General features: G+C 39.3%; 4 protein-coding genes and 1 long non-coding RNA gene across 8 annotated transcripts; 2 read left to right on the top strand and 3 right to left on the bottom strand.

Moving 5' to 3' along the window:
* Positions 1 to 67339: 67339 nt before the first annotated feature.
* On the bottom strand, positions 67340 to 382246 carry THSD7A (thrombospondin type 1 domain containing 7A). Its single transcript, XM_075419258.1, has 30 exons — positions 382172 to 382246; positions 333671 to 333796; positions 287133 to 287650; positions 205559 to 206390; positions 186238 to 186486; positions 184534 to 184715; positions 178248 to 178403; positions 175560 to 175763; positions 149661 to 149852; positions 139438 to 139672; positions 136275 to 136390; positions 133577 to 133709; positions 129661 to 129764; positions 119576 to 119770; positions 115899 to 116162; positions 103577 to 103755; positions 99969 to 99974; positions 99130 to 99263; positions 98680 to 98833; positions 97680 to 97821; positions 97063 to 97178; positions 90926 to 91043; positions 88230 to 88375; positions 87621 to 87795; positions 85324 to 85497; positions 84200 to 84295; positions 80108 to 80190; positions 79563 to 79773; positions 76176 to 76263; positions 67340 to 74619 (listed from the first exon to the last, which is right to left on the bottom strand). Exons 3-30 carry the CDS (start codon positions 287290 to 287292, stop codon positions 74535 to 74537), a joined length of 4929 nt encoding a protein of 1642 aa, XP_075275373.1. The 5' UTR covers positions 287293 to 287650; positions 333671 to 333796; positions 382172 to 382246; the 3' UTR covers positions 67340 to 74534.
* Positions 382247 to 415357: 33111 nt separating this feature from the next.
* On the bottom strand, positions 415358 to 426779 carry LOC142361180 (uncharacterized). The gene is made up of 4 exons (XR_012763770.1): positions 426640 to 426779; positions 422202 to 422282; positions 421484 to 421644; positions 415358 to 416056 (listed from the first exon to the last, which is right to left on the bottom strand). It is a non-coding gene; the product is annotated as an uncharacterized LOC142361180 (long non-coding RNA).
* TMEM106B (transmembrane protein 106B) lies at positions 426685 to 445950 on the top strand. 2 transcript variants are annotated; one of them, XM_075419256.1, is made up of 8 exons: positions 426685 to 426722; positions 430261 to 430482; positions 433202 to 433265; positions 434568 to 434727; positions 435549 to 435689; positions 435789 to 435838; positions 439313 to 439366; positions 440111 to 445950. In XM_075419256.1, exons 2-8 carry the CDS (start codon positions 430263 to 430265, stop codon positions 440247 to 440249), a joined length of 828 nt encoding a protein of 275 aa, XP_075275371.1. In that variant the 5' UTR covers positions 426685 to 426722; positions 430261 to 430262; the 3' UTR covers positions 440250 to 445950. The 2 variants fall into 2 exon arrangements, with proteins under 2 accessions (XP_075275371.1, XP_075275370.1); XM_075419255.1 differs by lacking the exon at positions 426685 to 426722 and adding an exon at positions 426889 to 427028.
* Positions 445951 to 480841: 34891 nt separating this feature from the next.
* Positions 480842 to 490576, top strand: LOC104326573 (uncharacterized). Its single transcript, XM_075419254.1, has 5 exons — positions 480842 to 481088; positions 484626 to 484721; positions 487910 to 488014; positions 488426 to 488521; positions 490137 to 490576. The coding sequence occupies exons 1-5, from the start codon at positions 480857 to 480859 to the stop codon at positions 490244 to 490246; spliced, it is 639 nt and encodes a 212-aa protein (XP_075275369.1). The 5' UTR covers positions 480842 to 480856; the 3' UTR covers positions 490247 to 490576.
* Positions 490577 to 494207: 3631 nt separating this feature from the next.
* Positions 494208 to 534008, bottom strand: VWDE (von Willebrand factor D and EGF domains). Of its 3 annotated transcripts, XM_075419252.1 has the most exons (30): positions 533911 to 534008; positions 529103 to 529287; positions 526980 to 527211; positions 523864 to 524120; positions 522231 to 522320; positions 520730 to 520874; positions 519834 to 520048; positions 519405 to 519478; positions 517307 to 517580; positions 515695 to 515903; positions 514261 to 515246; positions 512109 to 512245; positions 509078 to 509233; positions 508333 to 508437; positions 507860 to 507974; positions 505763 to 506013; positions 505431 to 505650; positions 504733 to 504870; positions 504077 to 504139; positions 501855 to 502538; positions 501427 to 501522; positions 501247 to 501342; positions 500633 to 500728; positions 499203 to 499298; positions 498778 to 498873; positions 498182 to 498277; positions 497987 to 498082; positions 496635 to 496730; positions 495994 to 496097; positions 494208 to 494466 (listed from the first exon to the last, which is right to left on the bottom strand). In XM_075419252.1, exons 1-30 carry the CDS (start codon positions 533996 to 533998, stop codon positions 494446 to 494448), a joined length of 5517 nt encoding a protein of 1838 aa, XP_075275367.1. In that variant the 5' UTR covers positions 533999 to 534008; the 3' UTR covers positions 494208 to 494445. The 3 variants fall into 3 exon arrangements, 2 of the variants coding, with proteins under 2 accessions (XP_075275367.1, XP_075275368.1); XM_075419253.1 differs by lacking the exon at positions 501855 to 502538; XR_012763769.1 differs by lacking the exons at positions 494208 to 494466; positions 495994 to 496097; positions 496635 to 496730 and having other exon boundaries at positions 498000 to 498082; positions 502063 to 502538.
* Positions 534009 to 553404: the final 19396 nt, after the last annotated feature.

The following is a 553404-nucleotide window of genomic DNA, read 5'->3' as shown; positions in this document are numbered from 1 at the left end:
GGACAGAGTTGCCATTGGAAAGGGCTGTAACAAGTAACAAGAACAAGTAACTTACAAGAAAAGGTGAGAGAATGAGGTTTCACACAGGGCTTACACAAAGGTAGGATAATGACACGGAGACCTGCTGGCTGGGATTGATGACGCCCATGTCCTGGCCTCTCTGCCCGTCCCTGTCCCCCGTGCACGTGGTGTTCAGGTTTATCTGCCCAAATTATTCTATCCTCAGTTAGCACATAGGATTTGTGCAAAATAATCTATTTCTGTTCCGTCCGTGGCAGCAGGTTTGTCCTTTTGCGGTGAGTCTAAGCTCTGACAGCCTGGGACTGTACGGGTGCATAAGATGAGAAGGGTGCTTTCTCGGTGTTCAGGTTTTGTATGAAAATATATTACTTGGCTCTCAAACTCTTGAGTGAGAAAAATGGTACAGACATTGAAAGATACAGAAGCTTCCATTTGATGCATAATGCTGATGAGCTTAACAGGAGTATTTCTGTATCTTTCCTAAATTCTTAGAAATTGAATATGAAAGTATAATTACATAAATCATGCTTTTAGTTAACTCCTTTTTCAGAAATCCAACATATGCCATCGGAAGTCTGCAGTCAGAGTTGATAAACAGAAACCAGTCCTTTGGTTGTTTAATTCAAAATTCAAACACCGGAATTTAGAGATTTTCACTGCAAAATAATAATAATCAGCACTGTATCATAATCAGCTCAGTTTGAGTTGAAGTGACATAAATGTGACTACATCAAAATGCAGTCCTAACTTTGTCCCTTCCAGAAAAATGGAGGAGACCTATTTTATGACTTGTATGTAGACATTTTTAGTAAACAGAGGGGGTTTTAAATGATAAAGATAAAATAAAGACTATACAAAATAAGTGACTTTTTTTTTCCTTTATCTTGATTCTGATCTAGTTAAAATTTGCAGCTGAATTGAGTTTTTTATATATTCTTGACTTTTCAGACTACCGGTATGGATTTAATTTTTGTCATATATTTTTTTCTCAGTGGATGCAGGTTTTTTAGCTGCAACGCACTGGGAAAAGTAGATGGCTGCAACAGTCCTACATGACTATGACATGATGTTTCTGAGTGTTACTCTTCACCAGAACTAAGTTTAAAACCTGGTGCACAATATTCTGGCTTTTATTAAAGGTATCCACACTGCAGTCAAACACAAGCCAGCTTGGATAGCAGCCAGCTTGAAAGCAGCCTAGCTCCTGAAGGGTGAAGCTCAAATGATATCTGAAGATGCTCAAAGGTTAACTGAGAGATGGGGCGAGCAAAAGTTTAGACAGCTTTAATTCAGCTGGTTACAGCCATATTTATGGAGCAGTATATTTGTTGTATGTGAATATACACATGTATGTACATGTGCCTGAGCAGGCAGTTATAATGCCCTTTTTGTTTTATTCTCTCTCCCGCTATGCAGTTATTTAATAGCAAGAGTCACATGCTCCTCTGAAAGTCTAGATGGAGGACTATTTGCTTCCCTTTCAATCCCTCTCATGCATGGCAGTGGTGGTGCGCCCCAGCTGGGAATTGCAGTCTTCTTGTTTGCACCAGTGACAGCTATTTTAGGATGGCTTAGCGGATAATTATGATTTCCATGCTTGAGGAGAAACTGTCATTTTCTTCATATTAAAGCAAATATTGTGCTTTTTGTACAGTTTATGATGGAATACTGTTGTTTTTTTGTTCAGTCCTCCATGTTTGCTCTTTCCCTCCAGTGGAACAGTGGGCTATCAAGGATTTTGTGGACTCCAGTGCTGTGTCTTAGAATCACAGAATCATTGAAGTTGGAAAAGACCTCTAATATCATGAAGTCCAACTGTCAAGCCATCCCCACCGTGGCTACTAAATCACGTCCTGAAGTGCCATATCTACGTTTTTTTAACATCTCCAGGGATGGCGACTCCACCACTTCCTGGGCAGCCTGTTCCAATGCTTCACAACTCTTTCAGTAAAGAAATTTTTCCCAGTATCCAATCTAAACCTCCCCTAATGCAACTTAAAGCTATTTCCTCTTGTCCTATCACTAGTTACTTGGGAGAAGAGACCGACACCCACTTCACTACAATCTCATTTCAGGTAGTTGTAAACAGCGATAAGGTCTCCCCTCAGCCTCCTCTTCTCCAGTCTAAACAGTCCCAGTTCCCTCAGCTGCTCCTCATAAGACTTGTCTTCTAGACCGTTCACCAGCTTCGTTGCCCTTCTGTGGACGTGCTCCAGCAACTCAATGTCCTTCTTGTAGTGAGTGTGTCTTCTATTACAGACAATCACGTCACCCTCAGATAAAAGCAAATTTGTCTATTACTATAATTTTTGTTCTTAGAAAATAATTTCTGACCTTTCCACTCCCCATTAGGTACCTGCACTGTTCCCTCGTGTCGGGGTCAGCAACTTGAGGTTCAGGAGTTCTTGTCAATCACTCACAGAGTAACGTTTCTGATTTATGATAGTATGGTTTATGTTGTAGTATAGATAGATGTGGAATAGCCTGCTCTTAGTTAGAATGACTTCCCTTAGTATATTATCTGATTGTTGTTGTCACGCAAGGATTATTATTCTGAATGCTACATGCTTACATTAAAGATAGGACTCCAAATGGTTGGCATGAACCAAAAAAGCAAAGCTACTTTTGATGCAGATGCTGTTAATCTCCTGTTTGTAGCTCTACAAGCATTGAAATAGTTGGATGTAAACTGTTGTGCGATGAGAGGTATTCTACACACACCAGATATATCTTGGTATTTTAATCACAATGTATGTGTAACTTCTTACTGGTTAAAATGAGAGTTCACAGTATTTTGTTATTGATACATTCAAATGTATTGCTACGCTAGAGATTCGGTGCTCATTTATGTTCTTTCTCCTGAACAGCACTAGTCATAGCGCATTAGGTGCATGAACTGTGACACACAACAGCTAATCCTAACACAATATTCATTTTCTGCTCATTAGAAAGCGTTTTTATACCTTTAAATTAAGAAAATTATTTAAACATGGTTATTCCTCTCAGAAGCTTCAATATTCACACAGTCAGAATTTTACAGAAATATCCAGAGAAGTATATCACTTCAGTGCTTCATTGTTATTGCAGTCCCATAAGCCATCTACCTCTTGGTTGGTTGCTCTGCATCACGCTACAGAAACTAACTCTCCCTGACATTAGGCTGGATAGGTTTACCCTGTGAAAAGTGAAGGTTGATTAGAAACTGACTCTATTTCACATGACCTAAAGAAAACAATTTTTACATAGCAATGAGTAAACGGCTTCTATCACCTATCTAACGCTATAGTGTGAAATCATAGCAGGTAATAAATGTTTCCCCACGGTGAATTCAATGTGGATTCTGCAGCGATGTTATCTGGAGAAGGAAGGAAAATGCTGAAGGCAACAGCATGAAAATGCATGCAGCTATGGCATAATTCTGATTTGTTTTGGAAGAACTATTAATTTCCTTGTTACAAAGCCAAGTAAGAGCAACCCTTTAAAACTGTTGAACCATGAAAACCATTTCCTTAAGGGTTTTAAATTTGGGAACAGACTCATGAAATTTATAGCTTTGATGAGATATTCTTTGCCTGCAGTCAGAATGAGAGCCAGATCATTGGTTTCCCAGCATGACACCTATGTATTCTTGTGTGCACTAGATATCATTAGGCTCATAATAACACAGCTATCATCACATTAATGTCTGAAAGGTTCAGTTTTGATGCTTGGTTTAAGTCTCGTGTTTATACCGACAGCATACTAAACAGCTGAATAAAAACAAAAGCTATACCATACCTATATAGCGCTACTGTTCTGCACTTGAACAAAAAAATACAGTCATTTTATGCCTGATCAAATTTTTATTAATTTTCTTTCTTGCGAAGTCATGTTGTTTTGAAAGAGCTGCAGTGATGACCTAATAGCATACCATGAATGCAGGAGCAGCGAGACCATTTTTTTCCTGGTTCATGCAGTAAAGGCAGTAATGAACATCGTATACGTAGAGATCTAATAATTGTAATTTTTAGTGTAATATTGAAAGTCTGTGTACTATGTCTGCCATCTTATGGTAGAAGAGTGGTGTGTCAGAACAAGCCAATAGCACCTCATTGCCTATGTTCTTCCAGGTAAAGCCGGGCAGCCTGTAGCGTTCTCGCAAGGCACCAGCAATTAGAAGTCACAAAAAGAAGGAGTTACAGCTGAAAGGAGTTAATGACACCACCCTGCTACACACTTCTGCTAGTTTCTATTGGAAAATTAAAGCATATGCTTTTACAGCATGAAGTCGCCACCAGGTTTTACAGTTGACATCTTACCATTTTTACCAAATTAAATTTGCAGAGAGAGGTACAAAGAGAAATCACTTTTTATACTGCCATGTGACTGAACAGGTGGATAGAGTTTAGGAGAAACACTCTCGTTCTCATAATGGACAGAAAAAGTTTGGAAAATCACCAGTATAGGAAGTCCAATAACTCGTGGCTTATAGGCAAATTACTGATTACTGTGATCTGAGAAGTTTTTCCCAGGTAAGTGTCAGAGCTTTAATTTCCATAGATGGGAGATGATACCTGTAGGAGTTCTGGCTAGAGATAACTTGCAAGTTGGAGCTATGGCATAAATTGAGTCAAAATCAGCCAAATCCATTGATCTGGGAAAAAAAAAATACGCAACTTCCATATTTAATCATCAGTAAGTTGTGAAGGATTTAAAGGCTACGTGAGACAATGTTCAGCAAGCACTTAAAACTTTTGTGGAACAAGAAATACTAATTAGCTGCTGAGGAGGTGGGATTTATAAAAGCTAGAACATAACAGCAGTGTTACCCACAGGAAAGACTTTGGGATGTTTTTGTTTTAATTGTTGAAATACAATTGCTTAGTATTTATTTTAAGGATCGTTTTTTCAATCACCAATATCAAATTTTTTGTGTCTCAACACTGGACATTTTGTTTTTAACATCTTGCTATGAAAGATGTGTTATGAAATAATGTATTTGTACTTTCAGACATCAACCTCTCTTTCAAATATTGAATCAGCTGCAGTACTATGAGATGTTTTGTCCCTGAAAAGAAATGCAACGTTCATTCTTAATTACAAATGTCAAGCTAAGCACTTAGATGGAAAATGCCGCTTGTGGCCCTCATTTGTTCCCTAAAAGTTTCCTGCCCCATTTCGAATCCAAGCATAGTGCAGATAGTACATGATACTGTTAAACCCACCCTTTAACCTGCATTGTTCATGTTATGGAATTGTCTCTAATTGCCAACCAGCTTGCTTCTTTAAATCTTGGTGTGTATGTTAAGAATTTTCTTCTGCTGTGAAGCCACTTTGTTGATTTGCATTTTTAGGATTTGGAGTTGAAACAAAACCAAGACTTACCCTTTCTTCTTGTGGATAAAACCTTTTTAGATCAGCCAGGAGAACTCTCACCTTTCAGAAATGTCAGCGCGATGGGACCCAGAAGGGCGAGGCTGCTGGCAGCAGTGGGACAGGAGGACAGACTCCCATTGCCCAGGGCTTTGTTTCCATTACAGATGCCAACAGCCTGGAAACCCAGAGTGAGGGAGCGGTATAGCTTGGATCATGTTTTTTACCACATCCCTACATAGTCTTCTGTATTTTGGGGGCCTGCGTTAAGAGAGAAAGGAGTAGATGACTGCAGTGCTGAATGCTTAAGATATGTGGTAGGCCATGCAGGAGCAAAAATGGCAGGCGTAGTCTCAGTGAAGATGATACTTGGGTCCAAGCAGTTACATAATTTCTTTTTACCAGCTCCTCTCCCAGGAGAAAGCTTGCAGACATTGCTCTGCTCATCATTACACACAGTAATTGATACATACCTTTACTGCCTTTTGAAAAGCCATGCAGATGTGAAGAAAGGATTATTAGAATTATGTTTTATTTCTTCATAGATTATCCCTACCCACTTAATCCTAATGAGAGAGACTTTCAGAGACAGACCCGACCTGTTAAGTAACTCCAGCACCGCTTGTCTGCAGGCACTGTTGTCTTGCAAGTAGTATCTGAGCCGTGGATGAGGCTGGTCTTCAGTCAGTTTGCTGCTCGCAGCCTCAGGAGCATCTCACTGGGTGCTTGTGGGCAGTAACTCCTCTTCCTAAGGATCTTCAGAGAGCAGCGTGCCACTATGTGACTATCTGTCGTGTCTGCAACTTTCTTCTCCCAAAACAGTGAGTATATGGGGGCCAGAACAGTTGGTATGGAGCAGCTGTAATGCAGCCTGCTGATCACAGAATCACAGAATCATAGAACGTTAAGGGTTGGAAGGGACCTTAAAGATCATCTAGTTTCAACCCCCCTGCCATGAGCAGGGACATCTTCCACTAGACCAGGTTTCTCAGAGCTCCATCCAACCTGGCCTTGAACACTTCCAGGGAGGGGGCATACACAGCTTCTCTGGGAAACCTGTTCCAGTGTTTCACCACCCTCATGGTGAAGAATTTCTTCCTAATACCTAATCTAAATCTGCCCTCTTTTAGTTTAGAGCCGTTCCCCCTTGTCCTATCACTACACATCCTTGTGAAAAGTCCCTCTCAGTGTATTAGCTCAGTCCTTCAGCCGGAGTTTGACCAAGGTCAGAGCATGAACAGGAGTGAATTAGCTATACCAAGACAAGACTAAGATGATGGTGAAAGTTTGGGGTCATCAGCTGAGAAGTTGGCAGAAGTAACAGTACTCCTTTAGACTGAACAAATAACTTTCCATTAGTAACTATAACCAACAACTAAGTCTTTAGACCCACATTTTCTGGTCATCTGATCAATCCATTCTCAATCTGGTCAGATTTTGCCATCCACACCTGGTTAGGAAATTATAGCTTGTTTAACGTCGACATTGGGCCTGTTAGCTTTTCGCTTTTCCTCAAGGCTGGAATTCTGTGTAATGTTAGTGCCCAAAAATTGATTGGAGTCTCAAGCAAAGGTAGTGTCTTACTACAGAAGGAAAAATACACAAAGCTGTCATTTTTGGCCTATGTGTTTGTCTCTGGTACCAATTTAAATACAAATTTATGACCAGCCACCCTGCTTCTGCCCTGTAGCCTGGGAGTGTCCTTTTTTCAAAGATTTCCTTTTGCCTAGGCATGCTGTCACCACTGAAGTTATGCAGGCTCACTTGATTTAGGTTCTTTACCAGAAAAGAAGGCAGTTCCAAGTGTTTTCTGAGAGGTCACCAAGGCTGAATTAATTTCCCACCTTCTTACAGTCCAGTGCTTGTTCACCTTCAGAGAGCAGCAGAGTTCTGCAGTAGAGCAAAACCCATCTTTGTTAGGGCTTGAGAGCAGGCTGAAGACGTAACCCTTACAAAAATGAAAATAACTGATTTGTGGGAATGATTATTTACTAAGTAATTTTTCCAGTGTAATCAATCACCTTATATTCTTGTTTGAGCATTTAGTCTTGGGTAGAAGTTTTTAAATTATTTTAAAACTGAGTATTTATTACACACAAATAAAGTGCCTAGTTGCTGACTGGCATGCAAGTCCATGGCCTATTCCCTTTAGTGCTTCATTCATGATGATAAGACCTTTTTATAACCATTTGCCATTATTGTGGGGATTTTTTATTAGTTGTAGTAGTACGTCATCATCTACCTGGAGACCAAATTTTTAGGAACAGTAAAAATGAATGAGAATAGGTCATCACCATTCTATTTTGAGATAAAACTTAAATGCACCTAGCCTATGGGGTTTGTTCTGGCGGTGTGGTTAGATTTCTTTGTTTGGTGGAAGTACCTTCCTTTTACCAAAGGAAATTACAAAAACCCTGAAAGATTTTAAGAAAACAATGACACCAGTGACCATTTACCTTAGAAAAATGATCAAGCTATGTAATTTTTAATTTTAGTTTTTTATTTTTAGTATTTTAACTGTTAGCACAAGATCAAGTGACATATCAAATTCTAACACCAAGGCTCACCATTAACCGTATAAATGTTTGACACGTTATTTAAAATTTTGATGTCTAAGAATCTTAAAACATAGCTAAAATATGAAAGGAAAAAATAAGATACAACTGCTACCTCCCCATCATTTATTCTATGTTAAACAGATCTGTGGAGTGTGAATGGTTTACCTTTGGAGTCATCTGGGACAGTGAAGGAAAACAAATGAAAGTATTTCAGACAAAATGTTTTAGAAGTGGAAAAATGCACCAATTTTCAAACCTATAGTTAATTTAGAAAAAGTAGACTCCTGTTTCTACCACAGATGGTGAAAATAGAATTATGGGTGACATGCATTAAGGTTCTGCCTGTAACATTAATAGGAAAATGAGATACACCATTAATATGTTGCACCCACGTGTATTTCAATATATCTGTTACAGTCTTGACAATCAGTTCAGTGGACAGAAGAATGGTGTTTTACAAATATTAAAGTACATATCATTCATAAAGTACGTGCAATGAGATAAGTATGGATCTCTGACATCACTGAAGCTTTGTCATTTTTGAAATCTCCCAGGAACAAATCAGAAAGACTGAATACTTAAGCATACCAGGAGAAATACCATTGCATCTCATGATCACGGCCCCTAAATATGGAATAGTCAGTTTGCCACGTTTGCCCAAATTGGCAGCAAAGAGTTAGAGAAAAACAGAAATTAAGCAGCAGGTCTGGTATCAGTGCCTTTGAGCTTGTAACATTACATTTCCGAGACCTTGATTTTTAAGTAAAGTTAATTTCTCATTAGGAGCACAGTGCTATCAGAAGTCAAATTAATATAACATTTGTGAATTGTATTTCACTTACGAATTGTATTTCATTTGCTTTTAAGAGCACTGTTTTATCTATGGCATGAGAAAACAAACCTAACCTTTGCCTCTTTTACAATGAATTCTCATTTTAGATCTCAGCCCTGTCTAATGTATATCCCCTAATACCTGATTTCCAAACCTTTTTGAACATGATCAGCTACTTTTCTAACATTAGATATCAAGTAAAGATAGTATTATATGTATGTACACATATGTAAAAATCTGTATTATATTTATTTTAGTTATATAGATATATAGGTTGTGTAGTCTTCATCTTTAGAAGATAAAGCCCTGAGCAACCTTCTCTGAGCTCAAGCTGGCCCTTCTTTGAGCAGGAGGCTCGACTGAGACCTCCTAAGCTGCCTTCCCACCTGAATTTTGTGATAATTATTTCACGTTTATATACTTAGCAGCTTGTATGTGCAAATAGAAAGGGTAGTAAAACACTTTGCTTATAAACTCCAGCTGTTTCTGTTTTCCCTCTGGGAATGTGAGGGAAATGTCACTTCCCAGTGCATGATCCTGATCTTCACGCTGCTTCCAGTTTCCCACCTTTGAGCAGAAGCTGAGCATTGCCCTGGGCTCTGGGGGTCCGGGTGAGTTTCTGGGGCTCAGACCAACACTGCCTTCTAAAATAAGATTTATAGTGCAACTGTTCAGCCTCTAAAAATGAATAGCAGACTTTAGAGCTCCCTTTCAGAGTGTGTCAGCAATTTGGGCGTACTAAATTATTGTGTATCCCTTCAGAAATATGCGGTAATGGAAACAGAACTGAGGTGTTGGTTTGGGAGGGTTTTTTAATTGTTTTCTTTTTTCCTCTGCTTAAATTTTGAAAAACTCAAACATATACAGACTTAGGTGATGCTTGTGGAGCACAAGCTGACACAATTAAATGTCACTAAGCTCTGGCAGTGACAAGGAGCTTCTGGAACTTTTCCCCATTCCTTTGTGCACAAGTCCTGCTCTACTGACCACCAATTCTTTATCTTTGGAGAGTGACTGACCTCTGGACTCTATCACAAACCGCACAAACTGAAACTTGCAAGATGATACATATGTGGTATTTCTAAAAAGTAGCGGCGGTCTGGCAGTCTCCTAGATGTACCTTGGAAGGGGTTAATATTTTTGAGTTTATGACAGTTTACAAGAGAACCCTGATAAAGGTATATTTTTCTTGTTTCCTTCTTTTATTGTTTAACTTCTATCAGGATAATTATTTTTGCATCTTTTTATGTCTCACCATGGATGAAACATCTCATAAATACCAAGAAAAAAAAAAGGTTTATAGGTAGAAAATAATGTTTTAAATCGGTGTCCTTGCCTACTCTTTCTTCAAAAGTGTAGATGTAAGCTTTTGCTCTGTAAGCATCTGCCTGTCTCACGCTGCTGACAGAAATGCTGTGCATATGTCCCATAGAAACTGCTGGCTACAGAGCTGGTTTAGTAGCTGTCACTGGTCTGTCATATTGTAGAAGTTCCTGGTCAGTGTTTCATTACATCTGTGTTAGCCAAATGCTCGGTTAGAAATACAGTCGTCCCAAAGTATAATCCAGTGTTCCTGCTTTCGGGTACCTCCTTCATAGTCTTCTTTTAAACAAATATCTGTTCATCTTCTAATGATCATTCACTAGAGATTTCATCCATGACATATATGAATTCTTAATAAAGCCTAAGCATTTAGTATTTGTGAAAGAAAAGCAGTGTGCCATAAGATGGTGATTCTCCAGTGAAGCAGGAACCGCAGGAGATTCTAATCAGCAGAGGCTTCTTGACATCTTTCCCTTGGGTCAGGTCAATTGAGACTAAAAGCATTGCAAATGCCACATATGGAGAGCTGTTGAAGACAGAAGTGACACTTCTTTATAGGCCTTTGCTGGTTGGCTTGTCTCTGAAGCACTATTGATTACCTCATGAGAAGGAGGCTGTATATTCTCTCCCTTCTGCCAAAGCAAGGTAAGTTATGTGGGCACAGGTAATGGAAGCAGTGAATTGGGGGGAAAAGAGATCTATGGGTGAAGTAAACTACAACAGACACTCTGATGTCAAGAAAGGTGCTGTGATAAAAAAGAGGGGAACAATCAAAGCCGCCAAGAACTCGTTGGAGTTACCCTATGCTAGTATGGCGAGCAGCAGAGCCATTCATATGACAAATTATTATACAACCTGTCTTGTTTTGCCTTACTAAGTTATTCTGTACCGGAGTCTTGTGAAAAAAGCCAGTTTGCTCTGATGTTGTAAGTACATCACTATGGCAGAAGGGCTCTAAGGAACTGTGAGTCGTGTGTCTTCTTGTGGACTTCACCTAGCAAACCACTGCTTCATCACAACATGCAGGGCAACAACATCGTTAGGAAACCCAGGCATCCAGCCTGCACCCCCCTCTCCCATTCACCTCTTTTAGTACGTAAAGGTCACGTTCATGGGTAACTTTCCCTACCCTACCATGCGAACCACCCCTGGTGCATTAACCATGACTGAGACCATATGCAGGCTCCTGCTACGCTGTCAGCAGCATAATGTTTGTGCTATACAGTCGCATGAAGCATGCTAACAGGGGTGGAGCCGGGGCAGGGCATCACCAGAGTCCCCTCAGCCCTCTCTGCCTCCTTTCCCCACTCCAGGTGGATCTGTTCCTGTCGGAGTGCCCTAGTTCCTCTGAATTCAAATATTGGTTCCATCAGCACTTGGAATAGCACCAAGCTGACACTTGTGGGCAACACTTTTCAGCTCCAGTTAACTGAGTATTTTTAAGTAGCATTGTATAGATGAAGCATATTGACTCTGATTCTGCAGAGGCTGCATTCTTTCCCCAAATACTTTGCATATTCGAGGAAATCAATTATATCTATAGATCTACTAAAAATGCCATGCATAGTCATAAATTCTTTATTCGACGACAACCTTTTCCTTGGGTCAGTACAGTGTTAGCGACCCTGTTCTACTCGTGCTTCTGAACCCAAATCTTGCAAAGCCTTTTCAGAGTTGGACTCCTCTGAAGCAGAGACAAACCTTGCTTTTATTTCCACTAAGTCGGCAGTGGTTTGCAATGCTGAAAAGTGTCTACACAGAATTAAGATGGAATAATGAATCATTTCCTCTGATCCACAAGAACGTGTGTGCGCATGGGTCTGCACACATAGAAAGATACACAAATACATGTGTATGTGACCATTTTCTTGATTATTACTTGACTGTATGCCACAAGAAGTACTGTTTTGTGTTAAACTATTACAGAGTGATTTCATTTATAGTAGGAGCTGCAATTTTAATTTCCACTTGCAAAAATTTCTTAGTTTATTAATGCAGTTGTCATGGGGGAATAGGGGCTTGAGGAAAGGTCTCATTGTTCTGCTTTTGTAGTCTTCTAATAGTGATAAAAACTAGCATAGCTCATGACATCCTATCCAATGAGTATTCTTATTAAAAATATTATAGAACGTGGTCAAATTACATTTATGTCATAAAATGAAGTTGTTCTATGATAGAACTCTAATCAAATTGCAATTATTTCCATTTGGCATTAAAAGAAATTTCAAACTCTTGCTATTTATCAACTTAACTTTGCTAATTGAAGGAAATGGTTTGTATGCCCTTTATAGGCTATGCAAAGCACATTTGTATTGTCAAATCAACTTTTTCAAGATTCTTGCAAGGCGGAGTGCAATGGCTGTGGAATGGCTGCAGAATGATCCTTCTGCATTTAATAAATAATGCTTTTATTTCTGTTCTTGTGTAAAATCTGATTCAACCTGTTGATTCAACTTCTATTTATAGCAAAGCAAAAGAATAAGAAACCTGGCAGCAATTTATATTTGTATGCTAATTATACACAGTAAGCAAAGACATACATATGACTATGGGCAGAATGTACTGGCTTTCTGGCAAATTTACATATATTTATTACCCCTGTCCATAGGCACTCTATGGAATAATAAGACCACTGTAATGAGGAATGACATCAAGTTGTTTGTCGCATATTACAAATGTCCGGTTTATTTAAAAGATTAATTCACTATGCGAGAGACAAAAATATGAGAACTTCACTTGCTTAGGATGTTGGGGAAACAGTGTGTGTTTCTTAATACAATTCTAATATTTTTTCAAAGTTCTCATCTAAAAAATTGCTTGAAGCTTCTATTTTGAAATTTGACATTTCTTTATTGTGCCACTCACTGCACAAAAGAATTTTCATTCCCATGCGAGAGAATTCATCAGAGGCTGATTTTAACAGTATCCAGTGTTATAACAAAACATTTTGACTTCCATACTGCCACCATTTATCCCAGCAGGAAAGCTCTTATATCTGAATTCCCCATGGAACCAGCTCTTGTACTTGCTAATTACTGTACCACTTCCCTGAAGCTTATCTTCACTAAGGTTTAAGTTTCTGGTAAAGAGCTTGACAATAAAAGAAAGCTCAAATAAAGGAATTTTTCCACTAAAACTGGTAAATTATAGAGCACATTCTCAATGCCTGTTATCCTGTAAATATTTACACATGTACACAGATTGTAATTGCACCTGAAATCGCAATAGAAATGACACATTCTAGTGATGCCTTCTTGCTTACTTGGATGTTTGTTTAATGGTGCAGCATGAAGAACCACATTAGTGGCATATACAAAGTATGTAGCCAGGTCTTGAATATTAGATGATGGAAAATGTATGCTTATATTTCAATGCATGCCAGGGAAATCTATTTTTATATCAATAACATACAAGAAATCCAAACAAGTTTTCCATATGCATAAAGTTAAGCTGTGAAGATGATTAATGATAAATTTCTCAAGGTTTTAACATCAGATCATGTGTTTAATACATAATATTAAGTTATATACTAATGGGGATATTATATTAAATTACACCATATATGGACTGTGATTGTGCCTTACAGCCCAAGGTCTTTTATACCGGATACTATAAAAATCACAGAATGCTTTATTTTTTTATTTATCTGCTAAGTATATCAGGAGATTATGAAAGACAAGAGGAGACCAGACATGTTACAAAAATACTGTATATGCAGATGAAGGATAGCAGCATGTCCTGGTTTCAGACTGGAGGCACTATTTAAGTCACAGAATCACAGAATGGTAGGGGTGGAAAGGAACCTCTGTGGGTCATCTAGTCCAACCCTCCTGCCGAAGCAGGGTCACCTACAGCAGGCTGCACAGGACCTTGTCCAGGCGGGTCTTGAATATCTCCAGAGAAGGAGACTCCACAACCTCCCTGGGCAGCCTGTTCCAGTGCTCCGTCACCCTCAGAGGGAAGAAGTTCTTCCTCATGTTCAGACGGAACTTCCTGTGCCTCAGTTTGTGCCCATTGCCCCTTGTCCTGTCACTGGGCACCACTGAAAAGAGCTTGGCCCCATCCTCCTGACACCCACCCTTCAGATATTTGTAAGTATAAATTAGGTCCCCTCGCAGCCTTCTCTTCTTCAGGCTGAACAAACCCATCTCCCTCAGCCTCTCCTCGTAGGAGAGATGTTCCAGTCCCCTCATCATCCTTGTAGAACCTCCGCTGGACTCTCTCCAGTAGCTCTTCATCTTTCTTGAACTGGGGAGCCAAGAACTGGACAGAGTACTCCAGACGAGGCCTCACTAGGGCATTGTAGAGGGGAAGGAGAACCTCCCTCGTCCTGCTGGCCACACTCTTCCTAATGCACCCCAGGATTCCATTGGCTTTCTTGGCAGCCAGGACACACTGCTGGCTCATGGTTAACCTGTCGTCCACCAGGACGCCCAGGTCCCTCTCCGCAGAGCTGAGGTCCCAGGTCGCCCAGGTCCCTCTCCAGCAGGTCCATCCCAAGGCTGTACTGGTGCATGGGGTTGTTCCTCCCCAGGTGCAGGACCCTGCGTTTGCCTTTGTTGAACCTCATCAGGTTCCTCTCTGCCCAGCTTTCCAGCCTATCCAGGTCACGCTGAATGGCAGCACAGCCTTCCTGTGTGTTTACCACACCTCCCAGTTTGGTGTCATCAGCAAACTTGCTGAGGGTACATTCTAACTCTTCATCCAGGTCGTTGATGAAGAAGTTAAACAAGACTTGGCCCAGTACTGACCCCTGGGGGACACCACTTGTTACCAGCCTCCAACTAGACTCAGCGCCGCTGATGACAACCCTCTGAGTTCTGCCATTCAGCCAGTTCTCTATCCACTTCACCGACCACTCATCCCAGCCCACACTTCCCCAGCTTCACTAGGAGGATATCATGGGAGACTGTGTCGAAAGCCTTGCTGAAGTGAAGGTAGACAACATCCACTGTTCTCCCTTCGTCTACCCAGCTAGTCATGTCATCGTAGAAAGGTATTAGATTGGTCGGGCATGATTTCCCCTTGGTGAATCCATGCTGACTACTCGTGATAACCTTCTTTTCTTCCACTTGCTTGATGATGGCCTCCAGGATAAGCTGCTTCATCACCTTTCCCGGGATGGAGGTGAGGCTGACCGGCCTGTAGTTCCCTGGGTCCTCCTTCTTGCCCTTTTTGAAGATTGGAGTGACATTGGCCTTTCTCCAGTCCTCAGGCACCTCAACTGTCCTCCAGGACCTCTCAAAGATGATGGAGAGTGGCTCAGCAATGACATTCGCCAGCTCTCTCAGCACTCGTGGGTGCATTCCATCGGGGCCCATGGATTTGTGGACGTCCGGATCGCTTAAGCGATCCCTCACACAGTCCTCCTCGACCAAGGGAAAGTCAACATATCTAGACTCAAGACAAGACATGACTGGTCTGCTTAATAGTTTAAATGACTACTATGGTAAGTAAAAGACTCCTTTGATTAAAAATGTTATTTTTTACCAAGAAGAAAATAGACTACAAGTTGCTATTACACCAGAAAGAAGAAATATTTTATTCCATTCTGAAGGGACTGGTAAGTCAGTATATAAAATGAAAGGATTTAGTAAACTCACTTTCATAATCTGTCCATCATCTAAGGACTCTCCTTCAATACAGAAATACTACATGCAAGTGGTGTGCAGTTGTATGCAAGTGGTGTGCTGAACAATGCTATCAACATTGCAAGGAACTACACTATGCAGTGACATCAGCTATTCACCTTTATTTGTAACATGTAACCTTTAGGTATTCATTTTGTCCAAAGTGTTACAGCACCAGATCTCAGATATATCCCCAAAATGTTGTCTACATTATCATGTGTATTTCACACATAAAGATAAATGTTTGAGGTTTTTTTCCTAAGATTTTTTAAAGTATTTAAACATAATCTGTTCAGGCTTGTAATTTAAATGCAAAAGACAATGTGCAAAGCACCTTCCCAGGAACAGTCTTGATACATCTTAATACAGCTTAATACAGCTCATTCAGCAAATTTGTCCCTATTTAATCACTAGAAGAAAAATCTCCAAATTCTGAAAGTTGCTGAGTGTGACAAAGTCCAGTGAGTCCAGAAATACTATGTTGTAGCCAGGCAAATCATTGCTGAGAATCAGCTGTCAGCTTTATTTAACTGATGTGAAAGAGCTCCATGACTAATGGTCCTCAATTTCTAATTGCTGGCAGGAACAGAGAGGAATAGGTTTTACGGTATATTCACAATCAATGTTGGATAATAGCTGCTCCTACATTCAGGTTGGTTAGGATAGTTCTGCTAGAAATTTGGGAATTAGAAACTACTGCTGGGCTACCTACTAGGATATGCTCCTGGGCATACTTGATATTTCTCACAGTAACTTCATTTAGCCTAACAGGCTTTGCTGATGACTTGGGGCCATAGGCAGCACCCCTTTTGCTCTGCTGCCTGTGCAACTCAGGCCCTGCAAGGAGCACAGCTCTGGCCCAGGGTATTTCTGAAGCATTCACTGGTTCAGTTGCCTCCTGTCACGTTCCTGTCACGTTCCTGTATACAGCATACAACCCCATACAAGGGTTTGACAAGGAGGTTGTGTCTCCTAGCACCATTAGTTCAAGGAATTCTCAAGAATTTTTTCTTGCACTCATCAGGATGTTCTTTTGTGTTTTCCAGATTACTTGGGGGTGGTCAGCTGCAACCTCTCTACCATTTTGTTTTGGTCATTAAGATGCTTTCCTCCCAGAAGGTAAAATTATGTGTTCCCTGTAATTTGACAGGGTCTCAGCATTTAAGTTTTCCTGATGTGTTGTTTGCCTTATAATATGAGATTTTCTCTTTTTTTTTTTTTTTTATTTTCTGAGAATTTCTGCTACATTGTAAATGCAAATTACGAGTAGGAAATTAGGGAATTTCTGTGGCAGGTTAGAGTGCTAGCTGATACCAGCTTTTGGGATGTGACACCTAGGCTCTGAAAATGATACGATGAAACACGCCAGTCCTGTACCTTGGAGAAAGGTGCTTTTGATGGAGAATTTTATTCAGCTGTTCTAGCATCAGAGCTCTAACTGTGTTTTCTCAAGTTTGGAAAGACCAGTTGATCTGCCCTTAATGATTGATAATAGGAGAAATCTGATGAGCTTTGTATCTAGAGTACTACCCCATTAAATAACAGTATATCGTGTTCAAATGATTATGAGAATTGTCGTGGTAGGTGTTATTTCCTGTCCATTGTTTAATCTTGGTAATAAATTATTCCTTATTGAAAAATAAATAGAATTTTACTGCTTAATTCCTCCTATCACTAGAACACTGCCATCACCTTTTTGCATGTTTCACTGATCTTTAAATGACACACAACATTAATGAGTTTAAGGGTTATTTTCAAGGAGAGTTTTTGTGCATACTGCCCAGCTTTTGTTTAACAAGTAAGCATTTTCTGCTTTGAAGGCTGGACTTGCTGTAACTTTTTTCTCTCAACTCTTTCACTACTAATGTGATCAAAAAGATGGTTAATGTGCAATTTCAGGAACAGCTATAGAAATCTTTTTTGAGTAAGTTTCATTCTTGGGCTCTGGTCATCTTATATACAAACTGCTGAGTTCTGAAGTTGTTTTTTGACATCTGTTCAGCACAAGTGTCTTTCAGTGTAGTCATATCAAATCTTTCCTCCACTTCTGACATTGCACTGACCCATGGCGGGTTTTTTTCATCCAGCCTTTGTAATTTTGAACGGGTTTGCTGAGTTCTGTTTAAACTGGCTTGTATCTTGGTTGTTGCAGCGCTTCAGACTTGCTTTGGAGAACTGATGCTTATGTGTCAAATAGATAAATGCGTTAGTGAATGCCTGGAATAGGCTGTGCTTTCATTCTCAGTTATTTCTAGGACTCTCAGAGTTCCTGATTTTGATCTTAATTTGCTTTATTCTTAGGAGCCTTCATTGAATAACATCTAATTCGCAGTACAAAACACTGTACCCTGTGATGATAGTTATATATAGGTATGGATTGGTTCCTTTTCTTGCCTCAGGGAATAAGTTGTAAGACATTCAGTCATATATATTTTGAGGCACACTGTTAACACAATTTGTTTCACTTGGCATCTTTTTTTCATCCAGCTCCTGGGTCTGATTGTAGGTACAGATAAATTAAATTCCTCCCCTCATGTATACAACAAATTGTTCTATTATTCCACAGACTGTCACCCCAGACACTATGGGTGTTTAAGCATGCGGCTCATCTTACACGGATTTAACATAGTGGGTTTCGTTTGCTAATTGAACCCCCAAAGTGGCTCCTGGTGCCTGAGGACATGACTAAGACCCAGAGGAAATGTATTTAGGTGATGTTTGGAGTGCTTTACCATTTGCAAGCTCCAAGCCCTTGGGGGATTTAAATGCTAAGGTTAAACAGGCAGCTTGTTAAATTAATTGCATTTTAAAAAATTATATTAGTTTTTACAGGGCATTGATTTTGCACATCATCTGAATTGTCTGAGGAGTCCAATTTAACTGATCATTTGCACAGTCTTCCTAGGCTGAAGTCTTTTGAGATAACATACCTAGAAATAAGGAGAGCTATGTTTCCAAACAGCAGTGACACAAAGGGGTGAGGGATTACCGTGAGCAGCCCTGCCAAGATCATTTCAACAGCATGAAAACCGCTGATAAATACTGTGGAAAAAACCTGAAGTCCCCAGTTCACGGAGGCCTGCTCATCCAGATAGGCTTGAATGGCTGCCAGTGGCTGAATCAGATGTCACTGGGGTTTGCACTAGAGAAGACAATCTGTTCCAGCAGTGCCCGAGCCTGAAAAGAGGGAATGAATCAATGGGAAGAGACTCCATACACAATGTCCTTTTCATGTTACCAGGAAAACCAGTTTTGTGCCAAATTACTCTGGGATCAGGTTTATGCCATTTACGTTATTGGAAAGCAATAGCTTCCTTTTATCAGTCAGTACAGTACTCATTTTCATTCCCATCTTTGCATTAAAGAAAGGGTTAGGGTTTCTTTGAAAATAGCATTGAATTGGGTTTCATTCTGTGAGGCTGTGCAACTCTTGATAAATAATTCTATTTGCCAGCATTTAAATCACTGTTGTTTGTGTGATGAGGAGAATTTAGATTTTCATTTGAATTAGCTGAAATTTTATGGGTTGCAGTTTCTCTTCTACTCCTGGGGCACTGTCTGCCCCACTTAGAAAAATGCCAAATTAAATGAGAGCAAAATAAATTAATCTAAGTTTTGTGATGTCAAGCTTTATTCCTCCCCCAGAAAAGTAGAAATGCGTGTGCACACACACACACACACACACGCACAAGCACTGTCACTCTGAATGGTGGTTTTGGTCATTTGAAGGGCTGCAAATGGCTTGAATTATTTAAAGTAGCCACTGAGGGACCCAGTTAGTTTTTACAATCTGCAGTGGATCTTAACTGTGTTCTCGCCTTGGCTCTAACAGTCCATCTTTTCTGTTCAGGTTTCTTTTAGATGGTTTTCAGGACTCTTGACTATATTTATTAATTTTGTGCAAAACTGACCTTTAAATAATGACCTCTTTCTCACAAGCTTTATGAAAAAAATTTTATGTTGGATGCAGACAGTAAAGAAGGACTTTGAATAATCTATCCTGCCAGTCAGTGAAAAGCCATTCCCACATTTAGGTTTCTGAGTGGATAGATTATTGCTGAGTGATAAATTTCTACTTGATATTAACCAAGCAGTGCTTGTACACAAGCAGCCAGGATGGCAGCTAGTGGTTCCTGAATAAGGAGACAAGACAGAGCTAGAATTTATTGGCTCATTGCAGTGCTCTCTTGTCCATTCTCGTTGCCTATCTTTCCAAAATAAATTTCTTGCTTCGGGTAGCCTATTTACTAATCAGGAAAATTGCTATCAGGGCAGAAATGAATGATACGTAGAAGAAAGGAAAGCTTAATTTAGATTTAGAATTAATCCTTCTTCTAGATCTTTTGCAAAACCAAAACTTTTTTTTCTCTTACAGTCTGATCACTTTTGGGGTATCTTTATGTCTTGCAACTCTTTTAGTAATTGTACCTCTTTCCATGCAGCACTTCTCAAAGGTGTCACAAGTGTCCCCTGTGCTATCTTTTCCATGCATATTTTGTGTCTGTTGCTGATTTAAGCCACAAATCATTCAAAAGCTGTAAGTTAAAAAAATCAATGGTAACATATATGCAGTGTTCATAATATATAAAGACAGTGGTCTGAAATGGCCTTTTGAAAGTTCTGGAAAATTAATCACCATAATATTTATTACAAAACTGTCTCCTTTATCAACATAATTATTATTGTTATTGATATTACTGTAGGCATCCTATTATTGTAGCCTTGTGCTTACTAGACAGAAACCTGTCTTTCATATGTGAAGGCAGTGTGAGGGCAAAGCTTCTACTTTTTTTTTTTATCAAGTGAGTGAAATACCGAGATGTATTCAGACTTAGCTGCACAGAGATGTTCCTGTGTCCTCCTAATCATTTTTTTATCCACCAACAGTGCTTTCTCCTTTGGACAGGGGCAGAAGAGCCCTTCTGCGGCATTGAACTGTGGTTACTGCCTGCTGCCCTGGACATGAAGGGTAGGACTTGAGCACCAGACAGCTGAGCACAGCGACTACACTGCTCTCTAACCTGTAGGCACAAGTGCGTAAAGCAATAGAAAACATATGCTCCTTATGGTCTCCAGCCCCAAAGTGTCTTAAAACACATGGGTGACGTACAAGAAATGGTGTCAAAACAGAGCCAGAACAGTAATTGCACACTGTTTCTGGTTGCAGGCCTGTGGTGTCCAAATGAATAATTGAGTCTCACTTAGAGTTGCATCTTCCCTCTGTCATCCTGTGTCAGGCGACTATGAGTTTGGAACCTCTGAGTAAAGCAATATTGTGAGCATGTTAAAAATGCATATTCCTTTAGTCCCTCAGCTTTTTGTTTGTTTGTTTTTGTTTTGTTTCATTTTGTTTTCAATTTTGTTGTAAGTAAGCTGCCAGGGACTATACCGGAGTTCAGAATTGAATAGCCATTAATTTTGTGCCTCCAAATAGGCTTTGTATGTGTGAGGGGATTTCATGGTGTAGGTACTGAGAGATGCCTGTTGTCCAGGCCTAAAGGGCGATTCTGCCACAACCGTCTCAGTGGGTTCTATGTGCTCTGTCTTTCACCACCTCAGTGCCTAATGCACTTAGCTATGCAGGGCTTTACTGGCTATAGCTCTACTTAGCTGGATAACTGTAGTAATTACGATAACAGCAGTAATGTGGATTCTGTTGTTCTATTGGGGGAAAACCAGCCTGATTGCCAGTCCTACAAGTTTCATCTGGATTTCCTCCACCACACTCTTCTTTGCCAGTGGTGAAGACTATGCAGCTCCAGTTATGCCCTGTCCTGTTGCCTGCAGGTTGTATCTGAGAGACTTTCATGTAAAGCTAACGGGGCTGTCCCCAGAACTGAGATCCTGAAAGTCAGGGGCAGTTTAAGTCTCAGGAGTACCAGGAAAGTTTCCGAGTTTGACACTTACAGAAAATTTATTATTAACAATCTATTTAGAGTTGGTAACTAGAAATATTTATGATTGTAATCAAAGAATTACTGTGGATGTAAAGCCTAACAATTTTTTTAGGTCAATTTTGGAAATTTACATACGAAGAAGTACCCAGAAAGGGAATTTTGGCCCACAGAAAGGTAAGTGTTGCCATTTTTGTGACTTTTCGTGCATGTCAATGCATTCAACTGTTAGCAGAGCTGACCAAACATGATTTTCTTTTCATAAAATGGTGAGATTGAGTGATCTGTTGTACTTTCTCAATTAGTTGTAATGAGAGACATTTGATTACATTATTGGAAAACTAATACAATTATTGGATTGCAAAATTCATAATGATTTGAAGCTGCTGGTAACATTTAATGAGATTTCCTGTTTTGGTTGCATTTATTCAAATATGTCCTTTAGCAGTCAGATCGGTAAAGGTTGAGATATTTTAGCATGAAAGAGTTTCTTAAATGCAAAATTCTTATATAGGGGAACAGTTCATATCCCAAACCTTATGTGAACTTGATTATCATGGACAACATTTATCAACTTCTTTTTTTGTCTGGTTTTTTCATGATGAAGTTTCTGTCATAAATGATGAGAAAAATAGATTTTTTCTGAAATCAGATTGTTACATAATCTGTAAATGCATCATAAAAGAATAAAATTAAGGCTCTATTGGAGGATTAAATACTCAGAATGTTTTTCTTGAGTAGAGAAAAGGACAAATTTAAACAAAACAAAATCCAGCAATACTTGTAGTATGGATTTTTATTTGTAGATTCTGAATACAGCTTATGACTATACAATGCTATAAGACAGACCTCAAGACTGCATTTAAATTTAATGGTAACCCAACAAAAATATATTTATCCTGCTCTATTAGAAAAATGACTTGTGAAGAATAAAAGTTCTCTGTAGTTTTTAGTAAGCTGTATCTTTTAGTGTAACTTTGAAGTAATTATTTTTATGTTGTATAATATGACCCAAATATTGTATTTTTGTCAGCATGTCTAATGGGTTGCTCAATACCCTTGCTCTGTACAGGTCATTGAGCCCATTCATGTTCAATGATATACAGTATGAATGTTCATGGGTAGTTTGATACATCTTTAATAGAAGGTGAAGAAAATGGCACAAGTTTATTTTTTGACCTTCTAGAAGTGTGTTTCCAGCCAAAGTGAATTGCACTTCTAGCCTCATCAATGCAAAGAGACATTCTGAAGTAGAAAATGCTTAATTACTGCAGAAAAACCTCTGAGAGCTGGCCAGTCTTTTCCTGTGATTACCATTATAAAGAAAAGTAAAGGAACATTTGTTTTAGATAAATTATTGTACAAAGTGAAAGGTCATCACAAGCATTTTCCTCTAACTTCTGAGTTCTTGGATTAGTTTATGCTGCTTTGATGACCTCGTCTCTGCCCTCAGTTCAAAATGCTGAGAATAAGTAGTTCTGCTCAGGGCCCTTAACTTGACACTGCATGAAAGAACTCGAAATACTTGATCATAAGTAATATATACTAAAAATTGATGCCAGTGGACATTAAAAAAATTAAAAGTGGACAATTTTCTTCTTAGAAAATAATATTTTAATACGTGAAATCACGATGAGAATTAATATGAAGAGGAAAAGTCTGTCCAGTCAATGAAATGCGTATTATATCAAACAGACAAATATGATAAGAACACTGAAAGCCTAGTCCAAGATGACCATTAACTTTATTAATGCTGAATGAAAATGATTTGTGGTCATTCTGGCCCATTTTATGATACCAAGTTGCACAAAACCAAATCCATGAGACCCAGGACAGGCAGTCCAGGCACGATCCCAGATAAATTTGGTGGAGTCCCAGCACAGAACTGGTAGAAGCTAGTGGAGGATGGAGGTACTTGTACTCTTTGACTTGTCACTGAACTGATGAGTGAAAGAATTAATCAGAGCATCTTTGTGGAGTGTGACTCTGAATTGAACAAACTGGAATAACTTCCCACCTCTGGATGGCAGTGCACAGAGATAAGCCTGACCTTGTGCAATGAAAGCAAGGAGGGGTAGGTGCTCCTTCAGTGTGCCTCTTTGGCAGATCACAGGGCTATGTCTTGCTCTGAATGTTAGTGGAGGAGGCATGTGGCAAATGTTCAATCACTTATTAATAAGACACATGTAGTGTTTTTTATCAGTGTGTAGACAGCATAAAGGAGTTTTAAAGCTTGGTAGAGGTACGTCACATATGTATTATGAGAAAGAGAACCTGAGAAGCTGTACTAAAATTGTAAACACCACTTAAGAGGCAGAATGAAAACATTTAGAACAGGGTTTGTCTAATTAAAATTTCACTGAGATTTAGAGATCAAATACAGTGAGAAGTTTGTTCTCACCTTACCTTTGTCATATTTGTGTTGGGACATGTGCTCTGCAGTTCCCAGTGTGTCTATTTCCAACCTAATTGCAAGGGAGTGGCTCTTCTTTAACTAGTTCTTTTGATTTTTACCCCAGGCATACTTTATTAATTATGCCACAGTACATTGCAGGCATTATAAATCGTACTGTGCACATCCCAGCGTCCTCTAAATTGATCTTATGGGCATTTATGTTGGACTTTTGCCAGCTCATTCATTCCATTTCAATCTCCAGGGTGTTTTTAAATCTAGTCTCAGTTTCACCCCTGAATTTATTGTTAATTGTATAAAATTGATTTAAATGTCTACTTACCATTGTGCTGTTGTGTTTGACAGAGATATTTAACTGTTGAGGGTAAAGAGATGATAAATTAATAATACTCCAACAGCAGGTAACACTTTGAAAACTTTCAGAACAGATAGTGAAGTATTCTTTATGGTCACGTAAGTAAGACCAGGGTTTTGCCTGAGATGAGATGATGCAGTAATGCCAACGCCTTTACTGTAAGAATCACAGAATCACAGAATGTTCGGGGTTGGAAGGGACCTCTGTGTGTCATCTAGTCCAACCTTCCCACCGCAGCAGGGTCACCTACAGCAGGCTGCACAGGACCTTGTCCAGGTGGGTCTTTGAATATCTCCAGAGAAGGAGACTCCACAACCTCCCTGGGCAGCCTGTTCCAGTGCTCCGTCACCCTCAGAGGGAAGAAGTTCTTCCTCATGTTCAGACGGAACTTCCTGTGCTTCAGTTTGTGCCCATTGCCCCTTGTCCTGTCGCTGGGCACTACTGAAAAGAGCTTGGCCCCATCCTCCTGACACCCACTCTTCAGATATTTGTAAGCATTTATAAGGTCCCCTCGCAGCCTTCTCTTCTTCAGGCTGAACAAGCCCAGCTCCCTCAGCCTCTCCTCGTAGGAGAGATGTTCCAGTCCCCTCACCATCCTCGTAGCCCTCCTCTGGACTCTCTCCAGTAGCTCCTCATCTTTCTTGAACTGGGGAGCCCAGAACTGGACACAGTACTCCAGACGAGGCCTCACTAGGGCAGAGTAGAGGGGAAGGAGAACCTCCCTCGACCTAGTGGCCACACTCTTCCTAATGCACCCCAGGATTCCATTGGCTTTCTTGGCAGCCAGGGCACACTGCTGGCTTATGGTTAACCTGTCGTCCACCAGCACACCCAGGTCCTTCTCCGCAGAGCTGCTCTCCAGCATGTCCGCCCCAAGCCTGTACTGGTGCATGGGGTTGATCCTCCCCAGGTGCAGGACCCTGCATTTGCCTTTGTTGAACCTCATCAGGTTCCTCTCTGCCCAGCTTTCCAGCCTGTCCAGGTCACGCTGAATGGCAGCACAGCCTTCTGGTGTATCTACCACACCTCCCAGTTTGGTGTCATCAGCAGACTTGCTGAGGGTACATTCTAACTCTTCATCCAGGTCGTTGATGAAGAAGTTAAACAAGACTTGGCCCAGTACTGACCCCTGGGGGACACCACTTGTTACCAGCCTCCAACTAGACTCAGCGCCGCTGATGACAACCCTCTGAGTTCTGCCATTCAGCCAGTTCTCAATCCACCTCACCGACCACTCATCCAGCCCACACTTCCTGAGCTGTAAGAAGAAGAAGAAGGTGTAAGAGAAGTGACTAATTGCTTTGATACACAGTTTCAGAGAGGGAACAGATTACCGACAGGTGCTAGAAGTACCAAAACTGCAGTGAGAGATGGAGAGCTGTTCATGATGCTCTGCCACCAGACACCCAGCAGCTTGAGCAGGAGAGGAGAATTCAGAGGGGAGACTCGACAGACCCGCCAGAAGGAATACAAAAGAAACATAAAAAGTGTGCAGATTCATTTTAGGAGAGAATGCTTTCTGGATCTGTTTTTACAGTTGGTGTAAGGTCATCTGGATCCTTGCTGACACTGTGAGCACAGCGGTGGCTGTATCCTACCTTTCCTACCTGTGCACTGGCTTCAGCAGTCACGGATCCTGGCTGTGAGCACACCAAATAAACAACTTTCTGGGCTCCATGGTTCACAGGCCCACTCTCATCTGATGTGTGTTGTGGGGGAACCCTGGGACTGATGTTAATTCTTTTGTCTTGTCTTTACCAGACTGGATTCTAATTTAAATCAAGAGATCTTTTCTTGGCCCTGGGGTTTTTATGTGTATGTAACTGCATGATCATTAAATAGATGTCAGAAATGTTTTCTGCCCCTCATTTCCTTGCTTTTTTCCTTATTTTCTTTCACGAAGCAGTTTTGGTTGGCCACATGCTGAGTCTCTCACTCATAGCAGCATTTAGCAAGAACACTCTGGCAGACAGACTTGGCTTATGAATTCATTTTCATAATGTTCCAACATCCACATCATGGCTTTTTGCCTGACAAGTGGGAGATTTAAAAAATAATAATAAAAACTAAGCACATTATAACCCAGCAGGAATGATTTCTGCAAAGTTACATCAATGCAAGAACTACATAGTAGGAGACTTTTTAGGTCAGTGTAATTGAGCTTTAGAGTTCGTTTGGTTTTTGTTTTGCTTCATGTTTGTTTTTTTAACGCCTGCTATGGTTTGATGAACTATGCCATTTGTGCTGTTTCAGAGACATCACAAAGATTGAGCAGATGCAGAAGGGTCACAACGGTGTCAAACCGAAGCAACAGGAATTTGTGTTTGTGTGTTTTGTTTGAGTGCAATGACACTCCAGGAAGAGTCAGATATTCAAAGAACTCACTGTGTAAGACCAGTTTTGTGTATACATTTTAAAATAGTTTACTGCTGCTATGTGGGAGAGATAAGAGCAATCATATTAAAAGGACTTGAAGTAGTCAGGCTGAAGAGATGTTGCAAGTTTACATGATGCCCAGGAGAAAAAGAAGCCATTATCACCACAGACAGTCTCCTAACATATGTGGCCCTCATTTTTCTGTTAGGGAATGAAGCCATATAGAATGGGACTAATTAAAGTTTTTCAGTGTTTAAGGAGATTTGCTAAGTATTTTACTGATTTATAGGCTTTTTCACTTACTCAGCAAGTCATCAGAGACTTCCCCTCAACCCTGCAAAACATGGGAACCTACCAGCGAAAGCTGTGCCACCGGCTATTCCTGCCACAGCCTGAGCATCACCGAGTGGCATGTTTCTACAAATCAGTGGACAAATTTCCCAGTTTTCAACAACAGAACTGGAAGCTGATAGGAGCAACAGAAAACCTGTCTCACCTTCAGTGCCGCTGGCAGGATAAACAGCCCAGGAACGTGTCTGCCACGGAGATCATCATGCTGTCAGAAGGCATTAGAAGAGTTTAGGCAACATCAGAGCCCACTATGCAGCACAGCATGTGCACACAAAGTCATTGGTTGTGTCTTGATGTGCTCACATTTTAAAAGGCACAGTTTAGATGGAGTTGCTTGCAGCGTATCTTCTTGTTTAGTTAGCATCTCTTCCTCTTGAACTTGGGAAATGCAAAACATGCACTGTGGAGTTTGCATATGTAGGTTTAAATTATTCATTGTGTTATTCAGACCAAACAATGTAGTGTGGCACGTAACATCAGAGTGTGTCAAATTTTTTTTGAAAGTTCTTTTTTCTGTGTTTATAGAACGCCTCACACAAGTGGCCATAAATAATGAGTTATCACCTCTACTTTAACAGCCTCTACAGGGGCTACTTTGATGAAAATAGTAAATAATACATTTCAAGAGACAGATGGTTTTGTATTTTTGCTGAAATAAGTATGTTCAAATTTGTTTTAATTGTGATTGAGAGTGTTTTAGATACAAGACAGTGTTAAAAGTTCACTTCGTTGAATGGATGTTTCTCTAGCTTCTTATCAGGAAAAATCCTACTCTTCAGAGTATAGGTAAAGTATGAAAAAATTCACAGAAATGTTAACAGAATAAAAATATGGTGTATTTATGAAAAATATTGAGAGATATAAGGGCCTGTAGATTGTGTTTTTTATAGATCCTGTAATTTTTACTTACGTCTTGTTAAATCAATAACATAAAATATTTAGAAGTATTTTCATTTCCTCATTACTCATTCTCTATAATACCTGAAACAAAATAAAAAGCAGTCAAGACAGTTTTCTCTTAACTGGTTCCAACAAATAAGCCTGTTCAGTCTGAGATTTGAAAGGCTTTCCACCCATCTGTTTTCTTTTTTGGTCTTTGGCATTTTACCCACTGAGATTAAGTGATCGAAGAGGTAACATCTGTACTCTTTCCAAACCTGGATTACACTCTATGGGAGAAAAACATAGGAAATTCGGTGGAATTAAACTTTTATAAAAGGTAACAGAGGAATCTCTTTAAGTGTGTGTGTGCTATAAATACAGGGAAATCATTGCTTGTCCTCTGGGTTTCACACTGGCATACAGTGAAAGGCTCAACAGAAAAAAGAGAGAGGATGTTCTTGTTTATTCAAGATTATGCATTTTTCTAACAAAGAGCTGTTTCAGCTAACCTATAATACTGGTTTTCTGCTTTGTGGACTAAAAACAAAAAAGAAAATTATAGACAGTAACGGGAAATTCTAATTTATAAAGTAATAACTGGAAGGAGTGCCACTGCTTTTCCTTTTGTAGAAACAAAGATGGCACTCTTAAATGGCATACTCTTAAAGCAGAGCTTTTATGCACACAGGGCTTCATTTATAGCACTTCAGCTCCTACTAAAATTAGTGACTCAGAAATAAGGCATGTAGTCTTCCTTTGAAACAAACTCCTATTGCATGAATATTTCATGAAGCTTTCTAGACAGATGGAAGTAGAAAACAAAAGCTTGCCTTGGCTACACAAAATGTACCTCAGAATGAGAGTCACTGGGCTATTTTCTAGAAATCTGACAAAGAAGGTCCTGTCCATGTTTTTGGAAAAGAAAGACAAAATGTCGAGCATACTCATCCGGTGACCAAAAGGAAATTACTAATACTTTAAAATTACGAGTTATTGCTAGAAACAACTTGAAAATAGGCTTTTCTGATTTGGTTCCACAATAGAGTGAAACTTTCCTTATCTTTTCAGCACTGGAACAGGCTGCCCAGGGAGGTTGTGGAGTCTCCTTCTATGGAGATATTCAAGACCCGCCTGGACAAGGACCTCTACAGCCTACTGTAGGTGACCCTGCTTCGGCAGGAGGGTTGGACTAGATGACCCACAGAGGTCCCTTCCAAACCCTACCATTCTGTGATTCTGTGATTCTGTGGTTCTGTGATTCTGTTGGTAGGTTCAGGAAAGTTAATGGCAGAATAATCTGAATAACCACGAAAACTGTGAAATATTTAAATCCCTTCTATACTAATTCAGAGAAAAAGTATGAAATTTGTGAATAGCCCAAACCTGCTTAGCCATTTTTTTGTCACTGTACATTCTTTGCTCACTCTGAGAGTATCCCCTACACAGTCTTGGGTAAAACCAGCGTATTTCTTTTGAAACTTTTGTCTAGGTGATTTGACCATTTCCTACCAGATCAAGAAATTCTGAATCAAAAATTTCCCAGGCAACACCTGTGTTCGGCTCCAGGAACTATCTCTAGTCCAACATAGGGGAAAAAAAACCACATGGTGGCACAAAACATACCTAAGTAACTCGTGCTGCTTTGATGAGTTATGCATTTTGTCCTGTAGTAGGGTGCTAATGAAAGCAAAGGAATAGTTGTATAAAAATAGTAAAATATTATAGAGGAAGCAGATACAAAAGGGATGTTGTTTAATAGATGAAATAGTTAAAATAATTTAAATGTTGAAATAATTCTCACAGCATCTTGGAAGATCTAGATATTTTCTATTTAAGATTAATTAAGCACACAAAACTACGCTTTGTGCCCACCCCCATCCAACTGGGAAACATCTGGCTTTGAGCTATCAGAGATCATAACTGTGCTAATAGAGAGAAGATTCTGAGAGCGGTGAGAATTATTTAACATTTGTCTTTATGAAGGATGTAAATTGTCTATTCTTAATGATGTTTCAGCTTCAAAAATTTGCAAAAAAAGAAAGTTCGAATAGATAAGAGGCAAGAAAGTTCAGCACACACACAGAGAAGGATATTCTTTGAAGTTCTTCAGCTACCAAGGACAAATTTTACCATTAAACCACGAGTAAAAATCCCTTTTACAACTAAAGACTCGAAAGCGTATAAATGTTGCAAACTGCTGAGGCCATGTCAGAGCAATAACAAAGATTTTGCATCATACAAGTCCAAACTAGGGCATAGCGGAATTGATCTCAGGAAGTCCGCAGACTCTTGAAGGTTTCAAAAATCATTTTCTACTAGCACTTCACCTGCAGTCTTTATGGACATTTTTTATCCATGCTTCAGCACAGTTGCTCTATTATGATCTGTCTTAGGACTAATATGAACTTATCTTTTGGTGCAAATGTTCTTTATGTAAATTATAGAATGGAGAACAAAGAAGTTTTATATCCTTTTATTGCTTAATGCTTCATAATATGGAACAAAGATTTTATATTATGTTTTGGAGTTACTGATATAAGGAAAAGGATAAGAAGGCAAATAAATACATCTTTAACACTATGATAATTTAGAAAAGGACAAAGGATATCAATGTTTGTTTCACTGACTTTTGCTAACTAACAAGTTTTTGTGAAATTATTTAAAGTTTCCTGTCAGGCATACTCTCATCCTCTTTTCTCCTATGTTGATACTGCATATTCTGTGCAAGCAAAATGTCGTTTTTCTTCCATACCTTCTTTAGTGTTTAGAGATTAAATAATTCTTTAGAAAAAAAAATCATTAATTTATCATAATTTCAAAATATTATGTAATCTACCATAATTCCAAATCCTTCTGCAGACATTTTCTGAACTTTAATCTTTGTTACAGAATAAGATATAGGACATTTGTAGATTAACATGGCATATATTTTCACATGCTCCCACTACTTATTGCAACAGTTGTACCAAAATGAAATGATCAATATATATCTTTGTAACTTTTTGAAAATGAGTATCTGGATGAAGAGAGGTTACATATGCAAACCTGTCTGAATTTTTTTCTGTTTCAATGGTAAAAGATAATGATAATTGTCCAGTATGATTAAAATATGATGTACTTACAGGTTGGTAAATCCACTCCTACAACACTATATAAGTTATTAGGCACAGTTAACTAGTCATTCAATGGTGTACATGATTTAAATACAAGGTATTTGTGGCTGATTTTGCATGTTTGCTGCTAAGACTGAGAGGAGGTTCCAGACAGAAATTTTCCCACTTTATTGTATGGAAATGATTCACTGGTACACCCAATGTTGGAACTATACCTCAAGTCATTACATCTAGCCATGAGATATAGAAAACAGGTATAATTTTTCAGCAAAAATTCTAATGTTTCAATGTAGACACCCAGAACCTGCTTGCATATTAGAATGTGGAAATCTGGGTAATGCGGTGAGAAACATCCTCTTGGAAAGGGCAATTAATGGTCACAATATGGTCAGAACTTGAAAAGTTAGAATCTAAAATTTAGAGTAAAATTTGAATCTGTTTATTAACACCACCCCTCCCAAATAATAAAAAGCTCTTTATGTTACGATCTCCAATTTTGAAGCAGGAGAGGTGATCTGAAGTGGAGGACAACCAGGGACTGGAAAAGGGTGTGGGAAGCCAGACAGGAATGCTGAAAATAAAAGAAATGTTACAAGGGAAAAAAAGGTTTCCTTCCTCTACTTGTTTCTATTGTTGAATGCATTGATTCTTGGGTTCAACTTCCTCAACAATGTTCAAACTGATGATTATGTTTGCAATTTTTTTTTTTTTCTGCTTCATCTTTTCCTGTTTCCAAAATAGCTGGTGCTTTGGAGTCCGTAGCTGACAGGATTTAGCTGCGTGCCAGGCTGAATGTTGCACTGTGTTGAAACCATTTGTTTGCTTCTTGTGACATGTAGTCTGGTACTAATGGGCATGTATTTCAAAATGGAGGGCCTTCACTAAATGGATGGAACTGGCATTCAGTCAGTTCCAGAGATTTTGCTACCTAATCCTGACTCGATGGTGTCTTCTCAGGGTCAACAGTGGGATCGAGAGTGGAACTGAGGAAAGGACTCAGTGATGTCATTTAAGACAAAAGGGTGACTGAAAGTGGTATCAGGTGGAACTGCTATTTTAACAGAAAAGTGGTTTTGGAAGCTACTGTCTATTGTGTTGCCACTTAGTAGGCTGAGAAAAAATAAGCTTGATGTAGGCCAGTGTTTGTGTGCCTTTGGAAAGTCTTCAGAAAGTAACTGAAGAAAATATGTAGCACACTGTGAGTGTTCAAGTGCAGCATAGAAGATGCATAGGCACGCATCTAAGAAGGACATTAAAGGATGATGGTATGGTGTGCTTTGTTTTTTATATTTCTGACCACATGTGTATCACTACTGAATTAACGCTTTTAGACTGACTTTTTTTATTATTCCTCCTCAACAGCCAGTTACAATATCTCTGTTTGTTGTTCATATTCTGTTGTAGAGGTATTGTTTGCAAGATGGTTGCTTAGACCCCTCACCCTTCTTCTCTTGAAGTATAAGGCACCAAAAAAACTTTAAAAATCAAGATTTATTGCAGCAATTTGAAGCTTCCACCCAGGGGAATTTTCTATCAGATATCTCAAAGAAGTTCTATTTGTTCTACCTGGCTTAGCCTTTTTTCTACTTTGTGGATAAAACAAAAGACATTTCTTTTAAAAGCAATTTTCTCAAATCCTCTACAAAAGTAAAAATCAGTGAGTTTAATGATTCCCTTGGCAACTGGTTCCTTAGGCAACTATGCAGTAATTATAAATAATACCAGTATGTTCATCTGATGGCTTCTGATAATGAGTCAACAGAATTCCTCATTTATTTTTATGATGTGGGACACTGGTTGTTGAGAAAAAGGCAGAAATATTTGTATGAGTATGTGTGAGAGAGAAAGAAGTAGAATTTATTTGCATACTGAGCTACAATAACTAAGTGGAAAAAGAGGATCAGGAATTCATTTTAAGGTGTTTTCTTATAGGGATGTTATGACCATCCTCTCCAAAATAGAATAAAACAAGGACCTAAACCTAATTAAAATTATTAGGTGTACAGTAAACAAGTCAGTTGAAAAAAATAATTAATTTACCATAATATTAAACGGAAGAGTGTCATAAATGAGGTTTTTAAGAAGCAACTTGGATACTTCCATTTCTGTGGCAGCAATATTTTAAAAGGCCTTGATGATTCATTAAGGAGCTAGTCAGAGGTTCCTGGCTGCCTTCCCCCAAAATCTGTCAGACACATGATTACCTACTACTACTTTAAAAATAAAAAAGAACTAAAATGGGGGAGGAGGGGAGAAGGGAGAAGAAGAAGGACCCAGAGGAAGAAACACTGACATTGATATTCTTGAACCTGCAGTTGTATCATGTTTTCTGTCGATGAAAGAAGAGGTGTAGATGTGCATAACAGAACTTGTACAGAATATTGCACAGAAGGGCTGGTACTATGTAACACCTGTGCATTCAGAGCTATTATCTGAAGTAGAACTAAACTGCTTTCATTCTTGCAATATAGTTCAGTGTTTTTTCCCCAAATAACAGAAGTTAAAGTACATAGATATCTCATTCGAAATAATGTTTCAGTAATTACGGCTCTTAGAATAAATATATTTCTGTAGAACAAATATATTTTGTACTTCACACGCAGTGCCTCCATTATTAGAAATGGACGTACATTTCATAAAAATATGCTAATAATGAAATGTTTGCCTACATATCTTCTTAAAGCTGTGTATACACAATCATTTCTGTATAGAAATATTGCAGTGTAGATTGGTAGGGACAATTCTTCATAAAAAGAAATGTGATTTTACTGGATGCAAAGGTCATATGAAGAGGTTTCATCTTTCCTAGAATTCTCATGGACTCAAACAGAAGCTGATTGACTGAATCTGATATAGCAGTAATGGCTGTTCGTCTAAATGACCTTCACTGTTATTTTCCAGCCCAATATTTTTTCTCATCTTTAACCTCAATAAGCAATGATTTTGTATGTCTTCTAGTTAATTGCCTGAAGTTATTTAGTACTTCTAGCCAAGAATTTAGCTCTCTGGGATGCAACTAGATAATTATTTCCAATTAACAGTTAGTTTATTATTGCAGTACAAGTTAGGTGTGTTATTCACTTTGTTTTTTAAAGTGCTTATTTTGTAATTTGCAATACCATGAAGTACCAAATCAGGTACCTGATAGAAGACAAAGAAAACTTAAAACAGTATAAGTTAATTTTCATAAAGTACTATTGAATAACACCCACAAAGTATATAGAATTCTGTTGTCTTGTGCAGGTGTTTTAAACTGTAAACATTTCTTTAAAACCTGCCTCATGGCCTACATTTATTTCTGTTAACTTAAAACACAGGTGATGTTTTGTAAAGTCTTAAACATTCCATACCTCTCTTGAGCAGATATTAACTAAAAAAAAACCCAAAAATCTTGTACTATAATTTGCAGGCATTACAGTGTTAATCAGATGTTGGAACATAAGCATAGAACTTTCATGACGATAGGAGTACCAGACCTCTGTGAAGGCGGTATTTTCAGTGCATGGCACATACATGAACAAGAAGCAGTCAGGGTCTGCTAGGTTAAAGGAGCAACATTCCACAGCTTGTAGTTTCTGCTACGCAGTAGTGCTTCTAATGCTCCACAGCCACTGGAGATGTAGAAGTTCACAGAGTAATATCTCTATACATCAGTCCACTGTCTCAAACATGAATCACGCTGATGATTGCCTTCCTCTTGAGCACAGATGCAGATGGATAGGTTTAATGTAATTTGCCAAAAATGGCTTAAGTGGGATTATCCATAATGGTTAAGGAGTGTTAGAAATATAAAACCTACGTTTCTTTCTGTTAAAGAACAAAACAACACAGATAAATGATCCTTCAGGCTGAAATGGTACAGGAAATTTCAGATTTGAAAGTCCGTGGTATAATGAGAGCTGTTTTACCAATGAATTTTATAGCATCTTTTTTGAAAAAGCAAAGGATTTAAAGACCAAAAATGTTTATTCATCCCTGTTGCTGAATTCTCCTTTCTGTTGCTGTTGTACATGGTGAAAATCAGTGATACTGGCACTTATTTCCACATTCGTATTTCAAGTACTGGCTGGGAATATTGAGTAATTTAGAACCCATTGTCATCTTTTCATTGTTGAAGCTGGTGGGGAGAGAAGTAATTTTGTTGGTCTTGGTGTCAGTGATAGGCACTGCAGTTTCCCTGGGGAAATGAATAACTAGGTTCTGTGAAAGTTTTAATGGTTCTCTTAGTGCCAGGCAAAGGAAGATTTGAGACTTTCAAAAGTGCATGAGATCAGAAAGTGAGAAGTGATGTGTTTAGACCTTTATTTTATTAAAAAAAATGATTTATTTTTATGTATTTTTGCAAGTCATTGCTCTCGGGAAATCATCTTCAACCTCTTCATCTCCTCTGTCTCCATAGCCAAATACTAGTTATGTGTTCTAAGCAACAGTACTCACAGGTAGGTCTGCAGAGGCTTTTGCTGTAGTGTGCAGCTGCGATACGAAGGGCAGGTTTCAGGAAGAATGCCTAAGCCACGAGGAATAAGAGAAGAGATCTAATCCCCAGTTAAAGAAGGAAAAAAGGATATGTACAAAAGTTCGAGGGCTTATGAGCTATAAGTTAGGGAAAATGGGTCCATCAAACTTAGAAAAGTAAACCGTAGTGTGGAAAATACAGAGCTTCAGGGGCAAATATGCTTTTGTTAATTATTTGGGGAAGCAACATCTGTGTCAAGGCTCATTCCTACATGCCCATGACATCTTAGGGTTATGTGTGTGTGGGAAAGAGACAAAGGAAATCACTGAAGAAGCAGAGGGAGGCAGAGGCTTCAGATGGAGGCTGTGGTCTGGTAGGATTTTGATGCTGAGACAAGAAAAACAGAACTTGGTAGTTAGTGTCTGTGCAAAGAATGAAAGTACTTGTGCTTTCATATAAATAAATGGAATTACAGAGGAGATAACTGGCTTACCAATTTCTCTTTCAAGATAAAATCATTCCCAGAGTGATTACATCTAACTAGGTTTAAAAAAAATGTTTTTTTCCATGCAAAATTAATTTAAGTCTAATTTAAGGGGACAGACACCAATGTGGAATATCTGTAACCTGGCAAGCCCATCATCTACATGAGAAGGCAAATACGTATTCCACCTATAGCTAGTGGCAGTAGTTATCTGCTGGGCACAGGCTGCTGTTTGAGTCCAAATTTAAAAAGTAAAGAAAATGTAATTGGTAACTATTGTTCTGCCACTATTAGTTCATAGTACTACTGCAGCTAGACAAGCTAATATGGGCAGAACTAAATTTCTCATGAATATATTGTGTCTGAACAGTGTGTGAAAAATCCCTTAAGAGCGTTACTAACATACTTTTAGTTAGGGTTGCTTTATTCAAAGGGATTCATCTGCTTGTGGTACAGATTGCAATCTCCTCAAAACATGAAGAAAACCTGCTGAACATTCCCAGATACGCACTGTGTTTTGTCTTGTAACACACATGGTTATAAACTAGTTATAAAGCCTTATTTGTACTTAATAGCCCACATATAAAGGCTACTAACAAGAGCTGTGGTGTGTCAGTAAACAACTGGATTAAATTTGACCACTTCAGTGGTGCTAAGCCTGTAACAGTGCTCTCTACAGTAGTAGATGCTGAGCACACTGGAGCACCTGAACAAATTGCATCATGCTGTTGGCCCCAGAAGGTATGTCCTTAAAATTTCTGTAGAAAAAGTGTTTTTCAGTTTGATAATCTAAAGGCTTTGTGTTGGTTTTGTTTTTATTTTTAAAAGCATTTCACCGTGATTAGTACATTTGAACGCCACTGTTTTCCAGACGACTCCTTGATTTGACTGGGGACCATGTTAGTTCTCCCCATGACCCGTCAGAGATAAAGAATTTGTTTACTGTAAATTGCTCACCACTCACTCCTATGCACCATCTGCCACACTTACCCACAAAGAGATGCATTTCTATTAATAGGTCTTTTAAAAAAAATAATGCAAGATATTTCATGGACATGTATGAAATGCAACTGCAATTTTAATCTTCCTGGTTACTTTACCCTTACATATTAAGCTTTCCTGTCCATAAATCAATTTTTATTTTAGATTTTGAACTTTTTGTGTTGCAGTCAAAGTTTTGCTTCATCAAGGAAAGTAATGAGGAGGGTACTAATTTGCCCATAAATTTGCCTCAGCTGAACCTATCTGTATGTTTAGACTTCATTAGCAAATTAATTCCTTTTAACCAGTAACAGCCTTTTCTCATTCCATATCTGTGAGGTCCTGTTTTAGGAACAGGGAAAGAAGATACAGAGAGGCAAGCACTAGATATAGTAGAGTGAATAAATGCCTGCAACTTAGGTGCGTAATGAGTGGGTACCTGGCTCTGGAGCAGAATCCAGACTGACTTGGATGCCTGAGATGGGTTGGGAATGGCAGCTGAAATGGGAACTGCCATCCTATAATTAACAAGCAAGAGATATTTCAAGGAGAGTAAGTATCTGAATTCCTGCTCATCTCTATGAAACCTAGACTTGGAAATGCCTGGGGGGGTGCTTCTGTCCACTTAGGATCCTCAGCCCATAATTGTTTTATACGGTAGGCTCCTCCTCATGTTCTCTAAAAAAACACCCAGAGTACTCCCCCCTAACTACCACCTCCCATCAACTGATTAAGCTTGCCTTTTTATTTAAAATCTGTCTGAAAGAGGAATTGCTGCTTTCAGCTTCTTATAGTCAAATTCAGGTGGCTTTTCTTTGCCTGACACCACGATCACTACTGACAGTGAAAACCAGAAATAACATTCTGTCTCTGGACACTTTCCACTCCTTTTGAACTTGGGGCACTGCAGCAAATTATGCAAGGCAAGAATGGCCAGTGAAAAGCAGCATGAGAAGACAACTGATGTTACACCAAGTGTTTAAGATACTGCCCCAAATAAATGGGGTCACTGTCACCAGAGACAGTTTTTTGTGTTTCACAATGTATAACCTGTCTTTAATAAAAGGACTCATTCCTCTCAGATAAGTATAATCTCCAAAATAGCAAAAATGAAGTGGGCTTGGTGGGTTTGTGACTGCAAGGGTTTTTTGATGCTTGGCTAGTTGTACATGTCTGTCTGTATTGGCTGTTCATCTCGCTCTGTGCATTAGACTCATGTAATCACAACTTTTAGTAGCTTTCATGGGTGTCTAGTGGGTACCAGCTTTTAAAGGCTCACTAATGAATAGATGTATTAGACTTGCCACCCTCAAATCAGTTCCTGGTTTGAAGCTCCTCTCACCATTCTAGCTCTACTGAATGTTTAAATAGTAGAAAACCGTATATGTTGATTTAATGCGATTCTTAGAGTTAGTAGGTGTTACCTGAGGCAGCTGAAGAGCCTTGAATTTATTGTGATTCAGATAAAGGAGAAATAATGATACACATTTATTCACGTAATTTTTTTTCTTAATATTTACTGCAGTTTAGTTGAGGACTGACATAAGTAGAGAACTGTACAAAAGTAGCTGAGCATTTCTGCTGCAAATTAAACTCTTGTTTCTTAATGTTTTTAAACTTGAGACGGCTTCTGACTTCCTTTGAACTATACATCTTTTTTGCCAGGAAGTTCTACAGGTTCAAAAATATCCGAGAAATACATAATTTTTGTGAACATTTTCCAGTCTTCTCTGGAATTTTGTTCCAGATTTAATTATAAAATTGGTTTTTCAAAATCTCAGAGAACTAAGATATTTTCATGTGATTTTATTTGCATTCCATACTTCTATCATCTTTGCTAACACTCTTCTAGAAGTGTCTGGCTAGAAGTGTCTTTTTGTCTTTTAATATTTAGAATGCTCTAGTTCACCAGTTACCTTGTCTTCATAGGTTCCATGAGTCTCTTTGTTCCACATTGTCCAAGACTGTATATTGTTAAAGTGTACTACTCCGTTACTGGAATTAATTTAATTCACTGGGTATATGTCATGAAGGAAATTATTTTTCTTGTGTATATATCTTTTGTTTTTTTTCCTGTGTAATAGAAGCATTATTCAGTAAAACTTTCTGTATTTTGGTATTTTCATAGATGTACTGCTTTCATCCTTTCTTACATATTTTGTCTCTGAAGAACCATAAATACACATACTCACACAGATTATTTTAATACTTTCTTGTTTGCAGAATTCTGTTTTCTTATTTCAAGTAATCAGTATGAGTTAAGAAAAATACTATTATTAATAGAAGTTCTGATTCTATGTACATGGTGTTTAATTATTTTCTTTCCTTTCAGAACAACTTGTCACAACAGGTGTAAAGACCCAAATATTCGTCAGCTTTCACATAAGCAGTGACTCAATGGCTATTACACTGCCTGTTTTCAAGACCCTACGAGCTATAAATGGAGGTAAATAAAATATGCTTCCCAGTTTCATTGTTATCTCGTAAGGTTTTTGCTATATATTTTTCAAAGCACCTGTGGCAATGCTCTCTGGGCTCATTACACACTTGGGGCTTCCATGTTCCTGTTTTCGTCTCATGATGATTGAGGGCTGGTTAGGGTCCCTGACTGAGAAATCTATTTCTGTATCTTCAACATCTTGTTTATAAAATATCTACTATATTCTGCTTTTAGAAAATGATTGTATTGTTTATAAGAGTCCTTCAGAAGTTGTCAGACACGTCCGAACAGGCAATTTTATCTTCCCAGACTTTCCAAGACTAGAAAGGTATACTCTTCAATAGTGTTGTTCCTGTAAATACAAGCAATATTGGGAACACTGATGAAAATTGAGGCAGAGTTCTTTCTTTCCCTTTTCACTTCAGTCTCTCATACCTGAGTTATGATAGATCTTCATTACTTTAATCTATTTCTATTTTTAACAAAAAATAGCAATAATATCAAATTCCCAGATTATTTACATAACCAAAAGTTACTTTGGTCAAGATAGTAGTGTAGCAGTAGTCACATTTAAATAAAATCAAATTATTTCTTAACAGGAATTTAAATACAGATTAAGAAGTCTGACAGTTTTGGCTTAGTATTTACTTTTATACTGCATTATTAAGAAACCCATCTTCCATATCAGAATTCTCACCTTTTTAAGATAATACTATTAAAAATTAAAATATAGTTTTATTTCATTTTTTAATGCTGTGATTGTTAATCTATGTTATTTCCTGATTCTGTTGCTAGGTTTATTATTTGTAGATAGTATGCAAAGGCTTCTGCTTTTATTTTATGTGTTAGTAGGGTAGATCTATTGATGAGTGAAAAACTATAGGACGTATTTTTAAGGCATTTGTCTTTTCAGAACTGTGGTCTCTAGTTTGAATACACATGGAAGACAAAAACAAACTATATACTATTGGTCAGCAAAGATTTACATGAAACTACATGCTCGTGTATGTTGAACAGTATATTCCAATAGCAAAAAAATCAAACAAAGCAATTCAATAACAGAAGGATTCACTTACACAAAATGCTAATTATTTTTGTATTTCTTATATTGCATCCCTGTGACAATTCTCGAGGGAACAAATCCTGGGGTGTGTTCCTTCAGAGGACTGACAGTACATCTTTTCTGTAAATGACAGAAAGTTCTGAAATACCAGATTTATGCTGTAATCTGACATTAGTGGAAATTGCAGGGAACTTGGTAAGTAATTGACAAATCAATTGGTACACAATCTTCAGAGGAAAGACAAAGAGGATAACCTGTCTTCCCTAAACATGTCATTGTGATTCGTACCAGAAAAAAATAGTTGAAGCCATGAAGCAGGACATGGTATAAATTTTCCAATTTTTTTTTCCTACCAGTAACTTATTGTTATGGCTATGATGGGATCGACCATGGTTATTCTGTATCAATCCTTTCCACCTTTAGTGCTAAAAATCAGTGATACGGGTTTGCTACAACTGCAGGTCTGCCTAACAATGTTGTGTGGGGGAACAAAAAAAATAATCTTTTTCAGATTTGGATTTTGTCATGCTTTTCTTTTGTTGACTATCCCCCTGCTCTTCTGTTAATGAGGAACTGCCATCCTCCCTTCTCTACACCACTCATTATCGTCTTGGCTGCCCCTGCTGCTGTGATGGCTCAGGGTTTCCTGGGAGTGGTGGGATTTGTTTCAGCTCTGTGATCATGGCAGGGGGAGGGGCTGGTTTGTGCTTGCTGGAGTGCACTTGATCCTAATCATCATGCCAGGTCCCTAAGCTATTCCTTTGCAACTGGGAAAGAAACAGTCTGCAGAGTCCAAATTCCTTCCCCGGTGGCTTCAAACACCCATCTGTACAAAACACTACAAGTTTGCAGTTCCAGACTTATCCTTGCTGCTTCCAACACCAGGCAGACTTAATTGTCAAGCAAAAATTAGTTTTGTAGGTCCACAGGTCTAATTACAAGTTTGGAAATTATAAGTTTGGAAAGAGAAGGTCACAAAGAGGCAAACAGAAAAGACAATTCCAGCTGTCTAGTTGCTTAACTTCTCATGAAAGTCCCTATGTCTTGTCCCCTCGTCCACTCTCCCCACCTCCTACCAGCCTGGATTCCTGTTTCTTGTCCAAAGAAACAGGCAACATTGACGAATTACATTTCATATCTACACTGTCTTTTCAAGACGTGAATGTACTTGGTGGCTCAATATTGGAGCCAGATCAACTGGGTGTTTATAGGTGACTTCCCAGATCTGTCACACAACTAATCGGACAGGCAGCCAGCTGTTTCTTCCACGATTCAGATTTTCACCCTTTTTGTAGGGCTGCTTGTACTCTCATTTTAAATATGGTATAGAACATCAGTTATAAATAAGTTTTCTGATCATTTTGATTTCTTATTTTGACTAGCTTCCTACAGAAATCGCACATGATGCTTCACTAATACAGATGGCAACTTTAGCAACAAACTGTTCTTCCATGGCGACAGAACACAAGCTTATGCCCTCGGTGTTCCTGGAGTCCAGTGGGATAGTACCCCTTATTTTCATTTTCTGTTATAAGCAATCAAGGTTTTCAGTTGCATTTAGGTGAACTTTTCTGTGTGTCTAGTTCTTCTGGCTTATTCCGTAGTACAACACTGTGCACATCCTGCTATGCAGTGCTCTAGAACTGGGCTTCGTCTGTATTTAGACAAATAAACACCACGTAGCTCTTCAGCATGCTCTGAATGTTACAAATGCTGGATGAATAGTAATTCTTTTTTTTTTATACAGCCCTCTCATCAGGTACCTGGCTATGGATTTGAGTCTAATTCAAGTAATAGTTTTTTCTGGATGTTGAACAAGGCTTACACTTTTATTTTTAGTATTTAAATGTTTCAAGTCTTACTTCAAAATTTTCAACTCAAAAGAAATATTTACTTTATTCATCAAATTAAATTGTTTATAATGTTTTGTTATATAAAATACTGATATAAAATTTTATGTATTCAAAAGAGCAATATATTACAATATAAACATGAATTATATATCTACATTGGGTAGATATATACTCTGTTGACAATATACAGTGGTGTTTTCTCAGATGATGTCTGGGAGATCACTGCTATTCCTTTAATTCCACTTTAACAACAATTTTAAAACCAGTTGTATGTAGTCATTGCCATTGAGATTACAGCAGAATGTTCCGATATGTTTATCTTCAAAATGATTCTTGTAAAATAAATTATTTGCAGTGATCAAATACGAAAATCAAAACAAATAGCCTTAAAATACGTGGAGACAGGGAGAAATGTTCACTATTTTTTATTTGTTTTATCAGGTTCAAAAAGGGAAAACTGATTTTTCTCTAAAAGAAATTATAGTATACAAATTCTTCCAAAGGAATTCTGATTTTTATTATGCTATTCACTTGATTTATTATTCACAAAGAACTTTTGAATAGAAACTAGCCAATATGTAAGCCAAAATGCTGACTTTAAAGAGCTCCTTTGGCTGTAATTCTTACTGGCCTCTGAAAATCAGCAGGGAATATTACAACCATGTTAAACTGAGTGTTTGAAAGTTAAATCTGATAAAAGTAGACTTGGAAAAATGTATTCTGTAAGATAATATGAAGCATTTCATTGATATTTTATGTTCTTTCTCTTCTGAGGTATAAAGAAATGCATGCTACTCCTTCTGTCCTATATTTTCAGGTTTTATATCTTACTAATTTAATTTTTAGCTTGGGAAAAAAGGTAAGAAAAATATTATGACCCATCTAATTTCATTTTAATTTCGCTCAGTATAGTGATTGCCAAAGGATGGTAATTAGACTTGCTAAAAAAGATGTAGCATGAAGAAGGGAAAATGTTCTTATAAAAAAATTTTCTGAGACAGTAGGAAAGCTGTAGTCTTTTCTTAGACCTCATGGACAATCTTCTGTTTCCCAAGGCAAGACATTTACTTTTTATTACCTCAGTCTTCCAACCCTTAAGTAGGTATCATATGCTACTGTATTTGGGGGATAGTGAAATAAGTGCCTACAAACTTTTGGAGGCCTTTGATTGGAGCGTGTTGTAATTGAACAATATTCTCTTTTGATTGATGATAATTATATCATCTGAGAGAGACTGATGGCCTAGATATTAACTTTTCAATTGTATTATTTAAAGAATTTGTTTTTGTGATATGTTTATAAAAAAGATAGTTCCGATATCCAGCTGTTTTTTTCCAAGATTACAGAAACCATGCTTAACCTAGCTACAAGCCTTTTTTCTTTTATACCCCCTGGAAGCTCTCACTAAGCAACTAGTGAAGAGGAGGCAAAGAGTTTTTCTTCTTCTGAGCCTATGTGCTGTTCCTCTCAAGAACTCAGTTCCTCACCACTGGAACCTCTGGAGGATGCAAGCTGTACCAGTGGTAGCCAGATCAGCATCAGAGAGGTGCAGCCTCACAGCTAACTGATGCGAGGCTCAGCCAGGAATGCAGGCTTCTGTAGTCAATCTTTGCTTCAAGTCAGTCCTTACAGGTATTAAGAGAGTTGTCTTCCTCATTCTGTTTTTTTTATACCTGCTTTTCACAGCAAGAGGTTTTAAATTGCCAGAGTTAGCAGTTTAATAATCACTTTTGGAAAGTGAAAGTGCACATGGTTAAGCAATTTCATTTTCATTTTGAAAATATGTTTTTCCTCTTGCATCTGAAAAAGGAGGTGGAAATTATGCTTGCTTATTACTGAAATTAGTTTGTGTAACTGGTTAGGTACTTGATTATTTGAGCATCTGTCTTTAACAGCTGAGATAGCTCTGTTGCCTTAAGCAGTAATCAGTGAGGTGAAAGCTGATAGTGGGAAAGAGATAGAAATTGCTCTGAGGCTACTTGTCACGCTAACAAGAACTCTAGTTGGAGAGGACTGGAGTTGTCGGACTCATATGGTGGAGGTAATGGGAAAATAAGAGACCCACTTTAAAAACATACATTTTTGCAAGTAGAAATAATTCCAGCTGCAAGTAATTTGGTGTGAATTTTCTTTTCCCCTTCCTGACATATAACATCATGATGATAAAGAAAATTCCTGATATAGGAAACAGCATGGACTAGTTAGAACTTCAATGAGAGTCCTGTGTTTCCCAGCAGTCCTCTGCCCCCAGGATCCTAACAGACATGTAATTTGAATGAAAGTTATCAAAATTTGACTGGCAGAGGAAAAAAGTAATTTCCTGCTATTTTAAAATATTTAAAAATTAGTCTCTTAATATCATTTTTCTTTTTAGGGAACACCATGATTTTTGTGTTATATCTTCCCTTACAATTCTTCCAGTGAAGATCACAGATCTTTTCTTGTTCTCATGTCCCACATCTGAAAAACTAAATAGGACAGGGAAACTGAGAAGAGCCGTTAGGCAGCCTCCCCTCATAAACTAAGCTCAGAGCTCTGTTGCTAATCCAGTCTCTGACAGAGTTACCCTTGTTTGCCCTTGGCTAGGATTAGAGGTTATATATATGGATCAGGAATGTGACATGGGAGGTACAGAAACGCATAAACTAGTAGTGTATTAGATCAAATGGAAGAATACTTTGCTTTGTCAAAGGAATGAAGTAAGAACCTAACACATTGCTGTTGCTATTCCTCATAAGAAAGAAAAATGAAAATTAAAGTAGAAGATGGCCATAAGATCATGAACATCCTTGGGGGAGGGAGGTGGGGAACGGATCCCAGAGGAACCATTGGCCTCTTACAGGACTTACTATGTTGTTCTGTAGTAAAAAGGCAAGTTAAGAGTTTGTATGGCTAGTAAAAAGATTTTTCTTTCAGAAGTAGTGAAGGACAACACCCCCATGACTGAAACGATAAGCTGTTTGCCAGCCCAGCATCTGCCTTCTGGCAGAATCCCCAGGACCTTAACCTTCAGAAGCCAAAATATCTGACAGAGAGATAACTTTCCCCAATTATTCAAATACGCTTGCTGTCTTACTGATAACTAAAGTTTCCTTTCACAGTTCATATACCACAGCTATGCTGTACCAAGGAAAAGGACAAAGTTTCTCAAAATAAAGCCAATGATGCATGAACAGAAAGTAAAATATGCCATGTCATTTCTGTCCAGACCTGGGAATGTACCATGCTTTGTTACGTAGCGTGGCACATTTCTTTTGTCTCCTCTGGAAGAATGGCAAGAATGTGTAAAATATAGAAGCAAAATTAGTGTCCTCAAATCCTTGTCTTTCAGAAGTGCCCCCATAATAAATGACTCGGCTGAGACTCACTTGGAAAAAGTTAGATGCAGTATCTCTGTGTTATACAAAATAGTGATATTTTTATTATTTGAGAAGCTAGTATTTGAATCTCATGGTAAGTTGAAACTAATGAAACGTAATATGCAGCCATGAAAGCTTTCTGTTTGTGAGTATATGGCCCTACACGCGTATGGTGGTCCAGAGGATAATTAATTCTGGTGCTTTCTTTCCCCTACATATAGTATCATAATAATATTTTTTTCATACAGTATGATAATAATCTGTGAGTAGTGGGCAATTTTTTTGAGGAAAAATAAACTTGATCACAGTTATGGTTAAATTATGGCTACTAATATGTATTCAGCCTGTTATGTACAAGAAAGGAAGGAAGAAGTCATTAACTAGAAATGTATGTGTTAAACAGAAACAAACCACTCTACTATCCTGTGAAGCAGATTGGAATTGATTGGAAAATAGATAGTAGGCATATGGGAAGTGTATCATTACCTAAAACGCAATTTTGTAAGTGTCAAACACACACAACTATCCTACAGTACTCTGGCTAGTTCATAGATTGTCCTGAAATGAGTGTCCACCTACCAGCCTAATACATCTCCCAAGTATCAAAGTTCTCTTGCACTCATGTTTCTTTGCAAATGCTTGCAGGCTGTAACAAATAAGAGTGTAGTGATATAAACTACTAATGACTGCAAAACCATGATAACCCATAATATAATGTTCCTTAGAATTTGTAATGGAGCTCTTTATTTTCAGTAAAAAAGTATTACGAAGGGCAGGGACCCTTGCCAACCATAAAATCTCTAACAGCAGTAGATCACATTTGCAGACAAATCATTCTAGCACAAAGGGACATCCAAATGATGCAGATAAAACACAGAAGTTCTTTATCAGATATTTAGGAAACTACATTTACAAAGAGTAATTAAAGAGGAAAAAAAATATCCCTGGGACCCTACAGTTTTGCACATGAAAAACACCTGAGTTTTGCATCTTTAAATTGATTTAAGGAATGGGGAGAGGGATTACATAAAACATTGCTATATCCTTATCATTGTTGTTTTAAGTATCTTGCAATTATAAGTAAAAATATAATCTCAATTTCTGACTGAATTATGTCCAAAGGCTCCATTGGTAAATGTTTTTTTTCCTTCTGCTTGCCTTTGGTAGACTCGTGTGGCCTAATCGCCTACAGAGCTGAGGACTAACATGAATTGTAGGGGAGTCTCGAGTCCAAAATGTTTAGTGTATAGCAAGAAAACAATACCATACATAATGCTATTTATCTGTCCATTTATAAGGCTGCTCTGGCACAGTTAAATGCCATCTTTAGACTGGGAGATGCAAATTGCAAGTGTTTGTATCATTGGTTTCTTTAAAGAGATTGTATGTGACAGACTTTCTGCTGGAGTATCAATCTTGCCCCAAATTTCTTTGATGGGGTTGTCTCTGAGGCTCTGAGACTTAGCCTCAGAAAGACAAAAAGCTAGTCAAACAGCTAGAGCTGTCCAGATGGCTGCTTCTTTATTGATGACCCACCTCTTGTCACACAATTCCTCTGCTGCTTTTGGAAAAAACAAAATCAGAAATCCCTGTTTTGTTTCCTATATGATTCTCCCTTAATAGTTCTTTTCATTATTCTGGAAATTAATATCAAAGAGAGAATCTGAAAGACACACACGACAGAAGGTTTGTCCCCACAGATGCAGGGGCAAGAGGGAGGGGAATACAAGCATCATGCCCAAATAATGATAAATACTGTGATTTCCAAATGCACTGAAGTGAAGGAAGAGGCCGTGTGTCATCTGCAGATGTTTTACAACTGACTTGATGTTAATTGACATCCATGATAGCTCTTTTCTAAATCACTTTCAAAATGAAACAAATCTCCTTGTTCACCAGGCACTGCTAGTATCTAAATATTTGCCTGATGTTGTTTTCTGCTCTTTCAGCCTCCCAGCATCTTTCTAAATCTCTGTTGAACGGGGCCTGTCTTCCACGCGACATGATAGTGGTGAAAACCAGTGTTCAGCACAGCAGTTCATTAGCAGAAAATGCTAATGGGAGCAGTCAGACATTTTGGCTGCTTCAGTAGAAATCGAAAGAATTTCAGGCTAATGCTCACCGTTGCCTCTTCAACAGGATCAGCCAAACTAAAGTGTCTGTGTTAGACACAAACTTCCCTGCTCGGTGAGGGGGATTAATTTGACTTTTTACCTAGAGAAAGAGAGATGTCCTCCAAAACATGGTTTTTTTTCTCAGTGTTATTGCAGGTATTAGGATGTGGATATTTTTTTCTGCATTAACACGGACAATTTTGTTCTCCCTTTCTCCAGAGCGACTCAGCTGAACTTCTGCAGTTCTGCAGGGCATTGGAAATGTTATGATTGTTTCTGTATGGAGCAGTAAAGTTCTCAGATGAATTACAGGATTTATGGAAGTGTGGAGGGCATATGGCTAAGACTATGAAACTGTTTGGGGTTTTTTTTTCTGGAATTTTCAGGAAAAAAACTCTGATGTCCATGAGATTTAAAATCCTTTTCCTTTAGGAATACCGGCCTATAGAAATACGCATTTCTTTTTTGTGTGGTACTAGTATAAAACTTGCAGCATAGTAAAATGGCAAAACCATCATTCTGTATGAACTGAAGATAAAAAAGAAATCTTTTTCCTATTCATGCTTAGTTTTTCCAGTGCTCTTGAAATAATTAGAATTATTCCACCTAAAAATATTTTCACATATTCATATGCCTAAACATGGTTTTAAGTGTTCCATAATGCATCCGTGATACATTAATAAAAATACATGAATATGTCCTTAAGTAGCTACATGGTGAAACATATTTCATAATTTTTAATATAGCCTGTCTTAGTAGTTATCATGTGTTTCATGTGACCACCTTCTACTTTGTCAGCTTGGAGCAACATAGCAATCCTCCCGACATTCAGAAACTGTGGTTTTACCAACCGCCTGGGCGCGTTTGCATTCATTACCTTTTCATAGTGGAATAATCATAACGCAAGAGGGAAAATGATGGGAAAAGAGCAGATCCATGTCATTTCTTTCTCAAAGTCAAGTATATGCTGCTCTCTTGTGGAGCTTGGGAGGCAGTTACCAGCACTGGATAAAGGTGTCACTGACTTTCTGACTGGTTTATTTTGTTCCATTGAATATCACTAAGGGAGATATAGTGCATATGATGTAGCAGTTTTTTCAAACTCTGCAATATAAATGCCAATCTTTCCTGTTAATGTGCTTTATTGTATTTTTTCTTTGACGATCAGCATTCATTGTTGACATAGCTGTGTGTGCTGCTTTTGGAATTAGATTCATGCTCTTTTGCAAAAAAATATACATTTAGTAGTGCTGGAAAATTGCCTTTTCTTCTTTTTAGGTGACACCAAAATGCATCTGTAGTTTGCTCTGGTTCACTCTTCTAATTAGCCTCAATCAGAATGTAAGTGGTTTAAAAAAAGGAAGGAAAACCTGGGTATTTATCTGAATGATGTTTGTGTATAGGGGTTGTGTTGTCCAAATGATGGACTCTAAAATCTTTTCTCATGTATTATGAAACTGAGTGCCCAGTGAAATTTTTAGAATAACCTTGCAAAATATATCACTGTCCAGTCAAAGAACAGAAGTGGTCCACTCACAGAGCCATCCTCAATGAGCCCCTGGGAAGCAAAGAGCTCCAGAAGCAGGAGAACTTTTAACGTGTGGTTTCCTGAGGACATCTTCTGGGTGAGGTTCTCTGCTTTTGTAACAATATGTGTGTTTAAGTGTATGTGGCAGTTGGTCTGTCATTAGGAGCAGCTCTCTACCTTGCCATCTATTTTCATTACAAGATAGAAGTATTTGAGGCTGTGGTCCTTCTGCCAGATGTGATCAAAAATGTTATTTGTGATTGAGGGATAGAGAGGCATAAGATCACAGAATCATTAAGGTTGCAAAAGACCTCTAAAGTCATCAAGCCAAACCGCCACCCCAACACCACCATGCCTACTAAACCATCGTTTTTTTAAACGCCTCCCGGGATGGTGACTCAGCTGCTTCCCTGGGCAGCCTATTCTAATGCCTGACCACTCTTTCAGTAAAGAAATTTTTCCTAATACCTAATCTAAACCTCCCCTGATGCAACTTGAGGCCATTTCCTCTCGTCTTATTGCTAGTTTCTTGGGAGAAGAGACCAACACCTTCCTCACTACAACCTCCTTTCAGGTAGTTGTAGAGAGCAATAAGGTCCCCCCTTCAGCCTCCTCTTCTCCAGACTAAACAGTCCCAGTTCCTTCAGCCACTCCTTGTAAGACTTGTTCTCTAGATCCCTCACCAGCCTCACTGCCCTTCTCTGAACATGCTCCAGCAACTTAATGTCCTTCTTGTACTGAAGGGCCCAAAACTGAACACAGTACTCGAGGTGCGGCCTCACCAGTGCACAATCACCTCCCTACTCCTGCTGGCCACAATGTTGTTGATACAAGCCAGGATGCCATTGGCCTTCTTGGCCACCTGGGCACACTGCTAGCTCATGTTCAGCCACCTGTCAACCAACACCCCAAGATCCTTTTCAGCCAGGCATCTTTCTAGCCAGTCTTCCCAAGCCTGTAGTGTTGCATGGGGTTGTTGCGACCCAAGTGCAGAACCCAGCACTTGGGCTTGTTGAAACTACTTCAGTTGTCCTCGGCCCATCGATCCAGCCTGTCCAGATCCCTCTGCAGAGCCTTCCTACCCTCAAGCAGATTGACACTCCCAACCAACTTGGTGTCCTCCACAAACTTACTAAGGGAGCACTCAATCCCCTCATCCAGATCATTGATAAAGATGTTAAATAAGACCGGACCCAAAACTGAGCCCTGAGGAATACCACTCGTGACTGGCCACCAGTTGGATTTAACTCCATTTACCACCACTCTCTGCGCTCGGTCATTCAGCCAGTTCTTTACCCAGAAATGAGTACACCCATCCAAACCACAGGCAGCTACTTTCTCCAGGAGGACAATGTGGGGAATAGTGTCAAAGGGCTTACTGAAGTCCAGGTAGATGACATCCGCAGCCTTTCCCTCATCCACTAGGCAAGTCACCGGGTCATAGAAGGAGATCAAGTTGGTCAAGCAGGACCTGCCTTTCATGAACCCATGCTGGCTGGGCCTGATCCCCTGGTTGTCCTTCACATGCCCGGTGAGCACACTCAGGATGAATCACTCCATAGTCTTCCCCGGCACTGAGGTCAGGCTGACAGGCTTGTAGTTCCCAGGATCCTCATTCTGGCCCTTCTTGTAGATGGATGTTACACTGGCAATCCTCCAGTCATCTGGGTCCTCCCCTGTTAGCCAGGACTGCTGACAGATGATGGAGAGTGGCTTGTCCAGGTCCTCCGCCAGTTCCCTCAGCACTCTTGGGTGAATCCCATCTGACCCCATAGACTTGTAAGTGTCTAGGTGGCATAGCAGGTCGTTAACGGCTTCCTACTGTATTATGGGAGGTTTACTCTCCTTTCCTTCCCTATCATCCAGCACTGGGGGCTGATTACCCTGGGAATAACCAGTCTGACTATTAAAGCCTGAGGCAAAGAAAGCATTAAGTACCTCAGCCTTTTCCTTATCCTTGTTGGCAGTATTCCTCCCCCCCCCCCCCCTCCAATAAGGGATGGAGATTCTCCTTGGCCCTCTTTTTGTTGTTGATGTGTTTGTAAAAACATTTTTTGTTGTCCCTTACAACAGTGGCCAGCCTGAGTTCTAGCTGGGCTTTTGCCTTTCTAAGTTCCTCTCTGCATGACCTAACGAGACCCCTGTACTCCTCTTGAGTTGCCTGCCCTTTCCTCCATAGGTGGTAGACCCTCCTTTTTTTCCTGAGTCCCAGCAAGATCTCCCTGTTCAGCCAGGTCGGTTGTCTTCCCCTCTGGTTTGACATGCAGCACATGGGGACAGCCTGCTCCTGTGCCTTTAAGACTTCATCCTTGAAGAATGTCCAGCCTTCCTGGACCCCTTTGCCCTTCAGCACTCTCTCCCAGGGGACTCTCAACCAGTATCCTGAACAGGCCAAAGTCTGCTCTCCGAAAGTCCATGGTGGTGGTTTTGCTGGCCCCCCTCTTTGTTTCACCACGAACTGAGAACTCTAGCATTTCATGGTCGCCAAGACCAAGATGGCCTCTGACCACCACATCTCCCACCAGTCCTTCCCTGTTAGTAAACAGCAGGTCTAGCAAGGCACCTCCCCTGGTAGGCTCACTTACCAGCTGCATCAGGAAATTATCTTCCACACACTCCAGGAACCTCCTAGACTGTTTTCTCTCTGCTGTGTTGTATTTCCAGCAGATATCCAGTAAGCTAAAGTCCCCCACAAAAACAAGGGCTAGTGATTGTAAGACTTCTGCCAGCATCTTGTAGGAAACTTCATCTACCTCTTCATCCTGGTTGGGTGGTCTACAACAGACCTCCAGCAGGGTATCTGCCTTGTTGGCTTTCCCCCTCATCTTTACCCATAAGCATTTGACCTTGTCATCACAATCTTTGAGCTCTATACAATAAAAGCAGTCCCTAATGCACAGAGTCACTGCACCACCTCTCTTTCCTTGCCTATCCCTTCTGAAGAGCTTATAGCCTTCCTTTGCAGAACTCCAGTCATAAGAGTCATCTCACCATAGCTCTATTTGCTCCTGAACATGCCCTACATCTTACATAATTTACAGCATATTTTATCCAGCAGAATCCTAAAGGAATTTACAGGCTACAAACTAAAATTCCCCCTTATGGCTCATCCTGAGAATTTCTACTGCAAACTTTATACTCAGTCTGTTTCTGGAAAGGCTACTTGAGTTCATTGATATAACACATACACAGCAAAATGCTCGGCTGGAGAGGAACAATTCATTTCCCTGATATAAATTCTTGCTGCCACCTCTGCTGAGGAAACAATTCTCCTTAATGCTAGCACTTATCCCTGGGAGCACCAACGATTTTGAGGTTGACTTATGTAAGAGTATCACCATCATTAAAACCACACAGGCAGTTTTAAGGAGGCCGAATTTACTCTCGCCAGGTAAGCCATGTTCAGTAAGTTGGGGTAAGAATTCTACATTTGCTCACTCTAACCTGTGGAGGAATACAGCCCATTTTCAAAGGGGAGTAAGTAAGGTCCTAGAGGTATCTTTAGTGCAAACTATGCTTCCAAGAGGAATTACTGCAATGGTTAACATGCTATAAATGTAGCTTTTAACTCCCTGCATACCAGCTTCTCTGTGTAGCCAAGCCTTGTATTCTCTTGCTTGTAGACAGGATGTTCTCCAGTGAAAAGAGGGAGTCGAAAGAATCAAGTCATAATCAGCGTGCTTTTGTGAGTCCTGTGAAATAGAGCAAGAGTTACAAAGGAAAAGCGAGTAGATTCTGAGTGTACAATATTTCAAGAGAGATTGGGAGAGGGCGTTTTTACGATATTCTATTATGTCTCCTCTTTAGAGTGAGGCTAAGCCAGTGCCAAAGGAATAGTTCCTCAAAGTGCTATTTGTTCACAGGATGGATAGGAGCTGACAAGCTGACCATCAGAACGGCTTCTTTGTCCTTGGAGCTCCAGGTGGTTTAACAGTCTAAAGAAGTTATGTGTTTTTACCAAAATGACTGTTCATTCCTTTTCAGATGGCTTTTCAGCCCTTTCCAGCACATTTTCAAGGGCTTTTAAATGAAAAAAACCTGAAGCAGTGTGTAGGGGGAGGGGGTGGTGGGGAGGCGAGGGCAAGGTTAGACTGAGTGTATGTGTGATGTGGAGAGGGTGTCTCTTGCCTTGTCTAGAAAGACATTCATCCAGAGAAGGCTCGGGGTAGAAGTAGTATCAGTATTTATGCTACATAAATCAGAATCATGGCTATAATCAGCTTTTCTAGCAGCAGGATTAACATGGCTGTATTGCATACCGTGCATTTTTAAGGATGTATATGTCAGGATGTAAACAGTGTTATTAAAATTACCCTCGAGAGCTTTACAATAGTTTTTTAAAATGTAGTATTTTATTGTTTATTGAACTTAATAAGACATTTGAAAGCTCAGCCCTTCATGACAGGTAAAGATAATATATAATTATGCAAATAGCATTGTTGGCATTCATGATTGTTGTCTGGTTTAGTCCATACAGAATAGACTGATGTCTTACTGTTCAAGAAAGAGAAGGTGTTCCTATTTACTACTTTTGGTTCTGATTCTGACCATTTTGTAGAGATACGAATTGAGGGCTGAGCAGAGGGGACTAAAGACCTCCTTCAAGCTGTTCTAGTGCAGCTCCGTGTGCCGTTGCCTGCCTCGTTGCCAGGGTCTATAGCTGAGTCATGGTCAGCGTGTTGTCCACCAGGACCCATCTCCAAGCCTGCCAGCTATCTCAGCACCTCTGTAATCTCTCTGCAATGCTTGTAGGGATATATTTATTTTTGTTATGTATCTTTTCATAATTATCATTAAATTCTTTACTCCTTTTGAAATAATCAAGCAAAGCATATCATTAGTTTAGCAAGTGATGACACTTCATTTTCCCCAGAAAGGAATAGGAATAGGGAAAAGCAACTGCATACTTTCGCTGTTCCCTTGTTGGGGATGGAAAAAATACTGACACTTTTTGCAGTGGTTACACTGTTAACTTTTCAGACGAGAAACAGGGAAGAGAATTGGATCATGTTGCACAAATTGGGCTAGAGATCTCTAATCTATTAACTCTCAGAACTATGTTGATTTGACTGAGGTCTGGGGACTGTTGGGATAAACTGAAAAATGGCACTGGCCACCCTGAATTTCAGGTAAACTACACTGGCAATTTATCCAAAGAGGGAAAATTATCCCCATGCAGGGCATAAGGGAGTGATTACATTTTATTTGTATCATTCCTAGGAGCCAAAAGATGGCTGTGAAATTTGATGGAAACTAAGTCCCTCATTTTGAAAGGTGTCACCGTTGTGTGTGTAGCACATGGTTGTGTCCGAGCTGCTTTCCTGCACAGCTTGTCGTCTTTGCTGAGCTTCTGCAGGGAATAAGGGAGGCAAAACCTCCCCGCAGATTTTAGTTTCTGCAAGAATGCTGCTCCCTTTATAAGACTGATCTTTTTAACCAGGATTCTGTTTTGCCTGTGCAAGTCAGTTTTCCCAAAATAGCTAATAAGCTTATTAAACTTCTGGTCCTTTTTCCTTTCTTCCATTTATTTACAGTAACTGCTCATTAGTGCATGTGATACTGTACCTGCTCTTCATCAGTAGCATGAACTGTGCTGTTCTTTGTATCATTTATTCAGAAAATTGCATTGTATTGTTTGCTTCGATCTTATGACTTAACTTCCATCTTCTTTTTAAAGCGTATTCATAGTGCTGGTCTTTCCTTGAAGTTGTGTGTTCACTAGGTTTTTACTACGTGTTCTTCACCCTACAGAAGGGAGATTTATATACTCCTGATTTACATGATGTTTGTAGGGGTGCTGAATCAGTAAAAAAGAGCAGAAAGGGCTGGAGCAGTGACAATGGGGACAGCTAAAGCCAGAGAAAACACTGGCAGAGCAGGGATTTGCCAGATGTACTGTAGTGGATAGTGCAAAGACATGTAAATAAGAGCAGGAATAGAAAAAAGGGAATTTTGGTCTCCGATGGGACCTTCCCAGTGCAGTAATCTGTGTCTCTAAACCTCCACATCGCCTTGGTTTTATTTCCGCACCTGCTACACAGACAACAGCCTGGGGGAGCTGACATGACGCGTATCTCCCAAATCGAACTGCGTGCTTATTTTTGGTGAAAACGTTGATTTGCCGTGTTCGGGTTTGCGCGGTGGAATCGAACGGGCAGAAAACGTAGTTTTTAGCTTCTGCTGGTCGGGAACGGCTTGAGACACTGGGCAGGAGTGCCACCGTGTGGAAGCCGAGCCGCCGGACCCCCGGGCAGCCCCCCTCCGCCCCGGGCGGCCGGAACGGGGCTGCCCCCGCGCTGCCCCCCGCTCCTCTGGGGGCAGTGGCTGCTGGCAGCGCGGGTGGTTTGCCGCGAGGTACGGATGCGCTGGGCAAAAACCTGACCACACTTTAAAATTGACAAGATTTGCTGGATGTCAGATTCTGGCTGATTGTGCAAAGGGTAGCGTGCTCACTGTGAAGCTGCTGGCTGACGCCTCGTTACGTTTCTCCTCTCTCTTTGCCTCCCCGATGACTTTTATTCTTTCCCCTCCCTGCATCTTGCCTTCCGTAGTTAACGCTGTAGGATTGTCACCTTACCATAGCAGAGAGTAGTCCTGTGTCAGTAAGGGGATAGTTCCCTGAAGAGCCAGGCAACGGCAGTGCCCTGCTCCTGCCAGACCTCCAGCTTGCCATCTACGCCAAAACTCAGGGCTGTAAAAACTCAGGTATTGTGGTTCGGTGGGGAGGACAGGTAGGAATGGAGTGGTCGCTTGCCAGGAAAACAATTAAGATATCATTTTTTTCTATCCAAAATATTCATCATCCAGACTTCGCGATGGATGCAGCAACAGGATTTTTTCAGATGCAGCCAAGGAGTTTTCATAACAGAAGTCTCGATGTTTTTCAGGTAATGAGGCCCTCCCATAACCAAATGTGAAACATTTGCATTACCCTTGTGTTTATTTTCATTCTCATTTTCCATTTTTTCCCTTCTCAAAACACATAAGCTCACACTGGCTGGAGTCTTCTGAGCTTTGTCTCCATTTTATTACTTACTGCCAAATACTCTTCTCTCCTTTTATTTAAGTCCAGCGCATATTTCGGCATCAGCACTGCTAAGCATAACCGGGTTGGCAAAGTTTCTCTTAGCAGCTATTTACCATAATAAGTGAGGGAGACTGGAGACACTTTGGCTGTTTGACAGGTGCTTTGCAGTCAATCAAAAGTAGAGATGTAATTTAATTCCAGTGTCCTCTCCAGAGAAATCCTTTGAAAGCACTCCCATAAAGTGGGAATAGCATGGACAACAGAAAGAAGCAGACAGGTCACAACACTCAGTTGTGTAGCTTCTGTCCAAACGTGTGCTTTGCTCAGTATGCATGTACTCAGTACAGGACCTCTCATACCCACCTGTTACTGAGGAAGGAATTGGAAACAGCTGTCATGTTGTTGCAGGAACACTGGCATGAAGAAGGAGTAACAAAAACTTTGGATATAGTGCTAATAATTGTAGATTCCATATGTAAAAATAGGGCAAGATTTGGTTTTCTAAACAAGGTATCAAAGTTATTGTCCTGTATGTGTTTCTCTGTTGCAAGCCCACCATTAACTCTCATAGGTCTAAACTTTGGTAAAAGGCAGGTTTAATCTGCCCAGTCCTGTTAGAAAATTCTTCCTCCCAGGATAGTACAGTGACCACCTCGCATCTCACCGCTTGTTCCAAGGGAGGTCACTCCTTGTTCTTCACTTTAACTTTGTACACATGAGGCTTTTGCATGCATCCAGATTCATTGTCATGGGTTTTCACTCTGAGCTGTACCGTGCTTAACACTGATAGCAAGAAGAGATGTTTCTTGGTCATGATTGCATTTTCATTTCTAAGGGAGCTACTATTTGATTTGTAAGATAAGAGAAAGCTGACTATAAAGACAGGCAGAGCTCTTCACTGATAATGTCAAGTTTAAAAATAAATAGTGATTTTTCTGTCACTTCAACAAATGACTAGCTGCTTGTCCAGAGGGTGTAGCGACTTTTGCAGGCCCCCCAGAAATGCATGGCAGAGTGTTGGACATCTGGCTACCTCCCAGGGACTCCTGGGTATTCTAAGCTTTCTGTTATTCTGCAAGAATGAAAATGTGGCTGTGACAGTTAGGTCTTCAAAGGGGAAGAAAATGACTTTGAAAATATATTGTTATCCAAATATCCAAGTTCAGGCCTTACATACTCAAAAACTGTCTAATATCTTGGGCTGAGGAGTGTATCCTGGCTCACTGGTACCATGCTCAGATAGCTGGTACCCTGTTTGCAATTGCTTGTATACCCTTTTATCATTTCTTGATGGTATTACTAATATAGTTTCCAGATCTAGTCCCATAGTAATGGATGCTGGACATACACAGACCAAAAGCAGCCTATATATGCGGAAATATTTCTAATAAAACACTTTGTTCTTCCTCCATGATCTTGTTCCAAGACATTATAACACACTACAAGTTCTAGTGTCTTAAGACACATTTATACATACAAGTGAATCAGTTTTAAACTATAAGTAAATTTTTCAGGAATCCAAAGTTTGTAATAATTAGCACTTGTAAAATTCTGTAAAGTTTTTCACCATTTGTACCTTAATGTGCAAAGACTAATGTTTATACTAAAAGCTCTGCTAGAGCTGCATTGCTTTCATTTGCGCCTCCATTTGATTAATCATTTTTCTTGGACCATCAGTTTTTTTTCAGCAGGTATGGTTCTTTGGTCTTAATCTAACGTCTTTGATGTCCCACTTTGATTCAAAGAAATGAAAGTTGGATAGTTATGTTTGAAAAGGTGCTATTCCTGTTAAATGATGAAGTCATTCTGGTTCTGTTTGTTCACTGATAGGTCTCCTTTTGGCTAATTGTTCTTATGACACGTAAAAGTGTCTAGAGGACATCACAAAAGTGACAGAAAAAACATGTCCCTAATTTGGCTTAGTGTTCTGGTAAACTTTTCTGAAGTTTTTGCTTTCTTCTTTTTAGAGCTGTAAACATCAGAAGGAGGCTCTATTAAATTGCTTTTACCTCAGACTACAGGGAGCTTTAATGGAAAAGGGAGAAATGTTTGAAACTGTTCTGTCTTTGTTCTTTTTCTAAGGTAAGAACACTGAGAGTCCACAAAATGGGATTTTAATAACTGGGCTTATTACCTTCACAGCAGTAAAATAGACTGAGGTACCAGGGTTTACTGAACTGGTTAAAAGGATACTAAGTAATACCATACATTACGTACTTGAAAAAGTACATAGAAGTATAAATATGTTATTGTCAAAATGTTAATCAGTCCCACAGAACATATCTATGAAGTCTAAGAAGATATTCACAGACTCTCTATTTTGCAGACTTCAAGTACCCCAGCGACACATGGAAGCATAGCTGCATTTCTCTGAGTACCCGAGTCAATAACAGCATCCTCTGGTGCCCTGATGGATTGATCCATCTGTGCTAATGACGGACCATGATTAGGGCATCTTCAGGACTGAGAACAAGCGGTATGGCACATCTTGCATTAATAGAGCAGCATTTCTCCATTGTCTCTCCTTTAGCCACCACCAGAAAACCCCTCAGTGCCCAGACAGGCTTTGTGCATACTGCCCTGTAACGGCTGGGCTGTGCCTCCATGCACGCATTGCCTGGGAAAGTTCTGCCTGCCACAGGGTGAGCCGTCCTTGACATTCAGCGCATGGCCACTTCACTTACGAAATGATGTCTGAATGGTAATTTGGTTGTAGGGTAAGTTTTCTGTAAGAGTGAGCAGGACAACAAGGATATTCACAGTATATGTTACCACATGTATATGTCTAGGAGGGTATCTTCCATATTTTTTTTTTTTAAATCTTTCAAGAATTGCAACTAATGGTGTTATGAAATCAGAAGTAGCAGATACTTTATGACCTTGATTTTTCTATCCATTTCTCCCCTTGTAAAAGAAAGAAATGCTTAATTTATTGCCTTCTAAATTAAACAGTTGTCAAGATACCATGGTATGCTCTGTGGACTCTGTTGTAACCACAACTGATGAGTCTAAAATACTTTGGTATTGCTTCTGGGAGGAGATGGTTGTGTTTTTTTGCAGCAATGTGTCCATATTCTGCGAGTACTCTCACTTCTTTCTGCTTTTTATTGTTTCTTCTTGAACAATCATTAGTGTTGGACAAGAAAAACACGCAGTCTTGAGAGTTCCCTGTGTCAGGCTTTCTGCCTGGCTGTCTTTCCTTGCTGTTGCTGCAGGATCTCATAATGCTGTTGCAGCTCTCTGCTCTTCATAGTACAGTATTCACCGGAACTGCAGTTTCTAGTGCAAGCTGTAAGATCAAAGCAGCTATTGTGAACAAGCCAATTTTCTGTTGCTTCATTTCTCATATCGTCTATGAACTGGTCTCCTGAAATATTTAAGGTCTTCCCAATCTGGTATTGCTTTGGTAATTTCTGTTGTTTTGTCATGTAACCAGGTATTAACAATTTTTAAAAATTTAGTTAAGAAACAGAAGAAATCTGCAGTAATTAGTGAATTTAGTGCTAGAAGGTTTTGTAAAGTTTCTATGGTTACCTAAGTGCATTGTCTGCTGGTTTAGTAGGAGTCAGGCTGAACACTGAGTTCTTCTCATCCTTAATTCAGTGAAGTTGGCAGCTTTTTCATCCTTTTTGTCATTAGCTATTACATGCTTCCAGCATATACAAATTGCTGCTCTGGCCCTCTGCTGTGCAAATACACAAATTGGTTTTCCCCTGATTTTTTACGCTTTTCCTACCTGTATGATAGCTTATAAATTGTTCCAGTGTTGCGGCTGTAGTTATTTTCCATAGGCTCACGGAGTTATACTCCATACCACTGTACACTTGGACAGATCTTGGTGCCCAGCTGTTGTGTCTTTGCCCTGTGCTCACCAGACTGTCGGGAAATTGTTCTGAGAATCAAAATTGAGTGGACCTATTCTATAGCTTCAGACTTTATTTTACCTCAAGGTACTGTTTACTTTGCCTGGGAGTCCATTGCATTAGAATCCTGAATATTAAAAAGGGTTTTGGGAAGCCACACAGCCCATTGTCAGAGGTGGTACATGGGTGAAACCAAACCTGGTAATTTAATTCTTCTTGCAGCGCTCTAGTGCTTTCCTGTGGAGAAAAGAAGAAACAGAAACATGCCTCTGAGCATGCCATTGAAAGATCATGAAATAAATATTTGTTTTGCCAGACAAGCCATTCAGGTGTAGCTACATACTCCTCCACTGAAGCCTACAGAAAATTTACATCACTGTGTTAGATGATGAAGATAAGGGCCTGCAACTGGAAAATTAATAACATGTTGGCTGAATTTGTTAGCATACTTATTAGCGCATCAGCTTCCCCATCCCAGAAGTCTCACATATGTTTGTTATAAACCCAGTGTACAGTGTGTGAAACAGCCTGCTCTAATTATATTCTAGACAATGCCAGGAAAGTGAAGCTAATTCAAATAAGCTGTATTAAGTCATCTAACATGGCAATATATGCCATGAGGTAAAATTGCTTGGATGTAGAGTGGCAACAAGGGAAATATTATGTGGCGAGGCGATGCCATTTTTTTTTCTTATTTCAGCCAACAAATTAGAAGCTCATTTGAAGAGTCAGCGTAATTTGATATACTGATGTGGTGATGCCAACTTGGACAGCATTTAACTCTCAGAAAGCAGATCTTGTAAAAGCGAAGTCCAAAATCTTCAGTGGTGGAATGCAGTCATTTTGTAATCTTCCTTAATTTTGGTACCTAAAAATCTGAAGGTGATCAGCCAATATCTCTGGGCTGCACATTCACTATATTTTGGGTCCGTTTTACAAGCAGTGAATAAATATGCTTCTAACAGCCAAATAGCGTACCGAGGAAGTTGGCCTCTTTGGTCAATTGAGAACCTGGCAATTGGTTATATGCATGATACACCGAATGCAGATACGCTGAAAGAGAGAAAGCCTTTACTGAGACACTTGCTGACTTAAAATATGGAAAAGCCAGTGACAAATATATTTTATTTTTCCCTTTTTACTTTAATATTTTTCCCCACAGTGATTACTAGCTGTAGTAAGGGGGGCTTTCTTCACTTGTTTGTGATTAACTACTTTTATATCACCATTTTTAATATTTTCCTGTCCCCAGGAGCCCAGTCTGGCCTATTTGTGGGTGTGAGAAATAATGATATTGTCCATGTTTGTGCCTGCAAGTATTAGAACCTATAAAACTCCCCACTTTCCTGTTATTTGTTAATGTCAACAAATCTTGTATGCATCCTAAATCATTATCTGTCTCAGTGTCCAAACATAACACAGTCACATATGGAAGTAAAAATCTATATGCTTTATAATACAATCAGTTATATAATCATGTGGTATATTTCCTCACAGGGTCCACTCTTCATTCACTTCAGATACTCAGCTGTTACAATTCACTTCTCTGCGTCTGCTTCTCAATTTTCATCCCCATCCTCCTCCCAAATTCATCTTTCCTCTTGTCCATAAGTCCCTTAATCTTCTGCTGACTCCTTAGTGTACCGTGCCAAAGAAATCTTGGAGAAGTTCAGCTTCTAATTTTCTCAGAAGTTTCTATGGGACAAGGGGGAAATTAAGAACTTCAAGATATTTGTAATTTTTCCTGATTTGAAAGATAGTAGAAAGGCTGGTTTTGATTTTACAGTTAATTCCTCCTCACAGTTTCCCTGTTTTGGTTTCTCCTCCAAAGAGAAGAAAAAGCAAAGTTTCTAACCAAAGGATTGTCAGATTTTTTGAAATTAAAAACTCAACATATGGTACCCAATTTTAGCTGAAGCTTTAAAATAATATTAAATTGCATAAAGATTAATGAAGGTAAAAGCAATTGTAACAAGTTGTTATAATGGCAAATATTGCAGAAGAGTCACTGTAGGCTACCTGGCCTATCAGCAGTGTAACACTCCCTTACGATGGGGACCTGGGTGCTTTCCCCTGGCTAGGAGAATTGTTTGGCCCAGCAAATGTTCCACTGCTGTAGGCAGTTTATTTTGCAACATTCACCAGCTGGGACTTCTACTGCTTTCCTGGGGAGAATATGCTTTAGTCTTAGAAAGCATGAATATTCAAGCTGAAATTTGCCTGGATACTTTTTCAAGGCCATATATCAAAGTCTTTTTTTGTCTACATGCACTTCAGTTACATGTTTTTCCTTGCCTTATTCTCAAGGTACACTGAATATCTGAATGTGCTGGAATTTAATTCTGTTCTTATTTCACCTCATTATGACATTCACATTCCTTCAAAGAATTTTGTTCAGCTGTCCTCAGCTCAAGACTCTTTCAACCATGCTGTTGGTGGGCAGGCACATTTCAGGCACTTACCTGTGCACTCAGCTACACTTGCTGCCAGAGGAAGAATCATCCTCTGAGGAAAGCAAAGATGGCCAGGCACTCCTTCTTGCCTTTCATGAACTTACAGCAGTGGTACCTGCTGTAGACCATACCTCAGATCTGCTTCTTGCCTGAGCACCCCAGAACCATTAGCAGAGCAATGGATGCTAAGAGATGGTACAGGTTCAAAAACAAATTGGTTCCCATCATAGAAGAAAAAGTCACCTAAGTCTGCTAGATGTAGAGGCTGGTGGACAACTGCTGGCCTAGGGAGTCCTGAGACAAAGGATACTTGGCTTGATAGTGTAAACACACAAAAAAGCCCTCTGGGGTGTTATGAAAAGTTTGCATTTTTTGTTGTTCTTCAAACATTAATTTTAAATTTTCCACTCACTAATATCTTTTGCTAATAAGTTGTTTTGCAAGAAGAGATGCTGTACTACTACTAAGTAATTCCTTACTTATGCTGTCCCTGTCTTTACCAGTTCTTTGGTGGGCTATAGTTAAAGGCACTATTTGGCTATTTACTAACACAAATGTAACCTATTTTGAAATAATTCTACTCTGCTCTTGAGGGAGAGAAGCCTCACAGCACATGCTTTGTTATGTCTTTGATCATATCAGATTTTGCTGTGGCTCACTGCTTTATGACATATTTTCCCGTGCTCTGCTGTGTCCCCCACTGCTATCTTGCAGTGTTTTAGTTAATCCTAGCTACTCTTTAGTTCACTCCAGGCACTTTTTTATTCCAGCTGCTAATAATTTTACTACTCTCAGTAACTAGCCCATAGGCTCCTTTATCATGTCTGCTCAGTCAGTACTTTTTTTTTTTTTAGCATTAGCAAGTTCTGTGTCCTTATTGAACAGTTTTCTAGGTCATCAGTGTATTAGGCAGAAAAAATTAGTTGAACTGGTTACCCTTCTGATACATCATCTGCCACCACAATCCAGATAAAAGCCTTGCTTATGGTAACAAACACTTTAAATATTTCCTATATAAAATTTAATTGTTGATTTTTTTTCCTGTCATCACATTGTTTTGCACTTAGTGCAGATTTGGTAAATACAGGATTTTTGGTTCAGTTCTGAATGAAAAGATCCTCCTATAGTAGCTTGAATTTCTCCATTAAAAATAGCAAGATGTGCCTTTAAGGCAATAACAACCTTTGCTTTTACTTCTACACATTTCTTTAATGATTTGAAGCCAGAATGCATGCAGCTTTCAAGTTTTTTCTTTTTCTTTTTCAAATTTGGTGTAGCAAGAGAGGATTACTGTATCTATATTCATATGACTCAAAAATTCATCTATCCTTTTCTTCTCATCCATCTGCCCCAGAATGCTCTCCTCTGCTGAAGAGCTATTGCACTCAATATCTTTCCCATGGGCACAGAGGAAGAACACCTTTTATACAAGCTAAAAATTTGTTGTTAGTATAGCTGAAAGCGAAGCAGTCTAACCATTGTTAGTCCACATCTAATTGTTTAAAAAATAATGATAATCCAGTTAAAATGGTTATACACACAGCTCCTAGTGCCCCCCTCTTCCGCAGTGTTAGGCCCATGTCTCCACTGCTCCTCTTGGTGCTGAGCTTGCTGGTTTCATGCTGGTGGCAGTGGTAGGGTGCTGTGGTGAATTGTCATCATCTGGAGTCCTTTACTGTGTGGAATATGACGTTTGTGTTAATGATTTCTTCTTCCTCACTCTAGGATCAACTTGGGTTCATTTTCATATGTTCGCCATATATATGTGCTGTATCAAACGAAGCGTGGCCAGCACGTCAAGGGAGGTGATTTTGCCCCTCTGCTCTGCTCTGGTGAGACCGCACCTGGAGTACTGCGATCAGCTCTGGAGCCCTCAGCACATGAAAGACATGGACATGTTGGAGTGGGTCCACAGCAGGGTCACAGAAACAATTCGAGGGCTGTTACACCTCTCCTATGAGGAAAGGCTGAAAGAGTTGGGACTGTGCAGCCTGGAGAATAGCATAGGGAGACTATATAGCAGCCTTCCAGTACCTGAAGGGGGCCTATGAGAAAGCTGGAGAGGGACTTTGTACAAGGGCATGTAGTGATAAGACAAAGTGTAATGGCTTTAAACTGAAAAAAGGTACATTAGATAAAAGAAAGAAATTCTTTGCCATGAGGGTTGTGAAGCACTGGAACAGGTTGTCCAGAGAAGTTGTGGATGCCCCCTCCCTGGAAGTGTTCAAGGTCTGGTTGAGTGGGGCTTTAGACAATCTGGTCTAGTGGATGGTGCCGTTACCCATGGCGGGCGGGTTGGAAATTGATTTATAAGGTTCATTAACTTAACTGTATGCACCTGATACCCTTCCTGCTATTCCAAGTAGTTCTCCTCCGTTGACACTCTTCTTAGCAGCTGGTTCAGCTGGGTCAAAAGACTTCCAGGACATGAGAGAATGAAATATGGACATAGATATATGTGGCTGACAGTCAAATATGTACAATGTTGACAAGAAGACAAAATAGGAAATATTCTTTTTTTCTCCCAGAAAGGCTATGGAAATATGAAAAAATGCACAGACAATGGACTGTGCAAACCTTCCACTGAGAAACTGAGAGCACAATGAGCAAATTCCTTGCCTTGTCTTTAGGGATTGTATGGTGAATAAAAGATCTGGGGTTTTTCTGAAAAGCAATAAGAATGAAAAGCTGGAAATTTGCATGCAGTGATCTGGAGAAATCTTTAAAATAACATTTTTCCCCTCTTTGAAAGCAATTTAATGTTATTTACTTTTATTTAATTGTCCTGTCACTCTGCTAAGAAAAACAAACAAACAAACAAACCCCTCCCAATCCTGTTGCATATGTGTTTTCTTCTTTATATGTAGAGTTCAATACAGTTTATGTGGGGAATGCCCAGGATGTTTTGTACGGTAATTGACAACTACTGAAGTAGGACTTAAAAGATTTAAACAATATAAATCACATAAGAATAAATTTTATTATCATTTATGTTCTTTTTTTTATAATCTCTATAGTGTTATTATAGGTATATAAAGCCTTAAATAATAGCAGATAGCTTTATAGCTTATAAGAACTTGTTAAAGACAATTTTTGATATGTGGTGTTAAGGGCTTTTGATGAGACCCGTGAAATATTCCGGTGAAACACATTGTACTGCCATTTCATTGATCTAAGGTGGCAGATGGAAGTCTTCTCATCTGCAGTACATCTCATTTCGAAGAGAATGCATTAACAGAGATGGAGTATAGCAATTTTTCATGTAAATAATGTTTTGCCTTTCCAAAAGGGCCCATTTACAATTTTGAGGCCATTAGACTTCTGCCCTGGCTTCTTTAGCACTATAATTCTGCAACAGGATTGGAGAGCCAGTCTGAGATTGCCAATTAATTTCTTGCTTGTGCTGCAAAGCTTCCCTCTATGTTTCTGTAAAACTGAACAAACGACTGCTACTAATGTTTTGCTCATCAAATAGTAAGTGGAGGCCATTTAAGGCAGAAATGTAGGGTTTAGCTCCAGCTGCTGTTCTAATGTTGCAGAAAGCTTTTGCTGCACTTCATTAAATTCAACTTCAGGCAGTCAAAAAAATGCCAGCTAATTATTTTTTTCTTTCTTTGGCTGAGCGAAACCTTGTATCACCAATTTCCACTCATAAAACGGAGCTACAGAATTCTACATTGCTGGAGACTGAAGAAACAGAGCGGTGAGGAAGGTATCAAAATAATCCTTAAAATAACAGGTAACTGAGCCAGTGAAACCTTATTTCCTACCAGTTTGTCAGACTACCTTGGGAGTCAAGCTTTGTATGGGGCATTGGTTCTTTGCTAGTAGGTCACAGGGCTAGTATTAATAACTGGTAGTTTATGTTCTGGGGACTAGTAATCAGATGAGTGCCTAAGAGAACCTGTTTGAAGAGGGTGATTTTAGTGCTGGTCCTTGCAGAAGAAGCCTGTGAGGGAGAGAAGCGAAGGCCTGCATGGCCTGCTCGGGCCCTGGAGACGGGGGTTACGTGGGTTCAGCCCTCTGGTTGAAAACGAGCAGACCTACGGCTAAGAAGTATTATTCCTCAGTACTGAGTATGTGGGGTGTTTTAGTCTCTGTGATGTTGGTTCAAATCAAATTGATGCAAATTTCCTTCATTTTGTGGAATATCAAAACTAAAAATGAGATCCAAAGCTGGAATACGCATGTATGGAGATTCCTGTTATGACCTGAAGCACTGAACATCAACCTGAACTCAGGACTGTGTTATCATGTGTATGATGATACACATCTCTGATAAATTGTTTTAGATATACCTTGAGATCAACTGTATTACCCATGATCTGAAGTTGGTGCAGCTTATAAAGAAAGTAACTAAAACCAGAATGTCCATGTGTGTTTAGGGTAACACTCAGAAACAGGAAATGTGAACATATAACTTTCTGCCATGGAGCTGCTCACAGCAATAGGGATTTTGGTTGACTTCTGTGATGATTTACTCTTCAGAGAGTTCACAAACAGAGAACATTTCCAAGCTAGTCCACCAAACTTTCATCCCAGAATTCTTGAAAAAATAATGGATACTAAGGATTTGAGCTTCTGCTAATCATTGTTTATTGTCATATCACAGTCAGCTTTCCAAAGAGGGAGTTCTCCGCTCTGCTGTAATTGTACACACAGAAGAGACAGCCCTTACTAAGAATTTACAATGAAAATTAACACAAAATGCATATAACAAGGGAACAGTAGAGAAAACTGTAAAGTAACAGCAATAGAATGGTGTGATTGAATGTGAAATATGTAGAATTAAGTATCTTCAAGGTTTCCAAATACACAGCTGCAGCTTTGGTTGCATGAAGAGAGGAAACAAATTACTTCAGCCTCAAAATTCACATTTTAAGCAGGCATATATTTGCTTTTGACAGCATGCCTTCAAATACCTGTAACTTGTCAGCTGGTAACTATTGTTGTCTAACCATGGTCTTAGGAGTGAGAAGACGCATCAGAAGAGAATTAAGGCTATGACAGCAACCAGTGCAAATCAGAAAAGTTCCAGGTAAAGATGACATCTGGCATTTGACACAGTGGGGGCATAGAAGGAAAGTTGTTAAGGTTTAGAGTATGAAAGCAAGACAAAATATCTCACACTTTCTATGTTCTTCTGTGATAGTTTTCATATTTTTCTGTGATACAAGTTGCGTAAATAAGTTTGGGTTCAGTTTGGGAGAGGTATTTGTAGTAGTTCATTAGGCAGTCAGCGCATTAAAAATAATTTATTAATACTGGACAGCCAACAAAATGTGAAAGTGCATACACAGACCTGTTAACTAAATTCTGATCATGGGTTCAAATTACATTGCTATTTCCATATATCTCAATAAGCAGCACTGGGAAGAATTAAAAAGCTGCAATTTAAGACACAGTTTGACATGTATAGGTAAGAAAGGGGTTTTGGTTTTATAATTGTTAAGGAAAAAATTAGGCTTGCTTTCAAACCCAACGCTGAACTTGAGATGAAACATTTTTTTATTTGTAAGATAAGGAAAATGGAACTGATATTTACTGAGAAACAAACACAAAATATTCTGCCAATTTAAAGAAATACAGTGACACTGAAGCAAATTTTTGAAAATAAAAACTCCTTCATTTTATAATTTCAATTTCAGGATATAATCCTTATAAACTTCAGGACTAGGCTCCGAATACAACCCACAAAATATTAAAACAGATGTGGGAGCCACCAACCCCTCATCTATAAACAGGCAAGTACCAAATCTTGTTTTCTCTAAAAAGACAAAGGATTGACAAATACATAAATGCATAGTAATAATTAAATAGGTTCAACCTTGATCCTGTGGCTAAGTTTTAGCTTCACCACAGTGACAAATTCAAGGCCTTTTTGCCTTCCCAAAATGGGGCCCCAAATCAGACATGTCGCTCCCAACAGAGCTTTATGAAGGCTGGGGGCACTAACCACCTCCTTCAAGCTGTGTGTGTGGTTGCCTCCCTAACCACCAGGGTCTGCAGCTGAGTCACGATTAGCACGTTGTCCACCAGGACCACCACCCCCTACATCCTTTTCAGCAGAGCTGTTACCTAACCAGAGCAGGACAGACAGGATCAAGTAGCATCCAACAGTATCAGCTTGTCAAGGCAGCTCAGAATATTAATACCAGAAATGACTTATACATGAGACTGGAAGGTTTGTCTTAAAGCACTGCCATATGCAAGTACCAGCAGATTGGTGTTAACATCTGCCACTCTGAGACTACTGAGGTCTCACGGTGCAAAGTTGCCTGAGGGCAAACAGAAAGAGCAGCAGCATCTGCCTAACGTTGCTGAAGGTGTGCCTCACAGTAAGCCTCGCAACCTTTCAGATCAAGCAGAACTTAGCAAAGGTGCCCCATTTTCAGAAGGAGGTAGGAGCTACTTCACCAGCATGTCACCACAGGACAACCCCCTCCACGGCCAGGGGCACTGCCCAAATGACAGCAAACTAAATGAGTCGCCTGCTCCCTGTGCTGCTGGAAAAGAAATGAACAAGGAAGCAGCTACTAAGACACTCCCCCCACACAAATCCCCATCCGCCTGAAATAGTGCAAATTGTTTGTTCATCTGCTTGGTCGCCAGCTGCTTTTAGATAGTCATTAAGCTTTCCTGTGTCAGAAGAACCGGAAGAGTCAAAAATAAGCTTTTCTATAGCCAAATTGTGCATAGTGATGCCAAGCAGATCCTGAACGGCTGCTTAAGCTCATTACTGTTTCAGTAGGATAAGTTGTCTAGACTTAATATTGTAGATCTTCAGATTACTAGAAGGCAAAAATATTTACAATGCTTACCTAAGCCTTTTGATTTACCTCGCTGTTTATCTTCTTTCATTATACTTGTACTGGAAATATGTGTTCTCCTTTTTTTTTTTTTTTTTTTAATAAAGAATACACTTACCAATCTGTAAGCTATTACTCTAGAAGTCACACAGCTAATTGCCAAAGTCCAACCATAAGTTTTCTCTACTGAATGTGAAGACCTTATGATCTTCATTAGCATACCATAGGTAATCCTCTTCTGCAGAGTTTACATAAGAATTTTCATTTTCTTCTCTCAAGCATATTTTTTAACTGTTTGTAGAATTCTGCCTGTAGCTAATTAACCAACTTCAAATGATCTAAACAATTTCTCTATTAAATTGCAGGTGAGAAGACAAGTCCAATGCTTATGTTATTTTTCTGTGGATTTCAGCAGGAGAAAATGTAGGTAGGAAGTACCTTTGAAAATTCTGAAATGCCTCTAAAATCAGAGTTGTGTGCCCTCAAAATTGGGTTTAAACCTTTTAAGGGTTAGCCTGGATGGGTTACTGGGGAGGTAATAGCTACTGAAATTGAACACAACCCCATGAACTGATGTGTAAATATATGCCGCAGAAGAGGACATAAAAAATTTGAGTTTTGGGGAAGACAGAGACAGAATATAAGCAATTATGCAAAGAAAAGCTGAGTCACTTTTTTCACTAGGTAATCAACAACAAATCCTTGATTCTAGAAAAAAATAGAGCAAATTTGGTTATGGTTATTTGACAACTGGGATCTAAATGTCAGTTTTATTGATTGCATTGGGTATATTTTTTTTTATTTGGAGGAGGAGGATTTTGCTCCCTGTTCCTTTTCATTTAGGGACAGGGACAGCTTCAGCTTCACTGAATTGAATAAATGTCTTTTAGCGAGACCTTGATCTAGCCCTTATTCTCCACAAATGGGTTGTTTTTGCTAACCTAAAAATGGCAATTAAGGAAAAAAAAAATTAAAATGCAATTAATTTATTGGATTTCTTGCATATTTATCAATGAAGTAAATATGCATTGTAAACTTCTACGTCAACAAGGACTGTATCAGTGGGCTTTGATAGTTACATTAACCTTAGAAAGCATTTTTCTCTTTCTGAAGAGAAATACTAATTTTAATAAGGGTATGTTAGCTTATTTCCTTCAAAGACACTATTTAAAAGGTGGTCATATTTTAAGGATCTGGCTTTTATTATCACTCTATCCCAGGCTAGTATACTACATAGGTTAAAAAAACACATGAAATGATTTTGTGTTTATATTTATTGTCAGCAATACATCAGTTATGTAAAAATAACCCAGATGAAAATGTAAGACTTGTTACATTTTCATATATCTGTATTAACTGAATAAAGCTTAGTGACAATATTCACAAATTTGAAGTAGTTGTACGTAAACATTTTGTGCATTAAAAAAGAAATATACATAATTTAAAAATAAAAATGCATTACACAATTTACAAATTAACATTAACCAAAAAAAAAAGGTAAACATTCCTCAGACAGCTGCCTCCTTGTTCTACAAAATAAATATTCAAGTAAATTAAGTTAGGCAAAATAAACTCTTAACTTTGGGTAAGCACAATTTACATAAGGTAAAAGGACAGATTTCCATATCATTCAAGGTATATTTTACAGTGATTTATACACAGAGGTTTTAAATTTGTCTCTTCAGATTGTAATATTGGAAAACAAACATTATTACATTTTGGCAGGAGAAGGGAGTTTCAAAATTGATGTTTTATACCAAATATAAACAAGCTAGAGCAGTTGCACCAAAGTATCAAAAAGGAACTGCTCCAGGACTCAAAGCAGACACAGCAAGCTAGAAACTACAGATTTAAAAAGGAAAATACAAACCACCACATCAACAGGAAAATGTCTACTTTGCTATTTTCTGAAGGGTTTTTTTGATCACTGGAAACGTTACTTTCACAAACTAACAATCTACGGTAGTGGCTGCTTTAGGCACTGGATTTGTAGAAGCACTCTGATTTTTAAAGCAAATTGCTTCTCATTTGAAACTGAAAATTCATCTATTATTTGTTTCTGTTTCAATGCTAATGGGCTGAATTACCTGTGCAACTTTTAGCTTTACATACAATTTCAGCCCTCCTTATAGCCTAATATTTTGTTCTTGACAAGGGAAGTCATCCTGGCTTGAAATGTCCATGCACTCTGTTCATTAAATAAAAACAATAAAAATGCACTCTAGATTTTAAATGCAGCACTAGTGTGATGCAGATGTGCACCAGCAAAATTCACTGACTGGATAGAAAATGTAGCACGTACCACAACACTTGCACGGATTTCAAAGGCCAAACATCAGTAAAAGAACCTCCTATCTCTTTTTTTAATTTGTCCAGTTTATATAGTGAGAAAAAGGAGATGGCATACCTTTAACTTCAAGTTATTAAATTCTTAGGTTCAGGACATAAAAATCTTCAAGGCAAGAACTAGGTAACAGCTCCTGCTAAGACCAGCCAGCATAATAACGATGACGCATTGCCAATGAAAGAAACCCTGTTCCGTCAATTCCCTATTGGTCCAATACTATTTGACAGCACAGAATAAGACTTTTAAAAATACAGAAATCATAATTAAGCTTTGTGTCTTCACATGATAGTTACCGTTCTTTAAAATTTTATACCTTTGCCACATTATATTTTGTATGTCTGACAAAATAGGAATCAACTAGGTTTTTCTTATTTTCTACTCAAGAATGCTGAAGTAATTAAATTAATCAAAATTTGTTTTTTTTTCCTATGGATCTTTACAAAGCAGCATAAGACTGAAGCCCCCAATCCTGCAACACGTATACAAATGAACAACCGCTGTGGCAGGGGACCGTGGCACGTCACCAGCTGCAGCCGGATAAAGGTATAAAATGAGAAATTAAACCTGTACAAAAGATTGTTACTATTGTTCCTCTCTGCTCATCGTTCCCATTTGGGGAATACTTCTGCAGTGGGAGGAAGATTATTTTCTCGGTGCAGTAACACCACGCTGGTAATGTAAGTTAGCTAAGTTAAAGTAGGACCATGATCTCTCTTGAACATTGTACACAATGCACATTGGTTCCAAGAATTATTCTACATGGAACAAAAGTAGGTATTTTTAAGGGCTCATGTTACCCACTGATGTCCACGAGAGCCTTGTCATCAGTTTCAGTGGATCTGGGCCAAAGCTGCAAAGCTACGGTTTTATTCAGTGTGCAAAAACTGGTGCTTCTTGAGTAAATAGCATGATGAGTAGGCAGAAACGGTTTAGGTTATAAAAAAGACCTGAGAACCTAATACTGAATTTTATATAACAATTATTTTTGAGAGGTTGCCTGATAAAGTTTTGTATTGCTTAGTAGTGGCACAATCACTTATATGTTCAGGTGACACATAGAAGCCATTTGATGAGAATAACCCTTCTCAGGTCATGAATCACATCTGTAACAGGAATGTAGATACAGTGGCAAGTCAATGAGCTTCATGTTGGAAGTGTAACACTGAAAAGCCATAAGCATGGAAGAGGTTAACAGTGAGTTTATGTACTGCCAGACTTTTTAAAAAAGTCACAAGTATTCAAATGGCAGAACTATTGATCTTATTGTTTACTTGCCAGTACACTCAAGAGTTTAACTGAATAATTAAAGAGTCTGTCCAATTATCCTAATTAGAAAAGATGGAAGGGCAGAGTATTGCACTGTCAGCAACAGTGAAAATGCTCTCACTAGCAGAAGGAAAAAAAAGCAAAACCATTTTATTGTAGTTGAACAAACAATCAGAATACCTTTTTAGACATGTATGTCACTTGACTACAGGGCAACCACTTTTCTTTTTCTTTTCTTTTTTTTCTAACAAAGTTAACAAATATAAAAAATCTAGTCATAAACAGCCTTCAAAGTACAATTAGAAACCAGCAGGACAATCTACACCAGTATAGGTAGACAGGGCAAGAAACTAGACACTTGTATTACTGCCATGATATAGACTACAAATGGCCGCTGTGACGAGGAACGGTGTGTACAGTATGCGTCGTCAGCTGATTCCATCCAGTCGCAGTCCAGACCGAATGCTACTCTCTTCAGGATTCAACACCTGTCTACTCGACACTCCGTGCACAAGATACATCATCATTCTTTCTGAAAAGAGGCAGTTTCTATGGCAATACTAGTTAAGTGCATACCATGCTGCACTAATATAGTGCAAAAATTTGCCTTACTTGTAGCAAAAAAGATGCAGGCAACAGTTTGAGTTAGAGGAAGTAGAAACATATTGTAACATTTTCAATGGGTATCCTTTTCCAGATAGCAACTGCTAGAAAACACTGAATCCGAGAATACCTCCTTTCTGGATGTACACGAGGCCTTTATACTTCGGAGTGATAACAGGACAGAACTTTGCAAGTGAGTCATTGCCCTCTGAAATGCAGGTTAACACAAGTTATCATCAACTGGCAAACTGTGGAACTTGCTGAATGGGTTAAACACAGTTAAAAGTTAATATTGTACTAAGCACTTAAAATGCTCTTTAACAAGTATATAATCTGATAGAGTAATACATATGGTTCAACTGAGTATATATGTTATGCCTGAATGTAAAGAGTCATAGCTTGGTACAAACTCTTCATGCATACTGATTATACTTGGTTAATGTTGCAGGGGCTTCCAACTGTTAATACTATGTCAGCCACAGTATTCTGGAGACACAAGTGGTACTTATCATTTGTAAGACTGAGGAAAGACCACAAATCTCCAACCGCAGTGTCTATTAATGTGATTCTGCCAGATTTCTCAGTGCTGATGGTCTAAAGTAAAGCGGTAACACCTTGAATATCCGTAGGCGTTACGAAATCCATCCTTCTTTATCTATGGTGCAATTACAAAAAAAGAAAGAGTCAAAGCGCTTAATCCACTCCATAGAAAATCCCTGTGGCTTTGGATACCTTCTGATTTTACTCCATTAATTTAGACTCCATTTGTCACCATGGGAAATTATATTTTACATATCTGCATCTCCATCATAAGCCAAGGTTAAAGGTTTCAGTCGGTTGTTCTGCCTTCTCTGGGGCTTCTTTGGCTTTTTGCTGAAACAATAAGATAATTTGTAAATAGAACAAGAAACTAATAACATAGCAAAGATGGACTTCAGTCTTAAATGAAAGATGAGTGTGTTGTTTTAAGATAATGCATTTGGTTGTTCATTTGTAAAAGCTATATTGGATCAGTAATTATCTCTTTATCAACCCAAAGCAACATCTAACTCAAAGTTCAGTTCTTCAGAAACAGGCTGTTATGGCGCTGATGTGACTTGATGAAATCCTTGGCAGGTAATCCTGCAAGATCAGTCAGTATTCAGAAGAACCTAGAGCCCGCAGTGCAATATTTGGCCATGTATCAAAGCTCCAGTCAGGCTCTTTTAAATTATAAGACTCAAATCTTAACCTCTCTTGACTCATCAAGGGTTTCCACAGGAAAGTTCCATCTTTTGATTAGTTTAATCTCATTATACTTGCTGGAATGACTACAGTTAATTCTAGATGTTATAATTAAACGAGTCATAAATAGCAGGGATATAGCTGTTAGCCATAGCCATTCCCTGTCTAGCCTTGAATTAGATTTTAATCCAGCAGTATTTCCAATCCATTTGATATAGTTTTAAAAAATCACCAAGCCAAAGGAAAATGCGTGTTTATGCATGTTTTAGTACTTGTCTTCTTTTAGACTGTAACACATGTATTTCTTTAAACCAGGCCTCTGCATCCTCAGTCTCGTCCAAAATCTTATCTCAGCTATGTCACTTAGGCTGCTCAAATCTAAATCTTTGTTACCAAACCAGTTGTTACAGTGGCTTGCAGTGGCCACAGATTCCAGTGCGAAGAATTTGCAGGGGAGTTGTATGATAATGGATTTTCTTTTACTCAAAAAATAAAAGATTTTTTCCTTACTTAGGCAGAAGTGAGATCTGGGGGGAAGTTTACTAAAACCCAAACAAATCTAGAAGCCCCCGAAATGCCTACTAACACAGTACAGCCAAGAGCGTGATGTGTATGACCACACCTCCCTCACCTTCCACCTTCACAGTCATTTGGATCAGAAATTCCAAACAGGGCCTAAAAAATGTTGGGGAGAGCATTCTCAAAGATGTCTTATTCTTGCAACAAATCTTTGCTTTCACATGCACTAAGATTTTTCAACAAAATATTGTTTCATGTATGAAAAACACACGAGAAAGTTTTCAGACGTTTTTTGGTTGTGTATCTCTATATCCTGACAAATATAAAATCTGACTTGCCTGATTATTAAATTTCCTTATTGTTCTTTCTCTCTGCATTTTGTGATACAGATGCAATGAAATTATCATGGACACAGCACATTCTTAACAGAGATAAACTGAATAAAACAAAACTATACACTAATCTACCCCATATTTGTAAGAAGTTGTTCTAACCTCAGGAGAGCATGTGTTTATCCTTTATCTAGACTACAACCAGAGTCCACTAACCTGAGCTTGGACAAAAGGACATGGAAAATTAAACACTGTAGTTCACAGAAGTGTCTGCAGTATCTACAGCGGCAAATGTAAATGCTTGCATTACAGTCTGTGTGGGACTGCTTGTTTGTAAATAATTAAAGAACTCACCAGGCTAGATAGATCATAGAAACAATAAAGATGAGTAAAACAAATGCACCAGCAGCTACACCATAAACCCAGGTCTTCAGCCTCCCATCTAAAAGGAACGAATGTTAGTCAGTAGTGTTTGAGTTAGTCTTGTTCAATGATTAGTTCCAATGTAGTATAGAAATACTTTTATAATCCAAAATAAATGTCTCCACTAGCAATTATAGCTTAATAAGAGTAAATATTATTAAACAACTGAGCAGTAACTTCTCTGTGCACTTGAGTTCTGCTTTTCAGCTGAAGTCTGGATAATTCAAACGGAGCCAAGATGTGGGGCAGAGGTAGCGAGACCCCCTCAGAAACCTAGCCCCTGCGCCTGCTGGTAGCAGGCAATCCTTCAGCATGATCGCAGGGCACTTTATCAGCCTAGAACTCATTTATGCTATTAGCACCACTTTCCATACTACCTCCACTAAATCAACCTGCCTGTTATGTTCATTCTTGTTGCTATGAAATATCTTTAGCATGTTTTACCTCATCCACACATTAACTGCATATACACAACTTTTACTAGTGCATAAAGTAGTAATTTTCCAATTTCTTCCCCTATAAATGCAAGTTTTGTTGTTATAAGCCAACTTCCCTTCATGGAACACACCAAAAAAGACAACCCTTGTTCATAAATAGAACAACTGTCTGTTAAGAAGGACAGTATTTACGTGCAGCCTGTGCAGTCTGTATTTTGGACATGATGTCCCTGCAGGCTGAGGTATACATCCCACTCTCCTGTTGCTTTCATCCTAGATGTACCCACTTCTCCTACGAAAACGGTGTGACTTGCTCTTTCTGTGGGGTTTTGCTCTGAACCCCAAACCAGCATGTCACAACCCAAGGTCAGTTCATGCTCTTTGACCCACTACTTTTATCTGACTCTTTTTGCAAATTGGCTTCCTGAAAGCATTCTTTTACAGGAGGTTAGCTAGCCTTGTTGCACCTCCTTGACAATGAAAATTCCATAAAAAGGCCGAATTATTTCATTTACAAGGGGGAAAATTTTTATTCCATGAAGTCATGTATTTTCAATGTAAGCAAACACAGCTAAAATTTTTCTGACCAAATACTTACTGCTTCCTGATACCTCTGTAGGAAAAAAAGGCATTATCAATGCAGTTGATGTTTTTACAACAACATAATAACAAAAATTAGTTAGATTAACTTTCCTCAGATTCACAGTAGCCCTCTCAGTTGCTGTGTAGATAAGTTCAGGCTTTCTGTTCTCTAGCAGTGTAAAGTCTTGCAGTCATGCGGACAACTTGTTCAAGACTAATTAATGTAAAAATATTTTAGCTTCATTAATCAACCTAATGAAAATTATAACTTATAATAACTGATCCATTAAAGATGGATTGAACAGTATATTTGACCTGATGTAACCAATGATATGATAATACGAATGAGAGGAATTCAGACCAGTACTGTTAAATGGGTCAGTTTCTTCTCTCCTTGGCTAATTTCCATTAGTAAATGTAAGGGGTTTCGGGTTGTTTTGGGTTTGCTTGTTTTAAAATAGTATTATCACCTTGAAAAAAAAGACTGGCATTACCTTGTGTATGGATTTATTTATTTTTGTCAAAGCAGGGAACTCTGTTAATGAGGTCATTAATATTATGCAACTTTCTGAATTCCCCTGGGCAGATTATTCCTACATATGCAAGAGAATTGGCACCTCAAACTCATCTGTTTTGGGTAATACATCAGTACAGGCACCTGAAGGCGATAGTTTAAATACCTTCCTTTCTGAAACTGCAATAGAATTTGTTGAAGACAGTGAAACAACTATTAAATCTAGACTCAGAAACTGTGAGGAAAGGAATAATTATGCTAGAGTAAATCAAAACCTTTCCAGTAGTTAACCAATCTTAGAATTAAAACAATTATCAGTCTTATCTGAAGTGCAAAATATTCACTTTCTTCCACATTTGCTCATACCTTCACCAAATAAAGTATTAGTTCTTTTGAACACCATTGCTTTTCTCTGAGCTGAGCTGTTTCCTTTCTAACTTGAACTGCTGGAAAATTTGTGAGTTTTCATGAAATCTCTCAACTGTTGCTTGCTCTAAAAACCATATCTGAGCTCACATGAGCACTCAGGATCCTAAATAGTTGAAGGCAACTGTCCGACATTTGCTTATTGTCGGCACTCTGGCTGCTACAACTCACCCTCTGGCATTTTCAGGTGGAGTTAACCAGAATGAGTAAAAGATAATATACTCAGTAAGATGCTAAAGGAGGACCAGAAAAGCTTAATTTTCGTTTTTTATTGTGGATTAAAGTATTAACTAACTAGACCAAAGACCATTTCGTTGCAGGTATCAAATATAGTATCACAGTACAAATCACAGTAAATACTAGTAGGACTAAAGGGATCTAACATAAGTATTTCTAACCCAAACCTGATTTAATCTGCTTATTAAAAGTATCGCTGTAGTTCTCAATTTGCAACATTTTATGGATTATGCATATAAAGATACTGTTTTCAATTTTCAGATTAAAAACATTCATAGAAGATTCAGAAAGAAATGAACAATTTAAGACACAAGTGTGTTAGAATATTTAGCTCTATGTAATTTAAAAGACACTTAAGAAGATAACCAATTGCTCTCTTAATATAATTAACATTTTGGATGAGCATGAAAGTAATTTGTCACTTATAATTTTATTTATCTCAATGCTTAATAGTACCAGGAAATATTTACTGAAACCAATTACATGATGGATTTTATATAAAGAAATTCTGATGGGATAACTCTTGCACGTAAGTCCATGCTCAGCTCTAAAGAACATGGTCCATCATAAAAGCAAACATTGCTATAGAGATTTAGAGCATGTCTATGCTAAACGTAAATAATATGGTTAGGTCTTGTCTAATATGAATTAGTTTAAATATGGATATGGAAGCAAAGCATTAGCATATTTATACCAATGTTTTCCTACAATTTATGTTATGGGTGCAAATTTTAAGCAGCCCTTACCCTCCGCAGTATTCAGTGCTACCTTTTCATTCCTCTGTCAGCAGCATTATTGGTTGAGACAGCATAATGTAATATCCTGGCTTGCAATTTTGCAGCCATCTCCCTTCTAAACTCACATTTCAAATAGCTTCTGTGAATTTTAACAAGTAGAAGGGATTAAAAGGAAATCTTCTGCAACTCAAGATTAAATATATTGATGGAGTAGCTGAGAAAGCCAGGGGTTTGCTTATGTCTCTTCCTTTATTTTCAGTCAGAGCAGATGCCTGTCTTCTTAAATGAACACTTAAGGGTTTTTCTTCCTTGGCATCACAAAAACATAAATGCCAGACCCTGCAGCAGTACTTGTCATTAAGGACTGCTCATTGCATGACTTCACCTGGCCCAAAAGGCTGTAGAAACCAGGTCCTTCCTCGTCCTGACTGGTTACTGGAGGGCTGGGTAGGGTTCACAGCTCGACTGGTTTTCACATCTCCCTTTTTGTCCGCCATGGTGGGGATCACCACCACTGGGATGAGAGTGCACTGTTCGAGTGTGCCATCGGAGGACATAACTTCAGTGTATCCGTCTTCACAACTGCATGTTCTAGTCTGTAGGGAACAAGTGTTTTACACTGTGTAGCAGAAAAACACAGTTTTCTGTAAGCCATAAAGCATAACAACATGGATGATTGGAAGAGAAGACTGTTTTGATGAGTGCTAGCCCAGAAAGTACCTCTTCATATATTTTTATGCAGGTTTGTACCAAATCGAGATTATTCAACATTTAATTGAAAGGTAGACAATGGTCTGAAGTTGATTTTAACAAATTTACAATTAGCAAAATCTCTGAAAATACTTTTTGTTGGCATAATCTTTCTAATGCAGAGAGATGTGTGGGAAGCCCTCACGGGGGTGCTTTATGCTCCAATGCAGTAGCACATACCTCACTGCAGTAAGCGTGGGGTTGACTGCACGGTGGGTTACATGACCTGTCAGCATCTGGTTGGCGCATCACTAAACAGCCCCCTGTAGGACAGAAAATCATATTTTGACAAGGTAATACCTCACCACTCATGAAATTATTGATGTCATTACTTGCTACAGTATGTCATGGATTACAATTTTATTGCTAATTTGAATTTAAGAGTCCTTCCCTTATTCATAGGTCAAAGATAGTTGGTATTAACTATTTTCTTATAGGTAGAGTAAGGAAACAGCACATGTATTTGCATTCATATGCATTTTAGAGAACAAATATTTGGCAAGTGAAACTTTTGTTTTTCCCTTTGTTCCTTTGGTGGATTGCTCAAAAATGAGTTCAAATGTTTTGTTATGCTTTAGGGAAAAGATTTAAAAGTCCTCTAGGGCCCTCCTTATGACTTACATATTAAAACTGTGGCCACAAAGAAAATAAAAGTGTATTTTTTGTTTATATCTTTGCCTGTTACTCTGAAAACAAACTATTCATCCAGTTTATGAATGGATACCTGTTTTCTGCTGCTCCTCAGTGGTCATTTTTACACATGCTATAGCTTTGCCTCTTACGAAGCCACACTTCATCCTAGTCTAAGACAGATTGTTCGGAAGGAAAGAAGTATTATAAGAAAAGCATGTACAGAATGCTATGATATTGATGAAATAGTGGGCTTCATTCTTTTTCCTTTTTTACAGAGTCCTTGTTCTCATTTCTACTGCTTTATGTACAGTGCAGTTATTGTTATGGACCAATACACACAATCAGGCTTTCATTATCATTTCAGCCAGAATGCCTTCAAAATACGTTTAGAACCAGTTTGAATTTACCTGGGTTTCCTTCTAACTTATAGAAGAGGTACATGCTTCATATAGTTTAAAATTTACACTGCTACAGGATGACTTATCTTGCACCTCCCAAATTAATAACATTTTCATACTGGTGTGATATGATGATGAAATCCTGATAGCTGAGGTTGGTCACAACCATAGCATATGCAGTTAGATGTGGTTACGCAGATCCAAGTGTTAATGGGATGGCCAATGAAGAACAAAGAAAACCCTGCTGGTTGCCATAAGTTTTCCCCACCCCCAGAAAGAAAAATTGTACATCCTAGCATACAAATCACATGCCTGTGGGAATCTATGTAATAAAATATGAGTCATCCAAGGAAGCTGCAGAAGGAAAGAGTTGCCTCATCGCCCACGGGAAACAACACCTTCAAGTAAAAAAGAACTATTCAGCATAATAATATTATGCAAGTAAGTAAATAAATAAAGGCTGTAAAATACCAACAGGAGTCATAATAAAAATTTGATAATGTCAATTAAAACACATTATGTTAGAGCCAAATGTGCCACAATAAGGCAGCAAAGAAACACAGTAATCAGAGATATGGGTTGATTCTAGATCAAAATAGGTAATCTCCATATACATCAATCATGTATGTGCATCTATCAGTTTGAGCTCTTAAATACTGTGGTTTATACAAACGACTTTACAAAAAACATTCAAATGTAAATTACAGTCTGGTTCATGACTGCATACTTCACGTAGAGAAGTTCTAGCAGAACACTAAAACACTTTGAAAACTATCAGAGGCATATAAAAAAAATACAGTTATGCATTGCATGCAAACTGATGATTATATTTTCTGGAATTTTCCACCAGTCTTCATTTCAAACTAGAAAGTTATGACAGCTTTAAAACCACGTACAAACAAACTCTGAAAAAAGAAACACACTTTAGGTCTGAGGTTAGTCTGCCTAGAAGGTCCGTCATGAAAAATCTGCCAACACGTATTCATACACTCGTCTTTCCTGGAATTTATCACATAGCTGTATCCAGTCACATCAGAATAAACTACTATTTTAATATGACTGACTGTCATACATACTCTGATTTTAACATCTCAGAGCCATAATCACCAAGATCCTATTTATTTTTAAATCCTGTAGGACCTTTAATTGATAATATCATCTATTGTCCTCAATAAGAATTCTTACTTAGAGTTTTACTTACCATGCAACCATCTTCTCTAGGCAGGAAGCAATCAAGACACATAAATAATGCCCTATTGCACTCGTGGAGATGATGCATTTTAATATTCTTACAGCACAAGGTGGCACTTGCAAAAGAGACTTTGGGCTATTAAGTATTATTTCAAAACCTTGTAAAAGTAATACAGATATTTTATTTCTACTGTTACAACAGCCAGTAGCGGTGGATTCCATCACCAAGAAGTATTGTATTGGTAGCCCATAAATTAGAGCTCCCTTCCTGTGACTGACTTGACAGTGGCTGGCATTGAGGATGTGCTTACAATCTCTGGGATTCTTTTACTGTCACATGGGCTGATATAAAAATTATTTACACAAAAAGTACATAACTCTTAGCTTAAATGAATCCTAATTTTGATAAATAAATGCACATAAATACATAGACATGAAGATTTTCTTGAATTCCAAGACCTCAGTCGTTCTTAATTCATGGTGTTTTGTGGTTTGGTTTGCACAACAAGTAACTAAATCCCACAGCTGTCCACTGAAATATCCTGCTATAGATCTATGCCATTGCAGGGAAGAAATAAACTTGTATTAGCACATTTATTAAATTTGAAATTTTATAATTTTAAGGACATATATGATATATGCATGATCTTATCAAGCTTTGCATCTCTCTCTGTCTCTGTATAGGCACTGAAATGAACTTCAGTACACAGAAATTCTATTAGTTGTAGGGCTTGAAATCTGAAGCCCTAAATTTAGAAGTGTAAAGCCGTCTATGGTAAAAAAAATATAAAATGTAAAACATTCCAGGTCCAGTACAGAAGATAATATTTATATTTACTTTCAGCATTATGTTACGGGTTTGCACAGCAAGGTTTTGGTAGCAGGGGGGCTGTAGGGGTAGATTCTGTGAGAAGCTGTGAGAAGCTTCCCCCATGTCTGATGAAGCCAGTGCCAGCCGGCTCTAAGACAGACCTGCCGCTGCCCAAGGCCCAGCGAATCAGTGACAGTGGTAGCTGCGGTGAGACGGCAGTGAAGAGAGAGGAAGTGAGACGATGTGAAAGAAACAACTCTTCAGACACCAAGGTCAGTGAAGAAGGAGGGGGAAGGAGGTGCTTGAGGTGCTGGAGCAAAGAGTCTTCCCTTGCAGCTCGTGATGAAGACCATGGTGAGGCAGATTGTCCCCCTGCAGTCCATGGAGGTCCACAGTGGAGCAGATCTCCACCTGCAGCCCATGGAAGGGACCCCACGCCAGAGCAGGTGGATGTCTGAAGGAAGCTGTGACCCTGTGGGGAGCCCCGCGCTGGAGCAGCCTGTTCCGTGGAAGGCATCCACACTGGGGTGGAAGAGCTGCAGCCCGTGGGAAAAACTCACATTGGAGAAGTTTGTGGAGAACTGTCTCCTGTGAGAAGGACCTCACGCTGGAGCAGGGGCAGAGTGTGAGGAGTCCTTCTCCTGAGGAGGAAGGAGCAGCAGAGACAATGTGTGATGAACTGACCACAACCTCCATTCCCCATCCCTCTGCGCTGCTCGGGGGGGGGAGGAGGGAAAGAAATGAGATTGACGCGGAGCCCAGGAAGAAGGGAGGTGCGGGGGGAAGGTGTTTTAAGGTCTGGTTTTATTTCTCACTATCCTACTCTGATTTGATTGGTGATAAATTAAACTTTCCTTTTCTCCCCAAGTTCAATCTGTTTTGTCCGTGACAGTAAATGGCGAGTGATCTCTCCCTGTGCTTATCGTGACCCTCAAGCCCTGCATCATATTTCCTCTCCCCTGTCCTGCTGAGAAGGCGGAAATGATAGAGCAGTTTTAGTGGGCACCTGACATTTATCCAGGCCAAACCAAAACACATTACTTGCTGCATAATTCTGGAAAAGAAATTGCATCTCTAATACGCAAAAACATGATGATCAAGACAAGAGCATGTTGACTCATACATCAGGAACATGTGGTTTTAGCAGATTCTTTTTTAAAAAGGTATTTCCATTTGTCGGGAAAAGACATTATCCACCTGTTTGCTACACTTTTGTGTGTATACAAAAAGAGTAGTTACCTGTGACGTTTAAACCATCTGACCTTTGGCACCACACAGTTCGAGAAGATCCCTTCCATGGGCTAGCCATCCACTTGTATTCATAGCACTGGCCATCTACACAGAGAACATTGACTTTTCAAGAAATGTGATGACATGATTTTAGGCTACCACTGACAGCAGCCACACTCATCAGTGGACCATACTCATTATGTTTAACTGCTTTTATGGCTAAATAGGCCACTTCCTCCTTCATCCAGTAACTTAGAAGGGTGCACTGCACACATGCAGACCCCAAGGTCTCCTGCACTCACAGGATACATACAGAATAGATGAGATGTGTCCTAGACATTAACTATAAGTACACACTGCTTATGGAGTAAGCCTAATGTAATGGGTAAAACAGATGTTTCCAATAACCTCATAATGGTTGTGGCCCATCTATTGCGCAAAACTCATTTAGGAGTCAGGTTTCTTTCCTGGTAACATTGAGCTTCAGTCAATGCTCCAGTGAGCATTGACTGCATGTGGCTTCATGCCCCAGCTCTGCTGTACACCTCTCACATGGGTTGAACGTCCATGAAGTCCTTCTGCACCTTATCTCCCTTATAAATATAAAATTCCTTTTTGCCTGATCTGTCTGGCCTCCGAATGGAAAAGAAATGTCTGTACAGGAAATTACTGTAAATTAGAAACTAATTAGAAATTAGATACTTTGTCCAGTACCAGCAGTAAGCATGACTGAGACTTTTTAATGTCATTGTCATGTGATTAACAGCAATTTAAAGGGTAGAAACAAATCTAAATTTGGTTATGTATCAAAACTTAAAGATTTCTTTTTATGAATGTCATCAAGCAGATAAGGCAAATATTTTTTCCTGTATCATAAAATGAAATTTCATTATTAAAAAAGGATCATCAATTTTTCAAAGCTTGTGTTTAAAGTGGTAACGTATGATAGCTAGCATTTGAAAGTTTTTCTGTGTACAGTTGATCTCTAGAAATCAAAAATTTAAGTGCATTTCTACACCTATCAAATCTTTATTTGCATAAATTTGATAACACGAACAGAAAGAAAACAAAACTATTGTTATTCTATATCTTTTTATTACAGGAACTAGCCTTATGTGTATTTTGGTGCTTACCATTGCATGGTCTTGTTTCCAAAGCCTGTTCTGGACAGAGATGTTGATTCTCTAATTCCTGAATGATCACTGCCCGAGATCGGACTTGAATTCCTCCGAAGCCGAGATCCTCACCATTAACACAGGTTAGCTGACAAAGGCTCCATTCTGACCACTCTCTCAGGTAACAGTCCCCTGTCAAATAGCAATTTCATAAGATGAATGATCATGATATGTGAAGTGGTTTTTGCACTGAATATGTCTTAGAAAAAAATGTCCAAATCCAATTTCGTAATTTTCCCTCTTTATAGTTTCTTTCCTTCCTCTTTTTAAATGTGACTCATATTTAAGAGAAGATAATGTTTTGACACTCTCTGAATATCTGTGCAGCAGAAAATCGTGATAAAAAGATTATACAAAAGCTTATTTATCCTAAAACAGGGTAGTTTCCTGTAGTAGTCCCATAATATCACTCTTCTTTCGAATTTCTGAGCAGCATTACACCTAGTGTCTAGATTTTTGTAAATTTTAGGGTATTGTGCACTGTATGCCTTATGACAAATTTATATATCTTGTTCACAATTCTTCTTTCATCTTAGAAAGAGAAAACATTGTCTAATTATAAAAAGATTAATTGTTGCTTCTCCTCATGCAGAATTTCTCTAAACAGAGAGTAGAAGCAACTGCTGGAACATTCTTTGCAAGAAAGGGAAATGAGAAGGTGATTAAAAAAGTCTGCTCTGGCTATTTCACGTTAGGATAATAGAGATTTGTAGAATATTATCTTATAGTGAAAAACTGAAAAATAAAATTATACTAACGACACTTATTAGCATGATTGGCTAAAGAACATTTAAGGAAGATCTGAAGCCCAACACAAAAAGACCATTTTGTTAAAACCGCAGTAGAAAATGGGACTAGACTGTGCACTGACTCATAAATAAAGCTCTTAGTTCTCATTATTTCAGTGAAAGAGCTATTAAAAATTCATGCTACCTTGCATTATACTGATGACAGATATAATCAGTACTGTGTTGACCAGATGCCTGATTAATGAAGGAATTTTATTTGCCAACGTTAGGAAAGCATGCAAAGAAATGAATAATTGAAGAACTGATGTATACGTAATAGGAAAACAAGTAGTGATTTTTGGAAACATTAGTTGGAGCGTATCATTAGCACATCCCCACAGGGCAGTTATTCTTGCTGGCTAAACATGAGATTGTTGAAGCACAGGTTCCTGCTCAGCAAAATTTTAAAAGCGAGCAGTAAACAGATATATTTTTTTGTTATAAATTCGACTAACAAGAAAACATAACTACGAGCTTTTTATTCTTCCAGTTTGCATTTAATAAGTAAAAATATGTGAAAATCATGCCATTGGAATGCTGTGCACAAAGCAGTGATGGAAGTCTCTCTGTTTATGACTATTTTCCATCTATTGAGGTAACATTACCTTCAGTCTGATCTGAAATGAACTGGAAAAAAATTCTGAGAAAGAGAAGAGTTGCAAGACAACAAAAAGAGTACTGGTATGAAATGATAGCTACATTAGAAAGGAAGGACCTAATCACTACTTGTGAAGACACATCACTAATGACTCTACTAAACAACAGCAATACACTTCAAATTCTACAAAGAAGTGTTTGAAATGAACTGGAGGGGTTTTACTGGAAATTAAACAGCTGTTACAGGCTCTTAATCCTTCTCAGTATGAGGGTCATGGACCTGATCATTTACAAGAGCTCCTTTGAAATCAGTCTACAAGGGCAATGATAGTGCATGTCACATCCAGTGAGTTAAACAGCTAGAAACACTCACATTTTCTCAGAGATCAACATATTAGTTTCATTTGGAATAGCCCCTTTAAACAAAAAAAAAAAGAATCCCTCGCTTTGCTTCCTTTGACACCCATAAAAGGCATCAAGTTCTTAGCCACTGTTAAAAGTATTAATAAAGCTGTTAGGTGATCTAAGCACTTAAAGCAAATATTTAGCTGTACACCAACACTCTTTCTTATAAAGTTAAACAGAGGTTTTATTTCAAAAGATTTTGTGAAAAAATATATTCTTATTAGGTACAATCTGTGACTGAGACATGTCTTTTATAAAATTTAAAACATGGTATTTTTCCTAATTGATTCATTGACATGAAGCCACTACTGGAAAGTAACACTGTTAGGTCATTTGATGGATGAATCCAATCAGTAGAGCATGTGAAAAAGAGTTAATTACCTGTGGCTAATGCTAGGCACTGATAACTGTAATGATAGCCAACCAGTCTTGAAATGCAAACATTTATTTGAATAGCTTTGTTACCTGGACAAGGGACAGTGCAGGTTTCCTCAAGTATCATCTTCTTATTACCGTCTATAATAGGTTCTATTTCTCCACAGAATTCCTCATCTACTACTTTGCCAACATCTTCAGCGGAGCCATCAAAAACCACACAGGAAATGTTCCTCACTCGTGTTCCCTCCCCACATTGAGCATCCTGGGGAAGGAGGACATACATGGATGCTGGACAGAGGAAAGTGTCAAAAGACTAGATCTGAACTGTATGTCACTTTGTCTCCTACTATTTTTTGCTTAACTACTTATCCATTCCAGTAGGGGAAGAAAAAAAAAAGACACTGTCCTTTACTTCTGAAACCAACCAATCAACCGACCAAAAATTCTTCTAGCTGCTACCACTGTTTCTTAAAGTATGGAGCTAATTATGCCTTTGAATTGAAACCAAAGTAGTACCTCAAGTGGAGACCTCTTCTAGGATTCCAATCTATTTCTACAGATTTTCTTTTACAATGCAGGGATTTCAATTAACAGGAAAGATGCTGTTTACAGTGTTACAAAGCAGGCATCTGAGCATATCACAAATAAGCTTAGATATACAAGCTCTGTAACTTCAAAGTCCCATACAGCTTTTACCTCTACTTTGCACGCAGACCATTGACCGTATTTCCATCGATAACAAGGTTTTACTGGACAGGGTTTGAACTGCTCCATCTGAGAAGGACAAGGCCTCCCATCACCCTGAAATGGCTGGTTTATGGTCCTTCTTCTGATCATTTTTCCTGTAAATAAGAAACAGTGATATAACTAACAACAAAGTGGTTAGACTGATTTACTCCTCAGGACAGTTCTATTTTGGTGAAAAGTGGTGTGTTTGAATAAAGTAATGTTTTTCACATTTCACAAAGTGGATTGTAAAGCAGATCTGTTGGCTCTTGTCTGTTATACGGATATTTTCCGAGTCAGACACTTTGTTTTCTATCATTTTTTTGTCCTGCAAGAAGTGCAGAAGGATGTCTGATGAGGATTTCAGATTGTTTCTGTAACAGCAAAAATAAAGTAGTAATTTCCTAGTTCAGAAGCCTGGGGAAAAATACTCTTTCTGATCGTGACAATATGTTCATGGCACTTCAGTGGAGATTTCAGTTCCTCATCTGGAGTTTGCTGCTAGAAGAGATCAACATGTTGTATTCTTCCCTGAGTTAATACAGAAACACATCTCCCATGATTGTCTGATTCCAGCAACCAGGAACTGCTTGCAGCTTGCCCTCACTGTCTGTCTGGATAATGTGACATGCAGATTTTGCAGAATATGAAGGATTCTTCACTCAGGCCCAAAGAAAATTAAAATAAAATAGGCTTATACAAAATAAAACTTCTCTTCAACCATGAGTAACACGCTACCTGGCATCTCTGAGATACAGATTATATTTCAAATACTTATATAAACAGAAAACGGAAGACATTCTTACCCTTTTGACAACTCTTGCTTTTTTCCTCTTGCAGTGGACATTAGACCATTATGCTTCATTACAGAGGGGTCATGTGATGTAACCAAAAAACTTATTATGTGCCAGAAGCAGTTGTAAAGTGGCTGCTAGAGTTGGCACCTCACAAAAGTTTCCACAAAACCAACACAGCTGTTATATTTTAATCTATATACAGATAAATATATGAAAGAAGTCTGAAATAAGATGTATATAAATTTGTATACTGAGGCTTATAATAAACTAAGGCATTACATAGATTTACCTACACCCCGTGTTAGCTGGCCAAAACAATTCACCTTAAATTCCATATTTCAATCTGATGCATTTGGAATTGAACACCCTAATGATCATGACATGAATCTTTTGCTGAGAGCAAGCTACACAAGCCATGATGCAGCAGCAGAACTGTATCAGTCTCCCAGACAGCTGTGTTCACTGCAGCTAGCTAGAAAGATGTTTGCCAAGTGGAGCCTCACCATTCTTAGATTCACAGCTGCTCCAACTGAGATGTCACAGGAGAAAAAAGATTTTCTTGAAAAGTACTGGAGATAAAGCCCCAAAGAACAGCAACAAGCAGAATTCTTACATAAATAATTCTTCCACTTATAGTTCTTCCTCAACTGTATGAGTATTTGCATGGATGTACAAGAGTGACCCCCAGCTTTGTGGTCGCTGGGTTTAATAGATGGTTATCATCATTGAAAGACAGCAGTTACTTCCAACTTTCTGCCTTACAAAAAAATTACAGCTTCAAGACTTACCTGTGAGGTTGCCATCATCTGTTAAAAACACTGAAAATTTAAAAACTGTTTTACGTTACTATTTAAAATAAATTTTGTCACTTCTACAAATAAATTCTACACTTGGAAAGCACAGGGATTTCGGATAGTGATGCACCTTCACGTTTTGAAAAAGCATAGAAACCATATTCTCATTCAGAAAAATATCAGGTCAACTGTTCAGGTCTTGTATAAAAACAGAAGCTTGTAAAAGAAAATCTGGCAACATTTTTAAGCCTTCAATAGAGTTGTTTGTTCAATTCTCACTCTATAAGGATTATTTTGAATATAAAGTGTAGATTATTTGAATGTAGAAGTCATGCTTTGAGGCGTAATGTCAAGAACTGAAACATTATTACATTATTAGGTACTGCAGTATGAAATTATTAAATGTTATCATTAAAAAATCCATAGGTCTTTCTGTTAGGATCCTGAGGTGGCCAGAGCTTTCAGATGTTTATGCCTAGACCTTTTCCCCCATGGTGCACTCTCCAAGGAACACAAAACTATGGTGGCTAGCAACATTTTGGAAAAAAAAAAATAATGTGTTCACAGTGAAAGTAGCTTGTCCCCCCCGCCCGTGTTCTGTGTTTAAAAATATGGAATTCTGTGGTGAGTAAATTTGTTGGTTTCAGTCACTGTGCTCTTAACAAGTTTAGTTATTCTAAACTCGCCACTCATGAAACTTCAGACGAAATCCCTCCCTCCTCTTCCTCCCCCCACCAGCTGAAAAATATTCACATCAGTGTTTATTTTTGTCTCCATGTATCATTCATCGTATCTCACTTAGTTCCTGTAGTTGAAAACTATTCTGGGCCAAATTCTCATGATCTTAAGTGAGTATAGTCTCGGACAAGCATATTATTCCCATGAATAAGGCTGATTTAGATGCCAGTCACTCTCCCTAGCTAGCTACATTGTCTACTTCTGTGAAGAGATATTATTGTTTTTATTAAAGAAAAAAAATAAATAAAAAAAAAGGAAAAAAAGAAAAAAAAAAAACAGGGAAAAAAAAGGCAAAAAGAGAAAGCTCAGTATTTAAAATATAAAGGTACATACTGACCTGTAAGGCCACATGTTTGAGAGCACTCAGACCAAGGGGACCAGTCAGACAGCTGACAGTTCACAGGACATTCCACTACACAGGACATATTCATTTGCCATGTCTTCTCCAAACCAAGCTAAAAGAAAATATTTAACAGTCAGCACGTAACACCCAGTCTGTGTCACTGGTGGAGGGTATGCATTTGGACACGGTGAATCTGAGACAACTAAAGTTTTAAGCAAGCATGAAGTCATTACTAAATAAAAAGTAAAGCAGTTCGGATGAGTAAAAACCTCCCATCAAGACTGTCCTAATGCTGATTTTTAAATACATACTTAAATGCTATTTTTGTCAATTATTTTCTAAATTAGAGCCTATAAATGGAGGGCTTCAGCTCTACAGTATTACTTTACACAACAGGTAAAGGATGAAGTAATTTGTGAAGTATCAGTATTTTGAAATAGGAATATAAAAATACTGAACTATGAACAGCTATTAACAGCTGAATTCAAGTGATGCTAGGAGCCAGCTTCAAAACTAACAAAAGGAGGAGGATGAACATGCATTGGATAGTAAGTTTAGAGCTGAAGAGAGACTGAACAAGTTAATGGAAGAGAAACCTGAAGGTTTAAACACACAGGAACCACAGGGGGCAAATGCAGTCCAAGAGCTGAAAACAGGTAGAGGCTACGAGAGCAGTAGATGGAAACTCGTGTATGTCTGTCCTCCTTACTCTTCCTTAGGCATCTGCTTACGCCTCTCTCATTTTTTTTCCTAATGTGGTGTGTAAGTTTATTGTATATATTATGCCATCCATACTATTGTATGGAAAAATATTGACCTGATAATGATTTGTTCTAAATAAAATATAGCTTTGCATGTTTGTCTGAAAAGCTTTGCAAAAAGTAGAATCCTCCAACACTCCTAAAGTAAAAGCTGCCAATGCTGGAGGAGTATGAGAGAAGGGGACACAGAAAATACATCCTGTACTGAGCTTTTTCGTGGGCAGGAGTCAGCCTAACCCTAACAAATGTTGGAACCTCCACAGGGAAGGCAGAGTATTATGGCCATGCTTGCAGACAGCACAGTGGCTATGTGGTACTTTGGTCTGATCCTGTAAAGCCCATTCTATTCTTATAAACTCCCATGCTCCAGATATTCCTCATCCAAGAAAGAAAAGAAATATTCTCACTAACCGACATGAGAATATATGATGCAAGATGGAATACAATTGATGGCAAAAATATTAGCAAGACAATAATAATCCCTGCACCCTTACAGCTTCAGAATGAGTTAAAAGGATAGGTCAATGATAAGTGTGTATGATATGAAACGTGCAAGAAAATTATTCCTGTCAATATCAACACATCTGTAGCTTCCCAGCATAAAGGACTGTCCTCTTCATTGGCCCTCACCAGTGGACCTTAGTCATCATTGAGGCCTTTCAGAATCCCAGGAGGCTGTGGATATCTTTAAGTAGATAAAAACCCCACATAGTTTAAAAAAAACAAAGCAAACTAGACAATTCAAAACCTATTAATTTTAACAATTGGAAAGGTTAATGACATAAACCCAGCAGTTAAAGACTTTAAAAAGGAAATAAAAACACTATTTCCTATTAAATGCAAGCATAGAGCAATAATCAGGCAGAACATTAACACGTCCTCCATAAATAAACTACCACAAGTACTGGAAATGTCTAACCCTGACAGACTCACCAAGTCTTAAATTTGCATTTGCAGTACCATTTATTGAGACAAATGAGGTTTTAGACCTCTGTTTCGCAGATCAAAGAATGAGCTCTTGGCTTTTCTCTGTGGTACAGCGTAACCCTGATTGTCCATCTATCACACACAGACAACACCTGAAACCTTTGGATAATCTGGAATTTGGATAATTAGGAAACTTGAGAACCGTCTTTGAAGTCTATATTTGGGTCATATCTTCTGAGCAAAGGCTTTAAAGCCTGCTGAATTGATTCCTGCCAATTATAGAAACACAACTGCTCTCTTTCAAGACTGGCCATTCTCAGCTGGACTTTGGCAGCTAGAGAAGGAAAAGCCTAAGAGAGTTATTAAAGGCGAAGAGGAGAAAGCTGAAGGCCAGATTACCCACAGCAATCTGCCGTTTGCATGTCTTAGATACTGAGGTGCTGCTGAAATAGATTTGAGGAACAACTGGTCGGCTGCAATTTGATATTGACCACGTATTTTTTTCTCTTCCCTCACCTTCCTTCAAATGACGAGCTGGAATTCACCTTGCAGAGCTGAGAAAACATTTGGAAAAGTGTTCAGTAGCTCCCTCACCCAAAAGAATCTCTGTTCTGGATGAGTTGTGGTTTCTGATTTGAGAATAGCAGGTACTGGAAGAGTTACACTGAAAGCTACCGCTGAGCGCCCTGTACAGTAGGCTGCCAGACCAGCATGCTCTATAAACCCCGTGATCCACAAAAAGTATCTGTATTTGTTTATAGGAATGTTTGGCACTGCAGATTAACCTCTGCTGGAGGTTAATCACATAATCTGACAAGCAGACTATTTGCCAATAAAACAGAAAAGTTTGCTTTCTAATGCAGACAAAATTGCTGGTTTCTAGGCTTTTCTGATCTTTAATTGAAGGTAAATGAATAAGAATAAGCCCATAAACATGAATATGACCAGGACCAGCTTGCTCTAGGTGATTTTGTTTTCAAATACTCAGGGAAGCGACAAGCCAAATTCTTGTGATGTGCTAATTTTGTAGAGTTAGAGATCAAGTAATCCAGTATTACTGTGCCTTGAGAGTTTGAAGGGAACCATGTTAACATAACTAGGACTTGGAAATAAGCTCTAGAAATTAATTTATCCTGGCAGTAATCAGGATGACTGGGTTGCTTCTTTAGCTGATTGACTGAAACAAACACAAGATCATATGGACATATTAGGGAACCAGAATACAGGCGCTCAGAAGAAATGTTAGTATTTGACTACGCTGATGCTCATACCTGGAGATGGGGATAGTCAGAAGACAGTATGTATGGGATGTTTTATATATGGCTTTTATTAGTTTCTTGAGCCACACATTATATAGGAACTCAGACATTGCAATCAGGAGTGTTCATTTCTTAGGGATTAGGATAGATTTAGCTATTCTGATCTCTCTTCTTTGCATATAATAATAAGAATCATAATTCTGTTAATGTATCTACACATAAATTTAACAAAACTTTTGTTTTATCACATATCTAGTATAAGATTTTATGATAGCCCAGGGGAAATTCCATTAGCTAAGTCATTACAAAATTATTTCATCTTTCTCTTATCATCAATTTTCTAACCATATGCACCTTATTATGAAGTTCACTTAATATTTCTCCACTGCCCTTATAATACAAAAACACAGCAAAAAAACCCACCCTGAAGGATCATCTGTGATTAGATTGGTAAGAAGTGCATAGTATGTATTCACATTTTGATAATTTCTTGAATACTCTCATGACCCGGAAGGTCACAGAGTTGGCTTTTACGTCTTTAGAGTGAGGTGTCTAGTAAGATCTGAACAGCTTGGCTTTCTTCTTAATCAGGTTAACAGGTTTTACTCCTCACAGTTATTGGATCTGCTTTTGACCTTGTTGTACCACTGCTTACACATTCATAATTCAACAAATAGTCTTAACAGTATGAGTGGGGAGTGGAACAGAGCTTTCTACAGGAAGATGTATCTCTATCTGGTCTAGCAAATCAAAAGGGCAAATAAGACTGTATCACACTGGTTGCTGATAAAGCCAAGACCCCACTGCAATGATGTCTATTGGCCAGTCACTGACAGCAAGTAGCTTTTGAGATATTATCCTGCCCTAATTATCTCTCTCAGTAATAAGCTTTCATTTTTTAAAAGCAGGAAAACTCCAGAGGTTTTCTCCAATGAGATTTCAGTGTAAAATGTAATCATTTGTTCTAAATGTTGATTGAAATCTTTGGTTAACAACAGGAATAATTTCTTGGCTTTATGGTAAAAGAAATATACTTCCCCTTAAAATCTAGTAAAGCATATTTTTTTCTATTGAAATATTCATGTGGATGGATATTTTATATCATGTCTTGGTATGAATTAATCAATATTGTAGTCTCTTACAAATAACCCAAGAGCCATTTTTTTTTTTTTTCTTTTAACGCATTAAAACATTAACAGAATGCATTAATGCATTCCTGTATTAACTTCACAGAAACTTGTTGGTAGGTAGCCAGATCCTGTGTTTTTCCCTGAGACATAAATGATCAAATTATTAGATTTGCTTATAAACCCAAGGGCTACATGTAAAGGAGGAACTTGGGACAAAAGTAGGGTGCCAGCCTCAGCTGAAACCTCCTGCCTTTTGATAGAAGGGATAATAAGAAACGTGAAACTTTAACAAAGTAGCTTTAATTATATTTTCTAGTTGTTAGTAGCTTTTATTATTCCATTTTGTATTCTTGCATGCGTAATAATCCAGTGCTGTGACTGCTGAGAACTGCGGCGTGTAAGCTACAAGCCCTCAAAAGAAAAGTAGGGATTGATTCCTGGGAATGTAGTGAATGTAAAAGAAGTAGTGGATATAGATAGAAGTTATAACTTTAGGTCATCAGAATCATTGCACACAGATTAATTAAAACCAAAGTAAGTTTTGGTTCTTTGTTAATAATCGGGAAGCTTGTAAGATAAGAGGCTCCTGAATAAACCCACTTAGACAGCTTGGCCTTGGGAGAGCAAATGCGCAGAACCATGAAGATAAGGAGGCACCAAGATGACCAGAAGACTGGAACAAAACAATCTTGAAGGACACAGTATACGTGATCTCAGAACTGAGTTTGGGCAGAAAGAAAGGTCAGCCAGCAGACACCGTGAAGAACCCTGACGACCAGCTGGAGGTGCGAACAGACAAGCATGAAAGACATTAACATATGCTAAATAGTTCTCGGAAAAGCCATGAATATGTTAAGCATTTCTCAGAAATATAATGAATATGCATATCGTGATTGTATTTAACCTGAAATGAAAGGGTGTTTGGCGAACATGTTTGGAGGAGAGATCCCCGTGTGCCCGGTGCCGTAATAAAGGATACCTGCTTAACAGTATACATTGTACTGTTAGGTTATTACTGGATCTTCAAATCAATTTGCTAAGAACTTTTGGGTTCAGAAATGTCAGAGGGGGTTGGAGAAGCCCAAGAAGGTCAGAGATACCATTGCAAAACTATAGATCAAGGTACATGCTGGTTTCCTGACTCCCTCCACTCCTGAAGAGACTCTTCTCAATGGGCACATCCTGAAGAGCAGCTGTTAGCCAGGAAGGTCCAACAGAAAAGCTGTTGGTATCAAAGCTGCTGTGGAGCCCACTCCACCTTAGCCCCCCATTGCACGTGGTTTTGTTTCTGATGTTAAGGTGGTGGGGGAACAGCAGCTGAAACAAGTTCAGATAATTTCCCTCAGAAATGCATGTAGGATTGCCCTTAATGCAACACTTGTGTTGTCTTCCCATTTTCCTTCCCATTACTATCTCCATGCAATTGAAAACATTAAGGCCAGCACAAAAAATACTAGGAAACCAGTACTGTCAAATTTGAAGTTAGTTTGAACATTTAAAAAGTGGCTCCTTCAGAATTTAAGGGCTTGTGTTTGCTGGTTAGTTTTCCATATATGTTTCTATTAATATTTCACTTATTCTGCACATTTTTTCACACTGGCTTGGGTATCTTTTGCATTGCACAGCTGGATACAAGAAGTTAGTATTCAGCCCAGCTGCAGAATGGCACGTGAGAAATATTTTCCAACACATTGAGTAAATGATTGATACTGGCAGCTGTCCAAGGCTCTATGCAGGAATTGTATCAAATTAGAATGATGATTAGTGTTCTGATTAAGATTTATTACCTTTATTCTACTTTATTAATTTTTTTTTCTAAGTCATTTCCTTCAGGACATAATAATTAGCATACATTCACAGAGGCACTTAAAAGTAACCGAAGGAAATAGTATAAAAATCACTGTTGATGGCACAGTTCATTTCAGAGGTACTTAAAAATCCATGAATAGTGTTGCAAAACATCTGGTGAGGATGGGTTACACACCATATTGCTCAGTTGGCTCAGCATTAATTAGCACCTTTAGAAGGGAGCTTACTCACAGGTACCCACTCACCTCTTCACAGTACTTCAGGTCAACCGATTTGCCATCACTGCGCACACAATCGAGCATCCGTGTTTTGATACCGTTACCACAGACAGCCTTCTCGCTGAGCTGACACGTGCTCCAGTCTGGAAACAAGGAATTCATTAGTGTAGCAGACATTTTAGACAAAACCCATAATGATCCAGTCTCTCTTCTAATTCTGATGGCCTAAAATAATCTTCACAAGCAACTTGTACACATGTAAAGGCTCATGAAGCCCAGCTGCTACACATTTATGGAAACAGTCACTGTTACTGCAAATAGTCAGTGCCATGATGCCTTCCTGAAAAGTTCATATTCGGTTTCACCTGCTTGAATTTTGAACAAATTACAAATGATCATAGAAATAAACTTCCTGGAGCTATTAACATGCACGCTACACCCAAGTTGCAATGTCTTCAGTAATATTTTATCTGGATTAAACAGCCTGAATCAGTTTTCAGTACAAGCTCCACAGCTTAAGAACAGATATCCACAGATCTCTTCTCTCCACAGACAAGAACACAAAGCTGAAAAATCTGCCCTGTAAGGCGAATGGAACTAAGCCATAGTCCCAAGCTGTCACTGGATCATAGTACCACAAATACCTGTCACATTGTAGTCATAGTGGTAGCAGTTCTTGTTCAAAGTGCAGACTTCTGTCTCGGTGGCAGCAGGACAAGACTTTCCATCATCTGGTTGTCTCAGGGATTCAGCTGACCTTTCACGGACACTACTTCCATTGCATGGCTTGAAAGGGAGATTGGAAACAGCTTTGATATTTCAGCATCCTGACGTCTTTTCATGCAATATTATAACAACCTTTCAAGCAACCTCTTCACAGAATGCAAATGTAAAATAACAGGCTCACGCTGTTGCCTAAGAGAAACCATCTCCTTGTTATTTCAGAGAGAATCTAGTCTGCTGTTTCACTTTGTTAGTGTCCAAGATGAAATATCTTCTAACTTGCTAAAACCCTGATACTTTCCTAACTAGTTAACATTTCAGTACTAGGACTTTGAAACCATTTCCTTCATAAACTGGATATTCAGATGCTCACTTTCCAAACACCATACTATAGTGCACCAGAGACCAAATACTCAGAGGTCCTGAAATATTTTTTTATCTTTGGGTTTTTTTTGACATTTGGTTTGGGTTTTTTTGACATTTCTTTTTGTGATTGGTGGCAGGAAGGGGAGAAGAGACCCAAAATTATCTTTCCATGCTCAGCCTTGATCTACAGACTTTTCACAAGATACTGACATTTTTAGTGCAGCGACTGCACTGCTATGGAAAAGCTCACAGCTAGGCTCAAAGATGGGCTCGCAAGCCACTGCCAAAGCTATGCCACCACACAGGACCCACCCCACACTGAAGAATGACCACCAAAGACATTATATTTTGTGTTTTGGAACAATTTCACATAATAGAAAATAGTAGCACACTTTATTTGCACCCAACTATCAATGACCCTAAAAATGACAGTAAATATAGATACTTACATATGTAATCACTACTCAATCCAGTATCTTTGCACAATACATCATATACACAATTTTAAAGTATCCTTCTAAAATGAGAAACATTACAGTTTGGTACACTTCTTACCAAAGAACATCGAGACCATGATCCCCATTCTGACACAACACAGTCTTCAGGACATGGTAATGTGCATTTTCTAGCACCAAGTGGCATCTCTTCAGGATCACACAGATAATCCTCTACTGTGTCAGAAGGACCATCCACAGTGTTCAGCATGCACCTGGAAAAAAGAACTGCACATAAACTGCATTTGCCGTGGATTTTGGACAGTAACTATGTTCCACAGTATTCTGAAGCATGTTAACATTTTCTCAGCACATAAAAATCATGAAGTAACAGAAGTAACAGAACTAAGTATTGATCTATGAATAACCAAGAAATGCTGAAGAGCCAAAAATAATCATGACATAATCATGATTATGACACCATACATTACTGAGAATAACATCAAATTAAATACAGCCATGACTGAAAGTGAGGGTTCTTTAAAGTGAAGGAGGAGCAATACTGTTTTACCTGACTTTCCTTGTTTGAACACCTTCTCCACAGTTCTCTTTTAAGTCCACATTGGTCACCTTGCAGACGCTCCAGGGCTCGGTAACCCATACATACTGGCTGCAATTACTGTGGCAGGGGACCACTTCATATACCTGGAATCCACATCAAGCATCAGTTTTGTTGTGCATAAGTAAGATAAACATGCAACAGCGATCATACAAAAAAAAAAGGTTTATGCTCTTTTTGGTAAGAATTACAAATATAAACTTGCTGGTTTAGAGGCTGCAGCAGTAACACAGATAAAATACTTGATAGAAAGCTACAGAAATTGCAAAAAGTCAGAAACTATGACATCTAATGACAGATTTCCCGGTTTTCTCTGCCACTAAGACCATGCTATGCCATTTCCACCAATAACATCAACACAACTAACATAAAATCTGTCACTAGGGTAGCTCACAAGTATGCCTTTCAGAAAAATACTGCTAAAACTCTGCTAAAAATTTAATTCTATCCTTCACGTCTTTCCTTCATTATTCCATCCCACTGTTATGAGTTGTGGGGTTTCTGTACTTCTAAACAGAGGTGAGCTCAAGGTAAATGATATCGATATATACCGGATTACTTTATTTTTCACTGTGGATACTTAAAATCAATCTAATATATTCATGCACCAGCATTGGTATTATGTTTAGATTTGAATACAGATTTTAAATGGTATCTCATAAGGTAATTTATACAGTGATCCATGTATTTTCTCAAACATACACTACAAAAAAAAGGACAGAAAATGTAAACATTGGAGCACAATCAGGAAGCACATGTTAAGGTTATCTCTCTATTTTAGAAACTCTTACCTGAGCCTGTAGAAAGTATTTTCACGAACCCAAAAGAAAAACCAAAGATAAAAAGAAAGAATGATTAGAGTGAAGCATAGGTATTTAAAATAGCATTCATTTAGCTTTTATTACAAACATATTCTATGACTTCTGCCAAGCAAAAGGCATCCAATTTTTTCTCTTGCATCTCCTTTGCTGTTATGAGGCATTTTTGCAAGAAGCTTGCTCTTGGAGGAAAATAAAAGTTTATAAATCACAACTAGTAGGAACAGACTGTAAATTAGCTAGTCTCTTTCTCAGTCCCTAACACACTATAAAACTGTTTTCCTTTTTTGCCTGTAATGAGCATCAACTCTTCACACAGTAGGGAATCCAGTTTCCCTAAGACAAGAGGAATTCCTCAATGGTTTTGGAGTGGGTACTGGACTTCTCTATTAATTGAAATTGTTCTGACAGCTTTAAGTGCAATAGATACAGGGGAATAAAAGGAACTGGCAGTCGTCACCCTTCCAAAGTTCCTAAGTCCTTCACTGAGTATCTTAATTATGCATAAATTACTTAAAGCCCATTGCCTCAAAATTATCTTATACAAGCTAACTTCACATATCATTCTGGGTATCAAGTCAGCACAACTAATTTTTCTAGAAAATACAAGGCATTGTCTTAAACAAGCTGTTAATTTCTTTTCAGCAACACTGACTGGGTAGAAAAAGAGGGCTGGTGGCTTAATAATATATCAGTTAATCTGCAACAAACTACCACTAGTCACAAAAAAAAAATGACTTGAACAATGAATGCATAGAGACCCTGATACATCAACGTGCAGCTGATGAGCCCACACACAAGAAGACCAGCATAGTCAGCATATTTGGGCCTTCTTTGAACTAGATAAGCATTAACTCAGGTGTAAAGATGCGTGGTGTAAATGCATGTTAAGGAAGGTACTGTACTCAGTGCACTACTTGTAGTCACATGGGAAGTGACACTTTATTTATTCTTGTCCAGGATTTCATAAATGAGAATAGGGAAGGCTTAATTTAGGGAAACGTCTTTGGATGTCTCATCCTGGTTGTCATAAGAAGAAATACATAAACCCGACATATTCAACAGCCTTTCCAGTAACATAAAAATTGGATATCTTGCCAGAAAGCCAAAGGAGAACTCTATTTGCATGTGTTTAGTGGTGCTCTGCTGACCCTACTGGCATTTTTGTAACTATGACTGCAGGCCATGGCAGCTGGGTGGTGTAATGGTTGCATACCCACCTCCTGGGTAAAGGGGCAATAGTGCCTGGAGCCAATGACGAGAGGGATGTCCTTATTTTGTCTAACAGTCTCAGATTAGCCTCTTCATCTGAAATCCTCTGAAGGCCATTGACACAATTTTGTAATAAACCTGACTCTATTATTATTGTAATCATGAAGAATTTTAGCCTAGTGAAGCGAGTACTGAACATGCTTCATTCAGTTGGAGTGTGGTTTTTGAGTCACCCTGGCATGCATGGCCCAGAAGCAAAGAAGCTCAATGAGGCATCTAACACTCACTGTGTTCAGTCCCCCTCCAAAATACAGTCATACATGTCAGCCCTAAGAGATGTTGAGCAACTTGCTCTTAAAACTTGACAGATGTCTTAAGCAGTTTATTTCAGTGTTTCACTAGCCTTACCGTTAGAAAGTTTTCCCAAGGCTTAACCCAAATCTGCGTGCAGCAGTCTAAGCCTACTGCTTTTTATCCTATCCACGATGGCCATGGAAAATGGATTATTTTCTCCTTCTTTGCAGCAGTCTTTTACGTATGTGCTAGCAGGCTGCCAGCATGCTCCCTCCATCTTCTCTTCCATAGGCTAGACAGCGCATTGTAGTCTTTCCTCAGAGTTCATTATTCCTAGATCTCAATGTACAGCATAGCTCCTCTGTACATCATCTTCCACACACTTGTGGGCACCAAAGATCCAGTCTAACCTTTACGCTTTGTATGTGTGCAAACAAGCATGTTACATATATAGGTAACAAATAGATAAATAAAGCAAAACACATTTAATAACTGAAATAAATATTCCGAAGAGTCAGTAGTCTTCCATCTGAATGAATGGTAGATCACATTTAGATTAAATAATTAACTCAAAAGTAGAATGCAGGTGTATTCCCTGCACGTTTCTGAATTGACAGTGAACGTATTTAAAATTGAAAGATACAGCCTCTATATTCTTCAACATTTCTATGTTATACATAGAGCTCCCTTCTCATGAAAGTACTATATTTCAATTATATTTTTACAATAATCACAGTTTGAATCATCTATTATTATTTGGCAAGCACCATGTAACATTGCAACAAATCAAATCTGAGTCAAAGTACCGGTAGAGGGCAATAGTGTTGCATACAAGTGGCTAACAGACCTCTAGCAAAATCACCTTTGATGCAGAAAAATACGAGCCCATTATGTACTACATGAATATTAAAGCAGGAAAAAGACTTCTGTATAGACTATAATTTGCTCCTATTGAAACACATTCCTCCTAATTTAAAACATATTTACATGCTGACCCAAACCTGGCAACCCTCATTCTAGTTTGTATTTTGTTGAAGTAGATCACAAACTTAGTTTATTAGCTGCAGTTTAACACTTATTATTTTCTAAATTAGAACTAATTGCATTCCCTAAAGTAGAAAATTAGATCAACAAGCCATTTCACTCTGTGCTAGCAAAATGTCAATAGGATAATATTAAGTACATGCACTTTTATTCAAATGTAAATAGCACTTTTTTTTTTTCAATCTTTGAATATTTACAGAGAAGACTGTGTGGCTGTTTAACATGCCTCCGCAGACTAAATTAAATTCAGCACTAATACGAATATAAATCAACACTGAAGAGCGGAAGTTAATTGACAAGGAAGGTTTTTCTTTCTAAAAGTCTCCAAGCAAATAGAAGCAAACAAGGGGTTTGACTTGGAGCAGTGCTAAACTTGGTCCCAAAGACTAAATGCTCACTAGTGGTCAAAGCACTCCCAGTGCGCTCTTGGATCACATCTTCTGGCTTAGTTTCACTTGAAGAGGATCCAGACTGTGCAGCCATACTGCTCCATACTGGAAAATCAACAGCAGTTAGTGGGATAATCAGCAGATTGATTTCAGAAGTGAATACCTGACTGGAACTGCAGTGTCAGGGCAAGTGTACCCAGAAGGTCAAAATCATGACAAAACCACACTAAGGGACACTGGGATGATACTGTGTGAGTGTTTGAGAAGTTTTAATTTACCTTCTGATCTAAGATGGTCAGGGAACGACACTAAGAATCTGACCAGCTTGAGCATCCGTAATGAGACATTTTAGTCATTGTAAGAGAACTTTAGAAATGTGGTCTTCACTATTTGCATCTAAGAACGTTTTATTGTCTCCAGTCTGCAGTTCAGATAATTTGCTAAGTTCTTGCAGATGAGGAAGTAATGAAGGCAGAGCCTACGCTGACTGAGGAAATCTAAGCCAACACATTCTCCTCCTTCTACCTGCATCTGCCCCTTATGTTGTACAGTTTTTCTACACCAAAAAAAAAAACCAGCTAAAAGGGTTATTGGAGGTATGGAAAAAAGCAATATCAATAATGTAAATATAAGTCAAATTACCTGATTGACATGATCTAGCTTTGGACAAGGTCTTCCACCATTGTAGGGTTTTTCACGGAGCCATTTAGACCGAACCTTTACCCCACTCCCACAGGATTTACTACAGCGAGACCAGTTGGACCACTCGCTGAGCTTGCAGTCTGAGGGACATGGAATAATACAGGCTTCCTCAATATAACCTGTGTGAATGGAAAAGAAAGTGAAATCTCTTCAGCATGTCACTCTGCCACTTCTCCCTGAAGCCCTCGTCTACTTCATTTAGGTTGTCCAAAGTTTGACTTGACAGGACTGTGTGAATAGAGAGATTTCTTCATCATTAGAGCTAAATTAAATTCTGCAGAAAATTGACACATATAGCTGGAGACTGTGTTAGAGTAGCAGCTGAGCATCCTCACTGCTATCTGATTAGAATTCACACTTGCCAGATTTCAGCATTCAAACTTTCTGACAGCTACAGTGTAATTGACACTAACCATCTATTGGTTGCATCATTCTTACACTGGAAAAACAATATTTATTTTTTAAGGAAAAAACGTTTAATTAAAAGCTCCTCCATGACTGCATCAAGTAATTCAATTTCAGTTATACATCAAAAATCCAACCAAATCAAAAGATATGCATCTTACCAGCCTGGAGCGAGGGAACTTAACACCTTGTAACCTTTCTAAGACTAGAAAGAGAGAGCGGCCTGCCACATTAATGATCTGCCGATTAACAACCATCTGCCCCCAGTAGCACACTGAATAAATGCATTGAATGGAAAAGCAGATGTTTGGTTTGGATAAGTCATCAGTCCTGAGAGGCTGGAAAGGGGTATGACATGGTCTGCAGGGAGTAACTTGAGGCCTCAATTCACTGAATAAGAGAAAACATCTTTCTTCCAAAAGCAACATATGCCACAGCTCTACAATATGTGTCATTTATGCCAATATTTACAGCAGCAGCTATAAAACCATAAATAAAAAGCTGGCCTTTAATGCATTTTTACTACAACTATACCCTAAACATATATGAACTCTACTCTCCTGTTTCCTGTGTCAGATCTGCAATATAGTTACTGTTGGCAAATGTTCCCTTTAAAGACTGAAAAAACTTCAATGTATTTAAAAGTGATTTAAAGTATTTGATGAACACAGTTACAGAATGAACACATAGTTGGGTAAGATCCTTCTCAAATGATTGGCACAGTTTGCTAGGCATGGTTTCAAATGTTTCTCAAGCATTTTGAATTTTTTTCAGTTTGAAAGCAATCATTGTCATTTTCATCAGAGCTGATGTTAGCAGCTTTATGTTTATATTTTTTATACCTATACTTCTAAGTAAAGATATTCTGTCTCCTCTAGAAAGCAACCAATACCAAATAATCACAAGTTGTGTAAAGAATCAAAACATTTTAAATATTTCTATTCTATATGCCTATTTCTACTTGCTTCCATTAATTTGTTTTTGTCATAAAGAACAAAGAGTGGATTTTTTAATATACAGCAACGTTCAGAATATTTTATGGTCAAATCAGGTGATGATTTTATGCTGAATAGCTTTCCTCTGTTTGGAAGCATTAAATAGTAACTAAATATACAGAGCATATCCTGAATTTCAGCACTGCAGAACTACTGTTCACCAAATATATCTCCCTTAAAATGGCTAGAATGTTATTAGCTTGAATTACAAGCATGTTAAATCTTTCTTGCCATTTGATTGATCAGCTCAGTGATATTGTATGAAAAGGACACTGTGTTAGACAAAATATATTTTTGAAGATCATATCACCGCATATCAGAAGTGGTGACATAGATTGCTCTGGAGTAGTAAATGCAAAATTGATTACATTTCACCTTACCTGAAATCTCTGAGTGAGTCTTAGAAATCAGATGCACTCTATCTCAGAGCCCCATCCTACACTGAAGTTTGATTGCATAAATATGAAATTCTGCATCTTCACCAGAAATGAGCTTTTAACAAGCCCTCTTAGGTGCTATACAAAACCATATAATTATACAAACAAGAAACAACTGAATGAAAATGGACAATAACAAAAAGTTGAAAGAAACAATTTCCTGCAAGCAGTCAAATAAGTGTTTAATGATATTTATTATCTGACAGAATTAAGTGAATATTTTACTGCTCTTTATGAATTTTATTGAGATTCTGAAATGCTGCCTTTACTTTCAATATAACGTCTAAGTAATTGTTTTCTGAAGAAACCTTTTTACTATAACATAATTTTGCCACTTAGCATTTGTTAAATTTCTGCCTCTGTAATTAATGTCTGGAAGAAACAAACTCAGGTTGCCTTAAATATATCGTATATCCTTAAATAGGTAACTTTAACCAGTACAGGCTGTCTCAGGAAGACTTTATTTTAAGGACTTCCATAAACCTCTGAGCTATTTTAAATTGTCTTAATCTGAAAGGGATCTTCCCAATCTACCCCAGTCATAGAAAAGGACTTCTCCAGGTATCATGACATTTTGGGACTTTGAAAACTATAGCATGGAAATACTTCATAGCCTACCAAAGGAGTAGAACATACTAGACTAAAATGATTGACAAATTAGAAACTATTTTGCTTTTATTTGCCTTCAGTTCATCCAAACAAGGACAATAAAGATTTTTTTTGAGGTAATGAGAATATTAGCCAAAAAGTTTAACAAGATTTTTAGAATCTTGCAGACAGACACGATATCAAATACACTATATCATACTGCTGTGGTGTTGCCTCAATTTGCCACAACCAACCACGCAGTTACTCTTTCACTCCTTCCCCCTCCCCGGTGGGATGGGGAGGAGAATCAGAAAGAAAAAGGCAACACTCTTGGGTTGGGATGAGAACAGTTTAACAGAGTGGCAAAAGGGAGAAAAAAACAGCAATCATTAATACTGATAAAAAGCATATACAACATGTAGTGTTCTCACCACCCGATCCTTAGCTTGCTCCTGAGTAGCAAAAGCCCCTCCTTCAGCCAGATCTCCACTTAAATAACATTCACATGGTATAGAATATCCCATTTGATTGGCTGTTTGAGTCAGCCCAACCAGATTTTTGTAAAAGTTAACTCTATCCCAGCTGAACCCAGGACATATACGTAAGTGCCAGGTAACATTTTAATTATACTGGGCTGTAGTTCTAATGATTCCATAAAATATCAGATGAAACCATACCACTACAGCAACCTTTTTTTACACTATCTATGAAATAACTATATTGAAGTCAGCCATTAAAATTGCTTTAGCATAGAATGTAATAAAGCCAGAACAGCATCGTATTACAGGTATAGTGTCTTAGTAAGAGTCACAACACAGAAAACAATGAGCTTGCTTATATGTTAGCGCATTTCAGAGAGGATGCAGTGGGTCAGCTGACATTTCCCACCCACTTTATAATGAAAAAATACTGAACTGAAATTTTATACTGGGTCCTTACTCCTATAAGCTTCATGGAATGGCTTCTGCTCACCATACAGCTCTTTCCTATGCCATCTCTAGGATATCTTGCCTATGATGCTCTCCTCTCCCTCCTTCCTATTTCCTCGGAAAAGCTGGCATCAAGACCTGAACTCCACATATGAGAATTAACCAGCTGAACAAGAAGAATAGAAAAGACACATGAAGAAGAGAACAAGAATGGAGTCAATCACTGAAGGCATAAAAAGAAGCTCTACAAGATAGGAAGGCTTGGAGCTACTGGAACTGCGGGAACATATTTCGAGAGCAGAGAGAAAAACACTTATTATTATGCAAGACAAGCATAAAAAACTCCCAACCACTGGTACACTAAGCATACTGGATAAAAAATAGGTCAAAGACATGAAGAGAATAAAGGGATCCACAAAGGAGTATCATAGCTTCCAAGCCTTCTCCAAAGAGAAGGAAAAGAAAATTAATGAGTGAAGTTACGTTTCATGGCAAAGAGTCAGAAGTCAAAACAACGGAGGAGACACAAGAAAAAAGAGAGACTGAGGGGGAATAGAAGAAAGGGTAAGAAATGACAGGGAGAGGGAAGATGAAAATAAAAGGCTCAACATAGAGTCAAGACAATTGTAAAGACCTACTGCACAGGGATAGAAAACCAAGAAAGAGGAGGAAAGAAATAAACATCCTGCCAAAAGTAATATCTTGGTGAAGCACAAACAGCATGCCATGCCCTCAAGAGCCTAGTCTGCTATCCCCTGACCAGACAGCGAAATGTAATGAAGAATGTTCCCACAGATAAAAATAGAGAAAAAGGGAAGAAATGAAAAAACTGTGGCCTCTGATTTGCATTCTATAGGAATTAGTGTGTAGAATGAAAATGACCCCGTTATATCTGTTATTAAAAAGTTTTTGGCGTATTCATCCCTCGGCATCTTCTTTTCCTCTCGGGCACCTCAATATTCACCCTACAGACTATTTAGTGTGTAGCTGCGCCACTAGACTCCCTTAGAACCCAGGCAGAAGCAGATTTCAAATTGCTTGCAGATACTTCTCTAGCCAAGAAAGAAGACTGAATTAAAATTAAAAATTACTTCTTGCAGAGGACTTTTTCAACTTCATTTACTACCCATATAATGGTACTTTTCAGAAAAAGCTTCTCTGAAGCATGTCATCACCTCAGATCCCTTTCTGTGTGTATGATGTCAACATATCTTTTAGGGTGACTAAGGATGATAATCTCCAGAAGTTCATAGCAACCACCCCTGAAATCCAAGAAAGCAGATGTTCAGAGTTTATACTCTTTCTTTTGGCTGTTTCTGTTAAATTTCAGGTGCTTGTATGGGTAGACTTAGTCCACACCATAAAAATTTTAGCAAGTGAGAAGAAAGCACATTATGATACAGAAAAAAAATACATAGAAAACAGCAACACAGAAACCAGAAATATTAAATGCAAATGGGACTGGTGATGCAGGTATATCGTTTCTGACATGAAACAGACACGAATGAGCCATTTTTCAATTTTCAGTCTTGTTTCCACTCTGTTCTAATTGTCCTTGAAAGGGTGTCCCTTGTGATAGCCAGTGTAAAATCTTATTAAAAAACAGTCCTCTAATGTGTATGTGTGTGTGTCTGTATAGTGGAATATCACATAATTATATCATATAGACAGGTTGTATTATATAATTGCATCAAATGGTATGCTAGAGCCTTGAGGTTTAAAGAACAAACAAGAAATCACCAAGGTAGAAATACAATACATGGAGAGAGAAGGAGAGAATGAGAGCAGTGAAGCGGCTATGAAGAAGAGCTGAGGAAAAAAGTGTGAAGGTGAGGGATGGACAGTGAAATAGAAGACCAACACTGTAAAGGTTGAAAATATGTTCTCTGGACATCAGCAGTTCATGTTTTGCCTGCTTCTTCTCTTCTGGACTAAAATCTTTCACTGCATGCTTCCTGCAGCTCTTCTTTCTCCCCACAACATCTGATGGATGTTGGAGAGATGAGATGTTGGGATGCTGTGGTACAGAGCATTGCCCCTGCATGGTCTGGAAGGGTATTGGAAAGAAACACCCATCTCTTAAGGCCCATTCCTTTACCCAGTGCAGTAATTTCTCAATTATTGCAACTCCTATCAGCTGAACTTCACAAGGCTGTGAAATGGGGAGTTGGCTACTATGACCGAGAGCATGGCTATTCTATCATTAAAGATTTATTACTGAACCACAACTTAACAAATGGCTTTGAACCACTAGGACTGTGAACTGAACTCACTATTAAACAGAAAAGGTTTATTGTCCCATTGCTAACTGGCTATAAAATCTGGACTCCTAGAACAAAGTCATTAATAGATGTGATGGATAATTTGTAATGGAGGACTTTAATGGACTTCGCTCTTTGTCTAATGACAAAGCAGTAGAAGTAGGTGGATATAAGATTTTTCCCTACAAACTACATCTGCACTGTGTAAGAACAGACCGACAAATTCAAGTGTGCAGACAAAAAGAACATCTTAGAAAGTGTTTACATGAACTCTTATGTCCTTAGGACTGACAGAGTTATGCTTCTGCTTTCATGACTAAAATGTCATGCTATGTTTCGAAGAAAAAAACTGCAATGCCAGAATGGTTTATGTTCTTTAATAAATATTTTTTTTTCAAGGAAATATGAAGTTCTTGGATGTCATCTTCGTGGACAAAGAAAAATACAATTATTTACATTTCACCTGTAACAGTATATATATATATTTCTTAAAACTATTCATATTTCTGCCTACCCCTTAGAAAGATAGATTGAACTCCATGAGGCTTTTTTCTTTCTTTTCAGTATTATCCCTCAAAGCCTTAAAACCTGGGAGCAATTGTTAATGCTTAACTATCTTCTGCCTCTGCAGTTCTGTCTCTGGCGAACTAACTACAGGTCTTTGGGTTGATGGATGACTGTTTCATGACTGATGGCCTGTTGACAGAGCAGATATGGTGGCACCATAATGCAGAGGCCTAAGCTAGTATTTCTGGTGCAGGGCAATAGGTAGCACGTTCCTAGAGAACATACAACAGGACAAATATGGCATCTTGTATATATATATATAAACAAAAAATCTTGGAAAAGATACAAGCTATAAAACAGCAAACTATCCTAATAACAATTTGAGAACCTAAGCCTACTGCCATACTAGATTAGAATCTTCTATGGGAAATATATTTATTTTAGAATAAACTTTTGACAGAAAGTCTCAATTGAATTTTAAAACCCTGCTATTTTTTATTGGTAAATTTGTATTGCTTCAGGTTAGAATATGGAAAGTGAAAAAAAAGACTTAAAAAAATCCTAGCACAAGTGGATACAGCAACTTCTAACTGGCATCTTGGACCCTGTAGGATCTGTTATAACATATAAGATCTTACTATTTCACACATAGGCAATTAAATACAAAATTCCTCAATTCATGTTGCTACTCCTAGCAGCTGTTGTAGAAGTATTCACTGGTACGCAGATATTCCTCTCTAATCCCCTGCATAAGCCTTGTAGCCATGGAGGGCTTTGTAAAATCAGCACAAATCAATGCATCTCACTTAATTAATGCTAAAGGGGGAAATAATCTCACACTAATAAGGCAGCAGAGAAACTATCCTGGACTGGTTCACTGTGCCTAAGGTCTTAACAGTAAACTGACATGAATTAAGAAGGGTAAAACGACCTATATAAAAATGCTGCATCTGTCTGCCACGCCACTATGTTTGCCTTCACTATGCGCACACAACCACAACCACCACTTAGCTTATGTGGGTCATGATTCATAATTGATATATAATGGAGGAAAACTAAATATTGAAGAGTAAATAGCGTAGTGCATAAGCATGACAGTGGCCTGCTTCTGATTTTTTGTGACAAAAAATCCAAGGTACAGTTTGAAAGGATCATGAAGAGACTCTCTTTCAATTTTTTTCAGAAACACACCAAAACAGATTGGTGGCAGACACATGTTGTTATCCACACAGCTCTAGTATACTAATGATGACAGGGATAAAGCTATGAAAAACAACTGCTGCTTTTCTAAAGGGAAAAAAAAAACCTCTCATGCTTGACTATCAAGCAAATTACACATTTTTGTATTTCTCCAGCAAAATTACCTATGTAGTACTGAAACAAAGCAGAAACCATAAAAATGACAATTTATGTGTCTTCCATCAAAGAAAACAGGTAAACAACAGCTCAGTTACAACTTCTAGCTGACATTACCGCATCTGTTGAAAACTGTCAGCTGTTTGCTCCTGCCCACACTCCACAGAACTGGTATGGCTGAAAAATACCAGTGGCAGAATATTTCAAACGGCTGCTGAATCATGCCAACTCTTTCATCAACAAATTTAGCTCAAATTTGAAACAAAATATTTTGAAAAGAAAAATCAAAATATTAGGCATATATAAAACCGAAAAAAATGAAGACAAAAAAAAAAAGTAAAAATATCCACCTTGCCCCTCTGCAGATGAAACTTGGGTCTATTTTCAGCTGTTAGTATGAGTTTTCTTCTGAAGTACCTGTTAAGCTACAGAAAGCTCAGGACCCTCTCAAAAGGACTCTGCCCTCTGCTTCTCCAGTGTTCTCACCTAGCAGTAACAACGGATTTATTTAAACTTATTTTGCCTTTCCTTTTTTTCAGAGTTATGCTCACTCCTGTCTTTTTGAGAAACTTGTTCATACTGGGGACTTCATAGCTGCACCCAAAATTTCAAAGACTATTGAAAGAATCTTCTTATGGGTCTATTAATTTAGAGGCCTTTTTAGAGGCTTTCTTTGTGTTGCCCCATTCCTTTAGCTCCTTGGTGTCTGTAAAACTGTTAGTTAACTATTCTCAAATATTTTGAAAATGAGATTTGTCAAGCAGCAAAAAGAGGTCTGAAACATTTATTCTTCTGCTCCTGTTTACCTTTTCTTTCCTCAGTCAGGTGAGCTCTGATTATAAACCCAACATTTCATGAAACAAACAGCTTCTGAATTTTTTGGCACTGCAGAGCTGTTCTGTCTTCTGACTCCTCTCCCTCAAAACAGTGTGACTTGCAACACTGACCTGTTCATAGCCTCATAAATTTACGTGGCAGTGTTTACATAAAACTTTTGACAGTCTTGCAATTTGAATTTCTTGTGGCATTTTAGTATATGACACAACGTATCCCATGATATATTAATAACGTCAGTGTGGGTGTAGTTTGTCCCGCTTGTCAGATTTAGATGATGTTGTCACAGGTGAAGAAGTACAATTATCCCCATCTCCCACCTCATGATTTCATAGTGTCAGGAGATAACAAAAGTCCAGGTAAAAGTTGGACACAACATAGGAAACATCTTCCCTTAAATAATGGTCTTGACTTCTCTCCTAGTCCAAGCTAATTCACCAAATCATATCCACAAAAACTGCAATTACATACTGTACTACTTGGAAAAGAAACAACAGACTCACAGGAACTAACAGTAAAACAAATTTCTGAATAAACAAGATAACATAGCTGAAAAATGTGACTACTCTTCTTTGGATCAGTTACAAAATTAGTGAAAAATTCAGTTCTATCTTTTCCATAGGGAAATAAGGAACTCTGTTAGAATTTACAAAAATAACCCAAGCAGACTTGAATTATGAGTCCCCTGTCAAGTTTAGCTTGAAAAACTAAAAGCAGATTAATGGGAAGCTACAAGGCACTTTTATTTGTTAGCAGGTGGGGTAACTATTGTGATACCACAGAAGTCCCTTGTTGATTTGGCGTAATATAGCTTTTATGTTTGTTCTGAAAGAATAAAATAGACAGGACACTGAGATCTAGAGATGATGCCAAACTGAAGAACTGTCATAGACCAAGGGCATGAAAATAACACGGAAAACATCATAAATACTACCAAGATACAAAATCAGTTTAACTGGCAAAACAGCAGTTTACACATGTTGAGAAAAATAAATCATCAGAATGCAATCCATGAATACAAAGGAGTTATCCAGAAAAGGCAGCAAACATACTGAAATTAGACTGAAACCTCTATATCATATATTCTAGCCCCATTGTATATGCACAAGTATGCTAAACCTGGAAAAAAGCTGAAGGCCGACAATAAATTAGGTGAGCCTTAGAAATAATCTGCACTATGTGTTTGTACAACACCCATCAATAACAGATTTTTGTTCTAGAAGAGTTACTGGAAAGAAAACCGTGATTTTAGCAACGTGTTCCCTAGCATCAGTTTAATTCATTACCATCAATATCAGGTTAGATACCTCATTCCCTGTACAACTGAAATTCCTTTTTAGGAATTTTATGAAGTGCAAGGAATGCAGGACTAGTTCAACAGCACAGCAATTCCAAGCTTCGTCTGCCCATGAACTACACCATGGACCAAGAAAAAGGTATTCTCTCCCTCAGTTGAAACTGATGAGAACACACACACAGATGCCGCATGCTTCACTATCAAAAGCAGGTAAAGAAATGGGGGGAGGAATAAAAGAATCAGACACCTTAATAAACTGATCTAGAGAGAAAGAATTTGAAACAAAAAAACCCAAAACAACCCCAAAAACAAAGGGTTCAGGCCTCCCAACCTCCAATAAATATAGTAATGACTTACAAAGATTTCCAGTTTACAAAGAGAGCTAAAAGAGACTTCAGATATCCCATGAGAAAAAAGGGATGGAACTGTAGAAAGAAAACCCAAACAGAAGCAATGCTATATTCTGTTTTGGGAAGGTTGTTTCTGGAGCCTGCTAGTGCTAATAGCATGTAAATGACAGCCCAGGGTACAGTAGGTATAATAACAATATATTGTTAGTAGTTTTTCTGCTGGATTATTATTCATTGTGGTCACTGTGAGTGTAGGCGACATTCACTGATAAAATTCATTAGATTAGAAATTGCTATCATGAAGAGTTATAACAGGGTAAACAAAGATGGTTGAGCATATCTTTTTTTCCCATTTTTTTATCCTTTTTTATATCTTTCTGATTCCTGAAATGGAATTGCACCTCAACCTGCATTGCCATGGCTTGAAAGCAGCTACATCCATGCTCATTCTACACAAAGAAAGGGTTCCCACTGCTTTTTGCAAGCTACTTCAAGCAGCACGTTACCTACCACATACAACACTTACAATTTTCTCTTGGACAGACAGCTCCACCCCTCATGTGTCTCCCCTTGGCTGTTGACACAAAACCTGATTGTCCCCATTCTCCAAGTCAATGAAAACTGACCTGCAGTAGTCCATCAGTCCCTCTAGTTTCCCAAGGGCTTAAGATCTTTCATAATTTTCCACTTTTCAACAGTCACTCTGGACTTCATGCTGAAAGAATACTGATTTCTGACATAGCGTCACATACACTTACAGTTTAAAAAAAAAAAACAACAAAGAAATAGGAAAAAGTTTCAGTTGTGTATTTTATAACGGTATCTTCTGAACACTTCAGATTGTTCCACAACTCTTTTTCCAGTGTTCCCTACCAGCTTTCTGAGAAGCTTTCTAATTCCCTCAGGACAGCCACCCAGCCAGGCAGATCTGTGCTCACACAACTGCTGGTCATTAGAGGTAGCTGCATCTTTTGGTACTACAAAGACGGCAAATGGTCCTGGTCAGTCTAAGCAAGTGCAGCATGTCCCTTTCAGACTACACAAAAGAAAAAAACTAGATCTTTGCAGGACCCCAAACCAGAACAAACAGATGAGAACAGAACTGAAGAACATTCTCAGCGTAGAGAGATTTCCTGTCCAATGCGAGTTTAGAATTTAGACTTTGCCATTCAGATGTATTTATGCAAACTTACCTTTCAGTATGAGTTAACTACAGCAAAAAATGATTTTGAATAAAAATAAACATGGGAGAAAATTATTCACAAATCATCTTCCAGCTTTGCTTTGAGTTATTAAGCTTAATGCTCACTTTTTCCATTGAATCAAAAAAGGTAAGCTACAGCTTGGCTTGATACATTTGGTTTCCAATTTATCATAGCTCTAATCAGGAATTAATAGTGCTAATTAACATCCCCTTAAGTAATTCAATTTCTTTGATTAGCTATTTTAACTTTATCCAGCTAAATAAATGAAATTTCTGCCATCTTAATTTAACACTTTAAAGTAGAATACATATACAAATCAAATTTACATTGACCTTTTAATGGCACGGAGTCTAACATCCAGCTTTTCATACCAATAGCTCAGATACAATTTTAGACTGCAGGCAGGAAAACAAATGAACACAAAAACTCCAGTGATGTAAACGAGCACATTTCTGGCTCACTGAAAATCAGAAAGTGCCAGTTTTGATCCTAACACTACAGATGCATCCACTTTCGGAAGGATCACTGTTCCCTCCAGGAGTAATGTGAATACAAAGAATATAAAGACTTTAAATATCCTAGTTTTATTCATGACAGAATTACACAGAGAAAGTGTTGCGTGCTGTTGAACTCGTGTCAATACAGGCCTGTTAAAGTGCTGAAGAGCAAATGGTAGAGATAAGGCTATTTAAGGAGATTAAAGCTATCTAAAGAATCTGTGGAAATAATTTCAGCCTTTGCACAATAGTCCTATACTGTTCCTGTTTTCTTTTTGAGGATCTGAACTTCTAAATGGCTACATTCTCAAATGTCCAGGTACAGTTATCAGAAAAAACAGTAATATTTTACTTTTATCTATTAAAATGCCTAATTTTATTTTATGAATTTATTTTAAAATGTTGCACTGTAGTTATCAGTAAAAATTAAGTTTACTATTTTGTGAGTCAGCAAAAATGTGTGCTGGGTTTGAATGTGCTTTGGGATAAAATGCAGCCTAAGCAATAAATAATAATCTGCTAATTCTACCTGTACACATATTACATTAAACGAAATGAAGCACATAAGAAAGCAGATGAAAGAAAAGAGGTTTATAAATACCATGACTGTTGCATCGTGATGTTTCCACAAGTCGATTGTTTTGGTCGTAGCATGCCATGGCCTGGTAACGATAGCCTTGTCCACATTCCTTGATGTCTCCTTGTACCTTCATTCCCAGCAATACTTCCAGCTTGCCCTCTGGTAAAATACAGTCTGACCAGTTTCCCACAGGCTGAGCACTGTACTTGTCACATGGACAAAACTGATTCTCAATCAGAGGATACAACTGAGAATTTTTGCATTTATCTCTTTTCTTACTTTTTCCTACAAAGAAGAAATAATTATTTTAGAAAGTTTGTAACAGTTTACACCTCCAAAAAAATTTAGACATCTATAACAAGTGCTTGCAATCAAACACATATGCATAAACCTAGTTACATTAATCTTTATTCATTTAGGTTAATTACTTGAATTTCTAAAGTAATGAATGGCTACAGTCTGCACCAAGGCAACATATTTTGAAATAAAGCCATGTATTTATATTTACCTTGGATAAAAGTGCTTGGGGGGTACAGTTTGAAAAAGGTAGCAATTACACAAATCTACTTTTTTTTTTCCCTATTTTATCAGCAGTAAGCAGTCCAATAAAAAAAAAATTCTCTCTGGTTAAAACTGTCTAAAGTTGAAGGAAATTGCAGAAGTAACATGCACCTTTGCTATAGCAGTACCTCCTTTCAAAATGTCAAAATCCTTTCATTTCATCACCTGTTATCGTACATCTGTTGAGAATTACCATTCTTCCCCTCTAATGGAATAAGCACCTTTTATGATTCTGTGTTTCTTCTCAAATCTTTTCTAGTTCGTTTTCCTTCCCCAACTGGAGTGAAGCCATTCACTCACCTTCCACTTCCCATTAAATCTATTTTTAATCTTCTCTTTGGTAAAGTTTGCTCGGTGTTTCTTTCCATATTAGATGGCTCATACATATTAATGTAGAAGTCTTTGCAAAAATAGTTTTAAAAATTCTTTTTACTTAGATACTACTGTAAATTAATATTCTGTTGTATTTTACTTGCTATTCAAAACAAAGCAATGAACATAACTTTGCAGCACCCTTGGTGCTTATATTTACTACTGCCTTCATTTAGAATAGAAAGAAGGTACCGAAAGAAAAGTTAACCTTTCTTTTGAAAACACAATTTCATACTAAAAATGCACTTCTCCTCCTCATTTTCACCATAAATAATTATAAATTCATTCCAAGTCAGCTTTACGTGTCAGCCTGGGTAGCACATTGCCGCAGAGAATACACTACAGCATACATGATAGCCTCAGCAAGTTTGAAGGGGTAACTTCACTCAGGACAGGAAAGCATCTCAAAGTGTTAACAGTGTGGTAAAAGAATCTGTTCTTTGTTGCTTTGTTTTTAAAACAAAAAAGATTGTTAGTCAGGGTTTTTTTCCCTTGGGGAAGCAACCCTGGCATAAAGTTCACTGAAGTTATGAGACAGTCACAGTGAGCCTTCTTGAAGATCATGAATTATTCACTGCCACAGGTTTTCTGATTTACAGGGGGATGGAGCAGAGGATAGGGTTTGGATCCTATCACATTCTTTGTGAGGCTGCTAATGGGCACCCCTCTTAGCTAGCCTTCCTCCACCACAGACAATACAGACTAATTGGCAAACAGTGCTGTGACAGAGGCCAAGTCTCACTCTCGAGGTTTCAGTTATAATTTAGAAGCAGACCATGTTTTTTTTCTATTCATTTCATGCAGAAGAAATAAAACAGATTAAAAAGAAGTTGAAGAAAAAATGTTTCAAAGTGAAAGGTTGTCCATTATGTGGACCAAGGAAAAGTTTGCAGCAAAGGGTTGGGTATCACTGGAAAAACTTTTTATTCTGTTAACAAAAACCTCAAGAGTTTTCAAGGGACACAAAGTAACAGAGCATCACAAGACTGAGAAAGGCTCTACCTAATGAAGAGGAAAATCACCCACAAAAGATAATTCTTAGTTGTGTCCGGAAATATGGCAGAAAATTAAGCAACATATTGTCTCATGCAGTGATCTGAGCTGCTGGGTGAAGGCAATGGAAGAATGGACAACAGAAAGAAGTTGGAGAGCATATATTCAGCTGGAGAAAGGACTGGCTTAATCATAAATATGACATTCCAGACTGCAGCTGAGAAGTTCAAAAAAGGTAAACCAAAGCTTAAGGCTGAAAAGCACTCAGCTGCTGTAGTATTTCTAATGCATGAAAACACCATCCGAGAGGGAAGTCCTGGTGTAGCCAAGAGCAGAAGTAGGAAAAGGAATGTGAGTGGGTTAACACCTGAACCTGTTAAGGGGAGATGATTGTTGATTTGTCTGCCACCAATTTAAAAAAAATAAAAATAAAATCCACTTTCACCTGATTTTCTATTAAAAGGTTTTCTATTGGAAGCTCCAGGGGAATTTCAGCAAGACTTTTTTTTTCCTAATTACAGTTCAGTGTAATAAAAACAAAACCAAACCAATTGAATCTGATGAGAATTCAGTCTGGTTAGGCAATACTGGCGAGATACAGCTTGTGCATGGAATCATGGTTGCCGAGGAATCAAAAAAAAAATTGTGGACCGCTCTCTAAACTGAGAAACTGCACATAAACCAAGAAAATGCAAATTATTAATCAGGTCTGTGGCCACTCTCATTTTCATTATCAGTTTTCCAAATCTAGTTTCTTATCTTAATAAAATTAAACTTTCTTAACCTTGTTTGGGACTAAAAGTGATTTGAGTGATGTGAAGAGTTTTCCTTCTGCAGAACAAAGCAAAGTTCTTCTGGACTTCCCTGAGTGCCTCACACTACCCACACCATGCTGAAGAGCTGAAGGTCTGTGGTTTTTCACACCATTGAGCCAATCAGTGAGAGTTTGTGAGTTATATCCTTTTTAAAATTGACTAAATTTTCCAACATCTGCCTGAAAACCATCAGTCAAATAAAGTTTTAGCAAAGACAAACCAAAAAGAACCTCTTGAAAAAATATTTTCATATTTTAAGCTGTAACTCAGATAAACTTCTTCAGAGAGTGTCACCACAAAGGTCTGTTTCTTCTGTTTGTTGAATGCTTAGCACAAACAGACGATCTCAAGGCCATAATTCTGTACAAGTGACAAACCATAAAGCAGCAACCTTCCTGACCTCTGTGCACAGAAACAGGCTGCAGAATCAGGATTTGGAATAAACATAGTATGAAAACCTTTTAAATAGCAAACTTTTGTGCACCTTTTGGTGAAAGATAACACAGGGTTCAACAAAACTGCAGGTAAAGTCTTTTTGTTTTATTTTCTCAGACTGGATCAGACTGTTAGTTAATTATGCCGCTTTATATTTTTCACCTCCCTGGAACTACAGCCAATGCTGACTTGCCTGTCATAAAAAAAAATGTTCTGCTTTGCTGTTTACTATGTGCGCTCCATTTAGAAGAAACCTTGGCCTCCTCTGTTCTCCCATCTTCTCTTTAGCCACTTCCCCACGATCAAGAGTCTGACACATATGGCAGGAGTTTGCTCTCCTGAGGGGTTCTTTTTTTGTTCCACCAACAGTATCTAGAGCATGACAGTGACATTGGGTCTGCTTTCTGCCACAATGACAAACATCACTTGCTTGTTGCAGGGGAACCTCAGAACAACACAGGTTTTAGTCAAAACAGTAGCAATAATTAATAAAAGATGTATTATTTTCCTTGTTACTCTTACCGACAAGAGTGCGTTTTCTCGTCCTGACTCCTCCACATTCCCCATTACAGGAAGAAAACTTTGACCAGTTTGTAAACTGACAGTCATCTTGGCAGGGAATCTGGCACGTCTGTGTTAAGGATGGTAATGGGCCAGAGTATTTAAGGCACTCACTGATGTCAGCCTGCCCTCCGTCTTGTCTGCGACAAGTAATTGCTGGAAGCAAAAAGGGATGGAGTTTAACTGAGCAGTTTTTTCATGAGTGTCTCCATTCAATTTAGTAAGTCTGCAATATTCTACTGCAAAATCACACTGAAAGCCCAGAATAGCTATACAACAACCTAATATTTGCAATCATTTATATCTTGAATGAATATATTTAACATTTCTGACTTTTTTTGAGATTCTGTTTAAATTTCTATTCACCAGGACATACCAGGTAAAAAAAACAAAATCTTACAGACAACCGTAAATATTATAAAGGTTGCACCATATTATTCACACCTATTATACCATTTTCACATTATAATTTTTCCTACAGATACAGCCTATAAGTCAGACATTAAAAAACTTGCAATGAATGCCATTTTAAGTAGCTGAATACTGTATAACGTTGTATCAACAGCATATATTTCAGAAAAAGGGACAGATAAAATTTAGAAACGTATTTGAGTTCCATATACCACTTAACCACCCACAACAGTATTGCTGCCTGATGTTCTTCAGCAATTTTTAGTCTTCTAAAAGGTTGAGGAACAAACCATGTTTGCTAGGGATGGATTATCAGCCGATAGGTGTACAACATTCTATAACAGGATAGCCATATGCTAAATAAAAACTTCTTACTTATAAGAAAGAAAATAGTTTCTTAAGAAAACTTCAGGTGGCATAAAAGGAAGAATTCGGAGCACAACAACAGGGCCGTTTCATTAATATAGTCCTTAACAATGCTCTATTATTGTTCCACATGGATATTTGTTTTTTAACATGGTTGCTTATCTCTTATTCTAACCTAAGCCTCGGTAAATCTCATTTTATTTCCTTGTCCAAAACAACATAAAACTTATTACACAGTAACAAGGTCGGAAACTTCTAGTTGTTTGTTTACACAATAGAATCATATTTATGCTTCATGGCACCTGACAGCACATAGTACATGCAGTATCACATAATGACTGTGAAAGTAATTTGTGTCACCAATTGTTGCAGTACCATTGCATCCAAACACAATATAACATTCTGTATACATATGAAGGAATATCATGTTTTATATTACACTTACTCCATAATTTAAGCACTTCAATTGTACTGACAATAACTATTTTAGTGGTATGTGAATAGAAAAAAAATGTAAATTTTACTATCCAAACTATTATGCCATAATCAAGTTCAACTGTTGGAGAAAAATGGTGTTTGAATGCAAAGTTTCAAAATAAAACATAAAACTGCCTATGAGGGAATACGTCATCCTGGAGGAAGAAAGAAGAATACTTGAGGAAACGTTTTTTTTCTTAGAATATTGTAAAGTAATTGTCAGGGTTTAGTGACCTATGACTTCTGAAAAAAACTTTTTTGTCTGACGGTTCTAAACTAAATTTCTACCTCATGATGACTGTAGGAAGCTGAACCCAATGACCCACATGGTCCACTTCAAGCCTGTGTGCCTACTAAAACATAACCAGAGATCCCAAGTGAATTGTTTTTGCCATACATCTGTAGTAAAACACTGTGAAAGGGAGGAGGGTTTGTTTTTCCAGAGATGCTAAGCAAATTACTTCCTTGATCCTTGACCGACCTTGGAGCAGGGCTGCCATCACTGTTTGTAATAGGCTCACTACTGCATGAAGTTGTGCTTATTCTGGGACTCACTAGCTGCAAATTGTCTAATACAATTCTTCTGTCAAATCCTATTATTGGTGTAGCTTACATGATTAAACCCTTTTGTCTTCAGATATAATTATAGCAATTCAACAAGCAAAATCAAATGTCTAAAAATTGAAAATCCATACAGCCACTTTAAGCATGTGTTAACTGTGCCTACTATAGGATTTCTAAAATCACACAAGTATTTTGGAAAAACACAAGTCATAAAAGTATCTTCCAATACAAGCCTAGGCTATGTTTTTGGATTCTTGTAAGACACTCTGCTAATAAAAGACATCAGTTTCCCCGAGGTACAAAATACAGTTGAGACTAGTTCTAGCATGTGGAAATTCACAGAGGTCAAACCTAAATCCTCTGTCTTGAGTTTGACCTTGGCATGTGAATGCATCAGCAAAACTAATTGCATTTCTTCACTGTGTTCTCAGAGAGATACAGGCGATGTTTTTTAGCACTGAAAACTATACCTAGCCAAGGGCTAAAAGACTGTCCACTGATTAACTCAATAACTTTTAATAGCCTTCTTCAAAAGTTTAATATCCATTTTAGATACTGCCTCTCCCATCTAGTCCTTTGTCAGGCCATAAACACTGTCCATTGAAGCACATTTTTTTCTTTCTAGCTAAATTGAGTTTTTCTAAAGCCAATATCCAATCCCTCATCTTTCTCGGTTATTAAACATTACTCCATGGGCTGATATCAACGCTGGCATAAATTTTTTCAGACTCATATTAGTGCATCTAATTTACATCAAGCAGACCCAGGTGAGAAGCTCCCCTGAGGATTAACACTTTGGTATTTTTCAAGATTAATTGTCAGTTGTACTGTAGGAATCAAAGCAGGAAAATTTCATTCCTGAGACCTAAATATTTCACCTTAATAACCACACAAATTAGAGGACAGCTTGGCATACTAAATCAATTCCTGAATCTTAATTATCATAGTGCCTGTCCATAACTATTCATGTTGCTTCTAGTTGACAAGACCTGGATGATTCACTCTATATTCCATTTTCCTATTGTTATTCTACAGATTCAAGTATCAATTTGAAAGGTTTATACTCCTTGTGACTGTTGAAGAGTGGGTATTTTTCCATTACACAAAGCAGGGATTTTGATGACTGTATACATTCCGTTAATACATTATTGTGGCCATTTGACATCTGAAATGCTCTTACTGTTAGTGGAGTTACTTTTTCTACTCACAACCTAACTTGGGCAAACACGTCCCCTACTTCTCTGATCAAAGCCATGGTTCTTTAATTCTATTCTGTAAAAGACATTGGGATTGATGATTAACTCACTATACAGAGAAGTGTCTTCAACTACTATAAAGTCATGCAGTGCCAGACTAATTATTTTACCTATACAGTCACGTTATATTTATTACAGACTTTAGCAGTAAGCGGAAAAAGCACGGTTCTTCTATTACTGAATTAAGCCCAAGTAATTGTAAGTGAAAACATAAAACAGGAGTACGGCTAACAGAAAAATCAAATTTAACATGGAAACCATTAATTTACAAAATTGTTCTGGTATTTAACAATTATTATCTCCCAGAAGAAAGGTGTGAAATAAATGATAGTCTAAATTTTCTAGACAATGGACTTCGATGTAATTAACACTTTATCTGATAGCATTGTTTCCACCAAGCGACAGGGGACCTCAGGCAAATATATTTATTGCTGGTGTAGCAAAACACTAAGACTGTACTTTAACAAGTCTTGCTGTGTGTAGGTCTATACAAAAACCTTGCCAGTGTTACCATCATTAGTATACTTCACTGTGATTTCACTGTGAGATTCAGTGACCTCTACAATCAAAAATTAAAGTATTTTATAAATGAAGGTGTTCGATGTACTTTGTTTTACAACACACTTGTGATAATATTTTTTAAACTGTTCAGTATTTTTAACTACAAAAAATTCTGTTTCTTTTCTAGAAAGGCAAGAACTATTTCAGCACACTAACTCTTCTTACTCTTCCTGTCAATGCTGTCTCTTTTTCTGTGAGTCACAGCAGACTAGACACTGCATGACGAAATGTTCCTATCATGTAGTATCCTAAGCAGGAGCATGTGTGAATAATACTGGGAAAATATAAGCCTGAGCATTCTTTACATGCCAAAGAGAAAAACAATGTGTTTCTGCTGAATAAAGTTGTCTGAGGATTTTAGCTCCTGTTTTGTCAATTAAAACTTACTTTGTCACATAAATACTGCTCTTGAGCACTGTTGTCCAAATTCTTACTTCAGTACAAAACCTGAAGTTGTCCTTTGCCATGACTATAATAAGAACCAGGCAATAGGGCACTCTCATCTGTTAAGTCTCGATGATGCTAAAATATTAGTTCATAGCTCCATGAAGGAGCAGCTCTGCTTCATGATTTTGTCTCATTTCTTGTGCTTTCAACGAGGGCATGGAACCCCCACAAGAACAAATCCCGCACCCCCATAAGTGATGCCCAGACAGGGAGGCTGCTGTCCCTGCTTAGCCACAGAGAAAGGAAAGGGCTTTTGACCACTGGTTCTGCCCCCGAGCCTCCCCGCGGCTCACACCAGCCTGCAAGGCCTCCTCGTGTGCTCACAGCCATCCTGGGAAGCTTCCTCCGACTCCCCTGCCCTGCTGCCTTTCAAATAACTCTATATACACCCTGCGAATGAAGAAAAGCAAGAGCTGGGGATCAGCTCTTTAATAATGGCCAGTTCCCAGCGACAACAAATACAGCTATTCAGATATTTTCTCTGACAGCCAGGTTACTTCATCTTCTGTTTAAATTTTACAAATAACCTTCCTCTTGCTATTAAAGAATATGTTGACAGATTTCACAGTTTCCATCCCATTCCTCCTACAAAACTCTGAGGAAGATTTATGGTGGGAAGGACTGCAGGCTGTGCATCTTTTTGCAAATCTCTTTTCGGTCACTGGGATAGCCCTTATCATGTGCATCCATCCATATACATCATGATGTGATTAGGCTATTGGGCACTCGAGCTTCTCATCTGCTACATGTCCTCTTCACTAGCGTTGGGGTGCTGTCCAACAAGCCCTACTTAAATCTGCAGAAGCTACTGGCAAAACAAGCCTTTTTAGTAAGTTTGCTAGGCTTTCCAACACAGTTCAAAAGGGATTTGAACTCTCTAAGTTCCTTCGGAATTCACTAGATCTGAGGTTTACTGACACAGACTTTTTTAAGGCATGATCATAGCATAACACAAACTGTTGTTCACAGTTTCAAACTTCATGTGTTAATCTATCTCACTGAGCAGACCGCTACTTTGAAGTTATCTATGTGCTAATAAATGTCAGCATTGAGAATACAAAGTAGTATCTCTTGGCACACCCTAGCCAAAGCACCTTCCTCTTACAGTGAGTTTTATAGCCCACATCCCCATCAAACATGAGTAGCTTGCCATTATCAAGCATTTACTCTCTTGTTCCAGTTTTTGGGGTTCGTTTTGCATTTCATATTTGCCAACACTCTGTGCCTCTCCCTCCTGGGTTTCAGGTGACTTGTCAAGACAGCATGTAAGTTTACTATTGTGAACTGAGAAACAGCTTATGAAAATAATCACATCATAACTGCTGTTACAGTAAAATATGGCTTTCCTCTACATTTCCTGTTCTGTCAGATAGAGTCAAAAGGAATTTTCAAACTCCCTGTTGATGCACCCATATTATCACCTCTCGAGGGTTTTGAACAAGAGACACATAGAAGCCTTAAGTTACTGCAATTCTATAATACATTCTATAATACAATTTGCAGCTCAGGTACTAAATGCTACATTAATATTCTTAGATTTAGGTATAAACACCTGTCCATCATTTGCAAGAATAATTAACAAACTTTTTCTTTTAAAAATTCTGGAAAAATACCCTGTTCTTCAAACAAAACAAAAAGACAACCAAATCCTTTTATTCTTTTTCCTCTGCATTGACCCAAGTTCTAATTTTGTGACATGTTCATTTAAACTGACATGATTTGCAACAAAACCTTCATTATACAAGACAGCCAGAAACAGAGCTGTCTTTAACAATGAATCACAATTGTAAACCTTATGATTCACCCAAGTATCTCTTCTGCCAAGGAAGACCAATGTGATAAAAAAGCTAAAGAACAGAAATGTAAATAGTAAAGCTGTGATATAAAGCAAGGCATGCATATGCTCTAGTTACTCACAGAATCTTAAGATCAGACACCTAACCAGTCATTTTTAATGATTTCTAACTTCTAGATTTCTCCTTCAGATTTCATTATCTAAGTAAAATACGAACAGTGCAGACTATGTTGTTCAAAATAAACCACTAACGAATGCATAGTCAGATATGCTTTTTCCCTGGTGTACATTCCTTCTCTTTCTTATTTAACACACTTGCTGATATGTTACATGTTACAGTGTGCGTAGGCAGTTAGATCAGAAATAGGACAAACTAATAGCAATGGCAACATCCCCTTACACTGAAAAAGAGGAACTGAGAACTGTTCTCACATACAAGAATGCAATTACTTGCTTTACTAAGTATTGACACAAAATGAAAGGATCATCCACAGGAAACCAAAGGGCTGAAATTACTTCTATAAGATTATAGTTTCACTTTGACATCAAAAATAAATTACTACGAACAGATGAATGAATGTGTGATTTCTGGATTCATGAGGATCAGAAATTTGAGAGATAACTCTTTTTCAATTGAAAAAGAAATGCCGCTATGTCTACTTTTTCACAGTATGGTAAACATTTGTACAGAAATCACCAAAACCCAGTTAAATTATCCGTTCAAAATATCTTTGTTCCAGTATCACATTATAAATGCAGTATCAGAATTTGTACCAAGTGGATTTCATACTTCACTGTTTAGCATTTCCTGATTTTGGAGTGGTTAAAAGGACTTGCGCAGTAGTAGTTCAGTCTTTTCTGTATCTGCATCACAAAATTATCTTTAAATAAATAATTTTTAATACAGTACTTTTAATAACATATTTTCATGCAAAGTTTTCCGTAGCCCGTAGAAACTTAATTTATGACAAGCCAAGTATGCAAGAGGAAGCCAAGAATTAGCCGGGAGAGGGGACAAACCCTCTTCCATAGTCTTCCTTCAGAAACTGGTGAAATCTTTCTAATACTGTCCAGGGCAGAGCTCAGTCAGCCAGATGCTTCCTTTCAGGTCAGCCAATCTTCAGTGAGCACCTTGCACAAAATCAGCTCTCATGCAGGGGACCAAACAAAATCACGTGCACCATTGAAAATTCACACACAGCTATTTTCATGGCAGAATTTGAAATGTAAGAGGGGAAAAGGAACATGTTAATGCGCTGTGTGGGACATAACCTATCTAAAACAAATAAAACACACCATCCCTGTTCACAATGTAATTTTCTGAGGTGTGAAGTAAATAAAACCTCAACCAATAATCTCTAGAATTGCAGAAGTTTGTTTTCCAAAGTGAAAGTTACTTCTGTGCAAAAAAATCAGCTATTACTTCCAAGTCATATTCATTGTAAAGGTGTTCAAGAAAACAGAAAATATTTTACTTTTCTCAATCTAAAAAAAAAGCTGTACTAGTTTATTTAGCTCCTACAGAATATCAGTTTACATTGCTGAACACAATTGTAGAAGATATATTCAACACATTGTCAAGTATTAAAATACTGAGACATGATACATAACATACCTGTGTTCAAAACTTACACTTTATGTTAATTTACATAATTTACATTGTTAGGATAAATGTTGGGCCAAAAGAGGCTCTGTCTTTAATATCTCTGTAACTTTCACCACTGCAACAGGCTAGACAATATTTAGATTTGTGTTTAGATACTTGTACTGAGGCACTAATAATATTTGGTTATCCAACTTCACTAACTTTCTCTGTGAGTTCTACATTTATACATTGGACAGACTTCATAAAAAGCAAGGGCAAACAAAATCTCCCCTTTCTAACAGTCGATCTGAGAAACATTTACAGAACTGTACAAAAACCACCCACTTTCTTTAGGCTTCGCTGCTCCCAGGGTTCTTAATTAATGATTGCTCATCCTACCACTTGACCACATTACACTAGAGAGCTACTTCCACTATATCCGCTTGTAGGAACAAGACTACTGCTTGAATAAATCATCCTTTGCAAGATCAAACTCTGTCTAGTACCAAAGGGAAATTCTGACAATCAACTTTAACAGATTTGAAAACTGTATGGCCAGTAATTCCAAAATAATGTATTATTCTGCATGTGTGTGTACTGCACATGACTGAAATCGCAGTTTAAAAAAAGGACACACAAGAATAATAAAAAACAATTTACATGCAGTACAGTTAGCCATCTTTCTTTGTTAAATGACTTTGAGGCAAAGTCAAGAGATTTAGGTACTACCATGCAAGCACAGAAGACAATATTTTGTATTATCTGAACTCCCACCATCAAAGACAGAAATCTTATTTTCTCAGTATGTAAACTGAATGTATCCTCCAGAGCTGCTGGAAATAGACTGCATTACTAATAGACCTTCGAAAGAATTACCACAGCCAGAAGTCTTTTGTATTAGCAGGCAACACCTTCAGGTTTCATTTTGTGGTAAGCCCTAAACTGACCTGTAACACTTTCTGAGTAAGTGGTAGGAGTTACTAGCTTAAGATTTATTCTGTGACTTTCTGAAGTATACCATAACCTGCTCTAATATGACCAGAACATTTCACCTCTCCAGTTAGCAGTGTCCTTGCTCAGGAATTCCACAATCTGCTGAGCCAATATTGTTTTAATGGATAAGAGTTTGCACTCAGAAAAGGCAAAAGAAAAAAACCTTTCTGGAATTCAGAGTTGACTAGTAGTTCCAAGTAATTCAACTACAGTAAATAGGAATTGCAATTATTTTGATACCGAATTTATTTCAGGCATCTAAAAAACCATCTCCTGACTACACTTACCAGAGTCACACATACACAATTTTGTTACATCCACAAAACTCTCTGTGAAGACATGTGACAGTAAAGCCGGATAGGGATGCTAAAATTATTTGTTATCAAATGGAAATGGTGGAAAAATGTTTGAATCACAGGGTTTGAAGTGTCAGTCATTTTGATATCCAGCCAGAAGCTGGTTAAGACCACTGCATCTCAGTGGTTTATTCCAGGGCCAATTCTGTTTATCATCTTTAACAACGTGTACAGAAAGTATCCTCCGCCAATTTGGAGACAACACCACTCTGAGAGGAGAAGTCAGTACCTACCTGGAGGGTAAGGCTGTCATTCAGGGAACCTTGACAGCCTGGTGAAATGAGCTGGCATTGAATTTTGGCAGTGTAAATGCAAAGTCCTGCACCTCTCATGCTCCCATTGCTCTCTACAACTACCTAGTTCGAGGGTATAGAGAAGAGAGAGCCAGCCTGTTTTCAGATATTTATAGTGAAAGGATAAGGGGGCACAGAAACAAACTGCAGCAAGGGAAATTTCAGCTTAGATACTAGGGAAAAAAAAAAGTGCAGTGTTAGACTGAACAAGCACCAGAGCAAATGCCTAGAGAGGCTTCATATCTCCATCCTGGGAGATACTCCAAACATGCTGAGACATGGCCCTGAGCAATCTGCTGTAGTCTGGGTGGGATCCAACTTTGAAACTGGCCTTGCTCTGGGTGGAAGGTTGGACCAAGGGACCTCCAGACCAACTGAAAATTATTGTAGGGTTCTCTGATCCTAAATTTTCAAACAAACACATAAAAAAAGTCTTCTATTTGGTCTAATGTATATAGCCATGAACATGTCTTTACATCCTCACCACATAAAAAATGTCATATTTTCACAGGTGAATTTACACAATCTTTTTCACAACAAGAAGCATGTAAAGTCATCCACTGCTTTCTTTTTTCTTTTTCAAAACATACTTTCCACAAACACCTCTGCAAACTTGCTTCAGGTAAGGATGGTGAAATAAACTGAACAAACAATACCAAAAATTAGTCACTAACGTGGTATCTATACTTAAAAATATAAAAATATAGTGTGGTAAATGGGATAAAATGGTAACTATACTTAAAAATATATTATGAATAAATATTTGCTAACTACCAGTTAGGATGCACCCTACCATACTAGCATTCAGTATTTTCCTTTGCTGATGCACATAAAGATAGATAAAATTAATATTAGGTTACAATGACTAAAATTTTAGGCATTTCCCACACCAGTGCAGCCATAGATTTCTGAGGAATAAATGACAGAAACACAGGGTCTAACCTCTTGCTTGTAACCCAGGTCCACAAGTCTCATGTGCTCCTGGACTGTCTTGGCGCACATACCATGGTACTAGCTGGCACCTGCGCCACTTGTGGGTCTTCCACCTGAAATGAGCGGGGAAGCAATCAACTTCAAACAATCCATCTACACTTGTAGCAATCAAAAGTGAGGCAGCACAAGAGCTAGATGGTATTAGAAATCACCATAAGCTATTGCATATTATTATTAACTGGTCACAGCCAATTAATAACAAACAGTAACAATACCGTAAACTTTTCCTTCTTTCCTGTTAACTGTTTTTTTCCTTTTTGGATTAGACCATCAAGAACACAGGAAAGGAAGGACGAGGTGGAGGAGGGAAAAGAAATCACACCATATATATTTTCAAAGATTTCAAAGTACAAAGGTACATAACGCTACCTAACAAATACAAGGTGAATACAAACCACAATATGAGGATTATACATCAATACAAAACATTAATAAACTTATACAAGATGTGAGAAAGAAATTTCAGAAAACAATACTATACAAAATAAGAACATGATGTGACTTGAATACCCCTTTACCAGAAGAACTCCTTTGCTATGTATTTACATCTGAGTGTTCTCGAAGTATTTTACCAGTCAACAAAATGACATGATAAAAATTGAAAAGTGGATTTAGCCAAGTGACACTAACATCTCATAATAACAACGTGGACCCATTAAATAAGGAATGGTTTTAAATACTAGTACGCCCATATAAACCTCCTTGCTTTCTCACTTTCCCTTCCTTCTTTTCTTTTTTCCACCTCAGTGAAGCAAAGATATGTTGAAGTTTCCCAAATACCCTCCAGAGATAAGACTCCAGGGTTGATTTCTGGTTCACGCAGTACTGGGAGTGTCTTTTGGCAGTAAATACTGTAACATATAAATGTTAGTGCATTTCTTTCTCTTTTCCTTCTTTCCTCTTCCCCAGGTCTTTTCTTCCACTCCCTTAGGCATGCCTTGCAACAAAACAACAACAAATGGAACAATTCTGCCTTGCTTGAAGCACAGACAAGCCTTGGAGTTACAAAGATGAGGACAGATGAGAAAAGTCTCAAGATTTTTTTTTCTCAAATTTCAAATGATGTGATTACAAGAGCAAAGTTTTCACAACAAATTCCTTTGCTAAGCTTTGTCTTCCAAACACGATCCCCAAATGGGAAACTGGACCCCAGGTCCAGCAAAGCATTGGGACAGTGGGTTTAAATGACTGTGAGGGTGCCTCAGGCAATCCCAGAGCACCTGGGGTCTTGGGTACCTGAATGGCAGCACCTTGCACAAGTGGAGCCAACCAAGAGATCCAATGCAATGTGAATATGAGCTCAGACAATATGAAAATAAATCACAGACAAAAAAACTTGCAAAAAACCTTGATAAGAAATGCAATATTGTGCTGCTTAAATTATTCTATCACAAATATAAACTGCTACGAAATTTTTACACAGTTCCCTTCTAGTGCTGCAGAATACCCTAGGACTTAAATATAACAAATCAAGGCAAGTCTGGTTATTGTTACATCACTGACATAATCCACAGTTGTCTGAATTACTCAGAGTGGGGGGAAACAAATGCTATGTCTACAGCTCAAATCATCAGCTGCTCTCATGTTTAAAATTATCTCAATGTTTTTGCACCTCCAGTTTCATTGTAACTGCCTCTGCAGGCCAGTATTTAAACTACGGCACAGGCCAAGCTGAGCGTGTGAGCCCACCTGTCACAGCACATGTATAGATCAGAAAGACGCTAAAGGAAATATACAAAAAAAGTTTTTAGAATTAGTTTGCATCAAAAACTTTAAATCACCTCGTCTACCACTCCCTAGCAACTCTGCTTCTGCTCAGCACATCCTCATGTACTAGCTCAGGTAACATTTGATACTGATGATACTAAAGAGATGAGGACCAGCCTTCTAAAAGATAAAACTCTGATTCTGGTATTGATTAGAAAAAGTTCTGAAGCTGTATTTCTCTCATGTGAAGAGTACTCATTTTGGTAGCTTCCCAACGCTGTTTCACATCCTTTCATATCTTTCACTTATATAGTGTGATCTCCTAATGAATTTACAAAGATAATTCTTACCACATGATAAAAGCAACACAATTCTTTAATCTCAATTTGTTTTGGCTAAAATAAGCTTAAAATCTATTTGCACCACTGCAAAAAGTTTAATGGGAACTAGCAGGTGTTCCTCTCTAACCACTGGAGCAACAGAACACTGGTTTCCAATGCTCACATATTTATTACTCATTAAGAAAATCTTTTTTTTTTTTTATTTGTGTCACGTAAATCCAATGAACTGCATCAGAATTTTCCGAACTTCTCCTGTATCAACAGCTGGATCTTGACATTTATCTAGACTTTCCCATGCCACTCAGACAGATACCACAAAACTGCCCAAAAATTTTCTTAAGCAGTTATAGAACCATAGGATGCTTTGGGTTGGAAGGGACATCTAGAGGTCATCTAGTCCAACCCCCCCGCAGTGACCAGGGACGTCTTCAACTAGACCAGGTTGCTCAGAGCCCCATCCAACCTGGCCTTGAATGCTTCCAGGAATGGGGCCTCCACTGCCTCTCTGGGCAATCTGTTCCAGTGTTTTACCACCCTTATTGCAAAAAATTTCTTCCTTATATCTAGTCTAAATCTCCCCTCCCTTCGTTTAAAGCCATTACTCCTTGTCCTATCGCTACAAGCCCTACTGAAAATATTTTCCCCATCTTCCCTATAGGCCCCCTTCAGGTACTGAAAGGCTGGTCTAAGTTCTCCCCACAGCCTTCTCTTCTCCAGGCTGAACAGCCCCAACTCCCTCAGCCTTTCCTCACAGGAGAGGTCTTCCAGTCCTCAGATCATCTTTGTGGATCTCCTCTGGACCCGCTCCAACAGTTCCATGTCCTTCTTGTGCTGAGGGCTCCAGAGCCGGATGCAGGACTCCAGATGGAGTCTCACCAGAGCAGAGCAGAGGGGCAGAATCCCCTCCCTCAACCTGCTGGCCCCGCTTCTTTTGGTGCAGCCCAGGATACAGCTGGCCTTCTGGGCTGCGAGTGCACGTTGTCGGGTCATGTCCAGCTTTTCATCCCCCAGTCCTCCCAAATCCTTCTCAGCAGGGCTGCTCTCAAGTCCTTCATCCCCCAGCCTCTACTGATACTGGGGGTTGCCCCAACCCATGTGCAGGACCTTGCACTTGACCTTGTTGAACCTCATGAGGTTCACACGGGCCCATTTCTGAAGTTTGTCCAGGTCCCTCTGGATGGCATCCCGTCCTTCTGGTGTGTCAACTACATCACTCAGCTTGGTGTCATCTGCAAAGTTGCTAAGGGTGCACTCGATCTCGCTAAGTCATTGATGAAAATATTAAACAGCACTGGTCCCAGTACGGACCCCTGAGGGACAACACCACATGGTGGAGATCCCCACCTGTTGGAACAGTCCTCAGCGTTCTCTGGTGAAGATTAGGTCAACACAGAGAATTTTGTACTTCAGGCCATATACTAATTGTGGACTGTCTCAGGACTGATGGGGATGGAAAGATGGAGGATACAGTGCCTGGCACAGTGTGGCAGCAGAACACAGCTCTCCTAAACAGACAAGGCTGCATTTCAGTGCTTTGGGTAATTCAGAAAGAAATATTTTTTTAATTGTATAGAATTTCAAAATGGTTGCTAAGAAAGATGGAAAGTAATTCTTAAGTAGTTGCAAAGTTCCTGCAAAGGAACTGGAACAAAATGAACTAGTGATTCACCACAGGCCCAGCTGAGTCTACCTATCTGTTTTGAAACCTTGATTTAGGTATGTATCCTATTTTTCTTAAGAAGTGGAGTTCAACAAGCTTTTGAGGCAGTACAAGTTGAAAAATCGTGTCTGAGATGTCTCTGGTTGATTTAGACTACCTGTAGCTATAGCAGACGGGAGAAGCTTCACATTCCTTTTCCTCAAACAAGGATTCCGGGCACTCATGACCACCATTGGCGGGGAGCTGGATGATGACTCGGTGACGGGACTGTTTCTTTACTGTGACACCTTCTGCAAAGAGTAGAAAAGCTTGTTTCTCCTGCTACTACTTAGAGATGACAGTAATTAGGGAGAAAATAAGACTTAACATAACAGGTATTTGAGTTGATTGTTATAGTAGTGACATGCTATTTTGTCCACAAGCAGAAAATTAAGCCAAATAGACAAAACACTTGAATCTCAGCTAAAGGCCAGGAAGCAGAGCTAAACAGAAAGAAATAGTAGCAATAGTACAAATGAATCTACAGCTGAAGTGAACACACAGTTCAAGTGAACAAAAATTAAACCAGCTCAGTTTGCTGCTACACTTTACAATTTCAAAGTATAAATTTGCCCTAATCATTTGTGTGCAAAACCAGAAACTGAGATTAATGAAAAGAAATTATTATATTTCACATTTTTTTTCATTCAGTAAATGACTCAATTAGAAAATCTTCTTGCCTTTTGCTTATCTCCACAGTGAGAAATATAGCAAATTTAATTTACAGTCTTTGTTCTCTCCAGGCCAGGCTTGAATTCTGCTTCCTATACCCTCATTTCCTACCTGGGACTAGCATTACCCCATCTAGATACATGAAAAATATTCCAAAAGAGCATGCTTTACATTTAAATGTGAAGCTTTATTTCCCACTGTGGAATTAATTTACAGTTTACAGCTTTTAATTATTATAGTCATTCATTATTAATGATAGAGAGTAAATAGTTCCTGTAAGAATTCTGATTCCAATCATCTTCAGATATCAGTTCTTCAGGCAGCAAATTAAGAGAAGAGCCACAAATCTATATTAATTCCATAGCAATACCTATTACACAAATATTGTAACGTAAATATCTTGGATTTCTTTTTTCTGTTAGTGGTGGGTTTGTTTTTTGTTTCCCCCCCCCCCCCCCTTCCCCCCCCAAAGCTGTAGCACAGACATTTGGCTGACTGGGTTGCTATCAGCTTTGGGTGGGTTATTACAGCAGCTGCAGCTTGTCTGAACACAGAAGCATGCTGGACCATGGCCAAACAATTGTAATTAGGAGCAAGCGGCAGGAGAATCCCGGCGGTGGCTCTCCACCACCTGGCTGCTTTTCAATGCAGAGGAAACCCTCCACTCCTGAGTCTATCAGCTCCAGGAGATGCCAGGAGCTGGCACAAGGGGCAAGACAGACGTGCAGCCCAGCAAAGCTGCTGACCAGCTTGCTGACACAGACTGGCAAAACCCATGAAATAAAAATTGTTCGTGTAGTATAAAAAGACTTTAACTCACTGAATAGACAAAAGGTCTGTATTGGTTCACAAATATACTGTTTTTTAGCAGCATAAATGCTAGTTTGGCATCAATATTCATGAAGATATGTTCCTTGCATCAAGACCTTCCTAAAAACCCACAGAAATAAGAACAGAAAAGGATGTCATTTTTGTCCAAGATGATCTGCCTCAGCAAAAATATCTCAGAAAGAACCATTAATATTGCTGTAAAATAACACAGTATTTAATAATTAATAACTATTTCAAAATAACACAGTATCTAATAATGAATAACTATTTCATTTTCATAGATTCAATGGTCTTACTTCTCTGTTCTTTTTCAAAGGTTGTAAATTTAATCTTCCTAATCCTTTTTTTATTTGTTAGAAGGCACTAAGCAGTAACACGAATTACTGCAAAAATGACTTTGTGCTTGTGTCCTTTATAAAGCATAAGGAATTAACCGTGACAGTCAAAGTGCGTATATTTGATGTAACAATATCTTAAATTCTGATAATACAGTAGCTGTGAGTAATCACCATGTCCCACACAGGGATTAGCACCCTGTGGAACTTTGGGTATTAATGACTCTGTAATAGTATGTATTAGAAAAATACCTCCTGTTAAGCTTAAAAGAGAAAAAGAGATAAGGCAGAAAAATGTGGGCGTATTAACCCAGTCATCACTTTAACTTTATCTATGATTTCAATGTAATAAAAATTCAAGGGAGACCTGTACTGTTTTTAAGAGCTTGCCAAGTGTATTAAAATAGTATTGCAATGTATGTTTAAATCAGACCATTAACATCAACTTAAAGTCTGCTGATTCTTATTAACTTTCCTTTGATTTTCATTGGAGTAGAAGAAATTAGCCAAAATTATATACAAATGCGTATCTACCTATCTCCCTGTATACAGAGCCTCAGGTTTTCTGATGAGCAAGCAGCACATGTACTTTCAAAGACCAAATCTGACCATTTTATAATCTGACAATGCAAATACAGTTTCTATAATTGTACAAGTATCTGTTTTGGTCTTATGATAAGAGTTATGTGTCTGCTCTGTCACTAGTTATCTCTTTGTCAGTGGGAGATGCAAATAGGAGTTTGTAACAGAAAAGTAGGCAAAATGTGAAAAAAATCCCAGACAGATGCTTATAGAAAATGTATAGAAATAACTGTTCTGTTCAGCAAAAACACTATGTCCTCCTTGCAGCTGTTTTACCAGCTATTTCTTGTCCTCTGACAGAAAGAGATGTGTATAAGTATTCTGCCAAAAGTGACTGCTAGTCTAACTCCTTTTTTTCTTACAATCTGTCTGCTAGCACACAACAGATAAAATTACCTTCTTGACACGAAGAAGGACACAACGTCCAGTCACTGAATGGAGTCACAATACAGTCCTTCCTACAGGGAAGGAGGCAAGGCCTCACTGTTTCTGGTCGGAGGCTCTCAGGGCATCTGAAAAAATAACCAAGAAAGAAGCATTATCAGGTAAACAAGCATTCTGCAGTGAAGTGGTGAATCACAAGAGGTACTGAATGCCTGCAGGCATGAGCGGAGTGCTAGTTGCCCAGATATCACCAGGACTGAGCTTGGATATAAAAACTGTTAGAATTTAAATATAGCTGGTGGAAGCAAGCCCAAACCAGTGCATTCTACACCTGGGGATTTAACTAAAAAAAAAGTGATGATTCTTCACTCACCATTCCAGACTTTGCCTTTTGGGTGTTATTTCCAAGCTTCCAAATGATTATGCAAAACAGCCATCTAGTTTGGCTAAGCAAAACACATTTTTAGCTCTTCATAAATTCACCAGAAACATAAACTCTGGAACAAGGCACATTTAAACTAAATAACATTGCTAACTCAGGAACAAAAAGGTATAAGCGGACCATGATTATGACAGAAGCCAGAAAAGGGTCTGAAACTGCCAGATCAGTGCGACTGTGAAATACTGTCAGAAAGGACAGACAACCTGGCTTGTTTTAGGAAGAGGCTTGATCAGCCTTTACAAGGGATTATTGGACTGCCACATGTGGGACTCATTAACCCAAGTCATTTTCACCCATTCTGTGTTCCTATTATTTCATCAAGGACAAACAACTCTCTATGCTGTAATACTTGTTTTCAGAATGATGCAACAACTCTTGCAGAAGTACTGCAAATCTTTACAGTAATTTCAAAATAACTACTGCCTTAAAAGTGCACAGAATGTAGACTGCCAGAAGATTACATAAAGAGGTAAGAAAAATGAGCTTTTGGCTCATTGCAGAAAAATTATGACTAGATTTTCATCTTGCGGCTGCTGGGCATCTTTGACCAGAGAAATGAGGGACCAGTTTTACACTTGGATTGGATCATCTAGGGAAGCTTGGCTTGCACGAAGCATCTTTCTTGCCAAGCTGAAAGGAGCATAGGCAAGTCTAATGATGAACTACCAAGAAAATGTGGTCTCCGTGATCAGCGGAGAGCTCTGTGTGTCAGTATGGGAGAAGCAGCAGGGGAAAGGAGAAGAAAAGTTGAGTTGCAACTTTACAGGAACAAGTTCTTCAGCAATAGCACTTGCTAGTTCATGATTTCCCTTGGTTGTCTCTGCATTTTCCTGCCAATTCACATAAACTTCTCAGAGTACAATCCATTACAGTGAACCAGCACCAACTTCTTGGTGCCCTCTTATCTCCACCCTTTCTCTTTTCTCCCCTAAAATATGAGTGTAAAAGATTATGAGATATTATAGCTATAGAAATATAAATCTCCATCACCTCGCTGTAACCTCGCTACATTTTTAAGTCATTTCTATGTGATACATAAAACCAGATTATATAAGCATGGGTGTAATATATATGGTCAGGCACACTTTAAAAAAACGTCTGCCACCAACCATATACATTGACTACACTTTCAGAAATTCTCTCTAAGGTTAAAATTCAAAGTGTTTCTGAATAGTATTGAACATTGTCTTACTAATGGCTTTTTCCTTAAAGAACAACAGAAATTATAAGCATACAAAAAAGTCTGCATTATACACGCTCACTGTTGCACTGAGAACTTCGTCTTTCAGGAGCACTGAACATAAGAATTCCTCTTCAGATCCTTGGGCAAGGCAATTAGTTCAATTAGAACATCATTTCTATCTTTTATATTGTTTGCATTTAGTACATGTGGCTTAAAGGGAAGTATTGATTTTTCTGCAGTCCTTACTCAAGGTCAAAATAAACAGAAGAGATACAAGCTGAAGTCTGTAGCTTGTGAGGTAGATAAGGCCAATAATATTGATTGTATCATACCACAGTAATCCTTTTTATTAAGGGGAGTTTAAAACAAGGTTCCTATTTACATTTTCATGTTAAATGTCTGGTTCTTCATTAAAAACGATTCAGTGATTTTAACATGACAATTTGAAGGATCAAGCAAGTCATTTTTCCTCCTTTCACAGGATTCATTTATGACACAATAAAACAGCCCTCCTCCCAAATATTTAAGGTGAAATCAAAGGCAGAGACATTAACAGCAGATTTAAAAAGGAAGATAAATCATTAGAGGTTTTTTTGAAGTGTAAAATGAGTACCAAATAAAAGATATAATGGTATCATAACTGAATAGAACAGCTACTTAATGCAGATATACAACAATTTAGATTACTGAATGTGCTGACATTATTCCCCATATTTTCATTTGAAGTAAATTAGGAACAAGTCTACTGCTGAATAAAGCAACAAATGGCAGGCACAGTGCAAATATTTAGTGCAAGAATAGCTGCCTCATGAACATTCTAAATGACTTCTGCTATCAGCTCTTCCAGCTTGGATTCTACCTTCAGTGGGATATATTCACTGACTGCCAACCTATATGAAGATATTATCAAATGTGTTTTACTAGCATCTAATCTATATTTAACCCTGGTCATACATTAAACTGCAAAATTATATCACTGGGCCAAAGGGATCTCTTAGAAAAACACGCATATGGGGAAAAAAACCTCAGAAAGGATGTCAAACTAATGTTTCAAACTAATGCCCTGTCAGAGCTGTACTATACTTGACCCCCTCAGTCTGCTTCTGACAAGATGCATTTAGAGGGGTTGTACAATATTTAGACCCAAAACAGTATTTTTGCATGGAACTGCACTAATCCATATAGGGCACTGCTTGCCCAGAGGTATCGCAAGCACCTTGGAAATGGTGCTGCACTGCACACCACACACGTGCCTCAAGACTTTTATCTCAGCTTGACCTGATGATGGCAAGGAGCCAACTGGATTTGGCAGTCAGTCAGTTTTTGGCAAAATCACCACTGTAAATATCACCCATAAAATTCAGTAGTGAGAAAGGTATTATATAGTCCTTCTGTAGCTTAAGTTTCATATTTTTAAAAGATTAATTTTTTCCTCATCAGAACACAGATGAGGGTCTTTTTGTCTTTGCATGCAGTCATTGGTGATATAAATATAAAGCAGCAACATCCAAAGATAATTACAGCATGAACATATTTTTTAAGATCTTTACTTTTTTGGGCCCACTTGTCCCACGTTGACTCTCACACAGATGACCTTTCTTGTCTGCATCCCCACAGAACAGGTGGCCTCCCCGTTCCAGCTGGCCGAGGAGTTGAAAGCAGAGACGGACGTATCCTCTATGCACTGTCCCCATGGGCCGGTCTGCCAATGATACACAGTGCAAGAGTGTTCGTTACAGCTGCGCGTTTCCTGTAGGGCACTACTATTTGGGCACTGTATTCCTCCTGGAACAATAAAACAGGGCAAAAGTTCATGCAATGGAATAAAATGAAGTGTTCTATTTAAAAAAAAATACAACACATTGAAATGTTGTTACTTATATATCATCACTTTGATTACATGAAAGAAATGTTGTTCCTTTTTCCTCCTCTTCATATGCCCAACATGGACTTTGATAGACTTCAGTCAACAGACTACATAGAACAGAATGTACATGGACAGCAAATGTAAACATGTACAATAAGGATGCCAAAATAATCATAACTTCCATAACACCCTACTTCAGTATGCTTGGAGTAATCTACACACTATTTTCGGGTTCTCTAGACGACACTGCAAGAGATGACAGAAGGAAGTATGAAACCTCTAGGTAAAAAAATGGTTAAATATTCTAGTTACGCATGTGTAGAGACCACTGTTTATGTCTAATTCATGGATCAATTAAAAAGATTTTTGGAGCTCTTGTTCTAGGTCCCAGTGGATATTTATCCATTTTACGTAATTACCAAAGTGATGGCACAGCTGGCAATTTCAGGTCCAGACTGGGATAACAAAGGTTGTTGCAGGTAAAGATTCAAATGCATTCATGTGTCAGTAATTGTAAAGAAAAGCACAGATAATGCTATCTTTGTTGTGTCCGGTTTCAGATAGTATGTTCAGTTTCTTACATTAAAGCACTCCAATGCTAATCTGGCCTCCCAGTCCTCCACAAGTACAGAAGAGGTCTTTCCTACCAGAGCTGATCACAGGCTACTAGATATCTAGTCCTGTGAGTAGACAGCATGTCTGCTAGATCTCTGGTATTACCAGACACAGAGAATCTAGGTTTGAGAACTAATTTAAACATTCGTGGCCTACACAGGAACAACAGGACTCCTATCTCCAGACGATAGAAAGCCAGGGGAAATTTAAATAAAATTTCAGTCTTTCCTAAAAGACCAGAACAGTAAGAAAGATAACTGAAAGAGAAGCTTTCTATTAGTTACTGTAGATGAGCTATACTTTGCTTTTCACTGAAAAGAAAAATGTATGCTTACACCAAGCACATATCAGACACTGCATAGCTTTTCTATCCCACTTCTGAACATCAGGTTGACCACTGATCCTACAGCAGTGCAAGAAGGAAGGGGTTTTAAGCACTCGTTGAGAGAAATTCAACAACAGCTAAATGTAATGAAAGAAACAATGCACTCTTCAGGTACTCCAACACAAGTAAGTCAAGTGTCACAAGCAGTGAGAATACTTTGTACGCTAAGTTGCTTTTGTGGAACATCTAGATCTGCAGCAAACGTGAGGAGAGGGCCAATCTAATGAAACCATAGGACAAAATCCAAATTCTCAAATTGTTTCTATGGAGATAATTTTAACTTCTGACTTTGGGGTAAAATATTGATGCAACTAAGAAATAGTAAACACCATATTAACTGAGAAGTCATGCCAAAGACGAGCTAATCTTAAACACTGCAAAGGGGGATTAGAAAAAGCTAAAAATATGTGCATGTAATTAAACAATGACTGAAACCTAACTGTTCCTGGCTCAGAATGAACGCAACTCAACTTTATCAGATTAGCTTTAAATATATGTCGATATGCATAGCACCAAGACAAAACGTCATACGCATTTTCCTAAAAAAAACCATAAAAAAAATCAAATGATGAGACAAAAACATGGTTATATAATATGTTTCTAAATCTTATTCAAGCAGCTTCCTTCAGGAAATAAAAAATCTTCCAGCTAACAGCGGCAGATAGGAATATAAGCAAGGAAATTAGGAAAGTGAGTGTATTTCGAAAAAGAAAAAAATATCAAAGATTACAGTAAAGACACAAAATATTTGGCACGGGAGAGAAAATTTATCCACTTGAGAAGGAAGCTAGACATGCTCCCCCAGTACAAGGATTAAAAAAAGGAGAAGTTAGAAAAGACAAGGAAGGTTACTAAATTAGTTATTTCCATGTGATGTTAGATCAAGAAGAAACACAAGAGAAAAATTTTGGCAAATTCATAAATTAAAGAGGGGTGTGTGGGAAGAAATACTTCCCCAGGAATGGATGCCATAACCACCAATTCCTAAGGCATTTGAGAATAAAGTGAGAATTTAGATTCTGTTTTCACAGCTATGCAAGAATATATACTCAGGATAAAAATGAGATTGACATTACAGAATCACGGAATCACAGAATGGTGGGGGTTGGAAGGGACCTCTGTGGATCATCTAGTCCAACCCTCCTGCCGAAGCAGGGTCGCCTACAGCAGGTTGCACAGGACCTTGTCCAGGTGGGTCTTGAATATCTCCAGAGAAGGAGACTCCACAACCTCCCTGGGCAGCCTGTTCCAGTAGTCCGTCACCCTCAGAGGGGAGAAATTCTTCCTCATGTTCAGACGGAACTTCCTGTGCTTCAGTTTGTGCCCATTGCCCCTTGTCCTGTCGCTGGGCACCACTGAAAAGACTCTGGCCCCGTCCTCTTGACACCCACCCGTGAGATATTTCTAGGCATTTATAAGGTCCCCTCGCAGCCTTCTCTTCTTCAGGCTGAACAAGCCCAGCTCCCTCAGCCTCTCCTCATAGGAGAGATGCTCCAGTCCCCTCACCATCCTCATAGACCTCTGCTGGACTCTCTCCGGTAGCTCCTCATCTTTCTTGAAGTGGGGAGCCCAGAACTGGACACAGTACTCCAGATGAGGCCTCACCAGGGCAGTGTAGAGGGGAAGGAGAACCTCCCTCGACCTGCTGACCACACTCTTCTTAATGAACCCCAGGATTCCATTGGTCTTCTTGGCAGCCAGGGCACACTGCTGGCTCATAGTTAACCTGTTGTCCACCAGGACACCCAGGTCCCTGTCCACAGAGCTGCTCTCCAGCAGGTCCACCCCAAGCCTGTACTGGTGCATGAGGTTGTTCCTCCCCAGGTGCAGGGCCCTGCATTTGCCTTTGTTGAACCTCATCAGGTTCCTCTCTGCCCAGCTTTCCAGCCTATCCAGGTCACGCTGAATGGCAGCACAGCCTTCTGGTGTATCTACCACACCTCCCAGTTTGGTGTCATCAGCAAACTTGCTGAGGGTACATTCTAACTCTTCATCCAGGTCATTGATGAAGAAGTTGAACAAGATGGGCCCAGTACTGACCCCTGGGGGACACTGCTAGTTACCGGCCTCCAACCAGACTCAGTGCCTCTGATGACAGCCCTCTGAGTTGTGCCATTCAGCCAGTTCTCAATCCACCTCACCGACCACTCATCCAGCCCACACTTCTTGAGCTTCCCTAGGAGGATGTTATGGGAGACTGTGTCGAAAGCCTTGCTGAAGTCTAGGTAGACAACATCCACTGCTCTCCCTTCATCTACCCAGCCAGTCATGCCATCGTAGAAAGCTATCAGATTGGTCAGGCATGATTTCCCCTTGGTGAATCCATGTTGACTACTCCTGATAACCTTCTTTTCCTCCACTTGCCTGATGATGGCCTCCAGGATAAGCTGCTCCATCACCTTTCCCTGGATGGAGGTGACTTGTAAATAAAAAATATTGGGGCACAAATGTCTGCAGCTCAGTGTGAATCCAGTTCTGTTCAGATGAAACCAGTAGTTAAATAACTACATGAAGAATAAACAAATGTGGAAATAATATTACTGAAATCTAAAACAACTATCACCCGTACTAAATCTTTGTAATACTAAAAAAATACACTATTTATTTATAAATCAGTGTGACATTCTCTCCAGGAAAACAGCATTTCCTTGTGCTCCCTTCAAATTAAAATAGGTACAGTAAAAGCAGAAGGGGTTGGAAAACCAGCAGTCAGAGATGCCCTTTATAACATCTGCATAGGGGTAACAAGACAAGGGCCACTCTAAGAGCATTTCACCAAATGAAGACAAGTTTGACAGGAATATAAAAATTGATGAGTATCACAGAAAAAAAGTAAACCAGACTTTTCATTTTATCAGAATACATGAAAAAGAGACATACAATACTCAATATATTTTATATAATACATGATTAGATGACTGTAAATGGTTGGCAGTACTAAAAATATTCATTTCAAGGTACAAAAACCAGTTGCAGCTGAAGCTTTTCTTTTTGGTTTTGGATACTTAAGTAAAGCACATGTGGAAATGAAAGGCTAGCTTTACAGAGGGACTTGCACATTACTCATAAAATAGCAGAGATATGAGGGTAATTTCCTTGAATGCTTTACCAGAATTCTCATGTGCATAGATTGCTTTTCTGCCTGATTTGGAGCTGGTAATGGGTAAGACATCTCACTCTAGGATATTCAAGGATTGGACTTTATAAGTCTTATTTTGTGACACTGTCTTGACAACTTTCCAATTTCAAAATGCTTAACAATTTTTAAAGTATTTAGGATCATTTTAATTAATCATTTTGATATCATTCATTTTACAAATGCATGTAATTTTATATGTGCATTTCAAAACAGTTGGAATAACCTTAAAGTCTGAGAAAACAGATGCGACTGAAGTGTCTCTCGTGATCTAGAGATTATCTTTGCCTTAGGAATGAGGTAGGCACTCCTCAAAGCAGCTGCACTTCCCGAAGACAGATGTGGTCAGCACATGCACGCCGCTAACATAAGAACAAAGACTGCCCTGTTGGTGCAGATCTCCTGTTCCAGCTTTGCAAACATTCATGCTTCTTCACCTAGTGCGTATCAGTTACACAAACCAAGCAGACCTCTCCTACCACACACAACAGGACAGGACTTAGGGTGCATCCATGGGAGACGAGAGGTCTGTCCTCAAGTCCTTTCTTGGACAGGATTTGAATCCCAGACCCCACACTCCAGGCAGGAATCTGAACTGAGGGGCTCCTGAGCAAAAGGAGAAGCACAGTCACGTCTTCTCCCCTGGCTCACCTACACACAGCGGTGGCAGGTCACTCTGCGAGTCTAGCCTGAAAATTCAGGTTCCCCAGTTCCAAAACTAAGTGGGTTTTAATTCTTGTTTCAGCTGATATCAATTAAAACTCAAGACAATCCCTATCTTCTCCAAAACTAATCCTTTGGTGAATAAGCAATTTTCTGTAAAAACAATTACTTGAGTCTATTTTTTCAGATTTAATTATCAAGCACTGTTATTTCAAGCCAGGAAAATACAAAAATTACAAACAAACAAACCAAGCAAGTATAAGAAGAGTAAACACATTAAAAATCCCCAAGTATAACTCTTCTTTTGCAACTATGAAGTCAAAGTGCACTGGAATTTTAACAGGAATGTAATTTTAAAGCATATCAACCATAATTTGCCTAGAGATGAGAAGAAACTCCTTTGATCCAGCTATTCCTTACATGTTCAGTAAATCAGTCTTGCAGATTTAGGAGAAGTATGAGCTACTGGCTCATATCAAACAGAATACCTGATGAGATGGACAACTGATTTTTTTTATACTAACTCACTCACTGATCATAGTCTGTGATGGCTGAGGTCACATTAAATAGTCCTTCTGGCATTATACTTCAAGTCCTTCTGGCATTATACTGCACTAATTTGTGGACATACAATAGTCACAGTAAGACATTGCCATGAATAGGCAACCTGCCCCAAGAGAATATTTCAAATAAAATCATCCTTCACTCTCATTTTATTAAACTAAACTTTTAAATCAGATTATTTTCTTCTTTTCATTTGACTTGTGGGTTGTTTTTTTTCATCTTTAGTTTTCCAAAATCAGTATCAGTCATTTACTACTGATAAAACTTGGAATGTATCCACAATATTAGTGTTATGCTGCATGACGCTGATTTGGCAGTGTCACTTAATGGCAGTGTATAATCAATATAGCATCAATCTGCATATCTACTATTTGCTGAAAAATTAAGACCCATTACACTTTTTAGTCTCAGGCCATAGCTTATGTAAAGTAGTCTTAGTGCGTATTACTAATCACATAGGATTTACTGTAAGCAGGAGATAAAAAAAAAGCAGAAATATGAACCAGAAAATAAAATAAAAATAGACAGACCCTACATTCAGCAGAGATAGGCTGAGCTGTATACGATACCTTTACTAGACTCAGGCGGAACAACTGTATGATGTATCAGGTAACATCATTATGTCCTCTGCTGTCATTTTAAATTTTGAGACCATGACTTTCCTGAGTTTCTTACTGTACCATGAAGATGTATTTGACAGTGACACAAATGAGCTACCACTACAGGCAGGCTCACAGACAGGCAAATTTATAAATCACTTCACCTTTCATACCTTCAAGCTGAAGACAATGATCTCAGAAAAGATCTCAGAAATGGTTACTGTGACACCCATTTCAACATGGAGTGGTCTCACAAACCACAGAAAGTCTTTATCTTGAGGAAAGAGACTCCTCTCTCTCTCTCTCTCTCTCTCTCCATTGAATGCAAGTAAATAAGTCCACCCCAGCTGTGCATAATCACACTGTGCTTGAGGCTCTGTGTGTGGTTTGACCATGCAGAAGGGGTGTTGCTCTGAATGACGAAATGCTGATGAGAGGGTGTACGGTCGAGGTCACCTCCCGGCTCAAGCAGAAGGCAGCATGGTGCTGAAGGGGCAGTCGTATCCCAGAACTTATTAGAAAACTTTGTCACTACTGTCATTTACATATGGCTTCAATTTTTCCTGTGAAGCTATACTTATCACCAAGGAATTATGACAATACTACTAAATTATTCCTATTCTAAGTCATCCAAAAAAATCAATTATACTGTGGCTGTTTCCTGGTTACCAGTTCCGCTAACTTGATGGTTTCTTCAAACCAATTCAGCAGCATAGATAGCTGGGAAGTAAAAAGAAAACTAAGGTCTTAAGCATGAAATGCAATAGCTCTATCATGGACAGTCATCTGCAAACATTAACAAGTAAAATGACAGAATATAGTATTTATTTATTTCAAAGAGGAGAGAAACTGAAAAATCACAGACAACACTTTGATAAGAAGCCACCCAAGTTCCAGATAAAAGAATCTATTTCATATGTATTCACAGACCCTCAAAAATTTCAATGGGAAATTTCAATTTCAATGTTTATGAACCCCATTGAACAAGAATTAAGCACTGCAGATACTTTGACGGATGGCAATATTCCTTATGTGTGTAAGGCCTGCAATGCTTTGATCTTGCCAGGCTTGTAGACTGAATTCTCTATGACTAGCAGGAGGATGCATGCGATTAGGGACTCACAGTGACAAACCTGGATTCCTTATGTCATTCTGGAAGTCAAGTTTAGCCTTATTCATAGACTGGAAACAGGTTTGTACATTCTGTCATTAATTAATGTCCAAGTCCTGATAACACACAATATATATATGTACAATATATGTGTCCCATTGTGTTCTGAATAAAAACTCTCAAATATCATGGCTATATCATACAGGAATTACTATGAAATGGCTTACCTAACCTCATCTAGCTTTCATACCAACAGTTCAAAAATGAAAGAGGAAACACCTGTGGGACTGTTAACCTGAACAGAAATGATAGCTATTTTTAGAACTCAGTTTTAATGTGTAAATGGAATTATTGATCTTACATTCATGAGACTTGGGACTTTCAGTTTTCCATGATGTTTACCGAGTTTTCATAACAGTAATGTGCATTTTTTATAAGCTCTGAATACAACCGAGAATTGTATGTTTCCAAAAAAAGGTTCATGTGGAGCTTCCTTTCTACATCAGCAGAACACAGACTTTCAGATACATGAACATATTCTGTGCCCTCAGAACATAAAATGACTTCCCAGCACCAACTACACAATCAGTGTTTTACGTTTTGGGAACATTGCTGATCTCTGTCATGCAATTCTGGAGGTGAAAAAGTCATTCAGCTGTTTGTCATGCAGCAAATGACTAAGAGGCATATGAGGAGAAAGATGACAATAACCAATTTCAGTGAAGCATAAAAAATAAAAGCTAAACTGATACTTTTTGAATATAATACAAACAAAGGTGAAAAGTACCTTCCAGCTAGATTTGTAACAATATGCTAAGCCTCGGAAGGTTCTTTTATTTATTTACGTATTTTTATTCTCTGGAGTTGGTACAGAGTGCAAAGGAGCATGGTGTTGAAGATATCTGGACAAGATGTGAGTGAATTACTATAAGCTAGGTATCCTTAAAAAAAGCACAGCATAACCTCATCTCAAAATAGTGGTAGAGAGGCCAAGGTTCGAGCAAAGCTGAAGCACTACTACATCTAGGTAATGAGTTGGCTTTCTCAGCCATTGTTTAGGGATCTCTTCACTACTACCTGTGTGGTTTGAGACCTGTCAATCTCTGGGATCACTCAGTGCTGGTTCTGATCATTGCACAATAGACATAAATAAAATTCATACATCTAAAATCCAGTCTAAGTTTAACTGCTTTGCTGCATCTGCAGCCTTGTATATTATCCTAAGATGTGGTAAGTACCAAAGTCAGAATAAAATAGGTATTTTTTAAAAAGAAGCATAAGAAAGTGGAATCATTTTCTAGAGCAATTTTCATTTTTTACTTCTGTGGCATGCTTGCCAGGATGTTAAATTACAGTCTCCAGTAAAACTGCATAAGCATAGGGAAAAATCTATTATCTTGACCTACATGGAAAAGCCAGAAGCACAGAAATATATGTTTATTTGAATTATTATCTGAAAACGTGGCTCTGTGTTTCCCTCAGAATAAGTCCATTTGACACACTATAAAAGAGGACAACATAAAACCAATTTTGTTTCTGATTTTAAGAGCATTCCTACTTTTTTATATAGATCTAAGTAATTTTTTTATTTGAATCACCTGCTAAAATTATTATAGTACTGATTGCCTCTAACACTCGTAGCAAAGGTTCCTTTCAGGGAAAAGGCTGAAAATGTCTCCTCTGCTATGTATTTTTTTAACAATTACCTGAATTAGCAATGAAAATAACTGTGTTTTCAAACAGAGAAGTGTTTTGGTATATGATGAATCCTGCACCTTTCTTTCTCCATTTCTCAGAATGAGTATTCTGTTTCACTACTTCCTTTCTTTACAGGTTTCACTTTTCAGCTAAATTTTGTCAGCTCTTAAGTAATAAAATGCTTAACAGTTTTAAAGAAGAATTAAACCCTGCACATATCCTTTTCTATTGAAGGCACTGAACTTTAGTGTCAGTAATACACTTGAGTAAATGTTTTCCAAGAACTCTTTGGTGACTATGTCTCCTTGCAGCCAGTGTCGCACAAGGCATTTTACCAGTTGCACCCTGGCACACGTGACGTGGCCATTTTAGAAACATGTTACACACAGAATACATTTGGTCTATTACCCCCCAAAATACTTCAGAACAAAACAAAACCATTTATAGGAAGCATGGAAAATAATCAAAGAATAGACATGAAACTTTATCTAAAACCTTCTTCTTCTTCTCCTTTATAATCCAGATATGTTTTCTCTTTGCATTTGCTGCAGACACTGCACAAGGACCATTTGCATGAATGGAAACCACTCACGTGAGAGAGGATTTGCAGGGTAAAGCAAACTCTTACTATAAATAAAAATGTTAATATTACCAATTAGAGCTAAGAAACTGCAAAAGCAGTTTTCTTAGAATTTGTATCCATTAAAACTTTCATCTTTCCAGCATTCATATTTATATCCTTCCAAACTAGACCTAAATTATAGCTACAGTTACTAACGACCCTCTACAAATATTTTTCACAGAGATCTGCCTAGGATATATTGTTTGTGTTATTTAATGTTAATTTTAACAGAAAATAGGAAAACATATATTTGAAACCATAACAGTAACATTTTGCAGAATAATAAAAAAAAGCAACATTAACTGAAATAATCAAAATAAAATCTCCTCTTTAAAACAGCTTCAGGAACCATGAGCAAATGTAGGATAAGCATTTAAATATTTTTCCTCTATGTAAAAAAATACCAGCTCCAACTAATAATTCATTTCTGTTGATCAAGAAATTGCTTTGACATTGCAAAGACAGTTGAGAATTCACAATCAAATGAGAGTCTGCAAGAGTATGCAACCTTACCTTCACCTGCATATGCCAGAATGGAGCGGGCACGCATCTGCTTCCCTTCTGTGGTTTTGCCGGAGCAGGTGTGTGAGCAGGAGGACCACGCGGACCACATGCTGAGCACACAGTCCTTTGGGCACGGAGCTTCGCAGACAACCGGGATTGGGTAGACAGCATCTCTACACAGCTGTCTGTCAACCTCTTCTCCTGGGAAAGAAAAGGCCAGTAGCAGTCTATCATTTGTTAAATTAACTTAAAATGAGCAGTCTAGTCCAGATGGGCACACAAATAAATTAGATTCTGTTCTTCTATATAAACAAGGTAAATAGATTTTTTTATTAAAATGACTTGTCTCCTCTGCCTTGATTCTAGAAGAACATGATTAAACCTAGTTTAATTTGATATTCTGCTGAAGTGAATGCCAGTCTGGGTGGTCTTTAGGCTTTCATTTTGTGATTGTATATTTGATTCCACAGAACATCCTAATGTGAATAACAGAGTATATAATACACCTATGGAAAACTGGAAATGTGTGTACGTTAATCATCTAGTCTTCATCCACGTTTGTGGGTGAAGGAGTGAGGTATCCTAGCTTCCAGCTCAGCTAGTTTTATAACCCACGATTCATCCTTTGAACTGCAGCTATGCATCACAGCATGAAAAGAGTTGCAGTAAGCTACAGTCAGTGTCTTGTTTGGTTAGAAAGATCTTAATTTGTTAGCCAAGTCTGCAACACATTACTCTTTGTGCCATGGAAGTATAAAAAGATCTATGTATTTGTATTCTGTCACATCAATGCATACATTTCATTGTAATAAAAAGATGCAGGGTGGTATAAATTGTCTACTGAAACACTAGCTAGTGTGTAAGTAGCAGGATTACTACTGTTGTTTCAGTAAGGAAATCATGGGAGCACCGTGTGTGAGATCACCTTAATCACAGAATCACAGAATGGTAGGGGTTGGAAGGGACCTCTGTGGGTCATCTAGTCCAACCCTCCTGCTGAAGCAGGGTCGCCTACAGCAGGTTGCACAGGACCTTGTCCAGGTGGGTCTTGAATATCTCCAGAGAAGGAGACTCCACAACCTCCCTGGGCAGCCTGTTCCAGTAGTCCGTCACCCTCAGAGGGGAGAAATTCTTCCTCATGTTCAGACGGAACTTCCTGTGCTTCAGTTTGAGCCCATTGCCCCTTGTCCTGTCGCTGGCCACCACTGAAAAGACTCTGGCCCCATCCTCTTGACACCCACCCGTAAGATATTTCTAGGCATTTATAAGCCTTCTCTTCTTCAGGCTGAACAAGCCCAGCTCCCTCAGCCTCTCCTCATAGGAGAGATGTTCCAGTCCCCTCATCATTCTCGTAGCCCTCCACTGGACTCTGTCCAGTAGTTCCTCGTCTCTCTTGAACTGGGGAGCCCAGAACTGGACACAGTACTCCAGATGGGGCCTCACTAGGGCAGAGTAGAGGGGAAGGAGAACCTCCCTCGACCTACTGGCCACACTCTTCTTAATGAACCCCAGGATACTATTGGCCTTCTTGGCAGCCAGGGCACACTGCTGGCTCATAGTCAACTTGTCATCCACCAGTACTTCCACGTCTCTCTCCACGGAGGTGCTCTGCAGCAGGTCCACCCCAAGCCTGTACTGGTGCATGAGGTTGTTCCTCCCCAGGTGCAGGACCCTGCATTTGCCCTTGTTGAACTTCATCAGGTTCCTCTCTGCCCAACTCTCCAGCCTATCCAGGTCTCGCTGAATGGCAGCACAGCCTTCCGGTGTATCAGCCACTCCTCCCAGTTTCATGTCATCAGCAAACTTGCTGAGGGTACATTCTAACTCTTCATCCAGGCCATTGATGAAGAAGTTGAACAAGACTGGGCCCAGTACTAACCCCTGGGGGACACTACTATTTACAGGCCTCCAACTAGACTCAGCGCCGCTGATGACAACCCTCTGAGTTGTGCCATTCAGCCAGTTCTCAATCCACCTCACTGTCTACTCATCCAGCCCACACCTCCTGAGCTTCCCTAGGAGGATGTTATGGGAGATTGTGTCAAAAACCTTGCTGAAGTCGAGGTAGATAACATCCACGGCTCTCCCCTCATCTACCCAGCCAGTCATGTCCTGCTTCCTCCACACAGGATCCTGAACTCCACCATTTCATGGTCAATGCAGCTGAGGCTACCCCCAACCTTCACATCTTCAACCAGTCTCTCTTCGTTCGTCAGTACAAGTTCCAGCAGCACGCCTCTCCTCATTGGCTCCTCCACCACTTGCATCAGAAAGTTATCATCGATGCTCTGCAGGAACCTCCTGGATTGCGTGTGCCTAGCTGTGTGGTCTTCCCAGCAGATGTCAGGGTGCTTGAAGTCCCCCACAAGAACCAGGGCCTGTGACTGTGAGGCTACTTTCAGCTGCCTGTAGAAGGCCTCATCAACTTCCTCTTCTTGGTCAGGTGGCCTGTAGTACACACCCACAATAATGTCACCCATATGAGCCTGTCCCTTAATTCTAACCCTTAAGCTCTCGACTTGCTCTTCCTCCGCCCCAGGCAGAGCTCAATACATTCCAGTTGCTCCCTCACATACAGAGCAACTCCACCACCTCTCCTTGTTGGCCTGTCCTTCCTAAAGAGTGTGTAGCCATCTATGACAGCATGCCAGTCATACGAGCTGTCCCACCATGTCTCTGTAACTTTAATGAGATTATGGCCTTGCGAACGCCCACAGATCTCTAATTCTTCCTGCTTATTGCCCAAGTTGAGTGGATTGGTGTACAGACATCTCAGGGAGGACCTCAAGCATGCTGGTTTCCCTGGGTGCAAGAGGATCTGCCATGTCCATGCCCACCCTTAAGGTTGTTGGTCTTCCGCTTCTCAGCTTGGGACACAGCTGAGGAACATTTGTTACTTGTCTGATTGGTCACACTTAATCCCCAGACAGATGGGATGGCTTGAGCATTGTCTTAGTTTTCTAAGGTGACATATGATTTCCTGATCAAATCAGTTAATATCCATTAAGTGAGGAATGCACAAATGACCACATTTTTTGAGGGCTGCAAGTCTCACTGACAGTGACAAAAGCCTCAGGATAAATCATCGGTTTGGAGCAGATGACAGAAAAAATTAACTAAGAAGGGAGAGATTTGGATTCACTGTTTTAGAATTATATTCTTGTTATCATACAAACCAATTACAGAAAACACTTGCAATGAAAAGCACCAGGAACTGAGCGGTAACCCAATATGTAATGTCAGTTACAAGGAACCATGAAAAAGTTGCATCTAAGAGCACACTTGACTTCTGAGGCTTTGTTAACCACGTACAATCAATGTATGGAAAGACCTAGTTCATTTGTAAACATGAAACTTTAAAAAAACAAAAAAACAAAACACTCTGAAAAGCATAACATTTCAAAACATCTGAATGCCTTTTGTGCTATATGATCCTCACTGTACTAGGGCATAAAACCTCCTGTTGAATAATGATTCATCTACTGAAATGTTATTGAGGCATATGGGCTCTTGATGGGACAGAAAAGGAGTGTCTATAGCATTGCACTTGCTATGATCCTTCATGCCAACCTTTTTGCTTTAATACCCAATGTCAACAATGTAGTGTCTCATGAAGATTTGCAATGTACATAAGTCTTCAATACAACAGAACATTTTCTAGAAATATTCGTTAAATACCCTGTGATTTAATGGTAAAGACATCAGCCAGTGTTAATAAACACCACCTGGATTCTGAAAAGCTAATCCAGTGAGAACTGTGAATGCTGTCAATGAAGCCAAAGATCTACAAACACTGCTTTACCTAAGCCTCAAATTAGGCTTTTATTGCTTAATAGAATAATAATAAAATGAATCAAACATTAATCTAAACCGAAACTACATTATTGTCCTTCAAGGCTTACAGAGTCTTAAAAGCTCTCAAATCAGCACCTCTGATAAACTGAGTTCCTGAAAATAAGAGGTTCTTTAGCACTAGTGACATATTACGAGTCCCAGAACGATTAATGACCAAATTATTTATAAAAAAGGAAAAGATGAGTGCCATCTATCCAATACTGTATATCACTTTAACCAGTGTCAAATATTTTATTCCTACAGAATCTTCACGCACAACAGAACTCCAAACATCAATCTTCCTTGGCTCTGCAAACCAGGGAAGTCCTGCAGCTCACATTTTTAAAATAACCTAAACTAGTCATAGTCATCTAAATTATGAAGACCTTTAAGATCAAGGCAGTCTCAATAGCTGTACTTTCCATATTAAAAATACAAATTTGAGCCCTGCCAAAGGCTTCATAGATCTCCCACATCAAGTTCTGCTTCCCTCACTGGACTCAATCTTTGCGTCAATTGTTCTGTCTCTTGTGTCACAGGTCATCACACTCTGACACCAGTGAAGGAGGGATTCCTGTCTGCTTCATCAGAATGGCACGTATCTGGATTGAAGGACAAGATGGAGGAGCAGACCGCAAAATTCCTTTCCAAAGAATATAAAAAAAGCTAGAAAAGATGTGAACCTTACTTTCAAATTATTCCGTCACCAGGTAAGACTCAGCGAGGTAAACTGCTGGGACATTTTCACACTTTGTAAGAAATACGACTGTTACAATAAGTACGTCATAGTGTGAACACACAATACTATATTAGGTTTATTTATTGCCTGCCAACTTAAGCTAGTGTTAACCTGAAACTCAAGCTAAAATTGGGGTCACAACGAGAAATTGTGTTAAATTAGTTCTAGTCGGAGTTTATATTTCAAATAATAAAAAAAGAAGTCTTCACTCTCTCCCCAAATCAAAGCCTTCTTTTATCCTTTGGCTTTTACAGAAAAAATATTCTAGAAATACGTAACATCCATATTAGCATTTATTTTTTGTCAACTGTCCAATTCTTATCTGATGAATTCAACAGCATAGAAAGGCAGTTGGAAGGAATGTTTTATAATGGATACTTCTTATCTTCAGGGAAATATTTTATTTAGACTAAATAGTTCCTGACATTTCACTAATGATTTTATGAAAAACCTGACCTTTGTTGCCTTCCTCTTTAAAGTGCATAGCGTAGTCAACTACCAGGAACCACTCAGCCATAGGCTGGGAACAATGCCAATATAAAGATTAAAACTACTAAGAAAAAGTCTCTTTTGAAAAAGTTTGCCATGTGTAGTCTAATATTCTATTTGAACTTTATAGGTATACATTTATGTCGCACAAGAGCTGAAGTCAGAACTCCAAAAACATGACTCAAAGGTCTCAGTCCTGCGTTACTTACACTCTGAGCAACAGAATGACAAAATGCAAAAAACAATAAGATGAAAACAGAATATGACATTTCCATCAAGAAAACTCTCCACTAGTTACCAGTTGATTTGTTCATTAAAATCCGGAATCTAGCAATAGTCCATATTCAGAAACATGCCTAAGTAGTTCAATGACATTTCTCTCATGCAACAGCTGCACGTTTTGGGCTAAATTCTCCAAATTGCACTAAAAGGAGTGACTGCATGTAGAAACTGCAGGAGGCAAAAGAGGCTTTCTTTGTCAAGGACTTCAAATGGAAAAAACAGTTTAAACCTTTGCTGAGATTTTTCACAGATTTGTATCATCAGTAAAGAGTACTGAGGAGACAGCCGTTCGAATCCACATCGCTTCCTTGAACTGTTATGCTGGATCCAGCCAGACAATCAGCAAAGCGAATCACTGTATTAATACTTCCTTATGGCTGCCTTCTCGGTGTGAAGACCTTCTAGGGTGTGTGCACACACCAGAGCTGCTACTCAACTACTGAACTATTTAACTGCTTTAAAACAAACAAACAAACAACAAAAAAAAAGAAAACCAAACCAATCAAACAAAAAACCCCAAACCCACTACTGAGTAGGCAAATTTTTACACATTAGAGAGGCAGCTTATGAATTTTATGCAGGAGGAACTGGCTAACTATTCATAAGTATCAGATTGTATTCTTATCACCATTCCTGTCTTATTATATTCACAAAGCAGATACGGTATCCATGAAAATTTGGTCTAGATGCTCAAGGCTGGGCTAGACTGTAGAAGACCTACATTCTGTGTTTAATGCGGTTGAATCATGTCACTCCTTCTTGGTTTTGTTTACTCATCTGTAAAACGTGCCTGATATTTAAGTTTCTTGTAAAATGCTTTAAGGTCTTTCCAGTGGGAAGCATTCCTAGAGGTGGTATCACCAGAGAGACATAGTAAGGAAACCCCCTTGCTTGTTGTGTATCTTTTAATACGATGCTTGCTTCAGTGCACAGTACAAAACTTGCTGTCAAATTCTGACCTGTAGTAAATGGAAAGGCAAGTGCTTAACAGAGGGCAAAATTTTTTTATAGCCTTAAAGTGAACAGTAAAATCACTGCAAGATTCAATGAGGCATGGAGAACAACTCAGAAAAAAAATCAACAGAAAATAAAAATGCTGCTGGGGTCCTATGCAATTAGGCAATGAGCTTGGTCTCAGTCCTGCATTTGGAAACCAGCTATAGTCTCTGAAAGTTTATATCAGGTTATATTTCAGCCTAAGGAAAAAATCAACAATAAAATCACAATAAATAGAATCAAATGAACAGAATGCTATGAACATTAAGATTGAACATTATTTTTTAAAAGCCTATGTAATCAGTAAAGGACAGGAATATCACACAATGCTAAAACAAATTATGCAGTTATAAAGTTCATAAAAGAAGTAATGACAGCAACTGAGCATAAATGCTAAAACTGCAAACTTCAGATTCTGTATTGCTTAGTTGAAAGAGTTCAAATTTAGTAGTATATCTGCACCTCTAAGGAAAAAAAAGCTTCAGTTATGCCAATATTTTCTTTCTGTGGTGCCTGGTAGCCATATATGATAGTCTGCTTTTAAGTACAGCAGACCACAGGAAACTACAGAGTGTCATTAGAGTGTTTTTAAACCTGCACATTTAAAATTAAGATGAAAAAATACGAAAGTATGGAAAAGACTGACAGTTCAGTGCACTGCATGATGTGGACCTACTGGTTACACATACTAGGGTATATACTGTATTGTATATATGTGACTAGATCAGTTACAGGCATCACCTTCTCGGCTGACGCCTGTCTTACCAGCTTTCTTGTCTTGCCAGTGCAGCTGAGGAGGCGGCACACAATGTGTCTTCCATCGGAAAACTGCTGGGCAGCTGAAATGCTTAGTAAGGCACCCCAGAGCTCCATTTTTAAAGCGCTCTGTGTTTGTGGGTCAAGATGGCCTTGTTATTATTCAATTGCCTTCAGTATGCAGCACGGAGGCTGCATGAAAAACATCCAGTTAGTTCACACGATGTTAAAATCTGTGAGCTATGCTGATTGCCATTTACTGTTTCCTTCCTTCCCTGTCTAGAAAAGTAATCAACAGGAAATTATTGCACTTCCTCCTGTATGGGTTGTAAAGGTTGAAATGGCCAATGAGTCTGTTCTTTGTATTGAATTCTCATGCAGTTTCCCACACGCATTCCTCTCACATGAGGACCTACACATGTCCCTATGCTGAATTCCTCATCGGTCTGCCAATGTGTTGAATGACCTCCTCAGGCTGTCTGAGGAGCCAAAGCTGCTGTGTGGACTCTGCCCATCAAGAACAAAATATGCCTCTCTATATTCAAAACTCAGTAACACCAGATCTGTGGTATGTACTCAGTCCTGGGTTTTGTATGAAGCAAACTTTAACCACTCTCTGTGCCCAAAGTTAGTAAAGCACATGCTTCTCCACTAAGACGTTTGTACATGCTACTATTTTACAATTTTAGCATTATTCTTGTAGATATACAAAGAGAGTTTGACTAGAAGAGGGGAAAATGCTTTTTTTTTAAAAAAAAAAAAAAATCCTTACAATTCTGAAGTGCCGAAATGTCTGTTTAAATTATAACTCAAGGCAGAAAATAAGCAAGAAAATACCAGTCTAAAATGTAATTGCCTCAAAATTAGAAGAAAGTCACAACCAGACTGTAATAGTATGGAAAAAGCATTGATGATTTTAACTGTCACTGTTCTAAAGAAAATACAAAAAAAAACCCAACTTCAAGAAAACCACTGAAATAAGAGAAAACATACAAACTTCTCCATATTTGGAGTTCTATACTAGACTTTCATTAGTAATAACCTTGTCTACACATTGGCCGATTAGACTAATGTAAAATAGGCAATTCTTCACATTACGGAAAAGCTATTAAAATTATCACAAAACCATTAACTTTTCAGATGCTAGGACACCTTATAGCTGCTAATAAGCAGATAGTAATCAATCACCATGATAAATTAACATTATCATTTTAATTTCTAATACTGTTGCATTTCTTTCAAATCACTAAGCATTTAACAGTCCTCAAAGTTCACCACAAAAGGAAGAATCCTGCCTGTCTAGCATGAACTGTCACAACAAGCTAACTTTTCCTTCCAATCCATGGTGCTGCAGCAGTAGTGTGGATTTTTCTTTTTTTCAGTGATCAGAAGAGGCAAAGAACTATATTGTGAACTATGCACAGGAAAAAGTGGAGGCCCATCATAACTTTCACTCATCTTCTGCCCTTTTGGATACTCAGACAATTGTGATCTGTCTTCCTCAAACCTCCTTATCTTAATTTCACTGTATCGGAACTGCTGATTGGAAAATCAGTCTCACAACATGACTGAAATTTTTTTTGGCAATTCTCTTTTTTTGTTGTTTGGCTCTGATTTTTTTTTTTTTCTCTTATACGACAGGAATTCTCTGAGGAAAGCTGTCTTTCTCATAGCACATGCCTCTAATTAAAATGCACACAGACCTGCAAAAGGCTGACCCAGAAATTCCAGCAGGGAGAACTTTGAAGTTAATCTCTGAAAACCTAATCAAATAAGCCACAGAAAGAGGAAACAATAATATTTACATGCAATTTATCATTCACCATCTTGTTTAGCCCAATAATCTTAAGAGTAGTTGGAGGAAAAAATGCAACCGCATGACTGACAGACCAATTTTTGCTGTTGAGTCGGTTCAATACTTGTATATAACATATACTTTGATAGACATTAGGAACCTTTAAATGTTTTATTAATCCCAGCAGCCTTCATAACGTCTTGACAGTGTTTATTCATATATGCTCCTGAGATAAAGGCTGTCAACGTAAGCTTTAATGTTAGTAAAATGACAATGTCCTTGAAAACAGCAGTAACACCATGTTACCTTGTATGTAATTATTTTCTGTTCTAGTTCCTGAATGACCAGCTGTCAAAAAAATCTCTCTGCATGAGGTGGGTTGATAAGTTTTCAACATTTTGAAGAACTTCTAGCCTCTCCAATTATTGAACACAAATAAACATTAACCTACAATTTATATTCTCAATATATTCTACTTCATTTGCTCTGAAGTTTTTCAACAAATATAATGTGAAAAGATGGTGTATTTTTCCCTTGTATTGTTCCTACCAAGCGAAGTTTCTGCATTCATTTCTATCGCTTAGGTGCCTAACTGGTAGCTCCAAATGTTAAATCAGTTGCTAATTCCCTAATCACATGCCTTTTTCTCAATTGCTTTTGCTAAGTAGCATTTGCATTTAATTAAGTACATCTTAATTAGTTGATGGTTAACATTCGTGAAGTCATTTTCTTCTAAGAAGCCTAAGTAGAAATGGCACTGATTTCAATGAAGACAAATACACTAGTTTCTCACATCTGTTCGTTGTGCAAAAATGTAAGACAGTTGGTCTAATAGTTTAATGATATGAAAATACTGTAGGATTGTGAATTGTTTGATTTGATGATTTGTGTGGGAAATTTTACTGTGGTGTAGGTTTCAATGTAGAATTTGAAGTGGTAACATACAGTCTATTCCTTACTAAAACAACAATTATAAATGTGATATTTTGGGCCCTTCTTCAAAAAACCATCATGAATCTCATAAATATGGATGGAATTTTTTTCAAATTAGAAACTCGCTAGCACAAGCACATATAACTTCATCTTGTTTAGATATTTACCATGACTGCACACACAGAACAGTGACATATAGAAAAGGCCACTGACTACTCCCCTTTCACTGTGCAAATACTGGAAGATATTTTTAAGATTTTTTTAAAAAAAAATATTTATAAAAAGATATTTTACTTTTAAAATATAATCCTAAATTTTGAAGTGTGATTTTGGCTTTTTTTTTAAGCAAACATTTGCAATGAAAAATGACCGGTGGTAGCATGAACAAATACATACAAAAGGAAAATAGCTGGAGCTTAGAAAGCCACCATATCCAGTGTTGCTTAAATCAAAGTTAATAGCATGTCAACATACTTAAAAAATCATGATCTTATTAAGGTTTTCTATTTCTTAATGAGACAAAACACCACATTTTACAACTTCTTGTTGATGACTATGTGCACTTTTCCTCATGTAATCACCTTATGGGAAAAGGAATTTTGACAAGCGGGAACTCCTACATTCATGCAGAAATGTAATTCTAACCATAGTACCTGAGCACTTCTGCTACTTCTCCATAACCAAACCAGTAAAGGCTACTACTATGCCTCAGCTACAGCTGAAAGAGTAACGTGTTTGCTAAACTTCCCCAAAATACAGCATATTAGCAGCTATGTACTAAAACTGCAGAAGCAGTTAAACCGGCCATGGGTGATTTACAGGAAAGCTTAAAGATGTGAAAGGCATTCTGCTACAGAGGTAAGACAGTTCTGGTTCCAAAACTTCTTCCCTGTCCTTCAGCTCATCCAAAGTTTCAGTCACGCAAATTTGAAGAAAAGTGAGGCACTGCTAAGAAACCCAGTTCAGTATTCCTTAATGCCTCAGGTAAAGGTAAGATTTTGCACCATATACAAAACAGCTAGAGGAATAATCAAAGCCAAAATAGAATCACAGAATCATAGAATGTTTTGGGTCGGAAGGGACCCCTAGAGGTCATCTAGTCCAACCCCCCCGCAGCGAGCAGGGACACCACTAACTAGATCAGGTTGCTCAGAGCCCTGTCCAACCTGGTCTTGAATGTTTCCAGGGATGGGGCCTCCACTACCTCTCTGGGCAACCCGGTCCAGTGTTTCACCACCCTCATTGTAAAGAATTTCTTCCTTATATCCAGCCTAAACCTACCCCGTTTTAGATTAAAAGCATTACCCCTCGTCCTGTCACTGCTGTCTCTACTAAAAAGATTGTCCCCATCTTTCCTATAGGCTCCCTTTAAGTACTGAAAGGCTGCAATCAGGTCTCCCCGCAGCCTTCTCTTCTCCAGGCTGAACAAGCCCAACTCTCTCAGCCTGTCCTCATAGGAGAGGTGCTCCAGCCCTCGGATCATTTTTGTAGCCGTCCTTTGGACCCGCTCCAACAGTTCCATGTCCTTCTTGTGCTGAGGGCTCCAGAGCTGAACGCAGTACTCCAGGTGAGGTCTCACCAGAGCAGAGTAGAGGGGCAGAATCACCTCTCTCGACCTGCTGGCCACACTTCTCCTGATGCAGCCCAGGACACGGTTGGCCCTCTGGGCTGCCAGCGCACATTGCCGGCTCATGTCCAGCCTTTCGTCTATAAATATAAACAACACTATAAATATAAATAACACTATAAATATAAATAACACTCATCTATAATATAAATAACACTCCTTACTTTGAAATAATGACAGCATTAAAGGTACAACTCTGAAACAAAAACTAAGATCATATTTTAAAGACACACATTTTGTGCTAAAATTGCTTCAGATGGGAAACCTCTTTGGATGTTCTTTGGATGTTCTTTGGATGTAACTGGTTAAAAATAATGAACTCACACCTTCAGATACAATATTAATGCTTCAGTAATCCTATTACCATAATAGAAGAACATATGTACTTCCATTTACATTAGAGACATCCATCAGGATTACAGTCATGTAGGTACAGTCTAAATTTGATAGAGGGAAATAAAACCAGGGAAAGGAATAGTATTTCTCTATCCAAATAAAATTTTTTTGACATAAAATGCAGTGTCATCTGTCACATATGTAGGAAGGCCAGATTAAACACTATGAAAAATAATATTCCATAACTATGTTAACTCAGAAATATACAGTAACCTGAGGTATTTGTCTGAGAGAAAAAAAAACTTTTTTTTTTTACATTGAACTACAAACTTCTTACATATGCTTGAACTCTTTAATCAATGACAATGAGAAAAGTGGAAGAAACTGTTCTGTTCTCTTTGTCATCTAAAGAAGAGCATTTTGTGGTATCCACTTTCAAGCATTGCCTCTAATTCCTTTTTCCTATCTCTTATTTTTCATTATTCTTTGCTAGATTTGTTCAGAGTGAAAAACTAAATTACATACATTTCAGACAGAAAATACGCGGAAAGGTTTTCCAGGCCTCCCCGCATTTATGTAATTTTCTAAGTGGTAGTGGTGAAGCCAGCCACACTATCAGTTTCCCCAAGCACACAGCAATCACTTGTCTGTCTGTGAAGCTCTCAATTAAATAAAATAAAATAATTATTACAAAATTATATATGAGGTCAGGTCATTCACTATACACACAGAGGCACACTGAGGGTGTCTTACAGCACTAACTATGGCTTAAAAAGTAATACAGCCTTTTTATCTCTGACAAAACACTATAAGTCACTGAATGCATGTTTTGTATTATGCGTCAAAGACTAACAGAAAATTCTTCTTGCAGATGATACTTCTTTGAATTTTCACTGGTTCTGATATCACTGAATACCTACCAGCATGAAAGAGGCTGTATCTGAACTACTGCTGATAATGTGAGCATCTCTGAAAAAGACTGATCTAAATAGGAATACTGAAGAATTAATCCAAATTAATTAAAATGGGACTTTGAAGGAGATTAGTTAAACTATATTAACATTTTGTATGGCTATCTTTATTCAGAGTGAAAGAGAAAAATCTTAAGAAATAGAATTAAGGCCACCTTAATTCTGAATAAGAGGATTCACATACTTGTTTAATATAGCTTAACTAGTACTATTTTTGCAGTTAATTTGGATCGACTTTCCTAAGTGTCTCCTTGCAGACAAGACAAAGTAAACAAAAACTGAAACCTAATATGCCTTTAACTGATAATCTGCTACACTTCAACTTTATGCCATAGTAGACTTGTACCACAGGAATAGTTGTCCGATATGTTTAATAAAGAGCCCAGCAGAGTACCTACACATTGCCTAACAAAAGGAGTAAGATTTTCCTACTTCTTGACAGGTAGCTGAAGCATTTTCATGGTTCATTTGCTAATGTAGTCTTACTGAGAATGATAAGGAACAGAGAACACAAGTGTATTGATCATAACCAAGCACAGTTGCCTTCTAGTGTCAAATAAGCCAATCAAACATCATCTTGACACAAAAGAAAAAGTACATTTGATGACAAGCTATGGTCCCAGAGAATACAATCAATATTAGTCATGGGACCAAGTGGGATCAATATGTCAGACCAATATGCCATTTTAAGTAGAATGGCGAAAGGAAAGGAAAAATGCTGATAGAGATACAAGGAAACAAGAAGACACAGTGTGAATCTCGAGGATGAGATCACTTAAAAATTCATGGTATATTTCTAAGAACACTTGACAAAAGCACCAATTCTCCTTAAAAAGATATAGCTGATCCCAAGATCAACTGGACATTCTCATAAAGTTTGGCCAACCAAGTCACAATTCATATAGTGACAGACGCAAAAGTATGACTTCAAAAATAAAATTTAAAAATACTTTCTCCATTTGTTTGTAAAATGTTACAGAAACTCTTTTGTGTTTAACAGTGAAGAAAAATCCTTTGATAGACTTCAGAACTATTCATACTGTTATTTTGAATATTGAAATAGTAGGATTCAAAATACATGGATTTGAAAATGCAACACGTATCTATTTTAGGATTGCACTATGTCTTTTTGTTTATTTAGAAAACGATGTTTTATGAATCACTGGGGATTATAGTACTATTTTTTCACTACTCAGTATTCTCATCAATTTTTTAGATTCATCAGATACAGACACGTAAAGTGTTGTAGCCTTTGAAAAGGTTTCAAAGGCATTTTATTGTAACTACTATTTTAGGCATTTCTACTTCCCCTCCAATAAGCTCACAATGAAGTGGAGAACAAGTCCAGCAAGGACAATGGAATGTCAACAATTTCAAACCAGTTCAATTAAAAGTGGTAATTCTGATGTGCCGCTCTGAGCCAGATTAACATTCAGGGATACGAGTTAGGAATAGAAGAACAAAAAGGAAATAATGGGCAAGACTACAAAAACAGTAGCAAGAAAACAATGTGACAGCTCCACCAACGTCAGCAGAATGACAATGGTCCCAATACTCAATCTTTTCAACAATTCCTTACACTGAGGTACTAATCTGCATATTTTAAACGGCTAACTTAAATGGGCTGGTTTTCACGATACACTAAATATCCATAACTTTCATGAACTTCAAGCTTCTCATTTTATGAATATTTATGAGTTTCAGAGGATAACTATAAATTTAAGATCAGAAGTTCACAAAGTTTCACCATAAATTGATTCATAAATACTCCAGCACTGCAGTTTCATCACCAAGTATTTTCGTAGAATTTGGCCATCAACATTTTAGTATTATTCCTCTCCCTAATGCAAGAGTATAACCTACAGCTGAAGAGAATGACTAGTGGCATGCAGCTGACAGAACATTAGATTAATTTTTCACTTTGTTAATTATCTAACATTTCACAACCATACAGTGAATATGCAGCAAATTTACAACTATGCATTCATAAATATCTGTGATACCTCTTGCCACACAAATATACCTGTAAGTCAGAAGCGGTTTTAAGAGAATAAGAAAAATTATTTTATAGAGTAAAAGATGGTTGCAAATATTTTCTTTGCATTATTCATCCAGCAGCAGCTAGTAAAGAGTTGTCACTCTATATGTAATCTGACAGCTCAATTCAATCACACTTAAAACACAGGACCCAAGAGGTGTAGAAGAGATCACTGCCACTCTCATGTTTACACATCTCTGAGAAACAGTTTTATAATTAATTTCATGGATGCTTCTGCCCGTGTCCTACTCCTGGCAGATAAAATGCAGTCTTTGGAGAACATCTTTTTATCCATCTTGCGATGAATATCTTCTCATCATTACAAGTGTAAGGCACAGCATGCCTTCAGGGAGCTCAGACTGTGAATTAATCTTGTCTTTTGGAAACATTTTCATAACTGATTCCTCTCTAGAAGACTAAAACTAACCCATCCTTTTGACTTTTCCTTTCTCTTAGCCTCTCAGTATGCTAATTCAATAAAGAGCTTTCAGGAAAGCAACCAGAGGTAAATACCTCTGCATCTTATAAACCCATGCTAAATTAATACAATAATGTTGTCACAGAAAAAAAAACAAAAGTAGCAGGAACACATCTGCAAGTATAGGGACATTATAACTCCTCTACTTCATTAACAAGTTGTACAAGCTAATGTTCTAAAGTCACAGAAATCTGACAGATCTCACTGCAGATTTGCACCTACTCAGACATATCAGCTGTACCCCTTCCCCTACTGGTTTTCTAGAAGCCTCACACAAGTTTTAAGATGCTTTTAGCTATCATTATTCTTCTTTTTCCCCTCATAAAAAAAACAAACACACACTCTGAGACATTCAGAATGAGATTTGAGGTAGTTTCTACTTAATATCTTTTCTGTGGAAAACAGTAATGCAGCAATTTGCTATTTATAAAATAATATCAGTAGCAATAAAGGAAGTCTTAAATCACTAAAATTAAAACCAAACATCTGATAATTTCCAGGGCAAGATTTACATAACTAATCCATAATTTATCCCCCAAATTATGTCAAGAAACCCAACTGCAGTAAATGCCAGGCTTAAAGTTGCCTTTGTATAATGTGGGTTTTTAAATTGCATAATCACATGCTTATTATTTTTCCACTGGGTGCCTTCCTCCTTCAGTTCACAGATTGGAATCTCCTTAATGAGAAGCTATTTGGTATTTTTAGTTTTATTCTCTTTGTTCATGAGTCTATGTTTTATTTACCACATATTAATTAAAAGAGTTATTAAAACAGAATTGGTAATTTTTCTAAGATCTTTCTGTCATGGCTACCATATATCCACTAATACATTTATTTTCAGAACACTCAAGATGTGACAGGTCAGTATTATTTATATTTTGCTGATGCTGAAAAAAAGTGGAGCAAAATTAAACCCTGAAGAATGAGAAGACTAAGGTTAGTTGTCTCAAAGACAAAGCATTCATTACTACAAAATGCCCACTTAATCCCCATAGGGGATATATCCGTTTCATAAATAAGTAGCAGGTTCTGTGGGGAAAATGTCATGTAGGCACAATTAAATAATTAAAGACTTCTATCTGATACTTTCACATCAGGACCAGACCTTAATTTCCTAATGTTTGAGGGCTTGGCTTTGCAACCTAAAATACTTAATTTTGACATAATATTTCTTTCCAGTTTTCTAGTTTAAAACAGAAGTCAAATGAAAAATAGTACTTCTGGAATGGATATTACACTGCCAGGTGATCACATGGGACAAAAGCAGGAGCAGACTATAACACATTGTGTTCCAGCTGTAGAAGCAACGAATTTCCTTCTCTCTTCCCCTTATCTGGCTTCTTATCCAGCCTTATTTTCTCCAGACACTAATCCCAGTCGGTCACCTCACCGTCCCTTTCACCCAGCCCTGCCAACTTTGCTCCGGTGTCAAATCTTCCCTTGGATTGACTGTCACCAGACTGAATCTCTCCCCAAATTCTTTCCTGGTCCTTACCATATAGAGACATTTTGTAACTCCCTTTGAGTTCCTTACGTGCCCTCAGTAAACTGTCCTGGTGGAAACTAGGGTCAAATCCTACCTGCCCCCAGCTCTTAACCTCATTGCTTTGTCAGTACCAGTTTCTTCATTTTGTCTTGCATCCTCCTTTTCACCATATCCTGGGTACAAATCCATTCCTTTCCCTCTGCAATGAGTCTGTGGCTTTACGTAGCTGAAACCCCGCCAAAAGCTACCTGCACCCCAAGATCTGGAACAGATCACTGGAAGAACTACAGAGACTGGGATCCTCAGTTGTTGTGGTCTGATTTGGAGTAATCATTGTGGCTGTGTTTTACTCTCAGTTTGAAGTTTTCTTAATTATTCAGTGGAGATGGTGCTTGTGCAGTGCACAGGAGTTACAAGAACTGCAAAATGACACAGATCATCTGAAGGCTTTGTAAGTTGCCACTAGAACAGTTATCTTGTGAAATTAAATATTTCTTGGCAGATGAGTGGTTTTACATTAATCAATACTCAACACAAATTATGATCTGAAAGAAAGGTCAGACAATGAGCTTAAGGCTGAAAGTACTGAGAATAAAATTCATGGTTATTCTGTCTCAACGTGACTGGCTAGTAAAGATGTTCAAATCACCACCATTTGTCAACACACTAGTTTCACAGCTTTGAAGTTTGATAACATTTATTAAGAAAATTTACCATTAGCATGCACATTGTCAGAAAATACAAAAAAGCCTGCACAACCTTTTGCTCTCAGATAGAAAATTGACTCCCATCAAATCTAATGAGAGGATACTGTCCTAGAACATTTTATCATAAAGATTAATGATTAGCACTGTGTCATATAATTTTCCAAGAAAGTGGAATTTAATTTATAACTATGTAACATTATTATAATATATAACAATATCAAATGTAATATCATCTCTTCTGAGTATGTTTTGTAAAAATATTTGAAGTATTTTCTGAATCTATTCCACGGAGTTAACATGTGACACACAAACACAAAAAAGTTCAATACTGGGTCTACAAATCCAGTTTTATAATCCATCTGTAAGTCCATAAACACCTTTTTTTTCTTTTTTTGTAACAGCATAATTTGAAGTAATAAACAGAAAGATTGTAAAGTATTAAACTAATCTTCCTAAAAACTGAAGTGTTTTGAAAGGTATCTACAATTATCCCTCTCTGTATTCTTACTATGATAAAGCTTGGAGTCTAATCAGGATTGAGCTCCTGCTTTGCAGGATGCTATATAAATGAAAATTTGTGCATCAAAATCTCCTCCTCCTAATTTGCCTACTGTTATTACAAGCAATTCTTGCAAAATCCTACTTTTCCATCTGCATGTGCCATCAAAAACAAAAGCAGGTTACTAAGAGAGCATGCATTGTATGAAACATGTAATTGCACTTTCTGTGGTACATTTCCAAAATATTTACTTCCCACTACGGCAACTTCTACTCCTAGATGTCCAATGAATTTTAAGTACACCAGTACAGCTTCTCTGCAGAGATGTTACAGCACATTTTAGAAGTAAAGATGCCAAAACCTAGGAAACTCATCTGACTACACAGCCAAATTAAGATCTTTGACAGAAGAAAAAGATTTTAGTAATTAAGTTGGCTGACCTATTTTTAATTTAATTATATTCAATACGAACATTACCATCTCTGCAGACAATGTCCACACCAAGTGCAACTCTGTCTTCAAACATATGTGATAAAATGGAAACAAGGGCCTATTTGCACTGTTGTAAGCGATAATTGTTTATTGCACTACACAGATGAAACTCTAGTTTTATTTTACTTATCCCTTTAGTTGAAATCATGGCATCATATTCCAGTCCAACTATTAAAGAAATTGACAAAGCAAGTGATCTATTTAAGCGTTCCCATTATAACGAAATCACTTCATGTTATACAAACACTAAAAGCATCCATTCTTATATGGAACTTTACAGGGATATGTCCACTTTCCTATTTATGGAAAGATGAGAGACAAAAAGGAATCTGTATGACATATTAAATGTGACCTTTTATTGACAGAAGAATTATCAATTATCAAACTTTCTGAGAACTGAAATGAGATAGTTTAAGCAGTAGTGTGTACTAGTTTTTCCTTATATTCCTTCATACTAAATAAAGCAAATGTTGTGAAAAAGGAATGCCTTAAAAATCCAATGCTCTCAAACATAATGGCCTGCGAGCATCAATTTCGAGGTCTTTTAAACTGACTGTATTTAAGCCTCAGTAATAAATTCTTACACATAACAAACATCCAATAAAAATATTCAATAGTTTTTACGTAACCAGACAAACCAAAGGAAAGAAAGGACTGATTTATAAATTTCATATCCTATGCGTTCACAGTAAAGAACAAAGTGTGCATCTTACATTTGATTTAAATGCCTCAGATGCTCAGCCAAAAAGCTGTCAGGCAGAAAAGAACAGTTCAAATCAATTCTATAATGACATTAGCTAGGAAATTAATATTGGGAAATGATGACTAATGCCCGTATAACCAAGTTCCTGTAAGCATAAGGCAGTATGCGCTGAAAGAAACTATCATTAGCTACTGTATTTTTCCACTAATTCACTGCTGAGCACTGGCCAGATTTTGATCTGGGTTCTCTACAAGATTAACTCAATAATTGAATGTAATTTGAATTTGAATCTGGCTTTTCACTCTTTTTAAAGAACGAAGTCATAAGGGGACACAAAGTAGGTATTTATTTTTTTTTAAATAATCATTAAAAAATCCAACCAGTCTGATGGCTTCTTCATTCAATGCTTATAGCAACACAATAAAAAGGGCAGAAGAATTAGACTCATTATACCTGGGCACACCTATAAAGTCTCCATTGATTCTCTTCCACTATGAAAATTAATGAAGACCAGAAGCTACTCATTTAGTGTGTATTTGACTCAAACCATAAACATACAGAAAGAACCAATTCTTAAACCAGCCAAAATATTTTAAGAGAAAATGGTTGCACCAGCTCATCTTCAGTTTCTTTCCTGGAGTTTATTCTATATATTAAATGATATGCCTATTGTAAGAAGATACAAAGCCACAACCTAAAAATTAAGAAACAAAATGGAGATGTTGGTCAGGAAACTATAGAAAAAAATTTAAACTACATGAAGAAATTTTACAAGCTTTTCTGCAAAGTAAAATCCAATAAGAGGAATACAAAAATATTTCAGAAATAAACATTTCTAAGTCTAAAGAAAAAACAGTAGAGCAATTAAATCCTATAGGATTGTCATATAGCTGAAGGATGGTGTTATGGGTTTGCGTGGCAAGGTTTTGGTAGCAGGGGGGCTATAGGGGTGGCTTCTGTGAGAAGCTGCGAGAAGCTTCCCCCATGTCTGACAAAGCCAGTGCCAGCCAGCTCTAAGATGGACACACCGCTGGCCAAGGCCAAGACAATCATTGATGGTGGTAGCACCTCTGGGATAACAGATTTAAGAAGGGGAAGAAAAAAAAATGCGGTGAGACGGCAGTTGAGAGAGAGGAGTGAGATGATGTGAAAGAAACAACTCTGCAGACACCAAGGTCAGTGAAGAAGGACAGGGGAGGAGGTGCTCGAGATACTGGAGGAGAGAGTCTTCCCTTGCAGCTTGTGATAGAGACCCTGGTGAGGCAGACTGTTCCCCTGCAGTCCATGGAGGTCCACGGTGGAGCAGATATCAACCTGTAGCCCATGGAAGGGACCCCACACCAGAGCAGGTGGATGCCTGAAGGAAGCTGTGACCCCATGGGGAGCCCTGCGCAGGAGCAGGCTCCTGCCAGGACCTGCGGACTCGTGGAGAGAGGCGCCCAAGCCAGAGCAGGTTTGCTGGCAGGGCTTGTGACCCCGTGGGTGACCCACACTGGAGCAGCCTGTTCCTGAAGGACTGCACCTTGTGGGAAGGACCCACACTGGGGCAGTTCGTAAAGAGCTGAAGCCAGTGGGAAAGATTGACGTTGGAGAAAATGTCTCCCATGAGAGGGACCTCGTGTTGGAGCAGGGGAAGAGTGTGAGGAGTCCTCCCCCTGAGGAGGAAGGAGTGGCAGAGACAACGTGTGATGAACTGACCAGGACCCCCATTCCCTGTCTCCCTGTGCCACTCGGAGGTGGGGAGGAGGTAGAGAAACAGGATTGAAGCTGAGCCCAAGAAGAAGGGAGGGCTGCGGGGAAGGTGTTTTAAGGTTTGGTTTTATTTCTCACTATCCTACTCTGATTTGATTGGTGATAAATTAAACTCCCTTTTCTCCCCAGGTTCGGTCTGTTTTGTCTGTGACAGTAACTGGTGAGTGATCTCTCCCTGTCCTTCTTTCAACCCTCAAGCCTTTCATCATATTTCCTCTCCCCTGTCCAGTTGAGGAGGGGGAGTGACAGAGCAGTTTTGGTGGGCACCTGGCATTTATCCAGGCCAAACCAAAACAGATGGTGACTTCAGTCAGTCATGCTAGCTAAGAATAAACACACATAAAGGAAATGTACACTATTCCACACTGGACAGTGCAGTCTTCGAGCCACTCCACACAAAATAGTTAAACTAATTGGTTTGAAGTGATTACATCTGAGTATCTTAACAAAATGGACGAGTTTACCTTCTATATCTTTTAATTAACTACCAACACCACTGTTTTGCCCATCAATATTGCAAACGGGGTACAGCCCACCCGTGTTACATCAGAATATACTGGCGTCACTGGTTGTTTGAATTTGCACTCCAGCCTCAAGACGACCAGATCTGCATCACCCATGTATGTTCAGGCACCAGAAGAGAACTCATGGCACTCAGCTACATTAGCACGCATCCCTGCCTAGACAACTTCAGGACCAATTTCGCTCCTTCAAAGAGCTGCAGGAATCTGCATATACAGGAAGAGCCTTGCTGTTGCCATGGCTCCCTCTTCTAAGGCTGCTCATCTCTCACAGCTGTGAGGCAGGAGATGGCAATGAGTCCAACCCTTTCCCCTGTGGAGCTAACTGTAACCCAACAATTAGTGAACTTGAACAAGGTCCGGAAGAAATATGTTCTTCAAAAGTGAGATCTTTTTATCCAGAGTAACACATGTGGTGGTAAAAAGCCCAGTATATTATAAAGGCTGTAAACCAATTTATTATTTACATGTTCCTACAAAATGAGCAAGTAATTTCAGCCTACTGTCTAAGGATCAGAAGCACACGACTGACATCACAGCCACTGCTGGTACCTGTGCTGCAGAGTTCAGCAACAACTTAAAAACGTAAAAAAGCATAAACAATGAACCAGCATTTTGTAGGCATTTTTAGCAGTAGTCAATTTTGCAGATTTTTATGTCAGAAATTATTTTGTCCTGTTTACATATGCACTAATGTACCTGTTACAGAGTGGAGAAGTGGCCAGCTATCCTACTACAGAGTGAGTCTTTAAATAATACAAAATATTTTTGAAATGGTATTCTTCATAGATTGCCATAGCTACAAAGAAAAAGAGCAAATTCATCTGTTGTAAAATCTCTCTTCTGAACCACATTAAAAAACTTAATAGATAATATGTACATACCTTTGTGTGTGTGCATACATGTATGCCTTATATATATTACATATATATACAAATAGATGAATTACAAAAAATTTAAAAAATAAAGTCATTCTATCATTAGCAAAAGTGAATCTGTATCATGGAACACTAGCCATAGATCTCTGGTTATTGAAATAACGTACATAACGAAGGAATTCTGATCAGCTTCTGTCCAATATTGGAGTTTCCACAACCATAAGGAGGCTTTTTCACCCAAAGGAGCTCCTTTCTAAAATTTCCTGGAAGACTGGCTAAGAATATTTATTCTGAAAAAGGCCCTTTCCACAGTAAAAGGCTGAAGTTCCATTTATGTAATAAAATACATCAAAGTCCTTTATAGCCTCTGCAATGACAACCTGGCGTACTGACTGTCATATTTTTTTCAGCCTGAATGAAAATTCTGATTACTGTAATCCGCTGTGGAAAGAGAATGACAATCATAGGCCTCCAGCAACAACATGGGAGGATAATCTATTGTTTGCTATTGTCTCAAAGGCTATAATGACTCTTATCTTTACACCAAATTGAAGAGAGAAGCTCATTCCAATTACATAAAATAATCTCACAGACACTGTTACTTGATTCTAATTGTAAAGTAAAACACCCAGGTCAAGACATGTTATCCCAACTAATTGTGTTTTAAACGTACATAACAATGCAACAGTCAACAGAAAGAGAAGATACTCATCAGCGTAGGGTTTATCTTACATTAAAGCAGTACATTTAAAGTACAATGCTTACAGCCCCAGTCTTTGGGGGTTGTAGAAGCAGAAGCCAAGGGGAAAATTCAATTTTCTTTGAATACACTTCAGTCTCTTTGATCCAACCTCTCCTATCCAGGCTCTGATTTAAGATTGGCTAATTAATTCACATGAACTAAAAAAAAAAAAAAAAACAAACCTCTTAAAGAGACTGCGTAGACTATTGTTAAGCAAAGATTAGTTCAGTTTAAGTAACATAGCAAACTTAGTTGATAATTAATGCTTTCTGCATTTTGTTTCCCTTCACAGTCATTTTTACATTAAAATTGCACCAAATTCCCTCTGTGCCATCTAGACCAAAACTATAGGAACACATGATTATCATATAAATTATGCATCCCATTAACTGAACCACAGTCTTTAACTGACAGTCAATGTAGTCTTCTCCATGAAGTGCTCAAAGAACACTGAGTATTCACAAATTTCATATGATGATTAATTTAAATCACGATGTTTAGACAATGGAAGAGTAACATTCTACCAACTTTATGTTACTGCAAACTACCTTGCAGCTGTGGGGCTTGATGCAAAATCTGCCTGATTGCAAGGTGCTCCTCTCCTAGATTTTGCACAGCAGAATCCGGATGCCTGCAAGCAGTGTTTGATGAAGAAAGATACCAGAGGTATCCTGCGCCAGAGAAGGAGACCAGAGTACTGGATGGGAGCTACCTGAGAAGAGGTAGTGGTGTGTGTTTAGATGAGCATTTAAGAATTGCCTACAGGATTTTCAGCGGGTTGGTACCGTGGAAGGCAAAGTAAGGAGATGCTTGAGCAGAGTTAGCTTGGAGGGAGAGACTACAAAGGTTCGTGGATCCTTATTTCAGACTTTGTTTGCTCCTACTGTATCATGCTAATCACTCTCATGAGAGACCTAAGCAAAAGCCACTTGGTATTACTGGTGAAGATCACAGAACATCTTTACTAAGACAAAGAAGAGATTTCAAGGAAGAGCTGAGGCAATCCACTACATTACTCTCTGTTGCTTTTGCACTCTGTCAAAAGCTACCGAGTGCGTATCTTTGTGGGTGACTGGATCTTTGCAGAACAGACCATAACTGCAATTTGTTTTCTCTTTTCTTTGAAGCTCTGTCCACAACTCTTTAATCTTCAAGACTGACAGGCACGTGGCCAAAGACCGACTTCTCACTCCTCCTGGGACAGTTTTCTGACATACGCAACGTATAATGCCATATGATTACATCAATATATATAGCCATATAATTCAGGAAGACAGACAGATGAAGACTAGTACTGGAAGTAAAGAAGTTAGTCCAAAGTCTTCCAAGCCAAATTTGGCCAAAAGCAAAGCCCATGCAATGCAAAGAACAAACCCTGTAAGTTTGAAATGGAAGAATAGAAAATACCATATATATAAAACGTATCTCAAAGCTTAGCAGCTAGATTGCTTGCTCCAAGTGTATTATGGTTACAATAAATTATAGTCAATATAAATGTCTATATTACATTTTTGTAAGAAATTAGTCTAATCAGAAGTTAGACATGTGAGTAAATATCACTCCTCAAAACCAAAGGTAAGCTGGACTAGCCAAAATCTTGTAAAAAAAAAAAAAAACAAACACTTCCTTTTTGTTTTACAGGTATTTTTTTTGCTATTTAAAAAAAAAAAGAGAGAAAAATTCAGAATTATTTAGGAAATACTTTCATTTATGAGGAAAAGGCCATTTTTCTTCTGAAAATGTACACAAAAAAAAAAATCAAATAGCTTCAGTATTGTTTCCAAGAAATTATTGTACTGCGAAGGGAAATTTTTTGAGAAAGGAACATACAATGTAGTAGATTCAATATTGTCATTCTAAGCTAATCTCTTTTTGAGCTGTAAAAATGGTTACCAGTTCTCTTAGGTGTATGCAGAAAAGTAAAGCTTACACTCTAAGTGTAAAGTTTTCAGTTTAAGCCCCAAAACTCAATTATGACCTAAATTCTTGAGCATGAAAGCTGAAGATTTAAATCTCTCTATAATCATTTCTTATTACTTCGGATCAATTTAACTACAAAATATTTTGCGCAGCTGTTAAACACTCATCTGAGGTGTACCCTTATTTAATCCTCCACAGGGAGTTAGAAGTCTCTTACCATAACTACACTGCAGTCAGTACAATTATTTTAATTCATATGCTGCTCTAGACTGTAATATTACTAATGAATAAGGAATATTCTCACAACAGTAATTCATGAGTCTTCCGCAGATTAAAATTTTTTGTAAGCAGCTTTCAGAATTGGCTTTTATGACTATGTCATGCAAAGTCTGTTTTGTCTCTCAGAGGATAACTGAATAATGGTGATTTTTTGTTGACCTTTTGAAGAAGTAACACAGCCTGGACTGTCAAGCCAACTCCGTAACACATATCAAACTGTGCTTTTTAATAAACACATTATTATTTTTCTTCAAGCTATACTTACTGCAATGCGTCTTACTTTACTCACACTTTATTTGCTTTTGGACTCAGCGGATCAGATTTGTTAGTGGGATTACATCAGGGAATTCAGTCAAGTCATTGCAGGGAGGAGTCTGACCTACCGAAAAACAGTAGCTGTTTTGTATTTACTTTTCTCAAAGTCTTTTCCGGAACCTTTGAAAACCTGCAGTATGTAGGGGAAAGATCTTGATCCTTGAGCAACTAGAGGGCCCATCCTACCTAACCAATACTCATGGACATTTGTCTCTATTTCAGACAGCTTGGTCTTCAGGATTGAGAAGGTCAAGAGCAATAAAAACTGCTACCCTTTTGGACCACATTTTAGCATCTTCACTCTAGTCAGTGTGGACTGTGGGAAAAAGCATCTTACCATCACTGTTGACGCAGACGACAAGAGGAACCTGCGTACCAGGGCCACATGGCTTCTCATTGTCGGGAATGCACTCCTCCAGCCCCACAATTCTCCAGTCGTAGCAGGAGGGCTCTTCACACGGGATGGCTTCCAGCAGGTGAGGGCAGTTCCCCGTTCCTCCTGTAGGCTCATTAGTGATGCGCCGTTTCCTCAGTTTAAAGCCTGAAATGCCCATGAAAACACAAGAGGCAGAATAATTCAATCCTAAAATGCAAACTGAAGAGATTTTTATCTATCTACACCTGAGTGAACAGTTGTTTCTCTTCTGTGTAATAGATACCACAGACACTCCGTGCACAACTGTATTTTAGATAACTGGGTAGCAGAACTCATTAAAGAAGAAAGAGAGATAAAACTTAACAGGAGCATCAGAAGTTTGGAGTTTACTCAGTAAGCTTTGCCTTAAACGCCTCTTTATCCTATCATATGTACTCCAGGAGGGAAACAGGTGTCATTTCGTGTGCATCACCCTTTATGGATCAATCTCATCTAACAAATCTTGACTAGATTGCTGGGTTGCCATTTCTCATATATGTTGTTTGTTTTCTTCTCAGGTATCTTCCAACAGGAATGGATTATGAAGTGAAATCAGCTTATAAACCCTCCCTTCCAACCCTCACAAAAAGAAGAAAGACTACATTGCCAGAAAAGGCAAATCACAGAAATAAACCCAAGAAGTCCTATGAACAAATTTACAGTAATTAACATCACAATATCCCCTTGGAGGCATTTACAAATTTATTTAAGGATACTTAATCCCATTTTGGATTGCAGAAACTGATGGGCCTTAATACAGTGCATCACCTGCCCAGTCGATGTCAGTGTCGAAGAACAATCCTCCCTCTCACTTTCAGGATGGCATGTTGAAAAAGCCATACTAGATCTACAGTCAGAACAACTGAACCAAACTGAATGGATTCAGCAAACAGTCTCTCATGTAATAATTTTCTATAGTCTCTCATATACCTGATCAGAATATTTTAACCTTGGCAAAGCTTTATTTCTTTTCACATCCCTTCACAGTCCTCTTTGTTTTAACTCAATATTCAGGTAGGTTAGTAATACATATATTTTTTATAAATATTACACATAACTCTCTACTTTCTTCCAGGACACAAACTAAACAGGAGAGAGTTTTCAAACATATATATGCAAGAATTGATTCTCTGTTTGAAGATGTGCCTCAATTAAATTATCATAGATATTACCTTAAAAATACATTTTCATGTGTCTTTAATAGCTTTTTTCTAAATTGAAGAGGTCAGCCAAATTATTTCCAAATGGTTTACTGAGCCTGCCATAAAAGGTTGATATTTCAAAAAAAGAACTCCAGTGTCTACTGCAACAAAGGAGGCAAATGATCCACTGTAAAGGGCCATTCCTGAAATATGTAGAGAATCTTGCTGCTAAAGCTGGGAGTGCCTGTACAAATTTTACATCATTCACTCAGAAGAACTCTCAATGCAATTGTAAAATAAACTATAAGACTTTCCAGATAAGAAAATAAAAGAATTTCCAGATAAGAGGAAAACACTGGCAATTGAGAAAAGATCCCTGCTCACGTCTGCAGGAATAAAAACTTGCATAAAGTACATCTTAATACTCTTCCGTTACGCAGGTGTCCAAATCAGTCTCACAAACCTAAACACTACTCCTAAAAATGTAGCAAATCTTTCAGTGATGAAACTGCAACAGAAATACAAGATTACTTGACCACTGTACTCAGATGAGACTCGATCCAATGAGTTTACACACTGCACTGCTTTTTCCTTCTTGAGTTGATCACGGTTGAGGCACATTACCATGAGACTGCATTGTGAAACCTGCATTATTGCTGCCCAGACTGAAGTTTAGCTAGCGGCGTACCAGGAAGAAGCAGCTAAGCTCTTGTAGTAATTACAATTGCTCCTTCAAGTGGACATACGTGGCTGCCCTTTCTTATGAGTGTTTTCAATCAAGGAACCAAGTCTGCATTCTCAAATTTTGCCAGATAATCATATCGCAGCAATGACTGGGCCAGTTTTTCTCATTTATGGCCAGAAATCTCTAGACTTCTTACATGAGGTCCTTGTCACTCTATTCTTGCTTTCCTATTTCGATGTCAAGTTATTACAATCTGTTCTGCACAGGAATAAACTGTAAAACATGAAAATTAAAACCAGCACGTATGTCATCAGTAAAACACTGTTACTTATCAACAGAGAATGGTCCCAGCTCCTTGCCAGAGCATACTTTATGGTCTAGTGGTGAATTCTTAAGCTATCAATGAACTGTAAATCTTTGAGTGACTTGGACACTATGCACCTCAAATGCTGCTTCAGTTCTTCTTGAAGACAGTGCCAGATTTGTGTTTTGAACACATATACAAACTGTATCCCTGTCAGTTTGAGAGGAATTGACTGGAACTGACCTGTAATAACCCAAACTGACCTTGAAAGGCTATTAAACAGCCTACATTTTTGCCAGCTTTGGTGGAGCAGTAATGCTAAATATAGTCCTAACTCAATGACCTCATTTTGATGGTCAGTGGCACTGGGTATACCCTTCTTGGCACAAAATTTAGTATGCTTGCACAGCCAGAGGTGGCTAGTGACTTAGGAATATGAAATAATCATCATCAAAAGGCTTCGCGGAATGTTTACATACCCTTCTTTGCCTGAGGGTCATCACAGTTTTCATAGGTGCACGGTCCCCAGGCTGACCACGCCGAGGTCTCACACTCCGTAGGACAGGGGATATGGCACAGCTGGGAGGTGCTGGGAAGAGGTCCCGTACACAGCCTAAGGTCCACCGGCCTCGAGGCTGTCAAAACAAAGTCAACACATTTCCCGCGTGTCACTGGTCAATCCTCAGCTCTAAGTGGTCAGAACCATCCTTCATTCAGAAAGGCTGCTATCATCATTTTAGTCTGATGAAGTGATGGTAAGATGCCTCTCTTGAAAAAATGAAACAGAAGCCAGTTTACTCTCCACGTCAACAGAGCCAAATCCGATTATGTGGAGTCAGGAAGACTGTAGATATTGCAGCACTCTCTGGGATCTAGTCCTTTCATTTAATGGATAGCTTATGTTACTTACAATGGTTGCTCACAGTGCACTCTGTGTAAATCAATGTCCTGCTGTCTTACTGAGTATGTCTTCAGTTAAAACTGAACAAAAAGCTGTACAAATCCCTTTGCTCCTACATGATACTCTACCTTCAAAAGCCTGGTTAATTAATATTTAGAAGATTATTTTAAGCTATAACCTGAAACACATTTAAAACTATGAAAAAATTTTGTTTTTTCTTTTACTCTAAAGACCTTCAAGTGCACACTCAGTAATAAGATTTGTGCAGTCGCAGCTTTAGTTCAAGAAAGGTTTATTTCAGATACATATATAGTTTGCATATAATATAAATATATATACATAATGTATTTAAAATAATTAAAACTCTGCACAAGACAATCAATTTTTTAATTAAAGTATTATTAATCTATAAAGACACTCGTGAAAGCAGATTCTTCTGTTCTTTAAAGGTCAAAAAGCCCTGGAAGAGGCCAAAATCACCTTGCTCCTTCCATACTTTCTTCTTTTGAATTCCCAGGTTACACAAGTAGTAGGACAACTCTATAAGGTGCCTCAGTAAGGCACAGAACTCTAAACCAAAATGTACCATTTCACTACAAGCAAGATTTTTATTTTCTTTCATAATATAAGACTTCACAAAATATTCAACTAAGCAGAAAATATCTGCTAGAAGGCAAAGTGAAATCTGCCATATTCATTCATTTTGGTTGATTGAAGAAACATGCAATTCCTTAACTTTAAACACTCTCATCCCTCAGCATTTTTTCACAGGAACGTTACCTCATTAATTTTCTGCCACCACTACAAATAATCTCTTTTGATGGAAAGAGTTCTCTGATGAAACATATTCTGAAATAAATTCAGATTATGACAAAATATCCTTCTGAAAGATGAGATCATTAATAACAGATATAATGTTAAAGCAAATATCAGATTGTTAAAGTATGGTCTCATTTGTAGATGTGCGTGTCTCTTTTCGTTCAGACTTTCTAAGCAGACAGTCTTTCCGGTTACAGAAAAAGCATTTAATTCTCACTTTTTAAGAGGAAAAGGGAATGAAAAAATCAATGGCCTCCCTGTTCTGGTTTCCCACGTTGCCTCCTTTGGCACAGTTTTATACTGTATTGCTCCACATAATGAAGGCATTAGGATGGTAGATAATCATTTGACATTACTGCCTCCAGCTCACCAATATCTTAACAGAAAATAATACAAGAACAAATTTTCCAACATTTGCATAATGCTATGCCGGAATTAAACTTTAGAATAGAACACTGAATTTCACAAGAAGTTTGACATGTGCACCTAACATGCATGATAATCAATATAATATGCATATCTTGTGTAGAACATGGATATAAATAAACATAGTTTTCCTGTAATTGAATTTGTATTGAATAGTTTCTAATAAAAAAAGAAAAACAGTAAGTAATTGCTAAATGTACTTTATTACCCTTGATTTAATCAGGGAATTGCCCAAGTGAGACAGTTGAAATTAAGGGTCATTTACACCCCTGAGACACAGCCTTGCTTCAGGGAACAGAGAAAGCATTCCAGGGAATGCCTTGCTTCATCTCCAGCCTGCATCAGGATAAAGCACTTACCATCACACTAGTTCATGGGATATTACTCAGAAAAATAAAAAAGACCTTTCATCAGGAAGACTTAATTGGCAGATTTTCATTTCACAGATGTTCCATAGCTCAACCAGATTTTTTTAAGAGTCTGCCAATAGAAGGTACTACTCTGCTACTGTCGCAATCCATTTGTGATAGTCCTGAACTTCTAAAATATGAGGAACTGTGACTGTGTTTGGCTTTAAAGAGGATGACCTCAGTAATAGGAATGCTATTCAAATCTTTTTGGAGGTATGTGTCCAGTAAGAATTCTAGGTCTTCTCAGCAAACATTGTTAAATAGACTTGGCATGATGACACCTACTGAAAATATCTGCCTTTTCCATCACTCATTACAGTGCAGGGGAAGAAAGAAGTGCTTTGGGGACTGGTAAGTGGTATCAATAAATCTCTTGATATGCCAAAATGTTTTTCAAACGCTCTTCTTAGAACATAAGTAACCTACAAATGTCTGCTACCAAATCAGTTATATATCGTTTTTAAAACAACAGAATTCAACAGTAGGACAGACAAGCTATATTCCAGATTATTAAAAAATGTTTTCATCACTGAAGACCCAGTGTGTATTTCATCCAGAATTACTCAGAATTCTTTCTTTGAGATGACAATAAAAACAAGAAACTTAGCCTTGACTGGGTGTCTTACGAACATCTTGCTCCCATTAATTTCAATGGATTTCTTCCAGCATCAAAAAAGTACAAATGAGCTCAGCTTTTGCTCCTTATTGTTTAGAAAAGATGTTTTGAGAGAAGATGATGCTGGATGCAGAAATTTACAGTTTAAAACCTTGTCTTATCTCTGTCTTTTCATACTCTCCTGTGGCAGCAATAAAGATTGTTCTTTATTCATTGGCAGTGATGCTGAATGCTGATTAGACTGTGTGTAATACTACAAGTTCTGTGTGGAATTTGACCAAATTTGGGGCCAAAAATGGAAAGAAAAGTGAGTGCATTTTGATAATCTCTCTTTCTCCTGCAGTCTAACTAAAAATTTAGACTCAGGTTTGAAATAATTTCAGGTTTGAGATAATGACCTAAAAACTAAAATGAGATTCAATCACTCTGTCCTCATCTCATCTACTATATTAGGAAATTTTAGCTGAATATATTTTATACCCATGTAAAAAACCTCCCCGAATGACTGCATTTTTAAAAGAACTGAAAAGAAAAAACACAGTTCTGTTCTTAATCACTTGACACATTTATCGAGGTCTCAACCTTCCCATTCTTCTCCAGGAAGCCTCAACAGATGAGTGCCCAGTAACGACCAGGCTGGCAAAGAGAATGAATTTGTATGTGGCTGCATCAGCATAAGCAGACACATCTTCATGTTCCTCCTTCTGCTCATCTGTTGCACAGGTTTCACAGCAAACAACAGAAGGAAATCTCTGCAACTGAAGTGCTCTCACTCCAAAAAAGTGAGAAAAACTCAAGCCCAAACCACATTATGACCAACAATGAAAGAATACATATTCTTCCCTCATTTTGCATAAAGCTAAATGCTGTCATCAAAAGATGGCAGATAATTCAGGACCTGATCCTTTAAGCAACTGCATAACCCAACGCATACAAGCAGCTCCTCTGTGTTTAACAGGGCAACAAGTGTGTGTTTGCAGATGTAGAAGAAATCTATGCCCATAAAGCAACTTTCCTCCCATCCTCTTTCTACATTGAGAGTTTCAAAGGTACTTGGAAAAAGGTGACACAGTCTACCTCACAGGCTTGCCGTGAGAGAAACTTCATGACTAAACCAGTTCAGTAGGTGAACAGAGATGAAACAAATTAAGTCAGTGGCAAGTAAATGGCAGAATGACAGTGGCCTCCAGGAATCTTGATTATCAGCTAATTACTGCACCCAATACTCTCCCTTATTCCTCAAATCAAAATTTATGAATTCTGATAGGACATCATACAGACCTGAATGCCATGAGGGATTACAGTTCAGAGAAGTATTAAAAGTTCAAAATCTTACTGGAGCCCTAACTCAAGTGTTTTAAATCTACGAAAGGGACTGGAAATAGCAGCTGTGACGAACGCAATGAAGCAATTCCTAGCACTCAGAATCTAGAGGAAAATCAGTCACTTGCTACAATGGTTCAGGAGTGGAACAGGGAACCGTCTTAGCATCTTAGGTGGCTCATGAACTTCAGTAGTGTTAGTTTAGGTCTGTCACTTTCAAACTGATCTGAAATTCCATGAGAATGCACAAAGCTCTTAAACTAGTTCAGAGCTATATAAACATGTTAATTATACACATACAGCCAAATTAGTTCCCCCAAAAGGGCTGTTGCCTCCTTTGTATGCTTTTGATTGAAAGGGCAGGTCAGAGGCCTTAATTCACGTACCTGTTATTTCAAAAGTGATCGATAGCAGAGGTGCAGCGCTAGCCTTCGACTTGCTCTGTGATTGACTTTCTGAAATAACAGGGAAACGCCACTGTGAGTATATGAGAATGGACGCCTTCAAAGCAGCCTTACCGAGACAGCATTCACTACAACCAACAGCAAACTACACTGAAACCAAGGCGTTTGCCCATGGCTAAAACTGGTAGGTGTCTCCCTCTGGCTTCTTCCCATCCTCAAATTACTCCTAGTTTTCAAACAGTATCATTTTTAGAGGCACTGATTTGCTTGTTCCTAGGAGAGCCTCGAGAGCAGCTCTTGCCCACACGGAATCCAGGATGGGAGGGAAGCGAGAGGGAGGATGAGTGGAGAAGGAGCTTTTCTGAAAATCTCTTCCCTAATAAGGAAACACCCCAGAGCTCCTTTCTAAACTAAGCCCCACTTCACCCCTAGTTTCAGCTCTTGAAAAACTGTTCTCATGTTTATGCATCCAAAGACTAGTTACATTTTAATCAGCTTTCCGGGGCCTGCGGAGATTACCTCCTGATGGGCTCCGCATATTCCTGTCACACTCTGATAAGGGCAGATTTCACACCCGCCTAAGCCAGTGAGACTTCACAGCCTACCAAAATCCTAATCATCATTCTGAACAGTAAGCTGCCACGGATTTTATTGTTACCTCTCCCCAGCTGGGAGGTTTTACTCCTTTACTCTAAGGCAGGGGCATCCAAACTTTGTTCAGCAGAGGCGATTTACTAAAAGCCCTTGGGCAGAAGCTGATTTGCATTAAATGAAGCAGCTTGAAAGCTTCTTCTTTAATAAATACAGATGTGGGGGCCCACGGAGCATGCAAGTCACACCCTACCAATCCGAGAAGTCATGCTGAAATGGATGTCAGCATTAAGATTCCCCACAAACTCTATCTCTATGGCAAGTTTGAGAGTGCTTCTAACACACAGCAGAAACCTCACCAGCCTGCAGTTTGGACAGCTCTGGTCTAAATGTTGTATTACACAACTTGCATAATGATGTCGCTTTTCCTGAAGTATGTGGCTATATTTATGGATTTAATTCTTTTTAAACAATAACATGTGTTGGTATGAAACAGCTATGGCAGGGGATAAAATTTAATTAACAATCTAAGCGCATTTAGCTTAATTCACTAATTTCTAAATCTATAGTGTTGCAACAGTATGCAAAGGCAGACATAACAGAAAATATTCCGGTATTGTTCTTAAGTACCTATATTATCAAAAAAATTAAAGATTTTGTCTCTTAAGCTGTTCTCAAGAAGCTGTACAAGCTATAACAGTGACAGGCAATAATCTCTCTCTCTCTTTCAGTTGGGGAAACAAACCTATGAAACTATATTGGCTTGAAGTCCTGAAAGTGACTTAAGAACTCGATGAAATCAAGAAAAGGAGAAAAAAAAATTAAAAAAAATACCCCAAGAATGAAATCCAGTCATATTTTTACATACTTCTATACTGAGCTTACATGCCAGAACTGACATATTCATCTGCACATCAAACCGCATAGGTTCATCACCCAGCACACACAGGAAATTTAGAGTAGAGGAAGGAACTGAATCTAGGATTTCTGACCCACATTCTCATGCTCTTTTTTATTGAGACACACCCTTCACATTGGACAAAATTTTTCAGTAGATCTCAAGAAAAAGTAATTTGTAGCTAGGAGCCAATATTTGCAGCATAGAGAATAAAATCTCTGCGATTGCAATTAACTATTTTCATCTGAAATAGAAAATAACAGTAACCTGCAAGGTAATAAGGCACTCATGTCAGAAGACAATGGCTGTCAAGGAGCTTTGGAATGCTGACGTGCTCTGATTTCACACTAATTCAATTGCAACTGAATCAAATTTACCTTCTTTTTCCTTGAGGGTATTTAAATAGGAGAGGAGATTTTCATTTGCTTGCACGCAGTACACTTCCCGGGTTTGAATGCCGCCTCCGCACAGCGCCGTCTGATTTCCTCGCCTCTTGTCCTGCTGGCTAAGGAGAGGATCAGCACGACATTCTGTCCACTCTGTGGTCCGCCAACCGTACCTGGATCAAATTTGGTTAATTGGGTCATTCAGAAATCATGAAGCCATTTTACACAGCATTGTTATACAAGCTGAAACACCCTGATAGCTTTACTCATTTGCTAAAAGGCCTGAGCTCCACCATTTTTTGCACACCGAGATGCGTTAAGTCTGATATTTTATGTGGGTGGAAACTTTTCCTCTGTTCTTTCAGTTTTGAAATTATCACTTTTTAGGAACGTCTTTTCTGTTCAATTCTTGAAACACACTGCACATATAAATATTTTATTGGATGGAAGAAAAACTTCATATACAGAGACATATTGTTAGATAAGCTAACTTTCAAGATTGTGACTTTTGGCATTTGTTTAGAGCTAGAAAATTTATATGAACCAAAGGCAAAATATCAAAGAAGTGTGTACAATGAGAAACGTAAGAGCCAGAAGAGGAGAGCAGGAAAAACCACAACCACCCAAAACCCCCAAAACAAACCCCAAAGCCTCCTGTTGATCTTTGATAAGAAAGACAAAACTTTCTCCTGAATATCAAGGTTAAACTATAATTGTACTTTTTCATTATTATTATTACTTCAGAAAAACCTTTCAGTAAGTTCCTTTTTCAGCATCAAGAGGAAGACGGCTCTGCAGTATTGAAGCATCCCTGCTGGGTACTGATGAATGATGATAAGCTGTGAGCTTTCTAATCAGTGAATGTGCAGGGAAAAAGATCTGTGACTCCCAGTTAAAACCCCAATCAGGATTACAAACTGCAAGAAATGCCACAGAATTCTTTACCCAACATGTACTTTAAGGCTAAATCAAGCAAACTGCTTCCCAATGTGTCTGGAGATGGGAAACTCTTCAACAAAGAAAATGAACCACAGTCAAAGATTCTTAACATCAAATGACATTTCCCCAGACACTCTTCTCAGTCTGATAAAGCACATTTGGGGCTTTAATATTAGTCTTGATTAGTTGATAAGGATTACAGCAGTCTCTTGAATTGTAAAGTGCTTGCTGTCATTCCTCCTAAACTTTAAACAGGGTTAATTTATTTACTGTCATTGCTAGCCTCTCACACTTTCCATTTGGGGCCCAGTCCTGCCTTTGTTGTGCTGAATAAGAGTCTCACTAAAAAAGTCTGTTTGCTAAACAGATGTTTATCACCTCTTTCCTACGAGCAGCATTTTGTCTGCAAACAGACAGGTGCTTCAGAAAACAATGATTCTGGTGGAAATATTATGTAGGGAAAAGATCACTGACAAATTAATACAATTAATTTATTATGGTCTTGACTGTGCTTGCATATGCACAAACATTCTCTTTTATAAGTTAAAACTAATGGAAAAATATATATTTGTATTTAGAGGAGGAAGTGATTTCCTTATAATAGCAGCTCTTTGCAAACTTCAGACTTTGAAGAAGAGCAGTGAATAAGCAAATCTTTCTTTAATAAAGATTTGATTGATATTACATTACCAGCCCTGTATGCTTAATTGAAATTCTTACTTTTGGTATAGGGAGAACTGAAATGAACCAACTTACGTAATGCACGGTGCCACACCATCTCCTTGAGAAACGCACTGCTCTGTTTCTTCTAATTGCGGGCATTCGCTTTCACTGCCGATAGGGAGCTGCTTAATGGTCCGTGATCTTGTACGATTCCCTTTAGGGGTTGTCATGTCAAAGCAGGTTTTGGAGCAGGGTGTCCATTCTGACCACTCTGACACCTGGCACTCCTTTGTGATCACACAGGACTGGAATGTAATGGGCAACTTGTCTTGTTTGCAAAAGCTGTAATAAGAGAAAATTGCGGTTTTCAGCACGCATATTCACAGATAGTCATGAACTCCTACAGAAAAGCACTGTACGTTGCAACAAGCAAAGTCAGTAAATATTTGTAAAGCTGTCAAGTTCCAGTCCACATGCATTTGATCGAAAAAAGTCAGGCAAAAGGGCTTTTGGTTAAACTGACTCAAAGCAGACACATAAGATTTTCTATAGTAGGAAATGGCCAGTAATGCCATATCTGTGTTCAAAATTAAAATATAAATCTTCATACATACATAGAAGTACAAAAGAGCAAAGAAATCAAATTTTCACCACTTGTTTTTTATTTTTAGGTGTACTAAACTATATTTCTTGGAACAAAAAAGGAAGTGAAGGGTCAATAACAGAGATGGCTATACAATGTTTTTGAAGAGAAGCAAGTGCTCAGTGTCATCTTCCCCTGATTTCCAGACTATAAATTATTTAAAAACACAATGTCAAATACATCGAATACTTGGTCACTAATTCTTTGCTTTGTTAACAGTTGGTATATTGCCATAGTGGTGCCTCATGATCTAAAACAAAAATGGTCTCTCCCTTAAAACAGAGCCTTCCCCGATAAAGTGAAACCATAGCCTTAATTTCCTGTTCCTCATGCAGGCCGTCATTTCCATTCTTCATCTGATTGCTTCAGTCACATATTATATAGGTTTTCAGCAAGATCTTCTCCCTCTAAATGTCTCTGCATTTTCAAATGTTATGTTCTAACAATAAACTAACTTATTTCTACTTTAAACCTTGATTCACAATAGGAAAATGAACAATAGAGAAGCTAAAACACAATTAAAGTGATCATAACTTTAATTCCTTAATTATAATTACTACACAAATATATTTAACATGTCTGTTTTAGAATAAAATTCTGGCTTCTGAAGTAGTTAAACAGTCAGGAAAAAGATCTATCCGCACTGCAGACGGCACAGTGAAACGCTCTGTTCAGTACCAGTCCTATAAACAACACAACAAAGGCTCATTTTTTCCTTTCAATAGAATAAAATAATAAAGAATAATGAATATTTACAACAACTTTGTTGCCATACAAAACTTTGCCTTACCCACATGCAACATCATGTTGAACTAGTATTAAACAAAGTTTTGTAATGCTAGAACTAGGGATATTTGATGAGACTAACAGGAGATTTGAAAACACAATAAATGAAGCTACTTCTACATGAAAGAGGCAGAGCAATTCTACATCCTGCTAACAGAAGATGCTGGCTGTGGAGACAGACAGTGTCAGCAGGATCAGAAAGAAGCTGGATGAATTTGTGGACAGTAGGTCCATATACGGGTACCAAAATGACTAGGCAAATGATACACTTGCCACCATTCCTAATGCATTGACTTTGGATACTGGAGGAATACAAAGGGAATGGGCTGCAAAAGGCAGCCAGGGCTCATATGTTTGGTCTTTAAATAGCATCTCCTTTTACCACTGCTGGAGACAATAGGGTGAAGATGCTGCTGGGCTTGACAGACCAGAGGGGATTACTCAGTAGGAGAGGTTTTTTTATGTTCTTATTATGGGATGGGGGAGACACCTAACACATCATAGACACCCTTTACTCTGCTTAAGGACAGAAATTACACCCTGTTTGGGGTGAAAGACACTGAAAGCTTTTGAGAAAATTGTTCTTTAATAATGGACTTTTTTCAACTTCATCTAGCCCCATCTGGCAGAGGACGACAGTACCGTCAAATTCAATATAACAGTTTCCGTACCTTTGACAAAACATATAGACTCATTTCTCCCACAAAGACACACATTCTAATGACTGTAGAAAAGATCTATTCCTTATGGATTCTAACATGGACAGGATTTGCAGGTCCTTCTGGAGAACAGATGTCATATCATCACCTCCCAACTTCCTTTCCAATGTGACTCCTTTGAGAGCAGAAAAAATCAACCTCTTCACTCATACTGTGACTGGGGCTGAGCTTAATTATAGAAACATATTGCCAGGAACACACACAAAACTGCCACCATAGAGTAGCTTTGGTGCAGAGTGAAGAGATCAGTTAACGACGTGTAATACTTGATGGGCTTTGCATCTGCTTTAAAACTTACTTGGGAGAAGTGTTACATGAGAAAGACTAATATTCATTCCGAGAAGCTGTTTTACTAAATAAACAAATAATCTTTTTTCACTGAAGTTACCTTCAACCTGCCTATACCCCTGTCACAAACCCTAAAGGTGTCCCTGGTTGTGACGGGCTGCGATTCCTACACAGCTTCATGCAGACATTGTTTCCTTTCCCGAGAAGGGAAACCTTCTCTGCAACACAAAGGGTTCAAGGTCTTTAGGATGACTGATGCATAGGAAAATCGAGCTCAAAACTAACGCACTTATCAGTTTATAAAAAATAATGTTCTGAGCTAATTAAATTCAGTAGAAATGTATATCACAGGTTTTCTGAAGAAAGTGGAAAAGATTGACAAAATCGAGCCAGTGTACTGAGAAAAAAAATGGTTTTCCATAACCATAACTGAAAAAAACACTTTAACAGATAGTTGTCAACCAATTACACTTAAAAATTTAGGCCAGCCCTACAAACTAATGATATTTATTAATTTTTAAATGATACAGTCACTTCCTGAAAGATTACTGTAGGTCACAGACACTTTTCTGATTCCTAGTGCTACTAGATCATTCACAAAGAATTCAATATAGGCATTACTGCAACTTTAGTAACAAACTTTCATTTCGCAGATCCTTAAACTGTAATTGCTATATATGCAAAAAGACCTCCTGAAGTTTCTTGCTGTTCAGTACCCCTATAACCTTGAACGCCATGATGCTGAAGTCTCTCTGTGGATCATGATGCAAAATGTTTTTTAAAAATTTAGACCTAGATTTGTTCACAAGCCTCAGTTGAAGTGTTATTTGGTTAGTGGCATAGGTTCAGCAGACTAGTGCCTTCCACTTTACACTCATTTTATATTTTATTAAAAGCTGTTGTTGTATAGCTTATATAATTAGAATGGTCATTTTATCTTTTTTGTTATTAATTATTTCCGTAAGTGGGTATGAAGAGGACCCAAACAGAACTGTATCACATTACTAACTCAAGTGTATATTTAAGACCTTTGAGAGAAGAAAAGCAATAAAACGTGCCTCACTTCAAATATTTACTTCTAAAATTAACCAATTTAAAATGAAATATATATATATAAAAAAAGTTCTTAAGTTCTTGTAACCAGAACATAAATATTACTAGGGAGACAAACAAGAGGCAAAGTGAGTTATCCATCTATATTCTTGCCTGCTTATTAAAACCATGCACCACTTGCAGTATTGGGTAAATACTGACAAGTAACTGATATTGTTGCAAGTCACCAGCAAACAATCTCTTTACTGTTATACATACTGTCATGTTATTTTTGTGAGAGGGGAAAGACAGTTACAATTAGCAAAAGAAGTGTAAACAAGCAAATTAGCCGCTGTTTCTTTGTTTTTACACTTGGCTTTCTTTGAACAAGTTAGAGAAACTGTGAGAGCGAATTGCAACTGGCCATTATCAAGAGTTTTCCTTCATGTTCCAGGCAGCGGGAGAAGGTGTGTTGCATTCTAGATCAAGTAGGGACTACAGAAGCATCACATTTAAACTCTTCAGTATCACAAATGTCTCTAAACAAGACCCAGTTAAAACTCTTCAGTCAAATAAATGGTTATGGAAGTGCTTCAACCTCTTTGAAGGCAACAGAGTAACTTCCAGACCAAATTACAAATCCTTTCCCTCCCTACCACCTTTCCCTGTTCCAGGCGCATACATACTTATTACCTGCAACTAATCTACACTTAATTTAATGTTGCATCTCTACATATTCCCCTTTCCCAAGAAATTTAGGAACAATGAATGTGATGTTCCAAAGTCCCCTCTCATTTTTTCAAAGATCTGTTTTCTTCTTTTTTGACTCTTGACTCCTTTAAAATATTTGCAAACAATTTTCAAACTTTATCTTACCAAGAGAAACAGATGTTACTCATATCTTGCAGTCCAGATGACTAGAGACAGACATTCATAATTAAACTTACTGTGTTGTATAAAAATGCTAAATCTGAAATACACCTGTGCCATTTTAAAAGTTCAGCATATGTAATACATTAGCTGAGAAGGTTGGTCATGTTTCCTTTAAATGTCTGATACAAGGAACTGCATAGATTGATTCCCAACCGAAACCCAGGAATGTCGTTGTTACACAAAATAGTGTCTTCTGGATTTGGTATCTAACATTATAGATCTGATCTCCACAAATAATTTAAAGCAAAGCTTAATCTAATCTAAATTGCTCTGCACTTTCTGATGGATTTATCCATCTGATTTAGTTACCCAAAGTTGGATGAATCTTCTCACAGGAGAAAAAGCAAATGGGCAGGTAACAGATCAGAAGATAAAAATAGATAGTTAACATTCATTTCTTGATACCACCCAAATTACTAGAAATTCTACATCTAACATCTCCATGCTCTGTGTACTTTCAGTAACATCTAAGAATATGCTATGTGCTATATGCAAAATTAGCCATGCAAAACAGGCAGGGAATGCACAAAAAAGTCCTCACTATCCACCTGTACAGTTTTGTCCAGATAATTGCTTGGGAAGCTCAAAGAAAAGTACCAGTTGCATTTAAAACGCTGTTATAAGTCAACAGAGCAGACAAGATACAAGACGAGGTAGCAAAGGGGTAACAAGTAAAAGTCTGCAGGAGCTTGCTCTCAGTCCAGTGAATACATTCACTTATGTGCCTGTCTTTTGGCAGGGAAGAGGGCATTATATGATTTGAAGTAAAGCTGTGGTTTGAGAAAGTAGCATTTCAGACAATAAACAGATATAGTGGGGAATTGAAGCTGAAGGTATATAAGCACATAGATGACAGTGGAAAGAGAAGGCAATCCTGAGCAAAACAAAACATCACAAGGGATGAATGAGCCCTGTTACTATTAAGCCAGCATCAAACCTATTCCTGACCTCAAAGACTTAGATTGGTAAATGAACTGAATAAAAAGGCAGTGCTGGTTCAAAGGTCAAAATACAGAACATAATTGCTGCTCAACATCTTTTGGAGATATGTGGTCAGGAATTTGTGTCTACTCACGTTCCATAGCCTGATTTTTGCTCTTGCAGAAATAAATCAAAACTAAATGTGGCTTTCGATAGGAAGGTTTCCCCTGGGGATTTCAAAGTAATTTATAGGATAATTAAGGCTACAGACACATACAGAATTAAGCTCGAGGCATAAGCCTGCAGCAAATTGCACCATAGTACCTATGTACAAATGACCAAACTGTGCAGTTGAAAGTAGTCTCTTCATTGGAAAATTAGCTTTTAAATGTGTGATAAATTTTGATTAGTCAAGGGGTAGAACAATTCTTTCTGAGGTATCCTAAATTTCCATTAGAGAGTGAATCACACTTTTACAATTTTTAAAAATCAGTACAACTTGATTTTATACACCGATGACCTGTTTGAGTGTCTGTAATCTCAGTGCCAAAATAGATCTTTAAATTTGGGTAGAAAAGTCATAGAAGAGACCGCTGGAATTTCCTCCTCTATAAGTGCATCTAAGAAATTTTATTTTTTTTCCCCAATAGATAAAGCCATGCATACTGCATGCATAAAGCCAAATGCATGGTAATGCATGACCATAGGATCGATCTCTAAATTCACGCAGAATGAATAGGAAAAATAAATAGGTTTTAAGCAAGGCAGTAGGACTCGTTTTACTCCATGAACTATATATAACTTGTACAAAACTAAGAGATTTCCTGCTTCTGCTGGTGTTTCCTCCATACCATACTGGACTGATAACTAGAAAGAAACGTTAATGAGAAAAGACGAACAGCAGCATGAGAATAGTCCTAACTAATAACCCATCCAGTCTGATACGTGCCTTGGCAGTAGCAAATGGAGGGCAAAAATGGAAAGACAGCAAGTGTGCAGTCACGCTTTCCCAACATACTCTCCAGTTTTCCAGCAAACTGCTTAAAGACTTCCTGAACACAAATTGTATCTTTGCACTGAAGAGCCCTTTATAGCCCTTTCCTCCATGCATTACTGTAAATGCTTTCTGAATCCAGATGAGATTTTTGGCACCTACATCACCTTAGTAACAGTGAGTTATGCACCTTTTTTGCTCGCTAATAACTGTAGATAGGTATTTTTGCTTTCTACTGCACGTGCAACTTTCAGATGTAAAATTTGCCTGGATTCAAAGGCTGTTCAAGATTAATTCTGAGGACACTCCCAAAATATCTGCACATTATTATATCTGGACAATCTATAAGTTAATGGAAATATGAGTCCACATATCCAACGCATTAAGAAGACATCATTCTGAAGATCAGTTTGGTCCTTTTCCCAATACAGCTGCTCTTCATGTTGAAATGTAACAGAGCTCCAATTTAAATCTAAAATTGTACAGTGGAGAACGTGTCCTTTACAATAAACACAATTCATTCACCCAGTGCTGATATTTAACAAGAAACACTGTTTACTGTTTTTATCTATAATACAAAGTAATAGAGCCCAACTGATGTTACTGCAAGCCAAATTGTCTTCAATAGTTTTTGTCTGCGCTATGTTGCCATATTTTCTCTATTCCTTCACTATTATCAACATTCAGTTTTGATTTTCTTTAACGAAATATTCATAGCTATTATTCCTTATTTTCATTCACTGTACACATTCTTCTGGAATTCTGATACATTTATTTTTTCCTCTAGTTAATCTCCCATTTGATTACATGCAGAGATTTCCATTGTCCTGAAATGAATAACATGGCTACAGTTCAGAAGTAAGACTGATGCCAACATAAACTTTTGGCACTCACGGGAAAGAAAAGCCATTGATTAGAGCTGGACTGAAAAGAACTTAAGTGGAATTTTACCTGTAAACTGAAAACTGTGATCATTCAAGCCTGGATCAGTATTCGAAGTAGCAGTGGATTATGTCCACAGGTTCTTTGCTCCTGTGGCTCTTCAAGTTCCCCGTAGGTGCACCTACAGGTCTGCCCAGGCTGCTCCAGGCCTGGCACGCCAACCTACCCTCAGCCCTGGTGTGGAAAGAAGACACTCCCACACCTTACCAGCCTCAAGAGAGCTCAGCACAGCAGGCATTATTAAGAGACACACAACAGACATTTACACAGTCAGACACCAGACAAAAAAACTAGGAAGAAGTGGTGTTCTTCCTCCCCTTGCCTTTCTCATACTACATAGTATCACGGGGATTAGATAACACATGCCCTTCATGATCAGGACTGTGGGGTCAGAACCTGTTCTGTCTGTTGAAGAGTTCAACCCCACCATCTTTGTGGAAGGAACTTTATCATTCTTATTGAAGAAGGCTATTCCATTTTCTTCAAAAAATACAAGTTATTCTTGTATTCCAAAGCAAAACCCCAAAACATAATTATATTATGTTATTGAACACCCAAGATTGAATGAATGAATCAAAAACTTCAGAGGAGTGAAGAGGACACAATCAAGAACTAGGCTAACTGCCTGGAAGAAACCCCTACTGAATACGACATGAGGAGGTTCAGCAGTTCAGCAGAGAAAGGGAGCTGCTTCTAAGGGTTTCAGATCAAAGCACAATCAACATGCTAAAGAAATACAGAATCTTTTAATAGGATTTCAAGTGGCTTCATCTAAATACTATGGAAGAAGAGCAAAGAGTATCTGGCAGATAAAAGAAAACACAGCAGGCTCCCTCAGAGCAGAATAATTTAACCATTTCCTGGCCGTGAATGCCCTGTGCACCATCAGGCATCTCCCACAACTAGCTGTACCATCAAGAACCATGAGATTCTCTCTTGAATACTTTCTGATCTTGTGAGGCACTGCATCACTGAATACCATTAACAAAATGGTTTTCCATCTTTCCCACTGGCCACAAGACGAAAACTGTTGACATAATAAGCCCATTTGACCAAAGAAACTTGTCTGCAGAAAGACTTGGAACAGTGACAAATTGCTTAGAGAACACCAAAACTAGATGTTAGTTTAGCGCTCAAAAACCAAAACTACACACACATACACAAATACACAGAAGAAGGCTTGTAGAAGCTGTATTTTTGACTGAAGGGCAAAATAAAGCTAGAGGAAGCTTTTGGAAAATAATCAGAAAGCAAATTTGTGATTCAAAAAAATCACAAAATCTCGTCCAAAACAAACCAACCACTAAGCTGGACAAACAGTGTCCTTGCAAGACATCCTACAGCCACGAATGAATATTGATCCAAATCCCAAAGAATCCTTAAAACAATAAAGAAATTAAAGCAGGATTTGAATACAACCATATTTTACTTTTCTCTGTAGAGAGACTCAGTAGATTGCTTAAACTTTGCTTAAATCTCAGTAGATTGCTAAAAGAAATGAGAGACCATAACAAACGATTTCCAAAGACTGCATCTGCTTCTCGTAACTGTAATCCCCCAGTGAAAGGGTAGAACATGTACCACACCACTCATTAGCATTACATCCCAGAAAAGCTCCGGATTACACTGCCAGGAAATCTGACCACCTGTGGGCAGTCCCACAGCCTAGATCCTCACACCCTCTAACACAACTACCACCTCGCAGAAATAATCTAGTGGAGTCAGAAGATCACAGAATCACAGAATGGTAGGGGTTGGAAGGGACCTCTGTGGGTCATCTAGTCCAATCCTCCTGCCGAAGCAGGGTCACCTACAGCAGGCTGCACAGGACCTTGTCCAGGCGGGTCCTGAATATCTCCAGAGAAGGAGACTCCACAACCTCCCTGGGCAGCCTGTTCCAGGGCTCCGTCACCCTCAGAGGGAAGAAATTCTTCCTCATGTTCAGATGGAACTTCCTGTGCCTCAGTTTGTGCCCATTGCCCCTTGTCCTGTCACTGGGCACCACTGAAAAGAGCTTGGCCCCATCCTCCTGACACCCACCCTTCAGATATTTGTAAGCATTTATAAGGTCCCCTCTCAGCCTTCTCTTCTTCAGGCTGAACAAGCCCAGTTCCCTCAGCCTCTCCTCATAGGAGATATATTTATATATATATAGATGTATAGATATATATATATATTTTTCAACCTCTGAAATACATATACACCCATGCATGTATGCAATTTTCTGTGGCGACCTTGAAGGATCACTCTACTGGTCAGGAGGCCTGAGGAAATTCAGTAATATCCATGCTAAATATTAATCCTTTGTGCTGAGATTAAATCCAGATCTTAATCTTGCATGTGTAGGGTCTCATCCTTGCTCTTTATCTGACCACCATGGAACCTTAAAAGATGCTCTGTACAAGTAATTGGGATTTAGGAGTTAACATACAGAGACAAGAATCAAGCACAGTGTCCCAATATATTGCAGCAAGCAATTTATCTTCTAAGCAATGTTCTCCTCAGAGTTCATAGAGCCTGTTGGATGCACTAACCTCTAAGCAAAAGAATTAAATTACCTCTATACCATTCTTGGACCAAAAGTATAGCTGGATTTTGAAAGAGATTATGACAAGTTCTTTGGTATAAAGAAAAAATTAGTTTATTTTCTTTTAAATAAAATTACATGAAAAAATAATTCTTTTCAATGAGAAGGTACTAGACAGCATGGATAGTAGAGAGGTGATTTAAATCCGGAGTTCAGATAAACCCCATGAGTTACTCTGAAAATATAAAATATAATTTGTAAAATCTAGTCATCCTTGACAGTTTCAGTTTATGCTTGGTACACACTTATTTGTCTAAAGAAGTTTGTGAAAATATAGTGCTTGTATTTTTTCCTAGTGGCAAATGTAATGAGCATCCCTCATGACATAGCCTTGATTCATTTTCCCTACAGCTGCACAGTTCAGTATTAGTCATATTGCACATTGTTCTGAGAAACTGTTAGTACCTCACAGTACAATGGACTGTTATAATCACACAAACAATGAGACCACTTTTATTCATTTACAATTCAAGTACTGTACACCAAAGTGCTTTTCACAAGACTACTTTCCCATGATCCTTTCACAACTTTAATTAATTCTGCCAACAAAGATGCACAGCCAAAACAGTTCTGAAAAAAACAAAACCACTCAGGCTTTCTACATTACAGGAGAAAAGAAAACAGAGACCACAACTACTCTGTCAAAGAAAAATATATCGACTACTACAGGCAAAGCAACAAGAAGTTCTACTACACCCAAACAAGTGGCAACAACAGCTGCTGTGGGGATGTTGTAGATACCATGAATGTCCGAGAAGACAAGAAAGCAGAAGTGTTTAGGGAGAGGTACTATCTTTCACAATCCAGTGATACAGCGTATGCACATCCCATGCTATAGATAATTTCAGAATTGGTAGAACAGGTTATTTGGGAATAGTCTACATAGATGACTTATTAAAGCTTTCAGGGGAGGGGGGGGGGATTTCCCTTCGTCCGCGGGAATTTCTGTTACATGGCACTAATCAGCATTTACTTTGACCCTAACTAACAGTTCGATTCATGGAGTTATCGGCAAAGAAAATATAAATGCAATGTCAAACTTTGTGAATAAAAATATACAATATTGAAGTTAAAATAAAAAAAATACTAAAAATCATATTACTAATATTAGTTGCTTTTTAGATTTGTTCCCTGTATTGATGCTTAGCTTTGATAATATCACTGGTTTCATTTCAGTCTCCAACACATGGAAAAAAGTGATCAATATAAGGAGGTAGGCTGGACATTCTATTTTCAGTGGGACCACTGAAAGTTAGCATTGAAATACCCAACTCTGCCATTCTGGGGATCTGCAAGTGAAGCAGAACTCTGTGCCTTCCCACTCTGTGCAGTCCTCCACCCCTTGGGGGACAGCATCTCCCAGGAGGATGCTCAGCTCTCATGCTGTACCATGACTTCACAAAGCCTATTGAGAAAACAGGGGCATACTCTATGTCCCAGACCATGCTTAGCAGTCACGTAACAGAAAGAGTAAAATATCTCTAAACAAATAATACTTTCTAGTTTGTTCCTTAGGGGACTATTTACAGACTATGATCTGATCTCAATATAAAGATGTCCAAAATCTAGAAAAATATTGCTTGATTCATATTCTGAAATCTATTTACTTAGGCATATTGAAGTCAATTAACGTAAAAATTCTCTGACAATGAGGCAGAAAAGATACATAAAAGTACAGTGTAGGAAAAGAATTTTCATTAAAGATCTCAGTGCCTAATTACATTTACCACTGCGCACCTTAATCTTTTACTAAATTAAGGCTAGAAATTCAACACAGCATTCATTTGTAGAATGCATTCACACATTCATAGGATTTATGGCCACAAGGGATTATCAGAACATGTAGTTTGACCCTCATTACATTACAAGCTGTTATATTTTGCTAAGACCAATTACATGGATTTGAATAAAAAATATATTCTAGAAAGGTATCCAGTCTTGATGCTTTGCACAACAATATATGAATGTCATACATCTGAATGACTGTTCACTATATGAAAAGAGTTAAAATATGGTGTTGAGAAAGAAATGGTTCATTGCCGTTGTTTCAATTATTCAGTACAGTGTGTAAGTTTCCATCTTAAATCTAGATTTTTGGCATGGTATGTCAAATGCATAGCAATACTGACAAATCACTGTCAAAACAGCAGCCTCAGAAAGATGATGGAGCAGGTAGTTACAATAGAAAGGAACACCCAGTGAATAGTAATATGCATATCCACAGAAACCACTGTCTCCATCAAAATCACATTAAAAATCTACAGGATGCTTCTGACCTTCAAATTCATGGAAATTCTAAAAGCACAGTGGAAAATGGTAGCAAAGCAATATGTTTGCATCCTGTTTCTCTAATAATATTCTACATTCTTATTACCCCAATGCATCTGACAATTACCTTGCACTTTTCAGTTATGAGTAGTTTTTCCTTCCAAGACGACTGTCTTCTTCCCTGTTCTCCATTTGTTAACAGCATGTGCTCTGAGTAATTCCAAGTTAATTTCTCAAGACTGTATATAGCTCATTATACAAATACGTGATATTTACAGCTGTTCTGTTACTGAACCACTTAAGGCTTCTAAACCCTTACAGTGTGGTGAGCCTGGAAGCTTCCTCTACAAAAATGGCTGTAGATACTTTCATCATTGAACAAACTAAAGGTTTCTTATGCTCCTTCATCTCTACAACCTGTCTCCTCTGCATTGGTATTCCCTCACCTTCCCACAGCCTGTGTCCTTGAAGCTACTCCACTTCAGCCACTATGGCCTTCACACATACCACCCTTTCTGCCTGTTGCCTCATGGAGCAGCTCAGAGTAGTACAGAGCATCTTCTAAGACTCTTTTTTTTTTTAATCTTCCTCCTTCACACAGTCTATAACTCAAAAGCAGAGCAAAAGTCCCTAAAGCTGATGGAGGCATTTGTTGAGTGATTTGGAACGTGAGCAACTGGATTAGGAGGTTTCAGGAACTGGAAAGGCAAAAAAAAGTAAAGTGCCATCCTAGAGGAGCAGATTCTCTCTCTTTTTCTGCCATTACTCAGAAGCCCATCAGCCTAAATACTCAGCTGGTCATTCTCCCAATTCCTCAGTCCCCGGGTATCCAGTTTAAGACTTGAGGCCAGTAGTTAATATAGTGGCTGTGCTTTAAGCAGATAGAGCTCTACAGGAAGCAAGATGAAAAATCAGGCATAACATACCCTCAAACCAGAACCCCCAAATTAGCAAGACAAGTCAATAATTTTGGCCCTACTGTCATCTCTCATGTCTCAACTATCATATTAGACTAAATAAAAGGTCAAACTCTCCTAGTAAAGTGCTGCAGTAAGACCATTATGGAAACGTACAAGAGAGTTTAATTCATTACAAGGTGTGGATATAGTTTGATAGCTATTGCATGAATGCACAGAATCGGTGAGGAGGATGAAAAGAAATAACAAATAATTACTTTCTGAGAAGGACAGAGTTCATCAAGGGGAAATCATGCCTGACCAATCTGATAGCTCTCTACGATGACATGACTGGCTGGGTAGATGAAGGGAGAGCCGTGGATGTTGTCTACCTTGACTTCAGCAAGGCTTTCGACACAGTCTCCCATGATATCCTCCTAGGGAAGCTCAGGAAGTGTGGGCTGGATGAGTGGTCGGTGAAGTGGATAGAGAACTGGCTGAATGGCACAACTCAGAGGGTTGTCATCAGCGGCGCTGAGTCTAGTTGGAGACCGGTAACTAGTGGTGTCCCTCAGGGGTCAGTACTGGGCCCAGTCTTGTTTAACTTCTTCATCAATGACCTGGATGAAGAGTTAGAATGTACCCTCAGCAAGTTTGCTGATGACACCAAACTGGGAGGTGTGGTAGATACACCAGAAGGCTGTGCTGCCATTCAGCGTGACCTGGACAGGCTGGAAAGTTGGGCAGAGAGGAACCTGATGAGGTTCAACAAAGGCAAATGCAGGGTCCTGCACCTGGGGAGGAACAACCCCATGCATCAGTACAGGCTTGGGGTGGACCTGCTGGAGAGCAGCTCTGCGGAGAGGGACCTGGGTGTCCTGGTGGACGATAGGTTAACTGTGAGCCAGCAGTGTGCCCTGGCTGCCAAGAATGCCAATGGGATCCTGGGGTGCATCAAGAAGAGTGTGGCCAGCAGGACGAGGGAAGTTCTCCTTCCCCTCTACACTGCCCTAGTGAGGCCTCATCTGGAGTACTCTGTCCAGTTCTGGCCTCCCCAGTTCAAGAAAGATGAGAAGCTACTGGAGAGAGTCCAGCGGAGGGCTACAAGGATGGTGAGGGGACTGGAACATCTCCCCTACGAGGAGAGGCTGAGGGAGCTGGGCTTGTTCAGCCTGAAGAAGAGAAGGCTGAGAGGGGACCTTATAAATGCTTACAAATATCTGAAGGGTGGGTGTCAGGAGGATGGGGCCAAGCTCTTTTCAGTGGTGCCCAGTGACAGGACAAGGGGCAATGGGCACAAACTGAGGCACAGGAAGTTCCGTCTGAACATGAGGAAGAACTTCTTCCCTCTGAGGGTGACGGAGCCCTGGAACAGGCTGCCCAGGGAGGTTGTGGAGTCTGCTTCTCTGGAGATATTTAAGACCCACCTGGACAAGGTCCTGTGCAGCCTGCTGTAGGTGACCCTGCTTCGGCAGGAGGGTTGGACTAGATGACCCACAGAGGTCCCTTCCAACCCCTACTATTCTGTGATTCTGTGAAACAAATGAAGCGTGATCATACAATCAAACGCATAAAGGGGCTAAACCAATCTGCCCAGGAACTGGTCAGCGTTTCTTAGATTTTGGATGCTTTTCTTTCCCACCATTGTGCTCCATGCTGTTATTGCATAAGGTTATTGCCCAACAAAGAAATAAAAGCCCTGAATATATCTAAAATGTTACTGTTGTTTCTCGAATTCTCACTTCAAGTCATCAATAATGTTCAGCTTCACAAACAAGTTTTGCCACAGAGGTGCTGCCAAGGGAATATGAACCAGTTCTGGGGACTGCAGCCAGAGAGCTGGTGGGGACCGTTTCCTACTTGGTCTCCTCCATTTCTCCCCTCGTTCAGACAGGGGTGTTTTGGTCCCAGCTTAAGCAACACAAACAAGCCATACCCAAATTATGGAGGAGGAGAAAGGAAATCATGCAGAATTTCCTTGGATTTTTTTTTTTTTAATAGACAGTGATATCCTTGCAGAACTGCTTTAACCACAGCCCCCTTCTCAGTCATTTGAGCTAAGTGATTCTTAGCAGTTGCAGGCTGTCCCCATGCCTGTGGACCAACTGCTACAGGGGAACATGCTGCGCTTTGTCAGTGAATTTCAAAATTTGTGCTGAAATGCAGAAACGCTCTCGTGAGACCACACCTGGAGTACTGCGTCCAGCTCTGGAGCCCCCAACATAGGAAGGACGCGGATGTGTTGGAGCAGGTCCAGAGGAGGGCCACGAAGATGATCAGAGGGCTGGAGCACCTCTTCCATAAGGACAGGCTGAGGGAGTTGGGGCTGTTCAGCCTGGAGAAGAGAAGGTTCCAGGGTGACATTACAGCAGCCTCCCAGCACCTGAAGGGGGACTACTGGAAGGATGGAGAGAGGCTTTTCACAAGGGTGTGTAGTGAGAGGACAAGGGGGATGGCTGTAAACTAAAAGAGGGCAGATTTAGATTAGATATTGGGAAGAAACTCTTCACCATGAGGGTGGTGAAACACTGGAACAGGTTGCCCAGAGAAGCTGTGGATGCCCTCTCCCTGGAAGAGTTCAAGGCCAGGTTGGATGGAGCTCTGAGAAACCTGGTCTAGTGGAAGATGTCCCTGCTCATGGCAGGGGGATTGGAACCAGATGATCTTTGAGGTCCCTTCCAACCCTTACCACTCTATGATTCTATGAAACATACAGGCCAAGATACTCTAGTTCCGTTCCATGTTCTTACGGTTATAAATGCCTGTGCTCATAAGCTGCTCCAGTCCTTCCAAATATCAAATTCCTTCCCCAACCCAACGAGTTCTCAACAGAGCATCCCATTAAAACTGTTGTATGAATTAAACACTGCTAAAACAAACTAATTTTTCTTAGATTTGTATGAAAACAGCCAAAACATTTTTGCTAAAGTTTCCCCCAAAAGTCTGCTCAGGAAGACAATTATGAGAAAATATTTGAGACCCAATGGTAGCAATTTGGCAAAGTAGAAGAAAGCAAACCCACACTATATATTACAACAGAAAATGATACACTTAACATGGGGCACAATCACCGCAACTTGTAATAGTGCAAACAGACTTGTAACTCAAAATGAACTTTTACACACATTTTACATTTCTCTACACTGACAGTTTTTTGTCTAATGGATGTCTGTGGGACCTCTGGCAAACTCCACTTTCACATAAAAAAAGTGCAAACATTTCAGAAGATTAGTATTGCCCTCTACACTAACAGCAACACTGTCCAGGTTTTGTTGCTATCCAGAGCAGTCATTTTATAAGTCACCTTAAATTATTAATTTCTTTCTTCATCTACATTTCTCTTTTTAAAATATTCTCAGTGCACCAAAATTTCAAACTGAGGCAAACATAAAGCAAATACAGGCCGTGTAACACGTACTTTATTGTAGAGCGAGCAACACAAACCCCAATACTTCATCCTTCACAGGAGGCTATATATTGTTCACTTGGTAATAAAGTGTATAAATTACACTTTGATTTTCTTGTTTCAATTCTCTTTACCATGCCTGGTGTGCTGATGCGTTGAGAGAATTTGCTTTTTTGAAGTTTTGCTGACAGCGTTACAGAACCATTTTCTCTGGAGCACCTTTCTCAAACTTGTTTTTTGAAACCCTTTTTATACTACACCAATTTTGCTACCTCTGCAAAAAAATATTACTTGCCTGAGGGTTTTTCTTCTTCTTTCAGTCATGCTGCCAGGGGGGCTGATTGTTTCTAATTGCTGAAGTCAAAACTCCCTGAAAATGGACTATTCAAGCTGAAGAGCATTTCACATGAGCACGGCAGGTTTTCCAGTCACCTTATTTGTCTATATTATTTACTAACACAGTTACTAAGTGATGGAGATTATAAAATCATTTAAGCTGGCTGCATTGACAGCCTGGGCAGAAAAATAATTCTATTGCTTGAGATTCCAGAATGCCAATCATAGAATAAAGCATCTGACCATTTAGTGAAGAGTATGGCGTAAATAAAACAAATGGATAGAAATGACATACATAGACAGGTCTCTAAAAGCTAAGTTATCAGTGCAGGAATTTCTCACATGAGTCATTTAACCAAATTTTCTTGTTTTCACTATGCAAGTGGAAAAAAAGATTCTGTCTTAAACTTGATGGGAAGACTATTGGAAATCCTTTGTGCATTTACAACATTAAACTGTATCCATTGGACATCTAAATGTCCACTTCATCATTTGTATCATTTTCTCCCCTGTGAAGAATCGCTCCTCTACGTTCTATTATCTATAATTTCATTGCATCAGGCAAGAAAGTTTCATCCGTTTCTCTGCTACAGCCTGAAACGTGCATATATAGTACAATACAGAGGTATCTGAAATTAAGATAGGGTTACTGATCTGAGTGAATTCAAGACTGAGTGTAAATACGATGACTAAAGTATGCTGTTGACTTCCAATTATACTTTTACTTTCCTTTACCGTTTATCATAGCCTCAGCACACGAATGTTTCCCTGCACCACATCTTTTTTTTTTATTACGGTAGCTCTGAATTTTTTGTTTAACCTTATAAAAACCTGGGACTTTCAAACAGTGCGGCTGGCTGCTATCTGCTAGCAACTGATAGGCTTAATAAATTATTCCCTGTATTTAAAGCGTAATGATGTTTCTGGGCTAGGCACGGTGTGGGCTGCATGATGCGAGGCTGGAAAAGGAAGGGGTAAAGGCAACCTCTTCGTGCACTAGCACTGAGCCAGTGCTGCAGCAAACACCTGGGACTGCCTGGGCAAGCTGCTTTTGAGATTCCTTGTGCAGACATTCATCCAAGTGTAGGTCAAAATCTGAAAGAACCATAGAAAACCACGGCTAGAAGAGACTGCAAAAAACAATGCAGTAAGCACCTCTTCCCTAATCAAGGATTATTTGAGGTGTGTCACATGCTATTCTTATAAATCTTCAAAGGTGGAGGGGCCACACGTTCTCCAGGTAAACTTTTCCAGAGCGTCACTATTCCCAGTATTGAGAAGTCCGACTTCATTCAGCACTGATGTGATTAGCCTATTATTGCTTTTTCTATACATCCATAATATATAGCTCATTCCATTCTTTCTGTGATAGGTTTTTACATACTACTAGGCACTTCACATCTTCACTCGTATGTCCCTTCCAACTAAACGACCCAGTTTCAGTTCTTCCCATAAGTCAGGGACGTCTTATCATTTTCTTTTTTTACTGCTGGAGACTCTCTTGAAAGGAAATATACTTGAAAAATGTTTACTACACTTGAAAAACTATAATATATAGTTTCTGACAGAAAAAGATGAAGTGATTACAAGTCCTGTGATAGAATGTTTAACTGGCACAACAAAATCTCCAATGTACAATACCCTGAAAAAAGTTCATAAACACTAACCTAGCAGCAATGGATGTCAGCCTCATTCAGCAAGATATCTTAGTCATTTCACAGTTGAAGTAAAATTGATTAATCATGCATTGAACTAGAGGGAAAGAAATAGAAAGAATCACATCAAAGACAGAAAAAGGTAAACTAGACTGAAAGAAGGTTTTTGAGTTGGACAAAAACATTCTGGGGGATAAGAAGGAAAAAACACAAGCTAGCAAGAGAACACCACGTGAAACAAGTAAGTGGAAGATAATACAGTTTCAGAAAAGTATGCAGAAGCCTATGGAAAGAGTTATCAAAATACCTGTGACTGCCAAAACTCTTGAAAAATAAAATAAAAAATAAATAAATAAAAATATCAGGATAAAACCAGACAGACAGGATAAAGGCACAGATGACGAAGAACAAGGGGAAGTACATGGAAGAAACAAAGAGGTTTCACAATTTCCCTTTCAGGAATTTTGCCACAGGAGTCAAGAACAAACATTTCATGCTTTTCTATTTCAAAACAAAAGGTACTGGAAAGAATAGATACTGCCTTCTGCTGCAGTATCTCTCTGTTTTCTGCTTCTGCTGTGAGTCTGACCCAACCCAGTTTCCCGTTAGTCTCTGTGCCCAGAGCCTTAAAAGCAGTAACATTCCCTCTTCCAAACATGTGTGACCTGTTCGAGAGCAAAAAACCCGCCTGAACCCACGGAAACAGAGCAGACATTTGACAAATATCTCCAAGCTTTTGTCAAAATAGATTTCCCCCAAAGAGAGGCTAGGGAGTTAGCATAATTTAACGGTGCACATTTATGTGAGGGTTAGTATCATCACCAGCACAGTTTGCGTGTTTCGTGTCACAGAAACATCTGGAGTTTGATAAGGGATTTTCATATCGGAAATAGCGTATGGCCCATATTGAGATTCGGAATTGTGTAAAATAATACCAGTGTGTAATTATGCATGCTTTACTTTAAACAGAGAAAAATAAAGATGCGCAAATTAATAAATAGAGATTACCTCAGAGCAGCAGTTTTCCCATTTCTGTGAGTACATGTCACCTGCCTGGTTTGGAACCCAATTTGTATGTCCCAATATTTGTTCTCTTGTCTATTCTGTCTGTTTCGATTCCTCTTCTTCTTAATTAACTCACGAGCCTCAGGATCCCGAACAGCCTTTTCTCTGTCCTTTTCCTTGTCTTTGTTCTTCCCTCTTCTCCTTGCCTGCCTTATTTGTCTCGAATGGGGCACTGAGCATGCACTCCAGGGTCCCACGTTTAGGCTATACAGGCTTTCTTCAGCAGCGCACGGGCTAGACTGACAGATCTGGAACTCGGTGAGATTAGGACAAGCAGACCCACCGAACTGCGGTGGAGCCACAACGTGCCGAGTTCGATGCTGGAGCCCGTTGCCGCAGGTCTTGGAGCACTCCGACCAGGGGGCGAATTCGGCCACGATGCAGTCCTGCCGGCACGGGATGAGGCACGCCTGCTCCTGGCGGGGCTTCGGCTCAAAGTACTCGCAGATGACATCCTCAGCTGGCACCCCGTTGGACTTCTGGATACAGGTGATGTCCCTCGTCTGGATCCCTTCCTCCCCTCTGAGGCACTCCAGGGGCTTCTCATGGCTGCGGGAGAGGACGGGCCGGCACTGGTTCCAGTTGCCAATCTGCCAGTCGTACAGCTCCTTGTGCCAGTCGCAGACCCGGAAACAGCTCTGCTGGTTGTCCGGCCGCTCGGGTTGCTTGCAGTTCGTGGGCAACGTGGTCCAGCCCTCCACATGGGCGCACCACACCGCTCGCGTCTGGATGCCACCTGGACCGCATTCATCTCCCATGCATCTGCCCCACGGACCTGGAAAACAAGAGAATATGCTAACTTTGCACACGTAATTGTTTTTCTGCTGTGGTGCAAAACCAAACTCACAGAACCAGTTTTGTGTTTCCTACATATCTAAAAATTTATTTCTTGGAGAAACTCCAACTTGGAAAACACAAAACAAGTATGGAATTATTCTTCATCTCCTGTTTTTATGATTATAGATACGTTTCACCTTTTGTCCTAGACAAATTGAAAATTTAGGTTCAAGAACTTTAATCACATTAAAGGACTAAGAACTGAGCAATCACAAAGCCATCACATAATTTTGACTAGCAAGATAGAAGCCAAAGTCCTCCCCTCCACAGCATGAATCTGATCTTATCTCTCACCTAGATGAATGCTCTTTCCTGGAATGTTTTGATTTTTTCTTCGCATTTCTACTGCACTACTGTTTATACCCTGATGCCAATTAATATTACATTCTTTTTTCTTCCACGTTGTGTTAAATAATGAGAAAAACAACATATTATATTTTGAAAAATAGAGGTAATTTCAGGTAGGTCACTTCTATTCTTTCCTTTATCATAACTAAAATAAAAATTAAAAGCCAGTTAAGGAGTGTTTGTTCCACATAATCTATGACATGATTATACAGAATAAGTTCTTGAAGACACAGAAATATCAGCTGGGAACTCTCCAAAGGACAGAAGTTATTGCTTTTTTTAAATCTCTAAGGTCTATGGTAAATACTCAACATGTTGTTATAATTAGTGTCAACAAAAACAATATCCTTGAAAGCTGATATGGTTGCTTTTTATATGATTAAAAACTGTAATATTCACCCAGTCCAACTCACAAAATCTATGAATCAGAGGGTACAAAACCTGTATTTTTCAGGTTTTTTTAAGACACCCCCTCATATACACTGTCCATTGACTCTAGTATGAAAGAGGAAAAGAACAAGCAGTTCAGAAAAAGACCTGTAACCATTTCCCAAAGAAAAGATGTTTATCTGCAAACAGTTGATCGCATAGAAGACATTTTCTCTGACTGAGAAGTGCTCATGTTCCATGAAGAAACTGGGGCCAGGCCACGCGATCCTCATTCACCTGAATGACTCCAGTAACAAGAATATTTGTGTGAGTAAAGTTGTGGAAGATGCTGTGTTGAGCCTTTGTTATTTTCAAAGCAGGTTAACAGAATAATTCTGGAACTACACAAGAGTAGGTTAAACAAACTATTCGCAACACTTTCTTATTGAATGACTGGAAGGAATATGAAGCCACATCTTATTACTGATTCCCATGAGCTTTAAAACTCTCATTGACTTCAACACAGTTTTCAGGTGTTTGTCCAACATTAACTTCAGTAGCAGTTTGGGAATGGGCTGATGATAGGCCATAACACTTCGCCTGTGTTTCTCATTGCCTCTTTTTTAAGTGGACGCCACAGCCGAACTGTTTGTTTGTAGTTTTAAAATCCTAAGCATTAATACACCATAGTGATGCCATCTGGCAGAGACCAATTCAGCCCATGGAAACTCCTCCGTATTTTTCGCAGATTAAGTTTGAATTAGCGTTTCCAAGGTTTAGCTAGCTATCCAGAAAAATAAATGTATATTAAATACAAATACTTTTCAGTTTCCATTTCAGCAAGATTACCCTACTTTATCTCTAACCAGCCTTCCACATATGACATAATCGTTGTATTTAATTTAGGTGTATTTACACTGAGTTAGGAGATATCATTTCCTCAGAACACCACTTTGAACACCTGCCAACTTTAAAAGAATAAAGACAGCAGAAAATCTCTAACTAAAGCAGAGATACCAAAATAATCATGATTGAAATAAAGCTAAATTGTTCATCCTGCAAACTATAAAGTTCTGTCTTATCAGATCACTGTATCTTCTGTATACTTTATGTGTTCAGTGAAGAAATTCCTTTTCTTAAAGATCAGGTCTGTACTGTACTACAGATGAAAAATTTGCCCTTTTGGGATTCTACCAAACTTCCAATGATCAGTTATAGAACAAAACACATTGTACCTAAAAATTGTGCTTATCATCTAAGTATCTTCAGTCCAATTCATTGACATGTTTATACTAACGCAAATGATAAAAATATCAGCCTCAATGCGCTAAGGACTGTCTTTGGCAATGTAAATATGAAAAAAATCTGTATGTGACTGTGATAATTGGGCAAAAATAAGCTCTTTCCTAAGATTAGAAGAATATTGTTTTTAGAACTGGATCCAAAGTAATGATGAGGTGCACAGATAGGCTTATGCATTAAGTTGCATTGTTTTTTCTTTTGATGTGAAGGAGTGTGCAATTTTATAAAAGCATTGCCAGTGAGTACTAACAAACTACATTTACACGAAACTTTGAGCAACCTACTACTCAGCGCCTCTAGGTTCACGTAGTTGTTGACATAGAGCTATTAGTGATGTATCTGACCACCCTCCTTATCTACATTAAGTTGATTTTTAAGTTTAAATACAAAATAATCCGTTTAGAGTACAAGGCTAAAAGTACATCACAAGCTAAAATCTTCACTGTGCTGCACACTTCTTTATATGATTATAACAAAAGCAAGCCACAGCTTTGGGGCAGGGATCTGTTTAGGCTTTCTCCTTAGTGAGCCTCCTCAAAAGACTAAACTTGCCCAAAACAAATTTCATTTGCGCAGAAATCTAAAACTTGTGGAGGGGGGAGATATTAACGAAAGCAAGGTGAAAACAAAAGCAAGAAACAACAAAATAAATGAGTTATACACAATTCTTCCTCTGCTCACTAAGCCTCCGTGGTGTCTCTGTGCTTCCCTCCCATACAGCAATTTTCTGAGTGGCAGCAAACTCTGTCCTGTGTGCTCTGGCCTCTACAAATCCCTTCCCCTCTGCAGTTTGGCCACCTACTCCCCGCCATACCTCCACACTCTCTCAAATTTTCTCTGTTTTCTATGCTATCTCCTCCACCTTTGTAGATGGCTCCACCAACTACTTGTTCAACAAATGTAACACCTATCAGGAACAAAAAAGTATAACCAGTACCATTCTTCAAAACTAGCCACATTTCTCTTTGGGGTTATGGAAGATACAGGGGGGAAAAAAACCCAAAACCATAACACTTCCATACTCAGTGGTCCCTTAGAATAAGAGTTTCAACCTAACTTCCAATTAATTAATTTCACAAAACCTACGAATATCTCAGCAATCTCAACAGCTTTAACACAGTTGTCTCATTTGAGTGGAAGAAGAGGAATTGCCATTTTGTTACTTTCTTTAACTTTTAAGATTTTTTTTTTTTAAATTGATGTATTTCTAGCAACATGAACAGAAACTTCATTTCACCAAAAATATTCTGAGAAATAAAAAACCTTTTTTTTCTTTTGGAAACAGTTTCTGGCATCCACATTAACCAATATATCCATCAGTTTTCGGTTTCATGTTGCTTTGAAATCTTCAGTTAAATGATCCACATTTTCTTGTAGGATCACAAGTTAACCTCACTGTTAACCTCAAGCACGTGCCGAGGAACATTGTTGCCATATGTTCTTTATACAGACTCCACAAAAAGAGAGAGAGAAGCGCCTCTGCAATTCCCTTTACAGGTACCCATAGCTCTCTATCAATTATGAAAAAAGCCTACAATAATTTGCTTCTAACCTAAGTGGCCCCAAACACATTGCAAGCATCAAGGCCAGACATGGTTCTCATTTGAAAATAATCACAGAAAATAATGAAAATAAATATATCTGAACTGAGCAAAGGGGCTTTGTGACTTTGTCCAAACAACAAGAAATGCATCCCAAAGTAGTCCTAATCCACTGTTAATTTTTTTTCCTCATTGCCACAGATTGGAGAGAAAGCATCCCACACATGCTTACAGTATTTCTTTGCCCACTGATCAAGACACCACTGAAGATACATGATGAAAAAACAGTGAAAGTAGAGACTTTGAATCATTCTCAGAAGTATGAGAAAACCACGTACAGATCACCTGCAACATGCTTTTGATATCATATTATTATGGGCAGTACATTTATCAGAACATCTGTAAATGTGAAATTTGGGGATAAAATTAACCTTTCAGAAACTTGTGTAGCATAGGTATGCAACTCAACAATGAAAGAAACCAGCAGAACACATCGCAAAGGGTCTCATCCACCACCATCGCTTAAAGGCTGCAGGAGGTGGGGGGTAGCTGCTCTTCCACAAATCCTCAGAAAGTCTTTAGGAAAGCTGTCAAGCCTAATGAAGGCCTCATATGATGTTTTAATTTGCTCTTTATGAATATCCTTTAGGTTCTCTCTTTCCCACTGAAGCAGTGTTCACGCAGACATTCTGTTCTCCCTGCTGTGCACTGATCAAGTTACGCCTGGGCAACGGGATGTACGCGTGAGACCATTTTGCACCAGGGAAAAAAACCTGCTGCTGTGAATGCAGAGTAGTTTTTCTTAGGATTGTATTTTAAACATATTTAGATGAATGAGTCATAGTTTACTTGTAGTGATCATTTATCTGCTCTTTGTCTAATCAGTGTATTACAAATGGCAGTTACAGAAATAAAGAGGAAGCTTGCTTCTTTTTTGTTGTTGGGAGTTGTCACAGAAGTCTTGGAGAGTTTAAAATGTCATTTGTAATTCTTTGTCTTCTAAAGAGATTACTGCAATATACAACATTAAGATTCCCTCTAAGTTTCTGGAAGATTAACATTTATTTTCGTTAGGGAGCAGGAAAGTAAGTGAATTAATCATTACTGCAAGTTTATTCTGAAAATTCAGGGAGTGACCACAATGAAGTCAAAAAATCAAGACAAAAACCCCACTAAACCCCTGATAACTTTCCAGCTGAGAACAAAGTAAGCTATCGCAGTATTTAATATCTCATATATTAAAATTGTTTCAAGTATTAAAATTATCACTATTTGAAGAAAAAACTTATTTGAACTTTGATCCAGGGCAAATAAGCCTATGTGAAAATCCCTTGAGTTTTCCTCCATATACAAATACAAACAAAAAGACAAAGAAGCCCCCAACCATCCCCAGACATAAAACTTGAAATGTGTCTTAAAATTTTGAGCAAGACACCACTACTATTTTTAACAAATGAAGGTAGCACCACTGTTTTTATCTGAATTTTGCTGTACTGTCAGTGAGAACTGATTTTGACCTATTTTGTGTTACTGGTTTGGTGCCTGTAAGTAGCATTTACAGTTTAATGCCAGAGAGAGAAACTCGGACTGCACCAGACAATGAGCAGCTTAGTTTTCAGTATTTCAAGAGGATTGTATTTAAAGAGACTATTGAGAGACTGTTTAGCAGAAATCTATTTTTCCTAAGTTCAAAAACAAGCTAACCTTACCCAGTATTTGAGACCTCAAATTTCTTTGTATTATGAGCAGGTTGTGATGAGGGCCAAGAAGGTTAACTACGTGATAGAGAGCTGAGAGTCAGGAGGACACCACTATTACAAGGTACAGTTCGAGCCTAAGCAATAAATCTGCAGAGAGGTCAAAAAGACACAGATCAAGAAGTCTTTGAAGGACTCGGGAGATGACAGCGACTGCAAACTGCAGCTCCTGATAGTGGAGCCGGTCAAGGAACAGGACAAACAGCAGGCCTCTGAGAATATAACAGACTCGGAGCTGCCGCCAAAATCATCTGCAGATCCGCTTGGCTAAACTAAATTACAATAAGCATGTCTATAGCTTAGTACAGTACACCTTTCTTATCTATATTTGCTTTACACAGTTATGGGGGTAAAGCAAAAATAACTGCTGCCGCAACAGAGTATTTTTCTCACAGGCAGTAGCCACTGGCGAAAGTCTAAAAAGGAAACTGAGTCTCACTGATACAGACATGTTGCCGGTTACACTGGGAAGCAGTAATACAGCAAACCACCATAATTCTAGATAAATTATTGATAGCTTTTTTTATTTTTTTTAATATAGACTCTGAGATGCAGTCAACACAACAAGGTGGCTGCATCTGGAGAGACAGATTCTGTAATTTATACTCTCGGGAGTGCCAAGACAGTAGCAGATCACTGATAGACAAACCCTTTAGTTTCGCCTCTTTCCCACCCGTGGCGGGACTCCCTGGGTGCCGCCTGCTCCCTTTGCCAGCAGACTCTCCCCTCCAGGAGTGCTATGGATCACCTGGACTGCCGTTTCTATTTAGTGTTTTTGTCTTTCTCAGCTCCTCTTTCAGAGGTTGAAAAAAACATGCAAGGCAGTGTCCGCATGAAAGAACATGGATTCGGGGTATGGAAGGGAGATGAAAAAGGACAGGATTCTCAACATAACATCTGTGATTCAGAGGAAGATCATGAAGAATCAAATATGCCTACAAACAATTTGACTCCTAGGTCATTTTTTTTTATTTCCTGACAGTCTAAGGGAGAGCGTAAGACACACCGCAGTTCAAATAATTTCAGAATCTAAAGAACAAGTTGTTCATATTTATGAAATTAACCAGGAAATATAAAAATTAACATTAAGAAACAGTGATGTACATTAATCTAATCTACAAATTTCACATTGTTTCCCCAGCTTTCCAGGGCACTCTTTCAAACAACAGCCTAAAGATAAAGGCAAACTTGAAGGTATGTAAAAATTGGCCACTCAGAAATCTTTCTAGCTGTGCATGTAATTATTAAGGTTCTTTATAAGCGTGTGCCCTTTTATATTTTCCTCTTTAATATCCACTAGGAAAATACACTCACACATGTTCCTGATACTATTAAGGGCACAGTAATTAACAATATCCATCTGCTTTCAAATTTCTCTTAAAATCTTGAATGTAACACACAAGAAACAAACCTACGAGTAATCGTATCAGCTTAAACTCTGACATTAATGTCAGAAAAAGCGTAACACTTATTCAGTTCTACCCTAACTGAGCATTTTCACACAAGAACCTTACAAATTGCTGGAACCAAATTTTACTTATTTTACTCCAGCAAGTACTCCTTTTCTGTAGCAGAAAAGTGGTGTCTCTAAAACAAGGTTGTGTGTTCCATAAGAAAAAATTTTGAATTTAACATGAATACCCAGTGTTGATGCAGTGGCCTCCTGTGCCATAATTCATGGTAGCTTTAATACCATAACACCACGTTTCACAAGGTAGATGGGTTTTTTTGTCTGCTTGGTGCTTTTTCTGCCTTAACATTGTGACATTTATATATTAAATTTTTTTTTTATCTCTTACAAACATGGAGAGGGTAATAAGTATCTATTTCTATAGTACAAAAAATACATAAACAAAACGGTCTCAAAAATTTTCTCCTTTACTTAATCCAATGCTAGTTCTTCATCCCCCCTGACAGTTAGGTCTGAAAATCTAATTCAATACTTACCAAAAAAAAAAAAAAAAAAAAGAAAACCCAACCACAGTCTTATATTTGTCACTGTTTAATACTTATTTTATTGCTGTGCAGATACAAATTTTTAAATAAACTGCATCAGGGCTCACACTTCCCATATCACATTTCTTCCCAAAGTAATCTGAATGTACAGCAGCATAACACCCTAAAAATTGGTCTCTACACTGAAGCTGTCGAGAGCTTCCAGCTCATAGTAGTGGCGCATCATGATAATCTGAAGTATATGGTAGCACCTACACGAACATGAAAGGCTGACAGCTCACAGTGCAGAACTATCTGGCTTTGTGTTCTTGTCATAACCTGCAACAAAATCCTTTCCTTTAGGCTTATTATAAACTTAAGCTAATTCTCAAAACATTATTCAGATTTTAAAACAGCTCTTCCATCAAATCCTTTTTTTTTAGCGTGAGTTCCTCTAACTATTCATTTTTCTTTACATAATACAGCAGTAGCAGCCAAAATGAATATTGAATGAATACACAAAAGGAATATTTAATTGAAGCAGCATGCTTTAAAGAGAAATAGAGCTTCTATGTTCTACAAAGCAATTAGATTGCTTTGAGCCTCTAGTCACGTTGTAATAAATACTTCTGATATTGTAAGATACTGAATGCAGTTTCTCCTACCCCACAGTCTGTTTATATATAAAGCTGGTTCATGAACATTTCTTAGTTTCATCAGAGATGGTGTTAAACCATACTAACGTATTCCTCACACTCCTCTCCTTATGTGCTCTCTCTAGTCACAATTCTGGCTGAAAAGCCAGATAATGCTCTTCTGACAAAATGATGATTCCCATACATAGCAAACATTCGTGCAGCTCTTGCAGGCTTTGTAAGTTGGATGAAAGGCTTTATTAAGCTTTGCTTGTATCTCTCCCACACGTGTCTGTGTTGTTTTTTTCTGATTACTAACAGCTGAAAGCTGCTCTGTGTCTGCTGTGTGAGACAGCTATACCGAGTAAGACCAAAGACCTACCCACCCCAGTACCTGTCTCCTACAGCAACAAAGAACAGAGGCTTGAAGAAGGTACAGAAAGACGGTGAGCATGTAAGATGCCTTTCCTGGTACCCTCCCAGCTTCCCACCATTTCCAGCTTACACACCACAGTAGACATGTTGGTACAACCCTTCTAATGTAGTTAATACTTACACATGGACATCGGATAAAAAACATGCATGTGTTCTTCAACTGCCTCCCAAAGATCAGTTTTAGAAATCATATTAGAAACTCCTAAATTTGCTGCTCTTTTTTCCATGCAAGGCTACCAAAAATGTAATGATAGAAAATACATGGCATGAACCTATTTTATCCTATGCAATGGGCAAGGAAAGGCAAGACAAAAACCACTCCCATGAACAGCAGCACCAATTATGAGCAAATACTAATATTTTACAATGAAAGCTCTATAATTATATAAGCAATAACAACATCACCACAAATAATTCTTATCTGTGTCCCTGCAAATTTTTACAGCACTGAGTCAGAATCTGATTTTAAGGGATAGATTACTGAGAAAACCAGTTCAGGATCCACTGCCTATTAAACAGAAGGATTTGACTTGTATAGATTAAGATGAGATTTTCCCCTTGGTTTTGAACCAAGTTTCACTGTTTGCTCTCTGTTGGCATTTTGCATTCAATTTACTCACATATCTCAAAGCAAATTTCAGTGGAAATTGCTGTATTTTAACTGAAACACTGCTAAGAGAACATGTCACTTAACCTGAAAATCTCATTGTTACTACTATTCTCAGCGACTATACATGGGAATAAGATACTTGCATTAATCCAAACAACTGAGGCTTGCCCTTCACTTTTCATCAGAGTAAACAATAATTAGATCAATTGAAAAAACCTTGCTAGCCCTTGTCAGGGCACTCTGGCATCAGCATGTGTGGCAGCACCGATTGCTTGGTGCTACTAAGAGAGTTTATTTCTCTGCAGAGTCTCGTGCAATCTCATGGTAATCAGCCGTATTGAACAGGTTAGACGGATTTTAAATCAGATCACTTTCACTTCTATCGTGAATAATTTTGCAATTCAGTTTGTTAAACATGATTTTCTTCAGTACACACAGACTGATAAACTAAAAAGAGAAGACAAAATATTTCCGTTTCAGTTAGCATCAAGACCAAGTGAATGCTTTTATTCGTCTGCCTCTGACTCATTTTCTGCCTTTTTATTTCTTCCCCTTGTTCATCGTAGCCTCCTGCTGCGGTGCTGATGGCCAGAAGTGCTTGTTGTGAGGCCACTGCCACCACAGGGAACATCCGTCAACACAGGCCATCACGCTTGTGCCAGCCCAGCGGTTTGTAATCCCAGTCTCTGCTTACATTAGCCAAAGGCAAACAAGCCAAAAACCTCCTTCACCGAGGTATGAAGAAATTTACTGCTACAGCTTTCTGGAGATTGGCTACAGATTTTCGATGAGGCTACAGACATCAGAAATCAAATGTAATATCTTTGCGCACTGACTCCTTTAAAGGGTCAGACTTTCTGCAAGATATAACGTCAGACAAGGTAGCAGGAAGTTAGGTATTAGAGAAACACCACAATTTAGTTGCATGAATTGGGAAACAGATTTAGGTTGTACTCTCAGCCCTCCTCCTAGCCTGCAGGATGGTCTGGGTACACCATTTTTGCCTCCTTGCACTTCAGCTTCTGTGTGAGGCAGGGACAACGATATGTATTTGTAAAGCCCATTTACATGTATTGATGAAAAACTGTGTGTAAGAAGCAAATAGTCGTAGGAGTACATGTTCTGTCATTTTCTCTCTAGAAGCACAGAGTTTACTCAATATCTTTCCCTTGAGTTTTGCCCTAAATCCCGGTTGTGTTGAGAGGTGTGTTTTCATAAAAAAGCAGGAAGTCCAGACGACAAGGTGCTGCTTTTTCTTACTCTTGACAGAAATCTTATTAATACAGTACAGCATGCACATTTCTTATCTGTGTCTCCCCTCTGCCTCCTTGGCCACAAGAGAGCTAATATAGATATTCAAGGATCAAGTAGGAAGGTTTCTTGTATCTCTGGATTCTTTATAGTTGTTATCTTTGTCACTTCTGGAATAAAATAGAATAGGAGACCTGAACTTCATAAATAGCACTTAGATAATGGATCTGTCATCCTTATGGTATTCTTCCCATTCATTGGAGCAAAGAAAGTTTCATAAAATTGCATCTTCTAAGTACAGAACATTACATAAAGGGTCAATTTTGTATACTTATTTTTATTTACCTTTAAATATTTCGTTATTTAAATAGCCTATGTGCTGGACTGAAATAACAATCCAGTCCTAAATCTTTTGAAGTGCACTAAGACTTTATGTCTTGCTGAGATACTTTCTCCCAAGCACATCCTCTGTTCATTTATTATTCATTATCATCTTCAGTTTGCCGAATTCTTCTGATACATGTTGTCAATTTTTAAACGGAAACTTTTCCCTAAAATTGTGGTGCTTTCATTATATAGACATAGTACTTAAAACTACGGGAAGGGAAGCCAACTAAGCCATGTGGATGTACTCCAAACACAAGTGCCGCTGTGTATCAGACAAGTGTAGATCTATATTAGGTTTGAAGAAGTCTTGTCAGTACCATATGAAACCTGTCACTGCAATGTATGCAAAATAAGTAATGTCTTCATCTGAACACTCTATAATCAATCATTCTAAATCCAGACACCACTGAGATAAATAATTAATTTATAAAAGTGACTATTACTTACTTCCATCTGGCAAATGTGTTGCATAATTGTATTAAAATAAGCCGTTTTGTCTATTTTTGTGATATTGGAAATACATTGAACAAACCCTTCTGTGTAAGTAGTTTTTCTTCAATTTTTGTTTTAGAAATAACTTCTACGAAATATTAATGTGGGCAGTCATTTCAGTATCTCAGACCATATTATAACTTTGCCTTTTAAACAGAATTCCCCATTAATCACAGCAGGGACTTCTTAAAAATACATGAACTTGATCTGGTATTATCACATTGATCTATTACACGAATCCGAGATGTCCTATCAAAAATGCAACGAATCACTATTGCAACAATTCAAAGTATATAGGTATTTTAAGTGGGGCATCACAAGAATACCTTCAGATCAGAAACGTCCAGGAGATTTCTTAGAATTCCTCTCACCCATCAAAGAAACAGAGACAGGAACACAGCAACTGACCTCTACCTTAGTCTTCCATTCTAGCACAAAACCCACTTACCTTTCCATTGCTAGTACTAGCTATGATGTTTAAAGTTACTTCACAGAGGTCATTTCATGGTGGTGATCCTTGACTATTAACCAGTTTCTTGGGCCCCTCTTCCCTCCAGGCCTTTATCCCAGGGTACTCTACCAAGCAGATCCCTGAAGAGGCCAAGTCTGCTCTCCTGAAGTCCAGGGTAGCAAGCTTGCCGTGCACCCTCCTTGCTGCCCTAACAATCTTGAACTCCACCATTTCATGGGCACTGCAGCCAAGGCTGCCCTTGAGCTTCACATTTCCCACCAGCTCCCTCCTTGTTGTTGAGAACAAGCTCCAGCATAGCATTATTTTAAATGCTATTAAAATAAGTAAAGGGAGGAAGGAAATAAACCTTTGGTTTCTGTTCTTTCAGAAAGCCAGCCACAATTCTAAAAGCCCATCCAGTAAAGATAATAAACCGGATAGCACTTCCTCTACTAAGTACACTTCTGTGAAAGGCATGCAAATGCTAAAGTAAAATTCATATTACTACAGGATATTTAAGTTACCCATTACACTTTAAACACAATGGGTTAAATCTGGTCTTGACTGTTGCCAAATTCTCAATGTCAGCAGAAACTTCGGTTATCATTTCATTAACTTCCAAGATGAAACTTGGCAATATTTAATTTTTACAGAAAATATGAACACAAAGCAGCACAGAAAGAATGCAATTTCTAATCTAAATACAAAATGGAAGATAAAAGAAGGCTCAGGGCAAATCTCACCCATGTGTACAAATACCTGAAGGAAGGATTCGAAGAGGACGGAGCCAGCCTTTTTTCAGTGGTGCCCAGTGCTAGGCCCAGAGGCAATGAGCACAAACTGGAACACAGGAGGTTCCCTCTAAACATCAGGAAACACTATTTTACTGTTAGAGTGACTGAGCACTGGAACAAGTTGCCTAGAGACAACATGGAGTCTCCATCCTTGAAGATATTTAAAAGCTGTCTGTGTGTGCTCGTAGGTAAGTGGCTCTAGGCGTCCCTGCTTGAACAAGCGGGTTGGGCGAGATGACCTCCTATGGTCCCTTCCAACCTCACCCATTCTGTAATTCCATGAAATACACATATATCAATATCAAACACAAAAGTCACAAAGGAAGTATTTGGTTATGTATTTTCCAGAATCTCGGTTTCCCAAGCTTCACTACACCAACGTTTAAATAACCACATAAAGACCAAATGACATTATGTATTCATGAGTAGAGAGATCCAGAAAGCAGACAGTAAGAAAATACTGTTTGTTAAGGTTTCGGGTTCATGAATTATAGAATTTAATATAAATTCTGTACCTTTCTGGAAACAGCTATTTAATTCCATGCCAGTGGTTCTGTATCAGAAAACTGACAGGAAGAACAATTTATTGTGAACACCATCTACAGAATTTTAAAATTTAACTAATAGATAATTCCCAAAACTTAAAATGTGTAACATGTATTCGCACTTCACTAAATATTAGCTACACTAGTAATTAGTAAATATTTTTATAATTATTAACTCAGTTGAATAGAGAAAGAAACATAACAGGTACAAAATGGCAGAAAAGATTCAAAACTATACAGAGAAGATGTCACAATGTACTCTTCATGGATTACCACAAGCATTCAATCTCCCTGTTTAAGCTTCATTGAACAATGTGTACTTCTATACACACATTCTTTCTTAAAATTCTTTCTCCCACTACTTCAAAATACTACACAAACATGAAGATCATTTCCTACATGGTGAAGATCATTTTCTACATGGTTCTACAGGTGTAAGTTTCATTCAAAGGGGAAAATAAATATTAGGAAACACCTATATATCTGAACAGGGGCATGATCGTTTATGCTCAGTCACACTAGTAGAAATTTTAGGACAGTATCTGAGTATTTATTAAGAAGCCACTGCAGCTGGAATTAGGACAAATATATTTGGAAAATAGTGTCTACAGAGCCCAGTTGATCAAACTGGTGACGAAATGATGTTGTGATGCCAGGTCAATAAAATGTCTAGGTAGCTAAATAATTTACTTAACTTCATGTTCTTAAATTTTGCTAATAATTGATTAGACCTGAATTCCTGGGTCTAACTTTACAAATGGAACTTCAAGAAGAAGCGAGAAATCCGAAAGCACCTCTTTGTGATATAATAATATTCAATTAAAAGCCATTCCAGAAAGCAACTGCACCTAAGTGAAGATCTACTGTTGCACAGCCCAAGAACGCTCATCAAGCTAAATAACAAATCTTGTCCTTTTAAAAGACTGAGCTAACATTATACCACTTTAGCACAGCTCCTTTGGCTACATCACTTAAGAAATTAGAAATGTCATTCTCTGTTTTAATTCACCTTCAGGTAAGAAGGTTAACTCATTGGCAAGAAAATTTTAACAGATCAGGTCTTTCAAAATCAATAATGAACTGGGTTGGAGATATCTTTCAGAAGGGATGACTTCAATTACAACAGCCCTCACCAGAGATAATGAGTAAAGAAGGAAGGTTAGTATTGGACAAAGAAACACTCGCCCTCTTGCCAAATAGGTGATGCAAAGATCCTTATCAGCCTCAATTACGCTGAAAAAAAAAAATCTTCAAAAGGCTGTGAAAAACAGAAAGGTCATTTTGTTTCAAGGAGACTCTTTGCAAAGGGGTAAGAGTGACTGAAAAGTCTTTCCTAATCATTTTTAAAACTCATCAACATGAAAATGTTCACTGGGCTCAGTAAGAAACAAAGAAATAAATAAACTGTTATGGGAATTTCAATGTCTCAGAAGACATTTACTGTGATCTTGTGGCCACTGTTTATTTTTCTGGAGAACATGTAAGAGGTAATTATCCATCTATGCTACATTAGCAGCCATAAAATCTCTCACACCCTCTTCAGATGCACTACAGAAAACCAAATTTTGTCCAAGTAGGGACACAAATGCATTTGTCCTAAGTCTCCATCATAATGTAAAATATGACTCTATTCCAGTTTTATTGGAGAACTGGAGAAGGTCTTGCTCCCTCTTAAAATATAAAGTTCATGGTTGGATAACAACAATTCAGCTCATACATCGGTATATCAAAGTAATTATATATCAGATGCAAGAGCCTAAATTTGTCATATATTTTATGACCAAATCCTCGATAACATCGCCTTTTTTTTTCCCCTTTATTATAATACTATTTAAGATGCTTCTTTTACACAGGAGTGAAAAAAAGTCACAGTCATCTAGAAAATGGCCACACTTTAAGAAGAGCACAGTTATTTGCTCAGCAGCCGGTTAATACAGGCAAAGGAAAGCTCGACCCAGTATGGCACTGTTGAAAGAAACAAAAGTCAGCTGAGTAGCAAAGAGAATAAACTACACTCCCAACCACACGCATCTGCTTATCATATGCATATGACTGCACTGTGCTTAATTAGTAAGCTCTGCATTTTTCCTTCCAGTTCCAGTTTTTAAAGGCAATAAAGTCACTCCAGAGTAGGAGGTTTTAGCAGTAAGAAACCTGACTTCACGCCAGTTGATCAGAATACCCCTAGAACAGCACAGGACAATGTATATCTTACCAAAGCTGAGTATTACAAAATACACAAAGGAACTCAAATCAGAAATGAGACTTCTTTCCTCTCTTTCAACCATTCAAACAAATCACCAGGAAGATAGCACTCTCTCCCTAGAAGTCTTGAGATTGAGACTAAAGCTTTTCTGGAAGATGCATTCTATCACACATTTTCATTTTATTGGTCTAAGGACCAATGCCATCTGACCTTACTGTGTTAGGCATCGTACAGTTCCAGAGAACTAGAGTGTCCAGGTGTTACCCCAAGGAGTTCACAAGTTAGATCAGGCTCAGGGGAGATAAGTGTAATGCACATACAGAGAAAACAATGTGATGGCTATAAATTTGTTAGCTGGATTAATTTTTTAATTAATTGTTTTCTTTGCTGGCTTTTCCTGGGAAGGTTTATGTCAAACAGAGAGAAAAAAGGAAAACTGTAGAGAAAAGCCACTGAGAAGTGTAGTGGAGCTGAGGTACAGTAATCAGGAGGAAGACAGGAAGAGAGGTTTGAAACAGTCAATGAGAAAAGGACAAGAGCTCAAAATAGTGAATTTCACATACAAAAAGCCCCTACTTTAGCTGCTTCTGCAGCTGCTTCTGCAGGTGCGAGTCTTCAGCTGTCTCAAAACCTTAAACTATCTTGCATCAGTTGAGGAAGAACCTTAAATCATTTTCAAAACAGACAGTAACTGCACAATCCACACAACATCAGTGCAATGTTTTGTTGCAGAGCACCTAAAGACGTTCACACAAGTGTTTTCTTATACCTAAAGACATTCACACAAGTGTTTTCTTATACCTAACACCCTGCCTTCAGACACCCTGCCCCTTGACGAGGATCGACCCCATAGAGAGACTGCTGACACCCTGCCGCCTGCCCGACATCAGCAGCACGGGCAGGATGCTGCCCACATCACTGATGTAAGGTAAGATTCTCAACAATCTCATCGCCATTGCTAGAGCCAAGGGGCAGCCCAACTCTTACCCCACACGAAAGGCATTTGCAGAATTGGCTGTTGCCACCAGATGACCTGGACACCAAGCGTCCCTGGCAGTTCACCAGGGCCATGGCTTCACCTATGACCCTGTGTTTGCTATCGGTGATTAGGTGGGTCGCTGTATGGGTGTGTTGTAGCTCCTACTGCCTCAATAAAGCTTTATTTTATAGCACGTTGTCAGACCCCATTAGTGTTCAGCCCACAGCACCTGACCACGCATTAAAATCAGACACCAGCTGAAAATGCAGAATAAAATTTAAGTTAGATGTTAACTCAAAGTAAAAATCAAAATACCGTCAATGGACCAGGAAGTGTTTTGCCAGCGTAATTTCATTTGGAGTACTCTATTACTATTACCCAATCAATCTGTTATATGTTAAAAGAGTAAAATATGGTACAAAAAACTAGTTGAAAGATGTTATTGGGAATGTTTGTTTTCTTGCCTTCTAAGGGAAGATAAAAATACAACATGTGCTATGTACAAATCACTATTAATTTAAAGCTGCAGAGAGCACTATTTTATGAAGTAACTGAATATATTTATACTGATTAATAAATTTGAATTAAATGTATTTAAAGCAATTGCTTTTATTGAAAGTGTGTTTCAGCTTTTAAGTAAGTAGAAAAAATGCACACGTTACAGTGAGAGATTTGAAATAAACCAGCTATTTTAGTGCTCCTCTTTTTCAATAATTCACACACTAATAGCTAAAATCCAACAATAGAAGCTCAGATGGTGACTCTACTACTCCCTTGGTGGCCTTTAAGACCTTGGTTTCAGTCACTAATCCATATGCTAACAGACCTTTCTCTATTACCAGGAATGACATCAGAAGCTTTAATAATTCCTCTGTAAGAAACAGAACACTTATCCAAGCAAATTCAATATTAATTGCATGTTTCACTTCAAACACTTTACAGCCAACAGGCTTTTCACTATCAGCAACTAAATACATGAACCGTATTACACAACTTACAGAGCAGAAATAGGAAAAAGTCTGAATGGAAATGCAAGAGGGTTTCTATAAAAGAACCTGATATTTTCTTTAGATAATACAAATTATCTGAGATTATTTATATTAAGATGTCTTCTAATTACTCTTCAGCTTCTCTTTGTTGCTCTGAAACCTTTCAAACATAAAGGCTTGAAAATAATAAAGTAGCTAAAGCACATTCTCTAGCAGAGAAAAGCCATACTTCAGTTGTGCTGCAATAACCATCAGGATGACGTCCTGATTTTTGTTTGCAATAACACTTCAGCAGCATGAAAAAGCTGACCCATTATCATCTCATAAAACCCTAGAAATTTCAGGATCAAAAATAAGGATTTTTCTCCCGTTATTCAGGTATATGCTCTTTTATCAGATAGCAAATAGCATTCCCAATAAATGTACTGCACAATTTAAAAGAAATGTACTAAGAGCAACTCAGTCCTAACTGGGGTCTTATGTTAATATTCCAATAATAAATGACAAATATATGCATTCCTGTTCTTGGAACAGCTTGATTTCTAATGTACATATAACAGTAATAATGGAGTATTTCTGTTAATTTACGGTACCGACCTATTCAATACCTGCAGCCTACTTCTGTCTACTGATGTTTCCTGGTATTACTTACACCTTTGATGAGGTCAGAAGTACTTATGGACCACCCAGGTTATTAACTGTAGGATGTCCTGAAAACATGGCAAATGTTACAGGGAATTACCATTGTTCAGAAAATGGGAATGACACCGGCTGGGAGCACAATGCTTGAAAACTCTGAGGTTGGAGCTTGGGACCAGTATTAGCAGGGAGCAAAGCACTTGCCCAGAGATCTCCTCTTTGTCCTGCAGAACACAAGGTTATTTTGTCCATTCTCCCGCAAGCTGCAAATAGAAGTGACGGCAAAAGGCACAGTTTCACACTAACAAATCCATATTCTGCAATGATATGGCAAACGAACCATTTGTTACTTCCATTTCAGCAGTTCAGAATTGGATCCCTGAAAACCTGCTTCGACACACAGAGCTCAAACAACCAGTGACAAAACCAAAGGCCCTCACATTGCAGTGCAGAGCATTTTTGATTCATAGGAAATACATAATGTCTTTTTTGACACTGCATATATGTCACAACTACTTTCAAAGTAGAGATAATACAGTGAAATATTCCATGATACATACATACTGAGAATAAACATTTCAAAAGATGTTTCATTTTTTGTAACAGCATTTTTAATTGGTTAAAAAAAGTTCATTTACTCAATCAAAGAGAAGAATTCTATTAATGTGTTTCAGAAGCAGCACAGGACCACTACTGAAAACCATTGGTTGCAACCATCAAAGCCTCAGCGGAGCATGCGAACATTGCTGCCAGTAAGTCCTCTCATTCCCATTTCTCTCTGCTAGACGAATGCATAAAGGAATCAGGCTAAGGCCTCTCACCTCTGCCCCAGTAGGGTACCTAGCACCAATAATAATTTTACAGTCTAGTTTGCTTTTGTCTGTATATTTTGAAAGGTCCAAGATGCTGGATGATTAATACTCACACAGGGAATGTTTGCTTGACCTGAAATTATATGCTTGCAGAGTGCTAGGCACTAACAAAATGGATTTTATTTCCCAGCAGTTTATGGAAGAGGTGGACGACAAAACGGGTAGGTCAGTCCTGTTCTCGTAGGTCAATCCCAAGCCAGTAAGCACACCCCTCTCTTATACACCCCAGCTGCATTCATACTGTGGCCAAAATGGGATCTCTTGAGAATGCCCAAGATGAAAAATAATTATCCAGCAAGCCTTTGCCTCCTCTACGCACATTCCTATACCATCTAACCATATCAAAAGGCCAGCTTCTTCAGTGTCCACTTTAATTTTTCTACTGAGGCTTATTAAGACAGGCTAACATTGGTAAAACACATGGCAAGAGAGGAACTGGAGGTTTTGCTTTGGGTTTTGCAGAGAGAGAGGCAATGCCATTTGATGGACTTATATTTAGAGACGTACTTGATGCTAGAGGCAGCAAACACAAGTCAGTGTGAGCTACTTTCTCGTGACTGGAAGTCTCATACCTGTACAAGCTTTGGGCCCTTGAGTTACAACAGGCTGTCAAGGGTGCTGAGCTGCATCTCAAAGATGCACGCCCTCCCTCAAACCACTACCCAGAAAACACTCTTCAAAACATGTAATCTCAGAGCAGACATTAAGCTGTGCTGTTCTCATGCATATAGAACCACTACAATTTTCCTTGACCCTTTAACATCCCTGACAAACCCCTTATCAATAGTCAACCTTTCATTACAGTTCCTCGACTGAATGAAAAAGTTCCCTTCAGCCCCCAGTACAAAGCAAAGCAGGCAGCTGGGCTGAGTGTACACTTCCCAGTCTTCCCCTTCACTCTTCAGATCCTTTAGGGCCCACTTTCACATCAAACATTAAAAGTTTGGTTCAAAACAGGCAGATCTCCAATCCCCATACACTATCGAAGCTAGCACTTGGCAAGCTCATCACCCAAACTTGCCACCTCCCGTTAGTGCTGACACCACCTTTTGAAACACTTGCACGAAATGTCCTAGATGAAGTCCAGGCTTCTGATCCAGACAAGCTGAGCCCCCAGAGGCAGGTGGTTGGGTGGTTACAACCCATGGGTAAGCAGCAACTCCTGGTCGAGGCTTCCCTGCATGTTCTGCTGATGTCCTCCTTCAGAGACACGAGGACGACTGCATGCTTCTCCACCTTTGTCGTTTTAGACGTGCTCCAACGATCATGCCAAGGTCAGGAATTTGACCTAGGGAAATCCTCCAACACCACTGTGACAGCACAGTAACAGTACATCTAGTAAATTGATCTGCTCCACAACTGTAAAATTGTATCATTGCCCTGAAAACTGTGGGCTAAATAAGTACATTAAAGCTGTAGAAAAAAAACCAAAAGAAGCAACTTGAGGACAAGAGACAATCTACATGCTTGCACTGTCACTGTCAGGGTGCTATGACATTCCCGAAGCCTATTCCCTGTGCAAAGCTGGATTACTAGCTGGGTTACCACCACATACGCTTTAACATTTGGTCAGCCCTGAAGTGGTCAGGCAGTTGGACTAGGTGATTGTTGGACTAGATGATCGTTGTAGGTCCCCTGCAGCTGAACAATTGTATTATATTCTATGTGACCACAGTCTAACTGTGGCTGGTCTCCTTAACTATATAAATACCCACTTCTATGATCTTGACCTCAACAACTTTATCATTCTCTAATCACCTGCTATTTCAAAACAGCTAATTTTGCCTAAAGCAAGGGACTTTAAAAACATTTATTGATTTGAAAGGTCTCATAACTGTGTTCTTTTCCTGTGAAAAACTGCATAGATCTGAGGTGCTGGATAGCTGTGCTGGGGGTCATACTTAGCATTTACACATATAAATACAAAGAAGAAGAGGGGGATCCATGAAGCTAAGATTTAGACTAGCCTTGTCTTTCATCAACTTGTTAATAAACAGTGACTATTTGCCATCTTTTCTAACAAATGAAGAAGGGCTTCAAACAAAAGTAGAACTAAATTGCAATTCAAACCAAACCAAAACAGGAGGTTCCTCACACAACATGTAAAAACAGCTTGTGAACTTCTTTTTGTAGGTGATTGTGCTCAAAAAGCAGCAGGACATGGTTATGGAGGGAAAAATTAACAATAGTTATTACACAGAAAGGGATTACCACTGGCTTAGAAATACACAGTTTGCTGAAGGCAGGGATAATATTTAGAGGTGGTATCACTACGTGACTGTCCTCATTTCATACTCTTCCCCAGGCATCCAGAAACAGACATGGTCACAGAAGGATATTGTGTTAGATTGACCTTTGTTGGTTTTGCTTTGATACAACTGCTCTCTTTTTTAATCAGCATGTATAAAAATCCATGCTGATAAAATTCTTTCTTTTATCCCCAAATTGTCTCATTTGCTTTCATAAGATCCGGAAAAATCCCTGCTGCCTGGTGTGTACCAAAAGCCACCACATTTCACACAGGGAACCCTGTAAAAAATTTATTCTTACAGAACTGTGAGGTGGAAAAGCATGAAAGGACATGTCTTATCAAGAAGGTGTTGGTTTAGAGGAAAAGGGGTTGCTTATAGAGAGTCCAAAGAAAGCCTGAAAAAGCAAAACTTCCTAAAAGGTGTTACTTGTACCAAGGGAAAACAGCGTATGAGCCACAGTTACTATTCTACAGGTTACCGACCCACTGTAGGTTTCCTTCTCCTTTAGGTCTGGATATTTCAGTAAATCACAAGCAAGGTAAATGCTTGTAGAAGGTGAGTTTCCTTCATTATTGTGTAGAATGAGATTAAACACCTTTCTATGATATAGAAATAGGTGACATTTCCAGGTTGTTTTTTTAATATATTTACATATGTATATATGAGTGCCTGTCAAAAAAAAAAAAAAAAAAAATCAAGCATTACATGACGGGTTGAGAGAACACAGACATGCTACCAAGTTTTTAGATCACAAAATTTGGGTTAATTTTAGCATTACATACACAAAAAACAAAGTGTGTTTATATCCTTTATTAATTGAAAGGGGGAGGGGTAAAAGAAAAAAAATGGTGTAGGAGGAAGGCAAAACTCCCTCAGATCTAAATACTGAAGTAATTTCTTTACCATTCTAATCAGTAAATACGAAAGTAAAACGCATGCAGCTCTACCTAGAATCACTATCTTAAGACTCTATAACACGACAGTCATTTTGCCTAATTGTTCCCCACTCATGAAACAGAAAGCAGCTCCCAAGAACCAAACATTTAAGGAGCTTGAATATTTTTCAGTTTGAGGGAAATAAACCTCTCATCCCATGACAGCAAGACCCCATTAGAGAACGTGCTAATTGGCTGCACCATTTGGGAGCTCAGTGCACTCCCCCTTTTATTTCAAGCCTGGCGCTGCACCGTGGTGTGAGGTTATCACATTAGTCAGCTCCTGTTGAGAAACACCATGTGTGAAACTACAGCGTGAGTGCAAAATGACTGAGATTCACTTTGCGGTATCAGCACAAAGCTCCTGTCATATGCTATCAAGCGAATGTGATGCACTAATGTGCCTTTGCCTACCTTACTTTAAAAAGTATCATCAACACTGTTCAGTTTGGATAGTACTGTCACCTTCTGCATGCCTGTTGCTACTTCTTCCATGTTAAAAGGTTATTACCTTTTAATAGAAAACAACTTAGGTTATCATCTGTTTGTATTAGAATATCATTTCTTAGGTTTAGGAAGGCAAAAAAACGCTGCAATAGATCATAATTTTTATATAGGCTTATCCTTGCATATTTAAGCACAGTGAATAACATGGAAATAAGCATGCATCTGAAAGATATTCATGTGCTAACAAAGGCTGCACAAGCTGTCATCAGGAAAGACGCAAAGAAAGCTGGTTGAAGAAAATCAGGAAGGACACAACTGTGATGTCTATCTACTAACCACTGTAGAACAACCAGTGAAAGATAATAAAGTTGGAGATTATCCACTGTAATAGCTTAATCGGAAAGAACTAAATTACATACACAGATCCCCAAGCCCCTAAAAGAACTAAGAACCACAGTCTCTGCTCCCTCAGCACATGAAATGCCAGCCAACTACATGTGTGAAGCCTGGGCAGAAGTTAAACAGCATCACTTCTGCATTTGCTGAACCACCCCGCTGATGCCATGAGCCGTCTGACTCTTGATTCATACTGTTATCCCAGGAATCACAAATATGTAAATTAATTATATACAATTTTCCAAAAAACGTGGCAGAAATCACCTTTATCAAATACCAAAGCATTCTTTGTTTCTTTAGCTAAACAGCCTAACACATGCACACATATTCCCATTCCATCACACAAGCAAAAATATTTGGGGCAAAAATATTTGGTACAGTCGAGACACCAGAAGGACGGGATGCCATCCAGAGGGACCTGGACAAGCTGGAGAGGTGGGCCTGTGTGAACCTCATGAGGTTCAACAAGGCCAAGTGCAAGGTCCTACACCTGGGTCAGGGTAATCCCCGGTATCAATACAGGCTGGGGGATGAAAGGATCGAGAGCAGCTCTGCTGAGAGGGACTTGGGGGTACTGATAGACGAAAGGCTGGACATGAGCCGGCAATGTGCGCTGGCAGCCCACAGGGCCAACCGTGTCCTGGGCTGCATCAGGAGAAACGTGGCCAGCAGGTCGAGAGAGGTGATTCTGCCCCTCTACTCTGCTCTGGTGAGACCTCACCTGGAGTACTGCGTTCAGCTCTGGAGCCCTCAGCACAAGAAGGACATGGAACTGTTGGAGCGGGTCCAAAGGAGGGCTACAAAAATGATCCGAGGGCTGGAGCACCTCTCCTATGAGGACAGGCTGAGAGAGTTGGGCTTGTTCAGCCTGGAGAAGAGAAGGCTGCGGGGAGACCTGATTGCAGCCTTTCAGTACTTAAAAGGAGCCTACAGGAAAGATGGGGACAATCTTTTTAGTAGAGACCGCAGTGACAGGACGAGGGGTAATGGTTTTAAACTAAAACAGGGTAGGCTTAGGCTGGATACAAGGAAGAAATTCTTTACAATGAGGGTGGTGAAACACTGGACCAGGTTGCCCAGAGAGGTAGTGGAGGCCCCATCCCTGGAAACATTCAAGACCAGGTTGGACAGGGCTCTGAGCAACCTGACCTAGTTAGTGGTGTCCCTGCTCGCTGCAGGGGGGTTGGACTAGATGACCTCTAGGGGTCCCTTCCAACCCAAAACTTTCTATGATTCTATGATTCTATAAAATGCTAATATTTTTAATACCTAGGCAATCTACCCAATATTATAAATGCTATACATGTAAAAAAAAAAAACAAAACAAAACCCCAACATCTGAATTAGCACCTCATTCTTTATTTTTCAGTCAGTTCTGCTATCCTATTAACAAACCCCAAATATCTTTGTGGTTTCTCCTCAATTCAGGACACTGAAAAAAATAACCCTACAAAATCAATGTTAGCAGCCACTCTAAGTACAGATACACCGTTCCCTATCCACAGGCTTCCAAAATTTCAGAATGTTGAAATCTGGCACAGAAGGAAACTTGTGCCCTGAATCATAAGAAGTAAGATTGCATAGCTGGACTACAAAAAAAACCCTATTTTTAACACTGACAAAACCTTTTATAGCATCTTTTGATTTATAAATAACTGGTTAGTACCCACTGTGATTGAAAAAGTGACTGTCACTAAAGAACTCCTTCTCTATTACTTGTGCAGTGCCACTGTATGGGTGGCATTCAGGGAAATCCTCAAACATCAATCAGAGTATCGCCATTTAGAACAAATGCAGCTATGGAATCTATTCTGATTTTATTTTTCAAACTACCTTTTCATTCTGTAAGGAGGGATTTTTAAAACTTCAGATACCTTATGGTATTTAAACAGGCAAAGCAACATATATATATATATAAAAAAATATACATAATATAAAGTTGTCACATTCTTGGGAACAAGAGGAGAATAAGGCAGCTGAACACATTCTCAGGTGAGTGGATATAAGGCAATATTATCCCTTAGATTTCAGTTCAGCTGCTAACAATTCAGAACTTCTACTTTCTAAATGATAATGGCATTCCTGATATTGTTTCCAAAACTGTCTATCTGAATTCCAGGTAGTTTACTGCTTTTTATGAAAAAGTAGGGGTTTCTTTCATTTTTGCAGAAAAAAGTCTTCATTCAAAATCCCACTTTGGAATGCAAATATGCTTACGTTTCTGCAAAATGCCTTAATGGCTTAACACCATGTATAGCTTTTATTATGCTATTTACATTTCACATTTATTTTTTTTTACTAAAAATAGTTTAAGAATCAAAATAAGAATCAAAATTGTATTACTCCCATGGCTTTAAGGTATTTTATCTACTCTGACTTTGTAGTCTAAGCATTTCACCTAATGCCTCTTTCTGATTTTTTTTTTTTATACTTCTACAAATTCAAAAAAGTTATTTTCAGGATTAGAGTTATTTTGGAGATTATTTTAAGGGATTACACTGATGCACATTCCCCTTCTCAGAACAATGATTATTCGCCAGACTTGCCTGCAAGCCTGTAACCGCATTTGATCTTTTATGATCTCATCAAATTTATACTCATTTTTCCATATAGCTTCTATTTAAAAGCATGAATAAAGATATTTGTAAATCCCACATCAGCCGTTTTTCTATGCCATTTTCTTTTTGTATGCAAGAAGGCTATTTCATTCATTGAATATTTCTTTTTTTCTGAGTGAACTTGGAAACAAAAAAGTTTAAAATAGTGACAAGAAAACAATTACTAAATAGATCTCTAAATAGAATGAATAAACAGAGCAAATAACTTAGCCAATTACTACATCTGAAGAAGGGTTTCTTCTTTGGAGTAAAACAGCACTTTTGTCTTCAAGTTTGTAGTTTTTTCAGTTGTTATTTTGCAATGTTAGGTTTGCTGTCAAAGATTTAAAATACTATTCCTCTGTGCTTCACTTAAGTACATGTGGGAAATTGTTAACAGTTGTATTTCATTTCTGTAAGAGAAAGAAAGTCAAACAAACCTCAGTGGAATTTCTACTATAAAAAATATTAGCAGCATTAAGAAGAAACACTTCATGAACTTGTTTTGATAGTAAAACAGGGACTAATTGGAATGTCATCGGCAACAGTCAGAGACTGTTGGAGCAACAGGACAGATTTCTGAAGTTATTAGCTTATTACTTAATTTGTGACTTCTACGAACCAAAAAGAAATGTTGATATTTAATCTACACAAGAAGAATTTAAAGGATAAGTCTAAGTGAATCCACTGATTTGTTTACAGCATTACTTAGGCCTTTTTACAGAAGAACTTTGTACAATTTGTAGTGCAGAAACCATAACAATATAAACAGGCGTGATTTTTCTTAATCTGACATTTCACGCCTATTATACAACATTGAAGATAAAATACAAATGCAAGATTTTTAAAACTCATCAGCCGAAGCAAAATGTATCATGAGACACATAAAGCAATACCATGGCAGAAAACAGTCATGGCAACATTTCTTATGATGAAAACACTGTTGTTAAGAAAATAATTCTTTTCTACAGAATTCCACGTATTTCTTGAGATTAGTGAATGATTTGGTGACTTACTCTAGTAGTACATTACTTATACTGCTGCAGTTTTTAGAAGGTCTACTCAGACCACAAAGGAGGGAAAGCGAACCTTTACAGGCTGTTTTGAAGACACAGAGGATGAGCTAGTTAGTACTCTTCACATCTGCTACATGAGCAGTAGCAGAAGGAAACTGCTTAAACTGCAGCATCACACAGGTTAGATTTTAGGAAAAAAATTTCTTGTATAAAGGGTAATGAAGCACTGGAATACATCATCTCACAACATCACAGTGTCCCCAACTCTGGAATTCCTTACAAACAAGCGAAGGCAAATGCCCTTCAGGATGCACATGAGCACCAAGTCATTCTCAGCTTCATCATTTTGTGTTTATGCAGTATACAATTTCTGTGTAAAATGTAATTCCTGTCACCATGCGATTCAATGAGTTTAAATACATCTCAGCAAGGGGGTAACACCGGGAAAGTGGGTAAGCAAGGAAATACTGATACAAAGACTGGGATCAAGGAAGGGATCAGAAACCTGTAGGTGACATAGCAGGGCATGGCTTAGCTTGCCATGGAATGGATGAGCTTAAATTGTTCTGCGAAATCAGTGAGGAAATGCAAAAGGCAATCGGACAGAGCTGGAGGGAGAAGGGTCAGAAGCGAGAGGCAAGCATTGAGCACAGCTGTGATAGACGATGGCTGGAGTTGTTGAGCAGAGGAGATTACAGAGAAGAGGGAACGTGCCAAAGAACTGCCTTGCGACAAATCCACTGCACTGAATCAGCGTCTTCAATACTCTCTGTCATTCCTAATGTAATCTTCCTTTCAGAAAGGGCTGCCTCATTTGATAAGCCGGGCAGTGATTTTTTGACGTGCAGAGCCTCTCTAGGGGGTCGAAATTTCTTCAAGAAGCAGTGTTGTAAATGAGCAGCCACAGCCTTTGCATGAAGGGAAGGAGAGGCACACAACAGAGCACAGTAAGTGCTGCTATTTTGACAAGCGATTTCTGTCTGGTGCTATGGCTTAGCCTATTTTGAAGATGTAAGCAGAGACAAATACAATTATTTGGAAAAAGTGCTGCTGACAGATGCTTTGGGATTCTGGTCATGTCTGAGTGGGTATGGTAGCAATCAACACGGCAGTGACAGAAGATGTAATGTGGGAAACAATTTCTGTTTCAAAGCACTGTTGGAAGCTGAGAGCCTCTCTCACCTGCCAATCCCCTCAAAACCCACCAAATATAAATCCTGATGTATTTATACAACATTTAAATGACAGTTTATTGCTTCTAGTTAAGACAGGGGCAGATCTGCTTGACTCCCAAAATAATTACTTTTGTATCCAGTGACAAAATAAGGGGATAAGAGAGCTGAAAACAAGCTTACTTGTTCCATCATTTCAATTATATTTTGTCCTTCTTCCTTTTTTTGCCATCAATACAGTTATTTCTACAATGCGCATGTTCCACACACAAGGGTGCAATGGCCTCACAGCTCAGATGCTATTAGGGATCAGCAGGCTGCACACGCAGCATAAAGTGCACCAAAAAACCCCAACCAAACAAGGCTGGCGCAAAGGACAGAACATGTCCCTCCTGTATGATTTGGAATTACAATCATATCTTCCACAGGTCCGTACATCCAAGCCAGTCAGATAGTACAAGTAGAACTATTTGTTTTTAACAGAGCAGATTGGACAGCACTGCAATGTAGTCACAATTTTCTGTCTTTCTGCCTTTGTGGTTTTTTTTGGCAGTATCCTTCTAAAATTAGGATGTGGAACTGCCAGCAAACACAAACCGCTGATTCTTAAGACAAATACCTCATGTATTCTCTTACACAAATCTTTAATTTTTCGGGGAAAAAAAAAATTAAATTCCTGAATTTTTCTTAAAAGAAGTCATGCCTTTTACCCTAACGGCTCCTGCTGGTATGAAACCTAGACACCTGTTTCCAAGTCTTCCTCTCTATTTCTGTTTATTGCCAAATTTTATATATATATATATCCATTTTCATTCTATCTGTTAATGTACTATTAGCTGTTACTTTTTGCACCTACTGTTCTGATTTTTTTTAAATCTGTTGGAGGATAAAGTGAAACACATTCCCTTTCATGTTTCACTTTCCAAGTAAATAAAGCAACCTCATTTAAACCTTTTGTGCAACGCAGGCTGAACACCTCCTTGACGCTCACAAGCACATGTTTTACGCACCAACCTTACAAACTGACTGGTCCCTCTTGGTTTCCTTTACCCAGAAAGGGCCTGATTAACATAACTACATTGCCACACAAAATAGCAGCATTTTAGCCACCATCTTCATGTCACATTTTCAGTGGCTACATGGAACCTTCAAGCCAGATTCTTAATGTTACGTTCCTCCAGCTACAACCCTAAATTTGGCAGTAGTGAGACAGAATTCCACCTACGTAACATTCAGAAAGTATTCAATGCGTATGAAATTTTGACCACATGCTGAATTTTTTCTTCCTTGAATGGACAAAGTATATTATACTTTTGCAATTGCCACAGTTAATTCTATTAACTCTTCTTTTTTCTTTTTGTTCCCAAACATCAAAAGATTGACAGTGAAATCAATCTTAATATCAGATTTAATATCCAATTAGATTTTAAAAAGCTATAGCTGAGCTATATAGGTTTTTATGATAAGAGCTTCATGAGTTACTGGTTTTGTACTGGCAAAAAATTTAAAATCATTAGCCATAACATCATTTTTAAGATCTTACAGTGGCCTACTTGTTTAGTTCAAAACTCAGAAAGGCTATCAGTACATAATACCCAGAAGGCTAAAAAAAGGAAAAGCCATCTGCAAAAACACTGCTTTACACTTAACATTCTCTTTTGACACTTCTGTACTGATAAAACATTGTTGCTTGCATCTACTGCTGTTTTTTTGCGATCCCAATTTAAATCTTTGACAAAAATATTCTGTAACTTGTGTGGCAATCAAAATGCAAATATAAAATGGCTTACAAGCACTACTAAAAAGGTGAGAAAACATGCTTGCTACATAGTTAAAAATGCTGAATTTGAGGGGAAAGAAGGGTAATTAAGAGAATGAGTCGTATATTGGATAACAATGTTTGTGCAGCTTTCACATAAACAGTAGTGCTGTGATCACTCTTGAGCTGTGCATGTATCAGCCTTATATTCAAAAAGCATAATGCATTTCCTCCAACAACAACAAAAAAAATCTAAGCTCAACATTAGCACATGATTTTCTATATTAAAAGATGCTTCAGAGCTCTAGGACAGTACTGAATCTGCAGAACAGGCCGAGTTCAATGTATCTAATCTAGAGAGACTTCTATTACCAAAAAAGACACTCCAGAAGACCACTGTCACATTTTGATTTGACAGCCTGACTCCATCCCAAAGGCCGTGCCCACTGCGGTTGCAACACAAGCCCAGCCAAATCCGTACCAAGCTAAAAAGTAATCACCTTCTGTGAAGACCATTAGCAGATTAAGCCTCGGATAAAAAAGGAAAAAAAAAACAAAGTTACATGCATTTATCAAAGGGCAGAAAACCAATGGCTTGTACATAAGCCATCTTTTCAATTGTATTTAGGTAAGTGATTAGTCTTCCTCTTATAACTATCATCTTACTATTTGACTTCATGAAGGCCATACTGTGACCCAAATACAGTAGATATACCAACAATGAGATCAAGTCTGATTCCAGCTGCAGGCTTTTTAAGTCTGCTGATATATTAGGGATGACTGATGGTAGCTCTCTTGGCTTTGCTTACAAATGACTTTATTCAAATTAACTGCATCTATGAGAAAAGTAACCCAAATTCCAGAAATCATTTTGCTGTACCAACTTGAACAATCAAAAGGAAAACGGATCGCATGAGTGAACATGCACAGTAAGGATGCAAATACACATTGTTAGCATACCTTCAAAGGCTGCAGTGTTATGAAACGATGTATTTCAGGAATGGGTTAGGAGCAAAGAACTGTTACCTGTTTCTAACAACGTGAGACTAAATCCTGCTACTCTGAATTGAGCAAAACTTGCAGGGCAAACCAAGGACAAGAATATTGTGAGGTTGCCCTGAAGATTTCCACAGTGTCGTCTTGTCTGAGAGAAACAATGAAGGTTTTCCAAATGAGGTAGGCAGTGATTCAGTCCCTTATCCTCTTGATCCTTTGAAAACATGAGGCCATCTGCCACAGAAACTTTGTTTCCACCACTTGCAGTATGCACCCATTCCTAATCATGCCCTTTGATTTTACATGATGCTATGAGAGCCTGTTCCTGTCATTGCTATGAAAGTTGGGAAGATGCAGTTCTTTATTAACCAACCTGAAACCATGCAGTAAGAGAGGATCCTTCTCCCTCCTTCTGTACTTTTACAGTTGCTTTATATTCCTTGGAGGCCTTCTTTCACCCTCTAGTGTGTATTGTAAACTTTATTTTACTTTATCCTTTATAAACCCCTCATTTTTCTCCAGTGAGACTGTTGATCACAGAAACCTTTCCTCTTTTTTTTTTTTTGACTTTTCCTTCTTTTCTTGAACAGACAGTATGCCTGCTTCATAGGCAACCAAAACGTCTTTTATGTTTTCTCTAGGGCTGATGTTATTACAGACTTCCACCTCCCCCAGTCTCCTAAATTATATATCTTCTAACATTTTCACTGTTAGAGTCTTAGGAACATGTTCATACCATGGCCACTGACTTTGGCTGTCACAGGACAATAGCAGTCACTACACAGCACAGTATTCATGTCTATATTTTTTTCTAGACTCTATCAATTAGACTTTTTCAAAGTCTGGTTGATATGCATCATGGTTTTGGAGTCTGTTTTATGGGTTTGGTCACCATTTTGTACAGTTCTAATGCTATGAACCCTTAAATGCTCTCCACCCATTCCTACCTGCAGCTTCCATTAAGGATCTGGCTGTGTCCTGGTCTCCAAATGTACAAGTCATGTACTTACAGGGCTGTTGAAGTCTACCACGTAAGCTATGTATTTTCTTTGCACTGCGATTACATTTGTGAAACCTAAGTCAGACTATGTTTTGGATATTCACTTACCACACGGAAAAAATGGACATTATGACATCACAGAAAAACAACCTTACAGACCAGTTTATCTAAGAGCTGTAACCAGTACTGAGCCCTTCATCCTACCAAGTACTTCAGACCCAGCCACATTTCTGCCAGGTGTATTCTTGTCTTATGATTCAGATCTCCAGTTTAGGTAACAGCTGAAACACACACACATGCCCACATGCAGCTATAATTAATACTTAACACAGGAGATACAGAAATCTAAAGAAATATGTCAATCCTTAACACTTGTCTTTGTCTCTGAACCATTATTTCTCTAAAGCACTCTCCACATTGAGCTCAGGATCCCCAGACTCTCTCTTCGGTTAGCTATTGGAGCCACCCATGCCAAAAAGTGAAGCACTACCCCCCTTGGTGTATGAAAACATCTGTCTGATCCCTCTCAGAGCCTACAGAATTCCTCTTAGATCCAAGCCTTTTCTCCTCTCCAGCTCCTTCTAGAAATTTTAGAACTTTGACACCTCCATCCTGTTTGCCAGATTATTCACTTGCATTTCACTGCAGAGAAGTCAGGATAAGTAGGCTTTGGAAATGAGTGCTGTGTCAGAAATGACACCTGCATGGATAAACTACTAGTATCTGACAGACATATGACATCATTTTTATTGATTCATGCCAGGCTTTCTACACATTAAACGATTTCAGCCCAAAAGTAAAAAGTTACATATATTGCAAATCATTTACTTCTAATCTTTGACAGAAAGAACAATCAGTAAATCCAATGCAAGGACAGCCGACTCCAAAGTCTTAGAAAAGCAACTTGTTTGTAGGACATAAATAAGAACAGAAATTAAATAAAACAACCCACCACAAAATGAACAAACAAACAAACAAACCAAACCCCACACACATGGATCGGCTTGAATGCTCAAAATCATCCAAAAATCATCTCAAATTACACAGTGGGCTGATGCAGCTGAGAACTAGCCGTTACGTCATTCAACTGCCACATAAACGTACACAATCTAGAGCTGGCTTGTGCGACTCTCAGTAACAAGAAGCTGGCCACAGAAAGCAAGGCTGGGGACCACCTTTTTCATTGTAACCATGTACTTCTGTAGAATGAAGTTCCAGCTTTAACACAGCAATGGGACATGTAATTTTACTACTTTAAGCCAACACGTAAGATCTTTCTACGCTCATGCACACATCTACTGTAAGGGATCTCAGATACATATGCTCTACGCTTCTCATCTGTATCACAGCTTTTGGTCAATGCATTATTTATTTCTTCAGTTCTCATTCAGCTTCCTAGGCAGATTATTCTCTGTGTAGAACAACAATTCTGTTGCAGAACAAGAATCCCACCAAATATGACTTTCAGAAAAGAAAGAGTCATTTATTAAGACTCCCAAATAGCTTATGGACTTTTTTTTTTTAAATGCAGCTGGATCTCCTTTTCAAACTCTAGTATCTGTAGACCTCTTAGTGTCTGAATAGCTTGCAGAACTAAGCACCTCTTTCAGCTGTAAGATAATTATTTTTGGTTCACTTACAAGTATATACACCTGTACCAGAGGCCCAAACAGCCCAAGGATCCTTCTGCAGCTTTCAGCACATCAGCACATTTACTTCAGCACAACTCACTGTCTTTAATCTCTCTTTGGAAAGATTTGGCTTGTGCTGAGGCTGTTTCTCTAAAAAGAAATAGGTATTTGGAAAACAAAACCTTACACAACATTTATTCAACATTGGTGCTTCTCTTTTAATATTTTCTCTCGTTGCTTTAAAAGATATGATTTTTCTAAAAGTCTGCAGGGCAGCAAACCTTACTCCTGAGTTTCACGTCGCTTGTTGGCATTTCAAGTGCAGCTGTCACAAACAAAGTAAGACTATGCTAAACAAGTATACTGCATAGCACGATTCTTTGGCTGTGGGATAAAGCATGCTAACAAGGGAACATGAAACCTTTAGCATGAACTTCCTCAGGGCTCTCAGGTCCGCAGATCACTCAGCAACCCATTACCTCTTCCTACTCTTGGGGTACCTCCATCCTTGAAGGTATAAAACACCCATCTTCTGTCTCTCTGCTGCACAGAAGTTCTCACTTTCTGTAGAGCCAAAATTATTGTTCACTCTTGCTCAGAGTTCTTATTCCTAATATCAATAAGGTGCTTAGCCTGAAAGTTCATGTTAATCATGTGGATGCACACATAAACTAATACATCAGTGTCTCACTGCTACTTCAATACTCTTTATCAGTGTTCTTATTCTGAATGGAGAACTCCAGGTTTGACATTGCTAGTTATCAGATGGGTAAATATGGCTTCTAATTAGGGATCTCATTCTATGCATGCACATAGTTCTTAAGGAAAAGGTCAAACAGTCTCATTGTTACTCTCTGCAATTTGATAAATATGGAGTTAAGAATTCTACTTAGTCTAAAAGAAACCACTTGACAGTAAGCAAAGTTCTGGCCCAAACATCACCACAGTGCTTCCTATGTCCTCAATAGACATTAATTGTTTCTATAACATTTTCTAACAAAAATGATCACTTTTGGATTGGTGAGACAGAAAGCACGAACGCCACCAAGTAAGAACAAATGACAGCCAGAGCCATTACAGTTTATTGAAGAAACATGTTCACTTATGTCTTTACTTATAGCCCATATATATTTAGCAGATCAAGACTGCCTGATCAGACAATATTTCCACTGACAAAGTCACCGTATGTTTGATGACAAAGGACTTTTTGTATGTGCACGTACATGTAGCTCTGACACCACAGATCTATGTATGAAACACACAACTCTGTAACTACTTCTTAGTTATTCTTTTGGTATCATAGCCTGAGCTATGAAATAGATTGTTCATGACTTAACCATGATGCAGCTTGGATTTGTTCTGAGTTAAAGTAGCATGACAGAGGTTAAAATCATAACAGCTAATGGTTAAATTACTAGAAACAACAGAAAACAGTGGTTATTAATGGAAAAATATGATATATACACTTTATGGATCAGAAGTATTATATAATTGTTTCCCTCCTACACCCCACCTGCTAGTGATTCTTTCAAATATCTGATAAAGAGTTGCTGTCAAATATGGAGTTCCTCCTCCCACACCCCTACAAAAACTAGATGATCCAAGGTCAATTATCGGTGTTTTTCAACACTGAGCCAAGGTCCAATTTATACTGCACTGTATCATAATTTTTCAGTGTCAGAAAAGTCACCATTGTTATTTGATCAGCTGAATCCATTCCAATTTGAAAACGCCTCTGGCTTCAATATTCTGACAAGATTGTCATCTCGCTGAACTCTAAACAATACATGCATTGACCCTTGAAAGGAAAGGCAGTTTAAGTTTCTTGTGTGATTTAAGGGAAAACAGAACCAGACATGTAGCAGATATATATATGATTAAAATTACCAGAGTATCTTGGCATGCATGTAAACAAACATCAGAACTTTCAGACTGTAGATATCAAAAATGTAAGTCTCTAAGCGGAAATATATTTGTGATACATTATGTTGCGACACATCATTTATTTCACAGCAAGAAATCTGTTTCAATGAATTTCACATATACAGCTCTACTGAAATTCAGTTTTAGAACCATTCCCAGAGCACATCCGAAAGGAGTTGTACAGGCTTCAGATCTCACTGTAAGGTACAGCAGAGGACACAAAGGGAGCTACCTTCAGAAGTGGATTAACCACCACCACACACCCGCCTTTCAAACTGATTTGCTTACCTTTCATGGCCTTTCCTCCTCTGGGATTGTGAAAGGCGGCCAATTTCCCTAAAGTGACACTTGCCTCTAAACAATAAACACATAACTCAGCTTTTCCACCAGTAGGATCAAATCAAGTTTCTTTAATACACTGATAAATAGCAAGTGTTAATCAGTCCAACATCAAATAGCAGCAGATTTGGCATGTGTTAATCCATCATTTGTCTGAAACTCGGGTGCCTGTTCCAAAGCATCTCACATGCAGCTTTAACCCACTACTGGAATTCAGTTTCCAACCGTTTTGGTCTTCAGCCAGAATAATGAGGGGGAAAGGCTGAAATTTCTTCCTCTTAGTCTTAGAGAAAACATAGTGGTGAGGCACTCTCTCAGATGTGGCATTTCGCAACACTTCCAAGTTCTGCACTAGAAGACCTCGTAAGCATTTATCTGCCTACAGCATTTCTCAAGAACCTGATCCATGCATCCCTGAATAACTTCTGGAGTCCTGCCAGACTGACAGGTACACAGCTAAAGGAGGCCAAGACTGGTATGTTCAATAACACTATAATTACTCTTATATCTTCTTTACTAGGGACAGATGCAGAATCTGCACAGCTGCAAATCAAGAATGACTTAGTTATGGGCTGAAATCTTAATTTTCCAAAAACAAGCCAGTAAGAATCTATACTGAAAGAAAAAAAAAGCAGTCTGAAAAACAGCAAACTTAGTTGCTGATAAGGTAGGTCCAAATAATTACTCATTTTTGTGATTGCATAAGATTGCATACATACAAGCATACACATAACTAAGTACACAAGAAGCTTCTGTGAATGTAAATTTTAAATCTAAAAAAAGAACATGCTTGAGTTTGCTCTTTCTTTTTAACTTGAAAGACTTCAAGCTTCTACCCCAAAGACAATCAGTAATGACTACGAAAAGAATCTATCAATTCCTTTGTGAATACTTAACGGTATACATGTGGTAGTTGCACAGAATGTACTATCATGATTCTGTAGTTGATACAAGACAATACGGACCATCCTCTTCCTGAAAAACAGCAATAACTGTAGCATGTACAGTGAGGTTTATGCCCATTAACCTCCTAAAGTGAAATCCTTAAATTTGAAATTTAGTGTCAAAGTACATATAGGACTCTAGTCTTTTTATTTGCTATACGATGGATTTATATTGCATTTTGTTCTTTAATCAAAGGTACAGCAGCCTCTTTCACTATTCCCCTATATATAAAAACAACCATCCTTTGTCTTTTATTCACATTATGTTGCAAAAAACTGCTTTGTTTTGGTGTTGGGAGATTGGAAGGTGAAATGGAGGTCACCCAGTTCCCCCGAGGTCAGCCAACACTAATAACACCAGCCTCTGGAGAACACTGGCAGTGTCCCATTTCTCTCAAGGTCGAGCAACTGCTGCAATCGTTCAGTGAGGGACTAATAAGACAATCCAAGAATCCTTTTTTCTTCAGGTGTAAAGGACATGCAGCCATGTTGCTCCAATGGTTTTAAATTCTTGTAAACAAATTTCTATTCACAGAAATGGCCTTTTAAAAGGCTGGAGAAATGTGTGATAAAGACAGTAACATAACCACTGGGAAGGTAGGGATTTTTGCTTTTCGGTAAAGACCAGCTAATAGTTATTAAATACAGATAACGCAATGAAATCTGTGCACTTTGGCCTTAAAGCCAACAGGAGACCTTACAGCAGCCTTCCAGTACCTGAAGTGGCCTACAAGAAAGCTGGAGAGGAACTTTTTACAAGGGCATGTAGTCATAGGACAAGGGGTAATGGCTATAAACTAAAAGAGGGCAGATTTAGATTAGATATAAGAAAGAAATTCTTTACTATGGAGAGAAGTGAGGCACCGGAACAGCTTGCCCAGAGAAGCTGTGGATGCCCTCTCCCTGGAAGGGCTGAAGGCCAGGTTGGATGGGGCTTTGAGCAACCTGGTCTAGTGGAAGGTGTTCCTGCCCATGGCAGTGCGGTTGGAACGAGATGATCTTGAAGGTCCCTTCAAACCCAAACCATTCCATGATTCTATGTAATTATAAGAGTAAAAAATAAAACCAAAGAAAGATACTAATTCTTTTACTAAAACTATGCACACGTTCCTGCCATACCCAGAAACTTGGTTACCTGTATTCACTCTGGGCACTTGCCTAGAGCCTGGCCTGCACCTCACACAGCCTACCCACCCACATCTCTTCTGCAGATCCACTTGAGCCAGCCTCTCGCTCCTCAGAGCTTTTCCCAGCCCTGTTTTCCAATGCCCCAGTTCAGCATCCAGAACTATACTGCAAACTCCCTTACTCCTCCCAAGAACTTTCCCCTTCACCCTGACCCAAATCTTATCCCATATTAGCCACCCTACACACACAATATCCAGATACAGACTTCGTTTTCCAAATAGCCACACAGAGGCAACCACACACAGAAAAGTGGGTGCATCCATGAAGGAAATAGGCAAATAGTAGTCTGAAGTTTGGATACCAGTAAATCCAGCACCCATCTCTAAGCCACTGAGGATAACGTAATCCACTTCAGTAAAAATGGGATCAATCAAAACCCAACTCTCTGCACAAATGCAGTCTTCACCAATGGTTCCCAAAAAATGCAAAAACTCCCAAGGTATTATAAGCATCCATGGACCTAGATGCTTGTGCAACTGAATTTAGAAAAGCTTAAACAAAACAAAGCTACCTTCGTGACTGCATGAAGAGGTTACTAAACTATTTTGTTAATGATTTTTTTTTTTATAGTACAGTATCTTTAGCATGACCACTGCTGAATGTGCAGTTGGATAATGATTAAAAAAACACCATAGATATAAGAATATTGCCAAACTACTTTGATTATATTTTAGCTTAAAATAGATACCTATCAGTATGAAATAGATCATGCTGTTGCACAAAAATCATAACCTGCAAAGACAGAATCCACCAATGGTAGTCTAAAGCAATTCTACACGAAACCCGAGTAGGCACAGACTTCTATGCTGTATGAAATGCAATAAGAGCTCAAAGTTTTATTATGTCCTTTATGACACTAGCATCACAAATCACCAGGACTTACAGGCAGCTGTATGTGAAAATAATATGCTGGTATTATAATACGATCACTTTCAAATACGGAGCAAAATTGCTTAATTTGTTTTCTCTCTTGCAAAGTACTTAGCTTCTTATTCAACCAATTTACTTGAAGCCTACAGCGAGACTTCCAGGCATCTCTGTCAGAAGACACTGACTTTACAGTTCTGCTCTGAAGAAATGTAATGCATGGTGGAATTAATTGTTCCAGCCAAAATATGATTGCTTGGTCTGCGAGAGTGCAACCTTGCAAAGAAGAGCTTGTCTTCATCTTTTCTTTTCATTTTTTCTGTACTACAACAGATAGAAATTAATATTCTTTTCCCCTTTCATTTTTTTCAGTGCAATGCACTTCTTTAAAGAGCAGCAAAGAAAGTTGATGTTATTATTAATGTTAAAATGTGTCCAAGATCTGAAGGTAAAGTGTTTTTGCTCATGCATTCCAGGTATCTCATTTGCAATTTTCTGTAAGGCTAGGCATACGAACAGTAGTTCAGGTGGTTTTGAAGACAAAATTGTTAACAGAATGGAGAAAAAAAACAAGGCGAAGTCTGTTTTTTTAAAGGAAATTCTAAAACGATCAAACAGTGCTAAATTTAGATAGAATTAACTGTATATAAAAATAAAAAGGAGGTAAGAACTTTCTATTCTATATTAATAATTTTTCAAAAGGAAATGTTACTATCAGCACTCTTCCGCATTATGTCCACATAACCAGAAAGCACGAATTCTCTCTGAGAAGATATATGTCACAAGAGGACAACAGCTGGAGTTCTATTAGATGCTCACTTAACATGTTAAAAAAATGGCTTTTCAATGGTGCGCATCCACATTATGATATCTAATTCCGACCCTCCCGTCACACTTCTCTCTGGGGCAAGTTAATGGGCCAGATACTTTGTGACTTAAACTTGCCACATTAGAACTGATCTTCATGAAGTTAAAGGGATATACATCATCAGCATTTGACCTGCATAGCTGCTGAATTTAAAATTTTGACTGTTGTTTGTCTGCTTATTTTCAGTTGGATCAGAAGAAGAAAAGAGTTAGTGGTAGGCTGGTATTTTGGATTTTGAAATTGGGGGTGGGAAGGTGTTATACATGAGGAACAAATAATTAGTGATGACTTGGAAATAATTTAAAGCTTTTTTTCTTAAAAAAAACCAAAAAACAAACAAAAAAAAAACCCCAACACCCAAACAGAACAACACATCTTTGGAGGGGAAAGGAGGGGAGCAAAAGCACACCCCAAAACATGGCAGGACTTCTAGTAACTATATCAAAACACATGAAGCCTTACCATTTAGAAACACCCATCCTCTAAAGTATTAACTAAAACGTTCAAGACATGCTTTGTACTTACAGAAGATAGTTGAAAAAACCTCTCATCAACATATTCAATTATTAAAACTGGCCAGTACAACAACAGAAAAAAATACAATAAAATTAAAATACTGAGGTACTATTAAGTCGTAAGACTAACTAAGAACTTGCTTTTCATCTCACTGTCACTAGCAGTTTACCGTATTTTAACATGCTAAGACATAAAGCAAAATGAAAGATCACCAAAGCATAATAGGTGAACAATTGTCACTACCAGAAACAGTTACTGTGGCAAAAGCTTAGCACTTAAAAAACATTAATTTCAACATTTTCAATATTCCAAAGTCCATGGATAACTATAAAGCTTAAGATATAGTTCCTGTAAATGTCTGATTAAAAATCATTCATCATCATCTTCACTGATAAAATTAATTTGTTAATAAATTACAGACAACATCATCCTTTTACATATTGCTGAAATCGCGATAGGTAGGTGAATTGGACAAAATGAGAATTTACATTACAAGCCCAAATATTTCAGGGAATAATTTCCACCAGACAGCTGAAAGCAATTTTTTTAATGCTGGAACTATTCATATTTTACTGCTGGTTTTTGATTAAGATTAACCATTCAGTTTTGAAAACTTATTTCTGTTTCTCTGTACCTGGAACTGAAATAATATTTACACTCATGATAAACATTTCACACTTGTTTCTTAGTTTAAAACATCTCTTCTTATCAAAACCATGTACAACTGTGAATCAAACATCAAGCTGCAACTGTAAACATGCTAATCCAAAATTAAAGGCTCATTACTCCCATAATAGAAGACATGTTGAAGCATTTCATAATGACACAGAATTTCCCTTTAGACTACTTATGATCTTCAATCTATTTTGGCCTGAGGTCAACTGGCAAACAGATACCATAGACTGATTTCTGTGTATGTGTATTAATGATTCCCCTTCCCATGTTATTGCTCCAAATCGTCTTAAATTGGCATCGACTATGATGATATTCAGAAAATAGACTTCATAGAATTGTCCCAGTGCTGGTTATAAATAAAATTTCAGGTTCAAGAAAAAGCACTCTTGATACCACAAGGGATTACTGAAATTGATCCTGATACTATTTAAATATGCATAGTTTAACCAGGTTCATCACCTTTCATTCACAGCATTCCCTTCTGTAAGCACTAATACACTTACTATTTTAGCAAATCCAGATTTTTCTACAAACACTGGACCCAGTTTTCCTTTCAAAGCCAACCACAATTCACTTTGAATGACATCAGCCTAGGAAATACAAACCCTGAAAAAGTGGGACTCTTTCTTTGTTATGAGGTAATCACATCAGGCAACATCACATGGTCAGAACATTTATTCATGCAGCATGCCAAATGCTTTAACAATCACTTAACTTCTGAAAGCGGTTTTTCCACTTGTGATGTTAGCTCAAAGATCACCAATATGAAAATGACACTTCTTTAGCAAATAGCACGACAGAAAGTCTATAAGGGAGTACAGAAGCAGAGTTGGCTGGAATAGTTTACTCTTTCCCACAGTCATGAAGAGTTTACTCCACAGAACCACTGATTAATATCAAGGGAAGCATGTGGTCCATGCCCAGATACCACAAATCTACACGGACCAAATTACAATCCCCGTGGGAAGCCTTACCTCAAGCAAAGTACTGCTGCACTTCACCTCAGGTAGGACAGGTGCTTGGCTGCTGGTGGGCAGAGTGCTGGGCCCCTTTTCAATACTGCTTTTGCAGCATTTGAAATTAAAAAATGTAATATCTGAGTGTTTGGAAGAATAAGCAGCAAAGCACGTGTGTTCCTCTTATGCCAGCAGGTGATTCCTTCATGTTACAGCAACCTGGTCTACAGATTAGACATTCATGAGATACAGGCAAGCAGATTTGATAGGAAGTTAATCATCTAAACCTAACAAAAAAAAAAAAAAAAAAGAAAAATCTTCTGAAATGGCCAACACCTGAAATTTTTTCCAGAATCTGATTCTTCTGTACTGCAACTGAAATGGCAAATAGAACAGAATACCACTGAACTTCAAGAGTTGTGATTTAAAACTTGGTTTACCCTTCAGACTTAATCAGCTATCTTTTCTCATTTTATACTGAGGGACACAATCTTCAGTATGCTTACATGTATAGTATCATATTTGGGTATTCTAATTTCCAGATTCAAGCAGTCCAGGCTTATTTACGTATTTATAAGGAGACAGGTTAACACAAATCATTCTTTTTGGATTCTAGCGCAACCTTTTTTGGGTAGCAGCAGTGGAAGTCAAGTGCAGCCACTGCTGATAAACCCCTAAAAGCTTGATTTTTACTGCTCCAGTTTCATATGTTGAAATAAGTATAATGATAAAATGGAACTTTAAAAATTGGCTTATTATTCTGACTTACATATGCATATATAACCTTTGAATCTATTGTTACAAGTATTACAACAATAAGGGAGTGTTACTATCATTGCTCAGAATCCGAGGAACTGCATTTTTCTCCTGTATATGGACCTTGCTCATCCATTTTCATGGACTTTACAAGAAAACAGAATTATGCAGCTGTCACTCAATTTAAATGAAATTAATATATTACTGTCCACAATAAAAGTGAATGCTCACCTAGGAAACATTTCCTTTTGTAAAGGGACAATAAGAGCTCTGCGTGGCATTCAAAAGATAAGAGAAGGAAAAAGGATAAAAATATTAATCTACCTTTCAAAGCAGGTATACAAGCAAAATATTACCCAAATATTCAAGTCCAGCTGAAGTGCTGAGTGCTGGACATAGCTGCTAAACATTGTAGAATTGGCTGAACATACTGAAAAACATGCAGATATTACCAAAACATTATATATACTACACACAGAATATATTCCCAAATCTATAGGTTCTGTACATAACACCTTTAAAACACGCTTATTTAAATATATTGTTAGCAGGTTCAAAGAAAATGTGGGTTGGATGTGGGCTAGCTAGTGAAGGATGATACAGTTCAACAACTTTTTTGCCTCAATCTTCACAGACCATAACAGCAAAGTTTGGGAAGAAGTGTGACAGCCAGCAGTGCAGAGTAACAAGCCAGGAATTACTTCAAGAAATTGGAAATATGAAAACCTGTAAAGAGGACTTGCCTGAGGGTGCCGAAAGCACGCTGCTGTGCCTTCAAGGCCACCACCTGTGATCTACAAAACTGGAGGAGGACAATGGGAGAAATGCTAACAACTGGGCAGACTCAGGGACCCACAGGCCAGGCTAGCCCCAGCACAGTCACAGGCAAGGTCATGAAGCTTGTCTGATGGGAAATTACTCCCAAACACATGAAGGAAAATAAGGCAGTATCATCAACATTCCAAATAGATTTACCACGGGAAGATCACTCCTGCACATGAGGAGAAAACAGTGCAATATAACTTGACTTCAAGAAGGCTTTTGACGTCGACTCCCACAGTATTCTCACTAAGAAGATGAGGACTGGACAGACTGCTAGGTGGTTTGAAAACTGGCTGGCTTGCTGGGCTCAAAGACTGGTAAACAATAGCCCAAGTTGTAGCTGGTGTTCTGTGTAAAGCATAGCACCCCAGGGACTGATGCCAGGGCTCATACTGTCTGTACTGTACTGTATTTGCAAACGATGCTAAATGAGGAAGGGTGTTCCACACACTGAATCACAGTTTCAACCCACGGGCACCTTCAGAAACTTGATGACCATTCAGTGCATCGTCCATACTTTCTAATTCACCGGGGCATCCTCAGGGGAATAACAACTTTCCGTACCTGCAGGGTTCTTTTTACTAAAAACCGTTTAATACAAATTGAATACTGTTTGCATTCCTGCACGGAGAATAGCTGTGGTGGTGTTTATTCATTATCCTATACTACAGAAATTACCAGATTAAATTCACTACCTAAAATCAACAACCCAGAACCACTCTGTAATTTCTATTAGCAGTTTTCAGCCAATAAAACCTGTTTCCCATAGCTGCCCCTGATTTACATCTGCTTTCAGGTTGACTAAAAGTACATATGTTCCTAGTGAGTGATTTGTTTTATTAGCAAGACTGGTTCTTTTCCCACCTTATTTACACTGGTCTGTAACAAATGAATTCCGAAGGGGCAGCTAAAATCAATTTTGTGACAGAAATAACCTTCACTTGTGGTTAGCAAGCCACTTTTGAGTTCTACATAGGAAAGGAGGAGAATGATCATAAGAAGTTTATAAATTTTGATGGCATCCTTTCGCAATCACAGATGAATAGTCATATAGCAAAAACAAGTGATCAGCTCAGAGCTGCTGAAGAAGGAAGTAATGTGTTCTCCAGGAAGCACGATATATACATATTATGCATTCCATATAGCAGGCACGCAAACCTTTGCAAGAAGTGGGAAGGAACGTCTCAGAAACTGCAGAAGTCTACAGCGATCACAGAATTCCTCATTCCAGTCCTATACACACTACTTGTGCACTGTAAAGGTAGAACTGAGGTTCCCAAACAAGCAAAGTCAAAGTAACAACAGCAATCCCTTTTTTTCAAGGGCAAGTTCTGGTATGGTGCCACGGACCAAACTCCAGTTAGGAGTAGGAGGCAGATCAAGTGCGCTCCCAAAAAGCATCATTCAGTTTAGTTTCACCCAGAGGAAACCAGTTTGTGCATACTGATTTACAGTGTGACGGCAAACATGGTAAACAGAGATCAACGCATAATTCAGTGCAAAAAGCACAATGCTGTTCCAAATTAAAACACTACTGCACATGTACCTCAGATATCCTCTAGTATCATGCCTGGCTTACAGGTGTTGCTCTTACGAAGCAGAGGTCTCTCAAAGCAGCAGCCTCAAAATTAAAAGGTTAGAAAAGCTTTACCGGAAGACAAAGTTAAGATCAAAAATGCTTACAAATCTCTCAGAAAAGTTAAATTTGTCTTATTTAGCTATCTGTCTTCTGCCCATTTCCTAACCTTTGCTTGGACTTCTCATTAGAGATGTGAGCCTTTTTCCAGGGGAAAACAAGAGGAAAAAAAAAAAAAGCTGGATAGTGCCAACAAAAACTAAGGCTTTAAAAAAATCCTGAGCTTTGAAAGAAAAAAAAAAAAGAAAACCAAACAAATACCACATTATCTTTTTCTTTCTAGTGAAAGACAAAGGGCTAGTTCATGAATTTTGTTCACTGAAAGTTCAGAATCACTGTCTGACCTTCCCATTTCCTCCTATGTCCATCCACAGTTGCATGTGACACGCCTGTATCCAAAACCACATCCCTCTCAAAATCAAACCAAACAAAAATACTTCGGTCTGGCAACTGAAGGCAAATCTCCTAGCTAGCAGAAAACACACGTTTCAGATTTAAAAACAACACAACGCTTCTGTATCATTTGCACTTGGAGTGACTGCAAAGAGAGCTGAAGGTTGTTATTAATAAGGATCCCTGCTGTTGTTTCAATCAGTGATTCGTCACCTTCACATCTAAGTAGGAGGTCAGGCTGCAGACAGGAAACAATTCATTCAAGGTGGCATTTCTACTTCTGCAGTCAGCTGCTGAAAAAAAAAATTAGTAATGTCTACTTACTTAATGACTATCTATAATAGCAGCATGATGCTGTTCATTCATGTTCACAGTAAAATAGGCTGCTCAAAACCTATTCTTCAAAGTATGCAACTCGCTTATATGACTGATCATTTTTCCTCAGTCGAGTAAGTATATTCCAAGTCTTTTCTTTTATAATTTGTACAGGATTATGGAATTTCATTATTCACTTTACTGTTAGAGATTATCACAAGTATTGTGACTAAATACTAGGATAGCTGTATTTATTTCATAGTTCTGCTCTGATAATTACTGTGAAAGCTGATCAATGTTTTTATAGCCCTGATGGATAATCAGTCGGTAATCGATCATAATGCTAACTGTGTAAAGCAATTGAAAGATGAAATTTTGGAGGTTTAAAATGTAATGCTGAATTGAGAAGTAGTACGTTGCCTATTTTTGCTAATGAAGTGGAAATAATTAATCCCTCAAAGTATAGCACATGTGGCATCATAGTCCTCTCTAAAATTTTTCATAAAGCTTCCAAGTTTTTCACTCAATACCAATCAAATTTGCAAAACTCCACCTGACAAGTTTTTCTTATTGTCTGCAAATGGTGGCCCACAAAGGGGAAGCTTTCCATAGTCATCTAACATCTTTGCTCCAATTTTTCCCTTCAATAAACATTATTGTCCTGTTAGGATTTCTAGGCATTTCCACAGAAGGTGGATTACAAAGTGAAAGACAAGGTACTGAAAAGGCATATCTTCTAGAAGCAAGCAAGGAGAATGGTTTCTCTTTTCTGCTTATGCCACCCTCCTCCTCTTGCTAGCAGCATTATCCAGAGCACGTGCTGGTCTCCATCCCCATGCCAGCTTTATTTTCCCCTCAGTTGTGCTTTGTTGGAGTCTGTTGTCTGCAGTAAAAACAGATAATCTTTTGCTGTTACACAGCATTACACACAAGACTCTTCGTTCAGACAAAAAGGCATACTGATAGCTTCCTAAAATTTTGTTATCTTAGCTCATTTTCATCCTTTACCAGACACGTAGGAGATCAGGATGAACTGGAAGACAAAAACAAGAAGAGTTTGGTTTGCCCGTTACATTTTTTCTGGATTTTTTTTATTTTGAGAGGCAGTTAGAGGAAACAAAACATGCTAGAGGTGGATGGGAGGGAGCAAGGCTTATCATCAGGGTTGCCACTGAAGCCAGCCATACTGTGACTTGGCCTGGCCTTTGTTTCATCTCAATCAATCAAGAATGCTATGCTTGGTATTGTTTTCTCACTACCCTGGTCTTGGATCGTTTTCACTCCACATCATGTTTTATTTATTTTTTAAAGAATGCAAACAGAGATAAAATTTTTGCTCCATAACTTTTGTTAAACTGCTGTGATTTTTTACCCAGAGGGAGAGAAAACTGTCAGTGCCATAAGTAGTCTAAATGCAACACGTTTGTCAAGGCTACAATGAAACTGATGAAATGTTTTTATTAAAGGGAATAAAATTAAGACATTACTTACTTTTGTTTGGAAAAGATTTTGCTGGAGGTGGGAGTGAGTATCGCTCAGGTCTACATTCAAAATCTCAAACCACATTACTTATTTCATTCTAAAATGTCTCAGAATTATTTCTTTGACTTTCTGGACAGTCATTTCATCAACTACCTTTAGAAATAAAAATCAAATTACCTTGTGCAAGTAAAGCTGATCTAGGACTTATTTTACCAAAGTTATCGGACAGAATCTAAAGAGCAAGAATAACAAGGGCTATAGAAAACTGAATCTATTGTAAAAACTGAGAGTAAAAAATAGTCTTTTTAGTTTAAAAAGATAAATATGGCAAAACAGACTTCACAGAGGAAAAAGTTTGCTTCATGGAAGAAAGTAAAAAACAGTGTCCATAGGGAATAACACAAATCATGAATTTAATTTGCTTTCTGGAAACTTAGCTTAGATATTAGGAAGTGAAACATTATAAAACAAAAAAGTCATTTTAACAGCAGCACAGTTAACGTACTATCGGATTGCCCATGAATACCATGCAACCTCTACCAACATAGGTTTAAAACAAATTAATCTTGCCAAGGTTGAACTACGTGTCCTTTCTAGTTCAATTTTCTACAGTGCCATGACTTTGCTTCCTAGAACTGTATGTCCAGAGATTAACAAAGATTACATTACAAATGTCAGAATCGCCATCACAATATATTTTCAATGAGCTAAAAATTAAAATACTGAGCTTTGTGAAACAAAAAGTCACACCAGCTGCGCTTCCACTGTAGTCTAGTAAGATAGCCCCTGTAACTAAGTACTCTAGAGAAGGGTTTGACAATAACAGGCAAGCCTATCTGTGCAGCACAATACAAGAGTGATGGCTGACACAAGCCAAAATTCAGACTACCAGGATAAATGATTTGTCATCACAGTACAGAAGGATATTGAAGGAACAACAAAGTGAAAGACAGAATTGACACCTTACATCCATCTCATTAAAAAGAAACGTGATTGCATCCTTGACTAAATATAACAGATCTTTCAAACCACAAAGCTTGCAATTAAATTAGTGCTACCTAAAACAAACAAATGAGAAACACACACGACCATACAGAGGAATTACAACACGGACAGCTGATGAATTACAAGCAAAAGCTAACGCACTGGTCAGGAAACCAAAACGTATTAAGCACTGCTGTATGTGCACATACGTGATATACATAATATATATAACAGATTATGTATGTTTCATATTATACATTTTAAACAGTAACATAATAGTGTGTTGTAGATAAAATATCATATCTTTATTGTATTGTCAGCCTATTATATAATAAATTGTACTTGTTACAGTGAATTAGAAACAAAATTTAGACTAGTTATATAAACAAAATTTAAGGGCATAACCTTAACTGCTGCACTGGAGTACAAATGCAACTTGCAGTTACAATTATTTTATATATATATTTATATACACACACATATATATAAAGCTATGCAGCACCATTCTACAGAGTATATAGAAACTGTATTTTTCTTCTTTAAACTCAGTTTAAAATCAGCAGTAAGTAAAATGATCATAGACTTAAGAAAGACTTTGTGGTTGAGAATGACAACATTTTTCTATTCACACTTCCTCTCAGTTATTCATATATACATAGTATACCTTGCCTTATTCACAACTGTTAAAAACCAATTCTTGTTACTTTGAAAAAGCATCTTTACAAATCACAAAACAGCACCTACTGCAGATACAACTACTTTGTTATTCTTTGAATTTTGACATTGAGAAAAATGTTAACAGAAACTCCCTGAAAACGGGAAAAAGGTTACATTTGAATTAAGCATATTCATTTTTTTTCCAAGGCAATCCCTTAAAGCTACACAAAAGCCCTTTCAACGAGCATGCCAAACTTGTATTCCAAAGCATCAGAAACCAAAGCACAAATTACCAAATAGCAAATACCCATTTTTGAATTTTCCTACTGGCATACTTTTTGCAACAAACAACGGTGTGAAGTATGTAGTGCAAAACAAAATGTATGCAGTAAGGAAGATACTTTAAGGTTTTATTCAAATTTCCAAATGAAGGAAGTTAGATGTGCCTTAAAACAGACAGGCAGAGAGAAACAAAGGTGTGTTAACCAATCCATCATGCTGATCACATTTCAGTTTATTTGCTATGTTTCAGCACTGACTGGAAACAAGTCACACTAGATGAAAAGCCAGGTAATACTGAGTATACTCAGAGTGATTAAAGAGACCCAGGTTTTACCACATCACAGAAGGGGATAAGGGCTTAATGCCAAATAATCTTACTCCTTACATGATGCCAGCATCTACAGGACTTCTAACTTCATTCTGTAACATTTTATAGCAATTGCTACACTTGAAAAAAAATAAGATCCACAAATATTTGATTCTAAGCTTTGAGTTTTACCCAAATAAGATTTACCTTCAAATTATGAGTGTCTACTCCATGGCAAAAGAACAATTGATCAAGGTCAATGCTTTATCAATGACACCAACACCAGTCTTTCTGCACGTGCAGGACTGGCAGTTGTAGCAGAGTATCATCTACCAAATACGTTCATTTCAAAGTAATAAAAAAGCAGGTGAATAACACTACATTCACTCACACAGCCAAGGCTAAATAGGCCACCCACTACTGTTTTCTTAGCAGTAAATATAAAATAAATAATAAGCTACAGCTAAGCTAGCCTCCATCAAAATAAAAATGTTTTGCATATCAGAGACAATTACATTATGCCCACCCACTAATGAAAACCAATCAACTTCAAAAGCAACCCACCAACCCACCCCCTAACTTTCAAATATCACTGCAGGGCTTTTAAGGTTTGGGGTTTTAAAAAATTAAAAAAAAAAAAAAAATTATGCCACTGTCAAAGTGTTACCTTGATAAAAATCTTTAAGTATGCAAAAAAAGAAATAACATTCCAACTTCTATCAAGAGTTGACAAAAGTTGATGTTGAAAACATAAGTACTAGGTTTTCCAGTTGTCCACAGCTTTTCTGTGAACATCACAGAAGTTCCAGCATGAATTGCTGGATATTTTAAGTCCTACATTCTTCTAGAATTCAAAAAATCCAACAGCCAAACAACCCTCATATTTCAACAGTTCCAGTGGATTTTTTTAGGCAAAGAACTGTAGTAGGTATGTGAAAATCACTAGTGTCTTCGAACACTGACTCTTCAATCATCAGTGTCCAAAAAGTCCCGGTCCACTGATATAAGATTACTATGCAACTTTTTATTGTTTTATTTTAGTTCTAAAAGTACATATTACAGGCTCAAGGAAAAAAAAAACACAAACAAAAAGTATTGCATTTTATCAACATTTCCAGAGCAGCACTAAGTAAGCGAGATGCTAAAGCAAAATGGTCTTCAGCGAGAATCAGTACGAGGAGTGATTAGGGGGAGGAAAAAAATAGAAATGCAAACCAAAACAACCTAAACCAAATCCCAAACTAATGCTAAAACTTTATTTTTTCAGGCTGAAACCACCTGTGTAGAAGTAACTAATAGTATCCCAAAGGAACCAAAAACCTGTTGCAGCTGTCAGAGCAGACCCCAGGCACCTCTTCCCTGGCAGACCTCAGTAACACCATGCACTGCAAAAAGATAATGCCATTTTCTGACTTCAGAACAGCACAGAAATGAAGAGACAACCTTGTCTCTTCCATGGGTGAGATCATGAGACATTATGTATGAAATATATATAAAATATGTCAGTAGAACAATTTATTCAAGTACTTCAGCCCAGGCTACTTGCGTACGCATTTCTGAAGGAGTCAGAATCACTGCAGTAATCACTGCTTCTCCTTCCTTATAACCAGCTCAAGCCTGCTCAGCTTGAAAGGCAAAATTCAGCCTCAGCAGTGAAAGCAGAGGTCATGATATGTCAACGAAGGTGTGCAGTTGGAGGCGAGGGAACACCTTAAAGCATTTAAGCTGCTGGCATATTTACAGATGTGCACACGTACATGGTGGAGGAGCTATGACGTTTGAAGGAATCCAGATGGATGAAGGTTCTCTAGGGTGTTGGGTGGGGTAGATGTTCTCAAGGCAATATTAACCTACAACCAGGAAAAAATGCTTTGTTGAGTCTATCTTTGCATTTTTAAATGACAGTGACTGAAGGGTAATTTCTTCTATTTTTTTACTTGTGCAGAATTTGTTTATAACTTTTTTCTGTAACTTGAAGTATTAAAAAGTATTAGGTAATTTTTCTATTGCTTCCAAATTCATAAAATCACAGAACAGTTGTGATTGGAAGAGACTACTAGAGGTCATCTGGTTCATTCCCTCTGCTCAAGATGGGCCACCTAGAGCAGGCTGCCCAGGACCACGCCCAGACAGCTTTTGAATGTCTCCGAAGATGGAGACTCCACAACATCTCTCGGCAACATGTGCCAGTGCTTAGTCACCCTCATAGTAAAAAAGTGTTTACTGATGTTCAGATGGAACCTCCTGTGTTTCAGTTCGTGCCCATTGTCTCTGGTCACCACTGAAAAGAGCCTGGCTCCATCCTCTTTGAATCCTTCCTTCAGGTATTTATATGAACTAATAATATCCCTCCTCAGCCTTTGCCTCTCTAGGCTAAACTGTCCCAATGGTCTCAGCCTTTCCTCACAGAGGAGATGCTCCAGACTCTTAATCATCTCTGGGACCAGAACGGGACACAGCACTCCAGACGGGGCCTCACCAGTGCTGAGTAGAGGGGAAGGATCACCTCCCTCAACCTGCTGGCAGCACTCCTCTTCAAGCAGTCCAGGATACCATTGGCCTGCTCTGTCACAAGGACACGTTGCTGACTCATTTTCAGCTTGGTGTCCAGCAAGGTCCCCAGCTCCTTTTCTGTTGAGCTGCTTTCCAGCTGGGTAGCCTCAGCACATATTGGTGCCTGGAGCTGTTCCTCCCCAGGAGGTGCAGGACTTTGCACTTCTCCTTGTTGAACTTCAGGAGGTTACTGTCAGTCCATTTCCCCAGCCTGTCAAGGTCCCCCCGGATGGCAGCATGACCCTCTGGCATATCAGCCACACCTCCCAGTTTGGTGTCGTCAACACACTTGTTGAGAGCGCACTCTGCCCCATTACCCCAATCATTAATGGAGATGTTAAACAGTACTGGACCCGGTACTGACCCCTGGGGTACACCGCTACTTATTGTCCTGCAATTATATGCCACAGGTTGTAGTCGGGATAGTAACTTCAGGATCCTTTTTGCATTACCTATGCAGTTGCAGCAGAGAATGCCATAGATCGCATTTTGTGCCAACAGTGTTAGTTCTATATGAAATGACAACAAAAAGAGTTTCTCTGTACTACAGTAGAATAAGGTACATCTTTTCAAACGAAGAGCCACCTAATCCAAGCCAGTATCTCAATAAAGAGAGCTTAAAAGAATTTGCCTTACCATGGTACCCACTTCAAAAACCCAGACACATTGGGATGGAGAATTCATGCCTCTTCTTTAAATATCAGAGCAAAGCAACTCTTTAGCAGCCTCAGTGGTCAATACACTGCACATTTATTTTTTCATTGCACTTTTGGCTTCACCTTACATTCAAACTTTTGGATATCTCATTTGGGTTACCCTGTGATGAAGCAAGAGGTCTATAATTAGACGGATACTTACAGAAAAAATTTCAAAGCTGGAAGCATAGCATTACATAATGCATTCAGTATTAAGAAGCATTTTCTAGGCTGCTCAGAATTTAAAGTCAAATGTCTGCTCCTCTCTGTTTCTCAGTTCTGCATGTTTCACTAGCATGAACAATTTCTGACAGTATTTTTCTCACATTGCTGTGTATTTGTAGAAGTGTAGGGTGCCAAAATTCACTGTTTACAGTCACTGACTATCACTGAAATCTACCTTAAAATCAGAAAGGAAGATATAACTTGTACTAACATCCTAAGTGTCTAACATTGCCACTACAGTCATTGGTACCTTCACCACCAGTGGCACCCTAAGTAGAGTTCAGATTTTGGGAAGGTAGGGTAGAGGGACATGTCATGCCATTGCTGCCAGAAGTCTTGTAGCAGTTACTTGTCATGTCTCCATAAATCCTATGATTTCTGTAAGCAGCTACTAGAGCTGAAGGCAACGACTACAGCACAGAGGAAGTTTTTCTCCTATAGAAGCAGCAATCTACTGGTCACACCAAAGCATGCAATATGCCCTGATAGGGCTCTCCCACTCTGTTCACTGATTGCCGAATACCCATTATAACTATTTAAAAACTTGACTAATGCCATGTACCAGTAGCTTCTTAATACAGCCTGCAAATCCGGCAGTGGCACACAGACAATTACATAATGGCTCAGCGAGGGAGGGAGAGGGACGCCCCAGCCGTGCTGCCGGCACAGGCACCACAGCCAGCAGCAGAACTCCTTTTGAGTGATTTCTTAGCCAAAACGGCACAAATAAACCAGAGCCACGGTGCTGGGCTCACTCAACAGCCAGCATCCAGCACCACTCGTCAGCGTGGGCGCAGGGCAAGGACAGCAAGAGTCCTCTCTGAAGTGCTGGTTTGCAGCATCACAGCTTGGGGGTCAGGGAGGGATGCAAAACACTGGGTAAAATTTTGAATCAGGCCATAAACTGAGAAGAAATATGAAAAAGTATTAGATGCAAACTGTGAATTTAGGGTAAATCCTTTATTCCAGCTGTAGGATGGAACAGTGTAGAAGAACCGGTAGACAACTGATAGACAATGTAGAAGTATGGCCAGTACATGTACAAGCCATTTATCTGATTTCCCCCAGTGGGGACAAAAATTTGTGGGTTTCTTCCCTGGATACTCACATTTACACATATTTTAGGAACATTTTAGTTGCTGAAGTTTCCACTTTTCTTGCAGATTTAAACTGTGTATTTGATTATTTCATGTAATTAAGCCCAAAATTAGTGAAAAAGGATGATAACAGAGTCAGTTTCCTAGCAGCACAGGCTTTGGCGAAGGAAAGAGAAATGTCAAGGAAATGAGAGTGGAAACACAGGGCATGGCAAACCTATTTGACTGTTCCATTCAGGGGCTTCTCTCTTAGCACATTCTTATGAAAATTAAAATGGGCTCAGATACTGGTTTAAGATCAGACATGTAAACACATAGCCCACTATGGATCTGTGGTTTTATTAAGAATTTATTAAGAATTCACTTAGCATATATTCTTCTTTGATGCTAGATGTTTAACTCCAACACGACAAAAAAATTTAAATTTATTATATACTGTTACTTTAGCAGCAGCATAAGGGCTAGACAAGTTTAAAACAACATTACGACAATGTTTGCAATAGGTATTTAGAGATAAGATCTGAGTATTATTGCTATACTATGCACTCATTGATTGTACAGCACATGCTATTTCCCCCAGTACCACTCATTATCAGAGTAATCGATTACCAAACTCCTGGCCAAGCCTCCCTGTAAGAAAAGGAAAAAATCCCAACCATTGCTGAGACTTGAGTTTTCACAACGGCTGGATGCAAACTGGTATGTTAGGAGTTCTATGGCTCTATCCCATATCACTAGTATCCAGACGTTTCTCATTTACTACATTATTTCAGTCACACAACAAGCAAGAAGGCGAATGTGAGGATGATAACTAAGAAGGTACACTTTCTAAAAATAATTCTACAAGTCCTTTGACATAGGGCACAAAACTTTGCCCTTTAGGAGACCTTGGCTTGATTCCTAGCACTAACAGGGGGGGAAAAAACCTGACACAACAAAGGAGTGATACACATTTGCCATTCAACACTAAGCTGCTGGCTAAGAGAATAATGAAGCTCTACAGAGTGGAAAGAAGCACCAGCTCCACAGGACCTTGAGGGTGAAAACTGCTGAGTACACCTTCAGTGCTGTGATAAGGGGGACAAAGAAAAGCTAGAGGTAACAAAAGCAAGGTCAATAAGCAGGGCAGCGCAAGCCTCTATCAGAGAGCAGATCATGCCAGCTCTTAAAAAATGTGACCTTATAAGATCGAAGGACTAGAAGATGAAGTCTCCTAAACATCACATTTGTGTATTCCAGACCAGTTAATGAAAACATATATACAGCATTTGAGGAAATATAGTATGAAATAAAAACATTTGAATTTCATACTGCTAATGTTACCCTAAATGTCATTAAGCCCGCAGCAAGACTGTGGCAAATTAGGGATAGACAGGGAAGAAAAAATCCCTAGTGTGTTAGTGTAAGAAAACACAAAATTTCAGTGATTTAGGCAACAATAACAGATGACTATCTGAAGATATCTTTGTTTCCTTCTCCTATTTTTTAACACCCATAAACATGGTTTTGAAGCAAAACCTGAGAATATAGCACTGTCATTGAAACATTTGGCTCCAACTTACAAAAGCAGATCAAAGAGCACCAAAACAATCATTATTTTTCCATTATTTTTAATGTGACTTTTTAAGCCATATAAAAAAATAATGCTTATGAATGCAAACTGGAAACCCAAAATGTATCAGAGATTACTGGCTGATGCAGAAGAAAGGACAAAGAAAAGTTCTTTCTGAAGAACTTTCATTTAGAACAAAGAAAAAAATGCATAGGAAATTGAACAGGTAGCAGCACGGTTTTCTGTTGAAACACCACATGATGGTTTCCCATTTGCATTCATAAGCAGTATAAAACAACCTCAAATGTTTGTGGATTCACGGTTAATTTAGACAGGGTTTACGGTTTCTGAAAACATGTTCTATTGCATATTTTTACAAACTATGTGAAAAATAGTTTGAAGCTGCCACATTGCTGCTGTTAACAGATCAAACAGCAACCTTTATTGGCACTCACCTGTAAGACAGTACCAATTGATTTGTCTCATTCATCCATTTTTTAAGAGAATGATAAAAAGCAAACTAAAAGAAACCTGAATTGTATGTAATTCTACACAAGGTGCTAGGGGGATAAAACAAAATATACAGAAATATTATTCTTCTGAACTGAATAATAGTAAAAGTAACAAAAATTCCCTGTTCGCAAACCAAAACAGTGATGTTGCACTGATACACTGGCATTAGGGTGTCTCAGCTGGGAGTAGCAAGAGAAAATATTTGAAAGTGACATAATCTTTAAAATTTCTGGTCTACTGTAATAAACAGAAGTAAGATAAGTAGACAGGTTCATAGGAAGCATATTTTCTAAATACTTCCTAATTATTATTTTAAACATTGGAAAAAAACTGGTTTATTTTTAAATAAATAGGTAGAATCAAAGTAAAAAAATATTAATTAGTGTATTTTCAACAGGGAAGTATTTCCTTGAATTACATCCTTACACCCACCATATGTTTTGCTTTCCACAAAACTTACATTAACAATTTTTTCTAGGATGCAACTTTGCTCACGATTTCTTTCCCTACAGGAAAGAGAACCATATCTTTATGTTTCAGGTTATTACAGAAGATGCCCAGCTTTTCTCCTGTGAGTACACATGTAAGATTCAGAAAGAAAACAGCCTTGATGGAAACGATTTATTATGTCTGACAGTGGTTCTGCTTTGGAGCTGAACTAAGATACGCTTCTCGCACAGCTCTGAGGGACCTGCTGGCAGGAGCAGCTCTTCCCAGATGAAGCAATACTCCTGCTATTGTTTAGAAAGTGGGAAAGCTCTTGATCCACTTTCTAAGATATCTACTGTCCCCAGTCTCATTTTCCTGCTGTCCTTTTACTCTTAGGTGAACTGTACAAGCAGACATTTAAAAGACAGATCAGTAGGATTGTTTCTCAATCTCTTTAACTTTCTTCACAAAATACACTTCATCATTCAAGATGCCCTGCGCAGGTTCAGAACATAGAGGTCTATAGATGTGTAACATAGTGGATTATTTCCATTTGCATTAAGTATCAACAAGAACACCTATGAGCACATTTTGACAGATTAGTTACCTTGAGAGCCACTTCTAGCATTTTAGCTGCTAACTGCTATCTGCTGTGATAGGATCCTTATTAGCGTGATATTTTGAAAGAAAAAAACATCCCAATTCACACATCTCCTATGGTGACGATTCATTATGCAAACTGCTGCCTCACGCTTGAACATTATAGGCAATGGGCAATATGCCACAGCATCAGTCAAAACTTGAAAAAAGGCTTCTGCTAACATTCAGCAATCCTACATCACCAGCTTTGCGGCGCCGCTGACTCTGGCCCTGCACCCTCCAGGCCTACGCAATCACAGTATTTATGACTGGCTTGGTCTCTGACCCAGATACAGGACAGATTATTGAAGCTTTCGTTTGGCAGGAGTAATTCTGACCTACTGTGCTAATAATTTTGCTGATGGGAACTAATTAACAACCAGACAGTCTACACACTCTCTCTAACCTAGCTGTTAACAAGCTCCTAATGAAACTTCAATCAAGTCGCACTGTGCACTGGGTAAACAAACACACCCCCACAGATAGACACTGGAGTGATGACTATAGCTGTATGCAAGAAGTGAAAGCAAAAGTAAAACATGCTAAAACACAGACTAGAGTGTCCTGTGTTTATGTATGTCTCACCATCGACCAAGACAAGAACAAGAAATTGAAGTGGCTGTATTTCCACCTCCAGGGTACTTCGTACAGGTCAATTTAGGACAATCGAAAGGAGACTCAAATCTCACAACTATGGAAGCATAGCCCTTCTCTGCAATAGTGCATCAATGCTGCAAGAAACGCATGTTGAACTTTACCTAATTAAGTAAAAAAAAGTTTATTAGATTACCTCTATGATTTGAAGTAATTCACTATCCCTGGTTACTGTTCAGACTAACTTCTAAAGGAACTAGCCAGTTAAGCACCTAGGGTGGACAGTTGTGAATAGTCTCATGTTAGGGCAGACTGGGTCTCTTATACAGCTCTGAAACAATGTTTGCATCCATTTAAATGTCAGTGTCACTGTGCTAACCCACCAGAAGTCATACAGCCATGGTTAGGACTTGGAGCTAAAACTTAAAAAAAACCCAAGAAAACCCAGCGATCTTCAATTGTGTCAGATTGAAATAAAAAGAAAGGGGGGGGGGGGGGGGGGGGGGAAGTGCCATATGTGGTAAAAAACCAAACAACATTCTATACAATAGTCTAAATAAACAGTGAATTCCTGTGCACTCTGTACACACACACATCATGAGTAACGCATCAATGCCATTGGGCTAACAGTGAAAGCGTTAAAAAGCAAAACCACTGAGTTAATCAGCTCCTGATAAAACACTTCAAGATTCAGAATAATCAAACAGAAAATAATCTATATGGATTAAATCAATGTAAGTTAAAAAAAAGTATGCAGATCGATTGCTCTTTATTTCCCTTTGATCGTTTTGTGATTTAGCAAAGAAACGGTAGTTAACGCCATTTGAATGCGGTAAGTTCTGCAACAGCAGAAGTACTCAGGAAAATAGCCTGTATAAATTCATCTAAATAACACATTTTAACTGATCAATACCTACAAATTTTCCCTAAAGAGAAACACTTGTGTATTATTCTACGAAATGTTAATTGCATGTAAAATTTTTATTTTGTTCTGTCTAGCACTTACAAACTGACAGTTTGGGTGACACTCTTTAAACCACTAGTTTGTCTACACTAGACTGACCAACACAGGAGTTAGACACTTGGTTACATCCTGTACTTTTGTCTCTGAAAAAAAGCACTAGATTTTAAAAAAAAATCTTAAATCAGGCTCTTCAACCTTGTCTGATTACTAGTGCCCACTCAACCTTTTCAAGATGAATGGTGGATATCTTTGTCCCAGACACCTTATTCAGCAATCACAGTATTTCCTATAAATCAGATAAATTGAGTGGTCACTTAACAGGGAGAAAGGCCAACATCAATTGCAGCAAAGGTCACTCAGTTCAGTTATCATGTACCGTATTAAATTGTCATCAGATCTGAACAGCAATTCCATCAATAACCCATCTAACTAGAATGACTATGAATGTTAGAAACTGTCCACCCAACCCCACGGTGGACACAGAGCAGTCAGGTGACTCATGCTTCCCTGTAAGGCAGCAATAGCAAAGGCCACTTCTTAAACACCTGAAGGGAACAAAGGTTCTTATCCACCAGTCTGCGGGAAAAAAAGGAACAGAAAGATACTAATAACCTCATGCTATGCAGTATAGTCTTTTCCGTAGTACTATAAACACTGTCCTCTATGCTACAACCTAAGGTACAAACTCTTTCCATGAACTCTGGACTTGAACATTTGCACAAAACATCTCACCAGCTCACAGGATGTGGAAGTGATACCCTGAGAAAACAAAATCAACAGGAAGGTGTTCATTCCTCGTCTATGAGAGGACTTAACTACCCTGACTCCCAAGGCCTTCAGCTTGAAATTTTGCTGCATCACACGATTTTGGGTGCTCTTACAGTCACTCTGGGAATACCCTGCTCTTCCCAGCATCACTGGTCAGTTCTGCTGACTCTGCTTTCACAACAAGCAAGATACAATACAAGAATTACTTACTGGAAACTTTAAATAAATAAATACAACTAGTGTCCAACCTTTGATACAGAAAATTTCATACTTATTTTGATCGAATTACTACCAAACTCCTAAGTGTTAAGAAAATATTTTAGCTTTTATCATAACCAAGTGTTTATATTGTTGAAAAAACATTATTTGATTATTTTAATGAAATTAAAATAGTTCAGTAACTCTAAAAATCCCCATAAATGTGAAGAGGTCAGGCATTAAATGTTTATGCAATTTAGTCATTTATATTGCAAGGAAACACAACAGATGTAAACTGACTCCATAAAGAGAGTTATTTATATTTTTTTTAAAGAAATACAATTAATTCCCACTACACGTGCAACTTTGCAAAACAAAAGCAAGCTCTGTGCATTACAGAAATCCACACCGTGCTGTGCTTTTATTTTGCATACAAAATTTCAAACAGCTAACTGAAATTACACTTTTTTTTAAACAATATCCATACTTAGATCCTTTTCATATTTCCAAATAAATCATAATCTAATTTTCAGTCAATCCACTCCGAAAATAAATGTGTAAGTGAATGCCTGAGCATTTACAGATGAAATCTATACTGTCTACTTAGGAATCTGCAGAGTAACAGCTGGTGTTATATCCAGTATGGAAAGACAAGCAACACTGTATGGAGTATTTTTCTAATGCAGTTCAAAATACTGAATATCCAAAATACCATACTTAGAGGGAAGAATAAGGGAGTTGAAATCCAACAATTACTAATAATTAGTCCACTCCATCTACCAATAATTAGTCTACTTTGCTCTAAATTATTTCGCTTTATTCCAAGCATGACCTTTCACTCATGATATTAAGGTCTAACTATACCATTTGATAATCACATTCAAGCAAAACAAAATGATTTATCATTAATAAATCCTTGTTTAGGGAAGGTTGCCCAAAATAAGAAAGACTCATGTAAATTCTGTAGTTTACATTTAAGATGATTTTAGAATCACTTCATTACTTTTTAAAATTATTATTTTATGAAACAATGTTATTTCTAAATGCCAATAATGACTCAAGAGAGTATCATTTAAAGTCACGCTTCCAAGCACGGTTCAGCCAGCCATCATTCTCCTCTGGGAAACAAATAGTAGTAGCAGCTTTGAAGAAAGATGGATTACTTCAGGAAATACAAAAAACTGACAACATAAGTGACTCTTCTTCCCTTCCAACTTACACTCAAAATCTATGCTGATGAAACTACAGCTCATACTTCAAAACATCATGGTATTAAAAAGGAAACACTCAGAAAAATAGAGGTCTGATCAGCAAAATGTTAGTTTTTCTCTGTTACCTAGAAACTCTGTTTCTAACAAAGCATAAAATGCAAACTTTAAAAAAACTGGCAAGAAGGAAGGTTACACTGTTAGAGAAGAAGCTAGCTCTGGGTGACAGAGATACGTATTTATAGAGATCCTGATTTTATGTCTATATTCTGAGATGCAGTTCTAACAGCCTGTCACCAAACCAACTGAATTAATGGCAGAGTACCCTTACACTGACATGAAGCGAACATACTGTATGAAAACAACATACTGATAAAGCAATATTAATAGTACTGTGGGTTTCACTCATAACCAACCATTGTATTGACAGCTTTAACATATACACTTCTCAAAAAAAGCCAAAACTCAAAAAATCTCTTTTGAAGTTAATAACTCTGCATATGTAAATACAAACTTTTTTAATATAATTTTGTAACATTGTCAACATTTTTCAGAAATTATTTTTAGATAGTGTACTTCAAATGTTCATTAAAAGTTATCTACAAGCAATAATAATACTGCACAAGAGGTAGCTACTGAAAAAAATCTCTAACACATTTAAAGCAAAATGAAGAAGATTTCTGTTTCCTTATTTGTTCTCAGGTACTCACCTTTTCTTACATAAGGTTAACTAGAAATTAGTTGAGCTTCCCTTCACAATTGTAAAAGGCTTTTGTAATAGGTGGAATAAAATTGTCTTTTTCATAAATGAGGATTTTAAAGCACATTAAAACTGAAGCATATCAGTCCAAAATGACAGTGGTGATGATAGCTGTATTTCACAGCAACATTTGCTGCTCCAAAGAGCACTCTATATAGCAACACCACTGACCAGGGTGAATCCATCTGTCCCACTATTAGTCCATAGCTAAGAATGAAACAGATAAAACTCCAAACCTTCACTTTGAGCTTACTGATTAAAGACCGAGTCTAAAGCCATCTGCTAAATTACAATAATCTGTCAGGATGTCAGAAATCCTGCCACTGAGAAACAGACAGCAAAGATCTTTCAGCAATGAAAAATACACCAAGTAATTCTACAGCATCACTATAATGGCATAGGTATTTGCAAGAGGCTACTTATACCTAATCACCAGAAAGTATTTAAGAATATTCCAAAACACAGAAGCATCAGGCCATGCTGGTAAAATGCATTCTTACAAGCACATCAGTAACAATAAAATAGACTCTAATAATCTGCAAATTTAGAAATTTTTAGTTGCACTGGCCTGAGAAGAAATTTTGCATTCCAAAATGCCTTACCCCGTTTCTTGTTTGTAAACAAACTACAGAAATGTCATCAGCTACTGTGAATAGATGGATGGCACTGAAACTGCAGGCAGTCTGAGAGCTGAAAATACATTCATTTGATATTTTGCTCTACCCTTTACCCCGTAGAAGGATTGTTTAGTTTTCCATGCTGTTCTGAAAAACTACATAAGGATACTAAACCGGAAAAATAAAATCATCTTAGAACTTAACAAAAACAAAGACTAACCAAAATTATCAAAAAATAATCACTTGTTTATTAATTCATGAAAAGGCATAGCACATGCATGGCCTTTAAAAAATGGGCATTGCTTTTATGCTACTAGGGACAATTTCTGTATCTTTACCAGCATTGAAGACTGATGCACAATTATCAAGGCAGATAAAAGCAGAAGCTTGGAATCATGCTGAATTGCCTTTCTCACGAGTGGCTACCACAAAGTAAATTTCAGTTTGAAAGCTTTTCCATTAAGCAGGTTTTAAAACAATGTATTCTCATTTTGAAACTTTTCTTGAGACCAGTTATTTTTAAACACATATGACATTCTCTGCTTTGAAAATGGAATAGCAATGAAAAGCTTGTTTGAATACAAAATTGTTGGCAAAAGCCAGGCCAAGGGTATTCACCTACCAGATTTTAAAATGACAAGTATTATACCTGAAAAGTTTAACTCTCAGAGATTTCTTTGTTATCACAAGGCGTAAATTCGTTTTTGCCTGTACAGCATTGAAATTTAAAGTTATTTTTTTCTGCATAACCAAAGGACCTCAGAGGTGGCAAGAACCACATGAGTAAGCAGCATTTTTGGTTACTTCAATTACATAGAAGACAATGGTCTTGCAAGATGCAAAAAGGAGACAGAAACGGGTTGGGCACACAAACCAGAAGAACTCCTGAATAAGATCTTACATCATCAACTAATAAATGTATAGTAACTACGGGAACAAACAAAATCCTACACTGAAACTTCCCCAACTGTCACCCAAAGAATACATCCCTCATTACAACTGAAAAATTCAAGGATGCCAAGACAACCTCTGTTAACCCAAAACTCGTCTACTTGTTAAAACTACTTTGGTATTATGCTCAGAATCAATTTTAACAGGCACTCATATTTCTGAAGGATAAGGGAGTAATCTTTTCTAAAAATTCTTCCAAAATAAGAGCAAAGTGCCATCTAGCTCAATTTCACATTCTGCTTCCCATTCCTTTTAATTCAAGGCATTAGGTGTTCTTCCTTAACTGAAGCATAAAGACTAATCTACCTAATAGGTAAGAATCTCTTGAAAAGGCAATAATATCAAGAAACACTTTTTATACCTTTTTTTTTTTAAGTAGATTTTAACACACCTAGTTACACACAAGACAATCAGCACTGGGCATTTTGTTTGAATGTAGATTGTACCAATAAGGCAACTAAGACAAATCCCTTTAAAAAAAATTGAAAAGAAAATGAAAGTTCATGAGCTTCCAGAAAGCTGCTCTACAGGCCAATCTCACAGTTAGGTGTAATTCCAGTGACACATGAAGGAATAAAAGTTTAAGGATGCTTCCATGATGGGAAAAGCCACATCACTGTGATCTATATTAAAGTTTAACCAATATACCACAGGAAATCTCAGTGTTCTGAGCTGCACAAAGCTTAATATTTTTGAGAAGAAAGTGATACTACAAAATACATATTAAAGAAGACAGATGAATTTTTAGCATAAAATATAAATTAAAATGGCAAAAAGAAACATCTAGGAACTTCTCAGGGAGAATATTTCTCCCTTATTATCCAACAAACAGGAAGCTGCATTTATATATTTTTAATCTCAAGCCTTCATTTTCAAGTTCAGATAAAAAATACTAGTTAAATATCTTCTCAGTAAACATCTAAACATAATGTTGGGGCCAAATACTGCTAGCTTTTCTACCTTCTGATTCCTGTGTTCCAGAATTGATGCTGAGCACTTGTTGAAGTGTTACCTTGAGTCATGACATCAAAGTCACAGGAACTAAATGCATGTAAAATTGGACACAGAAATTTTATTTTCTCAATGGAAAATGCCCACAGAAATACACTATTATTACAATCTGTATAGTGAATGAATACATTTGCACTAAATGTCTTGCTAGCAAGACTCAGATTTGCCTCTCTCGACCATGATAAAAACTGATAGAATTATTAAATGGAATTAGGAAAAAAGCCAAAAAGTCCTGTTACAAGATTGTGTACATGCGTGTCATATTTTGCTTCTTAAGCTTACACTAAGAGTTCCTCGCCTTCTTACAAAGTGAAAAAAAGGTGTGATTTCTTAATGTCACATCTTTGATGATACCATGAGCACTACATATGACAAGGTGGCTCATAGCCTGGGAAGTAGAGCACAGCAAACCACTGATGGGTTTATCAATTTCCTAATCTGGCATTCCAGGTCATCTTCAAGGCCGCAGGCTCTACAGAAACAGCAGCGAATGTCTTCTGAAGCACCACATGTCTCTATGGAGAGCAGCTGAATATTAAAATCAAGTTTTGCATCGCCATCACGATGTGACTGATATTCAGGTTTTGTAACTTACAGATCTAGAATATCATTAACAAAAACAAGAAAATGGTTCAGTCTTTGTCTTCCAGTTTCAATTCATCTTTGATAAATATTCTTAGTCATTTGACAGCATGAGACAAAAGAAGACTGTCTTTGTGTCTCTCATTTTTCTCTTTGGAAGTGCATTAATACAACATCAAAAAGGTGAACCACTATTTCTTGTTGCAGGTAGGGGCCCTATGGCAGTAAGAGCACACACTTCTCCAGAATACTGAGCAGTTATTGAACACGCAACTAATACAGACCCAAGTCGTGTGGACAAACATCTCATACAGCTTCCATTAGCCTATTGAGACAGAAAAGGGGTAAGACATGGAAGAGCTAATACAACCCATATGAGAAATAGTGAGGAGGACCTAAAACCTATCATCTCTACAAAAAAAAAAAAAAAAAGGAAAAAAAAAAGTCATAGACGATGGATTTGAAAACTCATTACAACCTCTGTATATACAAAAAACTTACTGCATTTTGAAGAACTAGTCCAAATGCTTCATTCCTCATCTGACTATTTATGCTGCATCTAGAATTCAAAATATTTAAGAAAACAGTGCGCTTCACATCAAACTGATACTATATCTCTCTGTGGCAACTTAGTTATTAGAAGAAAAGGCCCTCCACTTGAATAATGTGGTTTTGTGGCTTTTCTGTTTGGGTGGGGGTGTGCATGTTGTTTTGGTTTGGAGGGTTTTTTCCTTAGAATGAGTTCCCCGTGAAAAATCCCAACTTCCATGTGCCTCATAACTTTATTTAATAAAGTGATTAACAGTCAAGTCAGTAGCTGAAAAGTATATGTATTTGGGCAAAGATCACATCTCAGAAGGAAGTAATCCTCAACTTCAAGTTAGAAGATAAAAGTCATTTAAACAAACTAGAGTAACAGTTATGTAAAGGGCAGACTCTGTGCTACTTGATGCAACACTAATAGGTTGATTTATCAAGAAAGATTAGAGTTCATTAAGCAAAGTTCAGCTAAGTGCTAGCTGAGGGGCATGACAACTGACAAATACACTTCTTGAGTAATCTAGTCATGAAGTGAAAAAGGACTATGGAAAAAGGCAAACGGGCTATAGAACAGTGCAATATGCACACAATAGTGTAGTCTTTCAATTACAGTGATAGAAATCCTATTGCTTAAACTATTTACAATAAATGTAAAGCAGAGCTTGGGAAAGACGTGGCAAATTGTGAAGAAAGAAGAGAGAAAGGGTAATTATTCAGTCTCATTAAATTTTTCATCAGAAGCAGCAAACTATCGTAGTTCAAGCATTTCCTTTTTCATTAGAGCGCTTTTTAATATTGACGTCCAACCAATTATGTGCAAACTAATTCCCAGACTACTATGAGAATGCAGCTACTTTCAGAAGTTGTTCCAGATTAATGAATTGCATTATTTTTTCATTAGAAGCTGCAGTGTGCTTTGAGACATACAAAGCGGGGAACAAAAACCCACCCTGAACAGAACATCTCCTTCAAAAAGCCCTCGGCTTTCTTAATGACTCTATCTTTAGGGAGCCTTCTGTATCTTAACTTTAAAAATTCAAAAACAAAAGCAACACTACTACTTCAAATGGACTCCTTGTTTATAAGCAACTACAGCAAATTAGATGAACTCTGTCTGTTAGTTCTAGACACAGGTGAAGTGATACAATGCGAAAGTACATATTTTTTAATTGCCATGCTACCTTTGATCTTCTACACTCTAATTTTTATCTTGGGTTTTTTTTCCAGATATGCTGTTCTTTAAACTGTTTCCCCTATCTAGCTTAAACTGCTTTGATAACATTCCTAAGATTTAGTAAGACTTAGCCAACGATAACTTGTTTCTCTTTAAATACTTTCAATGAGGCAAAAAAATTACCAAAGAGGCAATATATTATCCGAATCATTATACAGAAAGCAGGGCATCTTTGGTTTATGGCTTCCTAATATATTTTGTCTTTCCCTTCCAAAATAACTCTCTCTGGTAACATTCACATAAAAGGTGATGGATGTCTGTCCTAAACTGAAAAGAAATTGCAACATCGAATTGCATTAGCAACTAATATAGGCATCACAAGACTGAAAACTCATTTTTTACTCTTCGCTTTAATATTTTATCTTTAATTAAGTTGCACCTTTTCTTCATATCAAGTTCTCCTTAAATCCATATTTTGCTAATGAACATCTGCCTCTAGGAGTGCTACTCAAGGCTCTCAGGGGATTATATAGAGCCTGGATTCCATTCACAGTTGTCGTCGTTGCCGGCTGGAGCTAAACAAAGAACCACGTGGTCACTCTCACTCCTCCCGCCTGGTGGGATGGGGAGGAGAATCAGAAGGAAAAGGCAAAACTCAATGGCTGGGGCAAAGACAGTTTAACAGAACAACAAAGGGAGAAGAAAATAACTACAATAATGCTAATAAAAAGAATATGCACAGTACAATTTTCTCACCGCCCTATGCCCAGTGTGCTCCTGAGCAGCAATTACCCTCCCCCAGCCAGCTCCCCCACTTAAATACCGAACATGACATCACATGGTATCAAATACTCCGTTTGTTTGGGTAGTTTGGGTCAGCTTTCCCAGCTTCCTGTGAAAATTAACCCTATCTCAGCAGAACCCAGGACAATAGTGTAATAACAATAAACTTTCTGGATAACAGTGTTTTACTTCCTAGGAAAACAGTATGTTTGGAAGTTTATGGGAATATACTGAAGATTGCCTTTAATTTACTAAAACAGCAAGGTGATTAGTTCAGAAGATGCATATACAACCTTTGTAAAAGATACATTAAGCTACTTTAGAACCAAATTATCTACTAGCATCTTTCTTACAATGAACTTCACCCAAACTAGCATCTATATATGAAGAATAACAATATGTCATTTACTCTCAGAGATGCAGGTTCATCTTTTCATCTGTTTCTAGTCTAATAATAATATGAAAGGTTTCTCATCAATACAAACACACCTATATTCTTTGTCTTAAATGACAGCGAGGAAGACATTATTTGACCAACAGATTTTCTCACTTTGAGAGACTTTTTTCCTGTTTGCATGGCAATAATTTTTAGTTCATTGAAATGTTACTTCATTTCTAATCAACAACATCCCTTTACACATGCAGCTTAAAAAAAAAAAAAATCTATTTTGGAAAACCTATTTCTGCATCCAAAAGGTAAAATCTTTACTATCCAATTTTAGTTTTTATTTTTGGACCCTGATCCTCAAGTACTATCACTTTTGTGTTGAGAGAGACACTAAGCGGTACACAGTTCAGGAGAAACTATGAAGCACTGTAACCTAGCAAATTCAGTATTTCCAAGGGAAGGAATTTACTACATAACATCCTCTGAGTAATAAAGTGAACTTCTTGCAGAGTCAGAATAAGAAAAAGACAAAAATGATGCTATCTCAAGAACTAAGTTGTTTTATATCCATATAACAAAATAATAAATTTAGAGTTATTTCCATCACATGTAATTGGTAGTACATCCAACAATATAGCTTAAATCTGTAGTCTGACAAAAGAACCAAGACTCAATTATAATCAGTACAGATACTCATCATCTTGATTTATTCCATAAAGCCTTTAAAGCACATTAAACACAGAGGGGGGAAATGAATATTTATCACTAGTAAATATGTAAATCACCTATAGAAATCTGTCATGGTGTGCACTTTGCAGAGTTTCAGAGAACTCACTTTTGTGCAGCACAGTCCATAGACTTCCTCTGCAGCTTCCTATAAAGACATGGAAGTACAGTACAGAAAATAACCTGAATTTCCTAGCTTTATGGTTCAGGTACCCAAACTATTCCCCAGGTATTGACATTCATATATCATGTGGAAATATGGAGAGCCACAAGTCATTCATCCACATCAAGTTAAAGACTACAAATCTTCCTTGCATGCTCAGTCACTTTATCACTCTCCCTCCTCTTCCTTTCATTACCTTCTGCATGGCACCAAGCATGTCTTACAGGAACGAGTTAGTCTTCCCAGTGCTGCTGTCTAAAAAGCAATGCTGACTGTGAATTTCATTTAAGGTTACAAAAAAAAAAAAGTGGTTTCAATGACCCTCAAAGTATGCCTCTTAAAAATCACAAGCTAAACAGCAGTAGCAAAGCTCAAATTTCTTAAAATAAGTTAGTGGTATTTAAAAAAATACACTTCCGTAATTAGATGTGACCACAAATTCAAGCTGTGCTCCTGTTTTAGTCAGACACTGAAGACCTAGGTAACCTACTCTTATATGTATTTTAAGGTAGTGCCATTGAATCCATACAACATTGTTCAGTAATATTTACAGATCATCACATATATATCATACACCCAAGCATGCACACACAGGTATACATATGGTTGGAAATGTCATACTAAAATAGCTTCCAGACAGATTTATTAGAAAACTCATGCTAGTTAAAAAGTTTCCGTATCTGTTCATACAGAAATTGTCACCTTCTCTCAGCCCCCTGAGTTTTTCAATATCACAATCTATTTTAAATATTTGTATTCAACAAAAAATAGCTGTTGGTTGCTTGCCCCATGCTTTTCATGTTTCTGTTCTCCACTCATGTTAACTTCTTTCTTCTTATTTCCCAAACATCCTAATCTCTTTTCATACACACATTTTTGCTTGCATATGGCAAGTACTACAAGTGTGCTAAAGCGCTGGTTTCTTGGGAACTGTATGATAACTATAACAAAAATCACAAGTCTCAAAATTTCTTCTGCTTCGTTTTTGCACACAGACCTACAGAAAACTATACTCACATAAACCTCACTTCACAGAAGTTGAAACAGATTCCCAATGCCAATATTGCAAATCACTTGCAGACCTGAGACTGGATTCAAGATCCGGCCTCTTTACTGGCTTATAATGGCTTTTTTTTTTTAAATAACACTTGATGTTCTGAGTTGCAAGATGTAGGCATCTTACTGTTACTGTAATGGCTTTTACCCTCTTCCTCCACCTCTTCCCCTAATTAGGGCATTATTTTGACCAAAAATCACAAGCAAATCTAGTAAAGCAGAATAAAATGGGACAAAACTCATCACAATGTACACTTGATTCAACCAGTCAGTAAAAAAATGCAAAACAAGCAAAACTTTACATAACGCAAGTGATTTTTTAGAATAATCAAGCACATTCATATCAAATTCAAAACAAGTTTTGCTACACGCTAACAGAAGAAGGGATGACTGCCAACTCTGTGAAAGTGGAAATGCTAAGTAACATTTAAAAACATTCCTCTTACTATTGAAGACATTTTCCCCCAACAATGTATTTTGCAAACATTACACAGAAAATCCTGCTTCTAAGGTTTTTCAAAACACTGTTTTCCTATGAAAATAATTTTCTCCTCTATTATCCTTATAGTACCGCATCTTGGTATCAGCTATTTGAGCTATTTTTGGCACTTGAATTTATCTGAATGTTCTTTTAGAATGTTAATAATTTATTTTTGTATCTTTGTAAACAGCATCTTTAACAAGTCCTAATTATGTCATTTTGTCTAAAGCTGCGGTACATAGGAACACCAGCAATTGAAGAGAATTCAATTGTGCTAGGCACTGTACAAACACAAGTCATTATAAAACAATCTCTCTGCTCCATTCTTTATTTTTCTAATGGCTTAGTGGTAAAATAGCTATTCCCCAGCACACATAAGGAGAGTTGTATTATTGTTCACTAATATAAACATTTCATTTTGCATAATACAGGAGGTAGAAAGTAATAACGTATCTCATTAAGAAATTTCTCATTGGATTAGCAGATGTCATCAAGCTTTAAAATGCTTAAGGATGTCTCATTACATCAGAAACCATTTCCAATTAATATCCTCAAAATCACTTTATGCAATATAAACAGTCCACACAAAACAGTTACTTCTTATCTCTCTCCCTGTCTCAAAGTACCTGTAGAAAGTTCTTACCAGTATTTGGACATTTGAAAGCTTGCTGTGTTTCCAGCAACACTGTTCACTAGTGATCACACAAAAAATCTCCCCCTGGGCCAGTCAACAAGGGCTGAATCTAATGCCACTCCTTCCCTGAATCCATGTAAATACATCAGATTTTCCTTCTCTATTCCACAGACATAGAAACATCAAAACAATCTTGGCAACGCTTACAAAATACAGAAAATGAATTCAGAAAAACTGCTAGTGTGGTCTACTGACAACTTCCAGAAATGTCAGCCACACCAAAATGCACACTGCTAATTAATGCTGAGATTGTGTTGATTGCTACAATAAACGTCTACCGGATTTTGTGTGAAATCCCAGACACTGATATGTTTAACACTGTACATCATTCATATGAAAGTGGTAAACAATAGGATTTCTAGGGGTGATTAGTGCTAGTGGTAGCAAAATTGCTTAGACTAACTTTTGTTTGACTGAGATCTAACATCCAATACAATATAGCTGTTTTAATTGTGATAATTTAGGAAAACTTTTACTAAATAATTAGATTTTTTTAGAGTTTCTAGACATGTCTATCTCATCTAATTCTTCCACTATTTTAATAACTCCATATATTTTTACTGCTTCACTAGACAGAAATAGACTTAAAAAGTAAGAAGAAATCCATAAATAAAACCCCAAGTCAATGCTACTGCCATTTCCAGCTGTAAGCTCTGCCAGCCCATTACCTCCTCTGCGGCTCCACACCAAGCAACCAGAACTTCAGCTTCTGTCAGTCTGAGTTTAAACAGATCTTTACTGACTTAAGGAACTCATCACTTTTTTTTCAGCTTCACTAGTCTAAGAAACAAAAACAGAGATTTTTCACTGGATTTACATCCAGAAAAGTGTGTCTCAGCCCCATCACATGGAGATGCCTTGTTTATGGTCAGAAAACAGACCACAAAGGAATACAAGAAAAAAATATATATATAAATAATGAAAAAAGTTGTGAATACAGAAAAGGACCTTAAATAAACAGAACGAATATATGTGGTGTCCTAAACCCCAGAAATTACTTTCTCAGATACAGTACACAGTTTAATGTGCAATTTAATTTATACTATGGCGTATACCACCTCAAAATGTAGATTACTACTTGTTTTTGAGATTAGTAGCATTAATATTATGGAAATTGGGCTTTCTATTAAATCTGGAGTTATTGTGTTACAAGTGTCTGACATCTGAACAACTGAGTGAATGAACACGATAAAAGACAACATTAAGTGGAGCTGGGAACTGCAAAGTTAAACCCCGGTATATAAGATATTAATAAATTGAATTAATCCATCATTGAAGCAGCCAGCCTACAGAACAAAACAACCCATAGCTTTTGAGGTATTCTCTTATTTCAGCATCCCTATAAGCTGAGGGATTCAGCTGATCTAGTTAGCATAAGCACTCCAGGGCACTTGCTAAAAACAATCCAGACATTCTCAGCTACTAGTACAACATGATCAACTACTATTTTCCACTTTTCTGACAGCTTCAAAATGCTATCCTGCAAGTGAAGTCAACCATTAGCCCAAAGTATATTACTTGTTAACAAGAGGCTCATCAGACCAGCCACACTTTTTTCTATTTTCCTATTTCAGTTACGGCAAAGTAACTGCATAGGAACAAGAATTTCAGCAGCACAACAATCTTCTCCAAACATGTAAATATTTACTCTGATGTTATTAAATAAGGACAGATTACTAAAAAACATTTATAAATCATTTCCTTAAAGCAACCATTTTCTGCATCTCTTCTAAATGTTTTGTTGCGAGGCTCCACTAAAAACTTTCTGCATTCAAAGACTTAATACTTACTTTGCACTGTTTCTGTGGAATAAAAAATCTGAACGGATATTTTATAAATGAGGGCAAAGAGCAAGAGTGGTGAACATGCCTAACGAAAATAAATATTTCCTTATTTAAGTCATAGACAGACAAGCCCTGTCTGACTACATAAAAGGCAGATTTAAATGGGAGACAGACAGTCAACAGTGCGGTTGCTTACATGCACATTACAGAATGCAACAGAAGTGATAAATTCTAACTCTAATTAATATGAATTTATACAGGGCGTATGTAACCAACATTTAACCACATTCAGTCCTGGAGGATCATTCATATTTTAAATCAATGAGTAACAGTAAAGTATCTTTATCACATTTTGCTTAAACAGCTTTTATTCTTTGAAAAGCTGATAAAATGCAGCTTTTACTACTATTGCTTTTATCTTATTCTGAAACTAAAGGCCTGATAATGAAAAAGATGAATCCTGAAAAACAACTTTTACAATGACCGTTTAAAAATCTCGACTTCTCCTTCCTCAAGGATATGTAGGTACCAGCTCAAGCTCACCACACCATAAGTAGAGCTTTATTTTCCCTTGAAGAGGTCCTCATTGCCCTCTTTCATCATCACATGTGAATGCCCTTCCTGTCAGTCAGGCCTCAAGACATCTTTTCTCATTTAGCATTTTCCCTAGGTCTTCACATCTAATCCCCCCCTTCAGATCATTTCTTCATAATCTCTTTAAAATCGGGAGTTTTCCATTTACTGACATAGGCTTATCTGTCTCTAGTCTCAAGTTGCGATTACTGCAAAAATTCTTTACTCTGGTTTTGGAAAAAAATACTGAAACAAATGGGGAATCTTCTCTTATATGACAGAATTGCTTCAACAAACAAGCTGACACAAGCCTCTAAAGGTAAGTGCTTTAATCAGAGGGTTGGTTAGGTAGTTTTTCCTCTCTGCCTCCTCCCTTGTGATCATTCCTGTCAGTGTGTATTTAGGCATATTTTGAAATGCCTGCTGGACTGGTGGTCCTAGGAAGCACTTCTGCCCCCCTCGGGCCTTAATACGAGATAGGAACACTCAGTCCTGTGAAAATATGGACAGTACTAGGGACATATGTAAGGAAAATAAAATAAGGATCTTTTATTCAGTGATTTCATGTTTGTTAGCTACCAAAGGTGTTAGGTGCAGAATTTCAGACAAAATGTTGGAAACTCTTCTCTCTGCAATTCCACTTGTGGCACCAAACTCTTTTTAAAATAGAGTTGGGCTTTGGAACATGTGAACCAGTAAAACCTGACAAGGATGCATGATGGTACAGAGGTTGTGTTTGTTCTATTTCATAGGTAAGTGGGAAACCAAAGTTCTTATCAAGCAGTGAAGAAGCATGATGTGGTTAAAACATCCCACTGTAACGCCTTGAAACAACAGAAAGATGCATCCCAGAGTCCTGACGGAATTGGCTGATGTCGTTGCCAAACCACTCTCCATGATATTTGAGAGGTCACAGCAGTCAGGCGAAGACCCTGGTGACTGGAAGAAGGGAAACATTGTGTCCACTTTTAAGAAGGGTAGGAAGGAGCACCCTGGGAACTACCGACATGTCAGCCTCACCTCTGTGCCTAGAAAGATCATGGAACAGATCCTCCTAGAAGCTATGCTAAGGCACATGGATGACAGGAAGGTGATTCCAGACAGCCAGCATGGCTTCACCAAGGGCAAGTCCTGCCTGACCAACCTAGTGGCTTTCTATGATGGTATGCCTACATCCGTGGACAAGGGAAGAGCTAGAGATGTGATCTATCTGGACTTCTGTAAAGACTTCGACACAGTCCCTCACAACATCCTTCTCTCTAAATTGGAAAGATATGGATTTGATGTGTGGACTGTTCAGTGGATGAGGCATTGGTTGGAATGTCACAGCCAGAGGGTAGTGGTCAATGGTTCTATGTCCAAATGGATGCCGGTGACAAGTGGTGTCCCACAGGTGTCCGTACTGGGACCAGTGCTGTTTAACATTTTCATCAATGACTTAGCGAGATCGAGTGCACCCTTAGCAACTTTGCAGATGACACCAAGCTGAGTGGTGCAGTTGACACACCAGAAGGACGGGATGCCATCCAGAGGGACCTGGACAAACTTAAGAAATGGGCCCGTGTGAACCTCATGAGGTTCAACAAGGCCAAGTGCAAGGTCCTGCACATGGGTTGGGGCAACCCCCAGTATCAGTAGAGGCTGGGGGATGAAGGGATTGAGAGCTGCCCTGCTGAGAAGGACTTGGGAGTACTGGGGGATGAAAAGCTGGACATGAGCCACCAACGTGCACTCGCAGCCCAGAAGGCCAACCGTATCCTGGGCTGCATCAAAAGAAGCATGGTCAGCAGGTCAAGGGAGGTCATTCTGCTCCTCCACTCTGCTCTAGTGAGACCCCACGTGGAGTCCTGCATTCAGCTCTGGAGCCCCCAGGACAAGAAGGACATGGAACTGTTGGAGCGGGTCCAGAGGAGGGCCACAAAGATGATCTGAGGGTTGGAGCACCTCTCCTACGAGGAAAGGCTGAGGGAGTTGGGGCTGTTCAGCCTGGAGAAGAGAAGGCTGTGGGGAGACCTTAGCAGCCTTTCAGTACCCAAAGGGGGCCTATAGGAAAGACGGGGAAAATCTTTTTAGGTAGGCCTGTTGCGATAGGACAAGGAGTAATGGCTTTAAATTAAGGGAGTGTAGATTTACACTAGATATAAGGAAGAAATTTTTTACAATAAGGGTGGTGAAACACTGGAACAGATCGCCCAGAGAGGTAGTGGAGGCCCCATCCCTGGAAACATTCAAGGCTGGGTTGGATGGAGCTCTGAGCAACCTGGTCTAGTGTGGTGGTGCAGCCCCCCCCACACCTGACAATCCCAGAACCAGCCAGCGTGGTATTCTTGCTTGCATTGCAAGAACAGCTAGCTGCTGTGCCATGAATCGGGATGACTTGGCACTTTCCTTTTCTTTGTACAAGAACAGTGAGTTGGGCCGACCAGGCACTCCCTGACCACACCTGAAACTCCTGATGCCTGGAGTCACACCTGCCCTGTAAATGTCAGAACTGTACGTTCTGGGTAGTACTTCAATTGTACAGTTTCTGTCTAAATATCAGGATTGCATCACGTGGATTGTGACCAGGATGGAAAATTACTGATGCCTAAAGTCAATCATCTTGAGACCTTACAAACAGCGGTACCAAGGAAGGCCCTTTGAGCTCTTCTGGTCTGCAGCGGGCTGTGCCCAGTAACTCCCTCCGAGTGGGACGCCTGTCAGAGTCAGAGTAACTCACGAACTACCTGGGGTTATCTCCTTGAGACTCGACCTTCACCCACTGAGAAATCATTCAATTTGAAGTATTTCACTGAACTCAAAGGGAATTTTTATGATTGCGTGTGTGTGTGAATCGATCAAAAACATAATATTCTATTATTTTGATTGTAATAGCAAATTCTTTTTAACCACTCAGCAAATGCTAAGTTAAACAGTGATTCTTAGCTGCTGAATTCCTGTGACTCTCTCTCTCTCTCTCTCCTTAAACTGCGAGCACACCCTGAACTGCTGCTAAACATATTCCTTAGGCGTAAACCATTGTGATCTCAGGTCAGTTCTGGATCCAGCTGTACCTAGGCTCCTCTCTGAGAAAGACTTTAGAGAGCAAGGGGGTCCAGTCTGAACCTGGTGACTCAACAGGAGGGTCCTTCTATCCCCTTACACTTTCTTACACTCTGTGTAAATCATTTTCCACTCAAAACCTCCTTTGATTTTGTATTCCATTTATTTAATAAGTACTAGAGTGAACCTTGCCAAAGAACTTTGTAAGATCACATTTTCTAAATTTTCAGTAAAATCTTTTCTTGCAAAACCTTTGAGGGGTCATTTGAGCGACCTAACCACTCATTCACGACATCTAGTTGAAGATGTCCCTGCCCACTGCAGGGCGTTTGGGCTAGATGGCCTCTAAAGGCCCCTCCCAACCCAAAGCATTCTATGATTCTATTCTATGATTTGTTTATAGTCTCTTCAGGTGAACTACAAGGCCCTTGTACAGTCCTCTTCCCAAAAGGGTGGAACAAGGAAGAATCAAGAAGAGATACATGCTGCTGCCTGAAAAATCTCAGAAAGAACTTAAGAAGAGCTCTTGGGCTGCAGAGCTCACAACATCCCTCTGGTGCCACAGCAAACCACTTGGCACATCCATTTCACACTGGGCCATCGCTCCCCCAGGAGCACGTGCGATCTGTGTGTTTCCTCCACTCACATTATCACTTTCCTCTGATTCTCCATTGCCTCAAACATTGAGCAAGTTATTATCTAAGGACCAATTCTCACATATTGAGAGAACACAATCTAAGCATAAAAATGTAGATACTTAAGCATTCTCTTCAGAAAACGAAGACCTTTACCCTTTAATTTTAAAAAGGCACTGTTTACCTGCAGAAAGTCTATTTCAAGTGGTACCTTTGTTAAAAAGAAGGGGAAAACATCCAACTGCAATTGTTCTACAGAAGACCAAGTCTTGGTACCACACAACTGCTCAAATAATTCAGCAGAGCTATATCAATCTATACCATCTGATATCTGATCAATAGTCTTTAAAACAGATAATGACAGTAAATGCCTCCCGGATTTTTTCTTCTGACTTTTTTTGTCCCAGAGATATCAATCCAACATTGCGTCTTCCACTTCAAGAGTGTAATGCGCATTAGTTCAAACTGTCAGAAGAAGCAATTTTACAGTGTGATCGAATCTTGCTGATTTTGTACAGCCCTTCAGTAATTATATTAGTAACTGTAGGCAGGCATTATACCCAACACTGACAGCACATCACAGATCACCGTGTTAGTTGATTTAACAAAAACAAATGAAGGACAGGGTAGAAAGAAGTAAAGGAGAGTTCTGATGTGGCAAGAATGGTATACAAATGGCCTGCATCATGAAATGACAGACCAAGAAAAATACGCATCTTCCTGTTTTGGCAGAGTGAAGTGCATGGCAGCCTTTATTTAAGAATCAGCAGTCTTCACATTGTTCACTGCAAAAAACTTACATCAAAATCTTAGCCTATGGTGGGCAGTATAAACAAGATTATAAACTTAGTGATTATGAAAATATCACTTTAAAAATAAAAGAAACTGGACAATAATAATTAACAAAAGTTAACACAAGCGGTTTTTACTGAATTGTGGCACATAGTTGTGTTTTTTTGTGCATATACAGAAACAATTCAATACGGCTTCATAATAGTTAAGGTAGAATATGAATGAACTTTAAAACATTTCAGTATCTCACAGAAGTTCAGTTTAGCAGTGTAGAACCTCAACCAAACAACTATTCATTGCAAATGAAATCAGTAGGCTCAGAGAAGGGCAATTACTGATGAAATAAACAGGTGGTTCAAAAATTCTTTCAACTTCAGAAGTCTAACGGTCTCCAGTGTGTGTCCACCTCACATCAGCGGAATCATTCCCTAAATACCACAACTTCTGCTCTACGAGTTGCTAAAAACTGCTGGTCTCTACCTCAAACCATCAAGCAGACAGACACCATGACTCAGCTCTGGGAATCTAGCTGTTTCATCACTCTATTGTGAAAAGCCAGGTATTCTGCACAGATGGAGACTTGGCTTTAGTTTATGTTGAAGAAACCAGATGGCTTTCCCAGTGAGCACACAAAATGAATCAGCTATGTGTTTGTATCTGAGAAAAGGCATACATTCAGTCTGCATGGTATGGAATGAGAATGTTTGGCAAGAAACCTGGTTTAAAGACTAGTAACTATGATCAACTACACTCTTTTAAGTGCCATTCAAAACACTGAAGGTCCATTAAACACACCATAATTGCAGCATAAATATGCAACAGCAAATACCCATTCTCAGAAGAGATAAAAAAAGTTCTGAAAGCCAAAACTTCAAAGCAGTTTCAGTTGGAGAAGTAGAAATGACTTGGTGATGACATCCATTATCACAGGACAGTGGAGATTAGAAGGGACCTCTGGAGAAAATTTAGTTCAATCTCCCTCCCCAAAGCAGGCTGTTCACAACATTGTCCATGATGAATCGGAGTCAATTAAACCCCAAAATGGTTAACCTGAGTATTAAAAACACCTCGGATTTTTATGATAGTAGACAGGAGGATGGTAATTGACAGGAAAAGTCATCACCTCTGAGAGCTTTTCATAGCTTGGAAGCAAACAGTTGAAATTCGAATTAGAAGAATGCTCCCACTCCCCCTCCCAAAGCAACAAAAAAAACAACTTCCATAAAAAAAATACCAATCCCTCAAAAAAAAAAAAGGTATAAAGGAAACTGTACCCGGTATGACAATTTTTATTTTATAGGAGAAAGAATACCTCAACTCACACCTCATAACCCCTGCAGATTATTGTCAAGGGCATTCTTAAGAAAACACAATGCAGTAAACCAGTATAGAAGACATGGAGTAGCATACACCAAGACATTATTTCAAAAATCTTTAGAAATAAAAGCCAGACACATGCAAGTCATGAACAGCACTTACAAAAGCTCATGCCAGACTAAATATAACACAAAAATAGCATATTTCTCAAAAAATGGACATATGAGGTCCCAAAAGGCACACAATCAAGCTGATTTCCTGGACACAGTCTTAGCCACACATTCCCCTGACCCGTTTCCTTAATGGAATGAAAAGCAAAATACCATCTGAACTGGATGAGCTCATTACTGTTCAGTTTTATAATTCCCTCTGATACTTTAGCAGAACTTTATACACCCCATGCTAAATATCCCTTCAGATCACTGACCAGCGACTCTCCTCGTTCACTTTCTAGAACCTCCCACAGAAAGGAGGGGGGAAACAGCAAAACTCAATAAACCGTTAAAAAAAAGAATGCAAAGACTTAACCAGAAGCCAAACACAGATGAACTACCTTATTCACTGCATCTTGCCATTCATTGTTTGAGAAGAGCCACTCTGACTTGTTTTTCATCATGTTATCATCAAATCACTGATGTTATATTAAAAAACATATAGTGAACATGCTTATCCTATTCCTTATTGCAGGCGAAACAGAGAGAGGTCACAGACGAAAAGCTTCATCAGGCAATGTAATTAGATCATACCTGTTCTAAATAAAAGTTCCTTCAGAGTGATCTTTACCAGGAAGGGAGAAAAGGGGGAGAAAATAAAAGCCAACCCAGTTTTCTTCTTGCTGGTTTAACTGATGTGACTTCAGAGCACGTGTACTATATGCAAAATACATGGAGTTAAGTCCACAGCAAACTGGCAGTGCATGTTCATAAGTATTAGTTAACTAGAGTTGTTATTATTCTCAGCTTATGTTACTATTTTAACATTTGCAAATACAATCTGCTAAACTGTTAAATGGAGACATAATAAAATGCTGGAGAGTTTATTCTACTGATGCCTAGCAATTTAGGGTAAATGTAAAACGCTTTATGAAAATGCTATACTATTACTGTGCTTTTGCATAAACCTGTGCAGGTATTTTATCTTTTTTAAGTGTGTGCTGAATATTTACAAATCTGTAATGGAACTGAAAACTATGTTTTAAATTTGTCATTGGTTCAAAAGAAAAAATTGGGTCACTGTCATTGTGCAATCCATCTTTCAGTTGGAAGTGAAAGTTACAAAGGATTTTCCCTTCTTCAGATTTCTCTTTCTAGCATTATTGGAAAGCTCGTCTTCTTGTTTAAATGAATTTCCTTTTAATCTCTCCTTCTTGAGCTGCTGGATAGATGGAGCCTCTTAAAAAATTCAGGATATCACTGTAATTGTAAATTGATCTGCTTCTGTGGCAGAAGGCTGGGGGCCTCCTCCATCCAGGAGAGAGACTGACTTCTTGAAGTTGTTTTTCAGACAAATGATTAATTTGCACTCTCTTTTACTACTATATTCTCCTTTAATGGAAAAGCAGTTTTTAAACAAAACTACTACTTTTCGGACTGTTTTATTTCTGCAACATACAGGGAAGAAAGCCAACTGCCAAAGCCAGGGTGAAATATTTACTGGCTTGAAATTTTTATATTTCCTAAAGGAGACTTCGACTCTACTTACATAAGAACTAAGACTGTACTAGACAACTGAAGCGCACATATTCAGCGCTCCTAAATTTCTGAATTAATGTAATATATTAATAGACACAGGATAATTCCCCACTGATTTTTAATGCAAAGTTAAGGTTGGAACACTGTTATGACTATGCAATCTTTAAAACAGACACGTAACTCAGTATCAAAGTAGAGGAAATTATCTGTCTAGTGTGGTGCTGAATCCACACAGCCTATTTGCCTTTGGCTCTCTGGTTATCAGATCTGGCATCACTTGGATTATTTCTCCTAATCCATCATTAGCTTTCACGTGTCCTATATACTGTGCAACAAAACTAAATTTAACAAACCCAACTCCACATCAATTACCATGCTGAATATATTACACGTCAGCACAGATCACAAAGATTAGACATGCTGAATTACATCTTTCTTCGTGAAAAGTCAATATTTTTAGAGCACTGTTAATGTTGCTGACTCCGACTGTAACAAATGTTACTTCCCATTGTGGACAGGCACTAATGCCCCAACCATTGCTATTTACATACAACACAGAGCTACTAAACAAAATGAAAAACCTCAGGAGACACAGAAAATAGATGCAAGATCCCAGTAACAGTGCCACAGAGTCACAAATGTGTCTTTTTAATTGCCATATTTGCTTGGCCGGTGGAATCCTGGAAGATGACCTAATTTTTTTTTCCTTATACGTCTGCAAGTAAACATTAGTAATTTAGATTTAACTTTCTACATAGACAAAGCACACAAAAAGGTTATTACTCACAGCGAAAAATAAATACAATGCTGTTGTGTTAATATAGCATCCTTACTTACCGGTCTTCCACAAATACACCGACGAAGTTTGAAATCCACTTTGTGCACCAGTGTCCCAGATTCCCAGCAGCAGAAGCACAAGCACTCCCACGCACCGGGCTGGCACAGCGGAAACCCCTGGACCACGGCAGAAAGCAGCGCTCTCCTCGCTCAACCCCATGCCTCCAGCAGCCCACTGCCACCGCCAAAACCTGCAGCACGACCACGAAACCTTCTACAAATAATACTCCCCTCTTCAGAATTTCTTCACAGGGAGAAGCAGACTGGAAACCTCTCTCCCGCTATTGTGCATGGCAGGTGAAAAGGAAAAACTGTTTAACACCAGGGAACAATAGAGTCCTTGCTCGCTCTTGCTGCTGCGGCGGCTGCTGCTAGTATGGTTGCTGCTCCACGCTCTTCCATTCAGCGGTTAGTAGCAGTTTTCCATCAGCTAAAAGCGAGACAGCTGTCCGCAGGGGGCTCCAGCTGACTGAGCAGGTTATCTTGCTCTGGGAGGCAGCAGCAGTCATTTACACCAGCTGGAGAGAGTGAGAGACAGAGAGAAATAGGGATGAGGAGAAACACAAATAGCCCAGTGCTGTAATCTCGATGCAGAGAGTGACTGCAAAAGGCTGGCTTCCCAGACACGTCTCTCCCTGGAATATCCCAAATGATACATACTAAGAAGAAGAGAAGAAATCATCATCAGACGTGCTTCAGAAACACAAGTCATGCAACCAGAAAAGATATCACCAGAATGATATATAGTAATTAAGAGAGCATCAGGCATTTGTCCTGATAACAATATGTATGCTGCATTAACCATTTTGTAAACAACAACAAAAAAGTGATTAAACATCTATTAAATAGACAATTAAGACCTTATGAAGGTAAATGGAAGAATATGCAGGGGAAAAAAAAGAAAAAAAACACTAACTTGCATATCTATCAAATCTGCTTCAGTCAATAAAATATACCTATCTGCTGTGAGGACAGATGAATATATGTATATGATAACTTGAATGTATGTGTAAGAACATCACCTCTGTGGTAGATGAAGCGTGCATGTAATACATATACATAATGCAACATAACATCCTTTCCTATCCAGAAAGTGTGTACACATATACACATGCATAAATGTCAACTGTGTAATTTAAAATATTTGAAGAATCAAGTTATCAATCATTTTTAAAACATACACTGAGTTTTACATATGAAAGCATTCAGGATACATCAGGCTGTCATGATGATACAAAAACGTGGAGAGAGACAAAGCTTTTTAAATAGGGAGCTTTATCTCTCCCACTCACTAACCAGTGAACAGATGCAAGAACAAGCCTAACGATCAGGTTTCGGACACCTACAAACTGGGAAGCGAATGAGGAATTTTTAAGAAAACTGCTATCATATTGAAAAAGTTTCATTAAAAATGCAAACAGCTACAAAAAGACACAGTAGGAACACAGGACACAGAGTTTGGAAATGATGGAGCTATTGTTGTTTAAAGAAGAAACCTTCAGACAACCTCTCCTGGGACGCCTGTCATTTTGCACAACCTTCCCAGACTCAGCCTTTTCACATGCATTAGATTAAAATCAGCCGTGATCAAATAATTCCCAAGTCCTTGCCTGTTTAAATATTCTGACATCAGAGCAAATTAGTAATGTTGAAGGTTGCAAATTCGTCTTTGTTTACTTTCCACTCTGTTACGCCTCTAAGAGGGAATTAAAGGCTCAGGGAGCTCTAGCACCGTGAGGCTGTGATTAAGAGAGATAAGCAAGTGTGGATTACTGTTCCTCAACTGTTGAAAAACAGGCAACAATCAGGAGATTATAGGTTGATAAGGGATACATGGAAAGCCATGATCTTAACAAATTTACAGCATCCTGATGCAGAACTTGTACCCTCAGCTAAAGCACTCCTTGAAATACATTTTATTCATTCCTGCTACATCATGCTGTATTAACTTTTGGAAGCATGGAAACCCCTTCAGCTTTTGCTTTGTTGAACTCCACAGAAAACCAAGCTTTAAATCAAAATGCTCTCTGAGTTTATATAGTTATAGTAATTTCACAGGTAAATTGGGGTTAAGGTAGCCACATCCACATTATTTTACATGCTACACAGAGGGACTTGAGAATATTTGACCTGACAAAAATAATGGCATCTTCATAATTTATGAAAAATAAGACTAAGAATTTAAGGGCTTAGAAAAGTTCTAAGTTCATCAGGAAATCTGTAGCAATAGCTTTACTGACTTGCATAGTTAAAATAAAACATATGTAACTTACACATTCCTTTGAAAAATTAAGAGTTAAAATGTTGGCTTTTTAGCTGGAGCTATGCACCAGGGGGTAAGTCAAGTTTAGAGAGTGACTAGGAGAAAAAGCACCCTTTTCAGAGTTATTAAATACAATGGATTCTACCTAGAATTTTTATTAATTTTTAAAGAAAGTTTCTGAAAATATTTTGTACTTGACTCAGATGATCTGGAAACTTCATCAGGGAACAGATCATCCGTGTAGCTGGCACAATGAATCAAAGTGGTTTTTGACAGCAGAACAAAGCAACATCATGAGAGGGGGTGAGCACACGTACACAAACACTCAAATATTGTCTTATATTTACACAACTACAGGACCACATATTTTAAAATTTGACTAAAATAGAGATTCTTAATATAAAATAATTTTACACTACTTTTTAAGGTTGTACCATTTTTTTCTGTCAAAAATCAATGAACTATGAAAGAATAATTTCGCCTGTTTTTTTTTTTTGTAAGAAGTTACAATGCATTTAAAAACTGTTCAGAAATATATCACAGAGACAAAATGGAGGGAATATTTATTATGTAAATGTGTCTGTGTGTCTGGAAAAACAGGAAGGATTCCTGAAGATCTGGTTTTGACAAACACTAGATCACTTCTGCAGAACATACACTCATCTTCTATTAATCAGAGCAGGGAAAGGCCAGCAAAACCACAGGCCAAAGAGCAGGCTGATGCCTGCAGACAGACACCCACACCAGCCTAATTGCAGGAGTCAGACTTTGGATGCAAGAGGCAATATAACCTGATTGCAAGCTTCAGCTGCTACCAGCATGACTTACCCGGAGAGCTGCTTTCGCCTTTTCCACCCCAGTGTATCCAATACGCTCTTACCCTCTTCCCGTTTGCAACACTGAATGCAGGACCTCCCTCCCAGTTAACAGTGCAACCCCTATTTCCAGTCCACGCTGGCAATCTAGCTTCTACTACATACCTAATGATCAGAATTTATCAGTTGTTTATGGCTTAGACATTCCCAAACAAACGCTTAAGTACTTCTGAGAAGAAACGTCTAGACAAAGCACAGAAATAAACTACAATCAACATTAGTATCTGTATCACTAACATAACAGTGTCAGTGTGGTAGCTTGGAGCACAAACATATGAGTCTCTGTAGACTTCTACTCAGATACAATTACTTATTTGAGGCATAGCAGCTACGTGGAGTCTTTAAACTGCTCGCACAAGTGATTGACAAGATAGCACCTTTTTGTTTTCTAGAAAACACACAACTTGCCTCAAAGACCTTCATGAAAATGAGGTAGAGTGAGCCATGAAATATTGGAATTACTCTGTTCATGTTTCCCAACATTAACAGTCAGAGAATGACAAAGCAAGCATGCAATACCTTTTATTTAGTGGAAAGAGAAATGAGAACAAGATTGGGTATGAAAAGCTGCCTGCCAAACAGAATCACCCTGCTGGTATTCCTCTGTTAGCGGGTAGTCCCATGCTAGCACCCTTCCCTATTTATGAAATGCAATGAATAAACGCTTCAGGATCATATTATATGCTACCCTGAACATGCTGAATTTCTACATATACTAAAGTCAAAGACCGTACAGAGACTACAACACACATGCGGCACGTTTGTTTCTAGAGTCAATACCTAACGAAGAGGTGGGTCCAGCATAACTTTCATCCACTTTCAATTTCACAGACCTTAGTTAAGCCAGAAATCTTTCAAGAAGTTTCAGTCCATTCTTCTAGATCTACACAAGACATTTCACAAACTCTACAGCTGTAACTCACTAAGCCATCAGTGCTGCATGAGTACCAGAATACCACAAAAATCACTCACATTTTAAAGAAGCAAAAATTTTTTCTTTGAGTAGAAAACTCCAAGCTCTCATCAGCTAAACACTGCTCATTTTGATTTATCTCCAAGACTTTTTCCCTTCGCTTAGGTATGAAAATTACAAGTGCTGCCAAAGACGAATAAGTCAACTATCTCCCTGAAAAGAGCTCTAGAGTTATAATGAGTTTATATCAGCCGATACCTGTTGGGTAATACAGTACCACACATTTCTGAAAAGCACTCTAAATTTGTAACATAGCGATCTGCTTCAGTCACTGTATTAGGACCTTCTTGGATATATCCCAAGATATCCCAGTATGTCTGCACCCCTAACTTTTAGAGGAGAAATTAGGAATGTGTGGTATGTTCCCTTACATGTATGTTTGTTTTGCAAGATAAATAATCTAAATAATCCACACAATGGCTCAAAAAAAGCTTTTGTTCTCTTTATTCCCCGACAAACTCACAGACCAAAACGTCTAGCTCTGCATTTTGTGAGAGGCTGACTCTCTTGCAGATATTTTATAACAGATGCATTATAAGTATTCTCTTGAGATGGGACCTGCAAGAATTTTATCAGATTTTGAGAACTTCAGGCTGGAATAAGCTGTAGGGGCTCTTTTAGGCTTTGCTGCAAAGCACTGAGCACTCTTCACCACACTCAGTAACGGTCTATTATTTTTCTTCACATCAGTGCTATGGAGCCTAGTCAGGGAAACCATAAAAAATATCCTAAACATGAACAATCTGAAAAAAATACGAACACGTTGCAATATATTTCCTCTTTCAAAATCTGGCAGCTCCATTCCTTAAGTCCAAAACTAAAAGTGCAAAACTTGCAGCTGAAGAGTTACTCTTTAGGGATCCTAAACATATGGCCTCTAGGTGTCACACTCGACCATGTCATAACACGCTATTTATGGATTTCTCTTCTTCCATAGCAAGTAAGAGACCTTGCTTTTATCCTTTCAACAAGTGAACACACACAATGTCACATCCTCTTTTCAAACGTGTAATTAAAAAAAAAGAATACCAACAAACAAAAAAACCCAGCAAATTTCTGCCTCTTTCATACAAGTAGTACAATTATTTTTGGTTTTGTCAGTGTTGTAGTTCAACTGTTTTTGCAAACATTAGAAGTATCACAGTGCCTGTTTGTTAAATGTATATCTTTCTTTTGAATTATGAATTTGGAGGACAAATAAGGAACTTTAAGAGTTATGTATACGAGCTGTGCAGAAGTAAGAAAGCATTACATGTACAAAATGACTAGAATATGTTAATAATGTGTGCTTTAACCCTTCAGTGTTTCTCCATTACTTAAAATATCTTTGCAACAAGACAAAGGTTTTTTCTGAAAATTAACAAAGAGTCTACTTGCATAAATGCATGAGCAGCATACACCTAGTCACCTAGTTCTGACTTTACAAATGCTTTGCTTTTATTAAGTGAAGTTAGTAATTCTTGAATAGATTTCTCTTTTTTTGCTTTGTTTTTTTTATTTTATTATATTCAGGTGCAGTGTTTGTTAGTTTTTAATCTAGTTTAAATCAAGAAGTTTTCCTAGGCATTCTTTCATTGGTAAAGGGTAGGTTTTCTCAGTTGCAAAAAAGGTAATTTAGCCTTCTCTCTTTTTTTTTTTTTTTTAAAGCTATCCAACTGTATTTCAGTAGTTCTCTCAGTTCGGTTTAACATTTGGCTGTTGCATTTTTTGTAGATCCCTTTGGCAGGTAACAATCAACATCCCCAGCATGGAACATGCTATATGCCAGAAGACAGATCAACAACTGCCTGCTAGAAGATAAAGCTAGAGGAATTCAAGTAAGAAATGAATTAATTTATCAAGGAGGCCATCTAGTTTTGGATCAAGCTACCTGGTCAAAGAATGTATTTACCTTCTTTGTCTATCTTCCAGAAAAATGTTAGTTTTCACTTGATGGTACATTTCAACTGAGGAAAGGCTACTGGGTTAAACAGATCGATACTTTTGTGAAATATAGTGCCCAAGAACTGCAGAAGGTCAGATTAAATCAGTTAATTCTACCTTTTGGCTGTAAGCTCTGTGAATGAACACTGTCCTTTCTGCCCAGATTACATCGGCTTCAAAGCTGACTGCATGAAGCAGAACCGTTCCAAAGATCAGAACCAGATGCAAAAGTGTCTGTGATAGTTCACTATCCACTTCATCTTGATTGAGAATTCAAGCTCTCAACCTTTTCTCATTACTTCAGAGATCTGGTCAATAGCCTCTGGTGGAATTTGCTGTATAGCAGGAATATGTAGCATACATTTTTCATTGGAAAGCCAACAGCGTTGATATACCAGCTTGCTCAGAGATTTTGAGCATGTTCATTTATTCAGAAGTGGATGGAGTAAGTCCTTGTATTTCTCTTGCAGAGACTATATATACAGTATAATTCTAATCACACACAAAATTCATAAGCAAATTACTAATTACAGTTAGGGTTTGTAGTGAGGTCTGCAAAACTACTCTGACTTTTTCAATTACATTTTTCTGTTTCTTAAGACTGCCAAATTTGCAGTTTCACAGTAACTTTATAGAACAGCCAAAGACAAGAGAAAAACTCACAAAAATTACCTCCGTCCTGGTCCAAGTCATTTCAATGAAGAAGAGAGTTACTTACTTTTTTTTTTTGTATTAATAATAAAGGAAAAAAAAATATGTGCATGAGGAAAGTGGTGAATTTTTCACTTGAAAGCTTTTGGTAGCCTCTACCTTGGGGAAGAAACTTGAACTTTTCTTCTGTTGGAAGCGATCAGTGTGTTCTTCCCATCATAACCTCCAAAAAGAAGTCAGCACACAATTAGAACCTCTTCTGGAATGGTCATACCAGTATGCACTTGCTTACAGAGTATTGAGGGGAAAAAAACCCTAAGATTGGGTACAAAAGTGAGACTGGAACATAAAGTTAGCCTCTGAGTCACTAGGGTAGAAAGCTTGGGAAAGACAGGACAGGAAAGTGATGGGAAGAGCTAAGAAAACAGACTGAAATCAGGATAAGACACCTAAGTGGAGAAAAAACAGTGTGAGGAAATAGTAACAGCCAGAATTTGTGTGCGTGCTATTTACTGTTTACTCTTTTAACACATATGCCATGGATCTACAGCTTGTACATCTATGTGATTAAGAGTGCACAAAGAATGGAGCTGTTTAAATATAACTTTAGTTACCTTATTTTCAGGAAAGTCCAACACAGACTTCACTAATGGAGAAAACAAACTAACCCGGGTGATTATAATTGCCAGTAGAACTGGTATTCCATCACTAAGCTCATCATACCAGTTTTTCTGACAGGAAACCAAAACGGCAGAATTTTAATGCGACTTTTCAAGTCAACTCTGTTCTTCTGAGGTGTGCATATACTTTCGGAATTTGTGTTTCTAAAATTAATGGGAACAGCTAGCCCCTACGTCTAACATGAACTTATGATGAAAATAAACATGCTCACTGGAGAAAATAACAGTTAAAACTGATAGCTGTAAATGCAAATAAGTAGAATAATTCACAGGACCTGAAATGCAGGCAGGGAGATTTCAAAGACACAATGAAAAGGTAAGTACTGAAATCCACAGCAAGGGGAACAGAAAGAGAATGGAATAAACAAAGAAAATCAGAGCCCATTATTGCCTTTGAAAATCCTCTCCAGGGAGAGCTTAGTAATTTGCACATACCAAATCACCTTTAAACAAAAGTCACCTTCAGTCAATTTTAAAACTTCTCCTTATTAAAATCCTATTGATTGATCATTCTTCATCTATGTGTCTGACAAGCCAATTTCAATTTTCAAGGAGGGAAATGTTGGTCTTCTTTTCAAGCCATAAATCACTCAAACATTCTCTTATCAATTCTCACATTAGTTAAGTAATACAAATTAATAAGAAAATTAAGCAAGGTTGCTTTCTTTAATGAGTTGTTGTTTCATTGGGGTTTGTTTAACTTAACCAATACATTTAATGGTTCCCAGAAATGGACAAACTCAGTAGTAGTGACACACACAATATAGTTGGAAATAGCTTTTAATGACTTGTTAACTTCGTAAGAGTCCTAACTTAGCTGGCCAAATGTATATCTGTGTGTTTTGTGCTGACTTTAATAGATCAATAAACAAGAGAAGTATAACTTCATGAAACTGATTAAAGGATCTCACACCATTTTGAATGGGGTAAGATGAAGTGAGATTAAAACCATATTATAATAATGATCACAGTTCAACTGTCATTTGCTAACTAACCAAGCCCTAGGATCGAACTACATTATATCATTAATATTCATATTTTGCAGAAACTTACGTTACAATTAAAGTTACATTACAGAAGAAAATATCTGAAAATAAATCCTTCACTCGCTAATTTTATACAAAAGATTCACAAGTGTGTTTCATTTGTCATATTTTCATTATACAGTAGGTGCTTTAACTGGGATGGAAGGAAGGAAAACCTGTTCCTACTGATCAGTCTTCCTACTGAAAATTATAGGTCACTCTCACTGAAGTCAACTCTGTAGCAAACTACAAAGTAAAAACTAAAATTAAATAAGAAATGCAACAAAGTTAGTGAATTATAAGCCCTTATTAATACAAGCATAACACCATTTCAAAGTGCGTGGATAATTAGTTCCATAACGCTGAGTTGTGTTAACAAAACCTCCCATTCTCCTAAGTGGCAACTTTGCTCCCTCCTCTGTTGCAGTACCGTCCTCTCCTACACTCCATTGCACCAATATTTCAGTGGCAAAAAGAAAGCCAGTAGCCAAATCTATGCACTGAGATAGGTGACATCACAGCCACATATAATTGGATTTTCTGCGTACAGATCACAATGCACTTAATACGTTCTGCGTGCTGCTGAAAAATCTTCTCTAAATTATCAGCATTAGCATTAAAATTAGAGCTTCACTAGGGGGATCAAACCAAGCTTAAGGTGATGTGACACTTTCAGGACAGGAAAAAATTTCATTAAATTGGCACCATTGTTCTTCCCCATGGTGACAAAAGACATTATTGTCAGTTTTCTGCAATTACTATTACACTTGTGTATCTGAAAACGAGAGAAAAATCTTTCCAATTAACTGTTAGTGGCAGCTCTAGTACTTCCACAAGTTTTTCCTATAAGACTCAAAACTAACCTTGGTCTAAATAACTGACAATTGTATCTATATACTCTCTGCAGTATATATAACAACCTACTTTGATATACTGCTCACTGAAGGAAGAAACAGTACGGAGGACAATAAAAGAAGCAGGGGTTTTCTCAGTGATTGCACTATTATTGAAGTAGTATAGAAACTCGTAATGCAGTTGTCTTTAGACCAGCACTGAGTTCAGTTTTCACCATCCAGCCAGTTGCGTGGAACATGATTTCCCTGGGACAAGGAAATTTAATCTACACAGATCAAGTGGGGTGGGGAGCACTGAAAAAATGCGGCATGACTGAAACTGCAACAGCAATCTTTTGATGACACTGAGTTCAGGTAAAATAACAACCTGAGCTCGTATAGAGATGAACATGTTTTACCAGTGCAAAAATATGCATGTCATGCATAAAGCAGAAGTCAAACTTTACCTAAGAACCTGTTTCCTAGATGTATCAATGGGATAAAAAATAATTTATGATTCTTTCACCTCATTGCTTTTTAATATACGTATCGAATTTATCACATTTACAAACAAAATATCAACACAATTTATGTCAGCTTAAATTCTCTTAGCAAGTATATATATACAGATACACCACACCTAATGTTAGTTGTCTGGCTGCTATATCGGCGCCTGAGTAGAAGATTATTCTTTTGAGATATCCCACATAGTGAAAGGAAAATGGCAATTTTTGTAATATGTTGCTAAAATATTCTCGCCAGTAGGCCAAACTCCATCCAATGCCTGCAGACACTTCTATACACGCTCCAACATTAACATCTCCATCAGACATATTGAATCTATGAAGTATTTTCAATGTTTACAAAAGCTATTTTTAGTAATTTTTATATTAAGTACAAAACCAAATAATTCAGAATTTTACATGAAGATGAAGAAAACAAAAAAACGTATCCTGCTTCCTCCCTAAGTTACCAGAAAACCATTATAAGCAACCTGGTTTGGAGACCTTGGAGGATAATTGCATGTTAAATCCCCAGATCATTTCAGTTCTTCCTTCAGATATACAGTCATAACCATAACATATGTAGAAGTTTGCCCACATCTTATTGTAGCACATGCACTTATCTAAAGGAGGAGTTTAAATATTATACGGTTTTTGAATACATCCTGAATACTGAAACTTGCTGAATAGCAGGGTACATTGCACCTCATTTAGGCTCAAGGAAGGTACAATTCAATAAATTAATCTCCTGTAAAGTTACAGGGTTGCCATAGCAAAGTATTACACTGATAAGATTCAGAAAATAACTCCCTTCATAATGTCAAACACTGTAAAGAAGGATATGCCTACGCCAAATCCCCTCTCTCTGTCAATAACTCGTTGACTGGCAGCCATCAAAATACTTGCTTGATTGCCAACCTGGTGAATGAGAACTTTTTTAATATAAAATTTGACTCTATTGAGTTATTTGACTACAATGATCTCTAATAAAAATCATTCTTGATTTGGGTATAGGAAGTTTGGCAGGGTTTCTTCTAAGCTCCCAAGATTTAATTTTCATTTCTGAAGGGACTGGTTAAGTGCACTGAGGCTTCCCAGCCTCTGTCAGAGTCAAGACTTCTGACTTGATGTCCTAAGTTTTCTAGGTGCATACATAGTTTTGGCAAAGGGAAGAACCACACATCTTGGATCTTTGGAGGAAAGAAGGAAAAACAATCTTTCCCTCTTTCTTCTATGTATGCAAAAACAAAATTACTATTGCCTTTGGCCAGGACCAAACTTCTTGTTTTCATGAAGCATTAGGAAAGTTTAAAGGAAATATCTGTTACAAATAAGATTTTCTGTAGTGTTGTCTTTGTAAGCAATTCTACAAAGGAAAAATAATTAAAACATGAATAGGGAAGGGCATTTTTATTGCATTCACATCTTCAGAAGATAATTCAGGAACTCAGTCTCATTTTTTTCCCCATTTGAAAAAAAATGCAAGAATTTTCTTTCTCTTCTGTGTTTCATATTCTCTTTCACATCCTCATTCTTGTGTTAACCTGCAATTTCAAGTAGTGATCTTCAAATGATATCGTAATGAAACAATCCCAAATCAGTTTCTTTGGCTTTGTATAATAGATTACAGAACAATGTATTCATTTGCTTTCAGAATGGACCATTAGCTACTGTATTCTTAAACCATTAAAAGACAGAATTTGAAATCAAACAATAAACAAACCTAATGCATACCTCTAAGCAGAAAGTAATTAAAATAGATAGTAAACATTTGTTTTATTGTTTGGTTTTCCCCCTAAATTATGATTTTTGCAACAGTTCTTTAAATGGCTTTCACTTTAACTGCACTGCAAAAATGAGATCATATTCATTGTGTGCTCTTCATTAACTCAACTGATGGTGTTTTATACAAAGTCTGATGCTTGTTTTGCAATTTGACATAGCTAGTGCATGTTGATAATAATTAGCTTCCCTACGGCAGAACAAATGATTTCTTTGCAAAGCACACACACCACTTTTTAACAAGGATTACTGGTAAACTTTCAAGACAGTTTTGTCCTACAGAAAAGCAACAATTTAATTTTTAATTAACTTTTCTGTACCGTGATTTCCCTAACGAACTAATCATCCACATTTTATCTGATGGTAAATACTTTCAACAGATCTAAAAGAAGATGAGAAAGGACATTTAACACAAGTGTTATGTCTGCTATACTGACACACTTTGGCATTATTATAAAGAGCAAATGCAGTTTAAAAGACTAAGGGTTAACTAGAAAGGCAATAGCCTGGAATTTCATTAAAAACTATGATAATTTTTTTGCCTAAGACTTCCCATAAAAAGCCAAACACCACACCTACAGTTTGCAAACGTATTATCTGAACATATGTAAGTGTCATATAAAAAAGCTCAACAGTTACACTCTCACAAAACTATTCTACTCATTTTCAGAAGTACAACATAGTATCCATGATGTGATCTCTGGAAATGTGCACTTACGTTAAAATGTTATGAACGCCAGTGCAGGCCATGGATCAACAAGTGACAGGAGAAGAACACCTGAAACATCTGTAAAGGTGCACCCTGATACCCTTGTGGGTTGATTCTATTGGTGGTCTGTAGCTGTCTGGCTAACACCTTCCCCATCCCCCCCCCCGTAGAGATGGTGGGGGAGCATTGGTTACACAGAGGTCCAATACTGCACAAAAGCAGAGTGCCCAAGGTGGGAGTGGTGAGAGCTGTCACTGATCCGTTGACCAAAGTGTGACACTAAGACCAGCCAGGGTGAGTGCTGCATTCTCCCCCTGCCCCAGTTAAGCTGTGCCAAACTACTGCAGTGCTAAACGGGGCATGTGTCAGTTCACTTTTGAGGGGGGTGGGGTGTGTGCGTTTGCATGTGTGAGAAGCTTTCCTTTACACAGCCCATCCTTCCTTGCTTGGCCCACTAATAAACTGAGCAAAACAGCATCACATTGTCCAGTGTTCAACTCCCCCTCTCCCCACCACAACCTAGCCAGAATCTTCTCCCAGAATGCTGGCATTCTATGTTCTCCATAACAAAAAACAACGTTTAGACCTTGCTGTATTCCCTAAAAGCATAAAGCAAGAGAACTAATCCTACACTCAAAGAACAAGCACCAGAACGTATCACTTATTCCTTACCCCCCCCCCCGATATTTCAGGTGTTTTTGCAGAAGTAGTATTATTAATCTCTTGCTGTAGTAACAGAAGAGGGCTCCATGAGTCAGACAGTCATTGGAATCTAGGTCAATCACACCTCCTTGAGTATCACTCAGATGGAAGAAGACAGTTACTGTGATCTTCAAAAAAACTTGCAATATTAATATTGCATCCAGAAATACCAGCTAGGAAGACTTCTGTTTTCTGACTGATATATAAGATTATCATCATTATGGGATACAACAGTATTCCTATCGTATTGTTATAAAATTTCAAATTACTTTGGCAAGAACAAGAGAAACCAACGCCATCAATACGTAAACCAGAACTATATATAGGACTTAACAGAGCCTTCAAATCTGCTAGATAAAGGAACAGAAACACCAGCCTGAGTTAAAGCCAGTAGCTAAACTGATAAATGGTTACTAGTGTTGAGTTTTAACCATCCCTACATAAAACTACCAACCCACATTTCACTTTTCTACAACACTTTAACATCGTACATAGTACCAGACAGGAAGTCTGAAAAAAAAAAAGAAACCCCACACACCACACAAAAAAAACCCCAAACCACCCAAAACAAAAACAAACAAAACCAACCTAACCCAACCAGCACCAAAACCCCAAACCCACCCAGAATACAACCTTGTAATAAGTGCAAAGCTCCGCGGAAGCCCACAGCTCGCAGGCCCTGAGTGAGCCGTCCCAACACCGCCTCGCAACATTGAGTTCTACCGCTCAGCACCTTGGACAGGGCCTGGCGCAGGGCCGTTGACCTCACAGGCTTTCCTGCTTCTCTTTGTTCCTCAAGCAGAGCACCAGGACTTTCTTCGCAGCGTACTCCTTATTCTTACATGAAAACTTTGCACCGTTAAAATACATGCATAGCTAGTAAAGCATGCATAAATTGGCATAAACTTGAAGTTAACCATACTTTGTTTTTTAGAGTCACATACAGAAACCATTTTAGCCTAAGACCATGCTGCACTTTTTTTACATACCTCAAAGTATATCTATGCAGAGACACTGTAAAAATACTCCCATCAGAACTTTTAAACTCTATTTTACAGGAATTAAAACATGATCTTTGAACTTCAGCCCCGTTGTCCTCAGAAGGTGAACTATCTCTTTTTCTGTTTCTCTTTAAGTCAGAAGTCGTCATACTAACAAATGAACGCAAAATCAAATTGAGCAGACGGATGAAATGAACTAAAATCATACTTGAGAAAAATTCGTTAAGAATACAATAGTTTTAATGGGGAAAAAATCTATACAATTCCATCAAGATGCATGTAATAACATATTATCAAAGTTACAAGAAGTTTATGGAAAGGGAGAAGAGAAATCTGAATAAGTACAGTACCAGCAAGTTCACCTTTAAAGACCTGAAGAAAAACCCAGAAGCGTAGAACAAGACTGTTCGCAAGGGTCTTCCCCTGACCCCCTTTGGATAGCAAAATTTTACACTTTTATCATAAAGAAATTACACATACTTCTTAAGATGTTTCATCAAAAAAACAACAACTACAACAACAAATGCTATTTTAACACTATGAAACAATTGTGATTTTATTGAGCCAGTTGGAATTATTAAAGTCAGTGTAAACAGAATTAAATTTAAACCTCCAATTGTCATGTAGATTATACTCAGACGAGGCACAGGAGAATTTTTGCTGATGTTCACTGCAAGAAATCAATATAAAACTAAAAGAAAAATATTTATTTTAGAAATGCTCTTAAAAATGGGCTTAAAAATTACTATTTGGATCCACCTGCAGGCTATTTCAGAAAGATTGCAGCTGAGGGGATGAGACAGCAGGGAAACCCATTCAAGCTGATCCAATTTAGATATGCAAATTTTATCTTGTGTGTTTGAAAAGAACATTATGGCACAGCATAATTTGCACCTTGAGTTCCAAAGAATAATATTTCTAATCTAATGAAAACATGCCTCTATTGTTCACTTCCCTACTCACTAGGTTTGGTCCAATCTACTGCTCCCCTACCCATTTAAAACTGTGTTTTTTCCCATGTTTGAGACAATTAACTCACACTAAAATAAAAAAAAGGAAAAAGAAAATAGAAAGGTATTTATTTTTGTGCTTACCTAAAAAAGGCAATGTTACAAGTAGCTGACTCATGTATGATAAAACCTGTAATAGTAATGGAGCTAATATAAGCCCCACTCCAGGCATGAAATGCTAAATGAAACAACTGAAGTTTAAGATCACGTGTTTGACATAGTGCACCACTAGCTTAATTTTATTTCTCTTCATTGCTCCAAATATCAATATTTACCTAATGACAAACTCTTGTAAAAACATACATTTTTTTCATCAAAGTGAGTGGAACAATACCGAGGACTGTTTTGGCCCACACAATTTAGACTTGCACCTATGATCTATTATCGTTTCTTCTGATTCAGTGGTACTATTGATGATAGAGAACAAGACAACATGTCTCAGAATTCAGGAATGTGTAAAAAGAACTTGCATAATGGAACTAGCACTAATACTGATTATTCTCTAGCTCAACAGACAGTAACAGTATCAATGCCTCAGAGCAAATTTTCTTCTTAAAGCTGCAGAAGAGGCCCTTATTGTCTTCCTTCCAAACATGCATAAAACTTATGTTACTATAACAATAGGCAACAACAGACTTCAGCAAATATGGCTGTGATAATGTTTAAAAGGAGATACACAAAGCACACTATTTTTTCCTACAAAGTTGGAGAGCAAGTATTCTATTGCTCTTTTTTTAAAAAAAGCTGAGCACTATATTAATGTTCCCGAACATGTGGAATGTTATCAGTTGTTGAATGAGAAAGACATATCTGATATTGTAAGGGCAGGTAGAGTCAGAAAGCAAATCTGTTTTGGAAGAAATATCTCAAAGATTAATATACATATAAATTCATACCGGAGCAAACTAAAATGTGAAGTACAGTACCAGAACTACAACTTGTACCTAAGAAACACTTATCAATTCTCTCATTATCATACAATTTTATAATCTTAAATCCATAAAGAAACATTTAAATCACTCAATTCATAAAAACTAAAGTGTAAACTAAAATTTTGAAGTCATTGAAAAAAAACATTGAGTTTCAGTTCCAGATGTGCCTTTAATTTCAAAGCTGTAGAATGCAGCTTCACTAAGTTAAGAAGCATATTTTGAGGTAAATTCAACCTCTTTGTTGAACCCTTACCACTTCAGACAGGCTCTCCACGGGTTAGTTCTAATATTCAGCTCAGCCTCTGAATCTTCACCCACGAAGATAACCAAATAATGAGCTCTATTCTGACAAATCCTCAGGATCTCACTTGCTCCACAAGCACAAGACTTATCTGTTTCTCGCTTTCATCCACTCTGGCCACAGTGGCAATAAAATAACCAACACTAGGTATGACTGAAGATTACATTTACAAGTGCTTTAGCAATTAAGCCAACTATATCTGATAGTCCATTAACAAAGGTTAAAAGAAGAAAAACAAAGGCTTCAAATGGAAATTGCTTTCAGACCTTCAACACATGTAGCTGGCCTGACTGGCAGTTTATTAAAAACACAGCTCTCCAACTACAAGTACAAAGTAGGAGAGATACATAGGCACAGAATTCTGGTAGCTCGAATTTCTAGGACCATTACACCATGGCAATTTCTGCCACAATTACACTACCTCTTACTTATATAGCAAAGATCAATGTAATTTTGTCATATCTAAATTTCATATTTTCACTGTAATGACACCATAACTAGAGGTCATGTAAACAAAATATAATTAGAAGAGGGACCAGCAAATAAATGGTTAATTTGCTGAAAAGGAGCTTAATTGAGGACTCCTCCCATGCCTTCCATCCAAAACAATTACTGGAATAGTCCCAGTGCTGATGTTAGTGGGAGCTGGCACACACTCTTAATCAGGAAATCAGCACAGGAAAAGTGCAAGGCCTACATTTGTGCTAACCAAAACAGAAGAGCCACAAAAAAAAGTTTGCAACAGTAAGTTTTAACGCGTCTGTTAAACAGCTCAAAAGAATGACAGTCCAGTTCTGCAGGTGCTGGGCTACCTTAGCTTGTAGGACAATGAATGAGCTGAAGGGGCTCAGCACCAAGCAAGACTGAGAGGTGCTGCACGGGACTCCAGCCTAAGGTCAGTGGGAGGATGCCTGGACATGGGATGGTGCGTCAGCAATCCTGCAACTCTCTGTCAGATGACAAATGAACATGCAGTGTGTTGGAGAGGCTGGACCTTATCTTTGACTCATTGCTTTACCACAAAGTTTTATATTAATGATAGCTTTATAAAATATCTTTTTCTTTTTTCGCTTGATTCCAAATTGGTACCCCAGCCTTAGTAGAAGTCGAAGAAATAATTGAAGAAAACTGAGGAAATGAATATATTCTAAAAATTCAGAAAGTCAGATAGAAATTTTCATGCTTTGAACGGGTTTGGAGAAGCGAAATTGTAAGAGCACTCCATACATAAGGGGTTAAAGAATACACTTGACATCCTTTTGAGTCGAGAGCACTTAGCCACATGGTTGAAATGAGGACTATCCTCATTTTGCTAGCATCCTTTGACTGCTGCCTTCCTCTTCTCTGCCCATTAGATTGCTATCCAACTGGGACTTCTATGGCTGTGCTACAGGATTTTTAACACAAAAAGTCCTTTAGCTAAATTAAATAATTCCAAAAATAAAAATGCAAGTGGCTTTTTTGTGCGTGTTAAACTTTATAAAAGAAGGGGGAAGTTTCAAGACTCTTCATTCAACATTAAGATTCTGACAGTATCAAAATAACACAAGACATTCATACAACTATCGGTTCTATTAGCAAAACACATACCTTACTTATGTCACACTCTGCATTTCTTCTATTTAGATACCTCCCTGATATAACTTAGTTTATACAATGATAAGTTAATTCTGTATGGTAATTATGTTCATCAACACCCTGTTACGATTACCACTTTCCTTTTCTGCTTTAAATATAGCCCCCATTTCCTGCTAAATGTGCTTTCCAGGAAGATTAGCACATTAGCTTCCTCTATGTATTTGTCATTGGGTGAGGGGGGGGTAAGACTCAAGTTTTCAAAACAAATCCTTTGGCAGGAAACAAATTCCTCAACTGAAATAAGAGAGAGGTTACTTAAATTTTATTACCTCAACTTATGTAGGTAACCAAACACCAAACCACAATTGGGGGGGTGGGCATAGGGTGGAAGCACTCTACAAAACAAGGCGGGGGGGGGGGGGGGGGGGTGGAATCTTTAAAACAGCTTTCACAGATCCATATACATATTAGTTTGTGGAAAAAATAAGGAAGGGAGTTGAATGTACTTGCAGACAGATTTTCATTAATTCTGCCTGTATTCTGTGTTTCAACATACATCATACATACAAAAGGAAATTCAACATTTACAAAATATTTCTAGACAAAGCTTTTATTCACTTCAGTCATCTTTCCCGACATTTAAAAAATATCATTTTAAGAGTGAGTCCTGAAATCTTTCCTTGAACTCCAGGGAGGGAGACTTCTGCCAGGTTGACAGACAAGCATTATAATTACATAAGTCAAAAGTATTGTTAAAGTTACTACTCCTACATTTTACCTGGTTCTTAATTCAGAATAACTGCTCACCAATTCAGAATAGCTGCTCACCGTTGCCTTTTAAATCTACCCGATTATCCAGGCGTGATAGCACTTCGAGTCCAGTAAATATTTGCAATACATTATAGTCTCTGTTTCGGTGATTAACAATCCATAAAGAGATTTTAAGCAAAGCTATCAGTTTAATCTAGCAGGGCTCTGGATCCAGTACGCCCGACTGAGTCAGACAGTTTTAGTAGTGAGGCAATGATGTAACCACAGCATCTGAACTAATGCAGTGCATTTTTAAACACCCAGGGGAGTTACAGCCCCATTTACTCCATCTGTGATACACTATGGGGGAAAGAGAAGCAAGGTTTACTATGTATTTATCTACAAAATATGCTGTCAGACAGCTATTTTCAGTACACAAAAGTAAGTATAATGTTTGAAGTGTATATAAAGCATCTGGAATACAATTATTTTCAGCACAAACTAACAATATTTTCGCATTCTGACATGAAGTGGTCTTATGAGTAGCATTCAGTCACTGCGCGTAACTTCTGTGACCAACAGTTTTCATTGGAGCTGACTACATTTTTTCAGTAGTGGAGCCACAAAGGTTTTCCCCTTTATAAACAAGCAGAGCAGTGCTAGCTATGACAAAGTAAGACCTCCGAGATCATTCAGACGGACGTGCAGGCTGGGTTACTCTAAGACTGCTCTAGTTTCAACCTTCTGCTTCGCATTTACTATTACACTAACACAGGGTTGACTATATAGAGTAGCTGCACCTGGCTTTATGAAGCAAAACTTCACGACACTTACATATATATCCTCCTGGTACGCTCCAGCTAAGGACAACTTTTTACCTTACCTGTGCCATTGGGGCAGTGAAGGGTTGTATTACCCTGACAGCAATTCAACCCATCTGTTCCTAAATTCCAAAACCCTACAAAACTAGAAGAGTGCACAGAAACATACATATACTTAAGTTAAACAGAACTTAATATGCACATTCTTTTTTCTAATGTAAAGCAGAGCAAACCACTTTTTTCATTCAATGTAACACAACCAGAGAAATGCACAAAATACATTTTTAATTTTTTACAATAAGCATGAAGCTGAAACCATTCTCCTGACATTAGCAAAGCTTATGAACCTGAAATATTTTCAAGCAAAATTTCGCTGATGCATCAGCTTGTCTGCAGCAGGAAGACAGAATGCTTATTTAAAAGAAGTCACAGTAAACATCAAAATTTGACCTATTTTCTCCAAATTGAGGTGAACATGGTGTGTTTAAGTACACTGCTTAAATATTGGATCTAGTACCCAGCAAGCTCAAGTAACTATGAAGACATGCAGTCCGCAACAGAAAAGCTGTGTTGTACTGAACTAAACTGATCTACCATCATACCACAATGTTGATCAGTTTGACAAGACTCTAGAACTGATTTTTACCAGGAACAATAGATCTTCTAAAAAGAAAAAGATGATGAGGAAAAACTGACCAGAACGATTGTTGAAACAGACTTATTTTTGTGGAACACCTCATAAGTACCTCACAGTATTGGTTATTCTTAGTTCTTTTGAGTAAAGAGGGTGATATTTGTTGACTGCTTCATCAGGATTTTAAAATTACAGAGTTGTAACAACGTGCTCTGAGGATCAAAAGAATACTCAATTATTAGCAAGATTAGTCTGAATACACATCAGGTATTTTCTTCACGAAATTCAGTTCTCAGAAGATTTTCTTTTGGACTAATTTTTAAACCTGTAATTCACTGATGATCACCAGCTATAAACTATGTTTGCAAAATCAACAGCTAGCTTGTCCGAACTGTCTTGTGGAAGTTCAGGTTTTAAACTTTTTTTTGCTAGATAGTCCAAAGCTTGACTTTTTAATGCATTTATTTCATTTTAGAACAAAGCACTGGCCTGCTTGTTCAAATGCGGTGTTTTCTGTCTGTAGATTTTTCTTCCCACAACAGTGATTGTTCTACCATTTATCTCAGGTTCTTCTTCTGTGACCTCTTCTTGAACAGAGATGTACACCTTTCTAATACTCAGAAATTACTCTTACAGGCATTTCCAACATCAGAAACTTTCCTTTAAGATCTCTTTCAGAAAGCTGCACTCCTTCACCAACTGTCCTCTCAGTACTTTTAAGCTTGAAATGTACTTTCATATATTTTCAATGAATATTTTGAAGACCATAAAGCCTCCATTGCTGTATTGGGCAGAATACTAGTGTTTACAGCTGTGGGACAAGCTTGCACAGAGTCATGCACCAACAGTAAACTTAGCTTTAGGTTTCTACAGGAATAACTGAATTCTCAAAATAGGACTTAAGCTCTTATTTTCTTTTTTTTTTAACTATTTTTTTTTACATCTTGCTATAGAACCTAAGTTGTTAATAGATGAGATTTCACAGAAAAGACAGATGGCTTGCACCAGTCACTGTTGCTCCTCAGAACCCTGCATTTTGCACTACATAATAGTTAAAGTTTACTGAGGATAGCTGTATAATTTACAGACACCTTGCTTACAAACCCAAGATTTCTAATTATTCTACAAAACATCTCAAGAATACTGACCACACATAGAGAAATATTAGTAATCTTTCATTCTTCAGTAACTGAAACTATAGGTTACAGTTTAAGAAATTAATTCGCGAGTAGCTTGGAGTGTTTCCAGAGTAATAATGAAGAGTTGGGAATAAATCCAAATTCACTGCTGTGAAATCTCCCAATCAAGGTCACTAGAGGTATTTAAGGCAAGTGTTCATTATATAAAACCTGAGCATTCTAAGCTATAGATGACTGCAAAAACATGCCTCTATTGACTGCTTACAGCTTTTAATAACTTCTTCAAATTAGAAGTAGTAATACTGTAGCTTTAAGTTATGACTTACCTCTATAACCTATGAACAGCTCCATTAATACATGGGAGCACATGCAAATTTGAACAGAATCATATAAATCCATCATTCTACGAAGACTGCGGGTTTTTTACCAGTTTACAGAGTCAGAAAAATGTAAGACTGTTCAAGTATGGCATAATATTAGTGCAAGATATTCTTGGAGAGTTCTCACACTTATCTCTCATTGTTATTTCAGTATCTATAATTCCATTATCACGACTGCAAGGGAGGCATGAAAGTTAATGGAACATGTGTCCTAATCCTGAAAGACAGACTGATACTTCAAATTACTGATAAAAACTAAAAAAAGAACATATTATCAGACAATTAATTGTAAGAGCTACTGGGGAAAAAACATTATAAAGGAATCAAACTCAATAAAGATATTTCTTGCCAGTGATGGAATGTGTATTTGTAGTTCTGGCTTCTATGATTCTGTCACAGAAAAAAAGAGATGAGCACCAACTCATGATGTAACTGTACATAGTACAAAAATAAAAAAGATATTAATATGGATTTGTCATCTAAAAACCAGAAGTCCCACAGAATTACACAGTGCTTTCATTAATTTATAGCCCAAGTAAACTATATACTGAAAATGAGAAAGATTTCATGTCGTTATTAGCACCCATGTACATGCTTCTCATCAAGATTCAGTTCTCATGCTCTGCACATGATCTCGTTTCATGCAGGAAAACAGAAAGAAAGGATGAAGCTTATGTCTGAACTGCAGTAAGAAGCTGCCACTAGGTATTATCAATGGAACGAAAAAATCAGAGAATCGATGCTTAAATTCAAAATATATATGTTTCTATGCATATACTAGACTTCAAGAACAAAAAAAAAAGAAAATTTAGCTGTACAGGAGATACCTGAGATTAATTACACACTAATTCTGTACAACAGCTTTCCCTATAGTTAATGGCTTTTTTTAATCCACCCTGTATTGTGAAGGGAGTTATTTATTTCAGTTTCCTGATTATTCCCCTGAAGATTATATATAAATGCAAGTTTGCTGTATCTAAGCTTCTCTGAGAGGCTAGCTGGCACATATAGAAGCCAAGGCTAATCACTGAAGAACCAATAAAAAGAAATATCATCTGAAAAGGGATCCTTCTAAAAAGTGTGCTAGGAGGCGCCATTCTCAACCACTGCTAATGTATGAAGATAGATAAAAGCTGGAAATTATTGCTCACTTGTCCTTCAGTATGGAGAGAGTCCAGCGGAGGGCTACAAGGATGGTGAGGGGACTGGAGCATCTCTGCTACGAGGAGAGGCTGAGGGAGCTGGGCTTGTTCAGCCTGAAGAAGAGAAGGCTGCGAGGGGACCTAATATATACTTACAAATATCTGAAGGGTGGGTGTCAGGAGGATGGGGCCAAGCTCTTTTCAGTGGTGCCCAGCAACAGGACAAGGGGCAATGGGCACAAACTGAGGCACAGGACGTTCCGTCTGAACATGAGGAAGAACTTCTTCCCTCTGAGGGTGACGGAGCAGTGGAACAGGCTGCCCAGGGAGGTTGTGGAGTCTCCTTCTTTGGAGATATTCAAGACCCGCCTGGACAAGGTCCTCTGCAGCCTGCTGTAGGTGACCCTGCTTCAGCAGGAGGGTTGGTCTAGATGACCCACAGAGGTCCCTTCCAACCCCTACTATTCTGTGATTCTGTGTAGCTGCCTTAGTCTGAAAACCAGCAAAACAAAAAAGTGAAGCTTGCAAAAATAATTTAGAGCATGCTATAGACATAACATGAAGATTATAATTTGGATTATACAATAAAAGTCTACAGAAGCCTTTTCGTTTGTTTGTTTAAACTTCCTTGAGTTTTTCAGTTAAATTTTGAGTTAAATTCTTGCAGTAACATATTCTCCACTTTTATTGAGCCTTCACCCCAATTTTCTAAATTCATTACCAATTCCAGCTATTTACCAAAAAACTTAGAGTTATCTTATGTGTATTTAGTGACTTTACATGTTGTTTTGGTTTCGGCTGCCGCCAGCAACAAAAGCACCACGCGGCCGCCCCTCCCCCCGCCGGCGTGCGGAGGAGAATGAAAAGAAAGAGGCAGAAACCGGTGGGTCGGGATAAGGGCAGTTTAACAGAAGAGCAAACAGAGGGAAACAGGAACAACAACGATACAGATAAGGAGAAAACACGACAGAAACAGACCCGCTCTCTCGGACCGCACTGGCGCCGCACGCTCCCGAGCCGCGAGAGCATTCCCCCCACGCCGCCCCCCCCCCCCCCCCCCGAACCCAGCGTGACGTCACATGGTATGGAATACCGGGCTCTGTTTGGCCAGGTGGGGTCAGCCCCCACCCCCCAGCTGTGCCCCTTCCTGGAGTCCGGTGAAAATTAACCCTGTCCTGGCCAAACCCAGGACATTATCCACCCCTTATTCCATACCATCTACGTCACACCCAGGTCCGCCATTGTCCAGTTGATCACCACCACTTCTCCTGTCTCCAGATATCATTCCCTTAGTCTATGGATCATCACTCTAAAGTGTCCACTGAGTTCATTTAATCCATGACTTCAAGCTCCATCTGTCGTAATGGTCTTTCGTGGCAGGAGAGGTGATGTGTGGTGATGGGCGGTCACTTGCTGCATCCGGAGCTCACGGCTGATGTATCTGGTGCAGCCTGTGCCCACAGTCTGCAGGAGATGTTGATCTTGATGAAGTTGCTGGATGCCAGTTGTTGAAAACCAGGTCCAGTCCCATCATCGCTGTGCTCTGCTAGGTTTTCATGGAAAAAGTCCATCCTTCTTTAATCTGGACGATTCTTACTATGCTACTACTGGTACAAAATATAACAATTATAACAGTGATAACAGACAGTGACAGGGTTATTTAACAATTAACTTTATACAATTTATTTCTGGACTATTCTCGCCCAAAATTAAATCCCCATGAGGTACACATCGGACTTCCCCATCCTTCCGCATTACCCACCAGGTACACCCAGGTACTTGAGCAAAAGCAATCCCGCAGACGGGCTTGCCTTTGCCCAAGGCAGGACTGACCCAAACTGTCTTCCCTAACATGTTCCGCATGTGTACTACAGGGACTTTATCCCCTTCTACGGGGCGCTGAGGTTTTGACTGGGCAGGACCAGCCCGGTTGGTAGACCCTCTGGTGTTAACCAACCAGGTGGCCTTTGCTAAATGGGTATCCCAATTTTTGAAAGTCCCACGCCCCATTGCCCTCAAAGTGGTTTTTAGCAGCCCATTGTAACGTTCAATCTTTCCAGAGGCTGGTGCATGGTAGGGGATGTGATACACCCACTCGATACCGTGTTCTTTGGCCCAGGTGTCTATGAGGCTGTTGCGAAAGTGAGTCCCGTTGTCTGACTCAATGCTTTCGGGAGTGCCATGTCGCCACAGGACTTGTTTTTCCAGGCCCAGGATGGTATTCCGGGCAGTGGCATGGGGCACAGGGTAGGTTTCCAGCCATCCGGTGGTGGCCTCCACCATTGTGAGCACATAACGCTTGCCTTGGCGGGTTTGTGGCAGTGTGATGTAGTCAATCTGCCAAGCCTCCCCGTATTTATATTTTAGCCATCGTCCTCCATACCACTGAGGCTTTACCCGCTTGGCTTGCTTGATTGCAGCGCATGTGTCACATTCATGGATAACCTGTGCAATGGTATCCATGGTCAAGTCCACCCCTCGGTCACGAGCCCATCTGTATGTCGCGTCTCTTCCTTGGTGGCCCGAGGTGTCATGGGCCCATCAAGCTATAAAGAGTTCACCCTTATGTTGCCAGTCCAGATCCACCTGAGCCACTTCAATCTTAGCAGCCTGATCTACCTGGTGGTTGTTTTGATGTTCTTCAGTGGCCCGACTCTTAGGGACGTGGGCGTCCACGTGACGGACTTTTACAACCAACTGCTCTAGCTGGGCAGCAATATCTTGCCACAATGGGGCAGCCCAGATAGGTTTGCCTCTGCGCTGCCAGTTGTTCTTCTTCCATTGCTGCAGCCACCCCCACAAGGCATTGGCCACCATCCAAGAGTCGGTGTAAAGATAGAGCACTGGCCACTTCTCTCGACTGGCAATGTCTAAAGCCAGCTGGATGGCTTTCACCTCTGCAAACTGGCTGGACTCACCTTCTCCCTCGGCAATTTCCGCGACTTGTCGTGTAGGGCTCCATACAGCAGCCTTCCACCTCCGCTGCTTCCCCACAATGCGACAGGACCCATCCATGAACAGGGCATACTGTTTCTTATCTTCTGGCAGCTGGTTATACAGTGGGGCCTCTTCAGCACGTGTCACCTCCTCCTCTGGTGATGCTCCAAAATCTTTGCCTTCTGGCCAGTCCATGATTACCTCCAGAATTCCTGGGCAACTGGGGTTTCCCATTCAGGCGCGCTGGGTGATCAGAGCGACCCACTTACTCCACGTAGCATCGGTGGCATGATGCGTAGAGGGGACCCTCTCTTTGAACATCCAGCCCAGGACCGGCAATCGTGGTGCTAGGAGGAGCTGTGCTTCAGTGCCGACCACTTCTGAAGCAGCTCGAACGCCTTCATATGCTGCCAGAATCTCTTTTTCAGTGGGAGTATAGTGGGCCTCGGATCCTTTGTATCCCCGGCTCCAGAACCCCAGGGGTCGACCTCGAGTCTCCCCTGGTGCTTTCTGCCAGAGACTCCAGGTTGGGCCATTCTCCCCGGCTGCAGTGTAGAGCACGTTTTTAACATCTTGCCCTGACCGGACTGGACCAAGGGCTACGGCATGAACTATCTCCCGTTTAATTTGTTCAAATGCCTGTCGTTGCTCAGGGCCCCATTCAAAATCATTCTTCTTCCGGGTCACGTGGTACAGAGGACTCACAATTTGGCTGTAATTTGGGATGTGCATCCTCCAAAAACCCACAACACCCAGGAAGGCCTGTGCTTCCTTTTTGCTGATTGGTGGAGACATAGCTGCTATTTTGTTGATGACATCCATTGGGATTTGACGGCGCCCATCCTGCCATTTTATTCCCAAAAACTGGATCTCTTGCGCAGGTCCCTTGACTTTACTTCGCTTAATGGCGAAACCGGCTTTCAGAAGGATCTGAACTATTTTCTCCCCTTTCTCAAAAACTTCCTCCGCGGTGTCACCCCATACAATGATGTCATCGATGTACTGCAGATGTTCTGGGGCTTCACCCTTTTCCAGTGCAGTCTGGATTAGTCCATGGCAAATGGTGGGACTGTGTTTCCACCCCTGGGGCAGTCGATTCCAGGTGTACTGGATGCCCCTCCAGGTGAAAGCAAACTGTGGTCTGCACTCTGCTGCCAAAGGGATGGAGAAGAATGCATTAGCAATGTCAATTGTAGCATACCACTTGGCTGCCTTTGACTCCAGCTGATATTGAAGTTCTAACATGTCTGGCACGGCAGCACTCAGCGGTGCTGTGACTTCATTCAGGCCACGGTAGTCTATCGTCAGTCTCCACTCTCCAGTAGATTTTCTCACTGGCCATATGGGACTATTAAAGGGTGAGCGAGTTTTGCTGATCACTCCTTGACTCTCCAGCTGGCGGATCAGCTGATGAATGGGGAGAAGGGAGTCTCGGTTGGTACGATACTGTCGCCGGTGCACCGTTGTGGTCGCGATTGGCACCTGTTGTTCTTCAACCCTCAGCAACCCCATAACAGAAGGATCCTCCGAGAGACCAGGCAAGATGGACAGCTGTTTAATTTCTTCCGTCTCCACAGCAGCTATGCCAAAAGCCCACCGATACCCCTTTGGGTCCTTGAAATACCCTCTCCTAAGATAGTCTATCCCAAGGATGCACGGAGCCTCGGGGCCAGTTACAATGGGGTGCTTCTGCCACTCCTGCCCAGTGAGGCTCACTTCAGCCTCCAATACACTCAGCTCTTGGGACCCCCCTGTCACTCCCAAAATGCAAATGGACTCTGACCCTTTGAACTCTGATGGCATTAAAGTACACTGTGCACCAGTGTCCACTAGAGCTTTATACTCTTGTGGATCTGATGTGCCAGGACACCGAATCCACACCGTCCAATAAACACGGTTGTCCCTTTCCTCCACCTGGCTGGAGGCAGGGCCCCTCTAATCCTCGTCAGAGAATTTGCTGCTCACCTGCTGTAAGAATGACTTGGAGATCCCCTCCAGAGGATTGGAATCAAGCTCAAACTGTCTACGTGGTCTGGAGAGCTGGCTGCTGGAAACTGGAGCGGCATTTTTCCTAACAGAATCCCCTTTTGTGATTGTTTTACCTCGCAACTCACGCACTCGTGCCTCTAGACTTGAGGTGGGTTTTCCATCCCACTTCCTCATGTCCTCTCCGTGGTCACGCAGGTAGAACCACAGGGTGCCCCGTGGTGTGTAGCCTCTGTATTCCCTCTCCTGAGCAGAGAAATGCTTGCCCCTAATACCTGAGATGCGGGCCCGCACAGGTGGGGAGTAGGACATATCCTCTTTGAATTGCTGGAACTGCCGGGACAATTTATTCACAGCTGAGACAAGGGAGGAAGAGAGACTTTCCTCATATTGGCGGAGTCTGACAGCCACCTCATCCACTGTTGGTGCGTCTTTACCTTTCCAGTTTACAACTGCCAGTGAGTTGGCATGTGAGGAGGGTGAGCTCCGCACAAACTTCCTCCACATGGATTGTGAGCACTGGAGTTCATCTGGGTCTGTGGGTACCTGCTCATCGTCTGTGTCACAGTAAACCAGCTCCCGCACAGCTAATTCCCTCAAGTACTGAATACCCCTTCCCATATTGGTCCACTTGCCAGGGTAACATACAAAATCGTCACTGAAGGGGTACCTCTCCCTCACACCTGACAGAAGTCTCCTCCAGAGGCTGAGGATTTGTTCCTTTTTCCCAATGGCCTTGTCAATGCCCCCATCCCTGGCCAGGGATCCCAGCTGCTTGGCTTCCTTGCCCTCTAACTCCAAGCTGCTGGCCCTGTTATCCCAGCACCGCAGCAGCCAGGTGGCAATGTGCTCGCCTGGGTAGCAGCTGAAATCTTTCCGCATGTCTCGCAGCTCGCCCAGGGACAGGGACCGGGTGATGATCTCTGTCTCTATCTCCCGTGATGACCCTGGCTCATCATCATCCCTCCCAGAGTGATCTGCTCTCTTTGCGTCTTTCTTTAGTTTTACGGGGGCGACTGCTACCGGCACAGGTTGGTCACTGGGCTCGGTCACTGTGCCTGTGGCTGGAGCTGGGGCTGGAGCCGCTGCCATGCCCGCCGGGGGAGCTGGGACCACACCAGTGGCTGCAGCAGCCGTGGTGCCGGTCGGGGGGGCTGTGACTGCCTTCTGGGCTGGAGGGGCTGCAGGGCCGGCTGGGGGGGCAGCGCCAGCCGCAGTGCCTGCTGCTTTGTTTCCCCCTCTTTCCCCTTTAAGGCACTGAACAGTGTTGAACAGGGCTCGGTAGGCGTGGGCCAGACCCCAGCAAGTTGCGATGATCTGTGTCTCTCTGGAGTTCCCAGGGTGGCAGCACACTTTTTGCAGATACTTTACTAGTTTGTCCGGATCCTGTACTTCCTCAGGGGTGAGTTTAAAGAACACCGGAGGTGCCCACAGCCCTAGGTACTTGCCCATGCTGTCCCACACACCCAGCCACTCACAGCTATCCAGCCCCGGGGCAGGTCTCTGCATGATGTTCTTAACTACTTGCTTAACCCTAAACAAGACCCAAAAACCATTCAGGAGGCAGAACAAAAGGAGAGTGCTGGCCTGAGCATCCCACGGGTACTCGAAATTCTCAAAAGCCGTTAGGACCAGCCTGAGGGAAAGAGGGGGCATGAAAGAGTGGGGGAAGGTATCCCCTTCGGTTTTCCCCACAGACTGGGTTTGAATATTCACAAATTCTAAGACATAGGACCCGAGGTACGGAAATGATCGCAGTGCCGCATGCAAATACAAGCCTAATTTCATACACAGTGATGCTATCATGTCATAAGTCGACATCGTACAGTACAGTAAAATCATAATCCTGATCCTTTTCCCCGCGATGATGAACAGCACCACAGGGAACAAGTACAGCAAGTACGGATTCAAAAACCACAGCCATCTGATGAAAGACAGAAACATTTTTACCCGCGACTATTTTAACACGGAAAAATGCGTATAACAAAATTTAACAAAATGTAACAAAGCAGTTTTAACACCCGCTGCTCAGCCCTGCCGTTATCCCCGCCCCATGTTGGGCGCCAAATTAACTGTTTTGGTTTCGGCTGCCGCCAGCAACAAAAGCACCACGCGGCCGCCCCTCCCCCCGCCGGCGTGCGGAGGAGAATGAAAAGAAAGAGGCAGAAACCGGTGGGTCGGGATAAGGGCAGTTTAACAGAACAGCAAACAGAGGGAAACAGGAACAACAACGATACAGATAAGGAGAAAACACGACAGAAACAGACCCGCTCTCTCGGACTGCACCGGCGCCGCACGCTCCCGAGCTGCGAGAGCGTTCCCCCCGCGCCGCCCCCCCCCCCCCCTAGAACCCAGCGTGACGGCACATGGTATGGAATACCGGGCTCTGTTTGGCCAGGTGGGGTCAGCCCCCACCCCCCAGCTGTGCCCCTTCCTGGAGTCCGGTGAAAATTAACCCTGTCCTGGCCAAACCCAGGACACGTGTATTCATAAATACAGTATTCAAAAGCACAACTGTCAGATGATGACTTGGTGAGGAAGGGCAGTGGTGACACCGTGGGAGCTGTGGTGGTCTATCCACCAGCAAAGGCATTGGGGAGGAAGAAGGCATTGGCAGCTTTGGTTCCACTACCAAACACTTAGTCCCTTACAAACTTCCCACTGCAGATAGGATGGAAATTCATGCCAAACACAGCACGTTCCTTTTAATGGCAGGATGGCTATTTATTTGTAATGGGAGATTAAACAGATCTAATGGTGAAATATTCAAGGATGCAAATCTAGTCCCAGATCTTGTTCTGTGCATATACATGCATTTCCAGTATTTACAGAAAGCAAAGCTGCAGGAACTCAGCACTCTGCAGAGTCTGGAATAAGTGTTTCGCTTTTCAAATTCCAAAAGAAACTGTAGAAAACTGAGACCAGAATAATTAAGAATTACTGTTCTGAATAAAAACATGTCCTGATTCAGTAACAAGAACTGCTATCAATGCTAGCTAGCTTTCAACACAGAAAATTTCTATTCAGCAAAAGAGTAGAAACCAACAGAAATTGTTATCCTTACATTTTGAAGTCTTCTGTTTCTCTTCCTGGCATGGACATTTTACAGTTACCAGTGCCCAGAAGATGCTGAAAAGGACTCTCCACAGGTGGAATCATCACGCATTTAAGACAAACAATCGCATCCCTACCCAGTCTATCAATGTTTTGTCTTGTACTTTAAATGAATAAATATTCTTTCAACTGCTTCAGTCCTACATTTTGAACTTTATCAACAATTACATACACCACAAAATTAGAAAGTACACAGACACTTCAATATAACTATAAAGAAGAAAAACATTCCTTTCCTTGCTCCAAGACTAAATGAGAAGGCCATTGTAAGACTTTCCTCTGTGCATTTTTACCATTTCTCCTCAATTCAAAATAAGTTTGTTGACTACATGTTTTAAGATACAGAATTCTACTTCCCAGCTGATGGAAAAACATAGTGCTTCTGGCAGTTACCAGCATCCCATTGGTTATTTTCACTAAGTCACCAAAGCTCTATTGTTTTAGTATATTGCTTACATATGGTATTAACACTTCAAGCTATACGAAAGATCTCAATATTTTCATCAAAAAAATACAAATTCATCAAATGTCAATACCCAAGTTATGTTAAAATTAAAAAGGAAAAAAAAAAAGGACTTTCAGAAGTTTACTCATTTTTTGAGCATCTTTAACAACAAAAATGAAAATAACAATGTCTCCTTTACTCTGGGTATGCTGGCAATCACTTAAAAATATTCATACTTCCTGTAATCTTATTTCTCTGAAGTGCATATATAAACATCAACATCTGTGTAGAAAGGTACATGAACAAATACGAAATGCAAACCTGAGTACAGTACTTAGCATTCTTAAGGGGAGAAAGTTGAGGAAAATGGGTCAGAACCACTCAACCACTCATCGGAACTTCTCTCCCCTTGCTCCAAAATACCAGCTAAAGGTTAGGGCAATTTATGAGGGCTGGGTGTCACTTCCCAAGCCTGTATTCATTATATCCAGGATAGACAACAGCTGGAGAAGTCTGCTTGGATTTTCTCTGAAAGAAAGCTTCCTTGCACATATCTGTTCAACCACATCTGCACAGAAGGTTCTGAAACAAAGGAAAAGTTATACAATCCAGTCTGACCTGCAATCTGAGAGTTCAAAGATAAACAGCACTTTTCAGCATAAATCAGTCAAGCATACAATGCATTTGATTCTTTTTTCTCCATTATTCAAGTGCTTAAACTTTCCTATTGCTATGCTGGGAAGAATGGATATAATTTTCTCGCAACTATTTCAAAAAGTACTTGCCTTTTAATGGAAATGTGCAATATCGTACTGCATGTGGGAGTTCTCTAGTACATATCTTGAATAGGATTCATCAGTGCCCATTGTTGTTATCTACATTTCAGCTATACTTCATTATAGTCAATGAAGATCTAGTCAAAAACATACAGTTTATCTTGCTTGGACGTGTATATCTAAAATCAGTCAGCTGAATCCTGCCCTAAAATATCAGAATGCTCTTTGAGCATAGAAGTGTCATGTGATCTACTCAACTACGGATACTTAAGTTAGATTAAGCCCATGTTCTCTGGCTTCCAGATTTGGAGCACGTTCCTTCCTTCTGCAAAAATAAAAAAAAAAAAAAAAAAATTTATGTGGCAATTAAAGTTCTTTAACACTTCCATTCATAAACCAGTCTATTTTCCTTTCTTATGCTTGTCACACACTTCCCTTGCAGCCCATCATTTCTTCAGACTGAGAAATATTTACAAATGTGGACCATAAAGATATAATAGTTTCCAATACAGGTCATCTTGAACCTTTTCTATGCTTCCAGTATGGCACACAAATGTAGAGATCTGGGTAGGCAAAGTACAGAATAGCCTCCACAACTTGCAAATAACAATAAAATGCTGCTGAAACCGCTCGTTTCCTATCTAGCCCTCTACCACTGGTAGCGCAGCTATTTTCAGCTACAGACTGAAACAAATAAAGTGAGTTCTAAGTGGATACTGCAAGATATTTGTCAGTGATGGACCTGTCTTAACCACCAAAAACAGGCCTATAATTTTTATACAACACCACCACCCATAAGAAAATAAAAGCTATTACAAAAGACAATAATTATATTGAAATACTCATTACTGAAATAACTAAAGAATCAAGCACCTCAAAGTGAAGAGATGCCATCATCATGGAATCTCAAACTTGCTTATCTATGTCCACCACAACAGAGGCGGACTATAATGAGATACTTGTAGTCCTCACACAGCATCTCTCACTACATGCAAAATATCAGTTTCCCTAGTTTCACACATTCTTAGGGTTCACAGGGCCAGAAGACTATTACTGAACCTTAAACGCCCCTAAATATTTCCAGATCACTAAATGTAATCCATTCTTTAAAGTGTCTTTCTCAGAAACACATCTACTTTAACAGAATATTTTTAGCACCCAATATTTATTCCCCCTCTGAAGGGATTTATGCATCTGACACCAAGTAATACTTAAGACTGTTGTCAATGAAATAAACAGGGGGGGTTGCAAAGTTTCCTCAAGCAATATTTATGTGACATTTTCCTACACCTTCTCCTGCTTTTCTGAACCCTTTTAAACTATCAACATCAATCACTAAGAATTCTTCCAGTATCAGTTTCACAGATTAAAAACCAAGTCTTTTAGCCTTTCTATTAGATGCTGGCTTCCAGTCTTGCCTGCACTATTTCACCACCAGAGACTGAACTAATCTCCACGAAACTGGGAGCCGATGGGGGGTTTCTTTGTCTGCTCTGACACCTTAAGTCCACTCTAGAGTCAGTGCTTTCCCCAGTCAAGGATCCAGGATCTTTCTGAAAACATGGCTTGCGCTTCTTGTTTCTAGATGCATCATTTTGACTGTGGTTTGACCGAGTCATACTTTGCCTGCATAAATCCATATTACTAACCAGTCCAGATTATTCCCAGTACTAGTCTGTTCTACGACTCTAAAAAACAAGTTATGAATTGCAAGTTTCACAGGCACTGACTCTGAAATTTAAAATCAAGCTTCTATGTAAATTATAAAATATCAGTGTTTTCTAAAGCAGGGGTGTTTCAACAGAAACAACACAATTCGATAATGATCCCAGTTATTTCTTTTTGCAGTGTGACCATTTACAGGTTTTTTTAATCCAGTTGATGGATTCGTCTTCATATTTTTCTTCCTAACATGTGATGCTAAACTTAAATTTAGAATTTCACCAGGGACTTCATCAAGTGTCTTAGCAAAGCCTGGCTGTTTCACAGAATCACAGAATCACAGAATAGTAGGGGTTGGAAGGGACCTCTGTGGGTCATCTAGTCCAACCCCCCTGCCGAAGCAGGGTCACCTACAGCAGGCCGCACAGAACCCCGTCCAGGCGGGTCTTGAATATCTCCAGAGAAGGAGACTCCACAACCTCCCTGGGCAGCCTGTTCCAGTGCTCCGTCACCCTCAGAGGGAAGAAGTTCCTCCTCATGTTCAGACGGAACTTCCTGTGCCTCAGTTTGTGCCCATTGCCCCTTGTCCTGTCACTGGGCACCACTGAAAAGAGCTTGTCCCCATCCTCCTGACACCCACCCTTCAGATATTTGTAGGCATTTATAAGGTCCCCTCGCAGCCTTCTCTTCTTCAGGCTGAACAAGCCCAGTTCCCTCAACCTCTCCTCGTAGGGGAGATGCTCCAGTCCCCTCACCATCCTCGTAGCCCTCCGCTGGACTCTCTCAAGTAGCTCTTCATCTTTCTTGAACTGGGGAGCCCAGAACTGGACACAGTACTCCAGATGAGGCCTCACCAGGGCAGTGTAGAGGGGAAGGAGAACCTCCCTCCTCCTGCTAGCCACACTCTTCTTGATGCACTCCAGGATCCCATTGGCTTTCTTGGCAGCCAGGGCACACTGCTGGCTCATGGTTAACCTGTCGTCCACCAGGACTCCCAGGTCCCTCTCCGCAGAGCTGCTCTCCAGCAGGTCCACCCCAAGCCTGTACTGGTGTATGAGGTTGTTCCTCCCCAGGTGCAGGACCCTGCATTTGCCTTTGTTGAACCTCATCAGGTTCCTCTCTGCCCAGCTTTCCAGCCTATCCAAGTCACGCTCAATGGCAGCACAGCCTTCTGGTGTATCTACCACACCTCCCAGTTTGGTGTCATCAGCAAACTTGCTGAGGGTACATTCTAACTCTTCATCCAGGTCGTTGATGAAGAAGTTAAACAAGACTGGGCCCAGTACTGACCCCTGGGGGACACCACTTGTCACCAGCCTCCAACTAGACTCAGCGCCGCTGATGACAACCCTCTGAGTTCTGCCATTCAGCCAGTTCTCTATCCACTTCACCGACCACTCATCCAGCCCACACTTCCTCAGCTTCCCTAGGAGGACATCATGGGAGACTGTGTCGAAAGCCTTGCTGAAGTCAAGGTAGACAACATCCACGGCTCTCCCTTCATCTACCCAGCCAGTCATGTCATCGTAGAAAGCTATCAGATTGGTCAGGCATGATTTCCCTTTGGTGAATCCATGCTGACTACTCCTGATAACCTTCTTTTCTTCCACTTGCTTCCTGATGGCCTCCAGGATAAGCTGCTCCATCACCTTTCCCGGGATGGAGGTGAGGCTGACCGGCCTGTAGTTCCCTGGGTCCTCCTTCTTGCCCTTTTTGAAGATTGGAGTGACATTGGCCTTTCTCCAGTCCTCGGGCACCTCTCCTGTCCTCCAGGACCTCTCAAAGATGATGGAGAGTGGCTCAGCAATGACATCCGCCAGCTCCCTCAGCACTCGTGGGTGCATTCCATCGGGGCCCATAGATTTGTGGACGTCCAGATTGCTTAAGCGATCCCTCACACAGTCCTCCTTGACCAAAGGAAAGTCGTCCTCTTTGTAGGCTTCTTCTTTTACCTCCGGGGCCTGGGATTCCTGAGGACCAGTCTTAGCACTGAAGACTGAAGCAAAGAAGGCATTCAGTAGCTCTGCCTTCTCCGCATCCTCCGTCACCAGGACACCCGCCTCATTCAGCAGCGGCCCCACGTTGTCCCTAGCCTTCCTTTTGCTGCTGATGTAGTTGAAGAAGCCCTTCTTGTTGTTTTTGACATCCCTTGCCAGCTTCAATTCCAGGTGAGCCTTGGCCTTCCTCATCGCATCCCTGCATGCTCTCGCCACGTTTCTGTACTCTTCCCAAGTGGCCTGTCCCTCTTTCCACATTCCACGGACCTTTCTCTTCTGCCTGATCTCCGCTAGAAGCTCCTTATTTAACCATGCAGGTCTCCTGCCTCCTTTGCTCGATTTCTTTCTCAGGGGGATGCATTGCTCCTGTGCATGGAAGAAGTGTTGTTTAAAGAGCGACCAGCACTCATGGACCCCCCTGCCTTCGAGAGCCCAGGCCCACGGGATTCCTCCCAGTAGCTCCTTGAAGAGGGCAAAGTCAGCCCTCCTGAGGTCCAGGGTCCTGCTTATCGCCCTGCTTCCTCCACGCAGGATCCTGAACTCGACCATTTCATGGTCACTGCAGCCGAGTCCACCTCCAACCTTCACATCCTCCACCAGTCCCTCCTTGTTTGTTAACACGAGGTCCAGCAGCGCACCTTTCCTTGTTGGTTCCTCCACCACTTGCATCAGAAAGTTATCATCGATGCTCTGTAGGAACCTCCTGGATTGCGCCTGCCTAGCTGTATGGTCTTCCCAGCTGATGTCAGGGTGGTTGAAGTCCCCCATGAGAACCAGGGCCTGTGACTGTGAGGCTGCTTTACTATACTCATCTTTATCAGCTAACCTTCAAATAGTTTAGACAGTATACATCACATATTTCAAATAAAGAATTAAAGATGAGGTATGCAAGAAGTGTCAGTCAATATACATTAATGGAAAAATATGTCCTATCAAGCAAAAAGCTTAATATTTCTTTTTATTATTATTATTTCTAGAAGCATTCAATCATTATCCTGTACAACTTTTGGATTTTTCGTACATCTTCAGTTGTGATAGTGAGGGGACAGATTAAAAACACTGAAGATACTTCAGCTTTGTGGGGGAAAAAATACATCATATCCTGAGTTTATTTGAAGAATGATAGAGTTGAAATTGCCTTAAGTTTTGGAGTGTTAGCAGTCAATCCCTTGGAAAAGCATGCAGATTTCAGAAACAAGGCAGAAACAAAAAGAATTAAAAAACTGAAACCTTTAAGTCTTCAATAGGGCAGACTCAAGCTGACAATATTCTTGCGCAATGTTTTTACAGTAGGATTCGGAAGGGTCTCAGGAAGAGCGTACTGCAAAGAGCCAGCCAGCGCAGAGGCGGGTGCTGCTGGACCCACCAGTGCTCGATCCACAGCAGTGGCGTAAGCAGCGCCCGCAGATGCAGGGGAAGACTGCGTCTTGCTGCAGCCCAAGACACAGCAACCCCTGCCTCCATGCTGTCAAAGAGCCACTCAGGTCTGCAAAGGCCTAAGGGTAAAAAATTGCTAATAAAAAAGGACACGAGAAAAAAAATCCACTGTTGGAACATTTCAACGACAGTATCACATAAGTAAATATGGTCATAATTTAGTCTTTAAATATCTATACATTTAACAAAAGTGTATGTACCAACCAGATTTTGGATACGCATGTAATATGATGTAAATTTAATATAACTGGTAATTAGGTTGTAACAGAGGAATCAGTTCAATAAATAAGCTAAGGTAAGCAAGCAATACTTCCAAAATAAAAGATCTGTGAAAGACTTTTTTTTTTTTTTTTTTGTAAGTGAAGACTTGCCTTCTGTGTTCATGAAGATGAACAGGCAAAAACAACATAAAATTTCACACAAGATAGGGAAGAAATGCACATCAGATATAACAGAGCGAGAAGTGCATCAGTACTGAAAAAACCTAACAACTGTTCACACCCTCCCACCAACACCATTTCAAAAAGAAAGAGAAAACCACAACACTATTTTTCCTAAAGTAAAAAAATAAAATGATAGAGGTTTGGTTCTGGCCTGGATAAATGCCAGGTGCCCACCAAAACCGCTCTATCACTCCCGCTCCTCAGCTGGACAGAGGAGAAAAAACATGACAAAAGGCTCGAGGATCAAGACAAGGACAGGGAGAGATCACTCACCTGTTACCGTCACGGACAAAACAGACTGAACTTGGGGAGAAAGGGGAGTTTAATTTATCACCAATCAAATCAGAGTAGGATAATCAGAAATAAAACCAGACCTTAAAACACCTTCCCCCCACCCCTCCCTTCTTCCCGGGCTCAATTCCTGTTTCTCTACCTCCTCCCAGCAGCTCAGGGGGACAGGAAATGGGGGCTGCGGTCAGTTCATCACACGTTGTCTGTGCTGCTCCTTCCTCCTCAGGAGAAGGACTCCTCACACTCTGCCCCTGCTCCAGCGTGAGGTCCCTCTCACAGGAGACAGTTCTCCACAAACTTCTCCAACGTGAGTCCTTCCCATGGGCTGCATCTCTTCATGAACTGCCCCAGCGTGGGTCCTTCCACAGGGTGCAGTCCTTCAGGAACAGGCTGCTGCAGCGTGGGTCACCCACGGGATCACAAGCCCTGTCAGTAAACCTGCTTTGGCGTGGGCTCGGTCCGCAGGTCCTGGCAGGAGCCTGCTCCAGCGCAGGGCTCCCCACAGGGTCACAACATTCTTCAGGTATCCACCTGCTCTGGCGTGGGGTCCCTTCCATGGGCTGCAGGTTGATATCTGCTCCACCGTGGACCTCCATGGGCTGCAGGGGGACAGCCTGCCTCACCAGGGTCTTTATCACAAGCTGAAAGGGAAGACTCTCTGCTCCGGCATCCCACCTTCTTCACTGACCTTGGTGTCTGCAGAGTTGTTTCTTTCACATCGTCTCGCTCCTCTCTCTCAACTGCCATTTCTTCCCCTTCTTAAATCTGTTATCCCAGAGGAGCTACCACCGTCGCTGATGGGTTTGGCCTTGGGCAGTGGCAGGTCCGTCTTAGAGCTGGCTGGCACTGGCTTATATCAGACATGGGGGAAGCTTCTCGCAGCTTCTGACAGAAGCCACCCCTATAGCCCCCCCGCCACCAAAACCTTGCCACGCAAACCCATAACAAGATTCCATAAAAATATAAGGATGGCTTTTGGTATGTTTCTGTAATGTATACAGAAGGTTTTGCAATTAAAATTTTAGCCTTAAACATATAGTTATGGGAGTCATGCCTGTGCTTGATATTAACAATTTCCATTGAAAAACCATAATTTAGTTGATTATTACTGATTTAATCTTGCTTTTCTACAACCAAACATATTATTCAGTGTGATGCTTGAGGTAATGATTTTGTGTTTGTTTTGCCTGGGTCCTTTTTATGAGTGGTGAATAACAAGTATTTCAAACAAACAAACAAACAAAACAACCAAAAACACACATACACAAAAACACCACCAAACAAAACCCCACAACAGTCACAATTTAAAAAATAAACAACTGACATTGAATCCCCCAAGAAGGACTATCGTGATATTCTTTCAAGCCAGAACAGTTTGAAGTTTAGCAAGTAGAGACTGTCTGGCACCAGAGATACACCTTTTGATCTACTCAAAACCAGGAAAGAACACTTAGAATTATGATAAAGGTTTAAGAATCACAAGGCATGCAATTCCCAGCAGAGATAGTAATTGGAGAGCACTGATCAAAGATTTCATTACACCAATTACACTCCACCTTGTGTGTGAGACTAGTTACACAGGTGCGATCCCGCCAGCACGGGAAGCATCGCTACAACAGCCAAGCACAGACCTTCCTGGCAATTACTTTTCTCACTGCAAGGCGGAGCTGGAGCAGCCGTCCCATGTTCCCAGTGCTGTCTCCATAAGGGCACATGATGGAAGGGAATGGAAATAAATTTGTAGATTAGAATGTTATGCAAGGAATCGGAAAAACAAAAACTTAGTAAAGGGGTGGGACTGAGGATTGGAAGGAGGGGAAAGGCTGTGGGTAACTAGTGTTGGTAGTTCAAGACTGAAAAAGGCTGAATCCTACCTAAAATGATCTGATTTGAGCCGCAAAAAGTCAGTGTCATATGCACCAGTGCACACCTTCTGAAACTTCCAGTACCACAATCTACCACTTCATTACTAAAATATAATTCTACACAAAGTTTAAACTACTGTATGATTCTCCAAAATTTTATTTAATTCATTTAAAACATGCATGAGGTTGTCCCACATACATTTCTCTTACGAGCAAAGCCAGCTTAAGTGTAAAGGAATCTCCTTTCAAATGTGTATTGAATTCTATACATTTACAACCTTATCACTATGGTTATGCTGCTAACTACACTTGAATTTTACACTTTGTTACTAAATGAAAACAATTCTAGTGAGTAGACCAAATATTACACTACTGGAAAGATACGAGAATCATTAGAAGCTGTCCTAGAATACTGCATATTAGTTTTAAAGAGATAAATAAAGTCCAGCTTCAAAAGCTTGTAGTTTTGAAAACTAAAATCTTTAATTACCTAATCACAGATATCTGAACATGTTAAACATGCAGCTTTTGTTTCTTCCAATACACTACACAATGCACCATGTCCTTGGATTCTGTCCTCAATTACATTCAGGATGCTCTCCACAAAGCTGTACAGAGCAATGCTGGACATAATCTGAAGACAAAGCAATTTTCCTGAAAACTGATTTTCTATAATGGTCTTCCAGCTAATGCAGCTGCTAGCCAGGACTTCAATACATTGTTTTTTAACTACACAGGGAAGCTGGGTTAATAGTGGGGGGGGAAACGTTAAGTTATCCTACTCAAGTAAAATGAACAAAAATAATTCAGAATATGCAGAACTAAGGAAGGGTCTTTTTTTTTTTCCCACATCCTATTTTGGAAAAAGAACTATTCAAGTTCTAGTGGTATTCAAGTGGTATGCAATGTCTTTCCAACCTCAGGAGACAATTCTACAGTTCAATAAATCATTCGGTATGCTTTGAATATATTTTACACTCAGTAAGTATCAGTTACATAACTTTCCTCTACTGTCTTTAATTACCCCATTAAGCAAGTTGGTATTTACATTTGTGCTTACAGCAGCTGCACTAGAGCTGCAGGACTCCAGAAAGTAAAACAAAAAAAAAAAATTAATATAACACGATATTTTCCATTTAAGAAGTTCCCTTTCTTTTTTAATGGAAGCATTTGTATTACAAGATACTATTTCAGCATTATGAAATAATAAATCACATAAACCTTGTACTATTCAAGCTGACTGAACTGCCAGATAGAAGTATCATCACTCACTAATGGCACAACTTGCCCTTAAGCTTTTCTCATTTTATGGTATTTCTGAGAAGTCCCTTTGTATCCAAAAATGTTATTCAAAACATAGAAACTGGTGCAAATGTAATGAATTGCAAATCATTCTTGGTCTAAACTTCTTACATAGGAAATAAGTTACAAATTTATTTTACTGTGTTGTACATCATTAACTAATACAGATACATTTCTGAGGAAAAAATATTAAGATTTCAATTAATTAACTAAAAAGTCTGCAAGTCATCGCATATTCTCAGAAGCAACTTCCGAGTTTCAAGACTCTCTATTTTTAAGCCAGCCCAGATAGTTTTCAATACATCCATCGAGGACTGGAAAAATAATTGTTACTTATTACGTCAGCATGTTCTCTAAATAGTATGCATACAATAAAGAGTAAGAAACAGAGTAATGAGAAGGACCAATTTATTCATTAAGAGCCATTACCACTGAAAAGCCAATTCCTGATTGCTGGGTGCTGTGTCAGTAGCACCAGGCATGGAAGCTCATTCCCCCATGGGACAGGCTGTCAGGCATTAGAAGACTGAGATCTTACGTACACAGATGAAGGAAACAAAGTACAATTTTTGATTTTGCCCATTCCCTTGATTCCCGAAGCCATATTTTTGTAGCTCTTACAACAATGTCCTATTTACGTAAACGCACTATCAATAAAAATCTCACTATAATGCTTGTATCTGGCAGGAGCGACCCTACAGGAGGCTTTCTGCCATCCCCATTAAGACTTTCCTCTATTCCAACAGAGATCTTGTCCAACCATCTCTATTTTTCACTTTGGAGCAAAGATAAGGCAATTATTAAAAAAACAGGAAACTCACTATTTTGGAAGCACCAGAAGTCTATTGCAGCATGGACTAATGGGCTATACCTGCTTAGGTGCCAAAATTCAGGTATTAACTCACATTTGACAGTACTCAACATCCTAAAAGTTCCCCTCTTACCCAAAGTAGGTGTGTATATAGGGAAAGAGTTCTTTAGGGGGCTAAGAACAGCATAGAATTAGCACATATATTACAGCAGCTGTATACCTTTAATAACACTTACGGGTTTCTGTGTGAGCTTTTTATGTTGCCACAGTATGGGCCTAAGATACACTCGTCTAACTGCTTAAAACACTTTCCTAAAACAACTCTTACTAGTCATAAGCTGTTTAATGACATTGCTCATGAAGGACTGTGAGGACAAAGGAAACGTAACTCGGCTCAAGCAGCTCATTTACACACCCACATAAAACACAGAGTAAAGATTCGGTGGGGCTGCATATCACATATTTATCACATCAATCAGAAGGAAACAAAATTATCATGCAACTTTTATAAGCCTTAATCTGACTTTCCATTTCAGTTCAATAACCGATTTAGCAGTATCACAGAGTCTGAGCACAGCTGCCAGTTCCTCCCAGCTGGCTGAGAAATATTTCTTCCTTTTCTTCTGAAAAATTAAACATTTAATTCCCATGAAGAGACACATGCCAGTGGTTAATTAGGGAACATTTTATAAGAAGAACTCAAAATTGTCATCAACACAGCAGGCAAATATTGACATTTTTACAAGCACAGCTATGCCACAGTTTAATATCTGGTTCCAGAGCTCTTGTGAGCAGACAGCTGCCGCCCAGGCAAGTTGAGAACATCAACACTTACTGCAAATCCCAGCTTTCTGATACTTACTCAGACTGGCAAGAAACATTCCTCCTACATCACTTTCAAATATTTGACAGCCTGGATATCCATTAAACACATCTCCTAGAGATGTCCATGGATCACTATATAATTCTTCCTCCCAGCTACTAAAAATTAACTTGATGCTTAGGAAGCTGGGAAGGCTCCCAGGTCCCATGGTGCCTGACAGGAAAGGGTAAAAGAGGAATAAAAGTCAGCAGGGAGAAGGCACAGGACTGATGGGAGAAGGCCAGTAGCAGATTACACTGATTAATGGGTGGATACAAGATACTGTTCTTCACTGAGAAGCTGGACAGCAGGGCTAGCTGCTGGGCAGGTAGCAAACAGATATTTGCAGTGAGAATTGACGCAGCCCATTGCCAAAAGTCATGCCACTCAAATCTGCACAAGGGCAACACCAACTGCCACAGGCTTACAGGGAATAAATGAGGGAAACTGGAAAAAAGCAAATGGAAAAAAAAAAAAACACAAAAGCAAAATAAAGCAATACAACAACAAAGCCCCAAGAAGCCCTTTCTTCTCCTTTCTCAGAAAACCTACAAACTTTAAGTTAAATCCCATTTTCACCCCAAACTTAGTTCTATGGTTAGCTGTGGCAGATGCGTGGATGTGATTCAGTAATGCCATCTTCCTGACGTGCAGATGGAGCCACAACCACTGCGGAACCTATATACACATACATTCAATTATAGAGGCAATTAGAGAGGACAAAGGACAGCTAAGGCACTCCCTCCAGAATACACACCCTGCCAGAAAAGCTGAGGCTGGGCAGGGGATGGTGGGGGTTAATTACCAGCTGGAACCCTAACACTTTCTTTTTGACAGTTCAAAATGTAGATCTGTTTAAGTGACAATCTTCACCAAGCACTGACACACATGTATTAACAGAAACGTCCAGCTATTTCAGTCATTTGTAAACTTTTCTTTGGGTGGTCTGAGAAAACATTTCCTTTTATTTACACACCACTATCCACCCACAGGATAAAAACAAACAAAAAAATCGCACTGTGTCAAAGACCAAATACTTCGCATAACCACATTCAAACAGTTTTATAAATCTAGTACTCATCATACTCTATTTAAGACATTGTGCTCTGCAGCACGATGTAAAAATGAAATCATTCATAACACAGGAAAACCACACATGCTACAATCACTGTAAAACATGTCCAGTTCATTTTCAGAAAAAAGGTCACCTTCAGCAACACTACTTCATCTTTTAAGGGCTACGACTACAGTGTTTAGTCCCATTGTTACAGCCTTAGTTCAAACCGCCAAAAACTTCTAAAAGCCAGTGTCAGTCAGAGCTGGGAGCGGTGAACGACAGCTGAGGCAGCCGGTGCCCTCCAGCCCTCAGCTGCGCGGCCTCCGTTGTGAGAGCTGAGCGGGGGGCAGATGTCTCGGTGAATGATCCACCACTTTACCTCGTTAACCAAAACCTATTTCCTTTCTAAGATTTTTTTAAACTCACATTTACATTTGCGAAATGTTCAGATGATGTTTTAAAGCTCCGTATGTCCATCAAGATGACATTTTTATGAAGTTTTAGCTAAATCAGATCAGCTAATTAGGCTCAGGAAAAAATTATTGCTTTTGTAATTTGACACACATCCTGAATACTCCATTTTGTAACCTTACTGTCATTTTCAAACCTATATCCAAGAACTTTTACTTAACATGTACAACTTTTAATTACATAAAGCAAATGAGTTGTTGGAGAACTTAGGAAGAAATATTTTCTGACTGTCACAACAACAGTTTTGCATAAAAATCTAACAAAATATTCTCATATTTATTCAGCTGTTAAAGTTTTGGCTTTATACTTCATATGCTCTTACATTGCCAGGGATTGTGTAAAATGACAACACCGTGTACTCAGAGTTCTTTTAACACCTTTATCACCCTGTCTTCTCTGTTAGTAAGTTGAGCTGGTAGTACGGACTAATCAAAATGCCTTTGAACTGTCCAATTAATCAACTATTGTGTTTAGAATCAATGTGAAGATCATTTTATACTCCATGTTCTACTGGCTTAAATCTTTAAGAGTATTTCTTTTTTACTACTGATCAGGTCAAAATGGTTGCTCTTATTCTTAAAGATTTCTAGGGTAAGCAGGAGAAACAGCCAACACTGAAACCATTAAGGACTTTCATTAAAGACCAAGGAAAAAATGTTTAGAACCAGAATAAATAATGCAGAGTTCAGCATTTCAGAATGTAAACATTTAACAGAGAACATAACGTTTCTCTGTTAAAAAAGTTAAACTTTTAAGTTACAATTAAAAATATATATATTCCACTGTAACATTATCTTGAAAACAGCATTTTTTTAAGAAGTGAAATGGAAAAGACGGAGATGCAACCTTCCGTCCTTTCCCGGTCCATGGCTGAGTTTGGAATTCCCAACACAGATGGTAAAGAATATGAAATACAGGGAAGATCCTGGGGGTCTGATATTCACCTGTCTCTTTTCCGCACCACCAAACTCTTATTTCCTCAATTAATACCTACTGGAATCAGTAAAATGACATGCCTCTACTGCTACTATTATTTCATTCGACCTTGATATCATGAACAAGAATGCAGTTATGATAATGAACCAATTATTTTTATACAATACAGCAATCAAAAGGCTACCACTCCCTCCCTTTTCTCATGATAATATCTGAACATTCTGGTTTTATTTCACCTTCAATTGCTTGCATACAATTGTTATCCATTACATTTTACTTAGAGTTTTTATTTTTTATTTCTGTAATAAAAAAAATTCAAGCATAAAACAGTGAAGTTTTAGAATATCCACAACAGCATGCAAGATGTATGATTTATGTAGGACAATGAACAACTACTTTAATGTTTGCAATATTTCACAGCATTTACTGGTATGAATTTTGAATGACAGCACATCTGTCTTATGACAACTGTCAATAATGCAACAGCTACACACTCACACGCACTGCATATTTTATAGAGTTTATATAAAAGAAGCATTATGGAAGTTTGAGAGGATTTATTTTTAGTTGCTTGTAGACAATCCAGCCCTACCTGCCTTCCAAGGGACTTTCTGTCATATAATTATTGTAGTTTTCATAGAATTTTGTCCAATAATTGTGATATTAAACCAAATAATTTGGAAAAATATTAATTATTTTCAGCTTTCTGATTGTAAAAACAAAGTGTCCAAGTTACTGTGAGGTCGGATCCATCACATAGAGTGGAAAAACAAATCAGTTACAAGCAAGTATGTAAGAGAGACTTGAATAGGTTTTCACTCACTGAAATACAATTAATACAAAACTGTTACCCTGGTCAGACTATTGTCTCTGTAAAATACCAGCTCCACAAAAAACTCCTGGTTTTGTTCCCAGGTATCACAAATTGACTAAAAATCATGTTATTTTAGAGAAAAGAATCTTTCATCTCCTGGTCAGAAATTAATCTTTCCAACTTGGATCACTGTAGGATTTATCTTCAAACTATGTACACACATAAGCTGCAGAAGAAAAGAACAACTTTTTCCTGCTACCATGGTTACTTTCTTAGTCAAAGCTAAGCTAGTCAAATATAGATGAACTTATGATGAACTGCACAGTTTCACAAACAATTTTTGACTTGAGACAACATAAAAGTGCACAACAGCAGGTTAGCTATTATTGTCTAGAGACAGTTTTCTTTATTCAAACATATTTATAACTGGAACAAAATCTAAACCTGAAAGTCTCTACATTTAATACAGGCAAACTTCAGCTTACTGCTACCCCCTTAAGCATCATGTCTGCTTTCTCAGTCTACTTGTAGGGCTGCTTTATGCAGATTGTTACTCTGCCTGTAAATCGTGTCTCGGTTAAGACAAGATAATTGCTATTGATGTAAAAGAATTTTCAAATTTTCTGCTAGAAGTAGCAAAGAGTTCATAGGAAAGAGACAAACTAATGTCCCACATGGAATTCCTCCATGTCTAAAAGGTCGTAAGTAGTAGAAATTGAACACACCTTTCTGCCACAGGAAACATTCATTCTCCACCGCTAGCGAGGGACTTCACACCCGTCATGATTCCTCGGCATGGTAAGCAATACCACGGGGACATGCAACTTCCACGCAGTGAATTCAGAAGAAACCTATAAACAAGCAGACAAAAAGTCAGAACGCAAAAACTAAACAAATTACACATACAAGTTGCCCCAATGATTCATTAAGGAGAGGGTACTGATGGACAGTGTGTTGTGATGATCTAAACTATGTATAACCAACAGTAAATTCAACATTAGTAACTCTGTATATCCAAGAAGGTATGACGATAAGCGTTAACGGCTCCTCCCACATCAAAGCTTACTGTGCCCCACATGCCCCTGGATGCTTTCTAATTTCCCTGAATAGGCCAATATTTAAGTCTCCATAGCATAATCATGTCTGGAAGGTCATTCCACACATTTTTGTTTCTGTGAAAAATCACTGCCAGGCATCTGTTTTGAACCTTTTCTCCTCTCATTTTTTTTTTTCCATTTATACCATCTGGTCTCATTACTTCCATCCATCTCAAAGTTCTAATTTAAGAGGACATTGCTCTGAATCATGGCTTAGTCTTGCCCGTACTTTTCCAAATATATTGAAGAGATTTTTTTCAGTCTGAAGCTATTTTAAAAAAAAAATTTAAACAATCTGTTACCTGTCAGTCATTACCACTCCAAAATTATTAAGATTAAATCTTTACAGAAGTTTATTAAAATCAAAAACATCCAACTTCTTGCTGAATAAATCAGCCCAGGCAACCAACTGATATAAATGTAATTTAATATACTAAGTACAGTACATTGGCAGCAAGTAACAAACAGGACAGGCAAAATGATTCTGCATTTATACAATCACACCTCCAAGTTTCCTCAGCTAGTAGAAATATGCCAGCTAAACAGAAAAAATCATAACTGTTAGCCATTCTCTTCTACTCTATTTGCCTTATGTCCCAATTCCTTTTTTAGAGTTCAGGAAAATCTTCAGCCTTATTGTTAATGTAACCTCCCTCTTCTGTCTTGTGAAGGACACAGAAGAGCAGAAGTCAAACATCAGAAGATGGCAATAAGGACTGCTTTTTCCTTAGTTGCACCCACGTTTGCCTACACTGAGAAAGTTCTAGGATTATACCTAATCCCATTTGAGATCTTCCGACCGTGTTTTAGCTTGTACTGTTAAAAAAACAAGAAAGAGGTAACTCAGGGCCAGAAAACTTATAGGTACTCAAAACTTTGAGCAAAGAAGTTTTAACATAATCTAGATCTTATTATACAAAGTGTTTTTCTCCACATTTAAGCTGTAACATGGTTTTATACAGACTGCTGTAAAAGAACTGCAGTAACAAGAGACCACTGTCCTTTGCATTCTCAAGACAGTGGATAAGACCATTTTGTTTGAAATCCCACATTCCAGAATTGTTTTACTTTTTTCTTCACAAAGAAAGTTTAAAATAAGGAGCTGTCTGGTACTATGAGAACGCAATGCTGGTCTGTATATTAGTATGCCACCACTGCCCAAGTTGGGGATTTTAAGGATGAAACCCGTTGTAAAACAGAATAAAATATCCTTTTGTGGTTTATTTTATTTTATTGGCAATATGAGTTAGGTACCTCATCCAGCAGCAAATCTCTGTCAGTAATACATGGAAGCGGAAACCAGTCTTCCTGGGCTTCCCAACTTCTTTGAATGAACACATTGTACCAGTTTTGGCTGGGCTAATTTTCTTCACAGTAGCTAATATGGTGCTACAGTTTGGATCCGAGATGAAAACAGTGTTGATAACGCAGGGATGCTTTAGCTACTGCTGAGCGGTGCTCACACAGCATCAAGGCCTTTTCTGCTCCTCACACTGCTCCACCAGGGAGTAGGCTGGGGGTGCACAAGAAGCTGGAAGGGGGCACAGCTGGGACAGCTGACCCCAACCGACCAAAGGGATATCCCATACCGTACATCATTGCACTCAGCAATGAAAGCCGAGGTAAGGAGGAGGAAGGGAAGACATTCGGAGTCACGGCATTTGTCTTCCCAAATAGCTATTCTGCATGATGGAGCCCTGCTCTCCTGAGGATGGCTGCACACCTGCCTGCCCGCCCATGGGGAGTGCTGAATCGATTTGTTGGTCTGCTTTGCTTGCCTGCACAGCTTTTACTCTACCTGTTAAACTGTCTGTATCTCAATGCATGAGTTTTCTAACTTTTGCTCTCCTGATTCTCTCCCTCCCTGGGGGCAGTGAGCAAGCAGCTGTGCGGGGCAGAGCTGCCCACTGGAGTTAAACCATGACATACATTTACTCGAATTCAGAGAATTTCAGACCAAACTCTGTGGGTGCAATCAGGAATACTAATATGCAGATATTCAGATGAGGCAATGGGAGGAAATCTCATCTACATGTTAGTGTTTATTTTTTGTCCACATAAATGGCAGCCATTTAAAGTACACACACCAAGAGTTTCACACAAGCACTACTAAACAGCTGATTATATACAGACAAGTTAATTTGAGCAATGCACACAGCAGAATGGTCAAAAGCAACAAACGTCTGTTCGGTTGAACCTCTGAACTATTTAAAATTAAGCCAATTTCAGCCAAATCTGGTACAGCAAGTTTATCATGAGGCTGATATTTCACATTCAGTCTTCAGCTTGAAGTAAATATTTATAGCCTGACGGATGGAATTATAATAAAATGCTGACAAGCCCTTACCATACAAAATAGTTTCTTCCAGAGGGTGAATTGCCTATTCTTGGCATTTCAAAATAAATTAATTTACATTTAAGGAATGAGATACAGTTCACATTCAGTAACTGTAACTCTTTATGGCTTTTTATATTTGATAGATGTAAAATAAATATCAAGACGACAAAGCTCAGATTCTTCTCTCTTCCTAAGCTCAAAGTTGAAATGCTTCAGATGTCAACCCTAAGGCCAATTAGGTCTATCAAGCCTCGTATGGCAGTAATATTTAAAAAAGAGAAGTATCCTTTGCAAAAGCAGAAAGACACATGGTTCCTGTGACTTCGTTCCAACCCTTACGACGTAAGTGCAGCTCCAACAATTTAATGCAACAGATAGTTGACGGAGATGCTCTCTCTCTTCCTGCCATGTTTAAATAATTGAAAAAAAGCAAAACTAGTTCCGAGCCTTCCACTAATAAAAAGTGGTGCCGCAAATAGCGCCAGAGGAAACACATATGCAGTGAAGGCTGTCGTTTACCACAAGAATCTGCAACAGAATGCACAAGAACACATAATAACATCAATCCAGCACCCAAAATTTATAACCAAGAACTTGAATCCTGTTATACTATTTGCGAACAGAAACCTGACTATTAAAATCAGAATGCCAGAAACATCTCAGTTTACTACTCCAATACATAGAAGGTCATGAGATAAAATTAATGTTTTAAAGAGGGACTTAAACAACAGACGATTGCATGACCAGTGCAGTAATTTCAGTTACTAAAAGATATAAACCCAGGAAACTGGAATCTTCCTCAAACTTTTTTGAAGTGTCCTTGATGTGATGACCTCCTGTTCACCAGAGGATACATTTTTCTCATTCCTTGGCAAAGGTACCACTTGGCATAAGTAGAAGTGTTTTTTAGGTTTTAGTTTTGCTCACTACCTTTGTGATCGTTTTATATGAAATTCCCTGTATGATATAAAAATACTTCATTATGCCATTTTGCTAACAGTTGATAGACTGTAAAACTACCACTATTTTCACTGATTTGTATTTGCTTTTTTTTAATCATCCTTTGATAAACCAACTTTTCAATAAGAATATAGTCTTCCAACTTTTGATTCATATCTGCTCATTTCGAAAACAAATGGTGACTGCTAGGTAGTTCTTTTCCATACGGACTTGCCCCCCCATATAAAGTTCAGTTTTGAAAAGATTTATTTTCAGAATACCGTATTCATTCACAACCTTTATACCAATAATACTATGAATAGCACATTTTTGCATTCTGTAATTTCTATGTAGATTCATGAAATAGTCCTCGAATATAACATCTAGTATTTTCACCTTATGTGGAGTTGAACAGTATGAACATATATAATTCATGCAATTTATTTTCAGATAACTATCATAGAATCATAGCTTGGAAAAGACCTCCAAGATCATCAAGTCCAACCACCCGCCCAACACCACCATGCCTGCTAAACCATATCCCAAAGTGCCATATCTATACATTTTTTTAAACATCTCCCGGGATGGTGACTCAACCACCTCCCTGGGCAGCCTGTTCCAATGCCTGACCACTTTTTCAGTAAAGAAATTTTTCCTAATATCTAATCTAAACCTCCCCTTATGCAACTTCAGGCCATTGCCTCTCGTCCTATCGCTAGTTACTTGGGAGAAGAGACCAACACCTGCCTCACTACAACCTCCTTTCAGGTAGTTGTAGAGAGCAATAAGGTCCCCCCTCAGCCTTCTCTTCTCCAGACTAAACAGCCCCAGCTCCCTCAGATGCTCCTCATAACACTTGTTCTCTAGACCTTTCACCAGCCTCATTGCTCTTCTCTGGACAGGCTCCAGCACCTCAATGTCTTTCTTGTAGTGAGGGGCCCAAAACTGAACACAGCACTCGAGGTGTTGGTTTGGCCTTGTTGAAACTCAAACAGTTGGCCTCGGCCCATCGATCCAGTCTGTCCAGACCCCTCTGCAGAGCCTTCCTACCCTCAAGCAGATTGACACTCCCAACCAACTTGGTATCATCTGCAAACTTACTGAGGGAGCACTCAAACCCCTCATCCAGATCATTGATAAAGATGTTAAACAAAACTGAGCCCTGGGGACCGGCTCATCATTCGTGACCGGCCGCCAGCTGGATTTAACTCCATTCAAAACCACTCTCTGTACCTGGCCATAGAGCCAGTTCTTTATCCAGCAGAGAGTACACCCATTCAAACCATGGGCAGTTACTTTCTCCAGGAGGATGCTGTGGGGAACAGTGTCAAAGGGCTTACTAAAGTCCAGGTAGGTGATATTCACAGCCTTACCTTCGTCCACCACGCAGATCACCTGGTCATAGAAGCAGATCAGGTTGGTCAAGCAGGACCTGCCTTTCATGAACCCATGCTGGCTGGGCCTGATCCCCTGGTTGTCCTTCACATGCCCGGTGAGTGCACTGAAGATGAACTGCTCCACAGTCTTCCCCGGCACCGAGGTCAGGCTGACAGGTCTGTTGTTCCCAGGATCCTCCTTCCAGCCCTTCTTGTTAGATGGGTGTTACACTGGCAATCCTCCAGTCATCTGGGACCTCCCCTGTCAGCCAGGACTGCTGACAGATGATGAAGAGTGGCTTGGCCAGCATCTTCGCCAGTTCCCTCAGCACTCTTGGGTGGATCCCATCTGGCCCCATAGACTTGTAAGTGTCTAGGTGGCATACCAGGTCGTGAACTGCTTCCTCCTGGATTATGGGAGGTTTACTCTGCTCTCCTTCCCTATCTTCCAGCACTGGGGGCTGACTACCCTGGGTATAACCAGTCTGACTATTAAAGCCTGAGGCAAAGAAGGCATTAAGTACCTCAGCCTTTTCCTCATCCTTGTTGGCAGTATTCCGCACCCCCCCCCCCCCCCCCTCCAATAAGGGATGGAGATTCTCCTTGGCCCTCTTTTTGTTGTTGATGTGTTTGTAAAAACATTTGTTGTTGTCCCTTACAACAGTGGCCAGCCTGAGTTCTAGCTGGGCTTTTGCCTTTCTAAGTTCCTCTCTGCATGACCTAACGAGACCCCTGTACTCCTCTTGAGTTGCCTGCCCTTTCCTCCATAGGTGGTAGACCCTCCTTTTTTTCCTGAGTCCCAGCAAGATCTCCTTGTTCAGCCAGGCCGGTCATCTTCCCCTCAGGTTTGACATGCAGCACATGGGGACAGACTGCTCCTGTGCCTTTAAGACTTCCTCCTTGAAGAATGTCCAGCATGCCTGGACCCCTTTGCCCTTCAGGACTCTCTCCCAGGGGATCCCCTCAACCAGTGTCCTGAACAGGCCAAAGTCCGCTCTCCGAAAGCCCATGGTGGTGATTTTGCTGGCCCCCCTCTTAATTTCACCACAAACCAAGAACTAGCACCTCTTGACAGAAATTATAAATTTCTGATGTAAAATATGACCAGATCATGCACACACACAGAGCATTTTTGATAGCTCACCTTTTTCTTTTCCCCTTCTTGGTGTAACAGTTAGCAATTTTTTAGTTACACACGGGAGTCCTATATGCAAAGTTTTAAAGCCTTTGGAAACCTGATCCATAACACGCATCACATAATGAAAAAAATAAATCAATGTATCAACACAACACACAAAAAAAATACATGCAAGAGACCTTACAAGCTTATTGGAACAATCCCTTATGCAATTAAATCCAAACTGAAGTATAAAGTCAGATCTTAAAAACCTAATTTTGCATATGTAACCCTCTTGAAATTATGTGTCTCAGGTATGTTAATAGTCCAAATCCACTTTGGATCCTTTTTCTCCTTATTATATCTTTTCTGACATTTACACTAAACTAATACTCCCATCTGTAAATACACTTTTTATTGTAACGCAGGATGAAGGAGTATTTTTACAACTGTACATTTTGTAAGCCACAGATATATCAGAACAGAATAATAATAACCTCAGAGATACCAATTTTACAAAGAGGTTTACATTAAATAAATAAATTTAAATCACCGAAATCCCACCATAGCTATAAACACTTTGGCACTGGAAGGTTTTCTTTAGATTTATTTACACTGCCTATGACTCCTTGGGCCCAAGCAGGTTTTTATATGGACATAACTGCTGCTATATCTAAGCATCTTTAAATGACATTAAAATAAAAAATAATATAATTTTTTTAAATTGATTATGAAATACTCTATTTTGTAGACATACCATTTCATCCTAACAGAGAGAAATAGTAACAGACAGCAGGGCAGATGGGTGAAGGCATTAGGTGAATGAGTAAAAAGGTAACAAAGTGAATGCTATGTTACAAGTATTGCAAGGTCCTGATGCAACTGCTGGAAGTAAACTCAAAGGAAGAAATGAGGTTTTGACCAAGATCCATGTTCTTCACATGGGGAGGGGATAGAGATTTTTATTTCTAGCCTTCACAGTGATATTATTTCACTCCTAATAAAATACTTTTCGTATGAAAATGAGATCTGCCATCTTTCTTATTATTTGGAGGAATTTCTAGCTGGCAGAGGGGCAAACAGTGAGTGACACCAGTGTGAAAACTTACAAACACCATCATCCCAATTACTTTAAGGGTCAACATACATAAAGGAAAAGGGCAATCATCCAAATTCTGCTTCAGTATTTACATAGAGCATTTTATTGAAACCCTCCTTTTCCTCAGCCTTTGCTATACCTAACCAGAATGAAGATGCAAAATATGTAATTCTCATACTTTTTCATTTCCTCACATCATTACAATTCCAGATCACTATCTCATCTGCTTTCCATCTGGTTCTGATGCCACTGAATGCCTGGCTTCAGGAAAGAGCAAAACAATCCCTGTGAGACTTTACCTAATGATTCTTTCACATTATACTTCAGGGATTGACACAAATGGAAAAAGTCTTAGAGACTGTCCTCCGTAAAATACCACTCATTGCATTGCAATTTGAATGTAATCTGGAATTCACCAAGGACTTGGACTATAATTTATGTTTACCAAATATATGCTAATTAATTCTAATGACATTAAAATAATCTCCCATTTTGGTGCTATCATACAGCAAACAAATGAATAAAAAAATTAATTCTTACTAGATTTTATTTCATAGTACTTCTATAAAAGGTTCTGACATGATTAAATTTCACAATATTCCACAAGAAGACATGATCAAAATAAGATCTTCTACAGACCATGAAATTCAGTCACTTGAACTCACACACAAAAAAAAAAATTAGTTTTCAAATATAAAAATTCATGTTCTCAAGAACATCTGAAACAAATTTGCTTTGAGATACGGTTATTACTAGATAGGGTACCATTAATCAATTTATATTTGAATCCCATTTCCTTCTAGATACAAGGGATTACACAGATTACTAATTAACATTACCTACAATTATTTTTATGTTACCTGATCTAAGATCTAACTAAAGAGATAATGAAGGGTTAAATGTTGACATGTGGCTAAACTTAGCATTAATTAGCTATGTGTATGCATACACACAGACACGGTGAAGTGAAGCAGTCTCCTAACAATACTGTTATCAGACCAAGTGCAATCTCTGTTATCATAGAGCCATTGGCAGATTGCTGCAAATTTATAATCTCAAAGGACATTTAAAAGTTAATAATAACACATTACAGTTGTGTCCATATCACAAAACTCCCCATACGCTTTGCTGTTCAACTAATGTTTTGCAACGGCACTTTCAAACCTGAACAGTGGCTACAAATCATCCTTAAGTTGAGCATTACCCTTCTGAGTGCTTACTTCAACAAGCCCTCCATGTCATTCAGAAGAAAAATTCACAAAATTTTCTTTGTCACTTTTATTTATTTGACGGACATCTGTGTGTAGAGGGCTTAATGGTTTTCCTGCGCACTGAACTGAAAGTGTAAAACCTATACAAACCTGGAAAACATAAGCTCATTAAGTGGTGAACTAAAATATTCCAATCCACTACGCTCTGTAAACTGAGAGCAGGCTTTTTAAACAACGCAGAGATTTAACTACAGAATTAATTACTGTGAGTGGAAGTCATACATCTTAAATTTTCTGTCATAGGAAAATTTGTCTTTAAAACATATCTAAAAATATAAGTATGAGCTGTGGTACTTGAATATTTTAAATAGTCACTGGAGACAAAAATTGTTGTGAGGCTGCAGCATAAAGCTGAAGGAAAAACACAGAGTTTGTGAAACACAGATTGTGTCCAGCAATCATGGTAATATATTATACACATTTTATAAGTGTCTAATTACTGATATTCTCTCTTTTATTTAATTTATTTTGACTACATAAACTGTCTCTAAAGTGCCTATCCACATTTGCATTTTAATGAATAATAATTGATATTTATTCAGCACATTCTATTTGCATCTCAGAAGTTCATTTACAGATTAATACTACTTATTACCTAAAACAAACCATTCATAGATATTCAGATTTGGGAATTACCAGTAAGCAAGCAAGACATTGTGGATAGCATTATAATTTGATCAGCCTGCTGGCCTCAGCTTTAGCTTTTGCATTGCAGTAGGTGTCAATGGCGGCTGGGGAGGCTTAGACTTCAGAAAATTGCACTGGGGTTCCAGGGAGATGAGGAATTAAAGAGACTGCACACTGAGGTGACTAAAGGAATATTTCAATTTATGCCATTCTTGCCAAAGGTCTGTAAATCACCCAGGAGAGATGAGTAATAATCACTGCTTTCCACAAGGATACAGATAGTAAAGAAAATATTGGACTATATTGTGATCATAAAGAAAAAAAAAATATCAGATACGCAGGCTCATATAAGTTTATGAATCAGACTGATGGGTATATATTGTGCCTTAACCATGCAACTCCAACTAAGAGCAGTGAAAAGATGTAGCATTAATTCCAGAAAGTGCTTCCCACTTGGGTTAATTTCTGATTTTGGCAGTTGCAATTCAGTAGTCACTCCAGCGATTTCTTACTTTGTTTGTAATTCTTTAAAATAAAAAAAAAGAAACACTTTATTTGCTATAGTAAACATCATGACATAATTTACAGCTGTGGATACCCACAATATAAAGAAACAAACCTACAAAAGCACAGAAATGACATTTGGATTTCATATTCGTGACTGTTAGTCTGGCAGACCAGGTTTAAATGTCAAGCTTCTGAGAAGAGATTCCCCCCTGCCCCAACATTAATCTCTCACACCCACGCATTCTTCTCATGAAATTTATATTTCAGCATCTTAGGAAGTACTTTGTATTCTTTTCTTACATATCTCCCTATTTCCTGGGATAATGCTGCACCTATCTAAACCAAGCACTCGTGCAGTAGGCTGCCCTAAATTTTAAAACTGTCAAGCAAAGGCTGCACACTCTGAACACTAATATGTTCAGATTAACCTTTTACCGCACACAGAATCTATCTAAAAAAGACATTATAAAGTAGATACCTAAGCTAGCCTCCTAGGCAAGGCAGCTTAAGGATGGAGTAAGTCACTCTCCAAGCAGACATCTAGAATAAATGAAACACAGCCTAAAGTGCTGCTTGGTCTCATCTAACTGTAGCCTAACTCAGCTACACGCACCTGCACTGTAGACAATAAAAACATATTTCTCCTTATGAAAGACCGTAACAAACATTATCAGTTTTGAAAGTATTAACAATATTTACATACACATTTTGCAAAGGTGCTCCACCTTAAGTCTGCAGGTAGGGGACAGCACCCTAAAGCCAAAAACATAATCTAATCAAGAAAGGCATTACAAATATTTGTAAGAAGCTTGGGGAAGACGAGGAAGAATGTTACCATATGATATCCAGAATTATAATCTCTTGGAACAAGGATCATCCAAAATCATGGTAATATATTATACACAGCTTGAAGTGTAGCCAAAAAGAAATGCAGGATCAAGCCATGTTATCGCTAGCTAGAGCAAATGAAGGTTCTCAGACAGCCTGCTCTAGGTATTTCCTTTAAAGATCAGAACAGAGAAAGCACAACTCTCAGGAGGTTTCAGGTCACGCTGACCAAACTCAAAAGCTAGATGAGAAAATGGAGCCAATAAGGAGACTGACTGCTGTTCAGTATAACATGAAACGAACTTGTAGTTTTATATTTTTTGTAACTTTGCTCTATTATTACAGATCTATGTTTTTAAATGAACATTCTTGTACCTAAATATCTTGTCTAGTGAGGTGTCCAATACATCACTCCATCAGACCAAGCAAGACTCAAGGAAGAACCATCAATGCCCACCACCAAAGAGGTGGCTGTAGAGTTCCCACCAAGAGCTGCCCACCTGGCGATGCACTCTACTATAGCAAAGGCAGATGAGGAGCGTCACTGTGCTGGAGCTAACCTGGCAAGTGCAAGCCTGTGATGTTTTGGCAAGAAGGAACATACAGGGGAGAGAGCCTACATCAGTCCCCTTTTCACTTGCTTAAGGTTTATTTTTTATTGCCTGGAAGATGGTATGTTTTGCTGGAACCTTAACTGTTACATTTCTTGCTGTTTCCCAAACTCAACATTTAGTCATACGAAGAGGTTAAGAACTGAAAAGCTTAAATGTTTGTGATGTTTAAGCGTAACTGTGTTAGCAACCTCTGGCTTACTTAAATATTTTTTGTGAAGTAAAATGCTGAGGAAAATATTTTCCACTGCAGCACGGCACTCTTTAAAAAAAATCAATCCTAGACTATTAACAATGTTAATAACTTTCCCATCTAATTATTTTTAAGTAAGTGAGGAAATAAGTGAAGATAAGTCCATGGTGTTTCAAATCTTTAAAAATCTCATAACTGACAATGAAATAGAGATAAAAGAAATAAGATCAGAGTATACAGCATATTTAAAGAAAGCATATGATCACTGCATAGCACGAGGTGGCCTCTGGGCTGCAATCAGTCAGGAACCCCTTGTAAAATTATTACAATGATACAATGAAGTGTTTCTGGTTCAAAAAGTAAGAGTACTAACACTGAGTGAAATCCTTGCCCCATTTGATCTTAATAAAAGGACTACAACAGGGAGATACACGGTTCCCTATGGCCGGATCCCTATGGCTTTGCACAGCTGTTCTGGAAAACCAGTGTGATTGCTGTGGAGTTTTTAGAATGGGCCTGCAGCAATATTTTTGATATGCGGCTAACTCAGCTAACATAAGAAAGCAAGAACATACAATAAAGATCACAATGTCTGGAGACTTGAAGAGAAGTGGGACTTAAGCTTAGTAAAGATAAGCCAAATATATCCTTGTAAGCTGACAAAAATGGTCTTAAACTAGCCAGTTAACTTGGCAACTACAAATACCAATGAATCTGAACATTCAGATGTAAAGGAACTTTAAGCCTAGATTGGTGTTGAAGAAAAAAGGTTGAATCACAGTTACTGAGAAAGACTGATTTAAGTTGTACAAGGCCATTATATGGCTTGTGTTTTCTACAGAACTGGGACAGGCTCACTTATCTCCAGGGGAACAATGTATTTAAAAAAATTAAAATTGAAATAAAGTAAAATTGTCAATAAGGTGAATAACTTAGGGCTAAATATATATATACACACACATCTGTGACGAGGTATAAACAGAGATGCAGACAGAAAGAAAATTGGGCAGATCTCAGGGGGCTGGGAAATGTCAAGGTGTCAGCTAAGTTCATTTGAACATCCTATAGCAGGCTTCCCATTTAAATCCAACATTTAAAAGAAAAATAAATCATCTACAAAAGGCCAAGGACTGACTAGAAATGGTAAAAATACACAGGTTACATGAAGACGAGGAACAAAAGAATGGCCAAGAGCTCCGAGTGCCCAGAAATCTGGAGGAAGCTGGAGAAAAATGTGAGACTGCAGAAGCAGAAAAAGGATGTAGTACTGAAAAAACAGGAAAGAATCAACCAACACTAAGACAGACAAATTTATGATCTACAAATATTTTCATGCATAACTCCAATTCAATGCATTTCTGTTCAAAATATCAAGTACTGAAGTCCAGTCTAGAACAATGCTGGGCAGAGAAATTCTCTTCATATACATCAAATCCAAAGTTTTCTTAAAAAAAGAAAAAAAAAAGAAAAAGCGGAAAACATTACTTTGAAATTCCAGACACTGCAGACATTTTCATGTTTTGTAATTCAATGGCTACATACTTCAAAAATTAAAACAATTTCCTCTTCCTTTCGCCTCTTCTCCTTCCCATGCACCAAACAGAAAGAAAACCCCAAACCTTAACTATTGCATAGATAATTTCTAAAAAAAACCTTTTAAATAAGTTGTCAAATAACATATATGTTGCTTTTATCACAAACTGGCTTTGTGTTTCCCATATGTTTTCATCCATTCTTCCACATGCTGTGAATTTTTTTCATTTGACATTTGCATATTGCAATGCCTTGTTTGTTGATTGACATTGCTCACTAAAAAATTCTGTTAGCATTGAAGAATATTAATTGAATATTCACTTAAGCATTCTTTGTGCTTCATTGTGCTGGAACCTTATTATCTTTTTTTCAAGCACAACTGCACTTTATCCAATGCAACATATACAGGAGATAGTAGTGGAGATCATTATAATGAACATATTTTAAACAGTTGGTTTCCACACAGTTATTCAGCCCAACTCCAGGGAAACAGCACACAAAACATGTGCACAACTTCTTCCATGAAAAAAAAAACAAGTTCCTACTGATTGACAAGCATTTTAATCTAAAGCTTTTTAATTCTCAAACATCAAATTCTATCAAATGATCACACTATTCTGCAAAGTTGTTGTTGGATAGCTTCACGTCTAACTTCCTTCCATTTTTACTTTTGATGACATTTACTGAAGATAAATTTTAAAAAAACCTAGTGATGTTTCTAATATCTTGACTTGATGCTCAACAGAAACCAGCAGTAACTATTCACCCAGTCCAGTATCTGCAAATACAAAACGAAAAGAGTGTTCATTTTGATGCTATTTGAAAAGGGCAAGCTTTTAAAGAGATTTGAAAAGCACATCAAATTTTATATTTCAGTCCATATTGCTTGTACCAGTTCAAAAAAATACACACAAAAAGCACGTCAGTTTCTGAGGTTGCAACACCAGTTTCTCAATACAAGGATTCAGGCACACGAGATATCCATACCTGTACAACAAAATAAAAATAAATTAAAAATTACCTCCCTTCAGCGTGGGCTATAATTCAGGGAGAACAGTGACCATTTGCTTCTCAACCTGGTGTGTGCAGTCTTAGAATCATCTAGGAATAAAGCATCGACTCCTTCTCTACCATGTCACAACTTGTCCTTTACAGACGAAGTGCTGAACTGCAAACACAGAGCTAGCATGGCCTCTCTCAAGGATGCAGGCTTTGAGATGTAACTCTCCAAGTCTCCCGCAGTGCGTGAAACGGAATTTCTCAGATAACTGAATATACATTCCCATACTTTTAATGTATCAGTTGCTGAACATATCAGTTGAAAACAAGACCTTTATATTCATTTTGACCATTATTCCTTTCAGAATTTATGGGTTTCCTTATTCCTCTCATGAGTCTCTAAATATCACCCCATAGTATAGTACACGAAAACCAACCATCATTTCTTTGTTCCCTTGTCCTCTTCCACTCAAGTAGAAATGTAGACAGTGAAGGCTTGTTCTAGGTAGTGCTGGATGTATCCTAGTAGAGTTATGATGGCCTGAAGACCTAAATGAGGCAAGGTTGGTGGTACAGGTAGTATCTTTCACCTCCCCCAAACTGGCTGGGGAGGAGAAAATAAACAATAAAACTCAGTCCTTTATCAAACACAGATCCAGCAAACTTCAGAGCTAATTGTAACTAGTATGTTGTTCTAGGGAGGCATTTCTGTTTATGTATTTTTATAATGGTATATTTGACTGTGCCGTTAGGTTATAGAAGGCAAGGTAAAAAACCCATATTTCTGCCCATTTAAGAAAAGTATGGGTCCATGATTGCTATTAGTTCTCATCTGCGTAACCATTTTAGACTCACCCGTGAGGAATTTTTATCTTCAAGGCATGCAAGTTTAATATTTACTGTGCAGAGCCCTGTTGTCCCAAAGGAACAAAACACAGACAGTAGCTAAACAACAAACCCAACGACTCCAGTTCAATTTGTCTACCAATAAATGGCTTTTGTTAGTTCAAAAATCCTTGTAACTCACCCAGAGAAAGTTAAGAATAAACAAACTGTTTTCAGTTTGAAGACGGAATAAACCTTTTTGTCCTTGTAGTCCTTCCCATGCTTGAAGACAACATTTAGCCTGACTTTTTAATCAAGCAAACAAAGCTAAAATTTTTTTTTATAACATAATCATATTGTGGAGGACAAACTCCAGAACTGCCATTTATTTTCTAATATGGCACAATATATATTTAAATAATATATTTAAATATTTTAAAAATATATTCTAAAGCATTAATTCACAACTCTCCAGGAATATCAGCTAGCATTCCTCAGGATATATGATGACTTCTATCAAGCTCCCAGATATAACTTTGCTACATAAATTGACCATTTTAAGTGAACATTTAGATCAGGTGCTAATTGAGCTGGTAGAAATTCTATTTTTAAAAGTCATTAAACTTTATACAGTGTTATATTCTATTTATATAAAATTATGTAAAATATGAAACCATTTTTGAACATGTGGCTCAGACTACAACAGTTTGATGTACATCTGGAAGCTGGTTAGTGCAGGATATGCGAAATAAAACAATTACGAAAAAATGTTGATCAAGGGTCATTTGGTTCTATTGTTCTGTTGAAAGAAATGACTGTTGAAGTTACTGGAAATTGTGACAGCACCCTATAATCTGTGCAAATGCTCAGGCCAAATAATAACTGTGACACAGCGGTGTGTGCTTTCACTGGCAAAAGCAAAATGACGTAGAAAGACATTGCAAGGACATTTCTTCTGTAATGGCTCAAATGGCCTCTTGTGATTCCTGGAGCTGAATGCGCCTAGACAGTGCATAAATAAGGGCAAAATCCTACCTTATGTCACTGTGATTGACTACTACAGAGCTGGGGAGGGGGAAATCAAACCCTTCAGTAGAAATAGATTCTGTCTTATCTGAGCTGCACAGGAAAAACCCTTCTGAAGCATGATTAGGACACAAGATACACGCTCACCACAGAGCCTGTCAAGTCTCATACCTTACACATTCAGTGAGGTCACTGCACCTTTCCTAGAGATAAACAGCAATTTCCATTTCAATGAGGAGGAATCTAGCACATACACGGGCATGTTCTGGACAGGCTGAAAATACTGAACACGTGCACTTCTTTGCAAAAGCAGCAGAATCAGCTGCTTTTGCAAGCTATTTCTCCATCTAATGTGCTAAGCATCAGGAATTTCAGACAAAAGTTTCATTGCAGAGACAACAGAGACTCATGGAACATAAAGCTGTTACATACAGATATAAACACACATACATAGAAACACCGTGTATACCACTCGTATGTAATTTTTACCGTTGCCTTGCTTATTAAAATAGGCCAGGCGTGCAGCCTCTATCTGGAAATAAGCATCCCACAAACTCCACCTAAGACTGACCAAAGTGTCTCCCAGAGGGTGTCTCAGGCTCTCATGGGCCTATTCTTATCCTGTTTGAACACCTTTGCTCTCAGTTTTATTTGAAACCTGAAGTCTTTTGTTTGCCCACTTTCTAGGGAAAGTTAATACTGTTCCCAGGGGTTATCTTCTCCCGGTGCTGTCAGGCAGGCAGCTTTCAGCTAAACTTGAGAAGGAATGCATGCACCCAGACCCTATGGAATACAGCAGATACATCAGTACGAAGGTATTATTTACACTTTCAATGCAGACCCAGCTCGCAGCTCACGTTTGAATAGAATAGACTAGACTATTTCAGTTGGAAAGGACCTACAACAACCATCCAGTCTAACTGCCTGACCAGTTCAGGGCTGACCAAGTTAAAGCATGTTGTTAAGGGCATTGGACAAAAACCTCCTAAACATTGACAGTCTTGGAGCATCAACCACTTCTCTAGGAAGCCTGTTCCAGTGTCTGACCACCCTCTCGGTAAAGAAATGCTTGATTTAATTGAGGGTCCAAAAGACAAAACAGAAAGCTTGTGGTGATAAATTAGGTACTTACAATACCCTTGGAAATAATGAAAACATTTAGCTACTTAAAGTAAAAAAAGCCTGAAGTAGTTCTTATGCATGGCCAGTTCATCATACACCTTAGTTACTGTCAAGTTTTTATACCTGATACTGTTTCATGGCATTTGTATGGGCATTTCCTTCTGTACCATGTAGAACATGACAAATATTTCCAATTCTTCCGAACCCAAAACTATCACTAAGCCTGGAAGGTAAAGATAATTTAGGGCCTCCTAAGGACAACATATTCTTTCACTCTTAGCCATTTCCTTCTCAGGAAAGTCATCTCACAAAAATCTACACAGCTTTTTACTAGGTACTACATAGATGATACACAGTAAAACAAAGGACAACACAAAAGTTCTAGATGTGCTGAAGCAGCTACCTAACATCCCCTAAAGTGGAGCCATCTTCTCCAAAATAAATTCCTGTCACAAGACATTAATGACTCTCTGGAAGTTTCTAATCCATTAAGATCTTGGCACTAACATTCAGAATCAACTGTACAAAAGGCCAGATTGTGTTTTATGAGCTACTGTAAGAGTTGTATTCCCCTGGAACAATGGAGATCAAAGTCCAGAGTGATTCACGTGAGAGCTTGGTCAGAGATTTCACCAGTTTTAAGACAATACTGAATATTCAATAGAGGAAAGGGCAAGAATGGCTATCCCAGTTGCAATTAGCTAACCTCTTAAAGTGTAGTACCTTGTGCTGCAGAATGCTTCAATGAAGGCAATTAATTATTGACAGAAAAATATTTTTTCCCCAGCCTACGCAATGAGAACGTTGGATCCAAGCCTTCTGGCCAAACGGAGAAGATAAATGCTAGGCTTATCACTAAAGAAAACGTCTGAGCCACTGGTCTACTCAAATAAATTTGAAGGCAAGAATGGATGTTCCTCTAGCTCTTGCTCTTCAGTTTCCTCACATCTACAACAAGTGCACTAAGATGAAACATGACGTCATTTGTACGCTGGGTAAATCTACAAAGCACACATGAAATTAAATATGGTTTTGGCTGTCCCAAAATACCACCTTGAAAATGCACTTTTAGCCATAAAAATAAATTAATGAGATTTAAACAGGAACCACAAAGTCTATTTCTTCAAAACCACTTCTGAATTTAGATCTGAATATCAAGAAGCCTTTAATTTCTATCATTAATTTCAGTCAAAACATGGTCTTTTTTTCTGTTATCTACAACAAAGACACTATTATCAAACTACTTGCATCACAGTTCACTTCTCTTGTATTGAATTGTTGGCCAGGACCCCCCAAATAATATCATAAATCTGATACCAAATAGGTCTCATTGACACTGGAATCATTCTTACAGATTCTCTGCTTCAACAGAATTTCAGTTGCTTTTCAGTCTTTCAATGATGACTTCATATATGCATTGTAAGTGGCCTAACAACAAACTGTCATGTAATTACCTCTCAGAAAGCAGGGAAACCACTCAATAAATCTCACAAATATCTCACACAACATGTCTTCAAATTACGCTTCTGTACATGCAGTTTTAACACCCCTCTTCCATTTTCACAATATTCTTATTCACACAACAGTCATATTTTGTTTAACATTCTTAGATTAGGATCTTCTACAAGAAATAGTATATATAGGAATTGGCATATGGAACACTAGAGCACAAAAAAAGCATATAAAACCAGATGTTTACATCTAAAACCTCATAGTTCAAGTATTAGTAAAAAAGAATTCTGAAAGACTCAGTACTTTGAAATTTGTGTGCGAGAAAGCTACCACACCCAGTGGATCTGTAATTTTTACAGTTTCTTAACAAACTGCTAATTCCAAGAACAGAGGTTCCAACCAAGTGTTGGAAAAGTAGTATTGGCTTAAAGTGCAAGGAATTAAAATGTATTTTCTCTTTGTCAGAATGTAAATTTAGGCCAAAGGTCTTCTTTTTCTCTCCCTAGGGAAGGCTTAGAAATGCTTATTGTCCCATTTTACTCTATGAAATTTAGCCCACAGCAATTTGCTTCTATTATGGTGGATACCAAGTGTTGCTCACATATTCGGCCTAGATTACTTACTTTACTGGAATTCCTTTCAAGAATTAACTGATTAGTATGAGCACACAGTCTTGGTCTGGCTACAAAATTACCATACTCACTCAAACCAATTCTCCTAGTGAGAGGGTTTTTTGTTGGGTATACAAAGAACTGCATAAACAATTCACCATGCATAAAAAAACCCATAATGTTCATTTTCATTACACACATCCTTGTGATTTCATGAAAGGAGTGAATAATATATTAGACTATTATTCTCAATGAAAGAATATATGCTAATAGAGGATACTAAACAAATTCTGATCTCTACTGTATCCACGTGATCCTGCTGAGTGCACTGAAGCTGACTGAACAACCACAAACATACAGTTTGGCTCTTGAAGGGTATCCATATTGTCTAGCTAAGATATACAAGGTAAGTAACTCTGGCTCACACCCTAGAGGATATTATCTCCATCAAAAACTAGGGTCTTGACTTCAGACGTAGTACTTGAAGTAAACAGGAGATATAGGTGATGTGAATAGCTCCCAAAATCATGGTGGAAAAAACCTCATTATTTGAGGTTGGTAATAGTCAAAGACCACAACAAAAAATTACCAGCCAACTTGCACTTAGATATGGCTGTAACATGACTTCAAGAGTTTTGTGGTGAAATCAAACCTCAAATGAAATCACCAGCTTCAATGGCAGGACATAGCACTTGGATTTTACCTACTTTTTCTTTTATTTTACATGAATGATTAGAATTTCCATTCATTTTTGTCATCTTAGCAATCCATAAACCCATAACATGACACACATCATGTTACCACAAATAGTTCAGAGGTAACAGAACATAAATTTTCCTCACAGATAACCATTCATTAATCTCTCAAACAACAGGCATTCATACAGATTATCTAAAAGGGGGAAACAGTATATTCTGCCTTACAAAATATAATACAAAATATGACATGAATTTGTCACAGGATCTGCAGCCATAGACATATCTCTTCAAAATGCCTTGAGCTACTCTGAAAACTCGAGGCAATTTTCAAATACCCTAGAGCATAACTATATCCTCCTATGACGTCTCTATTAAGTGGAGTTATTAGTGAAGACAAAGTCTTCATCTGCATTTAAAAATAATTTTTAAAACAGTGAGAAAAATTACACAACACCATAATTTCCATTAAAAAAATTCCAAATGCTTTACTTTTTCAGATTGCCTACCACTATAAATGTGCACGGTCTATTTACACAAAATGCTACGTTATTTTAACCTATTCACTGAGAGCATTGACAAGTTTATAGATTGCTACACATGAGATTCTAAGTCAACCTTCTTAACATTCAGCTGGCAACTAATGACAACTGAGGAACAAAATGTTTTGAGTTACTATACTGGTAGCACACGGTTCTGTACACACATTGTATTTAACTCAGTTTCACCATCCTCCCAATAGTTTAATCAAAGAGGGAATAAACACCAAAGCCAGCTACATAATACAGTTCATATTATTTAGGGCATTATACATCATGCACAAAACCATGTTATCTGACACACTTTCAGTGAAGGGAACACAATACAACATAGATAGCCGTAATATTTGCCATTCAGAACTGTGAATATCTGTGTAGATCTCTGACACTCCAATCGAGACATCAGGGGACACCCCTGGAGTGACAAACCACCGGTGAGCAGAGCAAGGACTAGACCCAGCAAAAGAAGGCTGAGGCCAGGCATGGCAAAACCAGAGGAAGCTGCTCTACTTGTACATTTCTGGAAAGTTGCCAGGACAGTCACAGCTGGGAACAGCTAAGAGGTGACAGCGTGGCTTTTGGCAGCCAACAGTGCTTGGCCCTTGTTCAGCGCTGCTAGATGGAGCCTCTCACTGCAGCATCACCCTGAGCCCCAGCCCAGGGATCAAGTGGCTTCCTGCTACAAGGCCCAAGTTCACATGCAATGGGCACGGACACAACCGTAGGGCCAACAAATAAACAGTTTTCAAACTGGAAAGACTGGGCTTTTTTTAAAGAGTATTGGGAACTTGTTGAATAAATGCACCCAGCAGAGACAACCTTTATGAAGTTATTCCTGAGTTACATGCAGCAAAACAGTCCATCTCTGATGCATATTTATCATACAGCCAAACATTTGAATTGGACTAAAAAACCCTCTACACTACTAAGGTAATAAGCTACTCACAAATTAGTATTAACGTGATGCCATGCAGAGACTTGCTTTCATCTACACTTGAGTTTTATAAAGGTGAGTCCAGACAGAATAAGGAATTAAAATTTGAGAGTAAACTGTGTAGTACCATAGTTAGCTAGGAAATACACACGCACGCACAAATATGCACAGACACGCACCTTCTCATCCTAAGGATGGTTGTATAAAAGCTTTAGAATCTGAAACCAGTTTCTCCATGTGTATTTTGTTTTTAGCCACTCTGTAAAAGCTAGCAGGAGAAAATACCTTTATCTCAAGGCTTATAAAATAAAGTTCTGTTATACACATTCTGTTGCACTGATATATTAGGAAACACTCTGTAACTTATCAAAACATTTTGCTTTTACTACTCTTCAGAAAAGACTTAAAGATTTTAATTACAAAAATGGTTTTGACTATAAGCACATGATACTCCTCATTAAGGCAAGACGCTTTGTCAGTTTGAAAATCCTGTATTTGTCAGCTGGCACGAGATAACTTGGTAACACCCAACAATCGCATGTACTGAGAAGTGCACGATCATTAAGTCACTTGTTCCAGTGAACATAAAACCGTGCTGAATGTGCTCTAAATGTAATGATCTACAGCCGATAATTTTAATCAACATTTAAAATGATAACATTACTCTAAATTAACCAAATATCAAGCTAGCAGTCTTGCTGTCTTGTTCTGAACACTGTGAGTTCAATGTTTCTTTTGCAAGGTTTAATTTCAAATTGCCTTGTTTATATACATAATTACCAGTATTTTGTGATATTATTGACGCAGGTGCCAGGAAAATGAGAAGGGCTGTGCTAAGATACAACCCAGGTGTCTGTACAGAGTGTTCAGCTATCAGCCAGCATCACAAAGCTGGTTAAAAATTTCTACCTTGGGCTCTGGAAACCTTAACCATTCTAGTTCGTATTTAATCTGTGCAGTTTTACAGAAACAGCTCAATAGATAACTGCAGAAATGTTAAACTCTACTTGTTATTCTGAAACATGTAAGAGCACATTGAAAAAAATTCGTTCTTCTCTCTGATCTATAAGCACAACACAGATCAACTTCAGGGCATGCATGCCAGTGCGAAGTACTGCTGCAGTCAGAAGCTAGATCAATGCAACCAGCCCTTAACAGCACTCAGCAAGATGAAAGATCAAAACACTAACAAAAGATGCCATAGCCAAAACTCAGGACAGGAGCAACATGAATTTCAAGGGATAATTTGATCTATGGCAACCTGAACACAGGAGCTAGATACATCCTATGACTGGAAAACATAACCAAGCTTTGTGTGTGGTATTTGTGCAGTACATTAGTCAATTATGCCACTATCTATTAATATAAAATATTAATTAATATAAAATATTAATTAATATAGGAACTTTACAATCAAATTGGTCTTATTGTTTTTAAACCCTTTAAACAAAAAGGTTTGAGAATGCAGATCAACTCTGAAGTACAGAATTTGCAAATTCTCAGTTTGGAGAAATGTTCTTATGTCTTAGTTTAATCTCAATAGCAAAAAAAAAAATCTCAATGCTTTTAGTATCCATGCCATGTTATCCAATATTCTCTGTCCATTGAGATAAATAATGATGAATATTCAGCTTTTATGCTTGGTATAGTCTGGAAGTTTAATTTTCTAAATCAAACTGCTTGACTGCTATCAATGTTTTCACATCATTCTTGTGCTCGCTAGCCTAGCAAAGAAAGAAAGTATACAAAAATTTCAATGTGACACTGCATCCCTTTTGAAAAGGATATAATACTGGGTTTTTCAAAAGCTCAGAATTCCTGCCTGCCATGAAGTTGTTGGACAGACTGGGAAATATAATCTGGTTTATGCACCTGTAATAATTAAGAAATTAATCTGTCACAGAACTAATCTTACCTTGCAACACCCTGATTTAAATCACAGTTAGGATCCCATGTGATGGAAATCCAAGATTTGGTGTCTAAGACTTCTTCAAGAGCTACCTCACGTGTGAAGCCCTGATAGGACCAAATCCTACTGAGAGACACATTAGCTGGGAATTGTTGGAATATGTTCTTAGTCATTTTAAAGTCATGAGGAAAGTGAATGACTCAAAAGGTGCTATTCAAAGAACAAATAGATACAACTATTTAAGAACAAATTCCATACAACAGGAAATTTTAAAACTTGTCTTTTGTCCCAAGCTGGAGAAAATTTGTTCATAAAGCACCGAAAGAAAACAGCTGTATAACTAACACGCCTACACAGCCCATTAAAACCGCAAGCAAATAAAAGGTATGTTATTGTAAGAGGGAGAAAAAAAAAAAACAAAATCAAAAATCATAGCTTCATCATGAGAAAACCTTCTGTCGGGTACGGAGTGCCATCCCCAGCAGCTTGCAGAGAAGCTGTGCCTGCAGCAGCTCGGTGACACAAACCTGAGCAAGCAGCTGCCTCCCAGTGCCGGCCGCTCCGTACCCGTGGTCCCTACAAATGCCGCTGGCTGCGCCAGTCAGGCAGGGTCCCACGCAGCTTCCGCACTTCACGCTGACTTTCAGGCTGTAACAAATACACCCCTATCAAAATCCAAACCTCGGGCAGCACGGGCTGATCTGTACGAGCCTGTACACCACTGCGGAGAGGTCTTTGAAAGGTCTACCACACACATTTACATTTTCAAACTTCCTCCAGTCTTTCTACTGCAAACTTCGACAGCTTCAACCTCTGTGTAAAAGCTATACACGTTTAATCTTAAATTGCAACATGATAATTCATTCTGCACTTTGATCTCACTCTCACAGAATTAGGCTGTGCAGTAAAATATTACTACCTTATAAGTAAGAAAACAAGCTTTGCTTCTACCCAAGCTAAACCCTCTCTATTTCTACTGAAGTTTATCTAAATTCTATGAAATAGGCCAGACAGCAAGAAAATAAAAGTCAAAGCATACTATTACCTTCTTATGGAGAAAAACAGGCTATAAGCAGGAATCTAATTAGATGCTTTTAACTGAACATAAGCATTTTATGGTACTAAAAGGATAAAATAATCTACCCATATCGGCATCTGGAGTGTCTCCTTTAAAAAAAAGCCCTTTCAGGCTTACTCTGATGTTTTGTGATTCATTTCAGAAGTTCCGTTTATAAAGTAACTTATCATTAGCATTTAAAAGAAGCGTTACTTTTGAGGAAAGCTGTCTGGTACATGATACACAATCTCTCGAAGCCTGTCTGACAGGGTGCTGAAGGAGATTAAAACTAGCTCAGTTTTATACTACTGCTCTGAGCACAGCCCATGAAGGCAGAAAACTATATTTAGGAGCTATAGCAGATCATCAAGGAATAGAAAAGTTGTGGGATTTTTTTCCACCTCCAGCAATACAACTACGAAAGCTTTGTTGTCTCACCTAGTCAAGAGACATTGCACAGGAGGAAGACACTAATGATTCAGTTTCTCTTCAGCTCGCACAGCTTTTACTATGAGAGGAGAATGAGAGCCCCTCACAATGTCCGCGTGCTGGCAGGAGAAGCAGCAAGTCCCACTCTCCAGATTTATCACCCTGTCTCGCTCAGCATCTCCTTCCTTCCTTCTACTTCAGCTCACAGAAAAATGCAGGACACTGTCTCTTTCCTTAAGGGACCAGAGATGTACCCCACCACAGGAAGGCTTTTCTTTCCAAGTTTGGGATGTTAAATGCAGAGTGTGAAACCTTGACTTGGGGACACCTATTTTAGCATACACTTATCTCTCTTTTCCCCACTAAAAACTCTGGTGTTCAAAACACCTCAGTGATCAATATTAAGTGAAAAAAAAGCAAGATGTAGTTCTTGTACTAGTGATCTATTATAGACCTGCTATGCCAGACAAGTGGTAAGAAAGATAGAATGAATACGTAAGTTCAGGCTCAGATAAAGCTATGTGAGTTTCTACGCTACGCGTGACAGATCCCTACCTCTCTTTACTGTGCTACACTGCCACAAACTCCTAGAGAAAATGGCATGGACATCTTCCACAACCCCAGAGGTGAGTAGTATGTCTCCCACCCCTTTCAGCTGTTGTCACAGTGTCATTTCTCCTTCAGTGCCCCACCACCAGGCTGCCTCCCACCCCCTCTGCAGACCCTGGAAGTGCGATCACTCTGCAGATTTTACATATGGGTCCTGCTCCTCTGGACTTTCAGATCAAAACTGACATTCTGGTTTTCCCAGTACGCACTCAAGGACACAGTCTAAATAGGCCGCAACTAGATAGTCTGCTTCTGTTTCTGTCCTTCCTTCAATTTCTCATTTACTCATCTCCTGATTTTTTTCCATCATAAATCTCTTACTTTCCAACAACAACTTCTGAGCTACACATGGCTACACAGACAAGCTGTGTCTTTGGTCTCTGGGATGAGTCAGAAGAAGGTTACTTAGCTACTAGATTATTTCCACTTAAAATTTCAGAGAAGATGCAAGAACATGAGAGGTCCACTAAAGAAAGCCACCACACACAACCCACAAAACACAAAAAAATCAAGAAGTTATTTATCAATTCACATTGATTTGGGAATCAGACTTGGCTGACATGCAACTCAGAGGTAGATGTGACAACGTCAGTTGCTCCTAGAAGTTAATCACTAATCTTACAATCTTATCAGGTGATTGCAGGGACACTACAGATTATGAGAGAGAACACAGAAGTACAGAATAACTTTGATTTTGTCACGGATTTAACAACCACATCAATAGGTAAAAATAAATCTTAAAATCTTAAGTGTAAGCACAAGCTCTCTTCTCCTAGAAAAAAGACATACCTGAAAAGCTTTCTTCCTCTTTAGCAGCTTTATTTTTGTTCCTAGAAGGGCTTCACACATTTGAATGGGAGTAATGGACATCTGTAAATCTCGACATGTCCACTGTGCACTCACTAACCAGCTCCAAGGCTAACGTGCGCAGATGTCCTGTGCACTTGCAGAAATGTCAATACCCTTCAGCATTCCTTCAGACTTGCTTCACACGCGAAAACTACCAGAGTACCACGTGTGCAACCAGCCCTGTCCATGCTGGGCATGGCAGTGACTAACACAGGTGGTGCAAAGGGCATACCCGGCATGCTGTGGAGAAGAACCACAGAAACTCAGCTCTCGAGCCTAAAGCACACTTAGCTAATATTTTCAGCTCACTTGGCTAATATTTTCAGCTCACTACATGTGCTTAAATAAGAAATACAGATTAGGAAACAATACTTTCCTAGCTGGGAAATAAACACTCATGTACTTTGTTCACCAAACTTTACCTTACACCATGTATTTTGAGAATTAATAAAACCTGCATAAAAGGTACACTATTATTGATATTCTGATAGAAACATTCCACAACCACCTTCTGCTTCTATTTTAGAAGTAATGAAAATTAAAAATAAAAATTTAGTCTCACTCTGATAAATGTAGATTATCATCAGAAGCTGACTAAACTTTTGATCAATGAATGTTTTAAACTATAACAAGATATTTTCATTACTATCAGCTGTATAATCTGGCTTGAAGTCTTATGTTTGCCTGGGCAATTGGTTGGCTATCTAGTTATTTGCACAGTGAAATGCGCATTTTTCAAAAACAATTAGGTTTAGAGGGTAAACCAAGACAAACAGTATGTATTAGATAATATCTAACAAGGCCTAAGAGCACTTGGCTTCAGTTAGACGTGCCTGATTTGTTACTCTTGTCTTCTAAAAAACACTTGACAGCTGCAGCATCGAGTAACGGATTCTAATAAACTCTAGTGAGTCACACCTAATGGAAGCAACAATATCTTCTGAAACCAGAATTAATATAAAAATAGTACTTATAGATAAATACTACATATATATTTTAAAAGTTTAGGAATAAACTAACATGCAAGACACTAAAGAAGACAGTACTTTTTCTGATTAAATACAGTTCAGGACAGCATTTGTGCTATCTGATGATCTTACTTCAATTACATGTTAATACAAATTGAAACAGGAGTGGGAAGGGGACAAAGTATTCAAAAATTAACATGCAGTATTCCTAATACTTACTAGTGCAGTGCTCCTAGTACTACATTCAACAATTGTCCAATTGTCCATCACTAACAAAGTCTTACTTGTGCTGAACTGTGCTATATTTTGAACTGATACTCAAATGCACGCAAAAAATAAAGTAAACAGAGCAACTTAAATTTAAAAAAAATAAAAGGCAATTACAACACAACCAAAAAAACCTGCTGCCTCTTCTCTCCTGTAGCCAGTTGTTACCTAATGACAGCTTTTGTTCCAGAACTTCAAAGTCAAGCAGGAGCTTTTCTGGGACAGCATGCCCTAATTAAATTCATTTGCGGTGGCCCATTTATAAAGAATGAAATTAAACTTTTTGTAGTTGAATGACAGTTTCCAAATTCATTTATTAATGCAAGAATAATTGTCCATAGGCAGTAACTGGAATTTCTGTACAACTGTGTTAACAAACACTAAAATATAACTTCTACTTCCCAATTTCACCTATATATGAGGCCTGCAAAATCACGTTGCTCCGGAGTGACAACAGAGAAAAATGCCCCTATTTTAAAGGAGGACTTATAGGACAAGATCCTTCCTTGAAAAGTTACCCTAGCTGAATTCCAGCCACAGTCAGGAGTGAGCATATACTTTAGCAAAGTATTCTTGCAGAATATCGTAATCTGGAAAAACTTAAACTTACTTTTTTTCTCTTTGTGACCTTCAAAGAAACCATAGTATGGTTTACTGGCTGACAGCAATAGAGGAGGGTTTAGTGAAATACCTCTTCGGTTGCATTTAGCATGGACAAGGTTATGCAATAAAAAAAATCCCAAATTTAAAAAAACAACCCTAAGTCCCATCTGGAAAGAGTTAAAATATTGAAAGCAGGTTACAGTGTCATTTCTGAAGGAACAGCAGTGTTCTTGATGATGATGAGCATTTAACAGTTGTGAGTCTGCAAAAATGGGCTCAATACCCTGGTCACAACCTGGGAATTCAATATTTATGAGAAGCCATTTTGCTGAGTATTTAACTACTACAAAATGAGTTCATTTGCTTTTATTTTTGTTCAATCAAAAATATTTCAGTTACAAAATTCTTTCAGCTTTGGCAATCATGGGAAACCTTAAGACTCAAAAATATTAACTATGAAAATTCCTGTAAGATTTCATATCAACCCAGATTCTTACACTTTTGATTAAAGCAACAAGAGGGGAGAAATTGAACATATTAAGGGATTTCATAACAAAATCCAAACTTAATTAAAATTGAAAGGCTTTCAGTCACTAAAAAGGTATAATTTTGTGTTGTTAATTACTTAGGAGACAGCTTGAGACTCAAGGCAAGCAGAATTTGTGTCTAAGGACAGACTATTATAGCCTTAAAAGTGGTACCAATAAGATGTTATATTTCAGGAAGAAACACACACAGCGTAAATAGTTTATGGTGTATGAATGATTTATGGTGCATGAAACTTGGTGCTGGATGTTAATGAAAATGACTGTGAAAGCAAGACTGAAAATAAAACCTTTGAATGACAAGGATATATCATAACATACTCTTGCATTCTGTCAGTCAAACACAAATAACACCCACAACTGTTTGTGACTTCTGATATATCTTTAAAATTACTCCTTTCATGATCAAATTATAATACTTGTCTTAAAACTCTCTGTGGTAGCAAAGACCCCAAATCAAGCCCACGTTTCCTGGTAATCATTTGTTACAACAGACTGCTCATAGATTCTTACGCACCTTCGTTTTCAGGTTCCTTCCTGATAAACCGATAGAATTTATTCTTGTAACTTGCAGGACTATATTGAAGACAACTCAACATAAAACCGAATGTCAGCAGGTCTCCCCGAGACTTTCAAAGTGTTTATCAAACACCGTTTATGGGCTTTTATCTGTTTTGCTGCCATTCGCTAAGGGAAGAAGCCTCACATGTTCTGACAGTCAATCAAGCAAACACACTTTTGAAAGCTCTGCCTCAACACTAGCTTGTCAATTATACCTAGGAGAGAAAGAGCTTTTGTTTTCAAAGTACAAAGCCCACAGACCCCCAAATGGTTCCACCAGGGATCCAGAGTCATCTGAAAGATGAGGAAACCTCAAAGCAGACTTGTGGTTTAGTCAGGCTGGACGCTAGGTGCCCAGTAAAGCCGCTCTGTCATTCCCCCTCCTCAACTGGACAGGGGAGAAAAAATACAATTAAAGGCTCATGGGTCGAGATAACAACAGGGAGAGACCACTCACCAGTTACCATCATGGGTAAAACAGACTCAACTTGAGAAAATTAGTTTATCACCAAACTAGAGGATAACGAGAAACCAAAGCTTAAAAACACCTTCTCACCATCCCTCCCTTATTCCCGGGCTCAACTTCACTCATGTTTCTCTTCCTCCTCTCCCTGAGCAGTGCAGGATGAGGAGCTGAGAATTGAGGCTAGACAGTTAAGATGCAAATAGCTCCTTTACCAACACAAGTATTAAGCACTAAGAGGAGTATGAGCAGAGTATAATTTACAACAGAGGAGTGACAAAACTTAGCCAAAAACCAGAGGACAAGCAACTGTCATCCAGAAGGGGACAGTATCTTCTGACAAGTTCAGAGACAAAAGAAAGTATTACACATTGGCTTCCTCTTAAATTAAAACCTATGTTATGGACCAATATGACCACACCAAACGGTTTTACTTACAGCGATAAATGTCTTCACACCACCCCTGCTATCTCACAGGTAGCGACGTCTCATCTCCAACTGATGTGATGCCTAAATATTTAAATATTTAGCAACTTCTTACATTAAAGTTTTGAAAGATGTTATTACTTGCCTCAAACACAAGATTTCATAAGATTTACTCTTGATGAGATATGTTGTTTTTCACCAAGTGATTGGATTTATTTCATAGCTGTTTTTTCTTACTATGATTTGGCTGAGGAAAGAAAAATCCTAAAAAATCTGCTTTTTCTAAAATTAGACTGGGCTTGCACTAATTGTATCAATGTTCAATTGTAGTATCCAACTTCAATTTTCCCAATAAAAAGATACTGCCATCCTATCTGAGTGAGAAAGACAGAGATTAGGAATAAGTAATATAGTAATGAAACATCATCAGTAAAACAAGTTCCTTACAAGTTCATAATAAAGCACTTCAAATCATGGAGCGTGCATTTTAATTAAAAAGTAAAAATTTTGTAATGCTTATTTATAAGCATTAAAGTGAGAACTGAAAGAAGTAAAATAATGCTAAGTATTCTCAATAAACTTCAATATTCCGATGTGTATCAATAATATAATGAAAATATCCACCCGATTTTTACTAGAACACAGACACTACAATGGATCGCTCCTTTTTACATGAAAGGTATGTTTTAAAGAAATTCACCTCTTAACTGAGATGAGCTAATCTATTCTCTAAATGAAACATTCGTATTGCTGTGACATTTCTTAGCAACCAAAATCACTTCTGTAATCGTGTTGATTTCGGGCCCATGAGCTGTCTGCTTTAATCAACTCAAAGGGAATTTGCAGGGCAGATCCTGTAACACTTCAATGTTATGCTCTTTCAATATTCCACTTTCTACCAGAACCCAATTTACTAACACAGTTAGATTTGAGAAAAAGATAAATTAAATCATAGATCAATTTACACTTAAAAAAACAAACAAACAAAATCTATTAGTATCAAGCTTCATTAGGCACAAAAAACCCCAAAACAAAACAGGAATTATTACAGCTATGGTTGAAACGATCCTGGCTAGTCTGGCCGTGAAGGTGGCATTCGGAAATTCACACACACTGTTGATGCTCCTGCATTTATACAGAAAGGAATGCCTAAGTTACCAAGCAATGAGTGCAGAGTTAAAAACTTTGTATTTTTTGGTGTTCTTTTCGAGACAAAAAGCAGAAGTGTTCAAAAGCTATTTCTCCTCGATATTAAGGAAGCAGAGTGATGTATCAACGTTTTACAGTGATAATGATGCTCTATTTATTAAAAAAATAGGTTATTAAATAGCATCTATTTGAAGTAACATTTTAAGTTTTCAGAAGCAGAAAGCAGGCATCCCATAGTACTATAAAATGCCAGCATAGCTCCCTGAGCCTTGAATGTTACCTTAACAAAGGAAAGTTCCAAAAGATTACAGAGTAACACAATGCAAAAAAAAGAACGCTAATGGTTATTTAAAAGAAACAGAGAAACAGGACAACCCACAGATTTATACTTACTGTGACACTGATTCAGCAAACATCATAGAAAGGTCAACTGTACATGCAATTATATAAAAAAAGACAATATCCTTAATGCCAGTAATTATGTTAAGACTGTTTATTTTAATGAGCCATGAGATTTTTTAAATGAAAAAAAGCATTAACAAATATATCTGTTTTTCTTGGAAGTCAGTCAAGCATAACACATACTAAAAATAGATTAAGAATCAATTAAATGATAAATCAAAAGAACCTCAAACACAGAAATACTAAACATTACTGCTGGACTGTTTTTTTGGTGGTGACGGTTTTCTTTATTTTTAAGATGGAGCAACAGACCCTTTTGGTCTTGGCTTTTTGCTATTCTCAACCTTCCACAATCCAGAAGTAAACATAAAGCAATTATTACTTATAATTTATAATAATTGCAACGATGAAGTGTCTTCATTGTAAACAGTGATAGGGATTGATCAGGTGGCAGCTTAACCTGCTCTGCCTAAGCTGCGTGGCATCAATTATATTGTGGGTTTGAAAAGGAAAAAGAAAATCCCAGTCCTTACAGATCCACTGTCTCTTAGTCTTCTTCCCATAAAATACCAATAACTTGTAGTTTACATTAATATTTTGGTGTGAACACCTGTTCAAACAAAATAGATTTATTAAATGTGCAATGGGTGTTTAAATATTAGAGGAAAATTCCTCAAAAAGAGACAGGTTCATACCTAGGTGTGAACAAATACACAGTCTCTTTCCTATGAATACGAAGTAGTGTTCTTCCCCCAGATAAACAAAGAGCCCATTCAAGAACAGATAACTTCAGAGATTCTAGGAGAAAACCAAGGACTGCTCAGCTGCGGTCAGCACTTGGCATATTTTGAAAGCACAAAGAAAAAAGGTGCCTCCAGAGAGTCCAAGTATGCAAACTTCATCTCATGCCAAATCTAGTCCAAATCATTAGACGCAGTGCATCTAGATCTCACAAACATCCTTTTTTGATTATTCCTACATTTGCGTAACCACCACCAAGTAATAAGACTGATCTTATCATTCAAGACGACTTCAAGAGCTCAGCAGCAGTCTGTATCTCTATCGGGGTCAGTGAGACCATCCTGCTATACTAAATCCATCCACTCCCCGGTGTCCCACTTTGTGGGAAAGGGTCTCTGAATGCTAAGAGTTCTTTTGCTCCTTACTCCCCATGGGAAGTCATAATTTCATGCAACATCAAAACTACCTACAGCAGATCCAAAAGTATCAGAGACTTGAGATTTCAGCATTTAAAGTATTGACCAGAGCAGCCTAGCTCCCAAAATATCTTGTCTTCTTATCAGCACACATAGTATAAAGAATAATGGAGTGAAAGTTTAGCAGAGAGATAAACTGTTTTCAAACTATTTTAGTTTCACTTGCTCTTTTTCTTAGCAGCACAGCGTGACAGTGTGGAACTAATGCTCTGTGACAGGTTTCGCCTGGTGGAAATTCCTCCCAGGAAGAGAGACCTCGTGGCCTATTTCTCCTTATGGCAAATTTTAAGCAAATTAAACTGATAACCATATCTTGAAAAACAACCCTGAGGACAGCATTGCTGATAGGACCCCCAGAGGGACACGGTCCGTGCTACTAGACCAAAATGACAAGTCCCTGGCGGTGCGGTACTGCAGAGGGACGTGCTGCGGACTGCAGGCACTGAGGGACGAGGCGAGGGGGAGCGGGCCACGGCCCTGGGGCGTACGGGATGCCAATTAAATGGCAGCGAGATCTCTGCCAGCCGGAGGGGGTGCAGGCAGCCCCGAAGGGCCCCAGCCCCTCACCTCAGGCAGCTGCAGGGAGGACAGCACGGCCAGGCCACGCGCCACTGCTTTTCACCTTTGGGTGCGCAATGAGCCGATTTATCTCATGGGATTCCTCAAGTGCCTGTGAATGACAGCTGGTGTGAAAGCTGTCAGAGATGTGTCTGCACTGCTCAGGTGACCCCAGACTTTAACAGACCTGCAGCTCTGATCACTGCTCGGCCGCTCGAAGACGCAGTGAAGGTCCCTGTCCCAGGTTTGCCCTGCAGCAACAGGGGAATGACGCTGGAGCAGATCAGGGCTTTCTGACGCGTGGCTCATGGGTAGTGTGCTGTTCCCAGAAATGTCCACTAGTGCCACAAGCAACTGGGGAGGGGAGGAGCTAAAATCAACAGGTGATGATCAAGAGCAACCAAGAAAGTGACGCATTTTTCACAGCAAGGGGCTGAAGAGAGACCAGTGGCACAATGCTGGCCTCTGGGGGATGCTGGGCAAGGACCAATTTGGCAAACTTGCCACAGAATTCTTAACTTTAAGTCAGCTATCTGTACGAGAACAAAATGCTACAACAGCATTAAAGTTTAACGGTTTTTAATGCTATTTTGTATTAAAGCCAGAGGGAAACCTGTAGCAAGAACAATCTACTAATGGAAAGTAGTTCAGATCTCATCCAGAGTTTAACAAATGCTCAGCACTTTCTGTGCTTTTGGTTGGCTTAAAGTGAAGGCAGATGTTAATCTCATCCACAAAGAACCACAAGAGGCCTTAAGCATATGTCACATTATATCTTCAAGTAATATGTTCATTTTTCTAAGTCTAAAAGAAGCAGAAGTACACAGAAAATCAAGTCTGTTCCAGTGGATAAAGTATACAAAGCAGGCAAACAACCACATCTTTTGCAGAAAAATACCCATCCATAAAATAACTATTCCTTTTTTCTTTCTTATCTTTGAAATTAAAATGCTAGATGCTTCCTCCTCTTACAGTTCCAGTTCAATGTAATTTAATAAATACTAAATTATTAATCATGGCTTTAGTATTTAATTATCTCTTACATGATAAACACTCAAAGATTCTTTCATTTCTTCGTCTTAACACCAACAACCAAAAAGTATTCTCACATAAATCAGATTTCAGGACCAGCAAAGCAACAAAGCTCACACGAATTTCTCTACTTTTCCCAGCAATTCTGCGTTCACATAAGGAGCTATGGAGAAAATGGCATCCATTAGGTAGACAGGTAATATTTCTGGCTTAGTCCTGGCTCCTTCCACAGCCAGCGGTAAGAAATGGCACTAGCCTCAGCCCCCTCAGGCTTTTGACTTTTTTTGTCTAGAACAGAATTTTTTTCATCCTGTGCTGCCCAGACAAGAGCCAATTGACAGACAGCAAACCAAGAAGCACAAGTCTTCATAGCCGACAGGTGAGATTAAATCAAGTAAAGATAAACCTACATGTATTCCTACTATTGTTAAAACTCTTCAGGCTAAGTCTTGCCGTCACTGTTTGAACTGGAACTCAGATAAAAGCACTCAGGTTCAATAAATGGGACCATTTCAGGAAATATGCAAACATTTGATTCTTCTCCTAACAAGAAGCAACTTTTCTCCGTACGAAGACAAAGCACAATTACTTAATGAGCCTGAGCAATGCTTTCCAGCTTGTCTTTTTTAAAATGAAATGCAGATGTACCCTAGTTCAACATTAATTATAATCAATATCACACAGGAGGTCACAGCAAATAAATACCGGGTATCTTAAAAAAAAAAAAAACACCCACGCCCACAAAACCAAAGAACCCACGACAAAAACCACAAAACAAAAATGCCAAGAGAAACCCACCCAGACCCTACTTCTCATCTGCAACAAGCTTCCTGCTGGAAGCACTGCAGCGCAGGGCTGACCGGCTGACATTGGCTCAATCTCACATACGTCTCTTCAGATCCAAATACATTATAAAAGAAAAGCGACATCCAGATTTCAAACATACTTTTAAAACTCTTCAAGCCTACTTAATAAGGAGGTCATTGTTCTCATTCGATTTTATTTATTCGGTTAATACAGCCTCTCAGCTGGAAAAAAATTGCTTCAATCCTTTCCGGTTTGTTCGGAGAGTCCGATATTCCTTAATACTGTTGTTCAGATGCAGCTAAACTCTTTACTGAAGTTTACTCAGCAAACAAGAGGCTCTTTGTTGCACTCAGCTGTGAGGAAAACAACAAGAATGTCCTTACCCACCACAGACCAAGAGCCATATTTTAAATACGCTTATAAAATCATCACGTGGAAGGACATTCAAACACACAGCTACCAAGGAGTAACCATATGGAACACCACACACCCTCTCAATATCCGAAGGCTCTGTGTATGACATAAAGCAGTATTAGCACTGTATATAGACAATAAGCCAGCCCTATGAAACAAAACACATAAAATCATAACACTTCATAGCAGATGAAGAATTTTGACAGGGGTCTGCTCTTCACCTCCACTGCAAGCCCACAGACAGCTCTGTTGCCAGCAAGTCCCTGCTGCTTTGGTATGTTTAGTAGGTATGGTGGTGTTGGGAAGATGGTTGGACTTGATGATCTTGGAGGTCTTTTCCAACCTATGATTCTAGGTTCCACTAAGCCATGTCCTGAAGTGCCACATATACGCGTTTTTTGAACACCTCCAGGGATGGTGACTCCACCACTTCCATGGGCAGCCTAGTCCAATGCCTGACCACTCTTTCAGTAACGAAATTTTTCCTAATATCTAATCTAAACCTCTGCTGATGCAACTTGAGGCCATTGCCTCCTGTCCTATCGCTAGTTACCTGGGAGAAGAGACCAACATCTGCCTCACTACAATCTCCTTTCAGGTAGTTGTATAGATACTTTTATATGTAAACTTTTACTCCTAAGTGAAGAAAAGGTAACTGTTCAAAAAGTGATAGCAAAAGGAAAACACCTGCTAGTAATTCAAAATAGTCGAAGTTGCAGAAGGAACTCACAACTACAACTGTGGAAAGTTGAACTACAGGTGAAATTCACTGCCTATAAATGTAAAGTAATATGTTAAAAAAAAACACACACACACAGCCTCAATCACATATAAAGAGAGATAGGCTCTATACCAGCTTACAAGGATGACATTTTAGAGACATCAAGGACTGAAAATGCCACCTTGATGTCTAGCAGCAGATAAAAATCTATTAGTTTTGGCAATGGGACAGAGTGGGAGGAAGCTTAATTGGAAAGATTTAGATAGCAAACCAAGAATCATCATAATGTGACTTTATAAAAACATACAGCTCCCTGAAGTAAAGCATAAATCATTAAACGTGATGATCATGCAGAGATCTAGACTTGGAACACACCAAACTGCTGACCAGTAGACGCCGACAGCCTCTTCCAGGCAAAAGAACCCTTTGTGCTGCCTCTGTTTGTTACAGTCTGTACTGTGTTTGCATGGCAAGGTGAGACAGAGCAGCTTTGGTGGGCACCTGGTGTCCAGCCAGGCTAAAACATGACACACTCTTTCTCAAGAATCAATTAATTGTGTTAATAGTGTTGAAAATTTTCAGCTTTACTGTGATCTGGTAGAGATACTCTTATAATTTCCTTTTCATTCCCAAACATTTCTAAGTGCAAAAAGTATTTAGATTTTACATTTCAGTAACTTGAGTATAGTATGTATTTTTAAATTAACATCTTTATATAAATTTATTTCTAATAATCTAACCAATGAACAGCAGTAAATAGCAAACTTTAAAATCTCCTTTATATCGGCAAAAAATTAATTTCTTTTTTTTTTTCAAGGTATCAACAATTGAAGGAGTTTTCTCTGTAATGTATCAAGAGCTAGGGAAAAAAAGTGTGTCCAGTAAACAGTTTAGAAGTTATTGAAATAGTTATTGAATTGGTCAAAGTTAAAAAAATGGTCTCCCCATGTTACTACTGGTGCTATATTCTAACGTATACAGTACATGGAATTCAGCAATGCAATTAATTGCACTTGTACACAAGTTGAGTACTTGGCTAAGCCTAAGATGACACTACTCAGTGTTTTGTTTCCCTTGACTCAGAATTGCATTTCTGGTGAATAAGAAATTGCAAATAGAAAAATAAAACCGTAACAGGTCATACAGGTTTCTAGAGCAGATATGGGGAATATTTGTCTAGAGTTAAGCCTAGATCACACCACAAGAAAATGCAAGAGGTCTATACACACCAAAGAAACCCTGAAGTCTCAAAATGTCATCACATGAATCCTTGCAGAAGCATCAGCACTATCCAAAGTCCACAGCTGAGGTCCTTTCAAAGTATGTGATGAACTACTTTATTTTCTAAATGGCTTTAAGTAGGAAAGTTTTCTAATTGTAATGAAGAGATCAAACAAAAAAACTTACCTTAAATCATTATCCAAATGTAGCACTTATTAGGAACTGGTCACACTGTACATGTTTGTGTACCTTTAGCAGCAGCCTAATCCCTTCTACTATTTGCATCCTTCAGCATTCAAGCTTGTGTCCACGCCCAGTCTTAAATATTGAAAGCATTCAAGCTTATATACTTCGTTAGGAGAACTAATGGCAGCAGGCAAGTAGAAGAATGTGTTTAACTTGTTGAAGACTCTCAGCTTACTCTCTTATTGTAGTCTTGTCACACATTATTTTCGATTGGAGAACTGTTCTTCAGAAATATTACCCAGGTAACTAATGACTATTAACTTAAAAACAGTTATTTAAATTATTTACTAACAGATATATTTTTGAATTACTCATTTATTCTGGAAGCCTATAAAACTTTATAACAAGACTAGTTAAATAAATGTTTTAGCTATGAGGCAGAATTTGTTCCAACCAGCATCCTTTAGCTGATGAAGCCTGAAATCAGAACCTCAGTTCTTCTTGGTACTGTAACCCTCTTTTAGAGTATGTGAAGGAATTTTCTACTCATTAGCACACTTTTCCATTTATATTTCTGAGAGAAAAAGTCTCTTTGTTCTTGAGAAACAAGCAAACAAAAATGACAAAAGTTAATTTTTAAAATGCTTCATAGAGCGCTTTTACGCAAAGCCATTCTTCCCACGCAACATGCACTGAATGGCAATCAGCTGCCAGCCTTAAGTTGTGGTTCTGTCCATATAATGACATTACATTAGGGAACTGCTTATAGGGCTAACCACAAGATTATACAGAACAAGCTTTAAACAAAAAAAAAAAAAAAAAAATCACTGGAGTTAAGAAACAAAAGTTTTCTAATTACTTCAGTTGAATAACTTGATTTCACTTTTACATGATTACAGTAAGTGTTGTTAGTCTTCATTGTCTGTACTTTTTATTTAGCAAGAAATAGAACAAAAAGTAATAGAAAAGGGCCTTTGTTTTACCAGTGGCACTTTTATGACAAGTTATGCCTCAAGCATACACAAAGAGTCACGGCACTCAGATGGGAGGCATTTAATTCCACTGCTTCTCATGAGCAAGCCTTCTCCTCTGATGCAACGAATTCACAGCATAAAGCTGACTGTAGTAGAACTGTGTAAAATACTTGTTATTTTCCCCAAATACGGTTGCTTCTAATGATTTTGCAAGATGAGTAAGCAGCTAGGTTACCAAAACTCTTTTCTTTCCAAAACCGGAAGAAAAACGTGACAATGCCAAGTGTTCCTAAAAACTTTGATGAAGAAGGTGAAACTGTGTCCGAAAACCGCTAAACTTTTGTAGTGCAAAACCACCAAACTGCATTTGTCATAAACCCAAAATCACAGGTACTTGCAAGAGGTTTGCTTAGAAAGCACTGTGATGTAGTAGATTAGAAGTGGTCTAAAGAGCACGTAAAAGTGGTCCAGGAGGACCCCACTTAATGGAAGTCTTTCTGTTGTCTTTGGTACTAGTGGATCAGACCACGCCATCACTTTCTGTGTTCTGGATAATTTCTACACCCATTTTCCTCATTTTTAAAGTGGACCTTGCACACCCTCACAGGAAACTTGTTAAGCCTGACTAGATCAACATGAAAAATATCTAATTACAACAAAATATTCATGTCAGTCAGTGCCAAAAATCTCAAGCATCAGTCTCCTTTTTAATCACTAGAGGTTCTCACATATAGGAAAAGCAGAGGACAGGCCATCCTTTTGTGCAGAGAGTTTAGCAAAGTATGAGCTGTTGGGACTCACTCGAGAATCATGAAAGGGCTCGAGAAGTTCAGAGAACAACCCAGATCAGCAAAACAAAAAAAAGCAGTAACTAAAGGCAAATAGCTCTTCTCCTTTCACAAATTTTTTCTGTATTCTGGCAGCCACCTTTCCACTTTGGAAAAGCAGAGTTATGATAGCAGTTATAAAAGCAACACACCAAGCCACACTGCTAACAGGCACTCCTGATGTGCTTTTACTAAAAATGTAAAATTAACATTTTTTTTCTAAGTAAAAATAGACAAATTTCTGTAAAATTTTCAGACTCCATGTCAGACAATGTTAGTATTCTACGATGTACACTTAATAGTGTAAGAGGCAGACGATCTGGACTGTGATCTGTTTTCTGTGCAAGAAACTGTAGTGCGTTAACGTAGTTGGAGGCAAAGTTCAAGCAAAACACTATCGGAGACTTCCGATATCAATCACAGCAGCAGCACTGTGCAACAAAGCATTAGTGCTACAGTAATCTTCAGTTTTTGAAAGCAAAATAGTGTATTACTTCCAAAGTACTCAATTCCATTACTGAAAAGCAATGAAGCACTGAAATTTATAAGGAACTGATTTTTGGACATACAACATAATTTTTTTAGGTACGTGCCTGACTAAACACATCTTGAGCCTCCTCTGCTTTTACACAGATATAAACTAACTTCAATTAGTGCATAAGACTCTCTGACGAAGAAATAAAACAGTCCCTCAGACGCACATTTAATATAGAAACTGTTTGAAAGGGATTAAATCAGTGGCCAAACATCAACATTCCTATGCACAGAAAAAGTTTTCAAAGCTTGGTTTTCCTCCAGCCCAGTTTCTGAAGTCCCAGTTCAAAAATATAGGTCAAGTTTCATACCATCTCCAACCCTTCTCAAAGTCAGCTTGCACAGTGCAAGCCTGACCCATTTTGACTAGGCCCTTCAAAAATAAATACATGAATCAGGTGGCTGCATCACTTCTCATAATATATTTCTACATTAAAGCTCTCGCATATGAAAGATATCAGCATTTGAATTCCATACTCTGAAGAACAGATTGCTATGAACTCACACATAACTGGAGGCTGGTAAGTTAGTTCAAGGTAGATGAGTGCTCCCTGTGTTTTATTTAATAATTCCTACAGTAAGCAAGCGTTAACATAAAGGATGAGCACAACAGAAATATCACGACCTTTTCTGACCATGATGAATGAGTTCCATTGAAGAAAACACATCAAAAATCAAAAAATATAATGTTACTCTTATTATTATTATACTGCTTCCTCCTTTTGGAAAGCTAAAGAATGATAACCCTTTAACTCAGTTCTACTATCTCCTTTTGTGAGCTTCTGAAACAGAGGAACAGGAAGCCTTAGGATATGGTTGTGGACAAACTTCTTCTAATTAGTAAAACTGACCTAAATACTGTCCTACGTGGGAATGACAACTGGAAAATAATCATCTTGCAAATTTCATCCAAAACACTTGAGTAGGAAGAAAAATATTTCTACAATGAGAGTCACATGTTCATTACTAAAACATTTTATTCTGAAAAGCAGTTATCGGATTTTTATTTATTTTTAGCTAAGCCTGCCTTAAATCCAAAGCAACCGTATTACATTCAGTGCAGCAAAAAGGTGCATATATTAGTCCTCTTTCTAAAAACTCCTGCTAATACATTTCAAGTGTTATTTCAGGTACAAATAAGATGAATTTCTTAATATACACACTGCAGATTTTCTCTGAGGATAACCATTATGAGAAATTTAAGAGAAGCCCACTGATAAGAAGAGCTGCTCTGGTAAAAGGACTTTCATAGCCTGAGAACTACTATCTATAATCTTGGCACTTTGATCTCTCAGAATACGAACTAACGCTATATCTGGGATGTAGCTCATTATTAATAGTTAAATATCTTTAAATGGAGCAGCTTTGAAGATCACTTCCAATATCAATAGCTTTCATTTTCAAGGACAATGCTACAGGGCCCCTGAATCTGATATGCATGTGCATGTATATATAAACTTCCATTTGCATTCAAACACATCATTAAGATTATAAATATGTATTCATTCATAAATATAAATGCATAATCTATCAGCTTAAATATAGTTTTTGAGACTTTAATATATAAGACTAGATGACAGGCTAAAGTATGACCGCAGACATCAATGGAATTATACCAATTAACTGTGAACATCATCCAGTGCTCTCTGTAGAAAAAGTTATATCAGAAGATAAAACAAAGTAACCTCCATTTATTTTAGTAGGTTCTGACAACATGAGGGGAAAGCAAGATACCTTTAACAAAGGAATCTTGGATAAAATACTGCTTGCACTATTTCACTTTCTACAGAATAGACATTTCAGTCAAGTCAGATTTTCAGAAAGACTTACTTCTGTTGAAAACTCTCAGCCAAGATCTTGACATTTTCCACCAGGTTATTTTTAAATGAGACACCCAGGCCAGAGACTTCATATCAGGCAAAAACAAACAAACAAAAAAACAATCTATTCAGAAAAAAAAATGTTCTGTTCAAACATTTCTTATTCAGCAAGTAACACTAGTTCACCTTCAGCAGAATTGATTATGCTTGCTATGCAATATTTGAAGGGTACATTGTATTGTAATTTACCTCCTCCACTTCTCTACACATGTACTTTTCCAACCGCTCAGACTGAATTTGATAAGAACATCCAAGGAAGAGAGTCAAGACGGGAAACAAGTTACCTTTAAAAAAAATTATTTCTCAACATTTTTCTCTAGACCAGCTCATTAATTCAAACAGGGAGGACAAAATTCCTCTCCCGATGAAGTAAAAGGAAACTTTAATACCAACCCCAAGAAGGTTGGATACCTTCCCTCAAAGTAAGGAAAGATGTAAGTGGTTTAACTTATTACTTATTTAAACAACTAACCTTTCATCAGGTTGTCTTTTTTTTTTCCTTACATACTACAACTAAGTAAAATTTTATTTTTCCATAATTACTGTGAAAACCTTCCACAATGTAACATTTGCAGTATCTTCTGTATTGCATCTTATTTCCAAGTGTAATGACCCTCAAAATCCAAGATTGATTTTGGCTTTGCTTTGATCAATAGTAATCTCCAAGATATATTAGACTTTACATTGACCTAAACAAAAAAGTCATTATATGTATATTAGTCAATCTCCAAAACATTTATTAAATTAATTTTAGAGACCAGAAAAGGTCTATTGTTACAACCATTTCTATCTGGCATTTCTATTCATCATCCTTAGGAAGATTTACATGCAACCAATAATTCACATAATCACACAGTCACTGTAGTGGATTTCTCAAAATGCCTTGACTTGTCCTCTGTTATTTTAAGCTTAATTTTTTGTATGTATCTAATTGGAGGAACACTACCATATTATACAGTTACTGGACTATTATAATCCATCCTTACATATGTTGAAGTTAAGGGGAGAATGTATCTCCTCTTCAGTGACAGAACCAAACCCTTAAAGACTGGGAGAAGTCTAAAATGCTACATTTAGACTTTAAGTACCCCTCAAAATAAAGAGAAAGAAACTTTTTCAATTGAAGGACTTTCACCAGCACATTTTTAAAAAAAGAATCACAGCACCCAGAAGTGTAGTTATATAAAGCTCATTTTTAAAAAATATAGATTCCTGATTAGCTTTTTTATGATATTGGCTAATTTCAAATTAGGATTAAGTTTATAAACCCTATACCTACAATAAAGTAGGTTATAATATCATGGCTACATCATTACTGACTGATCTGGGGTAGGCTCCTCGTCACTTTCAGGCAGTTTCTTCAAACAAACAAAAATAAGTTCTAAGCTTTGCGAAAACACAAAGAAAAGAGAGAGATTGGTAAATGCATGACAGAATTCACAGATTTTTAAAATTAAAGATAGTCAGTTCATAACACACTTGTTTAAACAAAATGTAGTTTTGCCTCCCTATGACATTATAGATTTCAATAGAACTATTTGCATTTCAGATAGATAACAAAATTTACTCTTTGCATAGTAAAGACCCTGTATTGTATATTATTTGAGACAATAGTCATGTGTTTATTCTCTCCGTCAGGCAATTTACCCTAAATTAAATAATTTTACAACCTATCTGAAATTTTGTTACGCAATAGTGATATTAAACATTCCATGAAAGTTCTACCCAGATCCTTAACATAATAAAAAAAAAAATAATACTCATTTTTTGTAAATTACCCACAGACACTTAAATACAATACTAATAGACCTTATATAAGTGACACATCAACAGCATTTGCTTAAAAATCCAACTTTATACTTTCTATTGTCTTAGGTCTGGAGATGCAAATACTAGAAGACACAGAAGTAGGGAGAATAAACTGGTTAGCAATCAAACAGGAGGAGAAGCTGCTTAAAAAAAATAAAAAGACAAGCAAAAAAATGGATAGTACATTGAGGACACAAAAAGGCAGACTGAAGGCAAATAATTTCATAAACTTCGTGAGATATTTCAAAAAAAAAAAATCCAACTTTGCAAACAATGGCTTAAACACGTCTCTCAGGTCTTTTCATGCTGGCCAGAGTGAAGATGTCCAAGCTTCAAACTCTGATGCCTCTTGCATTTCCACTTCCATATCACTAGAGCCACTGTGAATCTTCTAATGCACCAGGGGAGAGAGAGGGGGTATCCTGCTCCGTTTGGAATCTATGACGTTCAAAATTACCCATTTAAGGTACCTTTCTACTAAATAAAATTGTATTAGAAGTAATCTAAGTTGCTACTCAAATGGACAAAGTAGTAGTCCCAAAGTACAGGGGGTACCACTCTGTTGCTCAGCAAATACTTAGGTATTTCCCAAATTTTATCATCCTGAATTTAATTAGAAAGAGCGCACCCCCTACGATGGCTGCTAATGGATTAATCCAAAAGACATGTCCAAGGAACAACTGCGAGCTAAACAGAAGCTTGAGCCATTATCTGAAATGCGAGTCGTTCCGCTGAAGATGCTGGCATGCCGCACAGAAGTCAAATGACATTTTCTTGTGTACTACACAAAAAGAGAGGGAAAAAGAACAAGATTCCCCAGACTAAAGCTCTTCTAAGCTGGTCTTTCGTTTTCTTTTAATCGGGTGAAACAAGAATGTCTAAAAACGTCTACCTTGTCCATTTTTTCCATATTTCTTTTACGAAAGGGCCATGACTGGAAACCATTTTGAATATTCTGTGTTTCAGGGGGAATTTCTAAGAGTGTGCCAGGCCATACAGAGGGGAGCCTGTCCTGAGCACAGACTGAGGAACGAGGGAGCGGGAGAGATTAATCCCCCACTTCAGGCAGCCTCGAGGGCTGCTGAAGGAAAGGCAAAAGAAACAAGAATAGAGAGAGAGGCTGCACACAATGCAGCTTTAGCCTGCTAAGGCTTAGACAAGCAGCTTAAACCTGACGTAGAAGAGGAGAAGTCACTTGAGAGGGGTTAAACATTGGCAAGCACCAGAAAAGAGCGAAGGGTTTCTGAAGCTGCGTTTTGAACAGACTCAAGGGGAACTGGATTGGCACGGTGCATGACATGGCATTTAAAGCTTTGACAGAGATAAATGCAAACCATTTCCCTGGGCCCATACCACTGCTAAGCACATAATCTCTTCTGGAAAATAGACAAACTCCATCTCAAAACTTCTGCGGTATTTGCCCACCCCTCTCTGCTGTCGCTGGGTGTTTCAGAACCCATGTGGTGTAACAGGGGGAAGTTCTCCAAATTTCTACAAGAAAATTTTATCAAGGGCAGTAGATACTCAGTTGTTCTCATGCCAGCAATATCCTTTATGACAGGGTTCTGCTTCGCATCTGTTGATTCCCTCCTGAGTTTGCAGATGGACTCCATATCCTACATAGCAGCTTTCATTTCACTTGCTCAAACCAGCCAGGATCTCCCTTATCTCTCTATGAGAAGGCAGGTTCACTACGCATTCAGACCATCCTGTCAGCTCTTCTCATCACCTGGTCCAATTTCAGTTCTTTCTTCTTGAAGACGAGTGATCAGAACACTTAATCCCATAATAAGTTACTGTGAGATTACAATAATATTTTTTATTAGCTCTTTCAGAACCTTCTCTACTCAGGCATCATGAGGTTAGATTTTGCTTTTTCAACTGCTATATTACGTTGGTAGTCCCAGTGAATATTTCCTTTATGTCCCCCCCTAAGTTTCTACCACAGAATAAATCTTACATATGTTATATACTCATCTATGTAAATAAGGGCTAATTAATTACAACATCCTTTCACGGCCTCAACTTCATCAACTTATGATATCAACACTTTTGCCAAATCTACAACAGAGGAGAAAAGGGCAACTGTGGAGAGACTTGGTTTTCATTCATAAATTTCAAGCAAGCTGCTATACATCCACACACTACCAGTAAACGATCTGAAAGTTGAAGTGGATTCTCAAATTTTACAACAGTAATTTTCAGCCTGTATTATGCAAATTACTTCCAAGGGGTCTACACAATTAAGAAAAGCAGGCCTATTGACAGCAAGATTCAAAAGGAAAATTGATTCCACTGGAAAACTCTTAGTGGTCTGCAAATGGAAATAAATTTGAGAACCGCTTCTTGCATTATCCAGGTATCTTCCTTGCATGTGGGAGTTTGAGGACAGGACACAGTTCTGACAGGCACTCTATGCTTATAAGACGTAAAATTAACAGCTCAAATAAAAAACCGATTTAATTTAGCTCAGGAATAGTTCTGCTTCTGGAAGAAAGAGTAACTTTTACATCAGAACAATCCAGAATAGCAGACTGAAGCCTGTGATGTATGTGCACATCAGTGTTCTAGCCCGCCTTTTCCTGCACCTCCTTAACCACACATTTAATCCTGGTTTCAAACCCTGTCAGGTAAAATCACAAGCACATGAGAAAATAAACAAAAAGGAACAAAGTTTTTTCATATTATTAAAGAAACAAATCCCAGGATAACCCTTGTATTCTCTACACTTTGTCTTTTCACTCTAATGAAATAGACCTGGAGAAGATAGACCATGCTATGGATAAGAATTCAATACAATTTTGCAGCTGCTAAGACAAAATCTAAAATGCTTTCTCTTCCTGATTACATTCTATACATTTTGGATACATTGATTAACTATTAAGTGTAATAAAGCAGTGACTTGCACCTTCAGAATTCAGAGCAGTCAGGGAGAGGTAAGTGACAAGGCATTTCAACCCATGTTGACCAAGTAGTTACCAAAGGAACTACTGAGAATGGAAAGCGCAGGATTTGGCTAATTCAGCTGAATTCATAAGTTCAATAAGATTTTTAGTATGAAGTACAGACTAATGATTACAATTATCCCTGTCTCCTCCAACCACATTAATGTTTCAATAGGATCCAGACAAACGCTTTGCTGTTCTCACATGGATATGAAGGAGGGCCTAACGGAGGCAAAACTAGCTCCCTTCCCCCTCTCTTACGGCCCGCTGGGACAAACACACTACGTACAACTGCTGTAATATATGGTGTGCTGACATGATATATAACCTACAGAATCACTATGTCAGAATATTATCACTTGGACAGCTTCTCACTGCTCCCTCTTGTCATAAAACGCACGATGTGGGAAGATAAATACACATCCAAGTGCCTAACCACAGCTGGAATTTCTGGTACGTTGTACTGCCCAGTAAAATGAGTTACAAAACACCAGGAATAAAGTGATAGCTGCTAAAGATGCCTTAAATTCCTTCGTTTACAAAGGCAAGTCATTGACAATACTAAGCTCTATCCGTTCCAAGGGCAAGAAATCTGGACAAAGTAGAGCAAGTGCCACCTCACCAGAAAGTCTGCATCACTCCCGAGCAGTGCCAGAGAACCAATGCAACTTCTGACAACTTCAGGTAACTAACAAACAAACATCACTACAGTCCTGCTGAATCTCAAGTCAGAACAGGTCTAACAAAATTAACAGGCACATAAATCTTAATTTAAAAAAAAAAAAGTCTTAAATTATTATCTAATATTGTACCAATGACCTTAATAGAAGCCAAGTCATTCCAAAATAAAGCCAGAACAGTAAGACATCATGGACAACCTGTACCTAAAAAAAACACCTGCTCCCAAAGTACAGCATGCTGTTCTCAAGCGACTTTGTAATGTTCGTCCCCCACCGTCTTCCAGGTGCCCTCCAAGAGACTTCTCGGGGCGGGGGGGGGGGAAGCTTTCGCCGTAAGATCTTTGGAAAAGAGGACTAAAATCAGGAAAGGACAGGACAGATCCTGTGAACTGTACAGAAGTGGCAAATAACTTTAGTATGTTATCCTAAAAACATTAAAACTAAAGGACGATCTGACCAGTTTGTCAAAAGTTGATGTTTTCAGTGAAGTACCAGAGTGTCTTAAAACAACTTTCCCCAGTGTAGCTCCATCAAACTTCGTGCCGAGTTACAAACTGCCAAACGCAGCCTCGCCAGAATTTTCACTCAAGCATCCCAACCTCAGCGTGACACATGACGTAGCGCACACTACGCACAGAACTGCATCCATAACCCAAACTATTTTTTTTCAGGTTCCGTAATGCCACAGATTTACGTTTCACTCGAGTCATTAAAAGCAGACACCAACACGCTGAATTTATCTTTATGCCAACAGCATTTACCCTAAGAATGATTTTTTTTTTTCCTTCAGATTTTGCCTCCCTCTTTCCCTCGGGTTGTTTCGGAGCGCTCCCGCAGAGCTCTCCGGGGCTGGGACACCGGCCCGTCCCCGTCCCTCCGCGCCGCTCCCGCCGCACCAGCCCCGGCCGCCCCCCACCGAACGAAGTCGCCCGGCAGTTTCGCCCCCGACGGGCGGGCTGGGCGGCCGAGAGCCGGGCAAGCCCTCTCCCGACGGCTGCTCCGCGCCCAGACCGAGCTTCGCTTTTTATAGACGCAGCTTCGCGTCGTTCCCTTTTCGGTGTCCACCCCCCCCCCCCCCCCCGTCCCGCCGCCACTCCGCCTGTTAAACTCTGCGTAGCAGCTACCGACGCCCCCAGCGCCTTTCCCAGCCGGGCGCCCCGCCGCCCTCGCAACTCCCCGGCGGCCGCCGGTCGCGCCGGCTCCCCACAACGAGCCAGCCCCCGTCCCGAGCCCGGGGACCCGCGCTTCCGCCCGGCGCGGTGGGGCAGACCCCACTCGCACCGAGCCGAGCGGCGGGCGAAGCGCCGGGCGAAGGTGAGAGCCCGGCTCCGAGGCCGCCCGCCCGCCGCGCGCCTTCCCCGCACCGCTCCGCGGCGGCTCCGCGCACCCCGCCGCGGCCCAGCGGGGCAAGACCAGGGCACTGCCACCCCCCTCCCCGCACTCACCGCTCCGCTCAGCGCACCGGGACGCGGCGGCGGCGGCGGCGTCACCTCCCTCCCGCGGCCAGGCCGGGCGGGGCGGGGCGGAGGCTCCGCGCGCCCCCGGTGCCCCGCACCGCCCACGCGCCCTTCCGCGGGCGTTCACCCGCGAGCCCCCCCCCCCCGGCATCACGCGGCCGCCCCTCCCCGGGAGCCGGCGGCTCCATCCGCAATGCAGCTGCGGCTGCCCCGTCCTCCTCCTCCTCATCCTCGTCCTCGTCCTCGTCTTCCTCCCGAGCTCACCCAGCGGGCGCGCGGCGCGGGGGCACCGCGCCTGGGCGCACGGCCACAGCGGCCCCGGGGGGGTGAAACGGGGAGAGGTGCGGGAGGGCAAAGAAAGGAAAAGAAAAAGAAAGGAAAAAAGGGAAAAAGGGAAATTAAAAAGGGACAAAAATGGTGTTATTTCCAAAAGGACTCCTGCGGGCAGGAAAAAAACAAAAGAAAGGAAAGGAAGAAAAAGGGAAAAAAAAGAAAAAGAAAAGGAAAAAATGGGGAAAAAAAAGAAAAAAAGGAAAAAAGGGGGAAAAGGAAGGGAAAAAAAAAAGGGACGAAAATGGTGTTATTTCCAAAAGGACTCCTATGGGCAGAAAAAAAAAATAAAAAGGAAAGGAAGAAAAAGGAAAAAAAAAAAAGAAAAAGAAAAGGAAAAAATAGAAAAAAAAAGAAAAAAAGGAAAAAAAAGGAAGAAAAAAAAAAGGACGATAGTGGTGTTATTTCCAAAAGCACTCTTGCGGGCTGCGAAAGGTTCTCCCCCCAAAGCTATTACTGCGGCGGGCCCCTGGGACGGTGCGAGATTAATTGGTCTGTGTTAGGAAGAAAATGATAGATGCCATTAATCAGGGAGTTGTGAGTCACCCAGGTTTGTAGATGGAATTCAGAGATTAGCTGGGACAGATGGCCGGCAAACACAGCGCGCTCCAGGTCTGGCGTAAATCACTCAAGTTCTGGAGCTATTAAATAGTCAATGACAGAATCTCATACGTTTCCTTAAAGAGAAGTGTTTCTTAGGAAGACGAATATTCACTTCATCTTACGAAAGAGTGTTTTCAGTCGCTGCTGCATTTCCCTTTCTAACTAATGAAAGCGTTGGGGTTTCCTTCCTCCTACATTTCCTTTTCTAACTAATGCAAGCCTTGCGGTTTCCTTCCTCTTACATTGCCCTTTCCAACTAATGAAAGCGTTGAGGTTTCCTTCCTGGGTGTCAGAAACTTCAAACCTGAAAAAGAAACCCGACTTTCCACACAGAGATCTTTCGGAGGCGGATAAGAAGCAAAGCCAGGCAAAGTACGCGAGTACCCAGATCATCGCTTTAATGCCCTTTCTGAAATAAACGGCCAAAGCTGGAAGTTAATAGGCTTGTCCTGATATCTCCAGATTTATCTTTACTTGCAGTAACTATCACAGAAAATAATTTTGTTTTAAAGTTTTATTTGTTTTCATGCACTTTGAGGAAAGCAGTGAATCAGTGCCACTTTTGTTCACTGCTTCTAAAAGAACAGTAGACATTCTGTGGAATCTAAATATTCCAAGTGGAGAGAAGACCTTTGTTCATTAGTCTCCCCTCATTTTTTTTTTACATAGCAAAAATGAGTTATGGTGTGATCAACTTCAATCAATCTTTCACGGTATCACATTGATTGATGTGTCAAATGCTTGTCTAAATATAAGCTTAGCACCAATATCTATGACAGAGTAATTGTGAGCTTGATTGTTTGTCCTGCAATAATGTGATCAATCTACAGTGACATTCAGAATTTTGCAGAAACCTGCGCTATAAATTCAACAATAACATCTATTATATCACAGAAAGGAACCACAGTCCAAACCACGGAGTTTACAGTTGTTATTAAAAAAAAATTCAAATGTTAACCTCATGATACATAAACTGAATGTTTATCATGCTAACCAGTTTAATTTTCATTATTAAAAATTTCTTGTAGGAAAATGAATGTTACTTATTATTAGATTTAAGAAAAGCCACTTACAAAAGATCAAAAGGGCTTTTTTTTGTTAACTTATTCTCAGATTTCGGATTTACTGAGCACTGTACCCTGACTCATCTTTAAATTGCTTCAGTCTCTGATGCAGAAATAGTCTCTCGCACACAAGTACCATCTTTCCTAGCTTTGGTGCAAAATGTAGGGGAAAATTAGGTTTAGATTATTTTTTAAATCAAAAGGGCAAAGCTAACACATGAAGTGGAAAATCAGGTCATTGTTGGTGACTTAGAAATATCACTACATGCAACCAGAATAATTTGGGTTGGGGAGGACTTTTAGAGATGATCCAGTTCAACCCCCTGCTCGAGGCAGGGCAGCTTCAAAGCTTGATCAGCTTCCTCACCACCTCGCCCAGCCAAGTTTCAAAACTCCCCAAGAATGGAGATTCCAACTTTTCTGCAATAACTGTTCAATTTTGGCGACTGCTTATTGTGGCGAGCGCTTTCTTTTTTTCCTGATCAGCATTTCCCTTGCTGCAGCCCGTGTCTGCTGCTTCTCCTCCCTTCTCTGTGCACCTGACAAGAGCATGGTTCTGCCTTCCCTGTAAGCACTCCCTCAGTAGCTGAAGGTGGCAATTAGATCCTCCCCCTTAGCCTTCTTTTCTTCACACTTCTCAGAAAAGTCTCTAGCTGTTCACAAATTGACTGGTCTCTCCCATGCCTTTTACTAAATGTGACTGAATTTAATATTAAAAAGCAGAACTGTTATTTGTGGAGGTTGTATTCCCATCTCTCAGAGGACTCTAAAATGGATAGCTAAAATGACTTATTCCTCTTCTAAAAGGGGTGTTCATGACAAAACCTACACGAACCAGCATGGTCAAAGTAAAATTTCATCCTAAGAAAGAGCAAAGATTCAGGTAAAAGTAATTTATTTCCCATTTGGCCATACAAGTTGGTCATACAGTAACTTTAACACCCACAAAGCAGACTGAGCTTTCCTAGGCCTTATGCAAAAAAAAAAAATTAATACTGCATGTTAGGTTCTTCCACTAACAGTGACACTGTTTGCCTGAGATGCAGTTTCTCAGGCAGACATGAAAGCTAGCACACATTTTTAAGTGCGTGGCCCGTGTACAGCCGCATGGCTAGCGCTGAGAGAGGTGAAGCTGTTAGGGACGGCAGCTCAGAGGGCGGCTGGGAAAGGGAAGAACTGGCAGAAAGGGTAGCTTACATTGAAACTGGTTTTTCTTTTGTTCATACAAGCTCTGGTTTGTCTGCAATCTGCACGAAAGAGAAAACTAGAATTTCTAGCCATTGTGTTCATCTGAAACTGTCTGAATCGTTTACTGGTATTCTCATTAATACTATTTGCATTTTAACTTATTCCCCATTTCTCCATTACATAAATTATGCACTCTTTCTATCTACATGCATAAATATAAAACTTATCAGAAGATACATGTACTTGTAAGGCATAAAATCTTAAGCATCTCATGGATACAGACATTCTTGTTTTAAAGAATCAAGCAACAAGCAGGCAGGTATATCTGGAATGTAATATTCTACTATACTGCAGAATCACCATCACATTCTAAACAAATCTAGCAGCCTTGCAAGGTGTGGTTTTAATTCATTTTGCACGTATCTTTCAGGCCCTTTAGAGCAAATCAAGGGTGAGAAATGCAAACAAATTGGCTCAAGTGTTCTGGGAAACAGTATTTAAAGAAACAAGCAAAAAATATCTTCTTAAATCTATTAAGAACTTGTGAAACCTTTCAGAGGTTTTGTAATGATGCAAAAAATACAGGGGAAAAAAAATCTTCCCTAAGGGACCTGGTGAGAGAAAATACATGTTCATAGTCAAGGAGCTAAACAGTTCAGCAAACTGGAGTGGGATACAGAAGCTTTCATCTCAGTTCACCAAAGCTGTGACAAATTGACTGAGTTGTTACTGTCTTACATATTCTGTGCCTTACATGACATTAATTAGTTATTCCAGTGGGCAGACATCTACCCAAGAAATCACCAGCACAGCAGACCTTAACTGGCGTTCCTATTCACAGTCTATGTAGGAAGCATTAATTTTCTAGCACTGTGTAGAGACAGACAGCACACACAACTATACCACTGATTACACTGAAACATTTAAGGCAAAAATGATGGCGAAGTGCAGCCAGGCTTACATTGCCCATGCCTATGATGCAACTCAGCACTTCTCTGCTCTTTTTCAAAATCATTGTCTTCTAGCCTTGTTTTGAAACAAGGAAGGAGTTATCATTGAATAAATGTATTATTCCTTCTTCCATTTGATATGTTATTCCCAACACAAAGTCAAAAATCTGTTAATTTTTTTTATTGAAGGACTATTCCTTACAAGACTAAGCAATAGAGAAGTTTGAAGGCACTCCCTTGGTATTTTGGCCATTCATCCTAAAGCAGAAGAAGCACAAAAGAATACTTCATTTTCCATCTATTTAGGGATACCTCTGGTTTTGCCTCAGAAACAAAACTGTCTTGTGTCATATCTGAAACATCCAGACTGGAAGACCTTCCATCTGTTAGTTTTTCTAACAGATTTACATCTTTGAAAAGACTTCTGCTGAAGAATTTTCTTTTCCTAGAACATCAGTTGAATCGTTAACAGTGCATTTGATCTACTAGAAATAAATTATAAAAAATATACTTGAATGGAAGCAGATGTTGGACATTCCTTTCCTGTTCAAATCCATTTTTCCGTGTATCCCCTAAAAACAGAACGTTTGAAAGTACTGGAATATAAATTGAGGAAAGTTCTGCAATGCCATGAAGCCTTGCCTAGGAAGAACTGATACGGTTTTAAGAGAAATGAATGATATTTTATGTCTACCACTATCTCCAGCAATACTATGAAGATCAGAACAATAAATATTTCCAGCTGTCAAGAGTCAGAAACCTGGAAGGCTTTGTAGGGAAGGGAGGAAAGACTGGAGAACACCTGGAGGGAAAGGGGGAAAGAAAAGCCCGAATCATATTGCTGAGAACAAGGACGGGCACAAGGGCAGAATAGTGATGGGGTGCGTAAAGTGGCTGCTGTAGGCAGAGAATGACATTTATGTAACTAAAGCAAGAAAATGTTTTCAGGGCAGAACTAGCTAATTTTTTTTTTTTTTTATGGCACACGGGGATTTAGCCTCTCAGGTAAATTTATTTTGCCCAAGGCCTGCAAGTTGTTTGCTGTTAAAACCTCTGTGCAACCAGGAGTGAAAATTTTATTCAGATCAATGAAGTTAATAGGACCATTCCATTTGAAAGAGGATATAAAGTTATGAGCATCCACTTCAATTTATACCTGTGGTCCTCTATGCTTGCCATGCCAATAAGCACATCAGTCTAAGGAAATCTTACTATTATACTGTCGCTCATGACAAAGCATTTTGGGGCCTTTCCGAGCAACGGGACAGGATGGCGTACAGCTGTGGCAGTAGACCTCTAGGAATGCCAATGAGACAGGACAGCTCAAAGTCTACCCTATCTTATAGGGGTAGGGTATATGGAGTATAGAAATCCCCGTGCAGAAGACTGCATTGTTACAGTGCAGCAAAGCATCCATTCATTCTTTTCACTGAGTTCTCCGCGTTGTAGCTAACGTGGGCGTACCTAGGGATAGTCACTGAAACATTTTTTTTCTTAGCAAAGTGTTTTAATAGAAATTACTTTCAAAACATATGAGAGCTCTTGTGTGCATATGTATTCTTAGGCAACATACCTAGTTCTTTGTGAAATACGAATGACTGTCAGATTGTTAAAACTGTTGGAGAAATGTTATTAATTTCATGAAAAATTCAATGTCTTTTTACAAAAGGATATATATCCCTGATCATCTATATTCCACAGGGGGGACAAATAGTTTGTGTCATCCCAAGTTAATGTCAGTATTTTAACGCACCTCTTCCTTGCTTTAAGCTGAAGGTACAAGGAGTGTAAGGAGAACACTCCAGTCCTGGATTCATGCTCCTGGAACAGGTTCTGCACTGAACTCCCTGTTTTTCTTTCACAAGTACTTACCTGGAAAGTTGAAACTCTATCATTCACTGCACATCCAATATATAACAAACAAAAGCATGCCAGCTTCAGCATTATAAAAGCTGATTTATGAAAACAAGAACCTTTATTGCACACCATTATTACACTTGTAATGTCTATATGAAACCCCAGTTGGACATTACCTTTATTAACGATAATGAACCTTCTTAACATTAGTTAACTACAAAACAGGAGTATTTTCTTGCCAGTTATGATATTTACACTAGAACTACACTGACAAAGGACATTTTCCTGAAACATTCTTTTTTTTTTTTTTTTTCTAATATGGTTTGGAGACTAGAGAAACTCCAGGGAACTGGCAATTTAAAATATAAAGGTCAGTTTCTGTTAATGAAAGCAGAATATACATAGAAAAAAGGAATTTTCATGAAAAGCTGGCCCACTGTGGACTAATTGCTCATTACTCTCATCATCCCTTAGGAAACGTGTAGATAATCCTATTTCAAGACATGCAGCGTAGCTGAAATTTAGGCAGAATGAACAAAGCTTGAATCTGCTACAAAGGGTCATATATCAAAGGTACAAAGGACCCAATTCGTAGCCAAATCAGGAAATGTAAAAATCCAGTCTGGTTGAAGACGACTTTGGAGACTTTCCCAGATCTGCCTGTAGAGGGCTAAAAATGTATCCCCAGCAGCATCCTGAAATGTGCTGCAAGAAATCACTAATTTATCAATAAGAACAAATATAACATCACTCATTCCAGCCCTACTGATGTACTGCTCTGCTCTCAAGGAAGCCCCCTTACATAGCTATATGGAGCAAGATCATGCTCTTTGGCCCGGGAGTAGAAGCAGTGTGGTGAGAAAAGATCTCCTAGGCTTTCATTTGTTTCAGTTTTTAGCCATAAGGTTGTACTGAGTTTTTTCAGGTGGAACAAATGCATGATGTCTATGCAGACACTATATAAGCAGCATATGTTTTACGTAAAAGGTTCGTAGGATCTGGTCTGACAACATAAATGTTTATGGGGTCTTTTCATTCACTGAAAGCAGGTACCAGGTCATCCTATCACTGACACACACGAACTGAATATGACCACCAGAACCAGTCATTTTTTAATGCCCTACAGTCTAAACAACATAATTTTCAATTTTAAACTTCATATGTCCTTTTTTGTGTTGGATTGCTCAGGTATGGCCAAATGCAGGCTGCACCTCGCTGTGATTTTGGCTCAGGCAAATGGAAACATCACTGTTCCAAGGGACAGGATCAAGAGATGGCGTGCCTGTCAAACAGGAATTACTTTCCACAGTTAGTTTTCCATTTTCTCTTTATCATCAATTTTACAGTGATGATACTTCTTTTTATTTACAAAAGATGACAATTTTCTACTAGACTGGAAAATTGCATAGCTTACACAAATACTAATTTCGTAATTTTTCGATAAAGAATTATTCTAATACCTCAGAAAAGTTGTCATGTTGTCTAAGCTGACTTAATCAGTGATACAGTATGATCTGCATAGTGTAGAATGGTCTATTATAGGATTATTTTTGAGATGTGGATATAGAGTATTTAGCACATCTTTAGAGTACGTAGAATGTGAAAATATTTTGTTGTGGTAGTCTTCAAAGACATTTTACTGTCACACAGAGTACCATCATTCTTTAAACTGGTATCACATAAGCATTACCAGAGGAAGATAAATCATAATAAAAACTGCCCAGCAGAAATGGTTGCAGAGCTATGTTTGTGTCTTCTAAGACCCCTGAGAGGAAAATAACTGTGCATGTCCATTCATATGACTGGGTCTTCTGACACCTTAGGGAATTTTCCATTCCTGGCTATAGAAACATTTGGTGAGGGTTTTTTTGCAGATTTTATTCAGATCAGAGTTGAATTTGTTTGTTTTTAAATGAGGCAATAAGGTCTCAGCATCTAATGAAAGGATAGGTGTAGCCAAGAGGAAAGACAGGAATAACTAATCTGGTTCTCTTATACAAAATTCTGCCCGCAAACGCTACAGCTGAAATCAGTAGCATTACCTAAACTTGAGTAAAGATGTCAAAAAGGAGATTTATAAAACCAAATGAGGAATAGGCAGCCCAGTTCTCATCCTTGACATTGAAAGCAAAGTCTCCTGTAGCTTTGATGAGGGTGTTATTTCTTTGCTACCATGTCTGATATATATTTACATATTTAAAATCCAGAAAAATTGATGAATATGCCACACGTTTATAACCTAATTAATAATAAAAATTTAATTTTTGAGGTAAACTCTGCATTGAGAAACCTAATTATTTTTTTCAGCAGAAGGCTCTATACTTTCAAAGCTAGTATTTGGGGATTTTTGTAGGTTTGGATTTTTCTAGGTGATTTGAAAAACAAAAAAACCCCCAGAGTTAAGGATTAAAGAGTTGGATACTCAGCTGCTTTTTAAACACTAAAGGCTGAATCCTCTGGACTCAAAAGGCTGCAAGACCTCTAGGCTGGAGGAGGCCTGGGACAAGCATTGTTTTCTCCATGGCAGCTAACTTTCCGCAAACCGACCAGTAATCACCCACCCAGAAAAAAACGAGACTTGTTTGAAGGCTACATTGAATCAAAGCAGAAGATTGTTTCAGTAGCTGAGAGCTGCTGGCATTTGGGATTTCAGTGGTAGCCTTTTATTTTTCTTCCACTGGGCGCGCACCACCTACTGACAAGATTGACAAACATGATCAGAAGGGTGTCTATAGGCTCTGAGGTACACAGAGAATTATACAATGATTTTTTTTTAAAGTATAAAACGAAATTACTATTGACAGTTATATATCCTAAATAAAATAGGTTAAAACTTTCATTCAACTTTGACACGGTGAATAAAGGTATCAGAGTTATGGATTAAAAGGTACGAAGATAATATTGGCTAGAAAGTAAGAATAATTTGCAACTTTATAGGTTGTTTTTCCTATTTTTTCACCCTCTTCCAATTTCCTCAGGGCTTAGGAAGTTGTTTTACAAATATGGATAAAACTGACATCATCCCTGCAAAGCAGACGAAGTCCTCATGCGAGAGGCAGAAAGAAATGTTAAATGAGAGATATCTGGAATCCTATCTTGTACTCCACAAAGTACAGTACATTATATTTCAGGTCTGAATGTATTTTACAAAGCCTTCAGGGCTACCAGTTTGTCACTCTAGAGTAATTGTCCTAACACAATAGGGAGAGAAGGTAAAAGAAAGGCTCTGGCTCAACCTTAAGTCCTGTTTTCTAAATGCACTTACGATGGCTAACTGAAAAACCTTTGAAAAGCCACATTGAGACCCTTCTGAAAATGAGAAAATTACTGTAATCTGTTTAGGCAATGGTTTGAATTTCCAGAGAACTATCTGGCCTAATCAAAAGCTGTTGTTCCCCAACCCCCCTCGCTTTTCTATAGCTGTGCAGTGAAGAGTCTGCGTCACAAAGGCCCTTGTGGCACTAATGATGCTATTGCTCCTTTTTGCTGAGCTGTCGTTTCTCCTAATTATCATTTATATTGGCTTCTGCTACTTTCTGATATTAATATTGCCACATATATACTTTAATTGTTAGGCAACACTATGCAGTGCTTATTCGTAAGAGAATTTCAGCCCCCTCCACTTCCCTGAAGGCTTGAAAAGTTGATGGATGTCTTGAAGATGGTCCCTGCTTAATGCTCATTACCCAGGGGAGAGTTAGCTGTCCATAAAACCTTTAATTTTATACATGCAAATGTCCATTGTTTGAGCAAAATAGCTAATTGAGCACCTAATTAGTGAATACCTGCCTGCACACACAATTAGCCAATTTGCAAGAACAGATGCTGGCTTATGAATACAGCAAAAGCAGTTGCAGTGGCACGCAAGTTCCTTTCATAGGTGATTCCCTTTGACTTCATAAGTTTCACGTTACCCTCCTTATCCAGAGAAGATGTGGGGAGCGAAGGAAATGACACTATGTCAAGTATTCCCTTTAGGATTTTATACTTGAAGATAATATAGAAATAGTGTAAGGGGTCATAACAAACCCCTGGAAATTCCCTCATCCTTAGATCAGACCCAAGGACTGGCTCCATTACCTTCATGGTCACAGCGTAACTGGACCACATGCGGTTGCTCACCTTTTGTCCTTCATATCAATGTGAGTTAAATGGAAGGCCAGTTGATTCAGCTACTAAGTAGTAAGTGTCAACATCTACCCAAACTAATTCTAGGTTCTATAATATTATTTCAGTAAATCCTACAGTTGACTCCTGCAATGCATATTTTTATGATTGCTCATTTAAAGCAATAGGTCACCCTGTTATCATCGGTGTAATTGTTTCTTCCTCTGCAGGTGGATTTAGTTTGCTTTGCTTTGACCAATTCATATTCTACCAAGGAATTTTGCTGAGTGTGCTGCTACAGCTGAACCTAATCAATTTCATTCTTAGCCTTCAAAAGAGGTATCTCAGTTATCACACAGAGGAAGATCCCTTTATATATTCAGATATTAGAGTAGCTCTGTGCAACAGATACAAAGCTAAGGTAAAGAAAGCAAGTTTTCCAAAACATGAAAGCTAAGCCATCTGTCTGAGGAGCGGTATCTATCTCACAAAGATCTGCCAATGCATAATTTTGGCACTTGAACCAGCGGTGCCTGGTCTGATAGCTTTCTATCAGTCTTTACATTACAAACAGACTAACAGTTTACTAAGACACACACAGAAAGGTGCCAGTTCATGTTCCCGCTTCTCAATCACCAGGCGTGCTGTGCAGGCAGACTTACTCAGCAGGGTCACTGCTGTGGGGCAACCACCAGTGTAGGCATCAGCAAGCTCTTACTCTTAAAAATAGAGAAAAATGGAAACTGGTACAATACAGGTGTTCTGCCTTTGTAAGACAGAGGTGAAATTGTAATTAGAAAACATCCTAATCTTTAAAGAACTTCTATGAGATGCTAGATCTCTCAAAAATCTTTCCATTATAGCTTACTCTAAGCCTTTGCAATAACTGATTTCCTTACCTCTTTATAACAGATTTGTTACTTCCCCTTCCAGAAGTGGGTGACGTCTGTGGTATTTTGTTATTTTAAAAGCATGATAAACACAATGTGCACATCTCTGTAACAAGAAGTTGTTAGTTAAAGTAAATTTTGATTGTGAAGAGAGGTAAGGGGACAGATGCTCTGTTAATTAGTGTGAAACAGAAGCCGAGCTTCCCATAACTTTAGGCACTACTATGACTCATTCATTTTGCTAATACAAACCTGATCAATTCTAATTCTATTTTCTATAGAGATGAATTTGCTGATTACATTTAATCATCTTGAAAAAAGACTACAAAAAATAAGTCCATGTATAACATTATGCATTGAGGAACCTTTTGAGTTTCTACAATGAATTCACTTTTCAAAGCTTAATTCTAGCTTTACTTTCTGATTTACAGAACCAGAAGTTGCTTAAAGCAGTTTCCCAAATAGCTGTCCTTCAACAATGCTGCTCAAAAGACCAGCTTGTAAAATAGAGGTATTTGAAGACTTATTTTGATTTAGTGCTATGTGGTGTGTTTGTTTAAAAAAAGTAATAAAATAACATCTACAAACAAAGCACTACATTGCAAAAAATGAAAAAAAAAAGGGAGAAAATAAGAGGTGGAAGTGGGGAATACGGTGACATGTTCCAGTTTACAGTTAAAATAGAAACAGGGAGAGAACACAGGCAAACTGGGTGCCTGACAGCCACAGAGTGATGTGGCGAATACTAGGCTCCCAGAACAGGGTAAGGCAGCAATACAGACCCTTGCAGCTGGAGAAAGCCATCAGACTGTTTAGCTAGTTAGGGGAGAAGAGCAGCACTTTATCCACCAGTTATCAAGAACTCTTCAAAAGTCCTCTCAGCAGCCAGTAGGACACTGAAGAAAACCTATAAATGAGTTGGAAAATGGAGTTGCTGTCTTGGAAGGGATGAAATGCAGGACTTCTAACATTATCACATCAACTGTCTTTCCCTTGTAAAGCAAAGGGACGTACCTGTTTTGTGCTCAGGCACTACCCTTCCCTCTCTATGGACCAAACAGGTAGCCTGCATTAGAAGCAATTCCTAAGGAGAGACGTGGTGTGAAATGGCCCTTTTTGCACTTTTATTTAATCTAGACATTAAGTGGATCTATTTGAGAGGAGATAGTACTGACTTTTTGTCATTCATTACTCAGATTTTAGGGTGTTCAGTATAATCTGAAGTTTTGATATTAACAACATTTCTTATTTTGGAAATAATGCGCTTTCTTAAAGTACAAGACTTTCATAAAAATCTGGAAACCTCTGGACATTAATCTTCAGCTCGGATTAGTTTCCATGCATGAAAGGTTATTCTGTCCCTTAAAAAAAGGGATACTACACTTGAGAAACAGCCTTTAACAGGATATGAAGTGCTGCAATTGCCAAGCGCAGTTATTTTCGCTATAAAGTCCAACTTTAACCATAAGCCTTTAACCACAAGCAAATGTACTCTTCATAAGACAACGTGCACTTCATCTGCTAAGAACCAATAATGCCATTAGTAGCTTTAGTATACCAAAGACGTTGCTATTTATGTACTCCACTTACGTACACCTGTTAGCAAAAACATTTTCACGGCTTAGCAACCAGTTTCGGTCACTTCATCATCGGTTTCCGTTGTCAGGCTTGGTCAATTCATTATTGCAAAGAATTTTAATAGTGTGCTTTGTGTCCTGGGAGAGAAATGGTCACCACATAATGGACAGTATGCCAGTACTGGTTTTCTATACTTTCCCTCCAGCTGCTATTCAGCTCAACCATTTTACAGTTACGTAAGACCATAGTTTACCTGGCAAACAGCAAGTAGATAATTGTTGCTGGTGTAAAACTTTGGGGAGCACATTAATTTACAAGAAAAAAAAAAAGTAACACTTTTTTGATATAACATTTCAATGATCAAATTAATAAGCATGAAAACAAGCTAATTCACGAGACTTGAGATTCCAGCTCAGTGTCCCTGAAGTTTGCAGTCATTTCCTTTAATTGCTCATCAGATAGTTATTTGCTATTTCCATGTTGTAGTTCTGATAATTTCATCCCACTCTGCTGCTTTAACCAGGGAGAAGATTTTCGGTTGATACATGTATGAATTTCCACTTAGTGTTCTTGTTAAAAAAAAGTGAAAAAGATCCTGAAGAAATGCCATTAAAAGCCTCTTTTCAAAACCCAGTCCAAAACTCCTGTGTTAAAACATGGAAAGCCATACTTCAGTTATGCTACAAAGGGTGGTGCCTGACTCAAGGTGTGAAGTTTCCGCGACATGGCTAATACATGGCTTAAATGACTTTTTGAAGTATTCATATTCACTTTTTCTGCAGGAAAAAGCATAGCAGTTTTCTGAACGCTCCTCTCCTATTGTTTCCCACAACACAGAGAGAATACACCCTTACCTGCACTGTTATGGGTGTTGCATCATGCAATATATGGCACAGAAGATAGGCTGTTTAGAATCTTTAACACCTGGAAGTCAGGAAAAGCCAGGATTATACGGTTTGTTTGGAACCCTAACTCTGCTGTGAGGCAACATTCATATATTTTATGACCATGCTCTCCTCAGTCCCCCTACCCCCTGGTTCCTCCTTTACAAGTTTGTGTTAAAAATGTTGTAGGCATGTGCTACCTCCATTGTGATTCCCACGATGGCTAATGCAGCTTCTCTTGAGAGAGTATTGGTAACCCAGAAAAATCTGTATTTTTTCCTTTGGATTCCTGTGAAACTTTGCCTATGTTAGGTCACGTTTCCTTCCAGTATCAGCTATGGACTTCTAGACTTCTGAGAGTAACAGAACAGCAAAATTAGAATATAATTTACTAAAACCAGAGGAAACTTATCCTCTCATGGTACCACTGTGATTAAAGGCTTTAATTGAATTATAGAGGCTTATACAGCATGAAATGAAAGCAGAAATACATCAAGAATCACTGTTTCATGCATAAAAATCATAAAAGTCGGTAATGGTCCACAAGGTAATATTTATCTGGAAATAGATGACAGAGGACTTTATGAGACAGAGCTACAAGGCATGAAGGGTATAAAATGCAACAAAAAAGAATGATAAACTCAGCAGGGCTGATGATAAAGACCAAATATACAAATATTAACCCACACATAACTGACACAACTATCATGTTCTTTCAAAGGTAAAGGCTTTTATCTTAAAAATTTTAAACTTCTATGATGATTCAAAACGAAAACAGCCTGATATTTAAATTATTACCTCTGAATATTAAAGTTAAATGTCATTTCCGGTATCCAAAGCTGAAAATACTATCTGCATAATCTACTTCAGCTTTCAATTCATCTTCTCAGAACACATTAGTGGTTTTAATAAAGCTCCAAAGGAAACACACTACAATAGATTTTAGTTTGCATTTCTACAAAGAAACTCATCTATTGATAACTGTTAAGACCCTCTCCTCGGTTAAATCTCCAGCTATAAAGGTATGCATAATGACCACATAACATCAAAAGAAAGCACCATCTCCATCTGTGGGCTATTGTATCTAACTGCACCTCCAAACCACTCCAAGCCACTGACCTTTCTGCCAGTGTTCTGAAAGATGGGCTGCTGATGAATGCAATAAATTACAACATCTAAAACTGTGGTCAAGATAAAAATAGGCCAAACCCTATTAACAGTTATGCTTACAGATGTGTTGGTTTTCCAAGGGTGATTGACTACAATCATGCTATTGAAATGTATGAAGTATGTTTATAATAATTTGCAGCATTGAAGTCTGAGATCATTCTGCATATTATTTTACAAAATATTAAAAGTCCCTTGGATTTATGCCTAACAGCCTATTTTTAAATCCTCAAGACAGAAAGTTTCCTCCTAGTTGCTACATGCTTTCAATATCTTTAAAAGAAGCATCATTTATTTTTCGTCCAGATATTCAACAATTATTTTCTCTTCTTGTTTTTCTTTTTGAAATACACTAAAACATGACATGGATGCACACTGCCTGTCCAAGACTAATTCTAGTTTTCTTGAGTGATCTTTGTAAAGTGAAGACTGGGCTTTAACTATAGCTTTTAAAGGAATTTAATTGGAAGGTAGGTCATTACATACCATACGTGACTAGACAGGAAGGTAGCACTTGTTTATGCTCAAATGAGTCAGGGTCATTAGTAAGAATGTTGTTTACTGTGCAGGCAAGGAAAAGAGAATAATTGAGTCACACAGAAATAAACTTCCATCTTTTTGAGTCTCCAGTAACAAGAAGTAATGGTGTCTCATTAAATCAACAGCTCATTCCTGCACTTACCTATATTAAATTATATATTCATTCACACTACCTACTCTGCAACAGTGTCACCTTAAATTATCTCCATATTCATACTAAGCTGGATAACTTTATGGTTGTAACATTTTTATTTCTTAAGAGATAGGATAATCAAACTGCATGCTGCAGTCTGTAGAGGAATTGCCACAGGGATTTCCTCCCACTGCTGCAGTCAGCATTGCACGGTGAGGTAGGTGCATCCTTCTCTCTCTGCACCATCTGCCATCACCCACAGCAGGTGGCAAGATATATCATTTACTAGACATTTAAGCACTTAAGATGCAGCATAACATTGCATTGGGACATGCTTTTGGGATGACTCCTGAACGAACTGAAGACTGGCAAAAAGAAAAAAAAAAAAGAACAAAAAGAAACCGTTTCAGTTTGCCATGGTATGGAAAGAGACATGCTGAACACAATAAAATTCATTCACGTTGTCTATGCTTGCTCTACGTATCTGTGGACTGCAATGAAGAAAACAAAATGGACATCCTGGCTACATTCAGGCCGCGTTGGCAACACAAAAGGATGAGTTCAAACTCCACATCACCTTTTCCAAATGAATTTCCAGTTCACATTTGACTCCTTTCAGGATTTTCAACAGGATTTTGTCTGTCTGCTTTGTCTTAAAGCACATTAGAGCTGACCTGTGCAAGTGCAGCAATTCCCCCTTTGATCAAGTCTTGGCCACCAGTGCTGCACCACTGTTACAGCTTAGATCTTATCCTTTGTACAGAGGTACTGTTAAAAAAAACCCCAACCCTTACATATTCTTGCCTACATATAGTTATTTCTAGAAAATGTTACTACTGAAAGGTAGGTCTAGAATGAGGTAAGTTCAGAAAAAGACATGACCACATTCAGATTTCAAAATTTTCTATAACATTCACGCTACTGCTACTACAAGTTAAATTTAACCAGTTAGTTCCCTCATAGAATAGATATAAAACCAGGCCACTTGTGTGAATGCTGAGAGGTATGATCTTTTTTTTATTCATTACTTTCCTTGTCTCGTATAAGGAGTAAGAAAATATAAGTGACTGGCACATCATATATCAGGCAAACTTGAAGAAACATAACAATTTTTATGACAGATGTGTTCCTTTCTGGATCTCCTGCTACTTAAAAATAAAACTGGTATCTTAAGACCCTGCACACTCAGAGTTAAAATCTGTTTCAATCTCGATGCAAACAGCACTGCTGTAAGGGGCAAGCTGCACACATACAGCTACGAAGTTTCTGTCACCTTTTTGTGGTTAGGTTGCAGAGCTTGGCCACTTCTTTCATTTTCTTTCCTGGGCTGGGTAGAATGCTAGAACACTGCCACATCTCTTCAGCAGTTTTCCAGTCTCTTCAAATTCTCTTCCCTAACATAAGGCCAGATGAAAGTGGAAAAACGGGGTAAAAAATGGTGCAAAGGATGGAATAGGTGAAGAGAACAGTGCAATTGAATGTAAAATGACTGAAATGAAATTAAACTTAACGAATTTACACTGTTATTGGCTTCAGTACAACTAATACAATAAAAAGTTGGAACTCAACATTAAAGTACCATTATTCAGTATCTTACTCAGTAATATCATTTTATTACTGCTTTTATGCCCACAGAGAAGTAATGAATGCTTAGTCCATACATGTAGGTGCAACACTTTTTCCAAAAGTTTTTACAGATAAATCAGTTGTAGAGTAGTCTGTGCACATTATTATATACTATTACACACATAGTGATCAGATGTTCTTAATGTTACTGAGAACCATTTAGCAGTGCTTCACTTTCCATTTATTTCAGTTTAAAGCTTAAAAAGAAGTAGCTTTGGTATCTCTCACTAAAACACAGGCTACACCTTATGATCAGGCCAGTGTTTTTACGAGAGAACTCTTCTGACATCAAAACATGGAAAAATTTTAGTACTACTTTCAGTGAAGATAGGCATGCAGCATATGACCACAGTATATTCAACTTCCATGCTCAAATTTGATCTGAATGAAGAAACCCTAGGTCTTCATTAGAACAAAACTAAAACAAAAATCCCTTAATATGTAAAAAACATTGCAAAGAAAAGTGTAGTTCAGTGCTACCTGAGGCTTCTAGATAGCATGGCTGCCTTAAGATCTTTTATTCAGAGCCCTGAGGAAGAGCAGAGCGTTACATTATCAACACTGCATCTCTCCCTAAGCACGGGGATCCAGCACGCTGCTTATGTTCAAATTAATGTCTCATCAGGCATTGACATCATGACTTAATGAGTAAGTGGGTCCTACGTGTAAGAGCTCCTTGTCTTCCTCTCTGTATGTAGTTTAAAAATAGCTTCTTGGACTTTGGGATGGAGGTGGGATCAATGTAAGCAGGAGCTGATTTCACTTGAAAGTAAGCATTTAAAAGTACCCTCAGCTATCTAACTCCAGCTACTGGTAGATTATATTCTTCTTCGCACCATGCCATCTCCAGTGCCCCATGTTTTATTAAGTTTCTTTGGAACTAGCAAGTTGAAACTGAAGTTGAAGTGATTTGTGGGTTTGGTGTCTTATTGTTGTTATCCTCATCTGCAAAGTTCTGTCCTGGAAAAGAAACTCAGGAACATTAGTGTAGCAGGGAGAGAGGAAGGGAAACTCAGGCCGAGTTTGTGCTCCTGAAAACTGTAGCCTGATTTGTCAGCATTGTCTGCACCTAACTTACATCCCCTGCACACAGAGGGCAGCTCAGATTTGCCCCAGCTGTTTTTTTCTCCTCAGGTCCAGGGTTCCTATAGTGTTACAAAATCCAAGCATCATGGAGGGCATTAAATGTGTGGCAGACATAGGCCTCAAGCCCAGGGCACTGGCCAGAGAGTACAGCCCAAGGTACAGATCTTTTGCAAGCTGGCCCATGTAAGCGGGACCCTAAAATGACCTTTGCAGAAACTAAAGGGAGTCATGGAAAAATGCAAGGAAAAAAAGAGACAAAACCCCATGTACCTCTTAGCCACCCTTAGCCTAGAAGGCTGTTGATATAACACAGGTTGTGCCCCCAAAATCTCTGTTTTTAGGAGGAAGGATTTAAATGAGCTCAGTAAATAGTGAAGTGGAAGTTGGAAAGAATAAACCCAATCCTATTGCTCTCTGATCTGTGGTCAGTCCAGTCATGTAGCCTTGTGGCTACTTGTCCTCGCAGCAGCCTCCTGACCACAATAGCACCGTCCCTTCAAAGTCATCATTTTTAGCCTTGTGGGGTACAGCTTGCTGCCATTGGGCACAGCATTGCTTACAATATATTCACATTTGGATGGCACTAAAACCTCTTTCAAGATACTTTCATCTTTTCACACTTGTGTAAAGTATCAGCATGCTGCCTTGAGTTAATAAAGCATTACCTTCAATTTCTTCCCTTACCTGGCTGTTTGGATTCCAGCAGGACTAGTCTGTCACTCTAGATCCTTTGTGCCAGTTGTGACTCCAGGAAAGATGTGCAGGCACAGGGACCTGCTCCCAAAGCAGCACTAAGGTGATTTGAAAAGGAACGAGTATTTTCCAGAACTACACAAACAGTTCATCAAGCAAAGAAGCTTGAAGCCTAGAAAAATTCTGCTCCCCAGCTCTTGTAACACAAGGTTTCTCTTGTTCAACAGGTGTTTGGAGAGGCAGAAAAGCCCAAATTGCCTTGTTCTTAACAATCTACCAAGTGGAGAAGTCCCCATTAAGCTCTGCAAAGGTCTTGCTTAGTTAGCAATGTTACACAGCTCATCCATAGCTTTGATTTATGGTGTCAGGAGTTAACCCGACACTACTCAGATAACTTGCATCATTTAATTAGATTGCTAAGACCAATAATCAAAATTCCTTCTTTGTTTCAGGGCAGTTGATGACCTTTGCTTTTCTACAGACTGGCATCAAATGTGACACCTCTGAGTATGAGCCCATCATTTGCCTTGCTTCAAAGCTGATGCCCCAGATCTAGCCCTACAGTTTTGAAACTGATGTGATGACAGGGAATTGTGAAGAAATGCAGCAATGGCTGAAAGCATTCAGATTTTTATTGTGATAGAAATTCAGTTGTAGCTGTGGCAATGGGGCTTTAAAACTTCAAATTTTGTAGTGGAAAAGCCTACGATTTGCTGCATGCTAGACTCTAATTCAATCTCACTAGACTCATTAATTTAGTTGTTATTAATTATGATGAAGTAATTCACTAATATGACTGTTCCCACATAATTACCCTTTCCAAACACTCTCCTGAAAAACAGGTTCTTACTCTAGCAGCTAGATCCAAACAACAGCTCCTCCCACTTGATAAAACCCAGAACAGAGCAAATGCCCTGCAAACACACAGGAGTGGTACAACTCCACAAGCTTGTCTGCAGTATTTCCAGCAGCTCATTGGCAACATGTGCCTTTAGCTGGACTTCAATTTAGAAATGCCAATTATAATTCCAGTATCTTCCTCTATATAGCCACATGAAAAAGCAAAGAAATGGCCATAGAATAGCCAAGAAAACCCTTAGAAAGGAAGCAGGGCAAAGTTCCCCACCAAAGCGTAATTGTATTGTTAACATATTTAGCACTGAGGTCAGTTTAACCTTTTTACTACAGGCTATAACCTATACAAGTTTTTGAGAATAAATCCGTGTTTCTCTGCCTAGTGACTGCTGTCGGTTCCTAGTGGTCACATGGCACCCCAATGGGGAAGAGGATCATCTCAAATTCATATTCCCTGTGGTAGGGGGTTCCCCTCTGGAGAAGCTGAGGGATGCTGCAGCCACAGCACTGAGGCAGGGAACTCCGACAGCGCTCAGCTGCTTCTGCTCCTCTGCTCTTACCACTTCTCCATCAGGAGCGCACCAACAGCCACACATGAGGAGAGGACCTCTTGCGCCTCTGCTCCCAGCTTCCTCCCTCCTTCCAGCCGAGGTCAGGAGAAGTCCTGCGGCAGCCGGCTGCCTCTCCCTCCTCAGGGAAGCCAGGCTGCTCGTGTGCCCCAGCCCACTCCCCGCTGTGGTGCAAAGGTAGGAAGTCCCTTCGAAAGGAGTTCCCAGGAACTCCCTTCCTGCTGTAAGGAGCTGGGATTGTAGCTGTATTATTAAATTCAATGCCATTACTTTAGCAGCTTAAAAATGCTATGAAATTATCTAGGCTATTGTGTTTGTCCAAGACCAGTGAAAAAGGAAAGGAGTGGCATAAACAATGCCAAGAAATTAGCAAGCTAATATTCTCCTATTAATAACCTCATATGTTATCTTTAATACAGGTAGATGGAATATTAAAAATACCCATGCTGAAATTTGGCTGCATCCTTTAAACTGGGATATCATCACCCAGTCCTGCTGCCGGCTGTCCTGCTGGCAAGCAGAGCAGTGGGGATATTCCTTGTTGGAGAGTTGGTTTATTGACTTGAGACAGGTAGTCCTAATGCAGAAAACTTGTTAAGGATCAAAAGGCCAATTTGGAGGCTTTGATTATTTCATTTTGGACTTTGTGATTTTTAAATGCTCATTTATAATACAAGGAACCCAAAGAGAATTTTTTTTAAAGGACAAGCAACCAGTAACAGGAGTTGGTTTCCCACACGGCACTTTTGCAATACCATTTTCTACCATAACTGTTCCCTTTTCCTTTTGTTCAAACACAAGCCATTGCAGATGAAACGGCATGCCTGTCTTCTGCGGTTTAAACCTTTGTTTGTGCACTAATGAATCTAACTAGGTGTCACAGCAGACTCTAATGAGCATCCCTAGATTTCGTTTAGCTCTACAGCTTGCCATTTTACACTTTATAAGATCTGTTGGTTTATTCATAGCAATCACCAGATATTCTTTTTCATTAGATAGATACTAGTTTTCCCTGTTGTGCCTTTCATTACTAAGGGAACTATGAAATGTTAATACTGGCCTCAAAACCCAGGGCAAAAATGCCCCCAATGCTATCTGAAATGCAATTGCTCGTGTTGTAAATGATCTTAAAGATCTGAGCACAAACAACTTGAAATTGTCTTCATTTATTTATGAAAGAACAAGAGAAAGAACAGAATCAAGAAGGTGGCTCTGTATAACCCCCTTGTCCAATTTACCTTATTAACTGAATTTCTTGTCGTTAATTTAAGCAGCAGAACTGCAACTGCAAAAGCATCCATGAACAACTCCTAAGAGCTCCCACATTCCTACCCAGGTTCTTTGCTCAGATTTTAAACCCAGAAATGTTTATACTTTTCAGAGCTCAGCCCTGAGTTAGGTTTTAGAGGGTTTTGCCCTACCAAGCCGTCTTTGTAAATGCTTGACACTGATAACAGGAACATTGCAAAGCAGCCCACATGATCCATATTTTTGAAGGATTTATTGCCACCATTGATAGTCAGGCCAGATATTATAAGGTTCAAAACACAATTCAGAGGGATAAATCCTGAAAAGAGCTGAAGTCCTTTTTGTGCTAATGATGCCAGTAACAAATTTATATTAATTTTATATGACATGGTGATGCTTATATGATATTTTATGATATGTTATATGATGTTTATATGATACCTTTTAAGTCTGGAATTTTTAAAGAATGGATGTAATATTTCATTTAATTTTGGAATCCTTTTTTTTAACCAAAAATATTTCCATGCTAAAAATTTCTTCACCTTTCTTCCCTAATATTGTATATTTGTCAAATTTTTAAATAGTTTCTATTAGATTTGATATAAAGCTATTTTAAAATTTTATATTAAAAAAACATACTGTCTACTCAGCTTAGGTTTTGTAGAAATGTTTAGCTCCTGTTCTGATCAAATATATAACTAATATTTAAACAAGTACGACTTCAGACAAAAAAACCCCACCACGCTTTCCAGAGTCTACAGAACAACCATTTTTACAAGCCAAGTGTCAGTTTTCATACTATATTATCTCATATCTGCACCTGATTTAGGGTGACCAACCTCCAAATTAAGATAAATGTAGAGATTATTTGTACTGAAATTTCATTATTCTTTCACTTCACACACCAAAGACTGAAGAAGATGCATTTAATTTACTTGATGTTACAGTCACATCACCCTTGTACATAACCTGCCACAGATATTGTATCCTAGAACTTATCCTAGAGCATTAATCCACCTCAACTAATTTATGTTACTTTCTAGATCCTCCCAATAAACGTTTGGCTAAACACTATTTGTGGTTTATTATGGTGCTTTAGTTCTACTACACAGACATGCTCTGAGTATAAAAAGACTCTCAAAAGCACAAGAACCATTTTCATTAGATTTTTTTTTCCTATAAGGTTGGAGAATCTAAAGCATAATAATGGAGATTGTCTTCACTTCTGTTTTAACAACTCTTAAAATAAAGAATATAACAAATTCTTTCTGTCCCTGACTAATAAGAGAGACAATCTCTCATTTCGCTTCCAGCCGTGTGGACTTACTGGTACAGACAACCTGAAACTTTTTCTCCTCCTGTGCATGCCTGGGTGAATATGAACATAAAATATACCGAGTATCAGTGTCCCACAGATAATTATTTGGATAAATAAGAAATGCCATCTGCTGATTAGACCACCACATAGGGATTCTGCTACACCAAGATTAATGGCTCAGGAAGAAGGTGTAATTCCTGAAGAACCCAATAGAACTGATAAAACAACAGTTTATATACTAGATAGTCACAGATGTAAAGTACATTACCAGTTTCTCACAGCGGGAATGAGCAACAGGGAAGGAAATGCTTGTGAAGACTTCAGTTCACGATACTTTAGATGTAAGAAATACAAGAATTCATCCCCATATCTAGAAAACATTTACAGAAACACTTTTAAAAATTTACTTCATCTATGTGTGCATGTGCACTACAAAACAACAGATTGGTAGAACTCTGTATGAGGCATTCTCCAGAAAATTCACACTCTTTTCAGGGTTAAAAAAAAAAAATCAGCTGGTTTCTCAGGTGTACTAAAGATTTCAAAAGGTCATCAGTGAAAGCCTCTCTCCAACTTGACTTGCACACACAAAAAAAATGTCCTTTTCTGTTTGATTCAACTTCAGTATCTGATCTAAGATTACCTTTCATTCAGACCAGTGTTCAGTTTTTTAAAGTTCCTAAGATTTCTTATCCTGTATAAGTAAAAATTACTTTGGTGGAAAAAGCCGGATACTATAAAAGCACCTGCTACCACGAGGTTTGACTGGCCTTTTGCCAAAACCAGGCATCACAAATATCTCTCGAAAGCTTCCCTTTATAGCCTCCCTTCAGTTTTCTCTTCCTCTTTTTAAGCCTGATTTCCATTCTGTTCAAAAATTGTTAGCTCATAAACTTCATACATAATCAAAAAAAACCAATTTTATTTCAGAGTAAACAAAAAAGAGTAAATGTGTTACAGATTAAGAAGAAATTAGGAAAGAAAATGCCCTTGACTGACGAAGCCTTGGTTACTTCTACATTCTTTCATAGATAGTCCACGATAAGAATCTGAAATCAAACTATGACACATCCAAGGCTGAAGAAACTAAGACGTCTCTTTCAGTGTTCTGGTTTTGTTTGGGTTTTTATTTTACCTGAAGAAGACTTCAGAATTGGAAGGCAACTTGGGAATTGCTGTACTTCAGTCTTGTCTGCCACCATATAAAAAGAACTTGTTTCTTTCATATAAAGCTGCTGAGTGTCAGAAGAAACCATTTCTTTCACTGAGACTTCCATTACCTCCATATAACTTTCTCTGTATTTTTTTTTCCTTACAATAGTAGTTATGTTAATTTCTTTTTTTCTGAAGGTATGGTTAGAAGTTCAGGAATTCTTTCATTTATATAAAAAAATTCCCCAGGAAGTTCCTTTCATGTTGTCTATGTGCATATTTTATTAGTAAAGCCATATACCAAGAAGGTATTACAGATTCTTGCAAATTGTTGTCAGGGTAGTTTGCCTTTACAGGGAGTAGGAGGCCTATCACACCTTTCCTGTGATCAATTACAAAGCAAAACTAAAAGAAATACAACGAAAACTAGAGAACAAATACTAAAAGCAATCCACATAGTGTCACCTTGCTGAGACCACAAGCAGTTTTGAAAAACTTCAGCAGCATAATTTCCAATATTGAACCAAGCTGTAAATGTTAAATCATCTTAATTATTCTGGAGATGTATTAATTTCTAATTTACATTAGCATGCAAATAAATCACGTCTTTTTTCCCCCTCTAGGAACCTTTTTCACATGTTAATTGCTGGTTTGTCCTTGGGCTCCTTTGCCTTAGGAAGGATTAGGCATTTTAGTTTAAATCCAGAATACCAGCTTTAAAGTATCTTAACCATCCATCTGCAGTGGGTACTTAAAGTTACAGACAGATAGAAGTTGTACTCTGTATTGTAGACAGAAAACATAGTATCTTGCAAGAAAATACCTTAGAAGGTTTTTTTGAACAACAAAGAATTCTGAAAATGTTTTAAACAGAGAATTGTTCAATATATTCCCTACTTCCTTCCACCACACTTATCATTTACGTCCTCTTACTCTTTTTCCCCTGTGCTGAGAGGGAAACAACTAGCGGATCAATGCAGATTACTGGAAAAGCGCTCTTAGCAAGCTAAGATAGTTGTGCCATAACCACTCTTACTTTAAAGAGATGCAGAGATTTTGATTATGACAACAGAATCACAGAATGGTAGGGGTTGGAAGGGACCTCTGTGGGTCATCTAGTCCAACCCCCCTGCCAAACCAGGGTCACCCAGAGCAGGCTGCACAGGACCTTGTCCAGGCAGGTCTTGAATATCTCCAGAGAAGGAGACTCCACAACCTCCCTGGGCAGCCTGTTCCACTGCTCCGTCACCCTCAGAGGGAAGAAGTTCTTCCTCATGTTCAGATGGAACTTTCTATGCTTCAGTTTCTACTGAACTTTGCTACTCCCCCTCTAATTGGTCACATAAGTCTAATAGAATTGCAAAACTGCGAAATTACTGCATACCTAAATTGCTGCCATCAAAAGAAAGCACCCCTACAGACCAAACCACCCACACACCAACAAACCAGTCTTTGTCCTCATACATCTCCCTTGCTGTCACCCGCCCCACCACGCAGAATCCATCACAGTTTGGGAGCTGGCAATCCATCAGCATTTACAGGTAAAACAACCAGTCTGGTGAAGGGAGAGATAAATCACCCACAGCCTTACACCTGTGATCTAAGCACTCTTCTGCAGCTGGTGGTTTAGCCTGGGGGGGGAGGGGGTCTAGCATCTAATTAGGCTCTCAGTTCATTTAGCAAGGGGGTTCTAGTGAAACAAGATTTGCCAATTTAGCTAAATTATATTTCTAAAATATTATGTGTTCTCAAAAGAATAAACTGGAGACTGCAAGTCACTCACTGGGCCTTCAGGAAGGAAAGGCCACACACATGCAAAACACGGCCTGTTAGTTCTAACATCAGTTACACTTCATGTGTGAGGGAGATCCGTCTCACGTAAGAGAACCTGAAAACCACTTTCAGAGCAGTGAAAAATCTATGGCATTAAAAAAAGACATGCTAACTCACGCCGGAGGTGAACTTCAGTGAATTAGACCATGAAAATATTCAAATATTCATTTACTTCAATTATCTTTATGTTTCATGATACTGTATAATAAAGGAATAGTAGCTATAGCATGACTTTCAATTGAATTTCGAAGAAATTTATGAAAAATATAAATATTAGCATATCAAATTTTTGGAAAGAGAAAAGGGCCCATTAAGAGGTCAAATTGCATTTCACCATTTCCAGTTCAGTTCAGACCAGGGGGTAAACTATAGTTAATATGAAACGTTACTCGTTGAGCGATGTAAAATGAGTTGTTGGTTTCAGGCCAGGTCCTACAAGACAGATAGGTACCGCATGAAACCATCTGTAGTAATTGCTCCCCTGAGCCTTGATCTTGCAGATGGCTGCACAGTTTTATGCACATGAGCAGCATCACATGTCTCAAAGACTTTCTGGTTTTGGCCTTGTATTCACGGGAGAATCTCGTATTCATGCAGATCAGTACATGTGTAAGCATTTCCAGCATCAGAATACATGCTGACAGCCTTGGCAGAATTGTCAGAAATGGAAGGAAGATAAAAATCAATCTATCCATTCACCTATTTGTATGGGACATCTAATTCTTAATGGAGAAGCACTGATGAGTCTGTGTCTGGCTGCGTGTCAGCAGCCTGCCAGTGCACTGTCCCTGTTCTGAGGATAAAATGTGAAGGACGGCTTTACGCTCTAAAACAAGACGATGTAAATTCTTGGTTTTATAAAAAAGGAAAATGTATAAAACTGTAAATAATTTTATGATTAGAAAGGCTATATTTTTAAAAGTGAATTGCTCAATGCAAGTTTCAGTGCTTCACCTCACCACACTCTGTCACTTTCCAAGACACGTGACAGAAGAATTTACCATTTCATTAACTCATGGAGACTGTAATAACGATGCCTCTTATCAAATGACCAACAAATGAAAACTCCACATATATGCATGAGTAATGATTAATATCCATTACAGCAACGAACAGATTGCATTGCTCTGTGCAAGCCACAGGAACAAAAGGACCATTTTGCCACCATATCTGTATGTACATGCACAGATAAATGTCCACGTAAATGATCCTCAGGAGACCACAGCATACTCTACTACAACTGCTCTGCCTTTGTAGTTTATAGAAAGTCAGCTAGATCATACCTATTACAACCTATCACAAACCAGAGATGGTTGTGCCTCGCTAGTGCTAAAGCAACAGTGTTACTGCCAGATTTTATTTTTTATTCTTTTCTTCTGCATATGGACATCTCTTACATTACAATAATGTACCCAAAAAATTAAAGAATTATTTTAAAATAGAACCTGACCTCTGACACAGCTCTCAAAAAGCTGTAAAGCTGTAATTTTTTCATGGATACATTTCTTACAAGTCATACAAATTTACATTAAAAGTTTGTTATATTGCTTGTCAGAATCTCATGTCCTGCTACAGAGACAAACCCAGCTTTTTGAAGGCTATCCAGCAGAGCATAAAAAGTTTCTTTTCTTAAAATTTTAACTCTATTTTTAGAATACCTGAAAATAGAATTTGTGATATTAGTGATGTTACATGTGATTTGAATGTTTTAACATGACTACCTCATCTAGAGCTGCTCAGATACACTCTTTCATAGTTTCTGAGTCTGTCAATGACTTCTTGCTTTACTTGTATCCAAGCCATATGTGATATAGCCACGCAAGTACTAATAAAAAAGCCTTTATGGGGTCAGAGTAAAGGTTCATTTAGTCTGTAACCTGCCCTTGATAGTGGCTGAAGAGGGATGAAAAGGTAAAACATGTGGTGGTAATCCCCCAATACTCCCACCTACTTTCCAGAGTCCTGCAGCAAAGGACTTCCTCAACCAGAAAAAGTAGATTTGTAAACAGTTTGTAAATCAGACTGCAGGCTATGAAATTTGGTACTGATGTACTTCTTCTATACAGGTTTCTTACTGGAATAAATCACTTTGAGGTTGTAAACGCTGTCTCAGACCACTGCAACACATCTGTACCTGAGAGCACGGAGTCAAAACAGCTGACAGGGTGGGCAAACCCAGCCTTCTGAGATTCCAGTGTAAATTTACTCCACGTAAATAACTCTTGACGGGTTTTTCTTCTATGAATGTGTTGAATTGCTTTTGTACCTGTCTAAACTTTTGGCAACCCTAAAAATCTATAGCAATGATTTTCTCAGAGCAATTTCTACTTTGTAACTAAACACCTCTTCCTATTTGTTTTGAACTTGTCACTTTATTATTTCATTTCTTAGTTCTATTGAACAATCATAACTTCCCCATTCATCATTGCCATGTTACTCATAATTTCTATACCTCTGTTACCCAGCTATCTTCTCTTTCTGAGGCTGAGGAGTCCTACCCTGCTTAGCTGCTTCTCATATATCTTTCAACATCCTCATTGCTCTTCTCTCCACTCTTTTTAGTTAATATATTAACATGTTAAATGTTTTTTTCAGTTGGAGGCACATTAGTGATTTTAATTATTGAGTCATTGTATCGATGATTTTGACATTTGAATTTTCTTTATTTCACAGCTAGATGGAGAAGAAGCAATGTTACATTTTGTCTTTATATATTCAGAGTAGGATGAGTAAAAAACCCAAGAATTTGTAACATCAAGAGCAAAAAAACAAAACTTGCAGAGATGAACTCAGACAAACTGTATAGCATGAGTCATGCTGCAAAGAAAGAAGATCAGATGATGCACGTACTTCTTTCATAAATGCAAAAATAAGTCCCACATCTTAATCACATGATAATTTATGATTCACAATTGAGTGGAAGCTTCTGTTTTTCTTTCTCCAAACTTTGTACATTTTCTCAGCGTTTTGCTGACTGTATCAGAAAATATGGTTATCCCTTGGTGAGGCAGACGCGTTACACAAACCACCAAATGAAGAACCGAACTGTTTAGCTTCCTCTTTGACTGAATTTAGAGAAATAATTTTTTATTTTGAGGACTCAGCTGGCGGGCCTATCTTCAAAATCATTACTGACTCTTAAACCTGTTGTGCCTCGGAACCTGCCAGCTGGGTCCAGCATCCCATTAAAGAAGCAAGGAATAGCACAATACAGTAATGTATTAACATAAGTACAAAACATAATATTTACATGGAATGTTCTCAGACACAACGTTTCAAGTATTATGATATATCAAATATCTGTCTATTGAAACAAGTGGGGTTTTTCCCCTGTGATGACAATACATTTAAAGAAAGTTCATAAATACCATTAATATTATGAGTAATAAAAATAGCAATAATAATAAAGGTGTCACTAATTATTAACATGTTTTCTGGAAGAAGAAATTTTAGAAAAGCAAGGCATGGGAAATGACAATGTTAGCAAGAGAAAAAAGAGAATGTTTGAAATTACTGAAAAAAGCCACCAAAAATTGGTGAGGCTCTGGTTCCTCTGCAGTCTGTTGGAGATTGGCCATTGGCTTGCACAGGGTCAGGAGTTTGTCCACTGAAACTTAGAAAATTTTGAGAAATGCATAAAGCACCCATTCTATTGCGTGAAAGCTTTGGAATTTCAGAGGACAGCTTTATCCTCCTTCAAGCTGTTCTGGTTTTATGCCCTCAGGGACACAGGGGTTACAGAGATCTAAGACGGCATTTGCAATACCAAGGTGTTATTGACTCCAGTAAGAAACCTTTAGAAGCATACCAGTACAAAATTTCATAGCCTTTAGTTTAAGTTATAGCTTCATCTAAGTAAAACACCAAATACAATCCACAGAAATGGGATAAAAAGTAACCTGAAATTAAGCATTTTCTGTTTACTGAATGTAAAAAGGGCACACACGTTTATTAGGAGGTTCACACAAAATGCAACAACTGTTCATGCGCATTCGGCATAACACTTTCTTATAACGTCCCTCTAGCAATGCAAACACACATTTCAAAATGTCTTTTCTGACAACGGCTCTTTCATGTGAGCAGTCTCTCTTTATTTGCTAACTTAATATCAGCATACTTGAACCATATTTTACCAACATCTTTACTGGTTGCCGTAATTAGGCTTGGCAGTGTGATACCTTCTTGTCTCATCCCCTATCAACCAAAATTAACAAGATCTCTGGTGGCAACTTCCTCGTGGAACTTGTTTATTCTCTCTGTTCTCTGTCTCTTATCTGCTAGAGCATTTTTTTCAGCAGACGACTGACTTACCAGCCACTAGTATAATCACAATATAAGTGACTATTTGATGCCAAGCTTTAATGTGGGAGATCATTAGTAGAAACTGCAAATGGTGAAATCATGCAACTGGGTGTCCTGGGAAATGACAAGTCATATTAGACAGAAATAGAACTTAAACATTTAAGATACAATTCTTTCCATGAATGGGATAATTTATCAAGAGTTACACTTGGAAACATATTTTTGTCAAAAGCTTTGGACATATTCTTACCATAAGTAACCGCAATATACCTTTTAGTAAGAGAAACCAAATAGAAAAAAACCCAAACTGTATTTTGTCTTTTATCTATTTTGCACACTTTGCACTACAGTGTGAAATTCCCTCTATACGGTTTTGCTGATGGCTAACCACATTTTCTGTTTTATACATTTGACTAGCAACATCGATTCATTAGCAACAACACGATTTACTATTTTATTAGGACAGATTCTAAAAATCTTCGTCAAAGGTTCATCATCTCTGTTCTATTCATTGTAACCTCATTGACACAGAGCTGAAAAAATATAGGTACACGATCTTCCCCAGGTTCTTAATGAGACCATTTATAAGGAATAGAAATTGATGTGTTATATAGCATTTTATCTCTATTTTACTTTTCATTAGAGCAAGGCCTTTGTAACAAGTTGTAAACCACATTTCCATAATCCCATGCACTTATGTTCAAGACCAGTTTTGTTTTATCTGATCTAGTGAACTGTTCAAGAATTACTGAGCAAAGGCTTTAATATCAGACCATGATTTGTGTGTTTTCTGCATTCATGGCGGATGGCCATAGGTAAAAGATAACTTGTGTGCCTGGTGCTTTTATACTCTCAGTCTGAAGATAAATTGATGCAGATTAAGTAACTTTATAGGGCTGTAAATCAGAAACAAATGCAGAGTAAGAAAAGGCAGTAATCTAGCAGGAAAGCAGAATGGGAAGGCAAAAAATTTAGCAGGAATGAGACTTTCCCCTAAAAGAGTGAACGTTGACTGCTGTTGTATCTCTTTTACAGGTCTTTTATTGCATTTAGGTAAAGTAAAAGCACTGAATAATATGTGGTTCAGTATGAGTCAGAGTCATACAGTTAAGAAACAGGGAACTTTGAGATAGGCAGTGTAAGACTGGGGTGCGGGGTGTGAGTGAGTGCTAATGTGCACCCTGACCTAGCATACAGAACAGCTTCATTTCTGTAACAATATAGCTGAGCTGCAAATAACTAGTCCAAAGAATGAGCAAAGCCATCCTATTGATGATCCTGATGAATTCCCGCAGAATTTGCTAGGTCAGGCACAGTGCAGTATGAACCTGGCTATGCGACATGCAGGACCACCGACAGATGTGCTGGGCCTTCTTGGGAACCCCCCTTCTAGAAGAACATCCGAGTTCAGCTGGAAAGCAGACCTGAGCTGGTTTTGCACCCAGGCACTAGATGTGCTGGAACCAAGCACATGGGGAAGAGCACTGCAGAGCCCCCTGATTCTGCCCCCCCAGAACCGATGAACCCCGATAAACTGGGTCTTAGGTTACTTTTATTACTTCAGCTAATGAAAGCTGCCTGCTAGCCGTACCTAGCATGAGGTAAAACATTATCCCCAAGCATGCAGAGTTAGACTATATACTCCCTGCATCACTGATTAGTTATGCTCTTCATAGCCCTAATCAATAAACTAATTTGATCTGTGATGAAACTGATCTGTGTTAAACTGACCTTTTTATTTTCAAATTGCATATCAACAATAATAGAAAACTTTTTTGTTAACGAACAGGCAGAAAGCAAGAGGAAAGAGCTATGTGAAATCTCTTGTGCAGGGATTAAGATAGTTTTTGAAAAAGGATTCTTAAAAATATTGCCCATCTCCATACACCCAGGCATATTAAGCTTAGGCAAAGCTACTAAATAAAGGAAAGAGCACAAGTGATGAGAAAGCAAAACATAATATTCCCTACAGCACTTTGTGAGCCAGAGGCACAGTGTATCAGGAGTGTGATCACTGCATAAGTGCAGTGTCCCTCCCATTTGTGAATGATAACTTTGAGGGCATTTCCCCATATTGCAGAGCAACCTGAATGACAAGTGCACTTTTTAGAATTGACTGAAGAAGTAAAATTTATCTTATCAATGACAGCAATCGAAAAGACAGTGGTTCAAATACCAGCAAGATGCTCTTTGTTTCTGTTTTGTCACCTTACAGTCCCATCCTTTCTCTAGGCACTTGCCAACAACTGAAACCAAAGACAGCAGCCATGTATCTAACCTCTCAGCAAAACAAAACTCAAGCACCCCAAAATAATCTCTTCCTCCACATACTGACAAGCTGAATTGCCCATTCTTCCCCTCTAAGAAAAATAATCTGAAGGTGTCAGGGCTCTGAGCGTATCCCCTACACTGGGGCTTTGGCTATCCAGGCTCAGGGCCAACTTACAGACAGTGCTGCTGGTGACCATAGGAGAGCTCTCCCAGACAGGCTGTGGGGACAGCCCCAACCTGCCATCTGGCACGCCAGCCTGGCCCTGGCCCATCCATGTCCCCACAGCCCTGCCCGGCCATCCTGGAGCTGTGGCTGACCCTGGTCACTGTCTCTGGACATCTTCCCATCTTCATTTCTTACTCACCAGAGTAAAGACTGTTACTTCAAGCAGGATGTGATTCTCTCGTTTGAACAAACAAACAAGCCCAGGTTTGTTTCAAGTGGGAAAAAAACAGAGTGAATATTAAAGGATTAAGACAGTTGTCTCAGGTGATGGGAGACAGTGGACCCAGCGCTGTTGTCCTAGCACAGGAGCAGACGAAGGCTGATGACCCTAACCAATTCAGTGTTCTGAACTGGATGTCAGGCTGGGGCACCAGAACTGGCAGTCACCTACCAAGCTTAAAAAACTTACAAGTCTACATTAAAAATATATCTTAAAAGATATCACTGAAGATGGTTGAGTGATTCAGGGTTTAAGCAATTAAGTGACTGGGCTTATTTTCCATCAGGAAGATGAGGTTTCATGTGCACTAGCCATTGGAAGAACAAGGAAAACCTGCTTCACACATCTTAAAAGCAAAAGTGGAAAGACATTTCTAGTGTATGAGACAAAGTTCCCATCACACATTTTAACTTATCGTGATAACATCACAGAGATGGTACCTTCCTGCAACTATGCAATTGCCTAGAGAACTGTTTGAAACAAAGCAAAATCTTCAAATGATCACATTACCATAGGTAGATGGGTGCTGAGTTAGTCATTTACTAGGAATAACAATTTATATCGCCAATCCAGACGCACCAGCAGATAATGAGTTCAGGCAGTATCGATTCCTTTGCTCCCCTTATAAGGGGAAATAGTGCTGGTCTTGACAGCTGTGCACCATCACTGTCCTCTTGCAGTGCAGGATCACAGGTAGGGCTGAAATCAAGCCACAGGAAACCCAGCCACACAACTGGTAAAGGCTGAGAAAGAAGGGACTATATCTTCTGTAAGGCTGAGGAAAACCATAGCTGTAAACTATTTTCAGTATTTTGAAGTGAAACCCCTCGTGTTTTCATTCACTGTTATTTCTGAACCCTTCTGAGCTGTGGAGGCCATTATGATGCACCTCAATGTTTCCTGAAACATAGCTTTGCTACAGCTTCTGACGAGAATTGACTATAATCTAGATATCCTCAGGAGGCAAATATCATGATGTCCATTCTGTGAGAGTTTCAGTTGATATTTCACTCATCTAAGACCATTACTTAAGTAGTTTTTGTTTCAGTAGGTGCATTCAATCTCTCTCAAGGAAATAATCTCCCGTTCAATCAATAGGATCATTACATTTGCATCATTCTTCATTGTTCGGTTCATGCTGCTTCTAGTTGATAAAAGGTGAAATAACTGGTAGCAGCCAAACCTAAGTAAATAAATACAGAACAAATTTAAACTGGCAGCCACATGTACCTTTAATTGTCATGTATTGATTTGCAATTGCTAGTAGGCTTCAAGATGTTGTCCAAAGCTATAACCAGGCTGCAAAGAAAGGTGTTATCTCTACAGGTGTTACATAGTTTACTTTACTGGAGCTTTTCATTACCCAAAAGCATACATAATCAAGTTTAAACAACTTATGGCTAGATAGTTAAAGAATATATCATTTATTAAGCCTTAAAAGCTTGCAGAAACAAAGAATAAAAGAAAGATAAGTTCTCCATGTAAGTTCAGTCTGAGGTATTAGTAATTAGAAACCACTGAAACATTGAGCTGGAAGAGGATTCACAAGTGCTAACTGATACCTCCAATGGGATACTCAGACACAGCAGTGCTTGAGGATTCTCCATCCATTGACGTTGCCCTAATCCCAGGCAGCAGAAGCACAGTGCTATTGCTCAGCGTGCACTTATACAGGACAGGTGGCAGAGTTAGTGAATGCAAAGGGGGAGGACCAGATTGTTGTAAAAAGATGAGCCCGTAGACTCTTTCTTATTAGAAGTCTATATACAAGCTTGAAAGACAAAAAAGCTGACTCGGCCTTATATTCTGCATGAATATCTCCAAGTTTAAACAACAAATAAACTCCAGATTGTGATCTGAATCTCCCCCTGCTTGCTCAGCTTTTCTTCAGATCTTTGAAGCATAATTAAACTTGGAATTTAAAAAGTGCCTACAATATTAGCCAGATCTAAAAGAAGACTTTAGCTTCATAATGCACTTTATGTCCCTGAGCAGCACTTTCTGCAGCTCTGAGGGATGCCTGGTGCTCACCAGACACCAGTCCCTGCGGCTCTACATGAACTCCAAACTACCCTTCTTGGGAGTTCAGCATCTTGGGAAAGAGATGAAAAATACATACCATGTAGTTTAAAAGCTGAACTTCCTCTAGGTCAAAACTCTAGTAATTTTCCACTTCATTTTAGTATTTTTTTCTGTATGACACTATACACATGCTGGTGATTTTCACATTTGATGTCAGAGAGTATCGTATGTTTGAGAGATTATAGCTAGCTCATTCTGTCTGGCCCTGCGCTTCTTAACTCTTGAGCCATATATCAGCTTTGAGGTGTCAGCTATCACAAATCAAATGTCAAAAGTGTACATTCAGGAATAAAAATGAAGATAGAAAAGCAACTTTTCAGTCTGATCATATTGATGGCAAAAGCTATGTCATTCCCAAAGATCCACAAGGTGGACTTGAAATAAGATATTAAATCAATGTGCTACTGTAATATACGAATAGGGCTCCTACAAACACACCTACATTTCAGATAGACATTCCTGAGTTCTCTGCTGGCCTTGCACATCAGTTTCAGCTATTCTCTTAGCAAGTTTTCAAATCCTGGGGCATATGTATGTTTACAAAATCATATCACCACCTCTAAGAATGTACTAAAAAGCAGTGCTATTAATGACAGACATACAGACTTCTTCATACAGACAACTGCTTTCTGCAGTTGCCAGCACCCAGCTCTTACATTTGTACACAGCATAGACACATTTGTACACAGCAGAGACATGGTATAGATACACCGCAGGCTAAAAAAGCTGGCTGTTAAGGTAAGCTAAGCCTGGCGGGCTGTAAGACCCCAGGGCTTTCTCCTGTTGCTGTGTACGCTGCTGTTCCCCTTCCCAGGTCCAGCCAGCAGCCTGGCTGGGCAGGTAGCCGAGACTCCCACGCACACATCTGGCAGCACAGAGTGACCCAGCGCCTTCGCCAGCACCTGCACACCCACAGGTTTACACCAAAAGCACTCACACAAACAGGAACAATTCTGGTGGCCTGATCATGTTCTTACTTGCTGGCTGATCAGGCTCAAAGCTTACCAGCATGCACACACACGGGGCTCTCTGGCAGCTGGTCCAGACCTGTGGTCCCTCCAGTAGCTGGCGATCAGACCCCCAGCCCCTCCACTATCAAGCCCACAGTCCTCTGACCCAACTCAGCAGCTGCTCCAGCTGTGCTGTCGCCACACACACGCACACAAACAGGCCCCTCTGGCAGCTGACCAGTCTCTCCAGTCACCGGCCCCTAGACCGACGGGCCCCTTTGACCCGTGTGCTCTGTGCAGGTGCAGACATCCTGACCTCTCATCCCAGCCACCAGCTGGCACATCCACGTGGGAAAACAGTTGGGAAGAACAGAGTTTAATAGCAAGACAGGCTACTCTGAGGCAATCGAGCCCAAGGCTTAGCCAGAGAAGTGTACTGGCCAGCAGCTTGTTTCACACACAAATGACCCCTTTTTGCTCCTCTCCATTTTCCCACTCGTTCCTCTCTGATCTGTCTCCATCTCTTCCTTTTCCTGCATTTGGCCCTTTTCTTAAATGTGCCATAATAAATTTTGTTCATTCCCACAATCCCCCCCAAAAAGCCTTAAAAAGTTTTACAGAACCTCACAAGTCCCCTCACATATCCCATTAGAGGTTTGCACCTTCCCATGAGATCCCTGATAATCTTGTTTCTCTCTTTCTTATCAGCGACAAAGTTCTGGTTGAACCTCTTCAAGGCCATGCTTCAGTGATTCCTTCAGTGGCCCATTAATCAGTGCCCTAAGGATTCTCATATTTATTATTGTCTTGTTATCTCCTTTTCCTTAATGTTTGTGGTATCAGAGTGTTTATTACTTCTCTTGTCTCTTTGTCCTTGTCTTTTAAGCTGAATAGCTGTTAACCAGGTACCCTCACAAACCAGATGTCCTTACACTCCACCTACCCTCACACAGGCGGCGTGTCCTCCCTAGAAAACAGCGTTCTTCTCACAGAACATGAAATCAAATGAAAGGAAATCAAATTAGCAGTATGGGAAAATGTAACCCAGTCTTCTCCATATGTTTAATTCCAATTGAGACATAAAATGTTCTTGTTCTTCACACCCGCTCACAGAAATGTCCAAACACTCTACTTTGCACATAAACATTCTCAGATACACAGATTTTTATGACTATGTTTCACCAGTGAAATGTTCACACTTTCAAAACAAGCTGTGAACTCCTCAATTAAAAAGACCTGTCCTTCACACATTTATCTTTTCCCATTATTCAAGCAACCTAACTGCTAATTTTATATGGTTTTAAACGTGTTCATCTCTAAATTTTATTTCCTCAAGGTCCAGCTTAGGGCAGTTAATGTCACCCACTCCACTGTTTGCCTTATGTATGAGCATAAATGTGGTTGTACATTTTCCTTTGAGTGTTCCTGTATTACAATTCAATTTTTAACTTCAAACAAGCTGCCTATCAATTGAATTCCTTATATTCTAATAATTAGTCAAAGGGGAATTTTTACCTCTGCTAAACACTTCTTCAGACATTATACAAATGTTATACAGATATTTTTCCGTTCACAGCTGCCTTCAAATTATGTCTGGTTATTTTAGATTGTTTCTCAGTCTCAGTGGCACTATTTAGGATATGCATACTCACAGGAAACTGAGCATTAAAATATTATAGGAATGCATACACCACATTAAACAACTAGAAAGGCAAGTGCACGGTTAGATTTACTTATTACTAATGATCATTTTGAAATTCATTGCTTTATCCAAGACATGGATCCTTTAGCTGGAGGTATATAATCCTGTTACTGGATTCCTTACTGAGGCAACAGGTAAGGTCAACCAAAGCTCTGTGGGGCTAACATCTGCAGATGCAAGATAAAATGGGAATGCTATAAAGTAATCTGTTTAGCAATAAATGCATATTATTTCTTGTATCCACCACTCAAAGAAGGGAGGGAAAATCTAGAGGTTAATTTTGAAATCTAAAGCTGCAGCAGCAGAGGAGCAATCTAGTATGTATAACAGTTTCTATCAGGAATCAGAGATCTGTGAGCACTACATGTCTATTGAAATAAGCATGGTTCAGTGCAAAAATAAAAAAGTTAGTTAAATCTTCAAGTAGCTAAGACTGTATTCTTCAAATCTCTACAGTGCCACCCAACAACACCATTATATTACAGAACAAAGAATAAAAGGATAATTTCATATGATATTATTCTGTTTAAAGATAGCATTGCTTTCTGTCGCAATGGAATTCTCTACATCCTTTAAAAAGAATAAAATTATGTTGTGTATTATGGGAATTAATACATTTTCATTGCGTACTGACTAGAAACACTATTCTGTAGGAACATAATCTTTGTAAAAAGCCCATTCAGGCCAAACTGCTTTTACAATACAAGACTAGACAGTAATAGGGTGATTAAACTTTCAGTAAAATATTTTGATGCAGTTGCCCTGACAATAATGAAAAACATTTTAATAGGAACCTATTTCGAAGCAATGCAGAAGTGGACAAAAAACCAGATATAACAGATTATACTCATTAAGATAATTGCAATGCAATTATATGATAATCTTTTCCATGATAAATTATTTTTCTGACAAGTTAAAATATTAGTTGCTAATTTCACCTCTTCTATATGTCTCCACTAGAATTCTGCAGAACATATTACAAGAGAAACATAAACACTGTCTCTGGAAGCACTTTTGCACAGCAAATATCCAAACTAAAAATTATTATAAAAGTATTTTTCTGAAGAAAGAAAATGCACTTGTAAATATTATCTTTGTCTGGATAGTTACTTAAAATAGACTTATTTCTTTTTATTTGCCTTCTCAAAATATGATGCTGGTTTTCACAATAAAAAAGTTTTTTTAATATAAAATCTAAAAAAGATTGACATAGAAAAAAAGAAATCTTTTGTTTACTATATAAACTATTAAAGCTAAAGAATCAGCAGAGCAGGCAAAAACGAAAAACAAACATTGCCATTACATGGAAGACCCTGTTGAAAGGTGAGGGAATTCAGGGTGTTCCGTTTTTACAATACTTACCAATCTTTAGGTCCCTTACGAAGCTTCTGACTCTGGTCTAGTCAGTAATAAGTAAAAATGAAAGCTAAACCTCTCAAAATGTAAGTAGCCTCCAGGAACTGGTTGCCTCTATCCATTTTCCAAGAAATAAAAAAAATCACATCTTCTGGCACCTTTACCTGCCAGACTTTCAGAAGGGGCTGAGTGTGGCTAGATGTGACTAGAAAGATGAGATCATTACACTGCTAATGTTTTGAATAGTACTCCCAAAACATGTATGTATTTGCAACTAGGCTATCTGGCAGGCTGACACACTTAAAAGTTATTTTAGTCTATCATTTTGCTACACTAGGTAGGTTATCGAAGATACCTTGACACATGCTACTAATGATTATGCTATTTACTGTTGCAACACATACAATAAAAACCATTTAACCTAAAACAAGCTGGCTTTGGGCTGTATGTGAAACAATTTCCTGAACTTCTGTTCACACTGTTGCCCCAGATGCTACATTTTCTGTTATCTCCTACTTACCTGTTTTGGGTACCACTTCTCATGTTTTAATAGTGGCTCAAAAAAGTACTTTATGAATCTGTTAGACTGATGCCGTAAATCAATTTCTATGTATAAACGATGGAATAAACTGTCCAGAGGTTGCAGATTGACTCCTGAGCCTTAAGCCAGGTGGGAGAGTCCTACAGGAAAGATAGTAGATTTAACACCAGATATTTCTCACAATGGTTTAGAAAAAGAACATGGGAACTTTTTAGGGTACAAGTGGATTTTTTTGGTGCCGATCAAGTTACATAAAAATAAAACAATAGCAAAACCCATTTATTTATTACATTGTGACATACTAATTCTGTTGTGTTAGCGAAGTCAGTGAGAGATTGTCATCATCACTCACACAACTTTCCAAATGCAGGAAAGTAGACCTTCTCCGAGGTTTATGTAACTTATACATATCTCATTACTTCTCCTAAGTGTTTGTAAAAGAATACCCTCGCTTGTGTTTTCCTCCATCAGAAACTGAAACATATATCATATATAAATTAGATGAGTCTCAGATCAATGGGGCTGCCCAAGAAGTACTGTTATTCTATGTCCGTATGTATGGCTGAAGGCAGCCACAGCTGCCACCCGCTGCCGCTCCTCCAAGGTAAAGACAAATGGTTCTGCACATGATTTGTAAAAACCTTGTTCTGAAAGAAGCTATTCAAAAGCATTAAAGTATAATCACTATGTCACTCACCCAATCGATCAGAAGATTTATTGTTCTTTGTCTAGATCTGTGGGTTGTTGTCAGTCTTGGGTTTTCCTCATCAATATTCAGCTATACATTTTTTTCAAAAGAAAGGTGAGAATATGTAAACAGGAGAAATAGGGGCTATTTTCCTCAGAAACTACTGGAAGCATGTATTGCAGCAAGTGAGACACAGTCCTTATACAGCATCAGAATTATGGAGAAATGGGCAAAAGTGATGTTCTTACAGAATATAATCACCTCATTCATTTGTCAACTAATGCAGAATTTAAGGTTTGTGCGTGTCATGAACAAAGAGAAACTATAAAGTACACTGTAGAAGACCGTGGAGCATTGCAAGAATGACAGTTATCAGTAGCTGTGCCATATATCAGAAACACGTCAATTATAAAAGACTGTTTATGTTTTATTCATGCAAAATAACTCAGTGCACAGGCCCTACCAGCAGAAAATACATAGCAATGAAAGTATCTGTGACAAACTATATTCATGTATTAAATGTGTCTAAAAATATTTGCGAGAGAATACCATTAAGATCAGCAATTCTGAAATACAGAGAATACTTCACGGGGGAAAAAAGCATGTTTCAAAACTAAACTTTTTTAAAAATTCAAACAGACCAAATGAACACAGTCGATTTTTTCATATACATCTATAATTCTTTACATTTAGTGCAGCCACTCCTCAAAGCAGCAGTAAGACATAGGAAAGAACATTAAAAGTGACTGGTATGTTCCTGGTCAAATAACAGGCTGGGTCTTACTGTCCTGTGCCTGGAGTCAGGTTGCCCCAGATTACGGTACAGCTAAACTGGAAATGCCTTGCAGAATTCCCTCTTTTTCTATAGTTTGGGGTTTTTTTTCTCTTTTCAGCCTGAGTATGACTTTAGCTGCCCTTCAATGATGCAACCTGGCACACATCACCATTGCAACCACCGCATAGCTCAGTCTAGGGCATCCTGGGACTAGGATGACTTGTGGAAAAACAGGACTGTTGCCATTTTACTGAATCAAGGGCAAAATCACTAAAAATTAGGATTGTTCTTATTTTTATCAGGTTAACTTGTATCTCTTCTGTGAAGTTTCTCAAGAAGAAAACCATAGCATAGCGAATCACCATTTTCTTGTGGGTATTGACATAGCTTGGGGATAAAAATGGGTTCTGTACCTAGCTCAGCATTCAGACAGAACTCCTTCCATTTTTAGCCTGGTAGACTGTAGCAAAACAAGGTTTATGCAATGGCTCTGTCTCTCTGTAGGTGTCCCAAGTTCCAGTAACTTTGAAGGTGTTAACCAGTTTCAGTTGAACTTGAGAGATAATAATGTTTATACAAATTTCATAAAAATAGATAATCAGGCAGAGAAGGCACTAGGGACTGAACATGCAGAAGTTAACACCTAATAACTTTCTATTCAGTCAGCAAATTTCTACAAATTTCCATTTCTGAATGTGGCAGCCTGTATGCTGCTGCCAAAACGCTCTGCAGGAGAAGATGCTAGGTATATCTGGTTGTAACAGGAAATATAATTCAGGTAAATAGTCGGCCAACGAAGGGCAAATCCACAGGAAGCGAGGCTTCATTACCCTCAATGTTTGCAGAACTAACAGCTTATATTTCTGAAGGATGAAATAAATGTGGGCAGTCTGAAGATTCTTCAGATAACCAATGTTAGTGCATTGTTATTCATCATGGAGGGGAAATCAGAAGTAAATACTATTCTTTGCTGCTACTTCTAAGGTCTGCATCTCTTGCGGGTGCTCACAGGACCTGGGAGGCTGCACACTGGCACAACTGGCTGCTGTAAGGATTGTTAACTTCTACCCTTTCAAGGACCTGACTCACTTATCATATCCCAGGCACAAAACTCAACTTGAAAGAAGATTAATGACTTGGATTTCTTTACTGATGTACTATTGGAAGTACAAACTGCACCTGTTTGGTGATCTATGAGGACTAAGAGCTCGTATTCCTTGCAGCTGTCCCATAACTCAGTCCAAAGGTGATGATCTCAGCTTCTGTTCATGTCATCTGATTGTTTCCATTTCCTACCCCTCCTAATAGCACTAGTATTGCATGCCACCCCTCTACCATGCGATTCTGAACAGATTAATTTCTGTCTGTGTTTAAGCATGCAATCGTTATCTAGACGTAATCTATTCAGTTCATGAACCAGCAATATTGGATGTTGTGCAGCCTGTACTTCCTTATTGTGAAATACCCTTTCCATACTCACAGGAACCCTGTCTGGATTAGCCCAAGCTCAGTGGCCCATTTCAGCAAACTTTTAAGCACCTCATCACATATTTAAGCACTTCTAACGTGCTTCTAATGTGTACATCTTCTTATCACACATTTTTAATGTTTTTCAAGCCTGCATAGCAGGTGTGACACTTTATTGTTTATTCTCAGTTTTCATTGCATTACTTTAGCTTATAGTACATAAATTATATTTCAGGTGAGCAGCAGGATTTCTGGATGAGCTTGAAGCCACTAATAGGTGAGTCAGATCCTTCCAGTGTTTCAGTTCCTCTTTCTAAAACGGTATCTTTAACATGTACTAAGTGAAAATAACACAAAGCAAACAGATATCCAGCTACATGTTCCCTTCCATCATTACAGCTTTAAAGAGAAAATAAAAAAATCTGTTTGTGTCAAAGCTACAGAGGAAAGGCTATGGCAAATAGTGATAAGTCTTCCATAGGAAACATCTTTATTGATTACAGTAACAGAGAACTACCTCTAAAGCCCATGCTGATTTCAACTGTAGCTTCTACTATGGCAATGGAAACACTCTCTCAGGTAACCTCGTAGCATCCTTACCTATATGGGGCCTTGTACATTAGTTGGAGGGCTGGAAGTATTAGGTAAAAACTGCTGCAATCTAAGGTGCAAAATTCTGATTTGATCAAAATCTCCACGCTAATTACAATTTCCTAGGAATACTTCTCTTGACTAAATTTGTATTGAATTTGTCAGACTGAATAACTTTGAGTCGCCAGAACTCAGTGAGACCTCCCAAAGCTGTTCCAAAAACCTTTTTGCTAGACCTTTTCCGGCATGTCCCCTGCTGTGTGACAATTCAGGTCAATGTGCCTGGCTGCCACTATTGTTTAAAACAATTTAAAAGGCAAAGACTTGGTGTTCTCACTTTCTGTTCGGACAGCTGGAAGCTATGACTAAGACTATTTTTTACACTGTGCTTTGTGCTCCTTGGATAGATGTAAAGTTGAGCCAGAACCACACGCCAGTGTCAATGAAACTAATAGCCAGGCCTGAGCCTACCGAATTCACATCATGTGGCATTTGCTGGTGCTCTAAAGCAAGATACAAACTCCATATAGCTCTTGAGCATGCCAGGGTTCTGTTCAAGGCATCCTACACATACCATTTTATAGTTAGGAACCCACAAAGTAGTGTGGTCAATCTTGCTGGACAGAGAGCTTTGTACGGGCACCTCAGGAACCTTGAACATTGATGAGCAAAAGAGTCAGATGAAGGTGTACCAGAGGGACACGGGACTTGCCAGCTTTTGCCAGTAACGCCAGTAACTTAACCATGGCTGGCTAGAGAAGTGGAGCTGAGCCACCAGCGAGCAGCATTCAGACCTCTCCTTTACTTGAACTGGATAATGAAAGCTAGGGACTACTGCCAGCCAAGACCTCTTAACTCCCAGAAAACGCTAGGAGGTTCCAAGGATAAAGGGAATAAATGGGCTGGCATTGGCCTAGGTCAAGATGCGGGCAGACCTTTATTCTGTGAGCACATGTTTGGGTCAGGGAAGGTATTTTTTACGTGCTGATCGTTTCCTGGACTTGCAGCCAGGTGCAGGGCTGTACTGCAGGCAGCCTCGCACCCGCACCAGCTCTGGATGGGTGCTGGAGGCTGCCTGTTTCCTCCCGGCCTCCAGAGCAGCCCGGCACCCTGCCTCGGCCTCACGGCCACCCCAAGCCGTCCTCAGGACCCGGCTCCCTCATCCTCTTCCTCGAGCCCTGCCCCTGCCCTTGCACTTCGATACGTGGTGTGAGCCACGCGCGGGGCCTCTCCCAGCCCGATTCATTCCCGCAGCTGGGACGAGGGTCCCAACGCGGGCAGCACCCCTCCCCGGTCCCCCAGCCCGCGCCGCGGCCCCTCCGTGCAGCTCCTGTCCCCCTCGGGCCCCCACGGCGGCTCGCCCGTGTTGGCACAGGCCCTGGGCAGTGCCTGTCACGGAGCAGAGGCCGGCACGTGAAGCAGAGCAGCCGCCACAAGCTGCTCCCTTCCGACGCACGCCATTTTGCTCCAGCCAGTTGCTCGCGGAACATCTCACTGTCCCTGCCCTGAACAGACACCACCGCACCAGCACCCTGGTACAACACGACATGGGTTATGAAGCTGAACAGCCACGGAACTGCGCCTCGTTCCCTACGCATTTCTGTGCCGCCCTACCGTATCTTCCCCCGTGGCGCGGCGAGTTACCGCCGCCGGAGCCGCCACAGCGGGGACGGAAAGCACCGGCAGTGGCTGCCAAGGTACCGCGAAGGGAACTCCGTCACGGAAAGAGAAAACCCCGCTTTTCCCTGCGGTTAACGCAACACAGGCTTGGGGTGGGAGAACCGGGCCCCGCCCCGCCCGCGGCCGGCAGCAGCGGGACGGGACGGGACGGGACGGGACGGGACGGGGCCGCACCGCCTCCCGCCGCCGCCCCGCGCCTGCGCACGCCCCGGATCCGGGGTTTAGCGCCGGGGCAGCCGCGTCGCACCTGGAGCCTGCGGTGCTGCCGCCCCCGGTGCTCGGCGCAGCTCGCCCTCCCCCGGCCTGCAGAGCCCGCGCCGCAGGTGGGGAGGGGAGCGGAGCCGGGGGGCTTGGGCGGGGGGGCCCGGGCGGGAGCCGGGCCGAGCGCGGCCTGTGGAGGCGAGGCCCTGGCGGAGCCGGGCGCCGGTCGCGGGGGCCGCTGCGGCGGTTCGTGGCCTTCGGCGAGGCCTGGGCGGGCCCGCGGCGGGGCCCGGCTTACCCCGGGGCGTCTGCCCGCGCCCCTCCGCGCCAAGACCCCCGGCCGGGCTGGGGCAGCGGCCCGCCCGGGGCAGCGGCCGAGCTCTCCGGGCCTTGGTCGGCGCCCACCGGCTGGAAACTTCGCCATGTTTGCGAGAGCCGCTGCCGCCTTGGCTTGGCGGGCGGGGAGATCCGTGGGCCTCGAGAGGGGCTCTCGGTCCCTGCGCTCTCGGCGGCGCCGGGCTTGCCGGGCAGGCAGTGGCCGAGCGGTGGGTGAGGCCCGCGGGACGGGGACGGGCCCACCCGTGCCGAGCACCTCTGCGGCTGCCCAGTCACGGCCTGACCCTGCTGCGTCGGCCGCGTTGGAGGAGCTGGTGGCGTTCCTGAGGAAGGCACGGGTGATAGGGCAGAAGACGGTTGCGATTCAAAACCTTGTGCCGGTTTGAGAAAGGAGTGGGTTTGTAACCTCAGGTTTACAGATTTGCATATGAGGCATAATGATGCCACCGTAACTCTTTGGAGAAGTGTAACAGCCTACAAAGTTTCACTGAGTTTAGAAACAACGAGATTTTTCCCCTGAGCCTGGCAGGTGACTGGGGTTGCTGTGTTTCTGTGTGCCTCGGACAGCGTTTGGGTTCTGTCTGTGTTCGGTCGTGCCGCAGCGCCACTGCAAGCTGGAGGGCGCGGGCTTCATCGAAAGACGCTTCTCACAATGTTTTTTAATTTACAAAACTCCTCCTAACAGAGTGCAAATTCAAGGAAACTCGAGACAAGTCCTAGAAGACTGGAGCGTATGCATCAGTTACGAGAGACAGACTGGGTCAAAGCGCAGCTGTTAAGGAAGTAGGTTTAGTGACTTTGGTGACAGTATAGAGGCTGTCTCGCATAAAGATGATATATTCTTAGAACTACTGTTCAGCATGTAAGTGCTGGCTGAAAGAACGGAGTGTTCTTGAGTTCTGGTTAGCAGTAAGAAGGTTTAGTGCTTGGTTGCAGGGGGGAAAGCATGTTGGAGGAACACATTTCACTTGAAGGTGGTTGTTTGTTTTCTCATTTATGAACTGAGGCATGTTTCTCCTAGGTCTCTGGCAGTAGAGCAACACTATTCTAATTATTGAAGCTCAGGTACAGTTGGCGTTGGAGGGTATATCTGCTTTAGTATCTTAATTCAAATAAAGCGTATGCTGTTGAAATGAGTTCCCGGTTATCGTTGCTTGCTGCACTTTGTTACACATCACAGTGTGGTCTGGGAGTGCGTGAACACTCTTCCTTCTGGAAGAAGCTAAAACTAGAAGGCACACTTCAGTTCTTAGTCTAGACAAGAGCTAATATGAAATAAACACACAAAACATGTGTAGTGTGGATTTTGGATTCTTAATAACTGTTTCTGTGGAGTTGCTGCTTGTTGCACTGTTTAGTTGTTAATGTAGACATAGCCTGAGCCTCCCATCAGCAGAGCAGGTAAGTTGAATACGGGTCTAGTGCAACAGCACCATGGGTTGATCCCTAAGCTTTCAGACCTATAACTGTGACAGCTGTTGCCTAAGCTGCAAGACTCAAGTTTCATAGCTTAAAGGCTGTAGGTCAGCTACAAGGAGAACAGTAAGCAAAAACCCCATGTGGAATAATTGTCAACATTGTCAACAGCTTTTTCAGAAAACTTTTTTCAATAGCTCAATAGTTTTAATTTTCAGTTCAAGAATTTGCATTATTGAATGGCTCCCGAACTTAGAATGTTTAAAAAGTGCTGTAGCAGCATAAGAATAAATATTTGTGTAAGGGTTTAATTACCTATGTGATAAAATAATGCTGCATATTTGCTCGAGCACTAGCTGGGAATTTTTGGCATTTGTTGAATTACTTTTCCCCTCCTACATTCACCTAGCCTTTGTGGCAATATGGTGAATTAACGTTGTGCTCGTGTTACCATCACAGTATTTGAGATCTTTCTGTTCTGTTTTGAGTGGTTGGTTTAAAATACTCTGACTTGTTTTGCTGCCTGAATCGTTGTTTTAGGGCTTTCTTTCTCAGTGAACCAGCATGATAGTTATGAGCAGCTGCTTTAAAATGCTACTTAAACTGACAAAACAGAAGTTTTGCATACTCTTTTAAAATCATCCTGTTCCCCAAGACACCGGTGGGTTGAGTGGCTGCTGTCTCTGTGTGTTCAGTAATTAAAATGGGTTATGGGGGTAAGCTGGACAACTGATTGCCACTGCTGTACAGAGTCATTTTTTTTAACTTTGAGTTTGTTTTCCACCTCTTGCAAATTGAGAAGGTTTCCACTTGCATCACTTCATTACAGCCTTTAGTTTCAAGTGTTCTGTGTTTCCAGGTAGTTCCAGTGTCATGGCTGAAAAGCTGCAGTAATAAGAAAACTTTAAAATTTGCATAGGTAGCAAAAATGCTTTTGTGATTAATACTTTTCTTTTTAACAAGTCTTTATAAATGCTATGTATTGCCAGCAGCTGTGTTAAATTAAGTCCCATTTTTTCCTTGACTTTCCTGTGAATCTGTCGTCTTGGGTTAAAGGGAATCATCAGTTTAAACATGTGGAGATCTACATTTCTAGCTTGGAAACTAGTAGCTGATCCCATGTTCTCTAAACAAGTCCAAGCTAAAAAGCTTATTAAAATTGGATCTGTAGTGTGTGTAGAATCCACTGAAAATTGCAAACTTGCTTTCTAGAGCCCAGTTTGATATTTTTTTTTTTTTTTGGTGCAAACATGGTGTTGTGTGAAAGTCTGTACAGTAACAGCCCTTTGAAAAGCACTGCTAGGCTGTTGCAACCTTTTTGCCAGCAGTTGTACTGTTCTAACTCAAAAGCCTCTCGTTGATCCCCCTTCAACCTGTGCATGTTGGAGGATCTGAACAAAGCTCCTCCTTAGTTCAGGTTCTTACAGCCTGGGATTGACTCCACTCCTTGGCAGGGCCTTAGCGCTTTGCAGATCTGAAGAGGGCAGCGGGAGTCTTGCTGGAGTAATGGCCATAGACTAACAATTACCTGATGTGGAGAAATAAATGCAAGCCATGTTTGAATCATTCCCCCTGAAAATTTTCTGCTGACTTTCATTTTAGACATGGGAAAATCACTTTCTCACCTGCCTATGCACACATGCAAGGAAGATGGCTGTGATGGAGGCACAGTGTCTGATAATATGAGGAACGGGTTAGTTCACTCGGAATCGCACAACGAAGATGGCAGATGTGGAGATGTATCGCAGTTTCCCTACGTGGAATTCACGGGAAGAGACAGCGTCACCTGCCCGACTTGCCAGGGAACAGGAAGAATTCCACGAGGTAAGTTTTCTTGCTTTCTTTTTTTTAACCTATAATTTTACCTCATAACCATGTTGATGTGTAACTAGAATAATCTGTAACAAATAGCTCTCCATGTTTTTTCATCTTTTTGACCTTTTTAGCACTAAACATTTTGTTATGATTACACTGGATGAACGAAATAAATTGAGTTAGGTTTGGCTGTTACCTGTTGGGTCTCCTCTTGTCTGTGCAGCACCAGTGTTCCTTGCTTCTCAGCTTTAAGTTCACACATAACCCTAGCTCTTGGAAGCTGAATTTTCAAACCTTTATTTTATTGCTTCTTTTTTTCACTACCTATTTTAAACTATTTGAATCAATATATGACTGCAAAAATAGCTGCAAGTACAGAGAGTGAAAAGTAGGCCTGTGATACAACACCTTTTCCCTGATCATTTATAGTGCATTTTCTTGCCCTCACTGCTGCCAGTGCCCCTGGATTTCCTTTACTCTCCCTTTGTCCTCTATGTCTCTGCTAGGCAGAGGACCCCAGCTCGGAGCTGGAAATCTGTAGGATCTCTGGCTGCCCTGGGAAGGAGTGGGCTGCACAGCATTAGTCTTCATGCCTAACTGTTTTGCTTGCTGCCTCATCCTTTGCTTTTCCTTTTAATAAAACATTCTGCTTTATTACACTTCCGTCCTATACGGTAAGCCACCTGCATCCCTGTTTAGGAAGAGACTTTTGAAAGGCAAACGCAGGATAACTGGGCAAAAGGAGAGAGTGGCAGATGCAGTGTGCCAAGGCTTCAGCTATAAGATCTTCCCTTTGGCAGGAGGGGAGGGACTGATGAGAAGGCTTCGTGTTTGGGACTGCTTTGCTTTTGCCAGAACTCTTACCAAGAATAGGTTGTTGCATCTAAATGCTCTCAGAACTGATTTTGACCAGCAACTCAGGAAAATTGACTGATGTCTGTGCCATATTGTCCTTGTACATGTGCTTCAGTCGGATTAGGTTCTGGTATAGTTCAAAAATACTTCTCTCTCACCTGCAAACAAGTGGTAGGGGGCACAGGGTGTTTAAATGGTTGCAAATACCGTAAGAGATTGTTAAAAGCTGTTAAACTTTATACTATGGTGTATTCTCTGAGTACCTCTGAATTCAGTAGTCTTGAAGTGTGGAAAAGCTATGCAACCAAAAGTTATTTTAACCAAAAGGGAAGGAAGTTTGTTCCATTAGCTTGCTAACTTGAAATACTTAATGATATCAATAGCAAGTTTCACTCAAAATAGTGCTAGCTAAAATGCAGTAATAGCAGGATTCCTGTGTCCAAAAGCTTATTTCTTTGACTTTAGGATTCTTGGATGTAATGCTTAAATGTGAGTCAATTTATGAAACATTTTGCCATAACTATTAAAAAATGCATGTTGTCCATACATTCTAATGATGTAATGTGATTAAAGCTAGAATTGTAACTAATTCTGTGAGTTATTAGAACAAATAGGGATGTCTTTTTAATTATTCCTCGGTACTTTAGGGGAAAAAAAAAATCACGTTTGAGGTTTTTTTGAGGGGAGAAGGGAAAAATTAAATGTGCAATGACTGCATAACTAGTGGGGGAGACTGTAGCGTGGTATGATTGCTACTGTATAGTAAACACATGAAATTGTGTTTTGTTACTTGGACAGCTTCAACCTTTCAGTATGATAAAGTATGAAGGTGGGACTGTGTTGTTTTGTTCAAAGGTTGAAGATGCTTTATTGAAGCTGAGATGACTATCTGTTTTAAGTTGGTAGAGATTTTTAGAAGGCTGAAGTTACGTACTAGTACCTGATCAGTTAGCATGCTTTGCTCACCCTAGAGATTCAGCATGGAATCAGTTTGAAGTGGCTGAATAGCAAAGTGATAATGCTGGTCAAATTCTGCCTTTGGCTTAAAAAATGCAAATCTGACACTTGGTCTTGAGGCCTCTGTGTTCTCATACGGATGAATCTCAGTTCCATTTTCTTGTACAGCAAAGAGCAAAAGCTGTACAGGCAGATGTAGCCCCTGTGTTTTCAACAACTTGTCTGTGCTTTTGTCCTTTATTTCTACTGTAAATATACCACCCTTTTAAAAATGCTGTCTGGTGAAGTAACTTCTTGCTTGGAGAAATTCCAGTAGATACTTTTTTGACTTCCAGGGTGCTGCAGCTCAGTCCCACGAGAAATGGTTGTACATACACTGCATTCTGGAAATCACTAGTATGTATAACTTTTGTTGCCAAAGCCACCCAGATTAATACATGTAGTTTTTTTAAATAAACCTGACTTCTGTTTTCAGAAGAGTACATGCAGAATGCCTTCTGGATCGGTTCTTGCAGCTTGAGCTTCTGAATGTTTAGTTTGATGACTTTATGTGGTCTGGTCTAGAGAGCTGGAAGCTATGATGTACGTCCGGTTCTCTCAAGGAAGTGGTGCCAGTGGCTTGCTACCTCCTGTGCAAAATGTGTGTATGCAGCACAGAGGCAGATTTTGTTGCTGTTTTGGTCTTTGTGGGCTTGGTGTTTTTTCCTCTCTGTATTGTGTAAGCCATGCTCTATTTCAAAAGTGACATAAGCTACAGTAGTATTCTACTTCGGTAGTTATCTGGAATTTAAATGTTTATCTTTAGTGTTTGTTCTTTGGTGCCATTGAGTTTTAACGGGCACCCTTTGTTTGAAGTAACTGCAACAATACTTATTCTATGTTTGTTTCAATTCTGAAAGGTTGTTTTTGCTTCCAGGGCAGGAAAATCAGCTGGTGGCATTAATTCCATACAGTGATCAGAGACTGAGGCCAAGAAGAACGTAAGTGAACCCTTAGTTGTGATACATGAATCTGCAGTTATTTTTTCTCTTCTAGTTACAATTGAGCAGTTTAAAGGAGTTAGTGTTGCGAAGAATCAAGCAAAGACCCCTGGTGGTATGTGTTCTTGCATTCAGTATGGAAAGAACTCTGCTTTTGTGTAGTATCAGCCTTAACCTCTAACTCTTGGAGAGTTATTTATTAACAGGTGTGCATACTCCCAGAACAGTATGTCTTACGAAGCTAAGTAAGACTGTATGATCACTTCATGTAAATATTTTTCTGAATGTCTACAGTAATTATTCAAATATCTGTCAATCTCTAGTATCTTAACTGATCTAAGCAGAGATGTCTTCAGTGTTGAAGTCTGAGGAAAGTGAAAACATTTTTGGGCCACTACCGCAAAGTCAGTCACCTAGAAATCATTTGTAAAGATCTGAGCAGCTAGCAAAATCAACCAATTCATCATTCTGGTAGAGCATATTTATTTTTTTCTCCTAGGATCTACTTAAAGGTTTAATTACAGTGCTCAGGGCTTCTTTCTGATGCTTTTTTTTTTTTTTTCCTTAATTTTTGGGTGTTTGTGTGGTAAACAGAAATGAGTGATTTTTGGAAAAAAAAAAAAAAAACAAAACACAAACAAACAGTAACTTCACATAACACTATCCTGAATGATATATCTGATGTAATACTAGTACAAATTTGAAACATAGTACTTAAGTGTTCTAATTTTGAGAAAATTGGAGCTGCAGTAGAGCTTTTATTTGTGTATTTTTATTATCATACACACACACGCCTTTTATATTAGGTTAATAGTGAATTTCCTGTTCCTTAGCAGAAGTCTAACACTTTCCCTGAAAGTCTTTTATGACAAAGAATCCCATGTAAGGCATGCAAGAGCTTTATTCTTCTTTCTGGGTGTGTTGTGCAAGAGTCATGCAGAATGACAGAAGTTCTGCTATAAATAAATTTTGAGAGGAAATGCTTGTATTTCAAAGCACGTAAATATTTACTTCTTCCTTTTTTGTGTTCAAATTACGAATGTTGGGATAACCACATGTTTTGAAACTTGATTTCTGATGTATATGCAAGAGTAACATCTCTGAGACAGATACAAAGTGCAGCATAAGTGTTTTTTTTTTTGTTCTACCCCCTTGGGAAGTTAATGGAAGCTAGAAATCGACTGAAATAGTTGTACTGACTAGTCATGCTCCTTGTCACACTAAAGAAAATAACATGCCACTGTTGTTTATCATGCTTTGGACTCTGAAGTGCTCTTTTTTTTTTTTTTTTTTTTTCTCCAGAAAGCTCTACGTGACTGCTTCTGTAGTTGTATGTTTACTGCTTTCTGGGTTGGCTGTATTCTTCTTGTTTCCTCGTTCAATTGATGTTGAATACATTGGTGTGAAGTCAGTGTATGTCACCTACGAACAGGGTAGACGTATAATATATCTAAATATTACGGTAAGTCTAGCTATCTGTTTGGAAGTTTGCAATGGATAAATGCAACAAGAGATACTACTGTGACAGTTTAACATACATAGAAATTGTGGTCTAGCTGGTAAGCTTAGTTAGTGCCATAAGAAATACAAGCAGATATAATGACCAGTTTTAAAAATGTAGCTGGACCTGCTGTGGCTGGTTCCTGTAGCTATAGTTAATAGAGGTGTAGTTGCAGGCTACTGTTGGATCTTCTGTTTTCTTGGGAACAGTGACCTTGGAGTTCTCTGCATTATTTTTGGAATGTGAGTGAAATGGTGTATGTGTACTTAGGAACGTTATTAAATGCTGCCCTGGTACTATGTGTCTGTCAAAATCGTTTTTGAGGAAAAATTATTTCTTACACACCTTCCATCTTAAAGAAGTTCTTTCCACGTGCTTCTTGCCTTCTTGGAAGTGCAGTCAATGCAGGATTGTCTAAAGACTTTCGTTAGAGTTCCTCATTTTAAATAAAGCAAAGCAGCCATGGGAGAAGAGGGTCCTGTGATAGCTGAATTTCCTGGAAGGAATAACTGAGGACAGGAAGAAATGCAGTATTTGCAGTGGAGGCTGGTTGCCAGCGAAGTTGTGCAGAAATTTGTGCTGCTCAATATATTCACAAAAAAAAAATGAGAAAAGAGTTAAATGATGGTCTGTTGCCCCTCTCCCCCCCAATCCTAGAAGGCAGGAAAATATATGTGCATAATTTCAAATATTACTGTCTCGGGCACAAATTTCAAAATGTGTGCTCATCAAGATACACTGAATGCATAGCTGTTAGTGTTTTGTGTTTGTTTTTTTTTCAGAACACACTAAATATAACGAACAACAACTATTATTCTGTTGAAGTGGCAAATATCACAGCCCAGGTTCAGTTTTCAAAAACAGTTATTGGCAAGGCACGGCTAAACAACATCACCAACATTAGTCCTCTGGATATGAAACAGGTAACTAGGATAGGCTTTCAAATTGGAATATGTGTTCATCTTCATATATAAATCTACTCATTTGTGTTTTCCTTGTTTGGTTGGTTTTTTTTTTTTTAGATTGACTATATGGTGCCCACAGTCATACAAGATGAAATGAGCTACATGTTGTAAGTGCACTTACCTCCAAATACCGCATGGGTCTTACTAAACATTACAGTGGTGCTAAAAACTAGTTTTGTTAAAGTCAGCAGAAATGTATTTGCAGAGATGTTGTGGTGTTTTCTTTGTGCAAGTTTAATAGTACTGACAAATAGTTAAACCACGGTTGTTTCAATAGTTTCATATTGTGGCTTGCTGTAGCTGACTCAGCACTTTGAATGGTATCTCTGTCCTAATGTTCTGGGCCTTGGCGGTAGGTAGTACCCGCTGCTTTGAGGGTGAAAGTACAGGTGTGTGCCCCTAACAAGTTCGCTAGTAACTTTCCCACATATTTCTCTGGCTGTAATTTGTATTTAATTCTATGCAAATTAGAGGCTAATTTGTAATTCTTTTCTTCAGACCAAATGTATACAATGGTATAAGCAGTGTTTATAACCTGTCTTTTTTTGTTATTTAGAGCTTCTGAAAGATCATTTGACCAACAGACTATTAGCTCAGTATATCTTGGTAACAAAACCAAATGTTAGTTCTCTTACACTGAAACGCAGACAGAACAGGAAGAGTTAACTGTTGAGACGTGTGTTGGATCTGTGTGCAGTTCCAGTGGATGCCAGCCCTCTGGGGTGTGAGAGAACCTTATAGCTTTGAAGTGTAATAAATTGAAATAGGTATGAAATAGCAAACTGGGCACAAGCTTTAAATAAGCAGAAAGTGTTCTATTTGTGTCGCCTCTTAAAAGCATGTAAATTAGCTTTATGTAAACACTGAATCCTGTGAATCTGCTCACCCTTTGGATGCATGAGGAATAAATAAATGTGGCCTGCATAGAAATAATGCTAATAGCTACCTAGTCGTGCTTGTGGTGCAATAATGCATTGAAACTTCTTTCACGGTGAGTATCGTGCCCTTAATTTCAGTAATGCTGTTGAGGGTCTGTTCTCAACAACAGCTGCAACTTTTATTTGCAAGCTGGTGACTAATTTAGAAAAACCTGGATGACTTTGGATGTGTAGAGAGATGCGAACAGGGAAAAGCTGCTCTGCCAGTGGCCTGACCTGAATGGATTTCAGTCTCTTCTGCTTGACAGCTGCAGCCTTGGCAGTAGTGTGGAACAATGATGTGCTCGCTGGTCTGGCTCATATGCAGATTGTGCATTCTTGGAGTAGAGGCAGAGAAACTGTCACATGTCAGTGCCAGTAGTCTGTAGTGTGGAGCTGCCCTCCCTCAGGACAGCGAGTGATTGTGAACACTGCTAGAAGAGCAGACTGATAAGCGATTTGTACGCATGTGAAAACATTTGTTGCTTCAGCACAGTGACGCTAAGCATGGGCTTTACCTGGTAATAGGAGGGTCATAACTATAGAAGTTTGTGTCAGTTAAGGCTGGCACAGCAAGGTCCTAGTGCTTGTGAGTAGCACTTGCTAGCTTTGTTGTGATGTGTCTAAAATGTACTAAACAATTTGAGCCGCACACAAAACTATAGTTGTTCATTTTCTGCAGATTTTCTGCATGTTGAACAGTTCATATTAGTTGTCCTCCCTGATCTGTTGACAGTTATTGGTGTTGATGGGTTTCTGCTCTTTCACTGTATTGTGTGTCTTGAAAGCCTGGGCTTGCTGTATGGAGCAACCCTGGAGACAGCAAGTGAACAGCTTAGTTTGAACACCCAGCCAACGTAGCTTCAGCTGATCTTAGTGGGGGTTTGTATTTGTTACTGTCTTTGGGGTCTTTCTCCACACACAAATATTTAACTTTGCAGTGAAGGCCCTGGGATAATCTTTGTAATATGGAGAGTATTGTGGGTTATAGCACTGGGGATTGTACAGTGGATCATGTTTCGGTGTTTACCCAGCTAGTCAATTTAGGTCTTACGTTGGTCATAAGTGGCTAGTTGTTTGGATCCTGGAGGGTATGTGTTCTGTAAAATCAGCTTAGGTTCAATACAGGAGATCTTGGAGGCCTGAGGTGTTTGCATACAATCATCTGGATTCAGCAGACCTGTATGATGACATCAGAATCATACAGGACATTTCCACACATTTATTCTAGAGAGCTGGCTCAATGTGGAGTTCGCCTTCAGTGTAGTTTCCTAGCTACAGTTTTATGCTATGTGGTGTGTGTAGGTTTGGGGGGTAGGTTTCTGTTTGTTTGGTGGTTTGTGTGGTTTGTTTGGTTTTTCTTTTTTTGTTTTTTTTAATGGATTTGTTTCCAGATAATCTGGACTTAAAAAAAACAGTACATGGGTGTTGTACCTCTCTGCTTGTCAGCCAGTATGTGCTGTTGGATAAAAGCTGACTTTATATTATCTTATGGGTTTTCTGTATTTTGGATTAGAAAACTACAGTAACTGAGAATATCTGGTAGCATGGTCTAACTAAATCCTATTTTCACAGAATCACAGAATGGTAGGGGTTGGAAGGGACCTCTGTGGGTCATCTAGTCCAACCCCCCTGAAGCCTAGCAGGAAAAAAATCAAAATATTTGTCATTACTACAGATACCAGTATAAAACAGCTTGTAATACCAACCTGGTTTATTTGCATTTTTGTATAATTTTGATCACTTGTGTTCATTCACTGTTTAATACTTCATCATATGTTTGTTGGTGCTGAGGAAAAGAATGACAGTGGCCTGCAAATACTGTGAGTGGCTGCCATGCAATCTTACTGCACTGATCACATGCCTTTCATTCCAGAGCTGATAAATGTGTCACCAAGAGCAATTGATTTGAGGAGGAGGGGCGGGAAGTGTACGCTTACATAGTGCTGTGTATAACTGGTAGGTAGGTGCATGTCAGAAAATATAAGCCTGAAAAGGGTATCTTGCAAGAGGATAATGACACTGACTTAAAAATCTCTGCAGTTTGGTTAAAGGTTACTTTGCATACAGAAGCAGATGAGTGCAAAAAAAACCACGGGACTTTCCTAAGTTCTTGGTACTTTTTGAGCAAGAATAGCATGCCTTCAAGACTGGTTTTTTTAATAGAAATTACTGCTTTTACATGAAAAGATGCTGAAGTTGGCATAGTACTGATCTTTTGTAAATTTTGCTTTCTGTATATAAACTTCATATGAAGTGAAATTGCAGCAAATTGTGTCTGTAGCCATTCATAGTAAAAGTCTTGATCAGTGACCAAGGGATACTGACATGCTTTAATGTAGTGGTTCAGGTTAAGGTTGGTTAGCTTCTGAAAGATGGAGTGAGCACTGTTTCACAGGACACCTTTGTTGGCAAGTATTGCACTTGGCAAGCACATGTTCATAGAGTTCATGTGGAAGCAAGACTATATAAAAGTAGACCTGAGTGAGTATATGGTCACTGGCAGTGTTTTTCAACAAGTGTTTTAGTTGCTGTTGCTGGCAACCCTATCGTGTCTGTGTACAGAAACAGCAGAATTTCCAATTGAAGCCACAATTATTGCTTTTTAAATAATTATCTGTAAAAACTCCATGCAAATCTAATAATTGTTTTTTTGTTTTGCAGTGACTTCTGCACTTTAGCATCTATCAAAGTGCATAACATAGTAGTGATGATGCAGTAAGTATGGAAACTTCTTATTTGTCGGAAACAATTTTAAAAGCCATATAATTCTCGTTGAAATATTACTCAGAAGTACTAATCCTGGAGTCTGTGCATCATAGATAAAATGAAATCTGCTTGCTGTCTAGTGTAGCAGCTCCATAGTTCTTGAAACTGAACTCTGTTTTTTTGACAGGTTCTGGTGGTGTAAAGACAGAACTGTTAGTACTGTATCTGCTCTGCAGTTGAGCTGTTGCCACAGAGCTACAGAGGTCTCAAATACTTTGAAATGAGTTTGTGTATCAGCCGCTGTTCAAAAATTGCCAAGATCTTCATGATCTTGAAGCACTTACAGGTTTTATTACTCTGACAGAGTCTGTTTTTCGTGACTAATTGCATAAATAGCAGCATGGTGGGGTCTGGGTTGTTTTTGGGAAGGGGAAAGGGTGGGAGGTGTAGACCAACCATGGCTGCAGCTTCTCTAATCATTTGCTTTCTCCTCGCAAAGCAAGATATTAGTGAGTAAACCTCAGCTTTACCATCTTCTTTAGGAAAAAAGTCTGTGCTTGGGGAACCAAATGCCTTTCATGGAGAAAATATATAGTGGTAAACTAGTATTGTTTTTAACTTTATTTAAAACTTACTTTGTTTCAAAACTTCTTCCTTAAAAACTCTGGTAATGTAAAAACACTGATCTTTAGAATAGGAAACTCAAGCCTCTTGCAAAAAAAAAAAAAATCTCTCTTGTTTTGTCTTTTTAAGAGTGACAGTGACAACCTCTTACTTTGGCCACTCTGAGCAAATATCCCAGGAGAGATACCAGTATGTGGACTGTGGAGGAAACACAACCTACCAGCTCGGCCAGTCAGAATATTTAAATGTACTTCAGCCTCCACAATAAAAGCACCTGTTGGTTGGTGTGGAATGACTGCTGTTGATGCTTGCAGAGATCCTTTGGGAAGGACTGGTACTACGTGAAGGGGAGGGTATGTGCATGTAAAGCATAGCGAACATGGTGACCTGTTCACTTTAGATGCAAGGAGGGAAAAGGTGCAAAATGTACATAGATGCACTTGTTAAATGTTGTGTTTTCCCCTTCTGTTTGCTTTCTATTACTGTAAGCACTTCTGTCAGGTTGTGTGGTGGGAGGGAGAGGGGGAATATCAGATTCTTGGACTGAAGTGGGACCTTTCCTTACAGTGTGGTACATCAGCTTCGAGTAACTGTGTATGTCTGTGTTTAGGTGAAATGTGTCACTAATGAGCATTTTAGAAAAATTGATACTGATAAATTTTAAGTTTATACTTTATTGCTTGATATTTGACTATTGAAACTGGCAGTATTACTACTTAAGTAACAAGATTGCTTTGAGGTATCTGGGTGTGAAACTTCTCTTAGTAATCCAGTGGCAATGGTTCTTTATTTTGGGATTCTACTTCTTTGCTATACATGATTATAGGTGACATGCAGTCTGTGAAAGCTAGGAAAGCTCACTTGGATGACACTGTACTTGAATGTGTAACTTCTAAAATCTGGCATTCTTTTCATATTCCCTCCTGCTACCTCTGGGAAGTTATAAGGAGAACGTATGTTGTTAGATTTAAAGTTGGGTTTAAAAACAGTACATAAAACAACCCCCAGAATCATTACTGACAAAGGTAAAATTCAAGACTGTAGAAGATGGAGTAAAGACTTTGACAGTGCCATTTTACTTTGTTAGCAAACAAAAAATCAAGATTGTGCAGTTGGAACTAGGTGGGAAACTGTTTGAGCATGGGTTTGGGCAGCTTGATGTAAATTCTCATTATTTTTATTGTTTTAATATGCTGTGTATCTAAGCTACTTGTGTTATTATGTTGAGGTGTGTATGTTTAGTGCGCAGGCTCAGTAAGCAATGCAGTAGTAACCTGAATCTCCAGAGCACTCAGAGTTCACATCAAAGTTAGGTAAGGAAGAATAAAGCAATTCTTGCTATAAGAATAAATGCTGATGTAATAATGAGACTGACTTATAACAAAGCTATTAAATAATTTCAGGAGAATAATTTGCACAGTGAGAATTTCTGGGGTTATTACCAAACATGGTGATTGTAAGTTTTGGGTCCAAAGTTGCTTGACTGCTGAAGGTTGACTGTCCTGAGGGTTAGGTACGAAACTTTTTAATTAACTAGATCAGGATTGGTTTATTTCTGGATTAGGTAAGAAGCAGCTGTAAGAAGGTACTATTAAGACTGTTGCATTGTAATGAATAATGTACTTTTTAAAATAGATGTGGTTTTTATTCTATCCATCTCCTGGAAATAAGCTATATAAAATGAATTAGCAATAAATACTATGGAAAAAGGCTGCTGAGTAACTTCTTGCAAGTAACAATCTCTTATGCTCCAGTTCTTCAGTGAAGGTATGTGTCTGTATTACTCTTTATAGGCATTTCTTAGGTGGACCTAATTGGGTGGGCGAGGGAAAGAATATCATTGATATAAGACTGACTTAAAAGAAATTAAGTAACCATACAAAAAAAATCCTCCTCTGTTTGGATTGCTATGAGCACTTACTCTGAATGTCCATGAAGAATTTTGGAATCCAAACTGTCGGTTTCATATAATTGTTGATAAGATAAAGATGCCAGCTTTTGGCTTTGGAGAACTTCTGGAACTGGAATAGTTAATTCTGGTGACTTACTGTAGTTACATTCTGAAAATTATTCTTGTATCTGGGCACTTAAAAGTAAACATTCTTTATTACAACTTAGTCGTGAGGGAAACTAGTTCACAATTGGCTCTAATGTTCCTGGAGTATAGATAAGGCTCAGTCCTGTGGCTGACAAAATGCATGCAGAAGCTTGTCTGAAAAGGTACAGGTGATAACTAAAGACCAGAATGGTGAAGAGCTGGCTTGAAGCAGAGGTAAACTCTGTTATCTGTTGTAGAAAGATGTGTTTATGTTTGGGAGTAGGGAGAGAATTCAGGTTTAAATCATGTTAGATTTGAAGTCAGCCGGCAAGGGATACAGGTTTTTTCTTCTAGGCCTGTGTATTTACACCTAGAGTGTTGGTTTTGTTTGCTTGGGGTTTGTTGTTTGTGTTGGAAGAAAAAGATGAAAATAGCTCTAGGCAGATAATTGTATCAATTTAAAACACCTTTTTCTTCAAAGGATGAAAGGCACTTTAAAATAACTGGAATGGCACAAGATAGAATTATTTGGCGGCAGTATCAAATGCCACTTGAACAAGTGTGGCTGGGGAGGCTATGCTGTTATGCAGCGTTGAGACTCAAACCTGGCCTTTGAAAGTTTGGCAGACATGCTGAGCGAAGTACATACTTATATCTGTGGATCTTACATTGCATGAAATGCTTGGTATTGACTAATTTAAGGAATTGTGAGGAGAATTAGTCTTTCTATGTACGTGGCGGAAGGGGTAAGATACAGCTCTTAATGGCTGCCATCTGGGATATCTCATGGATGTAAACTTTAAGACCATCAATTTCTAGTAGACTTACTGAATGACGAAAAGTTCTCATCTTAAAAAATAAAGGGTGGGGTGAAGATCCTGTTGATGAATCCTCAAATTAAGTCACAGGAGAATCAAAGGCTTAAGGTTCCAAATGTGCTAGTATGTCCTTACAAAACTGTCAGCATATTACTAACCAAACAAGGCAAGTATTTGAATTTAACTACTAATTTTGATACAACATCTTGCAGATAAGCAGGTAAGCATCTGCTTGAATACTTAACTGAGACTTGGTTTCTGTGGCTGAGCTTGGAAGCATGCTAAGGGAGCAAGGGAAGTCAGTATTAACTTGTATAACTTTGTAAACAGGCTATGAGAATAGATCCAAGTGACAGAACTGTAATTATTTCACATTTATTTTTTGTCCAGATTTTAAAATAAAAGACAAGCCTTTCATTTCACTGGAAATCAATAAGTACAAATTCTCTCCAGAAGGTCAGCTTGGAGAATCGAATTTTTTTTCTGGTTTGTTCTCCTATATGTAAGATAGTTTGTGAAGGAATTCTTCTGAAGTGATTCATATTTCACTTGTAACTTCCCCATAATCTTCAAATACTATCAAATACATATATACTGGCATTGTGGTGTGGTGTTTCAAGGGATTTATTTCTAGTATAATTGTTTTCACTTTAATTCTTTGTAGCAATTCCTGTACCAAAACCTGTTGTACTTTAAACTGGAAGCTCTGTTAGTTATCTCGTAAAACAGTGGTCCAGATGTTGCACCATAATGACACAACTGAAAAACAAAACTTAATGTATTCTATATAGAATAACTGTAAAATTTCAAAATTATAACTTAAGGTTAATATGGAAGACTTAAATGCATAAAAATGTTGGATATTTGGCCATTCTGACCCGGAGAACAAAATTATTTTACACTTTAAATAAGGTGCTTTAAAAATAAGTGAATGAATAAAGCCACCAAACAAACTCAAAGATCTAAGCATCAAATACACATTTGGAGAGATTTAAAGCAAAGCACTGTTACTAGAAGATGTAGTACCTGACACTTGCTCTTGAGTTCCTAGTGTGGGGAAAAGCCTGTAGAAGCTCATTCGTAATTTGTTTACTCATGTTGATATTTAGGGGACAGTTGCTTAATTCTTAATCTTTTGTGAAGACATGCGTAACTATCTTGTTCCTGTGTGGGATCGCTTTGAAGTTCTTCATGCGCTTCTGATGTGTGCGTGACCTTGGTATTAACATTGTGGTGTTTATATTTCTCAGCCTTATGTTGACAGACTTAAGTACATGCCTTGGTTGACTTTGCTCCAAATTGTCCTTGAAGTTCTGCAAATGAATAAATTTTTTCATAGTAGTACATTGCAAACATGACTCTGGGTTTTCTAGTGTGTGGTGTATAAAGCTAACTGTTTGAGCACTGAATCTCAAAGTGCTTGGATTGAACTGTTAAGGTCTTTAACTGTCTGACTGAAGTGCTGAGCCCTCATGATGGGAAGGATAGTCCTTGGAGAAGTATGCAAAAGATTTCTAGGTTAGTTAAGGAAGTGTTAAAAGAAAAAGTGTTATTTCTTATTCAGCATTTAAGGCTTCCTTTTTTTTCCCCTCTCTTCTCTTCCTGCCTTCCCCCCTCCCAGTGGTGATGGGGTGATTAGTTGTGATTTTGCTTTTTTTCCGGCCCCCCCAGATCTGTCATGGGACATCTGTCTGTTCCCAACTCTTCAGAGCTGGGCCGCTACATGAAGCTTAACATCAGTTGGACTGGACTTTGAGAGTTAAGAGATACTGAGTAAGACTAGCAGTAATACCTCTGAGAATTGTTTTGTGTTTTTTTTTTTTTTTTACTTGCCTGTCTGACAGAATGCCACAACCATAGCAGTGCTTCCAGGCTTACTATTTATTACTTCTGAAAGGGAGGGAGAAGTAGTGTAAGTGCAACCAATGTACTTCAATAATGGGCTTCTGCAACCAGGAAAACATTTGTCAGTGTTGGCCCTGGTCATGCCAAGAAAATCTAGATTGGTTTTTTTGGCTTCGGGAGAGTGGGAGGAAGAAGAAAACCCAATCAAAACATGTTGAAATCAATAATTTGGGCATGTCAAAAACATCCAGTGTTTGTCTACTTCAGAGGTCACCTTCGTATTCTACCTTTAGCTGGGGAATTCTGGTCATTGCCACAGGGGTAGTTTGTTTTGCTGCCTGACAGCTTTTGTCATATAAACCTGCTCTTCAGTCTGTAGGCAGGCCTGTTGGACAGGAACAGTTGTCTGCACGGAATCTGTGCAGTTAAAATTGGTGTCAGGCCCTGCAGCATAGTGCGAGAGTGTTCGGTGGCAGGAACATACAGATCCTTAATGCTGTCCTCTTCCGCCAACCATCATAAAGGTCTTACAACCTGGATGCATTTGTCCTTTCGGTACTGAAACTGCTTTTGCTTTGTATGGGCAGGGCTATTTAGTGCCAGACATGTAAGTATATTATGGTGCCTGACTATTTTGGGTCTGACTGTCAGTGATTCAATTCTTTGTTTTGTTTAAGGAAGCAAACTTTACCACTGTTAACATCCACTGTACAGAGTGTGCATATAATAGCTTGAGATGTATAGAAATACTAATGACTGATAACTATTTTTGTAACTTAAGAATTGTAAACTGTTGTTCTAGTAACTGTAGCAAACAATCTATCAACTTGCGCATGATGAACACTCTAAGTCAAGGGGTATTTGGGAATGACTTGTAGGACACAGGCTATCTTAATGCAAGTTAACTGGGGCAAGGGATCTCGTTATTTAGAGGTTCAAAATCTGGAGTTAACTTCGTTATGAATATGTTTCTAGACAGGCTTGTTTGAATCAAAGAATGATATTAAATTTTCTATTAAAAAAAAAGGTTGGGTCATTTATCTCTTCTTTTAAACTGACTTAATATTTTTTCTGTCCTCCTTCCCTATCTGCCACAATTTTTCTCCCTATCTCCCCATATTTTTCCCATGAGCTTTCATGTATTTTCAATGGTATGATTTCAATTTTTGTAACTATTGGCATTCCATGATGTAAAAACTTTGCAATCTACTTTTTTGATATTATGTTTTATTTTAAGTTTGTAATAAACTGGAGTATCTGAAAGCTAAGCACCATACATGAGTGAATTACTGTGGTCTGACTGGACTAACCCAGTAACTGAGTTAAAAACCTAGGCTGTTGCGGTGGGTTGGCCCCAGCCGGCAGGTGAGCCCCCACCTAGTTGCTCAGACGCTTTTCCCACTGGTGGGATGGTGGAGAGAATCAGAGGGAGAAAAGCAAGAAAGCTCACAGGTCAAGATAAAGGCAGTTTGATAGGGGAAGCAAAGCTGTGTGCACAAGCAAAGCAAAACAAGTTTTATTTCCTATCATCAGGCAGGTGTTTACGAGATAAAGGCAAACACCATAAACCCGAACATCCTTCCTTCTCCCCCCCAGCTTCTATTGCTGAACATGACCCCATGTGGGATACCCCTTTTGTCAGTTGGGGACAGCTGTCCTGGCTGCATCCCCTCCCAGCCTGTTGACCACCCCCAGCCTGCTGGCTGCAGGCTTGAGCAGAGTGAGGGTAAGAGGAGCAGGAGGCAATGGGAAAGGAAACCCCTGTGCTGGGCGAGCGCTGCTCAGCAGTAACCAAGGTGCTGGTGTGGTACCAGCGATGTTGTAGCCACAAACCCAAACGCAGCGCTATATGGGCTGCTGTAAAGAAAATTAACTTCATCCCAGCCAGACCCAGTGCAGCTATTTACAAAGTTATTTTAAAGAACCATTATTGCCTAAAATTTTTAATCTTTAAAAGCGAGATAGTAAAGAATATGGCTTTATTTTTTAAGCATTTGAAACACTCCTAAGGTGTTCAAATGTTGCAAGTAGTCTTACATAGGTGTTTTGGAACATCTTGGTGCCTTTTTTTTTTTTTTTCCTTTTTTGAAGGAAAAAACCTAGAGAAACCTATTGTATCTTCAGTACTACCACATTGGTTTTCTGGTATGGATAGCTAACGGGGGTCTTAGAGTTTGGGGATTTGGGGGGCTGTTTTATTTTGGCTTGTGTATGTCTCAAAATGCTTGGGTTTTAAAAGTAAGCTTAGATGGGAAAGAATTACATCCATGCTTGCCATTTTCTTTTTCATGTAGTCCTTCTTCCCTTCTAGAGTTGTCCTAACAATTGTCCAAACTTTCCAATTCAGACAAGCCCTTTATTGAACACTATAAATTGGAGAACAATAGCCTTTAAGCATGATTTCACTATGTGTAAATAAGAGCTTGAAAACGTGAAGAACTGCTTCTTTCTTGTTCTGCCTGTCTATGGACAGGTAGGCAAAAGTATCCCTTTAGCAGTGAACAGTTTTATTTGATTCAAATATTGCAAACTACATGATTTGGATTCCTCTCCTCGTTTTTTTCCATCCAGACAGAGCAGGTCGGGGAGTACAAAGGCAAATTCCTACCAGGCAAACTTCAAACATCACCGTGTTTGTCTGGAGAGCGTGAAGACTGAAAGGGAATACACTAACAGATATGAATAGGTAAACAAACGTGAATTTGGATAAGTTCAAAGACAAAAAAAATTGCTATTCCAGAAGGCCTGAAGTAGATGTTTTTGAGGTCTAACAACTGAAAGATCTGGCATCTTAAAATGGTCTGCTTTCAAAGACCTGACAATGACAGAAACTTCTGAAAGGTTTTGGAGGTTTTCCTGGCTGGCTGTAGGTTGCTTTGCTGCTGCTTCTCTAAATTTCCTGCAGCTTTCTATGTAACGGTGTAGCTGAGTGCATACTTGGGATATGTTACTGTGCTAATATGTTCACCTGAGAGGACTTTGGGTACACTAGTGATGAATGACACCAATTATCTTCCAGTGTGTAGATGATGTCTGTCTGGCAACTTAAGGAATACCAAATCACACATTTATTTTTGCCAGAAGTCTCTTGATGGCAGATGAGGTAAAGATCCCTCTACATTTTTGTTTTGGTTTTTTTTCCTTTTTTTCCTCTTCTCCAGGAATCTCTGCCTCCTAAGCTTGAGAGCTGAGATGTTTTACTTGTGTTTGCTGTGTATGGGTAGCAGGTGACACACTGTTTAATGAGCTGTCATGGGCACTATGGACCTGACACTGCTCCATAATGGAGCTGCTTTTTCATGAGCCAGTGAAGCGCCTAATACTGTAAAACTAGGACTTGATTAAGGAGCGTCGGCATCACTGTAATGTAATGTTTCACTCACTGCAGTTACGGATGTCTGAAAAGTAATGATGTATATCGTTCTTGAGAGGTTTTTAGGAAGAGATGCTTCTAGCAGCCCTAGTTCTAGCCGATATAGTTGAGGTTGAGAAATGACCGTAATTTGCCTTTGACACTCATACCACAAAACTGTTGTTCTGGTACTGGTCGGAGGAGTGGTATAAGGGATACCTCGATGGATGATAATATCTAAAAAAACAATAGGTAAAGACCTGCTGACTGTTTTTCATGAGTTTTGGAGGCTTATGTACTACTGGGGTATATATAATTTCCTAAATGTTAAGTTTCTCTTAAGTAGCTTAGATTTTGGGAATGTTAGTGGCTGTCTGCATGGGGATCCATTTAAATGGTTGAATTCACCCACCATAAACCTGTGGCCAAATTTTACATTCAGTGTGTTTAAGCATGTTGATGCAATCAGTGCAACTATTTCACTTTCCACGCTGAATTTGTGAACTGTTCATCAAATGTATGCCAAGAAACGTTAAAATAAGCCTTCGAAGTCCAAAATAGTGGTGGAGAATATAGAACCTGTAACTTGTACTATCTACAGCCGTTTTTGCTTGCTGCTGGTCCTGGCCCAGAGATGGGGCAGAGCTGCTCTTCCCATGCCCCTTCGGATGTGCCGCGTGAGCTGGTGTGCCTGGTGTCCTCCTGTGTGGTTTAGAGTCAGGAGGGGATGCTGGCTGCACTGACACCTCTGCCACCCCAGCTCCTTGGCATCGGTGGCTCTTCTTGGGCGTGAGGACTGGAGTGCCGCCACGCAGGCCGCAGGAGGGCAGGCAGGTTTGAGCCCCCCTCTGATTTCTGGGGGGAAACGAAGCTGTTGTGTCAGCACAGGCTCTGTCTCACTCCTGCGGGCGGCAGCCAAGGTGGCCTTTGGTTTGCTCCTGCTGCAAGTGCGAAACAGTAGGACAGAAGGGAGCGGAGACTTAGAAAAAATAAAAGCTGCTAATCTCATCGTGCATGCTGACAACTGCGCTGTTTGATATGCTAAAGCTTGAAAAATCCTGTTTAAACTGAAAGCTGGGCTTGTGGTACATGGGTGGGATTCACAGAATCACAGAATGGTAGGGGTTGGAAGGGACCTCTGTGGGTCATCTATCCAACCCTCCTGCCAAAGCAGGGTCACCTACAGCAGGCTCCACAGGACCTTGTCCAAGCGGGTCTTGAATATTTCCGGAGAAGGAGACTCCACAGCCTCCCTGGGCAGCCTGTTCCAGGGCTCCGTCACCCTCAGAGGGAAGAAGTTCTTCCTCATGTTCAGACAGAACTTCCTGTGCTTCAGTTTGTGCCCATTGCCCCTTGTCCTGTCACTGGGCACTACTGAAAAGAGTTTGGCCCCGTCTTCCTGACAGCCACCCTTCAGATATTTGTAGGCATTTATAAGGTCCCCTCGCAGCCTTCCTCAGGCTAAACAAGCCCAGCTCCCTCAGCCTTTCCTCATGTGAGAGATGCTCCAGTCCCCTCACCATCCTCGTAGCCCTCTGCTGGACTCTCTCCAGTAGCTCTTCATCTTTCTTGAACCAGGGAGCCCAGAACTGGACACAGTACTCCAGATGAGGCCTCACTAGGGCAGTGTAGAGGGGAAGGAGAACCTCCCTCGACCTGCTGGCCACACTCACCTTGATGCACCCCAGGATGCCATTGGTCTTCTTGGCAGCCAGGGCACACTGCTGGCTCATGGTTAACCTGTCGTCCTCCAGGACACCCAGGTCCCTCTCCACAGAGCTGCTCTGCTGCAGGTCCGCCCCGAGCCTGTAAAAGATTCCCTTTCCTGCTGGGAAGGGCTGTGGAAACCCTGGGTGCAGCGCCAGGCGGCTCGGCCACCGTGGTGGGAGCGGCTGATCCCCGGGAGAGAGCGCCCCGGGGCCTCCATTTAAAAACAGGACGAGCCCCCGCACCCCGCTAAGACCTCCCGTCAGACCCCCCCCGCCCCAGACCCGCCGTTGTCGCTGCCGCTGTGTGGGCGGAGCCAGCGGGCCGCTGCCGGGAGCGCCGCCCGAGGCGCGCTGCGCCCTCCGCTCGGCAGGGGGTGCCGGGGGCCCGCCGCACGCGCCGCCGGGGGCCGCGCGCGGGGGCCGGTTGCCTGAGGAGGCGCGGGGCCCGGCCTCTGCGGGCGCTTCCCGTGCGGGAGCGGCCCCGCGGCACGGAGCGGAGCTGGGGCGGTGCGGCGGGCTGCGTGACTCGCGTTCTGAGCGTGCGGAATGTTCCTGTGCAGAGCTCCGGCTTGGACTTCAACACGTAAAAGACCTGAGCGTGTGTTAAGGGAGCAGCAGCGAGCACACAGAGCGTCCGTGCCGAGAAGGTGAAGTCGGTGAAAGACCTCGAGCGACCGCTGTCTGTGTCTGTGCAGAGACGCCAGTCTTACCAAACTCAAAGTTTGTTTTCCCTCCTATTGCTCTTCTTGTCACGACCTGGTCACCGTGGTCTACTTTGAGATTCAAGCTGGATTGTTTTTTGGGGTTAGTTTTAATCCGTTCTTGCCCAGTTGTGGTGCCCACTGGCTTGGCTCTCTGCCTGTGCTACACCAGCAGCGCATCGGCTGTACTGACGGTGGGCTTTTCCAGCAGGCCAGAAAAACGCTGCGGAGACTTTTGCTGCTGAAGTACGCTGTGGGCTCGCTCCTACCCAGCTCACTGTCTGCCAGCACCCCAGGTCCTTTCCAGCAGCGCTGCTCCCCAGCCCCGCCGTGTCCAGGCTGTCTCATTGCAGGGGTTATTCCTTCCCAGGTGCACAGTTTTGCATTTTTCCTTGTCAGATTCCATTAGGTCCCTGTGGCCCACCACTCCAGCCTGTCCATGTTGCTCTGAATGGTGGCCATCCCCTTGAGTGTATCAGCTGGTCCCCCCACTTTGGTGTCATCTGCAGGCTTGATGAGGGTGGGCTCAGTCACCTTCTCACGGTCACTGATACAGTTGGAAACAACAGGTCCTAGGACAGACCCCTGCCCCCAGTAAGGGTGCTGCCCGTTAACCATGGCTGATTTTTAAGCTGGTTTATCTGTCCACCTATCCAGAACATAATGTCCTCGCTTGGATACGAGAATATCATGGTAGATGGTCTCAAAAGTCAAGCTGAAGTGGAGATAAATGACAAGTATGGCTCTCCCTTCATCCCCAAATCCAGTCACAGTGATCACGCTATCCCCTTCAGAAATCCACTCAAACTGTTCCCAGTCCACCCCCTCCTCCTTCCTAGGAGTGTCATCCAGCAGGACTTGCTTCGATTTTCCCAGTGAGGCTGACCGGTGTGTAGCTCCTGGATTTGCCTTTTGACCTTCTCTGCAGGTGAGGGCAAATTTTGCCTGTCTCCAGTTGTTTCGGACCTCTCCGGATCTCCGCAGTCTTCCAAAGATGGCAGAGAGTGGCCTTGCAAGGGCATCGGCCAATTCTCCCAGTACCCCTGGATGCAGGAATGTGGAAGGTGAGCCTGTGCCTCCAGAATGGCAGCAAGATGCCGAGCACATGGGGAAGCGAGTGGTGGGTTAAAGGCCCCAGGCGGAAGGAAAGCTTTTGTAGAAGCTCTCGTACCATGAGGAAGGGGTTTCCAAACCCTTTCAAGAAGATGCAATAGGACAGGCTGGTAGGTTCTGGCCTTCTCGTAACTGCTGTGATACTTTTTGGCCTTTTCCCCATGTCTAGCTGGTGGTTACATGTGGGACTCCAGAGTTCCCTTGGGAAGTCTGGAAGGGAGGTCTGAGCTTGCTGGGAGCAGGGCATGTCTGTGCAGATGTCTGCAAACCATTCCATGCTCACTCAGCAGGTGCTTCTGCTCGGTAACCTTGGATCTTGTAGCTGTAAGACCTGTCTGTATAGAAATGTATTCTCTACTTGTGCTCTCTGCCTTTCCCTTCTAAAAACATTCTCTTCAAGTTTCTGGAAGGGAAAGAGTGCTGGTACTCCTTCAGGCTCATAAAAGAAGTACACTCTTGAGAAAAGGAAAAATTGCAGTGTGGGAATAGTTGGGATAGTCAATATTGATTGCCGAAGCATGCGCTTCCTTTCAAGCAGAAATGTTTGAATTACACAATTGTCAATTTCAGAATAACTCTAGAAGAGACTGACATAATATTTTCATTCCCTATAAATCAGCATTACCTTTTATCCTGCTGAAATCGTAACTCTTGACTGCCTCTGAATTCGGTAGGTTTGGGTCATTCCAAACCTTGCACTAGACTGTGCAAGGTCACTACGAATCCATGGGAGGGGATGGTACCAGCACAGCGATTAATATTGCTACCATTATATAAACATGAACATGGTAGAATCAGATAAAGGTGTGTTAGAAGTGCTTATGGGAGATAATCTGTCCAAATTTCTGAATTAAAAGAGTTGCTCTTGATTAAAAACAATAGCTGTGGGCTCTGTCCCGGGGGCGTCTCTGTTATTACTGAGGCAGCTCCGAGACCTCACCACTGTGCATGTTTCCCTTAACATGTCAGTGTTGACTTAAATACATATTGTGTTACAAGAGTACTAATATGTAAAAAAAATGTTTGCATTGTGCAAATGTACCTATCTGGGTATCAATTTCTGACCCTGTTCTCCACTAGATGTCTTCATTGGTATTTTTAAGTACGTAAAATTAATACTAAACTTTGAATGGTATTTTGCGGTGCTACCTAGGGAATGAAATACAGAGGGAACCTGTTCAGACTTTTGAGTCTTGCCATATGATCATCCTTAGATAGCAAGTTGCTAATAGTACATTGAGAAACCTATTCCAAATTCAGTCTCTAACACATGCCTGGGAAAATCTTATTTCTCAGACATGCTTCCCTGTGTAGTTTTTAGTGCACTCACATAGTAGACTTGACGTTTGTATCTAGTAATTTATTTAAAATCCAATGTATTGCTTAATGGCTTGGACCCAGCTTTTGAAACCAAGTAATTCCTGAATTCGTTCCCAGACTCTCAAATTGTGACCTTTAAAGAGCAAGCTGCCTTACTTGTTTTGAAAATGTGGGAATTCTTACCCCTTCATTACAGCGGGACTTACTAGGATATAATATCATCGAGATATGTCTGTTAATCGTCACTGCAAATGAGATTTTGAAAAACATTTTTCCCATGGTATGAACAAGAGTATATTTGAGAGTTGCATGTACCAGTGTATCGGAGTGGTGTCTGTTTTCTGTGGATGCTTAACTTTGTAGTAAATGGATATCTGGTCAATAAAAATAGCCTGGGGTGTCTGAGTTATTTCTTAATAGCTGGAGGAGGGGAAATTCACTGGGAAAGCGCAAGTATGTAATATAACATCAAATGCAATGAGCAGATGCTTTTGTGTTTCACATCCACACTCCGCCATAGTTTTTACATCTGTAAGGCACTGAAGAATATCTCTGACATTGCAGGAGATACTTGCCATGACCATGCAACAGCCTAACTCGTCTGGGATTTTAAGTTGATGTGGATGGTGTTCTGCTTGAATTTTTTTCTTTTCTTAGTCTCCTAAGCTATTTGAATAGTAGATACTGTCAGCAGTATTCCCTGACCAGGTAATCAGTATAGCCTTGATCTGCCAATGTAAAGCACTCATGCTGGGCTTCACTAAATACATTCCTGGATCAAACTTACCTATTTTATTTTGGGAAAGTCATCTGGGCAGCCTTTGTATGCAACCAATGTTGTGATACTGAACCATGAGTGGGTGGAGTCTCATGCATTCTTACTTCGGGATAATTGCTCAGTACCCATAGTCCAGTGCGTACAATTCCAGAGTTTCTTTGCCATTATGTCTACAGGACAATTGGAATCTAGGTTCGCAGCTGCTGTTGTGAGGCTGTAGCAGATGCAGTCATGTTGTTAGACACTGTGGCCATGACCTCTGATGAGTTGCTACAGTGCAGCAGCGCAGGGGGTTTTTGTTTGTTTGTTTCCCCCCCCAGGCCTGATCTGATCATTTGAATTGATTACCAAAGAGACTAACAAATGGATGTCCCCAAGTTCCTGGGGTCTGGGTTCCTGCAGGAGAGCACGCTGCAAAGAGTGCCATTGCCTTGCAGCAGCAGTGGTCACTCCATTGGGATGGCTGATGGACGAGCGGGAGGTGTGCGAAGCACGGAGGTGTGCCAGTAACTGCCAGGAGACAGGAGCTGGGGCTGCACAGAAGCTGACCCAAATCTCATCCAGAGTGTCAAGAAGAGCAATGACTTTATTATGGAGGCATATGAGATGATTGGTGATTTGGCATGTGTGTGCGTGTACACATCTGCACACATGCACACATTTCCAATGTAGGCTCCTGATCCGGTGCGTTTGCAGTCTCCCCTTTCAGCCTGTGAATACTGTGCTGAAAATTCACGGTATAATTTATTATTAGCATAATGCTGTTCAAAAAAGGATGGTTTGCAGTTTGTAATTTGAAGGTAAAACAATACTAGTTTTTCTCTGTGTCTCTTCTTTAGCTGAATTAAACAAATTCTGCTCTGAAAAACATGCATTCAGATTGCATGAATGCTAAATAATGAGGTCATCAGGGGAATTTAGAGCTGACTTTACAATTGAGGATAGTATGGAAGTCACAGAAGATCTTTATTTCTCCTCGTTGCCACTGGTCATGTAGTGCTGCAATGTTAACTTGAGATCAGTGAGGACTTTCACTGAATAACATTGAGTATCCATGGGAAAAAAGCATAAAAAATGACAAATGTTGAATCCTTGTCTAACTAGAAAAGCATAGTCAAAATTCATGAAAGATCTGAATATGTAAGTATATACAGTGTTACTGAAATGTTAAATTTTTATGAATAAAATCCTCTCAAATGGAAAACTAATTCACCTCAGAGTTAATGCAATACATTGCAAAGAAAGTGCTTTGGTGAATCCTTTTGGATAACAAAATATTGATTCTTAAAAAATAAATAATATATGTACATATATAACAAATAGGTAAAAATATTACACATATATATTTATATATAATATATATTCTTAGACAATACATAGTACATATATTAATGAAATACATATATACACACACACACAAAGTACTTATATGTGTTTATATTTCTCCAGTATCCCAATAGACACTAACAGGAAGGAAGAACAGATGCGTTACTTCTGCTAGTACTTTACACTGAAATGCTGACTGTATTTTGGGTGTGTTGATAAAGTGGACCAGTTTTTACATATCCCCAGGAAAGCTAATGAGATTTGCATCTGTATAGTACTTTCTGAAATTAAGCCATTCATTTAAAAGATGAATGAATACATGTCTGCACCAACTTCTGGCTTCTGTGCTTTATTCTTGGGCAAGAATATTATTTCTTATTTAACAGATTTAAATTCTCTACTTCTCCATTTGGCAGGTGGTGATAGGAGACAGTTGAACCTAGAGAAATTAAATTGTGCCAAATAAATTAAATCAATGCCAATCAACTGACAAAAAAAAAAAAACCTCAAAAGTAAAATGAGCTCCTGTGTAACAGTACTATCAGCTTGTATGTCTCAGAGGGAGGAACTGTAAAGTAGATGTAAAAATCAGCTTTAGAGCATTGTTTAGCAAAACAACTCTAATTCTCAGCTCATCTTTTCAATTTTTTTCTTACTTTTTCCATAGAAAGAAGAATCACATAGTAGCTTTTTTTTTTCCTGTTACAAATACCTTGGTGTTTTCCTTTGTCAATTTAATCGTTAAATTAGAAGTATAAAACAAATTATTTTAAATCATTTTGAAAAATTGAGGGTCCTGCTAATGAAATATTCAATATTCCATACATAACAGTGTAATTAAGGTAATTTTAGTAGAATTTCAAGTAGTTGGATAGAAAGATACACAACTCTTCCATGGTGGGGGAAAAGAATGATTTATCCCTTGCATCCCTAATTCTATTAAAAAGTACTATAAAATAATCAGGATACCGAGGAAGCGGTGTCATATATCTTGAAAATGCATTTTGGACAGTTCAAAGCTTAAAGCACCTCCAAACTGTTATGATTTTATCTGAAAATTGCTTGATTTTTTTTTTTTTAACTGAGATCTTCCAAATGCATGAAGTGCTGCTTCATTAGTGTAGTACAAAACTCAAAGTCTGAAACTATTTTCCGGAGACATACCTGGCTTCTGTCATTGTAATATCTTGATCTTTCTTTTATAGGCTTATTTATCCTGTATGTTTCCTTCTGTAGACGTTTACAGATTACTGCTCAAGTGCCTAAATCTTAGCATTAAAGGATCAGTCCTGGCTGAAATTTGGTATTCATGGAAAGATTTGTATTTTATTTTGAATCAGAAGAAAACTTAGGAATTTTCCAGGAAGCAATTTTCTGATTAAAATACAATTTGAGAACTTAAACTATGAGGATGTTATCAGGTAATGCATTTTACTCTGCTGTAGGAGCAGGGCCCATAAGCAGCTTCGGTCCCTGTTGTGGTTTGTGAGCGCAGTATCTGGCTTGCAAAGAGACACAAGAGTTTCTATGGAGTCTCTTAGGTATAGCTGAACCCTGGATTCTTGAGACCCAAAATTGGTTAAACAAGGATGAGAGGCGTTTCAGTTTGGTAAAGGCTTCAGTGTGATACCGATCAGTATGATTGGTTTGTCTACTAGAAAAAATAAAAACTATGAGACTAGACATGAAACCTCTGCGTGTATCAACAGTGCCAATACCACTGATGTTCTGACAGCCTGTGCCCATAGAGTTTGTTTCTCTTCAGTGAGTAAAAGTGCACTGTGATTTTGAACTCTGGTGCACAAAAAAGTGTGCATATGTGTATGCATACACATACATGAATGCACATTCAAGTTATGAAGTGCTGAAGGCCCATGAAAAAAGACATAAACATTGGTAATATCAGTGAGTCTAAAGATTATTCTGGGTTTTGCTGATGAATAGGCTATGAGGCTTTAATATTGCCTTGTTTAAACCGTATTTTCACAGAAGAATTACTACATAATGGTTGGCTGTGCCTTTGTAATATATTGATGGTCTTGACAGAGTTTCAGGAGACATGTGGGACTCATTTGTTAACAGTCCCAGGAGGGATGTCATGTTGATAAATAATGACTGTATCATCCAGTGTTGTCTCTAGGGCGACGTTCCCTCTGGAAGAGAGTGACTGAGGAAAAACTGGCTAACGGCCCAAATTGAATTGACATACAGACTGGAGTTTTCATATGACTAGTTTAGTATATCAAGCTAAAGGTGAGTCCTGAATATTGATATATATCATCTCTTCTCAGGGTGTTTCTACCCAAATCATTTCCTGATACCATTTATTCAGCCTTTCCTACTTTCCTCTGACCTTGTTCCTGGCAGCAAATAGTGCATCATCCACTCATAACATGTGTGATGGAAATGTCTGGCTTGTAGGCTGTATCTGAAAGCATATTAAGCAAAAACACAATAATGCCTGCGGGCCATAACCCTGGATATGTCAGGTGGACGATGCTGGAAATAGTTTGTAGTTTAGCTGTTATGTGAGATGCACCCGTGTATTTTTTTGAGATATCCAGAACAAACCTTTCCATATGTCCATGTTTGAAATGCGTCTTCCAGCCCTTACACTGTCAGAGGTAGGTAGATTTTTTGTGCTTAACTCATAAAGGTGAAGGACCTGATAGTTTCAGCTGATCAGCAGTGGCTGCCCAGGCAGGCAGCTGGAGTGCGACTGTGAAGGAGGAAGGAACAAACATCAAAAACTTCTCGGTTCTGGGAATTAATTACTTGATATCCACAAAGCACATTAACAGACTTCAAGTTAAAAATTAGATTAGAAAAGAGATATTTCTAACCTCGTGGTTCACCTCTGCGCTGGGGTGTTTTCCAACAAAGCAGGCTCATTATTACTTTTCTTACATTAAATTTTTGTCATTTCCAGGGAAAAGAATTATCTGTTTTGCTGGCAGGAGATTGCTTAAAACATTGTTTCCCAGATTGTTTGTTTCCATTTACTCTCATGAATACATATGCTCAGAATACAAAAATTATACACAAGATTGTGGAGGGTTCTGCAGCAACAAACATGAATAATAAGATGAGGTCAATACTATTAACTAAAAAATTGTTAGCAAAACTTATTCCTGCACCTCTGAGAAACCTACAGTATTCAGTCAGAAACATCTTTTTGTGTCACAGTCTGCAAACACCAAGTTAAACTGTTAATAGATTACAAAAATGTTTGTTGCTCTGCTAGAAACTAGCTATGGACTAGGTGCAAGCCTCAGTATAGTCAATAGAGGAATCCTACTGAACTGGGATTTTGGAGCAGACTCCACCTGAATTGAGGAAATTTTTTTCTTAAGATTTTGTTCATTTGTCAAAATTTTAAAGATAATTTTCATTAAACTAAGAGTTTTGTAAGGTTTATGATTTTTTTTGAGATCTTTGGAACAAAGTGATGTAAAAATATTATTGAAAGTGTTTAATATAATTTAAATAGGAAAAGAAAAATGTTGCTTTTTTCTTTTGAAGCCAAAATGAATGTTGTCGATTAGATAAATATGCTTACTTCAATTTTTGTTTTGGGTAATCATCATTCTGCTGATGTTTTTAACGTGATCTGGAAATGCTGGCATCTCTGGAGCTATGATGACATTTGCTTTCTGCTCAGAAGCAGCACAAAGCTCGAACCGGGGAGCAGGGAAACAGGAGATGCTCCTTGACCCAAATAATACCCAGGGGTGGTAATGTGATGTGAAGTACTGTCCGGACACTCTGACCCGTTCCATTTGGATGCATACTGGATGTGAGAGTCCTGTTGAACAACTGGAAAATAGCCCTTAGCTCTGCGGCTGTTGGAAGGACCTTCAAGCCTGCTCATCTGGTGAGCTGGTCACTCAGGTTCACTGTTGAAGTGCAGGGATTGAAGGACAAGGCAGCATTGCCAGGGCTTCAGTGTCCGTTCAGTTCCAGGTGTAGACAGCACCGGCGAGGTGCGTGTTGAGGTGCATCTTGCACTGCTTCTTGCCTTCTCCCTGACTGCCCATGGCCTGTTGCACGCTTCTGCCTTTCCCACACAGGTGCTGTGAAGGTGCCTGTGGATGCCCCACCGACACGAGGCGGCAGGAAGGACGTGCTCTCTTATGCACCTTGTGCACATTCTGCAGCAATGTCGCTCGAGCCTTTCCTTGGGAGACTGCAATGCTCAGTGTGACAGGCCTCGTCAGTTTGGGGGTTTGATGTCCATAGACAGAAATTATATGTTTATTTAATCTTAATTCCATGCTTGCATTCAAGGCGGTGACTTTGTGCATGTGTTTACTTGCTCTTATATGCACACTCACAGCCTTGTACCCTTGGGTCATCGTACATTTAGCTGGAAAAATACATGTATGTGTAATATGCTGTTAATATTTAATCAAGCTCCCTAGTAAGATTACCACCAAGCTAATGCTCAGAAAACTGAAAGCTTAAAAACAAAAAAGGCAACTATCATAAATGGGGTTATTCTGTAAAGTCTCAAGTGAATTAGGTTTCTGCACAGTGAAATATGATGGAGAAAACACCGCAGAGAACATATTCTTTGCCATGTATCTGCATTTTCATAAATGGCAAATGACAAATGGGGGGGGGGGCTGATATGGCAAATACAATTCCCACTCTGTTTTATGTTGTTAAACAACATATGCTTGGATGAGTTAGTGTCCTGTCAGAAATTCAAGCCTTCAAGCAAATTCTGACAAATTGTAAATGTAATTTAATTACATTAGGAAGAAGAAACAAAGACATTTCTTAGGTTAAGAGTTTGCAGAGAGATGTAGGTTCCTCACTGGGCTGGCTTTATGCAACGCACCGACTGCAGCCAGCTTAACTGAACCAAGTCCTAGGGTTGTTTGTGTACATATATGTCAATGGGCTTTTTTCCCAGGTCTCTTTCTGGAAAAGTCACTTTTCTTGCTGTTGTGCTTTCAACACCATGACTGAACTGTGAATTAACATTGCAAAAGACTGTCTGGAGTCTCTGGTACCTGACTGTATAGGTACTGTTTGCACAAAGTCTCCTCTGAAGTCTTGAACTGTGGAACAGCATGTTAAATCTATCCAGCGTTTGGACAAAAAACATTGCTATCTTTAATTTCGAGTGAACAAACATTTTAAAACATTTTAGTACAGCTGAGATGGCAAAATTAAAGGTGAAGATTTTCTCATGTAAACAAGTTTGCATGTAATGACAGTGAAAACAGTGGCAGAATTTAGGATTTGCTCGTTCTTAGCACCATCTCTATCTCTCAAGCCACAGATTTCCTCAGACAACCAAGTCTTGGCCATGGAGTTGAGCTCAACATCGAAGTCAATCTGCCACCCTTGTCAATGCTCTCTGGAGAGAGGAGTTTGCTCCATCTCCAACTTCTCAGGCGCTGCGGTGGTTTCTGTTGGAGTCACACCACGGATCCCACTCACAGCCTGATGCTTGTCTGACAGGCTCTGCACGAGGCATTTTTTTCTCTGCAGAAGGTCTGGCAGAGAGATCAGCTCATCCCTCAGGCCTCCCCGGTGGACTGCACTCCCTGCTCTTGTGTTGACAGCCAGGGAGGGCTGCGCCCAGCTCCTGGGTTCCTCCTGATGGGAAACCGTCTAGACAATGGTGTTTATCCTTTCACAGAAAGACATTTACCTTGCAGTTCCTCTGCACCCTAATGAGCCTACTTCCTTCATCTTCCCCACTGTGCTGTGCTTTGCCCCAGAATACTATGTGCTCTAATGGCTAAAACAGATCATTTCAATGCTGGTCTTAGTGTTTGTACTTCAGATTAAAGGATGTGGTTTTGACAAGACAGCTGCTGAGCAAACTGCTTTTCTTTTTCCTTAATCAGCATGCCGTGCCCCTATCCTCTTAATCTCTTCTAACTCTCATGGCAAAAATAATTGAGCTTGCAATCTCAGAAGCATAGGCTCTAATGGGATTATTTATGGCACTGACTAATTTTGGTTTTATTTCTTAAAAAGGCACTGGGTTTGGAAATTTAGGCACCCCTAATTTTCCTTCCCTTAAAACTTTTACAATACTGTCAGGAACTTTCTCTTTTCTATTTTTTTTTCCTAAGCAGCAATTACTCTGTCAGATAAATCAGAAAATCCTTTAGATTAGATATTTAGCATTGGGACCATTTCTATATAAATTCTTCAGTGTCCCATAAAAGTTGTATCCTTCCTACAATGGGGGTATTTTTGAGATCTTTCTTTTACACAACCATTAATTTTTGCAGTACTTGTAAGGACCTGATATCTCAGCGGACTTAATTTCTGTGGTTGGTTGGTGCTGTTTAATATGTTCAAAGGCAATAGCCAGGTCGGGGTCGGACAAATAGACCAGATATATGCTTTAGCTTTGGTGTTGCAATGTTTCTGCAGAGCTCCTTTGTAAACGGGGCTCTGCTCTGCTTTCTCTCCCTTTCCTAGCTGCAGCCCAGCCTCACAAGCTCTGTGCTCTTGCCATCTCACACATGAGATGCAGCTTGGCAGACCCGGCGTGCAAGGTCCCAAGGCAGAAAAGGAGATACAGTGCCAAGCTTTACACCTGAGAGAGCAGTGCAGCAGCTGAAGAGCATGATACAGGAGCCAAATAAATGAGTGCTGTGTGAATGTGTGAAACTTGTCAATCTCTCTGTACCATGCCCTGCAGATGTAGGCCATGGTAATGAAGGTAGCATGAATGAACAAGCTTATCCGTGAGATATATAGGCATCTTTCATTAGAGTGTGTGTGACTTTGATGAACCGGATTTGGATCTGGTTTCTGAAACTGGCTTCACTGCTGAGTCACTATGTGCGGGTGGCAGAGGATGGTATGAATAAGCCCTAGCACCAGGGATGTGTGTCCTGCTCCACCGGTGACTCAAGACTAACCTCAGCAAAGTCATTTGCTCTCCCTATGTTGTAGTCTTCCCACACCTGAAGAAGGGAGGGGTGAAGACAAACCTACCTTTTCTGGTGCCTGGACACTTGGGAAGAGTCTTATGTAAATGCAACATATGACTTTCTTCTCCAATGTCCTGATCAACTTGTCTCTTACGGAAACTGTTGAAACTTCAGCTCTCTTGGTGACTTTTTGGAACTAGAGAGCCCAAGTGTTGTTAATGACATCATGCCGGCGAGCAGTCACCCAAATAAGAAAGATTAATGTTAAATTCGTCTGTGTTTGTCACTGCAGTGTTCAAGTATCCACGTGCTGTACCAATTTTAGCTCTTAGATGAGGAGGAGGTGGTTGATGTTTTGCCAGTCTGGGGGAAGAATGTGGAAGGCAGAGGGTTGACAGCTGGCAGGAACTGAAATATCTGCCTTTGAGATATGTTGTCAGCAGTGGGGAGGAGGGAGAAACTATGAAGGTGGCAGAAATGTGGTTGCTGTCCTTAACATATATGGGGACTGTTGTGCGCCTGGTTGGTTTCAGAAAACTGGAGCTCCCTGACCTGCTGCTCCCACCCTGCCGGCCAGGGCAGCTGCCAGGGCAGAGCACCCGGCTCGCTGGCTCACGGCACTGGGCGCCTTGGCAGAGCCTCGCTGCTATGCCCTCTGCTTTTCCTTTCTTTTTCCCAGCTCAGTTTCCATTAAACGCATCACCAATGGCCAACGCTGCAGCGGATGAAGCCTCCTCTTCCATCTGGGTCACGTGAAGTGGAAGATCATGCTTGTCCTGGCACTGGTCATCTTGTCTGGCCTTTGAGGCAGAAATGCCAGCAGCCTGCCACCTCCACCCCTGCCACCCAAAGGGGGATGTGCCATGGAAGAGTGACTGCTTTCTGCCTCCCCCGTTAGACTGTTCAGTTTATGGTAGAACTCTGTAAAGGTGAATCAGCGCTGCAGGTATCGTGTCAGCGTTTGGCTTCACCCATCTTCCCATCTCTGTGGCTATCACCTTCCCCAGGGTGGGAAGGAAAAGGACGTACCTGGCCACTTTTCCATATTCTACAAAAGATTTATAGCTTGTGAGAGGGAGAAAATAAATGGCCCTCAACTTCTGAAGTGCTCTTACCTCTCAGAAATAGTCTCATGAAATGCTCAAATGAAAAGCTTTTGTCTATATTTCTTATGATTTAGCCAGACGTGCAACGGTTGTGAAGAGGCTTCACTTATTATTTTTCCTAAGCATGGAGCCTTAATTTCTGGTTTCATATGAAGACCATTTCAGACTTGGGCTCTTTGGGAAAAGGAAGTGAAAGTGGGTTCAAGAGCCCTTTGTTTCCTGAAGCCCTGGTTCCCGTTCAGGAAAGCATATTCGTGCCACAAATGGATAAAAACTACAAGATTTCATTCAGGAATGTAACATCCAGTTAATTGATCTATTCACAATCACAAAATCAAAGACAGGATTTATTAGGCTTTGACATATGCGTTGAGTATGCTCCTCTTGTTTCTAGATGACGTTTTCCTCCTCTCAAACTTAGCTAAAAATGTAATAGCCCCTCAGTTACACAGATTCACAAACCTCCTTTGTCCCTTCTTAGTCAACCATTGACTCTTTGTGAAGCCCAACAAGGAATCACAGTCTCAATGGATAGTCCCACTCTGCTGTGGAGTAAGAAAAAAAAAAGAGGAATATCATGAATTACTCATAAAGTTCACTGAGATACAACCACTGACAAGAAGAATAATGACTAGCTTGTAGGCTTAACTCTTCTAGGTGCTTTTTTTTTTTGTTTCACATAGACTTTCGTTACTCAGCCACAATGGTGTAAATGGGCTGAAAGTGTTTCCTGTATTCATAGAGTGATGGAAAAGCTATTGAGTAATGTGGGACATGCACATTTTTCATGGTATCGTGTTTTATTTTTAAGTTCAGACATAACAGCTACTTCAGAAGAACAAACCTACAGTCCCCCTTAAACATGAAAGATACTGCCTGCTTCCTTCTCACTGTGCAAGCTACAGCTGCTGGAGCTGTTTTGAATCATTGAAATGAGGGAGAATATCCACCAGGAGCAGGTTAATCAGGTCTCATCCTAATTTTAGTATTAAAAGGGGAAGCACTAAATAGATTCCTTGGGATGTATGGGTGAGATTCAAGGAAACATGGGCTAAGGTGGCCTTAAGGCATAGCTGTGCTTCTCCCATCCTGTACTGTGCTAGCAGTCAGCAGTCCCAGGTGGAGCATGCCCAGGCTTCTAAAATCTGCTCCACTTGCTGTCACCCGCTGTCACCTGGACACCGCTATAGAATTAGCAGGACTGTTGCTGCAGTATCAGGAGCTGCTGGATGTGCTGGTAGCCATAATCTACATCTGCGAAACCACACAACACAAACAAAAACATTATTCATTTATTTATTTTAAATTCAACCAGACACACAAAATACCACTGTTTTACCGATGTACACTTGTATAATTTTCTTGCACATCTTTTAAGATAGCTGAGTCCACTCAGACTATGACAGCTGCTTTTGTGGGTTAGGTTAAGGTACAGAACTAGGGGCTATAATGCTGATGAATCATCTGCAAAACATCCTCCCGCTCTGCTAGAGAGCTCTTGCAAAGGGCTCCGGGTATTTCCTACCAGTTCTGCTCTCACCCCACAGCAGCTTTATCTCCCCCAGCGTGTTTCCCTCGCCTGCGGGCAAAAGCATCACATGTAACCATGTCAAAGCTTTATCGAAGCCACAGGGGCTGTAAGTTAAAATGCTAGTGGCAGGCAATATAAATCCTGTTCTTTTGCAGTTCGCATTGGGAAACTTGTTTTCTAATCTCACTTTTGTGTTTGCATGGACCTTACATTATATTGTGCCCAAAGAGCATGAATAAGGACAAGGTCTGCGTTGCAGCCTGCACTGGCTTGCGGATTGCATCCCATTATGTGTTTGTTTGGATACAAGAGTCCTCCCCTGAGCAGGCAAGGAGCTGTAGCCATTTCACAGACACTGTCGATGTTTGGGCTTCACATCTCAGTTTCTGCTGCCCTCCTAGACAGCAGAGAAGTGCTTTACTCATCAGTCAGGGGCAGCTCTCGGCCTCCTTCCTATTAACCTTCCCTCTTCCTATCAGTACTGTGCACCAGAATGTTGCATTTTCCTGGCTGAAACTTCACTGTATTGAAGGCAGTTTGCAACACAGCTATGCCAGGGATTTTCTAGTTCTTGAATTACTTCACGCCCAGCAGCAAACCTTTTGCTTAATTAAGTGTATCTTCTAGAAACAGGAGCAATCCTTGCAGGCAGATGCCCTGACTTTAAAGACTACATGTATAACACCTGTGTAACTAAGTAGGAGCTTTGCCAGGGATTAGTCTCTACGCCTATACCAGTAGAAATTCAGATTCTGGTTGGCTTTCTTTTAGCTGCAAAAAGGACTCCAGAAGAGTCTTCTCACAAGAAGATATTGAACACCCCAAAATATCACAGTAAAGGTAAAGTGCAAAGTTTTACCCTTGATGTTAATTAACAGCTGAAGTAATTTGCTAAGAGAAAAGCAGCTTTTTCCACCCCTTGCAGCATTACAGAGGGGAACTTCTTAGGAAACTGGAAAACTTACCACTGTAGATTTAAAATTATTTAACCTCTCCCCACTTTACCATCTGATCCTCTTCATTTAGTATGGCTTGTAATTAGCTTCTGTAAACTTCAGTCAAAGGTGCTTGTTCAGAAGCACTTACCAATAACTGTTCCCTTGGCACCATTAAATGGAAAAGCTCAAAGCTCTGGGGTTCACTCTGGGTGTAAGTGGGGCCAAACCACCCACTTACAGATCAGGAGGGTGAATTTTGTTCTATAGCATGTACTTGCCACGTGTGTTAGAAGTGAAGCCAAGCTTTGCTGCGTTTGCTTCAGAGGAGTTACATGGCTTTATCCTGGAAAGTAAGTAAGTGTTGCTGCTGGTTGTTTTATGCCGTGTCGGAGGTAACAACAGGATTTCTTTCTTAACACTTAGCAGGACTGAACTCAAACTGAGGTCTACAATACCTCCTCTTCAGATTTTGTTGGAGCAAATAGAAAACATTTTAAAACTTTTTTTTTTTTTAACAGTCTACATTAAATTATAGGTTCTTAGGTAAAAGTATTAGCCTGTCTTTGTTTTCTGTTAGACTCATGCTGAGGTTCTCTGAGTTGCTGAGCAATAGAAAGTATAGTTAGAGCTTTACATTGGTTTCTGTGTGAATTGGATATACATGTGAACCCTCAGATACACACAGTTTATAGGGACATTTACTGCCTCCAGAATGTATTCAAATTGCTTGTTTTTCTCAGCTATCTTGGTTATAAACAGTTGTCACAATGTTTGGTTATGTTTTCTCATTTCTGTGCTTTTTAGCTATACTGAACCTGCTGGAAAGACAGATTTGTTCTCTTTTTTCAACGATTACTGTCTACAGTGATGACTTTCCCCCAGTAAAATGTAGGGCAATTGATTAATGTTGTGAGTAGTAATTTGTGTTCTTCTGTAAATGTTGCAACCATATCTGTGTTGCTTATATGTTAGACTGCAGACTGTAAACCTGATTTTAGGAGCAAAACATAAGTGGAATATGTGTTACTGTAAGGATAGACTGGAAATTAAAAAGCTGTGGTAGACAATCCAGTGGTGCTTTTCTCCTGCCTCCATTATCAAGTTAATTGCAAATAAATCACAGGTCCCTCATTCTTCCACAAGCTTTCTTGTGGATGCCTTGTTTTTCCCAAATCACGTCCAACCATGAAGTCTCTCTCAAAGTTGCCATAGTAATAACGAAAATGTACTTTGAATCTTTTTCTTACTACCTAGTCTGAAATAGAGAGACCAGGCAGCAGCAGAATATTTTTAGCTAAAAAAGTATGAGAAGAGAATGTTGCCTGCAATGTTATTAAAGCAAATATCCATATGGACACTACACTTAATACAAATTATTCAAAAACAGATCTCTGTTTATCTGTTTATAGCACTTTCTCTCACACTTCTCATCATTAATCTTTTAATGTTAATACTGTGTAAAATACTTTGCCATCTGAATGCAGAGCAATTCTTTCTTGACAATACAATGTGGAGTTAGTACTTTACACATAACCCAATATTGTGCCTGTGCATTTAAGATAGAAATGTAATAGCTTTTGGCATATAATTAAATTGCTGGCTGCTATTTCATGGAATTAAAAGGCATTTTTGGTCAGAGATGGATCACAACTGGGAAACTCCTCTGTCTCCAGATCCTACTGTGGTGACATACTGGATAACAGTGAATCTGCTTGGTGTAGGTCTTAGGGCAGATACCCCCACGGTGCGTTAGGAGATGCTGGGGCTGTAAAGCTACATCTAGATTAGGCTACTAAAAGTATCCATGTCTGTTTGCTGGTAAAGAGACCAACAGGCATGATGTAGTCTGCCCCTAGGTAAACTGTCTAACCCTACAAAACAACGTGATCGGGCATGAACTGCCAGCTGGGAATGGTCCTCGAGGAGTTAAAACTCTGTAGGTGTCCTTAGGGGTTGCCTGGGAGAGTGCTGACTGGTCTGGCCAAGTGTCAAGGACCTTTTGGATCTCTCAAACTTACAGGACAACGTATCCTGTGATTTAAATTTTATTTTGGGAGCTCATTAAGAAATATAATAAACAAATGCAACAAACAGGGGCTCAATCCCCTTTTGTCCAGACTAGTCTATAACATTAATTCATTTTTTTACCACTCAAGTCATAAAATTTCATAAATTATAATCCATGACTTTTCTTATGCTCATACATGCACAATATTAAAAGAAAAACTTATCTAGCCAAGTGTGAGAGTGCTCATTCTTCCTCCTCCATCACGCTGCGGGCATCCCTTGTATCACACCAGGAAGCACGAAAGCCTCAGCAGCCCAGCCACGGTTGGATCCACTTCAAAAGCTTTTTGGATAAGCTGATGTTTTATATCCTCCAGCTTGGCGATTTGGTCTATACCATTTCCAAAAGTTAGTAGATTCTGAGGAAAGTGTCAGACGAAAGGCTGCTGGAGACAGCAATTTGCAGGTGGTCATGGCTGCAGAATGGTCCTTCAGCTCTTCCTGGCCACCTGTCCTGCCTACCTGATACTCTCACTTTGACCTAATGGTGCTGCTCCCAGCAGACATTAGGCCTCAGCATGAGCTGGGTTAACCAAAATCTAAGCAGGAGTTGAGTGAACAGTCACACCAAGAGCAAGAAAAATCATGCGAACAGCTTCCTAACACAGAATTTACCACTTTCCCAGTAATAGTCCCTGGCCTAATTTAATGCAGAACTACACATTTAGCATTATTTTTGTGCTGGTTTCATACTGGTTCTTGCTGTTTAGCTGTAGATTTTGTTCACCACATCCCGAAGTCATCTTGTCCAGTCCCATTTACGATTTGAAATATTAAAGGTGTCACTTTCCCAAATAGAGTATGGAGGCAAAGGCTGGCTGGTCAGGGGCATTTGAGGCTGCACGCCGGGAGGTCTGGCTTTACTTTGGTGTTTGAACAGACCAGGAAATACTGGCATACTAAACTCCCACTTGTAACATACACAGGTTGCAAAAAGTGTCAGCGTCCTCTAACCTCACAGTTTGGAAAGGCAGTACACACAAAACAGCAAAGGGAATAATGAAGTAGGCCAGGCCACAGGATTTTGTAGGATGCACACTCTCCTGTTGCCTCTATGTTTTGACTGCCTTCTGTTGTGACTTCAGGTTTTTTATCTGATTGTTTATTAGAGTATTTTTCGTTCCTTGCTAGAGATTTACAATCCCCCACCAGCAGTTCACCAGCAAACTCCAGGTTAGCAATCTGTGATACCTGGAAATGCACAATAGGCTTTCAGTAACCAGTATTTAATGGAGGCTGAGTAGACAAATCTACAAAATTGTGATTTTTCTTCTGGCAAATGGAAATAATGCAAAGGGGGGTGGAGTTCAGTGGGCTTTAGTTTTGGCTGATTCTAAGCAAAATGAATTAAACATTCATGCGTCTTCACAAAACCAAATTAAAAAACCCTGCCAACACTGTTTGCATCATGACTGTGCATGTGCTAATATGGAACTGTATTTCAGAATTAAAGACTATAATCTAAGTTGGTCACCAAAAGAAAAAAAAAACTATCAGTCTCAAGGCGTTTCTCTAGGTTGTATTTTTTGTCCCTGTCAGATAATATATTGTGTGCTGTTTGGATTTGGTACTTTGAAAATACCTCTTAATTATATTGTAGAAGTTTAATTGTTGCTAAGTAATTCTAGTACATATATTGCTGGACGTGAACAAAACCTAAAGAGACTGAGGAATGTACTGACAGTGAAGAATAATTATCCTTCTGGCCAGCAAATAATTTAGCACATTTGTGTGTGTGTGTGTGTGTGTAACCTCGGGGGGCAAGGCTGCTAGTCGCCATTAGCAAATAAATGGCAGGAAGTCATACTTCACATGGAACTAGAATAACACAAATGACACAGTGAAGAGAAAGCTAATAACTGCAGCCATTCGGCTGGGGGCGAGTAATTGACAGGCACAGGAAACAGTCTGAGGAATGCCAAAAAAATACATCATTATTGCCTATTTGATGGGACATGTCAAAAAGCCACAGTCAGCTAAAAATTAAGACACATTTGAATAGACGTATCTGTAGCAGCTTGGACAATACACTACAGATGTAGAGCTAATGCTAAGGAATGACATACGCAAGGAAGACATTAGGGTATTTACACTCCATTTCAGCTCAGTTATATATATAAACTGTGAACAGCTTACATGTGAAAACTCACCAAGCCCCAGCGAGACAATGTGATATACTGTACAGGCTGTGCAGATTGCTGGGTCATTTCCTCCTGTTGCAGATCCATAATGGCCAATATTGAATGCAAGGATTGCGAAGGAGACACAAATTCTTACAATCTCATAAGAACTTCATTCACTGCACTAGACTATATTGTCTATTGACTTCCATGTCAGCTTACACATAATAGCGGTAGAGGAAAAATAGCTATGAATATGGTGTTATTCCATGTAGGTGTTCTTCGCATTGAAAACAGGAAATAAAACTTTCTTTTCCCAGACCGCTATTAGATTATTTTTATTCTTGTTATGAAACAGAAATATAAGCCAATATAACTGAAGCTTTTACAACTGTAATTTTTGCAACTTCCCTCATTTGGTGCTACTTTTAAATCAGTCTTCCTTGGCTTTGACTCTCTACCACTTATTTTACTTCCATGGTTAGCCTCATTGCCTTTGCAACAATGAAAGTAACTCACGCAAATAATATCCGTAAGTATACCCAGGAACAGAAGCATTAGTCTGCTATTGGCCAGCACTTAGTCAATAGCACTGGTTTTGCCCTGGGTAGACTGGTGGGATGATTTTTGTGTAAGCTGCTACCTGGCTTTGTGCTGCTCAAGAGGAGCTTATGTCCTCCTTTTCTTCTCATAGACTGGGCTGGCCAGGGGCCACTGGTGGGGTATTTTTTAATGATGGGAAATGTTTCCTTCTTAGGGTTATTTGGCTTATCTAAGTTTTCACTAACAAAATTCTGGGTGTAAACAACAAAAGCTTTGGTAATGTCTTTCATATCTTTTGCCTTCTTTTTGAGGAGCAATGCACTATTCTTAAGAGGCTGATGTTACCCATTAGGAGTTTTTAGTTTGTGCAGGGTGTTGGTGCTGGATGGCTCAGAGTGCTAAGGAGGAGTGTAGGGACCAGCTGTCCTTGGAGCCATTGGGATGATGCAGATTCCCATCAGCCTCATCTTCTTTCAGCAGTGTAACAAAAATAACACTTTTAATGGTGACTCAAACATTACTGATGTTTCATATTGATTACTGAGTGTAAAGGTCAGTATGAATCGCGCCTGGAATGCTTGAATGCCACCCTTGAGTTGGCTACGGAGGGAAGTGATGGCCCTGTGCTTGTGATCTTCAGCCCATCTGCTCCTCTGAGTGCCACTAAAAAAGAAAGTGAAATGGAAGATGTGTGATGTATAGAAAAGAGCAAGACTGTTTTGTCACCTTCTTCCAGGCAAATACATATTGATTTGCACTTGCAGGGCAGCCTTATTTCAAGGTGTCAGGGCAGTAGGATAGCAAGTTTATCATAGTGAGTGACCAGCTTCAGAAGTTCTAGTAGACAGCAGAAAACAAGGGTTTTGTCCTTTACTTCATAAGCCATGCAGTTTGTTTTAGCCCATAAACCAATACACTATAAAGCATGGAAATACCAGCCATGGGAAAAAGTGTCAAGCACCTTCTAACAACGATTTGTCATACAACAGGATCCTGTAATTTACATTAACTCTGCAATCCTTGTTAATAGGCCCTCACAATAACTTTGCAGAGCAACATTTGACATACTCTACTGAAGTATTTTCCCAGCCTCTATAGTCAACAAATATAAGGTCTTAAAACAGAACCACCTGTCTCCACAAATGAGCAAATATGCATGAGAGGAATGTCACACTATTGTTTATGCAGCTATAGAATCATAGGTTGGAAAAGACCTCTAAGATCATCAAGTCCAACCGTCACCCCAATACCACCGTGCCTAGTAAACCATGTCCTGAAGTGCCACATCTACACATTTTCTGAACACCTCCAGGGATGGGGACTCAACCACCTCCCTGGGCAGCCTATTCCAATATCTGACCACTCTTTCAGTAAAGAAATTTTTCCTAATATCCAATCTAAACCTCTGCTGACACAATTTGAGGCCATTGCCTCTCATCCTATCGCTAGTTACATGGGAGAAGAGACCAACATCTGCCTCACTACAACCTCCTTTCAGGTAGTTGTAGAGAGCAATAAGGTCCCCCTCAGCCTGCTCTTCTCCAGACTGAACAGCCCCAGCTCCCTCAGATGCTCCACATAAGACTTACTCTCTAGACCCTGCACCAGCCTTGTTGCCCTTCTCTGGACACGCTCCAGCTACTCCATGTCTTTCTTGTAGTGAGAGGCCCAAAGCTTAACACAGTGCTCGAGACGTGGCCTCATCAGTGCCCGGTACAGGGGCACGATCACCTCCCTACTCCTGCTGGCCACACTATTCCTGATACAAGCCAGGATGCCGTTGGCCTTCTTGGCCACCTGGGCACGCTGCTGGCTCATGTTCAGCCGGCTGTCAACCAACAACTCAAGGTCCTTTTCCGCTGGGCAGCTTTCCAGCCACTCTTCCCAAGCCTGTAGTGTTGCATGGAGTTGTTGTGACCCAAGTGCAGGACCCGGCATTTGGCTCTGTTGAAACTCATACAGTCGGCCTCAGCCCATTGATCGAGTTTGTCCAGATCCCTCTGCAGAGCCTTCCTACCCTCAACTTGGTGTCATCTGCCATATGATACCTTTTGGAAGATTTTGTTGGTAAATATTATTGGTGGCATGTTTGTTGCTAGTTGTCACTGTGGTGAAATAAAATTATTATTTAGAATTAGAAATTATTTTTAGAAACAGAAACTGCTGCCACTGGCCATAATTCTTAAAAGGGGATGGAGATATTATAATCTGGCAGTATTAATTGAATTGTGTTTATACTGTTTCATTCTGGTTTGCCTTAGAAACATTGCTAAGACCCTTAATGAAACTTTTACAAGAAAAATGTGTTGAAAAGGGGAAGGTCTTTCCTGGCATTGTCTGGTTGTCTTGTTTAAGGCACAGGAGACTCTAAGTAATGCAAGACTGGATTTTTTTGTCCCTTAAATCAGTAAAAATGAAATATTTCAACATTAATATTAACCATTGCAGAGAGGAAGAGGCTGTCTTGCAGTCTGTTTGCATTATTGAGGCTGGTTTTCAGATTTAATTTCTTTAACTTTTGTTATGCTTTTCTCCTAAAATAAAACATAGTGCATTTGCCCAGTCTACCTATAAATCTCCAGCCAGCAACATTCAATTTGGAAGCAAAATCACCTTACACATAAGCAGTGTGAGCTGAAAGTCTGAAGTGCTAAGCAGCTAGGCTTTTATTACGCTCATCTTCATCAAGTGTACTCAGTTAAATATATGCAGTCAACGTTTTGTTTTCAGTTGTCTGAAACATTTTTGCTGAGCTTATTTCTACATATTTCAAGCCAGAGTGGTGTTTGTAGCAGCTCCACGCTCCTCTGCTCAGCATCTAAGTCCTGTATATGTGGTGCCATATCCATTTTACAGCTATAGATAGGATCAGCATATATGAGGTGATGTGATCATTTTGTGCCTGTGGGGCACATTTCACCCAAGGACCTCTGAGCCCCTCCAGAAAAAGTCTCCCAATGGTTGTCAATTCGGTGCAGAAAGATGTATCTTTTATTTACAGTGAATTATCAGTTGTCGTGGTCGTGACACAAGACTTCGGTGAGTGCCACTTCTGTCAGTGATGGATTTAAATCAGCTTGGAATAATTAGGTGATAAAATGAGAGAGTGTGAATGTCCTCTACCCACACTTGAGTTTCAAATATAACTTGGAATTGTTGTTTTGTAACAAGGAGAAGGAAGCTTTCCAGAAGAGCCACAGCCTAAGAAATTGAATTGAAACAATGTCAAATGTCAAAATCACCTAAGGTAATGCAAGGGCTTGTGTTATTAATGCTTGCAGATGTGACACCTAAATTAGCAAATGGAGAATCTTATGTCTTGGAAGTCTGATTTTCAGGATTTTTAGACTGGGACTGTTCTAGAATGTCAGGCCACCTGAGGCTCTGTTTTCATGAACATGTGTTCTGAGCTGCGCATGTATGTACACAGCTGCCATTTCATCTTTATAAAAAGTGAAATTAAGGACAGTATTACCAACCCTAGGAACGCAAAAGACAGATACAAAAAATAGTAGTTAAAAAAGATATATTTTTAAGAAGTTGGCAGAAGTTAAGGATTTTATTTGGTTGAGTTTTCTAGGATCACATTCTTAGCTGTTTTTCACAGCTTTTAAAATAAAAACTGAATATTAAAACTACCTGCAGGGTTCCAGAATCTGAAGGGGGAAAAAAGGAACCCAAAACACAAACTGTGAATACCCTTTAGAAATGGCAGTACTGTCAATACACAAATATGACAGTTACTACTAAATAAAACCTAAATTTAATTTAATACTAAATACAATTTCGTCTTCACAGTCAGTGCAGACAAAAGCACGCATCAGAGTTAGTGTCCATCAAGGAACTGAGTTTAAATGGGAGCACAGGGTGTGAATGGCAGAGAAAGCTGAGCTGATCCACTGGAGATTGCCTATTTAATGGGATGCTTAAAGAGAGAGACAGATGACAGTGACAAAGATGCTGGTTTCTTTCTACAAATGTTGAAATGTCCTAGATCTATTTATTTCCTCCACGTGGTACCCACACATGCATGTGTCAAAGGTAAATCTGAGATATTTTCATTCACAATAATGATAGTTTTCATTTTTTTTGTTTGTTGGCTAACATGAATTTTAGTTCAGTGTCAACCTGTTTACTCTGTTGTCATTAAGGATTTAGGTTAGCAATTCTTACTTTTTAAGTTTCTTGGGCCCAGATTCCAGTTCTATTCAAATTAGAGGTGTGACCCCTCAACATGATCGTACCCATGCAGTCAGGAAAGATGATGCTTACAGGTGGCTTTCAGATGAATGAAGGAGTTCTTTAGAATTAAACTATTGTCTGACTTCCTTCTTTTCACATATTCATTTCCTGGTCAGACTCGCACAGATAACATGAAGACACGTTGGCATTAGACGTTCTGTCGTTATTTGAAACATGGACCAAACAAATAATACCATATATACTCCAGCTTTGCTATTATTACCTCTAAATGTGAGTTGCCTAACAACTTTCTGTTGCCTCACCATTTGTGAAGTGGTTCTGCTATTTAATTTTTCCTCAGGACTGCTGTGAAAACTAGCACAAGCGGGCAACATACATAATGAACTTTAAACTTGTAAAGTGCTGCTAACCTTCTAAGTATTACTCCTTTACTTGAGCTACCACTTTCTTTGTTCAGAGGTAGATTTAAGGTAATATAACTTAACAAATATCACATTGACATGAAAAATGTAGAATTATGTATTAAACCAATTTTTTAACCATCATCTGCTAAACTAAAGTCTGCTCTATTGGTGGACAGTAAAGAACTGATTGTACTATTTTTTTTTTTAATAAGGGAGCATTCAGAGTGCTGGTGCTTTGAATGAATTCCAGCATGAGTAATTACATCCTACCATATCTAAATATCAATTAGATGTGGTCTTTTTTTATTCGTTTCCTGTTCCACATTGCTGGGCTGTGTTGCTGTGCCCTGTGTTGAACAGTAGCCACATTCACCCTGAAGTTGGCAACATTTTTGTGGCAGACAAAGTGATATCTTTATGTCTCAAGGATGATTCTCTGGATGCTTCCACAGACACTGGTTTTGCTTCGGGGCAGCTTGAGTAGTGTTTCTTTGACTTACAGCAGCATGAGTGTGTGTAGGGATTATGGTACAATAATAACTATATAAAAATCAAATGATTAATAATATTTGATACTGTGGACAGTTGATGGCTATAAAGCTGAATCCAGTGAGGCAGAGGTTTAACTACTGGAACCATATAAAATTCACTACTCAGTACTAAAAAACCCTATCTTAGAATTAGTATTTACCCTCTTGGGTTTTTGTCTTGAGTTCATCAGGGTGTATTGTGAATATGGACTTTCCACTTCAATTAATTTACAGAACACTAGACCACTGGTATTTATACTGTGTGCAGTGGTGTGGTATCTGACTTGCAGTCAATATTTATACCAAATGCTATTCAATTATTCTTTTCATCAGATATTCTGCCAGATTTCTTTGAGGGCAAAATATAAGATCCAGTGACCAAAAAAAATCATTTATTTATTAGGGACATGGCTGAGAGCCCACGAGCAGTAAGGAAATCAAATTCTTTTCATTTACTTGCAAGCCCACTTAAGCAACTCAGCAGAGAACAGTGAAAGAAAGAAAAGAGGATGGGAAGAGTAGTTCAGTTTTACGGTGTTGTGAGATACTGAGCCCTTTAAATTCCAGGCCAAATAAAAATTTAAGGTACCTGGGGCCTTGCAAGATCATGCCCTTTGTTTGCTGGGATGTAGGGCCTGATGCCACAGTGCTGAAGAAAATAAGGAGTTTTCCAGATGGCTCTAAAGGAAGCTGGATGTCATACTTAAATGTCTCACAGTCTTGCTTTATCTGGACTTTGGCCCTTAAGAGTCATTTTTGTAGATGAATCGCTGATTTGGTTTCTGCTGATGAGTGTCCGCTCAGCATCTTTCAGTGAAAGATATAGTGATTCTATAGAATGGGGCTGATCTTAAGACCTATAGCATGAGCAGAGAATTCCTTGGTTATAGTGAGACTGGCCTCAGCTTTCAAAATTAAATTGAGTGGTATTTGTGCAAACATTTGGTCCTTCCTTGTTGCAGCAACTAACCAAGGTGATCTGCAGTGGAAGATTAGGGCCTTGTTTTATAAAATTGCAACTTTGAAGTAACGCTTTATGCTTGTGAAATCAGATCAAGGGTCACTGGCCTACCCGCTTTGTAGAAATGGAAGATTTCTTTGCTTAGATATCACCAAACGTTCCCGAAAGATAGAATCAGATCCTACAATGAATTGAGGTTACAGCTGAAAGCTGAGCTGTTTGCCAGGGAATAAGACAAGCCTTGATCTTTTTGCTCAGTAGTCGTCTAATGGGCAAAAGAAACATTGTTTCTTTTCCTGTTAGGTAACTTACATCCAGGATTCAAAAGGAAGTAGTGACTGGGTGATCTTGGCTTGCATAAAGCAGAGCTTCAAACAGAGCTAAACTGTTTCTAGTGAGCCTGGCTGGTCTTTTGACAATACTTCTGCACTGCTTTGGGATAACCAGAGTCCCCAGGCACAGATTTGTTCCGCACTCTAATTGGAAATGCCTAGGAAAGGTGACAATCTAAGAGATTTATAACTAATTGCAATGATTACAGTGTTAATTCTGAAATATCTCATCAACATATACCATTTTCATGTTTCTATCTGGGAAGCAAGATAAATCTGTGAAAAAGGACTTCAGTGCACATCAGTCTTGTTGACTAAACATCACATATTGAGAGTCTGCTGTTATGTGAAGAAAATGACTTCTTAGAATAATGGTTTTGAAAGTTGCATGCAGGGGTGGCATACTTCGGATTAATACATTTGTTTGAGAGAAATTAAAATAGTGTTTCATATTAAGAAATCGAGGCCAGGTGCACTAATGGGGACACTCTGTACATGCAATCTATAGAGGCCCTTAATTTCGGGCACCCACAAGGGATGTGCATGGTAGTTGTGGATGAATGTTCATACACAGCCTGTGCGTATATAATATTTTTGCTCACCTAATTCACACACGGACATGTTTGAAAATAAGCCCATATATCATTTTCCTTCTTTTAGCAGAATTATAGTGACTTTCATACATATTTTTCAAATGTCACCATAGCCCAATTGCACTGGAAGACAGATCAGTATTCAAACTGTCAACAAAGAAGACTGATGTTGGTCATAAGTCCCTATTATCTGAGAGATTTGACGTGGACTCGGGATGGGATGCAGCTTTGATCAATGCTACTTAACTGTGTCATTACCTGCTGGCTCATCTTTAAAGGATACAATGGAGATAAAATTATGCTGAAAAGTACTTGTAAATGTGGGTGCTAATTGTGATGCTAAACTGATAAACAAAGTGTCAGCCGTGGATGACGCGTTATCAGATGTCCTGAAGTACAGCACTGAGTCCAGCAGTAACAGTGCAGCTATGGCTGTGTCAGAGCTTGGAACTGCACATACTGCACAGTGCTAGGAATGAGGTTAGCTGTATAATACACCTTTGAATGTTACCTCCCTCCCCAGTAAATCTACTTGATTAATGACCTGCTGACATCTTATTAGATTGTTGTGCATCACCACTGTGCAAACACCCTCTAAAATCTTGTATCCTGATTTCTAGGCTTACCGTTTTCTTACAAGTCACTATTTTTGAGAGCAGGTTGTACTGTATCGCGGCTGGCTGACTCATGAAATCACTCGGCCTATGAAGATCTGACCTTACACTTCTTGAATATTTTTCACACTGTAACAAAGTATAAGTCCTTGAAACTGGCGAGGCGCACATGCTCTAGGCTGGCCAGAACTGGGGTATTCCCATGCTGGTGAGCTCAGTCCTGGTGCCTGCTCTGCCTTGCGGGGAGCAGAATCCCAAACTCCAGGTGAGCGTCCTTGTTCCCGCAATGTATCGCAGAGTACCTTCCCTCCAATTATAATGCAGGTTTCATTTCTTTGTCTTCGTCTCTGGGCTGGAGAGCAGTGCCCCTCAAGAAGCTAATACATGTCACTGTGTGTGATGTGGCCAGCCAGCACAGCAGAAGGATGCTGACATTTCTTCCTCTACTGTTTAAATAAGAAAAAAAACGAGCCTGTGAATGTACTAGTCCTAAAACCTCTTTATTTTGGTTTTAGTTTGAATCTAAGTATCACATATGACCATTATGACATGAATGAATGAATGTGAATTCTTTTTTGTCTAACTCTCTACTTAGCAACTCCATTAACTGCTGCCTTTTTTTCTTTTTATCAGATTGTGCTTCTAAGGCTGAAGCTTATTGGATGCCTGGAAGCATTTCTGTTTTCAGTGAGAACCTCTGTTAACATGACACAATCCCTTTAAAATGCAGACATGCACTCTGCAAATTTGATAAGCCCTGAGATGAATTTAGATGCACAAAGACGGTGAAGCAGCCTAATCCTTCCTATAGAAGATAATGTTTAAACAAATTTATTTCATTCAGTGAAACACCTGGGCAAGCTTATTTTATGTAGTCTTTGCATTTAATTATCTCCGCTGAAGGGGCACTTGCCATATTTCAAAATATGATTATTTTCTTTTGTATTAATTATTTTAAGATTCTGAAAGGAAACCTGGAGAGAAATAAAAAAATGGGCTCTTAATTAACCTGAGCCAGCACAAGTCATCTTTTTGGAATAGGGAAGATAGGGTATGGGACTGAAAATAAACAGTGCTTTAAAAATCAGACTACCTACATGAATAATGGAGAATAGCTGTTAAAACCTGAAACAAATTCTGTGTGAATGAATTGTTGCTAGGCATGAATATCAGAAAGGCACACTTGCACATTAAACAGTCTTAGGGAGAAAAGACAAAACTAGAAAGAATAATTCTGTGAAGAACTCAATATGGTTAAAATTATTGGCAGAAGTCAAGGAAGTGTAAAACTATGATACACCCAGAGAACAATACAGCCCAGAGTCAGTCTCTCAGTTCTTTTCTTCTCTCCTTTTGCTCTTGTGGAGTTGGCATAAAGCAAGCTATTGCTTTCAGGAAGAATTTATTCCCCAATATATTTCTGGCAAGCAATTTTACCAAGAGGGCTCTCGCTGCACAGTCCAATTACCCTTGTGCTTGCAAGAGGGAATACTGCACATGGAAACAGGAGACTCTGCTCTCCCCACCACAGCTGGAACTGCAGTAGGAACAGGGTCTGGATGTTGTTGTTTTTTCTAGATAGCAAATTTACAGACTATGGCAATTTACACATGAGTAGTTGGATGACTGCTTTTTTGCAGCATCAGTACTGCACGAAAGGGTATTTGCACCATGGAGTTGCATAGGGTGAATGTAATTGTATGGATGTGTCGTCTGAATATTGCTCTGGTTGCCTAGGTACAAGCAAGAGGGGAATCGTGCCCGTCTTAGGCAATTATTTAGTACGGCACTTCTAGGCTTCGCGTGTTTAATCATTTAGTGTGTTACTTTGTTCCCTGAAAGGCTAAATACAGGCTCGCAAAGATCACACTCCACCTGCCTTCATCTTGGCAAGAAGCCGGACAGCACCTCCTGCGATCAGTAATGGACTCACCTCGTGTTTCACTCCGCCTGGGAGCTGTGTGCTCCACTCTGTGGGTGTGGAAGGGGTCAAAGCCAGTTTCCCAACTTTTGCCTTTTATTCTATCAAGCAACTACACAAATTTTAGTTTCCTGTCAGCGTGGATTCAGTTAGGAGGTCATACTACTGCTTCATCTAGACAACAAATTAAGCCACTCGCAAAACTGATTCAAAGCCAAACCTCACTGCTGAGCACAGACTTTTTTTCCGATAGTTTTTCAAAAGGCATGAGGCTTCTTTCACTTTTCTGCAGACATTTTGTATAGGCGTTTATACTATCCTTTTGTCACTGTTGGTCAATCAAACTCATATGAAAAATCTGCCTTGGGCTCAGTCTCGGCACCACAGGTGTGTGCCTTCCCTGGGAAACGTTCGAAACAGCAGGAAGCGCGTGTGAGAGGCGGGAAACAAGGGGGACAAAACGTTTTCTGATCACGCCTGTTTGTGTTCTTGCAGCTGAAAATATTTTCACAATTGAACTGAAATATATCGCTATTTTATTTGCCACAGAGCTGTCTTCAAGCCATTCCCAGAGACGGAGCAGTGGATGAGGTGGCAGTGTGAACCTCCTACTCCTCTGGCTTCCCACGTGTGAAGCGCGAGTCCTCCCTCAGACCACCCTGCAGACGGCGTCACGGTGCTCATACCGTGGGGTGACCTCAAAGGTGAGAGCGGCCGGAAACCAGAGGTTCAGGGGGGGGGTCAGGTCCACGGCCAGAGCAGTGCCGCTATCCCGGGCGCGGCTGGGGGGGCCTGCGGGGGGCCGGGGGCGCTCCCCGGCCCCGCTTCGCCTCAGCCCCTGCGGCCGCCCTGCCCCTGGCGCTGCCGCTGCCCGCCCACGGGGACCCGCTGGCTGTCACGGACACCCGGGTGGGGCTCCCGCCCGCCGTGACACGCCGCGGGGGGCCGGCGCTGGAGTGGGGGCGAGGAGGGGGAGGGGAAGAGCGCGGGGGGCGTGAAGGGGTGAAAGGGGAGCGCGCGGAGAGGCGGCGGCCGCGGGGCGCCGAGCGGGAGGGCGCCGAGCTGCCCGAGCCAGCGGCTGCCGGCGGGCCAGGCGCCGGGGCCATGGCGCGGCGGGACGGCGGCGGGGCCCTGCCGCGCCTGCTGCTCTGGCTGGCGCTGAGCGCGCTGCGGGCCGGCGGCGAGCCCGGCGCCCTGCCCGCCCGCGGGGCCGCCCTGCCCCTCGGCGCCGGCCCGGCGGCGGCCTGCAGCCCGCGCTGCCAGCACGGCGGGCTCTGCCTCGGCAACGGCACCTGCCTCTGCTCCAAGGGCTACGAGGGCGAGCTCTGCCAGCACGGTAACGAGGGGTGCCCCGGCCAGGTCCGAGGAGCTCGGGTGCGGCGGCGGCGTGAGGCGGCGGGGCGCGGGGCGGGCGCGGTGAGGCGAGCTGGCGGGGCGCGGTGCGAGGTGAGCGGGCCCAGGCCGCGGGGGCGGCCGCGGGGCCCGAAGGTGGCGTTGGGCCGCTCCAGCCTTGGGCAGGCGGCCGCCCCGGCTGCCTTCTGCCGCTTTCTCTCTGCGCGTGTAACCGCTTGCCCGAGTAAGGAACGATGCTGTTAGAGGCCCGAGGGCTTTCTGCGCCTGACCCGCAGAGTCGTTTGTACGACCCATTCTCACGGTGCCAGGCGTAGAGGTAGTGCCAGCTGGAGACCACTCCCGTTGGCTTCCCGGGGAGACACAGCGTTTCTGAAAATGTGGGCTGGTACGCAGAACTACACGCCGGTGGGAAGGGTTGCAGCTTAAACCCTGTTGAATGTAACATGCCCAATTTCTAATTCCTTTCTCCAAAAGTAAACCTATGGAGCATTGTGGCAAATAATTGCTAAAAAACTCCACGTCAGGCAAAGTTCTTTTGCCTTACATCTTGTCCTGCGTGAAGAGGCAATAGAACTTGTACAGCGTTTGTTTTAGTTCTCAATGCCCTTCGTCTAAAACGTGATTTTTTTAAAACTCTGAAGTAGGATGCTGAAAATTTCATTCAGCACCATAATCGTTCATGGAGCATTGTTTTATTTAGAAGCTAAGGCTAGCAGGTGGTGACAACTGATGTGTAGCTCATGCACTGCGTAGCAGGGATGAATAGCTATGCAGTATGCACCACTCCAAACAACTGTTGGATCCTAGATGTTTCGGAGTTTAGAGGAGACGTGAAAGATTGTCAGAGGTACAGATGGGTTGTGGAACTAGAGAGGTGGACTGTCTGGTGTTGTTAAGGGAACCGCTGAACAATTGCTTTGGTAAGGTCATCAATGCAGAAAAAAATTGGATAAATGAAGCTTCATCCCTTGTTCTGTGAAGAAAACTCACTGGGTTAAGCTAAATTTTTTCCTCCCATCTCTCACCAAAAACATAGAAATGAAGGGAGGGACATTTCTTATTTTGTGCTGTGATTTATTTGAAGTGTCGTGTTCTTGAAATAGTGGGGTAAAAAGAGTGTTTGTGATGCCTCTAGCCTTTTCTGGCTATTGAGATGATTCAGAGGGGAAGGAGAAAATCTGTCCCATAGTTAAAAAAATAAGAAGTGGATTTCATTACAGTTGAAGGCAGTTTGGAAAAAAATTATAGTTGCTCTGGTCGTAAGTAGGTGATCTCCAAACTTATTTGAATTTGTGGTTAGAAGCTAAATGGGTCTATATACACAGGTGCCATGTTCATTATAGGTTTTAGAATACTTTAACCTGAGGGATTGTAAACCATGGATATAACAGAGAGAAAAAGTTGGGCAAGACTTTTTCTAGGACTGGTTCTCTCTGGTTGAGTGGATTGCTTAGAAAGGAGTTTTTCCTTAGTCTTCTTGCTCAAAGTGGGATCACAATGACGTGCGAGTCAAGTGTGGAATAGTTCTGGTGGACTCAACTGTAATACTGTGAACAGTCCTAAGAGGTCTCTGAACACGAGTGTGCTGTAAAATTCTTCAGGGTGCATTCAGCATAACCTGTATTCTGGTGAAGCCACCTCTAGCATGCTGTGCTATGCAGGTGCAGGTCAGGTCCTTCCCCTGCACTGGAGATACAGCCTTGCTTGTTCTTAAAAGTCTGGGAGAAGCTGCAGGTGTTCTGGCAAAGGGTAAAACAAGCATAGGGAAAGAAGTGCACTTTGGAGGCTGTGGATTTCAGGACAATATTTAATTTTTTTCACAAAGCCCCTGCCCTTTATTGAAGTCTGTTGCTTTCTAAAAGGTGCTTGCCTGATGGAGAGTCTCTTGTCAACTCTCTCTTATAAATATATGTTTTGCATGGGAAAATATCCAGCAGTCCAAATGGTAAAAGTTGGCAGATGAGAACAGTAGAATGGGATTGTGGTACTGCACAGTGCACACAGCTAACCTTTTGGTATCTCATTGCGACTCTCTTCCCCCCCCCCCCCCCCCCTCCCCGGCCCTGTTTCATGCCAGTGCTTCCCACTTGCTATGCTTTCTTCGTCTAAGTGGTATCGAATTTAAGTATTAGGCCTTCAGGGAAGGGCTGCTTTCTTACTCTGTGTATGTGACTTCACAGTGGCATTCAGATATCACTGCCGTATTGGTATCTTTTAGCATAAATAGGTAAAGTAAACCTTCTAAAACTGTGAAATAACACAGAAATAGTTGTGGGTTTTTTTTAATTGAGAATTTTTGTATGCCATTTCCAATGAACTGAAAGCATCTGGTGTGCAGAGCTGAGTGCTGAATGTTTTTTTCATATATGCCCATGTCCTTTATTTGCATGCAAGTACTCATTCTGCAGATACTAACATGAAAAATCCTCTGTTCTTCAGTTGGGTTGCTTGAGAGTGCAATAAGTATATGAGGGCAAAATCGGTGCGGTGTTACTCACTGCTTGTCTTTTCCTCTTTCTTCTCTCTGTATCAGACTTCTCACCCACCCAGTCAAAGGATACAGCAATGTGATTTACAGAACTCATCTCACACCTGCAGTTAATTCAGATGAGGCTCTCTGGAACACATGGGTTTCTAAAATCTGTGTGGGAATAAACAAATGTTTGCTCAGACACCAGCACTGATTCAGGGATGATTTATGAGTAGCAAGGCGGGCTATGTGGTAGGTAATTTGTTTTCAAGCTGACTGGACTCACCCAGATTTTTGCAAAATGGAGGTTTTTATTTGTGCCTTAGCCAACCTGTCCAAGCTGTCAGCAATAAGAAAGTTGCAGAATTTGTGATGATCGTAGATGCTTTTCTCCCAGTAGATAATTACAGTTGTGACAAAAGTTACATTTATCTCAGATAATTTCTAAACAAACACTGTACGTTTCAGAAAGGTCTCTAAGAGGCCAACTGAGGCAAAAAAAGAGGGTGGAGGAGAAGGAAGTGCTGACTTACTTCTGGAGACATTTTAGAGAAGAGGTGTGAGGAAATGAGCGTGTAGTTTTCCTGGAGAGGTGTGTAGGAATCCAGTAAAGAGTTAACTCTGCTATTACATCCTAAGAATCAGAAGGTGCTACTGAAGTTGCAGCATTTTTTTATTAAATAATTTCTGCTTCTCGACTCTTTTCTCACTTGTCATTTCTTGACTAAAGTTATCAAAAGCTTCTTTGTCAGTGCAGCCAAAGTGTACCTTTATAATATGGCACTCTTTTGCCTATTCTGTCTGGGGTCCGAAAGTTTCCTTAATTTTGAGTGTTTAAAAGCTTAAAATGGTGGAGTGCGCTCTGTGCATGGAAACTATTTCACCTGACTGGCAATGTGGGATGGTAGGGCAAATATATCTTAGGAAATATGAAGACAAAATGAGTACTTGGAGACGAGAAAAATGCAAATTTCTTATGTACTTAAACAGTAATTTTGGTAAGCTTCACTAAAATGTTTATCCAAACTTTGTTTGTTGTCTGTCTTACAGCAACATGTTATCCAAAATGCAAAAATGGTGGGGAGTGCCTCAGACCTGGAAAATGCAGATGTCCACCTGGCTATGGGGGTAGATACTGTCATAAAGGTGAGTAAAACCCAAGCAAGTGATAGCTTGGAAAGACAAGATGTTTGGAAACAGGCAAAATTAATGTAGGACTCCTCAAGTCCAGGATCTAATGCTCTTTGAAATAATGACTTTAATTCCTTAGACCTCTGACCTTACTGTCAAAAAATGCATGGCCTGGAGGATCTGCGTGCTGGCAGGAGAATGAGGTGGAGTGTATGTACTGAAATTTGTTGTGAGAATCTGAGATAATTCGGTCCCTTGGAAAATAGCTTGTTTATGTGTTATGTAAATATTCTGTAGTTTAAATGCCTTTTAGCTTTTAACAGACTTTCTGGATAGTTTAACGAGATGACTTGTGTAGATACATATTTCTGTATTAGCTGGTTGAGACTTTTGTGTACTATCTGCAAGATGGTAGTATTGAAGGCAAGTTGCTAAAGATCTGTGAGGCAATGTATTATTGATAGGTAGTGGGAGGTGGCAGAGATGACGAGTAGCAAAAATGAATTTTTATGGCTTTGTGAAGCCTGTTGAATATATGCATGGATTGGAAAAGGCAATCCAGGAAAACATTGTGATGTTGTTATGAGCTGATCAGACTACTGATGATAACTTGAGTTCTGGGATAAAAGGGGAAGCAAACTTGAAATATTTGAGAGGAAAATGATGTAGCAGGCAAGATATCCCCAGAAAGTGAAGGAAAAGAAAGCATTGTTTTCCTTTCAGAAGAAAAGCCTCAACCTGGCACTTAAAAAATTTCTAGAGGTTCTTTTTGAACAGACGCTGGTAAATTAATTGGGCAGTCATCACTATGTTGAGAACTTCATAAGCATTCTGTCTGACTGTGGTCACAGCAGCTAGCAACACCTCACAGGATTCTCTATATGTGCTTGATATACATTCTCTGGGCGTTTTCTCTATTTCCTTTGAATGTGAAATAGCTACAAGAGTTTACCTGGAATGTAACGTAATGGGTACTTGAGGAAGGAACCCAGCTAGCTTCTCCAGCTCTTTGGAGTGTTGTTGTTGGGTTGTCTGTGGGCTTTTTTGTTTTGTTTTACTAAAGCTGTATTTGGTATTTTATGAAGAAAGTGTGACCTCAGTGTACCTAATGTGGTAACATCTGTCTCGGTTTGCAGAAGCTTGAACTGTAGCTCTAGGATATTAACTAGACTGAATGGGAATTCAACTGCCAGTGACAATAATTTGATATTAAAATTGTTAATATCATAGAGGAATAACAAAGATGAGAAAGTGCCTTCTAATGAAGAACTGTGACACAGTACTGTTGTGTAATGGGAAATAACAGTTTATTTTGAGCAAACAGAACAGTGTTGACAGCAGTGAGGTAAACTGGAGCATGGTCAGCTTCATTTTCCAGCGAAAGGATTTTTTTTTTTTTTTCTTAAAAGCCAACTGAGAGCATAGGTTTGTGGAGTCTTGGTAGGAACCCCACAAGAAGGGGGAATTTGACCTTCTCAGAAGAGCCTGAATCAGAAGCAAGATAAGAAGTACTACTTAAACAGAAAAAGCAGAGTGAAGATTCAGTTTATGCTAATTCTACAGTCTAGACTTGGATTTGTGTCTGAGTAAAGGTCCCACTTGTATTTGTTACTGTGTTCTCCCTGTGAGGCAAAGGATGCACTTGTGCTTACCTTTAAGGTGGAGTACTGTGGCATATGGAGCCTGGATGTACCAGCTCGCAGTGCGGTGCAGTGTGCTGCAGAATCACACAGAGTCACAGAATGGGTGAGCTTGGAAGGGACATCTGGAGGTCATCTTGTCCAACCCCCCTACCTAAGCAGGGCCACCTAAAGCTATTTGCCAAGGTCCACGTCCAGACAGCTTTTGAATATCTCCAAGGATGGAGACCCCACAACTTCACTGGGCAACCTGTGCCAGTGCTTGGTCACCCTTGCAATATCCACCGCTCTGCCCCCATCTGCCAGGCCATTCGTTTCGTCATAAAAGTGTGTCAGGTTGCTCAAGCGCAGCTTCCCTTTGGTGAAGCCATGCTGGCTATTCCTGATGATTTTCTTGTCCTTAATGTGCCTGGAGATGGTTTCCAGGATCAGCTGCTCCATCACCTTCCGAGGAACTGAGGTGAGGCTGACTGGCCTGTAGATCCCTGGGTCCTCCTTGCCATTCTTGAAGATTGGAATGACATTTGCTTTCCTCTAGTCTTCAGGCCCTTCTCTCCATCACCACAATCGATCAAATGCAATCAATATGAAATACATTAACTTACACTGTGTGACAAAGAAATGCGCAAGCAAGCTTTGAAGAGCTTTTCTAGCTGTGCTACAGTTAACTTGTTTGTCCTTGTGCATTCAGCATTTGTGCCAAAAATCTATTAGCTGAAATCAGAACTGCTAGGAACTTGTGGCAGAATAGAAATTTGGGCTTTTTTTTCTGCCAAGTATCAAGCAGACATCCCAACTATCCATCATTATAACGGAGGATAGTTGTTTCTCTTCAATACAGTGGAGGTGGTTTCACACACCTCTAAAAATACATTTACACCCCTAAAGATACACTTATGTTCATGCTTGTGAAAGGATGCCTTTGATGGTACAGAGCAATGATTGTGCCATATTTCAAAGACAGTGCACACCACAGTTGATACCAATCATATGCCTTCAGGACTTTGTATAGAACGATTCTGGAATGAGGAGGCTGACTTAGATATTTGGCCTTTGGGAAAGCACCACTCAACTTGACTATAGTCATAGGTTCATTTGTCAGAGTAATATCCCCTTCTCTTCTTCCTCTGTAGGTCCTGTCAGGTAAGGAAATCTGTGAATCCTTGACCACACATTACTGGCTTACCAGCTGTGATTTGGCAAGATCAATGAGAACATGCATGCTAGTAGTTACTGCGGTGTAGCTGATGAGCAGTTGGTTCACAGCGGGGGAGGGGAGGAGCTGTGCCATAGCCATAATCATGTTCATTTGTTCAGACTAAATGCTCAACAAGCTTTTAAGTACATGTTCAATTTTAACGGCATTTTGAGTTTGCATTTGCAGGCATGGTTCTGTCATCCTTACTCACTCCTTATGGAACTGTGCCTTGCTCTGAATAGCTGAAATTTTAGTCTTTGCAGATGTGATAAAACAAGCAGTTGATGGTAGACCAGCTGTTTAAGGATGATTATCTGAAGTCCTGTGCTGCTTCTGAAAGGCACTGCTATGCTGTTCTTCCGCAGTAAGCTGTGAAGGAGGCTGTCAAAATGGTGGGGAATGCATCTCTGTCAATGGAGTTGTGAAGTGCCTTTGTGCTTCTGGGTGGACAGGATCAAGATGCCAAGAAGGTGGGTATCTACATTCGTGAAAATATTTATATTGATTCAAAATATAACTGCAGTCACAAAAGTATTTTAAAAGTATTAAGAGGCTGTTAACTATGGAAATGGCATTGCGTTACCACAGAAATGAAGGACCTGCATTATTGGTACACACTCAGATAAAATAGCGTCAATTTATTTTGCGTTGAAGTGTACATCTGTTAACATTGAAACCAAAATTCTTAACATAGTACAGAAGTATTTTTTTCCATTTCCACGGTCCTGGAAATGCCTTTAGAGTTATACCAGCTGAGTATCTGGCCTGGAAGAAAATGTGTTTTGCCATTTTGATTTGTATCATCCTGAATCTTTCATTCTGTCAGGATTCTTTCTATCAATTTTATAAATCCTGCTGACTTACCCATTCTTTTCTTCTAGCTATTTGTCCCCAAGGTTGTTGGAATAATGGAGCTTGTGTGGCTCCTGGGATTTGTAGCTGTCCAGCTGGATGGGTCGGTGGAGCATGTCACTTAGGTAAATGACTTCTGGCATTTTTCGTTTATCCTTTTCTCTGCTTGTTTGATTTACCAATGTAGTGTTCACATCTTCAGTGCCTAACAAAGCTGCTAGGAAAGTGTCTTAGAATAGTAAATGAGAGCTGCTTCTGCGTGCTGAGGATCTTACAAGTACATGTAAGGAATAGATGGCTTTTCAGTTTGGTCGGAAAGACAGAGCTTCTCCACTTCCGGTAAATTCAGATGCAGATTTTGGTTGTCACTGAATTCATTACTTGGTATGTCTTGTCAGTATTTCTGAAATATTTTCTACAAACTGAAACCCCAGCATAAAGAACTGAAAATGGCCGTTACAGAAATGCTATCACTACTGATGTGGGTTGGAAGCTTCATTAAATTTTATGGACATGGAAAATTGAAATTTGCTTCACTTTGAGGATGACTTGGCAGAATCAACTCCAGGTGCTCTTAAAAAAGAGTAAGAGGAAGCTGGCTGTAATCAGGATTAGTACTGACTGACATTTTTGCTGAACAGCCACTTGCATTTTCCCAGATTTACATTCACAAAAGCAGATGATGATTATAGAAACTTTAATCTACCCTTGTCTGGCAAGGCCTTGTATGCTCGTAACAGCACTGCCGTGATGCTAAAGGTGATAATCCTGAGACTGTAAAAAGGAAAGTTGGGTTTTTTTGTTTGCTTTCTGGGAGACTGAGAAAAAGCTCATTTAAATGTTGCTTTTGAACTAGATATCATGGGTATAAGGTCTCTGGATTAAGCCCTCTGCATTTGAAGTTTTTGTGTGGCTGTGAGAATCCAAATGAGCTAGTATTAGTTCTTCTGCGATATATACAGTCAAGCAAACATTAACAAATACTTTAACATTCTCATTTGACCAGCAAAACACTTATCCTTTGTATTTGTCAGGGTACCAAGATAGAGGGTGACATTAAAAGGCAAGTATGGGAGATGCAGAGAGCTTACAAAACGCTTAGCTCCATTCCCCGCCCCAGCAATAACGAGTGAAGTGTTCAAGTTCTTAATGTCAAAATAATCACTGTTCCTGAGCTGACTAGATCTGCATCCGGTGTGACCGCTGTTGGTACAGAAGTCGTACGCAAACTACAGCCCCTGGCTTGTTACCCCAACTGGTGTGTAGCTAGGGGGCAGCTAAAGCTGCACCCGCTCAGTCGTCCTCTGCCCTGCTTTTGGGGGAGCGGGGGAGCAGAAGGGTGGTGGGTGAGCAACCGCTGGTAGGTGGCAAGTGTTTTCTCATGGATGTGGATCCAAGAACCTGCCTGAATAAGTTTCAGCAGGAGTTTTTATTGTTCCCTCGCTTTCGTGGAGGCATCCATCTCAAAAATAGCCTGTGCCTTAAAGAACAACAGAAATGATAGTATTTTAAAAGGGGAATGGAGCATGAATAAAACTAGATGTACTGTGGCTGTATTCCGGTGAAGACCACGACGCCATAAATTGAGAGGCTTTGCTTTTCAGTTCTTCCATTATGCTTTTATTTATACTGTCCCAGCACGGTCACTAGGGAACAATTCTGCTACCACAGTGAGACAAAGAAGAAAAATGATCCTGTGTTGTGCTGAAGACATACTGTGTGTCTGGTGTCTCATTTCAGCTGTATGTAAACTACCTTGTCAACATGGAGGAAAATGCATAGCTCCCAACGTGTGCAGATGTCGCCTGCCGTACTCTGGTCTGCAGTGTACAAAGAAAAGGAAGGAATGAAGCAAGTTCAGCAAAGAGAAGCTGCATTTTCTTCGTGTAACTCTTCATACAGAGATGAAGTCTGTGGCAGTGGGAGACCTTAAAACAAATGTGGTAACTAATTGTTTTCAGATCGCTTTTTGTCTTCGTTAAAAGTAAATGCTTTTCTGTATGAAAGAAAAGTACTGCTGATTGTAACAAAGCTGTTAAAGGTATCCAAGTGTGTGTAGTGTATGGCACACGTTTTCCTCTGTTCTCATTTTTCTTCATAAGCAGAAGCGTTAATGTCTTGGTTGATACAGCTGACCTTGAAATAAAATTTACTCTTCAAATAAAGTACTTCAGAATAGATCTATGCTCTTGTTTTTGATTTTTTTTTCCCCTTTGATGAGAATTACTGGGCTATACTAATGATGTCTTTTTAAAAAACATATGAAACAAAACGTCCTTAATTCAGATTATCAGAAGTGGATACTCAAGTATAATTTACCTTTAATAAGATTACACAGTTGCAGGAGGGAACTTGCAGAGTTTGCATCTTTCTGGAAAATTAGCAAACTGCAAAGCGTGTTATTAAAATCGTGGTTATCACTTTATGTATGCTTCCTGCCCCTCCCCACAATCAGATTTGGATCTAGATCTGTTGAACAGTATTTAAAAAAACAAAACACGGTGCTTGTTCAGACAGTTCCACTGTTACTTTCTAAAAGCTTAATCCATACTGATACTCTAAAAGGATCCTTATCTGGACTACTTCTACAGTTGTATTATGTGATCATCTCTCAACTTCCAGTTATTTCCTTTCCTTACCCCAGTGAGATGGGGAAATGTGTTTATCTCCCTCCTGGAGATGCGGACATTGATGGTTCATTCCTGCTCAAGGCCGTGTTGTTACAGCAGCAGTAGAACAGGAGGCTGCAGCCTGGCAGTGAGGAGAAGCCGTGTCTCTCACGGATGCCCTGCAGTGAGGGTGCTGAGACTTGGCTTCTCGACATGTTCCAGTTTGACCTCGTTCAGGTTTTGCAGCCCGTGGGACAGGCCGCAGGCTGGGCTGAGGCTCCTGCGTTCCCTGTTCCGTGTCCCCTCTGTGCTGTTTCCTGAAGGCTACAGCCGAGGAGGGTTTTACCAAAACATGCAGGTTGAATCAACTTTCTGAGTTTTACCCAAATCCTTTTTTTTTGTTTGTTTTCTGAGAGATAGACTGGTTTTCATTGTCTTCTAGGTGCAACTGGAATTTTGGGTGGGAGAATTTTACAATGCTTACTTTACTCCATGTGCCTATGTGTTATTTTAATCGTCTGATGGAATAACATTGTATCTGCGTACGAGCTCCCTTGGCAGAGCATGCAGCTTTCAGAGGCAGTGACTCACAGGGACATCCTTCCCACGGATTACAGACCACTGAGCATTGACAAGAAGCAAACAGAGTCTTCTCAGTTACCAGCCTGCTCTGAGAGACCCCGAGCATACGGCGGGCAAACGAAAGCCAGTGGAACAGTTCATGGGACTCCTGCTTTCTGTTACGAGCAGTGGCGGTGTTGTCTGGCTGAGAAGCCTTCCTCTGCCCTGGCTTCAGGGGCTGTTGTGTTCGGTTCAGATGAAACCTGCTACGGACGTGTGTTTGTGCAGGTTTTGTTGCCGGGGCAGGGGACAGAGTAAAAGCGTATGGGGTTTCTTTGTGCTGCTTTTGCTGTGATACTCTGGGTATTGCAGACATGCTGGCAAAAAATATGGTTTTCATGCATGGAACAAGATGATTTCATCAACGGTTCTGGAGTAGGCTTTATGATGATGAAATTCTGTGTCTGTGTCACAGTTCACTACAATAATCATGCCATAATTTAGAAATTCAGGAGTGAAGCTGGATACCTTAGATGACCTACTGGTTGCAGGGAAGTGAGTGGAAAAAAATTAATTGCAGCAGACCCAAGATGTCAGAGTAAATGAGCAGAAGAATGTAAATGTGAAGAGGCACAGTGTCTCCGTATCGCTCCTGAAAAGACTGACTTCTACTAATAAAGCCAAAAGTGACCGTAATGGTGATTAGAAGCCAAAAGAGGTATTGGCATCGTTAGGAGCACGACTCCAGGAGCAGTCAGTGAGAGAGACCTGTCACTGGTGTCTGTGAGCAGGCCAGAACAAATGCTGATTTATATAATTCCCTGTTTAGAAATGACTGAAGCAAGCAAGCAGTGATTTGATGGCGCACAGAATGTGATGGCAGATTTTAGAAATACTGCTTGAATGTAGCACCATCTACTGGCCACGGGGCTTTTCGTTGGGGTTTTTCGGTTCTGTTTTCAAGAAATATCATTTCAATCTCCACAATATTTTAAGTGAGTTTAAAAGTGAATTTTCTAGTAGTTATTTTAAAGTAGAAGAGTCCCAGAATGTATTATTAATGACAGTCTAGGTCCCCAGATTATTGTTTCTATGGTTCCGCGTATATTTACCAAAAGAGCTGTCAGTATTCTTTGCCTTTTGTTTGTTTCCCACTCACTGAGGATTGAACATACTGGTTACAGCATGTGATTTTTGGAGCTAGGTGTATCTTCCTGTAGAAAGCTAGTCATGCATGCAGCTCAAAGGTGAAGAGAAACAATATGGAACAGGTTATTTCCCTGATGTATTAAAGCCAACTCTAACACCTTATGCAGATGCTCTGATTTTCCCTGAAAACAACTGGAAGAGTTGTAGGAGTGGTGCACTGGTTGCCTTTTTGATATTCTGTCTTTAGAGCATGTGTGGAAAGGTGAGAAGTGTTTCTGCATTTTACTTACATGCAGATTTTACCATTTTATTTTTCTCTTCTACTGTAAGTGGCTGTAGCAAGAATGGAGTTACGTGGTTTATCTGCAAAATACCCTTTGTTGGCTAAACTGAGCTGTGGGTGAAAGTTGAGTAAAATGACAAGAGAAACAGCATAAACATCTTCGGTCACTGGTGACACTTTCTAACCTCTGTGTTCGCTTTTTTGTGTATGTATCCATGTGTTACTTTTCACTGAGAATTTAAACTTTGAATGTTCCCATTTGAGCAAGTAATGGAGTGGCTATAGCCAGTCTGTCAAGTAGCTTAAACTTTCAGACTGATTTACTTTAGGGTTTGCGCTGATCCTTCTTCACTGGTTTGCCTTTGGTAGGTGGAAGTGTTAACTCACTTTCTATTCTTAGCTATGAGAATATATAATATATAAAGAGCCTTTCACGTGGGGCCTACTTTGGGTTTTGTTTTTTTTTTAAATCACAGGCAACACGGATGAAAATGTAGAAAAGGGAGTCCTTGCTAAAATCTGTGGTATCTTCTACGATATGAGTCCTTCCTTCTGAAAACAGTCATTGCACTGCATTGTAAAGATCTCTTCGAGATCATGGGCAAAAGTCAGTCTGCACTTGTGGGGACTTCTGCTGCCCTGCAGAGCAACTTTAGTGCAACCAGGTAATAAACGGATGATGTACATAGATACCTCCCAGCCCCGCTTAAAGAAATTGCACAAGAAAGTTCAGTGAAGACCCCTGTGTTCTAACGTGCTAGGAATCGCTCCAAGATCTTCAGTTTGCCACAAGCTGCCCTTCCTTCCATCGGACTGGAGCCATGGCAGCTCCTGCAGCACGCAACCCTTCTCCCCCCTTCCAAATCCCCAAGCTCTTCTGGGCCCAATTTCAGGTTGCCTTATGCAATTTTAGAACAATTTTGTTAACCTGTGTACACAAGCCCTCTATATGCTTCCGCCTCTTGAGCAGTTTCACCACTTTGTGGTAGCTCTCTGTCTTTATGCACGCGCTAGTAACTTTTCTGCTTCACGTGCTTGCTGGAAAATAGCACAGCTCAGCCCTGAGCAGTTTTGGCTACTGTCGCAAAACTCTGGGTGTGCTTTTGGTTGCACTGCTTGCATTTGGAAAACGTAAAAGAAATCATTTCTGCCTTTAAAAACACTGAAAATAAATGGGGAATACTAAAAGTTATGATTAAAAAACCCCTTTACTCAGCCTGAAATCCTAGAAAGGCGCATACATATATGTATGGATTCAGTTTTGTGAATGGAAGGTTGCACAAACTCCTAAACCAAAGTACTCTTAACAGTCTTCGTGGCAGATGTCACCTCTCTCTGGGTATTCCTTTCGTTTAAATAAACTCTGTAATTGCCTTCAACCCTCTTGCTGTGTTCGAGTCTCATACATCCATGCAGCATTGCAATTTAATTGATACATGTCTTGTCTTCAACCATGATGCCTTTGTACCTTGGAGAGAAAAATAAATAAATAAATGTAAAAAGAGACTTTAAAGACCCAGCCCATTTTTATGATAAAGCTTAAGACACAATTTTAATGAATCTCTGCTTTCCTGATACGCAGAAACACAACACGAATTTGCACATATAGCTTGTTTATTTCTTTAAGAAAATGGGCGGTTTTGGTCAGTGTATGATACAGCACTGTCTGACTGACCAGCAATGTACTTTCTTGATTAAAAATATACGAATGCTTTGCAGGATGTATTTATGTAAACATTTAAATCAAAATTATTTCTTTTTTTTCTAGGTTGCATTTTGGAAACCTGAGTCTTATCCTCATAGGATGTGTAGTTTTATATTTTAAAAAATGTTTATTAATTGTTTCAATTTCTTAAACATACTTGCCCCTTCTCTAGCAAGTTATCTGCTATCTGACCGCAAATGGTATTGGCATTGTATATTGGACTTTATGATAAAGTAGAAAAAGGGATCTGAACTCCCTGTAGTTTCAACTGGGAGAAACTGTGGCTCTCTTCCCTGGTTTTTACCACTTTCTCTCTAAAAATGCCTGCACACCTAGCAGTCACATTCCAGGTTTTACATTAAAAGTCATCATGTGGCAAAGTACTGACAAGAAAGGAAAGATGGGAAGGACAGAATATGCTCGTTTGGCTGCAGCAGGAGACCAAAGAACTAAACGGGTTTTAAAAGAAAACACAGTACAGATGTGAACAGCGGCATGTAACTGAAGACGAACATAAAGGAACAGCACCAGCGTGCAGGCTAAAACGTCCCAACTCCACCCAATGACCTCTGCTGGCACCAGGAAAGTGTCTAAATATGTTGAAATTCGAAGAAGAGAAACATCACAGATGATGCAAGAGGAGTCGAATGCTTTGTACTTCAGATGTCACAGAAAAGTTAGTTGTAATGAAACGTATAATTAAATTCCTTCAGTGAGCGACTGTCAGCACTCAAGCAGAGGAATACAACAGAAGATGACGTGACAAAACAGAGAAATGGCCATCGTTCACTGTGACGCAGAGAAGTAAAGCTATTCCCAAAGTTACGCCGGGGAATAAGGAGCATTTGTATAGCCCAGGGATGAGCTGAGTGACGCTGCAGTTTGTCAGCTGAAAGCTAACTATCGGGGCTTGTCGCAAGCTAAGTCAGCAGTGGGACTGTCTTCCCTAAAATGGGGCCAGACACTGGAAGGGAGAATTCAGGCTGTTACGAAGAGGATAGTTAGCAATTCCTGGCTGCTGCCACTTAGGGAATGACAAGAGATAACCAGCTTACTTTGAAACAAAGGAAATTTACATTAGGTGTCGAGAACAATTCTGTAAGTATTAGAGCATATACGTAACTGCAATAGATCTTGGCAATTTTATGGATTTTCCCTCACTGGAGGCCAAAAGGAAGAAGTTGGACAACCACATTTGGTGCATTCCGTGCTGCTTCACTGGATAAGGGTGGACTAGCTAATGACTCCCAAACCCCTGTATCTGTGATGGTGTCCTGGCTGTACATGTACCTGAATTTTCTTCCCACAGAGGACTCCAGTATAACCAGTACGACACGAGCACACGTCAGGCAATACGCACTTGCCTCCAAACAGACACTTCTGGTTGCACACAGCTGAAAAAAGAGAGACACATAGGTGGCTTTATTCTTGAAAGCAACCTGATGAAGGAAAAGTGGCTACTATCCTATATACTTATTCTGCTTGCTCATAGGAGCCAAGAACACGGTAGGTGTCTTCACAGGGAAACACCCCCTCAGCGTAAGGACACTTCACAGTCACGTGGGGCCAGCAACGTTCTTACGCCTGTCCCATCCCCTTTGTGCTTTGGTGCAGATCTAACACGGGAACATGCTGAGGGCATGAATGAGACTGAGCGAGGGACATGACCAAGGTGGGTTTTAGCACATCTTACTATGTCAAGCTATTGCAACGGCCCGTCAGGGCTGCTGTGGCAGCATATGGTGTTAGAGCCTCCTGCCACGGTTCCACAGGGCTTCAGGACGGGCAGAGGAATCTCTATGCTTTACGCTGGCCTTTGACACAGACTTGAGTTAAAACACAACCGAGGTACAGGAGTTCTGGGCGCTATGCATGGCTGGAGCGTTCTCAGCTGTGCCGAAGCAAGGGGTTTCAGGTCACACCATTCTTACGTGTTTGGCACTGGATTCCTTCCCACTGCGGAGGGCAATGGCACGTACTCGGTCCGATGCACTCCCCACCGTTCTTACATTCCTGAAGACAGATTGCTGCACAAACGTCATCACAGAGTTTGATTATATTCCAAGTGATTACTTCTACTCATTGTTGACATTGCAGGATGCCCGCGAGAGGCTGAGCGCTTTCTGTACACCAGAGTCACATCATTTTCACTGAAACTCCCTCTAAGATCAACAGGATATTAAAGCAGAGCTGCAACTAGAAACAAAACGCCCTGCAGCCAAAGCATGCGCTGAGTTGTTCTGATGCATCACAGATTGCTACAAAAGCCTGAAATACTGAATTAAGTCAGCACCGCTAAATAGCTTTGTTTTTTCCAAATTTACCTTTCTCAACCCCACACCTTAGTGAGGGATCTTTTGTCCATCATGCAACTTAAAACACCGTGAATCAACTCATGAACATTGCTCTGAAGTTATTTCCTATGACCCATTTTTCTGCACATTCATCCCTGTTTGTTAAGCCATAATCTGGCCCACTATTATTTCTCATTGACTAACTGCGTAGTTGATAATCAAATCTTTCTTCCGCAGTGGCCAAGAATATCTCAGCCCCATCAATATGGGTAATATTTTTTTCAGTAAAACTTTCCAATAATTACACAAAGTAATGCAGGGGAAAATTGTTTTTCCTCTATGCTATTAGAGCCATATGAATATCCGAGCCTTGAGTGAGTCCTGTGACAGACAGTGACACTTTATCTACTGGATTTCTACCACCCTGCCTCCCGCTGATTTTGATGCAGACCGTGCTTTATCCAAGCTGCCACGTTTTATTTATGCACCATCGATATCTTTGTTAAGATACAATGTGATGCACAGCTGTGCTACCATCGCAGTCCTATTTCTACCTTTCCTAAAGAGCTCGTGCCCATTGCATCTTCTATTCCAATCATTTCCCACTGTTTCCACAGTTTTCCAATCTTTCCTTGTAGTTCTTCCTCTATTATCATCTGCTTTAATGTCCTACAGCACAAATTGAAATTCTTTCAGTTCATTGACTCAGCTCTTTGCAGAAATACAGATGTTTCTTATTTAGACAAGAATTAAGAAACAAACATTATTTGCTATACAGGAATTTAAAAGGTATTCTGGTCTTGTGATTTAGCCTAAGAACTGCAGTATTAGTCCTCCACCCTAAATTTTGCTGCCAAGTTATAGCCCATTATTTTTTCCACCGTGTGTATATTCTTGAGTTCTTTGACACTAACCTCATATTACTTGACTGGACAGAGCTGTCCTTTAGTTTGAAGGTATGGTTCTCCTCTTAACTACAAGATACTTACGAGCGTTACATCTTTTTCCCCTCCATCCTGAAGGACAAGAGCAAACGTTTGGCCCTACGCACCTTCCTCCATTCATGCACCTTGGCTCACAGACACCTTAAAACCAAAAACATCTGCTGTTTAATACATTTCACCAATTACAGAATCATATATTGGTTACTTTCGGATCCTGGAACGATTTTAACACTGGCTCACTTTTTTCACATCTTCTGCCTGTGTACCCATCAGGACAAGTGCAGACGTTATTTCTCATGCAATGACCGCCATTCTTACACGGCGGGCTGCAGACAGCTGAAAAATACAAACGGGAGGAAAAGGCTGTAGTGCGCGTTTGGTTCGACTTGGCAAAACGCTTCTAGGAAGCAAGAGTGCAACACTAACTTTCTGACAGCTTACACAGACATTCAGCACTAGCAGGCCTGTCTCATAAAAACCATCTTAGTGTGGACTGGTGCCTACGTCAACAGTAAAGACAAAATCAGACAAAAAGGGCTTAAGGTTGGCAGCTGTATGTGTGCACGAGTAACCAGACTACATAGCATACAATGGAACTGGCTGAACACTGCTCAAAAGATGAGTGGAAGACAAGGCAAATTTTGAGTGTCCCTTCTTCTCGCATGAGCCATAAAATCTAAAAAAGAATGTAATCTCTGTTTTGCACCACTTCTCAAGTACATGACTTGATTGTGAATTTTGTGTTTTAAGATAACAACGTTTCCTCACAGATTTCCTCATAATGGCAGCTAAGAGGGGAGTGGGGAAAAAAAAAGGAAAAAAAAGAAAAAGATTACCATTCTGACACTGGGCACCAAAGAATCCATGTGGACAGAGGCAAACATCTGGCTTGGTACAGGAGCCACCATTGAGACACACCGGGTCACACATCGCTGCAGAAACAGAGTCAGGAAGAGTGGGAAGCAGGACACCCAAACAAAGTCTATAAAATATCGGCTTCTGTTGCAAGGACAGGAACTGAATACCTAAGATAAACTGCAGGTAACACCATTCACGTAAGACCTTTACCCAGAGTTTTGGGATCAGTACTAGGCTGCCTAGAGCAGCAGAACCAAGATGCAGAGACAAGAGGGAGCGCGGGGGCTCTGCGGCAGTAAGCAGCCGCCTGTCGCTGCTGCCTGAGCCCCGCGGTTCCAAATTTCTACCCACGGGAGGTCCCACGGACGCTCTCCCAGGAACGTGGAAGCTGCAGGAGCGTTACCTGTACTGCACGTAGGTCCGTACCACCCAGGCTTACACTGGCAGATGTCTGGAGTAAGGCATTCACCACCGTTTTCACAGTGCCTGGTGCAAACCACTGCCATCCGACAAGTGGGGCAAAACCAAAGGAGAAGGGGGTAGGGGGGGAGGTGAGAAGGTGTGGGGGGAAGAGAGAAAGAGATATGTTACCAATTATGCTTGATTAATTTTTCAATTCTTTCCCACATATTAACACTGGAAATAACATACAATTCCACTAGTTGAAGAGGAATTCATTAGATTAATCCAGTCTCAAAGCCATAAAAAGCTAGCACCAGACTATAAAGGTAAACAAAATGTCTTTCCAAGTAATTATCCATGGTCTGGTTATATTTTGCGCAAAAAAATCTAGAAAATTTCAAATACATTCTAAAATAAAGGGAAATTCAATACTAAGAGACAAATGGACCGTGTTACACGATGGATTTGATGGACTCCAAGAAAGTTCACTCAAGTGTCCTCCAGCACTTCAGCAAGTGCCGTCGCATCTATAGAGCAACATGAGATTCACAAGCAAAGACATTAAAAATATTGTGGCTGTGGAAAGCCATGAACCACTTCTTCAGGACAACATCTCATCCTCTTTAGTACTGCCTAACAAAAAGCAGCTTTTTTTTTTTGTGTCACAATTGAAACTAGAACAAGAAAGCATGAAGAGTCCTGGGATTTGAGGAGGAGATGAACAAAGGGCTTTCTCACTTTGGGGTCAGTAACACAGTGGCACCTTCAGGCGAATGACACATAAGCAGCATGTCTAAATTTGGACTATTTGAATGACAAACATTACCTGTATGAAACCTACCCAACATTTGGAGTTGCCAAATTGCAGCATGTGGAATTCCATATGTAAAATTCAATTTATGTGAGACTAATTCCAATTTTTCAGCTATGATCACAGCAAATTATCCAATTTTCATGCCAGGTGAAGAAAAAAAAAGACGACCCCATAATGTGGTTCTGAATTCAGTTTTCCTGTATCCTAGTTTTCCTGACCCACCATTCACTGATACCAGCTTCTGAAAGTACCTCAGCTTCTAACCAATTTAAGATGATAGACGTTAAAAAGCTGGAAGGACTTATTAAACATCTGAAACATCTGTGTTTGTTCTGAAAGTAGTATTGCAGGTGCAACGTGCTCAATGTTTCCACATTTATGAATCATAAACAATAAACTATTTGCAATTTTTATAGCATGTTATGTTTTCCATGTTCCGTGCAAATACTATCTAATGTTTGAAAAGCCTAAGTATGGGAGCCTTCAAAGAGTCACAGGTATGACGTCATTTGCTAGCATTAAACAGACTACATCAAAAATTTAAACCATAATTGCTTTCTTGCTCCTGAAGAACAGGAGAAGTGTTCCGTATTCTTCCCTTACACTTTTTCGCTTACTTGTATCACATCTTGGTCCCACAAAACCATATGGGCAGGTGCAGAGATTTCTGGCCAAGCACGTGCCTCCATTTTGACAGGGCGGCTTACAACGAGCTGCAGATATAGAATTATCTTGTTCAAGAAATTGCCTCTAAAAAGATGTGTGGATTGGTTATGCTTTAGGAAAGGGGAAATGTTAATAACTGACAGTGTGCAAAGAACTGGGAATAAAACAAGGAGACGTATGCAATGCCTTTTGACAAGAATAAGTAATTCCAACAGAGTACGAAGAGTCCCAACAGTGGTGGTCACCCTGAAGAAAATAAATGTGAGACAATTTCCAGACAGGACTTCCCACTCTTTGGAAGTGTTTAGCTTAGAGGCATCTACATTCACTGGTGAACTCCTCTACTTACTGTGAAAGCTAAATTTAGGAATATCCAATCGCAAGCAACATTTACAGTATATATCAAGAAAAAGTAGGGTATATACCAACGAGTTACTCACAGCGTTCTGCTAAAGTAAAAGTAAAATAAACACACATCTTTTCTGTCAGAAGGAACAGTCATGGAAGTTATTTACAGCATCCTTTGGGCATTTATGGATTCAAAAGTGAAAAACAGTCTGTTTACCTTCCTCGCAAGCAGAGCCACTGTATCCTGGCAGACATTCACAGACATTGGGCTTAATGCACTTCCCATGGTTTTTGCAATCAGGTCTGCATATAGCTGTGAAAAAAATCAACAGTGATCTTCAAATCATTGATTTCTATGTATCAGTTACCACAGGCTAAAGCAAAATGGCTTACTTACCAGCCTGACAGTTATAACCAGCATAACCAGGCTTGCATTTGCAAATATTGGGCGCCACACACTCCATATTTTTGCCACATGTTTGTCTACATGTTGCTGAAAGGCAATGAAGAAAACAAAAAAAGGAATAAGCAAAATGAAAGTGCCAGGTCAGCACAACTGTGTCTTGCCTACCACAGCAAACCCGATCACACAGAACCCATCAGGTCCCTGCCTGTAAGTGAGGAGCCTGAGACATGCCAGAAAAAGTTTTTTAAGTGCATCCATACAACTAAAAGCCTGTAGGCTATGCCAATATTAATAATGAAAATCAGAAAATTCAATACTCTCTGCATTTCACTGATCAGGCAGTAACAATGTACTTTCAAGTCACGAAGATGTCACAAGATTCTTTTCCGCAAAGCATTCAGTGCAGCTGTTTGTAATACCTCTGCAAGTGAAGCCATCTCCATAATAACCATAAGGACAACGACCGCACTTGATGCTTCCATCCTGACTTGGCTCACAAGGTACGCCAGGAAAACAGGGTAAATCACTACAGGTTATGGCTTTAGGAATCAGTGTTTCACTCAGTCCTTCAGGAAGCATTGTTGGTGGGACAGTGACTTCAACAAGGACGAAAGGTAGAGGACTCACTTTATGCTTGGCTAACAGGTGCTGAACTCTGTGAACACTTCCACTTCTGAATACTTTGCCTGGCAATGAAAGCCCTTTGCTTATATTTGTTCTGCTGCTAGCAGGAGAAGTCCTCCTGCTGGTCTCAGAACAGCTGGAGACCTCAGCTTGTGCCCTTGTTTTCTTCTCAGGAGATGCAGCATGGCTCCTTGAAGATGCAGTCATCACAGCATGCACTGAAGAACTCTCTTCCACATTAGCAAGGTGACCGCTGATGGTGCTGAGAGTATGAGCAATGTTTCCAGTAACAGCAGGTTGCACAGAAGCACTTCTCTGAGAATTAAGGGACTTCCAGGCAGTGATTGTTTTTACTGTGGAGGCTGGTGGAGTGCTGCTACTGACCATTTCTGTAGAAATAAATCTCTCGGGGACATCTGTAGAACTGGGAATATAGCTTGAGATGCTTAAAAATTTCTCAAAGGATGGTTGTTGAAAATCTACAGCATGTTAGAAAGAAATGGGGGGAAAAGTACAGGAATATTATGAGACTTTTTTTCCTTCTGAGGGTGGGCACTGTCCTCTGAACAGGAAAATGTACAGCCTGTTCATTCTGTGCTTCAGGAAGTACCTCCACGTGCTACACCAGAATACATGCATGCAGTAGAACCTAGCTCCTAACCTAGCAGAATTGGAGAAGATCAAAATATTCCGGCTACATCCTTTCCCACCCTCACCATGGCCTTTTCTTGGCTGGAACATAAGGAGGAGGCACTATATATATGACACAGACAGCAGAGATTTTCCCATACTGGGTCATTAAACAGCTTTACTGCCAGAGCAAATTACCAGCTCCACATACTGCTTCCAACCAGGTAACTGAAAGACAGTTCAAAGAAAAGATACTGCTTATGGTTCATCAGTGTGTCTACGAGCTAGTGATGAATTCAGAGTCTAGAAGCAGATATTTAATCAAAGGTGTGTACATGCTTTTACTTACTGATGCACCATGGACAGTATTTTAGGTGAATAATCCACCACCTTGTAGCAAAAGTATTACCATGTTTTACTCTACACACTTTTTAATCAACTTTATTAAAGTTTCTGCATGGGTTTCCTTAGTGGGATGTTTCATGTGTTTTATAAACAACAGAGACTGACTCGGCCTCCTCGTTGACAGGAGTGCAAAGTGAATGAAAAGCTCTTCATACCCTGCCCAGGGAAAGGGGGTGGGGTGGTGGGTTGTGGAAAGGAGTCGGGCACTGTACTCCCAGAATGGCAGAATGCCGTGTATGGGCTTTTGGCATTATGGGGCAGAGGAGGAATGAAACTGGAGGAGATTATCCAACCTCGCTTACGCTCTGTCCCTAATCTCATTTAGAACAGCACTAGAAAATGGGCTACAAAAGGTTAAACTTTACTGAATCTTATCACAGAGTGCTGTCTCCCACTGCTGAAAAGCAAACCATTTTGCAGCTGATGAAGAATCATCCAGCACTGGCAACGGAGTGAGGGAGTTTTCCTCCTCTTCCACTAATAATTCAGAGATAAAAAGACACACGAGAATTTCCTGCAAAGAAAGCCCAGCAGGCACAGAGCTGGAAATGCCAGCAACAACGTTTACGGAGTTTTGGAATTAAGACATTCACTTGCCATATCCTTCACCTTTCCTTTGAGTTAAAGTAGGAAAATGGCATTCAACATAATGCCATAAACTTCTGCTTATCGCATCTAACAGATGTCCCTATCCCCATGTTACCTGTTTTATGTCAGTGGTTAGTCACAAAAACAAAAGGCAACGGTAAGAATGTCATACATCACACTGTCAGTAAAATGACTTGGCTGACCTAAGGGATTTGTTGATATTGACATTTCAGTCTCATTTTTCAGATCAGAATACAATGCCAGTAATGAATTAAATTGAGCCAAACTGAAAAATTAAAGTGAATAACATAAAACTGACTAGAACCTTTATTTGTCAGCTATATTCTTATTAGTATGTGAATCAGAAATTCCATTTTCTTTATGAAAAAATCACCTTTATTCCCTCCAATTTCTCCTGGGGAATCCTTTGTTTCAACATTAGTGTCTTCAAAGCTTTCTAAAAACAAACATTGTAAATATGCATTAGTAGTTACTTTTGTTTCAACTGCAAATAAATTACAGAGTTAAAGCTTTAGTACACAAAAATAACTCAAAATTCAGAAAGCAGATAAAGAGTAAAAACTGTTTTGTACAAGTTCTCAATAGACTGTTTTAAAAATACAAGTTATTCAGTAATTGCATTGTAAATAAATGTTTGGGCACCTTATTCGACAAGTGCCTTGATTCAGGTAAACAGTTCTACATTAACCAATCTAACAGAAAAATATGTCAGCAATAATTGCTCATGTTATGAAAATAATGCAGGAAAATACCCCATTTCATTGCATTCTACTTTGATATAAAAGAATTGGGGTATTTTGTATCTATTTTTTCTAGTCACCTGAGAAAGTGTTTTACAACTATGTGGCCCAGTGCAGTCTGATGTCATCAACTGAGATTCTGTCCCAGCCATCGACAGTCAGACACAGTCCTGTTTTGCTACTGAAGAGAGCTCTAAGTTACTGCTAGAAACTCAAAGCACAACTGAAGATTTTTTTATCTAAGTGACAGTAAGATAATAGCATTCTTCCGAAAAACAAATAATTTTACCGTAACACGACCTCCCATCTCCTTGCAGATTGTTTGGGCATGGACCACAATAGTAAGAACCAAAAGTATTGAAGCAAAATACTCCGGGGAAGCAAGGACCGGATACACATTCATCTGTATCATCTTGACAATTTTTACCTGCATTGAAATACAGATTTTTTTTTTATTACAATATTGCGTCACTAGACTTTGACAGTGTGCTTATAAAAGGTAAAAGTTGAATGTATGCAGGTGCTGAAATACAGAAAAGGCATCTAGCAAGTGCAACAAAGTATTTCAGTACAGTTAACAAGTACAGCTGACTAGCTTTGCCATTCACATTTTTCCATCTTCTATCAAGTAGCTTGCTTATTGCGGAATATGGAGAAGATGGGCTGTGGGGACTGCATGTTTATCTGCAGGCATAGGAGGAATCACACCGTGACCAAAGTCATCACTCCTATGTTTCACCATGTTTTTGAGTTTACCTCTGCAGAGGAAAACAATGGAAATTTGCTCTCATAATATAAACAACCGCTGTATTCATGCAAGAAAAATGAAGTATATCATGTAACTTTACCACAAGACCATAAAATTTCTTCATACTCTAACAGCAAGATATTTACAGTCAAAAGTTTTTTAAAAATTGTTGACATAAAATTGGAAACCCCTATTTATCACTAAATGTGATAAACAGTGCAAATAAAGTAGCAATTTACCTTGAAGTTCAGGTGGACATTCACAGTAATAGCTGTTTATTCCATCCACACATCTGCCAATACCACACTGGTTAAGTTTACAGTCATCAGTATTCACTTGACAGAGATCACCTTCAAATCCAGCCACACACACACAAAGATATCTTCCACTTCCAGGTGGGAAATTAATGTTTGTCACACATGAGCCATTATTTAGGCAATCACATGATTTTACACTGACCTACAAGACATGCCCAATAAGAGTTTTCTTTTTTTTAAATGAACTAGCAATGAATTTTGTAATTAGACAAACATCTTACTAGTATGCATCATTTTACTGTAATATTCATTACCTCTATTTCTACCTTAGTCTTTGCATTGCAGTCATCTGTCAAAGAAAATGTTAATTTATGGGGATTCATCGACAGAGCTTTCCACAAAAGGAGACCTGATGGGGAAAGACTGGCACCTTCTGGACCAGAATCCAGTGTGAAATGAATAGCAGAGCCCTCTGGATCTGAAGCCAAAAACTGATACACAAAATCTTCTCCATAAAAAGTCTGTAGCACACCCTGAAAAGTTTCAAGCACTGGAGGCTGGTTGTCTGTAACAAAAGAGATGTTTAGTCTTTTAAGCAATTAAAAAGGAGCACATCTTACTATTAAGGAAATCACATGTAACTATTTAAGTTCTAATGTCATTTGAATGCCACAGGAAAAGCACATTATAACTGTAACAACATAACCAAGAAATTACTTATACTACACAGGAGCTTGTAAAGATGCACTGCATCCACACATAGAAAGAACTCAGAATGCATTGAATTTAAACACTGTATTTTAAACGTACAGAGATAATTTGCAGATGAAAGGACAGGAAGCCATAAAACTCAGAGGTGATTGGTGTTTCCTTTAAGAAGCAAATAGTCATTGTTAAGTATATTTGGGAATAGGCTGTAATGACTATCTTGGCAAAACTGAGCATGAGGTGATGGAGTAAGGCATTCACTCACTGTTCCTTGGAAGGATTTCAACCATGCAGCTTACTCACTGGTAAGTCTTAGTCTATTTACATGGCTGCACTGTTGAGCTCTAACCTATTTGGCAGGAGCAACTAGATTTCTAGAGACATCAGTTGAAAACAAACAAAACCCATGTACCAAGACAAGTTATGTGAAAGAAAGAAGCAGATGCCCTGGGCAGAGCATAGGTTTTGAAGTTGGGACGTCGAAAGGTGACTAAGATTGCTAAGATCTGAGTTACAGTGAAGTGACCACTCCAAGAAAGAACCTCCACTGTGGCAGAAACCATGATGCGAGAAGCAGCTGTAACCAGTGTCTCAGCATTTAGATTCTGACACTCTGTTCCTAATGTTGTCCACTCTGGAGGAGAGGTTGCGCCCCTCGGTTTTGGGGGATTGCCTCTGGTTTACATTTTTCTCCCATTTCAGACTTTGCAATATTGAATTCCACTCTGTGGCTGTAGCATGGAAATCCCTTGACTCCCTGACTGCCAGATGACTTTCATTTCACTTCTTTAATTCAAGTTTCATTCTTTTGGAACAGGTATAGCCACCTTCGCTGTCAGTACAAGTTTGAAGTAGGAAAAGATTCAGCAAGACAGGCACCAGAAGTCCCACTCATATAGGACCCTTCCCAATCCAGGCAGAGTCTTGCCAGCACATTAACCCATGAAAACACTGATGGAACACTTGTGTTTGAGATGTTATGGACTTGGCTTGATGGGGCAGGATGGATGGCTACTAGTAAAGCACCAAGAGATGTCCCATTTGGTGAAGGGACCAAAATGATTTGTAGATCCAAAGATCAAGACCTGAGCCAAAAGAGCTGTAACTTCTAGGCTAGAACTTTGTATTATGGAGAAGGAAAATTGAGAGTCTAGACTTGGATCTTCTTTTTACAGTGCAGTTTCTAACTAGACTGAAGTCTAGGCCATGTATCTATGACATTGATGTGGATTCTGTCCAAATATTAAGTGGCTAATAAATATGATATGCCATTTAATTCAGTTTGTGTTCTCCTTGTTTGGTGTCAGAGTCATGTGTTCGAAAATATCTTTTATTCCTAAATGTTGAAGACCAACAATAGTGGATGCGGCTGTGCCAAATATCAAAAGACTTCAAAGTGTCGATTAGGCTGAGAACTGTTAATTTTCATTACTTATTTGTAATGGCTACTGGTGGGGGCAGGGCAAGGAAAAAAAAAAGCCTGACTTTTACATATATGGTCTGGAAAACAAAATAACATTTTCAGAAATTAGGAGAAACGTCAAATGAAAACCAAGATCAAATTACAAGCTAAAGTAGTGGGTACTAAGCTTTAAATGAAACACTCAACTAGTTAAACTTAAAACTTCACTAGTTCCATAAATCTAAAAACTTAGTAGATTTTCAACTTCTTGCTATTAAAAAACAACCTATTTAGAACTTACTTTCAACAATTGACCAAGTTAACTTTGATATGTCTGGTCTGCAGAGTAAGCAAGGGCTGGTTGGATTTGCGTCACCTTCACCATAACAGAGTCCATCTATGTTGCACGTTTTCTCCTTTTAGAGAAATGACAATGTGATTCATTAATTTTTGGTTATTAAACAGTACATCTGGATGAATTTGTAAAGTGTCAAAATCTAATCTGTTCTGCACTTCCACTAAACAACTAAGGTTGTTTTTAAATTTAAGTAACTGACAGCATGTTTCATTTGGCAATTACATTAAATGCTTTTGGTTTGATTTTTTTAATTAAAAATTGTCTCATCCCAGTTTCTCTTTCTGGTCTTACCATTTCTGTGCACGGAAAATCCCTGTTGGACACAAGAACAGGGCACGTTCTGCTGATTTTTCTAAATCTTTTTTTCTGCCTGAAAATATATGTATTTTCATAATAGAGTGTAATGAAATACATACCTTTAACGTACATAGCCCAGATTCTTGTGGTTCACACGTCTGACATGCTCCATCATATAATATCATTGTTTTAGAGTTGCTATAAATGAATCCATCATTAGAAATCTGCAAGACGCACAGTAAAAATGGATTAACCCATACAAGTATCAACACATCACCAGCATGGACTGCTAGCATGAGCTTCAAGTCATTGATAGACACCTACATTTAGCTGTTTAAACTCTCGTAATAGCTGGCAGAAATCTAATCAATCCTGCCAATAAGTCTAGGCAGATATTTGACCAACCACATGTATGTGTCTACTTTAGGGTAAACTGAACAATGTGTAGACTCTATTGGCCTTATTGACTCAATCTGTATGAGAGCTCAGGTATCTACCTCACAGGGATCTGCACATGTAGACTGGGCTCAACTCGATTTTCCCCCAAATGTGTTTAATGTCATTTGAAATGTTCTTGGGTAACTACCTGGCCTTCAACTTCTCCTGAAGAACGTGTCTCTCTGTAGGTCCTAGGTCATATCTACCACTCCCCTTGCAGGGGAACACTCTCACATGACACTCAACAGATGACACTCCACAGAATCACAGAATCAACACTTAAGCTTAGGTGATGAAACGGGCACCCCAAGTTAAGCAAGCCAAGTTCTACCTTTAGTACCATTTAAAAAAGGCTAGTATCTATATAATATCTTTTCATCTTAATAGGAGTATTTGTAAGTGAATACTTGAAATTTCTGTGGGTACCTTTATTTGCCACCCGACAATTGGTTTATCATCAATCAGATCCATGACGTCAGACTGCTGGCCATCATTTGGTAGCTGGCAGTCGACAGTCCTGGCATTTTGGAAGGCAGCTGGCAGAGTCAGAGGTTCTCCAGGAATCCATTGGCTATCACTGTACTAAATGTTAAGAGAGAAAACCTGTTTTTCAGTGAAATACATGATGAAAATATTTTTATCAGAGGCAAAAAAACCCACATGTATTGCAGTGTTTGCATTGCAGTATTGCAGAACAAATCCAATGTCTCTGGATTAGAATGCAGTGGGAAATATTAAGTGCCATTATTTGCACACATAGTTTTCTACCTAAACCTGCTACTGTGGAAGAAAAGGTGGAGGAGTCTTCCCTGCCACATGACCCTTTGGCACTGTATTGCCAAGGAGAAACAGTTCTTCCAGCTGGAGAGTAATGGGAGGGTTAAGCAGTGGGTGATCCTCTACAGCACTGATCTGATGCGTAAGTTCCTCTATCCCTCTCCATCGCTGCTGCCATGAGAGGACAAGCTCTAGTCGACGAACAGATGACATTTTTGGCAGGGCTCAGGTATCATTCTGGGTGCTGGGGGAATACTGGCAGTTAGCCATTAAGCCCTCGCACAAGCCAATAGGCTACACCATTAACCCTGCAGACTTCTAAACTGCAGTGAGGACAAGTCATCCAAGGATCTACCTTCAGAGTTCAAGCTAACAGAACCGGGATGATAACACTATTTGACTGAAGTATTGATGTGTAAGCAGGGATAAACATACTGAAAATAAAGTTAGAAGGAAGTAAGAATTCAGGCAGACAAAGAATCAAGCGAACAGCAAGATCAAAACCATTTTGAGCTTCACCAGGTTCTACTAGTCAAGCATGTTTTTTCAGTTGCTGGAGCCAATCGAGACATTCACTCAATCCCAGTTCTGACATGGGGAGACATCTGCTGATAAGGCCTTGCATTTTTTTTTACAAACAGAAAAACAGCAGAAAAATAAAAACCTTTGCTGAAAAGATATATGAGCTATTTTTGTTCCAACCAAATATTTTGTTTTTCTTCACGTTATACTCAGTTAAAGAACTCATAGCAAGGGCGAGTAGAAGTGTAACATCTAAATATTTCCAAATATGTAATTCTGAGTGCATTTAGTACCATAACCTTTGAAATGTGATGCCGTCTATTCCTCCAGAAACCTTTTGTTATTAGCTGGAGGCAAGCTCAGATCATTTTTTCAGAAAAATATTAACCTTTCAAAAACCAATTAAAAACCCTTCAGATCTACTAGCATTCTAGCTCATTAGATTCATAGAAAAAACTTACTTCTGCAGTTCAACATAAATCAGAAGGAACTAAAGCTGTATTTTCTTTTTGGGGAGGTTAAACAAACTCTCACTCTTTACCAAAATCTTAGTAAATTCTGGGTCTGTAGAATTATACTTTCCTTGGCCATGTCCTACTCAAACCTCTGTCAAGACCTGTGCAATAGCCCTGCATCTGTCAGGTACTTCAATATAGAATTTGCTGAATCACCTGCTTTAGCATCATGCACGAGACCTACATCCTTCCCAATAAGGTAGGACAGCCCATGGACAATATTTCTAAATTCTGCCAAAATGTCTCTTCTACGAAATTTTAATCATTTAAATTTAATCCTAAAATACATGGAGTTCTATATTGTTGCAAGTCCATTGATATTTGCATAAAGTCACTATCTGGCCTGAAAATTAAATAAAAAAAAATTAAATAAAAACCAAAACACACAAACATCCTTTCTTCTGTATTTTCAAGGAAAAAATTCCCAGCTTCCTCCTCAACTGCAGATAACAGCAGTAGTGCTCATTTCCTAACCTGGCTCTTGCCAGTGAGCAGATCATCAATAGAAGTGATTAAATAGAAAGTTTTTGTAGTTAGCAGTCAAATATACCACCACAAACAGTGTTGTATCAGAATATCTTGCCATGAGTTAAAATTGAGACATTTCAAACTGTGATAAGCGAACTTCCAATAATTGCCTCACTGTGAGCTTGGTCTAAAAGTCTTTTAACCTAATGGAGTGTAAACTTACTCTTGACTTGACCATTTCAAGCCAACTTTCAGATGAGTGGATACATGTTGTGTTTAAGAAAAATCTATACCCAGCAGTGCTTAATCTGTCCAAATAATTTTAGCAGCTGCTGGAACTAGCTAAGGAAAACTTTTTTTCTCTCAAGAACAAAATTTTCCCATTGAATTGTTCCCCTTTCATCATCTCACCCTCCACCCCCCAGTCATATCAACAAAACCCAATTTTACTTTGAAGCTTTTTTTATTCTCATGTCTAACATGACATAAACCCTTGTAATTGCCAATTGTTTATTCCAGGCTAACACATGTAAACTCGTTGTAAATTTGCCTTGAGCGAACTCTAGGCCTGAGTAACAACAGTTTCTCTATACAGACTCCTGTTAGTTTACAGTGCAACATTTTTAATTTCCTGTTCAAACCGGGGGTACAGAGCTGACATATATCATTAAATAGCCATGGTATTCTGCCCCGGGGAAATGGACAAAACACCAAAAATGCCTTTCTCTTTCTGTAACAGATTTATTATGTTTATAAAAGGACTATTTCAAGCATTAGATTTGAGACTGAAATCTAGTAATGTCTTTAACCTTGCTGTCCTTTTTCAAAAAAGCGGTAATTCAATTCCTCTCCATAAGCACTTAAAAATGAACAACGATGTACTGGTTGTTACTAACAGAACTGCCCTTGCCCCTTTCTGATGGAGAGGTGCCATATGCTGTTATCTCTCTCTTGGCTGCTGAACATTCCCATTATGCTTTGTATTTCTCTTATCACAGAGGAAACGGCAATCTTGCAAAGACTTGAGTGTCTGCTGCAAAGGGCTGAGTGCCTTCACTTTTAGCTTCTACTAAAGTATTGGGTTGTGCCCACATCAATGAATAATGTGTTAGACATTTTTTCCCTCATTCTCTGAGAAGTTCAAAATGTAATGGTTACTATTCAGGGAGACCTACCTGTAATTTGATAATTTCACATTTCAGATTCAATGACTCCCTGAAGCCATGTCCAAAAGCTCTCACTGATGTGCAGTCATACTGTCGAATATCACACAGCCCAGCATTCTCCAGCTCTGTAATTTCTGGAGCCTGGTCTTTGAAGTAGAGATTAGACAATGACTGTCAGTATATTAATGCATTCATATGCACTTACATTAAGCAATACGTTTATTTCTCTATCCAGCTAAGAAAACTATGTAAACAATGAAGTCTGGAGCCAGCTGACAAAAGGAATAAACAGAAACATTTTTTTATTCTTAAAATGTATTTTAACTTTAAAGCTAGACTTTTTGTCTTCTCTTGGAACTTGAATATTATGAAGTAGAGAAAATATTCATCTGATAAGAAACACTTGTGAATACATGTTCTGCTTTCTCACCTATAGTTCTTTACATCACGCTTGCAGAATAGCATCTAAGTTAAACTCAGACCCTAGTAATAGGAACTGGAAAGGTGACAGTTATGCAATAATTTATAAAGGGAATATTTTGTTTAAAAACTAAACAAACGCATCTCAGATGGAAGTGATTTCAGGAAATAAACTGACAAATATTAGAACACTCAAAAATAGTTTTTATGAAGCAAAACCAGCTTATCTGATTTCAAGAGGAATGAAGTATTTCTTTTTCTCTTAACTCTTTCTGCATTTGTTTTTAAATCGGTCACTGCACTGGGTTTGCATGGCAAGGTTTGTGTAGCGAGGGGACTGCAAACGCAGCCTCTGTGAGACACTGCCAGAAGCTTCCCCTATGTCCGATACAGGCAATGCCAGCTGGCTCCACCACTGGCCATGGCCGAGCCCATCAGCGATGGTGGTAGCGCCTCTGCAATAATGTATTTAAGAAGGAAAAAACCCTGCATAACAGCATTTTGCAGCACAACAGAGGAGTGAGAATATGTGAGAGAAACAACTCCACAGACACCAAGGTCAGTGAAGAAGCAGGGGGAGGAGGTGCTCCAGGCGCCGGAGCAGACTCCCCTGCAGCTGGTCGAACAGACCATGGTGAGGCAGGCTGTCCCCCTGCAGCCCATGGAGCACCCCACGCTGGAGCATGTGGATGCCCAAAGGCGGCTGCAGCCCCATGGAGAGCCCGCACTGGAGCGGGGTCCTCACAAGACCTGTGGACCCATGGAGACAGGAGCCCATGCTGAAGCAGATTTGTTGGTGGGGCTTGTGACCCCATGGGGGACCCATGCTGGAGCAGTTCGTGAAGAGCTACAGCCCACTGGAAGGACTCACGTTGAAGAAATTTGTGGAGGACTGTCTCCCATGGGAGGGACTCCACGCTGGAGGAAGGAGCGGCAGAGACAACGTGTGATGAACTGATCGCAACCCCCATTCCCCGTCCCCCTGCACTGCTTGGGGGGAGGAGAGAGAGAATTTGGGAGTGAAGTTGAGCCTGGGAAGAAGGGAGGGGTGGAGGGAAGGTGATTTTAAGATTTGGTTTTGTTTCTCATTATCCTACTCCAATTTGATTGCTGATAAATTAAACCAATTTCCCCAAATCAAGTCTGTTTTGCCCATGCCAGTAATTGGTGAGCGACCTCTCCCTGCCCTTCTCTTGAGCTTTTGTTGTATGTTCTCTCCCATGTCCAGTTGGGGGGCAGGGGTGTGTGTGTGACAGAGCAGCGTTGGTGGACACCTGGCATCCAGAAAGGCTAAACCACGACAGTCACTAAAATAAAAACACTGTAGCAAACCAAAATATTAACAAGTTTTGTTTTGAAAGGGCTTTGAGTTTTCTGGTACTTTCAGTTCTGCTTCTACCACATTTAACAGCTTACAGAGATGTAACATCAGCAAAGAGAAGAACATCCCACTTACAGTTAATAAACAGGATCACAGAGAGTATAAAACTCACCAAGTGGTAAATTTTTTAAATCTGACATACCACAAACTAAGCCTGTGTTTGTTCTTGAGAAACAAGGTTGAATAGAAAACAGTTATGGCTGTATTAAACCAGAACTAAATTGTCAGATAATGAAAAGGGCCACTGTAGGGCCCTGCTTTTTCTGCATGCAAAAGCAGAACAGCAAAGCAGCAAAATAAATGTATGTTGCGCACACACCTAGAACATTATTTAAGTAATTTACCCCCTCCCTCACTTACCAGACAGGATGCTGCAGTCATACGAGCTGTAGCCTTCAAAACATGCACAGCCCCATTCTGTACATTCCCCATTACCACTGCAGAGACTGGGACACTTCAACGCATTAAGTAGGCTCTCAAAGGACCCCTGAAGTTCCTGTCCGTTGTGATTTATTTCTTCTAAAACTCTCTTCTCACATTCGTTCTCTAGAAGAGCTAAGGAAGCTTCTGCCCAGCTGAGGTCATCTTTCAGCAGCAAATCTTTAACACACATACTGACCGCATCTTCTATTCGCCGGCCAAGAAGCCCACCACAAGACCTTCCTATACTGGAATTAGCTATTGCCTCCTGGCACAGTAACAAAGCGCTCGACTCGGTGAGGCCAGAAGGTGTGGGCCAAGAAGGAAGAAACTTCTGGTCTGTGTCAGTGGCATGGTCCTCTGGGAAAAAATAGCTGTACCCCTCTAAGTCTGTTTGGCTAAGACTTTGGAACAGAAATACCGGATGGTATTCATAATAATTTTGGCGCTTCCCCCTACTTGTAACAGATTGACTTTTGTGACGCTGACTACTGTAACTGTGAGAACCTCTTCTAATGCCTGAGCTTGAAGTTCCTTCTTTTTCTACACCAGTATTTCCCACCGAGGTTGAAGACACATCTGTGTTTACTAGTGATGTTTTGTGAAGTTCGGTTTGATTATCCTTCCTCTGCAGAAGTACAGATGAATCCATTTCATGTGCAGACGAACGTTTGTTTAAGCCTCTGACAAGATCAACAGGACCAAGATACTCAGCAGTGATGTCCAGTCCTGGTATCAAAGAAAGAAATCTACCATTTTCACTTTCTTTACAAGACAGAGGAAATTCTGACTGAGAAACTGTGTCTAATTTATTCACTGATCGATATAATCCAGCATCTTCAAGCACACAGTCACAGAAGGCTGTTTTTCCAGGAGATGTTAAAGAAGCAGGTGTCTTGTCAAACAAGCTATCTCCTGGTGAAATTCTGGAGAAGAAAGAAAAAGATGAAACTGTATCTGAACTATTTTCATTGCTTTAGTAAAGTATTAATGTTTGTTTTGGTTTTTGTTGTTTCATGCTTCTCCAGCATAGATCACAGAATCTGCAGCATACTGCTATATTTAAAGACCAGTTAAATTATTATAAGTTACGTGAGCGTAACTTATAATAGAAGAACAGATATTTTCTGTATACCTTGATACTTTGTTTAAAAGCTACTCAAACTAATCTTACCTCATACTGCTTAAACACTAATTTGGCACTTCAGTTTTCTCTGAAATTAGTTACGGAATGTAACGATGGTATTCTAACATTAACTTCAAAAGTTAGGGAGAATTTTTTTTATTATTCTTACTTTGACTAGTTTTTAAGAGTGTGAAAGACAGGTTGAACCAAAAATTATGACATTGATTGAAACAGAATTATTTTCTTACCTCCATTCCTTAATAAAAGAAAAAGGAACATTGGCACGGTTTGGGATTTCCACCCCACTCGCAGTGTGATAGTCATTCTCTGCGCGTCCATCAAAGGTGCCACAGAGTCCCACTGTATGTCTGTAATCTGAACTGGGTGCCCTAAGCGTTATGCTCATTCCCCATTCACTCACATCAGCACGGACGAAAGCTCCAGAAGAAAACAAAACCTAAAAATAGATTGATGATACCATCATGAGAAACACAATTTTTATTTTACCTATTAAAATCAGGTATGCTTATTGGCAAGGAACAATTGGAAAACGCCAGGCATATAAAGACATCCCATTAAATTCTGGGTCTAACTACTCTGGATCAGATAAATTTTATTATTTCTTCTTCTCATGAAGCCCTGTAAATAAAAACTCTACACATCCCAACATTAGCAGGCAGCTAGACAGTGCACTATAGGTTCATAAGATTCATCCATCATTAGCAGGTGTGTTGTGTAAGGTCAGTGACCTCAAAACCACAGAGAATCAAGGATCAGCTGGGCTGCTCACTATTCACATGCTAGGAATGGAAAGGGATGATTCTAGTAATACGAATAGACCCTTTGGCAGGAACTTCTCAACTTTCTTTTTGTCAGCTACATGATTCCCTGTGTCAAAAGCTTAATATAGACGCACTTTCTACTTGCAAAGCTATCTGCAATGTTCTAGATAGCTCAGAACAGTCTCAAATATTTACTATTTAATTTTAGGCAACTTTAGAATCTCTTCAAAGAAATACTAGAAGTCTCTAGAACAAAATTCACTACAAGTTTAAATGCTGTTTCTATTATTAACGTGCTGTATGAATTTGAGCAAGTCAGTTAATTTTTCTGGTTCGTCAGTATCCTTTCAATTTCTCTGTTGCCTAATGTCATCTTAATATTTAATATCTGAAGTATTCACATGAGGTGCTTCAGAAAAAAGTTAAATATTTAAAATAGTCTTATACCAATAGGCAAACCCAGGTTGAAAAGGCGTATCTGTTTTTATGGCTTGCCTTCCAGACCAACAGAGTGATTAAAGAGCAGTTAAGGGCTTCATTTTTACATTCTGCTTCATCTGAAGTTCAGTGGAGTCCTACAGCAATTCTACATAAAAAAGAAAAGGTACAGGAAATCACAAAAGCAAATGTGAATGTTTATTTGAGGGCCACATCCTCTAGAGAAACCATCCACACTTCTAATTCTGTGGATATCATTTGGCATACTTAATTATCTGTATGCACAGCCTTCCTGTGTAACACTGGCATGAGCAAAACAGAGCATACATTTTGGAGCATTAGGGCTGATAAGTAAGTGCATATTGAATCTGAAAACTGCACCTTCCACACAAAGGTTGTATACTGTGATTGACAACATGGTTCCCGAAATGCATGCCTGTTGAAACATCCTTGATTTCGAGGACAACATCCTTCACTTACAAGCGAAACACTGGCCAAAAGACTATGATTGCAAAATAAACACTATTTTACTGCTTAACCGCAGAAAATAAAGCATGTTTTAGTTCCAAAATTGGTGTGAATTGGTAAAAATAATTGTTGAGATAACCATTACATTGGCAAGCACTTATTTACTACTTACTGTTACTTTTCTTCCTAGGTAGGATTCAGTGATTCTGACATTGCTTGCTGTTGTGTCTCTACTTATTACTGATAAATGTGGCTGTGACTCACGCAGCTGACCACTGCACATGTCAAATGCAATTATATCACTTCCTTCTTTGGCAACAAAGCCACAATTACAGGCTGCCAGGTAGTGATGGCTTCCACAGTCCCACTGGCGAACATGAACTTCAAAATCTCGAGATGTACTCTTATAGAGAACAAATGTTCCAGTTTTAAAATTGTCATAGAGTCTGGAATCAAAAGAATAGCATGTGATACCACCTCGGTTATAAAAATCACTGTATCACCACATGTCGGCAACTTTATCTTAAATCAGATTTCTAATATTTGGTCAACTTTCACACTGCAACTCATTTTCCTGCATCAGAAAAACCAAACAGCACAGCCCACAAACCAACATACAACTTTGTTCTGAACAAACATCATCTGTTCTCAAACATATCTTCCTCTGTGCAGATCTAAATCAAAAAAATTAAACTTGTTTTACAGCAGAAAAATAAGGAAAAAAAGAAGGATCATGAGTGACATGTAGACAATGGTTATGAATGGAAATATAACCATAAAGCCATGGCCATTCTTTGTTGTTGTTTTTTGTTTGGTTTTTTTTTATGATGCTTATGGCAGGGGAGCGGAGGATACTTCTCAACCTTTGTGCTTCTACAGCAGTACACCTATGCGGTGAGGGCAATAAGATGCATAACAGCGCATATGTGGGAGGCAGCTGCTGAAGACTGCACAAGCACCCTTGACAAAATGGTTTAGAGAGTCACATACTTTTCAAAAGGTCTGCTGTATTAAGATGGAGATGGGGAGTGCTTATTCCCAAAGATTTGAAAATTATTTGAGATGAAAACCATAAATAGCAACTTCCTTTTTTTTCCTTAGGGTAGCCATCTGTTCCCTGAAGCGAGGCTAAAATAGCCAATTTAATGATTCAATGGGGTTGAGGGAAGGAAAAACCACAAACTTTTGCTGCAAGTTTAACAGCCTCTTGGCTATAGATGGCATTTGACAGTTAATTGCAGAATGGCGATTGTCTTTGTGTATAATGGGCCAGCAGACAAACTGCAGATGGCTACCCTACTGGGACTGCATAGGATTACCTGTGATTCAGTAAGGACAGTTCCTTTTCTATTTGTTTCCCCAGATTGTAAAACAAAGTAGTGACAGACTTTACCCTTAAAAAGAAAGTTCTTTCCCCACAGCACCACTGCTTCATAAGAAAGGTTGATCACAATGCATCGATTGTCAAAATGCCCAGTGAAGCCACCCCTATAATTTCCACTGAAGGATGAACTACAAGATCAGGATAACCTCAGTGACTTTATTATTATTATTACTATTATTACTAGTCACAGTGCTATCAGAGAAGCACTTACAACTTGTCTTTTCCCTTCCTTTATCAAGTTCACAAGAAGAACAGGGTCCTGGGCTGAACATCCTTTTCTGGAGGCAACATACTATCTTCCTCTCACCCTGCTGCTTGAAGAAATGTGTTTCTGCTGAGCAGAGAATACACAAGCCCATGTGTGGAACCTGTGCTTGTTTTGACACCTTCCATGAACTAGAAACACTTTGAAAGAGAGAAGTATACCAAAAGGCATGCCAGCTATGGCCAAGGAAGCTGTCTTCACTTCAGAAAGGTGGTCAGTGAAGTGCAAGTGACAATAGCGAGTAAGTCGCTTCCGATGCCATTAATGAACTTACCACAATGTTACACAGTGATTTAGATACTGACACACAGAAACAGGAAAACTATGCTGTAGATGTACTTGGCACACTTCTTCAAAAATGGAAATAGTCTATTTTCTTCACTCTTTTGCAAGAATCCAAAACTTGCATTTAGAAATACAAACTTTACAATCATCATCATGACTGGCAAGCTTTTACTAGCTACAGCATGCTTATCCTTATTGTCCAAGACAGAGTATCAAAAGCAGAGCACAGTTGTAGAAAACTACAGCTAACTTGTATCACCAGCATAGATTTAAAAATACCCCAACAAAACAAAACCAAAACCCACTTAAAATTAAGAGCAGCAATCCAGTGATTACCTGCCATCAAACGTAATTATATGAGGGTCAGTAAATGAGTAGCAATAGGCAGTGGGTAGATCCTTTACTGTAATCTTCAAAATAAAGAAGCACACAGTAAGCCATGTCAGATTAAGAAACAAACAGGCACATTATTTACCTTATTATACTACTTTACTTTCTAATAAATACATTGTATTATGCTTTTAATCAATCTAAGTAGTCATATTCATATACAAATATTAAAAAAAAACAAACACAAAAGCCAAAATCCACATAAACTTAATTCACATGAAAACGCAGCATTTAAATGAAAATAAAACAATGGAAAATTGACCACTTAGAAATCTTGGTGTGAGCCAGCATGTCACAACTGAAATAGAAGCTTCATTTACATCAACCACATTTCTGGCCAGTTGCTTTTACAGAGCTTAACACAAAGATTTCAACCTGTGTGCTTTCTGGAATATAGCCATTCCACAGGAAATTCTCACTGGATACAGGTTCGACCGCAATTCTGGTAGTTCTGTCTCCATCCTGCATAAAGTCTGTCACAGCAGTGAAATAAACTATAGCTTGACTACAGATTCCATTATTGCAGGGTTTCTGGAGAAGATCCACATGACAAGAAGAAAGAGCCAAGTTTAAACCTAACTGCTCTTTACCTGTTTTAATGAAAACACATCATTAGCAAGTTTTCCTCTAAACGAGTCACATTTTGTATACTGCTGCTAATATAGATAACTTACATATATTTTCATAAATTAAAATAACTACGCATTTTCCTTGGGTTTGGTCACGCAAACCCCCCTCTCTATATCTTCATACACACACCCAGTAAAATGGTTTTGTATTTTCCAGTTTGATAGCCAAATGAAAATCATTATAATCTTGCTGATGTAACAAAAATGGCTGTCTGCATAGGTAAGCCTCCTCCCGGCACTCACAGGACTTGTGGCTTGAGAAAGTACTACAGAAAACGATAATAATAGTAAAGAATGAAGACTTCACAACTGAATATACAATATTTGCAACACAAAAGGTCAACAAAATGAACTGAATTACGAACTTTGCAAGTATTATGGTATTCTGTCTATTCAAGTTAAAGAATATGGCTCCAATATCCACAGCTGCCAAAAACACCTGCCAGTTTCAACAAGTAATGGATTATGGACACATTCCTCCATGCTTTCAGCAACAGCATATACAGCCTGTGAATATTTTGTTTTAACATTTTAGAAAGTATTTTACAATGTAACAGCTTCTCCAAAGAAGCGGACCAGCGGGAATATTTAGAAAAACATATTAAACATAGAAAATGCAACAAATATCAGGATAATACTTACCCCTATCAATAGTTTTTAATGTTAGTGAGATTTTGCAGTCACTTTCAAGCTGGCTAAATTCAGGACAAGTAATAGGAATGCTACTTTCTATTGCCAGTCTGTATTCCTTCCCATCTTCTGATATATTGTATGTTTCTGGATGTAGCTAGCACAGAAGAAATTGTACTTAAAATGCAATCTTTGTTGGTGAGCTACAACATTGCTTATTAACCAGCTAGGAGTAAAGTAAAAACAACTAAAAAGACTGAATGCCATGATGCGCAGCCTGCTCCACTTCATCAGGCTTATTTAGATGGTCTGAAGAGCAGCGGCATACTGGGGAGATGATGTGGACACGGCAGCAAGAGTCTTGAGAATAAGGGGCAAGGATAAGTAAAAGGCAAGAGTAAAGACTATCTGGAAAGGTAAGCAATTAGCAAACCACATTAACACCACAAAAATGTATTCTCTCGGTAACTTCTGGAAACTAAAATGACTAAGTGGCATGGCACAGCTCAGGTCCCAGTTTCCTCCTGTAAGCCCAGACCGGGCTGGTCTCCATGGTCCCTCATGCCCATGGCCAGTTAGGAGGAGGCCCTGGCCGAGGCCACCCCGCGAGCCCCGCGCTGGCCAAGTCTGTTGGCGTGGGCCATAATCACTCTAGAAACGCCAGCGGCAGTCAAATGTAGTGGAGAACAGCGTGCCAGGGCTCAAGGCTGAGCTGTGGGCCTCCTCAGGTTACAAATACAGCGCCCGAGTCAGCTCTACCTGCTGGAGGCTGGGGCTTTCACTAAATTGGTGTAACTCGTGCAAGTTGCTGATTCAGCCTTCCGGCACCTTGAGTACACGGGGATCACAGAAACAGCTTTGACTCTTCTTCTTGGGAAATTTAAGTTCACTATAGCTAACATCTTGCTCTATTTATTCACCAGTTGACACATTTTGAGTGCCTTCTAATCAGAGAATAGAATAGAATCATAGAATGCTTTGGGCTGGAAGGGACATTTAGAGGTCATTTAGCCCAACTTCCCTGCAGTGACCAGGGACATCTTCAACTAGACCAGGCTGTTCAGAGCTCAGAGCCCCATCCAACCTGGCCTTGAATACTTCCAGGGATGGGGACTCCACTACCTCTCTGGGCAATCTGTTCCAGTGTTTCACCAGCTCATTGTAAAAAATTTCTTCCTTATATCCACTGTGAATCTACCCTCGCTTAGTTTAAAGCCATTACTCCTTGTCCTGTCACAACAGGCCCTGCTAAAAAGATTTTCCCCACCTTTCCTATACGCCCCCTTTAATACTGAAAGGCCGCAATAAGGTCTCCCCACAGCCTTCTCTTCTCCAGGCTGAACAGCCCCAACTGTCTCAGCCTTTCCTCACAGGAGAGGTGCTCCAGCCCTTGGATCATTTTTGTCGCCCTCCTCTGGACCTGCTCCAACAGCTCCATGAACAGACTGCTGCAGCAATACTCAGAAAGACTCCTACTACAATAAAGTAAAACATTATTTTCTTTCAAAATTACCTTAATGCCAGCAAAAAATTCCTTGCTTTCAACAGAAGAGCTTTGTATATCTGGTGCTTCCATGAAAAAAGCAGAACTGCTACAGTAGACCTGTAAGGCAAATCCCAAAATAATAGAATACATTTTTGTTATGAATTGGTCATGTGAAGATAAAACCCAGCCATCATGGGTCAGTCTGATGGGCTCATCACACACAGTCTTCTGTTCCCACCAGAAGTTACCAATTGCCAGTGGTGCTGCTTAAGAAAAACACAGAAACAGACTGAGAGTCCCAAGATCTTTTCCTGGCACACTCCACCAGTGGTGCAGAGACTTCCTGAACTAAGGGCAACACACAAACCGTCATGTTTAACAAGCACCTAACTCTCCACAGATTTAACAAATCCCTCCTGGAGCATTTCTGCGCCCCATCACATCTTGTGGAAATGCATTCTATAATTTATTACATTATTAACTTCCTTTTGTCTGTTTCATGTTTGTTGCGTTTTAATTTTGTTGAGTGCCCATTAGATCTTAGATTATGCAAAACAATCATCCTCTCCTCCTCCTCTTCTTACTATACTTTTTTCCTGGTGTTATGGGCATGGATAATTTTTTTCAAGCTGAAGAATTTCCTGTTCCATGCTACCATGGAACATGTTACCCTGCTACCAGACACTGTGGTTTTGCTTTGGTTTTGCATTTTTTGTTTGTTTATTTTGCTGTATCCGTTTTGAGATGTGTTGTCCATACGTGCAATATTTGAGATCCTGAGAAAACCAAGGATTCATGGCAGCAGCAGGTGCCTTTCCGTTTGACTGCCACTGATTTAACATTGTCAGGCAACTATTCACAGAGTCCCGAAAGGAATTTTGAGAATTGGCAATTGCTATTATTGCCCATACACCATCCAAGCAGCCTGGCTTTGGCTTGAACACACATGCACATGCAAACCAACCATGTGCTTTTTTGGTTTTTATTTTGGCCAGGAAAAAATAACCTGTATTTTGGTATACACAGGTAGAAAGCCTACTGACTTTCCAATGCTGAAGCTTCCCAACGTCACCGTGAGAGCCTAGATCTTGATTCTGCTACCATGCAAGTTAATGCAAGTACTCCCACTGCTTTTGATGGCAGATATAAAACTATTTAAATCTGATCCTAGAGACAAAGCTATCAAGCAGAATTATTGATTCAGAGAAAAGAATTGTATCTAATGAATCAACAACATAGCTTCTCACAATCTCTAGCTCTTATAGCCTCTCACTTCGATGCAGTTCAATACAAAAATCATCTTAATTTACAGTATCAAACAAAATCATGGTAGAGGGTGAAGAAGATATAACTTGAATAAACATTTCTTTCCTGGAGACACACTATACTGTACTGAGACAGACAGTCTCCAAACCTTAATGGCAGAGATAATTACTGATATATTCTGTGGTATTTCCACGTATGGGCACTGTTGGTGTAAACAACAACTACAGTCAATATGCTTCTCACAAGAAAAATTATACAGCAAGGTGCTAAGACTGTCTAACTGTTAGTGTCTACTGAGCATTTATGAAACCATATGCCTTTACATAAAATAGCTACGGAGGATAAATAACAGATTTACCAAGATAGGGAGAGATTATAATTATTCTTAACATACCCTGTCTCCAAGTCTGACATTTATCCCATCTAGTTCTAGAAGTGAGAATGTATGAACCACTGTCTCATGTTTCAGTTCTTCTTTGATACCTTCAGGAGAAAGTCTTGACCAAGTTACAATGAATCCGACTGAGCTGTTTGCAAAAGGAACGCGAAAGGTACACTTCAGGTAAATGCTGCCTTTGATCAACTCTGCTACAACTTCAGGAATTGCTGGTAGCGGTGGTGACACGGGTGGAGATGAAGGAGCCAGTTTACCTAGTCAAACAGAAGTGTGGTTTGTGCTTTTTATTCTGTGCAAAAAAAAAATTCTAATGAAATGACATTGGCATATATTTTGCCAATTAATACACTGATAATATTTACCTTTTTTTGTATGCTTATAATTATTATAATTTATATAATATTTACCTATTTTCATATAATTTCATAATTGCTTAGATAATTGGAGAAAATCTGCATGTTCCTTTTACTAGTTATTAAAAGGAGAAAAAACTCTTTATCAGCCTTTGATTATATTCCAGCCCACAGGAAGGTGCTGAAGAGGGGGAAAAAAAAAACAAAACCAAGGGAATAAAATAAAATTAAGTATATTACCAGACAAGAGAGAGCAACATGGAAAGTCTTCTGTCAGGCAAATACCTATTTTCTCTACTTATGAAGAAAGGGGAAAAACAAAATGAAAAAAAAAGTCTATGTAAAAAGGAATAGAACAAACAACAGTACGGTTTGTACATTCATCTTATATTTGAATCCCAAAGAATCAAAGTAATCAGCCTTATTAAAATTACTTTTTAAAATTTTGGTACTTTATCCTGAGAAAGTACTTTTGTAATTCAAGGTCTGAAATTACTTCCAAACTGCTCATTTTGCAACAGATCCAACAATATTGTTGATAACACGAATATATTTTATTAAAGACAGAATATGACTAAATATTGACATTATTGGGTCACAGATGCACAGAAAATCTTGAAAAGCAAAACTAAATGCTCACTGCTACAGACACCCTGAAATTCCATTCCCTCAGGATCACAAGTCTGTGGCTTTGCATCGGAAACAACTACAAATTGTTCTTAAATTGTATATTCACACACATACAAAGTACGTACACCAACACTCTTAAATTATTGCCCTATGTTAAAAATATACCAAATATCACAAGACACTAACTGAAGTACAAATTAGCAGAACAGAAGCAATCTTGTAATCTGATTCATATACAATTATAGTAGCAGTCAGTACAAAGCCTTGTGTTGGAAATCACAAGTAGATCGGCTACATCTAGGAGGAAGGCTACAGAACGTTCTGCCACCTCTACATTTTTTACTGCAGATGTACCCAGCCAATACTTATAGATGTTGTTAGTGAATCAAAAGGAATTAAACTCTCTTGAATGTATGTTCTGTCTCCCCAAATCCAGATCTGAATGCTTATTCATTAACTGTAACCCTGGACAGCCAAATTCAGTGCAGTCCTGCGTTGAGAAAAAGTTATCTTTCCTATACGAGCCCAAGAAAAAGTGCTTGTGTGCTGCTATTGTTTGGTACTTTGAATGTTATGAAAGAAAAAAAAGCGGAAGTTTGATTAAATATGAAAATACCAGTCAGTACATTTGTAACAGGAGTAGAAAGAGGTTAGTCACTCCACTCAAACGAAGTCAAAAGGGCAGCAGCAACACTGAAAACCCCATTCAGAAAACAGAATGAAGAGCAGATTTTCATGTTCCACACTTCAATGACACAATGAATTCCTCAGCATGTAGAGACTGTTTGAAAATTTGCATGAAGCGTTTACAGCTACCAAGCGTTAAAGAGAAGACACAATACACACAGTAACCTAGACACAAAAAGCAGCACAAGAGTACGATGCACTTCGCATGAAAACATCATCTTAAATGAGGGCTTTTAAAATCAAAACGTGTTTCAGATTTACAGTATTCAGCAGAGCCAAATCAGAGCTATGATTCTTGCCTACTTCATTTTGAGGCAGTAAAAATTTGCTGGCTCGCTGCCTATGGTTTTTTTATCCTCTTTCCTCTTGGTGAGCTATCATGCAAAGTAAATGCAAAGTCCTACAGTGCAGGAGTTCTCCATTGCTTCAGTCACTTGCATGCTGAAATGTCCCAATTCTGGCATTGTTCTTCTGTCAATAAACCCTTGAAGAATGCCTTACAATTGGACCTAAAGGTATAGTGAGGACCTAAAGCTATCATGATGGGCCAGTAAACCACCAGAAAATCCACTGATAGCTTTACTATTACTTTTGAAAGCAGTCAGTGATAGAGAATACAATTTCGAGCAACACAGTGTGTGATGCATAAAAATATTGCTAGTATTTTCACAATGGTGTGTTATATGAGCTAGAAGAATTTCCTACTACATTAGTTTCTCACTATTTCACAGTATTTATAACTGTTAAGGATTTAACCATGCCTTCCTTATCTAAAACACCTGACATGAATAATGGAATACTGAAGTTTTGAGCTGTTAACACCAGCACACTTTTGCAGCACAAGGGTCCAAGACAACACGAGACATTGCAAAACGACTCCACTTTAGTTCTTTCTCATAATTCTAATAAAGTGTGTTTCAGTAGAGCATGTCTGTGTTGGATTTTCTTCTAGCAACAACATTTACACTCTCCAGAAAAATGATAAAAGAGTTACAGTACGAAAAACATTCCTAATGATGCTAAACCATAACTGATATAAATATAGCTTGGTCAAGTCCTTAAACAAAATTTACTCTGACACGTAATTCTATGCATATTGAGTAACGGGTATTTGCAGAGTATGAGTGACATTGTTGGTACTCTGAATTTTGACTTCTAGATGTGTCTTATATCCCCACTTCATCATATGGAAAATGTAAATTCTTAAGTTTTGGGGCTTTGAACAATACTTGAGTGTTAAATGTAAGTTAAGAAGGGGTGGTGTGAACCCACCTTACCATACCAAATAATTTTTCTACCATACCAATATTAAAAGTAAGCATTGCAAGAAATTTTATCACGTATAACTATTTCCAGACATTTCTGCTCAACCATATTATCAGAGAAACACACTTGCTCATATATACACACACACTTGGTTGAGTTAAGCATGCGTTTTCTCACCTTCTGCACAATACCCCATGCACCCTTGGGTGGGCTGCAGTAAGTAAACAAAGAAATCTCCGCAGTTCCTCACGCTGACAGGGATTCGGAAGAGACAGCAGTCTTTTGAAGTGCTGAAGAAAAACTGCCATGTAGCACAAGCTGTTAACTGTTTGATCTCACTGGGTCGAGGCATGGATTCTGACTCCCTCAGAGACAACCAGACAGGGGCTTGAGTACCGCAGCGATTCATCTTCAGCACCAGAGAAAAACATCAGAAAATGGTTAATGCTATATCAAACTGTTGCTGTGCTTTAATGAGAGGTACACATGTATTCAATTAATTTCCTGCATGAGCTTTTAGCAAAGTTTAGACAGTACAACTGAAGGCTTGCTTATTTCCCCCCTCAAGGTTGAATACCAATAGACAACAAAGAGACTTCAGTCCTTCTGTGAGTCTAATGATTTTGTGTTTCTAGAGACAGGCTATAATTTAGTGACTGAAGAACTTAACCGGGAGCCACACCTGAGTGTTCTGTCCAAAAAAGCCAACAGTTGTATTAGGGTTTAGTGAGTTACTCTGCACCTATTAACCCGGAGTAACTGACTGTGTGAATGCTAACAGAGCACAGCATAGGGTAGAACACACATATACTGAGCAGCAACTAAAGGTGTTCAAGCTGACATGTTTTATCTGCCCTTTGTGATAGATTCAAGGCTCTAATATTACAGCTATATTAAATATAGCTATAATAAAAGTTCTCCTACAGGGAAAGAAAGGAGGAAACTTCCCAAACAAGACATCCATTTTAGTTTCGTTTTAGTGTTTTGACTTTGATATTTCAAAATACATGTCTTGTTTTTGTCAACAGATGCATAGAAGCCGATGTCAGTGCACAAATTTCATTTGCTGAGTAAGTTTTGAATCAATCTCTTTCCAACTGTGTTATCTGGTCTCCTCTGTATTAGGATGGTAGCCTATCCTTACCAAATATTTAATAAGCACCGAGAACTTTGATCAGATTTCTAAAACTTTCCTAGATGATATGAGCAGCTACCTTGCTCGTCTAACCTCTGTTCTGAAAAACCACATTCTTTTTTCCCATGGTTTCTCATGCTGGTTCTTTGTATAAAAGTATCCATTTTGAGAAAATACAACTAATGAGTTAATTTGTTTGTATCTAACTGAAAGAAAGTCCTTCAGGAATCACACTTTTTGCTAGTTTTTTTGCAGTATAAAAGCCTGGATAACAGTAGCCTCTGCAACACAGTCCTCTGAGTCCTGGAGTCAGCTGTGCATTAAAGGTACTTTATAATGCTGCAAACATTTAATAAAAATAAAGAAAAATTAAATAAGAGGCGATGCTATAAACTCAGTTTAATTTTATTAGTATGCTTTAAATGTTTTGTACTCCTTTAAAGGTGTTTCATTGTTGGGCTTTTCTTTTCTTTTTTTAAGGACTGACCAGGCAATTTCAATTCATTACAAAAATCACAGGCGAAATATTCTATTGACATTTTTTTAAAACAAGGAAATGTTTTAAAATAGGAAACTACAAAGATGCATCTCCTTAGAGTACAACTATTGCAGAGATGCTGGAACAGCTCCAAAGTCTAGCATTACAAGTCTAAAGTATTAAATATTCCAAGTACTCGCAGATGACAAGGCAACTAATCTTCAGTTAGCCCTGTTAGTTCAAGTAATTTTAAAGAGTAATCTCTTCTCTCTAACACGATGACCTTAAAAGCTCCACAATTACTGGATTCATGTGGCTGCAATGCTTTCACACAGCCTTCCTAGCAGACTGACCATCACATAGCCGCAGCTTTACAACATGACACCCCTGCTACGCTGCCACTGAGAAAATCTTCTTTAACAGTGACTACGAATAAGGTTTTGTGTGCTCTGAAAGGGATGTACTTTGTCGTCCTCTGCTATTGCCCATTCAGTGTAAAATTTTCAACACACAAGACTTTACTGTTCAGTTAACACATTTCAATTTACTCAAGTACTTAGAGAGAAAAAGCGCTCTGCATTCTTCCACATCAGTTTCCATAACTCTATTCTTTTTTTATACCTATACTACTGAAAAATTCTTAAGACAAATGTGTGCTTCTCATAAACAAGTGAGTTGTAACAATACCTCCACACACTTGGTTGGCATCTCAGCAGGCTTATCAAAAATCATAAAGCGATACCATCCTGGTGTTAGGGAATGGTCACATATTAAATCCTGAATAGCTGATTGCTGGAGGTGGGATGAATCAAAATCAACACTTCGGTAAGGGCTCTGCAGGATCCGATGCCCACCAGGAGAGCATTCAAGAACTGTGGAGCAAGAGTATCACGAATATGAAGACAGAATGTCCAACAAGTGTGTTAGAAAAGCTGGTGTTAAGTATTTTTAACTGGAATCTATGGAGATATCGCAATATGATTTAAAAATACTTTTACTGAAAAACATATTGAAGTCTTAGTAATAACAAATAGGTAGGTTAGTAACAACAACAAACAGGTATGTTAGCACTCTAAAATTTAATAGAATTCATCTTGTGGTAACATTCCCTTGTTTAAATACACAATAAATGCAAATTAATAACTGTGTTAGGCATTTACCCCAGATATAAAAGCAAAGCAACATGTTTATACTTTCTCTCTGGATTTTGACCTTCTAGTTCCACTGATGTTTATGAATCCTAACAACCTGAATAAAAATCGGGTGTCACATATATGAGAGGATCAAAATCTTACCTCAGGAGGAATAAGGATTAGCCACAGGTCTTTTGCAAATAAGCTACCACCTTACAGGGTTCCTATGCATGAAATTAAGAATTCCTTCAAATGGATGAGAGGTAGTTGCATACATTTTGCATATATAAATGCACATCATAGCAGAAGTGTATAAGGAAATGGATAGATATTTAGTTCCACATTTTAAGTCGCCACATGACTGACATGCTAAATTTTAATATAATACATACAACTGAAAAACATTTTTGGAAATTTAAGTGAACTTGTGGCCCCCCCCCCAAAAATCTCAAAATTGCTGGTACATAAAATGAAGAATCAGAATCTGAAGAAGTCTTTACAACAGTTCTTTTTAAATGCAGACTCATTCAGACCCAAAGGAGAATGCCAGAATTTCTGGGCTGATCTTTGGAAGCTGAGATGGCTCCTGTCAGAGACAGTGTAAGTAAAAGTTCTGGCTAATGGCATATTTGCATGCAACGTACTGAACAGCCATTCTTGGTCAGGAATATGCTTGGGAAATGAAAGTAGGGAAAAATAAAGTACAAGAATGTTTATAAATAAATAACTTTTTAAATAAACATAACTATTTACTTTGCTTTTAAAAATGGATACCAACTGATGCTGACTGTGAATGGCATTTCAGGTTATACTGAATGACACAGTTAATCTTAATTCTTGCCTCTACTATGGTACTAATGAATTAAAAAAAATGCACCTGTAAGCAAAGTTCCGTAATCTTACATTTTTCTTATTAATAGTCTGACCTTCAGTTTTCTCTCCTAGTTTTTTTTTTGTATTTATCCCGCATTTTGCATAGTGTAATTGTGTCACTGATTACAAACATATTTTGGTCCAAACCGTGCAATAATGTGGTATCTACCACATCCTTTCATACCATTGTTCAGATAACCACGTTTATAAGCCAGTTTTAAGATCAGGTAATTCCCCTCCTTTAAATGGAGAAGATGCCCTAGTGCAAGAACAGACTTCACATCTTTCAAGCACAGTATGAGAATCCTATGGTCTTTCAAAGAGTGAAGATTTAATCTGATGTGGCTTTAGGCTACCCAGGCAGGTAACAATAGCTTTATCTTCTCTCCTCTAAGGGCAGTTGGAAGTCAATGTGATTGACTGTGCCACCACTGTGCTTCTGAGCTGCTTGTAGTAGCCTGTAGGCTATTCATGTCCGTACAAGTTGACCTTACTGAGAATTCATCCCTCATTGAAATTTGAGGAAAAGCCCTTGAAGAATCACGGGTCAGTCATGTGTGTTATTGAAATGTTTTCCAAGCAAGCTTCAGCACAAGCAGTTTACGAACCATGGTGAAAGTTTCTTCCTGTCTTCTCTTTTTTATTGGAATTCTCCCTTTCATACTGCACCCTCAGGAGTTTTCTTTCCTGTAACTGAATCACTCCTGAAACAATTAATATCTGTTACCTCTTCCATTAATAAATCAAGTCAGACATGAGACAAGTCTTTATTTTCTTTTCCTCCACAGTTTAATTAGATCGTCCTTTGATGGATCTTTAAAACAGCTGACTGTACTCACTTGTAATAGAGCTATAAATCCTACTAAAGACCAAATTATAAGTTTCTTATCATTACGCACATCACTTTAAAATGTCACCCAGCTCTTGGTGTATTCTTTCTTCCTTTTTAGAAGTATGCTGGTATTTCCACAGTTACTGCTTGGAAATCTCATGTTGCATAACTGGTTGATTTTTTTTTTTAATTTTCTTTTCCTTACCGATTCTGCAGAACTGAAAATAACCACCACCATCAATAATGCAAATTAAAATATTTTATTACACATCTGAGTGTAACTGATGTGCTGTCTAACACTAGCAACAGCAGAAGCAAATAAAGCTATCATATTTACGGACACACATACAAGAAATGTATGTTGTGCTCACTGTGAAACAGTTACCCCTGCAGACCAGACCTGCTCAAATCACAGGCATTTAAGAGGGGAGTTGGCTACATTTTCCACTGAAATAATGATTTCCTTATTCAGGATTTATAAAAGAAATAATGCTAATATAAGCATTCTTTCAAACTTCATTCTCAGAATGACAAATATGGATTTTGCTGTAATGCTCCAGAAAATCTTTGCCTGTGTTCAGTATTTGCTTTTTCCGGACTGTCTTCAGGATTAATACAGTGAGCTTTGCCTGGATCTATCCCAGACCTACTTGGTCCTCCCAGATACTGAGAAATGTGACCCTAAGCCGGAAAAGAGTTCAACTTTTGCAACATCTTCAACACAAGGATAGCGTTGTGCTGGAGGATGAGTAATAGGAAGTGCTTCACTGGATCACAGCTACTGCTCACAACTGAAAGGCTCAGGCCCCGTGATTAAATCCAGTCCTGAGTTTATATTATGAAAAAATCCCTGTTCCGTAACAATAGCTCATCTCAGGATTAATGCAGCATTTTGGATACCATGTATCTGCCCCATCTGCTACCCAAACTTCATTGTTGGTATTTGTTACTCTGGGTTATTCCAAGAGCTGTTTTCCTGGCTGCTTTCTATATTGGGCAGATTCTCCCAGACATCTATCTGAACAGATCAAAATGCAAAAATATACAATCTCGTACACATACATCCGGCCTTCTGGAAGACATACAGATGAGATCTCTGAAGTGACAATGGTACCTGTTTCTGGAGGATTGTCTTCTGAGAGGCACAGTTACTTCAGTCCTGCTTGGACTATTTTAGGCAGACCATAGGGCCGAGTGCCAGGGAAAAGCACTCTCCCACGTAGTGGCACTTACTGCCAACACGCTGGGGTTCATACCACGACTGCCACAGACTGGGTCGGGTAATGGGTACTCTGAACACCACACATCCACCAAAAGTCAAAGAGGTTCCTGAAATCAACACAGGAGCTCATCTTCCACAAAGAGGTAGTTAAGTGGTTCCTGATGACCGCCCCCGAGGAACTTGGGTGGAAAATGAGTTCCACAAAGGTAGGACTTTTCAATTCCCTGTTCACATCTCTCCTCCCATCCATCTTGCAGGGAGGGGCTGATGATCTTCCACCTGTCCACAATGTGAGTGGTCTGGGACTGAGGACCACTGGGTGTAAACCAGAGCAGAGATGGGAGAAGGAGCCACCCATGTAGCATAGCCAGGCAAAGGCAGAGTGGTGGGACTGGCAACGCAGTTCCTCGGGCAGGGATAGCTTATCAGTTTGTATCTCCTGCTGTCCAAAGGCCAGGATCTGGCAAATGACTACAGATAAACAAACAGTGCCATTAGTCCGGGCCTGAATGTGCTTTTTCTTGCATCAACTGACAGCAAAGGATGCAGGGTATCAACACCCCAAGGCAGAAATTGGAACTAGGGCTGCATTGAACAAAAGTGCTCAGATGTATTCGTGGACTTCAACTCTTTCGAAACACTAAAATAGTCAGAAGTTAACTTTTTGGAAGAAGTTTAGGATAACACTTTTAAAGTAAAATATAAAAATAAATGTAGCTATTGACCTGAAAGATACCATTTGCTTGGATGAGACACGGAAAAGAACATGACGGTGAATGTTGTAGCCATGACAGTATCGTGATACCACGGAACAGGAATATGAGTGCTCCTATATGTGGAACCACAAAGATAACAGAATCAACGTGCACACTGTAATACGTATATATATGTATATAATTAGCATTACTTGAATGGGTGTTAAAACAATTCTCAACCACTCATGTCCACACCCTAAAGGGCACTTTGTAAAGGTAGTAAATAGATGTGCAACCTTTAAAAAAAATGTAAACTACATACTTACAGAATATTTTCTAGCAGTTCTCGATATGATATGCCACCGTGCCTACTCCTTGTGTGGGTTTTCCCTCAGAAACCCGGAGCTCCGCAGACACCGCTTCGCGCAGGGGCTGGGGGGGGGGGCCGCAGGGTCCCGGCCAGCGCCCAGGGAGAGGGCCGGAGGGTGGCGGGCCGGGACTTTCGCCCGGCAGGTGCACGGCGACACGACAGCCCCATTTCGGCACTGCGTAAAGCCAAGCCTCTTCCAGTGACACCAGTTACGTGTGACTGCCGGGCTGGGGCACACGGGGAAGGACCCGACCCGAGGCAGCGCTGCCCGCCCCGTCCCGCCGCCTGCGCCCTCCCGCTCACCGGCCGCCGGCCCTGCCCCGCCCGCAGCCGCTCGCCCCGTCTCGGTGCCCGGCCCGGCGCCGCTCACCTCTCCGGCGGGGCCTGGCCGCCGCCAGGCACCCCAGCACGGCCGCGCAGAGCCAGAGGCGGCGGGCGGCGGGGGCGGCCCCCGGCATGGCCCCTCCGCTCCCCTCCGTCGCCCCGCGGCCGGGAGGCTCCTCCGCCGCGCTCTCCGCGCTCCTCCGACTGCCCCCCGCGCCCGCCTCAGCGCGGCCCCTCCCTCGGGGGGTCCGCGGCGGGGCCCGGCCCTCAGCCCGCCTCCCTGCCGGCCCCCGGCCCGGGGTCGCGGTGGGTGTCTCTCCTCTCCCGGCGCTGGCGGCGGGGGGGGCTCGGGCCCGGGCGTTCGGCGGGGGGGGATTTGCAGGAGGCGAGCGAAGCACCCGGGCGCTCCTGTCGGGGCTGTGACGAGGGCGCTTCTCCGAATCCCTGACAGCCCCAAGGCTGGTCGGTGCCCTGAAAGAGGGGTGCCCTGAAAGAGGGATGCCCTGCTGTCCTCCGACCCCTGGTTGTGTTCATCTTCTAATGTAAAGTAAGAGGTTGAAACAGAGCTGGCTTAGTGCTGTTTGCTGTGGATCCCCTGGTCATTTCCTGAGACCCCCAGGAGTGCCTCACGCTTCCACGTTAGTGATGGTCACAAACACAGAACGAGTTAAGCCAAGTTTCAACGGGTTCAAGCAGCCAAGCTTCACAGCTTGCTGGGAGATGCTCCTGCTCAGAAACGCCTCGCTGAGGGCAAGGCAGGGGACAAACTCTGTGTCCTACGGTTCGGCAGCGCTGGTGTTTCTCTGTGCAGGCCCGAGGCAGCGCTGCACCCCGGGGTGTGTGTACAGCAGTCCACAGAAATGTTTCATGCTGGCATTAGGATACACAGACCCAAATCAAACATTTCAGTGTTGCTGACACTAAAACACAGTTTGGTGCCGTCCACTGAACAACTGCAAGGGTAAAGTGCTGGGTGAGGACCGTTTCCAGGAGGCAGGGGCCCAGGCAGCTCTTTGCAGGTTTCCCCGCAGAAGGAGGTGTCAACGCGCGGGGTCGAGCCGGAGAGCCAGCACCGTGCTGTGGGTGACGCGGTCTGCGTCCGTCCACGCGCCCCAAGCCTCTGCGCGGGAAGAAGCGGCTCAGCTCCGCGACGGCAGCGAGTTTCTCCAAAGAATCGCTGGCGCAGCCTGAGCGTTGAAATCCAGCTTGGATTTCTGTCAGTTCGCAGAGGCAGGTACTTCTCAGCATTCAGGGAATTTTTAAAGATGCGTTTTCTTAATTGTTTAGTCAGCTGTCTGGGTTATTTGTTACCAGATATGATTGACTTGTATCCTGGAAAGCTGCATACATCTGAAATCAGTTTGGGATTAGTTTTTATTTTTCCCAAAGTGTGTGTTTATAAAGAAGACAAAAAGAAAGAGGTATTTTGCAAAAGAAGTTACAAAATATGGACCTAGAAAGAGAGACGTGAGAAGCTTTTACAAAATTTAAACATTGAGCTACTTCTTTGACCCCTGCTAATCATGATGGAGTGGTCTTTACAGGAGGATTAACACCTTTCATCATGGATCATGCAGGAGACCAAAGAGGTGGCAATAATGGCTGCTGGGCTAAAGATACCTTTCATCTTTCCTGTACTGGTTTTCCTCTGCCAGCTCCCTCTGCTACTATCACCCTTGTAGCCTCTTCCCGGGACAGCAGAGCAAGAGCATATTGTGGTTAAAAATGCTCACAACTTGCCAAAAGCAGTACTCGGCGCTCACGGTGACAGAGGTGTGTCAGTGACAGTGAATTTATGAAAAATAGAAAGTAATTCTAGGGCAGCCTCATGCTTATAACAGCTGTATAGGTCTTTCCAACAGGTTGCAGTTTCAGAAAGTTTTAGACAGTAATTTGCATACTTTTGATTAAGTAAATCATAGGTTATGTAAAATTGGTTTGCACTAGTGAAAACACCTCTTCCACTTATGAGGGAATATGAAGTCAAACTACAATTTTGTATGTACATACTATTAAGTAGCAGGATGTTTGTGAGGAAAACCCAAGACTGTCGAATGGAGGAAGAATTTAAGATACTATAAATGATTACGCAGTCCAAGTCATACCTGAGGTAAAGAGTTTAAAGTTTGTCTGAAAACATGACACAGGGAGCAATGGTACCACTGCTAGGGAGCAATTAGACGTTGCAGCACAGAACGGCATTTCGCAGAGTGAATTTTATGAAAAAGAATGAAGGAGGAGACATGCAAGTTAGGAAGGCTAACTTTCAGTTTAGTAATCGCAGCCTGTTCAGTAAAGCTTTTTAAATATATATTTAGTTTAAGGTCGATTTTATGTTTCATCCATGAATAAACTAAATTATTTTTTTGAAAGAAGCCTGAGTAGAAGTGCTTTTCCTGACTTCAGGACCGACTTACTAGGGAGGGAAGAGCACAATGATAAATCAGAGAAAACAGACGTGTTGGATGATGAGGAGCAGGGACTTGGGCAATGCTGAAAATAGTCATTGCAGAAGTTTAAAAATTCAGATAAAAAAAGACAGTGACTCTGGTGATGATAAATCCCTGGTGCTGCAACTGGATTGTACTTGTTTAACGGTTTATCTGCCTAAGTTTGTGGCTGTGCAGCTCCGGCATGTGTGTATGTGTAGCAGGAATCCTAGGAAAAAAGTGAACGAGAAAAAAAGGACCTTTCTCATAAATTCAGCCAACATAGCAACTTCTTACTTCATCTGTCACTTCTATTCCCAACATGCTAGTGTGGTCTCTATAACTGTGTACCCTAGATCATTAATTTAATATATATGATATACGTGTCTTATACAATATCTAACAAGGTAATACTATCTCCAATTGTTTTTGGGGGAACAGCCCAAAATGGGCAGCAGGCAAGTGGAGAGCAGTCTGGTTAAAGATAAAGGACTAATAGGCTTAAGGATTACAGACAACTAAATCAGGAAGAACAGTCAGCAGTGTTTGCCAAAATGCGTGCATTCACCAATATGTGTGCATAGCTGTTCAGGTGTGAACTGGAAATGAGAAATCACCTTTGAGTTTTGAAAGTATGTGGCTCCAGACAAAGCCACAAATGTTTTTTTTGTAGTTGTATCCAAGCCCTAAACTCAAAGGTAAACAGGGGATCACCTAGAGCAAAGGCAGGGCTTGTGGTAGGCTTCTTGGGATAACAAGTAATTAGTGGGAATGCTGGTGCACAGGAGCGGGGAAGTAGAGGTTGGGAGCTGAGGGCTGCAGCTGGGTGGGTGCATGCTGTCCTGAGCCACGAATCCCCAGATCTGACACTTGGGGCTTCTTAGCGATATTTTGTAAATACAGGTAAACAATCAGAGAATAATCTCATTAAGTGTCATCTAAAATTGCTCACTATACCTGATTTATTACAAGCCGCCTGTTTCAAACTGTGTAGCTAAGAGTACGAACGGAAGTCTTTCTTACATGAATCCTCTGTGCTGTACTGTTAAGCCTGTCTGTATTGCAGGCAAGCTAAACCTGAGTAAGCCCTTTAAAACTATGTTGCTGTATTTGTTATCTGTGCAGAGGTAGAACATGGATGATAACTCCAAATACAGCTGTGAGCAGAACTTGGAAGCTGGGAGGGATTTCCCTGCAAAGCTTCAAAGGGTCACTGTAGCATTGCCAAGCACTGAATGTTTGGGAAGAGTTGCCTTCAGCAGGTAACACCCCTCCTGCAAGGAGCAGATGGCTGAGAGATAGCCAACAGCTCTGGGTAGATCCAAAAGCATCAGAGAGGCATGAGTTCTCCTGCACTCACCTTTAATGTTTTTAGTTCTCTGTTTGTAAAAATAACATTTTCAATTGTGTCAGTTTGTGTATGTGAATGGTAAGTTAGCTTGTCCTTTCTGAAACAATGAATTGTTAACACTCTTTGTCTAATCTAATCAATTCTGTCCTTACAGTCAAATTCCAATCTTTCCTTCAAATTGTGGGTTGCATGACTTTTAACTTAGCTAAGGTTCATTTGATTTAAAAACACGATTTAACGGCTCTGAAACTGGTGTCCTGTAACATCACTAGGACACACTAAAGCACATTGCCAGTTCCAGTTCAGAATGAGATATTTGATTCTATCCCCCGTCTCTGTCTTTGACACCAAATAAATAGAAACAGACAATCAGTAATGGTCATACACGTTTATTTATTTCAGCCATTCTGTGGGTAACATTACAACTTTACAAGAGGTTATACTTGCTCATGTTTATTTTGCTGGTGGCTTTTTCTGACAATTGCTTGGCTTTTCAGACGCATTTGTTTTTCAAAATGCTTTTAAAATTTGTAGAGGGTATTTTTTAAGCTGCCATGTACATGTACTCAGCATTGACAGTTTGTTTAGCTTTCAGAAGTAATGACATCTTTAGTGTGTTTTAGCTCCTAATTCTCTTTCATATTTGACCTCTTGTATACACTGTATTTGATTCATGTAGAAAAGGACTTCAGTATAAAAATCTGGCGTAATTTGGCTTGGATAAGCAGTATGAGGTTTAATATAAATTGTAGGAAATCTATCTCCAGTACCCAGAGAGGTTATTAAGAGCCAAATAAAATCAGTGGTAGGCTTTCCATTAACTTCAACTGTCTTTGGATCGGCCCCTTACTCTTTTATGATTCTCAAGTATTTTTATAGTCTTTATTACATAATGGCTTGAAACCTAACTCAAAGATCTATCAGCTGTATTTAGTCAGAATGCACCAGAGTATTTTGAAGTCTAGCAAGTCCCTTGGCTGGTGGAATGTTAATGGAATAATCTTTGTTTTACCCACACTGAAGAGTGGCCCTGGCATTCAGTGACATTGATCAGTTGTGTGTGATACAGCTATCACCTAGTATTTCTTCCCTTTCTGTCTCCCATGCTGTTTGGCGCTGTGTGTGTACAGCTTGCTTAGTTGAAATTTTAAAGAAGTAGGTATACACAGAATTCATTCTTTCGCCTGTATAGAATAAATGCTACTTCAGTAAGGTCCAAAGCATTGATCTTGTAGGTAACCATGTACTTCATAGTCTTACTGACTTCAGCCTATTTCTTTCTGGGCCTATCTTTTCTCCTCCTAGCTTTCACATTGTGCATAGGACCAGCTTACTAGGTTGTGAGTCAGTAAGATTACTGAGCAGCCAGCTCTGGCTGTGCCCGAGGACAGACATGGCACCCCTGACAAGAGGTGCATCCTGTCCATGCTCAGTGGTTGTCTGCCAACATTGAATATACAGATACACAAACTGTGGCTAGCTTGGCAAGGAAAAGATGCACTCACCAAAGCAGAAAAAGCACATTCTTTGGCTTTGTTTTATGAAAATGCCTGGTCCCTGACTCAAGGAGAGAGTTCACAGCTGAGGATCGTGAAAGGAAGGAAGAACATGAGCAAGGTTGCCTCAGCTTTGACAACCGCGCTAAATTAGGCTCTGTCTTTCTTTAAGCCTTTGCCTGCATGGTAGAGAAAGGCAATATTTATTTATTTATTTATTTAATAAAGAGTGGGATGGTAACAACAGGTGGACTCTAAAGGAGCAGAAGCACAGGTTATCAAATAGCTTTACCTGGGTGGAGTTGCACTGATTTTTGTTGAGGATTTCACCCAGAATTCCTGTCTTCATGTGTATCTCTATAGTGTAAGAAAAAACTGAGAAGTAAGCCCTCACAGAGAGAACCAGATGTGATTTTTTTCCCCCTCCCAATCTTCCATCAGGCTTTGTTGAGGATTTAAACAAGTATTTTATTTAGAGGAATACAGATTCCCCCTGCCTCACACTAGTGGAAAATATGTTTCCTGTCTGTTTGCTATATAAAATTATTTATTTTGCTTGGTTTGGAGTAAGATATCTCGCTGCTGATAGCACATTTTTGGCACAGGGAAGTATGAAAATGTGTTTTATCATCTGTAGTTCAAAGAAACTGGAAGGACAGTCTCTGCCTGGTGCCCTGTTAATGTCCCTCTCTGATGGTTTGGCCATCTGAATTTTTAGGTTAACACAATTGGTGTTTAAATTGCTTAAAAGCACAGAGCATGAGTTGAACTGACAGAAATCTATTGATGCAAAAACAAAGCACAGACCTCATTTCAAAGTAGTAATAAACAAAATGTTGAAAAAATCTTCTGCAAAATTGTGCAAGGTAGTGTTGCATGCTGGATTTCTAAAAAATCAAACAACGTAAAAATCTGCCGCAATATTATTTCAGCATTACACCAGCTTTAAAAGCTTGGTGCTAAATTAATTACACTGAGCTATTTTGAAGACTATTTATTTCAAGATGTCTTAAACATGAAGCAGCTACTTTGTCTGGCTCAGGAAGCCCTAAACATCAGACTGGAGAAAACTAAGAACAGGACAAGATGTTTTTTAACTTGTATGCTCTGTTTTCTCCACACAGTATGATGTCAGTCACCCTCACCCCCAGGCACTGGTACTGAGCTATACGGTTTGACTTTTCTTATGTTTTTAATCTTTAGGGTGGACCTACAGGGGGGTGGACCTGTAGCAAGGGGTGGACCAACAGACAGAAGGGTACACAGAATAACAAGGCAGCAACAGCTACCTAACCACTGCCAGATTTGCTTGGGAAACCTTAGGTGGCTTGTGAATCCATACCATTTCTTTCTGTTATTGCCCCTCTCTTGTAAACAAATCTGTGGTTTAGTTGACAGATAAATAATTTAGTTGACTTCTGGCAGACATTGAATTTAAGGTTAAACATGTGCATATGGATTTTCAGGACTGCACTCTTACTACTTTAGAGTTGAAAAAATGTGTCTCAAAATGGAAATGGGATAAAAGTTCAAGCCTGGAGAAGCTGTGATCATCTTTTGGTTGAGGTGCCCACATTTGTACAAATTAAGTGCAAGAAGACAATCTGCTTTATAGGTAATGGATCAAATCCTGAAGTTGTGCAAAATAGCACAGCTGTATTGATAAAAAGAGATCTGTTTGTGATCTGTAAGCTTCAATTACCTACAGATGACAATTAGAAATGGGATAAAACAGTCTAATTCAATTAGATTAGTTTAAAAGATTAATTCTCATCATAAGGAACTGTGGTAAATGCTATGTAATTTTTTTAATTTGATGTCTTTCTGGCATAATGTTGATTTAAATACACTTCAGTTTTACCTTAATTTGAAGTTTCAATTCTATTACTCTTCTTCCTCTGTGGTCAGGAATTTTGATATGAACTGTATGAGATAATGAAATGGCTTATGGAGAAGGAGATTTGAGTAAAGATAAAGAAAATGTAAGTGCTGTATTCTGACACTTAATACTGTTAATCACCTCAAATTTATCATTTTAGAAATAGATCGTAAGTAGATCTGAGAATGAAAGCCAGGTGGTCAGAGGGGAAAAAAAGAAATCTTTGTGGTATCTTTTTTCATCATACAAGTTTTGTTCCAATGACTGCATAGGTCAAGAAAGAATAAAACGATAGCATCAGCAATAAAATTCAGGCAGAGACAGTACTACTACTTAAAAAAATAAACAAAACAGCTACTTCATTTCTCCAGCTAGAACAAGGCCGTAGTGTATCAACTTTCCCCAAGTTGCATCTCCTGCATGGACTACCTGTAGACATTTGTCTCTGCCTTCATCTTCCCCCAAACCCCATGATTATATCATAATTTCTTATTTTTTTCCGGTTAAAAATGCACCCGTTCTGCATCATAGCTGCCTGGCTTCAGAGCTGCCATGTTTACATCTATGGTAGTGACGAAGAGAGATCAAGATTAACTTGTTACATTTGGTATTGTTTGTGTTTGAGAACACAGGTAAGTGGGTGAGTTAACAATGAACTCCTTCACATTCCTTAAGCAAAGACTCATTATTCCAACCTGTTGGGGCCAACCTTTGCAGTAAAGAAGGTATTATAAAATCATAGAATCATAGAAAGTTTTGGGTCGGAAGGGACCCCTAGAGGTCATCTAGTCCAACCCCCCCGCAGCGAGCAGGGACACCACTAACTAGATCAGGTTGCTCAGAGCCCTGTCCAGCCTGGTCTTGAATGTTTCCGGGGATGGGGCCTCCACTACCTCTCTGGGCAACCTGGTCCAGTGTTTCACCACCCTCATTGTAAAGAATTTCTTCCTTATATCCAGCCTAAGCCTACCCTGTTTTAGTTTAAAACGATTACCCCTCGTCCTGTCACTGCTGTCTCTACTAAAAAGATTGTCCCCATCTTTCCTATAGGCTCCCTTTAAGTACTGAAAGGCTGCAATCAGGTCTCCCCGCAGCCTTCTCGTCTCCAGGCTGAACAAGCCCAACTCTCTCAGCCTGTCCTCATAGGAGAGGTGCTCCAGCCCTCGGATCATTTTTGTAGCCCTCCTTTGGACCCGCTCCAACAGTTCCATGTCCTTCTTGTGCTGAGGGCTCCAGAGCTGAACGCAGTACTCCAGGTGAGATCTCACCAGAGCAGAGTAGAGGGGCAGAATCACCTCTCTCGACCTTCTGGACACACTTCCCTTGATGCAACCCAGGACACGGTTTGCCCTCTGGGCTGCCAGCGCACATTGCCGGCTCATGTCCAGCCTTTCGTCTATCAGTACCCCCCAAGTCCCTCTCAGCAGAGCTGCTCTCGATCCTTTCGTCCCCCAGCCTGTATCGATACTGGGGATTACCAGGTGTAGGATTATCTTTAATCTGACCTCATAGATGTTATTTTTATTGTGCACCCGATGTTTTATAAGGTTGTATAAAACTCTGAGTTTTTATCTAGAAATAAATGGATGTATTAAGCAATGTAGATGTGTGGATATATAACTGATAAAGAGAAAGATACTGAGTGCCATTGCTAGAATTGCAATACTTTAATTTACAGTATGGATGTCCTTGACATAATTACTAATGTCAAGTCCTCATCTACTTAATACCAGACAACACTCCTTCAAACTTGAAAATATTCAGGAGACATGTCAGCAGCTCATGCTCTTTCTGATGAAGAAATGTGGTTTTGACAAATACCTGAAGGTATTGATAGGTGAACAGAACAAAGCTATGAACCTCTGTGTCTTTTCTGTCAGCAGTAGAAAGGCTAGTGCTGGTAAAACACAGCCCTGTTTCCTGCTGTATCTCAATTTCCAATTAAGTCAAATTCATCAGCTGGAAGAGCTTTGAGCTGCTGTTCTTTAAGGAGCTACAGAAATACTGCATTGCTGTCAGTAGTAGAGCATCCTACTACTATTGATATATGAAGTGTTCTTTATGAGCTCGAGGTATGAAAATATAAAATTAATGTATTTTACTATTAATAATCTCATGTCCGGCCTATTGGTCTGTAATACTGTTCAGTTTTCAACTCTTTTGCTGTATGTTTCAGAGGCCACCCATGGGCTTGGAGAATGCTTTCAGTAGGTCATTGCTGAAACTGTCACATGAAATCAACGTAAAAGGTGACAGAAAAAAATGGAAAATGCGGAGCCAAATGATACTGTTCTACTACAGCAATGTCTGGATGCGAGCTGGGTGAGAAAGGATGAAAAGAATGGAAAATGTTGGGTGTTGTAATAGTTCCAGTTACACTGGTGTGGCCCCAATGAACTATATGACTTTGTGCTGGTAAAAGTTGATCGTAAGATTTATATGATTTTAATACAGTTCCAGTAATTAGGGAGAGAAGACTTTACATTTAAGCGAGTTTTCATTCAATCCTGTCTGTGTGCTTTTAGTTTTCCATTGCATATAATACTTTCCTTTTGCAGGATCGACTGTCATGAATTCAAAATATGGTCCACAAGGATAAAATCAAAACAGGAGCTGATGAAAAACACTGGGTGACAAAATTTTTCACATCTTCCACAGTCCTGAAACACCTGTTACAGAGGTGTTTCCTAACCTGCCCTGAAACACGTTGGATATTAATGCTTAGGAGTCCCTTGTGAAAATGTAAAAGTATCAGTTTAAAGCTTCACATACAGGTCAACAGATAACATGTATCTCAAACACATCTACTGTGTCCCACCAGGACTATTCCAAGCTGATGCCCTCAGCATTCAGATGAAAAGCGTAATTATCCCTGTCAATGCTGTTCTTTTAACTGTCTGAAAGTAAATGTGATCTGATTTGTTACTAACCTAAAGTGACTATTGCTCAGAAGTGAAGATATTTAGAAGTGATCAATACAATGAAACATTTCCTTTCTTTCATTCTGCTGTATTTAGACTGGTCCGAGCTTACATATACTACAAAGGAAAAAGCTGTTTAAAATCTGTTTATTTTTGTTTACGTAGTGATATAGACTTGTTCATAGGGGAACGAAGCAAAGTTCAGCCAAGAACAAGGAAGATAATGTAGAAGCAAAAAGATTATTATTTGCCTTGTGCATAATGACAGTCTTAGAACTAAAACCATCTTTTTAGGCAAGAGATTTCCTCTGTAACGTTTTTTTCCCACTCAGTCCTTGATAACCTCCTTGGCTTCTGTTTTCAGAGTACCCTTGCATATGTAGAAGCCAGCTCATCTGTATTTTGAGGATGAAGGATCATTTTAAACTCCACAAGCCATTAACAGCAGGCTTACTGAAGTTTAAACATTCAGTCCCTAAGCCCTCTGCAAAGGCAATATAATCAGTGAGACCTTATTTCACGTCTTTCCTCTTTAGTCTAGAGACATTGCATTTGCCGATTTGTAAACTAGGAATTCCCATTCCATAGATCTGTGACTCTTTTTGATGCTCTTACCTCTCTGTTTCCAGACTTGCTGCTACACCAAGCACAGACATCCTGCTGTTCGCCTGAAGTCTTAGCCTTGTGTATTTGAAGATAATCCCTAGACCACCAGCATCTTTTCAGCATCTGTGAACATAAAGGTTATGACAGTTGCCCCTTCTGAGTGTAATCTTCGTTTTTACAAGAGTTCCTCTAAAAGATTTTCAAGCTGTGATTATCTCTTCCTGCTTTGTGTGGTATTGCTAAGGAAAAAATAAAAGTGGAAGTTTTAAAACCGATACATTCTGCAGTGTTTTAAAACCTTCAATTTGCAACTAAATTATGTACTTAGCTCTACACACTTGACTTCTTTGGACTATTTAACAGCTTACACTGCAGCACATGTTTAAGCATTTGCAGGATCAAGATCCACATCCTCTCTCTGCATCATTAAATGTTTTGCAGTTGAAGAGTGGTTAGATTCCCCAAGGGGTTGTCTTTTATGTATAAATGGAGAACATCCATGGCTTGCATCTGGGATTTCTCATCTTGAGTGATCTAATCTCCTTAGCGTGTGTGTGTGTACTCACACACTTAAACATGTAGACATGGTAATGACCAGAATAAACTTGCTGGGGTGAAAAACAAGCAGGAGAAGGAATTGCCAAATATTCTTTAGCACATTTCCCTGCTTTTTGTGGAAATTTTAAAACATTTTGTTTTCTCGCCAGCTCTACGAATTACCCATTGCTTCCCTGAACTCTGTCTGCCTAGAAAAGCTCAGGGCAACTTTCAGTATTCCAGACCATTGACCAGCATTTAGTGTACAAACTAGAAAACAGTTAAACCCTCCAAATTTTCCTTTTGCTTTTTTTTCTTCTTATACTAATTTTCGTCTCCACTTCTCTGGTTCTCCCTCCAATACTGGTCTGAAGCCGTTTGTCATAACTTCTATGTGTGTATATATATAAATATTTATATATGCATATGAAGAATATACATGTGTGTGTGTGTATATGTGCAAATACATACACATGTGCCCTTCACCTAAAGGATACATAATGATACCCGTGGATAGCCGAGGTTCATTGTTTTGTCCTGTGGTTTAAACTGTAAGTCTGTCTGAAGCATCTAAGCTGAATTTTTACTGCATGATGCCATGCAATTTTACATTTGGTGTAACTCACTTTACAGATACCAAATTTTAATACCTAGGGGTTTTTTTTGTGTTCATGACCTGTATCATCTGATACTATCAACTCTCTACAAAGACCTTTTAAGCTCTCCATAAGAAAATTGTAGTTCTTTCTTTGTGAATCACAAAAGGCTACATTGATAGCTCTGGAATTATTGTTCAGCATGTTAGTCCTCCCCCTGGGCACAGAACATAGGCAGCACCATGGAACAGTTCAGTCTTCCTCCCCTTGTTACCTGCAGTCCTGCAGGTTGCCCACTCTGGGAAGATTCCCAGATCTTTGGGTTTGAAGGGGATAATGCTCAGCTGAATGCCTCTGCAGAAACCAAAGACTGAAAGACTTCTGAAGTGGCCACACTGAGCAAAGGAGAGAAATAGGTCCTTCAGTGCTGTTTCAGTGTTTGACCACTGCCACAGCAAATAAGTTTTCTCTTTACTGTACTTTCTGTATTTCAATTTGTGCCCATTACTTCTTGTCCTTTAAATAAGCACCATTGAAAATAGTCTGGTTCTCTCTTCTTTACTCACACTCTGTCATGTTTCTCCACACATGGACATCCCACCTGAGCCTTTCCTTCTGCAGCCTGAACCATCCCAGCTCTCTCAGCCTCTCCTCATCTGTCAGACGCACCAGTCCCTTAGCCATTTTCCTGTCCTTTCACTGGACTCAGTCCATTATGTCCATGTCTCTGTTGCACTGGTGAGCCCAGAACTGGACCCAGCACTCCAGATGTGTCTCACCAGCGCGAAGTAGCGGGGAAGGATCTGCCTTTGCCACAAGGAGACATTGCTGGCCCATATCCAACTTGTTGTCCAGCAGGACCTCCCAGGACCTTTCTGCAAAGCTGTTTTTCAGCCAGTTGGTCCCCAGCCTGCACCCTTTGCATGGGATTATTCTTCCCAGGGGATGGACTTTTGCATTTCTATTTGTTGAACGTAAGATTCATGTTTGCTCATTTTTTCCAGCCTGTTGAGGTCCCTTTAAATGGCAGCACAACCACCTCATCCATCAAGAACACCTCCTTATTTCAAAGTTGCTGACAGTGCACTCTCTCCCATCATCCCAGTCATGAATGAGGGTTTTAAACAGCACTGGCCCTAACATTGACCCCTGGGATACACCACTAATCACTGGTGTCCAGCCGGGCTTTGTGCCACTGATCACAACAATTTGAGCCTGGTAGTCCAGCCGGTATTCGGTCCACCTCACTGTCTGTTTACCTAGCTTGTACTTCACCCGTTTCTCTATGAGGGGTTAAAGGGAGACAGTGTTGAAAACTTTGTTAGTTGAGATAAACAAAATCCACTATTCTCCATTTGTTCACTGAACTAGTCACTTTGCTGTATAAGGCCATCATGTTGGTCAGGCATGATTTTGCCTTCATAAATCCCTGCTGACTATGCCCAACCACATTCTTGCCCTTAATGTGTTTGGACATGGTTTCCAGGAGAGATGGCTTCTTCACCTTCCCATGGATGAAAGTGAAGATGACCAGCCTGTAGTTCCCGGATCGTCCTTTTTGCACTTCTTGAAAACAGTAGAGGCATTTGCTTTCTTCCCAATCTCAGGAACTTCCCCCAGTGGCCATGACATTTCGAAGATAATTGAGACATTGGCCAGATCCGTCAGCACATGAGGTTGCATCCCACCTGGTCCCACAGATTTGCTTATGACCAATTTGTTTAAATGTTCCCTAACCTGACTTTCTTCTACTGAAGAGAGTTCATTCCTTATTATTTCATTGGCTTTATTTGTTAGACTTTGAAAATTCAGCATCTTCAGTACTTTCTACAATTGCTTCTGCACTTTTCAGTAGCTCGAGAAAAGGATTATCAGTTACTGCAAAACAATCTGACTAATGTTCTACAAAAATCTTCAAAGTGTCAAACACTGCAGTTGTATTGCCCACTGAGATAAAAACATTAAACCTGTTGATCTAGAGGCCCTTTCTTTCAGCTGTAATTTCACTCCAGAGCTATTCTCTGTATGGTAATGTTAAGGCTGCATTTCCATCTGTGGAAATTTGTCTAAGTGAAAATAAAACATAGCTAACAAGATATTGTCAGTCTACTAGGAAATATTAATGACTTAAAATGGTGAAAAACATAGCTAGGTGTAAATGCAACAAGCTAGGTTAATGTATGAGACCTTGTGTCCTGTTCCATGGCAAAATTCACATCTTTTTAATGAAAGTACAAAATTGTTTACAGTTTACTGTGAACTTAATATACGAGTGCAAATTCATTAGTTTTTAACTCCATGAATGAAGTCAAAGTGCTGGAATATACTTGCAAAGTGCTTGTTTTTAAATAATCTGATCATAAATCAGCAGATAGGTTTTGTAGTTTCTCACTAATACAGGCACACAGAATATACTGGTTTACTTTCTCATGAAGTTTTTGTGACCGTAACCCACAGGCTCTAGGGGAGTGAACTGATGAACAGAAATCATCAAAACTAGCTAGAGAAACATTTCTCAGCTGCTTGGGAACAGCGTGTTCTGTCAGCAGTTCAGTACGAAGACGTGCTCTCTGACTTTGGCTCTGCGTTAACCTTACGCTCTGTAACACAACCTTTGGCACTGTGGATGTGGTTGCAGATGTCCCACACTGTAACTCCGGAGGACTGAGAGGGCTGCATACGTGCGTGCATGCACGCATGCACGTTTGTGATTGTTTCAGTGGCAGCTCTAGCAGTAGTTTTCAGTAAAGAGTTTCATAAAAGCTTAATGAATAAACATTAAAGCCATTAAAAAAACCCTGGATGAAATAGCTGTAAGCCACTGAGACTCATTTGCACTAGAAAATAAAAACATCTGTTTATTTTTTAAAAAGCTCTGCTATCAGGGGTTTTTCATACACACACTCCAGAAATCCAAACCAAAATAACAGAAAACAAAAAAATGGATGTATGCCACTGCTCATAGCAGTATGATAAAGAAACAAAAGCTACATTTTTGTTATTGGTAGGATAGGGTTTTCCTCCTATTAAAATTATGATCTCTTGTGTATATTTCTCTGTAAAAATGTAGAAGATAAGAGAACCTTTCAGACGGAAAGGTTAGTTGCCTCTAGAAGCAGTTGAAAACAAAAGATCTCAAGGACAAATTCTATGATATTTTCTCAAGTAGAGAGAGCGCTTCAGGCCCAAGATCTACCAAAATGTAAGAACAAACATTTTTATTAGAAACTTTCCAATTTGTGTAAATCACGTGTGCAGAACTGCAGCAGCATCCTGCCGTGAAATAATTCCTCTTCCCTTCTAAATGCCATCTCCTGGAGGATCCTCAGGCTCTTTAAAGAGCTGCCACAAAGCTGGAACAGGATAAACCTGTTTCCCCCACACATCTTGGTATTTAGATTATTTTACTATAAACGATTATGGAGTAAAGTATTAACATCATTTAATGAATGGAATATTTGAAAGAATCTTGAAGACTACAAATCCCATTCAATATAAATCCCACATGAAATATGAGATGTGAGACAACACATTCATTTATTTTTAATTTTATGACTCAGTTTAAAGACAGGTTTTTAAAGTCGCTAAGACAAGACCTCTTTTATTATACGTGTAGGAATAGCTCTAATTTTGCATGAATTCCTAAACTAGATCTAAGTGAAAGCAATGACTGGATATAGATGTCACTCCACATACTGTTTTCATTTTCCTGGAAAGCAAAAACCTAATGTGCTGAATTGCTATAATTAGAATTGACTTTAATAAAAGTCTGCATACTTAGTAGAGGTGAAAATCATTCCTTACATATTATAACATTCTTTTACTTAGATGTCAGTATTTAACTAGTTGAGGATCTTAGACTTAAAAAAATCCCAAAACCAAAGTTCTATCACAACTCTTCACATATCTGAAAAGATCTTTCTAAATAGGACTTAAGTAGAAGTGCAGACAGCATGAGGAATGTTGTAAGGATTTGGAACATGAGTAGCTTCTTGTAAAGGATGCAATTTAAAAAATAGCTTTAATGATGATCTTTAGACAATAATGATGGCTTTGAAACTGGCTTGTTTTCTTGACCAAGTCAAATGCAGAATGTTGCTCCAGGGTACATGTTTTCCGGATCATCTTTTCTTTTGGCCATGAGCACGAACAGACTGAGTGCGGTTTGGTCCCAACGCTGATGAAAAATGGTGTGTTGGTGAAGGATTCTAACACAGGGCTCAGCAAAAGGGCGAGCCTGCTTACTGAATGAAGCAATGTGATACTTCGCAGCTTATCTTGCCGTTCAACTCTGACTACCCGAAAGGAAGCGGATATCCTTGTCGCTGCGTGTCTTTGTGACAACACCAGCAGCAACTGAATTTACTGGGGACAAAATTTTTTTCAGCCTCTCTTGCCCCGGTAAAGGATTCTGCATATTGTAGGGGTCTTTGGCTCTATTTTTGTGGAGTCACTTATAAAGGAATACTGTTTTCCTGTTGTGCCATTTAAGAACATGATAGGCTTAATTTGAATATTGGGGCAAATAAAACCTTAGAAATATCAATGGACAAGTTAAGTCCTTTATCTGCTACATGAGTCTAAGAATATCTTTTAACTATATATACAACAAGGGGCACAAGCACACGAATGCATACATATAAGTAAAGGCAAAGTTGTACAAAAAACATCTTCACATTTTCTATATATGCAAAAAAATAACGGCTTTGAAGTGAAACTGGAATAGCTGAAGGCCTCACTGTCCCCTTGGGATAAAATGCACAGCTAGCTAACGCAGATACCTTTCAGGAAGGATTTACCCCATGTGTTATCTTTAACTTCTTAATGTATTATCTTTAATTTGTTAGTATGCCACACTGAACAGTTTCATTATTGAAGTTTTGGGTGGAATTTAAGTTGGATTTTCAGAGAAAATCTAAAACATTGTTTAAAAACTCATAATTAAGTGTGAAAATTTTTAAATTCTTTGATGTTATAGAAAATATTTGCAATTCTCCAGTGGCTGGATGAATGACAGAAAAAAATGTTTTAAATGGCTCTTCTAGAGGAAGAAAAGTATATCCTAAAATAGTCTTATTTATGAAGGAATTATTTTAAATTGAACACTAGAGGTTTCAGAGGATTCAAGATTTGTAAATTGTTACATCTTTTTGTAGCTGATAATTCTTATAGTGTCTTGGTTGAGCCATACTGTGAATGTACCACTGACTTCTCTATTACTTAAAATAAACTTCTGTCTATGCTAAAATTCATAGTAATTTTGGTATTACCTTTGATGAGAGCAAGAATAGATATTTGCCTTTTGAAAAGTATTAGTACTAAACCACACTGTTATGAGTTTTTCATAAATGTGATCACAAGAATTTATCTCCCCAGCAAACCCTGAGGTCATTATCCCCTGGTTATTGTCTCTAAGTCATGGTCATGGTCCTCCCATGGGTATTGTCTCTAAGTGTTGTACCTATGAGATAGCACATCTAGCAGATCTAAGAATGAAGCTCAAATCTTCCAATGAATAAAACTGGATCTGAAGTACTTCGGGGCTAGAAGCAACTGTCAAGTTTTCTGTTGTCTTTACTCAGTCAAAACATCTCTCTCTTATTTTGATCTTTATTAAAACCTGATTTGTAGCTTTGTTTGTAGATAGCTATATACTTCTCTGGCTATGAAATTTTTTTGTTATATCCCTGACTTCAGCTTTGAATATACATATTTTAATTCCACTCGATCATCTTAAACATGCATGTGTTGCCATGTTCATTAGTAATGAATGCATATTGTCATGTGCATTTCTGTTTGAATAGGAACTTCATTAATTGTTGCTGTATGTGATTCGTGGGGAGAGGCATAATATGTAGTGACTCCTTTGTTAGAACTGTTACTGCCTTTCATATCCAGAAATGTATGGAAGGGGAAAAATCAGATCACAGCACATCACTGTGGGCTCCTTCATATCTGGTGTGGGTGGGATGGCAGTGGGCTCAGGAGTTTATTAGCCAAAAAGCCAGATGAAATATTCTGAGGGAATGGCCTAGTGAGGTGCAGATAACTGCGCTGTATTTTTTTTAAGGCTCCTCAAAATATCAACATGGATAGGTCTGCAATTATGCTATAATTAGGTCCCCAACTGTGCCTATTTTCAGCTGTTTTCTTTTCCTACCAGGAGGTCTGTGAATGCATGGCACAAGAAAAATCCGGTCCAAATTAGAGCAGACTGGTAAAACGTCCAACAAAACAGCTTGTCCTGATGACAAATACCTTCATTCCTGTGAAATTTCAGTGAAGCAATAATCTGATTCTTTGCCTAGGAGTCTACTTAGGACACCAGGTTTCCTAAGTCTGTGATCCCTGACAAGCTTCATCATAACTTCTTCTGAGGCTGAGAATCTTGAAGTATAACACAGCGAAGGTAGAGGTACGGAAGACTTTTAGATGTGTGGTGGGTTGATCCCAGCTGGCAGCTAAGCCCCCACCCACTTGCTCACTCAGTCCTCCCCCAGTGGAATGGGGAAGAGAATTGGAAGACCAAAAGCGAGGAAACTCGTGAATCAAGATAAAGACAATTTAATAAGCAAAGGGGAAAAAGAGGAAAAAAATCAAGAGATACAAAAGCAATCAGTCACCACCAGTTGACCGATGCCCAGGCAGTCTCAGCGCAAAGGCTACTTTGGAAAAATTCCCTCCACCCCGGCCAAAGTTTTATTGCTGAACATGACATTTTAAGGACCGTCTGGCCAGCTGGGTTCAGCTGTCCCAGCTGTGTCCCCTCCCAACTTCTTGCCCACCCTCAGCCTCCTGGCCTTTGGTGGGTGGTTGGAGAGAGAGTCTTGACGCTATGCAAGTGCTGCTCAGCAACAGTGTGTTAACAACACTGGTTTGGTCTCAAATCTAAAACACAGCACCATATGGACTGCTGTGAAGAAAACGGACTCCATCCCAACGAGCCCCCATACAATAAGATTTTTAATAAGTGTTTGGCCCTGCATTCTGCAAAAAAAATCTCTGTGTCAGTTGTTACTGTTTTCTAAGGGACATGGAGTACTTTTGCTCTGTGCTAGCACCCTAACTCCTATGGGAAATACTAAGATATTACATCAAAACACTTTGTCAGTTTGCCCAGTTTTTACTAGGAAGTGGTGATTGCTTGCAAACAGTAAAGTCTTCATATTTGTAAATAACCTTTGTGTCAGTCATAATTTCTCCTTCTCATGCATGGTTCCCAAAGAAGGGAGAAGTTAGGAAAAGGATCCTATATTTACAGCTTTTAGATTTACACATTGCGTGCTATTCACTATTTTTCCCCTGCCTGAGTTTCCAAAACTCTTTTTTGCATATTTGATGTGTACCTGCATAACTTCATAGTGTAGAAAGGGAAGGAATGCAGCGTGAGAGTCATTTCTGCAGTAGCGGTCAGCACGAGTCTTGTGTGTCATTAAAGTTACAGATGGGTGGTTTAGTAAGACTTAAATTGTGCACTAGCTTTGCACTGGCTTTGACACATTGTGGACTGTGGGCCAGACTCTTAAAATTTAGAATCTCTAGCTAAATATAAATGCCAAGCTGTTCACTGGAAGTTAAACAGCTTTTGGGGATGTTAGCATCATATTTATTTTTGTATGTCTCTAACATCTGGCACGAAGTGTCTTTCAGAATTGGGATGCTAAGACTATTAAATTCTTATCTTAAAGCAGAATCAATCACACCTGAAGACTGCTGAAGGCAGTG

This window comes from Opisthocomus hoazin, chromosome 4 (genome assembly GCF_030867145.1).
Source record: "Opisthocomus hoazin isolate bOpiHoa1 chromosome 4, bOpiHoa1.hap1, whole genome shotgun sequence".
Lineage (NCBI taxonomy): Eukaryota > Metazoa > Chordata > Aves > Opisthocomiformes > Opisthocomidae > Opisthocomus > Opisthocomus hoazin.
The sequence above is the reverse complement of the archived record's forward strand: the minus strand, read 5'-3'. Positions and strand labels throughout refer to the sequence as shown.

Bases quoted from the DNA above. Each gene is read 5' to 3' on its own strand.
- THSD7A (XM_075419258.1), bottom strand. From the start codon at position 287,292: ATGGGGTTGAGCGAGGAGAGCGCTGCTTTCTGCCGTGGTCCAGGGGTT. The intron at 178,404-184,533 runs GTAAATTTGATT...TTGTTTTGACAG, and splicing joins TACCCTCAAGGAAAAAGAAG to CCTCGAGGCCGGTGGACCTT. The intron at 98,834-99,129 runs GTAAAACAGTAT...TCTTTTTTCCAG, and splicing joins GTTCAAACAAGGAAAGTCAG to GTGCATGCTGAACACTGTGG.
- TMEM106B (XM_075419256.1), top strand. From the start codon at position 430,263: ATGGGAAAATCACTTTCTCACCTGCCTATGCACACATGCAAGGAAGAT. The intron at 433,266-434,567 runs GTAAGTGAACCC...TTTTTTCTCCAG, and splicing joins AGACTGAGGCCAAGAAGAAC to AAAGCTCTACGTGACTGCTT. The intron at 435,839-439,312 runs GTAAGTGCACTT...TTTGTTTTGCAG, and splicing joins GATGAAATGAGCTACATGTT to TGACTTCTGCACTTTAGCAT.
- LOC104326573 (XM_075419254.1), top strand. From the start codon at position 480,857: ATGGCGCGGCGGGACGGCGGCGGGGCCCTGCCGCGCCTGCTGCTCTGG. The intron at 481,089-484,625 runs GTAACGAGGGGT...TCTGTCTTACAG, and splicing joins GGGCGAGCTCTGCCAGCACG to CAACATGTTATCCAAAATGC. The intron at 488,015-488,425 runs GTGGGTATCTAC...CTTTTCTTCTAG, and splicing joins AGGATCAAGATGCCAAGAAG to CTATTTGTCCCCAAGGTTGT.
- VWDE (XM_075419252.1), bottom strand. From the start codon at position 533,998: ATGCCGGGGGCCGCCCCCGCCGCCCGCCGCCTCTGGCTCTGCGCGGCC. The intron at 508,438-509,077 runs GTACCCACAGAA...TGCGTCTTGCAG, and splicing joins TTGTCGGGTGGCAAATAAAG to ATTTCTAATGATGGATTCAT. The intron at 500,729-501,246 runs GTAAACAGACTG...CTATATCTGCAG, and splicing joins TGGCTCTGCTTGCGAGGAAG to CTCGTTGTAAGCCGCCCTGT.